This window comes from Phacochoerus africanus, chromosome 1 (genome assembly GCF_016906955.1).
Source record: "Phacochoerus africanus isolate WHEZ1 chromosome 1, ROS_Pafr_v1, whole genome shotgun sequence".
In the NCBI taxonomy this organism is placed as follows: domain Eukaryota; kingdom Metazoa; phylum Chordata; class Mammalia; order Artiodactyla; family Suidae; genus Phacochoerus; species Phacochoerus africanus.
Window position 1 is genome coordinate 180,760,777 of NC_062544.1, and position 576,716 is coordinate 181,337,492.

A 576,716-nucleotide genomic window follows, 5' to 3' on the forward strand; every position below is an offset into this window, starting at 1 on the left:
GAGCGGCCCAAGAAATAGCAACAGCAACAACAACAACAACTACAACAACAAAAAAAGGCAAAAAGACAAAAAAAAAAAGAAAGAAATATATCATATTCCCATAAGAGGATCTTCCTTTTTTTTTTTTTTTTTGGCTGCATTCATGGCATGTGGGAGTTTCTGGGTCAGAGATCAAACCCATACCACAGCAGTGACCCAAGCTGCTATAGTACCAATGCAGGATCCTTAACCCACTGTGCCACAAGCAAACTCCCTAGGTTCAATATTTTAAATATAACAATTCTCCCCAATAAGTTTAATGAAATATTACCACAAACCTCAAAAAGAATCTGTAGGTAAGTGGAAAAGAAGGATGATAAATGCATTCTAAAATTCTTCTGGGATAAATAATTAATTATACCATTAATATTTTGAAAATAAAGATTAATGAGGGACTAGCTCTGTATAATATCAAAACATATTGTCATATTATAAATTATAGTTATTGAACAGTGTAGTACTAATTCAGGAATCAATAAATAAAGTGAAATTTATTATTAATTTAAAAAACTTTTTAAAATTACTCAATGAATTTATTACATTTATAGTTGTACAATGATCATCACAATCCAGTTTTATAGGGTTTCCATCCCACACCCCCAGCGCATCCCCCTCACCCCCCAAACTGTCTCCTTTGGAAACCAGAAGTTTTTCAAAGACTGTGAGTCAGTATCTGTTCTACAAACTTCCTTGTGTCTTTTTTTCAAAGGCTGTGAGTCAGTATCTGTTCTACAAAGTTCCTTGTGTCTTCCACATGTGGGTGAAAGCATTTGATGTTGGTGTCTCATTGCCTGAATGACTTCACTTAGCATGATAATTTCTAGGTCCATCTATGGTTGCTAAAAATGCCAGTATTTCATTCCTTTTAATGGCTGGTAATATTCCATTGTGTATGTGTACCACATCTTCTTGATCCACTCCTCTGTTGATGGACATTTAGGTTGTTTCCATGTCTTGACTAATGAAAACTGGCAATGAGTGACCTATAAACAGAATCCGGCCTTGCCATGAACTTTTGGTGTAGGTCACAGACCGGCTCAGATCTGGTGTTGCTGTGGCTGTGGTGTAGGCCAGCAGCCTTAGCTCTGATTAGACCCCTAGCCTGGGAACCTCTGTATGCCACAGGTGCAGCTCTAAAAAGACAAAAAAAAAAAAAAAGCATTTAGTTTTACAAATTAACCTTGGAGTACTGCTTTAGCTGTGCTGCATAAATTTTAATATTTCATTTTGATTCCATTTAAAATATTTTTAAAATTTTCCTTCCTCTTTGACTCATGTATTACTTAGATATTTGTTTTTCATCTTCCAAACATGTGGAGATTGTTATCTTTCTTTTATTGACTTCTGGTTTAATTATGGTCAGACGGCATAGTTTGTTTATTAGTATTCTATTTATCTATTGGCTTTTCAGCCTTATCTCTTTGTATTTGTGTGTGTGTGTGTGTTTCTGCTCTAGGGATTACAATATAATAACCTAGAATGCATATATATATTATATATATATATATATATATATATATATATATTTATGACTGGGATGACTGGGTCACCTTGCTGTGCAGTAGAAAATTGACAGAACATTGTAAACCAGCTATAATGGAAAAAAAAAATCATAAAAAATAAATAACAAACAATAAAATAAAATAAAAAGAAATAATATTCCAAGTATATGTCATATATTTATAGTATATAAATAAATTAAATATATGATGAAGATATTATATTTCCATATTTCTAGTCAATGGCAGAATACACAGATTGTTCAATTATAGTGCTGTGTAAATTGAATAGCCAATTGAAATATATGTAATATCCATATAACTTTATGTATTCCTACTTCATATCATACAGTAAATAATTATGAAGAACATGAAATGTTTATGTATAAAAGTGAAAACAGGAGTTCTCGTCGTGGCGCAGTGGTTAACGAATCCGACTAGGAACCATGAGGTTGCGGGTTCGATCCCTGCCCTTGCTCAGTGGGTTAACGATCTGGCGTTGCCATGAGCTGCGGTGTAGGTTGCAGACGCGGCTCGGATCCCGCGTTGCTGTGGCTCTGGCGTAGGCCGGTGGCTACAGCTCCGATTCGACCCCTAGCCTGGGAATCTCCATATGCTGTGGGAGCGGCCCAAGAAATGGCAAAAGACAAAAAAAAAAAAAGTGAAAACACTGAAGTAATAGGAGAGAATCTTAAAAATGCAATCCTTGAAGTTTTATTACCACCAAAACCAGAAATCATAAAGAAAAGAGTGACAAGTCTGAGTGCATCAAAAGACACCAAAAGCAGCTAAAAAGAAAAACTGGGGGAAAAGTTAAGCTCATATGGCAGAAAAAAAAAAGTTAATATTCTTAATGCATAAAGAGCCTCTGCAAATAAATTGTGAAAAAGGTAACCAACTTGATAAATGAGCAAAGGACTCGAAGAGGCAATTCAAAGAAATGCAAATGACCAAATGGCATTTGAAAAGACCCTAGTCTCAGGAACTATCAAAGGAATGCAAATTACAATAAGAGGAATTTCCTTTTTCTGTTAGATTTGCAAAGATGAAAAAGTCATGTTGGTGAGTGTGAGGAAATAGACTTTATTTATGACAATGTAAATTGGTACAGTTTTTCTGGAGGTTAGTAAGACCATATATATAAACTTTTCCTTTTTATTATAAAATAAATATTTGGGAGTTCCTATTGTGGCTCATTGGGTTAAGAACCTGACTAGTATCTATGAGGATGCGGGTTTGATCCCTGGCCTCACTCAGTGGGTTAAAGATCCAACATTGCCACAAGCTACAGCGTAGGTCTTGGATATGGCTCGGATCTGTGGCGTAGGCTGGCAGCTGCCCCTGCTATTCAACACCTAGCCTGGGAACTTCCATATGCCACAGGTGCAGCCCTAAAAAGAAAAAAAAAAAAAAGAATAAAATGAAAATTTTATTTTGGTTGAGAAAAAAATCTCAAATATTACAAGATTTTAGGACTAAAAATACTGCAAATAGCATAAAAATCTAGAGAAATGATATGTTTACTAACTGCCTTACTTGTCTCTAGGATACTTTTTTCCAAATATGTTTTGACTACAAACTCCTTGATCTCTTCTTCACAAGACAGCAGTTTTGAGGAGTTCCTGTTGTGGCTCGTGGTTTACAAACCTAACTAGTATCCATGAGGACGAGGGTTCGATCTCTGGCCTTGTTCAGTGGGTTAAGGATCCAGCACTGCTGTAAGCATCACTTGCAAATGTGGCTCGGATGTGGTATTGCTGTGGCTGTGTGTAAGTTGGCATCTGATGCAATTCTGATTCAACCCTTAGCCTGGGAACTTCCAAATGCCACAAGTGCAGCCCTGAAAAATGAAAAGTAATAACACAAAAAAATCCCCCAGCAGTTTTGCAATTACATTTTCTTCCTTTTTTTAAATTTATTTTTTTATTGAGGTGACATTGATATAACATTACGTTTCATGTGTACAACATTATATCTCTGTTTCTATTGTACACTGCAGTATGTTCACCATCAAAAATTTAGTTTTCATTTGTCACTAAAGTTGGCTACTTTACCCATTTCATCTTCCCTTCACACCCCCACTCCTCCCCTAGCCCTTGCCCCATGATAACCATTACTTAGTTCTTGGTAGCTACATGTTTGTTTTTGTTTGGTTTGGTTTATTCATTTGTTTATTTTTGTTTGTTTTTTATAGTCCACATATGAATAAATCATATGGTATTTGTCTTTCTTTGTCTGACTTATTTCTCTTAGCATAATTCCTTCAAGAGCCTTCCACATTGCCATAGGTGGAGAAATTTCATTTTTTTAAAATGGCTGAGTAATATTCCATTGTATATGCATCACATCTTCTTCATTCATTGATCTATTGATGGGCACTTAGGTTGTTTTCTCATCTTGGCTATTGTAAATAATGCTACAATATGTAGGGGTGCATGAAATTTTCAAATTAGTGTTTTAATATTCTTTAGATAAACACCCCAAAGTAAGATAGCTGGATCATATGGTAGGTCTATTCTTAATTATTTGAGGAAACTCCATACTGTTTTCTATAGTGGCTGAACCAATTTACATTCTCACTAATGGTGTCTGTGGGTTCCCTTTTCTTTACAGTTTCATCAATGCTTGTTATTTCTTATCTTTTTGATAATAACCACTTTAACAGGCATGCTGTTATATCTCATTGTGGTTTTGAATTAGTGATGTGGAACACCTTTCATGTCCTTGTTGATCATCTCTATGTCTTCTTTGGAAAAGCGTCTGTATTACCTAAGGCAATCTACAGATTCAATATAATCCCTATCGAAATTCCAAGAACATTTTTTCACAGAAATAGAAGAAAAAAAATCTAAAATCTAGATGGAAGAACAAAAGACCCACGGATATAAAAGCAACCCTGATAAAAAAGAACAAAGCTGGAGGTATCACACTCCCTGGTTTCAAATGATATTACAAAGCTATAGGAATCAAAATAGTGTGAGATTGGCAGAAAAACAAGTACATAGATCAATGGAACAGAAATGAGAGCCCAGAAAGAAACTCACACATATATGGAAATTGACTTACAACAAAGGGACAAAGAATACACAATGGAGAAATGATTGTATCTTCAATAAATAGTGTTGGGAAAACTGGCAGTCACATGCAAAAATCAACTCAATATAGATTAAAGATTTGAATGTAAAATCTGAAACCATAAAACTTCTAGAAGAAAACATAGGCGTAAGCCCTTTGACATCAGTTTTTGCAATATCTTTGTGGATATGTCTCCTCAGTCAAGGGAAACACAAACAAAAAGAAACAAATGTGACTACATCAACCTAAAAAGCTCTTGCACAACAAAGGAAACCATCAATAAAATGAAAATACAACCTACCAAAAGGGAGAAGATATTTGCAAATCATATATCTAAGGGTTTAATACCAAAATATGTAAAGAATTCATACATCTCAACATCAAAAAAAGCAACCTAATTAAAAAATAGGCAGAGGATCTGAATATGAATAGATATTTTTCCAAAGAAGGTATATGATGGCCATACACAAAAAGTAAACATCACTAATCATCAGGGAAATTAAAATCAAACACACAATGAGATATTACATTACACCTGTCACAATGGCTAATGTCAAAAGGCAAAAAAATAGGAGTTCCTTGGTGGCCTAGTGGGTTGGGGATCTGACGTTGTCACTACTGTGGCTAGGGTCATTACAGTGGCATGGGTTGGATCCCTGGCCTGGGAAAATTCCACATGCCATGGGCATGGTCAAAAGAAAAAAAAAGACAACAAGTAATAAGTGTTGGTGAGGATGTGGAGAAAAGGGAATGGTGGGGATATAACCAGCATAGCTACTATTGAAAACTTATGGCAGTTCCTCAAAAAATTAAAGGTTAAACTACAATATGATCTAGCAATTCTACTTCTAGGTATTTCTCCAAAGGGAAAAAACTCACTAATTTGAAAGATATACACAGCCCTATATTCATTGCAGCATTATTCACAATAGCCAAGATGTGGAAGCAATCTAACTGTTCATTGGTAAATGGATAAAGAGGATGTGATATACGTATGCACTGTAATATAAAATAATAAGATTTTGTGATTTGCAACAACATGGATGGTCCTAGAGGGTGTCATGCTAAGTGAAAGAAGTCAAAGACATGTACTACATGTGTCATTTATATGTGGAATCTAAAAAACAAAACAACTGAACAAATATAACAAAATAGAAACACACAGAGATACAGAGAACAAACAGGTGGTTGTCAAAGCGGAAGGATGTGGGGGGATTACTGAAATAGGGGAGAGAAATTAAGAAGTACAAACTTCCATTTACAAAATAAATGAGTCACAGGGATGTAATGTACAGCTTGGGACATGAAGTCAATAATAATGCAATATCTTTGTATGGTGATGGATGGTAACTAGATTTATTGTGGTGATCATTTTGTAATGTACAGAAATATCGTATCACTATGTTGCATACCAGGAAATAACCTAGCGTATAGGTCAATTATACCTCAAAAATAAATAAACAAACTCCTCGAAGAATGACAAATGAGCAGAAGAAGAAGAGGAAGTTTCAGTAAGGAGATACTGGGGTGGGCCTCCTGCTAATAGGTGCATCGGGGGCCCACATGATTATGAGAAAATAAAAGAGATGTTACTGTAGTTGTACCTCAAACTGGTAAAGTGGGTCATATCTATTTCATTCACTTTTAGAGAATGAAAAATTTAGAGAGAAAATTCTTCTCTCTCTACCCTCTGCAAAATGCTCTTCCCCATCACACTGCCCTTTAATCTGCTTTATTCTTGTTCATAGCTCTTGTCACACCCTGAAATTTTCTGTATCTATTCTGGATTGTCTATATCCCCCACTAGAATGTAATCTACGCAAGAGCCAGGGCTCTATCTTTTTGTTCACTACTTATTCCCAGCATCTAAGACAAAGCTAGGTGCACGGAAAGCACAGTGAGTTTTAAAGAAGAAATGAATTAATACCTTATAACTACCTATTGTCCTCTCTATATTTATACAGTGCTGTATGTCAATTGTATCTCAATAAAAATAGAAAAAAATTTAAATTTAAATGCAAAAATACTTTCAATGAGATATTCCACTTTTCTAATTAAATATAAAGATATATACAAGTCTAATCTTTGGGGGTTCCTGTTGTGACTCAGCAGAAACGAACCCGACTAGTATCCATGAGGACATGGGTTCGATCCCTGGCCTTGCTCAGTGGGATAAAGATCTGGTGTTGGATTGGACCATTAGCCAGGGAACTTTCTTTAAAAAAATGGAGTCCTTTCTTTGAGGCATTTTTTTTTAAAGACTATTTTAAAAGTTCTAGACTTAACAGATAAGTTGAAAAGATATTACAGAGAGTTCCCATTACCCTCTACCTCAGGCTCCTTTATTATTAATGTCTTAACATTAATAGGGTATATTTGTTATAATTAATGCACTGATATTGCTGTATTGTTAGTAGCTGAAATACATAATGTATTCAGATTTTTTTCCCACCGTTTTATTGAGAAATAATTGATGTACGTTACTGTATAAGTTTAAGGTACATAATATGATGCCTTGATTTACATATAGTATTGTGAAATGATTACCACAAATACAGATTTTTTTTCCCTCAGTTTTTATCTAATTTTTTTTTTTTTTGTCCTAGGATCCCATCCAGGACACTGCATTGCACATACTTGTCATGTCTCCTTAAGCTCTTCTTGGCTATAACAGCTTCTCACACTTTCCTTGTTTTTGATTATCTTGACAGTTTTGAGGAGTACTGGTTAAGAATTTTTTGTAGGAGATTTCTCTATTGGAATTTGTCTGATGTTTTTCTCATGATCAGACTGGAGTCATGGGTTTTTGAAGAAAGAGGTAAATTGTCATTTTAAACGTCATATCAATTGTGCATGCGATGAACATGACTTATCACTGTTGATATCGACCTTGATCACCTGGCTGAGGTAGTGGATTTTTTAAGTTGTAAGACACCAGAGTTAACCTAAAATATCCATCCATGTCAGGGATAATTGCAATGTAATGGTAGATCATGCAGACATTAAGAATTAAGACGTTCCTGCTATGGCGCAACAGGATCTGCTGTGTCTCTGGAGCGCTGGGACTCAGGTTCAATCCCCTGTCCGGCACAGTGGATTTAGGATCCAATGTTGCTGCAGCTGCCACTTAGGTCTGAGCTGTGGCTCAGATCTGATCCATGTCTTGGGGCACTCCATATGCCGCTGGGCAGCCAAAAGAAAAAAAAAAGAATTAAGAGGTAGATCTGTATATGATATTATTTCAAGATGAGTATAAAAAATATGCTACATATTAGGAGTTCCAGTAGTGGTGCAGCGGAAACAAATCCAACTAGGAACCATGAAGGGGAGGGTTCAATCCCTGGCCTCGCTCAGTGGGTTGAGGATCCGGCATTGCCATGAGCTGTGGTGTAGGTCGCAGGCACGGCTCAGATCTGGCGTGGCTGTGGCTGTGGTGTAGGCTGGTGGCTACAGCTCTGATTGGACCCCTAGCCTGGGAACCTCCATATTCTGTGAATGCGGCCCTAAAAAGACAAAAGACCAAAAAAAAAAAAAAAAGGGAAATGTTACAAATAGTATGGAACATACACATAAACATTTGTACATGCAAAATTTTTTTCTGAAATGATAGAAATCTTAGAAGGGATTGCCTCTGGTAAGTAGAAATGTGAGGTTGGGGAGTACTTTTGCTTTTTAATGATGCTTGTCTCTCCTGCTTGAATTTCTATCTGGAAGATGTGTTACTTCTATAGTGGAACTTTTAAAATCAAATATTGTTGTAAAATAAACATGTTTTTCTCTGTACTTTGAAAGAACAAATCTAGAAAGATGGACGTCATTGTTATTAGTGGTTAATCTCTCAGTAAATGGCAACTCCATTTTACCAGCTGCACAGGCCTCAAACCCCAGAGTCATACTTGACTATTCTGTTATATTTCTCACCACATATTTAATCCATTTGCATATCCTGTGTCTCTATCTTCAAAATATGTACAGAATCTGACTTCTATTACCACCGTGGATCACTAGATTATTGCAATCCAGGCCTAACTAGTCTATTTGATTTTACCCTTGCTCATCTGCTGTCCATTCTTAACACAAAAACCAGAGATTTTATCATATTACTCCCTTGCTCAGAGCCTTCCAATGGCTTCCAGTTTATTCTGAGTAAAAGTCAAAGTCCTAATGCTGGCTTTTAATACCCTAAATGATGTGTCCACCCTCCCTTACCTTAGTAGCATTCACCCTTCCTCCCCACCACCCACTTGCTCCTGTTCTTTCACGTCGGCTTCCCCACTGTTTCTCCAATCTCTGCACATACTCCCTTCTCAGGGTCCTTGCACTTACCACTCACTCTGCCTGGACACGAATACACTACCAGATTTCCCACCATCTACTTACCTTGTTCCTTCAGCTCCTTAGGTCTTTGGTCAAAGGTCAGGACCTCAGGAGTAGGAATGGGCAGGAGCAGGGGAGCAGTGGATTTCCTGGGAGGCCATGGCAATACTCCTGAAAAGAGATGAATAGTGGCCTGTGGTGGTCACCATGGAGGGTAGAGAAGTAGATGGATTCAAGAAACAGTCAGGAGTTGGCCTTTGTGGGGATCAGGGAAGAATCACAAAAGACTTGCAAAATGTAATAGGAAATCTTAGAGTAGAATCAGGCTTGGGGAGGCAATGAAAAGCAGAATTGCAAGAGACTTAGTACTTTTTATGTATTATATGTGATGGGCGTCTGAAGATACAAAACTTTAACTCTTTTTTTAACTGGCATGTGAAAGTTCCTGGGCCAGGGGTCGAACCCGTGACACAGCTGTAACCAGAGCCACAGCAGTGACAATGCCAGGTCCTTAACCCACTGAACCAACTTTTTTTTTAAGCTAGAGAATTGCCATCCCAAGGGAGTTCTTAACCATTTTTGTGCTGTGGATGTTTTAGACAGTCTGGTAAAACCCATGGACAGTTTCTCAGAATAATATTTTTTAAGAGCACAAAACTAAAACATAAACTTTCAAAGACAACCAATTACAATGAAATACTGGGGCTCTGTGGGACTGAGATTAGAAATTTCTCTGTGGAGTACCTCTTATTTGAGGCTTTCCTCCCTGCCTGAACAGGCACATCTGGTCACCTGTGTGTGAGATGAATGTACACATTGCTGGGAAGGACACAGGAACCCTGGTGACTTTGTCAAGAGTGTATGTCTGCAAGGGCAGCATGCCACCACTCTCACAGCAATCCCGGGGGCCAGTAACATGAGAAAATCAGCCAAAAAGGAGGTCAGCTATTCACTGATGACATTGTCCTGTTTGGAAGCAGCAGCCCTGACATTTCTGCCTGAGTGAGCCCTGGGTTCTTGGACAAATGAGCAGAAGAAGAAGAGGAAGTTTCAGTAAGGAGATACTGGGGTGGACCTCCTGCTAATAGGTGCATCGGGGGCCCACATGATTATGAGAAAATAAAAGAGATGTTACTGTAGTTGTACCTCAAACTGGTAAAGTGGGTCATATCTATTTCATTCACTTTTATATTGTTTGATTAAAAAATTTTTTGCAATAACCGTGTGTAATTTTTGTGGCAGAAAAAAGCAGCATATGTAGAAGGTTAGTTGCATTAATGATATTACCTCATTAATGCTGCCTGGATTCAAGCATCTTTAGCCTTTTGGCAGATGTTGTGGAATCTGAGAAAAGATAGCAGACCCTGGATCACCTAGATCCAAAGCAGAACTCTGCTAGAAGAAATGGATAAAAGACCTCTGTAAATTCTTACCCTCTGGACATAGACCCATGACTCTGATAGCAGTAAATTGGTTATAAATGCTCAGAGTATGCAGTGCTCAGGAGACTTTATTGTTATTGAACCCTGAATTAAGGGATCAATAAGAATAATCTATGCCTGGAGTCAGATGTCTTCACGCTGTGTGATCTCAGAAGAGCAGGGAGTGTGTGGAATCCTCTTGGGAGCTGTAGGCAGTGGAGGGGTGAGCTTGCAGCAGGAATGGAACTTAACTGCTTTATTTAGTTTTACATGTGGAACTTGCTTATACTTTAAACAAAGGGAGTGGGGCTAAAGTAAGTAGGAAAACAACAACACTGAAACCCATTATTTATTAGAGAAGTAAAGTTCTGGGTGAATAGAATAGATGTTACTGACTCTCTAACAAAGGTACACAGGTCAGATTTGTGGCAGTTCAAAGTCCAATCAAGCAGAGGGCCAGCATGGACTTCCAAATGCCAGGTGATAGAGAACTCCCCAAATTACTGGATTGTTTATACATCTGTGAAACTGTAACATCACATTTTACAAAAACTTCTCTGAGGGAGAGGACAATAGGTAGTTATAAGGTATTAATTCATTTCTTCTTTAAAACTCACTGTGCTTTCTGTGCACCTAGCTTTGTCTTAGATGCTGGGAATAAGTAGTGAACAAAAAGATAGAGCCCTGGCTCTTGCGTAGATTACATTCTAGTGGGGGATATAGACAATCCAGAATAGATACAGAAAATTTCAGGGTGTGACAAGAGCTATGAACAAGAATAAAGCAGATTAAAGGGCAGTGTGATGGGGAAGAGCATTTTGCAGAGGGTAGAGAGAGAAGAATTTTCTGTTAGGGTGATTGTGAGCACAGATCTCAAAGCAGTAAAGGAACAGTGGGGAAGAACACACCAGAGAAAAGAAACAGAAACACAAAGGCTATGAGGCAGGAGCTCCCAGGGTTGTTTGAGGAACAAAAAAGATGGAGGTTCAGAGTTCCCATCGTGGCGCAGTGGTTAATGAATATAACTAGGAACCATGAGGTTGGGGGTTTGATTCCTGGCCTTGCTCAGTGGGTTAAGGATCTGGCGTTGCCGCAAGCTGTGGTGTGGGTCCCAGATGTGGCTTTTATCCCACGTTGCTGTGGCTCTGGAGTAGGCCAGTGGCTACAGCTCTGATTAGACTCCTAGCCTGGGAACTCCATATGCTGCGGGAGCGACCCTAGAAAAGGCAAAAAGACAAAAAAAAGAAAAGATAGAGTTTCTGCGGCTGGAGTGGAGGAAGACAGGGGAAGGAGATGGGTCACTCCTTTTAGAAGATGATGAGTGTGGGATATGAGACCTCCATGGAGGCTTGCTCAAGGAGCAACAAATCATTGCTAAATTTATTCTAAGATGTGTAGGTTTGTGTGGTTTGTTTTGTGATGGGGTTTTGTTTTGCTGAGTTGGTGGAGTGTGCAGATTTGGATCCTGAGCTCAGCCTCCCAGAGCAGGGAATCCATGTCAAGCATGGCTACCAGGCACCATCCTTTTGAGCCCTTTCTGCACACCAATCTCAGCCTCTCTAAATACATGGTAAGTCAATCCTGAAAGGACCTAAGATTGAAGGATTTTGAAATTATTAGTTTGCCCATGCCTCTCTTTTGTCTTCTGGTTCCCCATTTAAGGACTCTCGTGATTATATTAGGCCCACCTGATAATCCAGGACAGTCTCTTTTTATCTTAAGGTTTTAAGTTAATCTAATTAGCAAATCAAATTCCATTTACAACTGTAATTTCCCATAGCCATGTAACATCATGCATTCACAGGTCCTAGGGATTAGGATGTGAACATCTTTGAGGGGCCATTAGTCTGCCTACTACCTTCACACTCCATAAATGCAAAACACTCTCCCTCTTATGGCCTGATGTTTCTATTTCAGTATTAATTTTATCACATTTATGCTCTTTAATATAAGTTGCCTCAAACCTGTTCTGAAAAAGAGGCAATGAAAAATGGACTGTAATGCACTTAACAGATACAGTAGTGTCTGGTTGGACTGACTACATGGTGGTGAAGTCAGAGAGTTATTTTACTGTTTCCCTCTAACCCAACTCTCCATTAAATGGAGGGAATGGGGCTATTTCAAAAAGTAAGTTGAGGAGTTCCTGTCATGGCACAGCGGAAACGAATCCGACTAGGAACCATGAGGTTGAGGGTTCAATCCCTGGCCTCGCTCAGTGGGTTAAGGATCCGGCGTTGCTAAGAGCTGTGGTGTAGGTCACAGACACAGCTTGGGTCTGGTGTTGCTGTGGCTGTGGCATAGGCCGGTGGCTACGGCTCCAATGTGACCCCTAGCCTGGGAACCTCCATATGCCACAGGTGCGGCCCTAAAAAGACCCCCCCCCCGAAAAAAAGGAAGTTGATAATCTCAAACCACTCTCTCCTCTTTTTCAGAGTTGAGAGTTCATTCACCAATATTCTCAATCCAGTATTTGTTGGGGAGGAAAGGGACTAAATTGGCCACTATATTAATGATCTATTCCCACTTAACAAGTTGCCTTAGATCTTAGAGGCTGGACACATAAAAAATGTTAATTATCATCCGTTTCTTTGGGTCAGCTATCTGGGTGCAGTTTAGCAGAGTGGCTCTGGGTCAAGTGGTCCAGGTGATATCTAAAGGCTTGATAGAGATAACCCACTTCTAAGCTTACTCATGTGGTCATCAGCAGTATTTGGTTCCTCATGGGTTGTTGAACTAAGGTGCCTCACTTACTTGTTGGCTATGGGTAGGAGGCCTCCCTCAGTTCTTGGCCAAGTAGTCCTCTCCACTGGGTGCTCACAACACAGCAGGTGGCTTTCCCTAGAGTCTTTTGTTACCTGTTTTCAGAAGTGACATCCCATTTCTTTTGTCATATCCTATTCATTAGAAGTAAGTCATTGGGTCCAGCCCACACTCAAACAGAAGAATTGTACATTTATTAACACCAGAAATAGGGCATTATTGGCAGCTGTTGCAGAGGGTATCATAGCTGCTATCTCAGATTTTTCCCAGTTGAAGCATCCATTTAAAGTGCTATTGAAAAAATTCACCCAAGATTACAGTTTTGGACCCATTCAGCACATGTGGATACAGAGAAATATGTCACAATTTAGTCCTTATCAAAGAGGAATAAATGTAGAAGATGTAATACTAGAAAATGATACATCCAAGATGCAAAGATTTGCAAAATACTGTTATTAAACTTTTGACCAACAAATATGAACTGAATTGTATCAGAGGCCATTATATAATTGTTATTACTATACACCATAATAATTACAGATAGAATTTCTCTATATATTAGATCAATTTTTCCCCCATAGAGTTTTGCAATTGACATTATAAACAACAAACCAATAAAAAAGCAAGAGATGTGTGTTGAAATAGTGGGGCCTAAGAGCATGTTATTAGAAAAGTGAAAGTGTTATATACTAAGTCAAAGCCAAAATTTCCATTGCTAGAAACCATCCTTGGGTAGTAGAAAAACTACTATATTAATCAAAATAATAGAAATGATACATCAGAACATTCACAGAAATCCACAGTATGTCTTTGATTATTGCTAGTGTAATTTAATGCAGAATAATAATGAGGCATGACAAATGTAATGTCTATGACATATTGATGGTACTAAAAAACTCAAAAGAAATGTGTTACATGAATAACATTATCTGTGAAAACATAGATATCACTCATATTTGGGTGTTTTTGTGTGTACGTGTGTGTTTGTACCAGACCTTTTTAAAAATTTTTATTAGAGTATAATTGATTTACAGTGTTGTATCTATTTCTGCTGTACAGCAAAGTAATCCAGCTATATAAGTATATATATATTATATATATTCTTTTTCTCATATTGTCTTCCATTATGTTCTATCCCAAGAGATTGTATAGCTCCCTGTGCTGTACAGTAGGATCTCATTGCTGATCTATTCTAAATGTCATAGTTTCCATCTATTAACCCCAAACTTTCATCCTTCCAATCCCTCCCCCCTCCCCCTTGGCAACTACAACTCCCTGCCCTCCTGGCCTATACATTTCAGTTTAGACATATCAGTTACCTCAAAGTTACTTTTCTCATCTAAGCCATGAAAATCACAACAGTAGCCACTGCAGAAGGTTGTTGTAAGGATTGAATGGTCATAGGGAAATTGCTTACAGTTCATGGTAGACAATTGAAAATTGTTACTCATTGTCTTACTAGAAAGTTTGCATTTGTGCACTTTTGGTTAATTCCCTGTGAAACACACCTATTGTGCTAACAGTAACTTTCCTGGGTGAGGCAGCGAGGACAAACCCCACAGCCCTTGTTCTGCTTCTGTGACTTGCTACCTGTGTGGCCTTGGGTAAATGGCTTGACCTCTCTGAGCCTCATTTTTCTCACACCTAAAAATGAAGGTACAAAAAGACAAATACTATAAACTTCCACTTATACGAGATACCTGATAGCGAAAAATCATAGCGATAGAAAGTAGAATGGTGGTTGCCAGGGACTGCAGGAAGGGAGAATGAGGAGTTCGTTATTCTTGAATGGGTAGAGTTTCAGTTTTATAAGATGAAAAGAGTTATGGAGATGGAAAGTGGTGATGGTTGCATGACTTTATGAATTTATTTAATACCTTGGCACTGTGTGCTTAAAATGGTCACTATGAATTGTCCCTACTCAATGCCCCCAATTTCTGTCCTCTCCGCTCTCAAGGCCATCACACCAGTACCCCACCCCAACTGCCTTTGTCAAGGTATCCATGACTACCACATGGCTAACTCCTCCACTTTCTCGACCTGACCTCTCCGTAGTACTTGGTGGCTGCAGTAGGTCATTTCTCCTGTGAGGTGGGGTCTGCCCTTGGTATCCCAATGTCACACTCTCCTAATTGTCTTCTGTTTCAACAGCTTCCGTTCAGCCTCTTTTGCTGGTTCCTCCTGGTGTCTTTGTTCCCCTCTTTTTAAATTCAATGAATTTTATTATAATTATAGTTGTAATATTTGGGTGTTTTTTTTATAGTAATTAGGCATATACAAATTTTGAAAAATAATAATCATCATTTTTTTTTCTTTTTAGGGCTGCACCAATGGCATGTGGAAGTTCACAAGCTAGGGATCACATTGGAGCTGCAGCTGCAGGCCTGCACCCCAGCCACGCAACTCAGGATCCAAGCCACATCTGTGACCTCTGCTGACACTTGCGGCAATGCTGGATCCTTAACCCATTTAGCAATGCCAGGGATTGAACCCACATCCTCATGGGTACTGGTCAAGTTCTTAACTACAAAGGTTAGAGCCAATCCACTGAGGTGGCAGAATGGAAAGATGAAGGAATCTGGGGCTTCATTGATCTTGTTGAGCTGTTAAATTAAGTGACCTCACCTCAGGCCTACCTCTGAATTTTTGGTATGTGATATTATAGATAGATTTATCAGAGCTACTATGTGGCATAACTTTTGGGGCGTGGACACCATTCACATCACATAACATGGTGGTCCTGGACCTCATTTAAGCCATTTACATACAGATTTTCTACCATTGCAGCCAAAAGCTTCCTACTTCATAAAATGGAGTTCCAGTATTAAGGAACTGCCTCTGTGTACCATTTTATGTCTTGCAAAGACTATTTCTAAAAGTATTTTAAATGACAAGTAACAGAAACCATAACTCACATCTAAACAAGAAAAAGGGATTCATTGGCTCATGTACATGAAGAGTCCAGAGGAAGAGCAGGCTTCAGGGGGTTGCTCTAGAAGTTTTTGATGTTATCAGAAATCTGGCTTTTTTTGCTGCCTGATGTCCTCAGCTCTATCCTCTAATTAGTTGGTTTCTTCTTCAGGTTGGCTTTCTGCCAAGGTAGCCAAACATTTGCAATTGTTTCAGGCCTCACATTTCCATACCCCACAAACTCTGATTGACCAGAAGGTTGAAATGTTCCAACTGGCTTAGCCTGAGTCACATGCTCAATCTCTGGAGCTGAGGATAGAATCTGATTTCCTAGAAGTTCTCGGGTGTCTAAATGGAAACTGGAGACTGGCAAGGAGAAGTAAAATGCTGAGACCCAACCATGAAGTGTCCCTTCCATGGACTGAGAATTACAATGCAAAGGAACTTTTAAAAAAGTGTTTGGAATGTATTTTTACTCAAGAATGTGCGGTGGAGATCACCAATGATGTTAGGCCCATGGATCACCAATAAAGCACAAGATTTGGTGACCTCTTTGGGAATTAAGAATAAACCTAGCTGTCTAAGAATCTCTGCTAATTCCTGGTTTGAACATTGGTAAGGGAGGATTTCTGTTTATTTCGAGAACCGGATGTCAAGGCAATCAATTGTGATTTGAAACAACTGCTTCAGGAAAATTGTCAAAATCTTTGCTTTTTAAAAATGTTAATGAAAAAATTTTAAATCTGTGAATTCTTTTCAACACCTTCACTTTTCTGAAATCCAAAATTACTAGTATAAAAAAAGAGTGAAAAGCAACTCAGTCAAATCCACAGACATTTACTAGCACAGCTGTCGATTGCACCAGAAAATGAAGCAAAATTGGAAGGATACACAACTAGCTATTTGCAGACACACTTGCCATCCACAGCCTAAGTTTGCACGAGTTCCTGGCACTTGATGCTCAGTGGTAAACTATGGTCATCTGGGATCCTGGCTTAGGTGTCATCACCCTGTACACCTTAATTTATTTCATGCCTGCTTTTGAAACCTGGAAATACTGCCTACTTTTTTCCCAGATGGATTTGGCAAAAATTCTAATGTATTGTACAAAATTATAGGTCGGAGTAAATTCACTGCTCAAATTCATTGGACATCTGGAATTAGTTTTTTTTAAAAAAGTGGTATCTTTCTCAGAAAGCAACCCAATGGGCAGGACCTGATAAGAGATCCTTATCATTTGGACAAGAGCTGCACAAACTAAAAATGGAGAAGCTGTGGTCTTGGGGTTAGTGTGCCCAGGGTCCTCTGCCCAGAAACATTCCTAGTCAGGTGAGGTTATTCATACCCAAGACTCTAACAGCTTTGCTATTTTCTCTTAGAAAATGATTCTATAAGATAACTGCTTTTATTATGGAGATATATTCCTGGACTGAACTGCAAGAGTATTTTGAAAATTCAGTGTAGTGCAATGCTTATATAAATAAGCGTATTATGATGGGAAAAAAAGAGTCAGTCAATGACAGTTTTTCACTAATGCGCAATTGTCTGTGGTTTGAGCAATTAACCTTTAATTTCTTTTTCTTGAATTTTTAGAGAATACAATTTGGGCACTTTAAATAACCACAGCAGTGCTATATTCACACTGTTAAAATTGCAAGTAATGGAAACACTGATATTTCCCCAACTATAAACTCCATCTTTCCTCTTTCATGTACTAAAAAGGCTGTATAAGTCAGTGGTTAAGAGCTTGGATCTAGACCAGACTGCTGAATCCAGGCTCTGCCATTTGTTAACTGGGTGATCTTGGCTAGATTACGAAATTTCTGTGCCTAGGCTTTCGTTACCTGTAAAATGGGAATAATAACTACCTGTGTCAGGGCTGTTGGGACAGTTTAATGAACCAAAATATGTAGACCATTTGAAGAAGAAAACACTATGCATTAGCTGTAACTATTTATGATCTTTCAGATGCATTTTCTGAAGGAAGTTTTATTGGAGTTCCAAGATAACTAAATCAACGTGTACTTCCATACTTTATATATTTGCAGACAAAAATTATCTGCTTTGAAAAGTCATTTAACTATTTTATTAAAAGATAAATAGCATACCATTGGTTAAAATTAATTTAGAATATTGTTTTAGAAATAGCCTTCATTCTGTACAAACATTCCAAAATGTATATTATTTTGAACGTTCTATCATTTATTCAACAAATATTTATTGAGCACCAACCACGTGTAAAGCATTGTTCTAGCACAGGGTTGATGGGTGTGTGTGTAAAATCCTTGTTTACATGGAGTTTTTATTTATTCATTTATTTGGCCTCACCCATGGCATGCAGAATTTCCCAGGCCTGGGCTTGAACCCAAGCCATAGCAGTGATAATACCAGATCCTTAACCTGCTAGGCTAGCAGGAAATTCTTACACAGACAGTAATAAATAGATATGTTAGATAAGTTCCGTGAAGAAATACAAAGCAGAGCAAGTTTAGAGAGTGAAGGAGAGTAGGCTCCTCTCTACAAATTCACACTTGAGAAATAAGTTAAAGAAGTAAGGGAATGAGCTGTAGGTTCAGGCCACTCAAGATGACTGTTCTTGCTTTCTGTATATCCTCTGCCTGAACAGTGTCTGCCTCACCTCTACCCAGTGCTTCTTAAGTGCTTGCCCCAGGTCCTAATAGAGATTGTTCTTATCAAAAGGGTAAGGGGCGTGCCCCTCTGCTGGTTTCCCTGGTAATGGATGAGCCAACCTGAGTAATTGTACCATAAATGGTAATCTCTCCTACCCCCTTGGGAGTGAAGTTTGTTGCCACCATGTCCTATCCTACCATCCAGGTCACACAGGACCTGGTTTCAGATGTGTAAGCTCCCCTTATCTGTTAAACCATTGACATCTCTGTCACTGACTCTGGGCTCTTTCTTGAGTCTTAATACTGGGCAAGTACAGGCCTTGTAGGTCTGTGTGGTACCACCCAACGTGGGCCATGGGAATATTTATGAGAAGAGGAGTCCAGGGAGATGCTACCACAGAGCAAAAGCCCTGATGTGGGAAAGTGCTTGGTATATTTAAGGAATGGCAGTGTGGCATTTAAAGCCAGGAAGTCTGTCTCTGAAGGCTTTATTCCATATTCCCACATTATCTTCTACATATTCCTCCATAAACTCTCTGCTTCAGACAGGAAGGTTTGTGAAAAAAAGAAAAAGATTATTACAGCAAAATTTAAGTTATATGGACTCACATTTGTTGTGATGTTGACTTACACACAGGTTCCAAAGAGTCAGTGAGGGGAAATTTGACTTCCCTTTTTCAAAAGCAGCCAAGACTAAGAAGCAAAAGCTATTCATTTAGAGCAGCAACTAGGACATTCTGAAATATCCCATAGCCTAGAGTTTTTGTGTAAAATTTGCCTACCTAAGTTTTTCTGGGGCAAGTCCTAGGTCCCTGAAGGGTCTCTCTAAACCTAATAAAAGTTGAGAATCACCATATCAGCAAACAGTATTTTAGGAACTAGGATTATTTTTTGTTTTGTTTTGAAATCTCAGTGAGCAAAAATGTAATGGAGAAACAAACATATTTTTGATTGTCTTACGTTTAAAAGGGAAGTGTAGAGGAAGTCAACTGTTTTTTATTTTTTTTCCTTTCAAATTTTTGTTACTATGGCACCATTTAAAGAATAATTAACGGTTCGATTTCTGCCTCTCTCAGTGTGCTGGGGATCCAGCGTTGCCGTGAGCTGTGGTGTAGGTTGCAGACATGGCTGGGATCCTGAGTTGCTGTGTCTGTGGCGTAGGCTGGCATCTATAGAGCCTATTGGACCCCTAACCTGGGAACCTCCATATGCTGTGGGTGCAGTCCTAAAAAGACAAAAAAAAAAAAGTTGAATTAAAGCCAAAGAGGTAAGCCTGGAAGGGCTTATTTGAGGGCACATTGTAAAGAGTAGCAGATAACTTCATAGAAAAGCAGCCACCTGGCTAGAAGGATATTCTGAAGAACATGCACAACAGAGCATTATAAGCTTTCTATTTCTGAGGCAGTGCCAGAAAGTCTGGGTAAAGAGAATCTAAATCAGTGGTGATAAACTAAGAAAGTGTGTTATTCTGGATCCTCTGAGAATCAGCCACCAAAATAGGATTAGACGTGAAAGGATTTTATGAAGGAAAAGATCTTTGTGAGAGAAAATGGGGAGATGGGGAGGAAGGCAGATAAGCTGAGAGAGCCATCAAACTGTGAGGCAAGTCTGACTCTAAAGGATAGAGACTGAAGGGTGGGTGGAACCATCCCAGATCACCTGCAGTCCAGGGAAGGAGGCAGGGAGTCCTGGTGCCAAAGTTACTGGGGAGGGAAGTACCATGTCTCCCAGGACTGGGCCTGTCTTGGTACTTTGTGTCCCTGTAGGCCTCGGTCATGGGCTGGGAACAGCACATTGGAAGCTTAGCCTCAGCACTAACTCAGCCATCTATCTCAGCACCAGCCCTTGGTCAATTACACAGTAATTGACATTGAAGAGGTACAGCCTGGTGGCCACAGAGCAGGTATCTGAATCACATGGGGAGTGCCTCTCTGCAGCTTCCACCACTTCTGGCCCCAGCCTCTCCACCCCATCTGAAGATGTCATTAGCAGCCATGGAGGAAAAAATAGTGCCCAGCAGCCAGAAACTGGTGGGGTGGGTCATGGCCCTCACTTATTCTGAGGTGGTGAAAGGGGTTGAGACCTTGGGAAACAGAAAAAAAAAGTCTTCTCTTTTGATGTTGATTTTATGAATGCATCGTTGGGAATGACCTTTTATAAATGGCTTACTCAGGATTTATTACAAAGTTACTCAGTAGCTGATGAATTTCTATGTCTGTAGCTGTGATTTGTCCTAAAAATTCAGAGGACAAAGTTGTTTCCTATACAGTGCCCATGGTCGTATGGACAGAGGCCAGTTCCTGCAGTACCAGAACATTTCAGCAAAAGACAAGTTGAAATGCTGCTGGTGAAAGGTAGCTCAACAGAGATTACACTGTGGCTATTGCAATGGCAAGGAGTTTCAATACACCCCATCCACCTGCCCCTCTCTGCTTTCCTCCTCACCAGATATGCTCTCTTAAGCTCTTTCAGTGAAGCACTTCCCACCTACCACAGAGCACAAGGATGTCTCTTTTTCCACTATGGGATCTGGCAGAATATAGCTCTTGATTGTATAAATAGGCATCTCTCTCTGAACACGAGGACTCCAATCTTGAAAAGCAGATGTTATATGCATCAAACACTGACAAGGTCCTATTTGTCATTATTTTGTTTTATTTCTTTTTAGGGCCACACCTGCGCATATGGAGATTCCCAGGCTAGAAGTCAAATTAGAACTGCCCCAGATGGCCTAGGCCACAGCCACAGCAAAGTGGGATCTGAGCCGCGTCTGTGACCTACACCACAGCTCACGGCAACTCCAGATCTTTAATTCACTGAACAAGGCCACGGATCAAACCCGCATCCTCTTGGATGCTAGTTGGGTTTGTGACAGCTGAGCCACAATGGGAACTCCTGTTTGTTGTTATTTTAACTGGGAGAAACTGTAATGGCTATTGGTCAATGCTTATGCATTTCCTAAAATGAAATATTAACATACACCACTGGCTTTCCTCCTGCTTTCTCCTGCTTACAGATGGCAGACGGTGGGACTTCTCAGCCTCCATAAACACGTGAGCCCATTTTTATAACAAATCTCCTATATGTTCTCATGTATTGGCTTTGTTAGTTCTGTTTCTCTGGAGAACCCTGACTAATACAGTAGCAGATACTGTCTGACCACCCAAATCTCCTCTTGCCTTTCCTGCAGCTAGCTGACTTCCAGCAGCCAGCTGACTTCCAGCAACCAGCATCTGAGATTCCTGGCCTAAGGGCTTTCACAGTGTGTTCTCACTCACTAGGATTTTGTCTTCCAATTAATGCCCTCTGGGAGCAGTCCTCACCCGATAACTGACTGGATTGGTTGGATAAAGACCACTGCTCCCTCAGAGGTGGAATAGCTCTGAGGCTTGTATTCTACACTGACTTTCTTACTGGTATTTCCCAGATCATTAGCCAAAGAAAGTATTTGCTCTTGAATACTCGTCTTAGGTTTCTGCTTTTTAGGAATCTAAAACAGGACTTTTTAACATAAACTTTATGTATTTTGGATGACTATGATGTTTCATTTCAGCGATATCCCAGATGGACCTCTCCTTCACTGACACTTGGCATGCTTTTCAAAATACCCATGTGTGATTCTGACATTTTACTAATTTTATTTAGAATGTAAATCATTGTTTTCCTCCTAAATCATTTTGTTTAAAAATGTTGCATTAAGTTTGATTATGGAAATTCCCATTGTTTTGCAACAGATTGGTGGCATCTCTGGAGCACTGGGATGCAGGTTCGATTCCCAGCATGGTGGGTTAAGGATCCAGCATTGCCGCAGCTGTGGCTCAGATCACAACTGCGGCTCGGATCTGATCCCTGGCCCAGAAACTCCATATGCCACAGGGTGGCCAAAAAAGAAAAAAAGTTTTGATGATGGAAATATAAATTTTTCCTATATAAGCATTGTTGAAAAACATTATTTCAAGAGATATGACATGGTATGGAGCTTGAGTATTAAAAATTAAGAAGTATCAAGAAGTGGAAATGATGGGGATAGAGTTTCATGATTAAATAGTTTAAAAATCCCACTAGGGGAGTTCCTGTCGTGGCGCAGTGGTTAACGAATCCGACTAGGAACCATGAGGTTGCGGGTTTGATCCCTGGCCTCACTCAGTGTGTTAGGGATCTGGTATTGCCATGAGATGTGGTGTAGGTCACAGAGGCGGCTTAGATCTGCCATTGCTGTAGCTGTGATGTAGGCCAGCAGCTGTGGCTCTGATTGGACCTCCTAGCCTGGGAGCCTCCATATGCTGCAGGTGTGGCCCTAAAAAAAGAGAAAAAAAAAATCCCACCAGGAATTAAAGACAGAAGGAATTTTAAGGGAGTTTGGGAGACTGTTTTAAGCGCATGACCAATCATGAAAAGAATCCAAGAGTTCTCTCGTAGCCTAGTAGTTAAGGATCTGGTGCTGTCACTGTTGTGGCTCAGGTTCAGTCCCTGACCCAGGAACTTTGGCATGCCATAGGCACAGCCAGACCTCACCCCACAAAACAGAAAACTAATGATACCAATTTCTTAAAAATCCTTCAGGTGTACACATATTCAACCCCCACTACAAGATTCTTATTAATTACAAAGGAAAAAAAAAAGAGAAAATAATCCAGTAATCGGACAACAATCTATACTACCTTGAAGGAAGACCAGGTGCATCTAAGGGCCAGACACACTCAAAGCACAAACCCCCATAGTTAAAACACAAAACAATAGATGTGGGGTCTGAATCTTGTTATATGAAGTCAGGGAGTTAATAGTCCTTGAAGAGTAGAATTTTTTCATATAGCCAAGACAGAAATATAGGTGAAAAGGGAGAAACTAGGTAAGAGGGGACATTATACAGAAACTTGAGGTGAATTACCATGTTTTAGCATATATTAGCATTCTTTTGTTAATATACATATGATTTAAATAGTTCCATGAGTGTCCCAGTTAAACCATATAGAGTCAAAGGGGGAACTAATCATGTAAAACTTGACATCTACCCAAAAATGAAGAAGGTGCTCTTCTCCCCCCTCCACCATTTCTTTGATTATAAAAAGGTAGCCCTTTTTGTTCTTGGGGCTGCTGCATTGCTTTGCCAGCCTACTTGTCTCTCTCACAAGCATCCCATGCTAATAAACTCTTTGCCTGCCACTTTGCTTCACATAGAATTCTTGCTGCAATGAGACAGAAGAACCTGGGCTTTAGTAAGTCCTGACACCAGCTGAGTGGCTTCAATTAAAAGACAGTGGGGTCAAGTGTCCTCCTAAATCAGAGATTATGAGTTCAAGTCCCAATCTGAGGTATGGGTGGATTCAAGTCTCAGGCTGTGAGTTTGAGTCCTAATCTGAGTTTTGACTGGGTATAAAACCCACCAGAGAAGGTGTACAGTTTCAGAAACAACCAAAATGTCCATCAGCATTGATGAATGGGGGTATATACAAACAATGGAATATTATTCAGCCATAAATAGGAATGAAGCACTGATACATGTTACAACATGGATGGACCTTGAAAATATGCTAAGTGAAAGAAACCATTCATAAAAGGACACATACTGCATGACTTCATTTACGTGGAATGTCCAGAACAGGCAAATAATGAGAGAGAAAATAGATTAATGGTTGACAGGGGCTGGAGGAAGGGCAAATGAGATTGATTGCTAATGCCTACAGGGTTACTTTTGCAGTGATAAAAAATATTCTGGAATTAAGGCCACTAAAATCAAGAGGTATCCTACCAGGAATGTTGCCTGGGAAGATGCTTTGTGGCATGTACCTATTCTGCCTTGAATTGATCATTTTCTAGTTGAGTATGGACTAGACTCAGTTTGTGAACTTCCCCAGATGCCTTCTTGCTCAATGCAACTGATGACCCACTGGGAAGATTGCCTGGCACAAACCACACTCAGAGGCTGCAGAGAGATTTCACTCAATAAGCTCACTCAACTCGCCTTGTGGCCTTTCACCAGGTTGGCAGCAGTGCTCTTTGCAGAAGCTGCTTCCAGTCCTCCCTGCTCACAGGGCAACTCAGGAGCACCACACCTCATGCCTCACCCTGCACCCTTCTCATCTGCTCCCCTGGGGCCTCCTTGTAAGTCCTGAAGCTCAGCATACCGTAAGACCTGCTTGGCTCCTATGACACATGCTGGTTTGCTCACACAAGCTGTGAGGCTGTGAGTAGGCAGGCAGAGAGTGTTCCTGGTTCTTGCTGCCTCTCTCTTGATCTACAGGTCACTCAGAGGAAGCCCTCCTCTGCTGATATAGGCTTTGGCATGTCCAGTAGCCGCCAAGATGGCCAGGTAACAACCGGAAAGTCTGGGGGAGTTAACCCCCCTTGGGGTGAACTCTGACCAATAAGAAAGTGTAGGTGTTCCCATTGTAGCCCAGCAGGTTAAGGACACAGCATAGTTTCTGTGATGATGTGGGTTCGATCCCTGGCCTCTCAATGGGTTAAGGATCCAGCATTGCTGTCAACTGCAGCATAGGTAGGAGATGCAACCTGGATCTGGTGTGGCTATGGCTCTGGCGCAGGTCGGCAGCTGCAGCTCTGATTCTATCCCTAGTCCGGGAACTTCCATATGCCACAGGCACGGTCAGAGAAAGAAAAAGAAAAGGAAAGAAAGAGTAGATGTGAAGAAGCAGGCAAACAAATACTCTCCATCTCCCTCCTCTTCTGCCCATGAACTGTTCTGAGATGCAGTGTTCTCTTTTAGTTTCTTGAGAGATGAGCACCCAGCTGTGTTTTCTGGTGTAGCTGTGTCCAGCTTGGTAATGTACCACACTGTATTTGCTTCCCCTATTTTCTGGATTTATTTTCCCTTTCCCCTCACTCTTGCTTCGGCACCTCTCAGATAAAGTGTTGGCACATTAGTTTTGCCTCAGGCTTTGTTTCTAGGGGAACTGGGATAAGATAGTATCTTGTTTTCTCTTACAAAGAAGTGGGACTTGCTGTGAGCAGGGTCTAGCACATACTACGGGCAAAATGGAAGAAATGCTGGGGCCTAGTGCAGTAGGCTATCAAGACGTCATGAAAAGATTTGGACAATTGAGACGACCTGGATCACATCTTTGCCAATAGACAAAGCCACCACTTGATTTTACGTGGTATACAAATTTACATTTTATTTATTTTATTTTATTTTATTTTTGTCTTTTTGCTATTTCTTGGGCTACTCCCACAGCATATGGAGGTTCCCAGGCTAGGAGTTGAATCGGAGCTGTAGCCACCAGCCTATGCCAGAGCCACAGCAACGCAGGATCTGAGCCGCGTCTGCAACCTACACCACAGCTCACGGCAATGCCGGATCCTTAACCCACTGAGCAAGGGCAGAGATCGAACCCGCAACCTCATGGTTCCTAGTCGGATTCTTTAACCACTGCGCCATGACGGGAACTCCAAATTTACATTTTATAAAGAAACTTAAAACCATGTCACAGGCAGTTTGCTAATTTATAATATCCTGTTATAAGTCGTTAGCATTTTAACCTGTGTGTACCACAAGTGTGCAAGCGATAAGCAAAACACAGTAAAATAAAATTAGGTACACCGGTAGACATTCAGATAAATGAATTTTGTCTTTAAAAACATTTATTTTGGGGGGCTAATCACATAGAAATTTGTGCAATTATTCAAAACAACTAGTTGCCTCCATTTGGTGTGTGGGGACCTCGTATCAGCTGTCACCGATTGCTCCCTTCCCAGGTATCATCTTTGTTTGGTGCTGCCTAGAGGCCCTTGGAACGAGAACTAAGTAGATCAGGGCTTCTAAAACTTTTAAGTCCTGATGCCCTGTAGCTACTCTGCTTGGGCATCTGTCTCAGGCATGAATACTTCCATGACACCTTGAGACGAGAAATACTGCATTGCTTTAATATCCTCAATTAAACCTGATTTGAGCTTTCTACTCAGCAAGGTTGGTACTGTATGGAATGTGCTCATCCTTCTAGCCCCTCCCCTTTTCCTAGGAAACCTCCCAGAATATTTTATCCATTAGACTATGGAGTCAGGGCGTTAGGACCCACAGGCTTTTCAAGGGCCTATGATAATATTTAAGACCTGAAGATTTTAAAAGGTCACTCATTTTTTTTTTTTTAAACAACTAGCTAAAGATATCCAGGAAAGAGGAAAGCTCTAATTCAAAAAGATACGTGCATCCCAATGTTCATACAGCACTATTTACAATACTAAGTCATGGAAGCAACCTAACTGTCCACTGAGAGATGAATGGATAAAGAAGATGTGGTACATATATATAACAGAATATTATTCAGCCATAAAAAGGGATGAAATAATGCCATCTGGAGCTACATGGATGGACCTAGAGATTATTATACTAAGGAAAGCCAGAGAAAGACAAATATGTGATATCACTTATATGTGGAATCTAAAAAAAAAAATTGCAAATGAATTTATTTACCAAAAAAGAAACAGATTCAGAGATATAGAAAACAAACTAAAGGTTACTAAAGGGGAAAGAGGGGCGGAGGAATAATTATGAGTATGGGATTAACAGATATACACTACTATATATAAAATAGATAAATAACAAGGATTTATATTCTCTTATAATAACCTATAATGGAAAAAATATGAAAAAAATATATGAATCAGTTTACTATATACCTGAAATTATCACAATATTGTAAATCAACTATACTTCAATAAAAAATTAAATTAAAAAAAACTAGCCAAATAAAAATTACTGGAGCCTAGTTAAATTTTTGGAAAATGTTCTATTATTGCCTATATATTAATAATTAAATTTAGGAATTCCCATCATGGTGCAGTGGAAATGAATCCAACTAGGGACCATGAAGTTGCAGGTTCAATCCCTGGCCTCATGCAGTGGGTTAAGGATCCAGCGTTGCCATGAGCTCTGGTGTAGGTCACAGACGTGGCTCGAATCTGGCGTTGCTGTGGCTCTGGTGTAGGCAGGTAGCAACAGCTCCAATTAGACCTCAAGCCTGGGAACCTCCATATGCCGCAGGTGTGGCCATAAAAAGACAAAAAGACCCCCCCCCAAAAAAAACAAACTAAATTTAGTGTTAAGAAATTGTATTTGAAAACGGTTCCAAAATTTTTTTTGCAATATGTAAAACTGGAGTCAAGCATAATGAAGTGGGCACAGGAAAATAATCTCAGTAGCAAAACTATAAAAATTGAAAAATTATTTTTGGCCAAAGAAATTTTATTTTATGTGGGACATGGGTGCGTTTCAATATGTTTATACAATGTGTGGTGGTGCCTCCAAAAGTAAGTGTTTGGGGTCATAAGACCTGTGAAGCAGCCCTGTCCATCAGGGTCTTAAGGAATCCTGACTGGAAAAGAAGTTTCTCCTTGAGGCCATCCAGTGGCCTTGCCCATCTGAAGCAGGTCTTACTGGCCTGGCTTTGTGTCACTTTGCCCCTGGCTGCCTCTGAGGCAGCAGATCTCTGGATGGTGGCTTACATTCCTCTGTCACGGGCTTGGCCTCTGAACCTGTCCTGGGCTCCCAAGGTCTCAAACCTGGTGCTCAGTCCTCAGGAGTTCACATGGGCCCCCAGGCTGCCAGGGCCCTGCCCCGAGGTTCTCTTTCTTTCTGGAAACCTTCTGTTCCATTCCCAGTTCCAGACCCTTTCTCTCCCACAGACATAGACCTTCCACGCCAATGTGGATGGTCTGTTGGACAACCTCTACACTTCTGAAAAAGCTGTTAGTGCTCTCCTGGGGTGAGGACACCCAGATATCTGGAGCCCAAGGTCTGGGTGTTCGTCTCATAAAGAGGAACAAGGAAATTCCTTCCTTTACCTCCCCTCTTCCCTCTTTTTTTTTCCCTTTTTTGCTCCCAAGGCAAAAGAATAAAACATGAAAAAAAAATTTTTTTTAAAGGATTGATTGCTCTTCAACCCACCCTGTTACATTTGTACTTCTTTAAAAAAAGGAAGCTTTAAAAATAGGCTTTGTCAAAACACATCTCTCGCCTTCTCCCAACTAATTTTCATATATGCTTTCTCCTCTCCTCCTCTCCCCTTCTTCTCAGCAAGAATCATCTGTGTGAATGATGAGGCTTAATTGTTCAGTAACTGTTCATCTTTGGGATGAATCCCAAATAAGAATGTTCTCCCCTGTTAAGCTCCCAAACTTCAGGATATTTCTATTATCGGGTTACAGATATTTCAAAACTAGATTCAAACGTATAATCATGGCAATCAGGCCTTCTCTTCAACTTCTGATTGGATCTCATCTAGCAAGCATGGATTCTTATCAAAAGACATTTTCTCTAAGCAGTAAGTATTTACAATCACAATGGATTGACATTTTATGCTTACAATGTGACTGCCTGCAGTTTTCTCTCTCCAAAAGGGTAATCGTGGTTTCAACATCGGTCTTAAATGTTGTCACTTCATGTTTGGACACCACTAGCTTTAAGGTCACTAATGTCTTTCTAGAGATTTTGGTGCTCAAGTCTCTTTGGTTTGAGCTTAACTTCATAGAATTGTAACTGTAGAAGCATTAAGTCCAGATGTGATCGGCCTGTTTCAAAGGAAGACTTTGTATAAAAGATAGACCTGATGCTATTGGTACATAAATAAATGTTGATGAGGCTGACTCTTCTTTCAAAAAGTGTTCCAAATCAATTTTTTTTCCCCCAGTGGGAAATATGGAAGTCACCAGCAGCAAGGTCTAGGTTTTCCCAAAATTATTGTTAAAAAAGCACATAATGTAAAATTTACCACCTTAACCACTTTTAAATGTACTGTTCATTCGGTTAGGTATGTTCACATTATTGTGCAACTAATCTCTAGAAATGTTTCATCTTGCAAAACTGAAACTCTATACCCATTAAAAGCAATTCCTCATTACCCACTCCCTACAACCCCTGGCAACCACCTTTCTACTGTATTTCTCTAGATACCTCATATAAGTGGATTCATACAATATTTTTCTTTCTGTGACTGGCTTATTTCACTAAGCAATGTCCTCAAGATTCATCCACGTTACAGCATGTAACAGGATTTACTTCTTTTCAAAAGTGGAATAATATTCCATTATATGTACAGACCACACTTTGTCTATTTATCCACTAATGGACTTTTGGGTTACTTCCACCTCTTGGCTATCCTGAATAGTGCTGTTATGAAAATGGATGTGCAAATGTAAAGTATAAGGCTTGAAGTCTCTTTTCCTGTTTATGATGATGAATTTGAGTGGATTTAATCATATTTTAATAACCTTAATTTTTAATCTCATAGCTGTTCCTCTTTCAAAAACTGCCAGCCTCTCTGTATACCCAATGAAATAATATAAATTTACATTCAAAGCTCTTCTAAATGCAATGCCAAGTGACCAACGCTGCTTTATCTCTTGCTAGTCCTCTAAGCTTCCCTTTCCTTAAAACTCTGTGAGCAAACAGAATGAGTGCATTTCTTCTTTCTGAAAGTCTATCCCCTTTTTCTTAACCCCCTTTTTCTGTATGTCCAAATCCTCCTATCCCAAATCCTATTCCCTCCTTAATGAAGCCATCCTGATGTAGCCAACTAAATCTAATTTCTCTCTCCTAAAATTCCCCACAAAGTCTTGTGTCAGAGAGGGTCTTATCATTCTCTGTTCTCATTATAACAGCTGCCTATAAACTAATATTACCCCCTTCAACTGTTATAATTCACTTCTATTGGGTGTATACTGTGTGACAGGCACTGGTCCAATCATCTCATGTATATTAGCTCCTATAATCCTTAAACTGACCTATGGAATAAGTTTGAAAATGATATCTATTTGGCTGATGAGAAAATTGAGGTGCAAAGGGGCTAAATCACTTGTTCAGCCCCACAGTATGTTGCAAGTGGTGGAGATGAGCACGTGATTTGGGGGGTAGAAGTAGTGAAAACCATCTCAGGGAGAACCAACCCAAGAATTGAAATTTCTTCCATTACAGAAGGGTTACCGGCCCTGCTGTCTGACTTCACAACTGGAACTTTCACCTCAGGAAGTATATACTGCATACTTATGCTTTTAAGAAAGATTTGCCAATCTGCAGTATATTTCTGTCCTTCTCACTATAAGCTCCATGAAGACAAGAATTGTGTCAGTTTTGCCTGGTTCCTAGTACAGTGCTGAATAAATGATAAACTGATAAATAGATGAATGAGTAAATGAATTGTTATACTCTACACTGTCTTGGGGGTGTTAAGAAAAATAGCAGAGAAATGTGCCCCCAGTGTATTGCAGATTCTGGTGTGCATGAAGTAATAAAAAGCTTACTTGCTCACTCTAAGCATGATTTAAAAGGCACAAATTATAAAGGAAAAGATAAAATTGACTTTATAAAAATAAAATATAAATGATGAAAACCAAAATCAAATAAAGTTCTTTGTATTTCAAAGCATCATAAACAACGGAAAGGCAAATGACAAGATGGGAAATATATTTACAACTTGAATGACATAAAATATAAACTTTGCATATAAAAAATTTTATACCTCAGAAGAAAAAAGACAAATAGCCTAGTGAAAAAAATGGATAAAGGACATTCATTTTGTAAAGATGTGTGTTCTTGCAAAGAATTTCCCCATGTCTTTAATGAAAGTATGATCTTAAGATGAGAAACAATGCAAAGAAAAAGTAAAAAATACTCAGAATGGCTTTTAATGTTTTCTGTTGGTAAAATCAGTTTTCAACTATCCATGGGTGAGTTATTTTTTGACTTTTATTCTCTCTTTTTTTTTTGTCTTTTGTCTTTGTTGTTGTTGTCGCTATTTCTTGGGCCGATCCCACAGCATATGGAGGTTCCCAGGCTAGGGGTTGAATCGGAGCTGTAGCCACGGGCCTACGCCAGAGCCACAGCAACTGGGGATCCGAGCCGCGTCTGCAACCTACACCACAGCTCACGGCAACGCCGGATCGTTAACCCACTGAGTAAGGGCAGGGACCGAACCCGCAACCTCATGGTTCCTAGTCGGATTCGTTAACCACTGCGCCACGAGGGGAACTCCTCTTTTTTTTTTGTTTTTTTTGTTTTTTTTTTTGTTGTTGTTGTTGGCTTTTTAGGGCTGCACCTGTGGCATATGGAAGTTCCCAGGCTAGGGGTCAAACAGTAGCTGCAGCTGCTGGCCTATGCCACAGCCCCAGCAACACCAGATGCCAGAAGTGTCTGCTATCTACTCCAAACTCATGGCAACTTCAGATCCTAACCCCCTGAGCAAGGCCAGGGATCCAGCCCACATCCTTATGGATACCAGTTGGGTTCGTAACCACTGAGCCACAATGGGAATTCCGACTTTTCTTTTTATTGCTTTCTAGGATTCAAAGGTACATTGATTAGTTTCTCTTATTATCAGTAATAGTCAAGAGAATTTGAGTGGGGCTGGAATAATGATTTTAGAATAACTACCTTTGTTCATTCATGAACAAATATTTATTGTATCCCTACTGTGTGCCAGGCATCGTGTTTGGTGCTAGAGTTACAATGGAGAACAAAACAGACACATCTTCTTTATAGAGTATATAAATTGTAGTGAGTAGTGGAAAACAGAAATTAATTTTTAAAAATTACAAAAATATGTATTTATAAATTTGATGAACACTATGAAGTCTGCCATGAGATTGGGGAGAAGGGAACTTACTTAGACTGCGGAGTCAGGGCTCTTGCTAGAGTGCTATGTAAGCCAAGATCTAAGGGATAATAGTTCACTAGGAAGAGTGTGGGTGGGAGAGTGGGCTTGGGAAAGGTCAGCATTCCAGCTAAATAGAACTGCATGAATAAAGGACCCTAATCAAAAGGGAGCTTGATGCTTTATGGGAATTGTAAGAAGGCAAATGTTGCTGAAGTGGATGGGCTGAGGGAGCAGGTAGCATGGAGTAACACTGAGAAGAAGAAAGCCATAGTGAAGACTTCTGTCTTTATTCTAAGAGCAATGAGTTTTAAGCAGGATTATTCAATGATTCAAATATTTCACCTGTGAATTAGCTAGTGTTGATATACGTTAACTAGAATAAACAATTTAGGTAATGTTTTTGATTAACATTACAATTTAGGAAGCTTCTATGAAGATTATCATAAAGAAACCTAGGACGGCGTTAGGTAAGGATTCTTGGATAAATATGATTTATGTAAATAGACTTGGCACAATGGTACAAAACAGGTATTTGGAAAACAAGTATCCTTAATATATCTTTTTAATCAATACAAAAATTTGGGTTGTAGAAAAGGATCTTGTGCTTTTGGAGTCCAGTGAAATAAAATCATATTATACATGATTAGTGTCTGTCCCGTTAATTGCATTTGACAGAACACCTGGGATATTAAAATTTTTAAGTCCAGATTGACATATGCTTATACTTATTTAAAATTATGGATTTATTTTCTTAGCTGGCTACTAAAACAGATTCACTTTGTTAAGAACATTTAAAACTGAATATGTATTGTTTATTTTTGCATCTAGAGAGGTTGTTTGAAAAGTACTGAGGATTTAAAATGGTTTAATAGTCATGGTAATTGTTAACCATTCACCAAAGGGACCAATATTGAAAATCACTTTTAAGATAGAATGTATAGTAATGGTCCCTTACATTAAGGAGCTTTGATCACACTGTTAATGGAAATGAAAATGGGAGCAATGTATTTTCAAAAGTTTGGCCCTAAATTGTAAAGTCGAACATTTTCATTCCCAACCATCCAGCAATTTAATTCCTAGCTATATACCCTAGAGAAACTTATGCATATATGCACCAAGAGCTAGTACAAAAAGAATTCATGATATCCTTGGTCATAATAGCAAAAAAACTTGAAACTCAAATGTCCAGAGAAGATGAATACATAAATTCAGATGTAAATACATAGATCAGTCATCTGGTGGAGTATTACACAGCAGTGAAATGATTGAACTGTATGTAATGACATAGAAGGATGTAGAAATACAAGATTGAGTAAAAAAACAAGTACCAGAGAACTATTTACAGTAAGATACCCTTCTATAAAACTCAAAACCAAGAAAAACTAAAAAAAAAAAATATTACTTAGAGATGCAGGCATATATTGTGATATCATTTTTTAAAAAAGACAAGGGATGATAAAATACAAAATTCAGGCTAGTGGCTACCTGTGGAGGACAGGCAGGAAGGTGGGATAGGGGAAGAACTCCTAGGTTGGTACAGAGATTTGTCACAGTCCAGTTTTTCGGTCAGGTAGTGGGTTTATGGTTTTATGGTATTACTCATGGTTGTTGTGGGTTTGTAACAATACTTTCATGCATTTTTTTGTATGTTTAGTGTAAAAGGTTATACACATACAGGTGTATGTGGATAGAATAATAGTAAGAGAGTCATACTTAATACTCAGTACATATTTATATGCAGATGGCAGGAAAAATTTAAGAACACAAAGCAAACTGATAATTGGGAACTTTTAAAATGTGTAGAGAATTTCTCTATATATAAAAGGTTCACTTACAGATTTTTATTACATTCATCATTCAGCTGATATATTTGATTTTTATAACTGTGTAATAGGTGGCAAGAACAAAAAGAAACGAGGACATCATGGAACAACATCACACTAGAAAACAGATGTTATCAAACTCTGCTTTAAAAATTTCTTAAACCTAGGAGCTACCACTCTGATTTTTTCCCTAAGATGTTATATTTTCTTTATGTACTCACAAGGCTGACATGAGCTAATTGCATAGTTTAAAGTAGTAATTACCTGGTGACTATTTATCGCTATTATTATATCTCATGAAAGCAATTAGCTCTCTGTTCATTGCCATGTCACTTGTAATGGTAAAGTATTTGCATAATGTACATTCTATGGTACTATTTTCTTCCCTATGCAATTCAGATAGCATTTTACTTTAGCAAAAAAACTTTTAGACTTTTACAGAAGAGACCAAGGATGGTTTATTAGCACTTGTCGTCTGCCCCACAAATATTCTTCATGGGTGCGGTAAATACTCGTGGTACAGTGCTTGTCCTAAAGGTTTAAGTCAGAATTGTGGAAAAAGAACCTGTGTGTTACTTTTGAGATGTCTGTAACAGAGATCTACTGAAATGTTACAAGAGAGGTATAAAAATTAGACTAATCTCAGTGTCATCAGGCAATCAATGGATATTAGAGTACTGAATTGGTGGTCAGAAGACCTGAGTTTGAGTTCCCAGCTTCGTGTTTGCAGAATTGTGATATTCATTTAATATCTTTGTCCCTTACTTTCTTTATATTCATAAACAGAGATAATAGCTCCTCTGTCTTTTTCACAGGATTTTTATGAGAGTAAAAATAAGTTGATATATGTGAAAAACATTTATAATTTCAAGGAATATGCAAATGCTAGCTTGTCACCAGAGGAAGTTCTTTTTTATTTCTCAAATATATTAAAATTCAGAGTTCCCATTGTGGCTCAGCAGGTTAACAACCTGACACAGTGTCCCTGAAGATGTGGATCCACTCCCTGGCCTTGCTCAGTGGGTTAAGGATCTGGCGTTGCTGCAAGGTGTGGTGTGGTTCTCAGATGCGGCTCAGATCTAGCGTTGCTGTGGCTGTGGTGTAGACTCCAGTTGCAGCTCTGATTTGACCCTCAGCCTGGGAACTTTCACATGCACCAAGTGTAGCCCTAAAATGGAAAAAACAATTAAAATTCACAGTAAACTATAACAAAAAGCTAATTTAGGGAATTTAAAAATCCCTAAGTAGCTAGATTAATTTACTAATAGAAATAGGAACATGCCTATAGGATCTGCTTGAAAAATCATAATTATTTTCACACAAATGAACTACTTAGATTTAAATGTCAAGCATGTCTCCACAGAATCTGCAGGCTATGTAATTTATTAATCAAGTCAAGCCCTCCTTTTGTTATTTAATCTCCAGAGAGACCAGTATGATCCTTTCTCTTCTTTACTTAGGTATGGAAGAAATAGAAGTCATGCCTCTCATGAATATTTGCTGCTGTCATCAATGTAGTAATGTGATCAGGCTGGATTGGCTCTTAGGTTTGGAATTTTTCTACCTGGGCCGGGTTTGACTTTTTTTTTGTCTTTTTTTTGTTGTTGTTGTTGCTATTTCTTGGGCCGCTCCCGCGGCATATGGAGGTTCCCAGGCTAGGGGTTGAATCGGAGCTGTAGCCACCGGCCTACGCCAGAGCCACAGCAACGCGGGATCCGAGCCGCGTCTGCAACCTGCAACCTACACCACAGCTCACGGCAACGCCGGATCGTTAACCCACTGAGCAAGGGCAGGGACCGAACCCGCAACCTCATGGTTCCTAGTCGGATTCGTTAACCACTGCGCCACGACGGGAACTCCCGGGTTTGACTTTTAATTTTGGAGTCTTGTTCAACTTATCTGCAAGTTGTCTTTGCCATAGAGAAAAAGATTCATGTACAGAGGAAGTTATAATATATCCTAAAACCCTTTGTAATTTACAGTAAGAAATACTGTAAACTTATCTTCATAATTACGCTAATGCATTGCCTTTGCTTTATAGCTCCTAAAGCCTTTTGAATTCATTTATTTCATTTTGGAACCTCATGCCTTAGGACTTTTGAACAGAATGATCTAATTTATTTCTAAACTTTTTTCCCCCCTATTTATCAGGTAGAAAATACCAAAAAGTGCAAGAGACCATATCTTAGTTGCCAAAAATAACACACTAGTAACTGCCTTTCACATTTCCTTCCTTTCCTATGCATATGTACATAATTGAGATCATATTGTACATGCCATTTAAATGCCAAAGTCTTCATTTTTTCTTGGTTAAGATGGCAATCTATGACTTTTATAAAACCTTTGGAAAAGTTAAGGAAAACAGAAGTTGAAAGCAAAAAATGAAAGCCACATATAATTCGCTACTGTAATTAACCATTGTGAACATTTTGGTGTATTTCCTTCCAGTGTTTCATCTCTTTTTATTTATTTTTTGGCTGGGCCTGCAGCATGCGTAAGTTCTGGAGTCAGGGGTCCCACCCGAGCCACAGCAGTGACCATGCCTAATCCTTAACCGCTAGGCCAACAGGGAACCCCTACTCCTTTTTATTTTTTTTTATTGTTTTCTAAACGTAGTGGGATCACTCTAAAGTAGGAGTGCTTGGGGAGAGAGACACTGGCTGGGCTGGGAATCAGTCAGCCTCCACTCTAGTCCAGCAGACTGGAAGCTGCAGATCAGCACTCTTCTTTCTGGACAGGGGTAGCAAGTGTGAATATTTTCCTTTAAAGCTCACTTGTGTCCATTTTCTAAGCTGATTTGCGCATTCTTCTTTTTCCCCGACATCTTTAAGGCCACAGACACCTGCCCATATTTCAACAAGTTATCTTTGATGCCTTCTGGAAGCCCATTCACTTCTGCTTATCGGGAAGTCTCCTGCCATTTCACCTTCTGCGATGACAGAGAAGGTGGTAGGAGGCCGCGAGTTCGAAACTTCAAAGGGAACTGCAAACCTGAACAGCAGAAGAGCCCTCGCCAGCAGCAGGGCCTCCGCGCTCCATTAGGACACTCTGTGTCTCTCCGTGGAAGGATTGAGACCAGAGATGGCCTTTGTGGCTAAGTCCTAGCTCCTGGGGCGGCGGTAGGTCGAGGAGAGGCCAGTCCATCCGCGTTGCTCCTGAGGTATCATCAGAGCACACTCCCACGTGGCTCTGAGTCCTCGTATCCTGCTCTTCTCGGGAGGTGTTTTCTCGTCGAGAGAGAGCTTTTGGGCCAGACGCTCGCTCTCCGCCTCTCAGCAGATCCAAGCAGGCCTCAGTTACAGAAAATCAAGGGACCGACCCTCTCCTCCTCCCTTTGCGAGCCTGGAGAAGTGCGTCCCTTCTCGCTTGCCTTATGCCTGGTGAGGCGGGGACCGCACTACCATGCTGCCAGCCGGAGGGGGGGACGCTCACGTGCGGCCCTCTGCTTTCCAGCCGGTAGCAGTTGCTCCAGCGAAACCGCCGTTCAGACCGCCATGGTCAATATTATATTGTCCGGAGAGTTCGCACAGGAGGCAGAAACGACCATGCGTTCGAGCTCGGCCTCAAACGCGCCCCTTTCCGCCACCCCCGTCTCCCTTTGCCTGGACCGTCCGCAGCTGCTAGCGCGCCAGCAGCTGCCGAGCTGCCTCTGCTTTTGACAGCTCCACTAGAGCACCTCCCGGCCTTGAGTCTGGCTCAAGGGGCGGGACGGGGCGAGGCGGGGCGGGGCAAGCGCGCGCTGGGCGGGGCGAGCGCGAGCCGGAGCGCGAGGAGGGTGCGCGCGAGCTGAGCCGAGCTGAGCGGAGAGAAGCTGGGAGGTGCTGGGGAGAGGCAGGCAGAGCCCCGCCGGCCGCCTGCGGCTCCGCGCCGATCGTGCTGCGTCCCCGGGCTCCGCGTACCCCCACTTCTGCCCAGGCTCTAGCAAAACTTTTATTCTCTGGGGCTCCCCGGGGTGTGTGAAGGACTCGGAGCGCTCGGCCCGCTCTGCGCTCCCCTGCAGCGGCGACCGAGGGGACGTGCATCCCTCGCCTGCTAGGCTCTCGCGTCCCGCACTTCCTCACCTGCCGATCGCTCCGCGGAGCGGTGAGGGCACCCGAGGAGGGGCCACGCGGGCGCCAGCACCCCAGAACTCTCCCGCCCACCGCGGCAGATCCGCTCGGCTCAACTTTAACTTGATCCTTCTCGTCCAGCCTCGGCACCCGCGACTGCTGCTGCCACCGCCGGCGTCTTGGCCGCCGCCTCACAAAGGGAGGCGGCGCGGGCGGCAGGCACAGGCGCGGGTGCGCTGGGCACGAGCCTCCGGGCAGCCGAGGCCGGGAGACAAAAGGGAGACTGCCTTGTTCGCCTTGCCGGCTCCGAGCTGCCTGCTTATCTGCCTCCTGCTCCCCCCCCCCACCCACTTTGCTACTGCTCCGCCTCCCTCCCCTCAGGCTGTCCCCGCAGTGCTCCGGGACCCAGCGAGCCTTCGGGGCGTGCGTCGCTGCTGGTGGTTGGGGCTCTAGCGATAATAAATGATAGAGGATACAATGACTTTGCTGTCTCTACTGGGTCGCATCATGCGCTACTTCTTGCTGAGACCCGAGACGCTCTTCCTGCTGTGCATCAGCTTGGCGCTGTGGAGTTACTTCTTCCACACGGACGAGGTGAAGACCATCGTCAAGTCCAGCCGGGACGCCGTGAAGATGGTGAAGGGCAAGGTGGCAGAAATCATGCAGAATGACCGACTGGGGGGACTCGACGTGCTGGAGGCCGAATTTTCCAAGACCTGGGAGTTCAAGAGCCATAACGTGGCTGTATATTCCATCCAGGGCAGGAGAGACCACATGGAGGACCGCTTCGAAGTTCTTACGGACCTAGCCAACAAGACGCACCCGTCCATCTTCGGGATCTTCGACGGTCACGGGGGCGAGGTAGGAGTTCTCTGAGGATTTGAATGTGTGTGCGTGTGTGTGTGTAGACAACAGGAGAGTTGTGTGCACAGCGGGGTAGGACCTGAGTGCGAGGGGTGTGGTAATGACCTGGTGGCAGGCTGGACAAAGCCACTAGTTCCGAATGTGGCGAAGTTGCCAAAAATACTGCTTGACCCAGACTTTTTGTACTGAGGGTCATTCATAACCCATTTCTTGCCTCATAATTTATGAGGTTTCCCAAGGCCGGAACCCCGCAAATGACTGTGCTAGTTTTGCTGGGAGAGTTGATGGTTTCTACAGTAAACTTTGGCCCTGGGCCTCAGCGCCCCTGTTCTGGGCTCTGAGGCCGAGCTAGGCACAAAGCAGGAAGAAAGTATCTTCGTTTCTCATCAGGGAAAAGGCAAAATCTGCAAAGCCGAGTCAGTGAGGGTTCAGTGAGGATGAAGGAAGCCGTGACTCCTTCCCATGGCTTTGGCTCTGAGGAGGAATCCAAGGAGCAGCTCTGCGCGTCTTCCCAATTCCATTAACTTTGCAGGTGCATTCCGGCCACTTGACAGCAGAGCTTCACTGGCTGCCTGCCCTTAGCCGATCGAGGTGCGGGACCAAGATGCCTCTGGCCTTTGCAGAGGTGGCAGTGCCCGCAGAGGCGGCGGTGCCCAGATCTCGCCCCGCGCCCTGCCCAGCGTGGGACGCAGATATCTCCCTGCTTTAAATTCCTTTGTTTGACGTTCATATGGGAGCAAGAGCTGATGTTAGAGGCCGGTTCAGGTCCCTCTCCTACATTTCTGCGGCACTCTGATTGCTCTCCCGGGCTCAGATTTCCTGGAGGTCGGGGCGAAAATTGACTTTGGTCCTTGGGCATCTGCCCAGGATAAGTGAGTGGCAAATGTGGCTCCAGCACTGTGTTCCAAAGAGCATTAAGCCGGCCACCCCATCTCTAAATTTGACAGTTTGAAAGAGTTTCATTGTTGCATTTACCGCCCCCCCATACTTTCTTGCTCATATCCTGGCTTTCCCCTTTGCCACCCCTTCTTCTTCATTCTACCCCCACCTGCCTGGCCGGGCACCAACCATACTCCCATCCAACTTTCCCCCAGTTCTCTATTTGGAACCTCTGGTCTCTGGGTGGGCTGTAGGGAAGGTCATTCTCTTTGAAGCTTGTTCTTTGGCCTTTGTTTTGGGTGGAAACAATTGGTTATTTTAACTGCATTTTCTCTTTAATACAAAGTCACATCACCCACCACTCCGCTAATCTTTCCAACATACTCTACCTACCTGCCTGGTAGAACCAACTCTGCTAGGAATGACAAACTTAGTTGGAAAATTTATTTCATAGAGCTGAAATCAGTTTTTCTTATTTTCCATCCACCCTAGCCCTTTCTGTGTTGTGTGTTTCAAAACGAAGTTTTCTCACTGATTGTAATTTTGTAGCCTCCCTTGTAGTGTGGAGTTCCTTCCTTTCCCCTTGTGTAGGCAGAAGATGTGAAGTTGAGGAAAGGGATGCTGTGTGTTTGGGTAAAAACACATTTGCAAGACAAGGTTACCAGCATGACTGTTTCTTGGTTTGAGTCAGAATGTCTATATTTTCATTTTATGTGCCTCAACTGTAGTAAATTTCGTAATGCTTATATTTATTATATACTTTTATATTAAAATTGTTGGCAGACAATAATCTGCTTCTTGTCTTACAAAGCATAGTTTTATTCTTAATTTAAAGGCCTGGATACAGTATTAATGCGAAACTCAGGGTTGTGTTGTCTGGGTGTGCTGTATTGACATGTTTTGAGCCTGCACGTGTAAGTGAATGGGTATTTTAAATTTTCTTCTATGTTGATATTCTAAAACCTAAATATTTGAAGGCTCCAACAGATTTCAGGTTGAAAAATTTCCACTCCTATCTTCTGGTAAATGTACCATTTTGAAAAGAGACATGCTAAATGCTTTTTTTAAACCAGAAGTATTTTACATGTATAGGGCTTTTCATTGAAATTTTAAATAATAAAGGAGAAGATCATCATTGTTAGTCAACCTGTGAAATATTTCACTGTGTCCTACATTACAAAACTTGATATTTGCAAAATAATTAATATCATCAGTACCCTGAAAAATAGAATAATTGTTCTGTGTATAACATCATATAGTATGTAGCCCATTCATTCATTGGCTTTGTTTTAGGGCAAAATAAGGAGTTATAAAAAGGAGCTATTTAATTGCTATTGGTAATGTGATTGCAAATAGTCTTAGGTAATTTCTCTCTTGCATTTTCTCTCATTCAAAGAAAATCTCACCATCTAATTCTTATCTTTTGTGTTATTTAGCTCCTTTAATATTCACCAGAGGAGGGTGCCACTGTTTGATTTGTTGTAGATGGTAGTTATCTTCTTTCAGAAAAGAAGCTTTTCCAACTCTCTATTTTGTATATTGTCTGTAACATGGTACAGAAGATAAATTAAGAGTTTAATTTTATTTCTCATAATTCAGACTAATAAGATAGGCTGTTAAATAACAGGGCCATCTACAATAGTAGTGCTTTTTAGATACAGAAAGAACCTAAGCCACCTTATATATCCATTTCATCCTATTTTTAAAACATGTTTATTGATGGCAGGAGAAGTTGCGACCTTCCTCAGGCTACATGGTTAGTTCAATGACTTCAGTTCAGTGCTCTTTATATTAAACCAGTGGACAAGTTAGTTTGCATATTTACCTGGGTAAATGGCACACTAGAGGTACAAAGGTGAATGAGACATGATTTCCATCCTCAGAAAGTTTCAGTGTGATGAGAGCTATAGACCTGTGTACCAGAAATTATAGTCTCGGTGTGCTTAGGGTGTTATTGGAACACTGAGGAGAGTCCTTTAAATCAAACTGGGAGGTGGGAGGCCCTGGGAAAGACACCTTCAAGGCATCGTTTACTGCAAAGTTAAAAGTGTAGGCTTTGAATCTGTGCTCTGCCTTATACTAGCTGTGACCTTGGGCAAGTTGCTTAAGCAACTTTATCTGTGAGTTTTTCTTTTTTCTTTTTTCTTCTTTTTAGGGCCCCACCCATGACATATGAAAGTTCCCAGGCTAGGGGTCTAATTGAAGCTGCCGGCCTGTGCCACAGCCACAGCAATGTGGGATCTGAGCTGTGTCTGCTACCTACACCACAGCTCGCAGCAACGCCAGATCCCCAACCCACTGAGCGAAGGCAGGGATCCAACTCACTTCCTCATGGATATTAGTTGGATTTGTTTCTGCTGCGCCACAACAAGAACTCCCTATCTGGAAAGTACGAATAATTCATCCAAGAATCACCTTCATCAGTTGTGTAATACCCTATCTAGAGAAATGCTTGATGAAAAGAAGGATGATGAAGAAGAAGAAAGCTTCAAGACCAAGAAGTCTACAGTATTGGGGTAACAGAATCCAAGAGATCCTACATGTGAAAGCTGCAGCTTTGATCACTAGAAAGGTTGTATGTGGGACACAGATAATTCATTAGGTATCCACCAAACTATTACTGTTTGTTCTGACTTTTGGTGAACTGATTATTAATTTAGGATCCAAGATATTCTATCTTTGGGAAATCAGCATCCTGGCTTTTGGTGCAAATGTTCTGATTAGTGAAAAGGAATATTATGTACGATTAATTAATAAATTGGTATTCTGATTTGTACTTCAGCTTCTTATACATTGGGTTAGCACAAATTAGTTCTCTTGAGTCTGTTCAACTGTGGGGTTTTTTTGTTTGTTTTTCGTTTTTGTTTTTTTGTTTTTGCTTTTTAGGGCCACACCTGTGGCATATGGAGGTTCCTAAGCTAGGGGTCTAATCAGAGCTACAGCTGCTGGCCTATGCTGCAGCCATAGCAATGCCAGATCCTTAACCCACTGAGCAAGGCTGGTGATTGAACCCGCAGCCTCATGGTTTCTAGTCAGATTAGTTTCCACTGGGCCATGAGGAGAACTCTGTTTTTTTCTTTCTTTCTTTTTTTTTTTTTTTTTTGGTAATGCCCACACTCATGGCATATGGAAGTTCTTGGGCTAGGCAAGGGATTGAAGCCAAGTTGCAACTGCTCCCTACATGGCAGCTGTGGCAGTGCTGGATCCTTTAACCCACTGTGCTGTGCCAGGAACAAACTCCCACCTCTGCAGTGACTCAAGTTGCTGCAGTCAGGTTCTGAAGCCATTGTGCCATAGTGGAAACTCCTCAATTGTGTATTTTTGACAAAGCTGTATCTTTGTACTTATTGCTGAGGACTTGGGATGGCTGTGACTTCTAGATGGATATTTTAAGGAGCCATATTGCACAGGTTCTATTGGCTAACTTCCTCACTTGCTGCCCTTGGGCCCTCCAGACATTGGAACCAGCATACTATGAGTGGATGGTCGATTGTGTGTGTGTGTGTGTGTGTGTGTGTGTAAATCTATGGCAGCGATTGCTTTGCTGTATAACACAAATTAAAACAACAAAAAGGAAAAAAAAGCTCAGATCGTATCAACTAATGTGGAAAAGTTGAATTGTAAAATAATGTTTATCTAGGAAAATTATTTTTGGTGCTTATCTTTAATTTTTATCCATGGGCAAAAGGTGTTTTTGTTTTTTAAACTTTTTGTATTAGCTAGAATCAATATTACCAATCCTCTGAGGCACCTTTGTCAATGTTCACGGCTAAAATCTATCTAGGAGAGCAATTGTTATGGCTCTACATGCTTATGGGCATTACTGCATTAAAGGTTGTATATCATTGTATCATACAGCTGACACACAGCTTGGCCAGTGGTTTAAGCTTAGTGTTCCACATGTCACATCAGAGAGAAGCTGTACCTCAGATGCTTGTCAGGGGCTATAGTCATGAGACTTAGCACTTCTCAGAAGCTCAGAAGAAAAACTACTTATGGAGGGTTGCCTGAAGGATATATACAGTCCAGTTCTTTAGATCAACGGTTCTTAACTTTTCTTGAGTTATTCTTCTCTTTGAGGATGTTATGAAACTACAGACATATCCCCCCCAAAAATGGACATGAGCATCAAGCTTTGTTTATAATTCCAAAGAGAAGTGGATGCCTGAAGCCACTAGATTTTAGGTTAGCCTAGGTAGAATAAAATCTGTTTCTGATAAATCTAGACCTGCAGGGAGCTGTGTACGTGGACCGCACCTTGCCCTGATCACTTTCTCTCTGTCATTTTGCATTGACTTGTGTGCTGGTGTTTGCCTGTGAAGGTTGTTAATGAGGGATGATCTTCCAAGGCGCTCTGACCAATGCAATTCCAGGGATGTCCTTTAGGTCTTTTATTTGTTACATTATATAGTATCCTCTTTAGGAGGACTGGGAGTTCTCCCAAAGCTTTTTGTTTTTATCTTAAGGGTGCTGAATCATATAACTGATTGGATCATCCTATGTTTGTTGGATGCTGGAAGGGTGAGAGCCAAACCTCTGACCTACCTATACCAAGTGTGCAGAATTTTATTAATTTGGTACATGAACCTCACTCCCAGGACAGCTTATCTTTCCTACATTTAGTTTTCTTTTGTCCCACTTTTCTCTTTTCTTAAATTTGTCATTTTATCTTGTGGTGTGTATATTTATGTAAGTTTCACTGGATCCTTTCTGAAATAAGATATGCTAGTTCCAAATAAATAAATTATAATAAGCACAATGAATGATCTGCTTTCCAGACATTACAGCTGCTGTTAGCAAATGTTGGGACTCCCACATTACTGATATACAAGAGGCCTGTGGATTTATTGTGGACAAATGCCTTATGGTTTAAGAGAAAATTCAGGTTATTTTGGTTTAAAATGGTACATTAACATTTCTGTTCCCCCCCAATGGTACATTAACATATTTTCCCTTTAATAACCAACCCTTGTCCTATGCTTAGCAACTGTTTGTAGGTGAATGTGGGATCCTGACTTCTGACCTTCGTGCATATTCTGAACTGATTGTTTAGAAATTCAGTTTAATTAACCCAACATTTTCTGTATAGTCTGCGGCATGTGGCAAACAGTATTATGATTTCTGTGATGCCCAGGAGGAATTAGTACAGTCTCTGCCCTCCGGGAACATTCCATCTACTTGAAGAGATGAGTTTTTGTTATTGTTTTTTAAAGCGGAACTATAAGATGCAGTTGGACCACCAAAAAGAGTGATGGCCTGACTGAAGGAGCTTGGGGGATCTTGGATAATTTTGAAGAGGAACTGACATTTGACTATATCCTAGTATTTTAGCAGACAGAGATTTGGTGGAGGGAGGATGAAATGATGATATTACAGGTAGAAGAAGTGTGAAAATGAAATAGAGGAAGTAAAATGCAGGCACAGTTGGAAAAACTAAAGGTAGCTCCATTTGTTTAGAGCAGGCTTTCCCCATCTGCTGTTATCTAGAAGCCCACTCATTTTCTTCCATATTTAAGTACCTTCTGTTTTATGATATACTTTATATTGTTTTTTAGATCATGTATTTTTTTAAAGTTGCGTATATTTGTTTAAAAAAGAAACTTCATATCTGCGCTGTGAGAGGAAAATCCATAAAATGAAATTCTTGGCCTCCAGCTTGCTAATAAGCTGTGTCCATCTTGATGGACTGGGGTGATTCTTAAAAGGTTCTTCTAGATTCTGGTTGCCTCTAGAGTCCCTCTGTCCCCTGCCCCTTGCTCTTTATGAACACAAAGGTAGCTTTTAACATTGAATTGTTGGCCATAATTTGAAGTGAGGCAGGCTGCTTGCTCCCTTTGCAGGTAGAAGGGACCTCTGGTGATGCCACCCTTTGAGGAATCCTGGTTTGGAACAGCTTTTCACTGTGACTGTTGTGACAGATATGATTTCATGTGTGATGCACATGTAGAGTTCTGAGCAGTTCCTAATGTTCTGGCATAAGTTCTTTCCCTATTTCTTTCTTTCTTTTTTTTTTTTCCATCCCCATTTCTAATGCAGGTAAATGAGAAGACATTATAGTAATAAACCGGAATGCTTTCTAGCTTAGTTTAAAAAGTAAATAATTCATAGGTTTGGTACTTGAGCCATTATTGGTCACAGATTGTGGCTACTTACAATGATGAGCACAGTAAGTGTACTGGGACCGATAGCTGAGGAGCCTTGCCTGAAGTTTGCTTACAGTACACACTGGTGAAGAGTTGAAGATACTGCTGGAACTGTTGTCAGCCCTCAGACTGAAAGCCATGCTGAGGAGTCAGGTCATGTGCTACAGATAATGGAGAACACTGGATATTTTTGAGCAAAGGAATGGCTTTTATATCCATGCTTTTGAGGTCCTGTTCCCCTAATCTGTATAGAAGATTGATGTGGATGAGCAAGATACGAAAGGGGGTGTGTGTGTGAGGGTGTCAGTTGGGAAGCTTGGTCCAGAGCAGTGAAAATAAAACTCAGGGATGTGGGCTATTGCTGAAAGAGGGGAAAAGATGTACTGGAGACCCTCTGAAGTAGTAAGATTGCTATTGGGGCTCCCAGTGTGACACCATCGACATGGAAGAGGGCAGCTGATGAAAGAGGAAATTTGGGTAATAGTGAGAATAGTCTGAGTTTGGCTATACATTTGTTTCCCTTTTTCCCTTATGTTTAGACATTTTCTAGGGTTCATAAGATGTTCATTTAGCTTCCTAATTTGTGAAATATTATTTGTCATACCTTATCTAAAGGTATGGACACATTTTAAAACAATGAAAATATGCATTATGTATAATATCTGGTTTATTCCAATGGAAAGGCATTTATTACTATTTTACTATATTACCAGGAATAATTTGGGTTTTGTTGCTAGGTATAGCTTTTCCAAGACTAAAAAACTGCACAATATCTTCATGTCACTTAATTGATTGTCTTTCTCTGACACTGATTTTAAAATAAAAAATATGTATAGTGTTCAGCATCAGATGAAAATATTTTCCAGGCTCTGCCCAGTTTAAATATAGGCACATATATCATTAGGGACTAAGTTTTTTTGAAAGTATTATTTTAATTTTGAGTGTTAACATTTGAAGCATTTGTTTTATTCCTATTTTCTGTTTTGATCTTGAACTACTTCAGTAATATATTTTGGGGGCTAAGTTTTTATTACTATTTTAATAATTCTATTTAATAAATATTTAAAAAGTCTGCAGCAAATTAAACATATTTAGAAATATACTAATTTTAAAATTAGAAAAGTATTCTCACTATATGATAGTATAGAAAAGAAAAAAAAATCACTCCAAATTTCATTATCCTGTCACATCCACTATTATGATTTTGGTGTATTATTTGCTAATCTTTTTTATGCGTATTTAAAATATAATAATTTTACATTGTTATAATGTTATATATATGGTTTTAAATCTTGACTTTTTTTTCATTGTGTATAATTCTATAAACCCATATTTATTTTGTCTCATAATTCTTTATTATATCTCTAATATTTATGATGGAGTAATATTTTACTGAGTGGATATTTGATAAATTACTCATTTGCTTCCTTATTGGTATACATTTAGGTTCTTCTAACTTTTCATCATTATAAATAACATTGTAATAAGTGTTTTTGAGGTTTTACTCTATTTTGGATTATTTCTCCAGGGTAGATTTCCAGAAGTGGGATTTCTAGATCAGAGGAGAAGTAAAAAACCCACTATTATGATAATAATACCTGCAGTGACAGTGATCGAATGTGGAAAATATGTCAGGGAGTTCCTGTGGTGGCTCAGCGGTAATGAACCTGACTAATATCCATGAGGACTCGGGTTCAATCTCTGGCACTCAGTGGGTTAAGGACCCTGCGTTGCCTTGACTGTGGTGTAGGTCACAGATTTGGCTCAGATCTGGCATGGCTGTGGCTGTGGTGTAGACCAGCAACTGCAGCTCCCATTCAACCCCTAGCCTGGGAGCTTAGGTGTGCTGTGGGTGTGGCCCTAAAAAGACCAAAAAAAAAAAAAAAAAAGCCAGATAGTATTTAAAGTGCTTTATATTATCTACTTTTAATTATCACAACAATTTTTGTGTTAGGTGCTATGTTAGAAACATTTTACATCTGTAGAAATTAAGGCACTGAGAGGTTAAGTAAGTTACCCAATGACTGTCCACACCTTATAGGTGGTGAAACTAGGATTTGAAACTGGGATTCAGACTTAGAGCTATTTACCTCCAAAGCCTGTGCTATCATCTTCTGGTTTTAGCTCTACAAATTTCATAATTTGGTCAATAAAGTACAGATAACGTTGTTAAGTGGATACTGCCTGGTCTGTGAGTGTTGGTCAGTGAGACAGAGTTTCTTCTTTGATGGCTTTGTCCCTGTGTCCTTGTGATATGTTGCACTTAAAAATTCTATGCTGGAAACTTTGGTAGGTAGATCTTCTAATGACCTGAGAAAGTCCTGAAGTTAAAAAAAATTGGTGTCAAAAGTTAGAGCAAGTGGTGATTCTCACTTAAATAGCCGTTCTGATCCATTCCCCTTCTTTCTTGGCAGAATGTCTCTTCTGCTATGGAGAATCTCTAACATTTTTGCCTGCTGGCTCGTGAAAGGCTTGCGTAGACGTTACGGTGGCATTGACATAACCTTTCTCAATACACAGTAATGATTTATGTTTTATATTTTGGGTCTTTTTTCTTTTTCTTTTCTTTTCTTTTTTTTTTTTTTTGGTCTTTTAGGCATATGGAGGTTCCCAGGCTAGGGGTCCAGTTGGAGCCACAGCTGCAGGCCTACGCCACAGACACAGCAACATCAGATCCGAGCTGCATCTGCAAGCTACGGCACAGCTCATGTGTTCACAGCAACAGTGGATCCTTAACTTACTGAGTGAGGCCAGGGATTGAACCCTTGTCCTCATGGTTGCTAGTCGGGTTTGCTAACCACTAAGCCACAATAGGAGATCCCTGTTTTATTTTATTTTAAAGTACCAGAGGCTTAACTTTAGGATAAGTATGTAGGGGTATGTGTATGTTTGCATAATTCTCTTTGCACTGAAACGAAGCACTTTCTTTTTATTTGCTTTTTTTTTTAGAGGACCAAACTAATTTCCTAATATGTAAATAATTATTAATTTTAAATAGCAAAATATTATTTTCTCGGTTGTGTATAATACTGAGTTGGTATGTTTAGTTTGAGTAAATGCTGAGTCTTGTGTTTTCATTCCAGAAGGCTACTTGAGACTTTGTTCTTATTCAACCTTAAGTCAAATCCAGGCTTTGATGATGGCTAGTTATAATGTAAGGCTGTTTTTAATGTAAGTCTCCAAAGGCAGAGCTTAAGTAAACAAGGGAAGCTATCATTTTAAAAATAGTTAATGGCACTGTAATACCCTCATAGCTTTCTTTTATACTTATAGGCCCTCCTTTGAAACATACAAAGTGGAGTTCCCAAAGCGGAAGTGAATCCGACTAGGAACGATGAGGCTGCCAGTTCGATCCCTGGCCTCACTCAGTGGGTTAAGGATCTGGTGTTGCTGTGAACATGTGAGCTGTGGTGTAGGCTGCAGATGCCGCTTGGATCTGATGTTGTGGCTGTGGCATAGGCTGGCAGCTGTAGCTCCAACTGGATAGACCCCTAGCCTGGGAACCTCTATATGCTGCGTGTGAGGCCCTAAAAAAAAAAAAAAAAAGGACAAAACAAAGCATTTAAAGTAAATATTCACATAGAGAAAAATTATGCATTCTGAAAATTGATATCCTTTCAATAAAGTTGAAGTCTGTGCTATGAAAAGCTGTACTTAAAAAGTGGAGATACAGTACTTTACATCTGACAACTAAATCTATTTAAAAAATCCCTTTTTCTTTTCTTTTTACGGCTACACCTGCGGCATATGAAAGTTCTGGTCTAGGGGTCAAATCAGAGCTGCAGCTGCCGGCCTACACCATAGGGATCTGAGCTGCGTCTGTGACCTATATTGCAGCTGGTGGCAATGCCAGATCCTAACCGACTGAGCAAGGCCAGGGATCAAACCCACATCCTCACAGATACTAGTCTGGGTTCTTAACCTGCTGAGCCACAACGGGAACTCCTGTAAAAATCTTGATTACTTGATCTCTCTGGACGTTTTTTTTCCCCCTTTCTCTGTTTAGTGAGAATGGGGCCCAATTTAATGAAACTTTAGGTGCCTCCAGCTTTTCTAGAATGAGGGAACGCTTTGGCAATTGAGTCTTAAGAGTGAGATTTTCTTTTCATCCATTTCTAGAAGATAAGGGAGTTCCGTTTAATGCTTGTCATGGGCCACTCAGAGGTTGGGATCATTGCATATAATTGTGTGAGATGTATATTGTGCAAAGATACCAGACACCATTTAGAGAGATACCATTTTCTAATGTGTACAAAAGAACTGTCTGCTCCCTAAGCTAGGCATCCCTGGGCCTGTAATCACTTGGGAAGGGTGCCTTTTTCTAATTTGTGCAAAAGTGAAAGTCACCATGGCAATGGACTGTATTTGTGAGATTTACTTTCTTTACCATACCATCCATCATTGTTACCCTCCTTGTTTGGCTCCTTTGTGAACAGCTGACAGATAATCTGTGTCTTAGTTGCTAAGCCAAAGACCAGTTACCCATTGCACATTATGTCAGCAAACCTTACGACTTCCCTGGAGAAGTGAACACTTACTTGCATTTGCTTTTCAGTGTTTTCAGTCAATATAAATGTGAGTGGGGATTTAATGCACTGTAGCAATAAATCTTAAATGTTTCAAATGATTTTTTTTTTGTCTTTTTGCCTTTGCTAGGGCTGCTTCTGTGGCATATGGAGATTCCCAGGCTAGGGGTCGAATCGGAGCTGTAGCCACCAGCCTATGCCACAACCACAGCAACACCAGATCGAGCCGTGTCTGCAACCTACCACAGCTCATGGCAACGCCGGATCCTTAACCCACTGAGCAAGGCCAGGGATTGAACCCACAACCTCATGGTTCCTAGTTGGATTTGTTAACCACTGAGCCACAACGGGAACTCCTCAAATGGTATTTTTTAAAATGATTTTTATTTTTTCCATTATAGCTGGTTTACAGTGTTCTGTCAATTTTCCACTGTATAGCAAAGTGACCCAGTCACACTTTTTCTCACATCATTGTCCTCCATCATGCTCCATCATAAGTGACCAGATATAGTTCCCAGTGCTATACAGCAGGATCTCATTGCTTATCCATTCCAAAGGCAATAGTTTGCGTCTATTAACCCCAGATTCCCAGTCTATCCCGCTTCCTCTTCCTCCCCCTTGGCAACCACAAGTCTGTTCTCCAAGTCCCTGAGTTTCTTTTCTGTGGAAAGGTTCACCAAATGGTATTTTTTAATAGGACAGTCTATATTCAGCACTACTCTTGTACAGTAAAATTTTAAATCTAAAAACATTGAAAAATTTTTATTCTCTTAGTTATAGAACTGCTATAGGGCAGAAACTGTTTTATTCTGATAAGTATATACCATTTCTTTTTGATCTAGTAAGTGCTTTCATTTTTTTTTAATTAAATAAATTAACTCTTAGTTAAATTACTCACTAGATATTTTCTGGCCAAACAAGTTTCTTAACTGACACTGTCAGGATTTTATGGAAATCGAGACAAAATAGGATTTTGATCATACTGTTTACTTTTTTTGGCCACTCCCATGGCATGCAGTACTTCCTGGGCCAGGATTGAAGCTATGACAATGCTGAATCCTTAATTGCTAGGCCACCAGGGAACTCCCTGTTTGCCTTTTTGATCCCTAGTATAATGAGGTGAATTTGCTGTAAGAACTGATTTGCATAGATATATGATAAATATAACTGTCCCAGAATTTGGGATTAAGAAGTTTTTACTTCTCTTTTATTTTAACACTTAGATGTTTTTCTAAATTTGTATTTAGCAAGAAGATAAATTTTCTCTTTAGATAGATCTGGCAGGGATCTTGAATTGTCATATAATCCAAATATAGTGCCTAAGGCTTCACAGCTACATGAATAATCTATTTTTAAAGACTTTCTTCGAGGAGATTCCACATTGTCCTTGGGGAATTTTTTTCTTAATAATCTTCGCTCAGCAAAATCATCTTTATATGTGACTTGAGTCCCTTTGGTTTAAGCCTATATCTTTTAGTCTGGCCTCAACAGGGATAAATTAGCATTAGGTTGTTACCATTTGTAAATCAGTAGGACTATGGTAATCAAAAATCTCCTCTCCCCCATATTAAATAGGTACATCAAATTTATGGGAGAAACAGTTATCTAAAAAAAGAAGATACAAGGTAATTTCTGCCAAAGACAGAATAGTTCCCAGATGATCAATAATACCTCTTCTTTGTAAAGAGCTAGTTTGGCAATAAAGGAAATGTGCTCTTCCAGTTTTATAGGTTGGCTGGTTTTATCATTTATGTTCTTTGTCAGTAGCTTATGCTATAGCTGGAGTAAATGGGAGCTGCATATCTAGCTGGTGCATTATTTGGAAGTTTTTGGTTGCAAGTGACAGAATATTCAAGTGGAAGCAGCTTACGCATCAGGGACATTTATTGTCTCATGTAACAGAAGGCCTGGAGGTAGGTGTTTCCAAGGTTGGTTGATTCAGCAGCTCGGTGACTTCAAGTCTTTATGTAACTACCTCCAGGGACATGAAAAAGAAACTGTAGCTGTCATGTGTTCTTAAAGCTTGAGGAAACACTTCCTAGAAAGTACCCCTCACATCTCCTAGGCTAGAATTGTGTACATGTCTAAACCAATGATTTGGCTATGGGAATACTGTCACAATGGTGATGAACTCTGACCCAACATAATTCACTCTGGGTCTAGGGAGGAGCCCATCCTGAGAGAGTCATGGAGGTCATGACAGCTTAGGAAGGTGAACAAGCCCAGAGTTTTGTTAGTTAGAGGAAAAGGAAGTGGCAATGGTTGTCGAGTGGGCCATAGAGATTGGCAGGGGGTTCATAAAAAGTAGCCTGAGACATTTGTCCACTGCAAAGTATTTAAAACTGACATGGGGGGAAATTTAGCCATAGAAAATGGTAAAACCGTCTTGTTTTGGATTGGCTTTGGGTGACTTTGCCTGGGAGTTGAGATATAAATTTAGTATTTTAGGGTCTAGGAAGTTTTGAGAATTTGTTAGTAGGTAGTTTTCTACTTTTCAGCCTTTCTGTTCTGTGTAAAGTAATAATGGGGTGAGGAGGGTGCTGCGTGTTTAGAGAACAACAGGTGGTTTTTTCATCTAATATATGACTGTGGCTTTGGTATAGTTAATGCTATTGGTAAATGTGGAAGTAACACGGCAGTTCTTTTGTTGGCTATGCATTTCTATTTTACTGTCTTGTTTTAGAAAACGAATTTGTTGGTAAATTTAGTAGGATTTTTGTCCCTTAAATGTTAAGTATAATAAGTTTTATTATTTTATTTAAAAATATTTGAATCTGCTCCAGGCCAAAGAGAAGAGATTTCTGGAAAGTTCAATATTTTTGTGCACATTTTGGAAGGGGGACATCATGGCAGTGGTTTAGGCTATGGGGACAAGGCAGGGCCTTAAAGTCTTCAGATTTCACTGTAGGCCAGATGCGTGCACTTGGAGTAAATTCTGTGTATGCGGATAGAGTGCCCATCCTACTACTGCTATAATTTGATCACAGTGAGGGTATCTTTTTGTTGTTTTCCTGACTGATTATTGCCAGCCTATGGAAGTACTTACTGACTAAACTTCCCATTTAGTTTTAATAGTTTTTCTGATATTCACTCTCTACTTTTTTTCCATAAAGATATACAATCACATTGTCTACAGATAACATAGTTGTGTTTCCTACTCTCTAAATAGTTAATGCTTTTTGTCTCTTGCTTCAATGCATTAGTTAGAACAGAACAATGTTCTGTAATACTCATGTTTTTGTATTTGAGATTATTTAAAAAGTTTGAGATTAGGGAAATGTGAAATGGCTTCAGTTTATGGATAGTAGGGCTGAAGTTTATCTTTTGTTGTTTTTTGTTTGTTTTTGGCTGTGCCCCCAAACAAAACATGCTTAAGTTCCTGAGCCAGGAATTAAACCTGTACCACAGTAGTGACCCAAGCCACAGCAGTGACAATGCCAGATCCTTAATTGCTAGGCCACCAGAGAACTCCAGGGCTAAAGTTTCTTTACTCATGTAATGAAAGATGAAAACTCATGGTAAAGTAAGAGCCAAAGAAGAAAGGATATTCTAGGGATAGTAATATAGAGACTGAACAGTCACAAGAATGGACTAGAACTTAGTGTAAATATGATGCTGAAAACAAGAGTACATAGCTTACATGAAGGAAAGAACTCTGTCCTTTCTTCCTTGGGGAAAGATTGTCATCACTAGGTCCATCTCATGGAAATGTCCTAGGAAGCATTAGTCTAAACAGTAGTACAATGTGTAATATGCCTGATACTGATTCTTCTAAGGAAGTGAGATACACATAGGAGTTCCTCCTCCTGGTCCCAGAGGAGTGGGAGATCTGGAGCCATCTTCCCCTTGCATCTCTGGTGAAGGTTCTCCTTTTTTTCCCCTGTGGGATTTCAAGAAGATTCTAGCCCTGATTTCTACTACCTGTCTTGTAAGAGAACTGCAGCTGGTTGTGGAAGAATCTCATACTGATTGGAGTTAGGTCCTCTGAGTAAAAAGACAAGATCATGTAGAACCAAAATCTCCCTGGAAAGATCCTTCAAACTGACCATAAAAAACAGTGTATGTGATGTTGTGCCTTTTATTCTGTAGAGCAAGATGTGGTTATAAATGTATAATATCCCAAGTAGTGTATATTATAGAATAAAGTACAGTGTATGCATGTAAAATATATTTATTTCAAGGTGTTTTAAATGATATCAAAGAGTATCTTGAATTTCTGGAAATTTATAAATGGTGTCATTTCACTATACCAGCTGCAAGATAATAGAATAAGAAATTTAAGAATATTTTGAGGTTTTCGGGTGGTAATGGGGACATATGTCTTTTAGAAAGAACGAATTATATTTCTGTGTGATCACTTTGGGAAAATTTAGTTTCTTAAAGTTTTAAAGATACAAAGCAGAATAAACATGTGGCTTTTTAGAGTTAGAAGTAAGATTAATTTATCCCGATTATTTTGAAAGTCAGTTTTAGAAAGATAATTACAATGCCATATTGAGTACTTTATTTTTGATCTAAGTGCCAGCCATATCTTTGACACCAGATGGGAATATAGAGATGGGCTCTCAGCCTGGTAATTTATATTCATAAATACATAGAAACAGTTTATACTTGCTGTTTGTTTCTTGCCTATGGCTGGAGATCCTGGGGGATTTTATTCTCCAGCGATTTCAGGAGAGAGACTAATCGGGGGTTCTGACCTTTCCCACTTTCCTGGTGTCTCTCCTGAGCACCGGTTATGGTACCTCAGGCCTAAACTGCTTTGATAAATGTCGGGTCCTGGGTTTGTCTAAGAATGACACTTTTTGAGCAGCCAGGAATTCTTGGAAAGGAAGCTTGTATTTTAAATATTGACGAGGTCCAGGTGGTTGCTGATGAAGAAATAACATGGGTAAAGACCTGGGATGCAGACAGTGGCCAGAGAGGCTTTCTGCACTTTCCTGTTAGAGCCACAGATGCTGCTTTGATCCACGGAGTCACATAGCAAGGGAAATTGTTTATCCCCAAAGGATTATGTAATGCTAGCAGTTTTAGACGTGAAAGGGTTCAGGCAGGTATGTACTTTGGAAATATTGCTTAAGAGGGAATTCTTTGATGGAAAGGACAGTTAGGTTTTTTGTTTTTGTTTTTTTTTTTTAATTGACTCTCAAAAACTGAGTAACAGTGGGAGTGCCCAACTGATGTTTCCACTTTACCAGAGAGAAGCCCTCATCCCTAGCCATTATGGTGAGTGTATGTTATGGAGATTAGGACATTCACTTTCTCAATTTAAAAAAATTTAACATTGGAGTTCCCGTTGTGGCTCAGTGGTTAACAAATCCGACTAGGAACCATGAGGTTTTGGGTTCGATCCCTGGCCTTGCTCAGTGGGTTAAGGATCCGGCGGTGCCATGAGCTGTGGTGTAGGTTGCAGATGCGGCTCAGATCCTGCGTTGCTGTGGCTCTGGCGTATGCCGGCGGCTACAGCTCCGATTCGACCCCTAGCCTGGGAACCTCTATATGCTGCAGGAGCGGCCCAAGAAAAGGCAAAAAGAAAAAAAAAAAGAAAAGGAAAAAAAAATTAGCGTTGATACAATATTATTATCTGATACACAGTCCTTATTCTAATTTTTCCTATTGTTCCAACTGTTTTTTTTTTTAAAACAGCTTTATTGAAGTGTGTTTGGCATACAATAAACTGCAATATTTGATATATACAATTTGATTAGTTTTATATGTATGTGAAACCATCACCACCATCAAGATAATGATGAGACATCAATCACCCTCAAAAGTTTCTTCACACCCCTTTGTAATACCTTTCTTCCAGTGTTCTTCTCCGATCCCTCTGTCCAGGACTGGGCAACCATTAATATGCTTTCTATCACTATAGAGTTGGTTTGCGTTTTGCGAATGGAATTTGTATAAATGGAAATACACAGTATGTTCTTCCTTTTATCCTGGCTTGCCCCCCACCTGAGCCCCTCAGCATTGCCAATGAAATTCATCTGTGTTATTGCATCTGTCAGTAGTTCATTCATTTTTATTGCTTAGAATTCTGTTGTAAGGATATACCAGAATTTGAACATCCATTCACATGTTGTTGGACACTTGAATTGATGCCAGTTTTTACCTGTGAACATTCATGTACAAGTCTTTGTATTGACATATGCTTTCATTGCTCTTGGGTAAACACCTAGGAGTAGAACGGCTGGATCACATGGTAGGTGTATATTAACTTTTTAAAAAACTGCCCAGCTGCTACTCCAAAGTGGTTGTACTGTCTTACATTTCCATCATTGGTGTCTGAGAGTTCTGCTTGCTCCACATCATAGCCAGTCTTTAATTAATTAATTAATTAATTAAGGCCATACCCAGGGCATATGGAAGTTTCTGGGCCAGGGATTGAATCCGACCTGCAGCTGTGACCCACACTGCATCTGTGGCAATGCTGGCTCCTTTAGCCTACTGCAGGTGAGGCCAGGGATCGAACCTGTGCCTCCACAGCGACCTGAGCCACTGCAGTTGGATTCTTAACCCATTGTGCCAAAGTGGAACTCTAGCCAGTCTTTTAAATTTCAGTATTTCTAGTAGTTGTGAAATGGCTTCCCAATGTGGCTTTAGTTTGCATTTCCCTAATGACTAATGAATGATACTGAGTATTTTTTAATGTAATTTTTGGAAGATGGTTTTCTTTTGAAAACCCTGAAGAGGGTGGTTATCGAATCTTGGTTTTCTTTTAAAATCTCACTTTTATTCTTGTCTTTATGGTGTGAGTGAAAAAAGAGAATGAGAAGTGAAAGGATAGAGTAATTAGACATGACTCTCTCTTACTGAAAGGAGAGAGGCCAGGAGTACAGCCTCAAAAATAAGAGGTGTTAAGAGGTTGCACAGGGTAACCAAGAAGTCAGATGAAATAAGGAGAGCAGAAGAGAAAGACCAGGGCCTGTGATTACTAAGGACAGTTTGTATTTTTAGCTTCTTTCATGTTCTTAAAACCACATGTTCTTGTATTCCAAATGAAAAATCTGAATGTGACTTTTCTTAGAAAAGTGCCTTTGAGAGCAAAGACTGTAGATACTGCTTCTGCTTTCTGTCTACTTACTTGTTTCCTATTGTCACACCTGTTTTTTTAAAAGGTCTCCAGGGGCCTCATAATTGCTATGTGTGATGGCTTGTTTTCAGCCCTTATTTTCTTAGATTTTTCTGCGGGATTCGGCTTTCTTGACCACCTCTGTCTTCTTAAGACTAATCTCCTCAGCCTTAGTGACATACTTATGTTGTTTTGTTTTGTTTTCTCTTGCTCCTCTGACTTCTGTGAGGTTTTCACTTCCTTATGAATCTGGGTTTTGAGGACGGCTGTGTGCTGGTTCCATTGTTTCTTTGCACCAGAACCTTTGCAACTTCCATGGACTCAGCCATCCTTTCTGAGCAGAGCACGTCCCTTCTCATCCTGAGCCCACACCTTTACATGCTGACTTATTGTTTTCTTTCTTGGTGTCACCTTGGCAACAGCCTCTCTGAAACCAAATTTATCTCTGTGTCCTTAGATGAATTTCACCTGCAGACTTGTCTCTTCCTCTTGTGATGCTGTCTTTCATTCAGTCTCTCACTCATGAAACTACCATGTCATCTTTCCTTCTTCCCTCTTCATTCAAGACTCCATCTTTATAGTCACACCCACTATCCTAATTCAGATTTTCAGCACTTACTGCCAGGATTGTGACAGTGGCTTCCTAATGGGTCACTTAGTCTCTGGTCTCTCTATTTTCTAATCAGCTCATTGATGTTCTTGACAGATCAGTCTTCTCAACTCATTGGGTAGTACATTGTTTATTTTTTAAAAAGTCTGCAATTTCTACCAGCCATGATTTATTTCTCTAAAACTTGGGTTCTACTAATGGCATTTGTGACTACATTACTCAGCTTATCTTCTGCCACTTCCCTACACAAAACTCTGTGCTGCAGCAAATTGGTGTTTTTATTATTCTCCAAATACCTGCTAGGTGCACATACCCACTGCTGCTACTTATTAAAGCTCTTTTCCATTCTGAGCAATGTCTCATTCTTCTTCCCCCATAGCTTTGTCTTGTCCTCAAGGCTCCCCTTAGTTTCCACTTCTTTCATGAATTTTTGCTTGGGAAGTCAGCTTTAAGTAATCTTTTCCTCCTTTGAACTTATGGTCTGTGACAGACAATCGAATATTTTGTGTTATTATTCATTTTCGGAATACTTTTTCTCTCCAGCCAGGCTCCAGCTTCCTTGTTTCATGCCTCTACTTAGTCCCTGTGGTGTGCTTGCACTGTTCCAGATGCTGTATCCTGATAATGACAGTGCCTTAACAATAATCCCAGAAATAATGATGCCTTATGAATGAAAAGCAAACACCAAGTTGTATGACTGCATTTGTTATCACTGCCATCCATTGGAAACCACAGGGCCCTGCTCTTTCTGACTGCTGAGTGCCTGCGGTGCTTCAGGTGCTTTCATGGACATTCTTGTTGATCCTTATGGTCTTTTGAGGCAGCTGTTGTCATCTTTTTACAGCTGGGGAAACAGAATTTCAGACCACCGTGTGCCCAGGATTACACAACTGCTAAGTGGAAGAGCTGGGGTGAAAATATTTCCCTTGTCTGCCCTGGTTCCAAAGCCCTTTTCTTCTCTGTACTGTCTTTTATAGTCCTGGTTTGGCAAGGCATTCATATGGGTGTTATTTCTGAGATACCATTAGTGCTCAGTTTTTAATGCTTTAGATTATCTGTAATAAATGTCTCATGTACATGGGAATGGAATCAAGTTGAGGAGGTAGAGTAATTTATTTATACCATTCACTTGTATTTATTGTTTGTCGTTCGTTCTTTCTTTTTTTTTTCTGTCTTTTGTCTTTTGAAGGCCACACCTGTGGCATATGGAGGTTCCCAGGCCAGGGGTGTAATCAGAACTGCAGCTGCCGACCTATGCCACAGCCACAGCAATGCCAGATCCAAGCTGCATCTGTGACCTACACCACAGCTCACAGCTCACAGCAATGCAGGATCCTTAACCCACTGAGTGAGGCCAGGGATCAAACCCACAACCTCATGGTTCCCAGTCAGATTCGTTTCTGCTATGCCACGGTGGGAACTCCTTGTTTTTCTTATTAATTCACATGGCTTGGATAACGTATAGTCCATCCAGAAGCCCTCTAAATAATGACCAAGAAAAATATAGCTTAAATATATAGAATTCTGAAAGTTAGCCTAGGGAAGTGGTTTTCATAGTTTGATAGGTCACTCCATTTCTAGTTTTAAGGCAGGAATTTTGAGAATTGAGGCTGGCTATTCAGAAGAAGGTAGGCCGCATTCTCTGATTTAACTTAGTCTGCCCTTCCAAAGGTGGTTCAATTATTTGGTTGGGGTGTTATGGATTATAGAGCACTAGACATACCTCAGTTTTCAAAAGTAAGTTCAAAAGAACATGTCCTAGAGCTCAGTTGAAAACAAAGTTCAGGGAGTTCCCATTGTGGCTCAGCAGTAACAAACCTGACTAGTAACCATGAGGACATGGGTTCGATCCCTGGCTTCGCTTGTTGGGTTAAGGATCTGAGGTTGCCATGAGCTGTGGTGTAGGTGGCAGATGTGGCTTGGATCCCACGATGCTGTGGCTGTAGTGTAGGCTGGTAGCTGTAGCTCCCATTTGACCCCTAGCTAGGGAACTTACATATGCCATGGTTCAGCCCTGAAAAAAAAAAGTTCAGTCTATAGCTTTCCTCCCAAAAATATCATGCAAAATAAAATTATACATAGTATCTAGTGAGTATCAAAGAGTGGGGGAATGTAAATGAACAATTTCAGCTCCCTGGGGGTGGAAACAGTGATTAGACTTGAGATTTGGAACTCAGATATTCTTGGTTTGTACTCAGAGGAGAGAGGCATCAGTTAAGTTGCACAACAGAACAGAAAATAGCTTACTGATAGTGTAGGGACTACCTTAGAAAGGAATAAATGTTATCAACTTTATCTTATTTTACTAATGTCATCAAAATATGTTTACTCTAATTGTTGAGTTAAAGAAATGGCATTTTAGAAACCATCCAGCATGAGGAGTTTATACAATTCTCATGTACACAATGGAAATTTTTTACTTTGGGGAGCTTTTTGAATCATAGTGAAAACCAAAGTAACCCAGTTCTTAACAGGTAACTCCATTAGCTGCCTCTTTCTCAGCTCCTCTAACTATAGGAAACGGAAGCTGCTTTGTGGTTCTTTTCACCAGTGCAGTTATCATTAATCACCATTCCAGAGAAAGATGAGGTCTCATAGGATGAAAATATGATATTTCCTCAAGCATTAGATTAAATTTCCCTTTGGCAGTATTGAATTTGAGTTGAAAGGCATTTTACCTTCCTTTATAAAAGAGGGTAGAATTTACAGCTTTGAATGTTTGGGTTAGCATTATACCTGTTTTTACTTTTTAGTTATTGTATGTCTCCTTTCAGGTATACTGTACTACGTGGTGCCTTATACAGAGTGGGTACCCCATAAATGTTTGTCAAATTAATTGCATCTGGGAGATCAGAGAAGGTTGGTTCTATGAAGGGTTTTTGTTATCTTTTCCACTTCCTTCTAGAGTAAGGATTTAATTGAAATAATTTCAAAAATATTTTTTCTTTAAAATATTTTAAAATTATGATAAAAATTATGACATTAAATTTACCACCTAAACCATTTTCAAGTGTACAATTCAATAGTGTTAAGTATATTCACATTATTATGCAACACATCTCTAGAATTTTCATCTTGGAAAACTGAAACTATCTGTTAAATAGTAATTCCTGTTTCTGTCTACCTCCATTCTTTTGTAATCACAATTCAACTTCCTGTTTCTATGAATGACTGCTTTGGATAACTCATATAAGTGGAATCATTCAGAATTTATCTTTTTGTGACTGGCTTGTTTCACTTAACTAGTGTCCTCAAGATTCATCTATGTTGTAGAATGTGATAAGATTTCCTTCCTGTTTAATGCTGAGTAATAATTCTGTTGTATGGATGTACCATATTTTGTTTAACCATTCATCTCTCAATGGTATTAGGGTTGCTTCTTCCATCTTTTGGCTATTGTGATAATGCTATTATATATACGGGTGTGTAAATATGTCTTTGAGATTCTGCTTTCAATTTTGGGGGGTATACCTAGAAGTGAGAATGCTGGATCATATGGTAGTTTTATTAATTTTTTGAGAAACTGCCATTCTATTTTCCATAGTGATTGCATCGTTTTTTACACCTGCCAGGAGTGCACAAGGGTTCCAGCTTCTTTACTTCCTCACTAACACTTTTTATTTTCTGCTTTTTAAAGTAGTAGCCATCCCAATGGGTGTGAGGTGATACCTCATATTTCATTTGCATTTCTCTAATAATCATGATCTTGAATAGCTTTCCATATACTTGTTGGCCATCTGTATATTGCCTGTAGAGAAATATCTATTCAAATCTTATACATTTTTAAATCAGGTTGTTTGTTGTTTTTGTTGAGTTTTAATATTTTAATAGTTGTTTATATTCTAAATATTTACCCATTATCAGATAAATGATTTGCAGATATTATCTCCCATATCTCTAGTAATGTTTCTACAACTTTTTATATTGATATAGTTTCAAATTTTACAGAAAAGTTGCAAGACTAATGCAAGGAACTCCTGTATAACCTTTACTCAGAGTCATTGTTTTCTAAGGAGCACCTGGGTTTCTTGACATTCTGCTGAGCCCTCTAAACAGAATACATTACTTGTGGCTATGGGATATATAAAAATATAGGCATGGTCCCTGTCTGAATATGGAAAGCAAATAGGAATGTTTATAAAGCAACAAGTACAGATAAGAATAATGTGGATAAGAACAAAATAAGAGGGGGGCCAAATGTAAGAATAACTTTTAAGGAGTTCCCGTCGTGGCGCAGTGGTTAACGAATCTGACTAGGAACCATGAGGTTGCGGGTTCGGTCCCTGGCCTTGCTCAGTGGGTTAACGATCTGGCGTTGCCATGAGCTGTGGTGTAGGTTGCAGACACAGCTCGGATCCCGCGTTGCTGTGGCTCTGGCGTAGGCCGGTGGCTACAGCTCCGATTCGACCCCTAGCCTGGGAACCTCCATATGCCGCGGGAGTGGCCCAAGAAATAGCAACAGCAACAACTACAACAACAACAACAAAAAAAAGAATAACTTTTAAGTTACTAGAACTGGAGCCATGTCCTGGTGGTTCTCAACATGGGATGTTTATGTCATCTGGGGGACTTTTGGCACTGTTTGGAAACATACATAACTGCAGGGAGTGTGGGAGAAAGTTGGGTTATTGGCATATACTGAGTAGAGACCAGAGATGCTGCTTGATGTCCTACAATGTACAGAACAGCCCCATACTGCAAAGAGTTATCCAGATCAAAGTGTTAATCGTTTCAAAGCAGAGAAACCTTATGCTATCCTTGGGAACCAGACTTTGCAGAAAACTTGTCTTGAAAACTTTGAAAGCTTTGGCCTCAGAAACTAACTTAAACATATCCAAGGCACTTGGTTAAAGAGTAGGTATGAAAAAAAGTATTTTCTTTTTTGTGTATAACCCTTAATAAGAGGGCTCAGATGTTCAGCTTATTATAAATTTTCTGCGGAAAACAGCCTCAAAATGCTTTTCTTGGTTTTATTTTGTATTGCAGTCACTTAGAGCTCACATTTTCCTGTATTGTGTTCTTTTTTCTTTGCCGTTCTCTGCTGTAGAAAAACTATGTAAACTCTGAAAAAAGCAAACATTACAAGACGAAAGCTCTTGAAGCTTAGAGGAAGAAAGCAGTGGTGTTGTGGGGAAGGGGCCTTAGATGGTTTCCTTTCCATTCTTGCTCACTGCAGAGAAGCTAGGATCAGCTCTGTTTCATCACTTGCCGTAGTAGGCTGGGTAGAGAACAGAAATAGCATGGACATTGCCATCCTGTAGATCCAGCTTTGATTCCAGGCCCATCCATACTAGCCCTCTGATATTGGGCAAGTAAATTATACACACTGAACCCAGTATTGTCTTCTCTGCCAGAGGGGGTAGTACTTGCTTCACTGAGATGAGGGTAGTGGAGTGCACTGGTTAAGGCTGTGAACTCTCACGCATAATTGCCTGCCTTCAGATCTTCACTCTGCTGAGTCTCATTGTGTGTCCTTTTTCGAGTTCCTCAATCTTTCTAGGCCTCAATCTCTTCATTTGAAAAATTAGCAGAAATATGCTAATATTTCCCTCCCCGTGCTGTTAGGACATTAAATGAATTAATACACGTAAAATACTTAAAATGGTGCCTGGCATGTAGTAGGCACTCAGTACCTGTCGGCTATTTGGAGGGTTAATTTGAGATGAAGGATATAAAGAAAGAACCTTGTAGTGTCTAACAAATAAAAGATGCTTGATAACTGTTTTTTAAATGTTTGAATTTTAATAGCAGTTTATTATAATATAATGTCATTATAACACAATTTCATTAGCTCCTGAAGTTAAATGAGTGGGGATTTGATCTTGAAAGTTTTCAGGATGAAAAAAAGAAACTGGTCATCCTTTGCTTCCTACTTATACCTGGCAAAGACTTGTTTGGATCCTCGTTCAAACAGGTGCTTGAAGAATTTCAGGCCTAGACAGACTTCTTTGGAGTTATAAGAGACCAGAATTCTGTGGAATTATAAGAGCCACCTTGAATGTATGAAGTGGAGGGAGGTTTGGGTTGGAAACAGTTTTTTCCCTAGCCTAGCTTTCATGAAGATACCCTTGGTGGAGAGGGAGTGGAGAAATAGCAGGAAAAATTTAATTCTTTTCAAATTCCATGTTCATCCTTGGGGTGTGGGTGTGTATCAAGGTGGATGAAGAGGTCCTTTTCTTCTTGACAGTGTAAGAGATTTAGACTCACGTAAAGGTTATTTATTTTGGAACCAAATATCAAGTTGTACGAGTTCCTGCCAAGTATTGGGTTTTAGACATGTTTTAGGTCACACATGGTGCAGCCCTTTCTTGAAATGCAAGAATATATTATCTCATTGTAAGATAAAATATATGTAAAGGGTTTGGCACAAGATCTGGCATTATAGTGCTTTATTAAGAGCTAGCTGATGCTGTCATTGTCTCATCATCATCATCATTATTCTTAAACTTTATATTTTAGTTTAATTATAAAGCTTCTAAAGTCTTTACTATTCATTCAGCAACTTGATTTCCCTTTTATTTATTATATTTTTATTTTTAACTTTGATGGACAAACGCATTCAAAAAAGTGCACGTCATAATTCTATAGCTTGATGAAATTTCATAAACTGAACACATTCGTGCAATCAACACTTAATTCAAAAAGCAGGGTATTACCATTGCCCACTCATGCTCCCATCTGGCCATTATCCTTTAGTTTTTAGCAAAAAAAAAAGTTTTTCCCTTTATGACATTTAAAAACTACTTACGGCTTTATGTAAACTCTTAATAGGTATGACAGACAGTTGTGGCCTTAGGGATGGCTTTATTATATGCTTTTATTTTCTTTTGCTTTAAAAAGCATGTCTCCTGGAAAGGGATTTCATGTCTGTAGGTTGTTATATTTGGACATGGATAGGCTGAGTGATCTTGAAGCCCTTACTCTGCAAATAGGTGATGTGTTCTTTGCTTTTATTTGTCTGTACTGTAAAAGTCCATTGAAACCCAAAAGTAATCCATTGTACTAAAAGAAAAGGAAAATGGCTCAACCACACAGCCCTCTTAGATGTCCTCTCTAAAAGCATTCCACATTCAATAGGGTTCAGGGGACATGAAAGAAATCCTGTGCTGGAGAAAGGCTGCACAATGCTGGGTGCACTTGTGGGCCTGCCATCGACCCAGGTGATTAGGCCAAAGGACTGGCCACTGGAAGTAATAGACTGCAGTGTGTTTGTTTACTCTGTTTTTCTCTGGACACATTTAGAAAACCAACGGTAATTTTTCAGAAGGCAGCTTCTCAGAGTTAGAATAAAAATTTGGGGGTTGAATTTAAGGCTCTTTATATAGCTTCTTTTTGAAATCCAGGTACAGTACACATTAACTCTGAAAGTACCTGCATCTTAGCTTTTCCTTGTGTGTCTTGTTTAACTTCCTGGGCTCAGTTAACATCTCTGCTAAAATATTGTACATGCGTATTAGAATGTCATTCTTCATGTTTGGCCGGGATTTTATTCCTTGAGATTTATTTATTTAGTTAGTTTTCTTTTAAATGAAAATATAATTCACATTCCATGAAATTCACCCCTTTAATAAAGTGTACAGGTCTGTGGCTTTATATCCATAAAGTTGGACAACTATTACCTATCTAATTCCACAGCATTTTCTTCACCCCATGAAGAAACCACCCTGTGGCCATGAGAAAGCCCCATTCCCTTTATTTAGTTTTACCAAAGAAATGCTGTCCTTATTATCTTTTTCTCATGGAAGTCTTTCTTCTAAAGGGTCATGACAGTTGTGTGACCTTTCATGTAGAAGTTTGCCCCATCTAACTTCTGCTCTAAAGTTGATTTGGGGTTGCATTTTTCAACACTACCACAAACAATGTATTGACTGAAACAGTTACAGGACATAAAATGACAGTGTGTTGGTCACAATCACTTATGAAAATTTTAGTGCCTGTGAACACATTGTGGTTTTCAAAAACTGAACCCAGTGAAGATTTCTGATAATCTGCCAAAGTTGGACCTGGTGTTTTAAGAGTTTAATGGATTGAGAAATCAGTTTTCCTGGCCTCTATGGAAAGGTTTAGGTTTATTTGTTTCCTAAGATAACTTTTTGAAAAAAAAAATGTGTAAAATGTATTTATATTTACTCTCAGTTGATTTCTGAAGGCCTGAAAGAGATTGTTTCTAAGTGAATGTGATTAACCTATTTCAAAAACATTATTTAGATTAAAAAGTTTTTTTGAATCTGTATTTTTATTATTTAAAAAGTAATATATGCTAGTTGGAAATGTTTTTTAAAAATGTGTAGAGCTTAGAAGAGTTAAGTGAAAAAAGAGAGTTGTCTCCTACCTTTCACTTTATAGTGTTTGTGCTTCAAGTATTTTTATGTCTAATCATATAATCTGCTTAATTTTTTTGCTTTTCAATCATTAACATTTTTATTTTCAAAGATTTAAAAATATAAAAAAATTAAAATATAGTTGCACAATATTATGTTGGTTTCAGGTGTACTAAGTATTCATTTGACATTTGCATATATTGGGCAATTGATTGCCATGGTAAGTCTAGTAAACATCTGTCTCCATATTAAGGTTATTAGAATATTATTGATCATATTCAATAATTTTTAAATATACTGTGGAGGTACAGTTGTCTATTGAATTGTGTTGTTCTATAAGTTAACACTACTTTAACACTTCTGGAAGATTTAAAACTTTCTTTTACTGTTTTTTTTTGGGGGATAGGGAGTAGTTCCTGGGCCAGGCATTGAATCTGTGCTATAGCAGTGACCAGAGCCACAGCAGTGACTAGAGTCATGGCAGTGACAACTAGGCCACCAGGAAACTCCAACTTTTTTTCTTTTAAAGTGGTGATTGCTAAAAACAAAAAAACACCCCCCTCAAAAAACCTCTAAATAATGTTTCTTAAGAATTACTTTGGCTTGTTCATGGTCCAGTGGAACTTCTGAGCAGCTATTGAAATGTACATATTGCCAAAGTTGTGTCTGTTTATCATCAGAAGACTGGGTGTGTCCAGAACTCTTAAAGAGGCCTCCCTCAGAGCAGCTTTTGTCCAAAGGCTTTAGGACCAAGTGACTTACAAATTCTCATCTGCATCTTTTCAGGCACAAATATTTCATCATGTGATGTAGTTGTACATGCACACTTTTTAGTAATTCTCAGGAAGAGAATAGTATTTATCATATATTATGTATTGAAGTTAACTTGTGGAGGTATCAAAATTCTGTAGTTGACTGGATAAACTGGAAAAAGCCCCCCCCCCCCCCCAAGGTATTCAATGTCTCTCTTTTTTCTCTTAAAAAATCTTTTACATATTTTATTGGACAAAACAATACATATGTTTTTGTTGAAATGTCCACTGTGAGCATTTCTCTGTCATTTCCTTTTTCACTTTTAAATTCTACTGTTTTGTTACTCTTCTGGAGTTTCCCAAAGACTCTTTGTGATTATGTTGGGATGCTTAACTTTAGAAATTGTCCTTGGGAATAAGGTATTGGACCAAAGAAATATCTTACAGGTAAAGAGATAGCTCTAGAAGTAAGCTTTTTTAAGTACCAAAGAAGGATTTGGAAGAGAATCCTACACTTATTTTAGGTCAGACGTATCTAGGAAAAATATATAATGTATGTGAACTACTGCTTAAAGTAAACAAGTTGGATTCAGCTATTGCCGGAGCAACTACCTTATAATGGATTTAGCATCTTTGAACTTGCAGTATTTTCTTTCTACTAGGATAACTTGTAGCAAGTTAGTTTTATGATGCTTAATGTATATAGCTACATCTTTCACAGTATTTTAAAAATGGTTAGTACTGTCTCATGCTGTTTTATTCATATATAGTATCATTTGCTTGAGTTATGTGGCTATGGGAATGTGACTTAATATTGATAATAGACTGGAAAAAGTTGTAAAGGACTAAGCAAACCACCTCTCTTTTATGAATAGTTAATAATGAATAAAGAATATCTTGCAGAAAAGTCTGGAGCTTTAATGGATATTAGATAGCATCCAGTATTGAAAGAGAAAATGGGAAAAAAGAAAACCTCACACAATGTGAAATGAAGTCAGGTAACAGATACTTTGTTTTCCCAGTTAAACAGAAAAGAGTTTGTAGGCTCTGACGCTTACCTTGCGTGTTCAACAGTTCACAAAATATTGGACATTGTTTTGTTTTTGTTTTTTTTCCTCTATGTGCTCTCTCACCCAAAGGTAAATTCATTTCCTTGTACAGTCATCCTGTTAAACATTAATATATCTCAACAAATCCTTACTCGTGCACCTACAATGTAGTAAATACTGAATTTTGGATAGATTATCAGTTGGGTTAGTTGAAAGGAGAGTACTTCTTTTATTTGTCCTAGATAAGCCTTACATAAGGGAAGACCTAGGAGGTTGAAGAAAAGATGTGCTGATAGACAAGCTAGGATTGGAAAGACAGAAGTGGTGATAGTTTGTTAAAGAGTATATTGTCAAGAAACCTCTCTGATCAGTGTATCTGGCTCTATAGTTGTTTTGAGGGTGAATGGAAACTTTGTGAGTCTTCGGCATAACCAGAAAGTTGTTTCATGTATTTGAAGACTAGTATAGGGAAGTATGTTTTATTTCACCCAGTTCATTTTTTTTTCTTTATCTCATCCAACAGGCATTTATAAAATGTTTGATTACCTTTTGTTAGCTAGGTGTGCTAATACCAGTGTGCCAGGTATTCAAAACTAGTGGTAAAATCATTAGGATTGTGCTTAAGGGTCTAAATATCTACATTTTTAGAGGAAAAAATTTTAGAAGTTCTCTTTCTGGAATATCTTGAATGTACTATATAATTTTAAGTTTGTATAAGAAACAGTAAATGATTATTTTATTTATTCAAAGAGAAAAATATTTTAAAAAAATTGATGATTTGTAGTATGATAAGAATGAAAGTAAAACGAAGGTTTCATTAGTCTTTTTATAACTTAATAATGTTCAAACTGGGAGTTCCCATTGTGGCTCAGTGATAACGAACCTGACTAGTCTACATGAGAACATGGGTTTGATCCCTGGCTCTGCTCAGTGGGTTAAGGATCTGGTGTTGCTATGAGCTGTGGTGTAGGTTGCAGACGCAGTGGGGATCTGGCATTGCTGTGGCTGTGGTGTAGGCCAGCAGCGGCAGCTCCAATTCTAACCCTAGCCTGGGAACTTCCATATGCTGTGAGTGTGGCCCTGAAAAACAAAATAAATAAATAAGTAAATAAATAAAGTAAATACCCCCCATGCTCAAACTAAAATATTCGGTATAAAAATATGTTTAATAAAAAATTAAATTCCTTTCTCCTCCAGATCTCTAAACCTCTCCCTAGAAGCAACTATCATTGTCAGTTTCTTCTTGCATCTTTTGAGTAATATTTTAAGCATATACAAACATATCTGTATGATTCTATTCCCCTTTCCATACAGATGGGAGCAAGTTATGTGAACTCTTCTGCTTCTTATACTTTTTGGATCTACTGCATTTTTTTTTTTGAAACTAGTTGCAGTATTCCATTGTATGGGTGAACTATTATTTATTACCTAATCATCCCTTACTTATGGATATTTAAGTGTTCCCCAGGTTTTTACTCTAATAAAAACCTGTGCCACACTGATTTTTTTTAAAGGATATTTCTTTCCCATTTGTATATCTTTAGAATATATTCCTAGAAGCGAATTCTAGGTCAAAGAGTATAAAGTTCTAATTTTGATAGTTATTGTCAAAAGGAACTCCATGGGGGTTGACCAGTGTATACTTTTAATAGGTGAGAGTTCCTGAATCCCCACTTTCTTACCAGAACACTGGATTTTTTAAACTGTTTGACCTTTGCCTGTTGGGTAGGTGAAAATGGTATCAGGTTTTAATTTTCAGTTCTTGAACTCTGCCTGAATTTGAACATTTTATGGATTAAAAGCTATTTGTTACTATTTATATTTTGTGAACTTCTGGTCCATATTCTTTGCCTTTTTCCTACCACATTATTAGTCTTTTCTTGATCAAGTTATGAGTTCTTTCGATATAAGAAAAATTGCCCTTTGTCATACGTGCTGCCAATAATTTTTTGCAGTTTGTTGTTTGTATTTTGATTTGTGGCTTTTTTTTTTTTGTCTTTTTAGGGCCTCACTTTACAGCATATGGAAATTCCCAGGTTAGGGGTCGAATTGGAGCGGTAGCTGCCGGCCCATGCCATAGCCAAGGCAAGATAGATCTCCAAGTGCAAGCTGCATCCTTGACCTACACCACAGCTTGCAGCAACGCTGGATCCTTAACCCATTGAGCAAGGCCAGGGATCTAATCCGCATCCTCATGGATTCTAATCAGGTTCTTCACTCACTGTTAAGAACAACTGGCAAGTCCGACAGTTTTTTCTTTGCAGATTAAAAAAAATGCTTAGGTTGTCAGATTTAGCTATTTTCTTTTATAGTTTTTGGATTTTGTCTTTCACTTAGAAAGCATATTTACATTAAGAGGAGGTAAAGATTATGTATTGTTTTCTTTTTATCTATGATCAACAGAAATTATAAGTGATATAGATAGAAATTTAGTTTCGTTTTTCCAGCCTACTAGAATAATCCATTTTTTTTCCTACCAATTTGAAGTGCAGTTTTATTGTATACTAAATTCTTTTATGTATTGGGTCAATTGCAGGTCTTTTTTTCTATTTCATTGCTTTTTTACGAACCCAGTACAAGTTATTTTAATTACTATAGCTTTATAATGTTTTAAAAACCTAGAATTTTCCTGGCTACTTTAGCATGTTTCATTTTGCTATTTGACCTTTAGAATAAGCTTATCTGGTTGCAAACAACAATAACAAAAATTCTTTCGGTATTCTTATCATGATTGCATTACCTTTACAATTTAACTGAGATAAATTGATAATTTTATAATACCCAGGAGAAGGATACTTCTTTTATTTATTTGAAACTTCTATTATGATTTGTTTTTGAGTCTTAAAGTTCTTTATGTAGATCTTTTACATTTAAGAATGAGACATTAAATTTATTCTTAGGATTTTTTTGTTTTGTTATTGCTTTTATAAATGAGAGCTTTTATGGCATGATGTTTCTATTTTTTTTTCTTATATACAGAAAAGCCACAGTGCTGAATTCTGATTCTTTGTAATAGTTTTTCTAGTTGACTCTCACAGGTCTTCTTGTTATTTAATTATATTAACTGTAAATTCTGATAATTTTGCTTCTTCCTTTGCTGTTTATATCTCTCATTTTTTTTTCTGTTCTAATAGCATTGACTTATACTTGTAGAATAGTGTTAAATAATAGTGGTGTTAATGTACTTCTGTGTTTTGTTTCTGGGTTTAGTAGGATTTTTTTCTAGAATATCATCATTAATCATCATACCGTCTTTGGAATATATCTGTATCTACCTAAATGTATCATATAATCATATTAAGGAACTTATATATACATATATATATATATATATGTTTTTGGTTTTATTAAGAGCTTTTAAAATTAGAAATTTAGGAGTTCCCGTCGTGGCTCAGTGGTTAATGAATCCGACCAGGAACCATGAGGTTGCAGGTTCGATCTCTGTCCTTGCTCAGTGGGTTAAGGATCAGCGTTGCAATGAGCTGTGGTATAGGTCGCAGACGCGGCCTGGATCCCTCCTGATTCAACCCCTAGCCTGGGAATCTCCATATGCCGCGGGAGCGGCCCAAGAAATGGCAAAAAAGACCAATAAATAAATAAAATAGAATAAAATCATAAATTTATATTGAATTTTATCAAACATGTTTTCAAATGTATAAACCTTATCATTTTTTCCCCTCCTCTAACATGCTAATGAGGTAAATCAACTATACACTGGTAGATCCCATTCACTAATATGAATCCTCTCTGCTAGGCAGAGGGTCACGTTTGGGAACGCAGATTTTGGAAAGCAAAGGGACATGAAGGAGAGCCTGTGATAGGGTGGAAATGCTCTCAGGATAAGATATGTCACTGTCATGCAGTCTCGCTGATGGTTATATTACTTGTGAATACTCTGTGCAGTTGGATTTTCTTTTTGGAGATGGGACAGAGTGACAGAGTCAAGCTCTACGGAGATCAGTGAGGGATGGCAGAGTCTGCCATGGGGAGACCAGCCATATCTGGATCATTTAAGGGTTGGCATTTAGATTTACATATGTAACAACTTTGGTATTTTCTCATCTATGTTTGTCAAAGTGTATATGTTTGACTCCGGAAAGAAATGGTTAAGGGTTAGGTTAGTCAGGGTTAAGCTGATCTAGTAGAGTTATTTTCCAGTTATACAGTGCTGCTGCACTGGGAGGGTCCCAAAAGGGAAGCTTCTGTGGCCCTAGGATGCATTGCCTTCCAGGCACATGGTATATGATTACCAGCCAGGAGCTAGGCTCTAGGAGGTTTCTTTATGTCATCTTTGAGTTGAATTGGAACTAAGTGTTTTGGCCAGGAGAGAGATTTGGAAGGCTTTGACTTATAAACATCTCACTAGCTCACAGTATTTTCATGCACTGTGCCCAGCTTGATGAGCGCTACTCTGCCTTTTGGATAACTAGTTTTATTTGGCTAAGGTCACAGTCACTGCAATCAGCATTCTACTAGACTCTGTTTTCATGAGACCATTTTTAAAAGAGGGTCATAAAATGACAAAGTGGGCTGGGTTTCTACATTAAAGAAGTAATGGGAAGAGCACAGGCTTAGAGTCAATCACATGTGAAATCATGTCACTTTTTCCTCTGAATTGCTTATTAGACTTCTCCTAGCCTTCATCTGTAAGTAGTAAATAGGGATAATAATATGTTCTTTGCAGGGTTTTGTGAATATTTAGTGAGATAATGTATCTGAAGAATCTGGGGTCTATTAGCATTTAATAAATTTCTTTAATTTTTTTTATTAAAATATAGTTGATTTACAGTGTTTTGTCAGTTTCTGCAGTATGCATTTATTAACTTTCTTAATAAATGTAATTTTCTTTCTCTTGACAGCTTATGCTTTAGTCTTATTGCATGATTTTCTTTATTCTAGTTCCATTTCATTCATTTGTTTATTCAGAAAACATTCATTAGGAGCCTATATTCTAGGGGCTGGGATTTGAGCAGTGATCAAAGTAGGCAAGGTCCTTATTCTAATGGAACTTGCATTCTAGGTAGGTAGAAGAGGAAAAAACAAACAAACAAACAAACTAGAAAATATCAGGTGGTGATTAGCAATGTGATAAAAAAAATAAACAAGGAGAAATAGAAATAGAGTATTACAAGTGCTTCTTTAGACTATATGGACAGGAAAGATTTCTTGAATAAAGGGACATTTTACTGAGACCTGAATATCAAAAATGAGCCAGCTCTGTTAGGAGCTGGAGGAAGAACAGTCCAGGTCAAGGTATCAGCTAGCACAAAGGTGGCAGTGAACTTGTTAAGCTTCAGGAAGAGAAGGATGGAAATGTGCAGATAAGGGACAAGATTTTGAGGGACCTCACAGGCCAGCATCTGGAGTTCCATGTGAGGGGAGTTTGCAATTTCTTCTAAGCCTAAGATCAATGGATATGTTTTAATTTTCATGGTTGAACTGTTGTGGTGATATATTAATCTCAGCATGCACCTGGATAATATACCTAATATTATCCTTTGGGGAGAATGAGGATGAGAGCCTTATCTTAATATAGTGAAGTAAGTGGATTAAAAATCAAAGTGAGGCCTAATACACATAACTAATTTTTGTGTTAGTTAATGAGAGGTGATTAAAGTAAGATGCTCATATAATTAACTTTCAATTATTTTTCTTAGTGTCATTCAGTTTATGATAATTCTTGGGATATTGTGGTATGATAGGAAAAGTAAGATCACGTAGGTAACAAATTTGTACTCAACATCTCTCATATTTGATGGTAGCTTGGAATTAAAATAAAGGTATATTTTTAAAAGTAAGCTTTTAAGAATACTTTTAGAGTGGTAGAAAAGTTGCAAAGAAAATAGGAGGGTTTCCATATATTCCACATCCAGTTTTTGCTATTATTAACATTCCTCCACAAGACTCCTCTCATTTCAGACATCAGCTGCAAGCTTTGGTGTTCTCAGACCACCTGTGTTTCTGACCAACTACTTATATATATATATATATATATTTTTTTTTTTTTTAATTTGTTTTGCCTTTTCTAGGGCCGCTTCCCACGGCATATGGAGGTTCCCAGGCTAGGGGTCTAATCAGAGCTGTAGCCATCGGCCTACGCCAGAGCCACAGCAATGTGGGATCTGAGCCACATCTGCAACCTACACCACAGCTCATGGCAACGCTGGATCCTTAACCCGCTGAGCGAGGCCAGGGATCGAACCCGCAACCTCGTGGTTCCTAGTCAGATTCGTTAACCACTGTGCCATGATAGGAACTCCTAACCAACTACTTATAAAATCGGGAGTTTCTGCTAGCTCCTCAGGTTCAATAATTTGCTAGAATGACTCAGAACTTGGGAAAGTGCTTTACTCATGATTACAGTTGTATTATAAAGGATACAGATAAGGGCCAGCCAATGAAGAGAGGATAGGGTGAATTCTGGGAGGATCCTAAATGGGAAGCTCCCATGGCCTCAGGATGCATTACCCTTCAGGCACATTGGTATATAATTATCAGCCAGGAAAACGTATTGTGGAATGTCCTTCGATTTGGGTTTGTCAGATGTCTTTCTCATGATGAAATTGAGGTCATGGTTTCTTGGGAAGAAGGCTATGTGCCATTGTGCCATTCTTATCCCATTGTTGACTAAAGAAAAACTGCACAATGTATAAGTTGTGAGTTAAGTTTTATTCATGGACCTCACTTGGGAGATGGTCTTTCAGATAGCTCTGAGGAACTGCTCTGGAGAGGTAAGGGAGGAGCCAGGATATTTTTGAATTTTTTTTTTTTTTGCTGGGAAAAAACATGTAGTTGAACATCAAAAGATTGCTGTTAATCACAAAGCACAGAGATCTCAAGTTAATGATTTTAGTGCTTCTCTATGTATGGGAAGACATAAGAATATAGGATCACTGAATTTGGCTAATGGCTTGGTCCTGGTAGAACTAGAATGGCAGGCAATGTTTTTTTCTTTATAGTGCCCCTGTTGGTCATAAATTTACCAAAGCTTGGGAGGCATTTCATGACCAGTTGTCCCATGCAACTAGGAATGTTTATTCCTAGTCAGGCAAGGATTTCAGTGATAGGCCATTCATATGCTATGACTGAATTAGACCCTGTTAATAACCTAAATTCTCTGGATCATCTCTCTTACTAGTCTGTTATGATCCAGGGGAATGTTTTTCCCTCATTGCTCTTACCATATCTAGAGTTGCAATTATAATTAATTTTATATAGAGCTATATATGTGCTCAGTTGTCTCAAGATGTTTAGCCATCATTAATTTTGTTGAAGGTCTAGTTACATATTAGGTAATGCAAGAGAGAACAATCTTAAAGAATAGACAGGATATAGGTAATATAGCTACTATCGTTAATAAGGTACAGCAGAGAGAGACACAAAGCATAAGTAGTTTGAAAACAACAGTGATTAGTGTAACTAGTTGAAGACTGGATCTCAGTAAGCCATCAAGTCCAGAAGAGAGCCAGCTGGAGAAGCCAAATTCTGGAGGGGTCAGGTAGAGAGAAAATGATAAATGTTTCATCTTATTTGCAAAGGTATACTTTATCAACTTGCTGTAGGTCATAGTTAGCTTAATTTAGTGAAAAGGTTTTCTGAAAAATAAAGATAGAAAGTCAGTAATATTTCAATCTGGAACAAGACAAGGATGTTCACCCTCACCAATTTTATTCAATATAGTATTGGAAGTACTAGCCACAGCAATCAGACAAACAAAAGAAATAAAAGGTACTCAAGCTGGAAGAAAGAGGTAAAATTGTTACTATATGCAGATGACATGATACTATATATAGGAAGCTACTATATATAGGAAGCCCTAAGGACTCCATACAAAAACTACTTGAACTGATTAAGGAATTCAGCAAAGTAGCAGGATACAAGATTAACATTCAGAAATCAGTTGCATTTCTGTATACTAATAATGAAATATTAGAAAAGGAATATAAAAATACAATACCTTTTAAAATCACACCCTCCAAAATTAAATACCTTGGAATAAATCTGACCTAGAAGGTGAAAGGCTTATATGCTGAGAACTATAAAATGTTAGTCAAGGAAATTAAAGAGGATTCAAAGAAATGGAAAGATATTCCATGCCCTGGGTTGGAAGAATTAAAACTGTAAAAATTGCCATACCACCCAAAGCAATCTACAGATTCAATACAATCCCTATTAAATTACCCATGACATTTTTCAAAGAACTAGAACAAACAATCCAAAATTTTATATGGAACCATAAAAGACCCAGAATTGCCAAAGCAATCTTGAGGAACAAAAACCAAGCAGGAGGCATAACTCTCCCAGACTTCAGGCAATATTACAAAACTATAGTAATCAAAGCAGTGTAGTAGTACTGTGTACCAAAAGAGACACTTGTGGTCAATTAATTGCTGACAAAGGAGGCAAGAATATAAAATGGGAAAAAGACAGTCTTTTCAGCAAGTAGTGCTGGGAAAACTGGACAGCCACAGTAAATCAATGAAACTAGAACACACCCTCAAACCACACACAAAAATAAACTCAAAATGGCTTAAAGACTTAAACATAAGACATCATCAAACTCCTGGAAGAGAACATAGGCAAAACATTCTCTGACATCAACCATACAAATGTTTTCTTAGTTCAGTCTCCCAAAGCAATAGAAATAAAAACAAAAATAAACCAATGGGACCTAATCAAACTGACAAGCTTTTGTGCAGCAAAGGAAACCATTAAAAAAAAAAGACAACCTACGCAATGGGAGAAAATAGTTTCAAATGATGCAACTGACATGGGCTTAATCTCTAAAATATACAAACAACTTATACAACTCAACAGAAAAAAACTAGCAACCTGGGCTAAAGACCTGAATAGACATTTCTCCAAAGAAGATATACAGATGGTCAATAAGCACAGGAAAAAATGCTCAATGTCACTAATTATTAGAGAAATGCAAATCAAAACAACAGTGAAATACCACCTCACACCAGTCAGAATGGCCATCATTAACAAGTCAATAAACAGCAAATGCTGGAGAGGATGTGGAGAAAAGGGAACTTTTCTACACTGTTGGTGGGAATGTAAATTGGTACAACCACTATAGAAAACAGTATGGAGGTACCTTAGAAAACTAAATATAGAACTACCATATGACTCAGCAATCCTACTCTTGGGGATATTTCTGGACAAAACTTTCTGAAAAAGATACATGCACCCATGTGTTCATTGCAGCACTATTCACAATAGTAAAGACAGGGAAGCAACCTAAATGTCCGTTGCCAGATGAATGGATTAAGGAGATGTGGTACATATATACACAGTGGAATACTTCTCAGTCATAAAAAAGAACAAAATAGGAGTTCCCGTCGTGGCGCAGTGGTTAACGAATCCGACTAGGAACCATGAGGTTGTGGGTTCGGTCCCTGCCCTTGCTCAGTGGGTTAACGATCCGGCGTTGCCGTGAGCTGTGGTGTAGGTTGCAGATGCGGCTCGGATCCCGCGTTGCTGTGGCTCTGGCATAGGCCGGCGACTACAGCTCCGATTGGACCCCTAGCCTGGGAACCTCCATATGCCACATGGGAGTGGCCCTAGAAATAGCAAAAAGACAAAAAAGAAAAAGAACAAAATAATGCCATTTGCAGCAACATGGAACTGGAAACTCTCATACATGAATGAAGTCAGAAAGAGAGACAAATACTATATGATATCACATATCTGGAATCTAATATATGACACAAATGAACCTTTCCACAGAAAAGAAACTCATGGGCTTGGAGAACAGACTTATAGTTGCCAAGGGGAAGGGGGAGGGGGAGAGGGAGGGAGTGGAATGGATTGGGAGTTTGGGGTTTAATAGATGCAAACCATTGCATTTGGAGTGGGTAAGCAATGAGATCCTGCTTTATAGCACAGGGAACTATATCTAGTTACTTGTGATGAAACATGATGGAGGATAATGTGAGAAAAAGAATATGTATATTCTATTTGTATGACTGGCTCACTTTGCTGTACAGTAGACATTGACAGACACTGTAAACCATCTATAATGGAAAAAATAAAAATCATAACAAAGCCAGTAATATTTCAGACAAAATTCATAAAATTATAAACCACATTTATCAGTTCATTCAGTCCCAGGTAATTGATTCTTCTTGATCTGAATGAAGTCAGCAGATTTTCAATAAAGTTTTGTAATTCCTTACCTAGTTCAGTGGTATGATCTAAAAGTCATCAGAAACCTGTATTTGTCAAAAAGTCACTTTTATAAATTTTCAAGATCTTCATTTTGTAAAAATGTCAGAAAAAACAATAACTGTATATGACAAAAGACTTAAAATGGCATGGCTGAAGAAGATCTGATTATAATGCAGTTGACAAAGAAATTTGTTTTTTTCTGATATATAACATTTTAAGGTAGTAACTAGAGCTGTAACTGATAACATTATACCAAAACAAACAGGACACACCAGATTTTTAGAAATTCTATATAATTTCTAGAATATCTATATTAATGACATTTACCCTTACAGTATAACCTAAGAAGATTTATCACCACTTACTTGACAATTTTTCCCATGTAATTTAATGTACCAAATAAACCTAAAATAGTTTAGTATAATCCACGGGGTGTTTCAGGGGCCCTCTGAAGCATCCCAAAGTTAGAGGTCAAAAGAACTTCATTTAGAATTTGATTTGGGGGAAGTGCGTCAAAGATATCAAAAGTTTTTAAAACACTTGGTCAAATAGGATCATAGTTCACTGTGAAGCAATATTTATTTGCTTAACCAAGGTGACAATAAAAGATTTTAAAGGCATGGGAGTTCCTTGGTGGTCTGGAAGTTAAGGATCCAGCATTGTCAATGCTATAGCTAAGGTCAGATTGCTGCTGTGGCATATGTTGTATCCCTGGCCTGGGAACTTCTGCATGCCATGGCCTCAGCACCTGCACAAAAAGAAACCCAAATATAGAAAGTTACAACAGGTCACTTAAAAGATAGAGAAGCTTTTTAAAAGTTAAGAGAATTTTTTTGTTATCAAAAGATCAACATTCCGAGAAAACAGAGAGAAAACCAAATTCTCCTTTTGTATCAGCTTACTTTTAACATTAAACTTTATTTACTTGCCGCAGGAGCGGCCCAAGAAATAGCAAAAAAAAAAAAAAACCCCAAAACTTTATTTACTTAGTTAAGTTTTATTCTAATCTCAGTCTTGACTATGCATAAAACACTTTTCTCAGAGTTCTTTTCCTACAAACCTTTCATAACTTTTTTAATCTTCAGATTTTGCCCTATACTTTCTGTTTCTTTTATTTATTTACTTTTCTCCAGGGCAAATTACTTTCTTTTCAAATTATTTTCTTCTCCCTTAACAAAATGCATTTCCATTCCTTATACCTTTTTGTTCCTTACATACAAAGATGTTTTCCTTATTAATTTAGTAGTTTTAATTACATATACTAATTAGAATATTTAGCTTTTGAAAACCTTAATTTTTAATGAAAACTAATAAATAAGCAATTATGAACTGTCTTTTACATTAACATTTTGTAGATTGGTAAATATAAATGCTATTTATGATTTTTAAAAGTGTGTTTTTATTAGAAAAATTTTTCCCTGTGGAAAAATTCACAAATAGTCCTAAATATCTTCTCTTTCTCTATAAAAAAAAAGGCTATGTGCCATAATTAATGTTTCAATATCTTATATTTGTTAGGTTTGTGAAGGAGGAATGTATGAGGCCAAATTGGTATAGCAAGAAATTTACTGAGGGATCTGAGAGAGATGGGCTGAGCTAAAAATAGTGTCAGCCCCAATTACAAGGAGAAGTTAGTCTTAGGGTTGTGGTGGAAATCTGTAGTGAGGGTCCATGGCGGGAATTTGTGGCAAGAACAGTGAGAGGAAGGTTACACAATTTGGGGAAGAGGTAGAGGGTTGAGTCCCACGACCATGTAATTGTAGCATGGGTAATTATAGGGGAAAGGAAAAGTGATATAATGTGAGAAGACATTTGGAGTCAGAGTCTCATGACTAGGTAAGTGCAGCAATGGGAACTGACACACAGTGGGCAGTTAATCTTTATAGATGGTTGTTTTCCATCGACCATTGTCTCTTGCTGTCCATATCAAAGGGCTGCATTCCAAGGGAGGGGACTTCTTCCATTCCCCTGGGAAGCTATTAATATTATTCAGAAATGATCTAGGTATTTAATAAACATCTGTCATTTAACTCAGCAAATCTCTAAAGTTTCCAGTTACCAAAACTCGAGAGAAACTATTTTTAAGTAGGCATAGTATAAAACATAATTATTCTTAAAGAGTTCACCTAAAGGCTCGTACCCCATTTGTATCTACTTAATTCACTTGTTCCCAGCAATTATGTTTAGATTACCCATGAAATTTCATAAGACACTTGACCAGGTCAGCATTTATCCCAAGCTGTTTTTCTTGCTGATAAATTTTATAACAGAGATACTATGACCTTACTTGACTTTTAGTAAATCTAGGTACAATAAAAGACATGTGTGTATTAATTAAACCAACAAATTTAAACTTTAATATTGAATATTGACTTAATATTGAATATTTCCCAGATCACATGAACCTGAAATTGATTTGGATTAGTTTTTATTACATTTAGAAATACTTAATTTACAGAGTTCCTGTTGTGCCTCAGCAGGTTCCGAATCTGACTAGTATCCATGAGGATGTGGGTTCAATCCTTGGCCTTGCTCAGTGAGTTAAGGATCCGGCATTGCAGCAAGCTGTGGCATAGGTTGCAGAAGGAGCTTGGATCTGGTATTGCTGTGGCTGTGGCTTTGGTCTGCAGCCTAAGCTCTGATTCAGCCCTTAGCCTGGGAATTTCCATATGCTCTAGGTGTGGCCCTTTAAAAAAAAAGAGAGAGAAGAAAAATATTTAATTTATAAGCACTTACTTTTTTTTTTTTGGCTGTGTCTATGACAAATGGAAGTTCCCAGGCCGGGGATAGGACCTGTGCCATAGCTGTAACCAGAGCCACAGCAGTGACAATGCAGGATCTTTAACCTGCTGAGCCACCAGGAAACTATAGCACTTACTTTTAAGTCAGTTAAATAGAGCTCTTTTACAAATTAATTTTGAGAATGCCATCCGGAGCTAGAAACATATCTCTAACAGACACACAAACACATAAACAGACATAACTAAATATTGTTACTTCATTTTAAAACTTAATCATGAATCAGGTATTTTAACATAAAACTTGCTAGCTTTTTTTGCCATTTCTTGGGCCGCTCCCGCGGCATATGGAGGTTCCCAGGCTAGGGGTCTAATCAGAGCTGTAGCTGCCAGCCTACGCCAGAGCCACAGCAATGCAGGATCCGAGCCGCGTCTGCGACCTACACCACAGCTCACGGCAATGCCGGATCGTTAATGTCTGTGACCTATATACCACAGCTCACGGCAACGCTGGATCCTTAACCCACTGAGCAAGGGCAGGGATCTAACCCGCAACCTCATGGTTCCTAGTCGGATTCGTTAACCACTGCGCCACGACGGGAACTCCAAAACTTGCTAGCTTTTAAGTGACAGTGGGAATGAGTTAATCTCTTTTCTCATATGGCTTTTTACTATTTGCAGAGAGACTTGTAAGATTTGTTTGTCCTTGATAAATTCTTAAGGAGGCTATGAATTAGATTTTGGGTGAGGGAGCCTTTTTAGCAGTTGGAGTTTAAAAAAGCCTCTTCTCCCCTCTTTTTAGTTTTTATTTTGGTTTCCTGTTCTGATTGAGCTAATTAGGATTCAGTCTTAGGTCATTGTGGGCTCTATTTACGTTTCTGATTTGTAGACATTTGCAAGGTAAAGACAGTTGCTTTTAATTCCTGCAGAACTGGGTTGTCATCCAAGTGATATCAAAAGATTGATTTGTCTGGAGTTCCCGTTGTGGCTAAGGGGAAACGAATCTGACTAGGAATCATGAGGTTGCAGGTTTGATCCCTGGCCTCGCTCACTGGGTTAAGGATCTGGCATTGCTGTGAGCTGTGGTGTAGGTTGGAGATGTGGCTTGGATCCTGTTTTGCCGTGACAGTGGTGCAGACCTGCAGCTGTAGCTCTGTTTAGACCCCTAGCCTAGGAACCTCCATATGCCATGGGTGTGGGCCTAAAAAGCAAAAAAAAAAAAAGCAAAAAATTGATTTGTCCGAACACACTTAAAAAATTTGCTTCTCTATATCAGCAAGAAATTTTCCAAATAAACTGGAAATCAAATTTTTTTTTTTTATGTTCTAGAATTTTAGGATTCAATGTATCATGCCTTTGAAAGTTTGTACAGGGCATTCAACGAAGGCCCTCTTTCTGAGTATACAAGTCAAACTGAGACTAATTTACTCTAGGGGTAAATTATTGGTTTTATTAACCCCTGAATATTAGATCCCAGTTTTTACTTCATATTATGTGGACTCAGGTAACCCTATTGGTTTCCTTTAGTATGTTTAATTAATATTTTCTGAAGGTCGGATTTATATGCCCTAGTATTATTTATGTAAAACCTGGCAGGGGAAGCATTTCCCAGTGAGATATAATCTGTCCCACAATATAATCAGGCAAAAGAGCTGTAACATCTTACATAAAGTTCATCCAAATATACCAATTTTTAATAAACTCTTGCCTCAAGTCTATCCACTCTCATGCCTCTAATTTTAGCCTCCATTAAGATCCCATCAACAAATCTTGGTCTTATAAGGAGTACCAGAAACTTTCCTTTTATGCCCTGCCATTTTATCTATTTGTATAAAAGGCTTTGAGGTTGCAAGTAAGGGGTTGAGCCAAGGTACCCAGCCCTTTTGGTCAATCTTTACCTTGACTAATAGCCCCAAGCTATTACTGGTCAGGTATCTCAGTGCAATTTTCTCTTATCTCTAATTTCTTTTTTAGATAAAGTAAATGGAGTGGGCTTGTTTGGGGCCCTTTATTATTGGGAGGAACAGTAGGGGGTTCATTTGGGCCACCCAATCTTAGGTGGTATTGTGTTAAAACCTTTGCTTTAATCCCATCAATGTCTTTTATTTATCCTGTTTCTTAATAACCATCTAAAGATTTTCATCTTGCTGGGACAAGTCCCTGTAAAATTTTCTACTTCTTGGGAAGAAGTCACTTGACTTTCCCCTCAGTTTCTTCTATTCCCTTGTTAACCTAGTTAACATTGATTAGTCTAATGTTTTTATTAGCACCTGTAAGACCTATTGAGGAAAAGCCAAGGCCACAAATAAGGATTCCCAAGCCAGTTTTATTGTTTGTTTAACTAAAGTTAGTTATATTTATTTGTATCTACCTTTTAATTTAGTCTTTTCATAGGTACCAATAAAACAGCTGATTATAATGAGAGCTCTCTAAAAATTTTCCTATTTAGAAGGTTTTCCAATTTAAAGGGTCAATCATCTGGCCATTGATGAATACTATCTTAATAGTGACTCAAACCAGTAAGACACAAGAAAGTGAAAAAAATGCAGCCTTCACAAGATTCAGAAAGTTTCTCCCAAAAATACTCTAAGAAAATAAAGGTCTTTGTTGTACAAGTGGACACAATGAAAGTTGAGTTGGCAAAGACCCGTTATGGGCTTAGACCCCTTATGAAAAATTTCCTGAAAACTGGCACAGCTAGGCAAAACAAACAAAAAACCAAACTGCTTAGAATCCGTCTATTTGACTGGCTTCCAAATGTACACCATGTTTGTACTCTCTGGATGGCAGAGACCAAACTCTCAAAACACAGAAAAAAAGTGCCTAAGAAAAAGATAGAACATTTACATCTCAAAGGCACAGGGAGAAAAGTGCAAGCTCCTTCTAGAAGGACTTTTGTTCCTTTAAGGTCAGAATGCTGAGAAGATTTTTTTTTTAATGCCTGCACCCATGGCCTATGGAAGTTCTGAGGCTAGGGATTGAATTCAATCCCCAGCTGCGACCTAGCCAATGCTAGATCCTTTAACTCACTGTGCTGGGCCAGGGACTGAGCCTGTACCTCTGCAGTGATTTGAGCCACTGAAGTCAGATTTTTAACCCTCTGTACCATAATGAGAACTCACAGAGAAGATATTTTATCAAGCTGGCTTTATCTAACTGCATACACCAAACCAGTTTTGGAATATCAAAAGAGCCCTATTTTGGCCATTTTCAAGGTGAGCTTTCCTTCTGTTTCCACTTAAGTACTTGCAAGTATAAGTTTCCTATGTATTATACATGAATCTGTCTGGGGTATTAGCTGGAGGCCAGTTTTCTGGTGCCTCTTGTTTAGGAATGATATTAAGTCAGCCTCCTACCTAATCACCCAGTCCAGACTCATTGTCTTTCAGCTGAGCAGATCCCACTGTCTTTCAGTCAAGTACCTTCAGTATCTTTCAACTGGGTAAATACCCCTCAATGTCTTATCAGCTGAGGAGTCAAGTACCTTTTTATCCACCACTAAATAAAACTTAGGATCATCAGCCCACAATGGGAGATCCAAGAGTCAGGAGAGATTCACCCAATTGTCTGGACTCAGTGAGGAGACAGATGGGCACAAGAGGCCCTTGCTGGTACCAAGGCTCTGGTTCCTCGTAGAGTTCAGGTGAAGGAGAGATTTCTTTCTTTCTTTTTTTTTTTTTTTTTTTTTGGTCTTTTTACCATTTCTTGGGCTGCTCTCACGGCATATGGAGGTTCCCAGGCTAGGGGTCGAATCGGAGCTGTAGCCACCGGCCTACGCCAGAGCCACAGCAACGCTGGAGCAAGGGCAGGGATCGAACCCGCAACCTTCTGGTTCCTAGTCGGATTCGTTAACCACTGCGCCACGATGGGAACTCCGAAGGAGAGATTTCTGTTCTGGGTCCCTTCCTGGCAGCCAAAACTGCAGCTTGAAAGAAAAATGCACAACATAAAAGTTATGAGTTAACTTTTATTCAGGGACCTTACTGAGAACTTTAGCCCAGAAGACAGCCTCTCAGATATCTCTGAGGAACTGGGGTAAGGAGGAGGCAAGAGATTGTGTGTGTGTGTGTATGTGTTTTGCTGAGAAAAGACATATAGTTGAACATCAAAAGATTACTGCTAATAACAAAGAGCAGACGTCTTAAGTTAATGATTTTAGTGCTTTTCTGTGTATGGGAAGGTACAGGAATGTGGGATCATTGAAATTTTTCCTTAGATATGTATCTTAACTATCTAGGGGCTGTTATATCGAAAGCACAGAATGCTTCCTTTTTTCCTTCATCCTCTGTTCCCCTCATGGGCAACTGCATGGCTAATAGTTTAATCCTTGTAGAACTTGAATGGCAAACAACATTTTTTTCCTATATACCATCATATCAAGGGCATATAACCAGTATGGTATTGATGCTGACCTTAATCATCTGTCTGAGATGGTATTTGTCAGTTTTCTCCACTGTAAAGTTACCACCACCCTCCTTTCATATTGTACTCTTTAGAAATCATTTACTATGTGCAGTCCATACTTAAGGAGTGGCAATTTAAGTTCTATCATCTTGATTATGGAATAAGATAAAAGTATTTTTGATAGAGAGAAAGAAAAGATTTGAAATTTGTAACTCTTCAAGAATCTGTTAACCTTTTAAAATAGAAAAATGGATCCTATGAGCTGAATGGGACCTTTCTTCAGATAAGCAAAATTGGAGGAGCCATAGAGTTATGGGCTGATAGAGCTCACTTTTGGGGAGAGGGATTGTGGTGGTTCAAGTGCTGCATTTACAGGTTTCTGCCTCAAGGTGTTATATGTAGTAACCTGTAGTAATCCTGTTGAATAAAAACCTGTCATACTCCTTCCCTCCCCACTCCAGCTTTCTAGTGGATTTTGTGATAGGAAGTATAGTGAAAACTCTACTTCTTTCCATGCGTTAAGTTGTGTGCATGTTATTTAATTTCAGCAGAGTAAAATGGTGTGCACATTTATGTTTGGGAGGAAGAAGTTTTACCCTATCTTTCTAGGTTCTTCTGGCTGGTCTAAGAATTAAATTGACATGAGACAGATGAACAGGAAAAAATTAAACAAAAATTTAATAATGTATAACATGGGAGAGATTCCGAAGAACTGAGTGACTGGCCAAAGCCCTCACCTTAAATACCATCCTCAGCTAAAGATGAAAGAGGGTATTGCGGTTGGAGAGTCAGTTCTGAGAGGTTATCAGGAAGAGCACAGTAAATGGGTATGGTTGTCATGCGGATTTAAGTTGTTTTTTCCACTGGTAAATTTGTAGGAATTTGGTCATTCTCTTATTCCTGGTTCATTGAGGGAGACTCCTTTACAGGTAGAGATTTCCCTTGCAAATGTAAATGTTTTTAGAAAAGGGTAACTCCTGTTTGATTTTCGAGGGTTGCCCCTGTGTCTTCTGTTTCTTAGAAAATAACTAGTTATAAATAAATAATACACCAAAGAGGCATATTTTGAGGTTGCAAATTCTGCCTTGAAATTTAATTCTTCTATGAAAGAATCCCATAGATGTTGAATGTTAGAGATTTTGTTATTGCTTTTGTCTGGGAACATTCGACTTTTGGTTTATGGGAGGATTGTCTTAATGTTTTATATATGTTCTCATTCTGTGGCTGGGATGTCACATTACTTGTAGAACTACTTAGAGAAAAGATGATCACTATATTAAATCTGATAGTTGCTGAGTGGGGAAAAGTGCATTCTGAGTTGAGAAAGGGATTTGAGAACCCTACTGTGACTGGTGTCCTCTTGTAAACAGCTTTCTTTGTGATAAAAGTGTAGCTTCTAGCCATATGCAAATCGTATGGAATTTTAAGTCAGAACATTCACTGAAAAAGAGATTTGTTCTAGGTGTGGGAAGAGATGTTGTTCACCTTGTAGTTTGATTTGCATCTTTTTATTATTTTTCCTTCAAGTTCTCCAAGCAGCAAGTATCATTTGTAACATCTAAAAACACTTAACCACTTTCGTCTTCATTGTAAAACATGAAGTTCTTAATGGGCTGATTAATACAGACAACACCCTCTGAGAGCAAGAGTGTTGCTTTCACTTTATGGAAACCCAGGGGGTGATGATAAAATGATCTGATTTGAGGCAATGGCTGAACCTGGGATATTAGCTTTGGTTGTCTTGACAGGTCCATATCTAACTGAAAAGAAAAGTAGCTTCTTCTGTAGCTGGCGAACCTTACCTACTTTGCAGGAAATAACACTTTCAGGGAGAAATATTACTTTTGGACTGGAAAATGGGAAAGTATCACTTAGACATTGGACTGAGTAATGTATTGACATACCTTTAAAATTCTCATCCATCAATATGTATTTTTTTTCCCAGTAATTTTCCCACCTTAGTCTTTTTTCCCTCCTTAAATCCCAGATACTCCCCTTTTCTAATTAACTTTAGACCAGGATTTCTCAACCTGGACACTTTTGGCATTTGGGGCTAGATAATCCTCTGTTGTTGTGGACACTCTCTTGTACATTAGGATCTTTAGCAGCATCCCCAGCTTCTGTTCAACCCTCCTACCCTAAGTTGTGACAAAACTGTTTTCATACATTGCCAAAGATCCTTTGTGGAGCAAAAGCACCCCTAGGTGTGGGAACCACTACTCTAAGGTTAGCAAAACAGCCTCAGACCCCACTTTAGATGGCGATATGCAACTTGGCATTGTCATGTATCACCACCAGCCTTCTTTTCTCCAGGTGCAAAACGGGGGATGTTATTTGTGTCCATTTATAGTGTTTCTGGATTCAGTTTAGAAGATAAAACACTGATGAATAACTTTGTATATCAAATTTTCTTGATACAGTGTTGAACAGTTTTAAAGTAATCCAAATCATATTTAGAAATACATCCCCCCCGGGGGGGGGGGGATTTAAACTGTCTTCAGTCAGTACTTAACTGTGTTCTTGTTATCATTTTACTTTTAGGAAAACTGCAAACTTTTCCCCACTTACCTCTTTATATGCCCTTGTAGGGCTCTCCCAGCAGTCTTTGTCTGCAGCTCTTTGATCTCATAGTGGCTTTCCTAACTAGTGCTAGTGAGATTTCAACTAGTTATTTCCCTATAGAAAGACCTGGTGAGGTCGATCTCAGGGAAGTCCCTTTACTACTTTCTCCTAAATTTGAACTTACAATAGGGAAAGGGAATACTTTCTTTTCAATTGGGGACCAACCAGCAACCAAGGACTTCCTCCACTCAGCCTCCTCTTAATTCAAAACTGGGAGCCAAGGAAAATGCTGGTCTGGAAATACTTAAGGGAATAAATCTCTGCTGCTTTCTTTGAACATCTTATGTACTTCGTAGATAAGAGTATGTGGTATTTGCATGGGTGCCCTTACTTAAAAATGGAGTAAAGCAAAAGAAGAGCTGCAGGCATTGCTTGCCTCTGTCATCTTTTGGATTTCTGTATTTGTAACTCTCTTTCTGGGAGGTTGCATCTGCCCCCGGGGATGGGGGTAGGAATGGGACTAGGGAAGGGGTGGAGTGAGCTGCCTAGACTCTGTGACAGGTATTTTTGGGCTACATTTTTGCTCCTTCAATTCCTAATTAATTCATCCTTTACCTGCAGTTTTTGAAGATATCTGTTTATATCAATTAGTATGTTAAGTGCCTTGTTTTTAGTGATCTGAAAAAATAAGAAACTGTGGTAAGAACGTACCCATCGAAGTAACACCTAGGTATCAGCTGTGTAATTGTGCTTTTCCCTTTGTGGGACCTCAGTTAGTTTGAAGACTCTCCCTTTTACAGCTGGTAGCTTTGAAACAGAGCAGGACCCTAAGTGATCTTCCCAGGTCAGAACTTGCCCCCATGCCCTCCCAGCAATGTCCTCTGCCTGCCTTTTGTCTATAGAAAAATGTTAATGAAAGAATAAATTTAATCAGAGAAGTGAGACAGTGCAGAAGCAAAGGAAAACAGTCAAATAAGGCTAGTAATAGTTTAGACATTAAAGTCAAGGACCTTTAGTTCTTTCTCAAGGGCTAAAGGTAATGTTCTGGGCCACATATAGTTTGAGCTGTTTCATAATGAAACCTTCACCAGGTGGAAGAGGTTAACTACGTGATGACCAGATTGTAGCTATGACATAATCTGCCACAATTCTGAGAACTGGCCTCAAAGAAATGGGAAAAAACTGACCCTGGAACTAAAGATTAACTGTACTCCAAACAATCAAGATGACACTGATCAGATCACTGCATGACCAGTTTCAAGATGAATATCAAAGGTGGCTGTGCTGTTTCTGCATGTAGTCCCTTCCCTCTGCCTATTTAGCCCTGGAACTCCCTTCAAAGCTCTTGCCCACTGATCATCAGTGGGGAGTTGGCCTCTGGACATGACTCTGCCTTCTTGCCCGGTTGCCAGCGTCTGGAATAAAGCATACTTTCCTTTCTACCAGTCTTGTCCTCGAGTATTATATTTCAAGTGGCAAGCAGCCAGACCTGAGTTTTGGTAACACTTTTGGCTAAGGGAACAGAGGAGCATAAGGATTAAGCACTACAACTTTGGAGTTGGAAGGGTCTGCATTTAAATTAGGTTCTGCCCCTTACTAGCTTTGTCTCCCAACTTCTCTGTGCCTTCTCTGTAAAACAGGTATAACAACACCTGTAATGGGAGTGGCTTAAAGAAATAATATCTTTTATCAGTCACTTACTGCAATGAAATGTCGTTGCTGTCTTTCACTCTCACGTCCTGCTTTTTAACCCTTTGCCTTCTGAAGCCAGTTAATTACAAATGCTTTAGTTAGTCCAGAATTTTCAATAGAACATCTCCCATCACCTTCCCTCACTCTACCTACCTTTTTTTTTTTTTTTTTTCTTTTTACAAATGCACCTGCAGCATAAGGAAGTTCCCAGGCCAGGGGTTGAATCAGAGCTCCAGCTGAGGCCTCTGCAACGCCAGATCCGAGCTGCTTCTGCTACCCACGCCATAGCTTGCCACAATGCTGGATCCTTAATCCACTGAGTGAGGCCAGGGATTGAACCTGCATCTTTACAGAACAACCTTGGGTCCTTAAACCATTGAACCACAGTGGGAACCCCATCTACCTAGCCTTTCTAAATCTCAACATCCCAAGTGTGTTCATGCCCCAGGGCCTTTGCACTTGCTATTCCCTTTACCTGGAGTGAGCTTCCCAAATATCCACTTGGTATACGCCTTTACTCCTTCAGGTCTGCATTCCTTTGTCACCTTCTCTGACCATCATGTATGAAAATAGGCCTTACCGACTATTCCTGATTTTTCCTATCCTCCTTACAATGCTTATTTTTCTCTATGCCACTCAGCACTAATCAGCACATTTTTGTTTCTCTGTTGTCTGTCTTCTCGCACTAAAATACAAGCCTCCTAAGGACAGGGACTCTGTTAATTGCTGTATGCTCAGTGCATAGGACAATGCTTGACCTGTATTTGGTTCTCAATAAACATTTATTGAAGGCATAAATAATTCAATATTATTTTTTATGCATGCTGAATTTTCCTTGAGTTTTTTAAAGAATAAATGTATACTGATTTTAAAAATACTTAAATATTATTTTTAGAGGTGACCATTCTTAGCCTTCACTGTTTTTATATTAAAATATGATTTCTTCTGAGGCTTTTTCCTTTTATACAGTTTTAATTTTAGAGATCTTTTAATTGTATCATTAACATTCCTGTCTGTAGGTCACTGTTGTGTGGTGGATTGGGAAAACAGGGAGAGACCTATGTTCTACTTTTATCAATTTTTTGTGACCTTCAGCTGATTGTCACAATCCTATTACTTTTTTCTTTTCTGAAAATACATGGTATGTTGAGGTGGATTTTCTTAATAACCTAAAGTGGTATCAAGAGAGGTTTTGTGGCCAAAAACCAGTGGGCCACTATGGGGAAAAATCTGCTAAATTAAAAAAAAATTCTTTGTTTACTCCAAAAGAATAGTATGCAATATTTAAACAACCAGAGTTGTGATCGTTTTTATTTTAGCTATTCTGGTGATAATTTATTTGCCACACATGTTTGCCATGTGTATCTTCAAAGCTGTCCCCTAGGATGCTATTTTTATTTCTGCCCTGTTTGATAGTCACCTCTGACTCTGCACCTGGACTCCTTTGGGTTGATAAAGTACTCTAAGAACAGGAATATCTGTTATCCTTATCAGTCTGTAGCTCTCACATATTTTTTGTGTTTTAATTTCGGGCAGGGAACAGTAGCAGCAGTTTAAACAATTTTTAAAATAAATTTTGAGGAGTTCCCATCATGGCTCAATCATTAACGAATCCAACTAGGAACTATGAGGTTGCTGGTTCGATCCCTGGCCTTGCTCAGTAGGTTAAGGATCCAGTGTTGCCATGAGCTATGGTGTAGCTCACAGATGCGGCTCAGATCCTGCGTTGCTGTGGCTCTGGCGTAGGCTGGTGGCTACAGCTCTGATTTGACCCCTAGCCTGGGAACCTCCATGTGCTGAGGAGGTGGCCCTAGAAAAGGCAAAAAAAAAAAGAAACTTTGATAAGATGGATTTTTTTAATGAGCTAGTTCATGAGTTCCATTTTTTCTTTTATTAAAAGACTGCATGTGATTTTAGTTTTCTACTTGTTACTGTGTATAAAGCCTGTTCAGAGAGTGTTTGACTTTGCCATGACAGTTCCACAATTTATTTGAGAAAACATAGACCTGCAAATAAGTCTTTTCAATGTGGGATTGATGAGATTGACTAAATGTTTACTAATATTCATAAAGCACTTTTTCCCCCCTTTAATGTTGAGAGAAAAGGCAAAAATATTTACCAGATTATTTATCATACCTACCTAGATCATCTCAGACGTTGGTGGTTTTTACCTGAGGTTTATCCGTTTTAGGGCCAAATAACTTTTTCTGAATATGAACATAAAACCTTTGAAGGACATCTTGCACTTGGAGCAAAGCAAAATTTAAGCAAATGGATTTTATATCTTTCAGGGCTGGGAAGGTAGTAATACTAAATTTCTGTCAAATTGGAGAACACTGTCCAATTTAAGACTGCCAGTCCATGGCCATTCACATGAGGAGTATTTAAAGCAGAACCATCAACATTTTCTAAGTTTTATGTACATTAGCAAATGATTCAAACTCTTTGTTCCCATGAGCCAAGGAGTTCTTGTGTTGATGTGATGAAACTTGGCACAGCACAGTCCTCCAGTAGAGCAGTGCCTGGCTATTTGTGCTGAGGTAACTTGTTCTCTCCCGAATTTACTCAGGGGACTTCTGAAGTGTTTTTTGCTTTGTTTTGTTTTTTGTTTTTCCTTTCCAAACAATGTCCCCTGCTTCTAGTGCATTTCTCTTTTAGTGTTCCCCCTCCCCACCAGTGCCTCAGCCAGAGGCACTAATAATTTAACTCTCTGTAGTGTATGGAAACTTGAGGACTTACGTTATCTACAGATTAGAACGTTACATAGATTCACATTGCTCAGTTCTCATTGGCTCTGTGTCACACATAGTTTGCACTAATATAGTCATTTCCAGCTCTCCTTCAAGTTTCTTACTTTCAGCTACTGTCTAATCTGGGCCAGAGCTATTTCTATCCATTGCCCTGGTCACTGGGAAAGCAAGCCGCAGCTCCCCTCCCATCCTTAGCTTCAGAAATGCTTTCCTTGTCCCTTCACAGAAGGTATCTTGGTGCTCCATGATGTTCTACCAGCGTCCTGTTCTGGGAGTTAGGATGGTGTCCCCTACCAGATGGCATCGCCTAGGATGTCTTGTCCTCTTCCCTGAACTGATTCCTTACATTGGAAAGGCTCATCTTTATCTTTTTGGTTCCATCATGTTTTGGAAAGCTGTCGTTTTCTCACAATTCTGCCCTTATGGTTTTGCCCTACTTTCTCTTATCCTGGGGCCCCAACCTCACCCCAGGTGTTACTAACACAGACCCTGGGACTCTTTAAACAATAAAAATTGGTAAGAGGCCAGGTGAGAAATTCAGGTAACTAGGGCGTATGCTGCAGCATGAGGGAGTGAAAACCAGAAACAGGTGTCCTTACTTGATTCTGAGAGGAGCTGCTTGGGTCCTTAAAAGGGATAACAGCAGGGGCAGGTCCGTGGATTGGTTGGTTAGGAGGTGTGGTTTCGGTGGCCTGCCTGCCCCTTGGTGGTGCTGTGTGCAGGGATCATGCTCAGTACTCTGCTTTTGCTCTCAGCACCTCAGAAATGGCAATTGGTTTTTGGCCTTTTTGTATCTTATTGTTGATATTTTCCCAGCTGCTCTTGTGTGTGGTTATTTTCAGTCCCTTATAGTTTATTTGTATTCTGTTGCTCATGGAGACGTTTGTCCAGGTGCAAGCTCTCCAGTAGAGGGTCCCAGCGACCAGCCTATCTCACAGGTGTTCTCTGGGGTCTGTGGTCGTGCTTGGTCAAGTGATTAGGAGAGAAGGATGCAGTCAGCATGTGACCAGGCTGGGGCACACCATCCATCTGAGCAAGTGACTAGGAATCTATAAGCCGGAATTCAGAAATGAGGTTGAAAGATGCTGATATGATCCTGTACAGGTGAGCAGTCCATGCTGTGTTTGAAGTCTTTCATTTTAAAAGATTGGCAACTGGGTCTTGGGAAAAGCGTGAATGTTTCCTGAGCCCTGTTCTTGTTCAGTCTTCAGTATTCCTGGGGAAGGACAAGTGAGTGGCAGGTGCCTTTAGGAAAACATACATATGGATGTAAACATGTGCACTACTCATACCACTGGTGTGGTTGTACAAGCCCTTTGGAGGTAGAACCCCGATTCTGTTAAAGAGTATGGCAAAATCCTCCCATGGATTAGCTGCAAGACTCCTAGTTTCCATTAAGCCCTAACAGGTAAAAATGGAAGAAATAGGGCTGGTCAGCTGGTCTTGCTGCAGCATTAAAGTGAAACCTGGGGATAACTTAACACTTGAGTGTAAAATATGCATAGGAGAAATTTAGGGTGGTCTCAGAAGTAATCCCTGAGTAGTAGAAAGAGGCATGTTTGTCGTTTTTTCCCCCAGTAGGCTGTCAAATATACAGTCGTCCATTTTCCCTCTACCCTATGTGGTGTCATTAATTTAGGCCTCTCTCCTTGGCAGGACCATTCCCATTTCAGCATCTGATGATTTGTTTAATCAAAGTTACATTCTCTTTGAATAGCAGCTTCAGACATTAAGAATTTGTGATGTATTTTAAAGAAACCTCTGGTGATTTTGCACAAATATCAATTTCTCTGTCAATAAGAAAATTAAAATAGTACTTCAGGTGTGTTTAGATAGGACTTAAAGTGTTCGTGTTATTGATACATTCTAAAGTATAATACATCCTAATGTGCTTTATTGCTTCATTAAGGTGACTGTTTTCTTCCTTGCTGAAAAGAGACTCTTCCAAGGATTTTACTGCTATTATTTCTTTATTTAAGCTGTTTAATTGCAATTAAAGTGCATGGCAGTTGATGGATAGAGAGCAGTTCTTCAAGTTGTTTTGAGTCTTCATACTCAAAGCTATTTTTCCTTCTCTGCCTTTAGAGATATTTTACAAGTTTAGGTAATATTTAATCTTTAAAAAATATTTGAGAGACTTAGTGTAGAGATTATTAAATGTATTTTAACTTTAAACAGCCTCTTCCTTGTGAAAGCAAGGACCATTGTTTCTGCTGAATTATAAATGTTACTGTCTAATTTCCAAGCTTTCGGAGATTCTAATTTCTTGCAGTTCAACAACTTCTCTTTGGAAATCAGAATGCCTGAGAGAATCCCATTTCCATATCTAAAATTAGAAATGACATGCAAAGATTACAGGCATTTTACCAGACGTGGTAATGATATGTTTTCTTTTTGTTAAAACCTGAAGGAAAAAAAAATCAAGCAGTTAGCATTTTGCTAGATAAACTGTCTGTCTTTGGACAATACTTCTGTCCATTTGTTTGATTTGGGAATCAGTTGTAGCCATGTGTCTGTGTTGTGTTCCTTACCACTGCCCAGTTTTGCACTTAGGATTGTTTTCCCTAATGAAATCCATATGGCCATACAAATGTTCTCACTTGCTAATTTTCTTTATAGACAACTGTGTTTGTGAAATATACCTTTGGGAAATTCAAGCCAAGTGCCTTTTTATAGATTTTTTTGAAAATTTTCTATGAGTGCTCTATTTACCATGTGTGGAGCTTCGCCTGGTGACTTTACATGGGTACTAACTTAGAGTGCTGTTTGCAGTTGGCCCTTATAGAATTTGACAGCTAATCATCCTGCATAAGGGATCTGCCTCTCCCCTTACATTTGGGAAATTAACCTTGAGGAGGAGGTCGAGGTGGAGCCCAAATGGAGGAAGCAAAGTCCTCTCTGGGGACTGGGTGACCTTCTCCTGGCATCTGGGTTTTCCACTCCCTCCTATCAGACTCCTGCTTGGACAGCTGGCTGTATTCCCAGCCTACAGAGGATCACTGCCTAGGGCCTAGAGCCCCAGCCCAGCCTGGCGGATCATCTGTGATTTTTGATTACCACCTCTGTACTCCAGCTGCATAGTAATTCACATTGACTATAATTTACATCACCTTGAATCCTAATAAGTGTGGTCTTTACCTGCATCTTAATATCGATCAGATTCTTTTTTTTCTCCCTAAGGTGAAAAGTAAGAAGATCCTGTATTGAATCTGGAAAATGAAAAAGTAGGGGGTAATTTTAGAACAGTGGCACCTTGACTAGCATTACTATGGGGGAAAGCTTTATACAATTGGGTTTATCAGATTGCTGTCTGCAATACTGCAGTTCAGTTTTACATTTAAGATGTAATTGAATCTAAATTGGATACTGCTGTCTTCACCCCTTTACAATCCTTTAAGTAATTTTCTATAATGTAGTGAAAAGGTGTGGCCCATACCTATAGCTCTCTGGGCAGTATCTGGCTTGCAGACGTGTTTATTTCTTCTGCTCTGTCTTAAAACCTATGAATTTCACATTAAGGACCAGATTTTCGGCATCTTTTGAGAATCTGGAAGATGTGTCAATATTTAGCCTTTATTCTCTCAGTGGCTGGAGCTAGGAAGCAACAGCCACCCCCCACCCTCCACCCTGCTTTGGGTTGGGCAGTCCACCACACCAGCTGTTGCCATACACTCAGACTACTTTGTCCATTTACGTTACCAGTTTGGGTCCTCTTGGAAGCCTGGAAACACCTCCAGCCTTATTCCTCTTGTATTCACATCCATGCTCTGCCTCACTGGTAAAAAAAAAACAACACGCAGAGCTCTAAGGAAGGAGCCACTCTCCAACTTCTGGGCCTTTGCACATTCTGGTCCCTCTTCCTGAGATGCCCTTCCCTACCTTCTCCTGGCCTACCCAGCTTGATCATGGTGTTGGAGAAGCCACCTTTGACACCTCTCCCACTGCTGGGCCTCTTCACTGCTCTCCGCTCCATGGTAACTGTGGAGTTAAGTCTTTTTCCCCCTTAGATTGGATTAGTCTTGAGGGCAGGGTTTGTCCTACACTTTTCCTTTTAATCAGTAACTCACAATTCTTGGCACATAGTAAACTTGTAATACATTACTTTTAATTGATATGTTTAATATTATCTAGGGCAGGGGTTCTCTCCCAGAGCTACATATTAGAATCACCTGGAGAGCTCTAAAGATTGCCCACGTGCCAGCCTGAATATGAATACAAGAGGGGTCAGTTACATTTGAATCTTCGGGGGTGGGGCCCAGGAACAAGTAGTTTTTAAATCACCTCAGGTGATCCAATGTGTAGCCAACAGTTGGGAGAAGCTGGTCTAATTCATGAGACAAAGGTAATCAAAAGAAAAGCAATCTGCCATGATTTTAGTTTTAGATTGGAGGATATCGTGATGACTTTAGGCAAGTCCACCTGCAACAAACATTTTTCTTTAACTTTAGTAGCACATAAGTGTTTAAACAAATAGGAGCCTATCTTCAAAAAATCAGTTTCTCTTCCAACAGTGGAGTACTTCTGCAGACTATAATAGTGACAGATAGCTAATCAGCATTATCACTGCAGTACATTAACAGCTCTTTATAATTTGGGTAGTTTATGTTGTGTAGCCATGTGCCATTTTCCACCTTGCTGCATTTTGATGTAAAATTCAGGTGGATTATATTTCAGTCACCATATAAGTTAGCTTAGGTATTTGTTGAATTTCTGACACCAACTGCTTCTCTTTTCTGCATATTCTAAATTGTTTTATATTGGGAAATCTAGTTGGAAAATAGAAACAAAATATTAGCTGGTGTCATGTGGAAAACATACTTGAAATAAACCCATTTTAACTTGGTGAAAGCTGTCACCAGCTGTATTGCCTGATAATGAAATGATCAGTCCTGAGCTCATAATTAGTTTGGAGAGGGCTCAGGGAAAAAGAGAAAAGAAAAAAGAAAATAATGAAAGAATTGAGGAAAGATTTATGAATTGGGATGTTTTTATTTTGGAGACAAAAAGACTGAGGGGAAAAAATTTCTGTATGGACACTTTTTTGTGGATAGTAACTTATTTCCACTGATAATGAAGTAGTAGGCATTTGCTTTAAAGTTAAAGGAGTTTTAGAGATTTATGTCTAAAGAATCATTTCCTGTTTATAAAGACTTTTAGATAGTGATATTTTTTCTTTGTCTTTTTTTTTTTTTTTTTTTAAGGGCTGTACCTGAGCATGTGAAAGTTCCCAGGCTAAGGGTCAAATCCGAGCTGCAGCTGCTGGCCTCCACCACAGCCACAGCAACACTGGATCTGTAACCCACTGAGCAGGGCAAGGGATCAAGTCCACATCCTCATGGGTACTAGTCAGGTTTGTTACCAATGAGCCATGAAGGGAACTCCTAGATAGTGGTATTAACTGTGTGGTTTCTTTTCCAGGGGAACTTTATGAGGAAGATTGACTACTGCCTGTCTGACCAGATAATTTGTTGAGATTTCTTTTATCTCTCTGATCAAAAAATCTCTTCTAATTAATCTTTTGTTTCTGAAGCAAATGGTGTTTTTCTAACTGCTCATTTATCTCACTGAGAAAGCTGATATATCTAGATTGAATCCAGCCATAGTCCCTTATCCTTAGTGTAGAATTTTAGATGTTCTAACACTTTGCTGCTTGTTCACTTCTTTTTCCTCCTTTGGGCTGAGGCTAGAAGGGAAAGACCTGGTTGTTTCCCTGTCCACTCACTGGGATTCTCCTCCTTGTGGGAGGAATGAGGGGGTGCTGGGCTTATGGAGGGATGCAGGAATCTGTTAGCAGGATAGAGCCAGGTTGGTGGGGCTTCCTCAGCTTTGACCTCGCCTTCCAACCCAACCCTTGACCTCAGCTGGCTTATTCTCAGGCCAGTAGCTATGGCATCACTTGACCCGATGAGAGAGGTAGCCGGCTCAGAAGGGCCAGACCCAAAGCTCTGCCCAACCTAGCTGTCACTTTCAGGTACCTGAGGACATCTGGGATGTAATTACAAGCCTTGAGACAGTGACTTCCATCACAGAGCAGAGAAGGGGACCGATTAATCATCTGGTCAGCCTAGTGAACTCAGTTGGATCTCTCTTCCATCAGAGTCTAGTGAGTCAGGGGTTGAATTTTGAAATCCTATCCTTCCCTTCCTCCAAGATTTATAGAGTAGCTGCTTCTTTCTGGAGAGAAGAGAAAGGTCACCAGTGAGGACATTTTACCTTCTGAACACCTTTCCTTTCTGCTCACCACATGTGCTGCCAGCTTCCTTGCCTTCCACCTCATATGATCTAGGACTGGCTTCACATGTTTGATTGGATGGCTTGGGTAAGAAGTGTGGCAGTAGCCCGCAGAAGGGTGAGATTGCTGGCAGCAAGGGCAGGGGAGGGAGGCCAGCTGCTAATGTTGGCATGCCTGGCACCAGTGTTCTCTCAGAATCTGCTCCCGAGGCCCAGCTCTGCCAGCATGGGGTTGGTGTTTGGAAATATAAAATTCTGACCTAATTCTGGCAAAATACTTTTTTTTTCCTGCCTTAGCTTTCTTAGATTTTAATCCAGTTGCCCTCTGTTCTTTTGATTGTGGAGATTTGGCCTTCTATGAAGGTCATCGACATGAAGAAATGGAAGGAAAAGTTGATGGTATTTGCCACGGTCCTACGGTAAAAACTTGCCAGTCCTATGTCATACTTATGTCATACCTTTCCCTAGTAGCTTTTCTTCCCCACATTGAGTTTCTCACCTGAAGGCTCAAGTTTTATTCCTGGACCAATCTGGAGCCAAGACAGACAGTATTGAAACAGCTTCAGCCTCTTAGTGGAAGGAGTCCATGTTCCCTTTCCAGACAGGGGTCACCCCCAGGACTCCCATAGTGCCAACTGGGTCCCAGCTCTCCCCACTTCCTACTTGGTACCCTAGTTTTGAACTTCATGTTGACAGTGCTGGGTTTTGGGAACTGACTTTGGGAAGATCAATGGTGCCAAGTATGACATCGTTTGCAATTATGGCCCTTGCATCCTGGCTTGATCTTTCCACCTCCCCCATGGAATGGTAGAGTCCTGGCTTGGAGCCCCCTGCTTACCAATACACCTGGCTGTATAGCTCCTGAAAGTTGTCTGTTCCATGCTCTGTTTTTTTATTTTTCTATGGGAGACAAAGCTTGATGAAATGTAAGGGCAGGCTTGGTAAAACCCAGTTCAAATGCCTGGCCTGGCACTTGTTGCTTGTGTGATCTTAGGTGTGTTTCTCTGAGCCTCAGTTCTTCATCCTGTAAAATGGGGCTGCTTTTCCTATCTTACAAGTTAATGGTGATCATATGGTAGACTGTATGTAAAATGCCTAGCACACTTCCAAGCCCTTAGGCGCTGGGTGTCTTCATCATGACTGAGGTTGCCATGCCCTTGGTACACAAGGAAGCACTTTCCTTGTTTGCACCTTGTAATTGGCTTTTGCAGTTGGTCACTTTTTTTTTCCAGTCTTATTTTAATCTGTGTTAGTAGCTCTTAGGCCAGGGTCTTTGTCCTGACTGTCCTGGATTTCCCAAGAGGGGATTATTCAACTGGACAAAAGGGGCAGAATTCAAGAAGGGAGCTACATTTATTGCTCTTACTCCTGTCCTAATTTGCTGGTTGTTCCTATGATCAAAATTGGCCTGTGTATGTTTACCTGTAGGACAGACTGTGGTTCCACATGCACCCTTATGAAATTAGGTACCAGCCTTTGGAATCTGGAGTCTTCTGGTTTCCAACTTGTTTAGCTCAGCAGTGAAAATAACATGTGTTGCTATTAAGTTGGTCCCCAGTGGCCATCTTCTGTTTCCACTCTGTAGCTACCAAGCAGCTGGGTATGAATCAGCAGTGTTGAAAATATTTCAACCAGAGACACTTGGACCTGGCGCTAATGTTGTGTTGCCCAGACCAAGACAGAGGTCAGCCAGCTGACAACTAATAGGACACATGGCTAGCGTATGCTCAAGGACAGTCTGAGAGCAAATCCCAGATACAAGTTTTAGTATCTAAAGAGAAAAGTAAGGTAATAAATTGTAGATTATTTTGCTTACATAGAGAAATCCGAATATCATTTAAAATGCACCTCATTATGTGCTCTAGTGTTGATGAACTGGCCAGTTTGCAACATCTACAAGGTTGACTTTATGATCATTGCAAGTTGCAGGGAGTGTTCAAAAGCCTGTTTTACAAGTGTCATAAAGCAAATGGAAAATATTTTCTATAATTCAAATAGCAGAACTCCAGAGGCCTTTGATCATATTGAAAGAGCCCATGGTCAGCTCAAATCTCCCTAGGTTTCTGTTCATTATGTTATGGCCCTTTGAAACTTTTAATTAGACTGCAGAAAGCATTGATTTTCAGTGACAGATTAATGCCCAAGTTGGGATATGCAAAAGCATGGAAATAGAATGAGGAAATAAATGAAATAAATGTCAATAGCTTCTACAACTGTTCTAATGAAAGAGTCTAGGTAAGGAACTGCTTTATACTTTGCTTAACAATGGAATATGTAAGAAGAGACTAGATTGAGTACTAGATTGATCTTCTTCTAGCCTCCTTTTCTTACCCATCCTGAAATGGAAAGTGCCTTAGTAAATAAAGGGATTGAGTCAGTGATAGAGTTCTCATACATCAGAATCACTGAGCTCTGCTTGGACCACGTCTTCTAACTGAGGGGTTGGCAGCCTGTGGCCTATGGCCAGTTTTGGTACAGCTTATAAACTAGGAATTTTTTTTCAATGTTTTTGAAGGGTCGTAAGAGAAAACAAAAATGAACATTCTACAGAAACTACATGGCTTGCAAAACCTAAACTATTCACTGGCCCTTCACAGAAAAAGTTTGTCAACTTCTGTTTTACTGTATTATGAGCTTAAGATGTATGTCCTAAGCTGTATGCTCTGTGAGGTCAGCACAGTGGATGCATGGAAAGGTGCGGGCTTTACAGATGGGCAGATATGTTCTGAATCCTGGCTGTGTGACTCTCTACCTGAGAACTTCAGGAGAGTTGTATCACTCTTCTAAGCCTCAGCTTCCTCAGGGTTGTTGTAACTTCACTCTTGCATTTAGTAGGATCATAGCAAACAACAGTTCCTGACCATCTGTAAAGCCCATGAAGCCCTATAAAAAGGTTATAACAGGCTTGTCTGCAAATGGGCAAACTGGACATGCCAGGCACTTGGGAGGCACCGGGAGGGCATCACCTTAATCCCAGAGCAGCCTCCCCTGGACTGTGGTATCAGTGTTGCTCCTCACAGGCCTTGACGAGGGCGCTTTTCCCTCAGCTCACTGCTTTGGTACCGTCCATGCTCTTCAGCTGCCTGAAGATGTTGGTATCTTTGAGCCTGAGCATTGGGCACTGATCGAAGTACATGTGAACATTTAAGCCTCTGATGGTGATTTGTTGCCCCAAACTGTTCTTTTTCCTTCTTCTCACCTCTTGCTTTTCCTTAAGGACAGTGTGTGCATGAATTGGGTCAAAAAGAATATAATTTTAACTGTCCCTTTCCTAAGTTGTCACTGTGATTTCCAAGTGACTTAAGGCAAGGGATTTAAACTGTTGTTCCTTTTTCTTTCTCTATAAAATGAAATAGGTAACACCTCTGCTTTATTAAAGAAGATTAAAAAATGTTGCATTCTGGGCTGAGTGTGCCTGGGTACCTTTCAATGGAGGCTGAAGTTATGGGTGTGGTTTTAGAAAAAGTCTTTATGTTTGTGATTGGGACTGAGAAGTTCTCTGATTGTGTAGTTACGCACTGCTTGATTTTTACAAGGACAGGTTTGAAAGGATTATTCCTTTGGAGCCCTGCACTCCATCTGTGAGATTCTGAGAGGTGTAACCAAGAGGGTGTGCAAGGATCAGGCTGTTCTTTTCTTTTTTCTTTCTTTTTTCTTTTTTTAGTTATTTTAAAATTTTTTTATTATGATTGATTAACAATGTTTTGTCAATTTCTGTTGTACAGCAAAGTGACCCAGTCATACATATGTATAAATACATTCTTTTTCTCATATTATCCTCCATCATGTTCCATTACAAGTGATTAGATATATAGTTCCTTGTGCTAAATAGTAGGATCCCAGTGCCCATCCACTCCAAATGCAAGAGTTTTCATCTCCTAAATCCAGATTTCCAAATCCATCCAACTCCCTTCCCCCCCTCCTCTGCCAAACACGAGTCTGCCCTACATGTCCATGATCTTTTATGTTTTGTAAATAAATCATTTGTGCCATATTTTAGACTCCACATAGAAGTGCTATCATATGGTGTCTTTCTCTTTCTGACTTACTTCTCTCAGTATGAGAGTCTCTGGTTCCATCCATGTTGCTACAAATGGCATTATTTTGTCCTTTTTTATGGCTGAGAAGTATTCCCTTGTGTACCACATCTTCCTAATCTGTTTATTGGTCAGCAGTGTACATTTAGGTTGTTTCCACATCTTGGCTATTGTGACTACTGCTGTGGTAAACATATGGGTGCATGTATCTTTTTCAGTGAATTTTTTTTCTGGGTATATGCCCAAGAGTGGGATTGCTGGGTCATATGGTAGTTCTATATTTAGTTTTCTGAGGTATTTCCATACTGTTTTCTTTTTTTTCCTTTCTTTATTATTATTATTACTTCCCCAACACAATTTTTTTTCCCCACTGTACAGCATGGGGACCCAGTTACACATACGTGTATACATATTTTTTCTCCCATTGTCATGCTCCATTGTAAGTATCTAGACATCGTTTTTCCATAGTGGTTGTACCAATGTACATTCCCACCAATGGTGTAGAAGGGTTCCCTTTTCTCCATACCCTCTCCAACATTTGTTGTTTTTTGACTTGTTAATGATGGCCACTCTAACTTGTATGAAGTGGTATCTCATAGTAATTTTGATTTGCATTTCTCTAATAATCAGTGATGTTGAGCATTTTTTCATCTGCCTACAGGCCATCCGTATGTCTTCTTTGGAGAAATGTCTGTTTAGGTCTTCTGCCCATTTTTCCATTGGGTTGTTTTTCTGTTGTTGTTGTGGAGTTGTAAGAGTTGTTTGTTTATTTTGGAGATTAAACCTTTGTTGGTTGAGTCACTTGCAAAAATTTTCTCCCATTCTGTGGATTGTCTTTTCATTTTTGTAATGGTTTCCTTTGCTGTGCAGAAGCTTTTGTTTAATTATGTCCTATTGGTTTATTTGTGTCTTTATTCTAGAGGTGGATCAAATAAGATGTTGCTGTGATTTATGTCAAAGAGCGTTCTGCCTATGTTTTTCTCTAGGAGTTTTATAGTTCTGGCCTTACATTTAGGTCTTTAATCCATTTTGAGTTTATTTTTGTGTGTGGTGTTAGACAATGTTCTAATTTCATTCTCTTACATGCAGTTGTCCAGTTTTCCCAGCACCACTTATTGAAGAGACTGTCTTTCCTCTACTGTAGGTTCTTGCCTCCATTGTCATAGATTTAATTGACCATAAGTGTTTGGGTTTATTTCTGGGCTTTCTATCCTGTTCCATTGATCTGCATTTCTGTTTTTGTGCCAGTAAGGGAGCCAGGGGAGGCCCATTAACCCACATTCCAATCTGCAGGGCTATAGAGAGCACTCCTACCAGCAGCAAGTCACCACCAGAAACATACATCCTGCACCTACAGAGAGAGGCTGTGTGAATAACGATTAGGGAGAAGCCCCCTGCTCTTGAGGCTTTAGGGAGAGATCCTAGAGTGGCCAGACAAGGAGAGTGGCAGCAGAACAGTGCAACCTCCTCCTGTATCTACAGAGAACAATCCCTAGAGCTGACCTAGCAAAGGAGGTACATGTGAACCACTACCACTCCTGAGAACTCCAGGACTGGGCACCTGCTTCAACATCTACATGCCAACTGTCAAGGGGACATTTAACAGAAAGGTGGACACTATGAGATACCAAAGAAGCAGCTTTCAGACAAAGGAACAAGACAAAAACACACAAAAATCACTAAATGATGAGATAGGCAATTTACCTGAAAAAGAGTTCAGAGTGATGATAGTAAAGATGATCCAAAATCTTGGAAAAATAATGGAGACACAGATCAAGCACTTAAAAGAAATGTTTTTAACAAAGAGCTAGAGGATTTGAAGAGCAAAATGAATAGTGCAATAGCTGAAATATAAAATAATCTAGAAGGAACTAATAGCAGGTTAAGAGAGGCAGAAGAACGAATTATTGAGGTGGAAGACAGCGTGGTGGAAATCACTGCTACAGAAAAGAATAAAGAAAAAAGAATGGGAAAAAACTGGAGAGAGTCTAAGAGACATCCGGGTCAACATTAAACGTACCGACGTTCGCATCTAGGGGTTCCAGAAGGGGAAGAGAGAGAAAAAGGGCCAGAGAAAATATTTGAAGAGATTTTAACGGAAAATTTCCCAAATATGGGAAAAGAAACACTCAAGTGGAGAATTCCATACAAAATAAACCCCAGAAGAAATACAGCAAGATGCATACCAATCAAATTGACAGAAATTAAGTTCAAAGAAAAATATTAGGAGTCACAAGGGAGAAGCAAAAAATCACATATAAGGGAATTCCCATGAGGATAACAGCTGATCTCTCAGCAGAAACTCTGCAAGCCAGAGAGAGTGGCAAAATAAATTTGAAGTGATGAAGAGGAACCCAGGCTGTTTTTTTCCTGGAAGGGTGGGGCTTCTTGGCAAGTATGGCCTTAGAGGTGTGCTTAGTGTGTGACGTCAGGGATGGGCTGCTGGCCAGGATTTGTAACACTCTTGATTACAGGTAGCAAATGCTAAATTAGGGTTTAGCACCCCGAGAGCATGGCTGTATTTGGCAGAAAGTGAAGAAACCCTTCATGTGAGAAAGTCCCTGCCAACCTTCGAAGAAAGTAGGTGATGTTTATAATGCCTTTGATTTATGTAGCATTTTCCCTTCAAGGACAGAATGTCTTTTTTTTTTTTTTTTTTTTTTTTTTTAGTGATCATAACAATCTAATTTCACAGGATTTCCATTCCACAGCCCAAGCACATGGACAGAATGTCTTTATTAAGATGTTCCTCAGTTCTGTAAGGATATTCCTTTTATTCCATTATATAGTGTTAATAAATAGTATTTTGTTGTTTAAGGGCCAAATGGCATTTTTTTCTGAAATGGCTTGAGAAACCCAAGTTTTCTGGACGTCAAAATCTATTTTATGTACTTAATGCCACTAAACTGTACACTTAAAAATGGTTAAGAGAGTACATTTCATGCTATGTGTATTGCACAATAATTTTAAAATTACTAGAATTAAGTTTTAAAGAAATTATTAGATAGAAGTGATCTCTTGGTAGTTTTAATTTTCTTTGTCTTCCAGGTTGTTATTGCTTTATTTTTTTACAATAATTATGCATTACCTTTATAATCAAAATAAAAACAAATTTTTTTAGCACTGTTCTACAAATACTAACAATACTCCCTACTCTCATACTTCTATAGCAGATTTGGCTCATTGATTTAGCTTCATGCATGCATTTCAGCCATAAACTTTTATTTTCAAATTGAAAAAGATTATTCTCTAATAATAACCCTTGCCTTAGAGATACATGAAGGGAATGAGTTTGATTTAATGGAGCAATCTGCACACATTATACATCTATTTTATTCTAGAAAGCAATACTTAGTGGCTACTTACTGTATATAGATCTCTACATCTGAAACAAATAAAGTGGGGTAATACTATAGTTTACACATTTGCAAAATTTGTTTAGAGATACATAGAAAAGTAAAGATTTTTTATTCTCAATGATTTTATCTCTTAAAAACTGCAACTGGCCAGATATATTAAGTTGTTTAGACCAAAAGTGAACTAAAATAAGGAAATCTTTAGAAGGAGGTAGGGGAGGGATGAGAAGAGAACCTTCCACCTCCAGCAAGTTGCCTCTCTTCTTGTACCCATTGCCTTCCCTTCCTCCTCAGAGCTGGGCCTTCATGCCTGTCTGGGCAGCTGGCGTCTGGGGGAGTGGGGTCTGAACAATAGAGATTCTCCCAGAGTAGGTTTGGCCCAGGAGCAGGGTGGACTAGGTTCAGCTTAAGTGAAGGGGGTAGATAGACCAACCAGAGTCACAAGAAAGGCACTGCCCAGGGCTTTTCCACACTCTGCGTCCTCTTCCCATTTCTGCGTATTCACATTTTACCCATCCTTCAGGACCTGGCTCAAATGTTCCTCAAATGAGGTTGTTTCTAATTCTTCTACTCCAGCATAGGTGCTCTCTGCCTTCTCTAACTTATCCAAGAACTGCTTTTTCCAAACCATTTTGCAGAGCAGCAAATAGGTGTTCAATGAAACTAGTGCCTGTCAGTAGGTCTGGGAACCTCTGCTTGCCAGACTGGCCTCCTAAAAAGTCCCAGGTGCTCATTAGCATATTAAAGGTTCTAAGAAACCTGCTTATTCCAGTTTTATTTTTATTTATTTTATTTTTAAATTTTTAAATTTTTATTTATTTAAATTACTCATATGAATTTATCACATCTGTAGTTGTATAATGATCATAACAATCTGATTTCACAGGATTTCTATCCCACAGCCCAAGCACAACCCCCACCCCCCAAACTGTCTCCTCTGGAGACCATAAGTTTTTCAATGTCCGTGAGTCAGCATCTGTTCTACAAAGAAGCTCAATCTGTCCTTTTTACAGATTCCACATGTCAAGTAAAAGCATTTGATGTTAGTGTCTCATTGTATGGCTGACTTAACTTAGCATGATCATTTCTCGGTCCATCCATGTTGCTAAAAATGCCGGTATTTCGTTCTTTTTAATGGCTGAGTAATATTCCATTGTGTATATGTACCACCTCTTTTTGATCCACTCCTCTGTCCATGGACATTTAGGTTGTTTCAATGTCTTGGCTATTGAAAAGAGTGCTACAATGAACATTGGAGTACATGTGTCTTTGCAAGTCGTGGTTTTCTCTGGATAGATGCCCAGGAGTGGGATTGCTGGATCAAATGGTAGTTCTATTTTTAGTTTTCTGAGGAATCTCCATATTGTTTTCCACAGTGGTTGCACCAATTTACAATCCCACCAACAGTGCAATAGAATTCCTTTTTCTCCACACCCTCTCCAGGTGTGGAGAAAAAAATTTTTTATTTTTTTTTTTTGTCTTTTTGCTATTTCTTGGGCCACTCCCGTGGCATATGGAGGTTCCCAGGCTAGGGGTCTAATCGGAGCTGTAGCCACCCGCCTACGCCAGAGCCATAGCAACGCAGGATCCGAGCCGCGTCTGTGACCTACACCACAGCTCACGGCAACACCAGATGGTTAACCCACTGAGCAAGGGCAGGGACCGAACCTGCAACCTCATGGTTCCTAGTTGGATTCGTTAACCACTGCGCCACAACGGGAACTCCTCCAGCACTTATTGTTTGTGGACTTTTTGATGATGGCCATTCTGGCTGGTGCAAGGTGGTACCTCAGAGTGGTTTTGATTTGCATTTCTCTAATAATGAGTGACGTTGAGCATCTTTTCATGTGTTTTTTTGGCCATCCATATGTCTTCTTTGGAGACCTGTCTGTTTAGATTTTTCTGCCCATTTTTTGATGGGGTTGTTTGTTTTTTTTGGTATGGAGCTGTAGGAGGTGTTTATACATTTTGGAGATTAATCCCTTGTCAGTCGATTCACTTGCAAAGTTTTCTCCTATTCTGTGGGTTGTCTTTTTGTGTTGTTTAGGGTTTCCTTTGCTATGCAGAAACTTTTCAGTTTGATTAGATCCCTTTTGTTTATTTTTCTTTTTATTGTCAATACTCTAAGAGGTGGATCTGAGAAGATACTGCTATGGTTTATGTCAGAGAGCATTTGGCCTATGTTTTCCTCTAAGAGTTTTATAGTATCCAGTCTTATATTTAGCTCTCTAATCCATTTTGAGTTTATTTTTGTGTTTGATGTTAGGAAGTGTTCTAGTTTCATATTTTTGCATGTAGCTGTCCAGTTTTTTTTTTTTTTAAAAACCCTCTGATTACAGAATCTTTCTCAGGAACAATGATTGATCTTTTGAAAAAGGTCCAAATTGTCCACAATGAGTGCTTAATAAATATTCGTTCAGTGATTAACTGGCCTTATAACCTCATAATGTGATATCTGCCATATTACCATTAGAAATTATTTCCAGGGCTTGTGCAGAGAATATCAGATTTCTGGGAGATATAGTTAGAATCAAAGAGAAAGGGAAGGATGAAGAAAGCATAAAAGGACTTGCTAAAACAAACCAAAACATTTTACCTTTTGCCCAGGGTAGGGTGTATACTAAATCCTGTGGACAGATACTAGGGCAGTGAATGGTTATAAATTTGGGGGGCCCTTTTCCTTAGGAAGGAGAGTGTGTTTAAGCTAAATGCCAAGAACTGGAAGGAAGGCGTTCCCTTGTGGCACAGTGGGTTAAGGACCTGGCATTGTCACTGTAGCTGCTTGGGTTGCTGCTCTGGTGCAGATTTGTCCCCTGGTATTGCAGGTGTGGCCAAAAAAAAAAAAAAAAAAACCCCAAAACCCCTAAATATAAACATTACTTCTTAGTTACCTGGACATCATCTTTTACTGCTCTTCTCCTTTTTGCATTCTTATAGAAATATGCTATCAGAGTACAAATGATCTTCCCTTTTGCATGGAGCCCCCAATTTTTCCTTCAGTGAAGGAAGAGACAGAGGAAGGGAGAAGTTTTAAAATACCTAGATATCAATAAAAGAATTCCCTTTTCTTTGGAGTAAAAAGTATCTTGGACAAGGAGAAAGAAATGAATTGGGTTTATGTGTGAGAATGATAATAACTGTGATCAACAGTAATTTCATTTTTAGGTGAAACCCATAGACTTCAGATTGGGGCTTTAAATATTTGTAAGAACAGTGTGAATTGTTTGCTGTATTTCTTTTCTGTGAAAAACACAGCACTTTATGAAAAGAGAAAGAAAATTCATTTTCCTTTGAAAGGTGTAAATTTGGCCTAAGAAAATACGGTTAAAATTTGAGATTTAAGAAAGGCAGAGAAGGTTTTTGTTTTTGTTTTTAAATGCAACCCTAACTAACTATAGGTTCCGTAAGGACAAGATATCAATAGTTTGGGGTGTGGGGAGATAATGTAAAAATTTCCCAAGATCCCTTAACTTTTTTTTTTTTTTTTTTAGATCCCTTAACTTTATATTGAGTTTTTTTCCATCTCATATATGTATCTGCCACTGAAGGAAAACCCAGGGCCCTATCTGGCTTCTGATGAGATATAGGGGAAATCTAGAAATTCTAGAAAACTATAATAAAAGGAATTATGTTCATGCTATTTATGTATTCCTGAATAAGTGGGCAGCAAGCCAGACTCTTGTTCTCAATGAGGCCTCCATCGTCATAGCTGAGAGCTTATGTGGCCTCACTTCTGACTTTCTTTTAGAATTTCTGTGAGAACTTTGGGGACACAGTTATTCCAGAACTAAGATATTCTTTCCATTTTCCATTCTATTATGCCTTAGTCTTATTATTAACTACTGATTAGAACAATGGTCAATAGTCTTTTTAGAGATACTAGGGATTAGAAATTCCTGTTGGAGACACCAGCATAGATAAGGAAGTGAAAAATAAATGAAGCCCAAGAAAGTGGTGGAAAAGAAGAAAAGTTATGAAGAGAAAAATAGAGAAATAAAAGGAAAAGGAAGCTGTATATGTAAGTTGAGCCTACCTGTTATTTCTTGATCTTATACCTGTGTGTGGGTACTTTCAATCTGTGAAGTGGGGGGTGGAAGGGCTCTCCAGCCACCACCAGGAGAGGAATATAAAATTACATGCCAGGAGTTCCCATCATGGTGCAGCAGAAATGAATCCAACTAGGAACCATGAAGTTGCGGGTTTGATCCCTGGCCTCGCTCAGTGGGTTAAGGATCTGGTGTTGCTGTAGCTGTGGTGTAGGCTGGCAGCTGTAGCTCCGGTTAGACCCCTAGCCTGGGAACCTCCATATGCCTTTTAAAAAAAAAAATTATACCCAGGACTGAGGATTTTGAGGAGTTTGAGGAGTCATTGAAAGTCTTCTGGTAAATGAATAGCATGATAAAGTTTAGGCACTGGTCAATATCAGAGGTTGATGGGCAGAATGGATTGGAAGAGGGGAAAGACTTGTTGAGATAGGAAGTCATGAAAACCTCAACTAAAGCAGTGGTGTTGGTGAGTAAAGAGGGATAGATGGCTCTGGAGACAAGAATTGCTAGAATAGGGGTGACAGTTGTTGGATGTGCATGATAACCGTAACTCTGGATTTTTACATAGCACCTACTTCACATACTCTGTCCTCAAACTATAGTGATATTTGGGGAATTTTCAATATTTTAATAATCTATTTTTCTTTAATGGCTTTACTTTTGTGGTAGTACTTTTATTTTGTCTTATTTTTGTAGATTATGTTGACTTTTGGCTCTATAAGTAGAGATTTCAGTACCTGAATGGACTACTTGAAGTAGACATAGAGGCAAAGGCCACTCTGAATATCTGTGTCTCAGTAACTGAAGAAACCGTGGTGCCGTCAATGAAGACAGGGGAGTTGAGAAGGGGAGGTGGCTTGATTGAGGGAGGGTCATAGTTTGGAAGAGGGAGTTCAGGTTTAGACATGTATTTAGGTTGAGACAGGTGGCCCTAGAAGTATCCCTTATTGGTTATAGCCTAGCATAGATAGAAGAGATGGGACTGGAACTTGATATTTGATACTTACCTGTGTGGGGTTGTTGGTTAAAACCATGAAATGCAGTCTCTTCATCAAGGGATAGTTAGTAGATGGAAGAAAAAGAGAGATGGAATTGTAGGATGAGAAAACCAGAATGAGTAAGTCAGAGAAGCTCAAGGAGGAAAGAGTTTGAAGAAAAAGTTCAAGTTGTACTATTAAAAATCTGATTCTCCTTGTTTTTCAGCTTCCATTGGTCTTGTGAGACTGCTTTTCTTCTGTTATCATTTTATGATATCTTCTGATATGTTTTGGGACAAGCAAAAACATTCCTTTGTTTTACTTGTGCACAGTTCTAACTTCTCTTGCCCTTTCTGTTTCGGTGAGCTGCCAGAAGTCTTGCCTTGATATTTAGAGTTGGTCAGAAGTAATATATATATTGCTGTTTAACCACCCTTGTGGCAAAGTTGAACAGCTGCTGAACAGAAATGTGCCATGTATAAGCGAAATATCATGATTATGATAGATGATAGCATTGAGTCTAAAATGAGTCCAAGATTCTAAACCAGTCTTTAATAGATCTGACGTCAGACAAATTGCTTAATCTCAGTTTGTCTAAATTTATTCTTTTAAATTATAAGAATTTTTTAAAAAAATGAACTTTCCAATGTACATTGAGGTATGTGGTTTAGTGACACTACATGGTCTCATTTAATATAGCATAAGAAACTATGTAGTTCAGGTCATAAGACCCATTTGGTGGAGGTAGACTGTAGACTTAAGTTTTCATTTGGATTCCAGCAAATCCAAATGAAACACCTGGCGAAGGCAGTGTTTTGCCTTTCTAAAATTTATTTTCCATTTGTTTTCATTGTATGCATAGTAGGGAAGGCCATATTACAGATACAGTGATAATGCCAAGAGCAGTTAACATTTATTGAGCACTTATTTTGCCATATATTGTTCATTCATTTCAACAGATAGGTATTGATTGCCTACTATGTGTCAAGTGGCATTCTAGATGCTGGGGATACAGCAATGAAAAAATGCTTGCCCTTTTGAAGCTTATATTCTGGAGAGGGTAAGTGTCAGTAAACCAGTAAGTTTCCCTGTCTAACAGACTATATTATTTTATGTATTTATTTGTTAATTGTTTTTATCCATTTGCATGTAAGATCCGTGAGGGAAGGGAGCTTGGAGAGTTTGGTTGGCTCTGTCAATCATTCTTAGTTTTTAAATAGACCGTAGGTATATAGAATTAGTCAAATCATAATCTTGGCTTCATGACAAACTGCATCATTGGTCATTTTATTGTTAGTTTATTTATGTACAAATACTGTAAGAAAAATCTGTGAACCCATCACTGATGCCAAGAACTAGAACATTGACAGTGATTTTGATCTACTAGGTAAGTTTTTTGTGCTTTATTTTAAAGTGATTTTTAAAAAGCAGGCAGCAAGGGTAAAATGGAGTCTAGGTAGGAGGTGGGCAGAGACTTAGGCGAGGAGACCAGTTAGAGGTGAGAGGTGATAAGACATGCATAGCCTTTGCAGTGACAGTTAAATGTAGAGCTGGATAGGGTTGGATTTAAGAGAGAAGGCAGGGAGTTCCCTTTGTGGCTCAGCAGTTAATGAACCTGCCTAAGATCCACAAGGATGCAGTTTTGATCCCTGGCCTCGCTCAGTGGGTTAAGGATCTGGCATTGCCATGAGATGTGGTGTAGGTCACAGACTCAGCTCAGATCCCAAGTTGCCGGCAGCTGTAGCTCCGATTAGACCCCTAGCCCGGGAACTTCCATATGCCATGGGTGCAGCTGTAAAAAGACCCCCTCCCCCCAAAAAAATAGGAGGCAGTATTGTGTTGTGATCATGGCACAGAATTATGAGTCACCAACTCTTCACATGTGTTTAGATAAGGTGCATGATGCTGAAATCATTCTTGGTTTATTTGCTTTTGTACTTTCAACATTTAGTACCACAAAGAATTTCAGAATTTGTCTTTGAGATTTAAATTTTTATTGTAAAATGTTTAACGCATAAAAAGATAAGCAAAAAGATATAAAATTTAATACAGTGGACTCCCATAGTCACACTACCTAGTATAAGAAATTAAATGTATTAGCTACTGTATTCTCTGCCTTGATTTTCTTTCTCTCCAGCCTCAGTAGTTTTTCCACTATTTAAATTGGCTGTTTATCATTTCCTTTAAAACAATGCAACAACAAATCCTTTTACTACGTATGTATAAATCTCTAAGAAATTTAATAGTATTGTTGTGTATGGTCTAAAACATTAAATGAATGGTATTATGCTGTATAAATCCCTTGGCAGTTCTGTTAAGTTTACAGTTTATGAGGTTCATTCATATTAATATCATATTAATATTTATCTCTTTTCATGTTAAAGGACATTTCAATGTTTCCATGTTTTGGTACTATAAATAATGTTACCATGGACATTTTCGTCCCTGCTTCCTTGTGTAGATAAGAGTGTTTTGGTTGGTTTTGTTTGTTTTTGCTTTTTCTTTTTTGATTGTCCCACAGCATCTGGAGTTTCTGGGCCAGGGATCCAGCTGGCAACTGCAACCTTTGCCAGCAGTTGCAACTTATGGCACGGCTGCAGCAATGCTGGATCTTTTAACCCACTGTGCCCAGCCGGGGATCAAACCTGTATCCCAGTGCTTCAGAGACACGGCAAATCCCATTGTGTCATAGCAGGAACTCTTGGGCTTTTGCTTGTTTCTTGATTTGCAGGAGTGGGATTGCAGGGTGATAAGATAAGTACCTCTTACTACTAGATATTACTAAATTGTTTTCCAGATTGGTTGCCCCAAGTTACACTCCCAACAATAATGCATTGTAGAGAGTGTTTTTGAACTTTACATCTGGGGAGAGACCCTGTATTTTGTAGACTAGTGTTTCTTAACAGGGACAAGGCAGTATGTGATGTTTGAGAATCACCTCCCAAAGCACATACCTTTTAATCTTTCTGTTTCTCTTAAGGTTTTGACCTCTTGGTGTGTACGTGCTGTTGGTATTGGAAACTGGGAAATTTATTTCAAAAGTCTTACTTGGTAAGCCTCGCTTGCTCTTTAAGAAGCTTCAGCTTAGTGGCTAATTGATTTCATGGCTTCACCATCTCTAAAGCCTTTGTAACCACTCATTTTCATTTGTTTTTGTTTGAGGATCTACCTGATCCTAATCATTTGTTTTTTCTTTACTTCTGCAATTTGAGAATTGAAATACATTAGAATCCTTATCTCCAATATTTTTGTCATATATTGTTGGAAGCAATGATTGCAGTTTTGATGTGTAATCTTAAGAACTTTTTTGCTTAGCTGGCATTTTATTTTTTGATAATTTTGTTTAGTTTTTTAAAGTTTTATTGTAGTATAGTTGATTTACAATGTGGTGATAATTTATGCTGTACAACAAAGTGATTCAGTTATACATATACACATATCCATTCTTTTTCAGATTCTTTTCCCATGTAGATTATTACAGAATATTGGGTAGCATTCCCTGTGCTATACAGCAGGTCCCACTGACCAACCATTTCATATACCACAGTGTACGTATGCCAATCCCAAACCCCCTGTCCACCCCTCCCTGCAACTTGTCTCTTTTGGTAACCATAAGTTTGTTTTATAAGTCTGTGAGTCTGTTTTTGTTCTACAGATAAGTTCATTTGTCTCCCTTTTTTAGATTCCACATATAAGTGATCTCATAAGATTATCTTTTTCTGTCTGACTTCACTTATGATAATTTCTGGGTCTGTCCACTTTGCTGCAAATGGCATTATTTCATTCTTTTTTATGGATGAGTAATATTCCATTGTATATATGTACCACATCTTCTTTATCCATTCCTTGGGTAGTGGATATTTAGGTTGCTTCTGTTTCTTGGCTATTGTAAATAATGCTGCAATGAACATTGGAGTGCATGTATTTTTTGGAATTATGGTTTTCTCTGAATAAATGCCCAGGAGTGGGATTGCTGGATCATTTGGTAGTTCTATTTTTATTTTTTTGAGAAACCGGCGTAGTCTTCTCCATAGTAGATGCACCAATTTATGTTCCCAGGTGTTGGAGGGTTCTCTTTTTTCCACACCCTCTCCAGCATTTATTATTTGTAGACTTTTTTTTTTTTTTTCCCATTTCTTGGGCCGCTCCCGCGGCATATGGAGGTTCCCAGGCTAGGGGTCGAATCAGAGCTGTAGCCACCAGCCTACGCCAGAGCCACAGCAAAGCAGGATCCGAGCCGCTTCTGCAACCTACACCACAGCTCACGGCAATGCCAGATCGTTAACCCACTGAGCAAGGGCAGGGATCGAACCCGCAACCTCATGGTTCCTAGTCAGATTCGTTAACCACTGCGCCACGACGGGAACTCCCTTTGTAGACTTTTTGATGGTGGCCATTCTGACATATGTAAGATGATACCTCATCATAGTTTTGATTTGCATTTTTCTAATGATTAGTAATCTTGAGCATCTTGGTTTTTTTTTTTTTTCCATCTGTATGTCTTCTTTGGAGAAATATCTGTTTAGATCTTCTGCCCATTTTTTTATTCTGTTTGGTTTTTTGTTATTGAACTACATGAAGTGCTTGTATATTCTGGAGATTAATCCCTTGTTGATGCTTCACTTGCAAATATTTTCTCCCATTCTATGAGTTACTTTTTTGTTTTGTTTATGGTTTCCTTTGCTGTGTAAAGCTTTTAAGTTTAATTAAGTCCCATTGGTTTATTATTTTTATTTTTATTACTCTAGGAGGTAGATCTGAAAAGATAATTGCTGTGATTTATGTCAGAGTTTTCTACGCATTTTTCCTTTAAGAGTTTTATATATCTAATCTTATTTCTTTCCTTCCTTCTACACCTGCAGCATATGGAAGTTTCCAGGCTAGGGGTCCAACTGGATCTGCTGCTGCCAGCCTACACCACCGCTACAACAACATGGGCTCTGAGCCACATCTGTGACCTATGCTTCCACTTGTGGCAATGCCAGATCCTTAACCCACTGAGAAAGGCCAGGGTTTGAAGCTGCATCCTCATGGACACTAGTCAGGTTCTTAACCTGCTGAGCCACAATGGGAACTCCTTATCTTATATTTCTTTAATCAAATTTTGAGTTTATTTTTGTATATGGTGTTGGAGAGTGTTTTAATTTCATTCCTTTATGTGTAGCTCTCCAATTTTCCCAGCACCACTTATTGAAGAGACTGGTCTTTTCTCCAATAGTATATTCCTGCCTCCTTTGTTGTAGATTAGTTGACCATAGGTGCTTGGGTTTATTTCTGGGCTTTCTACCATCTTCCATTGATCTATATTTCTGTTTTTGTGCCAATACCATGCTGTTTTTGATGACTGCAGCTTTGTAATATAGTCCGAAGTCAGGGAGCCAGATTTCCCTTCGCTGGCATTTTAAAGATGGGAATATTTCAATATGTAAAACTATAATAAATAATTAGGTTTTCTCCAGTAAATTTTAATATAAAACAGTACAGGTGAGGTTCCCGAAAAGGACTTAGGATTTGGTCTTATTGGCTCTGCTAGGTTAGTTATGACTCATGCATAAGTTTTCCATCTTCCATAGTTTTGTTGTTATTGTCTTTTCTCCTCTTTTCATTATATTTGTGAGTTTCTTCATTTTTAATCCCATTACATTCTAGAAGAATTGTGGGAGGGTACAAAGTGAAATAAGTGTTTAGTGTGCCTTCTATTAATAGTATTGGTATTATTATTTATGGAGCCCTTACTGTGTGTAAGGTACTGTACTAGATATATTATGTAGGCAGTTGTATTTAACTCCCTTGATAGCTTTAGGAGTAAAGAGGCTAAGCTAGAATTGGAACTGGGGTCTTCTGGCTCCAAAGGCTGTATCCATCCCATTATACCACACAGTCTCTAGGCTTTTAAAATATATATATATATAATTTGAAAAATATTTATAACTCTATGTATGTGCTTATTTTTTATACTCTTTGATTATAGTGTTAATTATAAACTATTTAAGATTAAGGAGAAATCACCCAATATTCTTGCCGTTCTTTTGAAATCTTTTAGCTTCTCTTTCTTCTTCTTCTTTTTTTTTTTTTTTGGCCTTTTTGCCTTTTCTAGGGCCGCTCCCTTGGCATATGGCGGGTCCCAGGCTAAGGGTCCAATCAGAGCTGTAGCCTCTGGGCTATGCCACAGCAACACGGGATCCGAGCTGTGTCTGCAACCTACACCATAGCTCACGGCGACGCTGGATCCTTAACCCACTGAGCAAGGCCAGGGATTGAACCTGCAACCTCATGGTTCCTAGTCGGATTCGTTAACCACTGCGCCACGATGGGAACTCCTTAGCTTCTCTTTCTAAAAGCTGGCTTCTTTTAAATGAGATTCTTTGTATGAAGAAATTAGTGTTCTTTTTTTTGCCTTAAATTTTTTTTTAATTGAAGTATGGTTGATTTATGATGTTGTGCCAATTTCTGCTGTACAGCAATGTAACTCAGTCACACACACACACACACACACATACATTCTTTTTCTCATTATCTTTCATCATGTTCTATTCCAAGAAATTAGTGTTCTTTTAATGAAAATATGAAATCTTTTCAGGATTCTAGTTCTAAAGAAAGGACTCAAGTGCTCTGTCATTTGAATAAACCAAAATGTTTATTTTTTTCTCATTTTACTTCTTTAGTTATTGCTATCCCTAACAGGACATCTGCCATGAATATAGTCCTCAAAGGGAAAAGTTCCTAGGGATATTTTATATATATTAGGAAAAAAATAATACACACATGTTTATGTATAATAACAGTGCTTCTATATCCAAAAATTTTGATTTGTGCATTTTGTATTTAATGCCATCATCTTTAGATTCTTTAAAAGTCTTTGTCTTTTTAAAAAAATTGCCTATTTATTCTCTATAAATAAACTTCTTTTCTAACTTTATTGAACATTATTATAGTAATTATCCATGAACAATGTAGCTTGTAAGATATATTTCAATTTGAAATGTTGTCAAGTAGAAATTATCCTACTGCAAGTGATAATTTACGTAATCCCACAATGGTAAAAATGTATTAGTAGTAATGAAAACTCATGCATACAGATATAGAATATTGCAGATGACTGATCTGACCATAGATACTTTGCTCCAATTATTTAACAATTAGCTGAAATGTCTATTATGTTTTAGGCACTGTCCCAAGGCTTGGTACATAAGATTACCTGAATACCAAATTAAGGACAGTTTTAGAATATCTGCAAGAAAGAATTTTCAGAAAAAGACTATGTTTAAGGAAAATAACATGAGATGGGGGGGCATACAAAAAACCTGTGAGACAAAAGGAATATGAAAAGTGAATCTTAGAAGACAAAGAAAATTTTATAAACTCACCGTTCATAACAATAAGATGGAGCAGTCTCTTGTTATCGCAAGGGAAAAAAAAATTAGCCTGATTTACGTAAATTATTTTGCATAATTTGTACAGGCTCTGGACGTGTGGATGGTTGCCAGTATAGCTTTTGATGAGACAAAATTGAAGGGAATTCTAATTTACAGGAAACCAGTTAATGTGATTTTTCTGTTCTTTATCTAGTTGTTTACTCCCTTGATCTTTCTTAGTGTCCTTTTTGATTACAGATGGCTGGAGTGAGGGAGTTTTCAACAATAGCTGATGTGTGAGATATTAGTATAAAGTAATGTCAAGGCTCCTAGTTTGTTGTGAAAATGCCTAAGTGATCATACTTTTTATCTTAATATATAATGATTTCTTTTTATAATGTTCATCACTTATATTCTGTTTATAACATCATTATTAGTATAGATATGACCAGCAGTAATTAGCATGACAATAATATTAACAAACTGGTACCAGTTCGTCAACATTTCCTAGATGCCAGATACTCTAAGTACTTTCCTATGTATTAGCTCATTTAATTTTCCCAAGAGCCGTATGAGGTAGCCATAATTGTGCCCCCCATGTACAGATGATGAAAGGGGCACAAAGAGCTTGAAACATTTGAGTTCCTATAGCCACCAAGCCTGGGATTTACATTCAGGCTGTCTTAACACTGGAGCCCTGGATGACAATGTTTTTCAGCGTAGATGACCAAGTTTGCTGTAAAGTTTACTCTAAAGTTGGCTTATTTGAATCATGGTGCACATAATATTCAGAGACTGGGAGAGCTTTCATTTTTATTATGCAGTTCATATCCAGACATAAAATCCTCATTGAATTTCAAAAAGGGTTATTTATGAGTGCTTGTTAGAGTACTAAATCACAAAGTTGATGGTATTTTGAACACATGTTTTAGCACTGTTAGTGTGTGATTAGGCCAGGGAGTTCCCTTATGAAGGAAAGGTCACGGGCTGGACTCCTTTAGGTGTCCATTAGCTTGCTCATTCTGTGGCCAAAGGCTGCCCTCTTAATCCTAGCTAACCTCCTGACAAAGTGAGCCTTTGGGCACAAGGGGCCCCAAACATGAGGATGTGGATGGATCCTTGCACCTCCGTCACTAGGATGACGGCTACAAATCAAAGCTCTGTTACTGAAAGTCTCAGCGAAATAACATGCATTTATATTGCATGTACAATATACAAACATATATAAAAAGTATAAATACATATTTTTAGTATCATATTTTGACACCTCTTTGCTTTGGGCCTCATTTTATTTTCTTTGAACCCAGTCTTATTTTTGGAATTCTCCCTTTTGGGGTGGTCTCTAAACTGCCTTTTTTTTTTTAACTTTTCTTAATTTCTATGCTCCAAGACCTAGGACAGTGTCCTTACATGGTTAAAAAAAAAAAAAAAAAACTACATAGCAAAAAACCTTGTGGTCACTTTAGCCTTTTATAACATTTTGTAGGATGTAGGCCTGATGTAGGATGTAGGCTGGCTTTTCTTATTCTCTCTTTTTTTAGGGCCACACCTGTGGCATATGGTGGTTCCCAGGCTAGGGATCGAATCCGGGCTGTAGCGCTGGCCTACACCATAGCCATAGCAGCACCAGATCCGAGCCTTGTCTGCAACCTACACCACAGCCCACAGCAATGCTGGATCCTTAACCCACTGAGGGAGGCCAGGATTGAACCTGCATCCTCATGGATTCTAGTCAGATTCGTTTCCACCGAGCCACAACTGGAACTCCATGGCTTTCCTTATTCTTGACAGACCTTTATGGGAAGATGGATCAAAGAGAGGCACTTGCAATGGAGTAGTTTTTGTCAACATTTCCAGAGAGCATCTAGGAACCTAAAGTAGGACCTTAAGAAGTAAAAAAAAAGCAAAACAAAACAAAAAAAACACTTTGTCGGTAGTGCTACTATTACTAGTATTGATACATTGATCATAATGATTGATATAAATTTTAGGTTGAACCATACGAAGTTGCCAATATTGGGCTATTTTAAACGATAAAAATGGCATTTAAAAATTGAAGTATAATTGACTTACAATACGATATTAGTTTCAGGTGGACAACTTAGTGATCTTTTTGTACATTAGAAAATGATCACTATGATAAGTCTGGTTACCATCTGTCACTTTACGAAGTTATTACAATATTAGTGACTATATTCCCCATGCTGTGCATTACATTCTCATGGCTTATTTATTTTATAACTGGAAGTTTGTACCTCTTAACTTTCCTCACCTATTTCATTCATCCCTCTACTCCCTCCCTATTTCACTCATCCCTCTACTCCCTCCCCTCTGACAACCACCAGTTTGTTCCTATCTGTGAGTCTGTTCCTGTTTTTTTTTTTTTTGTGCATTTGTTTTGTTTTCTAGATCCCACATATAAGTGAAGTCATATGATATTTGTCTTTCTCCGACTTATTTCACTTGGCATAATACCTATTAGGTCCATCCATGTTGTTACAGATGGCAGGCTTTCATTCTTTTTTATGGCTGAATAATATTCCTTTGTGTATGTGTATACACACACACACACATACACACACCCCTTTATCCATTCATGTATGGTTGGAAAGTTAGTTTACTTCCATATCTTGGTTATTGTAAATAACGCTACAATGAACATAGAGGTACATACATCTTTTTGAATTAGTGTTTTTTGTTTTTGGAAAAATACCCAGAAGTGGAATTGCTCGATCATATGATAGTTCTATTTTTATTTTTTTGAGGAATCTGCCTACTGTTTCCCACAGTGGCTACATCAGTTTGCAGTCACACCAACAGTGCACAAGGGATTCCTTTTCTCTACATTGTGGCGAATAATTGTTATTTGTTATCTTATTGATAGTAACGATTTTGACAGATTTGAAGTGGTATCTCCTTGTGGTTTTGGTTTGCATTTACCTGATGATTAATGATGTTTATCTTTTCATGTGCCTGTTGGCTGTCTGTATGTCTTTGTAAATATGTCATTTATGGTCCTCTGTCTATTTTTTAATCGGGTCTTTTTTTTTTTTTGATGTTGAGTTGCATGAGTTCTTGCATACTTTACATATTAAAATATTTGCAAATACCTTGTCCCATTCATTGGGGGCCTTTTCATTTTGTTGAGGGTTTGCTTTGTGAAAGCTTTTGAGCTTAATGTAGTTCCATTTGTTCATTTTTGCTTTTGTTTCCTTTGCATGAGGAGATGTATTAAAAAATATATTGCTAAAGCTGATGTTAAAGAGCTTACTGCCTATGTTTTCTTCTAGGAATTTCATGGTTTCAGGTCTTACATTTAAGTCTTTAAAGCATTTTGAGTTTATTTTTGTGTGTGGTATAAAAGTAGTCCAGTTTGATTCTTTTGTATGTAGCTGTCCAAAAGTGGCATTTAAATAGTTTAACTTAAAATGCAAGTAACAATAGCAGCTTGCTTGATTGCTTACTAAATGCCTGGACTGTCCTGAGTTCTTTCCTGTATTGCTGCTTTCTCCAACCCAATGAAACAAGTATTTTCCATGTTTCCCAGACAGTGGAATGGGTTAAAAAAAAAGTTAAGTAACTTTTTCAAAGTCACTTAGAGTAGCACTCTTGGCTAATGTTTAACTCCCTTGTTATTTTGGCTGGTAGTGCTGATCGAGTCAATAGAATGTGACGAGATGAGAAGAAGTTAAGAATATTTGACTTTTAAAACAGTCAGACACTTTTGAGCCAGTGTTAGTTTTGACACTTTTTGAGCCGTTGGTGTTGCGGAGTAATTCTGTCATCGGTTAGAAGAGAAATGCACAGACTCCTAGCTTCTTTTTGGCTCTGCTTGGTATTTGTCAACCCTTAACACTCATACCCAGTAACTGCTATGAAACAGGGCAGGTGCGGGTGGCTTCTGCCATATGAGCAGGGTTTATTATTCTCATTCTGGTTGCTTTTACCAACTTTCAAATATTCTAGGTGAGAGCTTGCCTTTCAGCTTAGACTTTTGAAGCCCACTGGCTCCTAACTGCCTAGCTGATCTGCCTGGATCTGATCACTTTCTGCCTAGTCCTGTGGTACCTCTGGACCCTGTGCTGCAAGAGGATGCTTAGTCTTGGTCTCCTGGTTAGCCCAGCTACCCATGACCCAAGCCTCAACTTGACTGTCAGGGTTCCATTGTTTTCACACATGGTCTCACTGTAGGTAAAAGTGTTAGTCCTGCCTCTGAGATGAGTGTTAAAGTGGACATAGGGATACATTTAGGTGTTTTAACCTTAATTGTTGAAAGAATTAAGATGAACTGCAGCTTGAGCTTTTACATAGATTTTGATCCATGGCTCAAAATATGGTTTGAGGTCTTTGTTAGACCTTGGCTTGATGATGCTTTATGTTTTATTTTTTTTCTTTATTATACTTTTTTAATATCATTAGAGGCCATTAGGAAATTGGTAAATTGAATATAGTAAATGAAATAAATGTTTTGTGTAATTAATGACTGTGGAAATGTGTTAATACTAATACCAAAAAAGTCACACTTGAGAAACCAGTATTATAGATGAGTTTCTTTGGCAGTTTTACATGTTAATTGCTAAAAATACATCAGCACATTTTCTGTGATTATACTTACCAGGTAGAGATGAATTCCTTCCCTGATAGAATCATTATTCAAAGTCTATTTAGATTTATTCTGTCTTTTTGTCTCTTAGAATTCATTTTTTAAGATAATGGGATCTTGGAGTAGGGAGTGAAGGAAATTGTAGAAATGTTATCTCTTGATACTACTCAGCCTAGTTTTTCCTATTGAAAACTACTGTCTTTAAAAGAAAATGTGTATTTACAGCACTCATTGAAACAAACTTATTGGATAATGGCAACAATCCTTGGGTCGAAAAGAGCTATGCAAAATGTGACTTGGTTTTATCACTCTTAGGAATTTTCAAAAGATCCCCTGTACAGAATTATCAGCTATAAATAGAGATCAGCTAATTTGATGAAGAGGCTGTAGGTCTGCAGATAATTGAACAAATATATCATGGTTTAAAAAACTCACACGAGAGACAGTAATAGTGAATAGGACAGGGGAGAGAAAAGAAAGGGGAAAGAAAAGAAAAAGAAAATACAAAGGAACAATGATGGATTTGTGTGGTTCCAATACCGACCTACTTTAACAAGCTTTCTCACCAGGAGACCATTGTTCTTTCTTAAACTCTTTTTGCTTGGCTGCTTTCCTTCCCCATTTAGAAGGAGGACAGTCCCCCTCCCTCCACCTCTGGGCCTTTGACCAGAGACTAATGTTTCTGAGATTGTTGGGGAAGTAATGGAATTTTGCATCTGCAAATGTGGTCTGCCTCTGCAAGGGCTGACTTCCAGCAGAAATCCTGTTATTCTTTGAGATTGTTTTTCACGGGCTGATTTTTTTCTTTTTTCTTTTAAAACTCTTAAAGTTTGGAGTTCTTGTCGTGGCTCAGCAGTAACAAACCTGACTAGTATCCATGAAGACACAGGTTCAATCCCTGGCCTTGATTAATGGGTTAAGGATCTGGCCTTGACATGAGCTGTGGTGTAGGTCATACACGGGCTCAGATCAGGCGTTGCTGTGGCTGCGGTATAGGCTGACAATTGCAGCTCTGATTCGACCCCTAGCCTGAGAACTTCTATAGTCCTTGGGTGCGGCCCTTAAAAAAAAAAAAAGAAGAAGAAGAAGACCAAAATATCTTAATGTTTAAAGAGGCTTCTTTAGATATACCAGTAATATTCCTTCTTTGTTACACTCTCCCTTTCCTCCCTGTTAGTGGTATGCATGCCTTTATATACAGAAACTACTGGGAAAGTGTTTTAGCGTAAAGTGTGTGTTTTGTTTTGTTTTATTTTAGGGCTGCACCTGCAGCATATGGAGGTTCCCAGGCTAGGGGTCTAATTGGAGCTGTAGCTGCCTGCCTACACCACAGCCACATCAATGTCAGATACGAGCCTGGTCTGTGACCTACACCACAGCTCATGGCAACGCCAGATCCTTCCTTAACCCACTGAGTGAGGCCAGGGACCAAACTTGGGTCCTCATGGATGCTAGTCAGAATCGTTTCTGCTGAGCCATGAGGGGAACCCCTAAAGTGTGTGTTTTAAATTCCAAGGTAAGAGTGCCAGAACTGGGGAAAATGTGTACATACTGTAGTATCCAGAAAGACTTCTACTTTTAAAGAAGACACTTCTTGGGTAGATAGGGCAGACAGTATAAATGTGGCCAAATCACAGTGGCTGACAAAGAGATGGCTATTAGACTATGTTTTCACACAGGCCTCTCTGCACCTCATCCAACTGACTAATGACTTAATGTGATTAATTAAGTATAGATTAATGTGTGTAGAAACCATGTGGGTTAGTGGGTTAGTACTTTTTGATGGTATGTAAGTATAGTACTCAAGTATCAAATAACAGGTAATAAGATACTTTGAAATTAGAATAGCATATATAAGCTACCTTATTTGCATGTATGTGTATTCCATGCCTTACTTGACCATATTTGCCAAACTCTAAGTCCTGACACATGATGTAGGTAGGAATATGTTTATGGGGACCGTGTGATAAAGTATTTAGAATTGAGACTAACCTATAGAATTCATATGTTCAGCATGCACTCAGCAGACGCTTACTGAATTCCTACTATATGCCAGGGACTAGTATGGGTGGTAGGGTTACATTGGTGATAAACTAAGAAAAATCTCTTATCCTATGGAAAGTGTAATAAGTAGATACAGTTAAATAAGTTAAAAAAAAAAAAAGTAGGATAGGTTAGTGACAGGTACTAGGGAGAAAACCAGGTGTACAGAAAGAAGATATAACAAGTGTTGCTAAATTCCAGAGAGGGAAGCCTTTTTTTTTTTTTTTATCGTTTTTTGGGGGGAGGGGGACATATCCATGGCATATGGAGGTTCCCAGGTTAGGGATCCAATCGAAGCTGTAGCCACCAGCTTATGCCACAGCCACAGCAATACCAGATCCGAGCCTCGTCTACGAGCTACACCACAGCTCACAGCAATGCTGGATCCTTAACCCACAGAGTGAGGCCAGGAATTGAACCCGTATCCTCATGGATACTAGTAGGGTTTGTTAACCGCTGAGCCATGAGGGGAACTCCAAAGGGAAGCCCTTTTGCTTTCATGTTTCTAAGGGGACATCAAATACAGTTTACTCTTTTCTCATCTACCTTTAAAAAATGGCTGATTTTCCTTTATCAGGGGCCTTCTGTTCCTGTCTTGCCTCACTAACTCCCTTGGTATCCTCTAGGTAGACAGGCTGGAATAGGATCTCATTTGTAGCCTGTCAGCTCTACCCATCAGCTGGCAGAGATATGGTTGAGCATTAAGTGGGGTTTGGGAGGTGGAGTTATTAAGGGAGTGATAACTTTGGTTTATCAGGAGGTACAACATGAATATACAGACATTTTCCAGTTCATTAAAGAGAGCAAAAATCTGAAGCTTTGGTCCCAACGGCACTCTTTTCCTGGCCTGTTCCTTATCATATTAGGGTGTCCTTCACACAAGCTGCACCTCAACCTTCAGAGGTACTTCCTGGCAGCTGCTTCTTAGCTCTGGGAAATTTACGTCGGTTGACCTGTTACGTAAACAGGACTGAAATTCTTAGGGCAGTTGAGCAAACGAGAAGGAATTTTAAAAGCCTGGCATGGTGAATCTTGGTTTTGTGAGCTTCCTCGCTGTTAGACATTTCTTTGGGTACAATGGTTTTTACCTTAATTTAAAATGAAACTTAAAGATTTTGTTTTGTTCTCCTCATCATTCTCATCTTTGCTATCCTTTTGGTCAGTGTCATAGCTGCTATTTATTGAATGTCAACTCTGAGACAGCTGTGGTTCTTATGATATACATGTATTAGCTCATTTAATCCTCCGGTAACCTTCCCAAGGAAGGATTGACCCCAAGCTTTAAATCATAATCTGGTACAAGATCAGAAGGAAAAACCATATAAACTTTCCTATGGAGGTGTAAGTTTGAGGTAGGGTAAAGCCATGAAGGGAAGTAATTTATGTACTTTTTTCCTGGGAATGAGAGGATTTTATACTATTCTAACACCACCCTGAAATTTTAGTATTTTATTTTCTAAATGGCTCAGAGAAGTTTGGATTCATACAGAAGAAAAAGTAAGTCAAATCATATAATTACATATTGTTGCTCTGAGAATGAGGCTCTAAGATAAATAAAGGCTTTGCATTTATTATTGATGACTTTTTTTGGCCTCCAAATACATGAGATTAATAAGTCAAATTCAGTCCTCAGTCTTTGATTGCATATTCTGCAGTGGGAAAAATTAAGACCTAAAAATTGTACTCCAAGTTTCTTTTTTTTCCCCCGATGAATCTTGATGTTATATTTTCTCTCACAATTTCAAGACTAGTTTAAATAATTTAAAAATGGCCTTAAGTTTGCTACTTGTAAGCATCCATAAGGTTATAGCAGTAGCAGAGTATTTAAGAACTATTTAAGCAGCTTTCTAATTGCCCCCTTTAGCACAGATTATGAATCAATGAAACATTTTCCAAATTCCTGTTGCATGCCAAGAACTGTGTTAGGTATTGGGGATGGAATTTAGTTGAGCAGTACCAGCTATAGCCTGCACCTACCTTGGACAGCACCCAAGAGGGTTTAATATTAGATGCATTGGAATGCACTTGTTTAAACGTGGTTCATGTGTTGCCAAAGAGAATCCAGGTTTTTCATTAGTGGCTACAGGATTAAAAATAAACCTGTGTATGGTCTGAATTAACTTTTTAATAAAAATCAGTGGTGAGTTGGGGGCAGGGGAGTATTAGATGTGGTTCAAGTATGAGTTGATGGCAATAAAGGCTTTGTTTATATTTTCTTTTTGCCAGTAATCCTTCATGATACCCCAGTATCATGATCTAACTTGAGTGGAATTAAGCTTAAAGAGCTCAAAATTATGTAATAAGGTGTTTTGTTCAAAATACTATTTCAGGTTAATCTAAGTAAGCCAGCATGACCTCAGGTACACAAAGCCTGGACAGAAAGAATGAGGGCCAGGCAGCCCTCTGTGTTGCTAGTCCATGGGAACTGATTTGGTGGTTTTTTTTGTTTTTTGTTTTTGTTTTCTTTTTATGGCTGGAACTTTGGTATATGGATGTGTCCCTGGACTAGAGGTTGAATCAGAACCACAGCTGAGGCCTATGCCACAGCCATGGTAATACTGTATTTGAGCCGCATCTTTGACCTACCCCAAAATTTATGGCAACACTGGATCCTTAACCCACTGAGTGAGGCCAGGGATTGAACCCACATCCTCGTGGATGCTAGTTGGGTTCTTAACGTGCTGAGCCACAATGGGAACTGCAGAGTTTTGTTTTTTTTCCCCACCAATAATCTCTTAGGGCACCTTCTAGGGTCAGAGAAGCTGTTTGTGAAAAGCTTAGAATCTGTGAAGTGGTGAGCAGAGGTATAAGAAATTTGGATTTGAGGCCCAACTTCTTCTTGTTTACCACCTTTGTTATTTATTTTATTTTATTTTATTTTATTTTGCTTTTTAGGACTGCATTAGTGGCACATGGATGTTCCCAGGCTAGGGGTCTAATCGGAGCTACAGCTGCCAGCCTACACCACAGCCACAGCATTGCAGGATCTGATCCACATCTGTGACCTACACCACAGCTCATGGCAACGCCGGATCATTAACCCACTGAGCAAGGCCAGGGATTGAACCTGCAACCTCATGGTTCCTAGTGAGACTCGTTTCTGCTGTGCCATAAAGGGAACTCCCACCTTTGTTATCTTAATGAAGTTTAAGCTCTCTGAGATTTGGTTTTCTCATCAATAAAGTGGATATAGTAGTGCTTAAATCTACAGGTTGTAGTGAAGATTAAATCCAGACACCTTGCACAATGCCTGGTTCCAAGCCAATGTTCCAAGACTGCCAATGTTGGCAGACTGTCCTTAATTCCTAGTGATCCATGGCTAGGATGTGGTGCTAAGGCAGGTACCCTGTTTTGTTTGACAAGTAATATTTGTGTAGTTAATGATAGTCATTAGTTCTTATACTGATTAGAGTTTAGAATATAGTATTTTCATATAGGTCAGGTATAAATTAATCTCCATTTATTAACTGAATTCCTTCTATGTATCAGGCTTTGTGGAATAGTAGAGATGTAAAGATGAATGAGACTTTATTTTATTCAAAGAGTTCACCGTGTATTGAGGAAAAGGGATGAAAAATTATCCACGGTACAATGTGGTGATGCTGTATTCTCTGATTGGATACACAGCTGTGGATTATGGGGATAGAGGAGAATAGCCAGAACTCTGCCTGGTAGGCTGGGGAAACACAGGCCAGGCAGTGCTTTTCAAAGATGTCATTGAACTGGGCCCTGAGACCTGATAGTTTCAGAGAGACAAAGGGATGGTGTAGAGGGGCATTCCAGGCAGAGAAGACGGCCTAGAATGCTGGTTGGGGACTTGGAGGCTTCTACTTTCGTACTCATCTGGTAGCTCTCTAGCAGGAAGGTAGATGCCTTTGAGCAAGTCTTTTAACCTGATTTTCATAATTTGTAAAATGTAGGGGCTAGACTGAGTTTTTTCAACTCAACTTTTGGTATTTGTTTTCCACAGATGCAAGGAAACTAAATGAGTTGCTTTATGTTTTCGTGTGTTAGTTTGGGCTGCTGTAAAAGAACACTGTAGACTATTAGGTGGCTTAAACAACAAGGATTTATTTCTTACAGTTCTGGAGGCTGGGAAGTCCAAGATCAAGGTGCCAGCAAATGTGGTGTCTGGTGAGGAACTTCTTCCTTATTGGTAGATGGCCACATTGTTGCTATATCCTCAAATGAGGAGGGGTGGGGGTAGGGTTGAGGAAGGGAAGAAGGGGGAAGGAGAGAGGGAAAGCTTAGATTTCCTTCTCTTTTAATAAGGGTGCTAATCCCATTATAGGGATTCCACCTTCATGACCTCATCTAAAACTATCTCCCAGAGGCTTTACCTCCAAATAGCATCATGTTGGAGGTTAGGGCTTCAACACAAGAAATTGGGGGACCTTCCATAGCCCTTAAGGTCACATGATTCATCCTTGACAGGGCCAGCACTGGAACACTAGTGTCATTGTTCCATATTGTTGTCTATATAGCATCTGCCTTGTACATGGATTGTAGATTTGCATAGTGGAGGTTGGACACCTTCTGGCTTTCTGAATGGACTCCTCTAATCAGCCCACCTTTAGTTAATGAGACGCTCTTGGTTATTACCATGTACATTCCAGACATTCTCAGGTTCCTTAGATTGGTTGGTTTCCTTTTGATCTCTCAATAGATTTTTACCAGCCTCATCTGATAAGGATTATGGAAGCCCTAGATAATGTTCTCTAAGTGCAAATTGATATTCCACTTCTTTTCTTAAAGAGGCATCAACTCCACTGGAGGAAGAAGACACAAAAACTCATTTCATCTTAAGAATCAGAATTTTCTTGTCTACAATCTAAAGCAGTATTTTCCACATTAAATTGTTTGAGTTACATTTTTCCTTTTCTGAGTTCCACTCCTATTTTTATTTCCTTAATATTTTTCATTAAATTGACTAACTTTATTTAAATACATATAGGCCATGGCATGCAGAAGTCCCTAGGCCAGGGATTGAACCCATGCCCCTGCTATTCATTGAATAGCAGTGACAATGTCAAGTCCTTAACTACTGGCCCACCAGGGAACTCCTTAAATACATTTTAAAAATTTAATAACTGAATTCACAGGTTGAGTTCATTATAGTTTTTCAGATTATTCAATATATAAATGTATAATGTCATTATACTGTTTCCAAGTCACTATTTTTTTTTTTTTAGGTCTGCACTCATAGCATATGTGCATATGGAAGTTCCCAGGCTACGGGTCAGATCAGAGCTGTAGCTGCTGGCTTATGCCACAGCAATGCCAGATCTGAGCCACGTCTGCCATCTACACCACAGCTCACAGCAGTGCTGGATATTTAACCCATTGAGCAGGGCCAGGGATGGAACCCGAGTCCTTTTTGGTACTATTTGGGTTTGTTACTGCTGAGCCACAGGGGGAGCTCCCCAAGTCACTTAAAAGTAATTAACTATATATTAAAAAGGATCCTTGTGCCATCTAAAAACTTCTCATGTTTATGTGCTATGCTTTGGAAAATCTTTCTTAGGACCATCTGGTTTTGTTGGTTGAATGGTGAAAGAAGGGATGAATAAAAAAGATAAATAGAAATGATATTGTTGAAAGTTCCCTTGTGGTGCAGTGGGTTAAGGATCTGGCATTGTTGCACCTGCAGTGTGGGTTCGATCCCTGCCCCAGAACTTCCATGTGTTTATCACAGCACGTGGAAATTGTGGCAAAAAAATAAATAAAAAAAATGATATTGTTATAAGCCTATAAATTATACAGGTGATAAATTAGCATGGAAACATGAGTTTTCTTGACCTCAAGGAATGCATTTCCTTGACCTCAAGCCCCTGTTATTGTCAAGGTAAAGTTGTAAAGAAGGAAGTCTAACAAAATGACATTTCATTTGGGCCTTAGATACTTGCTCTCTCTCTCTCTCTCTCTCTTGTTTTTTAAAATAACTCTTGCTTCATTGAATAGCACTGGGGCCATAGACCATATAGATGTAAATGCTATGCTGTACATCCTGTCTGGAAGACTAGTGGCAGGGAAAGGAATGCTTGTCCTTGTTGCACAAAACAGAGTCAGAAGCAAATGAAGTCAGATTCAGATTGCCCAAGCCAGGGGCAAGGCCCTTGGAGTCCTAAAACACAGCTTGGAGTGCATAGTTAAAAGTTTAAGCGAGTGGCTAGGGCTGGCTTCATGGGCATGGGACCTGTGTGGTTGTGCAGGTTGCCACATTTAGAAGGGCCCTGTATTTGGTTTAATACTCTGCTGTCACTATCTTGAAGTTCTTGATAATTTTTTGAAAAAGAGCTCCTGAAATTTCATTTTTCACTGGGCTCTGCAAATATAGCTAGTTCTTGGGGTGGAATAGGGAGATTTTTATAGGAAGTTTCATAGTTTAGCTTCCTGGGATGGAAATGAATAGCAACAAGGAGGTTCCGGGTACTATGTAGTGAGTCCCTTCTGACTGACCTTAGCTCATAGGTTAAGGGAGCCAACACTGGATTCCGGGATCCTTTTTTGCCTTAAAACTCCTAGGCTGGCTGGCTGCCTTCCTGCCTTCCTTTCATGGTTATAGAGCAACAGAGGGAAAGGCAAATTATTCAAGGAAAACTTTGGCAGTGCAATGAACTCACCCTTAAGAACTTCAAAAACTTGTTTTGTAAGATTGGTCTCTGTGAACAGAATTATAAAATATCCCATGGTAGATCAAATAGGGACTGGCAATGTAAATATCCACCAAGAGTGGCTCTAAGACAATGGGAGTGGTGGGCAGTCAGGGTGGGCACCAGAGGAAGCATGACCTGTGAGAAGGAAAAGCTGTGTTCTGCTTCAGCCTGTTATTGCCATGTTATATTCAGTTCTGTCCTTGTCCAGTGTGACTGAACCCTCCCTCCATGTTTTTTATGAGGAGCTGGAAATCTGGATTTTTTGTGACATTTTCCAATTAAAAAAAATTCTGTATGGACTAAATAAAACACAAGTTAAATTTATTTTAATCCTTTAGCAGACATTTTTAAAGAAACCTGCTTTCTAAAGGTAAATATGGGAAATGACCAAATTACTCTTCTGGGGGAGGCAGCCATAGCAGTGGTCTTAATTTTGATATCTTTGATGAGGCCATCCCTAGGAAGGAGATGGAGGTAGGGAAAGAGTTGTCAATGGATTTGAGGATTATGATACAGAAGGAGCTGAAGATTTTCTATATTGGAGGGGCTTTGGGGTTAAAAGGCAAATTGGTTTGGGGAGACTTATTTTGGAGCTGTGCTTGCACAGCAAACTCACTGCATATACTTAGATTGTATGACAGTTCGTAAAAATTAACTCAGCTTTGTAATATGTTTCACCCACACTCATTAGAATAAGATTGAAAAGATAGCACCTACCCATCTCCAAGAATGGACAGAAGAGTTTTAGGGCTGCTAGAGACTAAGGAGGAGTAAAAGGTTCTTAATCCACAGACCAGTCTTTTGCTCACTGCTATTATGGTTTATTGTTAAAACAAGATGTTATAAGATAGACACATCAGGCTTTCTTAGTCCGATGCCATTAAAAATGCAATTCATCTAACCATTTTTTCCCTGGATTGTGTGCTCACCATTTTTTTTTTTTTTTAAATAACTTGGCTTCCCAGGTGGATCTACTAGAGGAAGGAAATGGGTGGGTTTTGCAGGTTAGAATGTAGGTGTTTCTGTAAGTACTTACTGTTACTTGTAATTTAATAAATTGACATTCCGGTATTGTGCTTATGATTGTGGTTACTGCAGACCTGCCAGTGAAATTTGGGTTCTCTAGTGTGCTGACACATTCAGTTTTGAATTTGCACAGACTCTATACTAATGGCATATTTGCCAAAGTAATGAATGTCACTTTGGGAGGCCGCTTGTTAGGCCTTTCCCTAGGTGACACCACAAAATAAAACTTGGAAGTACTTGAATTTCTTTAGTAGTAGAGATGAGACACATAGTGCATAAAAATCATGGGGTGAAGAGAGAGAGAGTGCATAAAAATCATGGGGTGAAGAGAGAGAGCCCAAGAGAAGTATTTCAGATAAGCTGGAAAATGCTGGCTTAGGTGAAGGTAAATTGTTTTCATTTTAAGAGGACTTTTTCTAGGGAGTTCCTGTTGTGGTGCGGTGGAAACAAATGTGACTAGTGTCCATGAGGATGCGGGTTCAATCCCTGGCCTCTCTCAGTGGGTTGGGAATCTGGAGTTGCCGAGAGCTGTGGTGTAGGTCACAGACATGGCTTGGATCCCACATTGCTCTGGCTGTGATGTAGGCTGGCAGCTGTAGCTCTGATTCAACCCCCTAGCCTGGGAACTTCCATGTGCTTCGAGTGCAGCCCTAAAAAGCAGAAGAAAAAAGTTTCCTTTGCATGCCTTTGGAAAGCACCATGAAAAAGCATGAAAAAGGAAAGCATGGTCTTAAGAATGCACTGATGTTGAGGTATTTCTGGAATTCTCTTGGGAGGAAAATATGTGTCTACTCAGTTTGGAGAATTTTTGTTGAATCCTAGTTTGCTTTGGAGTCCATAAAATATACCTGAGTGCTCTGAAATCCACAGGAAGACTTAGTTTGACCATTTGCTTACTATGTGTTTGGACCTGGAGTTATCCCAGTGCGGACCCTGGGCAGAAATGGAATTTGGCAGTCTGGTTTTGGGAGTTTGGATCTACATATGTGAGTCAGCTTGGGATTCCCAGAGTCCAAGGCTTCTTTTACCTGTATGTTTCTTCTCCTGATAGCTCACCTTTTAAAAGGGAGCTTGGGAGGTTGCTTATTCAGGCCCATCCCAGAACTCAGTCATATTCTCACAGGGAGGACTCAGTGGTTAACCAGATTATTTTCAGAGGATCAGAGGTCACATTATAGAGTAATGTGGCTTTATACACTCATGTCATTTTCTTTGATTCTAAAATAAGGAAAATGAACGCAGAACTTTATTTCCAAATATGAAATGGTGATTGCAGGTACAACCCAATTGTGTATTCTTAGTGTGTAATGACAACATTGAGAGGAAAATTGATTAGTATTTTTAAAACAGCAGGAAAATTATTTCCTGCCCAAACATTGATTAATTTTTGAATAGGCTTTCTTATAATCCTTTTTCTTCCATAGACTGCAGGGTGCAGCACAGTCATATTTTATGTGGAGTCAAGCAGAGAAACCTTCTTGCTGTGATTAAACTTATTGCTGCTTTTTTCAGCAGGTGCAAATAGCTTTGTCTTCAGTAGTTACACTTTCCTGGCTTGATAACACATCAGGACTTCCTAAGTTTCATTTCGATTAAAAAAACTATTGTCTTATATTATGAAATGTAGAAACAGTGAAATGTTGAAATTTTCTGATATATATTCCTCTCTTTGGCTTACAAATAGCAATTTGCTTAGCATCCTTGCATGAATGCTTTAAAATCCTATTAGCTGAGGTTCATGTGACATTAATTTGTTACTGGCTAGAGGTAACATAAAGTATAGTGATAAAGAAGACTGAAGTCCTTTCCCTCCTCTATTTGAGGAGTTAAGCCATAGAAATAAAATAAGTAAATATTACTATGGGAGAATTTATGATGAGTCCCAAAGGAGTGGTTTAGAGTATTGTGTACTGGATTTCAGAGGGGGAGAGACTTTATGCACCCTGGGGTGGCTAGGGGACAGCTCATGCAGGTGCTGGGCCTCGAGCTGGCCTCTGAATATGGGAGGGATTTTGGTAGAGAAGAGTAGGAGGGATGCTCGTGGCATTACAAAGGCAGCTGGGCTGTAATGTGCCTGCTCTTCCAACAGTGAGTAGACCCATTTGGCTGTCATAAAGGACTCTTGAAGGAGAATAATGGGAAATAAAACTGGAAACATAGAGTTAAATAAAACTGGAATAAGGGCTTTGGATGCCAGACAAAGGAATTTGGACTTTATTCGGTAGAACATGGATGAATAGTGAGGGTTCTTGGACCAGGATAAGTAGAAAATGTAAGAAATGACTTTGTACTTAGAGCAGTAGCAGCACACAGCTGTGACTGGAGGGGTCCCATGATGGAAACAGGTAAAAATGTGAGCAAGCGCTGGCTTCACTGCTGATGGGGATGTAGGTTGGGTCAGCTGCTTAATTGTCATTCTTTATTTTTCTTGTTCTCTTTTAAGCCTTGTATAAAACTCTTTTTTTCAGTCTTAAAATACATTAATTCAAATTTGACCTTCCTTACTGCCTGAAAGTTTGAATACCCAGAGCTATTTTCAGTTGTTCCAGATTGTCATGAGTTTGATGTCCAGGTGCCAACTGGAAGGGCCAGACCTGGCCTGTGGAGGATTGTTTTTAAAATCTGATTCTAAATTAAGCACTTTGGGACATAAAAATGAGATGTGGCCTAGTTCTAACTCACCATTTAACTAAAAGTATATGTGTTTTTCTTCTCTGCTGCAGTATTTGTCTGGCTTTTTCAGACTCAAAAGGCATATATAACTTAGGGCCAAGAATATTTAGATTCTTCTTCACTCCATTTTTTTCTCTAGAGCAGTTTTTGGCTGCTGCTGTACTTCAAAGGTATACTTATAAAAAGAATTTCTCCAAATAGTGCATAACAATTCTTTAAATTTTTTAGAATTCCTGGTCCTTATGTTTCATATTATAGAAATGAAATTTAATTTTTTTTTGAAGCGTGAGCCATTGATAGAAGTTAGACTTTTAAACATCTAAAATGAATTCTACAGGACAGTGTCCGTATTAGCAGCAGGAGCTGTGGTATGGGAGTAAGTAGATCATAGAACAGGCTTTGGAGCCAGAAAAACCTGTTTCAAATCCTCCCTCTGCCACTGGCTGCCTGGGTCTTACCTCTTACTACATATCATTTTTCGAATTCCATGGGTAGAACTCAAAGAAGATTCTTTTCTCTCTATGTAAGTAGAATTTATTCCAAGAATCACAGTGGCAGAATATGGATAAAAATAGATGCAGACTTTTTAAGGGGATTTCAGCCTAGTATCTGAGACCTGCTGGGATACAAACCAGAAGAAGTATAAAGAGTCTGTGGGCAAGAAAGGGGCTAAAGGGTTATGTCTCCTCAGAGTCCAGACCCTCTGAGCCTCAGCTTACTCATCTTTAAAATGGAGAATAATATGTTACATATAGGGTTATTATGGAGAGTAAAAATAATTTAGCACAATTCTAGGTCTACACAGGGCACTCAGTAAAATAGTTGCTGTTATTATTGTTAGTGGTGGGATATGGGTGGGTTTACTTGAATTAAATCAATTTTATGTTACATATAGGGTTATTATGGAGAGTAAAAATAATTTAGCACAATTCTAGGTCTACACAGGGCACTCAGTAAAATAGTTGCTGTTATTATTGTTAGTGGTGGGATATGGGTGGGTTTACTTGAATTAAATCAATTTTGTTTCCTAGCTGTGCCACTCTTTTTACTGTTTGTTTTGTTTTTTTCTTTTTAGAGCCACACTGATGGCGTATAGAATTTCCCAGGCTAGGGGTCAAATTGGAAAATCAGACTACATCTGCTGGCCTACACAACAGCCACAAGAATCTGAGCCACGTCTGTGACCTACACCATAATTCACTGGGTTCTTAACCCACTGAGCAGGGCCAGGGATTGAACCTGTGTCCTCATGGATACCAGTCGGGTTCTTAACCTGCTGAGCCACAACAGAAACTCCTTTCCTGTATTTTATTTCCTTTCCTATGACTCTCGATGATGTCTAGATAATGTTGATGTGTTCAGAGCCTAGGATCTTGAGATAGGAGAAAGAAAAAACAAACAAAACTCTTAGGGATGAGAGTTGTCTTTTAAGAAAGGTGCCAGGAAACTACCACATAATGCTTTTCCATCCTGTTGGCCAACACTTGGTCACTTGGTGATTCCTGGCTGCAGTGGAGGCTGGGAAATATAGTCTTCTCTCAGCGTAGCCATTAGCATGTTCCAGAGAAGGTCAGCTTTTGATGGATAGCCAAGGCCTTTAATATTTCTCCTATGTCTTCGGCTGTTGTCCCCATGCAACAAAATCAATTGTGGTATTTTTCTCAGAGACATATAATCATCTTAAATATTCTATAAATGTGTTTTCATTTCACTGATACTGTTATGTAGAAATTTTTACCCTTACTTTTTAATCTACTATAAAGTATTTTGACTTTCCAATTAAAGAGGTTAAGGTTTTGCTTATAATCACTCAGTCTAATGTTACTATTATTTCTTTTTATAGTACTGAAGTCTTAGAATTTGGGATCTTATCTCCACAACGGAGACTCACCTCACAGCCTCAACTGACATGCGCTTTGTGCTAGTTTTGCTTTGCAGTCAGCTACCTGTCCTGGTCACATCATCTCTAGAATTTCAACATTCAGACTCAGTAAAATATATGTCACAAACCCAGTAAGAACAAATATATGAAAACAGTTGAGTGTACTAAAACCTGCCATTGCAAAGACTCTTGTTTGTTTGTTTGTTTGTTTCTGTTTTCACCATCTGTTTGGTCTTTAAACTGAATTCTTAAAATGATTTGTATTCATTTATTTATTTTTTGCTTTTTTTTTTTCAGGGTCGCAGTCAGGGCATGTGGAGGTTCCCAAGCTAGGGGTCAAATTGGAACTACATCTGCTGGCCTATGCCACAGCCACAGCAGATCTGAGCAGCGTCTGCAACCTACACCACAGCTCACAGCAACACAGGATCCTTAACCCACTGAGCGGGGCCAGGGATCAAACCCACTACCTCATGGTTCCTAGTTGGATTCGTTTCCGCTGCACCCTGATGGGAACTCCAAATTCTTAAAAGATTTTTATTTTGAGATAGTTGTAGATCCACAAGCAGTGTAGGAAACAATACAGAGATATCCCATATACTTTTCACTCATTTTCTCCCAGTAGCAACATCTTCTGTAACTATAGTATCATAATATCACAATAAGGAAGTTGACTTGAATAAAATCCAGTGTTTATTCACATTTCACTGGCTCTACATGAACTCATTTGTGAGTGGGTGTGTATGCATGTGTAATTCTATACAGTTTATCACATTATAGAGATTTCTGTGATTACGCCACTGTAAGGATACAGAATAGTTCCATCAACATAAGACCTTTTCGTCACAGTTGCCTCATTCCTTTCCTCTTCCCTAGTTCCTGATGACTGCTAGTCTATTCTCCGTCTTTGCCATTTCAAGAATATTATATAAACGGAAACATGCAGTATGCTTTTTTTTTTTTTTTTTGGTAAATAGTATGGGTCTAGGAACTAATGTTTTAAGTCTTGGTCATTTACCATAGAGAAAAGGACAAAGAACAGCTAATCCTCCAGGCTCTAGATAGCTTCCCTACCTCACAGAGATGTTTATGAAAGAACATAAATATGATATGAATAATTTTTTTATAATTGGAATTTTTATTATAATAATTGTATGTGTAAGCTTTTGAGATTGGCTTATTTCACTTGAGATAGATCCAAGTTGTGTGTATTGGTAGTTCATTCCTTTTCATTGCTGAGTAGTATTCCACGGTATGAATTTACTACAGCTTGTTTAACCAGTCACCCTTTGGAAGGATATTTGGATTGTTTTCAGGTTTTGGCTAATATAAATAAAGCTGCTATGAACATCTGTGTACAGGTTTTTGTGTCACGTAAGTTTTCTTTTCTGTGGAATAAATGTTCAAGAGTATAATTGCTAGGTAGTATAAGAAGTGCATGTTTAGTTTTGTAAAAAGCTGCCATACTTGTTATCAGAGTGGTTGTAGTATTTTACATTCCTATAAGCAAAGTAAAACCAATTTCTCTGCATGCTCTGAGTCCTCTCCAGAATTGGTATTTCACTTTTTTTTCTTAAACTTTAGCTAATTTAATGTGTGTAGTGATATCTAATTGAGATTTTGATTAGCAATTTTCTAATAAGAATACCTCTCTCCCTATCCCCACCTCCCACCCTCAATATATATCTCCGGTAACCACGTGAAGAGAGTATAGTATATCTTCTTTGGAGAAATGTCTATTTAGTTCCTTTGCCCATTTTTAAATTAGTTATTTATCTTTTTATTGTCGAGTTGTAAGAGTTCCTTAGATATTCTTGGTATAATTCTCTTATCAAATATATGATTTGCAAATATCTTCTACCATTCTTTGGATTGTCTTTTCACTTTCTTGATGTTATCATTTATTAGCACAAAGGCTTTTAATTTCGATGAAGTCCATTGGAAAAAATATATTTTTCCTTTGTGTGCTTTTGTTATATCTAAGAGTCCATTGCTTGAATCAACACACAAATTTATTCCAGTGTTTTCTTTTAAGAGTTGTTTTTTGTTGTTGTTCTGTTTTTGTCTTGCTTTTTTAGGGATACACCTGTGGCATATGGAAGTTCCCTGGCTAGGGGTTGAATGGGAGCTACAGCTGCAGGCCTTCACCACAGCCACGGCAATGCCAGATCCGAGATGCCATAGCTCATGGCAACACCAGATCCTTCATCACCTGAGCGAAGCCAGGGATCAAACCTTCATTGTCATGAATACTAGTTGGGTTTTTAACCCCATGAGCCACAGTGAGAACTCCTGAATTTTAAACTCTTACATTTAAATATAGGTCTATGGTCCATTTTTTTTTTTTTTGCATATAATGATTTTTATTTTTTCCATTATAGCTGATTTACAGTGTTCCATCAGTTTTCTCCTGCACAGCAAGGTGACCCAGTCACACATACATGTATACATTCTTTTTTCTCACATTATCATGCTCCATCACAAGTGACCAGACATAGTTCCCAGTGCTATACAGCAGGATCCCATTGCTTATCCATTCCAAAGGTGATAGTTTGCATCTATTAACCCAAAATTCCCAGTCGATCCCACTCCCTCCCCATCCCTCTTGGCAACCACAAGTCTGTTCTCCATGTCCATGATTTTCTTTTCTGTGGAAAGGTTCATTTGTGCCATATATTAGATTCCAAATATATGTGAAAGCGTATGGTATTTGTCTTTCTCTTTCTGACTTCACTTATTATGAGAGTCTCTAGTTCCATCCATGTTGCTGCAAATGGCATTATTTTATTCTTTTTTATGGCTGAGTAGTATTCCATTGTGTATATATACCACATCTTCTTAATCCGTGTATCTGTTAGGATTAAGGATTAGACATTTAGGTTGTTTCCATGTCTTGGCTATTGTGAAGAGTGCTGCAATGAACATGCAGGTGCATGTGTCTTTTTCAAGGAAAGTTTTGTCTGGATATATGCCCAAGAGTGGGATTTCTGGGTCATATGGTAGTTCTATATATAGTTTTCTAAGGTACCTCCATACTGTTTTGTGGTCCATTTTGAATTAAATTTGTGTGTGGTATAAATGTTTCTAGTGCTTTGAAATGTTTTTCCATCTTTATTGAGATATATTTGACATGTAACATTGTATAAGTTGAAGGTGTACAACATGATGATATGTAAGTATATTGTGAAATGATGACCACAATCAGATTAGTTAACACATCTATCACCTCACATAATTGCCGCTTTTATTTATAGTGATAACATTTAACATCTACTCTCAGTGACTTTCAGGTAGTACAATGTTGGGTAACTGTGGTCACTATGCTGTGCATCAGACCCTCAGAACTTACTCATTGTATTTCTTAGGCTTTTTTTCTTTTCTTTTCTTTTCTTTTTTTTTTTGTCTTTTGCGTTTTTCTAGGGCCACTCCCGTGGCACATGGAGGCTCCCAGGCTAGGGGTCAAATCAGAGCTGTAGCCACTGGCCTATGCCAGAGCCACAGCAACACAGGATCTGAGCCAAGTCTGCGACCTACACCATAGCTCACGGCAACGCCGGATCCTTAACCCACTGAGCAAGGCCAGGGATCGAACCTGCAACCCCATGGTTCCTAGTCAGATTCGTTAACCACTGTGCAACAACGGGAACTCCTCTTAGGCTTTTTAATATGTGTTTTATAACTTTACATTTTAAAGTCTGTGATCCATTTAATTTTTGTAAAAGATGTATCCAGTTGTGCCAGGACCATTTTTCAACTCAAATACAATTTTTAGGTTAAAATTGAACTGTCTCATATACAGTTAGATTTCAAGCTGGTCTTCCTTCTGAGAAGGAGGTACATCTGAGATGGAATCTTCATCGCTTCTCTGCCTTTTGGCTAAGATCAAGTGAGATGGAATCTTCAACTCAGTAGCTTCTAAAGAAGAAAAATAAACAGGAAGTAGAGGTATCAAGAAACTAAGAAGTAGGTGAGCCACCTCAGTTTCTCCACATGCAAGAGGAAGGTAACACTTATTTCTTGTCAAAATAAAAAAATGATTAAAATCAGAAACACCAAATTTGTTATGAAGGTCCATTCATTTATAAATGCCACTTGAGGAGTTCCCATCGTGGCGCAGTGGTTAACGAATCCGACTAGGAACCATGAGGTTGCGGGTTCGGTCCCTGCCCTTGCTCAGTGGGTTAACGATCCAGCGTTGCCGTGAGCTGTGGTGTAGGTCGCAGACGCGGCTCGGATCCCGCGTTGCTGTGGCTCTGGCGTAGGCTACAGCTCCGATTGGACCCCTAGCCTGGGAACCTCCATATGCCGCGGGAGCGGCCCAAGAAATAGCAAAAAGATAAAAAAAAAATGCCACTTGAAAGACTTACAAATGGAATAGTATTTGATGAGGTTATCTCCCAATAAAGAAAATGGAAAGGAAGTTTCTCCTTGAAGATAAACACATGTGTTATTTTAAAAGTTCTAAAGTCTTCAACCTAAAATAATGAACCACAATAAAAAAAAACTTGGCTCTTCATATTGCAAGTCTTTTTGTCTGGAACTTTGTTCAACCATGGCTTTAATTAGGTTGTTTGTGAACAGTTGGTAGACATATGGTGAAGTTACACCTCATTAATAGAATATAAATTTTCCATGTGGTTTTGTTGCCTCTTTCTTTGCAGTTATTTTGCTTTAAGACAAACTTCTGTTTTGTAAAACTTTGGCTATTTTGTCTTGGGAAATCTCTGTGGATACTTTTATATTTGTTTTAAATTACCCGTCATCTCAAGTTTTATAATCATGCATTACTTTATACATTATTGTGTTCCCTTAAAAATTTATATTATTAGATGGCTCAGTCTGAAAGATGTGTTTCAAAAAATAATTATAACATTAGATAAACTTTTAAAAGTATAACAGTCTCTTACTATCTAACCCATAGGCGGGTTATCAATGAAATCATTTCGTTAATTATAAAGTATATTTGACATTGACAATGTACATGGTGTTTTGCTATGCTCTTTTTAAAAGATTTTCTTTATTAGTGTATAATTTTATAATTCACATGCCAGAAAATTTTCCTTCTAAAATATATGATTTATATCCACAAATTCGTGTAACCATCCCTAGTATTTAATTCTTGAACATTATGATGTTGATCATTTGTCAATCTCTTATGACTTATTTTTTGATAATTTTATGTGTCTAGTTTATTTCAAATATATTCTAGGTGGTTTACAGTAACCTTGAAAAACACTTCTTGTAATAGGGCCAGTATGATAGAAGAGATCAAAAGCATTAATAAAAAGGGAGGAATAAATTATACCAAAAACAAAAAATGAAGCTAATGTAATATTGCTTTTAAGCAAAGTATATAAATTTAAAACTCCTAATCTGATAGTGTTTCAGATTCTTAGACCTAGAATTATATTCCTAAAACCAAGTCACATCACAATGCTTTCCTCTTTAAAACTCCTCTCAATTCCCACAGTCAGAAAGTCATGTTTGAAGTTGCTATGTGAGACTTATTTGGGGTCATGTATGTTGAAACTGGTTGGGTGGTAGGGGTTGGGGGGTGTGGGGAACATGAATATGGTCCATCTGCTTGTAGCATCAATTTTACTAAAAATTTTTAGAGGAAAATAAATTGTTATATTAATTTGTAAACATTACTTAATATAGAAAATAGATACAGGGTAGAATGTAAAATTTGCGTGAAATAGAACAGAAGTCTTAAAATAAATGTTGTTCTTAATTTCATCTATAAGAGGTATGATCCCAGGAACCCTTCTACCCTTGCTAATCCATGCACTGTCTTTGCCACTGGCGTTTCTGCCTTGGAAATAATGGCGAAGTTCTGGCACAGTAAACCAAACAAACACATACACAAATGAAACAGCCCAATAAAACCCCAAAACCCTACCCCCAGATCCTTAGGTTGCTATATAAATCCCTTTATGATATGACAAATTGCTCACAGATCTGGGCCAACATTCGATCCTTTCCAGACTTACTCTGCCTGAACATCCCCACTGTCAACCTTACTTTCCTATTTCCTCCCATTTGCACCCCTTCCTCCATGCCCAGTTCATGTGTAACTTCTGTCCACGTGTCCCCTGTTGCTATGTTCTCCAGGTGCTTTCTTCCCACCTCTTTGCTGTAATTACCGTGATGAATTCTCATGAAGTCTAGTGCAGTCTGGGTGTATGTGTTTCCTTAACTGTAGGCTTCTCAAAGGTGGGGCTCATCTTTTACTCATCTTTTTATGCTGGTATATCATATGGGTTCTGACACATAGTAGATATTTAATAAATGTTCTCTTGAATTAATGAATTCTGGATTATAGTAATTTGTGGAGTGGAGTAGTGCAGATAATTCTGTTTTGAGGGGCTTGGGGGATTTTTTTTTTTTTCTTAATTTCAGGATAAATGGAGTTTTTGTACATGGTATTCCTTCTTTAGCGCACTGTGGTTAAGCTTCCAGCACCCAACAGAGCCCTGAAATTGCTCTTGCCAGGTGAACACTGACCCAGTTTCCAAATCCAGTGCACCTTTTCTCCCTCATTGCTGTTTTTCTGGAGCTCTCTGCTGCATCTGCCACTATTAGAACTTGTCTGCTTCTGAAGCTGTTTAGTCTCTTCTTTCTGGAATAGGGCTCTCCTAATGTCCCAGGTCTCCTAATGTCAACCAGCACATCCCCACAGGCTCCTCTTCCTTTGACTGCATCTTAGGTTTTGTTGGTGTCCCCACATTGTGTCTTTGGCTCTTGTCCTTTTGTATATGCACTGGGGTATCTCAGCCACTCTGCCTGTTTCGTTTCTTTGACTATAATCCAAAGATTGGGGTCTTAAGTGAACATCTTTCTAATCTTAGCACCTGTCTCCTTGGTATTGCCATCAGGATAGTCCACAGCTTCACAAATTTTACATACCCGAGAAGAAACTCCCATTCTTTCCTTCTGAAGTAATTCTTCTGGATCCACCCCCTTCTCATTTATTGAAACACTATCTACTCAGTTCTTGGAGCTGGAAACCTAGTAGTTCTCCAGGATCTTTCTTCCTCAATTATTCCCTTCAAATTACCCATGAAGGCCTCTCAATTTTATTTGCAGATATTTCATAAATTAATTTCGTTATTCCAAAACGACTGCATTTTTTTCCTCCAGTACTGCTGCAGAGAGGAGAGTGAGTATATCTGGGATGCAGAGAAACACACTATCCAGCCCAGTGACTTCATTTTGTATGTCATGTTAGTAATTCAGAACTTATCAGTTATATGGGCATATATTAAACACAAATAATTTGTGTTATCTTCTGGCCCTGACATTTCTGGGATCATTCTATATTTTTTCTCCTCACCTATCCATGTGCTATTTCTTGATTTCCCGACTGGCCTGGACGCCCTAGAATTCTCTGTGCTGCTCTAAACTTTGAAAGATTTGAGTCTTTTCAGAGCCGCATGACATCTCCTGTAGGAAGTGTTCTCCACCTTTCTTTCACGTGCATCATGCCCTGTATTTGAGTGACAAGCAGAGGCCTCTAGTATGTTGAGGAAACCAGCAGTTTCTAGGTTGTCCAGAGCTTAGGCTGGAATTGGGGACAGTTTCAGTTTATCTCTGGGTTATTCGGGAAACACAGCTGTCTAGCTGGCCCTCAGGCTCTAGCTCCATGTCAAGGCTTCCCTCCAGCTCCATCCATGGGAGGAGGGAGCTTACAGCACTTTAAGGAAGGTTGCTTTTTGGTCCTTATCTGTTGTTCTCTCTCTCTCTCCTTTCCCATATTTGTCAGAGAGTAATTCCTTCCCCATTCATTCCTGCAAGGGTTTCTGTATCCCTTCAGCACCCCCAGTGCCCATCCCTAAGGAGACATCTTTGTAAATATGTCATTTATTTTTGTTCTCCTCTTTCTGTCATCAAGGATTTGAAGTATTACACAGCTGTAAGACCTGACAAATTATTAAATTTCACTTATTTTTTAGGTAGGATTTTTTTTTTTAATAGGAAAGTGGGATAATGGAATCTTGTTTAGAAAATCAGGGGTGTAGCCCCCATCATCAGAGATGATTAAAAATTAAACAGAGTGCCTGGTTCTGATTAATCTGTATTTACTTCAGAAGATGTATTTATTTTTTAAAAATTATTATTATTTCCTTTTTAGGACCGCACTTCTGGCATATGGAAGTTCCTGGGCTAGGGGTTGAATTGGAGCTTCAGCTTCTGGCCTACACCACAGCCACAGCAATGCGGGATCTGAGCCACATGTAGCTTGTGGCAGCGCCAGATCCTTAACCCACCAAGTGATGCTAGGGATGTTGGGTTCTTAACCTGCTGAGCCACAGCTGCAATTCCAGTAGATGTGCTTCTGGTTGTCTACTCTACCCTCTAGGGTTAAAAAAAAAAAAAAAAGCATCACATCAGTGACTCTGTTCTGTTCTTTGAAAAACTGAGGGCTGTGTCCAAACTTGAGGACAAACTATGTGAAAATAGGCAATTCAAATGCATGATTTTTAAAAAAAAATTTTTAATTAAATTTAAAAAGAATTAAATTATCTCTGCCAGTAGATTCCATGGCTGTTTGGCAGGGGTAATTTGCTCCAGTACAGTACTTTCCCAGTTGAGGTAAATTATTCCTTTTAAGAAGATAGATATTCCTGGAAGAGGTAAATGCTTCAGCTTTGAGAGGAGTCGCTTATTAAAACAGTGAAAGCATTTGTTGAACACTAATAGGAAGCTTTTAAAAAAAACTTTTTAAAATTGAAGTATAGTCGATTTACAGTATTGTGTTGTTTTTAGGTGTATACCGTAGTTTCAGATTTTTTTTTCTGATTATATTCTGTTATAGGTTATTATATGATATTGACTATAGTTCCCTGTGTTATACCGTAAATCCTTGTTGTGTATCTATTTTATTCATAGTAGTTCGTATCTGTTAATCCCATACCCCGATTTGTCTCTCCCCCCTTTAGTAACCATGAGTTTGTTTTCTTTGTGAGTCAGTTTCTCTTTTGTGTATAGAGTAATTTGTAATGTTTTTTAGATTCCACGTGTCAGTGTTTTTCTCTGACTCCACTAAATGTAATATTCTCTAGGTCCCAAACGTGAAGCTTTGATGGGAGAGGAATAAGAGATAAATTTGAGAGAGCGAGATATTTATAAAGTGGATATCTTGGGTAAAATACTGAGTAGGACACAAGTTAACTAGAGGAAAAGATCAGCTTTTCAAGGACTGGAGAGAGAGGTAAGCCAGGAAATGGCTGGAAGGTAGAAGGATCCTCTGCCATTGTTCCTTAGAGTAAGCCTTGCTGGAGCCTGTGTTCTCTGAGCCAAGACCCTCCATTCTTTTATAAATGTAAGCCCTGGTTTTGCTCTTCATGGAAAGCAGTGAGTTCATTGTTGTTTTTGATATCATGTTGATTCCCCGCCCCCTTAAGGGATGGATAATTAGAACTCTGTGATGAAGGAAAGGCCCTATGATCTGTTTGTTTTGTTTTGTTTTTGTTTTTTGTCTTTTTGCCTTTTCTAGGGCTGCTCTCGTGGCATATGGAGGTTCCCAGGCTAGGGGTCTAATCGGAGCTGTAGCCACTGGCCTATGCCAGAGCCACAGCAACGTGGGATCCGAGCCGCGTCTGCCACCTACACCACAGCTCATGGCAACACCGGATCCTGAACCCACTGAGCAAGGCCAGGGATTGAACCTGAAACCTCATGGTCCCTAGTCAGATTTGTTAACCATTGAGCCATGATGGGAACTCCCTGATCTGTTTTATAGATAATCATTTTCTGAACTATCAAGTGAAATTCAGCTTTAATCTTTGGGGCAAATGAAGATTAGTTAGGATGTATTAAACTCTGTGAGTTTAATGTTCATGACAAGGGTTTTATGAAGGAAGATGCTGGCTATTATGCATCCTCAAAAGGAAATTGTTGATAGGAAACAATTTTTATTTTGAGGAGTAAGATTTATGGCAACATCAGATGCTAGAGAAGCTGGGGCATCTGAGCAGCCAGGACAATCAAGGGAAATGGGACAATTAAGTTTTCTTGTGTGGTCTTCTGTCTTATGGGAAAAAAAACAAAATGCATATTTGTATAGTCTCCTCTCTCCCAAGCAATTAAGGAAAATATTTAATCTTTAAAAGCCCATTCTTTTTTTTAAAGCCTATTCTGTTTTAACGAAGCATTTTAATTCCCAATAGAGATGGTTCAATGACAAGGGATACCAGTGAGAACTTCTCCCATTTTTTTTCTTATTATTTTTCCCCTCAAATAAAATCCTTACATTTGAATAATCTATTGATTCATTGGGTTGGTAATTTTATCTTGGCTTTATTCGCACAATGAAGCATATTACTCAAATGCAAAAAGACATTTATACTGCAGAACGCATGTCATGCCCTTTGAACAAGCTGATTGGAAGGGTCCCAGCTTTTCACTGACTGTCAGTCAGCAACTTTGCTCTTAATATTGTGGTTTTCCAGATGTATTCTGTGGATAATTAGGTACTTTAAGTGGTTTCTTATAGAATTTATGTTACAATACAATGGTATCTATATTTTATTTACTTTGTGGCTCACCAAAACCAGTGTCATTCCCCCAATTAACTAAAAACATTTTGGGGGATACTGTATTAGTTTCCTGTGGCTACTGATAACAAATTACCATAAAGTTGGTGGCTTAAAACAGCAGGAGTTTACTCTTGAACAGCTCTGGAGGTCAGATGTCTGAAATCAAGGTTAGGTAAGGCTATGCTCCCTACGAAGGCTCTGGAGGTGCTTCTGTTCCTTGCCTTTTCACCAAGCTCCGGCATCCTTGGCTTGTGGCTACATCAGTCCAGTCTCTGCTATCAGGTCACATTGCCTCCCCTGAAAATCCCCTCTGATTGTGTTTAGGGTCCACCTTGTAATCCAGATCCTTAATAATCACACCTTTTGCATAAGGTAAGAGTCACATGTTCCAGGGGTTAGAACATGGACATAGCTTTTGGGGGGGCCATTGTTCAGATAAAGTACTTTGTTCTTTCTTATTGGTCTATAAAATTTAGAATGTTCAATCTACCTATTCTACCTATATTAAGAATATATCAATCTTTCTCAATTTTAGGTAGATCTAGATAGAGATGAAAACAGGAGCTTTTTACCATTCCTGGTGATCAACTTAAATTGAATTATTCAGCCCATAGATCACATTAGTGAAATAAAAAATAGAAAATGTGAAAAGGAAGATAATCCTAGTATCATTTATATTTGATCTTGGTCAGCTATACAAGTATAAAAATACCAGTCATTGAAGTCTTAAAAATTATTTTTTACCATCATTTATACACCTGGAAAGTATCGAGTGACAAGGGAAGGGTTACATTTGGGTTATTCTGAATGGGTGTTAAAAATAATTTGTTTGGGTTTGACATTTTGTCAATGAAATAATCCATACATTACATACATAATGAACAAGTTAGCATGAGAATTTTTTTTCTTTTTTTTGGTCTTTTTAGGGCCACACCCGCAGCATATAGAGATTCCCAGGCTAGGGATCTAGTCGGAGCTGTAGCATCCGGCCTATGCCAGAGCCACAGCAATGCCAGATCTGAGCCACGTCTGCACCCTACACCACAGCTCACGGCAGCGCCGGATCCTTAACCCACTGAGCGAGGCCGGGGATTGAACTCACAACCTCATGGTTCCTAGTTGGATTTGTTTCCACTGCGCCACAATGGGAACTCCCAGCATGAGTATTTTGATACAAAGTATTTACGACTCTAAAGATAGTTTGCACTGGATTTGTTTTCAGTTTAATTAATTAATTTTATTTATTTTTTGTCCTTTTAGGGCTGCACTCGAGGCATATGGAGGTTCCCAGGCTAGGGGTCTAATTGGAGCTGTAGCTGCTGGCCTACACCAAAGCCACAGCAACACCAGATCTGAGCCACGTCTACGACCTACACCACAGCTCACGGCAACGCCAGATCCTTAACCCACTGAGCAAGGCCAGGGACCGAACCTGCAACCTCATGGTTCCTAGTTAGATTTGTTAACCACTGAGTCATGACGGGAACTCAATTTATTTTTGACAGATGCCAACAAAATGTTTCTCCTTTTCCTAATATTCAGAAAGAAGAGGGCATAGAATGTCAAACCTTAATTAACCCCTCTGCCTGTGCCTAGACTTTCCCTACATATACAGGTATTTATAATTACCAGTCCCCATACATCAGTTGCTAATGGCACTGTCAAGTTAGTATGTACCCAACTAGTAGGATTTACTGAATTTTCGGGTGGTTTTGGCATGCTGGGCAGGCAGTACCAAGTTATTTGGAGAGATCGCTCTCTCAGACCTTAGAAATGTCTGAGATGTGCAAATCAGAGAGATGTCTTGACCTCCAGTATGTGGTTCAGTTAGTTTAAAAATGAAGACTGGGTTCTGGGAAAGAATTACCCCATTTTCCATGTTCACCTGAAATTCAGGGAGCTCATTTTGAAGGAGCCAGAGCCAGTTTGTAAATCTCTGGGGTCTTGACCTAGGATTCTTGTCTGGGTGGTGTTTTCCCTAGTCTTCTCTGTAGGAGTAAATATATACAAGGTAAGGTGTTTTTAGGGTATATACCTGTCTGGGTGCCACAGAGGGTGTTTGTAGGGAACAGTGAAAGGTAAAGTTGGGACCATTCATTGAATCCTAATCATGGAAAGCCTTGAATAGCAGGCTTAGAAATGCAGATTTTCTTCTTTTTCTGATCCTCTCATGGACTCTCTTTCTCCCTATTTATTTCCTCTTAGATAATAGTGGATTTACTTAGATTATTTTTGAGCTTACTTAGATTATTAGTTTTCAGTAGTATTTTCTTTTCTATAATTTTAAACAAATTTCTGAAACTCCTTTCCAAAAGTGTAATTTGATGTTTTTTAAAAACATTTTTTTATTAAAGTATAATTCATTTACAATGTTCCTTCAATTTCTGCTGAACATATATAAGGCATATAATGTCAAACCTTAATTAACCTCTCTGTCTATGCCTAGACTTTCCCTACATATACAGGTATTTATAATTACCAATCCCCATACATCAGTGACCAAGCCACCCATACACACACATTTTTTTTTCCCCATTTTCTGTCATGTTTATAACCCAAGAGACTGGACACAGGTCCCTGTGCTGTACAGCAGGACTCCATCACCCATCCATTCTAAACGTAACCGTTTGCATCTACCAACCCCAAACTCCCTGTCAGCCTCCCTCCACCTCCCCACCCCACCACCTGGCAAACACAAGTCTGCCCTCCATGTCCATGATCTGTTTCTGTTTTGTAGATAGGTCATTTGTGCCGTATTTTAGATTCCACATATAAATGATATCATATGGTGTTTCTCTTTCTTTCTGACTTACTTCACTTAATCTGAAAATCTCTGGTTCCATCCATGTTGCTGCAAATGGCATTATTTTGATTCCAAATTTCCAGCCTTTTATTTGGGGGAGCCAAAAGTAACAAACCCCTAGATTTTGTATTTTGAAAGTTTCTACCACTTAAAAAAAAAGAAGTCCATACTCTTGATGTTACATGTCTTTTTAAAAAATGCCTTTTGTTTCCAGACAAAATATGGAAATTTTGCTTTCAAAAGTCATGGCTGCTTCTTTCTAATTACATTCTTTAAAATTCTAACAATGTGGGCTCTGAAAATTATACTATCATATCTTTTAAATGTGCTTTTCATAAAATTCAACACATTTCATCTTCCTCCTGGACAGTCCTTAGGACCTAAACCATTATTCATAAAAATCCCAAGTTTAGAATAAAAAAACAAACGAAAAAAACTAAAACAGAACTTCAACTTTGAGAGACGACTAAAATCGTTCTGTTTGTATTTCTGGTTAGATCATCAAGATTAGACTCTGTGACTAAGTGGTGTAATTAGAGTGGCTGCCTTAAAAGTATAATACAAAAACCCAGTCTTTTGTCTTGCAATGGGACCATATTTTCTGAACCTCATATGTACAATAACCCCTTTTTTGTGTGCGCACTCTATTCAGTTATACTGTTTATTCATTCATTCTTTCATATTGAGTATTCTGTGCCAGTCTTGTGAATACAGAAATACAAGGCATGATCCTTGCTCTTAAAAAGGTTACAGACTTGCGGAAGAGGCAGGCATATAAACAAATAATTACATCTTGAAATAATAAATGCTATTATAGTGGTAAGACAAAGTCCTCCTTGTGGCTTCAACTCTCTAGCCTGTCTGTGGTCCCCAACTTACTATTTTATTCTGTGAATCTTTCCTCATCCTCATCCTCCCCCTACCCCATTCACATGTCTACATATTGCTTGCTTATGCTTTTCTGCTCCAGGTTTCCTCATCTTAGATGTGAAGGCTTTTTTTGTACTTGCTCCCTGTCTTGACTCTTGGTGTGGAGTATCCTCCAATATTCCAGCTTTGCCTTTAAGTGTTAACATAAAAATAATGTGTCTCATTATTTTTTGAAGCATTTAGGGTGTTGGAGTTGATATGAAAAATGGTAGAGCCTATGGTCCTAAAAGGAAAATTATCCTTATTGTATAATGTGTACTATTTATGGAACCAGATATATGTAAATATACACACACATATGTATATATGCAGTTAAAGAAGTGCCTCCATAGGAAAATAACTTTCAAAGAAGCTTCAAGTGTAATAATTCATAGTAGAGTCTTAGCTCTTTTTTATATTTTTATAATGAAAGGGATTATATTTACCTTAAAGGGAAATCTCTCCCTTTACTTCATATTAGTTATATTTTTAGTAAAAATAGAGGCTTGAGTGTTTGCTAAACAATGCAGCACAGGTAAATAAAATTCAATATTGCTTATGTAGGAGGAATTAATTTATCTGTTTAAATTCTGAATGAGAGTTACTGAGTCCTAACTCTCTGACCTTGAGCATTTTAGTATCTCCATCTATAATAAGGGGTTAGTGTGGTAGACATTTGTTTGTTTTGCCCAGCTTCAATTCCTCACTATTTTTGGGCAGCTGCTGCTTTCCCAGATGTGGTACTCACTGTTGAGAAGTTTCCGCCCCAGTCCAGTCCCTTTTGTCCACAGATGCGCACATGACCCCGCCAGTCGGTTCATCACTACTTCCTCCTCACTATGGTAGGTTAGAGTCTACAGGCTGGCGGCATCAGAAGGCCACTTTTGGGCTTTGTCTGGAACTGTTGAGAAGCCTACTTTTCAAAAAGGTCCTGAAGTTAAGTAGAAAGAAAAGCTGGAATCATGGGGAGCCTCCACATGAGGAGCACTAGAGATAGAGCCTCTATGGAGGGAAGCAGATCCAGTAGATGCCTCCATCTACTACTGCCTTTTCATATATTTGACCAAGAGAGACTTTTCGTTGTTGCTTTTTTTAAAAGTCAGTTTGAGTTGTCCTTTCTTCGGTCACATGCAAATGGCAAGGTCCAGGCTAATTCAGTTGAGTTAGTTAACCTCCATGGCCTTTCTATTTCCCTGTTCTGTGATTCTCTGCCTTCCTATATCACATGCAAGTTACTTTGATCAATTGAGGTTAGGCAAATAACTGGATATTCTCAGGAGTAGTTTCTCCAGCTGAACAGTACCAGTGAAAGGTCACTGGTTGTTTTACATTTTCATCTCATTTATTTTGTAGCATATTATGACTTTTGCCCATTCTTGTCCAGCTGTATTCACTAGTGCTATGAAATAAAACAAACAGAAAAACAAAACTCTGCTTGATATTAGAAATTATCCCTTTTTGAATCACATATACCCATGACTGATACTAGGAATTATCCCTTTCTTAGTCACATACGCACATGATGCCTTTCTGAGCCCCCTACCTCTGGGTTAATATGTGCATTTTATGGTAATTTTTAAAAGATACTTCATGAGAATGGAGAAAAAGAAAACACTTGTGGAATGTGTGAAAAGTTATATGAGAAGATTCATGAGGTCATTTGAAATACAAGGGGAGAACATGGATACAGAGCCCAGGTAACCTTGATCAAGTCGTGTAAACTTCCCTCGTCTTTCAGATGTTTGGGTTCTTGTGAGGATGATGTGGTATAATGTGTGTGGAAGTAGTTTGCATGTAAAACTTGATAATGGATGAAATCATATATGAGTGAATGAGCCCAGTTTATTCAGTGAGGTTCACTGATGAATTGCGACAGAAGCAACAGATTGGGAAATATAAGAAACCTGATTGAAAAGTAAGCTTCTTAACAGTTCCAGACAAAGCCCCAAAGCTGCTGTCTTTGTGTGTGTGTGTGATTTCTTGGGCCGCTCCTGTGGCATATGGAGATTCCCAGGCTAGGGGTTGAATCAGAGCTGTAGCCACCGGCCTATACCAGAGCCACAGCAACGTGGGGTACGAGCCGCGTCTGCAACTTATACCACAGCTCACGGCAAAGCTGGATCCTTAACCCACTGAGCAAGGCCAGGGATCAAACACACAACCTCATGGTTCCTAGTTGGATTCGTTAACCACTGAGCCACGACGGGAACTCCCCCAAAGCTGCCTTCTGATGCATCCAGGTGGGGTTGCCTATTGACCCTAATCAACCATAGTGAGGCAGAGGTAGTGATGAAATGACTGGGCTGGATATAGATAAAAGGGATGGGACTGGGTTGGAATCATCTGAACAACAAGGACCAAATCTGGGAAAATCTAATAGTATTAGATCTGAAGGTAGTTTCAGATCTAGAAATCCAGCCTGAGGAGTTTAAACTTGTTTGAAGAAGTGAGTGTTAGTTACCACTTCAGGGTATCTTCCTCCAGATCATTTATCAAACTTTCTTTTCTCTTCATTCCCACAACCAGTATAAAGTCCTACCTCACCTTGTGGATGCCAGTCTATTCCTTACCCAACATCCTGTTGTCACATTTATCTTCCTGAAAATAATACAGCCTAATTACATGAATAAAGCAGCTGAATGTGGTGACTAATAGAATATAGAGAATGAATGATAGGACTGAGTTAAAAAAATATGTATACATATATTTTTTTTTCCTCACTGTCTCTGACAGACTGGGACAGTGGTGGTCTTATTAACAGGAGGAAGATTGATAAGGAGCCCATGATGAGGGGATAAGACACCACACTAGAATCATTGCATAAGAAGTTCCAGATTGGGAGTTCTCATTGTGGCTCAGCAGGTTAAGAAACTGACTGGTATCCATGAGGATTTGGGTTTGATCCCTTGCCTCGCTCAGTGGGTTAAGGATCTGGCATTGCCACAGACTGAGGTGTAGTTTGCAGATGTGGCTCAGATCTGGTGTTGCTGTGGTGTAGGCTGGTAGTTGCAGCTCCAATTCGACCCCTAGCCCCAGAGCATCCATATACCACAGGTACAGTCCTAAAAATAAAAAAAATTTAAAAAGAGGTTGTAGATTTAGTGTGTATATGTTATTCCCATCCAGAAACTTCTGTGTAGCTCAGGGAAATCTACTTAATAGTTTGTAATAACCTTTATGGGAAAAAGAATGGATATATATACACATGCATAAACACATATATATCCGATTTGCTTTGCTGTACACTTGAAACTAATACAACATTGTAAGTCAACTATATTCCAATAAAATTTTTAAAAAGTCATCAAAGAATGATTATTTTCCATTTTATACTTCTTGTGTAGCTCAGCCTGTGACCTTTCCATAATAAAACTAATATAACTTTGAATAAGAAATTTTTGCCTAGTAAAATAAAGTTAATCAAAAGGCTGCTTAAAAAAAAAAAAGTTGTTGCAGATCAAGGCATAGTACTTTGAATGGAGTCCCTGTATAGATCTAGAGGTTATGGAGTCACTGAACTTTGTATCTCAAAGGGTCCTGTCTTAGTCAGTTTGGTCTGCTCTAACAAAATAACCACAGACTTGCATGGCTTAAGCAGCAAACATTTATTTCTTACAGTTCTGGAGACTGAGAAGTCTTAGTAGATTTGATGTTTGGTGAGGGCACTCTTTCTGGTTTGCAGATAGCTGTTTTCTTGCTGAGGCTTCACATGGCAGAAGGAAAGAGAGAGAAGTAGCAGGCTGTCTTGTGACCCTTTTGAGGACTCTAATCCCATTCATGAGGCTCCACCCTCATGACCTAATGATCTGCCAAAGGCCACATCTCCAGGTTCCATCACAATGGACTTCAACATATGAGTTTGGGGGAGACACAAATATTCAGTCATCAGAAGGTCCTCAGGACATCATTGGGCTTTTATTTTTTTCAGATAAGAGATTGAATCTAAACAGAAGGTCACACTAGGTATATTGTTAGCACAGTAGGAGCAGAATGTTTATTTGCTAAGTCTAAGGCTAGTGTTCTTCTCCATCATAACTTCTTTGTGCCACCTACCCAGAGATAACAAAACTTTAATGATAGAGTAAGGATTATAATAACTAGGTACTAGGCAGAATATACTGTAATTCCCTACGGTTGGATGGATACAAGTCTGAAGATACTGGCAGCTTTGACATGAAAAAGCCAAGATGCTAGACCATTTAGGTAGGGGTGGTTGACTGGGAAAAGCTGGCTTCTCAAGTACTTAGCAATTGATATAAAGACATAGTAAATCAGGGAGTTCCTGTTGTGGCTCAGCAGGTTAAGAACTCAATAATATCCATGAAGATGTGGGTTCAATCCCTGGCTTCGCTCAGTGGGTTAAGGATCTGGTGTTGCCATGAGCTGTGGTGTAGGTCAACAGATGCAGCTCTGATTAGACTTCTATCCTGGAACTTCCATATGCCATAGGTGTGGCCCTAAAAAGCAAAAAACCAAATAAACAAAAAACCTACTAAATCATCCTTTTCCTCGAGCCAACTGATCTTATAGACATTATAATATATATTTATATATCATGTGAGTTTTGATGCCAGATGGTCCTATATTCGATTCCTAGCTGTGTTACTTGGTGTCTGAGGTGCCTTTGATCCTCAGTTTCCTAGTCTGTAAGGTGGGAATAATAACACCTGTCTTATAGGGTTGATGTACCTGTTGATGATTACTTTAGTTTCCTGCTGCTGCTATAAGAAATTACCAAAAATGTAGTGGCTTAAGACCACACAAATTTATTATGCTCATTTCAGAGGTCAGACTTCTGAAAATAGATCTTATGGGGCTAATCAAGGTGTCAGCAAGACTGTGTTCCTAGTAGAGGCTGTAAGGGGAAATTTGCTTCTTGCCTTTCCAGCTTCTAGAGACTACATTTCCTTGGCTGATGGCCCCCTTCCAGCAATGGCTTCACTCCAGCTTCTGTTTCTGTCATCACTTTTCCTCTGACGTTCCTGCTTCCTTCTTAGAAGGACCCTTGTGATTATCTGAGGCCCCCCTCAGATAACCCAGGATAATCTTCCCATCTCTAGGTCCTTAACATCATCACATCTGCCAAGTCCCATTTGCTGTGTGGGGTAACATGCACAGGTGTTAGGGATTAGGGTTTGGACAATTTTGGGGACCATTCTGTATACACTGATGATGTCAATACTCATGAAGATAATGAGGAATAGTAGTGACTGCTATTAATATTTCACTTGCTTCCAGAATTACTTCTAGTGTTTCATAGAGAAAATATGCTCTTTACCCCCAAACAGGTAAAAAGATCAAGGCTGGCCTAATAAGGGGACTGAACTGATTTGGTAGAAGCTGCTTTGCCTTGTAGTCGAAAATGGCTTCCTTTATAGGGTTACCTGGAAACCCATGGAATGTTGATATTAGTCATCCTTTTGATGAAGGCATTGAAAAGCCAGCAGAGTGCAATTATGTTTTCTGGGTAGAAACCAACTATCAGTCTAGTGTAAGTGACTATTAGGACAATTAGGTGAGACACTGAGAAAATGTGAAACAGGACAGGTGGGTTTTGATTTAGACTGAGCTGAAGTAATTGGGAGAGGGTAAATAAAGTAATAAATAGGAGAGGGTCAGTAGTCATATTTGAAATATTGAGCAATCTGTTTGGCTCAGGTCCTGGTGAGGCAACAGTCTTACCCGGAAGACACATAGAAAGTTTTAGTCTCTATTCCTGTTTCTGAACACACCGCACACACCCACACCCACACACATGAGTTCAGAAACTGTAATACTCTTGAATTCCCAAATGAGTCTTAGTTTTCAGGGAGAACTATAGATAAAAATGAAGAGGTCATATTCAGGGGAATAATAAAAGATTGAGTGAAGTGGCAATAGAATAAAATGATGATTAGCTTTTTTAAAACACCAGTGTCAGGAATACCTCTTCCTTTAATTTTCTTTCTAATTTATTATAAATTAGAGGGCTGCTGAGGAGAAAAGTAAAGAGCACACTGTCATTTCCTTTAAAAACACAAAATCAGATTGTTAAATGGCAGGAGGATACTCCACTAATTTTGACAGTCATTCAGTGTGTTCATTTACTAGCCTTTCTTGGACACAATACTTGTGAGGCTTTTATTTTTCCATATGCTTCCACTAATACTTTTTCACATATTGGGTGTTTTTGTCAATTTAGGGCAAGTATAAATTAGAATTCTTTTTTACTTCAATAAAATACCACAGGTGAAAGTAGTGATTTTAAGGTGAAGGCTAGAGCATTTTAAAACTGTAGACTTAGAGGAGTTCCCGTCGTGGCAGAGTGGTTAACGAATCCGACTAGGAACCATGAGGTTGCGGGTTCGATCCCTGGCCTCACTCAGTGGGTTAAGGATCCGGCATTTCTGTGAGCATGTGGTGTAGGTTGCAGACGTGGCTCAGATCCCACATTGCTGTGGCTCTGGTGTAGGTCGGCGGCAACAGCTCCAATTCGACCCCTAGCCTGAGAATCTCCATATGCCACAGGAGCGGCCCCAGAAAAGACAAACAAACAAACAAAACCTGTAGTCTCAGAGACCACATTCAAAACACTCTAGCAAACCAGAGGCCCTCGGGTATCTAGTTCTACCTTAGCCTTCAAACCTCTTTCTCAGCTCCTGGGATACCAGTGCTGTCTACTGGGAAGCTAAATGCACTCTTTTTTTGCCTGGAGCTTGTACGTTCCCCCTCACCTCACTAAATACCTTTGATGATATTGTTTCCTGTAGAAATTTAACTTCATCCATCATCATTGCTGTCTGGAGAAAGCGTTGCTCTCATCACCCAGTGCTGAAACAGGTTAACATAACTCCTTAAAGCTCCAACCCCAGGTCCTAGCCCTGATTCAGATTATGTGCTGTTGTGAAAAATGTCCAGAATCTGTGTAAAGTGTGACTCAAGTTTATTAGGCTGGGAGGGGCATTGTATAGCCTGGACAGCTATCAAGTATGCTGCTGCAGTTTGAACCTTAACAATTTATAATCAATAGCTGGCTCCTTGATCACAGAAGCCTAATTCTTCAAGTAAGAAGTTCTTCCTTTTGCCTGAAACCTTCATGCCTTCCTGTGGTCCTTGAAAACTCATCTCTTCCAGGCATCCAGGGTGCACTGCCTGGGATTTCATAGTTCCCTGAGAGTCCCAGGGAACTTGGGGTGAGAATGTTTCTTCTGTAAGTTAACTAACTGAAATATTTGCTTTGGAAAGATCAGCTGGATGGATGGGGAGATTAAGGAAGCCTGAGTATGTAGCTATTTCAGCAGTGCCTGATAGTAACCTGATGGACCATCGCAGAGTCTCTACCTCCCTCTCTCAGAATTCTGTTAGTTTTAGACCTTCTGCTGAATTGCAGGGATCCAACTGACTTTTTAAAAATCGTGTCCCAAGGATATCTTAGAACCTCATTCTCCCTTGTTTTTCTTTTTTTTAATTTTTATTTATTTATTTTTTTATTTTTTAATTTTCCCACTGTACAGCAAGGGGGTCAGGTTATCCTTACATGTATACATTACAATTACATTTTTCCCCCAGCCTTTCTTCTGTTGCAACATGAGTATCTAGACAAAGTTCTCAATGCTATTCAGCAGGATCTCCTTGTAAATCTATTCTAAGTTGTGTCTGATTCCCTTGTTTTTCTTGACCATAATTTGCTACTGCCTCAGAAGGTAGGTGTCAAAGGATATGTAAATGAAAATTAGAATTCCAGAGTAATCCATTTATTTCTACTTCACTGCAGTTGATTTCAAATCTTGATCAGGTCTTTCAGCAGTTATTTTATTGAGCAACTACTCTTTGCCAGGTGCTGGGCATAAACAGATGAATAAGACATGATTGTTGTCTTCATGCAGACAACCACCACGGAAATGGTGCCATTTCCAGAAGAGACCCTTCTTACCCCCAGGCAAAGGCCTAAGGAAGTCTGGGTCTTTCATTGGGGAAACTAGAGTACTTTATTCTTAACAGGAAATAAAAGAAGATTGCAGGAGTTCCTGTTGTGGCTTAACCATTTGATGGTGATGAAACAGACTAGTATCCATGAGGATATGGGTTTGAGCCCTGGCCTTGCTCAGTGGGTTAAGGATCTGGCATTGCTGTGAGCTGTAGTGTAGGTTGCAGGTTGCAGAGGGGCTTGGATTCTGTGTTGCTGTAGCTGCAGCTCCGATTTGACCCCTAGCCTGGGAACTCCCATATGCCGCTGTTGCTGTCCTAAAAAGACAAAAAAAAAAAAAATTGCAGAAGTTTATGGATCAAGCATTAAATAAGATTGTCTAGGAAGTTCATGAGTGGGTAGAGCAATTGGTAATGAATTCAGAGTTGCAAGTGTAAAGAAATGCACGTACTGAAAGATCCAAAAAGATGGGCTTGAATCTGTCACATGTCTAAGCTTAAAGTCCAGCTCTTTAACCTACCAACTGTTGTCTGCAGATGAAGACAAACCATGGTAGTGGTTTATACAGATGGTAAAATCCAGCCAAAGAAGGGCTTTTTGAAAAAAAAAAAAAAAGAAGACTTAAAATATTCTACTATCTTTGTCTTAGCCATAATTTTTTTCTTATGTATCCATTTCTGATGCCAAGTATCAGAAAGCAGAGATCTGAGGTGTTCTGGAAAAGTCAATAATTGAGGCTTTAAAGTAGCTTCAGTATAATGACTAACCATGAAGACTGACTTTCCAGAAAGACAAAGTTTCAGAGGAGACGTGATCCAGGTTTGCAAAATCATGAAATAAGTGAACAGGGCAAATACCAATTTGATCCTCAAATTATAAATACATTTTAAAGCTTTGGAAAATGTAATTTAAGGGTCGACCTAAAGTCATGGGGATCATGTTGTTGACTTTATGATCTAAGCTGCAAGATTGCCTAAGATGAAACCACTTTAAGATAAATATCTTTTCCTGTTATAGTAATTAGCTCCCTTTGGATTAGTTCCAAAAATTTTCTGCTTTTTCCTGAATTATATTCTGAGTTATATATGTTGTATTCTGAGTTATAAGGCAAATGGGCCTTTTAGCAGATTTTTAGGTACACTTAGGAAATTATTTCATTGAGTGATATGGACTTATTAGATGAATACCCATTAAGTAGTGGATGGTAGATTCATAGTGGATGTTAAATATGTGTCTCTTGGCATCAGAAGTTGTCATGGACAACCAATGTATTTTCCCTTTTTCTTTTTTTTTTTTTTGTAGGAGAAAAAGATAGCTTTCATTGCTTTGCCAGGCAAAGGAGGCCACAGCAGGCTAATGCTTTAAAGATTGTGGCCCCCCCCCACATATTTTTTTCTTAAAATATGATTCGAGACTTCTGTCTGAGACCAAATACCAAGTTGACAATTGGTCTCGTTCAGCGAGGCATCTCTTATGTTATCCTGAACTATTACAGTTGCTCTGGCTTTTTCCCCTCCCCTGTCAGCCATAGTCAGGGAGTATTTCTCCTCTTCATGCCCAGAAAGGTATTTGGCTAAAGCTCTTCTGACTATCAAGAGAGTAAAGCCTTCTATTTACAAAATATCTGCTTTGTATTTAGTGCTGTGCAGAATGCAGAATGGTCGTACAGACACACTCTTGAGCTTTTAATATTAATGGAATGATTTAACTTTATCAGTCTTATAAATTGCAAGGCCAGTGGAGTTGTTTGCTAGATTCTATCATAGGCTCAAGCTAGTGGGACCTTAGCTCATGAAAATATGACAACTGGTACAGTTTCATTATGCTTTGTTGGGAAGATCTGTGTCCCAGGCACACTTTATGACTTACATTTCCTTTAGAAATATTGAACGTTTAATACTTGATTCTTAATATTCTAGACAATTATGTCCTCGTGATGAGAATATTAATACTAAAATAAGAACATATATCGCCACATTGTATAAACATTGAATGTCTTTAAGATTTTCAGCTTAAAACCACTTTAATAGATGTGCCTTAAAAGTTGGAGGAGTTATCTGTGTTACCATACAGGGCTGTAATAATGGTAAGCCATCTGTTCCCAAACAAAGAACTCATTCCCCTTTGTATTTTAGGTGCCTTATCTTTATTCATCAGGTATTTTGAGCAACTAAGACATCTGATTATCTCTTTTTCTCATTCATAATCTCTCAGATGAATTTTTAGACTCAAAACCTTTGTCCCATTGTCTTTTTACACTCTTAGAATCAATTTATCTTACAACTTTTGCATTTTTTAAAAAATTTATTTATTTATTTATTGTCTTTTTGTTGTTGTTATTTCTTGGGCCGTTCCCGCGGCATATGGAGGTTCCCAGGCTAGGGGTTGAATCGGAGCTGTAGCCACAAGCCTATGCCAGAGCCACAGCAACGCAGGATCCAAGCCGCGTCTGCAACCTACACCACAGCTCACGGCAACGCCGGATCGTTAACCCACTGAGCAAGGGCAAGGACTGAACCCGCAACCTCATGGTTCCTAGTCGGATTCGTTAACCACTGCGCCACAACGGGAACTCCCTCGATCGTTAACCCACTGAGCAAGGGCAAGGACCAAACCCACAACCTCATGGTTCCTAGTCGGATTCGTTAACCACTGTGCCACAATGGGAACTCCCTTGGATCGTTAACCCACTGAGCAAGGGCAAGGACCGAACCCGCAACCTCATGGTTCCTAGTCGGATTCGTTAACCACTGCGCCACAACGGGAACTCCCTATCTTACAACTTTTAAAAGAACCGAGAGAAAAGATCAGCAAATAATATATTGTTACTGGAAAGCACTTGATTGTTTTTGAATTTTTCATGAACTTTTTAAAAGTACCTGTAGCCTTAATTGATTTAGCAGGAATCTGAAAAAAGATTCCTGTTTACATTTGGCCTAAAATTAGTTCTATATTCTATTTCTGTAGTCGGGCAAACAGGCTTGTTACACTGTTTGCATCTCTATCCTTTTATTTCAGATTTTGAGGACATATATCTAAATGTCTAGGCTCTCTGTCTCTTTCTCCTCCCCTCCCCCACCACACACCTTGCACTGTTACTGTGTATCTAGAATTACATTAATTATAGCTAACTTTCCTTGACATTTCATGTTTCCTAGGCTTCTTCCTTTCCCTCACTTTTGCTTAAAATGTTTACACGTAGAAGAAATTTTTGTCCTGAATAAAGTATTTTTAGTCGAATTACAGACAGACAATTGTAACCCTCATTTTTGTAGATGATGTACTTGAAAATAGGGTTCATTTTTCTCCTTTGTTATGATGGTTAAAAAAATAACATTGTTTTGGTGAAGGGCTGGTGAAATGCAGCTGACACAGTGCAGTTGGTGGCACCCTCTCAGTCTTAAAGTTAAGCAGCTGAGCTGAAAAGGGTCATTTTGGTTTAGTCTTTTTATCTGGCCCCGCTTCTGGAGGCTGAGTTCGAGGTAAGAATGTCTATGACACTTTAACATATTCTCAAGAATGATCAGAATTCAGGCTAAATAACCTAAGCTACTTGATTTGCTATTGGATTATAGTTTGGTTGTCAAGAAAAAAATAAAGTTGGTTTTTAAAGGAGTAGGCTGGTCTACAAAAAGGCTACGAAGAAACATCATCAGTCTTGGTGGAAGTTGAGAAGTGTTACATAAGCCTGAGGCTAATATTGTAGAGTGGCCTCTATGACTGAGGAATTGGAGGCATCCTGTTTTAATCCTCTGTAACCCAGCCGCATGCGTCAAACTGAGCATTCCTATTTTTTAAAAGGGTAGGATACCTATTTTTCTGTGTACAGTGGACAGATATGCTAGTGACGCCTCTTGACTGTCTCTTCTGTTCCCCTAATCCTGGATTTAGAGAATGAAGGTTCTGTCATTTTTCACTGGGGCAGAGAGGTGGCTGGCAGCAGATGGCATACGGTGTCTTCCTGGACTGTTGCTTATCCTCGAGGTGCCCTGCCAAGACTTGAGTGTGGGGGCAGCTGGATTTTCAGGTGTCAGGCTGCACCTGTATGACATGACCATAACATTAGCTCCAGGAGTCCTAGCCTATGCCAGCCCATTTATGAGCATTCCTTTCCTCCCTGACGCCAGAGTGGGACCAAATTGTCCCTGGCCCTTCTTCCTTGAATATGTTTCAGCAAAAGTATGTGTTTTACTCTCCTTAGCTTATTTCCACCTAAAACTGAATCTGAGGAATAGGGATCTTGTAATTGCAACTACTTTATCTTGTTGAGATAGACAAAGTTTAAATGATACTTGAGAATTTTGTCTTTCAAGTCGTGGTTTCACTCAGTACAAAGTTATCTATATTATCAATCAAATACACTTAATCTTTGAATCTAAACATATTCTGTGGGACACTTAATTTTTCTTTTTCCAAAGTGAGAAAATTGCAAACAGGACTTTAAAAACACTCCTAGGTAGCTGGATATAAACATTTCAGATTCATGAAACTTGATGCCTTTGGCCTTAAGTTACTACTTTGGGTTTAAAACTCTGAGGTCTTGCACCTTGTTTCCAGGAGGGAGCTTTTGTCTGAATAGAATTTCTAGAGTTGTGCTATGATTGGAAGCTGTATCAGAACTCTGAACTTTCAATCTGGGCTTTACCACACTTGCTTGGAGAATTTGCTTACATCACTCCTCTTCTGTAAAGCTAGATTTCCACGTCTGTACAGTGATGCCTAGCTCCCCAGGATGTTGTGAGGTTTTCATGAACTCATGTTCATGAATCTAGTAGGACAGTACCTGGGACAGAGAAGGTTCTTTCTCATTCACATTTTCTAATAAGAATTATTTCAATCTGTATTTGTAATTTTTCATTTAAACAGGTATTATAGAATGGTATCAGCTCTTGGCAAATCCTGAAATAATGGCAATATAATAATAATAAAGATAGTATAAATAAAAATTAAAAAGTAAAGGCAGCTGTGTGAGTTATTATTTTTAAATCTCAGTAGACGAGTGGGACATGTCCACTCATCTGTTGAGCACACTTTTGTAACTTCTCAGAAATTAAATAGCATAACCTTTTGATTGAATCCAAAGCTGGAAATTTATATAGAGAACTTCAGAGTAATTGGTTTGAAATCCAAGGATCTATTCTGGGATGCTTTAGAAATTTTGTTCCATTTTACCCTAGCTTTAAAATGTATATAAATGTCAAGGGCTTCAGTTTCAAAGTCTGCTGTTACACTTCTCTAAAACATTCTTATAACTGGCACTGTTAGAATCCGTTTTGGATTTGAACTAGAGTGGGAAGAGGAGATGGTTTGGAAGAATCAAGAAGTATTTAATAGTGGGATCTAAGAACCAAAACAAAAAGAGGTTGAAGGGACAGATGTGATTTATTCCAGAGGAGCCAGAGTGGAAAGGGGATGTTAATCGTGACAGTCTTCATACACCTGAAGTGTCTGATTTTAGCCTTTGGGGATTAGTTGTTCTTCATCTCTTCTAAGGGCAAAATAAAAGGAAATGGTTTTAGGACTGAAACATGAAGAGCTTAAAGTTTGACAAGGAATCATTGAGAAATACTGTTTGTTCAACTAAGTACCTCAACTATCTGAGAATACCAATAATTCTACCTATTAATCTGATTAGGTTGTAGAATCATGAGTCCTCCTGGATAGATTTTAAACTGACATGGGATGGTCCAGGATGTCTCAAGTTATCTCTAACCCTAAGATTTAGTGGTTTATTTTATTTCAGTGGGCTCTGTAGCTAAACTATGTGCTTATTTTCTTCCCTTTATTCTCCCCTACCCCCTTTCTTATTTTGTATATTGAAGAGTGTATTTTGTATTAAGGTGTCATTTAAAAAATTCATATATTGAAGTATCCCCTCTCACTGTGGTTCATCTTGTATGTTCAGATATCATAATTGGAACATTTTTATTGAGCAGGAAATGTCCATTAAAGCACCCTTTTAATCCAGTATTTGTTTTTTCAAGCAGTCCCTGAACACTGAAGTTATATGCAACACAGACTTTTTCCATCTTACTAAGAACAATAATTTCCAGAAAAATAAGTCAGCCCAAAGTGAGACACTCTTAAACTGTTGAAAGGCTATACAGGCTTTTAATATGCACTGAAGCTAACAGCTGGCAGTTACTCAGTGGTTTAGAAGTGGTTTAAGAAGTGTATGTTGGGGTTGTTTATCATTTTGGTGGCCAAAGAGATGAGGCAACTAAATTTTGGATCAGAATGATTTAGGAGGTTATTTATTGCATCCAACTGTCCAGAAAAAAAAATGAATGAATGGAGGATATTGTTGGCCCGAATATCTTTTTAAAAATAATCCACTATTGGAGTTCCCTAGTGGCCTAGCAGTTAAGGATCTGCTGTTTCCACTGCTGTAGCACTGGTTCAGTCCCTGGCCTGGGAGTTCCCTCATGCTGTGGATGCGGCCAAAAATCACCCATTATTATTTTTTTCTTCCTTTTTCTGTTATCCTCTCTCTCTTCCATCTCTTTAAAGCTTCAGCAACATCTCAGTATTTTTTTCTTCTTCTTTTTTCTTTTTTGTCTTTTCAGGGCCACACCTGCAGCATACGGAGGTTCCCAGGCTAGGGGTCTAATCGGAGCTACAGCAATGCCAAATCTGAGCTGTGTCTGCAACCTGCACCACAGCTCATGGCAACGCCAGATCCTTAACCCACTGAGCCAGGCCAGGGATTGAACCTGCAACCTCATGGTTCCTAGTCTGATTCGTTTTTGCTGCGCCACGATGGGAACTCCAACAATATCTCAGTATTTATTGAGCACCACCTTATGCCACATATTAGGAACTGGGCACAAAGCAAATAAACAAGACAGACAGGTCCTTGTCGTCATAGAGCTAACATAGTCTCCATTATTTGGCGCTCACTTATAGGACAGGAACAAGTAGAATTAGTGCCTGAGACGTAGCACATGGTAAATAGTTCATCTGTGTCTTAATTTGTTGTTAATATAAGAAAACACTAAATATATACTACTAGTTTGACATGTTCAAAACCTGTATAAAGATATTAGCTATAAGTTGTCCCTCAGTATCCACGGAGGATTGATTTCAGGACTTCCACAGATGCAAAAATCTGTGGATGCTCAAGTTCCTCATATAAAATGGTCTGGTGCAGCTGGCCTTTCCTATCCAGAGGTTTCATACCTGCAGATCAGAAATTCAGTCTGCAGTTGGTTGAAACCACGGATGAAGAACCTGGGGATTCAGAGGGTTGGCTGTACTATTTAGGGTTTTGGGAGAATCCATTATTTGTGAACATTTGCATTCAAAAGATTGTGAAGGATTTTGTTTGTTTGTTTTTGTTTTTGTTTTTGTAGGGCTGCACCCATGGCATATGGAGATTTCCAGGCTAGGGGTCGAATCAGAGCTATGGCCACTGGCCTACGTCACAGCCATAGCAATGCCAGATCCAAGCCACCTCTGCAACCTGCAGCTCACAGGAACGCCAGATCCTTAACCCACTGAGTGAGGCCAGGGATCAAACCTGCATCCTCATGGTTACTAGTCAAATGCATTTCCTCTGAGCCATGATGGGAACACCTTGTGCAAGGATTTAGATAGCTTCTTTATCTTTATATTTAGCTTTGTCTAACATGATTTTTAAAAAAATCAGTGTGAAATTTCCTTTCATAGGGACAGTTACCTTGACATGGAAAGTCTTTTTGTCCTCCCACAACAGGGCAACTCCTTTCCTGTGTGGTTAGTAAAGATGAGGCAAGGAGAGTCTTTTTCTTTAAGGCAGGGGAGTTCAAGGTTCTAATGAGCATGTGGGCACCCCTTCCTTGGAAAAGCCATGTTCTAATATATTTTGTAAACAATATTATTGGCTCTAGCCGGTAATTATATTTTGTAAACAATAGTACTGGCTCTAGTCAGCTGCAGATATTTTAAGACTAATTAGATGCTTATGTGCCAACCTGGCAATTTAATCATTGTTTGGAAAAGTTTGTTTTAAATTCAGAGCAGCTGACCTATAGATAGATAGACTGAAATATTACCCACCTGGGCATGCATAAGCCCATCCTCTGTGAAGAGAACAAGCACACGTCTCTGTTTGGGATGTCCATAGTATTAGAATTTGACCTGCTCCTGTAAAATTTTGACCTTAGTTAATATACTGCACTGTGAGGAATTTTCATATTCTCATGAATTGCATCGTGGATTAAAGATCTGGCCTTTATTCCAAGTCGAAACCTGGTTATTAACCAGGCTCTATTCTTACTCTTTGCTGCCAGAAAATAGCATGATTTTCAGTTCAAAGTCATAGAGCACTGTTAGTTTTCTGCTTGTATCAGACATCTGATGGGATTTTGGCTGTTGAACCCCTGTTCTTATTTGGGGTGAAATCTTTGCTGTTTGGGCCTTTGTGGGAGGCAGGATTCCTCCTCCAGAGGGGACCAGATCCTCTTCCTCCTTGTCCCTGGATGCTAGGACCCGGGGATGTGACTTTGACTAAGCCAGTCAGAATCACTCAGAATTTTGAATCTTGAGAGTGTGACTCACAAGACGCGTAGACTGTTTATTCTTGTTAGTTTTTGTGGTGTTGAACTATCCAGTTACAGCAGTGGTGGTAAGAAAGTATATTAACCGAATTCTTATGTGGCTCAGACTACTGTTTCCCAGCCTCCCTTGATTCTGGCTTATTTCCAGGTCAGACTTCCAGCTTTTCCTTCCAGTCTTAGAATTCTCAATATCCGTCAAATAAACGCTTTTGTTCTTAAGTCTGCCAACCTTGGTTGCTGTAACTTGTAACCCAGCACACCCCCAACTGATTCATTGTGTGAAAGCTAATTGTATCTGGTTACATTTACATTAGAGGGACCAAAAATGGTCCCATTAATATGTACCCCATTGTACATGCTCTTCTTCCCGAGTGGGTTCACAGTCCTCCAGTAAGAGGTGGGGGGGGGGGGTCTGTGTTCCCACTCCTTAAACCTGGTTGGATCAATCGAATGTGGTGGAAGCACTAAAGGGTGTCTTCCAAGGTGAGGAGAGGCAATACAGTCTCCTCCTGAGCTCTTCCTTTCTTGTAACCTGTGCCTTATGGGCCCTGAGTTCAGGTACCCCAAATCTGTCATGTTGGGGAGATCACATGGGAAGACTCCATGCAGTTAGAGGGGGATGCCAGAGGAGCTCCAGCTGTTCTGGCTCCCAGCTGATTGAGTTTTCCCAGTTCCGATGACGTACGAACATGAGCAAGTAAGCTTTGCAGAGGATTTCAGCCACCAGCCTTTGAGCTTGCCCAGCAGATGCTGAGTGGAGCAGAAATAAACTGTCTCCGTTGAGACCTGTCTGGATTGCAGATTGATGATCAAAATACACATTGTTATTGTTTGAAGCCACGGTGCTTTTATTATACAGTGTTATATATCTGGAATTATGGCTGTTTTAAATATTCAAACTAGAACACCCGAGTGGCAAGTCTTAACATAGAATTATGCTTCCTGATTCTTAAAAGATGGGGTTATTGATATGGAATGGACTTACTGATCTGGTTTCCCCTTTTTGCACTTTATAGATTAAGGAAGTAGTACTTGTTTGGTCTTTTGTAGAATTACTTGGCTGGAATAGCATCAAGAGATCAAGGCTATTTTCAACATTGAGATGTTAAAAATATTCGTTTTCTGGCTATTTACAAGAGATCAAGGCTATTTTCAACATTGAGATGTTAAAAATATTCGTTTTCTGGATATTTATAGGTAATTTATATCTGATTTCACTGTGATCATGATCAAATGTTGCTTGGCAGTGCCCTGTGTATATGTCTCTAAATGTAAATTCATTCCCCCTATTAAGATTTTAACATATCTTTCAAGAAGTAAGATGAAAACTTTTTATTTTTATTTATTTTTTTGTCTTTTTGCCATTTCTTCAGCTGCTCCCGTGGCATATGGAGGTTCCCAGACTAGGGGTTGAATTGGAGCTGTAGCTGCTGGCCTACACCACAGCCACAGCAACGCGGGATCCTTAACCCACTGAGCAAGGCCAGGGATCAAACCCGCAACCTCATGGTTCCTAGTTGGATTCGTTAACCACTGAGTCATGACAGGAACTCCGAAAACTCTACCACTTAACAGAGGGGAATTTAGAGGAAGTTTTAGAACCTAAATAAAAATAACCCAAAGTTATTGAGGATTTACCACGTGCCAGGCACTATGCTAAGTGCCTCCAGATCTCCTCATTTAATTATCATAACAATTTAATGAAGTGGATTTTATTACTTTCCCTACTTTATAAGTGAGAAAACACTTTTAGGTTAAGTCAAACTTGCTCAGGTCATGTAGCCTGCAGCTGGGATTTGAACCCAGGACAGTATGCATCTCCAGGGTCAGCGTATTTGTAGCTGCCATGCTGTGCTATAGGAATGGTTGTGAGTTATGCTTCAGTATTTTAGCTCATTTCTTCCTCATCTTTGTCCTGGACTACCTTTGCAGGCCTCACACACACAAACTCCAGCCCTTTCTGCACATTTCCCTTTCAGAATCAAAGATACATTTTTAACACCTTCTCCCATTTGCTGTAAGGCCTGTCTTGATGTGTTTTATGGGGCTACACATCTTTTAAAAGTGTGAGAACTTGAGCTTTATGGGGCTCTTGATGGCTGCTGTGGCACCTGTGTCCACCCATTCCTTGTTTTTTTTTTTGTCTTTTTGTCTTTTCCAGGGCTGCACCCACGGCATATGGAGGTTCCCAGGCTAGGGATTCAATTGGAACTGTAGCCGCCAGCCTATGCCAGACACAGCAACTCAGGATCCGAGCCGTGTCTGCAACCTACACCACAGTTCATAGCAACACTGGATCCTTAACCCACTGAACGAGGCCAGGGATCGAACCCGCAACCTTATGGTTCCTAGTCAGATTCATTAACCACCGAGCCACAATGGGAACTCCACCACCGGTTCTTTGAATCAAGTCTAATTTTTGTAGGAAATGTACAAGTTGTATACAGATGATGCAAACTAATTTATCCTTCTCGATGACACTAATTGTTAAATATTTAAAGTAGAAGAGTCCTATCTTTAATACTTCAACTTTGAGTGACTTGTGCCAGCAGTTCAAGGGTTTGAAGACTTCTGATGGAAGAACTTGAAGACTGTTGTTTTGTGTGTATTTGTGTGCATGCACCCTGTCACACTTGTTACATGGCGTGATGTCAGCAAACTATGCTGCCATAGAATCAAAGGAGAATTAGGAAAATTATATTGATATTGAATGAGATCTTGATTTCTTTAGTGTTTTTTTTTTTAAATATGCCCAGCATGCCTCACTTTCTCAGCATAGATGTTTTATAAGAGAAAAATTGGCAAACAAGATGTTAGAAGAAATTATCTCTGTGCTCCTTACCAAAGCCCAAATCTCTCAGAAAGTGCTCTTGTATGTAATAGCACAGAATGCCAGCACAACTGAATTTTATATTTAGCAGAATTGATTTCCTAGCAAACAACAAGCCCCTGGAAACTCAGCACTTCCAAATACTCTGCACTGAGTTACCAGAAGTCTTTTTAATGCAGAGACTTCATAAAGGCACATAACTGCAATGGTTGAAGTGCCTTGTTGGGAGATGGGTGTGTCCCATTTCCCTTAATGACACAGAAGGGAATGAAAAAAGATTTCATATTGTTTCTTCTTGTGCACAACAACCTGAACCTAGCATGTGACATAGAGCCTTTGCTCTTTTTATGTCCTTTGAGGATGACTTTTGCACCTAGGCAACTAGTCATAGGCTAAATACCCCCAACTATAGGAAAGTTCTAATTAGCCATAGAGAAAGGGGCATTGCCACATTCTAGAACATCTAGGTTTGCAAGAATCCAGCCAAAGACAAAGGTTTGCATTATTTTTTATATCTCATACTTGCTCTGCAGAGACATAGATTTGACATGTATACTCCTCTAAGGGCTCTTGATCAGGAGCCATGTGTGTCACAAGTATAAAACTCAGGTCAAAAAGAAATATTCACAATGTAAAAATTCTTCTTGGATAGCTTAATTTTCAGCAGAGGACCTTCCCCATTTCCACCAAGCTAGAGAGAAATTTGACCTTTGTCATTTTTAGAGTTCTTCCCAACTCCTAAGTTCACAGCAGTGGAGGCATGGCAGTCATTTCTGCTGAGAATGCCTTTTGCCTTAGTGTGCACTTGGTTCTCAGGTCTGGCAGTTCTCTGTTGCTGTCTGATTACCTGGCTCATAGACATTACTTAGTTTTTTTTTTTTTTTTTCTGTCTTTTTGCTATTTCTTTGGGCCGCTCCCTCGGCATATGGAGGTTCCCAGGCTAGGGGTCCAATCGGAGCTGTAGCCACTGGCCTACGCCAGAGCCACAGCAACGAGGGATCCGAGCCATGTCTGCAACCTACACCACAGCTCACGGCAACGCCAGATCGTTAACCCACTGAGCAAGGGCAGGGATCAAACCCGCAACCTCATGGTTCCTAGTTGGATTCGTTAACCACTGCGCCACGACGGGAACTCTGACATTACTTAGTTTCTTGAGGCTAGGCACCCATTGCCTACCATTTCCTCTCTGTAGGTCACTGCTTACATTGGTCCAGCTGGACTGCATACACATGATTCAGCTCACACATGTATTGGCATATGCAAACAAAAAGTTTTCCTCTCTTTGCTAAGGACTTACAGTCAGAGGTCTAGCATGAAGCCATAAAGGGATGTTCAGTCTGCTCAGTATGCTATAACAGAACATGATGGATTGGGTAGTTTAAAGCATGAACATTTATTTCTTACAGTTCTGGGCAATCCAAGATCAAGGGGCTGGCAGATTTGGTATCTGGTGAAAGCCCTCTTCTGGGTTCATAGACAGCTGCTTTCTTGCTTTGTCCTTACATGGTGGAGGGGGAGAGGAGGGAGGAGAGAGAGCATACATGGGCAAGTTCTCTGTTGTCTAATGAGGACCCCAATCCCCTCACAAGGGCACCAGCCTCAGGACCTCACCTGAACCTAATTACCTTCTGAGGGTCTTACCTCCATGAGAGTTAGTTTCAACATATAAATTTTCAGGGTGCACAAATACTCAGTCCAAAACAGGGCCCCTTTTCAGATCAGCTTGAAGAAACTGTGGATGTATTAATTGCAGAAGTGGAAGAACAGGAGAGAAGCCTCACTCAAGTGGTCAGTCACTTCTTAAAAATATTAAGTCCAAAGTATATGGCACATGGAACTATATTTAGTATCTTATAATAACCTGTAATAGAAAAGAATCTGAAAAAGAATATATGTATACACACACATACATGTAACTATCACTTTGCTGTACACCTGAAACTAACACAACATCATAAATCAACTATTCTTCAATTACAAAAAAAGTTATATAAATCTTCCCCACCCCTCCACTCAAGGAGGAAAAAAAAATCAGGTTCAGGCTAAGGGAGGCACAGGTGATGCTTTCTATCATAATGTGGAACATGTCTGCACGTTCAGTTTAATAGGATACATGATCAGTGCTAACAAACACATCTGAACACATTTCATTTATTTATGCCAGGTGGAGCAATTCCCCTGTGGTTAGAGCCTCCCCAGGAATCACCACTATGCTCCTGACATTTATTAAACTCAGAACCTGACTCATTAGCAACAGAGCCACTAGTTCCATTTTACTCAAGGATAGTGAGGACACCCTGTGTGTGAGGGGAGATATTTGCCTTTTATGTTCAGATGTGGTAAAGAGAAGGCAACTAGAACAGCATTTTCATATTAAAAGAGTTTGGAAGGTTATTTCCAGCCGGGGGTAACAATGAACATGTCTATGTATATGACCCCTACTGTGTGCTTCTGAAAAAGAAGTGCTACCTTTTCTTTCCTCTGTATTCCAGGTTACCAAGCCTTTGGGGGAAATATTTTGTGCAGTTTTTGTTTTTCAGTTGGATTATCCAAATTCTGAAGCTGAGCAGTTCCATCCTGAGAATGAATGAATCCTCTTTAGACTATATATTGGGGAACTGCACCCTTTTATTCCTAGATCATAACTAAGGGAGATAGATCTATCTCAGGTAGATGGGCATATCATATTCCAAAAGGGAGAACTCTTCCCCAAAGACCTCCTCCCCGTTGCTGCATTATGAATGCTCCTTAGGTTTTCTTTTACTTCCTGGCTTTATGTAAGGTACTGGTGGGTAAGGGAAAGCAAAGAGGGCAAGGAAAGATAATTTTTACCCCAAGGATCTCATAAATTAGTTGGAGAATGTATGCCTGTGGAAATGTTTAGTAACAATTCTGGTCTCATGCGATTAAAAGCCAGAATGAACTGGAAGACAGTAAGTTTCTGTAAGGCTCGTCAAGTCAGAATCCCATGGAAGGCTTGTTGAGACGGATTCCTGTGTTCTTCCATCAGTTTCTGATTCTGTAGGTCTACGGTGGGGCCCAGTGTTTTGGATTTTCTAATTAGTTCCCAGCTGGTGCTGGTGCTGCTGCTGCTGCTGATCTGGAGACCACAGTTGCTAACTGCTTCTCCAGGAGCTGAGGGGATAGAGAGGTGATGACAAAGGTATGATTGATGTGTATTGAGATGGTGCTTCCTGCCAATCCCCCAAATGCTGCAGTTACCCACACTTCTCTTTTCTGGCCCTATTTTTAGAGGACAGCTTGTATCATTCTAAAATATCCACTTTTGATATTATAAGCAAAGAGCATGCTTTTTTCTATAATTAGGTAATTCTCCACAAGGAGAGGAAATTTATATCATCTTCTTGGCAGCAGTATAAGCAGAGAAACAATATTCTTGGGTTTATTTTATTCATTACTATTTTATCTTTTACCATTCTCTTACTTCCAGCGTTCACCCATACATTCCCTAAAGAACATTTTTTTTTTTTTCTGCAGCAAATGCAAATAGGAAACACCTGTTTTTGGATTCACACCTGATTATGTTAAAATTAGGAAAGAGGAGAGGAGAAAAATTCAGAAATTATGCAGGGTGAAGAGTTCAGAAAACAAGCTTCCTTGGAAGGAGTTATTTGGTGCTTTTGAGAACACTTGCTGATTGAGTATATTCATTTCTGGAAAAGAAATGCAATAACACTTTCTTATCCTCTAGAAGGGGGTTTGCCATAATGTTTTACTGCAGCAAAGTGGGAGCTTTCATTGCTATTAAGTTAGCTAAATATGTGTTCCTACTACTTTGTATTACTTGTGAAAGAGCATTCTGCAGGCTTTAAAAAAAAAAAAGGCAAGAAATACTTACTTAAATGCATTTGAAGCCTTATGTAAGTGCACCTGAAATTTCTGTCAAGTATCAGTACAGCAGAATAAAAAGTTTTCCTACAGTATCTCTGTCCTCTGCTGAAACCAGTTCATAATCTGCCAGTAATTTAAGGTTGATCTAATCAAGTTTTCTGGGCATTTTGAGCAAGAACATGTTACCACAAGTCCCAGTCCCCTCCAACCCAGATCATGCAGCTTTATTCATTTCCTCCATTCCCTTCCAGTGGTGCACATTCAGTGCCCCAAATACAGTGATACTAGGATTTGGGGACAGAGTGCAACTTGGTGTATATTTCATAGGACAGTAATTCTTTGTTTTCCTTTATGCCTGAATGTGATTCTTAATATAGAGAGCAGCTTGTTATTTTTTTCCTACTTTTTCAGCAGTAGTAAAGAATACCACTCTCTAAGGTAACACTCTTCTATGTTGAAGCATACTAATGCATACATATAATTAGGCACTAAGGAGGACTGTACTATTTTTTGGAAAGATTTTAACTATAGGATTGGAAAATAATCTTTCGTATGTGAAAATACATGTTACACGATGTCCTGTCTGTTATTTTTGTTCTATTTTTACTTCTAAGAAGATTGATGACCTGATTCAAAGAGAGGGCACCATTTCTTTTAAATATTTTCTTCCAACTTTTTTCATGATGAAACAATTGGATTATACTGTCAATTTCTGGAAACTGAGTTATCAGTTTTTTTCTTAATTTGGCAATAGCATAGGATAGAAGGTTGGGGGAAGACAGTTAAGCTGGATTTGTACATAATTCTCTTCTTCACCTGTATCTTTTTTTTTTTTTTGGTCTTTTTAGGGCCATACCTGTGGCATATGGGAATTTCCCAGGCTAGGGGTTTAATTGGAGCTGCAGCTGCCGGCCTACACCACAGCCACAGCAATGCCAGATCTGAGCTTTGTCTGTGACCTACACCACAAGCCCACAGCAATACCAGATCCTTAGCCTGCTGAGTGGGGCCAGGGGTCGAACCCACGTCCACATATACTAGTTGGGTTAATTACTGCTGAGCCATCATGGGAACCCTGACCTATATCTTTTAAGAATAATTTTTAGACATTCCTCCCCTTCTTAAGATGGCAGAATCCTCCAACATGACTCATTCATCACCAGTTTTCATTCTCTTAACACTAGAGTTTTAGTGATTTCAAAGTCTGCTTCCATTTTCAACTATTCTCTTGAGTGGTTTTTTTGTTTGGTTTGGTTTGGTTTTTAAATATTCTTCCTTTTTCAGGGTTCTTGATAGAACATGCCATGGTACATATCCAATGATATGGATCATACATAGTGGATGTATGATCTGCATTCCCACCAGCAATGAATGAGAGTTCCTGTTGCTCCACATCCTCACCAGCATCTATTTGGTATTGTCAGTGTCTCAGATTATGGCCATTCTAATATGTGGATAGTGGTATCTCATTTTTGTTTTAGTTTGCATTTCCTTTAGGACGTATCTTGTGGACCATGTTTTCATATACTTATTTGCCATCCCTATATTTTCTTTGGTGAAGTGTCTATTAAGGTCTTTAACCCATTGCTAATCTCATTGTCTATTTTCTTACTGTTCATTTCTAAGTTCTTAATATATTTTAGATAAGTCTGTTATCAGATCTTTTGATATTCTAACAGTCTGTGGCTTGTGTTTTCATTCCTTGGAGCTTATTTTATTTTAATTTGATTAACTTTTGAACACATGGAATAGTCACATTGTGAAAAATTTAAAAGGTTATTGTATTCATTTCTTAGGGTTGCCATACAAAGTGCCACAAACTGTGGGTGGCTTTAAACAACAGACATTTATTCTGTCACAGTTTTGGAGGCTGTCAGTCTGGAGTGAAGCTGTTGGCAAGGGCCCTGGTCTCTCTGAAGGCTCTAGCAAAGAATTCTCCCTTGTCTCTTCTGGCTTCTGCTGGTTAGAAGTCCTTGGTGTTCCTCGGCTTGCAACTGTTTCACCCCAGTCTCTACCTTTGTCCTCACATGGGGTTCTCCCTGTGCACACCTCTTGTGTCTACACCCAATTTTCTCTCTTCTTATAAAGACATTAGTCATTGGATTAGGGTCTGCCTCAGTCCACTATGATCTCACACTTACAGGCATGGGAAGGGGGTTTTAACATTTGAACATATATCTCTTTTGGGGAACGCAGTTCTATCCATACAGACGTAAGCATGTATAAATGAAAAGTTTCCCTCTTCTGTTGTCCCCAGATCACCCAGTTGCCCTCCTCAGATGTTACCCATGTTATTTTGGTTTATTTCAAATAGCTACAACCAGTCTAAAAATGATAATGGAGGGAAAGTCTCATTTTCTCCTTGAAGAGTCAGTCTTTTTCTCATCTGTTTCATTCATCAAAACTTCCTGATTTTTAGTCATCACATTTATCCCATGTCCTCTGCTGGGTTCAGGGATGGGGAAGAAAAGATGAAATGTTCAAGTACAAACTAAATTTAGTGAACCTATATTAATCATTGAGTGAAATATATTCTATATCCATGTGACTCCCTCATTAAGTGTCAGACATTGTGTGGGTAGCACTTAATCACTCACTTGCTCTGGCACACAGTAGATTGTTGCTAGTTTTAAATCCTAGTAATATTAAATCCTATAGAATTCGGTTGTGAGATTTCTTATTTAGTTACATGTTATTAAATGGCTTTGGAGAGTTCCCATTGCAGCTCAGCATATTAGGAATCCAGCTAGTATCCATGAGGATGTGGGTTCGATCCCTGGCCTCGCCCAGGGGCTTAAGGATCCTGCGTTGCTCCAAGTTTCAGCATAGGTTTGATGTGGCTTGGATCTGGCGTGGCTGTGGCTGTGGTGTAGGCTGGCAGCTGCAGGTTGGATTTGATCCCTAGCCCAGGAACTTCCATATGCCTCGGGTGGGGCTCTAAAAAGAAAAACTGGCTTTGGAATGAATTTTTTGTTATGTATGTATTATATTGTGAAAATTATTCTGTTAAAATAAGGCATTGCTAGAAGTTCCCTTGTGGCACAGTGAGATCTGGTGTTGCTGCAGCTGTGGTGTAGGCTGCAAATGTGGCTTGGGTTTGATTCCTGGCCTGGGAACTTCCATATGCTGCAGGCACAGCCAAAAAAAAAAAAAAAAAAGCTATTTTAGATGGAATTTATGAAGGATAGTTCAGTTCTATGATATGTAACAAAATATCTTTCTAAAAATATAAAATATGTGCAAAAACTGTACATAATGCTGCATAGTTTTGTATTAAATCACCTTCCAATTCCTGGAGTAAGCGAGTAACATGTCTAACTTTGGTTAGCCTACAGTTTCCCATAAAGCTATTTAAAAAGAATTACACCTCTCATTACTAGTATCCCCCAGATAAGAAAGGTTTAAAAGCAGGTTCAAAGGTATAAAAGCAGAAGTTAAACATTGAGTCAGAAGCCAGGCAATGAGTTAGGGCAAAAAGGTAGAACTTTTATGTTGCTTGTCTCTAATAGGAGGTGATTTCTTTTTGTTGTCATAGGAACCACTGGCTTGCTGTCTAAGAGGTGGTGAGGGGTAGAAGGTAGGAGAATGAGCCTGGGTATTGGGATTAGACAGATATGGTGTGAATCCCAACACTACCACATCCTAGTTCTGTGACCTTAGAGAAGGGGCTACATTTTCCTTTTCCCATTAAGGGGGAAGACATAGTTCCTATCCCTAAAGAATCTACTTGGAGGATGAGATTAGAAGACCTATGGCCATGTACCAAAAACATGATTTACTTTGAGTTATACAGTGTTTGGAGGATATATTTTAAAGGAGGTAGAAGCCAGCCAATTGTGGACAATCCGGAAAGGCTTCATGAAGGAACTGGCATTTAGATAGGTCTTCATGGGTTAGTTAGACTGACATTTGAAAACTTAATAGTGGGGAGCACCTTCCAGGTAGAGGAAAAAGCAAGATCAAAGGTATGGAAATAGGAAAGAAAGACATTTAAGGAACAGTAAGTGGCCTTATTTCCCCAGAGATAGTAGCAATTAAGCAGCTGTTTTGCTTTGTATCCTGAGTGTTGTAAAGAGCCCAGTGGTACAGATAGTTTTAGCAGTGCTTTTAGTGGCTTTTGAGTAGACTCATGCATTTAATAATCGCTATGGCACCATTACTAAGTGCATAACTTTGTACTTGAATAAAATTTAGCTTTTTCTGGATGTTCTTAAAAATTTGGTCACTCTACTAAAGTGCCGGTTCACATAAGAGAATCTGTCATAGAGTGCCCAAACAATGGACTAGGGCCATTTTCATAAATACTTCAGGATTTCTAAATTATCTTCCCAAATTAATGTTGAGGGAAGGCTTAATAGATGAATATGATTTTAACACTGCTAATTAAGGTTAAACATTTCTTTACTCTTAACCTTGGAAAATTTACTGTGTTAATGTGCAGAGTCCTGTGGAGGGAGGTTTATTAGTGTGTAGCATTTCCTGAGCTTAGAGGACCTCAGAACTCTTTGGTCCCTGAGTTCACACTTATATCTCACCAAGATGTTCTCTTCTAGTCATCAGAGTCCATATTCATATTACCTGTGGAGCTTTGTCCAGAGCAGATATTCTACTTACCTTTTGTCTTTCCTTTATCCCCTTCCAGCCTATCAGACTTTTGGCAGTGTGGGGATGGGACTGGTACTCAGAAGGTTAGGAGCAGTGTAGGCTCCCTGGCTGTTTGGATATCTCCTGTCCACACCTCCAGCCTCTCACTCCCTATTTCCACCCCTTCCCTGACCTGACCTAAGGCAGCATAAATCATTCTGTCATTTGCCTGAACAGTTAAGGCTCTCTCTTCTAATCTCTAGTTGCTAAACTTTTTAAGGAAAACCTTAGCAAAAAGTTGTGAAGAAAAATATAAATACCTAAATGTAGGTAAAGTTCATGTAGCTTATTGATCACTTCTAGAATAGCAGCAGGTCATTGGGATAGAGTGTTACATGTCTGGGTTATTATCATGTGAAGGAAATATATTTCAGAATCTGTAAGTTCCTTCCTCCCTCCCTCCCTCCCTCTCTTCCTGCCTTCCTCCTTCCACTGAACCGCAGCATATGGAAGTTCCTGGGCTAGGGGTTGAATCAGAGCTACAGCTGCCACAATACCACCAGATCCGAGCTGAATCTGCAACCTACACCACAGCTTGCAGCAATAAAGGATCCTTAATCCATTGAGTGAGGCCAGGGATTCAACCTGCATCCTCAGGGACACTATGTCCAGTTTTTAACCTGCTGAGACACAACAGGAACTCCTTACAAGTTTATTTCTAAGCCTAATCAACTTCTCTGAGAGTATTTTAAACCCATATTAATATATCTTCAAACCAAACAATGCAGCATGTAGAAAACTTTCAGCAACAGATTGAGGTTTGACATTCTGAAATGTGAGTAAACTGAGCTCATAATTTGGCTGAGAATTATCAGGGGTCTGCTCAGCAACTGATATTACTTCTCTTTGGATGTTTCTTTTTTCTTCTTTTTTTAACCTCATTGCTAAGAGGCTTACTTTAAAAAATTTTTTTAAATGATTTTTATTTTTTCCATTATAGCTGGTTTACAGTGTTCTGTCAATTTTCTACTGTACAGCAAGGTGACCCAGTCACACACACACACACACTCACACACACACACACACACACACACACATATATGTATGTATGCTCTTTTTTCTCACATTATCATGCTCCATCATAAGTGACTGGATATAGTTCCCAGTGCTATACAGCAGGATCTCATTGCTTATTCATTCCAAAGGCTATAGTTTGCATCTATTAACCCCAAATTCTCAGTCCATCCCACTCCCTCCCCCTCCGCCTTGGAAACCACAAGTCTGTTCTCCATGTCCATGATTTTCTTTTCTGTGGAAAAGTTCATTTGTTCCATATATTAGATTCCAAATATGGGTGAAATCATACGGTATTTGTCTTTCTCTTTCTGATGTACTTCACTTAATATGAGAGACTCTAGTTCCATCCATGTTGCTGCAAATGGCATTATTTTGTTCATTTTTTATGGCTGAGTAGTATTCCATTGTGTATATATACCACATCTTCTTAATCCATTTATCTCTCAATGGACATATAGATTGTTTCCATGTCTTGGCTGTTGCAAATAGTGCTGCAGTGAACAAACGGGTGGATGTGTCATTTTCAAGGAAAGTTTTGTCCACATATATGACCAAGAGTGGGATTTCTGGGTCATATGGTAGTTCTGTATTTAGTTTTCTGAGGTACCTCCATACTATTTTCCATAGTAGTTGTACCAATTTACATTCCCACCAACAGTGTAGGAGGGTTCCCTTTTCTCCACACCCTCTCCAGCATTTGTTTTTTGTGGACTTATTAATGATGGCCATTCTGGCTGGTATGAGGTGGTACCTCATAGTAGTTTTGATTTGCATTTCTCTAATAATCAGTGATGTTGAGCTTTTTTTCATGTGCTTGTTGGCCATCTGTATATCTTCTTTGGAGAAATGTCTATTCAGGTCTTCTGCCTATTTTTAAGTTGGGTTTTTGGCTTTTTTGCTGTTGAGTTATATAGGTTGTTTGCATATTTTAGAGATTAAGCCCTTGTCAGTTGCATTGTTTGAAACTATTTTCTCCATTCTGTAGGTTGCTTTTTTTTTTCCCCCCATGGTTTCCTTTGCTGCACAAAAGCTTGTCAGTTTGATTACGCCCTATTAGTTTATTTTGCTTTTATTTCTGTTGCCTTGGGAGTTTGTTTCCTAATTCTTAACACTTTTTAAAAAGATCAGAAAGAAGATAAAATTCAAGTTTTTACTACATGTCATCATCGCTGGAAGCAGGGGAGATTACAATTAATCATTAGATTCTTGGTATTTTTAATCATTAGATTCCTGGAATTTATTGATAATAGGATAATAGCTATCAGTCATTTCAGTAGAAATCATTATTCTTTTGGCTGTAGAAGTGTATTTTTTTTTAACCTAAGAATTTTTTATTTTGAAAAAGATCCCCATAGTAATTTTTTCTTAGTAGTTTTCAGATAAAATTATATAATACCAATAAAATGAATGTTATATAATTTATATATAATATTAATTATACAATATATATAATCAATGTGTGTTAAATGTAGTGTCATGTAGCAGATAAGACTGTCTTCAGTAATTCTCAGAAGCAAGATACCTTCACTTCCTGACTGAATACCTCAAAATCTACTGAGCTTCCTTTCCTCTCATCATCAAAATGCATATACTTTTTGTTGGAAATTATAACATCTCTCCTTTTTTTGATGGATAAAAATTTTCTCTATATAGAAGGCAGGGAACCAATATAGGGAAATGCCTAAAGGAATGTGTATAAATTGCCAAAATTTATACCTCCTGAGATGTTTCTAAAAGCATCATAAATAGCATGGAATGAATGTCTTTCCTCCAGCTGAAATATTGAAATAGCTCACTCAGCACTTTTGTTAAATAATATCCCTAGGACATGAACCAAATAGCATTTTCTGTTCGATCTCATCTGTCATTTTCCTGATTCCACAAACCAGTTTGCAGTTGTCAAAATGTGGAGGTGAAAGTGAATGAAATTGTTTTTATTTACAGAGCTTCCTAAATCAAACTAATAAACCAAGATTAACCCCTGCCCTCCCTGCCCCATTAGACTTGTCAGTAGTTCCAAAGTAAAGATTTGTCCCTATGAGTTTCTAGGTCATCTTTAACCTTCATTGTAGTTGAAGACAATATAATGTGCTTGGAGGCCATTTCAGCTGAATTATATAATTTGTTTTATAAATTTTGCCAAAGTGAAATTATGTTGGGCCTTGGATAATTATTGTAGCAACCTATACAACCTATAAGAACACTACACTGAAACTCTGTTGCATTGCTATTTTAACATCTCTAGCATTGCAAGAAAGATTTAGATTGATTTCTGTTTCTGTTGCAAGTGCTTCTAATATGAGTGTGCCTTCAAGGTGTGGAAGATACATGAAAATGCGCTTTGAAACACCAAAGTGCTATGTAAGTGTTAGGTGTTGATTTCGTGGAACTTGACTTATCTGTTCTGTGTGCATTTTAGGGTTTTTAAATGTACAATTTTTATTATATTCTATTAAGGGGAAATGGGTCATGTAGTCTTTTGAATTCCTTCTCATATGTCCAAAAGTTTGAGAATTAATAGACTCAATTTTAGAAAAGAAGGGACCCATAATTATTGCCCAGTTGAGTTTATTCATTTTTCAGGTTAGAAACAAAGACCTAGAGAGGTGAGGTACCTTGCCACAGATCACAAAGCTAGTGGTGGAGCTGAAATAGGAACCACCTAATCCCTGGATCCCTGCCTTATTCATTCTTCAATTCAATAGATGTGGAAATCTTATTTAGCAATGACGTAAATAATCAGAAAGCATCCTGGCTTTGCCCATTTTGTTAGCATACTCCTTTTTCTGTCTTCCTTTCCTTTCCTTCCCTCCCCTTCCGTCTCCCTTCTCTCCTTCCTTCCTTCCTTCCTCCCACTGGCAGCATATGGAAATTCCCAGGCTAGGGGTCAGATCTGAGCTGCAGTAGTGAGCCTACACCACAGCAACATGGGATCCTGTGTCTGCAACCTACACCACAGCTCACGGTAATGCCAGATCCTTAACCTGCTGAGTGAGGCCAGGGAGCAAACTTGTGTCCTCATCAATACTAGTCAGATTCGTTTCTGCTGAGCCATGATGAGAACTCTGTTCCTTCATTTCTTTTAATAAAATATATACTCAATAAGAAATATGCCCTCAGGAGATTTGATTTTCCCATAATCAGGCATCACCGAGTTCAGTTTAGAAGTATGGATTTAATGATTTTGACATTCAATGAAATTGACAGAACACTGTAAATCAACTCTAATAAAAATTTAAAAAATTGATTCATCTGTACATTTGTTTTCTTAAAAGCTTAATTTTTACTCTTATTTTCCATTTATGCTTTTCTTTTTCTCTAGGGATCATATTTAAGTATTCAAAGTTAAGAACTGAGTCTTGGGCAAATACTTCCCTAAAAATTATATTTTTTAACACTTTTTTTTGTCTTGTTGTTGTTGTTGTTGTTGTTGCTATTTCTTGGGCCGCTCCCGCGGCATATGGAGGTTCCCAGGCTAGGGGTTGAATCAGAGCTGTAGCCACCGGCCTACGCCAGAGCCACAGCAACGCGGGATCCAAGATGCGTCTTCAACCTACACCACAGCTCATGGCAACGCCGGATCGTTAACCCACTGAGCAAGGGCAGGGACCGAACCCGCAACCTCATGGTTCCTAGTCGGATTAGTTAACCACTGCGCCACGACGGGAACGCCTAAAAATTATATTTTTTAAAAGGAAGTTTATTTCCATTTACTCATAGCAAATGAATTCTTAGGATAAGAATGTGTTGTCAAAGATTGATGACATGTCCAAAATGGTAACCTTGCTACCCCCTTTAAAAAGTAAGTATAGGAGCCGTTGTGAGCAATGATGCTTCACATTTCATTTTCCACTACCAGAGTGTTTTAAAAGGACGAAAATCATTCTTTACAATATTATGGTCAAAAAGAAAAGATATTTATTGGCTGAGAGCCTTGTGTTTCTGATAGCTCTGTCTGGAGCTATGGTGGAAATTTTGGCAGAATCATAACTCAAGTTGACATTAATGGGAATCACTTCATTATGGTCTTGTCTAGCCTTATTAGAAGGTCATTTGGAAATATTAGATAATCAGATGGCTCTATGATCAAGTAGAAATAGTGCTTTATTTTTTGTCTTTTAACTTTTGGGTGCTCACAGGGAGTGTAGCTTCCTGCACACCCTTCCTTTGACCATTAACACCTCTTAATAGCTGTCATGATGACTGGTCAAGTCACAGTCAATGGCTGACATTTCTATTATTACCAACTTCTGTAGAGGTTCATTATCAGGTGATGTCTCCAAACTCTCTGATGGGATAGTCCCTTTTTGCTTTGCTTAGATGTCTGGTAGGACCCCACCATGCATCTCTAGAGAGGACCTGGTCTTTACCCTTATTCTTAATATAAAGGAAGGAGTCAAGGAGACCAAGTGAGTTCAGTGCTAGCATTGGCTAGCAGCTAATGAGATTTAAAACTTTGAACAGGTGACTTCTCTCTAGACTTCATTTTCCTGATTTGTAATATGTGATTTATATTAGGTGATCCTAAGATTCTATAATTCATCAAAATTCATCTGCCAGAATGGCACTGTGGTAATTAGGTAGACTGACAGCTGGATACAGGGAAATGGCAGAGCTAAAAGCTCCAGTCTACACGATCCCTGGCGAACATTCATGTTTGCATATTTTAATAATAATATTCTCAGCATCCCACCTCCACCCAGTCACTCACTGAGCAAGAACCTTTCTCCCCCTTAACATTTTACAACTGTGTAATTTAATGAAATCCATTAGTACCAACAAAATGGAGTAACAGTGATATTTTAATATACCTTTAATATTATTTCTAGGATTTGAAAAACCAAATGAAAGATTTTTAGCTTTGACTTTTAGGGAAGAAAAAAAAAATCACCTGTCTTTATTTAATGGAGGAAAAAAGATCTCCAGTAAAGAATAATGCCTCAGAATTGCCGTTCCCTTCACATTTGCTCCTTTTTTGGCATGTGGGAACTCATGTGTTCCTAAGCAGAAAATGGAAGGTGACACATTAAATGAAGGGTCATTCTAAAAAACAAAGTGTAGACAAAATCGCTTTACTCTCAGGGTATTCATGAAGTAAAAAACCAAAATAATAGCTTATTCATAGCTAATATTTGGAGGTATTCCTTAAGTCCAAAAAGGTCAGAGGGAAATCCAGCAAATGTCAACACTGTTTGTCAGGTGGGAAAACTCACAACGTCTCCTGAGGAATTTAATTTATATTAATGAGGAGTGAGACCTTCCTAGGGCTCTCTCAGAGATTGCTCTGGTGCCAATTTTAATGATCTAACTTCATGAAAAGGATTCCTAACAAATTATTCAGCAAGATAATCTCATATAAGATTGCTCTTTAATCTCGAAGCCTTAGTTACTCTGGCCTCTGCTGAACCTGGGTCACATACTGGGGCTTCTTGAGGACTAGCTTCACTTAATTGATAGCTTGCTGTCATATCTCGTCCTTGTTGGGTTATCAGGGGACCAGGCCAACCAAAGTGAGATTCTGATAGTAAAATTCTGATTCATTTCAGCAGACATTTATGAAGAGTTATAATTGAGGTAAATGGGAGTGACAACAGGAGCTACTGTTTATCTGCACATGTGCCAGACTCCCCACTAAGTGTCTTATATTCCCAGTTTCTGATCTTTAACAACTTTACAGAATTACAGATGTGGGAAAGGAGACTCAGAGATGTTAAGTAACTGGCAAAACCAGGATTTGATAGGTCTGTTTGTCTCCAATATCCATGGTTTTCCACATTTACCTGTCTCATAGGTTTTTCCTTTATTCCTCCTCTCTTTTTTAAAAAAATATTTATTGAAGTTTACGGTGCTGTCTGTGTTAATTTCTGCTGTACAGCAAAATGATTCAGATATATATACTGTTTCATATTCTTTTCCATTATGGTTTATCACAGGACATTGAATATTGTTCCCTGTGCTATACAGTATATTCCTCTAATTTCTCAATGTTCCCAATAGCTTCCCTTTATCTAGCACTGGCTATGTTTCAGATATTGTACTTGGAGTTTTATTCTGTAAGCCTACTAAATAGATGATACTAATTACTCTTATAATAAGAAAGGAGGATTAGACTAATTACTCGTATAATGAGAAAGGAGGATTAGAGAAGGTTAAGCAGTTTGCCCCAAGTCATATAGCTAGAAAATAGCAGGGCTAGGATTCTAACCTAGGTCTATCTGATCTCTCAACTGTATGCTCTTACCATTAAAGAACAGTGACTCCAACAGTACAGTGCCCCGAGTTAGTAGAGGGGTGGAACAGGGCCCCTACACTGTAGTAGCAGGAAATCCAGTGGGTTGAGATAGACATGAACTCAAGTGTCTGTAAAACCAAGCAGAATGATGTAAGTGTGAAATTAAGGGATTTCTAAAAGGTGCTTGGAAAGTACAGTTAGGAAAATTAATGTCACATAGAAGGTGCAGAGTTTTGCCAAGATGGAGGCATTTAATGAATTGAATTTCAAAATGAAACACATTTCAGACCAAGAAACTAGCTTCCCTTTGAGTACAGCTTTGGCTACATTCCTTGGATTTGAGTGTATAGGTTTTTTTGTTATTTAAAATAGTTTGAATTAAACTAAAACTTTCATTTAAATTTCTCAGTGACTCATGACTTATTTTCTGTTTGTCAGAATCTCTACCTGGTTAGATTTTCTAATCTAGTAAGCTGTTTTGATTTGTATTGTCTTTGGGTCAGAGAGAAATCACTGAACCATTCTTAGTTTAGGAATTTATTAAAGTTTTATATGTGGCTTATTAAATGATCAATTTTTAGAAATACTCTATGGATATTTGAAATGAATATTCAGATGTAGATGAGTTTTCTAAAGAGCCAAAGTTACAAGCTTGTTTGTTAATCAGGTTTATTAATTGGATTATTCTGATACTCATTTTTTCTTTATCTGAGGACTTTACAAATTCTGAGACAGTCTCCCACTGGTATTTTGGATTCATGAGATTACTTTTATATCAGAAAAAATATACGGGATTGAAGGGGGAACAGTTAAGTTTTTTGATATAATATATGCCTAAGCAAAAATATACCAGTTTGTATAGAATAATATGAAAACTACCTATATTTACAAAATGTTTTGGTATTTAAGTATTGTAGCATTTGGCATTACTAATCAGAAAAGGAAAGATCAGCACCATGAATAAATTTTTGTGACATTTTTTAATTGATAGTAATGAATAAAAGAGAGGCTACCTACCAAAAGCTAATCAACTTTATTAAGAAACTTGTTGGGAGTTCCAGTCATGGCTCAGTGGTTGATGAATCCGATTGGAACCATGAGGTTACAGGTTCGATCCCTGGCCTTACTCAGTGGGTTAAGGATCCAGCATTGCCATGAGCTGTGGTATAGGTCACAGACACAGCTCGGAACTGGCCTTCCTGTGGCTGTGGCGTAGGCTGGCGGCTACAGCTCCAATTAGACCCCTAGCCTGGGAACCTCCACATGCCGAGGCAGCGGCCCAAAAAATGGCAAAAAGACAAAAAAGAAAAAGAAAAAAAAAGAAACTTGTTGCTTAGGGTTTGTAGGAAAAATGAATTATGAAAGGATCTATCTTCCACTTATGAAAGGATCTCTAGGGTATTGTTGTAAGATTGTTTTATAGTGGATAAGTGAAAGCCAGGGAGAAAGACAACTGGATGTTATGTGGATGGGTAAAAATTTGTTTGGTTGCTAGTCTTCTACCCCATCCCTCATGGGTATGGAGACAGTGTGGATAATGGATATGGCATACCTTCCAGCATTCTAAAACAGTGTTTTCAAAGAGTGGTCCACTGACTTAGCCGCATCAGTATCAACATCAGCATCACCTGGGAACTCTTAGAAGGCAAATTCTACTTAGGGAGGGAGCTTTCTGCATTTAAGAAGCCCTCCAGGTAATTCTGATGCATGCTAAAATTTGAGAACCACTGCTCTTTAGGAAGGGATCCTTAAAGTTTAATATCTATAGTAGTCCTCTCTGGTCTTGAAAGTCTTTCCTATATATGTATAATAGAAGGGAATAGTTTGTATCTTTTTACTCTGATCTATCTTTGTAACATCTAGATGATGTTGCCAGGGAGTGTGAGGCATAGAACTTAAATGTTTAAAGGCTATGGGAGGCAGTGTCAAGAATAGAATCAGGTCTTCTAGATTCAGAAACTCTATCAGTGGTAACAATGTAGGCTCAGATTTTCCTGTCAACAAACTGACAAATTGTAAAAATTAATCATAGAAGATTTTTGTTGATGCTTTTGTTTTTCTTTTAATGATCCAAAAGGTAATTAATATTAGTTAAAATTGTTAATTAAAAATTTTCTTGCTGTTGTTTTACTCTTTTGTTTGTCACACCCCATTGCAATTTGTTCTTTGTTCTAGGTACCCAGTACTAGCAAATAAAACCTTTTGGCAGGGAGTCTTAGGGTGAGTCTAGGAGACTAAGGTCCTCTAACAGTTACTTTTAACTGAGCCCTATCTTACTTTTAAAGGTAAGACAAATCAAGTTCAGTACTTTAAGACATTTATTTGATTTCATTTTTTTCTCTTGAAGTCATTTATTTTCCAGTAGTTGAGGTAAAGTGAAAGCCACCACCACCCCCCAAAAAAATTCAAGAACATGGTGTTTGAGGACAAAAATCTGTTGAGGTTTAGAACAGCACAACTGTGAATAAAATTTACTGTTAGAGCAAATAGTATGAACAGTGGAAACTCATAGTGTTCCAGAAGCTGATGTGAATGGAAAACTCATCAGCTAAAGCAATTTATCAGCTGAATGAATCCATTTTCTTGTACAAACTGTAAATATAGGACATACCATACAAAAGCAAGCCTTTCTCAGGTTAATATCTATTAGAACAGGTTTTGGGGAAAAAAAATTCATTTCAATGTCACTAAGTTACATTTTCTAAATTTGAGGTAGTTCTGTGTTTGGGGATTAAATTGCTCTTTAGTGGACAGAAGCTAACTAATATAAAACATGTTAATTATGGGTTTTAAAAAAATCATAGTACTTTTTCAAATAATTTGTTTTTAGTTAACTCTTTAGTGTAGCATATAAGTTCTTGTCCTCAATCTATTATTAGAATTTTAATTCTAGGCATTTCTCCCTCTTTTTCCTCTCTGCCTTTCTTTTTAAATATACCCTTTAACCTTTAAAAAAATTGTTAAGAGGGGTGTGTGTGGTTTTTATAGCAGAATAAAATCCCAGATAAACCCTCATTGACTTTTTTCTCTTACAAGCAAATAATCTGTTTTAAACAAGTTTTCTATGTCTTTTCTTTACTCTTTTTTTTTTTGTCTTTTGTCTTTTGTTGTTGTTGTTGCTATTTCTTGGGCTGCTCCTGCGGCATATGGAGGTTCCCAGGCTAGGGGTTGAATCGGAGCTGTAGCCACCGGCCTACGCCAGAGCCACAGCAACACGGGACCCGAGCCGAGTCTGCAACCTACACCACAGCTCACGGCAATGCCGAATCATTAACCCACTGAGCAAGGGCAGGGACCGAACCTGCAACCTCATGGTTCCTAGTCGGATTCGTTAACCACTGCGCCACAACAGGAACTCCTCTTTACTCTTTTTTTAAGAGCTACACATGAGGCATGTGGAAGTCCTATGATAGGGGTTTAATTGGATCCCACAGCCACAGCAGTGTGGGATCCTAGCTATATCTGTGACCTACACCACAGCTCATGGCAACTCAGGATCTTTAACCTATTGAGCAAGGCCAGGGATCAAACTGGAATCCTCATGGATACTTGTCAGGTTCTTAACCCACTGAACCACAATAGGAACTCCAAAATCGGTTTTCTGTTTCAGTTTACGTACAGACAACTATCCATATTTTGGAAGCCTATTCTAGACTCTGAAGCCAGAATAGACAGGATCTGATTTGGAGTGTTTCATGGATTTGCACAAGGAGCTAATGAGGCAAGGGTATTGGTTTGATATCTTTAGGAATCGTTTGCTTCCCACTTTTCTGTTCTTCAGGTAAGGCCTGGGGCTTCATCCTAACCAGACATTTAGTACATTTTTTATTCCAGTAACATCATCATCATCATCATCACCATCATCAATAATGACATTTAGGACTTACAATGTGCTAAGCATTACACTAGGTGATTTGTACATATTATGTGGTTTGTCTTCATAGCAATCTTATTGTAAAAGGGATATTGTTGTCTCCATTTTAGAAGGGAAAACAGAAGCTCAGAGCAGTTAGCAACTTGTCCAATGTGATAGTTAGAAAGTGACAGCACTGGGATTTGAACCCAGATTTATTGGATTTCAGAGCCACAGCTCTTAAGCATTAGGCTGTAACACTTCACAAGAGATTCATTATGATACCAGGAAAAAGATTTCAAACATGATATATGGGAAATAAAGACATAATCCACAGCTGAAAATTGCTTTAGAGAGGTCACTGTCTAGGATAATATGCTTATATTTCTAAAAAGAGAAAGCAGAGGCCTAGAAAAGTCATAGGATATGTTTGTGTTCACACAGCTAGTGTAGGGTAGAGCCAACCCACAGCCCAGGTCTCTTCACTTTTACAGTGGTGCCATTTCCACCCCCCACCCCAACTTGGTGTGTCTAGCCTCCATTAAAAGGAAGTACTGAGTATCATTCCAGCATAGAAGAGGGACAGGTAAGGGTAAGACTATGGTCTACTGCATTGGGAAGGTAAGGTCAAGTCTTTAGGCCAAATTCTTTCTGACCTTATGTTTTAAGAGTATCAGTGTACCTTGCTATCACTGGCCATTATAACTAGATCTTTTACACTATGTTTACTTGCAGTAGCTTAATGTCCTAGGCACATTATGAGAGTGGAGAGGAAGGGAAGAGACATCTTTCATGAGAGGAGTGATTCCCTGTGCTGTTACTGGAGTGCACCTGTGATGTGAGATGTAAATCTGAGGTCCCTCCATCATCTTGCTTGCCTAGTATCTCATGTTGTGATCCCCTTGCCATGTTGTGTATGATTTTGGTGTTGAAAGGTAAGTGATTTTTGGAGTTCCCGTCATGGCTCAGGGGAAACAAATCTGACTAGTATCCATGAGGGCGCAGGTTTGATCCCTGGCCTCACTCAGTGGTTAAGGATCCGGCGTGGCCATGAGCTGTGGTGTAGGTTGCAGACACTTCTCAAATCTGGTGTTGCTGTGGCTGTGGTGTAGGAGGGCAGCTACATCTCAGATTTGACCCCCAGCCTGGGAACTTCCGTATGCCAAGGGTGCAGCTCTAAAAAAAAAGGAGGGAGAAAAGAAAGGTGATTTTTGTATAACATGTTCCAACTTCTGGTTCACATCAGAAAAAGAAAGGTCTGTTCTGTTCTGGTACTGGAGGAAAGCCTGGCCAGGTTTTGCTCACTGAGAGAGGTTATGATCTGTATTTCCGTAATCCTTTCTTTTGTGTGTGTGTGTCTTTTGTCTTTTTTTTTTTTTTTCCCTAGGGCCACACCCGAGACATGTGGAGGTTACCAGGCTAGGGGTCTAATTGGAGCTGTAGCCACTGCCCTATGCCACAGCCACAGCAACACAGGATCCAAGCTGCGTCTGTGACCTACACCACAGCTCACAGCAATGGCAGATCCTTAACCCACTGAGCAAGGCCAGGGATCAAACCCACAACCTCATGGTTCCTAGTCGGATTCATTAACCACTGAGCCATGATGGGAACTCTTCCATGATCCTTCCTAAAGATCATGAGGGTGATTTTGACTGTGTGATTTGCTAAACCTAACCTCATATAAGGTTATTCTACGGAATGTCTTTTTGCATTTCCCCTTCCAGGCCTAATAACATAACAATGTCTTTCTGAATAAGTGTTCTTCCCACTGTGGCCCTACACTGTCCAACCACAGAGAGCATGTTCTGTCCATTGGTCATGCTCAATCTCATTACACTCCAGACTGAATCCTGTTCCCCTTGGACTGTTAGGTTCTTACAGGTTGACACTGATTCTTTGATAAATGTGGAATATTGGTCTTCCAGTCGTTTGAGTGCCCATCTAATAGTTCCAAGAACTCTACTTATTTTCCTAATCTTTCAGTGACTCCTCCCTCTTGCCCCCATCATTGAAGTTAAGCTTACAAATCACTAACTTCTAGGATTATCATGTTTTAATCATCATAACCAAAACCATAATCATTGTATGTTTATGATTTCTATATATTATAGATACTTTGTTTTAAACAATTATAACAAGTAGTCATTAAGAGACTTAGGCCACTTCTTTTAGTATCCTAAGAGTAAGTAATAAAATCTATTTGAAATCGAAATAGTTTTTTATATTATCTTTCATTTTTTCTCTTCCTTAGACCCTATTCCCATATGCTTTTTGATGGGAAAAATAGAATTGGAGAAAACATATTTTAAAATCCTCTTAAAATATCACATTATTTGTAAGTCAATTTTCTCTTTTTACTTGGGTGTTTTATATTTTATTTTCTCATTTAAGCCTTTTAAAATCTTAGCCTTAGTTGTCCTTTATAAATCGGTTTTAGCCTCTCATTTCTGTATTGTTTGCTCTTGGGCTTCTGTTCACTGAACAATTTCTAATTTTAGCTAGACTTCTATTTCCTGTTCCTTTTTAACAGGAATTTTTTTTTAAGGAAAAGCCACACATTCTGTTGTTTTAAAATTTTATATCCTTCCCTTGGTACTATTAGTTTCTGCAGATTGTATTTCTATAGGACTATCAACTAAAAAAATAAGAAAGAACTGAGTTAGCTATTTGGTGATGTATGTGTATTAGTTATCTATTGCTGTATAACAAATTATGCTAGAAGTTTACAGCTTAACCATTTATAGCCATTTATTTTATCACAGTTTTGGTGGCTTAAGATTCCAGGCACAGCTTACCTGGGTGCTTCTGATTCAAGATCTCTCATGTGGGTACCAGTCAGAGTGTTGACTGGAGATTGAAGGCTCATGTGAAGTCTTGACTGGGGGAGGATCCACTTCTAAGCTTACTTATTTGATCATTGGCAGAATTTAATTCCTTGTGGGCTGTTGGACTAAAGGCCTCAGTTACTCATTCTGTTGGTCAGAGGCATCCCACAATTTCTTGCCATATGGACCTTCATAGGGCAGATTACAATATGGCATCTGGCTTCTTTCAGAGCAAGCAAGTGAGAGCAAGACAGAGCACCCAAGATGAAAGCCATAGTCTTTCTATAACTCCAGAATCATCACTTTTGCCATATTCTCTTTGAAGTAAATCACTTGTTTCAGCCCACATTCAAGGGGAGGGCATTATGCAAGGGCATAAATATGAAGACGCAGAAAATATTGAGGGCAGATATCTTTGGGGCCACATATGACTGTATGTATGTTGGGAAATAACATAATACATAGTTGGATGCAACAAAAGCATAGCTTCCATAGAACACAGAGGGCAGACAAGTTTGAGACAATACCTTGGATAATAACACTAATGAGAAATAAGTAATTTAGGATAAAAATTGAAGGTAATTTCCTTATTAAAATTAATTCCAGTCTACTTAGAAAAAAAAATATCAAAAACTAAGAATAATTAAGCAATAATATTTAGGAAGTTATCATAAGATTTAAGAAAGTATCTATATGCTTTTTTTGTTTTTCTCTAAATCTTATTTTTTTTTTTTTTTGTTGTTGTTGTTGCTATTTCTTGGGCCGCTCCTGCGGCATATGGAGGTTCCCAGGCTAGGGGTTGAATCGGAGCTGTAGCCACCAGCCTACGCCAGAGCCACAGAAAGGCGGGATCCGAGCCGCGTCTGCAACCTACACCACAGCTCACGGCAACGCCGCCGGATCGTTAACCCACTGAGCAAGGGCAGGGACCGAACCCGCAACCTCATGGTTCCTAGTCGGATTAGTTAACCACTGCGCCACAACAGGAACTCCTAAATCTTATGTTTTTTTATTCTGTGCTTCCTCATCTTTCTTAATTGGCCACATAGTATTTTTGCTCTTAGGTATATGTGTATTATTTTTTATTTGTTTTATTGTATTTATTGCTGAGATTCAGTTATTTTCTTCATCATAAACTACCTTGCCAAATTCCTTTCCAAGTATTGTCACTATGTTTAATGAAAGGACCATTTACAAAAGTGTGACGCAGTTAAGGGAAATCAAAAAGGGATGGTGAATGACTCCTGGGCTAGCAGTAGTGGGAAGCTGTTGCTACCCCTAAATCTTAAGGGGAAGAGTTGTCATGTTATTGGAAACAGGGAGAGCTGAAGATATGAGAGGAGAGCTGTTCAACTGGAGCAGGGACGTAGCCGTTGCCAGCCTGTGGTCTAGCAGGGAGGAACCCAAAGAGATAAATACCTCAGTTGAACTCTCCTCTCACCCTCTGATCTCCTGCTTCCCATCAGTCAGACTCAGTGAGAGGCCAAAAGGCCAGGAGTCAGTTGATGCTGGCTGTATAGATCATCATCTCAGGGCAGAGCATGGTAGAAGGTGGAGATTGATTCTGGAGGGGCAAAAGGACACTATTCAGCAAAGAAGGGAAATCTGTTTATTTCTTTATATTGTCTTTGTTTGAAATATGAACCTTTTTGAGTGAATTCACTGTCTACCTTTAAAAGTTTGGAGTTTTTGCTAGGTCTTTTAACTTGAATAACCCTATATTGGTTACAATCAATTCAAGAAATTTGGCCTTAAATGTTTCTTTTTTAAGTATTAGATCATGTTTATATTAGGTTCTATTTACAATGAAAATCATGACTTAAGAGTTCCTTTTTGGAGTTCCCGTCGTGGTGCAGTGGTTAATGAATCTGACTAGGAACCATGAGGTTGCAGGTTCGGTTCCTGCCCTTGCTCAGTGGGTTAACGATCCGGCGTTGCCATGAGCTGTGGTGTAGGTTGCAGATGCATCTTGGATCCCGCGTTGCTGTGGCTCTGGCGTAGGCTGGTGGCTCCAGCTCCAATTCGACCCCTAGCCTGGGAACCTCCATATGCCGTGGGAGCGGCCCAAGAAATAGCAACAACAACAACAACAACAACAAAAAAAGACAAAAAAAAAAGAGTTCCTTTTGCTGTAAATATTTGACCTTAAAATAGCTTATGAAGAAGAAATATGGGTCCTTGTTACATGTGGAGCAATAAGAAATGGGTGTCATATTTATACAAATAAATAATTTTTGTTGGATAGTTGTTTACCAGTTTCTTTGAGTGCTATTTTGTAAATACCCCTAAACTTGGGGAAGAAAGTCTGCTTGACAGAAGTTGAGACGTATGTAATCTACTTACCACTTCTTTCCCTTTTTAAAAGCATATCTTATATTTAGAAACAGTAATCATAACACAGAAGCAAAGAGGATTGATGAAATTTTTTCACCAAATATTTATGGAGGCCTGCCTATGTAATGTGAATACACAGAGATAAATAGTGTAGGAATATGGTGATTACCAAGGCAGAGTCCTTGCTCTAAATAGTTCACCACTAAGTAGGGCGGTTAAATGCATGAACAGCTAACTATAATGGTGGGCAGAGTCCCATCAGTTCTCTGTTAGAGGTGTAGGCTCTCTGCTCTCCTTTACAAGAATACAGAGTGAACACATAGGGGTTAGTATTTGAGCTGAGCCTTAAATAGTGAGAACAACATTGCAGCAAGGAGAGGGAAATTCATTATGGGCTTAGGGTATGGCATGAAAAACACAGCTGGATAAAAATATAAATGTGAATGTGGGTGAACTCTTATATGCATAAACAATGACAAGATTAAAGGGTGCTCAGAACCATTGATAAAAGATTAGTCCAGCAAGAGAGAATGGGGCTGGATTGTCAGAGTCCTTGAGCGCTTTGCTAAGAACTTTAACTTTTCTAAATAGCCTCTAAGGATTTTTCTTCTTCTTGTTTTCTTTTGAAAAGGGGAGATATATAGTGGTAAAGTAAAGGATTGACTGGAGATGTGGGAGAATGATAGAGAGAGGCTGTTGGCAGGAAGGATGAGGAGGGATTCGCACGTAGGTCATGGCGTGGGAACAAAATGGAAACCACAAATATGAGACATCATTGGTGCTGACGACGGATGTGGGAGGGCTTGTTAATTTTCATTTGAGATGATTGCTCTCACCTCACAGGCAATAGAGGACAAAGAGCTGGTCCTGGAAGAAGTTCGATTTTAGACTTTTTGAGTTTGAAGTATTAGCGGACTGGTCTAATAACTATGAGCAGACTGGACAGCAGCTCAAGAGTCACCTTGGCTCAGGATAGAAATCTGGAACAGCAGCTTAAAGGTAATTTTTAAAGCCATGGGAATAAACTCTTTCCATGGAGAGAGTTCAGAGTGAAGAAAGGGCCAATGAAAGACCTGTTTAAAGAGGGGTTGGACAAAGGCCATAAAGAAGGCTGAGAAGGAGAAGTTAACAACTGTTAGGAAGAAAATCATAGGGCTGCAGCTGTCACAGAAACCCAGGGAAGGGAGTGGATTGAAGTCAACAATGTAACATTAGGAGCTGTGTTTATTACAGCAGTTTGCAGATGAGCTCTTTTTTCCCCAGGAGCACTTAATTCTGCCCATGGAGGTGGGTGAGGGGATCTTCAGCATTTGCAGGAGTAACTGGTTTACTAAAAACCATGAAGATGACCCCTGTGGCTGCGGTGGTGCTCTGGCCCAGTTAATACCCCTTAGTTCTGTGAAGTAAGAAAAGCATGTGGCTGAGGAATCCATTTCTTGCCAACATAGGTCCTGGCTTGTGGTGTCAAATCTTGTCATGGAAATTAGCTATTTTCCCCTTAAAGTTGCGAGTGAAAGTAGAATCTAGCTGTTGCATTAAAACATTGGACATGTAGGAAAAGCAATAATGTTTTCTATTATGGATTCTCAATCTCAAAATATAATCAAAACTTGAAACTTTCCAAGTTGCTCTCAGTTTAATTCTATGGCTTTTCTCTATTTTTTTTAAACTCAGTTGTTTCCTAAATCCAATTTAATTTTTATACGTGTGTGTGTTTAAAAGTTTTCTTAACAACTACATATGCTAAGTGAGCTCATACAAAGTGTTTCTTTTGCATTTGTGCTTCTGTTTTTTCAGAGAAATCAAAATAACTTTAATGATGCATCTTGGTTGCAGGACACAGCAGGTAACCAAGATGATATACAGTAGGGTGAGCCATTTCTTTTGGTGCTTGCTCAAAGGCATTTTTTTGAACTTTCAGGAATTCAAGAACTGGAATTTGAACTCACTCTACTCTTTAAAATGCTTCAACATTATGGTTTTCTTTTTTAGGGCTGCTCCCACAATATATGGAAGTTCCCAGGCTAGGGGTCGATTCGAAGTGACAGCTGCCAGCCTACGTGACAGCCACAGCAACGCGGGATCCCAGCTGCGTCTGTGACATACACCACAGCTCATGGCAATGCCAGATCCTTAACCCACTGAGTGAGGCCAGGGATCAAACCCTCATCCTCACGGATCCTAGTTGGGTTTGTTAACTGCTGAGCCACTAAGGGAACTCTCCAACATTATGGTATTTTTATCAGACTTTTAAGGTTAAAGAGCTTGGCTGAACAGGATAGATCCAATCTCATTTGTAACGAGGAAGAAGAAATAGCCATCATGTGTGATGGCTAGGTATGAGGGATGAACATCTATAGCTTGATGGACAACTACGGTTTTAGTTGGTATTTTCCTACCACAGTGTGCTATTCTGATACTAAGAACCCAATCCTTTACCTCTCAGTTAAATTTGGCAGGATATATAAGAGATCTAGTAAAGAATAATGTTGTTGAGTGTGTTCTTAGTAAGTACACATCAATGTCAGAGGGATGAAATTTAGAGTGAGGTTGTACTGTATGTGTTTCCAATGGAGAGAGTTTGTGGCCAGACAGACCCCAAACCTCCACCCCAGCCATCTGGCACTGCCATAGGTTCTGCAGAGGCTTCTACCATGCTGCCCTTCTCAGCAAATGCACTCTCTTCATTGTTGCTGGGCTTTGACTCCAAAGCCCACTGGGGAAGGCCTACCTCTGATGGGTTGGCCTCATCCATTTGTGAATGAGTACTCATTCTATCCTTCTTATTTATGACTTAGACTAAGAAGAGGCTCCCTGGGCTCCACTCCTTTCACTAGGTCCAGTTCTCCATGTTTTATCCTTAGGTTATTATCCCAAATTATGGGGAAAACAAACCCCAAGGAGAGAAAGAAGAGTGCACTAGCACTGCTTCCTAGTCTAGGCCTTCACAGGGCAGGGGTCCTACCCAGCTAGAGGCAGCCTTATCATACTTGGGAGGAGGCATGTCAGAGGAGGATCAGCAACCTCTTATAGACGCTAACAGGAATGTAAAAGGAGCCTGGGCAGTGGACCGAGAACTTTGATCTGTCCCACTGCTTAACATGTGGGCTTTAATTTCATACCAATACCAATTCTGCTGCTTGTGATGTGGCAGGGGAGTCTTGAACCTCTGAGGATTGTTTGTATCTCTACATTCAGGAAAGAAAGCAGAGAAGCTGGTAGAAAAGACTCAATTTATGAGATCTATGTTAAATCAGGGGCAGCAGTGGGAAGGGATAGATGGGATTTAAAAGGCTTGAGAAGATTTGAACAATGGTGTGTGCAAAACCATGAGATGTGTGGTTTTATTAAAGCTAGAATCACACACCCTGAAAATTGAATGGAATTTAGAGATCACCTGGAGTATTTGTCTCTGAGCCCCCTCCTGGGGGCAGGGCAAACCTCACTCTTAGCTACCCTGCAGTAGTGTTAGTCAGGCAGGATATTAAGGTAGGTAGGGTCTGTTTGCCATCTCTGAGCAAATCCATGCCTCACCACCTCTTATTTGTTAAGAAGTAATCCTTTATAATTGTTGACGTTGTGTTTTCAAAGAGCTTCCCCTTCTCTTAACCTTTAACTCTAACCATTAAATCACAGAGGAAGAAATTGAGGCCCTCAGAGTAAATAAAGCCTTTTTCAAGGTTGGTGCTCTTTATCCTGCCACGGAGCTGCCTTCTTTTAGTAGGATTCTGCCCTAAGTGAGCAAACTCTTAAAAGTATGGACAAAGATAGTAAGACTCACTTGTCTGAGGGATTCTGAAGGCATTCCCTTTCCTCTCCTAAGACCTGAAATTCCACCAATTCTGAGTTTACTTCTCTGAATCTCCTACAACCTTCTATATGAATGTGACTCTGCCTATTGGAGAGTTGTTTGCTCAAATTAAAGTGTCATATAGAAATGGTTGAAGAAGTGTTAATTGCAGCAGATTGGTTGATAGCTTGATTACTTACTAACTGATGTGGCAAAAAGTTATTAAGAATTTGTGACATTCGGGGCACTGCTGTAGGTACTGTGAGGGATAAAATGCGAAATAATAAATGACCCCTTCCTAAAAGATTTTATGGAGTTCCCGTGGTGGCGCAGTGGTTAACAAATCCGACTAGGAACCATGAGGTTGCGGGTTCGGTCCCTGCCCTTGCTCAGTGGGTTAACGATCCGGCGGCGTTGCCGTGAGCTGTGGTGTAGGTTGCAGACGCGGCTCGGATCCTGAGTTGCTGTGGCTCTGGCATAGGCCAGCAGCTACAGCTCCGATTTGACCCCTAGCCTGAGAACCTCCATATGCCGCGGAAGCAGCCCAAAGAAATAGCAAAAAGACCAAAAAAATAAAAAAATAAATAAAAGATTTTATGATGTAGGAGACTCTCCAGGGGAGAGAGAGGGAGATTTGGGAAACAGTGGCTGTGGGAAATGAGAACAGTGAAATAAATAACCCTAAGTTTTCTTTTATAAAAGTTGGATTTGATAACCATTTTGAGATATTTATTTGGTGGCATTATTTGCTATGATGGAGTAACTTAAAATATGAGACAGGTTTTAAGGAGACAGATGTGATGTTTAGAGGGATGTCCCGTAGCTAAGATGTTCTGTGAGTAACATATGAATGTTCCGTGCAAATGACTTATGAATTTTTCAAAACAGATGAGATTTGCCTGGAGCTGTATTTAAAAAAAAGAGCAGAGGTTCAAATAAGAGTACACAGAGTTCTTGGCCCCTCAGTAGCTGGTACAGTTGGATTAATGAGTTTTGAAGGACATAACGTACAAAAGTGAAATTAGGAGGTTGCAGCATATGTAAATTCTATATATTCTATAAATTCTATATATTCTATATATTTATATATAGAATTCTATATATTTATATATTCTGGATCTAAAAGTGTAGGGAACCCAGGCTATCTAGGAATAGACAATGACCCATGTTGACAAAGGCTGAGGAAAATATGATTTCAGTAATTTTTAGTTTTGTTACCATGAACCATTTAAAAATCAACTTTATTGAGGCGTAATTTATTTACAATAGAACAAACCCACTTTAAGTGTATTTCAATGAGTTTTTACAAATTTATATAGCTGTGTAATCACCACTACAATTAAGATATAGAAGATTTCCGAGTTCCCGTCATGGCGCAGCAGAAGTGAATCTGACTAGGAACCATGAGGTTGCGGGTTCAATCCCTGGCCTTGCTCAATGGGTTAAAGATCCAGTGTTGCCATGAGCTGTGGTGTAGGTTGAAGATGCCACTCAGATCTGGCATTGCTGTGGCTGTGGCATACACTGGTAGCTGTAGCTCCGATGAGACTCCTAGCCTGGGAACCTCCATGTCCTGTGGGTGAGGGTCTTAAAAAGCAAAAAAAAAAAAAAAAAAAAGAAGAAGAAGATATAGAAGATTTCATGGCTCCAAAAAGTTCCCTTGTGCCCACTCTCAGTTATTTCCTACCTTGACTCCTGGCCCCAGGCAACTGCTGATATACTTTCAGTCACTGTAGATTATTAGATTGTCTTTTCTGGAATTTCATCTGAATGGAATTTCATCTAATGGAATCACACAATATGTACTCTATGTCCTGCTTGTTTCTGCTCGGTGTGCTTTTAAGGTTCAGCCATGTTGTTCTGTGTATCAGTAGTTCATTCCTTTTCACATCTGAGTAGTGTGTATCTAGCTTTTGATGGATATTTGGGTTGTTTCTAGTGTTTGAATACCATTAATAAAGCTGCTATGACCATTTCTGTGCACATTTTCAATTGGAAATATGTTTTTGTTTTTCTTGGGTGAATACCTAGGAGTGGAATAGCTAGGCTGTATACTAGGTATATGTCTATCTTTATAGGAAACTGATGAATTGTTTTCCAATATGGTTGTACCGTTTTTCATCCTAGCAGTGAATGAGGGTTTAAGCTCCTCCACACCTTTGCCAACACTTGTCATAGTAATTCTTTTTAAATTTTAGCCAATCCGATATGTGTGTAGTGGTATATCATTGTGGTTTTAATTTGTATTTTCCTGATGACTAATAATATACTTCTTGGCCATTTATATATCTTCTTTTGTGAAGTGCCCAAGTCTTTAATTAGTTTTATTTAATTGTGTCATTTGCCTTCTATTATTGAGTTTTAGTGGTTCTTTATATACTCTGGATATAAATTCTTTACTAGACGTTGCGAATATTGAAACTAATTTTTGACTGCTAGAAATTACTGAAAATCTTGCCGCAGTAGTGGTTTCAATCCATATTTGAAATAAAAAATCATGATCTAGATGCTAAAATGTAACACATCTGCTATGTAGATTATTTGAGCCTAAGAGAAAAATATAGATTAAAAAATACTCTTTTTGTCATCTTTGACTTTCATGATCTCGGATTTCAAACAAGATGCCTGCCTAAGTATCTCTTTTTAGTACACTCTGAAATGCACCTTTTTTTTTAAGCATTTTTTTTTAGACAGCTGCCAGTTGAGTTCCAATTTCAAATTCCAGTTTTTTTTTTTTTTTCCCCCCCATGGCAACACCTTTGAGAAACATATGCTTCCAACTTCAGCTACTGCTATTTTGCTCCATATGCTTCTTGTTCCATTTCTAGGTATCAGAAAGGCACTTGGGCTGGATATATGCATGATTAACTTCATGAAGCTTACTGGGGGAATCAGGCCTTCCAAATGGGTGGGAAAAGAGAACCTGACCATTACCAATTAAAAAAAAAAAAAAAAAGGCTTAGGAAGATATATCTCCATACCTCTTTTCTGTCTGTAATTTTAACTTTTATGCTACAAGAACCTTGCTCATCAGCTCTTTCTTGTGCCACCTCTGTGCATTGTTCTAAGCTTAACTTCATGGTGGAAAACACAGACACAATCCCAAGAGTACTTAGAGAACAGGTGTTGGGGACAAGAGAAGGAATTAGGATTCTTGAATGCTTCTAATGCCATTTGTTTCTGTTCCTCTACAAGATTTGTCTGTATAGTACTTTGGAAAAGCAGTACGCCCAAACCTTTTGAAAATGTGTGTTTTGATCTGTTTGGAAATATCTGTTGCAAAGCATCACAGCAAATAAGAACTCAGAGTATGAGCAGGGATGTCTTTCAGATGTGAAAAACAAAACTGGATCTAAAAAGTACTACTATGCATAAATATTCTAACATAAGAGAAAAATTATAGATCAAAGGTATCTTAACAGTTTTTGTTTGATATTAAAAATATTCACATCAAATTAACAGTTGGATAGATGATATTTCTATAATTTTAAAATATTTTGGAAAATGAGACTTTAAAAATAGTTTGCCATTGACATGGCCAAAAGAGAACAGTAATAAATGTGTTATTTTTTTAGATCTAGTAATGAATAAAGTTCTGTTGTTTGGAATCATTTGAATCCAGAAAAGAGACAAAACTCATGACTAATAAATTTGCTAATGATCAGAAATTAGAAGGCAATAGATAACATTAGGTGAAAGCATTACATTTCAAAATGCCATGTTCAGGTCATTAGACCTGGAAGCACAGTGATACATGCAGATGAAAAGGGGATGGGTTTAAAGTACAGTGCCAGCACTGTGGTGTATGGAACACAGGGAATGCTACCCAGTGTTCTGTGATCATCTATATGGGAAAAGAAACTGAAAAAGAATGGATGTGTATATGTATAACCAAATCACTTTGCTGTACAGCAGAAATGACCATAACATTGTAAATCAACTATCTTCATTAAAACTTAAAAAATATATATAGTGCCAGGAATAAAACCGAGATTTCAGGGAAGAGTTATAAAGAAATGTGTTAATGTGAAAAAGATTAGTTAATGAAAAAGATCATGAAATCTTCTCAGACTAGGATAATGGCTTTGAAATCCCCCCTTTTCTTTGGTATGAGTGACAATCATAACCAGCAGCACTATTTCGTTTAGAATAAAACTGGTGAAACCCGCTAAATATAGGAAGAGTCGAGTTAGACTGGATATATTTAGGGCCAGCTCTGTGCACCCTTTGCTTCAGCAAGAGGATTGACCCAGAAGCCTTTTCTGAGGGCTTCTTTTCCTCTTTTCTTTTCCCCTCTATCTGGCCTGTGACAACTATGTTCTGCTTTTTTATTTATCTGAGGTCATATTTGAGGCCACTTAAGAACTAGGCTTTCTTCCAAAACAGGATATTTGGTTGTGACCATTTTGACAGTGTTGTCTTAAAGATAAAAAGACACTCTTCTTCTCCTTCTCCTCCTTCTCCTTCTTCCTCTTCTTCATAACTAGTGGGTATAATAGTTGTACCTGGACTGAATCCTCATGCTGCCCACTGTACGTATCCTTATAGGTTCAGGCATGAAGAAGGCTCTTGGCAAGGGAGGAGGTGTCTGTTATGCATATTGTTTTATTTGTTACACAGAAGCTAAACGTTTAATAGTTTGTTTTCAGACTGAAGAAAAATATTTTCTCCTGTCAGAAATAGCTGCATCCAAATGTCATATATCTGCTTTTTCCTGTTTGGCATTAGAATGTTAATAAGTGAGTAGCTGGTGTGAATTGCTCTATGAAACTCAGGTTCAAGAAAACATTACTTCTCTTTATTTTTATCACTCAAACTAAATTGATTTTTGAACCCTTTTGTCAGAGCTGGTGAGGAATCCGATGCCAGCCATTGTTGGGGTTCTTCCCCACAGCCCCTCCCCTCCACTCCATCCTGGCTTCCCAGGGCTTAAATGATCCTGGGAACACAAGGAGAGGTCTGGTCCTGAGCCGTTGTCATGGTCACCATGGCTTCTTCTGTGTACTTTGCCAGGGCTGAAGTGGTATTCCACTGCTCGGGTATGAGGATCTGTCTGACGTTCTTGGCTCTGCAGGCAGGCTCCACAGTGCCAGCCACAGGCCGCATGCTCCAGAGCCAGCCATTGTCTACACCCATTTGTGGTCACTTTGCTCAGAGGTTTGCCATCTCTGAGGGCTTTATGGAAATAAGGACCAGTCCCCCCTCCCCCAGATTCTACTCAAGGGACTTATTGCACCCCAACCTGACCCTCCCCCTTCCCCGGCTCCTAGTTACTCCACTCTGGAAGGACTTTCCTTGGCCTTTTCTTTCACAGTGAGGTTTATGACCCATCTGGAAGCTCTAAATGGATAAAACCCTAGGACCACAAAAGCCTGTGTACTTTTCTGTATATAAGAAGGTCTTAGTTTTTAGGAATGCAGTTGTTGGTCTCCCATCCCCCAAGGATGAGCTACATATTTTGTTGAGACAGCTGAAACCCAGCAATTGCATTTGTGCATTTAGTTTCCGTATCCTGCCACATTAAATCCTCAGTCACCCACATTTTTCCTTCCCAAGTTTTTGCAAGGCTAATCATGCATGCTCTACAGCTTAAGAATTTAGGGTCTTATATGCCTTGCAAGTTTGTGACTGTCACATAATTAAAAAAAAAGACTGCTTCCCTGCCCTGCCCCCCCCCCCCCACTTTTTAAAGATCTGAGAATATTCATTTTGGACAATCTTAGCAATCAAAGGGTGGTGGTAAGGGAATCTTTGTCTCCGAATGCTAACATTATGCAATTATTTTACTCATCCCCAAACTTTCTTCATGCACTAGAAACTAAATATAACGCTATCTATAAGTCTCCATCATCCACCAGGTACATTACTTGTTGCATCTTTTGGTTCCTGTTAGATAAGTGGTTCTTCCATCTAAGTCTAAAGAACTAGATGGAATCTTACATTTTTTCATATTCTTAGGATGATACAACTCGAACAAATACTTAAAATGATATAAATTGAATTTGGATGTCTCAGTATCTCTACCTTGAAGTCATCTCTCATGAAGTCGTTTCCCACAGCAGTAAAAAATGAAAGAATTTATTCATTTTTAGTATTTGCAGATAAGCAAACATATGATAACTTTTTGAGAACCATCGATATGTCAGGCAAAAAGAATACAATCCTGGTTAAGACAGGCATGGATTCTCTTGTTATAAAGCCTGTGATATTTAAGCTTGACCACATCCTAGTAGGGAAATTTGTTTACTATAAGGACAGGTATGGATATATTGGGCCTGATTTGCCAATAAATAAACTGATTGCCAATAAACTGCTAATGGATAAACTACTAAATGTACTAATTTACCCCTTCTCGGGAGTGAAACTAGTGCCTTTTCAATTGGAGTTGCTATAAAGTTAACACAGAGATTTTACTAGTAAAGGAACTAGAATTTGTGTCTGGGCACATCAAGAGTAGCTTCATGGAACAAAGAAAAAGTTCTCTCCTAAAAGCAATCAGTTTATTCCCTACTCACTGATGAGCTTTATTTTAAAATGAAATTGCTCTGCCTTTTAAGATCTCACTTCAGATAGCACAGTAGAGCTTGATCATAAGGAGTTTGGGCAGCTCTCCTTGAAGTCAGTCAGGAAATTGGAATGAGTCACACATTACAGAAACCAGTTAGGCTGATTCCTGCCTTATTTCCACTTGAAGATATTTTTTTGAATGAATATTTTATCGTTCTGAGAGAGCTTCATGAGAACCGTATGTTTTATTTCCTGATTCTTAAGAAAGGACTTTAGAAGTTAGTCAATCAAGACGACTTAGAAATGTGGCCTTATTTTAGCAAGTTTTAGGTCACTGAATAGTAATGCATCTGGTTTATCATGTGGGTTTAACTCATGACAACATTTGGGAAATAGCTTTATTCTCTCACCCCTGCTCCCAAATCTTGTCACATCAAAGAATATTGAGCTCAGTGTAAGAATATTAGATAGAAAAGTAGTTTTACTTCAATAAAAAAAGAAAAACAGCCATAAGTATCCATTTCCTCTTCAGTCATGCTCACTTTTTTTTATTCTTTTTTTTTATATATAGTGATTTTTATTTTTTTTTCCATTATAGCTGGTTTACAGTGTTATGTTAATTTTCCACTGTACAACACGGTGACCCAGTTACACATACATCTATACATTCTTTTTCTCACATTATCATGCTCCATCATAAGTGACCAGACATAGTTCCCAGTGCTACACAGCAGGATCTCATTGCTAATCCATTCAAAGGCAATAGTCTGTATCTATTAACCCCAAGTTCCCAATCCATCCCACTCCCTCTCCCTCCCCCTTGGCAACCACAAGTCTATTCTCCAAGTCCATGATTTTCTTTTCTGTGGAAAGGTTCATTTGTGCATGCTCACTTTTAAGTGAATATTGAGGTTGGTTTGGAAATTCAGACAGTGTGGGAGCTTACCTGTGTTTGATATGATCCAAGAATTTTGCTCTGCTAGGAAAATAGTCTTTTCCAGCAAATCTTGTTGGGGTGCATTTGTACTTTTGAGCATAATAAAGTCTCAGGACAGTCTTCTTGGGCTCTAAGGACTCCTGACACCTTCCAAGATGATTCTTTTTTTCTTCTTAGGGGAAGCAGGTGGAATTAACAAACCCTATTATCTGCTATTCTTTAACTCCGATCTTTGTGTCTTCTTCCAGGGTATGAGCTAATTTAGCAATGAAGGTATACATTTTTCTGCAAATGTCTGATCAGATGTCTCTCTTTAGAAATTATATTCACTTGTTTCTATTTATTTTAGAAAAAAAATTAGTTAAGGTTTACCCTCTCTCCCAAATGACAAAAGAGGATGTGACTAGATATTGCCATTGAGCTGTGATTTCTGCCTTAGGGAAAATAATTATCCTCTTTGGAGCAGTCAATTGGTTGCTCCTACAGTGCTTGGCTATGAGCTCTGAGCAAAATCCAGCCACAGCAGCTTGAAGCCTAGAAATTTTGGATACATTGAAGAAACCATTCTTTTGCAGAGGGTCACAAGCAGTGTGGGTAACAGCTAAGTATTGTATTTGGGAGGAATAGTACAAACTTTTGGCTATTTTCTGTCTCTTTGTATTATGAAACTTCTAGAATCAAAGGAGGGTCCAGCCCAGAGAGGAAATCACCCCTAGTTTGGGCAGGTTCTGTCTTAGGACAAGAGAAATTCAAGTCTAACCAGCCAAATCTCTCCTGAAAATGAATGGGGCAACTTCTAGAGGTGGAAGTCAGCATCTACTTACACATTATTCATTAGGACAGTATAAAGTAGTTTAAAAAAAAAAAAAAAAATCACCAAACGGAGTTCCCGTCGTGGCGCAGTGGTTAACAAATCCGACTAGGAACCATGAAGTTGTGGGTTCGATCCCTGGCCTTGCTCAGAGGGTTAACGATCCGGCGTTGCCGTGAGCTGTGGTGTAGCTTGCAGATGTGGCTCGGATCCTGAGTTGCTGTGGCTCTGGCGTAGGCCAGTGGCTACAGCTCCGATTTGACCCTTAGCCTGGGAACCTCTATATGCCGCAGGAGCAGCCCAAGAAATAGCAAAAAGACAAAAAAAGCAATCACCCATCGTTCCAGTTAGCCTCTCTCTCAGAAAGAAAAAAAAAAAAAATCACCAAACAAAAAACAAAACAAACAAAAAACAACAACAAAAAGTAAATAAAGTAGTTTAATAAGCCATGGGGCTTAAGTTTTAGAAAACTTAAGTGTTAGAAAAATGCAGTGTCCTCAGTACAGTTGGTGCCTGGAAAACATTTGCTGTTTCGAGGCTTGACTGAGGTGCTGGCATGTGCCCTCCACAATCTAAATGTAATATATAGCACCTCATGGATGTCATAAAGCACAGATTAGTTGCATAATAGTTAGGCTGTTTCTCCATATGAGACCAAGATAGGTCAGCTGTGGTATTTTTGCAAAGTGAACCTAAAATGGCAAGCTAAATTCTGACTTATGTCTGATGATATGAAATAACTCACATTTAGATTTCCTTTCAGATGTGTTATCCTCCGCTGTTTATTGACATAAAACCTCATTGCAGAAATCCTGGGGAGGTTCATTTTTGCCTAGCTCAGCAAAACTAAGAAAAATGAGTATTCTCTTCTGTTTGTTTTATATTCCCTTTAAGAATAACTTTGTCTGTCCAAACAAACCCAATGTGTAAAATTCAGAAAAATCAGGAAGCCCATCGTAATCATTGAAATCAGCTCTTAGAATTCTAAATGTGGAGGCCACACGTTGTTATCAAACGAGAAGCAGTCACGACCATTTGCTGCAGCCGCTGTTCTGCAAATCTGATTTACCAGTTCACTCAAACCCCTATTTATAAGTGTCACATTTGCATGCATAAAATTGAACTTCTCATTCCAATTCCTGCTGCCAGTGAATTTTGGAAGTAGGAATCATGCTGTTTTTGAGAGGCTTTTAGTTTATTTAGTATGTGTATGTTAGCACATGGATGGAAATGCAGCAATTCTACTTTAAGCTACTGTACATTTTGAGATAAAAATAACAGTTCAGTTGAGTTTGGCACATTCTAATTTGGTCATTACTAAAAAGAATTGTGATGTTCAACTTTAATGGCATTGTAAAGTGTTTTAGTAAGTGTTGTCTTCTGTTCTTAAGGGGTTATTTGTTTTACTATAAACTAGCCCACTATTACTAGAAGTAGAAATCTTAATTGATCATCTCAGTAAATCTTCACATCTGTACTGTTATATATTAAGGATAAAAATAACTACTCTACGTTTTTAGAGTTTAGTCATGCCTATTATCTTAGGTAGTTTCCTCAAATGAAAATGGGAATATAACTAAAGCAGATATTTTGAAGGAGGAAAGTGAAGTCTGGAGAAGTAAGTGACTGGTCTGGAGTTGAAGAGTTCATTAAAGGTAGGACCAGAGGATGGAAGATGAGAGGACTTTTTGTTCTGCTCATCTCACTCTTACAGGAAGCTAGCATTCCTTATAGGGTGGTCTCGCCAGGATTGATGGTGGTAGAAGATTAAGCCCATTCTAGCTGTATGGCAGGCTAATCTCACAGCCACAAACCTGTGGGTTCAGAAATCTAGCAGCAGGGGATAGTGTTGATAGCACAAGTGGAGGCAGAAAGAACCTGATGAAAAGAGACAGCCTTTGAGACAAGGGTCCTGACTAAGAGTCTCCTTCAGGGACCTAATGTAGATGCAGTCTGAAAGGCTGGCTCTGTAATAGTGTCCCTTTGCCCTATATGTCTGGTTCCTTTTCCCCTGCTAATTCATATCATAACTCAAATGAATCCCTCCTTTCTAGAGGGCTCCAGGAGCACCTCACTTTATGGCTTCTGAACCATGATAGATTGTACCATGCATTTTGATGCTTGATTAGAATTATAGAATTTGGGAACTGAAGTTTACGCACCAGCCAGCCAAGCCCTTTTTTTTCCAAAGGTGAATGGAATAAGGAAATTGACGTTTGAAATGCAACAGCTAGAACCAGAACTATTTTATATCTTTTTCCACCACATGATTGCTCTCTGTAGTTTCATTTCTTTCTTTTCCTCTCTCTTCTTTTCTTTTTTTGGGGGGGCAGTACCTGTGGCATATGGAAGTTCCCGGGCTAGGGGGTCTAATCAGAGCTACAGCTGCCAGCCTACACCACAGCCACAGCAACTCGGGATCGGAGCTGTGTCTGCAACCTGCACCACAGCTAACAGCAACACCAGATACTTAATGTACTGAGCAAGGCCAGGGATTGAACCTACATCCTCATGGGTACTAGTTAGGTTCATTATTGCTGAGCCATAATGGGAACTCCTGTAGTTTCAGTTCAATAAGCCAGACTCCACACTTAGAATTTAAGCTCTTTGAGGACAGGAACGTCTTAGATCCCCCCAGGATAGCTACACAGTGCTGAAAATTCCACAGTCATAGAAATGCATCTTGAATTGACTTTGGAACACAAGAATTCTGCCAGCTGTGCTTACTGTGGTCCCTTCAACTAAGTAGGGGGTATTTGTTTCATTGGAGAAATTTCTTTTCTAGCTCTGCTGTGAATGTGGTATGGCAGTGGTGGGCTGTGGGTGATGGGTTAACAAATCAAATACTAATGTCACAGGCCTGTACTCTGACCCAAATAGATGGCCATCATGGCAACATTCTCCCACATCTTCCTGTCTTGTTTTGAATATTGTATGGCTAGAGCATGAAGTGATAGAAGAACTTCTTTAAGTGGCAAGCCGCTTGTGTGTGTTTTATTTCAAGTATATTCCAAGGAGCTTGTTATAGCCCTATAAATAATCATTGATCCTCCCAGGATGCCTCACAGCCAGTATTTCTGTTTTGCAAATGAATCAAGAAAGCTGGAGCTGTTAGGTTTTCTATCTAAGGCAAATGGGTTGATGTCATGCAAATAAATGCTCTGAAGGGTGATGGGGCAGGAGGTCTTTTTCTGCATCTTTGCCTTTGCCAGATGCATGTACAAGGAACATCCCATGCCTGAAAGTAAAGCTAGAAAACCCTAACCTGTGTCACTTTAATATACCAACATCAGCAAAGGCCCAGAATCAAAGTCGGGCTGCGTTATCTCTTCTAACCAGAAGCTCTCCAGAAAGTACAGTTGGAAAAGCAAAATAATTTCCAGTTAATGTCTTTGAAGTTGTCTAGTGTGATATCATGGATATTTAATACATACTATGGATATTTTTAAAACAGGGAGAATTATAAAGTGATAAATAGAGGAACTGTTTGAACAACCACATTTAAGGACTGAAAAATAACCTACATAAAATTTTGTTTTCTGCCTTTACTTTTTAGTTGTAGCTGTATTCTGATGCTGATGTATTTTCTTTTTGAATTGGAGACTTAAACATGCTGGTGGCGAAACTGTTACACTTGATGTGATTTTTATAGGCTGCTGTAACAAAGTACCACATACCAGGTGGCTTTAAACATCAGAAATGTGTTTTCTCACAATTCTAGAGGCTAAAAAGTCAAAATCGAAGCAATGATAGGATTGGTTTCTTCTGAGGCCTCTCCCCTTGGCTTGCAATCTGTGTCCTAATCTCCTCTTATAAGGACATACCAGTCCTACCTTTATGACCTAATTTTAACTTCATTACCTCTTTAAAGGTCGTATCTCTGAATACAGTCACATTTTGATGTACTGAGGGTTATAGGATTTCAACATATGTGTTTTGGGGAATACAGCTCAATCTGTGCCAGGTGTTTTTCTGGGTTTCAGGCATGACTTGCTACTGCACAAATTTTGGTTACTCCGGTAACCACAAACAAGATTCATGCTATTTAATCAGAAAGGATTTTTATTTTTGTTTCTCACTGTCCAATTCGAATATATTCAGTAGAAGTTCTTCCTCAGCCTTAGGATGAAAACTTGGGCAGTCCTATGATTTTCTGACAATTTGTAAGCAATACACTTGATCATAGGCACTTTTGAGTTGTAAATACAGTCTCAGATCAGAGAATAAAATGGCCAGTTTGATGATGTAGTCAAAACCTCAAACGATTTGAAAGTAAAACTTTTTGCCAAGTCCCCCCCTCCCCCCCCCGTAAGACCTTTGCAACTGGAAGTCATCCCTAAGTTTCTGATCTCACCATGGTCGAAGCTGGAAAAGAGGAGGAAGAGAGGGGGCAGGGAGGTGCTCTTGACTGATGGGGACACAAAATGGCTTCAGCTTTCAGTGTCTTTTAGGTGCTGAAAGCCTGCTCTCTCTCCTGGGCACTTTTGTGCATTTTTTCAGTCACTCGCCTGCACCCTACATTTTATTTAGTTCCTTACTTCCTGGTTCTCAGCTGTATTCCATACAGACTCCATTTGGAGTCCTTTGACCCCTGCAGGTCGTCCTCTGACCCCTGCAGGTCGTCCTCTGGGCCAGGGGCTAGGTGGCTTCTCTGTCCCACCAGCCCTCTCCCCTGTGGCCCACATCTGTCCACAGCACATACTTGAGGGGGATCCTGGGACAGACAAATGCTGGGGGCAGGCCAGTCTAGCTTGGTCACCTTGCCTTCCCACCTCTCCTTTCTCTTGTGCTTGCAGCTCTCCCAGGCAGAAGCCCGACATCTACCTGCTACGTCCAAAAGGAGGGGCACATGCCAGGCCTTCCAAATGGTCCTTTGGAAGCCCCGCTTTCCTGGCATGAAGTCAGGGGAGATGCACGCACCACGTTCACCCTGCCATCTGTGTTACACATGGGAAGGGATACACAGAATAGCACTTTCCCCAGAAATTTTCCTCAGACCTTCCTTGTCATTCTCTTGATGCTTTTCATTTTTGAATGTGGGTTAGGTCTATTTAGAATCACAAGCAGGTGGTGAAATGTTTCTTTTACACATTTCTGGGAGTTCCCATTGTGGCACAGTGGAAATGAACCCAACTAGTATCCATGAGGATGTGAGTTCGATCCCTGCCCTCGCTCAGTGGGTTAAGGATCTGGCATTGCTATGAGCTGTGGTGTAGGTTGTGGCTCAGATCCTGTGTTGCTGTGGCTGTGGTTAGGCTGGCAGCCACAGCTCCAATTCGACCTGAGAACCTCCATATGCCACACATGTGGCCCTAAAAGCAAAAAGCAAAAAAATTAATAAATAAATAAAAAATAAATTGCCTGTGGCCCTGGGACTTGAAGTGGGAATTTGTGACCATTCTGTCTTGGTATCTCAGTTGGAGCTTCCAATTTAACCTTTATAAAACAAGAGCTTTGTAAACTGTGGAGTGCTACACATAAGTGTCAAGAATTGACTCCCTTTGTTCTAAAGCAGTATAGGGACTGAATGAGCCAGAACAGAGAATAGACTGTCCTTGAAGAAGCAAACATTTCCAACAGATTTATATAGGTTGATCCAGGGGACTTTTGTTTTGTGTCTAGTTAGTATATGCTTTATTACTTAGTTAAGGTAGAGTTGTTAATAATACATGCTTCTAATTTGTGCTGCTCTCCTAACTAAATGTATGAATGGCAGTAATTAAGACAGTAGGGGACAAACATTTCAAATGAAAAATGAGAATCACCCAAGGAGCCAGCTTTTCTCTCCTTTTTAGTTTAGGCAGCCTGTAGTCTGTACAAATATATGCCATGCCCACACACTCAGTGTAGGTTTTGTGGTTGTGGTACCTTGCCAAGGTGCGCAGACTGATTGACCAGCCTCTGTGTCACCCAAAAATCATGTTCTTCATTCAAGGGTTGGAGAAATTGTCAGAGAAAAGTAGGGATCCAGTGGGAAGATGAGTTTGTCTCTTGGCATTCACAGGTTCTCATTCATCTATTTAGTTCATTCAACAGTTATTTATCGATCAGCTACCATTCTCCCCAGACACTTGGACCAGGCATCAGTCTAGGTGGGTGAGCTGAACAGACTGAATCTACAATGTAATAGGGGAAACAGACATCAAACACTTATGTGTACAATTTCAAACTGGGCCAAGTGGCAAGAAGAAAAATGAAGGGTTCTGTGGTTGGAGGGCAGGGATCATGTACCTTCATTTGGGTTGGGGGAAGGCATTCTTGGCAGAGGAGTATGAAAGGTGGGTATCACTATTAGTCCAACCTTGCAGTCCACATAGACTCCTAATTAAATAGCAGTAATGCTAAGTGAAATACTACATTTAGCATTACTGCACTATGATCCAGGGGACTTTTGTTTTGTGTCTAGTTAGTATATGCTTTATTACTTAGTTAAGGTACACTATGTCCTAATTAGTGTTTCCCAGAAGTATGGCTCAAGCCATTCTTCCAAAATGTCTTCTTCTTCGGATGGTGCTTGACTCTTTCCCAAGTAGAGCTTAGCATTTGTTTAAAAAGACTACTTTGGGAATTGTCAGTGTTTATCGGCGTAGAAGTCTGTGTATAACATTTTCTCTAAGTGGTCAATTCTCCGCTCTTGGAGCTTCTTGTTAGCAGAAACCTGAAGAGCGCTCACAGAGGAGTCATTCTTTTGTTTTCTCCTTTCTCATTCTCAGTGGTTAATCCCTTTGTTTATTTATTCTACTTCCAAGCAGGGATCCCAGGGAAAACGGAGGAGGTCAGTAGAACAAGTAAGGAAATAGCCTTTGGGGTTGTGAATAGTTTTCTAATAAGAATGTTTTCCCCAAGACAGATTACCTGAAGTTTTCTTCAAGAAAGCAAGAAAGGCAATATGGTTATGAGCATATTGTGAAATAGAACAATTTGGCTCCACAGAAGTGGGATGAATTGAGAAAAATTGTGTATTTCCACTATGCTACAGTATCTGCTTAAAGTGTGGACTACGGGAATGTTTGACAGCTGTTCAGGCTATGTGTTGTCAGTTTCATTTTGATAAAAACCGTTTCCCAAGTGCTGCATGACTTGGGAGAAGTATCACTAGACAGCGTGTTAAGAAACTTGGTTTCTGGCTTCTATTTCACCCTGACTACTGTTCGTACTGGTAGCACTTGGCGCCCCTTACCTCAGCTTTTCCAGCCTCAAGAAGAGGACAGCCCTAATACTGCCTCCCAGCAGTCATGTGGGAATAAGTGAATTAACCTTCTCATGTTTTTTTTGATAGTAAAAAAAATCTTTACATTTGACAAATTATTATCATTGGAATTTGTGTTTTTGAGTTTTATGCTTATGACCATCTTAGCCTATAAAACTGTTCTCCCCCAGTTCATTTACCTAAAGCCAGGATTCATGCCATTTTACCTATGTACCTGGGTAAATGTTTTATGACGTGGCTGCTCCTAGTACAGGTATTCCTGAGGGTCATATATATTGGAAAATTCTGTCTTTTGAAGCATGGAAGAACTGGGTTTGACTTTCAGTCCCAATAGTCACTGCTACATGATCCTAGGGGAATTTACTCTTTCCGTGCTTCAGTTTCCTCATCTGTGAAATGGCTTTGAACATTAAGTGATAAAAATGGTGAGCGCACCTAATGCACTGCTGGTTGTGATATGCTTTTAATAAGTGATAGTGTTATTCCCTTAAAAAAAAAAAAAGTATGGAACCAGTATTTGCAAAACAGATTTTCTTCTATAAAAGTGTCCATGGGGGTTATGGCTAATACAAATTCAGTTTCTTTTGAAATTTTGCTGCAGCTGAGATAGCGAGGCACTTCTGCGCTTGGTTTCTAATGGTGTACTACAAAATGATTCTGCTATATATATATTCATATTTTTTTCATTATGGTTTATTACAGGAATATCGAATATAGTTCCCTGTGCTATACAGTAGGCCCTTGTTGGTTATTTTATATGTAAGAGTAATTTTATATGTAATAGTTTGTGTCTATTAATCCCAAACTATTACTTTATCCTTCCCCCATCTCCTTTCCCTTTGGCAACCACAAGTCTGTTCTCTATGTCTGTGATCTGTTCCTGTTCTGCAGATTGGTTCATTTGTGCCATATTTTAGATTCCACATAGAAGTGATATCATATGGTATTTTCCTCTTTCTGATTGACATGACTTAGTATGATAATCTCTAATTGCATCCATGTTGCTGCAAAAGGCATTATTTCATTATTTTTTATGGCTGAGTAGTATTCCATTGTATATATGTACCACATCTTCTTTATCTACTCCTCTATCATTGGACATTGGGGTTGCTTCCATGTCTTGGCTGTTGTAAAGGGTACTGCAGTGAACATTGGGGTGCATGTATCTTTTCAAATTATGGTTTCCTCCAGATATATGCCCAGGAGTGGGATTGCTGGATGCTATGGCAACTCTATTTGTAGTTTTTTAAAGAATGTCCATACTGTTTTTCATAGTGACTGTACCAATTTACATTCCCACCAACAGTATATGATGGTTCCTTTTCTCCACAGACTTTCCAGCATTTATTTGTAGATGTTTTAATGATAGCTATTCTGATTGATGTGAGGTGGCACCTCATCATAGTTTTGATTTGCATTTCTCTAATCATTAGTGATGTTGAGCATTTTTTCATGTGCCTACTGTCCATCTGTATGTCTTCTTTGGAGAAATGTCTTTTTAGGTCTTCTTTCATTGGGTTGTTTGGTTTTTTGACATTGCATTGTATGAACTGTTAATATATTTTGGAAATTAGGCCCTTGTTGGTTGCATCATTTGGAAATATTTTCTCCCAGTCTGTAGGTTGTCTTTTCATTTTTTTTTTTTTTTTTTAGGGTCTCACCTGTGGCTTATGAAAGTTCCCAGGCTAGGGGTCAAATTGGAGCTGCAGCTGCCAGCCTATGCCCCAGCCACAGCAACACAGGACCGAGCCACCTCTGTGTCCTACACCACAGTTCATGGCAATGCAGAATCCTTAACCCACTGAGTGAGGTCAGGGATTGAACCCATATCCTCATGGATACTAGTTGGGTTCATTACTACTGAACCACAACAGGAACTCCTGTTCTCTCTCTCTCTTTTTTTTTTTTTTATGGTTTCCTTTGCTTGTAAGTTTAAGTCCCGTTTGTTTATTTTTGCTTTTATTTCCATTGCCTGGGAAGACTGACCTAAGAAAACATTACTACTATGATTTATATCAGAGAATGTTTTACTCTATTCTCCTCTAGGAGTTTTATGGTATCCTGTTTTATATTTAAGTCTTTCAGTCATTTGAGTTTATTTTTGTTCATGATGTGAGATAGGGTACTTTTTTCTTTTATTTTTTTTAGATTTTTATTTTTTCCATTATAGTTGATTTACAATGTTCTGTCAATTTTGAGAGTGTTCTGATTTCATTGGTTAACATGAAACTATCCAACTTTCCCAACACCACTTGTTAGACTCTTTTCTCCATTGTATACTCCTGCCTCCTTTGCTGAAGATTAACTGACTGTAGGTGTATGGGTTTATTTCTGGGCTCTCTATTCTGTTCCATTGATCCATATGTCTGTTTTTGTGCCAATACACCATGCTGTTTTGATTACTACAGCTTTCTAGCATTGTCTAAGTTTGGGAGGGTTATGCCTTCACCTTTGTTCTTTTTCCTCAGAATTTCTTTGGCAATTCTGAATCTTGTGGTTCCATATAAATTTTAGGATTATTTGTTCTAGTTCAATGAACAATGTTATGGGTAACTTGGCAGGGATCACATTAAATCTGTAGATTTCTTTGGGTGGTATAGCTATTCTAACAGTATTAATTATTTCAATCCAAGGGCATGGGGTATTTTTTCGTTTATTTGAATCCTCTTTAGCTAAAGGATTCCTTTATTAGTGTTTTATAGTTCTCAGCCATGTAAGTTTTTCACCTCCTTGGTCAAGTAAGTATTTTTTTTCTTTGATGAGATTTTAAGAGAGATTCTAATAACATCATATTTTAAAACATTGTGGTCTTTGTATTGTATATCAATTATGAACTGAGTACAGCTGTTGGATAGGAATATATAGGGCACAATTTATTTTTATTTTATTGCAGTTTGAAATAATTGTAACTTGAATAAATGATTATTGTTTATGTGGGGTTTATATCTTAGCTATTTTAAGAAAAGTTTTTAAATTGTTCACAAAATTAAGCTCAATAGGAAACAAAGCAACTACAAATGAAATTGGAACAGAAATAAGAAAAATAAGGAGATGGGTAAATACATGCAAAAAATAAATTTTTGGAGTTCTCGCTGTGGCTCAGTGGTTAACAAATCCGACTAGGAACCATGAGGTTGTGGGTTCGATCCCTGGCCTTGCTCAGTGGGTTAAGGATCCGGCATTGCCGAGAGCTGTGGTGTAGGTTGCAGACGCGGCTTGGATCCCACGTTGCTGTGGCTCTGGCTTAGGCTGGCGGCTACAGCTCCGATTCGACCCCTAGCCTGGGAACCTCCATATGCCGTGGGAGCAGCCCTAGAAATGGCAAAAAGAAAATAAATAAATAAATAAATAAAATAAATAAATAAATAAATAAATTTTTAAAAAGAAAAAAATAATTTTCTCAATAAGAAAACAAAAAAGAAAGAAAGTCAGAGAGGCATCTTCAGACACCCAATGATATGTGGTACAGAATACCTCTGAGGGAAGAGGAGAGCAAAGGCTCTACTTTATTGCATTTCTTATCACTTGACCATCAATTTCCTTGTCCTCTTCAAGTGTCCCCACCTCTCTCCCTGCCTAGCCCTCTCATCATTTGCAGGAATGAGACACATGGGAGCCTGGGAGGTTGGTGGAAAATGAACCACAGCTGATCAAGAAATCACAGCACAATTTGATGCCTTGTCAATTCTTTTTGATGCCTTGACAATTTTTCCTGAATTGAGAGTTTCAAATATTGCATCTGTAAGTCTCTTACCTGGGCTGTAACCCAACTTTCTCTCTTTATCTGAAATGTTTCTGGACCAGAAATGGTGGAACAAATGACTTCAGACAATCTGATTACAGAAAAAAAGGGTTTCGATGCATAGCTTTCTGTTTATGAATTTAAAATGGCTGACTTTCTCTTTAATAAGAGTGCCTCATAAGGAATGTGTTTAATGGAGGTTTATGCTGTTATGGATATTTCAACCTAGTGGTGTAATTACCATATGTCATTAATCCTATTCCTACAGGGAATGTATCTTTTTTTCTTTTTTCTTCTAAAGAACAAATGTTTTCAACTTTAGCACATTATTCATTTTAAATGTAAGTTGGCAAATTGAGGATATGAAAAACAGGACATCTAGATGATCAGTTTCTTAAAAAGCAGTAACAGTTAAGCCGTGCTCAAAACGCACACCTCATGGCATTTCTCTCTGTGTGCTGGTGCTACACAGCCCAACAACTTTGTGCTGCTGCTTCTGTTTTTAGACTCTCATTTTCTTTGGATTACATCTGTGCCTGCTCTGCTTTTTTTGGTAGGTTTCCTGCTGTGAGCAGAGTCAATGATTGGAAAGGAGGGAAGGTTAACATCTAAGGGGTAAATGTAAGAAGTTGGGTACTCAGTGTTCCCTCTCTTCACTCTTCTGTGGGAGAAAGAGGTGGTACCACCTGTCCACCTATTGTTTTTTCTTCCTTGTTCCCTTCTTTTCTTCCAAGACTATTTTATTACAAAAGTAATAGATATTTATAGTGTAAATCCTTAAAAATACAAAAAAAAAAAACTTAAGAAAAAAATCACATGTAATTCCTCCACCCAGAGAGACCCACTGTCAATAGCTCTTCTGTATAGTGACATCCTCATTTTAGGTGTTTGTGAATTCATACCAGAGAGAAATTTTGGTAAACTTTTTTTTCAATGAGTGATAATTGTAAATATTTCACATTATTAAAACTTCTTTTACATCATCATTTAACATTTTTTATTATAGTTGATTTAAAGTGTTCTGTCAGTTTCTCCTGTACAGCAAAATGACCCAGCTATATATACATTATTTTTTTCACATTATTCTCCATCACATTCCATCACAAGTGATTAGATATGGTTCCCTGTGCTATGCTCATCCACTGCAAATGCAATAGCTTGCATCTATAGTTTGCATCTGCTGACATCATCATTTTTGATGGCTATTTGATGTTCTCTATCATATAAATGTGTATGGATAGAAACAAAATATTTATTTGCTAATGAAAGCCTCATGCCCCTAACCCTGAAGGTAAGTCACAATCCATGTAACCCAGGTACCCTTGAGGACCTGGATGGACTCACTGAAGACCAGGCTGCTGGGATGTCCAGGGAACTGAACTGGTAGGACTTTGAGGAGGGTCTGGACTGTTCCACCTCTGCTTTTTCATGCCTGGTACTTTGCTTCCTTGGTGGCTTTAAAAAAAAAAAAAAAGCCTTGGGAAAGGGTTTCTCAACTATCATTGCTCAAAGTGAACAAGATAATTTATACACAATTTTTTTAAGCCATGAGAACATGTAGTCTGCAGGACTGTTCAACTCCTTTTGATGATAAATAATGACTCTTATGAACTTTGTATTGACAATTATTTAATACTCTCATCCTTCAGGATGTAGTTTAGATTCTAATCTATTAATCTAATCTCTACTCAGGCTCCATCTTTGAATAATTGTGTAATTTGCAACAGTAACCTTTCTGGCAGGGAGGAAGCTAAGGAGGTGACTGCATTCATCTGTATGTGTACATAAATGCTTCTTTCTTGTGTTTGGTTTTGCATTGTTGAAAGAATAGTAATCCATCAGTTAGAGTTTGCTGGGCCAGAAACCTGCACTGCAGCAGAGACATTGGAAAATATGGAGATAGCATGTGCTTAGGCAGAGCTGAAGTAGCATTTCATAAATAGTAGAAGCTGCCACTCCCCTGTTTGCTTTTTTGCAGCTACTTGTTCTGGGGCCTGGAGTTGTGCGCCTCAGGAACCCGAAAAAAGAAGGAGCCTCGATGCAGGAGTCCTAATTGCAGCAAATCAAAGCTCACTGAGTCAGCCAGGTCATTAACTCCTTGATATTTAATTACTAGCTGCTCCACTGCTGAAAAGTGTCATCAGGCCCTTGCACTAAATCTGCTTAAAGAAGGCATTTTCCCTTTGAATGGTTCCTGTTTTATTGTACAGCAGAAAGAGCAGCAAAACATTTTGACCATCTACTAAAGCTGGAGGTGCCAGCTGCTGTGTCCTAAGCCACCATTGCTGTCCCCTTGCTCTCACCATTGCCAGCAAGGCCTGTCTGAGAAACATATTTGAGGATTTGGTGATAACCTAAGACTCACCTGGGTCAACCTCAAGATGGATTCTTGACCAAGGTGTTTTGGCTATTTGTTTCTCTCTTCTATTAGACTGTCACATCTGGGAACTGGAGGGGAATTTTTCCTTGAATTTTTTGACATTGTTTTAATGGCCCAAGATTCGTTCAGCTCTATGTATCAGTCTAAGAACTTAACGTGGTTATCTTCTCTAAACAGCCATAAGTGAATAGTCTCTAAGATGTTTAGTATTCCCCATGGTGTGTTTTGTATTTTGAAATATGGTGTCAGCACAGCATCAGCAGAATTGCTTCTTAACATACAAGGTATTTTGCTTGGGCAACTATACCAGATAGCTAATGGCAGGTATATTATAATGTGAAACAACCTAAACTATGAAGCATTAGAAATAGTTGTGAGATTTATGTTTCCCAAAGGGCCGTAATAAATCCTGCCTAATATTATTTTATTTCCTATTTAGGAGAGTTTAATTTATTGGTCTTCAGAATTATTTTATTGCTCATGACCTTTTAAATTATGTTCTTACCTGTTTCATTATTTCACATAGGTGGAGCCCCATATGGAATAATAATTATGCAATGTTTGATAGAAAACTCAGAAGCGGAATGAATTCCACTTGAGAAAACCCATCTAGTGTAATTTTTATGCTGGTCAAGGTTTTTTTTTCCTTTTCAATTTGTGTTTACTTTCATTGCAGGAATACATGTATGGTTCTTAACTTAGTGCTGGGCTCACAGTAGATGCTCAATAAATGTTAGTACTTGTGAACATTTTTATTTTATTCACTAGAATATTTCAATTCATTTTTTACCTCTGGTAGCAGCTTGTAGTTTTTGTTTGAAATAATTAAATCTCCAAGTATTTACAGAGACTCACAGAATTAAAAGACATGTAAACTCTGAATAAATTTTAATAAAATGTGTTTCCTGGGAAATAGTCATTTCATAGTCATCTCTGAATTAAGACTCTTCTCATTTATCATCCATTTTATTTAATGATAAAAAAATGCAAAACCACATGAGGAAAATCTTTGACACAACAGGAATAAAATGTCTATTGTCTGGTTAAAGCACTCCAACACTTTGTGCTATTTTTAAAATTCTAGATTCCTCTAGGTCCCAAATGTTTTATGCTCCAAAGTGCAATGAATTAGCATAAAGAGTCATTGAATGGTAGAAACTACTATGCCACAAATTCAGGATACCTTTTGAGTATATGTTAATATTTAAATTATTATTGAATATTCTTTTCTACAGGTATAGATCTATGTAAAATTAAGAGCATGCAGTTTAAGTTTGATGATATTTGAATCTTTTTTTTTTAAAGACTAGCATCAGGAGTGCCTGCCCTCAAGTGTTAGGTTTTTAAGTTTATTTTTATTTTCGTTGAAGTGTAGTTGATTCGTTAGGTTCAGGTGTATAGCAATGTGATTCTGTTATACATATGTATATATTATTGTATTCTTTTTTCAGATTCTTTTCCATTATAGGTTATTACAAGATATTGAGTATAGTTCCTTGTGCTATACAGGAAGTCCTTTTTGGTTATCTATTCTGTATATAGTGGTATATACATGTTAATCCCAAACTCCTAATTTAACCCTCCTACCTTTCCCCTTTGGCAGCCGCAAGTTTGTTTTCTATGTCTGTGAGTCTATTTCTGTTTTGTAAATAAGTTCATTTGTATTATTATTTTTTGATTCTACATAGAAAGGAAATCATACAATATTTATCTTTTTCTGGCTTCACTTAGTATAATAATCTCTAGGTTCATCTATGTCACTGCAAATGGCATTATTTCCTTCTTTTTTATGGCTAAGTAGTATTTCATTGTATGTGTGTACCACATCTTCTTTATCCATTCTTCTGTCAGCGGACATTGAGGTTGCTTCCATGTCTTGGCTGTTTTAAATAGTGCTGTGGTGAACACTGGGGTGCATGTATCTTTTTTTTTTTTTGTCTTTTGTCTTTTTGTTGTTGTTGTTGTTGCTATTTCTTGGGCCGCTCCCGCGGCATATGGAGGTTCCCAGGCTAGGGGTCGAATCGGAGCTGTAGCCGCCGACCTACGCCAGAGCCACAGCAACGCGGGATCCCAGCCGGGTCTGCAACCTACACCACAGCTCACAGCAATGCCGGATCATTAACCCATTGAGCAAGGCCAGGGACCGAACCCGCAACCTCATGGTTCCTAGTCGGATTCGTTAACCACTGCGCCACGATGGGAACTCCGCATGTATCTTTTTGAATTAAAGTTTTCTCTGGATATATGCCCAAGAATGGGATCACTGGATAATATAGTAACTCTATTTGTAGTTTTTATAAGGAACTTCCATAGTCTCCATAGTGGTTGTACCAGTTTACATTCCCACCAACAGTGTAAGAGGGTTCCCTTTTCTCCATACACTCTCTAGCATTTATTTGTAGACTTTTGATGATGGCCACTCTGATTGGTGTAAAGTGATATCTCATTGTAGTTTGGATTTGCATTTTTCTAATAATAGTGACATTGAGATCTTTTCACATGCCTATTGGCCACCTGTAAGTCTCCTTTGGATAAATATCTGTTTAGGTCTTCTGCCCAATTAATTTGGTTGTTTGTTTGTTTTTTGTCTTTTTTTTTTCTTTGTCTTTTTCTAAGGCTGCACCCATGGCATATGGAGGTTCCCAGGCTAGGGGTATAATCGGAGCTGTAGGCACTGGCTTATGCCAGAGCCATAGCAATGCCAGATCTGAGCCATGTCTGTGATCTACACCTCAGCTCACAGCAACACCGGATCCTTAACCCACTGAGCAAGGCCAGGGATTGAACCTGCAACCTCATGGTTCCAGTCAAATTTGTTAACCACTGAGCCATGATGGGAACTCCTTGTTGTTTGTTTTTTTGATATTGAGTTGTATGAGCTATTTGTATATTTTGGTCTCATTTGTATAGGTTGTCAGTCACATCATTTTATAAATATCTTCCCTCATTCTGTATGTTGTATTTTCATTTTGTTTATGGTTTCCTTTGCTATGCACAAGTTTGTAAGTTTGATTAGGTCCTATTTGGGTTGGTTTGTTTGTTTTTATTTCTATTAATCTGGCAGATCCAAAAATTATTGCCATGATTTGTGTCAAAGAATGTTCTGCCTGTGTTTGCGTTTTCTTCTAGGAGTTCTATAGTATCTGGTCTTACGTTTAAGTCTTTAATCTATTTTGAATTTAGTTTTGTATGTGGTGTTAGAGAAAGTTCTGAATCCATTCTTTTACATGTAGCTGTCTAGTTTTCTCAGTACCACTTATTGAAGAGACTGCCTTTTCTTCATATTTTTATGTATGTTCTTTTGTTGTAGATTAATTGACCATAAGTGCATAGGTTCATTTCTGGGCTTTCTATTCCATTCCATTGATCTGTATGTCAGTTATTGTGCCAGTACCATACTGTTTGATGACTGTAGCTTTGTAGTATAGTCTCAGGTCAGACAACCTGATTCCTCCAGCTTTGTTCTTCTTTCTCAAGATTGCTTTGGCTATTTGGGGTCTTTTGTGTTTTCATACAAATTAAAAAATTTTTTTGTTATAGTTCTGTAAAAAATACCATTGGTAATTTGATAGGAATTGCATTGAATCTGTAGACTGGTAGTATAGTCATTTTAACGACATTGATTTTTCGTCTAAGAACATGGTATATCTTTCTACCTATTTGTGACATCTTTAATTTCCTTCATTAGCATATTATTGTTTTTGGAGTATAGGTCTTTTGCCTCCTTAGGAAGGTTTATTTCTAGGTGTTTCAGTATTTAAATTATTTTTGAATATTATTTTTTCCAGGTATATAAATTATTTTTGAATATTAGTTTTTCCAGGTATATTTATATAAAATTAAGAGTATATGCTTTAAGTTGATATTTTAATCTTTTTTTTAAGACTGGCATCAAGTACTTTACCCTGTGCTGTGATTTTAAATTCTTACAAGTACTTTTCCCGCTGTATTCTTAAATCATGACTGCTTATTAATACCACACTCTTGTAATGTTGAAAATTAGTCACACTAGGTCTCATTTTTGCTGCCTTAGTTAAGACTCAGCAAGAGAATTGCTGTTATTTAACAAATGAATTTATTCATTGTCACTGATGTGACAGCAGGAAGTTGAAGCCATCTGATTTCTTAGATGGTTCTGTTAATTTAGTAATGGCTTCGCACTGCCAATTGATGGCTGCTAAGTCAGTAAAGTTAACATAGAGGTTTTGGAGAAACTTCTTATAATACATGAAAATATGAGCATATTTTCAACTGTCTGGATAATCAATGTGCCTTCTGTTCACTAGGCTTATACAATTTAACTTTGAGAAATTACTACTTAACATGATACTTGCAAAACAGAAATTAGCAACCTGTGAACTATTATTTTTCCCCTGTCATTAGTCTGCCAAATTAGAGTTAACTCTCAGGCTCTCTAGTTACATAGGTTTTATAGATTTTTTTTTTTTTTGTATCCAGCCTTACATGATTTTTTAGCACCTTCAAAGTAAGATGCTGTGACAGAGGAAAATATTAAATACATACAGACAAACATACATTTTAAAAACTCATGGAATAAAATTCAAGACAGAAAAGGATTTGAAGATCCTCCAACCCAGTATTTTCCCTTCGTCCCACTCCCCTTTCTGATAGATTAGGAGACTGAAGGGCAGAGAGAGGTTAGGGAGTGTGTGCAGGAGGATATAGCCACAGAGCCGTCCAATTGCAGTGTGACCTGGATTGCATGTTTCCTAGTCTTGTTGGGGATTTCTTCCAGAAGAAACTAGAACAATGGAAAATTTTTATTGCCCATTAAGGAAAGCACGCCTGGCCATTTCCAAAGGTTTTGAAAGTAGGTGGTTGATAGGACGGAAAATCAAAGCAGGTCCACGGTGGTAACCTAAGGACAGACCAAAGGCAGTGCTTCCACATGTTGTTTAGAATGAGTTCTGGGAATTAGCTGGGAAATTTATTTTTTAAATTAACTGTTAGGTTCACTAAGGAGGAAGTGCTAATGCATGAGGCCAAGTCAGTAAAGCAAGAGAGATTTATTAAGGCATCCAGAATGGATGGGCTGAGCTCAAGATAGCATCAGCCCTGACTGTGAGAAATTAGTCTTATATAGGGTCATGGTGGGAATCTGTGGAGAGGGTCTATGGTGGGAACTTGTGGCAAGGACAATGAAAAGAAGGTTACACAACTTGGGGAAGGAGTGGGGGTTGGGGTCGAATCCCACGACCATGTGATTGTGACAGGGAAGGTTATAGGAGAAGGAAAAAATTATACAATGTGAGAGGATGGTTTGGGTCAGAGTCTCATGACCAGGTAAGTGCAGCAAAGGAACTGACCTACAGGGGGCAGTTAATCTTTATAGGTGGTTTATCTCTGCAGGCAGTTGTTCCTGTAGACCATTGTTTCCCATAGACCATTGTCTCTTGCTGTCCAATGCAAAGAGCTGCATTCCAAGGGAGGGGCCTTTATCCATTTTCCTGGGAACCTGTCAGTAACATCCACAAATTGGTTCAATTATTCTTTTAAAGTCGGAGAGCAATAACTCCATTTCTTCATGCATTCTCAAACTTAGTCACAAGTCTATGAAACAGCTCAACGAGAATGGTATATGTCCATTATTTATTCCACCAAGTATATCAGAAGAGCATGTTATTATATGGGTCGCTCGAAGTCATCCCTTCCCTGATTATTTCCTACTTAAAGAACAATTGAATTGTGTAGTCAAATTTTTGCTAAGAGAGTAGAACTTCAAAAAGAAGGAGAGGGAGGAGGGGGGAGGAGGAGGAGAAGGAGAAAGATAGGAGGTGATGGATGTGATAATTAGCTAGATTAGGGGAAATCCTTTTGAATTTTAAACATATATCAAATCACCATGATGTGCACTTTAAATGTCTTACAGATGTATATGTCAATTATACCTCAGTGAAGCTATAAAAAGAACAACTGAAACTTGAATCAGTCATACCTTGGAATTTCTCTAAGAAATACTTACTTTATAGTACCCAAAGCATAGTTAACTACGCAGCCTGGAAATTGTTTAAAAAAATTTTTTTAATCTCAATATGACAGAGTCAATTTAAGGCTCAGGTAGGAAGTTGTGCTTGAAAATAACTTATCTTTTTCCATCTGATTTAATATGATGAATTTAGTATATCTACCTAAAATCTCCTCCTTGACAGACTTTTCTGTATCAGTGCATCCTCTGCACAGCTGCCCCACTTGCTGTTTTAAATCGCAAACCTGGTGGTCCACTCTTTTGTTTAAAACACTTCAGGGATTTGCTTGTATTGTAGACACTACAGGAAGATTATTGTCAAGCTGCAGATTTATTTTTTTTATTTTACGATTCTTATTTTTTCCATTAAAGTTGATTTAATGTTCTGCCAATTTCTACTGTATAGCAAAGTGACCGGCCAGTCATACATACACACATACATTCTTTTTCTCACATTATCCTCTATCATGTTCTACCATCATAAGTGACTGGATATAGTTCCCAGTTCTATACAGCAGGATCTCATTGCTTATCCATTCCAAAGGCTATAGTTTGCGTCTATTAACCCCAGATTCCCAATCCATCCCACTCCCTTCCCCTCCCTGCTCCCTTGGCAACCACAAGTTTGTTTTCCATGTCCATGAGTTTCTTTTCTGTGGAAAGGTTCATTTGTGCCGTATATTACATTCCAGCTATAAGTGATATCATATAGTATTGGTCTTTCTCTTTCTGACTTCACTTAGTATGAGTCTCTACTTCCATCCATCTTGCTACAAATGGCATTATTTTGTTCTTTTTATGGCTGAGTAGTATTCCATTATGTATATATACCACATCTTCTTGATCCATTCATCTGTCGATGGACATTTAGATTGTTTCCATGTCTTGGCTATCAAGCTGCAGATTTAATAATCTACTCCTAGAATCAAATGGTGACTTGCCTTGAAAAATCCAGCTCTACCATTTACCGAGCTAATAAGCAAGTTAACATTTTTGACCTTATCTGAAAAATGGGTATAAAAATAGTATGCATTTTTGAGAGTCATAATAAGGAGTAAATAAGACAGTGCATTTGTGTGTTTAGCCTAGGGTTCAGCATATAGAAAAATTACAATAAATATTAGCCATAACTACTTATATTATCATAGAATTAAAATTCCTAAGTATACATATATTGTTCCAGCCTGCTGTCAGTTCATCTTCTTCCATTTCCTCCACCTCTTCCTTCCCCTTGAAACATACATCCACACTCTTCACTCCAGCCCTAGGACCCAATTTTAGTGGGAAGTGTGCAGGCTTTTTCATGCCTCTGTCTTTGTGGGGGCTGTGCTCTGCCTGGATTGCTACCCAGCCCATTGTTCTGCTCATTCCTTATTTCTTTCAGCATTCAACTCCGGTATCCTTTTTGACATGGTGTTTCCAAGGCTTCTCAATTTGATAATTTATTGTACTTTTGTAGTTATTTCTTTACACCCATCTGCTTCCTTTAATCATAAGTTCTTTGAGGGCAAGTACTTCCTTTTTGCTCTCTGTATTCAGCATTATGCTAGGAGCATTGTTAGCCCTCAATTATTACGTTCAAAGAATGAAAACTTGAATGAATTACTTGGCTTGCTTTGCAGTCCAGTACAGGCAGCCATGCGCTTTTCATAACTGAATTTTAGCAATTGCTATCTGGTCTACAAGAGGATAAGCGTGCCTCACGTTTTTTAGTTTCCCTATTGATAGCATGAAAGTTAGGTATTTCGCTTGGTTCGTGGGTGCCATCTGGTGGAAGAAAGGGTAACTACAGGTTCACGCTTAACCAAAACCATATGGAAATTAAGATGATTGCTATTCATTCATGTAAAATTTCCACTGTTTTGTGTTTGTTTCCAGAGGCCAAGTCAAGAAAAACTCTCAGGTATTGTTCTTTCATTCCTGTACATTGGGTTTCTTACTATTTTAAGAAGTTGGTCTGTCATAAATAATGTTTAAAAACATTCCTTGGACAAATAAGATGTCCTCTGGTATGTGATAGAATAAAACTGGAAAGTTTTATAATACTTATAAAAATATTTGAACTGTGACTTTAGGAACTTTCCAAGCTCTAGTTGCTTTTCTAATTGTTTTAGCTCATGTAGAGAGTACTGCAGACTATCTGCACAGATCCTAGAGCAAACAGTCTGCCCAGTGTATACAGCTCTAACTTCAGAGATTGCATGTGAGTTTTTTAATTATAAAACAGAAAAAATATAGTGTAGTAGTTTAAGTGATTTAAAGTAGACTGATTGTCTAAAATTGGAATATTGAATTTTTTAAATGTTCCTGTGACACTGAAGTCTTTTGATTTTTTTCATTCACCAAGCATTTATTGAGTACCTACCTAATGCCTGATATGGTACAAAATCTAAAGAACCAGAGATGAATTACTTAGTTTCCATTTGAGGCCAATTAATGAATATTTAGGTAAGAATGTAAAGGTATGTAACTTTTCATAAGACAAATCATACCCATGCTAATTAGATTTTTGTAAGAGTTCCTTATATTCAGTGACCCATCCATGTATCATAGTTTTATTCATGCCATTTTGATGGGTCTTGGAATATGTGACTGTAAAGGGCAGTTCTTTATGATTTCTAGTAAAAAGTGGGTATGTGTTCAGTAATAACATTCTGACTTCTTATATGCCACCTATCTAATGGATAAACCTTTTTCCACTTCAGCTATCTGGAGCACTATAATGGACCAGGAAGTTAACAAAAAAAGGACTAAGGGGAAACATCACAAAGCCCATGCACCTCTCTCCAATAAGAAGGTTAAATATTTTCCAAGTCTTTAGGCTAGATAATAGTGTGTAAAGTAGCTGCTTAGAAGCAGGATTATCTGCCTATCTAAGGAGAACACAGCTTCTTGCAGTAATCGGGGTGATTTGATGTGAGAACCAACTTCATGTGCAAGAGACATGCATGTTACAACCCTCCCTTCCTGCTCCCCAAATGGCCTTAAATCATCCAAGAAATGCTGGCTCTTCTTCCATGCATTCTTTTTGAAAACCTCAGAAGTATATGTTTCGGTTTAGAAACTTTTCCATCAAAATAGGTTAAAATAATTTTTCATCATTTAGTGTAGTAAATTTGAGTTAAATGGGACATTCTCTTATGTGGAACTCTTCATTCCCTGATGGCACTTGTTAAATGAGGTATTACGGGACTGAGCTATCATTTATAGCACTTTCATTTTGAAAAATTACATAGGACACACACATGTATCCAAATTTAATTTTCTTTTTAACTGAAGTACCAAAAAGGAGCCCTGAGAATTTACCTAATTCTTTGAAAGGCTACCATTAAAGTATTAAGTTAAAATGTTGTATATATAAAATTTTGTTTCATGCATCTCTTGAAGGACAGATTTCAGAACTGGCAACCCACTTAATTTATAAACAGCTATTCAAAGCAGAAATGGCCAGCCACCTCTCTTCTAAAGTTCTGTCAACCTTCACTATTTAATTGCCTAAATGTGGACATATGATTTGTATTAGAAAACAAAGCTTGGTTTGTTCGGTAGGTCTCATAAGTCATGTTGACTTATTTAATAACTTCTTTATCCTAGGGTATTCAGATCAATATGTTTTGAAGGAGAATCATAGGTACCACCTTGGGGAATAAAAGAAAATTAATAATTGAGTATCATGAATGGCACAGTTTATACCTTTTCTTGTCTGACAATTTCTATACCGATTTATGACATTTGGAAATTGCTTGTTGCAACAAAAAATCTCGAGGTGTGTCTCTTATATGGATTTTCTGAACATAGGACCTAAAGATAGGACACTGCTCCTTAACAAATGGTTTTTGCTTGCCATTTCAGAGACAGCAGCACTCACTAAGCAATTCATTATTTCCTAAGGTTGAAGCAGCTGTGGATTACTGTAATTATGAATTTATCATGTCCCTGCCAATCTCCTAGGAATCCTAAATTCAAACTTTACATGTCTCTTTGGAACCTTGTTCATTTTCTCGTGATTATATGCTTACTAACAAATGACAGTTTTGAGAATCCAAGGTTGCTTATGTTATTTTTTTATGGGGCATCACCAGTTGCCCATTGTTTTTAGAATGCCTAATGACTTTTTCATTTTTAATGTTACATCAGGCTTAAGCAACCACTCTTCATATTGTCTGGCTGCATTTTTATCCAGCTGTTTCTTCTGAGGATTACCCCAAGACTGCAATTTCCAAGATTTTCCCTGACTTTTTAGGTTGTATCGTCAAGTGGAAAGCAAGAGAATACTTAAGAAATTTCTCTGGTGCATTAGAATTTTAAATCACTTTCTTGGGTTCACATGGTGAATTGTATGCGCTTATGTTTTAGAACTGATCAAATTGTTTTGAGATTATCTGTCTAGTCATTTCTGTACCTAGACCGTGAGCTCTTTCAAAGTGATGACTCCATACAATAACTTATTTTTGTATATTCCTGAAACCCAACACGGTGCTCAGTACATGAAGGCAAATTATAAATACAGACTGAACAAAGTCAATAACACACACACACACACACACACACACACACACACACACACACTCACCTGGTAATTTTGCTTTAATTTGGCAATTCACTTATACAAGGATTTGGTAAACTTTTTCTGTAAAGAGCCATATGGGAAATATTTTAGGCTTTGTGAACTGTGCAGACTCTATCTCAACTGCTCAATACTTCCAATGAAGTTCAGAAGCAACCATAGCAATATGTGAACAATTGGGTGGGGCCATGTTCCGGTAAAACTTTATTCACAAAAACAGGTGTTTTTACTGTGCTTACTCCTGTGTCATTTACTGTGTAATCTCCTGTGCTAATTTTGGTTGATTGGTTGCTGCCTGGAATACTGTATTCAGAAGAATTCTCAGGGTGGGCCTGGGATCAATGGCGAATCGTTCTTTAGTAGATTGATACTGTCTGCCATAGGCATTGTTTTGATTCTTCCTATGATTTATTTTAGTGACACTGTGACCTACGGAGATGGTAGACTTTATTTCTTTGCTTTGGGTGCTAGGGCGCAGTTTTTAATTCATGGCTAACAAGTCAAAGTCAAAGAAATCTTAAGGTGCATATTTGTGTCTCAACTTTATCCCTGACTTCATCTCAATTTTACTATCTTTTTTTTTTTTCTTATGCTCAAATTCCTAAAACTTGCCTGCACAAAATACTTATGAAACCATAGATTTTGTTGAAGACCAAAGAACTATAGGAAGTACCAAGCATAGTACCTGGCACACAGTAAGAACTCGATAACGGTAGCTCTTAAGTATATACTTGTTCAAGAGCTGGACCAACCCACCTGGGAAGGTGACATTACTTACTTGATTTCTCCAGCCCTCCTCCCAGGTAGGTGGGAAAACTCCTAGAGATGGGAGTGCTCTCAGTTACTCAGATTTTATCTTTCTAAGTCTCTCTCAGTGGGAAATACTATTCTACACTATACATTTGAGTCTTTTTTTCTACTCTTCTGTTTGTGGGGCACTTTATATGCAGGATAGGAGCATGTAGCCACACAAGAGTATAATGAAGTGGGATTTGGAGTAGGGAAACCATTGGGCTTCTTTCTTACCCTTTCTTACGCAAGTTACCTTGTGTAGAGGCAACTTCTACACATTTCTTGAAAGGAAAAAGCTCATTTTAGTTTTTTGGCTTGTTTATTTCATTTTTGTTGGTCATTTGTTTTTATGGCTGCACCCACAGCTTATAGAAATTTCCAGGCCAAGGACTGAATCCAAGCCACAGCCGCAACCTATGTATGCCATATCCTTTAACCCACTGCGCCAGGTGGGGATCTAACCCATACCTTCACAGCAACCCTAGCCGCTACAGTCAGATTCTTAACCCACTCCACCACAGCAGGAACGCCAAGCTCATTTTAGTTTTATTCCTCTGACTTTGGGGGCAAGAATTTTACAACTTGAGACAAATGATTCCAAATAAGTTGATGCTTATCAATTGGTACTATTTTAGCTCACAGTTCCCTTCAAAATTAATGTAAATGAACATGTTTGCTGACTTTTAAAAGAAATGACTAAGATACCCAGATGTGTTATAACTGTATACATATACGTGGAAGGAGAGCTGAGGCTGTACCAGTTGCCTGAATTCAACAAAGGGAGCAGGCGAGGAAGAGAGTGAGAACCACACCAGGTGTTGATTGGGCCATTGAAGCTTGTTGGGGCCTAGCATTATTCCTAACTCAAATTCTTTATAAAATCCATTTTGATGAAAAGAAATTTAGAAACCAGTATCCCCCAACAACAAAGTTGTCATGGGTTTTGTTTGGGTCAGTGCCATGCATGTCACTCCCTTCCTTCTGTCCCTCTACAGACACAGTGTTTTAGCATCTCAGAGCACAATTCTATTTTGAAGCTTTCCCTCCTATAAAATCAAACTTTTATTCATGCATGGTTCTCCTTCGTCAACATTTTTTAAAATTCCTGTCAGTAGAACAGACTGTACTACCTATATTGCCCTCTTTTTCCTCCCTCCCCCTCCAGTGTGAGCCTTCTAATCCTTTCTTAGATCTTAGCTCAAGCAACACTCTTTCAGGAAAGCCTCCCTTCTCCCCATCAGGCTGTGTAGGTTCTTTTGTTAGATCCTCTCAAAGAACCTTGTTCTTTTCCTTATAGCTCTTCTGTTTATATTTATACACGTAAGTGATCCTTTGGTTAATTCTTGTCTCCCCACTAGGTCATAAACACCATTATTCCGACTTGTGCTCACTGTTTATCCTAGCAGCCAGCCCAGTGCCTGACACATGTAGACACTCAAGTATTAATCGAGAGGATTAGTTCTAGCCCATGACTGCATGCCTACTCATCCAGCTGCTGTCTTTTGGATTTGAAGCAGGACTCAGGAAAGGGTGTATTTTTCTCTGAACTGTTTGCCCATTCAAATTTTAAAATGTGTCATTTTATATTTACACAAGCAGGTGCATTTACTGCTGAAATTATAGCTCTTCCACACAATTAGGTATCCCATTTTCCTCTTGCTAAAGTAAGATACCCTTTCAGACTGTGTATGCAAAGTTATGCAGCACTGCTGGGGATGCTGATTTGCTTTCCTTCCTGCTGCATTTTGCTGCTCATACCCCAGGCTTCCCAATTCTGCAGGCGGCCCAGCAGAGGTCAGGTCAGGGCCCTGATCATACCCAGGCATGGTCAAGAGGAAATCACTGTGTTTTCAAGGTGCTTTCCCACAGGTCATGCCATGGCCTGTTTGATACAGCTTGCTGAGATATGCTTGATTGCCCACAAGCTGTTGGAAAAGGGTTCCAGGTGCTCCTGGTAGCAGAGGTGCTCAAGGTCAGTTAGTTTGCTTTAGGGAGGGCTTAGCCTTTCAGAGGCTGAGTAGGTTTTATTGGTTTAAAAAAGCCTGCCACACTGAGGGCAGATAGGCTGTGTGGGAATGTCGCTGCACACAGTCAAGGTTGTTACAAGAAAAATAAAAATATTTACTTGCCAAACTGAGTCCTGGGGGATGCAGAGGGCTGTTATTGTGGGGAGTCTGGTACAGCTCTGGATGTACATCAGAATTTGTTGTCTAGCTTTGTAGAAATATGCATGTTATAAAATTGGAACTCTAAGGGGTAGACATTGGTAGGTTTCATTCTTCAATGAGCTTGTTAAAATACAGCATAAGTTTTAAAAGCAGACTCTAGAGTCCTACCGAGAAATATCTTGATTTACTAGCTATGGAGCAGGACCCACATTCTGCATTTTATGAAGACACCCTCTCCCCCCTTCCAGGTGATTCAGAAACTGTTGATTGGAGTACCACACTTGAGAAACACTGATCAAGTTAAGCTACTTCCTTTCATAGAGAAAACTATGGCCCTTCTCAAGCATGGATCTATTAAGACGTCACTGTGACCCGGTTCATGAACTTCATACCTAGGTTCCTAAAATGGAAACACTAGATTGTGTGTATGTGTGTGTGTTTGTCTTTCTGTGAAGAGGATCCATTGCTGTCATTAGATTTTTATTTAGGTTCAAAATTATACACAGATAGCAGGAAACACTTTTTCATTACAAATACAAGTTGTGGCTCTGCCCCCAACCAGCCATCCTGTTTCCTGTGGTATAAACAGGATTTGATGCTCAAGAAGTATGAAATAATACTTTTTTTTTTTTTGGTCTTTTTAGGGCTACACCCTCGGCATATGGAGGTCCCAGGCTACGGGTCGAATTGGAGCTGTAGCTGCTGGCCTACACCACAGCCACAGCACTGTTGAATCCGAGCCATGTCTGTGACCTACACCACAGCACACGGCAATGCTGGATCCTTAACCCACTGAGCAAGGCCAGGGATTGAACCCACATCCTCATGGATACCAGTCAGGTTCGTTAACCACTGAGCCATGACAGGGACTCCAAAATAGTACCATATTTATATACCTTATGACAGAAGAATGGCAAATGACAAAATGATAGAAAGAAACACTGGAGGCCTGGTCTTTTTTATGTTTGTGATGTAGAATTTCACTCATAGGGTTCTTTCTTTATTTCAAAATGAAAGTATAGTTGATTTACAAGGTTGTGCCAATTTCTGCTGTACCACAAAGTGACCCAGTCATGCATGCATATATATATACCTTTTCTTATATTATCTTCCATCACGGTCTTTCCCAAGAGAGTGGATATGGTTCCCTGTGCTTCCAACAGGACCTCATTGCTTAACCATTCTAAATATAATAGTTTGCATCTACTTATCCCAAATTCCTAGTCCATCCCACTCCCTCCTCCCCTCTATTTTGGCAACCACAAGTCTGTTCTCTATGTCTGTGATCTGTTCCTGTTCTGTAGATTGGTTCATTTGTGCCATATTTTATATTCCACATAGAAGTGATATCATATAGTATTGGTCTTTCTCTTTCTGACTGACATGACTTAGTATGAGAATCTCTAGTTGCATCCATGTTGCTGCAAATGGTATTATTTTGTTCTTTTTTATGGCTGAGTAGTATTCCATTATGTATATGTACCACATCTTCTTAATCCATTCATCTGTCGATGAACATTTAGATTGCTTCCTTGTCTTGGCTATTGTGAATAGGGCTGCAATGAACATAAGGATGCATGCATCTTTTTGAATTATAGTTTTATCCAGATATATGCCCAAGAGTGGGATTGCTAGATCCTATAGTAGCTCTGTATTTAGTTTTCTGAGGCATCTCCATACTGTATTCCGTAGAGGTTATACCAATTGACATTCCCACCAACAGTGTAGCAGAGTTCCTTTTCTCCACATACTCTCCAGAATTTGTTATTTGTAGTCTTATTAATGATAGATATTCTGACCAGTGTGAGGTGGTAACTCATAGTAGTTTTGGTTTGCATTTCTCTAATAATTAGAGATATTGAGGTTTTTTCTTTTTTTTTTTTTTCTTTTCTTTTTTAGGACTGCACCTGTGGTATGTGGAAGTTCCTAGGCTAAGGGTTGAATTGGAGCCACAGCTGCCTACCTACATCACAGCCAGAGCAACCCAGAATCCAGCCTTATCTGCAGCCTATACCACAGCTCACAGCAATGCCAGATCCTCAGCCCACTAAGTGAGGCCAGGGATCAAACCTGCATCCTTATGGATACTAGTTGGGCTTGTTACCACTGAGCCACAATGGAACTTCTGATATTGAGCATTTTTTCATGTGCCTGCTGGCTATACGTATGTCTTCTTTGGAGAAATGCCTGTTTAAGTCTTCTGCCCACTTTTCATTTGGGTTGTTTGTTGTTGTTGTTGAGTTGTATGTATTGTTTGTTTATTTTGGAGATTAAGCCCTTGACAGCTGCATCATTTGCAATTATTTTTTCCTATTCCTTGGGTTGTCTTTTTTTTTTTTTTTTTTAATGGTTTCCTTTGCTGTGCAGACTCATAGGGTTTTCAGCCTGGTATTAAAGCACCCTCCCCCATCATTTTCTTCTGGTGTGTGTACACTGGGTCAGATGTTAGGGAAACTTTCAAATGTGAAAGTTGCTCATGAACCGAGAAGGCAAATAGATGAATAGATGGAGACACCACGAAGTAAGTGACTGAGAGCTGTGGTAGAGATCTGAAGAAGGACAGTGCTGTGGTAGTCCTGGTGAGGGAGCAATAGCTTTTGTTCTAGAAGGTATTTTGCAACATAAGCAATGACTCCTAGCTGTACATGAGGAGTTTTTAAAACAATGTACTATAGATGCTACTGAATGCACTCTTTATTGTGCTATGTGTGAGAGGCAACATATTACATTTTTGTCTTAGATTAACCTCAAAATAGTTTTGACGCTTGGTCTTGCAGGTAGAGCCAGCATTAGAGAAGAATAAATTAAACCTTCAAGCAGTATAGTTTTGTGTTTTCCTCCATACAGGGTTAAATTTTCAGAGTAGACAAGGTTTCTCTTTCCTGACCTTCACCTGCCAACCTTACACCTTATTCCCAGGAATTTCTCTGGGTGATTTTCTGCTTCTCATCCCCCCTTCCCTGTATGTAAAAAAAAACTAATCAACCTGTCCACACTAAGACAGAATGTTTCTTGGTGTATTATTCTTCCTTAAAATATATGCCTTTTGGGAAGGGGAAGAACTGGCATTAATCAGAAATTGAAAGCTGTAATGATAGAATTTCACCAAAAGGAAAATGATTTGGGGGCAGGGATCTTTTGGGGCTTCCTCAGACCACACTATATAAAACCAGATTCATTCTCCAACCTCTCCCACCACACATACAGGGATCCTAAAGCTCATACTGGTTTTGAAGGCACTTCCTAAAGTCATGTCAGACTGGCATTGACCTTGTGTTTTGCTGCCACCATGGCCACCCCTGCTTTCTGGAGGTGCTCCCTAAAGAGCCTGATAGGAGTCTGTGGGCAGAAGTCTAGTGAGGCCCAAGAGGGGTTCTCTGGCCCTGTTGCCACCCAAGGAATATTTTGTCGATGTTTTGGTTGCCTTCCTGAGGGACTGCTCTTTTGTCATAACTGCTGAATTCTTTTTGATTAATAATTCATGAATGTTTTGTCATTTGTTTATAACAGTTGGTCCCATTGGCTTCCTGAATCCCCAAGGGCATTTTTAGTTAGCATTATGCATGGAACTTCTAGAATACATTTGTAAGTTAAATTTCCCTCAAGCTGGAGAGCCCAACATTCAGAATGGAAGTGAATTGTATCAGTAATTAACTATAATTTTCTTTGAAATAGGAGACATTTTTCTTTCTGTAAACAAACATATTTTTCTTCTATAGATCTCAAGTGTATAGAATGTGAAATAATTTCTTCTTTTTGTAACTGCTGAAAAGATAGGAACTCACCTATCACAAAAATTTAACAAGACCACTCTGGCTGAATGTTGCTTATTTTCTCAACAGATTCATGAAAAACTACTGGTTAGCTGTTTTTATGTTGCCATCTCTCAGGAGAACTTAACTGTGTGTATAAGCTTTAAAATTCAAAAGAAGAGCCATGGAACTAGTTCAATATGACCTCTTCCTGCCAACTCTCTGGAATGTGGTAACTGAGGGGCAAAGCATTTATTAATCATCGCTTGAGTATAACCTCAACCTTTCTTTATACTGTAAAAACACATGTTTTTAATCTCTGAGAGTTTGAATATAGATTTGACCAAAATATTAAGATTAAGAAAATGGACCGCATGGCTAAGCAGTATTTGATACCTTCCTATGATGTTTATGTATAAAAAGCACCCACCTGCCATCATTCAGGAAGTGGAGTTTGAGTTGTATTTTCACATTGAGGCGTGCTTGTTGCAACCTCATGACTTTGCCTCAGATCACATGTGGAGCAGATGGCTGATAAAGTTATTAAAGGTTTGTCACTTAAAGAAACCCAGAGATGTTGTCCCGAATAACCTGTAACGTAGCAGTCATCATCTTAATGTTTAAATGAAAATTTTGCTCTCCGTATTAAGTAGGTTAGGTTCTTTGGTTCCAAGTCCCTAGCCTGCTGAGTGCTGTGCCCTCTGTGGTGGTCATTTTGCCACATGACTGGCAGCCTTGGTTCTCCAGAGCAATCTCAAATCTCCATATTAAGCATAGGATACAATTTACATACTTCAAGTTTAAGCCTGAGACTTTTTCCTGATGCCATGTGTCTTGAAGGAATCAAATTTGCCTTCTTGAGGCAGAATTATGAATTCAGGAGTGCAAGATGGCAAGATGGTTCTCTCAAAGATGTTTTTCTTATTTAAATAACCCCTCCAGGTTAGAAGTGACAAGGACTAAAAATGGCAAGAAATAATGCTCTTGGCAGGCAGGAGAGAAGAACAACTCCCTTGCCTTCTGTCCTCTTCCTGGTGGGCAAGGGCACTCACTCTGACTTTGTTTTAAAGCGCCTGCAGCCAAAGAGCAGTTGTCAGAAGTTAATGATATGTTACCCCAAGAAAGATGGATTCCAAGGTGGACATAAGTAAATTAATGCACGCTGGCTGCTGCCAAATAAGCACATGCACGTTCATTTCCCTTCAAGGGCAGGGCAACCTTGTCTGCAATAAAAATATCACTCCCTCTCTCTGCTGTCTTCCTGTGGCACGAGTTTTGAGGCATCTCCTTAATGATATCTCCTTTATCTCCTGAATACCTAGCCATCATCCTTGAGTTACTGTTTCCTAAAATTCACCTCTTCCCTACTCAGCATTTGCAGAATTCACTTGCCACCTTACCTCCCTTGTGTATCTTCCTTGTGTCAAAGTCTGCTTCTCACCCACAGGGTCACCAATCAAATGCCTTCAGAGCCAGATATAATACCTTATCATGTGTAAGCTCAGTGTTAACTTCACCCTTATCCTCTGTCCAAGGATCAACCCTTTTGCTTTTGTTTCCTTTTGATCCAGTTTTAGAAGCCTGTGTCCATCCAGAATCAACATTCATATCAGAAGTAGTAGCACTGTATGTTCCAAGGCAGGCATATATGTTGTGTAAATATAAACTGAAAGGTGCTGCCATCCATGATTTGTCCCATTCATTTCAATGGAGCTTGAGGATTTCTCTCTGCTAAATTACTGTGTGTGTGTATGCACATTAAGTAAAATGAAGGGGAAAGGGTAATTTATAAAATCAGAGAATTTGAAAGATGCTAAAAATTTTGAAACTTTGGCGTTCCCATCGTGGCACAGTGCAAACGAATCCAACTAGGATCCATGAGGATGTGGGTTCGATTCCTGGCCTCGCTCAGTGGGTTAAGGATCCGGCATTGCCATGAGCTGTGGTGTAGGTCACTAACGCGGCTCGGATCCCACGTTGCTGTGGCTGTGGTATAGGCCAGTGGCTACAGCTCTGATTGGACCCCTAGCCTGGGAACCTCCATATGCCATGGGTGCAGCCCTAAAAAGACAAAAAAGAAAAAAATTTGAAGCTTCTTTTTATCTTGGCAAAGCACACTCTATCTAGATCATCCTCAAGGCAGATGAAGTGGATATTTCTTCTTATGATGCACTGTCCAGGTTTTGTAATCTTAGAATCTCATCTGTTGGTTTTTCAAAATTGCTTTGAAATTGGGTTTTTACATCAGGACCAACATTTATAACAGAACTCATTACAGATTTAATGATAAAATACAGTAAAAATTCCCACATCTATGAAATATGCAGTATTAAATAAAAATTGTAAGGCATATTTTCATAGGTACGGACATAAGAAGCCTACTTTTATTTCAAATCTATTAACAGTTAAAATGAATAGTAACTTGCCCTTTGCAAATTCCTAGAGAAAAATACTGGAAGTATTTGATTTGAACATGGGTCTGATTTACTCATGATCTTTAATGGAAACTCTATTAGAATTTAATTCAATATCACCTAATATCTTTTCCTGAAAATAGCTTTTGCCTTAATTGAACTTTTAACCAAAATTATCTGTCTTTTATTTTTCTTTGGAGTTCTACTTTTTCCTCCTGGAGGTTTTTCTTTTTTAAGGGGTGGCAGATATTCCATAAAATAGAGAGGTGGATGATTTTCAGGCTTATGGTTAAATGTTCAAAGTAAATTTAATATGTTATGTTTCACTTTAGTCTGTTTTCCCATTATTTTCAATAGCATCTCCATCATCTTTAGCTTCCAGTTTTGCAACATTGAAGCCGTTTTATGTGTTTTGCTTTTCCATCTGTCACCAAGTTTTGCTCATATGCTCTTTTCTTCTCTTCTCAAGAGCTTTATCTTAGCCTGGGGCTGCTTTACCTTGTAAAGGAAGGACCACAGTAGGCATCGCTTTCTTTTAAAAAAAAATCTTTGTTTTTTTTTCCTGGTTTAAAGGTGATTGTGATTTCTGCTCCAATCCACATCTGACTGCATAACCAAGGATGCATTACTTGACCTTGCTGAGTTTGTTTCTTCACCTGTAAAAACCAATAAGGGTTGCTGTGAGGATGAAACAAGTGAACACATGTGAAGCATTCAGCACAGTTCTTGGCACATAGAAAGTGGTCCATCATTTTCTATTTCTTTATTTTAGGAATTTGGAAAATGCAGAAAACTGCATAGAGAAAAGCGTTAATATCACTCAAACTCTTACCAGTCTGAGGGTAACTAATGATACATATTAATATACTTCAGCCATTTGCCCCCATACATGTAGTAAAAAAAATTGCTTTGTAATCTGCTCTTCGTTATGAACATTTCCCCACATAATTAGTATTCTTTCGTAATTTTTTTAAAATTTTAAATTATTTTATAAATCACAAATCAAAAGGTCTCATGAATAAATGAACTGTTGCAAAAATGACTAGTTTTTAAAAGCTTTATAAAAAAATCTTCCCCACTACAAAAAATGAGTAAAATTGAATCATCTCATAAAATAATCTTTAATAGCTGCATTGTATTCCAGTGCATGTCTATAATGTAATCAACAATAATACAATCAACCAATTTCTAGACATCTTTCATTGTCATGAATAACACTTTTTATGTAATTTTTTTCATATAAATAATATTTCGAATAATTTTTTTTCATGTAAACTTGTATTTTAAATCTTGTTTGAACACATTTATACATAAGTTAGAGCATATAAAAGACAAACCTTAGACAGATCTGTGTTAGATATGTTTTACAAAACAGATGTTAATTATAGCCGTCAGAATGCCAAAGACATCAGAGGTGATTTCAAATAGAGCTAAAGAAAACAAATACAAAAATCAAATCAAATAGCCAACAAACAAACAAAACCTCCCCAAAACTTAATTCTTAATCTCCACAATTTCAGGTTGACCAGGCTAAAGAAACTTTATGATTTTTAGGAAGAGAATTTTAGAGGTGAGAAGTGCTATCTGCTATTGATCATGGCTGAGGGCAAAGTCTGAAAATGAATAGTTCCAAATGCTTATCTAAGTTTGAGAAAGAAATATGAACTAGGGAAGAAGCTTCAAAATGATCTCTTTAATGTAAACACAGAACAGAGAAAAATTTGTGCTTGATAACAATAAACCTAGCAGGATTTTAAAAAATAAGTCACCTCCCTATTTGCAATTTAAACAATTTGCCTTTTCTTTTTTTCAGGCACAGGACAACTTTGATTCTATCTTTGATGTATACAGTTATGTTAATTCTTACTTTTTCAATAATTTTAAGTAAATTCATGCAGTAACCAAAGATGCTAGTGCTGATAATGTTACATTACTTTTTATTTGAGGCTTTACATTTCCTTGCTGAGCCTTTTCCACCACTATCTCTTTTTGAAACTCTTATCAATTATCCTCCTCATTTTTGCTTCCCTGCCTCCTCAAGACCTTCTTGTTGTTTCTGCTGTGTTCTTGAAGGTGTGCACTGATTAAAACCGTAAGTGTGTTATATGTGAACTCTGTAGAGACTGTGTGTGCCAAAGTACCACCACTTGAGTACCTTTACATCTTGTAATTTAAAAGATGGCCCTGCCTTCAAGTAAAATAGGAAGAGCACACATCTGGGTGATTGTCACAGAAACCCACAGGAACTAGAAACAGATACATTCTAAAATACATTAAAAGTAATTGCTGGAACAGATTAAGTGTATTCACTTGTAAATTTCCCTTTGGAAATAATGTTCAAGATAACCTCGGCACTTCTTCAACAAGGATATTATGAGCAATACTTTGATAAACATGTTTGCTCACAAGTTTTTGTGCTCATCTTTAACTTTTTTTAAGGGCTACAGGTATGGCATATGGAAGTTCCCAGGCTAGGGGTCGAATTGGAGCTGCAGCTGCTGGCCCAAGCCACAGCCATAAGCAACGCAGAATCTGAGCTGTGTGTGTCTGTGACCTGCACCACAGCTCAAGGCAATGTCGGATCCCTAACCCACTGAGCAAGGCCAGGGATCAAACTGGCATTCTCGTGGATACTAGTCAGGTTTGTTTCTGCTGAAGCACAACAGAAACGCCAACTTTTTCTTAAATTCCTAGAAAGGCCGTTACTAGGTTAACTGTGTAAACTAGTCTAAAGTTATTGTTACATTTTTTCATTTGTCATCCAGAAAGATTTCCAATTTATATTCCTATCCCAGTGAAGAAAGCTGGTTTTCCATTCCTTCAGACTTTTTATTTGTCTCCTTGCTTTAATCTCTATTTCCATGTGTTTTGAACTCAGCTGCAAGCACATCTTTCCTCAATCAAGATTTGATCATTTGTTCCCCTCTTTTCAGTTTTTCGGTTGTTTCCTGTTACTAACTGGCAGAAATCAAAGGACCCTGACTTAACATGGGGTCAAGATTTCCCCATCTGCCAGCTCTCTCATACTCCTAGCTTCATTAGCTTCTTTTATTATTTTCCCATGAACTCACATTTCACCATGCCTAGATTGCTTTCCTTTCCTCCAGCAAGTGCTTCTTACCTCAAAGTTGATCCTTAAACTCCACAGGAATGATCTCCTGATTCTTCCTCTTGGGCCCTGTCTTTAATTTCTATACCTAGCGGCCGCTCAGCACTTGCCATAGCTCATATATTAAATAATTGTTCATTCATCTCAGGATGCATGCCTATTTTTGTAAGGTTTGAAAAATGTGTTTTTCCAATGTTTCACCTGTGTGTGTTGTTTGCATGTTAAGACTGCAGGTTTATGACAGACGTTTATTCTCCCCACAGTGTCCAGTCTAATGTGCTTTACTGAGCAGACACTCAGTAAATTAGAATTGGCTGGCTGATCGGTTTTCTTTTCAAGATGAACCGTGAAGAATTTAGCAGATTCTAAAACACACTTTTTGTGTACACCCCTGCCCCTGGCCAAATTCTTTCATGTACATTGGCTATTTCTTAAAGAACATATATATACCTGTCATAGTAAATAGTGTTTTAGTATAATGACTAATATCTGCATTCTACCTACCTAGGTCCCCAGAGTTTAGATTAATCATTCTGCTGCTTTTATCTTTTTCATCCATTGAGTCCTTTTACAGGGTTTACTCTAGCTGGTTACTGTCTTCTAGACTGAAGTTGGCATGAATAATATGAATGTTTGAAAATTCTTGAAGAAGGTGCTTTGGCACCTTTTGTGCTCTACCTCATAAGCTTTTAGCTCATCTTTTTATTCCAGCTGTTTACTATCTCAGGTGTAACCAAGGAACCCACGAACCTGTATCTTCCTCTTTCTGCTCTGAAGCTTCTCTGCCTCCACCTGGGGTACTTTGGGAAACTACTCAACAGTTCAGACAAGCAAAACATGAATGTCGAGGTGGAGTTAACACCCCTCTACTAAGGCAACCCTTCCCTTGCAGACACAATTCTGAGCCACTCTACATGACTGCTTACAGAGTCCCTAGCAGAATCGAGCCCATTCAAGCAATTATGGAGAGGAAATCATTAAATAAACCTTCCTATACAGCTTTGTATATGAAGTACATCCTTTACCATGTTGGCATGTAAATGATGATTTGGGTTTCAGCTGTTTACTTCTTAAAATAATGACATCAATGATATTTAAAGACCAAATGTAGTTCCATTTGCTAGGAGAAAACCAGACTCTTTATGCTCTATCTAGAATCATGAAAGGAAGTTCTGATTGCGGGCAAAGAATTATGAACTGTCAAAAAGTTTTCTCAAAAGGAAACTGATTCTCACAGTCATTGATTCTTGGATACAGAATTAAGCTGTGGTGCAAAGCACTGAACTGGATGCTGGAGGAACACTAAGATGTCTTAAGATACAATCCTTATGCCAGTCAAACTAAAGGGGAACTAAAATACCTATACCTCTATAAACACTTGGAAGACTGTTGGCTGCTATTAGGTGGACTCACTAACAGTTTATAGCACTTGAGCCAACTTTGAAGGTTGTGAAGGATTGGCCAAAACCAATCATTTGCCTAGTTTAACTCTAAATTATTGTGGAGATAGAAAATAACAGCATAAATTGCTCACAAAAGTATAGAGTACTGCACAAATGCAAGATACTGGTAATGTTAACCAAGTTCTGTTTCTGGGATAGGTCAGTTATAAGAATATGCTATTTAGGACTTAAACTTCCACTAGCACTTATCATTGATTAAAGAATAGAGGCATTCCCATTGTGACTTAGCAGGTTAAGAACCCTACTAATATCCGTGAGGATGCAGGTTCGATCCCTGGCCTCGATCAGTGGGTTAGGAGTCTGGCATTGCCAGGAGCTGCAGCATGGGTCACATATGCAGCTTGGATCTGGCATTGTTGTGGCGTAGGCCAGCAGCTACAACTCCAATTTGACCCCTAATCTGGAAACTTTCCTGTGCCACAAGTGTGGCCATTAAAAAAAGGAGAGAAAAGTAATCCTGTATTTTAGTTTTGATTTTTACTTCATCTTTAGGATCCCAATGAAATTTGATCTTTTTGTTTGTTTGTTTAATGGCCACACCTGCAACATATGGATGTTCCTGGGCTAGGGGTCAAATCAGAGCTGCAGCTGGGGTCTATGCCACAGCCACAGCAACACCAGATCCTAAATCCTTTGGGTGAGGGCAGGGATTGAATCTGCATCATCACAGAGACAACGCTGGGTCCTTAACCCACTAAGCTACAATGGGAACTCCTCCAGTTGAAATTTTAAAATTTAAATTGCTCTTTCTATTATCTTTTACTTGTGCAACAGTTACAATCTTAATAATATGACAACCTTTTTATTGAGATATAATTGACATTAATTTCAGGTGTACAACATAGTGATTCGATATTTGTATACATTGCAAAAATGATCACAAGATCTAATTAACCACACATAGTTATATATTTTTTCTCTTGTGATAAGAACATTTAAACTCTATTCTCTTAGCAACTTTCAAGTATGCAGTACAGTATTATTAACTGTTGTCACCATGCTATACATTATATCCCTAGGACTTATTTATTTTACAAGTGGAAGTTTATATCCGAAGCCCACTTTCACCCATTCTGCCCATCCCCCATCCCCACCTCTGACAACCACTCATCTGTTCTTTGTATCTATGAGTTTGGTTTTTGCTTTTTGGTTTTGTTTGTTTTTAGTTTATGCATATAAGTGAGATTGTACAGTATTTGTATGACAGGCTCTTTTTTAGCATAGATTTATGCTTGAATATGAGGTTTTAACTGACATTTGAATACACTTAGAGTATCACCTCAGTATAAAGATGATTTCTTGAAATATCTTGATAGAATCTAGTATTTTTCTAGAGTTGTTTCTCTCAGTTCCTCTTAAAAATCTTTGCCAGTGGAAGGAACTCTGTACAGTAGTGCCTTGTATCCACAGGGGATTGTTCCAGAACCCTCTCAGATACCAAAATCAGAGATGCTCAAATTGCATAAGAGATGGCATAATATTTGCATGTAATCTATGCATATACTTTAAATCATCTCTAGATTACTTATAATACCTAATACAATGTAAATGCTATATAAATAGTGGCACATGGCAGATTCAATTTTTGTTTTTTGGAAATTTATGGAATTTATTCCAAAAATTTTTTAATTGAAGTGTAGTTGACATATAATATTATGTTTTAGGTGTACAACATGGTGATTTGACAAGCAAATACATTACAAAATGATCACCACAATAAGTCCATTAACCATCTGTCACCATACAAAATTATTACAATATTATTGGCTACAGTCACACCTCAGAGATACTGTGGGTATGGTTCCAGACCACTGCCGTGAAGCAAATATTACAATAAAGTGAGCCATATAAATTTTTTGGTCGCCAAATTCATATGAAAATTATGATTACATCATAGTCTTATTAACTGTGCAATAGCACTATGTCTAAAAATGTACATACCATAATTTTAAAATATTTTATTGCTAAAAATGCTAACCATCATCTTACAAGGTAGGGTTGCCACAAACCTGCAATTTGTTAAAAACTGCAATAAATCAAAGCACAATAAAACAAGGTATGCCTATATATTCCTTATGCTGTATGTTACACCCCCATGATTTATTTATTTTTTAACCAAAGTTTGTACCTCTTAATCCCCTTTGGCTATTTTACCCAACCTCCCACTGCCTTCCTTCTAACAACCACCAGTTTGTTCTCTGTATATCCATAAATCTGTTTCTGTTTTCTTTGGTTTGTTTGTTTTTTAGATTTCATATGTAATTGAAATCATATAGTGTTTGTCTTTCTCTGCCTAATTTATTTCACTTAGCATCATACCCTCAAGTCCATCCATTTTGTTGTGAATGGCAAGAATTCCTTCTTTTTTATGGCTGAGTTTTATTCCTTTGTATGTATATATACACCACTTCTTTTATCCATTCAATGGATGTTAAGGTTGCTTCTGTGTCTTGGCTATAGTAAATAATGCTGCAGTGAACAGAGGGGTGCATATATCTCTTTGAATTAGTGTGGGTGTTCCCTCGGGTAAATAGAAGTAGAATTGCTAGATCATTTGGTGATTCTATTTTTAATTTTTTGGGGAACCTTCATACTGTTTTCCATGGTGGCTGTATCAATTTACCTTCCACCCGCAGTGCACAGGAATTCCTTTTTCTCCACATTCTCACCAGCACATGTAATTTGTTGTCTTTTTGATGACAGCCATTCTGGCTGGCATGAGGTAATATCTCATTGTGGTTTTGATTTGTCTTTCTTTCCCTGATGATTAGTGATTTTGAGCATCTTTTATATTCCTTTTGGCCATCTGTATTTTGGAGAAATGTCTATTCAGATTCTCTGCTCAGTATTTTAAGTAGACTTTTAAAAATTTAATTGTATGGCTTATTTATATCATTTGGAAAATAACCCCTTATAAGATATACCATTTGCAAATATCTGCTCACATTCAGTAAGTTACCTTTTTGTTTTGTTGACAGTTTCCTTTGTTGTGCAAATGCTTTTTAGTTTGATGTAGTTCCGTTTATTTTTGCTTTCATTTCCTTTGCCTGAGGAGACAGAACCAAAAAATTATTGCTAAGATCAATGTCAAAGAGCATACTGATTATGTTTTCTTCTATGAGTTTTATAGTGTCAGGTATTACATTTAAGTCTTTAACCCATTTCAAGTTTATCTTTATATGTGGTGTAAGAAAATGATCCTGGGAGTTCCCGTCGTGGCGCAGTGGTTAACGAATCCGACTAGGAACCATGAGGTTGCGGGTTCAGTCCCTGCCCTTGCTCAGTGGGTTAAGGATCTGGCGTTGCCGTGAGCTGTGGTGTAGGTTGCAGACGGGGCTCGGCTCCTGCGTTGCTGTAGCTCTGGCGTAGGCCTGTGGCTACAGCTCCAATTCAACCCCTAGCCTAGGAACCTCCATATGCCGCGGGAGCGGCCCAAGAAATAGCAACAACAACAAAAAAGACAAAAGACAAAAAAAAAAAAGAAAAAAGAAAATGATCCTTGTCTTGTGGATGGGCTACACTTGCGGCAGGCACCCTAGTGTGCAGGGTAAGCTGGGTTATAAGGCCCAGGTGTTACTGTTGCAGGCGTTTTGATGTGCAGGGCTGGCCCCTGGGGCAGGAGTCACTCTAGGGGGATGCCAGTGCCTGCCAAGGGTTCCTGACGGGACTGGCAAGACTGGGGTCACTTTGGGGGGCTCTGGTTCTGGCCAAGGGCACCCATTGGCCTGATGGAGCACGGTTTCTTTCTGAATATTTTCAGTCTATAGCTGGCTAAATCCATAGATGTGGAACCCACAGGTGTGGAGAGCTGAGTATATATGAATTTATACTGTTTTGAAAAATGCCATGATTTAACTCCAATATAGTAAAAAAAAAAATGTAGGCCCTCTTCAAATACCTACATCATGATTTTAATTAGAAGAGTAAACCAGTGGACACAACTGTAAGGAAATGTGTGGTATTCTTTCAGTAATACAGCATACAGCAATATTTGTAAAATGTGCATTATAAGATTACTTCCTGTACCTCAGATATTTCCATAGAAAAAATGAAAAGACAGATGTTACACTGAATAGCAAGGTAGTATGAGCTTTAAAATAGTTATTCTGCAGTGTGTTTCTTCATTTTCCATTGTCAGAAAGAAAGAATTTAACTCTAGAGTTAAAAATATTGTGCTAATGTGCTGAGTCCATTTACATTTTATGGAATAATTTTATTTGTTCTGCACTAGCTGGCTGGCAGAGAAAATGAGCAGTGTTTGATGATTTAAAGTTGTAATTTCATCTACACCAATTTAGGGGATCTAAATATAAATCTAGAAATAAAGTGTTGTGTGCTACAGTCGGCTACTCTAAAGACTGAAATCCCCACCACTTCCCAGCAGATTTTTCCTCAGAAGTCAGTTGTCATTGTTCTGGCAAGTTTTTTTTTCATCCTAAATTATGCTAACATTTAGAAGAGAAACTATGAAGGTTACAAAAAATAATATTTTTAAGATAATTTTGTTGTTGTTGTTGTTGTCTTTTTGCTATTTCTTGGACCACTCCTGTGGCATATGGAGGTTCCCAGGCTAGGGGTCGAATTGGAGCTGTAGCCGCCGGCCTACACCAGAGCCACGGCAACGCAGGACCCGAGCTGCGTCTGCAATCTACACCACAGCTCCCGGCAATGCCAGATCCTTAACCTACTGAGCAAGGGCAGGGACCGAACCCGCAACCTCATGGTTCCTAGTCGGATTCGTTAACCACTGCGCCATGACGGGAACTCCTAAGATAATTTTTAATTACAGGAATTTTAAATTATGTGGAAATATCATCGCCTTATTTTAGGCCCATATCTCAGAGACAGTGCTCTCTAACAATTTCTCTTATTTCAGTTTTCTAGTGATCATGTCTATAATTTTAAACCATGCATGTATGCCTTCATTGATCAACTTTAGACCCCACACATATGATGCAGGACTGCACTGTAAGAAGATGCCAAAATTCTTGGCATTCTCAAGAGTTATGTCTTAAAATGTTCAATTCCCCTGAGTTCAATTCCCCTGAGTTCAATTCCCCTGCCATTCTGTCACTTAATTTCTCCCTTGATGTTCTGTGTAACCTTAACTGTGATTCTCAGCTGGAAGGGAGAAGAGCATGCTATGGCCCCAGTCCACTAGAACAATGTGTCAGACTCTGGGAAGGTCTTTTTCAAAGTACAGATGCCTTTCTTCCTCCAAGGGAAATTATGCTTACCTTGTTGAAAGTCATTGCATGTAATTTCAATTGTTACTAGTTGAGAGTATATTGTGTGCAGATAGCATAGAAGCAGAAAAAAAAAAAAAAAGTTAAGAATGGTATATATAAAGGCCAAGACATTTAAGTGGTGAACAGGTTAAAGAACATCATTGTCTTAGATCGCTTCATTTTCTGTTTATCCTATTATTGCATTATCAGCCCTAGGCGAGGGCTTTCTTCTCTATTCACTTCACAAGAGTTCCTACATGAGCATTAATGAGCAGAGAACATCAAAGCAGAGACATGGGTGCCCTAGCATAGGATTTACTGCTGAAATGAGTTACTAGCCTCTGTGTTCTAGACAAGGGGGAGTCAGATTTATATCCAGTAAAATTACTATCATGGGGCCTTCTGGGCTCAGCAGACTAGTTGAAACTCTGAGTTCTAACTCCATGAATGCCAATCCATCACCTTTTATACCTCTAAACCTGTTAGAAAACTCTTAGAGGTCTGTGACTCTGCGTATTTGAAGATCCGCCTTACTTGGTACAGCAAGGTCTAAAAATGACAATGACAAGGATATGCTTGTGTAAAGGTTTGGTCCCATAGTACTTTGAGTTCTCACCACAGCACTTGAGGGGAAGTGAAAAGCCCAAGATGAGAAATACTAATGGAGCTCTCTACTTGTTTTATCTGCAGACAGCAGCTGAATATGTAAAATCTCGACTTCCGGAGGCTCTTAAACAGCATCTCCAAGACTACGAGAAAGACAAAGAAAACAGTGTATTGTCTTATCAGACCATCCTTGAACAGCAGATTCTATCAATTGACCGAGAAATGCTAGAAAAATTGACTGTATCCTATGATGAAGCAGGTATGTTGGTCTTTAATACACACACACGTTTTCTCCCTGAAGAAATTTCTTTTTAGCCTTTGGTTAAATTAAGACCCTTTTCTTTGGTAGAAGATGAGGGGCAGACTGGATTCAAAGTTATATAACATGGATTAACAGTAAGTTTCTTTGCAGTTTTAGTATCAAAGATTTCGTCAGGAAATATCTAAAAATGGCTCTTAAATATCAAATCTCTTTAAAATTTTTGCTCTTTTCTAAATGGAATTTTTCTGCCCTTTTATCAGCCATGTGCTCCTATCAATTTAATCTTAAAGTGTCACTTCAATTTTGGATACCAGCTGAAAACTTGCATCCAATAATCTAAGAACTGTTTTTTGCTTCAAGTATTATTTTTTAATCTCAGAGATTTTCTTTTCTAAAGAGGTACCGTTTTTTTCTTGACGTTTCAGACTGAACTTTATATATACTCTTTTCCTTCAGCTTCTTGGATGAAGCTGAAGGAAAAGAAAATAAAGTCCCTAACACCACATTGGGCATTTTGGTTCACTGCCTTGCATAAGTTCCTATTATCCAAGGGCACTTATTAAAGAAGGCATAGATAACACCATATTTACCTATTATATGGTCTGTCAGATAAAACCTAATTTTAATGAACCCAGTGCAGTATTCACTTGGAATTATTAAAATCTTTAATAAAATTGAACTTAGGGGAAATATCCTGATTTAAATGGTTTCACCCCCCCCCCCCCCCACACACACCCCCTGTGGAGGAAAAGTATGGGAAAACAGGATTATAATGGTCAGACATTGGTAGTATTAACCCTTATTTCAATACCAGGGACTTATATTTTCGTTTCTACAAGGAAATTGCTGTTATGTATCTTATTTTCTTCTTCATGATCTAAAGTCTCAGTGCTGACATTCTTAATTTAACATTTGATTTCAAACTTGAATAGCAAACAGAAGAGCAATTTTTTTAATAAGCTACACATGCCTAACCTCTGTGGCAATTTTTCTAGTTATTAAGCTGCCCACATTTTCATTCAGTCTTCTCACCCCTTACATCCTCAGGATGGATCCACATTTCTAGCCTTAACCAGGACATCTCTACTCTCTCTAATTCTCCTTTGCTTAATTGATTCTCCAGAAATATTGGCTTTCTTCTGCCTGTTGGGTATTTAGTTATTTGGTCTTGTTTTTAACATTCTTCTGTTTGGAATTCTCATTCATCTCCTCTCTCTTCCCCAGTGGAGTAAAGTAAGGCTATGATCAGCCTGATCCAAATAATATGTAAATATTCATAGCATCTCAGAGATCACAGAACTCAAACAGTCCACCCACTTCCTGTCCCCAGATCCATTTTATAATGAGAAAACTGAGACCCACAGACTTGCCTGAAATAACACAGTCACTTAGATGTAGAGTGGAACTTGACCTCCTACTTACTAATCAGGCTGAGCTTTCACCATATTAATGCAGGTTCTCATTCACTCAGTGGGCATTTGTTGAGCGCATAGCAATACAGTAAGGCAGTTGGAAGAAAGAGTGAAGGGTGTAGAAAAGTTGGGGAGGAATCCGAGATGTAGAAAACAGAGGTCTCGCTTAATGAAGTCTGGCTGGGAGCTAAAACATAGATGTTTGACTTCTGAAGAAAAATTCCTGAGAATATGGGAATAAGTATCTTCTGTAATATCCACAAGCTATTAAAGTGAAGCTGAGGGGATGTGGAGTAAAGGAATAGTGAGAATGGCTCAAGTTTTCGGTGGAATTCTTTGGGGGTGGGGATCATTTGCCTGAACCCTGAAGGATGAAGGATGAACATAGATTTGTGCTAAAAGAGATGCACTTCGTGTGATTAAAGCGCTTAAGGGGATACCAGGGTGGGAATCAACATCAACTGCAACCTCCCACCACTCAGCTTTCTCTTCTTCAGTAATAATTTTTCACTTCCAAGCACTGTTGTTGAGCAATGATTAATCTGCAGAGGTACACTTGTACATAGTCCTTAGGAGCAAATACTTTGGCATGGAATTAATCTCTCAGTAAACTCTGTAGCATGAAACTGTGGAACTAACTACAGAATTGAAAGTTAGAGGATCTAAATTCCAGACCTTTCCTCTAGCTTAATACTGGTATGATTAACACTTAGAATTTTTGTTTCTTCATGTATAAAGTTGGGCTAATAACACCTCACAGGGTTATTATGATAATAATATCGTGTTTGGAGAGGTCCTTAGAAATCATATTGCAACTGCCATGAATGCTGAATAAGAACAGATTTATCTTGTATGTAGCTCAAACCAGTTTAAAGAGTTTAAAGTAGTATTAGAGTTTTGTTTTGTTTTGTTTGACATGTAGTGTTTGGCAAACAGAGGCAATTTTTTAAGAATGATCTTCAGAAGCTTTGGTAAGTCAGGTAATACCTATTTGTTAAATCACCCACTCCAGCCTTAGCTTGCCCTTGGTCATTCCTGTGTGAGGTGACACATTTGTGTGTATGTATGAATAAATGAATGTCACTGAGTGTTGTAAAATAAGGTCACTGCCTCCCCCTCCACTACCCGTATATGAATATATGAATGATTTTATTCCAAAAAAGAAAGTATGGAAAGTTATTGCTATTTAACAGAAAAATATTTCATCATAATACAAAAGAATCGGGATAGAAAATTGCTAATAGTATGTAACACCTTCAGATATAAACATCCTACATAAGACACTCATTTGCTTTAAACTGCTTAACTTCTTTCCATTGCTATCCCAGTTTTAACTTCCTGGCATTCTTAATTCAGCTCCCCCAGTTTTAGGGCGTAGTTAATGGTTAATTAGAAAATACCCTGGTCTTTAGAGAGGTTAATTTGTTATTAATGCTCATCTACTGATAAATCAGCCTGAGTGACTTAATGACAGTTACCACCATCTGTGGCTTCTAAACTTCTAAAACCAATTAATGAAAAAAAAAAAAAAAATCCTTAGATGCTTGTCTAAAAGCATTGTCTCAGAACCTTTTCTCCATTCCTTTTCTTTCTCTGTCTTTCCCTCTCAGTATCCTCTTTCCCCCTTAGGTATATACGTATCTTAATGCTTTACTCATTCACAATTCACCTGTCGAGCAACCTATCATATTTGAAATCCAGCAAAAATGGAAGGAAAGCAAAAGCTATAAGAAATCATACCATGTCACAGAGGCTACAGGTTCTCACCTAGGATCTATATATTATTATTTTATATAGTTCTGACAGGTTATATTTTCCATATGTGATGTTTTCTTTCTTAAAATTTGAGTGTTCCACTTTTATTGGAGAAATAGAAATAAGTAGAATGGTATTAATAGGAGACTAATAATTATCTATAATCCTACCATTGTAAACATTTTAGTATATTTCCATCACTCTCAGCATTTTTGAAATTTGAGATTTTGAGCAGTTTTGATATCTCACAGTTTTATGGCCTGCCTTTCTCACTTAACATTATTCCCTAAGCACGTCCTCATTTTACTAAAACCTCTTCATGTAAAGATAATTTTAGTGGCTGCCTAATATTCTATTCTTTGAAAGTACTATTCCCTAAACAATTCTTATGGTGGACAGGTATAGCTTTGGTTTTGTTTTTTTGCTGTTATGAATAATCGGTAATGAATATATACATTGGTCTGCATTTCATACTACTCTAGAGAACAGACTTTAGAAAACATGAGTTTAGAATTAGAAAGTGGGGAAAGGGGATGATACTTAGAACAAAGACTCTGAGAGCAGTAAGGAATAAGAGCAAAGAGTAACTCCTTGGAAATCCATAAAAAGCAGTTATCATCTCCCCAACATTGTACTACACTCAAATCAGCATTCACAGACCCTGTATTATAGAGTTGACATCGTGGATCTTCATAACAGTGACCTTTATTCACAGAGAAAAGATTTGATCATGTTAACTGTATTCTGTATATAAAAATAGGAATTGTATCTACCAGTTTAGAATGACTTTCATCCAAATGGTTAATTTTTAAGTTTGAATATTATGGGAATAAAGATGTTTTATGGTGTAATTGAAAGAGGTCTCGAAGCTAAAAGACTCAGATGCCATTCTAGCTCTGCCGCCAAGCAGATAGATGACCTTGAATAAGTCACCAAACCTCTCTAAAACCCGTTTTCCTATAACTCAAAGGAATGAACAGGATTTCAGTAGATGTCTTCCAGTTCTAAAACTATGATTCTGGTCTCTTGAACAGTGAAAAGCTCAGGTAGCCGTAGTTTCTTTGAGATTACACATAGCTGCTTCTTGAACCTTCTGCTTGTTCTGTTGCCCTTCTCCTCTCCTCAGACATCTCAGGCTGTCTATAATATCTGACTAAAAGATCATCACTTAGCTTCCCTGACATCTGCACATGAAATTTAATTTTGCTTGTATGCATGAAGCAAAGCTAGGTTTTGGAAGGAAAGATTCTGAGCCATCATTGATGGATTCTTGTTAGGATTGCTTTGATATTTTTATTAGCATTTATTAATGCTAAGCAAAATCTAGTATGAGAAATAAGATATGGTTTGCCGTTGGTCTCTCAATGTTTTTACTTGAAGTCTAAGTTCATACACATTTCAATAGATTGGGCTTAGCCACAAGAAATTTCCAAGGAAAGCAGTTGCATGATTTGAAAAGAAGAGATCAAAATAGCATTTCACATGGCCTCAGAGAACATCGTTAACCTAAATATTTATTATTTGTCACAGTGGACAAAAGGGTTGAAATAGCCCAAGAGGGACTCTTTCTTTGCATTATTTATTTTAGTACTTGTGCATTATCCATATTTTTCTAAGTAATCTCAAATTGTTTATAATTTTTTAAGTTTGAACATAAATAATCTATGTATTCCCTCATTAAGGACAAAGCAATGTGACTTGTAATGCCTTGTTTGAGGGAATTATGAGTAGAAGAGGCCCATTTATCTGAGAATGATATTCTCTGTTGCACGTTCAAGAAGCCTAAGACATGGGAAACTGGAGTGAAAAGAGCCCCCTTCTCCCCTCTGGGGAAAGCTGAGTCTCCTTGTAAGTGGGTAGACTGTCCAGCAGTGGTTATCTTGCTCAGGCCTCGAGGCAGTTGCCTGAGCTGCTGCTTGGATCTCCTCAGAGTTAAACTTCAGACCAGCAAAGGTTTTATTTGTTCTTAAATTTTGCTAGAAACCCAGCCAGCTTTCCCATGAGCACATGTTTCAACCATGTGGGAAGGGCACTTACAAATAGAAAGTGGACCAGATGGTGCAGGTAAGGGAAGGAAAGAACCCAGCCAGCCATTTATTGTGTTCCTTTGGGCATCAGTTAATGCTGAGGGCCTGCAGATCCATTTACAAGTGTCAGGCAATCACGTACAACTTTCCCAAAGGGGGTGAGGAAGAAGGAGCAGCATTAATTTCTCAGCCTTTGCTTGGTGATTGCCTGCTGCAGCTCTACGTTAGACATGCCTGAGAGCTGAGCCAAGCAAAGCTACCTGCCGTGAAGACACACCAAGTACTGTAATGTACTTTTTGGAGAAATAGCTTTTAGAAAGGGTGGGGAACGTGCTGCAAGCAATTTAGGAAGTAGCTGGATGGTTACTTCCTATTGAGCTTATTTTATTCTTCTTAATATAGATGGTACCTAAAAGTTACATCTCCAATTTAATTGAGCCATTAGTGTCAGAGTAATCAGTGATCTCAAAAGGAAAGCTATTTACTGTCATGGAGAAAAAATTGAACACACATTGAGAAACCAAACCCAGGAAAGAGGCTGAATTATTTAGGGCCCTTTCAGGTTTTCTAAGAACATAAAAAATGCAATAAAAGGCCTTTGCAGGAAGTTCTTCACTCTTAACAAATACAGTGAATTTCTCAGTGTTTTTCTCAAACTGGTCCTAAGGGAAGAGATTGCTTTAGGTTTCCTTAATTTATACCTTCAATCAGGACCCTATTACTGGGCTTAAAAGATGTTCTTGCCAGAGGCTTTCTATTAGGATTTGGAAGAGAAAAACAGAGAAACTTAAGAAGAACCTTGCAAAGGCAAATTTTATATTGGTTGTGCAACCTCTGACATGAACTTCTGAATTTCTGTAAAAAGTTCTATCTGTGTTATTTTTTCCATTGTGAGAGTAACATAGATACATTTTAGAACATTTTTAAAATACGGAAAAATAGAAAAGGAAACGGTAATCTCTTAATTCTTCCATCTAAACATAACCACCATTTTTTAGTATATTTTCTTCTAGTCATTTTTTCTGCTGGGTTTCAATAATTTGTACCCAATTTTATACCTATTTTTTTCATTTAACACTGAAATAGAGACATATTTCTCAATGCTCTTACAAGCTACTCATAAATGTAATTTGTAATAGCTGCATAGCATCCCCCACAGTTCCATTCCCATAAGCATTTTCCGCATGGCCCCTTTCTTTCATTCATGTTTCCACTTGTGTCACCATATAGAATCCCTGAATTTATTTATTTCTTTTTTTTTGCTTTTTTGTCTTTCCTTGGGCTGCACCTGTGGCATATGGAGATTCCCAGGCTAGAGGTCTAATCGGAGCTATAGCTGCTGGCGTACACCAGAGCCATAGCAACACAGGATCTGAGCCACGTCTGAGGCCTACACCACAGCTCATGGCAACGCTGGATCCTTAACCCACTGAGCAAGGCCAGGGATCAAACCCGCAACCTCATGGTTCCTAGTCGTACTCGTTAACCACTGAACCACGATGGGAACTCTGAGAATCCCTGAATTTAGAGGTCCAGTTTCTTATCCTTGAAAGGATGAGAATAGTAGTATGATTAACAAAAACATAATGAAGACTTTTGTAATCCACCCAATCATTAGACATATAACAATGAGAGCAGAGGACTAAAATAGGTAGTCAGAATCTACTTAAAAACTGAGAACTTCTTTCTAGCCAATAATACCAATCTTTTAAACCGAGCTATTTGAATTTCAATTATAATTCTTACATTCCCCCCTTTATATCATGGCTTTAAAAAGCTGAAAGATAAGGGGTGGGGGAGTATCAACTAAACAAAGTAACTTTGCCATCTACATAGAAAGCCATGTGCCAGAGGTTAGGACTACTTGGACCAGCATGGTAGGGAAAGTGACTGCTGCTAGAAAATGAAGAGCTCTGGGCATGTAATATCATAGGTGCCCACTCCAGTGGGTTATAAAGATGAGGAAACCTAATCCTGATGCTCGGAGGTCAGGATAGGATGCACAGATTAGGTGCTCATTTCTGGACACATTTAGAGACATTTTCAGATTCAGTAAGATATTTTATCTGGTCTTAACTTTTTCACAGCTTTTCTGCATCAATTTGTGACTATGCATTTCAAATATTAATCCAAATTTTAGCATTTTGGGTAGTTACATTTAATGCAAGTTTCTTTTTTAAATTTTATCAAAGTATAGTTGATTTACAATGTTGTGTTAATTTCTGCTGTACAGCAAAGTGATTCACTTACACACACACTTTCACACACACGTTCTTTTTCATATTCTTTTCCATTATGGCTTATCACAGGATATTGAATATAGTTCCCTGTGCTATACAGTAGGACCTTGTTGTTTATCTAACCTATGTGTAATAATTTGCATCTGCTAATCCCAGTCTCCCAATCCTTCCCTCCCTACTCTCCCTTCCCCCTTGGTAACCACAAATTTGTTCTCTATATCTAGGAATCTGTTTCTGTTTCTTTTGTGTCATTTGTGTCATATTTTAGATTCCACATATAATTGATAGCATATATTTGTCTTTCTGATCTACTTTGCTGGGCATGATAATCTCTATGTTCATCCATGTTGCTGCAGATGGCATTATTTCATTCTTTTATGGTTAATAGTATTCCATTCTATACTGTCTTCTTTATCCATTCATCTATTGATGGACATTTAGGTTGCCTCCATGTCTTGGCTATTGTGAATAGTGCTGCTATGAACATGTGGGTGCATGCGTCTTTTCAAATTAGGATTTTTCTCTGGGAGTTCCCGTCGTGGCGTGGTTAATGAGGTTGAGAGTTCAGTCCCTGACCTTGCTCAGTGGGTTAAGGATCCGGTGTTGCCATGAGCTGTGGTATAGGTTGCAGATGTGGCTTGGATCCCACGTTGCTGTGGCTGTGGTGTAGGCCAGTGGCTACAGCTCCGATTAGACCCCTAGCCTGGGAACCTCCATATGCCATGGGAGTGGCCCCAGAAAAGGCAAGAAGACCAAGAAAAAAAAAAAAAAGAATTTTCTCTGGGTATGTACACAGGAGTGGGATTGCTGGATCACATGATAACTCCAAACTGTTTTCTATAGTGGTTGTTCCAGTTTCCATTCCCATCAACAAACAGTGTAGGAGGGTTCCCTTTCTCCATACCCTCTCCAGCATTTATTATTTGTAGATTTTTTAATGATAGCCATTCTGATTGGTATGAGGTGCTACCTCATTGTAGTTTTGATTTACAATGTTGTGCATTTCTCTGATAATTAGCAATGTCAAGCATATCTCATGTTCCTATTGGCCACCTATATAGATATTCTTAACCTCTGCTATAGCATCATCTTCAGTATTTTGTGTCACTCTCCAACTAATTTTACTTTACATTAATTAGCTTATATTAATATTATCAGCATTGCCTGTTTCCTTATGAGATTTTCCTCCCCCACCAAAATGATAATTCAGGCTGAATTTTGTAAAAGTGATATGTTAGGGAGTTATTTTTTTTTTAAATCACATTTTCCAACTTCATCTGATCTTTTTTTTTTTTCCAATGGCCTCACCCATGGCATATGGAAGTTCCCGGGCCATGGAATTACAGCACAGCTGCAGCAGTGCTGGATACTTTAACCCACTGCACCAGGCCAGGGATCGAACTTGTACCTCCATAGCAACCTGAGCCTCTGCGGTTGGATTCCTAACCTACTGCACCACAGCGGGAACTCCATCTTATCTTTTTAGTAGAATGTCCCGTATGCACTCTGAGAGTACATTAATCCAAGTTTTGCAGTGGACAAGTAAAATTTTAGATTTTAAAGAGCTTTGCTGAGAATACTGAAAACTACACACTCTCATTGAGATTTAGAATCAGGACATGCTGCCTCTGGTGATTAAAACATTTGACTGGAGCTGTGTTTATCTTTCCAATCAAGTTCCTATTGTTTGCCACAAGGGAAGTAATGTCATTACCTGCTCTAAAGTAGTATTTGATTACAAGGCTTGGAGAAAATGTGTGCACTTGAAAGAAAATAATTGTGCCAGGTGGTCACAATTTGGGCTGCACTGGCCAGCCAGAGACAGGATGCCGATGCCATCTGAATCGCTTCCTTTCTATGCTATCGGAATTTTGTAACTAAGTTTCAAGACCTTGTCGGAATGCTTGTAATAAATTTTAATGAGATCCCAGTTAATGGTAAGACCTTCAGCCTGTAGGGGAAAATAGGATAGTTTTGAAAGTGCAGGGATTTCTAATGTACTGTGACTGTCCATTTGTAGTAGTGAGATGTGAGCAAAATGCATCCTCTGGCTGACTTTCAGACTCGGAAGATCTGTAATCATGGGCAGCTGGACTCCGGTTGAATGTCATTGTACAGAAATGTTAAGTTCAGTCTTGGTGAGCTACTGAAGTCTCATCTGGTAAATTGCCTCTTGAAAGGCACTGTTTTTAAGCCACCTTCTAATGCTCAGAGGCATTCTCCTTGTGCTGCTTTCTTTAGTTAATATCCTTGTCTCCAGACTGTGTGGTTTAGGCCATCTCTGAGCCTGGTTTGATGAAGAGTTTCTGCAGTACATACCCTCAAGAAGCACTGGAAGGTACTCTTGTAGTTCTGTAATCAATCCAGAGGAATTTAAATTAGCCACAGGGAAGTTACTAGGACACCACTGTTCATTCAACACAAATATTTACTGTGTGCCCAGTTCTGGCTGGGTACCGAGAGTCCAAGCAATGGAGAAGAAGTGCTGGTTAGAGGTCTTATCCCTTTGGATTTATTGCTAGTCTTGACTGTTGTCTCTATAAATCCATCTTCTAAGAGCAGCCTCAAAATCACACCTTAGCTGGCTTCTTCCTTATCTGAGTCAAGGCCTTCCAGTCCTCTGATCTCAGTCCTTCTTACTCAAGGAGGTAACATAAGTTGCATATTTGTTGTCTATGGCCTACTTGCTTCCTGAATGATTTAACCCTACATACAATAATAATGTTAAAATGAAAACAGAAAATCAAAGCCAAAAAAAAAAGAAGGGGGGGAAGGAAGGAAACAGATGCACTAACCAGAAGGAATAAATTGAAAGTTTTTCAGTGGAGACAACTTCTAATACTAAAGTTTACTTAGTATTAAATGAAGTTTATGTTACCTCCTTGAATAAGAAGGACTGAGATAGAGGACTGGAAGGCCCTGACTCAGGTAAGGTGTCATTTTGAAGCAGCTCTTAGAAGATGGATTTATAGAGACAGTAGTCAAGATTAGCAGTAAATCCAAAGAGACCTTTCCACATGGTACTTTATACTCTGGACATTGAGCAACATTATCTCAGCTCAAGTTTCCCCAAAGCAAAGCCTAAAACAAAAGCCCTGAGTGCAGACAGTTAATTTAGGAATGCCATCCCAAAGAGCTGGAATGAACCAGGAAGGAGGGGAAAGAGAATCAAGGTTAAGGCCACCATGAGGGACAGAATATGGCGGTGGCCTCTGACAAGGACAACTGCTGCTTAACCTGGCTAAATAGGAAGCTTGTGAGGAGCATTCTAGAACCAAATGCCTGGAGGTGAAGGGGGAAGTGTTTAGCATCTAGTCTCATGCACTCCTTTGTCAAGAGTAGTTTCACAGACATTAGCTTCCCCGCACTTCTGGTTTATGTTTGCCTGAAGGCTGAGTGGGTTCTGCAGGAATCCCACACCTTAGCATCAGGAAAGCTCCAGAGAAGGGAGTAAGTGATAAAGGGTGCAGGCCAAGGCTGCATCTGCGCTGGCCCCTGTACCAGAGGCTGGGACCGAGAAAGTGTGAAATGCTACACAGGAGTCACAACACATGACCACAAAAAATGAACAGCTTTATAGGAAATACACATGAGTTCATTTACAGTCATTTTGTGCATGACAGCCATTTAGAAAAGCATGACTGATAATGTTTTTCCAAGCTCCGGTGTAGCATGTAGCAATGCAGAGAGTGTTCAAAAGCATTGAGAGAAAAATCTTATAGAAGCCATAGGTAAGAAAAGGAGATGGTGTTTTGTTTGATGTGACAGTTGGCAGCTTTCCAGCTCAAACCAAAATATTTGACTAATCCTCATGTTTATAACTAATGAATTCAAGTACCTGGGCTCTTCAACGTGAGTGGCACAGTGAGAGCCAGCTTTTCATATGCGTAAAAAATAATTGCCTTCCGTAGACATAACTCACAACAGTGGTTACTGTGGAAAGAAGCTAGGAAAGGATACTTATTTTTTCACTGAATGTTACTGTATTGTTTGCAATTTAAACTTTGTCCATGTATTTCCTATTTTTTTTAATTTATGAAAAATAAATAAAACTAAACAAAAACTTCCTAGTGCATTTCCCCTTATCTTCAGTGCTGGAAATGGAATATAAAAGGGAAGAAAACCAGTCTTGTTTTCAAAAAAAGCTTTTTACCTCTAAGTTATATATATCCCTGGAATAAGTCAAGAAAGGAACTCATTGATAAAGCCAGCCATCATGGAACTGCAATGCCAAGGTCAGAGAAGGTCAATAGTGAGATCAATTCAGTACTGCACCAACCAGCACCTTGGCTCCAGGGCTCCTGCTATAGGGCTCTTGGTAGGCTTCATGCCCTGAACCAGAACTAATCCCAGAGTCCAAGGAGAGCTGGCCTTATTTCAAAACATAACAGCAACTGAAGTTCCCGTTGTGGCTCAGTGGAAACAAATCTGACTTGCATCCAAGAGGATGCAGGTTCAGTCCCTGGCCTTGCTCAGTGAGTTAAGGATCCAGCTTTGCCCTGAGCTATGGTGTAGGTCACAGCGTTGCTGTGGCTGTGGTGTAGCCCGGCAGCTATAGGTCCGATTCGACCCCCTAACCTGGGAACCTCCATATGCCACAAGTGTGGCCCTGAAAAGACAAAAAAAAAAAAATTAAAAAAATAACAACAACCAAAAAATCGTCTGAAAGAGAACAGGATCCATGGGCAGTGAGCTGTTGGGGATTCAGCAGATTCTGATCTCACTTCCCTATTACTTAACTGCTTCACCCCAAGTGTGTTCTTCCTGTATCTAAGTTACCTTGCTGCTTTACTTGGTCTTTTGATTAGAGTCGCTTTTTCCTGAACTAAAGCCAAACCTCCACTGATTTTTTTTTTTTTTTTTTTTGGCAAGGAAGTGTAGTATAGTGGTGTCTAGTCTTAGAAACCAGGCTGGCTCCATGATGATTCCTTATGCTATACCTTATGGCTTTATATGAGAATTAAAGATAATGTATGGGAAATTATGGACATTTGCTGGACGCTCTAACAATGATGACCTCTTCTCTAAATATCTTTGTTGTTACTTGATTTGGCATTTCCTTTTTTTTTTTTTTTGTCTTTTCTAAGACCACACCTGCGGCATATGGAGGTTCCCAGAGCAGGGGTCTAATCGGAGCTGTAGCCTCCGGCCTACACCAGAGATGCAGCAACTCGGGATCCGAGCCACGTCTGTGGCCTACACCACAGCTCACAGCAACGCCGGATCCTTAACCCACTGAGTGAGGCCAGGGATCGAACCTGCAACTTCATGGTTCCCAGTCAAGTTCATTAACCACTGAGCCACGAAGGGAACTCCTGGCATATACTTATCTTTGTATATAGGAGTGTTTTTCCAGTCTCTTTCATGGTAGAGAGGATTAACTATTGTACATTTTGTGTAAATTAATTTCTTATACAGGCACAGTAAAAACCAGTACAATACTGGCTCAATCAACCTCCTCTTCCTTCCTTGCCCTGCCCTGGATGGAAAAGCAGTTCTTTGAGTTTAGTATATTTGTACTATGTTTATATATGTTTATTTGTTTTTACATCTTTTAATGTGTTAATTATTGCTTGTTGCATAATAAATTGCTTAGTAGCTTAAAATACGTTTATTTACAAGTACCAAAATTTAGTAGCTTCAAACAACAAATGTTTATTATCTCACACAGCTTCTGAGGGTCCAGAGTGCTGGTTGGTTCTCTTGTGAGAGTGCAGTCAAGTTGTCAGTTAGTCTTAAAAATGGGCTAGAAGTGCTACTTCCAAGCTTACTCATGTGTGGCTCTTGGCAGGAAGCTTTAGTTCCTCTCTGCCTGGGCCTTTCCACAAGGCTGTTTGCTGCATGGCTTCCCTTGGTGTGAGTGACCTCAAAGAGGAGCCCAGGAGACCCCAAGAGGAAGTTGCAGTCTTTTATAACCTAATGTTGGAAGTGAGATACCAGCATTTCTGCCATATACTGTTGGTTACACAGACCAGCACTAATTCATTGTGGGAGGGGACTACACATGAATACCAGGAGGTAGCAATTATGAGGGATCTTGGAAGTGGGCTACCACAGTCTGCATTGTAAAAATATCTACTCTGCCAGCTCCTTTGTCTCCTCTCTGTAGTATCATCACTTCTTCCTCTCATTTCCTAATCACTCCCTACATCTCACTTCACTTTAATCTAAAGCTAGAATGTTCAGCCCTGTACCCAGCACTAGATGGCCTTGGGATGATTAGACCCAGCATCCTTTTCCACACCTGCAGCTTCATTTCATTTGACAAGCGGCCATTCCCTCAACGTGGGTTATGAAGTATTTTTAATATAATTTCTAACTCCTCTAATTCATAAGGATATGTCCTTCTAGAGCATCTTAATACAATGCCCAGTGTCATAGTCTGCTGTCCAAGCTGCTGTAACTAAATATAGATATTTCAAAGCAAACCCCCACCTCCAAATGAATTTTTGGATTACTTATTCTAGTTGTGTGGAAAATGTCATGGGTAATTTGATAAAGATCACATTAAATCTGTAAATTGCCGTGGGTAGTGTGGGCATTTTAACAATATTAATTCTTCCAATCCAAGGGCATGGAATATCTTCCATTTCTTTGAATTCTCTTCAGTTTCCTTTATTAATGTTTTATAGTTCTCAATGTTTAAGTCTTTTACCTCTTTGGTCAGGTTAATTCCTAGGGTTTTTTTCTTTGGTATAATTTTGAAAGGTGTTTTTTTTTTTTTACAGTTTGATATTTCATTTTTGGTATACAAAAATGCAACTGATTTCTGAATGTTGATTTTGTATTCTGCTACTTTGGTGAATTCATTTATCAGATCTAGTAGTTTTTGTGTGGAGTCCTTAGGGTTTTTAATATATAGTATCATGTCATCTGCATATAGTGACAGTTTTATCTCTTCTCTTCCAATTTGGATACCTTTTTCGTTTGTATTATTGTTGTGACTGGTACTTCTAATACTATGTTGAATAGAAGTGGTTAGAGGGGCATCCTGGTCTTGTTCCAGATTTTGGCAGGATTTTAGTTGAGTGTTATATTGACTGTTGGTTTGTCATAAATGACTTATGTTGAGTTATATTCCCTCTATACCCACTTTGATAAGATTTTTTATCATGAATGGATATTGAATTTTGTTGAATGCTTTTTCTGCATCTATTGAGATGACGTGGTTTTTGACTTTTCTTTTGTTAATATGGTGTATTACATTGATTGATTTGCATATGTTGAATCATCCTTGTGAACTTGGGATGAAAATCCCTTGGTTGTGGTATATGCTCTTTGTTATGTGTTGTTGGATTTGGTTTTGTAGAATTTTATTAAGAATTTTTACATCTATATTCATTGAAGATATTGGCCTATAATTTTCTTTTTTGGTAATGTCTTTGTCTGGTTTTGGTGTCAGGGTGATGATAACTTCATAGAGTGTCTTTGAGAGTGTTCTCTCCTCTTCAATCTTTTGGAAGAGTTTGAGAAGTTCTCCTTTGTATGTTCAGTAGAATTCACCTGTGAAGCCATCTGGTCTTGGACTTTTGTATGTTTTTTTTTTTTTTCTTTTTAGGGCCTCGCCTACAGCATGTGGAAGTTCTGGGGTTAGGGGTCAGTTTGGACCTGCAGATGCTGACCTACTCTACAGCCACAGCAACACCAGATCCAAGCTACATCCACAACCTACACTGCAGCTTGTGGCAATGCTGGATCCTCAACCCATTGAGTGAGGCCAGGAATCCAACCTGCATCCTCATAAACACTAGGCCAGGTTCTTAACCCACTGAGCCACAATGGGAACTCCCTATAGGGAGTTTTTAATTACAAATTCTGTTTTACATCTGGTGATTGGTCTGTTCAAATCAGCTCTTGGTTTTATTGATCTTTTCTTTTGCTTTTTAAACTCTATTTACTTATTTATCTATTTATTTTATTTATTTCCTTTCTGGTCTTTATTATTTTCTTCCTTATGCTGACTTTGGATTTTGTTCATTCTCTTTTCTAATTCCTTTAGGTGGTTGTTTAGGTTGTTTGAGATTTTTCTTGTATCTTGAGGAAGGCCTGTATCGCCATGAACTTCCCTCCAAGAACTGCCTTTGCAGCATCCTGTAGATTTTGTATGGTTGTGATAGCGAAGGGTCATGCCTGGTCACAGGGCCCTCAGCAACAGTGGCAATATCAGGAAGCTGTGCGTACTCCCAGGGAGGCAGTGGTGGCAGGTGGTACCCAGTCATGGGACCCTTGGTGGCCACACCTACCTCTAGAGTCTGAGATGGCTGCTGTGCCTTGTGCCTCTTCTCCCCACTCTCCCCCATAGCTCACAAAGTGGTGCCCTGCTGCCTGAGAGCCCACACTCATGGAAAACAGTTCTTAAGGCAGTCCCAACCCCTCCTGTCACATCCCCCCAACAACGGCACCTTGCTTCTTTGGCGGGCCCTGGCCTCCTCACACACTCCCTCAGCTGTGGCACATCACACCATCACCCCCTCAGGCTGTTTCTATGCAGCCAATCATAGTCCTTTCCCCAGGTCTGACCTCCACATCCTAAGTGTCAGCATCCAGACCCCACCTGCCCTATTGGTTGAGAGTCTCAGGCTGTGGTGCACTGGGCAGTGGCACTAACCATCTGTGGGGTCCTCTCTCCATTGTGCCCTCCTCAGATAGCTGCTATGCTTTTCTCCAAGGGTTTGAGGCTCCCCCTCTGTCCCGGCTGATCTTCCTGCCAGTCAGGGGGCCTCCCAATATGTGGAAACCTTTTCTATTTCATAGCTCCCTCCCAGGGTGCTGGTCCCATCCTGATTCCTTTTACCCTCTTCTTTTTCCTTTTGTCTTCCCCGGTTATGTAGAGACTTTCTTGCCCTTTTAGAAGTCTGAGATCTTCTGCCAGCATTTAGTAGATGTTCTGTGAGAATCATTCTACAGGTAGACTTTTTTTTTTTGGATGTATTTATGGGAGAGGGCAAGCTCCCTGTCCTACTCCTTTGCTATCTTGATTCGACCCTCCTAATTTTTATTTTATTAAATTTTTGATGATTTGTTCTGTTCTTAATTTTTTTAATGAATGACTAGAATAGCTAGGTAAACTGCTTTTGCCTTTTAACCTGGCAGTTGCCTTCAGTTAAAAAGTTTCCTGTCCTTTCTTTATTGCTTCTTGGGTACCTCTTTTATTGTGTAGGAGAAAAGAAGCAAAAATGAGGACGTCACTGAATATCTTGTCTGTCTCTTCCTCTTTTTACACCATAATTTCCCTGTATGAGGTCTTCCTCTATTCTTCCAAATCCCCATCTCAGATTCATTGTTTCTAAAGAAAACAGCAGTAAACAAGTGAGTCTCTCACTGTATCAGCATCCGTGGAAGAAGAATGTGGATACAACTAACAAGTAGCCTTCCCCTCATTTTCTAGGGACTGTTTCTTTGGTTAGATTATTTTTGAGAAAACTCGTATTTCCAACCTACCAGTCTTCAGATTGCTTTCTGATCTACAGGAAATTCCATCTGAGACTAAGGAACTAGGAAAAAGGAAAATGCCTTCACAGAATTAGAGATGCATTTGATTTTTGCACTCAAGATTCAGCTTGTGAAAAGTGTTGGCCCACATAAATAGAAAGAAATAAACGCAGCTAAATTTGCCTACTTGTCTGCAGGCCTATGTGTGTTTTAAAATCATACCTGAAAGTATTATGGGCCTGGTGTAATTGCATTTGCAAATAAAATGCATGAAGTGCTAGTGCTCAGAGTACAATTTAAATGGGTTAATTTTCCCTTTTTGTTGTAATATCAGTAACTTTGAACCTCTTTGGTTGACTGTACTGCCTTGTAAACCTTCCCCTGTAGGGGAAATCAGTATTCCAGAGCCACCAAAGAAAATGAGCTTGTCTAAAAATAGTTGGCCTGTTGACAAGATGTTAGCAGATTTTTTTTTTTTCTGGTAATATGAAAGCTTTACAAAATGGAATGAGGTCAGATATGACAGATGCGGTCAAATCCACTTCTAATCTGTAAATCCCTTCAGTTATGCTAATTTTTAGGTGGCTATTCCGAAGTTTTACTGAATTTATGACATTCTCAGCATTTTCCCGTATCTCTAAGCACTTGGGGGTACTTGGTTACCTTCTGTGCTTTGTGGATCAGTGCCCTGTTCACTGGTGCTCAGTGGATCCTACTAGAGTCTCAGATAAGGTTCTCTTTTGCCCTGCTTTTATTTGTCAGGAATTATTTTCTAACAGCCCGGATTATAAATCGGTTCACTATAATACTCTTTACAGCTGTGGTTCTCACTCAGGGATGATTTCCAGCCCGTCCTCATCTCTTCTCCCCAACATTTGGCAATGTCTAGAGGCATTTTTTGTTGTCCCAAATGAGAAAAGAGAGTGAGAATAAGAGCTAGTGGTATCTAATGGGCTTCTACCAAGGCTGATGCTAAGCATGCCATAGTGCACAGGACAGCCCCTTGCAGTAGAGAAGTATCTGGCCCAAAATGTTGACAGTGCTGAGGTAGAGAAAGTGGTTTTGAGCCGTAATTCTCAACCTTTGTAGCATATTAGAATCACCTTGGGTGGTGGGGCGGCGGGGGGGGGGGAAGCAGGGGCGTTATGCCTAGATTGCACCCAGACCAGTTAAATCAGGATCTCTGAGCAGTGAGACCCAGGCCTCAGTATTTTTTAAATCTTCCCAGGTGATCCAAGAATAGTCAAGGCTGGAGAACTGTGTATGTAGAGCAAGCATTTCCAGAGGGCAAGACTAGCTTAGTCATCAACCCAGACGCTGACCCAACTAAAGTACCTGAAAGGGCATCATTAAAATGTGGTTCGACATATTGGGAAATGTCTCATTACAACATGTATAGTGAGGTTCAAATGAACTTTTCTATTCTCTGAAACCAGTGCTTAAAACTTGAGAAACTGCTATTCTCATTGCCATATTGGAAGGAAGTTTGTTCCCCTTGGATCTTTCTATCCTTGTAGTAAATGGAGATAACAAGTATTTACTGACAGCTTTTAATGGATAAAATTTTCTCAGACAACATTTGGGGCATGTTTGAAACACTGGCGATTTATTTCCCTTGAAGATTTCTCATGTACTTTTTTACTTGATAAACAAGTTGCCATCATTTGTATCTGCCTAAATGGATGTGTTGTAAAAAACCTAAGATATAAAGTATCCTTGAATTTTTGCCCTTGCATTTGTGTCTTCACCATTTCTCTCACCAAAAACTAAATCTTAAAATGCATGGACAGTCACTGTAAACTAAACAGGTAAATATTCTCCAGCTATTATTAATGCATGGCTCTTTATTTTATTTCAGATACCTGTGTTGATGGCACAGGTTCTCAGGGAAGCCCCCAAACCATAAATGCATTTAAAAGCTTTTGATAGTCGGGGTAGGTTGAACAATTCTCAGTGATGTATTACATAGTAAAACCCATTCCAAATAAAAACCAGCACACACCTACCTAGTAAACAATAAAAGTGTCCTCATCCACGTTTGTTTCAAAGCCTTAGTGGAAATCAGGTTGTGGAATTTTGGAAAACACCCAGCTTCTTTGAAGACATAGTGCGTTGATACTCACAGAGGGCCATCTAATATTTGGGTCATTAACCTCTTCTGCCTGTGCCCCAGTGTCTGTCTATAGATGCTGGGGAGTAATCAAAAGGGATGGGCCAGAAGGAGGCGGTGTTGACTGCAGAGCCCAGAAGCTGCCCATGCTCTGGAGGTTAGTCACGTGCCCCAGCTGGGACGGGAACAGGCCCAGGTTTTCTGGGCCCTGAGATTTATACAATTTGGAAAATCCTCTTTAGGAAAAGAGAATAAAAGTTAAGTACAAAATGAGGATGTACTTAGCATGAGAGAAGAAATCATAATGAAGTAAAAATTTAAAGAGCTAACAAATACCTAAATATCAGAGAACCTAGAAAAATAACAGTAGCAATAAAATGTCATATGGTGCCAAACAACAATGGTACCTATAGCATAGAATTGCTGTTAAGATTAGATAACATAATGCATGTAAAGCAGTGTGGAGGGGTTGCATGCATGGGTATTTTTGATTATTTATTTATTTGGCTAAGAGAAGGCATGGATCTCTTTTTAAAATGGGTTCCTAGGAGTTCCTGCTGTGGTGCAGCAGGTTAAAGATCCAGCATTGTCTTTGTGGCAGTGTGGGTTAAAGTCCCTGCCCTGGTGCAATGGGTTAAAGATCTGGCATTGCTGCAGCTGTGGTGTAGGTCACAACCTCGACTTAGATTCGATTCCTGGCCCAGGAACTCCACATGCCATGGGTGCAGTGAAAAAAAAAAAAAAAAAAAGAGTTCCTAGTATATGTGGGGTGGATGTGTACCTGGGGACAACGGAGAGGGTGTGATACTGTCATGCACAGGATGCTTTCTCAGTCACCACTTGGTGTGTCCCAGAGGTTAAGTTTCTCAACATTCACAAAGCATGGAGTAATAGCTAGCCTTTACTAGGGAAAGAAAGATCTTACAAGGCCAAGACCAGCAAGAGACAGTCTAAGTTCCCCATATACCAGCACTCCCCAGAGAGGTGTGGCTGTGTCCAGGGCTCTCTGCTGGGCCTGTCATGGTATCTGTCTTATGCAGAGAAACCACGGGTTCATACTCCACATCACTTTCCTTCTTCTATAAGAAAGTGTGAGAGCATCTTCCCAGTGATGAGACATGTTAACTTCTCAAGCGATACAGATTTAGGTGCCAGCTTTTCACAGTTGTTAGTCAGAAATACCAGCTTCCCAGCCCCTGAAACCTTGGGCCACAGGAAACAGGAGGGCCACAGCTGCAGGAGGAAACTACACATCACAGGAAGCTGAGTTTAGGTCAACCCTCCCTGCTAGGATAATCCTAAATCCTTAAGTAACTCATCATCCAGTCAATTCCAGTCAGCCCTCAGTGTCACCCTTGGACAGTGCTTCTCCTCTGATCACAGATATCTCTGCTTACCTCCTAGTCTGGATCTGAGCCCTGATGGAAACAGGTATTTGGGTAAGAGATTTAAAGGAATTTAAAGTCTCTGTTGTGGGAAACTCTGGGCATAGTTAGGGCTGCTTTAGGACCATGGGGTCAAGCTACATTAGAGGACCTGACATCCATTAGGCTCTTTGAGAATTGGTAGCTTTGGCTGCAATGAGAGAGAACTCTTTTGTCATGGACAGCTTCCATACCCTTACAGCATATTGGATAAGGAATAAATCTGTTCAAATTATCTCAAGAAAAAAGGATTTTTTAGAGCATAATCTTTTGAAATTTAAGGAAGTGCTGAATAGTCATATAACCAGGGCATCTCTAGAAACTCATAGAAGTGTATGTATGGATCCTCACTCTGGGACATTGAAATTTATGTGATCAGGTGTTTCAGTTACTACTGCTGTGTAACAAACTACTTTAGCAAAAAAAAGGACAACTATATTTTATGCTCACGGATCTAAGGGTCAAAGCATAGTGGAACATCTTATCTTTGCCCCCAATGTTGTAGCACCTCAGCTAGGAAGATTCAAATGACTGAGGGCCTGGGCCTGGAGAAGCCACTCCTAACATAGCTTCTTCATTCATACTTTTGGCACCTTGATAAGAAGAGCAAAAAGGCTGGGCTTCGCTTGGTACTATTGGCTTCAGTGCCTATGCATGGGCTTATTAACATAGAGGCCAAAAGATAGATTTTTTATTTGGCAAGGCAGTGTTCTCAAGAGGGAATGCTTAAGAAATGGTCATTTCAAAAGATCTGGGTAGAAAGTACATGTTGCTTTTACCTAGCCTGGGAGTCACTTCTGCCAAATTCTATTGGTCAGAGCAGTCTAATACCCACCCAGGTTCAAGGGGAAGGAACAGAGACTCTAACTTTTCATGGGAGGAGTGAAAAAGCATTTGTAGCCATTTTTAAAAATCCTTACACTGGGCCATGAACTTCACTTTGTTCACTTCAGTTCTTGAACCAGGGAGTCTGATTGGGTCAGCTCATTATATGGATCAGTTCTTCTGGTCCTGTCAGCTGTGGCAAAGGGGGCAGACTTACATATTTAGTAGAACTTCTCTTCCCTGGGTCTGCAATAAGCAGGTTCTCTAAAAAGAGTTCATGACTGAGGAAGAAATAATATAGGATCTCTAGTGTAGACACTGCCAAGAATGGCAGCCATATTACTGCCTTCCACAAGCACTTTGGTGAATAGAGGGAACCTGGACAAGAGAGAAGGAATAGGAAAAATGCCATGGGGTGACTGAAAGCCGATGGGATGCCCAGGTTCTGTCAACAGCATGGCATTTGAGTTCCAAGAAAGTGGGGTCTGGAAGCATTCAGGTTAAGTGGTAAGTGAATGATATGAGAAAATCAACCTTGTTCTTGAAATGAGAACAAATTTGACCTCAAGCAAAATCAAAGAAGAATAGAGCCACTTCACAGCTGCTATAGAGTTCGGACTTTTGGAAGCAGATGTTAAATATCAGATTTTTTTGGCTTTTAGTCTGTCAGTTCCAGTCAATAATTAACAACATTGAATGAACCATCTTTCCTCAGAGATTCTCAAGCTGCTCAACTGATCAGCTTAGCTTAGCGGAGCACCCTGGGGTAGTAAGCAAAGGGAAACATGGTTCTGATTTTGGTGTGCGTGCTACAAGAGCAGGCACTCAAAAAGAAAAGAATGTTTTCTAATCTTCTTTTCTGCTTGGGAGAACTAATTCATGGCAAGGTTATGTCACTTTCTCAGGGTCTCAGAACAACTTAGAATAGAATCTCCGGTCTTTAACTTCCCAAACTTCCCTGGGAGCCAACATTTATGCTCTACTAACCTGCTTTAGATAGAATTTATGGCCGTGGTACAGTTAACCAAAGTTGTCTGTGCAATTCTTTATGCTTGAGAAGAGACCAGGGAATGTCTGTGATTTCATCAACCAGGTCTAAGGATCTCATGAACTGCAGATTGGAAGGTAATCAGACCTTTACCAGGGGAAAAAAAAAAAAAAAGTGCCATGGAAAGGGAGAGGGCATCATTCTTTTATAGGAAAGATCAAACCAGAGATGGCTGAATATTATTAACTTTTATGTCCCAGGGACGAAAGGAGGGAATAGACTGAAATAAACATAACGATTCTTTAGGAAAATTTGACACCTGAAGAGTATGAGGATTTCAGTGCCCGATGTTGAAGTCTGCCTTTCCTATCATTACACTTTACTTACCTATCCATGTTTCCTTTTTTTTTTCCTTTAATTTTTATAGCACCAAGTCCTGTAAAACCAACAGGATGATTGCCTGTAATAAGTTCCTCTGTAGTGGGAAGTCTTAGAGAAAGACAATTTGAGTATTCTTTCTACTCTGTTAATACTCTAAAATAATAATTCTCATCTTACAAACCAACACTTCCTTTTTTCTCTTTCTTTATTATTATTATTATTATTGCCTTTTCAGGGCCGCATCCACAGCATATGGAAGTTCCCAGGCTAGAGTCAAATCAGAGCTGTAGCTGCTAGCCTATATTACAGCCACTGCAACACCAGATCTTAGCCGCATCTGCGACCTACACCACAATTCGTGGCAATGCCGGATCTTTAACCTTCAGGGACTGAACCCGAATCCTCATGGATATTAGCTGGGTTCTTAACCCACTGAGATACAACAGGAACTCTAGCACTTCCTTTTCTTCCTTTCTTTTTTCTTTTTTTATATAGTATACTTTTTTTTATTATTTTTTATTGCTCAAACGAATTTATCACATCTGTAGTTGTATAATGATCATAACAATCTGATTTCACAGGATTTCCATCCCACAGCCCAAGCACATCCCCCCACCCCCCAAACTGTCTCCTCGGGAGACCATAAGTTTTTCAATGTCTGTGAGTCAGCATCTGTTCTGCAAAGAAATTCAGTCTGTCCTTTTTTCAGATTCCACATGTCAGTGAGAGCATTTGATGTTGGTGTCTCATTGCCCAAATGACTTCACTTAGTATGATAGTTTCTAGGTCCATCCATGTTGCTAAAAATGTCGGTATTTCATTCTTTTTAATGGCTGAGTAATATTCCATTGTGTATGTGTACCACCTCTTCTGGATCCACTCCTCTGTCGATGGACATTTAGGTTGTTTCCATGTCTTGGCTATTGCAAATAGTGCTGCAATGAACATTGGAGTACATGTGTCTTTGCGAGTCGTGGTTTTCTCTGGATAGATGCCCAGGAGTGGGATTGCTGGATCAAATGGTAGTTCTATGTTTAGTTTTCTGAGGAATCTCAATACTGTTTTCCACAGTGGTTGCACCAATTTACAATCCCACCAACAGTGTACTAGGGTTCCTTTTTCTATACACCCTCTCCAGCACTTACTGTTTATTGACTTTTTGATGATGGCCATTCTGGCTGGTGCCGGTAGTCAGCACTTCCTTTTTACAATAAATACTTTTTAACACTATTTACCATCACTAATGAAATGAAATTCATAGACACTATAATCTACCTATATGTATAATGTTTTAAAAATTCAGTGAAATGCCCTAATAGTACAAAAGGAAAAACAAAAGAAATGTGTAGTAAATCTACATGTATTTCAATATATAAATATTCAGGCACCAAGATATTAGAAGTCGTAATGGAATTGTCAGATGCAACTTGTAATTAAGGCTGGCAGTACCTCCATAAGTTTAACAGCTGTAGATACAGGCTGACATTTGGATTATTTTGACAACTCAAATACAATGACTAGTGCTTTTGGTGGTGAAGTGATTTTTTCCAAGGTGAAACTTAACTCTTCATAAAGTTCTAAGCAAAACAAAGTACAAATTCCTCTAAATTCTCACAGTAGTTGCATTACTGGAAAATTCAGTGTATAATAAAGCTACTCCAAAAATATTTTTTGTTTACATGTAAAACAGAAGGTCCAGGCTCATGTGATAATAAACAGATTCTTCCCCTCTGTTATTAGAGAGTTTCATGGGATGTGGGAAAGTCTTTGTTTTGCAGAAGCTCTAGTGTCCCTGACCCCTTCTTCTGTGTGTGTGTGTGTGTGTGTGTGTGTGTGTGTGTGTGTGTGTAACCCACAGTCATTGTGACTAATCAAAATGCTCCCCTAAATATTCAAAATGTCCTCATTTAGAGCCAATGCTCTAGATAATACAGAACAAAGATGAAGAATTAAGAATTAAGTTCAGGTGTGAGTCTGAGTCCATTTTAAATGTTTTTGATTTGTTTTCTTTGATTTTTGAGATGTTGAAAGCCACTGTTTCATTTTCAAATATTGGAACCTTTGGACCCTAAAATATTCTCAAGAAAAAGAAAGAAGGTGTTATGGTTTAGATATGGCACTTTAAGTGCATAGCTTTCAGAAAACCATTCAAGTTTTATTAGAATCTCTAGGATTTGGCTACAGAAAGAAGACTCCCAATTGCAGATATTGGTTCAAACCTACATAATATTTTGAGGAACTTAAAAAATGGGGCCAGTTCTTTCTCAGGCAATTGTGTAACTTTTTTATGTCATATGTTTATGTATGTGTGTATATATATATACATATATATATATATACACACACACACACATACATATATATTTCTTTCTAGGAATAATCTAGATCTAATGTGAGTCTAGTAGAATCTACTGAAGGTTACACTGTTTCATTTTCTGTGAAGTTCTTGGAATTTGGGCCTTAATTATAATCCCAAGGCCTATGGTAAAAGGCTCATAGGAGAAGCCTGAAACCACTCAGGTACTAATGAGAACCTGAGGTATTTAACTAAAAATTGACCAACCTAATGTCTACAAGTTTATACCATTCATCTCATTATGTTTCAGTCTGTATATGCATTTATAGTAAATTTATAAAGAAAGTGCAATCTCTAGGTTCCCCTAGATAATATAGTAGTCACTGATAATGACACCTAATAATTATTGGTGACTTCTACATACTAGACACTGTTCCAAGCCTTCACATGTTTAATTCTCTCAACAGCCCTAAAAGATAAATGTTATTATTTTGCCTGGGGAATTTTTACACAGGGAAACTGAGGGACAAAGAGATTCAGTAACTTGCCTATGGTTCTGTAACTAGCAAGTAGCAAAGCCAGAATTTGAACCCAGGCAGTCCATGTTTCCAGACCCAAGCTCTTAACCATTATACAACATATGTTTAAGAAATAAGGAGACTGAGGATGTGAGTTGGCAATTCAAAATATACACCTCTTAAATGCACCTCTTAAATACATCCTGCTCTCAAGTGTGATCAAGCTAAATGTTTGGAGGTGATAATGGTTGAGAAAACTGGTAGTGCTATTACAGCTTATTCCTTAAGTGTTTATAGGGGACTCCCAGTATTAATTCCAGTGTAACCAGAAGCATATGAACAGCACTGTTTGTAAACCTGGGAAAATGGTTAAGTGTCACCTTCACTCAGTTCATTAAAATTGGGAGCCAGGACTCTCTATTCCAGCTGACAGAAATTCAATTCATATTCATTTAAGCAAAGAAAAAAAAAAAAGTAACATTAAATTTATTGGTTCCATAAGTGAAAAAGTCCAGGGGATAGACTTGATTTAGAAATGGTTTGATCCAGGTCTCTGATATCAAAGCTCTATCTGTCCCTCCCTGAGCTCTGCTTCCCTTTGCATGTTAATATTATTCTTGTCCCTTGCAAATAATTTCCTCCTTGGGGACCACAAAAAATATTCATGGCTTGCAATTCCAAAGTTGTGAGAAGAATCTCATTCCTGCTACCCACAGGGAAGGTTTTTATTGGCCAGTTTGGATCACATGCTGATCTTTGAACCAAGAGCTGTGTCCAAGGAGAAAGAACTCTGCTTGGCCAGTGTGAGTCATGTGCTCATCTGCCTCAGCTCTCTGTAGGAGAGTCAGCAGGCAATGTGGACCTCATGGCTTAGAAGACAGGTGGCCCCCTGAGGGAAAGCAATACTGGACAGGTAACTATAATAGGTGACTGCTTCCAGGACACAAACTGAACTAGAATCTGACTGCTGTCATTTCTGCCTTGCCAGCTCACTGCCTCTCCAGCTTGTAACTAATTTATTGATCTAGGTACAGTATATACTGTTGTTGCAACAGGATTTTTTTTTCCTGTTTTGTTTTACACATGAGAATGGAGAGTTATAAACAGTGCCTGGTATAGGGTAATTGTTAGCAAATATTATTATTCTATGCTCTAAGGAAAAATGATATTTCTGCTATTGCCTCAATCATGAATGTCTAACAAAAAATTTATTACAGTGTATTCTGGCCTTAGGTGATGCCTAGCAACAGTAGCCTGAGGCTTGTCAGCAACTTGATGAATTATGGAGCAGGATTTCCTAATCTCGATTACTCTAGAGTTTGATAAATTATCTGATTCTCTACAACAGAGTTGAGTAAGGGAAAATGAAGTCAGATAAGAAAATATGGGAACTGAAATACAACCTTTCATACTAAAGAGGTTCAGAGTAGAAAAGGTCACAAGGTGATTTTTTGAAAAATTGCCTCTGGCCTGCCCCAGGTCTGCCAGGTGGAAAATTTTGTTCTGGTCATGATTCTAAACCATCAGCAGCAGTCTGCCTACATTGGGTAACTGGGGGAACTTTGCAAGCCTCAACCATGGAGACTGATTAGGTAAAAAGGGGGGGTGGGGGTTGGAGAGGAAATTCCCAGGTTAAGTGATGTGCATGCCGAATGCAGGTAGGTGCTGTGGAAGAAAGTAAAACAGGATGGGGCACCAGAGCTTGGTGGGCAGGGACCAGGGGAGGTCGAGGGGAGCTCCTGGCAAGGAAAGTCTCTGAACATAGGCCTGATGGTGTGAGGAAGTGAGCCCTTCTTAGTTCTGCAGGAAGAGCTCTCCATGCCCTGTGAGCAGCAAAGGCAAGGACCCTGAGGCAGGAATAAGTTTGGCCTATTCAAGGAATGACAGACTGAGCAAGGCAGAGGATGGTGGATTGTTGGAGTGATGAGCAGAGTCAAAGGGCTTGTTTCAAAAGCTGTTTAGTGGTGGTATACAGTGAAAACAAAGGTTTACAATTGGGGAGTTCCCATCATGGCACAGTGGAAAGGAATCTGACTAGGAACCATAAGGTTGCAGGTTTGATCCCTGGCCTTGCTCAGTGGTTTAAGGATCCAGCATTGCCATGAGCTGTGGCACAGACACAGCTTGGATCCCACGTTGCTGTGGCTGTGGTACAGGCCGACAGCTGTAGCTCTGATTCGACCCCTAGCCTGGAAACCTCCATATGCCACGTGTGTGGCCCTGAAAAGACAAAAGACAAAAATAAATAAAGGTTTACAATTGGATTGGACAAGATACATTGCCAGTTCCTCTACAGGAGCAGTTTTGGTGAGAACAAAGACCTCTTTGAAGTGGGTTAAGGGGGAATTGTAGAAGGTGAGAAAGTGGAAATTTTAAGTAAAGACGGAGTCTTCTTGCAGTTTGCCATAAAGATGAACAAAGGTATATGCCAATAGCCAGAGAATTTTAGGTATTTAAGTAGAGATTTTTTTTTTTTAAGATGGTAGAAATAACAGCATACTGATGTGGTAATGCATGACTCTCTGAAATTAGAAAAAATTGATAATGTAGGAGAGAAGGATAATAATTACAAGATGAAAGCTCTTGAGTCGGTGAGAGAGATAGAAACAGGAAGGCAGCCAAGAGTTTTTTGGTTTTGTGGGTTAATAAATTTACCGTAGGAGAATACCTTCATTTTCTTTGATTGCATCTCTTAGAAAAATAGGTGAGATCATGAATTGAGAGTGAGGATAGGGAAGGTAGCTTGGGAAATTTGATAAAAGAGGGAAATATGTGAAATAGTCCCTTCAGAGACTGAGAGACTGTATTAACTAGAAAAATATAGTTAAAATACAGTGATGAATGTCCTGAGATTTATGGTCATAAATTTAAGAGGAGACAGTCAGGAAGATTGTGTTTATATAGTGCACACATAAAGTCAGAAGAGGATTGGATTTAACCAGATTTGGAGATGTTCCAGACAAGGCAACTGAGGGCAGAACAAGGGAAGAATATGAGGACTTCAGGGGGGTGAGGGTTGGTGATAAAGTGATAGAGCTAATGGATCAGAAGTTCTTTTGGGCTGAAGAATTATGGCAGTCCAAGTGCCAGTGGAAGTGATCTGGAGAGTTAGGAAGTGGTGGTTAGAGAAAAAGTTGCTTCAAGGCAAGATTTCTGGGGCGGTTCAAAGTTCACTAAGTGGCAGGCCTTCTAATGGATGGTCTGTGTGAATGGTGACAGTGACAGTAGCAGAGAAGGTGACAGAGAGGTGCCAGTCCTCCAGTCCACCAGGAGACAGTAAATGATCACACCATAGAGCAGGGGGTCAAAATAGTCTACCTGCAGGTGCTTAGAAGGAGCTGGATGTTTGCAGGAGAGGATGCAGCTTTGAGGGAAGAGAAAGAGAAAAGCTCAGCCTGGCCCTTAAATCCTTTGGTGTTGGGGTATGTGGGAAGACAGCAGGCTTCAGCTGGAACAAGGTGATGAAAGGAGTGGTTAAAAAAAAAAAAGTGGGGTTTTTTTTTTTGCCCTCTTTTTTTTTTTTTTTTTTTTTTTTTAGGGCTGCACCCATGGCATATGGAAGTTCCCAGACTAGGGGTCTAATCACAGCTACAGCCGCAGGCCTATACCACAGCCACAACAATACCAGATCCAAGCCACGTCTGCAACCCACACTGCAGCTCATGGCAATGCCAGATCCTTAACCTACTGAGCAAGGCCAGGGATCGAACCCAAGTCCTCATGGATACTCGTCAGGTTCATTACCACTGAGCCACTATGGAATTCCCTAAAAAAGAGTTTTGAGCATTAGGAGATTTGCTGATAAGAAGTTCCAGTGGATATAGTAGAAAGGCTGGAAAGCGAGAGATGGGAGGCAGCTTGGGGGATTAGTGGAGCCAAATTGGGATGCATCCTGACAATGAGGCTTGGACTTTTCATGACAAGGTAAACTGGGACATTACAAAATGGTAAATAATAATCTTTTGGGGGAACTTGAGTGTAACCTCCTTTTAGGGGTTGCTTTCTGGGCTAGAGATTGCTGGCTGCCCACCTTTATATCTTAGAACCTCTGATTTGTAATTTGGGCGCAATGCTGTGTAGAATAACATCTATATGACCCAGCATTCCTTGCAGCCCCATGGGGCCTTCTGGGACTTTGTATGACTGCCTGGGTTGCCAAGTTGCCAGGCCTGGGCCATGTGCTGGTTGCCAGCTGTCAAGGGAGGCTGAGAAAGGGAGTATCTGGATGGTTTGTCATAGCATCAGGTCAAACAATCTGCATGCCCAACAGTAGGGAATAATTGAAGCAAGGTAAAGTTTCAAAATAACCTGTAATAACCTAAAAACACACCGACTGAGGATTAGTTAGAACAACCTCAGTGCTTCAAAAGGAAGGGATTAGATGGAAAAATGAAATGTCAAAAAATCCAAATGACCTAAATGTACTTCAGCCTTATACATAAAAATTAAAAGTGTAGGGACTTCCTGTTGTGGCGCAGAGGAAATGAATCCGACTAGGAACCAAGAGGTTGTGGGTTTGATCCCTGGCCTCACTAAGTGGGTTAAGGATCTGGCATTGCCATGAGCTCTGGTGTAGGTCGCAGATGCGGCTCAGATCCCGAGTTGCTGTGACTGTGGTGTAGGCTGGCAGCTACAACCCCGACTGGACCCCTAGCCTGGGCACCTCCATATACCACAGGTGTGGCCTTAAAAAAAAGCCAAAGAGGAGTTCCCGTCGTGGCGCAGTGGTTAACGAATCCGACTAGGAACCATGAGGTTGAGGGTTCGGTCCCTGCCCTTGCTCAGTGGGTTAACGATCCGGTGTTGCCGTGAGCTGTGGTGTAGGTTGCAGATGCGGCTCGGATCCCGTGTTGCTGTGGCTCTGGCGTAGGCTGGTGGCCACAGCTCCGATTCAACCCCTAGCCTGGGAACCTCCATATGCCGCAGGAGCGGCCCAAGAAATAGCAACAACAACAACAACAAAAGACAAAAAAAAAAAAGCCAAAGAAAAAAAATTAAAAATGGAAACAAATAAGCAAATATAATTGCCTTAAAATGAAGTAGAAAAATATTTAAAATAGAAAACATACCACAAATACCTTATAATCTCAGACTGAGGAGGGAGTTTTTTTTTTTTTTTTAATATTTTATTTATTACAAAAGCAGTAAAGGTTTGTTCTAGTGAAATCAGAAAATACAGGGAGACTTGTCAGATCAACTGAGTGTTTCTGGTTCCATGTAAAACATACTGACTGACACCCATGGGAAGCTGAGTTGTCACCACAGACAGCTGCTCTCTAGAACATACTTTCCTGGAATATCAGCTCCACTGGGGCTAGGAGTTTTATTGGTCTTATTTAACTTAAATCCCAAGTGCTTTGGCACATACTTGGCATTTATTGAATGACTGAATGAATGAACAAATAAATACGAAGAAATATGTAAAAATCAAAAAGTATTCTTGCAGACCATTTTTTGCACTTGTCTTTAAATGGATGAAATTTTACTCTACTTAGAGAATCTGAAACTAGACAGCCAAGATAAGTGGTTCTCAAACTTTAGCATCCATCAGAAGTACCCGGAGAGCTAGGCCCTGCTTGGGGTTTGATTCAGTATGTCTGGAGTGGGGTCTGTCTAAAAATCTGTATTCCTGTCATGTTCCCAGATGATACTGACACTGTGGGTCTGGGCAACACATTTTGAAAAGATTTACTGCCCAGATAATACCTGATGAATGCGGTTTATGCAAGAACAACAAAAAAGAAGTTGGATATAAGTCAAGTTGGTTATAGGGCACCTGTCTCAAAAGTGCTGGCTAAGGAAATTTCCATTGTACTTAGAATTTGATCAGTTATAGGAGACTGTCAAGGAAAGGGGGTCACAGATGATACACTGGACCGGGTTTTGGTTGTTGTTCTAAGCAAAAGAAACCATCTTTAGCTAATATAAGCAAAACAAAATTTATTGGAAGGCAACTGGGTAGATTGCAAATTTGCTAGAGAGCCTAGGAAACCAGGTTTGAAAAATGTGCAGGAATAGAGGAGGCCACATATTAGAACAGTATCTAAAATATCACAGCTGAGCTAATCCATAGAGGACATGGCTTCCATAGCTTTTATCACCTGCTCTGGGTACTGGACACTGTTGCTGCCATTGTTTCTCATGGAAACTGAAGAAAGGAAGGAAGTCTCCCCCATCCCTGCAATTTTTCACACTCAATTCTGTATCCAGAGTCTCAGGCTAGGTTACTCAATGGACCAGTCCTTGCTCATGTGAAGCATTCTGGCTGGTGTTGGGAGGAAGAAATTTTCCTCTACCCACCCCCTCCTTTTTTTTTCATGACCTCACCTGCAGCATATATGGAAGTTCTTGGGCCAGGGATGGAATCTGAGTTGCAGCTGCTGCAGCACTGAGCCCCAGGGATCAAACCAGCATCTTTGAGCCACTGCAGTCGGATTCTTAACCCACTGTGCCGTGGCAGGAACTCTCCTCTACCCTCTTGATTCTTCTGGCTGGTCTAAACATTAAATTGGCATTCAATAGATTAATAAGAGAACACTCAAACAAGTTTAATAACATATATACATGGGAAAGATCCAGGAAAACTGAGTGACAATGGCTGAAAACCCTCACCTGAAATACCATCTTCAAGCTAAAAACAAAAGAAGATGTTGGGGTAGTGGTTTGGGACTTCACAGGGGAGGAAGGCAATTCACATGGTGATGGAAAACCAATGTTTGGTAAATGTTTTCTGGGCATGCAGAGACAAGGGGACAAAGAATGGATTTGATTCCTAGGCCCTGCTGTTTCCCCCACCACACCTAGCCCATGTTCTTTGCAGATGTCTCTGATGATAGCTCTATTCCAGGAACAGGCTCCCTATCTAAATTCTTTTAGGCATCTGGGGATGCCACAGTTTCTTCCTAAGTCTTTGGGTCTTGATGATTTTAAGCTCAAAATAATCTGCATGCCAAAGAGATATTTTGAGGTGCTAAATTTTGTTCCCTGACACTGGCAAGGGAGGCAGTGAAAGCAAGTATCTAGGCTTTTCAGTGTCTCTAGCAGGAGGTGGACTCTGCCTCCTATCAGTTATTAAAGTGATGGAAGTATCCCCATATTTATTAAATATCTACTGGAGATGACTTGAGTTTTTGACCTTGAGTGAAAGGGAGAATGATAATTCCATTGGCAGAAATTAGGATGCTGACAGGGGAAACCAAATTAGGAAACTATTTTGTTGTATACTTTTACATGTGTCAGTTATGGCTGTTTAAGTGTGACACTGGAAATCTGGGCAATTTCAAGCAGTCACATTGTCATATGCCAAACAGGCTGGTTTAATGACTAACTTGTCATCTTAAGAACAACATTAGGGTGCAACCACTGTGGAAAGCAGTATGGAGATTCCTCAGAAAACTAAACATAGAACTACCATTTGATCCAGCAATCCCACTCCTGGGCATCTATCCAGAGAAAACCACGACTCACAAAGACACATGTACTCCAATGTTCATTGCAGCACTATTTACAATAGCCAAGACATGGAAACAACCTAAATGTCCATCGACAGAGGAGTGGATCCAGAAGAGGTGGTACACATACACAATGGAATATTACTCAGCCATTAAAAAGAATGAAATACCGACATTTTTAGCAACATGGATGGACCTAGAAACTATCATACTAAGTGAAGTCATTTGGGCAATGAGACACCAACATCAAATGCTCTCACTGACATGTGGAATCTGAAAAAAGGACAGACTGAATTTCTTTGCAGAACAGATGCTGACTCACAGACATTGAAAAACTTATGGTCTCCCGAGGAGACAGTTTGGGGGGTGGGGGGATGTGCTTGGGCTGTGGGATGGAAATCCTGTGAAATCAGATTGTTATGATCATTATACAACTACAGATGTGATAAATTCATTTGAGTAATAAAAAAAATGAAAAATAAATAAATAAATAAAAAGAACAACATTAGGTCAGGCTGGAATAAAACCGGCTCCAGGTCTTGGTTGCTAGTTTTATTCTGACTCTGAAATTCTCTTTGATGGCATTAAAGGGGGAAAAAAAGTCAGTTGGCTAAGCAGGATGCAAAGAAGCAGATATATTTTGCACTTTTGTTTTTCCAGTATTATAAATTACTTTTCTTCTAGATTAAATAAGAATGACCTATTGCTAGCAATCTGAAAACAAAATTATACATGTCCTAAAGAACCTACCAAAACTCAGACTGACTGAGAACCACAGGAAGCAGGATCCTAATCTCATACACAAAGAAATAGGTTTGATGAAATATTCCAGAAGAGACTATCACGGGACCTATTTGGAAAATATAGTAGAAGACTATAATAGAAAATACAATAGAAGGAACATAATATGTAACTAAAAGCTCTTGTTGTAAAATTACTTTGAATATATAAGTAGATTTTGCATTCAAAACAAATAACATTACTGGGAAAATTTCTCTCTGTTGGAAGACATTTCTATATTCCAGTTTCCACATTAAGTACAACATAATGAAAGTGTCCTGAATTGTACTAAAATGACCACAAATGCCATACTTATGCACAACAGGATTGATTTTCACATGGGACTCACTATTGCAGTTGTTTACAGCCAGCATCTGTTCTAATTGTTTAGCATCTGTGCCTTGCTGATTGTTAATGTTTTTATTATCACCCGCTAGAGTATGTATTCATTTGCCAAATAGCAAAAAGTATATACAAATTAATATAATAGGAACAAAAAATGTAAAATATTATTCAATCTGATGTGGCTCTTATCATTGTTATTCTTGTACTTCCCTCTCCCTTCCCTCCCTTTTTTTCTCTCATAGCAAATCATAAAGGTGACTTTGTCGTCACCTTCATTAGAGTCATGGAATTCAGAAGGACTTTTTTGAGGGAGATTTTTTGACAGGCATCTTTGAAGAGATGTCTGGGGAAACTTGGAGCTCCTGGATGACAGTTTAGGAAATTGAGCAAGAATGAATAAATTTATTGGCAGTATTAGCAAGAGTGTTAAAAGTCTTTTCTTTAATGCACATTTTTATGAAGCAAGAATAAATATTGACCATTAAGTGATGTCCCTATAATACAGGGATCATTTATAAAGCACTGTGGCCAGAAAGTAGATATGATCCCATTAAGCCCAGAACTGATGAGTTGACCTGAAAGTTATTTCATAATTGCACGTATTAGTAGTGAGTTACAAAGGTACATGGCTTTTTAGTGAAGAACCTGCCCTCTAAGAGAAAGGGTTTTAGAGCTTTTTTATTCTACTGCAATTAAAAAAACAAAGCAAAACCAACAGCCATTTATGTAAGAAGCCATGTTTTCTCAGTGAGGGCCAATCAAAATAAAACAGTTGTTACCTCTTGACAAAACAAACACAATGTGGGGCAATGTGGGGGTAAATATAGCATAGATTTTGTTTAGCACATTCTATGTGCCTTCACTCTTTTATGCATTCAAGATGTAATAACTCCTTTAGGAGTTCCCATCATGGCACAGGGAAAACGAATCCAACTAGGAACCATAAGGTTGCGGGTTCGATCCCTGGCCTCACCCAATGGGTTACAGATCTGGCGTTGCCATGAGCTGTGGGTAGGTTGCAGACACAGCTCTGGCATAGGCCGGCGGCTACAGCTCCAGTTGAACCCATAGTCTGGGAAGCTCCATATGTCATGGATGTGGCCCTAAAAAGATTAAAAAAAAAAAAAAAGATTTAATAACCCCTTTAATCTTGACAACCACCCTATGAGGAAGGACTCACTAATATGTCCATTTTTATAGATGAAGAGATAACTTGCTCAAGACCACATTATCTGTAAACAACCAAGCTGGGGTTTCTACTGCTGGTAGTGTAGTTCCAGACCCTTATAGGCTACTAAAAGCTTTATGTCATATTGTATTGTCCTTAGCCATATTTCACTGCCTTAATCCATCTGTGACTCAATATTCATTTTGAATCTAGATTATTATACCAACAGGACAGAAAGAAATAAGAACCTCTTCAACTCCAGCTCTTGCTTCCCAGGCTATCACTTTACATGTGCTCAGCCTTCTCTTACCTTGCTGCTTTGATTTCTGTATAGGGAGCAAAATTTGCTGCTTCAAAATAAGGATTAATTTAGGTTGATTATTTAAAAAAAAACAAAAAACTGAAGACTTGGGAAGTTTTTCTTGTTTCCTCCTCCATAACTGCCTAAAAGAATTTAGATAGGGAGCCTGTTTTTGGAATGGAGCCATCACCAGAGATATCTGCAAAGAACATGGGTCAGAAGTGGTGGGGGAAACTCATCAGAGGCCACTCTCTATCCCATTGTGTCTGTGTAGCCCAACAAACATTTGTTTACCAAAAATTTGATTTTCATCTCATGTGAATTGCCTTCCTCCTCATTGAAGTCCCAAACCACTCCTCCAACATCTTTTGTTTTTAGCTTGAAGCTGGTTTTTCAGGTGAGGGTTTCAGCCATTGCCACTCAGTTTTCCTTGGTCTCTCTCTTTTGATTTTCCCCTGTTAATCTGTCTCATGTTAATTTTCTTTTTTTCCGCTGTACAGCATGGGGACCAAATTACACTTACATGTATACATTTTTTTTCCACCCTTTGTTCTGTTGCGATATAAGTATCTAGACATGGTTCTCAGTACTACTCAGCAGGATCTCATTGTAAATCCATTCCAAATTGCATCCGATAACTCCAAGCTCCCAATCCCTCCCACTCCCTCCCTCTCCCCCCAGGGCAGTCTATTCTCGAAGTCCACAGAAAAGAAAATCATGGACTTGGAGAAGAGATTTGTGTCTCATGTTAATTTAATTCCTAGACCAGCCAGAAGAACTTAGAAGGTAGAGGAAAAATTTTCCTCCCTCACATCTGTTACACTCTTAGGCAATTGCTGCTATGCCAGGCAAAATCATTTTTCTGACACAACCATCTGAATCTGCCAGCTCTGACCTCAAGAAGGACATGGATTCCTGTAATTCTCCAGAGTTCAGCTAAGATCACCTATTGACTTTAAAAGTTCTGTTCATATGCCTAGTTTATGCTACTAGTATCTCAATCTGAAATTTCTATAACGGGTCATTTTGCTTATTCAGGACTTCACTAAAAACAAAGGTTCTTACATTTGGCTCACAGAGAGCCTCCTTCCCACAATCAAGAGAGGATGTGCAGCCCAATTCTAACTGTAACCCTTACAATGGCAGTTTTATGGCTTCAAAATCTTTTGTGTATTCGTATTCTAAGTACTGATTTAGGTATCTTTCCTTCCCAAGACTGATATACTACTCCAGGACAGGACCTATTGTATTAACCTTGGCTGCTGCACAGTCTAACTCATGATAGACATTTAGTAGATGTTTGTTATATGAAAAGATGATTGAATAAACAGATCATAGAAGGGAACAGTTCTTTAATGCAGCAAGTTGACAATGTGCTTTAAGTAACTTGAGGTTAGAAATTGGATAAGAGGTCAGAGCTACACATACAGACACTCAGATTTCCAATAAAGAGTTTGGAGTTGAAGCTGTAATTCACACCAGATCTTAACAACAAAAGCAGTGAAGGATGGGGAAACAAAGAGTGAACCTTGAACATATACATAGTATAGGAGAAGGTGGTCTACCAAAGGAGCTAGTGAAGTAGCATTCAGGGCTAGAAGCAGTTCCAGAACATGCATCTATCAGAAGCTAAGAAGGAAGTGAGTTTCAAAAAGTAATCAGGAAAAACCAACAAACACATGACATATAAGCAGGGTCAGATATATAAGGCAAATCAAGAAAACAGGGCAAGAAGGCTAATGATTTTGGCAAAAAAAAAAAAATGTTACTGAGGCCTTTCAAGTGGAGTAATTTATCACATTTCTGATTTATGTATGTTGATTGCATTGATTTCTATCAAAATAGGAAAGTAGCCTTTTGCCATTTTTATAAGAAATACTAGAAAAATTTACCAGCTAGAGATAATCATTCAGGCTGATTCCAGGTTCACTGGAGTCATTTTAGGAATTTCTCCCCAGTAGCACTGTATAGAGAACATTTTAAATTAAATCATTGGATTGCTTTTTTCTTTCTGTCAACAATTTACACAGCTCAAAGAAACATTTAACTAAAACCTCTTTATTTCATCAGTGACCATGTTAAAGTCTATGTTGCGTGCTTTCTTTCTGGGAATAAGAATACCAGATCATTTCTCATTTATATAAGAAATCAAAACTACAATAGCAACAATCAAGAAAAAAAAACAAAAAACAAAAACCCAAGCTCACAGAACAGAAAATAGATTGGTGATGATAGAGGTCGGGGTATGTACCATATGGCAACTATAGTTAATTACACTGTATTACATATTTGAAAGTTGCTAAGAAAGAAAGTCTTAAAAAGTTCTCGCAGGAGTTCCCATTGTGGCTCAGTGGTAACAAACCCTACTGTTATCCATGAGGACTCAGGTTTGATCCCTGGCCCCATCCAGTGGGTTAAGGATCTGGCATTGCTGTGAGCTGTGTGGTGTAGGTCACAGATCCGGCTCAGATCCAGCGTTGTGGGGGCTGTGGTATAGGCTATATATATTTATATATCAGGCCTAGCCATAAAAACAAATTCTATCTTAAATATAATTTAAGATGTCCTCAGGCCTTCTTTTTCCCTCCTGTCAAAACATTACTAGCTATCAATAACCTCATGCTCTTTCTTCTCCCTCCTATTTAGCATTAGAAAGGGTCTTTTATCAACCATTCATAAGTTAATGTGAATTTAATATGAACCTTCTTAAGGTATTTATATTTTAAGCAGTTTCCTAATTTATGTACTTGTCCACCCAATAAATATTTATTGATTTTACTGCATAATACTAATTTCTATGAAAAATATAAGGTGAATTAGATATGAAAGCTACTACTTTTTAAAGTAGCATGAAATATATGCAGTTAATTATGATCAGAGATTTTAAAAATTCAGGAGTATAAGTTTTCTAGAGTTTAAGGAAAGGAGTGGGCCATCTCAAGTTCAGTGTGGGGAAGTGTTTCAGAAAGAGTGGTAGTTGAGATGGTAGCACAGTGTAATAATTTTAAAAACAAGGGACCTTCAACCAGTTTTACCTGGGTTTAAATCCTGTCACTTCTTGAATGTCTTTGGGCAAGTTATTCAGTAAGCTGTCTTTGACTCAGTTTCCTTATCTATGAAATGAAAATAGTATTTACTTTATGGATTTATTCTGAGTATTAAATGAGTTCTGACATGTTAAGCACTTAGAACATAAGTCCTCCACAAAGGTTTAGCTATTATTCTTTAAACTGAGCTTTGAAAGATAGGATAGATAGAATTTAGTAATGCAAAAATTAATTTAAGAAGGAGCAAAGATTAAAATATAAAAACTTAAATGTCTTAAACTTTAGAATAAATCTGAATAAGTTTTGCTTATAATCTCAGGGTAGGAAAAGCCTTCCTAGTTATGATTCCAGATCCATAAGTTGTAAATGAAAGGGTTGATGAATTTACCATTAAAATTAAAAACTGCATTAAAATACCATAAATAACACTAAACTTTTGCAGAATTGAATAAAGACAAAATAAGATAAACTTACTATCTGCTTATGTGATTGTTTTTAAAAAGAAAACACTCAGCATGAAACAATAAAGCTCCTAGAAGAAAACATAGGGGCAAAGCTTTATGACATTGGATTTGGCAATAATTTTGTGGTTATGACACAAAAAGCACAGATAACAAAAGCAAAAATAGATAAATGGGGCTACATTAAACTTAAAACTCTTGCACATCAAAGGAAACAGTCAACAGAATGAAATGGCAACCTACAGAATGAGAGAAAACAATTGCAAATGATACATCTAATAAGGGATTAATATCCAGAAAATACAAAGAACTTTAACAACTCAACAACAAAACCCAATTTTATTTATTTATTTATTTGTATTTTTAAAATTTTTTTTGTCTTTTTGCCTTTTCTTGAACTGCTCCCACGGCATATGGAGGTCCCCAGGCTAGGGGTCTAATTAGAGCTGTAGCCACTGGCCTACCCCAGAGCCACAGCAACACGGGATCCAACAAAGCCTGATTTTAAAATGTAAAAAGAGAAGTTCCCATTGTGGCACAGAGGAAACAAATCTGACTAGAACCCATGAGGTTGCGGGTTCAATCCCTGGCCTCGCTCTCAGTGGGTTAAGGATTTGATGTTGCTGTGAGCTGTGGTGTAGGTTGCAGACTTGGCTCGGATCCTGCATTGCTGTGACTATGGTGTAGGCTGACAGCTGTAGCTCCGATTTGACTCCTAGCCTGGGAACCTCCAAATGCCATGGGTGCAGCCCTAAAAAGCAAAAAAAAAAAAAAAAAAAAAGTAAAAAGACCTTAATAGACATTTCTCCAAAGAAATATAAATGGTCAACAAGCATATGAAAAGTTGCAACATTACTAGTCATTAGATAAGTACAAATCGAAACCACAGTGAGATATCACCTCATACCCGTTAGGATGGCAGCTATTAAAAAAAACAAAAAAGAAAACAGAAATAACAAATGGTGAAGATGTGGAAAAATTGGGACCCTGTGCCAGTGGGAGTGTAAAATGTTGTAGCCACTATGGAAAACATTATGGATATGGATTATAGAAGTTCCACTAAAAGTATAATTACCATATGATCCAGCAATCCCTCTTTTGGTACATATCCAAAAGAATTAAAAGCAGAAGCATGAGGAGATATTGGCCAACCATGTTCATTTACATTACTCACAATAGCCAGTAGGTAGAAACAGCCCAGAAATTCAGAAACGGTTGAATGAATAAAGAAAATGTGTATACATAAAGTGGAATATTATTCGACCTTTAAAAAGAAGGAAAATCTATCACAGACTACAATATGGATAAAATTGAGAACATTATGCCAAGTGAAATAAGCCAAATATTGTATGATTCCCCTGTAAGATATCTAAAGTAGTCAAATTTAGGGAAAAACAAAGTGGAACAGTGCTTGCAGTGGGCTAGGGGCAGAAGAAATGGAAGCTTGTTTGATTGGTATACAGCTTCTGTTTTACAAGATGAAAAAGTTCTAGAGATCTGTAACAACAATGTGAATATAGGTAACGTCATTGAAATGTACACTTAAAAATGGTTAAGAGCAGGGGGTGGATCAAGATGCCAGAGTAGGAAGACCTGGAGGTCACTACTCCCTATAAAGACATCAAAAATACACCTATATGTGGAACAGTTCTCACAGAAAACCAACTGGAAACTGGCAGAAGATCTCTTTTACAATCTAAGCTGCAAGAAAGATCCTCACATAACTGAGTAGGACAGAGGGAAAAAGGATTTAGGACTGGCACCTAGAGGAGGAATCTATGAAGGAGGGAGGGAAAACCCTCACTCTGAGAAGCCCCCTGCCTGCTGGGAGGTCCATTGGGATAGAAAAAGGTGCTGGAGGAACCTTGATTCTGATCATGAGGAGTGTGTACATGCTGGCTTGCTAGCAATCAGTGCAGACAGAGACCAGTGCACTGACAGCTGCCTCCTCACAGCACTTTCCATCTCCAAAAGCACATCAGGCAGAGCTGCTAATATAGCAGGGAAGCAGATAGACCTTGGCCCTCTTGGACACACACACAAACTTGATCAGACAAGCTCTGGCAGAAGACTCAGTCTAGCTGCCCAGATACAGCCAAGGAATGCCTGGGGTATGATCCAGACTGAATTTCAGAGACCACTGTCAGCTCTTCACAGTGGGGCTCAGGTCTGCCAGTGGAGCCCACCATCAGTATGCATATGGTAGGGAATGGGTCGAGGGGAAGGTCTGGCAGCTGTAGACTTTGCTGGTGTGCACACTGGGTAGTGGGTGGCATCGCAGAATCATGGGCCTCTAGTAGACAGCCCCTGGGATGGGGGGGAATATGCAGCAATTCCTGTCCTGGTGGGAGGCCTCTGGTTCTACCCACCTCATGCCACTGCTTGGGACCAAATCTGGGGGGACAAGTCCTGGAAGAGATCTCCCACAGAGGCAGTCTAGGTCTCATAATCATATTGATCCCTGAAGCCACAATGCTTCAGCCTCCAATGACAGCCTAACACAAGGTCTGGGACATAGGTTTATTGTGACCATGGGATTGCTTCAGCACTCACTTCCTTTGGGACAAAGCACACATTTAAGGTCAATGGAGCCTTAACAAGCTTGGCCCTCAGGATTTCTACTCCAACAACCAGGAAACAAGGCCTGGCCCTGGCAGGGATGTGACGGACATGGAGCAAAGAGGAAGTCTTGCCCAACATCCAGGGAAGGCTCTGGACACCACAACACCAATCACACCCACTATTTAGGAGATAATGGGAGTTCCCTGGTGGCCCAGAAGTTAAGGATTTGGCATTATCATTGCTGTGGTTCAAGTCACTGCTGTGGTGCAGGTTTGATCCTTGGCCTAGAAATAATGGCCAGCACATTCTGAGCAAAGATGTGGCTGGCATCCATACCAGAAACAACCCTTGCACCAAAAATATTAGACTCACACTATCTACACAGGGATGCTCCCTTTAGAACCACAGTAGATAACTGTTTCTCCTAGAGACAGAGGAAAGTAAAATGAAAAGGCAGAGGAACTATTCCTAATTAAAAGAACAAGAGATATTCCCTGAAAGAATAAATGATGAAACAGACCTCACCAGTGTACTGAAACCCCAAGTTCAAAAAGGAGGTAATAAAAATGCTAATGAAAGTAAGAAAGATTATTGATAGAAAGGCATATCACTGTAACAAGTTACCAGAAACTATAAAGAGGAGCCAATCAAAATTAGACAATTGAATTGCCAAGATAAAAATCAATCTAGACGCAACGAATAGCAGACTAAATAATGTGGAATAATGAATAAGTGATCTGGAAAATAGAATAATGGAAATCATTCCCATTAGAACACTAGATAGAAAGACAAATTAAAAAAAAAAAAAGAAAGCAATATACGAGATCTATGGGATAATTAGAAGTGTGCCAGGGAGTTCCCAGGAAGTTTAGTGACTAGGATTCTGGGCTTTCACCACTGCAGCCTGGATTCAATCCCTGGTCTGAGGACTGAGATCCCACATCAAGCTGCTGCCTGCTGTAGCCAAGAAAAAACAAATTAAAAATTAAAAAATCAAGTGCACCAACCTATGCTTAATAGGAATTCTAGTAGGAAAAGAAGGTGGAGGGGGGGGGATCAAAAATGTATTTGAAGAAATTATGGCTGAAGACTTCCCAAGCCTAAAGAAACAGATATCCAAGTTCAGGAAGCAGAGAGTTCTAAACAAGATGAACTCAAACAAACCCAAACCCACACTAGGATACAATGAAAATGGCAGAAGTTGAAGATAAAGAGGATTCTAAAGGCAGCAAGAGAAAAAGTAATATTCAGTTACAATGGAACCCCCATAAGGCTATCAGGTATTTTTTCTGCAGAAATGTTGCAGACCAGAAGGAAGTGACAAGTTATATTCAAAGTCCTGAAAGGGAAGAACCTGCAACCTAAGATACTCTATCCAAGAGGATTATCATGTGGAATAGAAGAAGAAAGAACTTCTCAGACAACAACAAACTCTAAAAAAAAATCTGTATTCTTTTAGAATACACTAAACACTAAACCCACCCTAAAAGAAATATTAAAAGGTCTTACCCTAAAAGAAATATTAAAAGGTCTTCTTTGAATAGAAAAGAAGCAAGAATCTATAGGAAAGGGAAAATTACATTAGGACAGGCAAATATATTAAAAGATTGGAGATCATTTAAAAAGCCAGTATGTGAATTAAACAATCAAAAAATTTTGTAAGAGTAGATATAACTACAATTAACAGCAAAAGGATAAATATGAGAATGTAAAATAGGATAACAAAAATCACAAAATGCAGGAGAGGAAAGTAAAAAAAAAAAGTACATCTTTTGGATGTACTTGAACTTATATGATTATCAGTCCAAAGTAAGTGGATATAGTTATAGGTCAACATACTTGAAAAGGAGGGCAAGCACAATTCAAAAATATACAAGAGATTTAGAAAAACCAAAAAGAAAGGAACTCAAGCCTAACACAAAAGATAACCACCAAACCACAAAAGGAAAAACAAGAAGAAATGAACAAAGAAGAACTACAAAATCAACTGGAAAACAAGATTTAAAATGCCAATAAAAGAATACCTATCGGAGTTCCCATCATGGCGCAGTGGTTAACGAACCCAACGAGGAACCATGAGGTTACGGGTTTGATCCCTGCCCTTGCTCAGTGGGTTAACGATCCAGCGTTGCTGTGAGCTGTGGTGTAGGTTGCAGATGCAGCTTGGATCCAGCGTTGCTGTGGCTCTGGCGTAGGCCGGTGGTACAGCTCCGATTCGACCCATAGCCTGGGAACCTCCATATGCCACAAGAGTGACCCAAGAAAATGGCAAAAAGACAAAAAAAAAAAAAAGAATACCTATCAATAATCATTTTACATGCCAATGGACTAAATACTCTGGTCCAAAGACAGAGTATCAGATTAGATAAAAAACCAAGAACCTACCATATGCTGCCTACAAGAGACTCACTTTAGGATGAAAGACACATACAGATTGAAAAGTGAGGGGATGAACCATGCTTTTTCATGCAAATGGAAATGACAAAAACATAGGAGTAGCAATGCTAATATCAGACAAAAATAGACTTTAAAACAAAAGTCATTAAAAACAAAGAAGGGCAATATATAATGATAAAGGGATCAATACAAGAAGAGGATATTACACTTGTTAACATATTTGCACCCAATATAGGAGCACCCAAATATATATTAAAAACTATTAACAGATATAAAGGGAGGAATTGACAAGAATACAATAATAAAGGGAGACTTTAACATCTCATTGACATTAATGGACAGGTCTTCCAAACAGAAAATGAACTAGGCAATAGAGTCCTACCTGACACACAGGACCAGGTGGGTTTAATTGATAACTACAGGATACTGTATCCAAAAAACCAGAGTACACATTCTTTTCAGGTGTGCATGGAACATTTGCTAAAATAGACCACATTGCTAGGTCACAAAACAAGCCTCAACAAATTTAAGAGGAAAGAGGTTGTTTCAAGCACAATGGTATGAAACTAGAAATCAACCATAGAAAGAAAAACATGGAAAAATAAAATCACATAAAGACTAAACAGCATGCTACTAAAAAATCAATAGGTCAATGATGAAGTCAAAGATGAAGCAAGAAAATATCTCAAGGAAGTTCCCATTGTGGTGCAGTGGAGACAAATCTGACTAGTAAAAATGAAATTGTGGGTTCGATCCCTAGCCTCGCTCAGTGGGTTAAGGGTCTGGCATTGCCATGAACTGTGGTATAGGTCACAGACTTAGTTCAGATCACATTTTGCTGTGGCTGTGGTGTAGGCTGACAGCTGTAGCTCTGATTTGACCCCTAGCCTGGGAACTTCCATATGCTGTGGGTGAGGCCCTAAAAAAGCAAAAGAAAAAAAGAAAAGAAAAGAAAAAATATTTCATGACATACAACAATGAAGACACAACCTTACAAAATTAGTGCAATGCAACAAAAGCTGTTTTAAGAGGAAAGTTCATAGTAATACAGTCCTTTCTCAAGAAAAAGAGAAATCTCAAGTAAACAACCTAACCTACACCTAATAAAATTAGAAAAAGAGAACAAACAAAACCCCAAATCAGCAAAAGAAAAGAAATAATAAAGATCAGAGAGGAAATAAACAAAAGAGGGAGTAAAAAATAAAGATCAATAAACCAAGAGCTTGTTTTTTGAAAAAATAAACAAAATTGATAAGCCTCTATCCAGGCTATTTATGATGAAAAGAGAGAGGACCCAAATAAAAAAAAAAATAGGAGATAAAAGAGAAATAACAACTGAGCTGCAGAAATGCAAAAAAGTCATAATACTATAAATGGTTATATGCTAACAAATTGGACAACTTAGAATAAATGGACAAGTTTCTAGAAACACATAGCCTACCAAAACTGAGTGAAGATGAAACATATAATTTGAACTGACTAATCACTAGAAGTGAAATAAAATGTGTAATTTAAAATTCCTGCAAGCAAAAGTCCAGGATTGATGGCTTCACTGGGTTATTCTAATGAACATACAAAGAACTTATACCTATACTTCTTAAACTATTCCAAAAGATTGAAGAGGGAACACTCCCAAATTAATTTTATGAATGGATCATCACCCTGAAACTAAAACCAGACAAAGACACTAGGAAAAAAAAAAAAAAGATTACAGGTCAATATCTTTGAATATAGATGTAAAATTCCTCCATACAATATTAGCAAACCAAATTCATCAATACATAAAAAGGGTCAGATGCCCTTTTGGTTGCATTCCAAGGTCACAAGGATGGTCCAGCATACACAAATCTGTGTGACATACCACATTAACAAAAGGAAAGACAAAAACCACAGGATCTTCTCAATAGACCCAGAAAAACCATTTGACAAAATTCAGCATCCATTCAAATAAGTACATTCCTATTAATAATTACTTTAAATGTCATGTACTAAATGTGCCAATCAAAAGACATTGAGTGGCAGATTGGATAAAAAACAAGAACTTGTTATATGCTGCCTACAGGAGTCTCATTAATCATTTTCATGATATAAATTCTCACCTAAGTGGGTATAGAGGGAACATATCTCAACATAATAAAAGCCATTTATAACAAACTCACAACCAACATAATACTCAACAGTGAAAAGCTAAATTCAGGAACAAAACAGAGATACTCTCATCACTTGCATGCAACATAGTACTGGAAGTCCTAACCACAACAGTCAGACAAGAAAAAGAAATAAAATATATCCAAATTGGAAAGGAAGAGGTAAAATTGTCACTATTTGCAGATGACATGATATTCTATGTAGAGAACCTTAAATATTCTCTAAAAAAAAGCTAATAAATGAATTCAGCAAGGTAGCAAGATACAAGACTAACATACTGAAGTCTCTTGCAATTCTTTAGACTAGCAATGAAATATCAGAAAGAGAAAGTTAAAAGATATTCCATTTAAAATCATGTCAAAAATAAGGAATAAACTTAACCAGGGAGGTGAAGGACCTATATGCCAAAAAGTATAAAACATTGATAAAGGAAACTGAAGATGATTCAAACAAATGTCATTATTATCCCATGCTTTTGGATTGGAAGAATTAATATTCTTAAAATGGCCATAGTACCCAAAGCACTATGTACCCATAGTGATCCCTATTAAAATACCCATGACATTTTTCACATTTTTAGAATAAACAGTCCTAAAATTTATATGGAAATACGAAATATTCAGAATGGCCAAAACAATCCTGAGAAAAAAGAACAAAGCTGGGGGCATAACTCTTCTAGACTTCAGTCAGTACTACAAAGCCACAATAATCAAAACAGCATGGTATTGGCACAAAAACAGACATATGGATCAAGGGAACAGAATAGAGAGCCCAGAAATAAACCCACACACCTGCAGTTAATTAATCTTCAGCAAAGGAAGCAAGAATATACAATGAAAAATGTCTGTCTCTTCAACAAGTAGTATTGGAAAAGCTGAGGGTAACATGCAAATCAATGAAAATTAGAAAAATCTTATACCATATACAAAAATGAACTAAAAATTGTCTAAACCCCTAAATGTAAGACAAAACACCATAAGACTCCTAGAAGAGAATGTAGGCAAAACTCTCTCTAAGTTGTAGCAATATTTTCTTAGGTCATTCTCCCAAGGTAAAAGAAATAAAAGCAAAAATACGCAAATCAGACCTAATAAAACTTAAAAGCTTTTGCTCAGCAAAGGAAACCATCAACAAAAAGATAACTTACCTGGGAGAAAAGATCAGCAAACAATGCAACCAACAAGGGGTTAATATCCAAACTATACAAATACCTCATTACAACTCAGTAACAAAAACAAACAAAAAACAAAAAATATGCAGAAGACCTAAATAAATACTTCATCAAGAATACATATTTTTTCTGCAAAAAATATGCAGAAGACCTAAATAAATACTTCATCAAGAAGCACATGAAAAGATGGTCAACATCACTCATTATTAGAGAAATGCAAATCAACTCAGTGAAGTGTTAGTTTACACTGCTCAGAATGGCTATCATCAAAAGCCTACAAATAATACATGCCAGAGAGGCTATAGAGAAAAGGGAACCTGCCAACACTGTTGGTGGGAATGTAAATTGGTGTAGCCACTGTGGAAAACAGTATAGAGGTTCCTAAAAATACAACTACCATTATGACCAGCAGCCCACTCCTAGGCACATATCTGGAAAAGAGGAAAACTGTTAATTCAAAAAGATACATGAACCCCAACGTTTATAGCAGCACTGTTTACAGTAGCCAAGATCTAGAAACAACCCAAGTGCCCATCAACAGGCAATTGAATTAACAGGAGGTGGTGTACATACATAAATACACGATAGAATATTACTCAGCCATTAAAAAGAATGAACTATTGCCTTTTGAGGCAACATAAATAGACCTAGAGAATATAATACGAAGTTTAGTAAGTGTTCTCTATTGAGAAAAACAATATTATATGATATTACTTATATGTGGAATCTAAAAAACATAAATGACTCTATGTACAAAACAGAAATAGACTCATCAGCATAAAAAAACAAACATGGTTATGAAAATGGAAAGGGGGGATAAATTAGAATGCGATTAGCAGATACAAGCCACTATACATGAAATAGATAAGCAACAAGGATTTACTGTATAGCACTGGCAACTATATTCAATATCTTTTAATAACCTGTAGTGGCAAATAATCTGAAAAATAAATATTTAACTGAATAACTGCTGCTTACCTGAAACTAATACAGTATTGTAAATCAACTATACTTCAGTTTTAAAAATGATTAAGAAAAAATGGTTAAGAGGGGGGAAATTTTATGTTTTAACCACAATCAAAAACTTTAAAAATTTAAACATTTTAGAATGCTAAAGATGAAGTGGAAACAAATTTTTTAATAATTGACTTTCCTCAAAATCCCCTTCTTTTTCTCTTAATCCTGGTGCTTGAAGCTTTTACGCCATATAATACCTTCTGAAATTCTACCCTCTCCAATGCGATTCCTTCATTTTAGCCATTGGAGGATGTGCCATTTTTATTATTCCTCTTACCAACCAGTCATTCTTTCATTTAATATTTATTAAACATATGCTGTGTGCTAGGTTTTGTTTAGACAGGGATTTAGCAGTAAAAGAACAAAATCCTTACACAGTATAGTATGTCAGATGGTGTTAAGGACTCTAGAGGAAAAATAAAGTTGGTGTGGGAGGACTGCCAGGGCATAAGAGGAATGCTATTACCTATAGTGTGATCAGGGGAAGCCTCATGTAGGAGACGTTTGAGCAAAAATATCTGAAAAAAATGAAAGAGGATTAATGGTAGGTATCTGTGGGAAGACTTTTCCCAATAGAGGGATTGTCCAGGGCAAAGGCCCAGAGGCAGGAGCAGCTCGATTTGTTCAGGGAAGAGCAAGGAGTCTAGTAGCTTGAAGAGAGCAAAGGGGAGTGGAATAGATTAGATCCAAGAAGCAGTTGGGAGCAGGGCATTCATGGGCCATTATGTAGACTTTGTTTTCACTGTGACCAGATGGGAGCCATGGGAGGATGCCGAGCACCATGGTCTTTATGGCAGCTGGGTGGATAATAGACTGTAGGAGGAAGAAAAGGGAAGCAGGGAGCCAAGTCAGGAAGGAAATGAAGGTGGCTGAGACCAAAGTGTAGCAAAGACATGTGAGAAGGGTCTGATCTGGGTACTTTGTGAGGAGGGAGCCAGGGGCGATTTTAACCAGTTGGATGTGAAATGAGAGACTGGGAAGATTCCAGGATGATTCCAATTGTTTTAGGCCAAGCTGCTCTTGGGATGAAGTTTTGTACAGAGGTAGAGAATGCTGCCAGAGGAACAAGTCTGCTGGGAGAATATCAGGATGTTAGTTTTGGAGTGTTAAGTTGCTAGGTTAGGTTGAGTAGATAATTGTATATGAGTCTGAAGTTCAGTGGAAAGATCAGGGCTAGAAATAAAAGCTTGAAAATCACCAGCAGATAAATAACATTTGAAGCCATGAGAGTGGATGAGACCAGGTAGAGAGTAAGAGTAATTAAGAAAGATGTGGACTGAGCCCTAGGGTGCCCACTTCAAGGTGGGGAAATAAGGAGGAAGCTGCAGGAGCTGAGGAGCAGTGGAGGGAGAGGAGGAGAATGTCTCAGAAAATATCCCTTTGCAAGTGACTCTTTGATTACTCAATGCTCATATGAACTTCTGCAGTGTTTTATCAGTTGCCAGGTACCTGGGTGGTGTTGATGATCTTGGATTACTCTTGAATGATAAAACTAAGTCTCTGGGTAGTCTGCCCACACTGTTGTCTCCATAGGTGGTTTCAATCTTTTTTTCCTTTTTAGAGTGAAACATTTATTATTGTAAGCTTACATGCGGAAAGGTAAGATAAATTTACTCAATTGTTTAAAAACATGTGACCATATAGCACCCATACCATTTGGAGATGCTGTATTTATTTTCTATTGGATGCAGATTGACCTTCTATATCATCTCAATGAAAATGTTTTGAAATTTCAGTCTGACCAGATTTGTTACGTAACCCTTCTTCTCATTCATCTCCCACCTTCTGAAGTCAATACTGCCTTTCTGCAGCCTCTTAAAATGCAGTGTAAGAACCTATTGATTTCACTCACTTCACCTTCCCCCCTGCCTCTAACCACAAATTAGTCTGAGACAGAAAAGGTGGTGAGATAAAAAAAAAAAAAAGGCTATATATAGACTGTCCTTTTCTATTCTTTCCCAAAGCCTTTTTTTTTTTTTTTTAAGCTAGAAAGTCACAAAGGCAAAGCTCAAAACCAGCTGTAAGGTATAGGTCCTACTGACTGCTTTGTACTTTAAAGCAAACATTTTGGCTTGCTACACTCTTTTAGTTAAGCACACTAAGCAGCGCATACCAGGATTTATATTAAAAAAGATATTCAAATTAGGGTGCCACTTAACAGAATTGTTTCTAACATCAACCCCCAAATGTTAAAGATCTATGTTGTTTTTATGCTCCAGATTCTCATATTTAGGGGACAAGATACTGCTGCTATCGTCTCATGAAGCCAAAGAGCATCACTTTGTTTTTCCAAATCAAGATTTTTAATAGTAGTAGAAAATAGACTAAGCACTAACTCTTCAAATATCTCTGTCCTTGCCTTCATCTTCTGGCTTGGGATATTTGGGGAATAACAATGTACCACCTCCAAATTGTCAAATTCTACCAGTCTTGGAGCAAAATAAGTATGCAGGAGTTTCCCTGGTGCTGTGTGCTGGCAGCGCCACTTCCATATATAAGGAGAGAGCTGCTCCGTGGGGAAGGGTCACCGTTATAAAATCAAGGAGCACTAAGTCCAGATGTGTGTGGTGTATGGACAGCAGTTAGGAGAGAGAAGAGCAAAGGGGGAGTGAATAGGGCAAATAGTTAATGGATTCTCTCCCCCCACCCCACACCAGAAGCATTATAATAAAATCATGCACTATACTGGGTCTACTTTCCGGGTTTTGGCAGTTTGAGCCTAGAATCCCACTGCAGACCCTAGCTTATTTGTGAGATAATGCTGGTGATCCTTCTTTCATTTCAGTGCTTCCAAACTCGCTGGAAAGCTAAGTAGATATTTACAAGGTACCTCGGTGAAATCAGCAGTGGACTGAAATATAGCTATGCCACCGATATGTGCAAGTTCTTCATAAAAACTCCATGCCAGGGCCTGGAGATAATGCAGTTGTAGTAAAAAGCAATTTGTCAAATCTGATCCGAAACCCTAAAGGGGATTTTCCAGCAGATGTTCTATTAATGCTGGCGCTGACTGATCAGAAGATGCGAGCGGCATCTCTAAACTGGTCATTATTTATACCCTTCAGCTGCTTTCACTAATTAAATCCCCCGAGTTAGCTCCAGTGCCTACCACCTGGGACCTGTCTCCAGACAAAGGCTTTCTTGTGGCATGCAGCTGAGCCAGGTCCAGGTCCTTCTGTTTCACGTCAGGGTAAATATTTTAGCTCTGATTTTTTTGGTCCAACTGGATTCAGTGATTCACTTAATGGTTTGCTTTATTTCTCCAGCAAGAATCAGTTTACCAAGCTCATTTGGACTGGCTAATTAAAACCTGCTCCATGTGTACGTAGGCATCCTCCAAGCCAAATACTGCCCAGCACACAACTGGAGTGCCATTTTTATTCCTTAGAACACATGGGTATTGTGAAACTGAACCTGGTGTTTGCTTTTTAATTGCATGCCCTTGTGAAAGTATATCCCCATTTGGAAAGACGAGTGCCCAGAATTTCCAGTCTTTGGGGAATCCTACAGAAAGAAGAGATGTGGCCTGAGCGTCCCTGAGTGTTAATTTCGTGGATGTCCAGGTTAAGAGATGTGGCTATATCACCTATGACATCTGGCCTCCTAAGATGCTTCGTAATTAACTGTTCATACTCACTTATCAAGGTTTCATGTGAAGTGGATACCCAGTTCTGGAGGCTTTCCCAACTCTGTAATTCCTTTGACTGGGGGCACTCAAGCAGTAATAAAAAAAATATGTATTTACACACACACACACACACACACATATATATGTCATCTCAGAGATCACAGTCAAATGCAGTTAACTATCAACTTAAAACATTTATTCACTTAGACAGTATTATGTGGTGCTATGTTCTGGGAGAGACCCATCATATTCCTCTAAAGAACTAACAGGATGAAACACCTACGCAAACAGATACTTCTACCACAATGTGATAAATTGCCTGTCAGATTTCTAAATGAGGCAAATGGGTAAATGAAGATGGCCTAACAAAGATATCAAGCCCTGAAGTAGGAACAGGTTGCAGGAAGGGGTTAAATGAACAGAGAGGTTGGTTTGAGTTTCAAGTGCTCAGGCCATCTAGGTTGTACTGTCTAGTGGGCAATTCTTAATAGAGCTTAGCAGACACATGAGGAACTGCTTCTTGCAGAAAACTTGTATTTCATGTCCTTGTCAGAGAAGTAAGGCATAGTACAAGAGAGAGGAAGGGTGGAGCATGGAAGACACAGTGACAGGACACCAGGTTAGGGAATGAGAAGCTTGTTAAGGGCAGCTTTGCTAATTCTCAGTGTTTTTTAGAGTAGGCTCTGATTAGAACTATATGTCCATGATTGGAAAACATTCTGAAGGGTCTAACCAGTGAATGAATCTTTAAGAGAAGGTTAAGCACCCCATGGATCAGGTATTCATTTAGAGGAAAAGAGTTTGTTTCCCAGTTTCTTAGATGAGGTTTGGAATGTTTTCTGAACCAAACATAGTTTTTATGCCTGTCTTTTTATGCTTGTCTTGGCAGGTCATGAAAGAACCAGTTTATAGTATTTCAGCTGGCATTTCTAGCTGGAAATGAGTAGATTTATGGAATATGTCATTATTTTAAAAGTAGAACTGTGAATAGAGTTGATTCATAGCCTTTGTTTTTGCATGTGACACCTTAGAAAGAGAGAATTGAATCTCAGGGAACATGGTACAACTCTCCCCAAAATGACCCCCAGTTAAAGAACATTTGAATCAATGCCATGGTAAAATTAAGGAGAAAAGGGAATGTCACAGAATACAATAAAGTGAACCTTGTCAGAACTCTTAAGGAGTTTGCAAGAGAGTAGATGCAGGGCGGTGTTACAATTATCTTTTTAGTCCAATTATGGAGTGCTCAGCATCTTGACTCAACTGATTATGCTGATTGGCTCTCAGAGACATTTTCATTTCTTCACCAATTTTCCTATTCTCCAAAGACCCTCAAGTTTCTAGCACATAGCTTAATGAACTGCCTATGTTTTGGTGTTTTATTGAAAGTCCACTGGGTTCCATCTTCATAAGTAAATGCCAACCTCAGAAGTAAGTACCCATTATGCCTGTGTTACAGTTTTACTAAGCTCAGAATTGTCATGGGAAGTTGAAAACATTTCCGTGGTCAAAGAGAGAAATTAGCTCATTTAAATCCTCCGCCATGTCCCAGTCTTTCCTTGGTGCAAAGGTGCCAGCTTGTCTTTGTAAAAATAAATGGGGCGTATATCCTGGCATTATTTAATTCAGCTATCAATCTTAAACTGAGCAGATTATAAACCAAATTAAATTTGCATATAGACTGCATGTGAATGTGTTTGCTTCCTCATAGAGTAAGTGCTGGCAAGCCTATTCTCTGCAGCAGGAAGGACCATCTTTATAGAAGAATGCTCCATGGCAAATCACAAATACAGGATTTGCGTTTACATGTAAAAAACCATGATGAGTCAATTTTAAAAAACACTCTTTTCATTTTACAAATAAATTGGCTCTAAACAAGAATTTTCAAGTAGAAATCTTCAAATGTATTTTGTTTCTTCACCAGTAATACTACCAAGTGGTTTTCATAGCTTCCCTCATTTTTCTATTAACAGGAAAGATAACATAGATATTCTTATAAATGAAAGTCCAATTATTGCTTTAGGTGTTTTTTAATTTGGATTTAAGATACCATATATGTAAAATACCAAACTACAGTGGATGACAAAGAATATTTAATTAGGTTAGGATTAGATTTAATTACCATTTTAATGAACTTGAATCATATCTTTTTAAAAAGGACATTTGTGGAATTTCAGGAGTATGACTATTTTTCTGTAAATAGTTGTTGTATACTGCCCATTACTATAAAACTGATAAGGAATTTAAGTCCAAGAATATTTCTAAAAAGTATAACTTAATAGAAAAAATTTGACAATGAATTTTATTAGTATAAGAAACTGATGACAAGACAATCAAAGCATGCAACTAGAGATTCTCATACTATGTGAAGACAGAAAGAGAAAGATAATACCATACATTATCACTTGTATATGAAATCTGAAATATGACACAAATAGGCCCATCTACAAAACAGAAACAGACTCACTGTCAAGGAACAAACTTGGGGTTGCCAAGGGGGAGGGTATGGGGGGTGTGGAGTGGGAGCTTGGGGTTAGCAGATGTAAGCTATTATGCAATGGAGGGGATAAACAACAAGTTCCTACTGTGTAGCACAGAGAACTATATTCAGTGTCCTATGATAACTCATAATGGAAAAGAATATTTTTAAAAAGTGTATCTATACTCTATATATGCGTGTGTGTATATATATATATATATAGAACTGAATCACTGCTGTACAAAAGAAATTAATGCAACATTATAAATCAACTATACTTCAATTTTAAAAAAAGCAAAACAGAGTTGCATATTTTTCAATTTATATTCCTTGGAACCCATCTATCCTAGACATTGTAAGAAAAAAATATTTGGGGTATGTTGCATACCATGTTTCTTCTTGGGAGCCACCATTTGATAGTATATTAAAGGTTCTATAAAGACTGATAATTTCACTGTTTTAACTTAGATGCCTTGGTTATTTCCCAAACTTACTAAAGCATGAACACCATTAGCGAATAATCTCTGTTTCCGTAAAGATGAACTGGTACTCTGTGGAAAGCATTTTGGGAAATATTGAAGTATAGGGTAAGGTTATTTGATAAATTTAGTTGATTGATTCTTCAGTATTACATAATATTATATATGATGTTGAAAATCTCAATCCAAATTCAGACATTTTTGGTAATTCTCTGTTTTTTTTAACTACTACGGTAAGTTCTAGATACTTTTTGGTGAGGTTAGTAGCTGTGTTTTAAATATTATAAACTTGAAATTCATTCAGAAGTAAAACAGAATCTAGGCACCATTTATTGGCCAGGGTTTTGTATATAGAACAAATTCACGAGTAAATACGTTTGAGTAGGTTTGTATTACTTGCCACTGTTGTATCATCAGCCATTCTGTTCATATTTGCTAAGCAACTATTGTGTGATGTATGTCCATCAGGATTACAGTAAGACATTAATAAGATAGTATGTCCTAAGACAAGTTGGCCTTAACCTCTAAAATCTTAAGCCAAGCTAACTATAAAATGTTGTGGTCAACCTAGAAAAGACAAGCTATCTCATAACTCAAGTTTATACTCTGATATATTCTAGCACTCCAAAATATTTGAGCATGTACTCAAGACCCGAACACTTATGTAGTCAAATTTGTTCATTATTTCATTTATTCAGTAGGATATCTAAAATACTACTTTTTCCTTCTAAAGTTTATAAGAAATAAAACAAGGAGACAGTCAAATAGCAGTCAAAATAACTTCATTTTGATAAAGCTGATTGAGGAACCTGATTTTAAAGTGACCAGGCATTTCAGAGAAAACAGAAATATCTCTCAAAAAGATGCTCAGTCTCCTATTAATAAAGCAAATGCAAATTAAAACCACCATGAGATACCATTTTATCCAAATCAGATAGAAAAAATTAAAAAGCAATATATAAAGTGTTGCTAAAGACACAGAAAAACAAGAGTTCTGCAGTTGAGCATGTGATTTGGCAGAAGCACTTTGGAAAACAACTGGCACTATCTATCAAAGTTCAAACTGTGCACATACCATGGCCTATCAGGCCATGGTTTATTTCTTAGAGAAATGTACATATTTGTATCAGAAAACATATGCAAGAATGTTTGTACTTGCTTGCTTATGATTGGAAAAAATAAAGGCTGGGAAAAATTTCATTGCCAGGAAACGGGGTAAATAAAATATGGTATATATAAAGAAGGGAATACTATACATCAGTGAAAATAAATCAATTACAGCTATATATGTCAACAAGGATAAATCTCAAGAATATTAGATGGAAAAAGCAAGTCGAAAAAGAAAATGTAAAGAAGGGTTCTATATTTATAAAGTTGAAACATGACTTAACTAAATTATATATTGCTTAGAGAGCCATCCCTGTGTGATTAAACTGGAATGAAAAGCAAGGGAATCATAAACACTTAACTTCAGGGTGGGAAGGAGCAGGAAAAGGCTAGAAAGGGGCATACTAAAGGTTTCCCTATCCCTCTGGCATGCAGTCTTAGCTGTAACCAAGATGCTGCAATGGTTTTGTAGGGTATTTAGATTGCCTTTGGCTGTCATGGTGCTTAATTGATATTCTTGTTACATCTTAGTAACCTCTATAAGGAAAAAAAAAAGGGGACTTTCTTTTGCTGGTGTGAAGGCAGGAGTTTCAAGCTCCCAACCTCTAGGCAACTTGCCCAAAGTACCATTACTCTGGTATCTCATGTACGAGGAATTCTTTCATATGTAAGTTTGTGGATTCCTGACCCACAATTAGGGTAATGCGCTTCAATGACTAACAGTAGAATCTGGAACAACCACAAGGGGAAAGTCTATACCTTTTTCTAAGTGATAAATGAATCAGCCTTCCTTTGGCACTTGCCAAAACCTCTTGTGGTATTCAGAACTCTGAGATGGGCCCAAGATTCCAGCCCTCTGTTATACATACCTTGTATAATTCCCTCCCCTTGAGTGTGGGAGGGATGTGCAAACATGTTAGCTGAGTAGGTTCCTTTCTGGATCATGTGAGCAAGGTGATGGGACAGTCATCCTAAGATGATATTATGTTACATAAGACTACTACCTCTGCTGGCTTTGAAGCTATCATGTTACAAGAGGCCCATGTGACTAGGAACTAACTAAGGGTGACCTCTAGGAGCTGAGAGGGGACCCCTCCCACCCCCACCAACAGCCAACAAGGAAATAAAAACCTGTCCTACAACTTCAAGGAAGTGAATTCTGCCAACAGCATGAATCAACTTGGAGAGGACACCAGGGTCCACACGAAAACCACAGCTCTGCTGATACCTGGGCAGCACCCTTTGGGGACTCTGAGCATAGGACCCAGTAGAGCTGTGCCCAGATTCCTGGGTCCCAAGTAAATTGTCCAATAATAAGTTTGTGTTGTTTCAAGCTATTGAATTTGCAGTAAGTTTTTACACAGCAAAGAAAAATGACTACACTCCCTATTCTTGTACCTAACTGCTGCAGGGCCTAGGCTGCCAACCTATTTTGGTCGCTCTTTTCCTTTCCTCACATTTCCGTAGAGTAATCAGTTTCTGGGTTCAAGCCAGAGCTGATATCCTCTTTCATCATGAAAAAGAAAAAAAAGAGTGCCACAGTTTAAAGCCGGTACTCCAGACAATCCTCCCTCCCTTCTCCCCAAGAAACACCCTCATCTTGCACCAGAGCAGGCTGCTGATCACTAGGCAAGATGAGTCAAGCTTCCTTTCTTCTCTACCTTTCCCTTTCTTCAGAAACATTTTTTGAGTACAAGCTGTGCTGTGTCCCATGCTTACAGAGATACAGTCTTTTTAAGAAGCTCACTATTTAATGGTGGAGATAAAGTACCATATGGTAATTTCTCTGCTCTTGGATTAGCAGCTCAAGAGTGGGCGAGAGAAGAAGGTAATTATGCTGGAATCTCTTCCTTTCTCTGTTTTCACACACCCACTGGCTCCATTTTCTCATACACACTCATTAGCATCCTATAGAAAGAAAACCTTCAGTTTCAGCTGGAGTTGATTCTCTGTTTAAATCACTAAATTGCTGTTCAGAAATGACAAGCTTCTCTTAAACTGATTTATGAATCATTATGTAGAAGGAAAGCAGGTAGTAGAGGAAGCAGATCTGGTTTTTGGCCTGCATTTCCCTGCAGGATTGAGCCACGCCATTGATGATAGATTTTGTGCTTTATTTACGAAGTGTGGAATTTGTTTATCCTAACAGGCAGTTGAATATGATTTCAGAAACACCATTCTGAAACATTAAAAGTGGCAGGAGTACAAAACAATCATTTGTCGCTAATGCCTTCAGCTGCTTCTGTGGCTGACGCTTCTAGGGTATTATAATTAGAGCTTTTTACACTCATGGCATGTCTTACATCTAGAAATGGCATGTTCAACAGGATGTTGCTCATCAGCCATTCTGACAATTAGGTTCTCTAGATTGCAGTGGCATACCTGGTCAGTTTTAACCAGAGACAAAAATTAGGTGAATATGATGGAAACTAAGTTGCTGCCACCAAAAGGAATTTGTTTACAAGTACTTAGAACTTCAAGCAAAAATAGGGTGCTATCAAAGGCCCCAGATCACAGATGAGGAAAAGCAAGCACAGAACTAAAATCCAGACATTTCTTCTACTCATTTAAACCCCAAATCTATGTCCAGTTGCTTATAGAAGGCATTTCTAAAAACACTTAGAGGAGTTCCCACTGGAGCACAGTGGGATCAGCAACGTCTCTGCAGCGCCAGGACACAGGTTTGATCCCCAGCCCGGCACAGTGGGTTAAAGGATCTGGCATTGCTGCAGCTGTGCTATAGGTTGCAACTGCAGGCTGGCCCTGATCCTTGGCCCTGGAACTTCATATGCTGCAGGGTAGCCAAAAAAGAGGGAAACAAACAAACAAACAAAAAACAACTTACTTATAAAGAACTCTTGGTGTTTGGCTCTAGGTCTGGTTTTACTGTGGTCCTCTTACCAATGTTAGAAGTAAATTGCTTGATGCCTCTTCGGAGTGAACATTCAGAAGGTAAAGAGGCTCCCAAAGGTATTCTGTCCTTTAGGAATGGGCTTTCCTGACTGTGCTACATAAATATCACAAAAAGATCCACTTATGTTGATCCTTTAATTTCCCCTTACAGTGATCGTCTAGCCATACAAGCTTTGGTTGCAGATGCCATTACTGATATCTGCATCTCCTTCTCCACCTGACTCAAGTTGGATAGATGTGGCCATGCTCTACTATATACACAGAAACTAGAATGGAGTGGGGAGAGAGAGGCAGCCTCTGTACAACACATACAGTCCAGAGTCAGGGGGACCATCAAAACGGTCATTGTAAATACCTGCAGAAAGGGTGAGACGATGAAAGGAAATTCATCACTGACTACCATCTGGGGTGCTTAGCATCTAGTTTACAATTACTTCTACCAGATTTAGTCTTCTAAAGGAACAAATGTGGTGTCTGACTTTTGCTTCTTAGCAAGGATTATTCAGGGTCCCAGGAGATGCCAGAGTAATTTGCAGTATACGTGCTTGTTCTTTTATTTATAAGTGAAACAGCTTTGTTGATATTTAATTCAAAGACCATAAAATCAAAGCCTTTGAAGTGGTCAATTTCAGTGGTTTGTGGTATATTCACAGGGTTGTACAACTGTCACCACTATTTTGGAATATTTTCATCACCCCCAAAAGAAATCCCATACCTTTTAGTAGCCATGCCCTGTTCTTCCACCTCTGTACCCTCCAGTCCAGGGCAACCACTAAACTACTTTCTATTTTATAGATTTGCCTGTTTTGGACATTTTGTGTAAACGGAATCATATAATTTGTGATCTCTAGTTTCTTTCATTTAGCATAGTGTTTTCAGAGTTCATTCATGTTGAAGCATATAACAGTACTCCATTCCTTCCTACACAATATTCCGTTATATGGCTATTTACGTCTTGTTTATCCGCATAATATTCCGTTATATGGCTATTTACGTCTTGTTTATCCATTCGTCAACTGATGGACATTTAGGTTGTTTCCTCTTTTGGGTATTGTGACAAATAAACAATAGGTACACTATGTGCAAATTTTTATGTAGACATTTTCATTTCTCTTGGGTATATACCTAGGAGTACAGTTGCTGGGTCTTGTGATCAATCTATATTTATTTTCAGAAACTACTAATCTGTTTTTCCAAAGTGGCTACATCATTTCACATTCCTATCGGAAATGTATGAGAGCTCCAATTTCTCTACACCATTGCCAACAGATGTTATTGTGTATTTCATTTTAGCTATAGAGGTATGAAGTGGTATCTCACTGTGAATTTGCATTTCCCTAATGACTAATGATGTTGAGTATCTTTCTATATGTCTATTGACCATTTGCACATCTTCTTTGGATAAAAGTCTGTTTAAATCCTACCCATTTAAAAATTGGATAATCTTTTTATTGTTGAATTGTAAAAGTTCTTTGTGTATTCTAGATACAAATTCCTAGATATGTGATTTGTAGATATTTTCTCCTCTTCTGCGGGTTGTCTTTCCCTTTTGTGTTGATATCCTTTGACGCACAAAGAGTTTTAATTTTGAAGTCAGATTTATCTTTCTGTGTTATATCCAAGAAACCATTGCTTAATACAAGGTCACAAATGTTTATGCCTGTTTTCTCGAGAGTTTCATAGTTTTATTATATTTAGATATGTGATCTATTTGCAGTAAGAATCCACATGGATCCATGCCCTTTGCAGTGCATGTGATCATCCAGTTGTCCCAAGAGTTGAAGAAACTATCCTTTCCCCACTGAATTATCTTGGAACTAGTATCAAAAATTAATTGACCATAAGTATAAGGGTTTATTTTAGACAGTTCTATTCTGTTGATTTGTATGTCCATCTTTATGTCAACACCACACTGTTTTGATTAGTGTTGCTTTATAGTAAGTTGTAAGGTTGAGAAGTCTGAGTCTCCAATTTGCTCATTTTTAAAGTTAACGATTCTGAGTCCTTTGCACTATCATGTCAATTTTAGGAGTACTGTGCCACTTTCCACCGCTTTGTGCCAAGACAGCTGTGATTTTGATGGGGATTGAATTGAACCTGTAGATCAATTTTGGGAATTATCTATTAACAATATTAAGTCTTCTAATCCATGAGCATGAAAATATTTCCATTTATTTAGATCTTTAAAATTTTCTTTCAGCAATGTTTTGTAGCTTTCATTGTACAAATCTTATATGTCTTTTGTTAAATATAGTCTTTAGGTATTTTATTTTTTTACTACTATGGAAAATATGGAATTATTTTCTTAATTTTATTTTCAGGTGTTCATGTCTACTGTTTACATATAGAATGTTTACTGTTGGATCCTGCAACCTGCTCAACTTATTTAGAAATTCTACAACGTGCTTAACTTATTTAGAAATTCCAACAGTGTCTCTCTCTCTCTCTTTTTTTTTCCTGTCTTTGTAGGGCCACACCCATGGCATATGGAAGTTTCCAGGTCAGGGGTAAAATCAGAGCTGCAGGTGCCAGCCTCCACCACAGCCACAGCAATGCCAGATCCAAGCTGCATCTATGATGTACACTGCAGCTCATGGCAATGTCAGATCCTTAGTCCACTGAGCAAGTCCAGGGATCAAACCTTCATCCTCATGGATACTAGTCAGGTTCATTCCCACTGACCCACAACAGGAACTACCTTTGGCTAGTCTCTTATTTGCCCCTTTAGGTAGCAGTAATATTAAACAATTGCCACTCATTGTTTTTAACTTATGCCTCAGGGGTAAGGCATTCCCACTAAAGGAGCTCTGAATCAGGTCAGATAACAAGTGTGCAAATAGGGCTTTTCCAGGGAGCTTCCAGGCAAGTCAAATTATGACAATTTGGGCAGATGAGGCTTTTTTTAGAGGCTCTAAACTTGTTCTGCCTTTTCTAGTGTCTCTTAGGCTAATTTTCACAGCTACTGTGTTTGCAAGGAGGCTAGTTTTCAAGGCTACCACAGAACTGGGAAGAGAGGAATGGATATGTGGCAAGTTAAAATACTCAAAGCTCTCTCTTCTTACCAAGACTAAGTTATTTTTTTTCTTGCATAAACATGCCTTATATTGCATAAAAACACCTTATATTTTTGAAAGCCTTAGGTTTAATTTCTAGGATTCTGAAAAAAGTTGACTTTGACAATATTTGCTAGTGTTCTCATTGCTGTATGGAAAAGCAAATTTTTGGAAGTCCTTACTCTGCAATTACAGAATTACTATGTATAAGTTTGTTTAAATAATTAAATTACTTAAATCTAACCAAAAACTATTTGAGATTTTTTTTAATTCAAATAATTAAATTATTTAAAGCTAATCAAAAACTATTTGAAATTGTTTTTTTAATTCATTAGGAAATTGTTACTTGCAGGTATTTTTTTTTAACATAATATTTTAAAGATCTAAAACAAGCAAAATCCAAGTTATTAAAGCCATGTGGTACAGTTCCCTGGGCCCCAACACCAGCCCACTTCTACAGCCTAGCGTGAGAGTTCGGGACAAACATACAGAGGAAGTGAAGTGACTTTGGGGTGCTTCTGGGCAGAACTGCAGAAACCTACATAGGTGGCACACAGATTTGTTATGACCACAGGGCCCTCATTTGCTTCAGTGCTCATCTCCATTGCGACAGAGCACACTCTCAAGGGCAACAGAGACTAATTGAATCCAAATCTCAGGGCTTCCACTCCACAACTGGAGAACAGACCCCTCCCCTGACAGGGTGTGCAATCATGGAACAAAGAGGAGGCCCCACTCAACATGTAGGCTCTGGACACCCTAATATCTACTATGAAGAGGATAATTGCCTTCACCTTCTGAGGAAAGATGGGGCTGGCATCTATACTAAAAATTGCCCTTGCATCAAAAATATTGGACTCATACAGGCTACACAGAGACACAGCCACCTAAAAACAACCCTTCAAAGACCACAGTAGATAACTGTTTCTCCTAAATTCATAGATAGAATGTAAAATGAAAAAGCAGAGGAACTACTGCCAATTAAAAGAACAAGAGAAATCCCATGAAAGAATAATGAAACAGATGCCACCAGTCTACTAGTACCTGAGTTTAAAAAGGAGATAATGAAAATGCTAAAGGAATTAAGCTATTGATAAAAATGTAGATCACTGTAACAAGGAGTTAGAAACTGAAAAGAAGAGCTGAAGAACTAGAAAGTATAAAGAGAAACCATTCAAAACTAGGCAACTCAGTTGCCAGGGTAAAAACTAATCTATAAAAGGCAATAAATAGCAGACTAAAGAACAAATAATGGATCTGGAAGAGAATAATGGAAATCACCCCAATAGAAAAGCAAGCAGACAGATAAATAAAAAAATGAAAGCAACATACAAGATCTATGGGGTAATATAAAATGTGCGAACCTATGCATAATAGGAGTTCCAACAGGAGAAGACAGAGAGAAGAAAATCAAAAAGTACTTGAAGAAATTATGGCTGAAATCTTTCCAAACCTAAAGAAGGAAACAGGGAGCACAGAGGTTCCCAAACAAGATGAATCCAAACAGACTCACACCAAGACATATCATAACTAAAATGACAAAAGTTAAAAGAGTTCTAAAGGCACCAAGAGAAAAAGTCAGTTACAAGGGAACCCCCATAAACTATCATTTGATTTCTCTGCAGAAACTTTGCAGACCAAGAGGGAGTAGCATGATATATTCAATACATTAAAAGTCCTGAAAGAAAAAAACCCTGCAATTTTAGGATATTCTATCCAGCAAGATTATCATTTAGCATAGAAGGAAAGAGAAAGAACTTTTCAGGAAGCAAAAACACTAAAAAATACAGCAATACTAAATCTACCCTAAAGGACATATCGCAAGGACTTTTCTAAATAGACAAGAGGCAAGAATCTCTAGACAAGGGGAAAAAAAAAATCACAGTAGGAAAGGACAATATATTAAAGGATTAAAAAATCACTTAAATAACTAGTACATAAATATAAAAAAATTTGTGAAAACAAGCTGGACAGCTACATGTAAATCAGTGGAATTAGAACATTCCCTCACTCCATAAAAACAAACAAACAAAAAAACCTCAAAATGGTTTAAAGACTTAAGTATAAGGCATGACATCATAGAACTGCTAGAAGAGAACAAAAGCAAAACTTTCTCAGATATAAATCATAGCATTATTTTCTTAGGTTGGTCTCCCAAAGGCACAAGAAATAAAAAGCAAAAATAAATAGGACCTAATCAAACTTAAAAGCTTTTGTACAGCAAAGGAAATCATCAACAAAATGAAAAGACAGCCTACAGATGGGAGAAAATATTTGCAAATGATGTGACTGACAGAGACTTAATGTCCAAAATATACAAACACTTCATACAATTCAATATGAAAAAAAAAAAATCAAAAAATATATGCAAGACCTAGACATTTTTCCAAACAGGATAAACAGATGGCTAACAGCCACATGAAAAAAACAAAAAAACAAACAAACAAAAAAAACGTTCAGCATTGCTAATTATTAGAGAAATGCAAATCAGAAGTACAATGAGGTATCACCTCCCATTGGCTAGAATGGTCATCATCAAAAAATCTACAAATAATAAATTCTGGAGAGGGTGTACAGAAAACGGAACCCTTCTACACTGTTGGTAAGAATGTAAATTGGTATAGCCACTATGGTGAATAGTATGGAGGTTCCTTTAAAAAGCTAAAATAGAGCTACCATATGATCCAGCAATCCTACTCCTGGGCATATATCCAGAACAGATGAAAACTAATTTGAAAAAGATATATGCATTCCAATGTTAATAGCAGCACTACTTAAAATAGCCAAGACAGGGCAACAACCCAAGTCCCATCAGACAATTGGTTAAGAAGATATAGTTCATACACACACACACACACACACACACACACACTCACAATAGCATATTACTCAGCCATTAAAAAGAATGAAAGATTGCCATTTGGAACAACATGGATGGGCTTAGGGATTATCATACTAAGTGAAGTAAGTCAGACAAAGACAAATATTATGTCACTTATATGTAGAATCTAAAAAATACAAATGAATCTATATACACCCAACTTTCGGTTTACCAAAAAGGATAGGGGAGGAATAAATTAGGAGTGTGTGATTAACAGACAGAAACTACTATACATAAAATAGATAAGCAACAAGGATTTACTGTATACTGCAGGGAACTATATTCAATATCTTGTAATAACCTATGATGAAAAATAATCTCATATATATACACATACATACATATATAACTATACATACACACACACACATATAACTGAATCACTATGCTGTACACCTGAAACTAAAACAACATTGTATATCAGCTACATTTCAAGTTAAAATCTGTGTAGTAGGTATATGGATGTTTGTTACATTTTACATTTTTATCCTTGATGGAAATACCCAACAGTGAACATAAATAAAATCTTTTTTAAAGAAACAGAATGAAGACAGATTGGTTCTGCACATAGGTCTGAAGGAGCCCGAAAAAGAAACCCAATGAGGAATTAAGAGCAAAGGGCCTGAAACTGCTGTTAGATGTAGATTATCTCAGCTCATTAACAGATGGCCTTTACCTGCCTTCTAGGTATACTGACAAGAGTCTGCACTGCCCTGAACTGAGTGCTCACTGTTTGGTAAAGGGTACAAGCAGGTGTGCATGGAATAGCTTCAAGAGAGCTATGGGCTAGCTGCTAAGTGAACTTCCAGAAAAGAGGGGCTTTTAATCCACAGTTGGTGGGGAAGAGCTGCAAAGGCTTCTCAGAAGAGGTATCTTTATAGAGAAATGAATAGGAGTTGGTAGGTGGGGTGTTTCATGCAGGGGAAAGTGTGCTTAACAAACCAGACTCTAATGAATAGAGGTCAGGGAACAAGGTGGTGAGTGGTGCAAAAGGAGGCTTGGGGGTCACATAAGTCATGCAAAGGGATGTGTTCAGATCCTGTAGACTGTTGTTTTTTGGAGGATTTTAAGATGAGGAAATTATAGGTCAGAAAGGTGGTGAGATCCTGGCCTCTGTAGCTGAGGAGTAGAACCTGATATCGAATTCTGGCTCTGAAACTTACTACCTTTGTAACCTTGGACACATTCCTTAAGTTCTCTATGCTTCAGTTTCCTCATCTGTAAAATGGAGATATCTCATAAATAAATTCTGTCTATCCTTAAATAAGTTCAGTCATGTTAAGCACTCAGAACTATGTCTGACTGCATGAAAAGTACTTAGCAATTACTAGGAAGTTCAAGCACTTTTTTATACAGACATTAATGTTTTAAAAAGATGGCTGTGTGTGGGGTAGAGGTGGGGCTGGGAGTGGGGAGGTTGGAAGCCAAGAGGCCTTTAGTGTGGGCCTGGGAACAGCAGAGTCATCATCACCTGGCAACTTGTTAGAAATGCAGATTTTCTGGGATGGGGCCCAGCAGTCTAGGGTTTAGCAAGCCCAAGGTGAGTCTTCTGTGCACTCAAGTCAAAGCACTGGTTTAGCTGAGAAAAACTGAGAAACCAAGTAAAACATAACCACATGGAGGGCTTCTCACAGCCTACATACCAAACACCAATTGGTTTAAACAATAAATCCTATGTTATCCCTATTTTACAGATGAAGAAAGCAAGGCTCAGAAAGCCTAGGGGCTAAATCAACTATATTCCAATAAAAGTAATTTTTTTTTAATTAAAAAAAAAAAAAAAAAGGCTGAAGGCCTTGCTCATAACCACACAGCTATTAAGTAGTAACCCTATAGGTATCAGACCCAAAGCTGATGCTTTTCACCACTATGTTCTTCTTCTTCTCCTAATTGGAAAGTGCTGAGAGGAAAGGGGGAATTTCAGAGATAAAATGATAGAATCAGTCAAATTTACTGGGTAATTAGCTATGAGCTCATAGGGAGGTGTCAGTGTTTACTCCCAGGTTCTCTGGATTTGCATTAATGTTGATGCCCCATGCTCTGACTCAGACATTTTAAAATTAATTTTTAAAAATTTAAAAAATTTTTCTGGGAGTTCCCGTCATGGCTCAGTGGTTAACGAATCCAACTAGGACCCATGAGGTTTCAGGTTTGACCCCTGGCCTTGCTCAGTGGGTTAAGGATCCGGCGTTGCCGTGAGCTGTGGTGTAGGTCGCAGATGCAGTTCGGCTCGGATCTTGAATTGCCGTGGCTGTGGCACAGGCCAGCGGCTACAGCTCCGATTAAATCCCTAGCCTGGGAACCTCCATACGCCACCCGGTGCGGCCCCAAAAAAGACCAAAAAAAAAAAAAAATTCTGAGGTCCCTATAGGAAAAGAGTGCAGAGCCCTGATAGGTTGTCCTCTCAAGCTAGAAATACAGAGTTGGCAGATGTAATACGGCAGGTGTGGCTGAAGATGTGGATGTGGCTCGGACGGTCCTAGGCAAGCACAGCAGAAAACAAGAAAAGGGAACGAAGGCAGAATCCTGGGGAACTGGTGGAGAAAGAAACTTCTGCAGAGCCAGCTGTGTAAAAAGACACTGAGCAGAGATGATGCCGGAAAGGGAAAGAGGAAGGGCCCAGAAACCCAGGAGAAAATCAGCTCGAGGTTTGCACAAAGAGGGACTAGATTAGCATCAGCTGTTGCTAAGAATCCCAGCCACACTATAAAGCAGAATCTGATAATCATCCCTTTCCTACCACCTCTTGCACATGAGTAAACCAGGGCACATGACACCAGTGACAAAAAGGCTCCCCCAGATGGCCGAATGTTAGCAGAGGTACCCTAAGCCTGAGGCAGTCATTAATGGAGAGTTTATCAGGATGCTGACAGAATGTCGGTGTGTGTGCCCTATATAAAATTTTAATTGGTGAGATGGTACTCCTTAACGTGTAACTCCACCTAATAGCAGTAATCTTTGATGAACTCTGGTCAGCGTGGATTCAGGGAGGTCATCTGTGCAAATAGAAGTGGAATTCATCACGTTCCATGGACTTGTGGTTTTCTGTTACACTCACAGTGCCACGGAGCATATATTCGGATCATCTGCTTCTTGTTTTCTCATCTCCCTTCTAGTGTCAGAGCCAGCACACGGTAAACAAAAAACCTAACTATACATGTAGTCTGATGGCAGCTCATATGTGAAAGGGCAGATGTAGATCTGAAGTTGCACACAAAGGGAAAGAGCACGCGCTGAGTGTTGTCGGGGCCAATCTTTTACAGAGATTATCTCATTGTAAGGAGCTCCCTCTCAGGCAGTTTTGGCAAAGAGCCAGACTTAATGAACAAAAGAGGAAGTTGAGTTTCAGCAGGCTAATAACTCGACAAGAGTCAGACAACTAGAAAATAAGGAGCTAAAAATTTGAAACCCCCACCCATCTCACGCCGAAGCTTAATTTGTTTCACTAATGATGCCAAAATGGATTTGTAGGAAACCAGCCTGCAAGCCTTAGAAGGATGTCATAAATTTCAAATAAATAAGGTATGTGAAAGCACATTTAAACCTGAAGAAAGCTATATGCAAAGAGGCTATTTTTAAATTTCCACCCTTAACATCAAGAGTAGTATCTGAACACATGTAGGACAAAAATTATCTCTGAAAGTACATTCTTGTTAGGCCCCTAAAAGAGAATTTAATACATTACCCTTTTTTTCCCAACGTTGCTGTTTATCACTGCCTCCAGGAGTTCATTTTTTGTACATATGTTTTGTGGAAACCATCTTCCCCCCTCTACCTACCATCACCTTTAACACATACGTCCCCATAGAATTTCTCTTTTCCTGGCTCTTCTACTCAGATATAGGGCAGTACTGGGCAGCAAAACCACATGAGTGAGCCTTTAAGCTCTCTGCCTCAGTGTCAGTTTATTAAAAGGATGCGAGTTGATTATATTCCTAGTATCTGTACCCCCTGTAGCCTCTCTGAGGTCCTGAGAAACCACGGAGAAAAGACTGGGCCCAAGCTAGCCTGTGGAAGTTTGGGAAATTTCCTTGAGCTCCTGCTCACTGATACCGTGAGAGGACGCTATGGGCTGTTTCATGCCTATCTCAGACAAAACCTTCCAGACTCTGACTCCCGTCTTACGATAACCTCTCCATCATTTCCCAGTCAGCAATCTCCTCCTGTCACCATGATAGTCATATCTATTATCAAGAGATACAGCAGTGGGGATTTAGGAATTTAGAGAATCACCAGTTAGAGTCAGGCATGTAGATGGGCCCAGGCTTCCAACATTTTGCTTCCAAATGTGCTTTTCAAAGCTCTATATGTCCTTCCATATATCATCCATATATCAAATTTTTTACAACATTGTGAATCGGCTATACTCTGGTATAAAATAAAAATTAAATTTAAAAAGCCCACAAAATCCTAAGTTACATGAAATAAAAGAAAGGCGGTTCCTAATGTACTCTCTGTATTCTAATCATAATACAGGTTATATAAACAGCCTCCTTTGAGCCAAAAAGGAAGGTTTCCAGAGGTCATTCCTTTGGTATAAACCACCAGGCCTCAGAAAAGGAATAGAATGTCAGACAAGACTTCTAAGAGAACAGGAGAAAGAAATCTTTGGCAAGTAGTCTTGACCCGAAAGTTTGCTCCCCAGTCTCCTTCCTGAAATAGGGACCCAAAATTATTCACCCCCATTCTGTTTCATTACCTTTATAAGCTCAACCACAGACTAGATGACCGCTGAGGTCCCTTCCAGCAGATCCAGGCAGGTAAGAAGCTTGTAGTTCTGAGAAGTACCAAGGAAGGACCAGATGCCCTTTATCTGTCCAGTCAGCCAAGAGGTCAGGTGCAGTTAAAGGCAGAAAGTTCTGGAAGATAATACAGGTGTAAGTTGGCAGCAGGAGTCATGGCGACCTTGTAGTGACCTGGAAAGAAAACTACAGGAACAAATAATCACTGAGCCATAAGCACATGCCACATCATTTCTCAGGCCTTGCTGTGTATTGCTGAAGCCAGGAGAGCTTAAGTTCATTCACCTGAGGGCATTTACCTAGACTGTGAAGCCAGGTGGTCTCATCTCAAGCTCGTGTTCTTTCCATTGCACTCTGACTGAACAGCTCTTCCCTGTTTTGGTTGATGGCAGCCATATGCTCTGCATCCTGAAGCAGCAACAGCAATGCTCTGTGATGAGGGTTCGGACAATTTAGCTCACCTACTAATGGTGCTGTTGAATCCCAAACAGATTTTCTGCAGGGGCCAGAGAGTGTGAGTTGGTGCAATTCACATCTTTCTCAGAACTGGCCTTTCCTCCTTATCTCTCTTCTCCACCCCCCTTTTTACCCAAGCCCATTTTGTTTTAGGGTTTGAACACAAGAGGCCAAATTTTAAAGTACTTTCTTGTAGTAATAGCAATGGATTTAACCAAGTGGTTAAGGTGGAGCCATTCCCTTTCCCCATAGGTAGCAGCAATGAAATTGCCTCTGTTGCATTCCATTGGGTTGGGTATACGAGTATTTTTAAAAGAGTTCCTTCTTTCGCTTTGATTCATTGTTCCATCACTCAAATAGGTCACCCCTGAGCAATTTGTGAACACCCAGAGTGACTCAAAATTGTATTACAAGGGCTATTCTTATACATAAATGGTGTTAATCATCGCCTACCTGATACACTTTGAAAAACAAGCAAGATTTCCTCACTCAAATACACATCTACCAGCCTGCGACAATCCCTGAAAACACACCATTGCAATTTCTGACCTTGTGTTCATAGATCGAGTTTCTGTTACTCAGGGTTCACCTAACCCCTAGGATCTTCAAACCAAGGTAATAGAAGTCCTGATCTAAACCAAGGTGGGGTGGAGAGGGAAGAAGAGTGGGGGATTCTGGAGGCTTGGAGCATTGCTGGTGAAAACAGACCCCAGTAGAGTGGTTCAGTAGACAGAAAACCCTGGAAGTGTTGGGTGCTGGGGGTTGGGGTGAAAGTCCCAACCCCAACCCCACTGCCATCCCCTGGGGAGAGAAGAGTATGAGATCCTTTGAAACCAAAAGAGGTCATTGCTCAGCATTTCCTGAGCTTGCTTCTGCTCACTGAATAGCTAAGTAACCTAAACTGAAAGAAGTAGCAAGCAACGCAGAAAGCTCTCAAACTTGATATAACAACATGTAAAGTTGTGATGGTTTATATGGTTGAGGGCCCCTTCTCTAATTCTGAGAAAAGTCGCCATTGCTTTTAAGTCTCTAGAAAGTGGTTTTGACTGCTTCAGAAGTCAAAATGCAGAGGGCTGGTTGTGTCATCATATAAAGGCAAAGTACTCAACAGCTTCTCTTTGTTATTGATCGAGAAATACTTGCTTGAAAGGATGAATCAAAAGAACAGGATGTGCAACATCCAGATGACATGAGTGGAAGAAGTACAAGGCTGTAAATCTTACCTTGTATCAGAATGATTGGTTTATTTCTCAACTAAATAAGATCATGTCATGGGTAGATATAAATGGTGATTCTTGCTAGGAACATAAGAGTGAAAGTGACTCTAAAAATCGTTTCATTTTTCCAGTTCCAGGACATGCCTAATGGGTGATTTTGCTGTCTTCTGGACATCCTTTAGGCTTAAACATGTTAGTCTCTTTCACAGGGCTTTTTGATTTATAGTCTTAACACACTCCAAAAAAGCTACAGTAGTCCAGCCAACTGACTTCAACATTTCTTGGTTGACTCAAGTTATTAGGCTGTATAGTGATGTCCTCTTCTATTTTCATCACTAGCGACCACAGAAATAAAAGGGAAATGGTATACCAGCAAGTCTGAATCAAGCTATGACTCGTATTTCCTAAGATCAAAATCTACATTGACCTATTCTATAAATACAGAACTGCTTTGGGGACATTAATTATTATAAGTCAGTGAGGGGGTATAGATCTTCCCTGATCATCCTCTTTATACAATATGCTTACTGACTTGACATTTCCTTTTTGATAACTTACCTCTGCGGATGGCTCATTATGGGTGTGTATTTGGAATAGTAATATAGGGAGGAACTGGAACCTAAAGATTTGGATTTAAGTACAGGTTCATGAGTTCAAGCCCCATCTTCTCTCTTTTGGAAGTTCCCAGGCTAGGGGTTGAATCGAAGCTGCAGCTGCTGGCCTGCACCAGAGCCACAGCAACTTGGGATCGGAGCCAAATCTGCGACCTACACCACAGCTCTCAGCAACACCAGATCCTTAACCCATTGAGCGAAGCTAGGGATTGAACTCGCATCCTCATGGATCCTAGTTAGGTTCATTAACTACTGAGCCAGAAAGGGAACTCCCCTCATCTTCTCTCTTTAATACCTGTGTGACTGTGGGCAAATTACTTAACCCCTTTGTGTCTTTGTGTCTTGGTTCCTCTATCTGTAAGGTGGGGCTAATGAGAGGATTATTCATAGAGTTGCTGTGAGGATTATGTAAATTAATATGTTGAAAGTGCTTAGAGCAATGCTTGGTAGAGAGTTGCTGGATAAGTGTGAATTGTTAGTATTATCTTTCTGTAAATGGTGAATTTTACATAGATAGTTCTGGAGTTCGTTAAGCCAAGCCAGCTGCTAGTTAAGACACTGCAAAGCTTGGAGAGATTTTTTGATGCAGTGTATGCATTCCTTCGTGTTTATTTTTTTTCCGCTCTTATTTCATGTTTCCTTCCTTCTCTTTGCCTGGTCGTTATCAACCTGTGGTCACCAGACAGGGCATTCCGCAGGCATTTCATGCTGCAAATTCAAGGTGGCTTTCAGAGTGGAGATCCGTGATTTTAAGGAATTTCCATTAAGGCTAAAAAGATATGTGACAAACCCATTTTTCCTGCTTTTCTTTTTCTTTCTTTCTTTCTTTTTTTTTTTTTTTTGTGTGTGTGTGTGTGTGTGTGTGTGTGTGTGGTGCTTCACTTGCGGCATATGGAAGCTCCCAGGCTGGGGATCGAATCAGAGCTACCATAGCCACAGCAACATCAGATCCAAGCCACATCTGCGAAATACATCACAGCTCACAGCAATGCCAGATCCTTCATTCACTGAGTGAGGCCAGGGATAGAACTGGAATCTTCATGGATACTAATCAGGATCATTACTGCTGAGCCGAAGTGGGAACTCCTTTTCTGCTTTTCTAAGTGACTAACACTTAGACTCTTGTGCCCTTTTCTTCAGCAAGAGGCTAAGTCACATCACCTCACATAAATTTACAGGAGAGGGCTAATTATAGGTTGCATATACTAATAAGTGTAGTTGAGTTTTATTTTTCTTTTAAAAAGCAAAGTTGATGCCATCCTGACACCTTTTGTTCTTTACTGAAAGCACAGCCCCTTGGTATGTATTCCAATTGTGTTTCTCCTCTTCAGTAATGAGTGAAAATCACATGAAATTCTTCCATTTTCTTCAGTGGTTCTGCCTCTCATCAATTAAGAGACAGCTCTGAGGACTGTCCTAGAAAAATCCAGTTTCTTAGTGCTCTGCCCTCTTAGAAAGCAGTGACTGGATGAGAAGGCAGTGAAGACGAGGCATGGATTTTGTTTCTCTTGCAGCTCTTTCAGCATTGGAACTTTCACGGTTCAGTTTCTCTTGGAATTTTATAAAGCTCATACCTCATCATATTTTAAAGTATAATACATAACTTCTATTTTGTAAATTTAAGTAGAAAGCATTGAATGAAACTTCTTTCCAACTGCTGAGTAAAATGGAGTCTGAATTGAATAAACTGCAATAGAAATGCTAAAATCTGATATCCACAAGCCTTTGGATCTTTAAAAGTTGACTTCCTGGTCCTGGACTCAAGCAATGTGTACTCCATTTGGAAAATGGAAATAAATCTACCAGATTTGGGTCTAAGGTGGGCTATTCGGTTTGTATACCCTCTCTACGGCAACAACAGTTTGGCAGAGTTCATGGTCATAGTTTGAAAAATGTCAGCTGGCCAATGGTGTGCTTAGTGAAATATATTTTTTTAATCCCTGGATAACCCTTTACTTTCTTCTTTATATTAAGATATTTCCTTCAAGGAGTGACAGTTTGGCGTTTTTGTTTTTTTTTTTTTTTAAGTCAAAATTTTGAAGAACAATATATGGTTTTAGAAGTGCTTCTAAATCCTAGCCTTAGAGATTTGATTAATAAGTAGTGCTAAGACATTCCTCCTCCTTTTTGAAAGCTCCTTAGCTGGATGTCATCCAGCAATCATAACAAGGGACTAATATAACATGTGTTCTTAATTTAAGTTCTTCAAGGCTGGGAATTTCCCATTACACATCAGTTTAAATTTGCAAGCAAGAGCAACATGTTCCCTAACTCTCTATAAGGTTAAACATGTGAACTGAAAATAGAGCAAGAGAAAATTAAGTACAGTAATTTACTAATCTACAGTGCTGAAATCGGGCACTATAGCATATGGTGAAAGTCTTTACTGTGAATCAGCTAATCACAGAAAATCCCATATGGATGATTTGTGAACATTCTAAAGTCAGGTTGGGAATTTGCTGCTTTATCATGTTTTCCTTCTAAACATAATTTTCTTGAATAGTACACATGTCTAGATAATCATATTTGCAGCTTGGCAATGTTCGAGAACTTTGACATTTCTTAATGTCACTCATTTCCATATTGAGATTTGACATATTTAGATTCACATTAAATTGGATGTCCCCATCATCATCATATTAAAAGAGTATCTTTAAAATCTTTCTCAAGTATAAAAGAGGGAAAAAATCCCCTTTCATTCATTTATTTATTCAACTCCCTCCACCCCGTACACACACATGCATATAGAGCCTCCTTCCACACTCACAATCTAGGCCCTCCTCCCCATCAGCTTTGTTTGGCTAACTCCTATTCATCAGTCAAAACTCAACTCAAACATCTGCTCCTTCTATGATTGCAGGTGGGTTTCTGTGCTTGCCTCTCTCAAATTCAACCATAAGAGAATTGTTTTTCTATTCTCATCCCATTAAACTGTGACTTCTTCACAGAGGGACCACATCTCTTGTTTCTGAATTCCCAGCTCCTAGCAGAATATCTGGCATAGCGGAAAGTGCTTTGTTAAAAGCCTGCTAAATGAATGAATAACTTGGGCTTCCAGACTAGCTAGCAGCAGGAGTTCAGAGGCTAAATCATCATCATTTATAAACTCAGCCAGAATCTTGTTGCGGCCAGAGTGGCAGAAACCCAGCAAGTCTGCAACAATGCCACCCTGGGTTTTAGAGCTCCTTCAGGGGCCAGACCAACATGGAAACTGCATGCCCAGATGCTTCCCCTCCCTCCCCAGGTCCCTACTGCCTAGCGGTTTTGCTCTTTCTATAGACCACATCCAGCTCTGTGCAAGCTAGACTCCTTCAAAGTTTCTGCTGATTCAGGAACTCCAAGCAGTAAAATAGGTAGAGAGAAACACTTACCTTGGAGGAGCTCTAAACAAAATTCAATTACATGAATCATGCTTAATGTTTAAAAACGTTGTTTTCTATTCAAGTTAGAGGTTGACTTTATTACATTGGTCTGGAAAATAGACTACAGACAGTGAAAAAACTGTCTTCAGAAGCCAGTTCAACTTAGGCTGAATCCAAGAGAGCAGGGAGGCTGTGAGAAGCTCCACTTCTCGGCTGTCAACCAGAGGGAGGACTTCCCAGGGATCTTGAGAGTCATGTTTAAATAAATGGAGGTGATGCCCCTTGAAGTGTTCTTATCTCTCAGTTCAAAGATGTTTCCTCTAAGCAATGAGATCCTGCTATATAGCCCTGGGAACTGTATCTAGTCACTTATGATGGAGCATGACGGAGGATGATGTGAGAAAAAAATGTATATATGTATGTGTGACTGGGTCACTTGGCTGTACAGTAGAAAATTGACAGAACACTGTAAACCAGCTATAATGGAAAAAATGAAAATCATTTTTAAAAAAAACTCAAAAAAAGAAGATGTTTCCTGCAATTCACATATTAAAGAGTTGGGGGTCAAGAGGAGATTTAAATCTGCTTAGAGCTCAGCGTGATGTTCCCACATTGGTTATAACCCAACATAGTGTCCACGAGGATACAGGTTCAATCCCTGGCTTCACGCAGTGGGTTAAAGAGCCAATATTGCCACAAGCTGTGGCATAGGTCTCAGGTGTGACTCAGATCTGGTGTTGCCGTGGCTGTGAACTAGGCCTTCAGCTGCAGCTCTGATTCAATCCCTAGCCGGAAAATTTCCATGTGACACAGGTGTGACTGTAAAAAGAAAAGAAAAAGAGCCCAATGTTCCCTAATTAATTATAGGATCTCCTTGATCTTAACTGAGCTGGCCAGCTCCTTCATCAGCTATGTTCATGAATGAAGCTGATGCCTTGAGTGTCAGTTTGTTTATTTATTTATTTATTTATTCATTTATTTATTTTTGTCTTTTTGCCATTTCTTGGGCCACTCCTGCAGCATATGGAGGCTCCCAGGCTAGGGGTCGAATCGGAGCTGTAGCCACCATTCTATGCCAGAGCCACAGCAACTCGGGATCCGAGCCGAGTCTGCAACCTACACCATAGCTCCCAGCAACGCCAGATCCTTAACCCACTGAGCAAGGCCAGGGATCAAACCCACAACCTCATGGTTCCTAGTCGGATTCGTTAACCACTGAGCCACGACGGGAACTCCTTGAGTGTCAGTTTAAACCCCTGGGCTTATAACTGCTAAGGCTTTTTTTTCATACTTGGAAAATATGAGCCTTTAGGTTTTATTCAACAGAGGATCCAGCAGTTTAGAATATGCCACAGTTGTGGGGAGGTGCCTGGAGTACTAGACTGAGCAGTTGAAATGCAGCTTAAGTTCTGGGTCCGTTGCAAACTGGTCACCAGCCTTAATCTGAGAACCTGTTGCCTTATCTGATAGATGAAAGTTAATATCATACAGAGTCACTGGAAGAAGTATTTGGTGTTACTTTGCGAACTCCGAAGACTATCCAATTCTCCTCTGATGCACTGGAAACATTATATCCTAAAGGCCTCAGAGCCCCTTCCAAAGTGACTTAGCCTTGGGGACCTGGGAGAGGGTATGTTTGATGGGGTTTCCTAACTAAGAAGCTCTTCTTCCTCACTTCTTGGGCTTTTCACCTTTGTATTGTTTCTAGCATCCAAGAAGATCACACTTATCTTCCAACTCAGCCATGGATTAAAAAACAATTTTAAAAAATATTTTATACATCATTTGCATACTGTTCCAGAAAGGTGTCTTTGAATATTTAGTTTGTATATTGCCCTGTGTTGTTCTTTAGTGGAAGCAAATATGAACTTTAAGGAATTCTCAAATAAAGCTATTTGCTGGCAAAACTGACTTCTTCCTTGCCACACTCCAGATAAAATTTCCTTAGAGAAAAATTGCAAAGCATGATTGAGGATGTCAGACCTGGGTTCAAATTCCAACTCAAAAGCTACGTGACCTTGTGTGAGCCTCTTGTTCTTTATCTGCAGAATGGAGAGGTGATGATGGTAATGGTGATGATAACACATACCTTGCAGGATTTTTGTGAAACAAAATGAGGTGAGGCTTGTGTGAGCTGCAGGCAGAGGTCCTGGCCAACTGTAGCTTGTTAGTGGCATTTCCCTTTGTGACTTGAGGTTCTGGCATGCAGACACTCCTCCGCCTTTGTTTCCTGCTCACCCCACCCGCCATCAGCCTTACTTCCTGTATTGTGACACCATCAGCAACTCAGTAGCAAAAATGGAAGCACCACCTGCTGCCTTGAGGAACTGGCTCTCCCTGGTCAGGACCTCCTGTGTCATAGTGGGCCTGTTCCTGTTATCCTTTACCCTCTATGATCATCCTTCTTTCTTTCTGAACAGCAGCATCTAATCGTGTAGTGTGGTGGTGTCACACAATTTTGGTGTCACCTGGACACCTGGAGCTTTCTGAGCCCTACCTGTGATGAGTCTGGGGGCTGGCATCCCCCAACACCGTTCCTTCCTTCCCTGGAAATACATTGGCCAAAATGGAAACGGGAAACAATGCCTTAGTCTTGTTACTAAAATGGGACATCATTTCAGTGAGGAAAATCAAACAGCTAAACCAAAAATCCAGACAAGTCATTGTAGACCATGGCAGAAAACCCTCAGTAGGAAGGATAAAAGCCCTGAAAAGAGTGGCTCTCTACAGGGGATTTCTTTATATTTCAACCATGTTACTTCATGAAATGGAGTAAGATGATCTTTTCCATCCAAACAGAACACAGTCACTGCATCTGAGGGGACTCGTTTATAAAAATTATTTCATTTTTACCAAATGAAAAAAAAGCACTGAATTTGGTAAAAATGAAATAATTTCTATAAATGAGTCCCATTAGATGTAGAAAATTTGGGAAAATTCAGGAAAATCTTTGATAAAAATTTAAATGAACCTTAATAACCCATCTTCTCATTTTGTTTCCTTCTAATATTTTTCTGCATAATTTATACACGTGTATTTATTGAAGTAAATGAAATTGGAATCATATTTTATGTACAGCTTTTTTTCCAAGTAGAAAGCTAATGTGATGTATTTTGGGGGCCACACCCATGGCATATGGAAAATCCCAGGCCAGGGATCAAACCTGGGCCACAGCAGTGACCTGAGCCACTGCCCTGACAACGCAGTATCCTTAATTCACAGTGCCAAAAAGGAACTCCTAATGTGATAAGGAAATTCTCTGTAGAGAGCCACTCTTTTCATTCGTTTTCATCCTACAGATTCTTTCTTTGTCTCTTCCTTTGTGCCAAGAGCCATATTAGGCTATCCTGTCACATCTTCAAGAGAGAGTTAAGAACACTTCTTCCCAGTCATCCTCCCTGATTTTTCCCCACCACACACGTTCTTCCTAGACTGAGCCAAGACTCATCTCTGCCATCACCCCATCCACACGCCCAGGCTCAAATAGCCCCATCATGGCACTCACCATGCTGGATTCTGAGTGTTGGGTTCCATCTTTCCATTAGGCAGTAAGTGCTTGGAATTATGGATGATATCTTGTTCATCTTTATTGTTCCAGCACCAAACCTAGTAATTTGCACACAGCAGGCACTGAATAAGAGAACAAAGGACATAAAACTGTTTAGTTAACATTCACACACACACACACACGTAGTTAACACACACACACACACACACACAATCTTGTATTGTTATTAGGTATAGGAGATGGAGGTGTGAGAGGGAAAGAGGAGAAAGGGGGCCATTTCCATGAAGTAACATGGTTGACTGTTCTCAGCTGTAGATACATATAGATGGGATATCACTTTTTGGTATGTGTCTAGATGGACCAGATGAAATAAAAGTCAGGGTTTTATCGGATCTCTGAGGCAGCAGCCATCTTGGAGACATAGCTTAGAATCAGTTTTGTAGTCCACTGAAGCAAAAGCAAGCTGGAGAGTTAATAATTATTGGATCAAATCAGCCCCAATCAGATTTGGCTTTATTTGTTTATCCTAAGTGAACATAATTGTACAGCTTTTATTTTGTTCCCTTAAATGGGGACATAAGTGATTGTGTTCTGTTTGGACAGAAAAGATCATCTGAAAATAATTTATATATAACTATAAAACCTGCCAGTGGCGTGCTTCACAAGGACAAATTTGGCTTTGAAAACTATGTCTTCTTCCATCTGGAATTCTTCAGTAATAGGTGTGTTAACTAACTCATTGGCGAGGGAAGTCTTTTTTAGTTATCAAACATTGTTGGTACTAGCTATAGCATTTTAAAAATTAAGGTTCATAATATTTAGGCCAGGGTAAAATTTAAGAGGTGCAATGTATGGTAGGTGTGCATGCACACACCACATGTGCACACACACACACATTATACAGCTACACAATAAATGTGTCAAAATGTAATTTGTCTCAATAGAACTGAATGTAACAAACTTTGAATCCATATTGGATCTGTTACCAAAATCTTGCTGTATTTATTTCCAGGTTTATGCTATAATTTCCTGAGTTTTCCTCAGGGGCTTATGTGTAAATACCAAGTTGGATTTAAGCATTCACCACACCCCCCCTTCTCCTCAGGGGTGCTCTGAGTATCGGGATGTTGTTGCTATCCTGGCGTCTGTTGAGATGAACCAGAGTCTTCAGTGCCTGTGGTTAGAAGGCCCTGAAGCTCCTGAGAGTGGCCATTCCTCCCTCAAAGGAGGCCCAGTGGTTCTTAGCTGTTTCCTCTGCTTCACACTAGGCTGTCCAGGTGAGCTTGTCATTCAGCCACTGCCTCTCTATACTGGAGCAAAGGTTTATGATTTCATGGATTCTGCCCTTGAAAGCAAGGTCTAGGCCTCCTGTGCTTTGAGCTCCATATAATTCTTGGAGATCCACACATCAGAGACCCGTTCTTGTTTTTCTCTTTGTCTTCCCTCCATTTCTGCCCATCACCCACCTCCTGCCTGCTCAGCCTTATGGGTCAGAGGAGCAAGAAGCAAGGACCCGTGGGCAGGAACACTCGCTCCATCTTCATATGCCTATGGTTTAGTCCAGAACCGAGGCTGATAGACACTGAAAAAGACTTTTCTCTTGAAAAGGTTGTCTCGTGAGTTTTCCAATCTCCTTGAAACTCAAAAGCTAAACATGACAACTACTTTCTCTTTGCACTTCAGCCACAGCAATCCTAATCTTCCCTGGGACAGTGGGTGCCTCACACAGAATGAAATAGGGTCTCATACATACATCAGGGCAGGAATTTCCGTTAATATCTCCAGATGTCATCCTTCTAACACACACACACACACACACACACACACACACTGAAGTGGATAGCTATATGGTAATTTAAATAAAGATAACTTAATAACCTCAAAGATTAGGTTTGTTTTTAGTTGAAACAATAGGGAAAAGAGTTGGTTCTGCACTGAGAAAAAAAAGGTCAAAGAAAGTACAATTCTCAGTTAAGCACCAGATTAATCAGGCTGCACCTCTCATTCCCAGCCTTTTCCCCTTTTCTCTCTCTGCCTTTCTCTTCTCTTCCTTTTACTAAAAAGCAAATGCCCCTTTTGGTAAAGCTCAATTTCAGAAGTTCCTATTATACTCCACTTCCCTAGCATTCATAAAGAAGTAGAAACAGTCCTTGTAATTTGCTGGGACCCCCTAAAGAGAAATATCTCACGGAAGACTTCTCACATAGCATGAAGACATGAAAAAATATAGCCAATGCAACTCTGGCTTATGTCAGAAGAATCAAAGAACCATGAAATTAATTCTATTTACCATTAAAAGATACTGGAGTTAGAATCCAGGTTGTGATTGTGTAATTAGAAATTAATTTCAGGAGCACGTTATCATCTGAACTAAATGTCAGCCATAGTTATGAGAAGTATGTTAATGAGCTTCAGAAAAGCTTGTGTGCTTACTTGTACCTCAAAATAGCCACGCGAGAGAGGAGAGATGAAGGCTCCAGCAGCAAGAGGTCCTGCTGTGCTTTTCTGAGACCCCCAGTGCATGTGATCAGCTTAATAGACTCTCTTTAACATGTTCATACTTAACTGAAAAGGAGGGAAGAGAAAGGTGACTACAAGCTACACTCAAATACGAGATAAACATTATCATTACTGCAGTTGAAATGTGAAAGTTGAAGAATATTTCAATTCCAGAATGGTATTCAAGAACATCAAATGACACATCTATGTTTCACCTTTGGTGAAGCATGAAAATTTAAGGACTACTCCATCAGATTCTAAAATCTTGAATGATGGCCTCTACCTCCTTCCCCAACCTCATAAAATAAATAGTTTTTCTTATTTAGGGTGGCATACCTCATTTGTGGAAAAGACCTTTCTGGCACTTGGACATTTTTTCTTATTTCTTCTAGTCATTTACTAATTACTATATGTTTGCTGAGGAAGAGCCCAAGTAGACCTAAATCTAGAGTTCAACTACCTAACACTAGGGTTTGAAATAATAGAAATTGTCAGCAAGCTTCTCATCAGCCAGTATCAACCTCAATGGCTGATATTTTTACCTAGACAAATCTCAGGAGAAGAAAACTATAATTCGTAATAGATCTTTTTCTCACTCTGCATGTGATAAGAAGCTGAGGCAGATTTTGTGCAAAGGGAGACACAAAGAGGTGCTACTGGGGTGGGGGAGGGAGGGCTCACATAAGCTTCCTTCCCCATACAGTGTGTCCTATCACCACTTCCTCTATTTGGAAACCCACAAAGATAGTTTGCCCCTCTAGTACCTCAGGGCTTGGTGGAAGAGGGCCTTCATGTGTTCTTAGTCACACTCAGATGTGGCCTTATCTGTGCTGCTGTCAATACTTCACTCTTCCAGGTTGGACTCTAGGGCTGCTTCCAGTCTTTGTATGAAGTAGCAAACTTCTAACACACTGTTCCGCTGAAATCCCTCACTGGGTAATCCTCTCCTCTGGGGTCTTCCCTCCTGGGGTGGGTGGGGCAGGGTATGGCCTATTAAGCAGGGTTGTCCACATGACTGTGTGTGTTTGACCACATGCCCTAGGAGGCACCGTCCACACTTTGGTCATTGTCAACATGTATTATGACCTTTCTATGACGATGGTGGTAAAGTGTCTTAAGGAAGAGATACCTTTTTCTAGTTTGCACAGAAACAGTAACTGTGGGCTGGCCACAGCCTGCTTCAAGGTTGAAAGCAACATTTTGGCAACACACTGGATAAGTTCTGTCCTTCACTAGCTGCACGACCTTGGGTGAATCCCTTAATCTCAGTTGTATCATCTGTAAAATGGGGATACTAGTGCCTTCTAGGCTGTTAAAGAAATTCCCTTTGCCAAGGACTTGGCCCAGAGCCCGGTGCATGCTGAATGGGTGGGACATGGCAGCTCTCACCTGTCTCTGTGCACACATAGATCCTTTTCCAACCACTTTCCGTGCAAGCCTCTCATGGCATAAAATAACTTTCCAGTTCTCGCTATGAGACTCATCACAGTGGAGCACCTGACTTACAGCATGAATTGTTAACGAATATTAATTCCATAGCCTCCTTCTTGTACAGAGTTAGACAGATGTGTTAGGTGATTCTCCGGCCCCAGCCATGCACATTATTGTAATTCTAAAGCACCCACCTCCAAGAGAATTTAGAGCAGGGGGTATGAGGCAATAGATGAGAGAAAAGGAATAAAGAAGGAAAGATTAGAGCTTAGTCTCTAGTTTTCCAGACAATGGATCATCCCAAATAGGTCTGTCTCTGCCATGGCATTAATTATTGCAAGACTGGTGAACAGGCTCTAAGCAGCTCAAGCTTTGGCAGACCTAGACATTGTACAGACAGGGGATGGGGCCTGGGAGTCTTATCTGTGAGCTGCCTGGGACTTTATCCGTGTTTCAGGGCTCATCACAGTGTTGGCTGCGGGAGGTGGGGGCTAGAAGCCCCTGCTGACAGTGATCTTATCATTCCCTATGATGCTTTCATTAATGACTGGCTCTGCCTGCTCTTTTTCCAATATGCTACACACCAATATAATTTCTGTCAGTTGCCAGGCCCTGGTGTCATCTAGGCCCTGGAATTGTGTTATTGAACTAACATTCATTGTCAAACCTTTTCAAGATAAACCTATTTCTCCTTATCGTATAAATGGGCTGATTCTCCTGTGCTGTGTATAATAAATGGCTTTTAAGCGGTTGTAACACCTTCACTGAAATATTCATTCATTGTCTCTCTCTCTCTCTTCCCTTCCTTCTCCCTTGTCACTTCTCCCCTGCCCCCCCAATTTTTTCTCTTTTCCTGAAGGAAAAAAAAAATGGCAGTTTCCCTGATTCTCTTAAGAAAGACTTTGTGTCACAGGGGGCAGTCACTATTAGCATGAGCAGGTGTTTGGTGCAGTCATTGGGAGAGTATCTGCTTAATGAAGCAAGGCTCCTAAGTCACGTTAATTGCCCTAGGCTTTCTCCACTCTGCCCAGCCTTCCACCCCCACCCCAGAAAAAATGAAACTACAGTGTCACTCATGGAAGAAAATGTTGCAGTAAGCTGAACTTTCATAAAATAAAGATTCTCATGACTCCAATTTTTAAATCATAGCTGTGTGCATATGGGAAGAGGGGGTGGGGGAGTGCAAGGGGTGGAGGGTGATGTGTTTTGACTGGCACTTGGGGCAGAGTGTTCTGCTCTGAGAAGACATGGTAGATGGCACTGCTGAGAGATGAGGTGGGGCTGTGCCAGGGTTGCCTGAAGGCAGCTGAAGCTCACTAGTCTGTCACTGAGTCATTGATGGATAGTCACTGATGGTCAGATCTGAATCTGAACTCGGACCATCTATCCACAGTGGTGCTGTCATCATTGTCACTGCTATTCCTCTGGGCCTTTTTCCTACCTGTTCTGTCCTGTTATCATGAATTTTAAGTTCCCTTTTTTTGTTTTATGTCTTGAATACTGCTTCATGTAGTGGATATGCTCCTGAAATGTTGGGAATAAATTGTGGTTTTAAGTAACACTAAATTCATCTTAATAGAAACAAGCATAAGAAGAAAACAAAGTAGTCTAAAATCCCTCCACCTAGAAAACCCTGTTAATATTTTTCAAAAAGTAAGGGTATGTATATTTACATGATTACATATATTTACATAGTATGAAGGTGTGGATTGTACAAATACTAAGGAAAACAAGAATTTATAGAACAACATGAAAACGTGTTTGCTTTCTGAAGTACAAGCTGAGATCAGAAGCAGATGCAGATTGCCCCTGTAATGACCACCATGATGCACCTTTATTGCTTCCCAAGGTGTCACAGCTTTGGACATTGGTGAGGATGGAAGCCCTACCCATGTTGCATGTGCATTGAACCAGGAGCCTGGACTGGAGGAAAGAGCTAGGGACAGGCCTGGGCTGGAACTTCTTTCCACTTACTCACAGCGTGTCTGTGAACGTGGTCATATATGTACAGGAGGGTCATTATGTTTTGATCAATGTGTAAAATGTATTTTGCTATAGCTGCCTCTCTCCCTGCTGCGGCAGTAACGAGAAGGTGCTGTACCATGTGGTATTGACCTGGATGGATAGACTCAGAGCAGGAAAGAGGGAGTTTAGCATAATGCCAGATCAGGCCCAAGGAGAGAGTATGTGATTGTCTGTTCACTCCTCTGTGAATTTGATTATTCAGCGCATATTGAGGCCTGCCATGTTCCAGACCTTAGCATTACTGGAGGAAAGACAAACAGGTGGTATCCTTGCCCTTGTGAAGTTCACCTTGTACAGAGGAACAAGGACATTAAGTAAACTGTTTAAAGAAATAAACAAGATATCTACATAATTGTGTGTCCGGAGGACAGTAAAGAAAACAAAGAGGAGATAAATCCTCTATCAGAGAAGTCCTCTGAAAATGTCACACCTGAACTGAGACATTGCCATGTGCTTTAGTCAGTGGTAAGGTCAGGGAAATATGCCTGCAAGGCAGGGGGAACAGTGAGTACAAAGACACCAAAGGCTTGGCATCTTTGGGCAGCAGAAAGGAGGCCTTGAGCAAGGGAGAGGGTGTTATAACACTGGGCAGGATAGAGGGAGCCAGACCATTGCAGGACCTGGAATGCTGAAGTAGTCTGCTGGCTGCAATGGCAGTAGCTTGGACCAGAATTGGTACAATGAGAACAAGAGGATGGGAAGGTTTTTTGTTTATTTGTTTTTTGTCTTTTTAGGGCCACACCCACAGTACATGGAAATTCCCAGGCTAGGAATTGAATCAGAGCTGTAGCTGCCGGCCTACACCACAGCCCCAGTAACGGCAGATCCAAGGCACGTCTGTGACCTACACCACAGCTCACAGCAACACCAGATCCTTCACCCACTGACCAAGGCCAGGGATGGAACCCGAAACCTCATGGTTCCTGGTCGGATTCATTTCTGCTTCGCCATGACGGGAACTCCCCGGAAGGTGTTTTTTGCTTGTTTGTTTTTTTGTGGCTCGGATCTGTTTCCTGGCATATGGAATTCCCGGGTCAGGGATCAGATCCAAGGCACAGTTGCAACCTACACCACAGCTGCAGCAATGTCAGATCCTTTAACCCAGTGCGCCAAGCCAAGGATTGAACCTGCGTCCTGGGGCTGCAGGGACTCCACCCATCCTGTTGTGCCACAGTGGGAACTCTGGGAAGGGCTCAAGATGTGTTCTAGGAGTTCCTATCATGGCTCAGTGGTAACAAACCCAACTAGTATCCATGAGGACATGGGTTTGATCCTTGGCCTTGCTCGGTGGGTTAGGGATCCAGCGTTACTGTGAGCTGTGTTGTAGATCACAGATGCAGATCCCATCTGACATTGCTGTGGCTCCAATTTGACCCCTAGCCTGGGAACCTCCATATGCTGTGAGTGTGGCCCTAAAAAGACACACACACACACACATGTGTTTTATAGGAATAAGAGACAGAACTTAATTATGGATTGAATCCCAGAAATGAGGAAAAGAGAAAAACCAAGGATGACTCCTAACTTGAGCAACTGAGTGGACTGTGGTGCCCATTTTCTGAGGTTTATAAGTTAAATAATTTGCCAGACCTCACTCAGCTAGGATATTGAAGTCTAGTCTGTGAATTTGCTTTTTTAGTTTGTTTTTTGTTTTTGTTTTTTCCTAAATCTGTGAAGTCAGACTCTTGGGTTAAATTTCCAAAATATCTTCCAGATTTTCAAATAAGTTCTCATCTAGATTAAATTATTAATATAAATACAATCCTGAGGTTCAAGTAATATTGTCAAACCCTGATGTTTTTGATATGGAGTTCCCATTGTGGCTCAGTGGTTAACGAATCCGACTAGGAACCATGAGGATGCAGGTTTGATCTCTGGCCTCGCTCAGTGGGTTAGGGATCCAGTGTTGCCATGAGCTGTGGTGTAGGTCGCAGACTCGGCTCAGATCTGGCGTTGCTGTAGCTCTGGCATAAGCCTGCAGCTTCAGCTCCGATTCGAACCCTAGCCTGGGAACCTCCATATGCCTCAGGTGCAGTCCTAAAAAGACAAAAAAAAAAAAGTAATATGATAGATAAGTTTGTCTTAAAACTAATAACCAGAATCTTGGATGTTTTTGGGTTTTTTTCCTTGCACATACCAAAGAAACAATGATTTTCTCCTTTCCTCTGAGGCACAGAGTTTTTCTGGAGTTTCTCAGCAACATGGTAGTTTGTGCTGTAAGATTTGATCATAAACTATCTCTTATAATCCTGAACTAAGACTGCAGAGCCCAAACAATGAGCTGTTTACAGTGAAGCATTATCTTTTGTTTTCAATCATGCTTGGGCCTACACACGGGACACAGGCAGCTTTCTACAGAAAGGGAATGGTGACATTTCTGTGATCCTAAACACTGCCTGCAACTCTAATTCCGCCATCTGGGGCTCACCCACTCTGGCCAGGTCTGAGATTCTATTGCTAATACAGGCAACTCCCACTTTCTCAAAGCAGTACATTCCTGAAATCCACATCCGGAGGTAGATTTTATTAACCCACAGAGACAGTGGGATTGTGTTCTTGACGGGAATTGGCAGGCCATGAATCTTAACACGTGAGAGAAACAAAGCAGCCATACTCCAAAGCTCTCATCCAGAAGCCCTGCACTGAACTATAAGCCCCTGGACCAGTGAGGAGACCACAAGGAACCAAAAAATCCAATGTAAAAAGCCTTCAGCAGTAAAGACATTTGGTGACTCTGGGAACAAGAACAGGGCAGTTCCAGGCTAGCTTGGCAGTTCTGTGATGCTCAGGTCCTCACCCCTCTGCCACCCCTTCTGGGGACCTGACCCTGAGCCATCACCTCTCATAGTGCAAGGTGGCCGGGAGCCACACGAGCCACACTAGGCTGAAGAAGTGGGTCATTTTTTGCATCGTGTCTCTTAGTGAAAGAGAAAGCCTTTTGCAAAAGCCCCAAGCACACATCTTCTTAAGTCTTCATCCCTGGGGCACCCAGTGCCTCTCTCTAGACACCAGGACATTATCCTGGACTTTCCCTCCTCTCCTTTATTTCTTTATCCTCTATGGCTTGTTCATTCTGGTCTTAAATATCTGTCCCCTACCCTCCATCCCTATGTTTACTGCATTAATTCAGATCTTCATTAACTCTACCTGTTGACCCAGCTTCCAGTTTATCTTCCACAGAGCCATTGATGTGATCTTCTAAAACACATATCTCATCACGTCACTGTCCTGCTTAAAACCCTTCAGTGGTTCTTAATCACATATACAATTATACAATTAAATTTCCTCCCCCCCCCCACCAGGTATAGGAATGACCTCTCCTCTCTTATTTACTATTTATTTTTTAATTTTACTCTTCTTCTTTTTTTTTGTTTTTTTTTTGTTTTTTCCTTTTTAGGGCTACAGCCACAATATGGAAGTTCCCAGGCTAGGGGTCAAATCAGAGCTATAGCCACTGGCCTAAGCCACAGTCACAGCAATGAGGGATCCAAGCTTCATCTGCAACCTACACCACAGCTCACAGCAACGCAGAATCCTTAACCCATTGAGCAAGGCCAGGGTTGAGACCTTTGTCCTCATAGATCCTAGTCAGGTTCATTACAGCTGAGCCATGACAGGAACTCCCCCTCCTCTCTTTAAAAAAAGTGCTTATGTGGCAGCTCAGTAAAGCTAACGATGGATGTAGAGCTGCTTTGGCTGGAATGGGGGAGGGGAGGGGACTCATGGCTCATCCAGGTGAATCCCTTCACCTTCCTCACATAGAGACCCCAAAGCCTATTCTGGATCCCAAATCAAGTGCCCAGCAGGGGTTGATATGGACCTTAGGAGAGTCAACCAGGCTAATGGTGTGGATGCAAGGGTGATGGAAGGAAAGGTCAGGACTAAGATCTCTCAAAGTGTGCAGAGTGAGAAGGGGAGGGGGCCTTGGGTAGAGAGACAGGTCCAAGAGTTATGCTGATATAATGCCCCCAAGCCGTCAGTACTCAATAACATGGTATTTCCAGTTCACCTTTCAGACTTGAAGCATGTGTCTCGTAGGAGAATTCATGCTCATTATGTCACACAGGCAAACACAATCAGATGCTTGAGGACAGAGTGACAATGGAGGAAGACCAAAACACAACTAATAACAGAAACTGAGAACAATGATTTCCAGTCATACAAATTGTTCTTCTCATGCTTACATTTTCATTCTTACAGTTTTTTTTTTTTTAAGTAAAAGATTTGCCAATTGCTTTGATAATCCCTGAGATCAGTCTTTTTTCTGCTCACAAAAGATTTTCATATCAGAAATCCTGAGTTAACCAACCTTTCATGTGTTTCCATTTCTAATCAAAGCACCTTTGATTTAAACAGGCTTTGGAATGGAATTTTGAATACAACTATAATGGCCGAATATGCTCATTTCTCACCCCGCTCTTAAAATGAACCTGTATTTATTCTTCTTATCTACTTAAGAATTCAGTCTCTTTGTTGTTCTCTGAAGATAAAGAGCTGTTTCAGAAGCAGTTTACATTCAGTTATGGAATGTGACCTTTTTAAGGAGGAGGTTAAATAGTAATAGAGATTAATTGGTGAATAATTTTAACAAGGAAAGGCATTAGCAATTTGAAGCAAGAGCTTAATGGGTTGTGCATTTCAGCAGGTATTTGCATATTCACTGACACTGTCAGAAGCCAGGAGGAAAAAGGACAGGGGCTGGACAGAGGCACATCAGGCAGGTCATAAGGGTGGCCGCCAGTCAGATGTGTCTGTCGCTCTATTTGTTTTTATCCATTCTCCTTCCAAGAAGGTGTTGAGGAGAGAGTGTTTGTTCCTTGTGTTTTGTATGGGCTCCAGGCAAACAGCTCATCACTCTTGCTCCCCTTCTGACTGTGACCACCCCCAATCCCCACTTCCTGTTGACCCAGGCCTCATTTCTGTCATGGAAGTAGGTATTCCTGCTTCTTCCTTTATAGTTGGCCCCCATCACACCCTGGAGCTGACCTGTTTCTGGCCACTGGTCTTTGTTGTCAGATTTTTAGAGCTATTTTTATAGACTGCTCTCCACAGCTCCTCAGAGCACCATAGGCTCTGGTTGTTGGCATCTGTCACTTACTGGCCCTTCCAGGCCCTCCAGCTGAGATTACCCAACCCACATCCTCCCCCCTTTCAACTGGGCCTTCACAGAAACTAAGCACCGACAAGGAGCAGAAATAAGTATCAATTGTCTGAAGCTTCAAACGGATTCTGATTCTCTCCTAATCCTTTTAATTGTGCTATGCATTTAAATCAAGGGTAGCAGAGACAACAGCGATTTGGGAAAATAATAATGTTATCCTAGCCCATTTCAGTGACACTCCAACATTGACTGTCAGATCTGATCAGTGTTGTTGAAGTGAACAGCCATCATTCCTGGAGTGGCTGAAGATAAATTCTCACCCAGCAGGAGCAGTTTTAATGACTGAAGAATCCAGGAACCACGAGAAGCAGCCTCACCTTAAAGCACCGCTGACCTCCTGCATCTCCTCTCTCTTCTGTTTTTCAGGCACAACATGTTTGATTGCTCTGCTGTCAGATAAAGACCTCACTGTGGCCAATGTGGGGGACTCACGTGGGGTCCTGTGTGACAAGGACGGGAACGCCATTCCTTTGTCTCATGATCACAAGCCATACCAGCTGAAGGAAAGGAAGAGGATAAAGAGAGCTGGTGAGCTGGTGAATGCCTCAGAGGAGTGTCTGCTATCTTGCTCAGTGGATAGGGCAGCTTGATTGGAGAATCCCGGGGGATAAGATGTTCCTTTACCCAGGGATGAGTAGATGAGTATAGAGGCTGCTGCTGTGACAGCTGAGACTGACTTTGTAACATTTCCTATCCAACAAATGGCCACTGAATTTGCTCTTCTTCATTGCCAGAGATTCCAAAAGAGCCAAAAAGCCCCTAACTTAAAAGCTAATGAAATCTTTGAGCCCCTGCTGGCCATTCCCCGCTTCCCTCCCGCTGTGTCAGACTACCAAATGAACCACGGAGCCAATACCTCTGTGCCATGGCTCTTGCCATCCCCACTGTCTAGTGGATGACAGCATCCTTGTCCTTTAAGACTCGGTTTAAGCATGTCCTCTTGGAAGCCTTCCCTGTCACACTGAGCCAAAGGCTTCTCCAGTCTGGGTTAGATACCCCTTCGGTCTGGCCCCAGCATCCTGCGTGGACCTCTTGGGTCACCTTTTACAATGTTTGGATGTACCTGCCCACTCATCTGTCCTGCCTTCCTGACTTTGAGCTTCTTGAGGCAGGAACTTGGTCTGCTTATCTCTATACTCCCAACACCAAATTTAGTGCCTGGTTTAAGTAAATATTTTTTTGGGGGGGAGGGGAGAATCCCTTTTTTGTTCATTTTTTCAGCATGTAGGTGCTGTGGGTACCAACTTACATTCTGGAATTGCGTTTGGGTGTAGAAAATATAGTAGACAGGAGTTTGCATCGTGGCTCAGTGGTTAACGAATCCGACTAAGAACCATGAGGTTGCAGGTTCGATCCCTGGCCTTGCTTAGGGGGTTAAGGATCCAGCATTGCCGTGAGCTGCAGTGTAGGTCACAGACGCGGCTCGGATCCCGAGTTGCTGTGGCTCTGGCATAGGCCGTCGACTACAGTTCCAATTAGACTCCTAGCCTGGGAACCTCCATCTGCCGTAGAAGTGGCCCAAGAAATGGCAAAAAGACAAAAAAAAAAAAAGAAAATATGGTAGACAGACACTAACAATAAATAAATAAGTAAAAACAGGTGAATTATCTAGTATGTTACAGTGTTAACTGCTACGGAGGGACACAAGGCAGGTCAGAGGATGGGGAATGTCAGAGGTGGTCAGCACAGGCCCCGCTAAGGTGACGTTGAAGACTTGAAGGGAGATATCAGTTGATGATTACATTTTCATAATTCAATTTTGGAGGGTGGGAGGGTTTCTCATCTGCCTCTGCAGGGGAGGAAATCCTTCTGTCCCCAGGCTGACAACCACAGTATGCAGCCTCTGTGTGACATGCCAGGTAGCAGGCCCTGCAGCTGGAAGGAGCTCCTGTCACCTGCATCTCTGCCCAGGAAGGGCCCCTGCTGACTGGGGGAACCTGCAGTTTGACTATCTCTACACACGTCAGCTTTTGCCCAGAACCTAATCAACATTTGAGTTTTCACAGTAGGAAGCTATAACTGTTGAGTCCGAAAGTGTTATAATCTCCTGCTTCAGTGACTGCTTGGGATGCAGAATAATTTTAATGAAAGCTTTGGGGAGCTTTTCTGTTGATGGGATGGAGCAATGATTTAAGGAGTTCCTGTTGTGGCTCAATGGTAACAAACCTGATTAGTATCCATGAGGACGAGGGTTGGATCCCTGTCCTCACTCAGTGGGTTAAGGTTCCAGCATTGCTGTGAGCTGTGGTGTAGGTTGCAGATGAATCTTGCATCTGGCATTGCTGTGGCTGTGGCATAGGCAGGCAGCTGTAGCTATGATTCGACCCCTAGCCTGGGAACTTCCATATGCTGCAGGTGCAGCTCTAAAAAATAAAAAATAAAAATTAAAAATAACAATGATTTAAGAGCATCTGTTAAGCTTTGATGAACTTCCCTACTTACAAAATAACATCTCCCCATGGGTCCACTGTGACCCGGGACTTAGGATCCCGTTAGCCTGCTCTTGTGTGAACACAGACAGGGATGAGAATACAATACACCTGGAAATGTCACCTTAGCATCCAGCGCTCTCTTCTGAAAGGTCACCCCATTTTATTCTCCCTCCTCTTCCCTGTCCCTCCCCGCCCCCAACAATGATTACAGAAGCAAATCTGGGCACCATCTCCAAGGAGGTTAATCCACCTGCTGTGTCCAGGGTGTATTTTACAGCAGGTCTTTATGGATGATGATTGGTTTTACTATGTTTGTGTGTGTTTTTTCTGACCTCAGCCTTCCTTTCGGACATCTATGCCCCTCCTGCTTTATGTGACAATGCACTGCAACCAGTCTAGGCCAAATACATGTTGGTCCTTCTGTCTCCATTCCTTCTGCTGTTTCTAACATCAGTGATGTCAGCTGCCGTTGACTGTGTGCTCACTCTGCTGGGAACTAAGCCAAGCACTTTATACACACTTTTTCTTTCCCTCTTTCTCTTATGAGACTGATAATGTTATGCTTATTTTCCAACCAAGGAAGTTGAGCCTTAGCGAGGCTTGTGTGCTCAAGGACACATAGCTAGTAAACGGTAAGATCAGAACTGAGGCCTAGGACAGTCTGACTCCAGAACCCACACTCGTGGCCAAGAGACCACATTTCCTGGAATGTTCTTGTACATCCCTACCCATGGAAGCCCTCCCCATCATTCAAAGCCCAGTTTTAATGCTCACCCTTCCCTGATCATCACAACTGGAAATCTTCCCTCTCTCCTCCATCTGCCTACAGCATTTAGCAAGTACTAGTCTCTCCCTGAGAGAAAACTGTTTTGTGCTTGTAGCTATTAATTAATACGTGTGACTTTTCCATCCTGCCAGACTGTCTACTTCTTGAAAGAAAGTCTGGACCTTGTATAACTTTAGAGTCTGAAAATTGCCCTGAGTGGCATATATATTTAATAAATATCTGACAAACAATGCGTAAATGTACAAAACTCTAGCTCCCTTAAAAAGATAGATAATACTATGGAGTTTCCGTCGTGGCTCAGTGGTTAACGAATCCAACTAGGAACCATGAGGTTGTGGGTTCGATCCCTGGCCTTGCTCAGTGGGTTAAGGATCCGGCGTTGCCATGAGCTGTGGTGTAGGTTGCAGACACAGCTCGGGTCCCTCGTTGCTGTGGCTCTGGCATAGGCCGGCGGCTACAGCTCCGATAAGACACCTAGCCTGGGAACCTCCATATGCTGCAAGAGTGACCCAAAAAATGGTAAAAAAGACAGAAAAAAAAAAAAGATAATACTGAATGAATGTTATATTCAGGACTGTGCCAAGTGATTTATGGGGAATAACTCCTTTATTTCTCACAACTCCTCAATGGAATGGATAATATTATTGTCCCTGTTTTGCGGCTAAGGAAACCAAGGATCAGAGAGAGGTAGCTCCAAGTAATACAGCCAAGAATCAAATCCAAGCTGTCTGGCCCAAGAGCCTAAGCCTTTAACGACTGTGCTAAAATACACCATTCTTTAATCCTGATCCTATTCGAGAAGCTGTTTTGAGATCAATATAGGCACATCCAAGGGCAGCCTCAAGCTAGTGATGGGTCCCAGTGGTTTGTCTCTGGTACCATCCATCTGCCACTGTCCCCTGATCCCCACCCAAGGGTTCCCTACTGTCAGTCATTGAGCTGCCAAGATGTCCTTAAGTAAAAATGGATGCCCTAACCCAACCATACCTCCTACCATCAATATTTGTATTTGGTCTTATAGGTCTTTAAGATACCAAGGATAAGTGCTTGAGGATCTACTGGTAAAGCATCAAACCTCAAGCTCTGCAGCAGGAATGCTGCTCCCCCGGCAGTGCCTGGGTGGGGTGAAAGGAGCACAGGCAGTAGGTCAGCCCTTCATACATGCACCCGGACTGCACCAGGGGTGTGAGAAAGCGGCTGGTCAAGCTAATGGGATCTTTCTATCTTTCCAGGTGGTTTCATCAGTTTCAATGGCTCCTGGAGGGTCCAGGGTATCCTGGCCATGTCTCGATCCCTGGGGGATTATCCGCTGAAAAATCTCAATGTGGTCATCCCAGACCCAGATATCCTGACCTTTGACCTGGACAAGCTCCAGCCCGAGTTCATGATCTTGGCGTCAGATGGCCTGTGGGATGCCTTCAGCAACGAAGAAGCTGTTCGATTCATCAAGGACCGCTTGGATGAACCTCACTTTGGGGCCAAGAGCATAGTTTTACAGTCATTTTACAGAGGCTGCCCTGACAATATAACAGTCATGGTGGTGAAGTTCAGGAATAGCAGCAAAACAGAAGAGCAGTGATCCCTTAGGGGTCACAGCTGCCTTAGACTAAAGGACTTTCAACACACTGGTCTCTTTTAATGTAGTGAAAGGTGTGGGAGTTACAGTTAGGATCATCCATCCCAGATACCGGATTTCCCCTTCCTGGCCATCTTAAGTCTATGTGCTGTGATGAACAGAGGCTGCTCTTGGCCAATGTAGTTGAGAGGCTGGAAAATGGTTTCTTTGTGTTTTCCCAACTCTTCCATCCAATGTTCAAAAATATATAAATATATAGCTATAGATTCACATGTATGATGTGAATGGCATATGTGCCATATATTCTCCTTTTAAGATTGTTTTCAAGATCCCTAAAAGGGCCCTCCAGGCATCAGACTTTGTGTCCTCTCGTTGGAGCAGTGAGCAGGCCAAGCCTCCCAGGAGACCGGCTGCAGGGTCACCTGTGAGTCGGGGGTGAAAGGCAGAGCTATCCTAAGAATGCACTGTCCTCCTGAGCCTAGGTTTTCTGCTCTGCAGCAGCCAAGAAACAGATCTGGACATGGTTTATTATTCTGTGGCTGCTCTTAGAGGCTGAGGGATGTGGGGAGGATGCGAGCCGCCTGCACAGCAGAAATAACCTTTTCCCCACTTTCCCTTTATTAGTTCAATAGACTTTGTGTACCACCTGACCAGTCTTTGTGCGTTTATCCTAGTCGTGCATGACCTTAGCCTTTTGCTCACACCTTACCTTATGTGATAGGCAGCTATTAAACTTTACCACCAGACACCACGATTTCTTACATTACCAAGAAGTGAAAAAAGCAAATCTCAGTACCATAATTCCTTCCATCTTTAAGGGTAGATAGGAGAAATAGTGGCTGAATCAGTCACAGTGGCCCTTGGGAAGACTGCCATTTGCACTGGGAGAGAAGGCTGGGGAGTTGGCCTTCCTGAATTGAGCTCCAGCTGCCCAGTTTTGTGCATTTTTTCCCCCTCTCCTATTCTAGTAGCTTTCAAGTGTCTCTCAAGCAGTGTTCTGAGAAGCAGCAGCCTGGCCTAGAACTGCATGTGTGTTCCCTGAAGCCACACTTTGGAATTCGGGTGGTAAACTACTGGTCTTCTACTTGACAGTGGAGAGGCAGCAGTCTTTACCAGTTAGCTGCAAATCACTGAGTTATTTGGGAGCCAGACTGGCTTCTTTTCATTTTGTATCACCAAAGTCATGTTTCCAATCTCAGTATTTTATGATTACATTAACCTATATGCTGGGTCATCCTGTTTCCCTGCTGAGGTGGCTCAATGGCCAAACAAGATTTTCATTGCATTCCCATCCCTCTGTGTCTGAAATGCCAGGGTGTCTGCTTGATTTTGTCCTTCCAGAGTGGGCATTTGTCATTATAGCTTCTCAAAAGCCCCCGATCACTGGCCACCTGCCCGCAGTGCTGCTTCCCGGCCCTTCTACAGTTGTGGAACTTTTCTGAAGCAGGTTCGGGAGGATGAAAAGATTCTGTGGTGGCCGCCAAGGACTGTAATCTGTCTGGACTCCTCCAAGCACTTAACCTTACTTTGACTGAAAGAATTAATAATGGTTTCCCAAGAGATTTGCTTACTTTTGTAAACTGCAGCATTAGAATTTACAATATTAGAATCTTGCTGGGGGGAGGGGGTTAGCCACAGAATGTTCTAGTATAAAATACCTGCCACCATGTCAGTTGGAGTATTTGCCTGTTGAGAGACACTGACCATCCGGGTGTGTGTATTTGTGGTGGGGGTAGAAGGGGAATATGGGCAACATCCCATTTGTGATCAGTGATGGGGCAGTCAGGCCAGGTGGCCTGAGTTTGCTTGGTGATTTGGGACATTCTGATTCTGGAGACATACCAAAGCCCACCTTCTAACTGGAGTCCAGGAATAAGCAGTATCAGCATGTTACAACACACAGTCAATTTTCCCTTTTCGTTTTTAACCTAACCCAGAATTCATTAGCAAGGGAAAGATATTTTAAAATCCTGTCTTTATTGTTATTTTCTAAAATGAAGACGGTATGGTTTTGGTGATAATGACGAAAAAGAAGACTACTAAATTAGTAGATTAGTGTTTCTTTGCCCTGCAAAATGTCTTAGCAGCTGGTGCTGAGTGCAAGACTTTCAATCTGATTGCGCTTCCCAAGGCATCTTCTAAACTTTGCTTTGTAGAATTCATTCATTTCTGACTTGTAACTAAGTAGGGTATATATTTTTTACTCCCTTTCTGCTTCTTTTTCTCCCACGCTGGCTTGTGGATTTTTAAAAAAATAGAAGTTCTAGGCAAAATAGTAGCAGTTTGACTCATAGTTATGTCTAAAGTCAGGCTACTCTGTTCACTTCCCCTGTGCTCCTGGAGTTCTCCCTCCCAGAGCCTCCTCCAGCTGGGGGAGGAGGGTCTGCAGACATCACCCCAGGATCTCCAAGGCTCATTGGCCACTCAGCTCCCATTTCCTAGGGACAGGGAAGGTTGAGACGCCTTAGGGAAATTGATTTGAGAAGTTTGCATGTGAAGCTTTCCTAAACAGCACTGCCAAAGCTTTGGAGTTGTCACCCAAGGCTGCCCAGTCTCCCTAGCTCGAGTTCGCATTGCCAATAGCCCCCATGGTGCCAAATTTTGGAATGGTTTTACAGTCTTTTAGAAATGAAGCTGGGAATGAATAGTCATGTGCTTCTGAGCCCTTGGCAAGATGCCAAGCCCAGGGCTTGATTAATGCACTGCTCTCCTGCTGCTCCGCCGGTGATTTGTACTCTTAAAATGGGTTGGTGTTGGGGTTGGGGGGCGGGGGAGGAGGCAGGGAAATTTTAAAAAATTCATTGTATCTGCAGTTCTCTAATCAAAGGCATAAATAATACTTATATGGAAAGCTCCATAGCTAGTTCCCAAGACCGGCATTTATGTCACCTGGCCACCTTGCCCAGGGCACTTAACGCTGGGGTCGCTGTTCTGATACAACATGACTGTACACGTTACTGGTAACCTGTGGCTACTTTCTAGTCCTTGCCTTGGACTGAAGGCATTGTCCTCTAAGATCTTGTCTATGTGATGAGTATTACAGAGAGTGTTTTATAGAGGTAGGATCATATGTGATTTGGATAATTGAAAACCGGTCTTCTTTGATACAACTGTTATGATTTTAACCCACATACACCTTGTGCAAACAGAACTGCGTGAAAGATGACATCATCAGTCCTGTCTGGGCTGATTCTAGGGAGTGGATCACAAGAAAGAACTGGATTACTGGGATATCTGGCAAAACATGAGGGACTCACAGAGGGAGTAATCACTTTTTCCTTTGCCAGGTATACCGGGATTTTCCTGATTATTTTTTTACCCCCTGAGTTGTTGCCGGATCCAACTCTCTTGCAAATGTGAACACAGAAAGTTTAGAAAAGGCAGAATTTCATTGCACACTTGAAACCGTAGGAATACATACTCTGGATAAAGTTTTATTTTCCAATGATCTCAGAAAAATTTTTCCTCCTTTGGACCCATTATTAGACTAAATCTCTTAATATTCCCCCCAGATTGCCTTGGCTCATCACACCAGCATCCCTAATCCAGCTCTGCAGAAATGTCACGACTATTAGCTACCCATGCCAGGGCCTCTTTTATTGCCTCTGGATTAAATTGTTCATGTGTAGACTTTTAAGTTAACTAGCTAAACACTGCAGGAGTAATGGAATATAATGTTTCCCAAAGTGTGTTCCACAGAATACAAGTTCCAAAGATACTCTTTCAAACATAAGTTTCCAGGGTCAAATGACTTTGGGAAACATATTGTCTTAGAAAAGTGCATGTAAGCACATCAAGGGTTCTAATTTAAACATCCTGGGGGGGGGGGGGGGGCGGAGAGAGAAAACCACTGCAAATGTGATTTCAGTGTTATCCAGATAAATCTGACCACAGAAACTCTTTTGAGTAACATCTGGTAACATTCCAAGGAGCTTGTGTTCCACAGGACCCACCCTGACAAATTCTGGCACCGGAAATATTACTGTTTTCTCATTCACTATGACTCATAGTACTTGCAGTACAGTTTGCAATTCAGAAGAATTAGTCCTTTCACGGAAGAGGTTGCTTTGTTAATGAAAACAGTATTAAGAAATAGTATGATTTAATAATGACCATCAGCAGCCTCATATTGATGGTAGAAGCCCAACTTGAAACTCTAAACTGAAATTCCCACTGTGGCACAGTGGAAATTAATCCAACTAGAAACAATGAGGTTGAGGGTTCAATCCCTGGCCTCACTCACTCAGTGGATTAAGGATCCAGCATTGCTATGGCATAGGCCAGCAGCAACAGCTCCAATTCGACCCCTAGCCTGGGAACCTCCATATGCTGCGAGTGAGGCCCTAAAAAGACAACAGACAAAAAAAGAAAAACTCTAAACCTCAGTTCCTTTCTTTTTATGTGAATGATAAGCAAGAGTCTTGCCACAGCTAGAGATTTCTCAAATTTGTTCCAAGAGCTTTCAGTTGCTTTTTCAAGGTTATCTTTGCTTTCCAAATGGAATCAAAATAAATCTTTTTACATTTTATCACTATGTGAGAGTGAAAAAAAATTTTTTTAAATAAGAGAAAAGGGGGAAATAGCATATTTGGTATTCATTTTTAAAATCCTAACTAGATTTTTAAAAATTATGTATCCACTATTTACTCATTTACTCTCTTATCATTCGTGCTAAAATTCCTGTGCCATGTTGTCCCTCCTTTTAAATTTTATGATACACGTAAAATTAGGTTTGGCAAGTAATTTTTTGCCTAAAATGTAAAGCTTGACTGTAACTCCATAATCATCACTCTCAGCCTAGGTAATATGTTTGGACAGCTCTGAGAGATAATCCCAAAATAACAGATGAAAAGGATCTAGTCAAAAACATGGTACAAAGTGAATCTGGGGTAGTCATTATCTTAAAATTACATCCAATATTTTGGAATACGGTCTCTCTCTGGTTGTTATCCAAAATGGTATAAACCTGAAAGTAAAATCATTTAGGCTAGGTGGCAGATTCCAAAGGGCAAGTGACAGTTAATACTCTAAGGTTTCTATTAGACATGTGATTTTAAACTTGTTTTCTAATATGTAACTTTATTTGCTAATTCTTAATAATGTTGATGCTTTGTCCATTATTTTTTTATTTTTACCACTGTTAAGCTGGAAACTTTAACCAAGAACCCTTGGTTATGATCATGTTTGTGTTAAGTAATAACCACACCATCATTTGTACAATCACTTCAATAAATCTAAGTTAAGGACTTTGAAGAGAGCATGTAGTCACTGTTCATTTTAACAGATCATCATAGGCATTTGTGTAATTCTAAACTCCACCAAAAAGCAAGCAAGTAGCAAAGGTCTAGATTATATTTAAAGATGTGGTTTCATTTAGTCTAGAAGACCTATAATCTGGCATTAGTACCACAAAATCCCCTCTGACATTTGACAAGTCCAAATTAATCGCAAACCCTCTTAAGGACCAGAGTCCCTAGATTTGAGTGCAAGCAGATTACTGTGAGGGCCCCCATGGCAGACTGGGGGGAGGGGAGAGGGGCAGGGCAGTCTACCTGAGTCACTCACTGCCTCTGTAAGAGAGGGACCATATACCAGCCACATCTCTCATCACCTTTCATCACAAAGTATTTCAGAGGATGAATGTGATGTTATGCATCATCTCAACATATTTTTACATGTTGTGTAATTTAAATGCAGTGCATAATTTTAAATGTGTTTATGCAGAAACAAAGGTAGAAGTAATAGTCAAGGGACTGGAGAAAAAAAAAAAAAAACCTATAGGACCCTCAGACACAGAATGGAAAAAGTGGGTTATCAAAAATTCGGATTATTAGACTTTCACCTGTATGGGTTGTATTTAATAGCAATTGCTGACACCTTCATGCTGATCCATAGTAGAAGGCAGTTTTTCCCACTTTTCACCTATGCAAATACAAGACTTCTCATTTAGAGTATTGTCTAGTGTTTTGCTTAAATGTTAATAAGTCCAATTCTAAACCCCCTTTTTATAGGACTGATGGAACAGATAGAATAACATTTAAGAAAAATAGTTCGGATTTTTTTTAATTGTAAAAGATGCAAAATTAATTTTCAGTGTGATCAAAATCAGAATGTAAAGAAAAGCATTTTCAAGAAAATATACAAGACAAAATAATAATAAAAAAGGAAATATTTAAAATTAAGAAAAGATTTTATTACAGCATGAATCATGCTTTCTGATATTTGTGTTCTTTCTAAAGTTAAGGAGATGACATTGAAGAGAATGAATTCTGATTTGTATTTGTAAAGTTGTAAAATTACAGTCCTTTTCGCAATCTTTCCCAGTGACAATGTAGCCATGTCATCTTAGTTACTCCTCTTCTAAACCACTTTTACTGTCCTAGGTTCTGTTTACTTTCCAAATGCTAAGCATGGTTTTACCCTGAATCCTTAGAATTTGTGCATCTTAGAATTTTTTTAAATAGTAAGAGAGACTAAATGATAGACCTTCCATTTTAGAGTACCCCCATAAAACCGAAGTCAGATAAACACAGTCACGGCTACAGCTGGGGATGAGTTTTAAAACTGGTAATTTTCTAAATGCCAACACCACTACCAGAGAGTATTCAATTTAAAGCAGACAATTTCATAAAAACCAAGCACAGAGTTATTTCATGTTCCTGCTTCCTAGAGAGTTTTCCCTATAATAAAAAAGGGTCATGTTTGCTCATATAATTTTGAAAATTCCTGTGGAAATGGTGCGTTAGACATCTCTAACCAAAGAGAATGATGCCTCTTGTGCACATTTTAAATTCCCATCTGTCTCTGTTAGGCAAAGACAAACAGTGACTACTCAGTGTAATAATGAAAAGGTGTAAATCCTGCTACATGGGGGAAAACTAGAACCGCCCCTGATTTAGGCTCCTAGACTATAACCAGACTATATTTATCATCTTGATTGCTCTTTTATCTCTGCATATATTCAGAAAATGGAGTAACAAGAACAGAAATGGAGAAGATCCAGTAACTTCTGCTCTTATTTTAGATAGTAGTGTTTGCCTTTTAAAAATCTATTGGAAATACATGTTCACATTGAAACAATGACATCTGCATTGTCTTCAGTTTACTCTTTCAAATACTAAAGCAAATGGTTTTGACTTACAGCACTCACACAACTTCAGTTAAAATTATGGAGCTGAAATCTATTTTGCAATGCCTCAACCTTCCCTTGGTCAGCCAGGAAAAAGAAAATAAAAGCAAAAGAAGAAAACATTTTAGAGTTCAGAAGAACAATTATTCTAACAAGTCTGAAAAACAGTATTTCCACAACATGCCAATGTGACCTATGTTCACATACGTAATTCCTAACTACTAAATGTACAATTTTTAAATATATGTGAACATCATTGCATTTATAACATATTGATTTATATTATGAACAGATTAATTGGGAAAGCTACTATGTTTGTTATAAGTAAATCTGCTTGTATATTTTAGTCTATTATTATTATTACTTTTTTGAGTGCCTACCATATGCCAAGTGTATAGAGTCTGAAAGGAGTATACCTAGAGGTGAGCACTCAGGCACCATCCCCACCTTGACACTTACAGCTCAGTGGAGGCTTCACAGATACTGCAATGCTTAGTATTGGCTGAATGGGGTAAAAATTGGCATCTTTCATGATCTTTTCTAATGAATTTAGATATTTAAGGACAGGGCAGGATTAGAGTCATTCTTTCCTACACTTAAAACACAGTGAATTGTCAAAGATTGGGAATATCTTGCCCCCACCCAAGCAAATTGCATCAGATAATTATTCCACGTTAGATCATCTAGTTTCCCAAGGATGGAGTTGGGGAGGTGAGATAGGGAGCCTCTGGGGACCAGGGCAGGGGTCAAGCTGTCCCACTGGGGAAGCCTCTGCCCCAGTGGGGCAGCAGCCATGCAAGTGCTCGGTGGTGGTATGATCCAAGCCAGGGTATGGCTCCCTGTAGGATTCTCTAGAGAAAGGAGAGAACTTCAGCAAAGGAGACCAGGAAACAATGAGAACATCTCTCCATTGCCTGTTTTTATTTTTGCTCCCAGGAAGCTACGTCCCAACCTCATGTCCCAAAAGAGAACCCAGAACTGAGAGTGTTTACCATTAATGTTCCTTGATTATGTAAATTAGTGAATTTATTATATAAAAAATTAACATATTTCAGGAACACTATTATTTCTTGATCTTAATTGTGAAGACCAGATGCCAGATTTTTTTAAATCATAAACTTGGCAGCCATTGTTACTTTTAGACATTTCAGAGTCTAGGCACAGAATTCAAGTCTTACATTTTGAACAAATATAGCAACATCTATTTTCTGTATGGAAAAGCAAAACTAAATACCAGACTTATTTTTAACCACAGAAGCCAACACATCTTTCTAAATTCTTTGCATGGTCATCTTCCCTAGACGTCTCTTTCGGCTTATACCAATTGCTTCTTTATCCAAGTAATATTAGCTATTGATAAATTACATTAGAATCCTATCAAATCGGAATAATAGTGAATAAGAGATTGGGAATATCTCACTGTGATCAGAAGTGGAGTTTTTTTTGTTTTGTTTTGTTTTTAATCGTGAGATCATACAAAAGGAAATGCACATTAAGTCAAACCTGTTCGTGATTTGGTGAAATTAAAACCATAGGAAGAGTCCAGTTATTAAGGAAGGAAAGGAGGGTTGGCAGAAGTAAGGGAACAAACCTCATGTAACTGAGAAGTATTTTTCATGAATGGTGTATCTCAAAAGGTCTGCTCTTGTTCCCTGATGATTTTGAAACAGTGATTTTGCATATGCTTTTATCACACCTATTTCAACATTAAGAAAAATGTTCTTCATATCAGCATTTTCTTGCTATTTTAAAGTCATGTTATTTTTTTATTAGAAAAGAAGCAGGATCCATAATATATTAGACAATGCTTTCTTTTATGGATTTTCCAGTTGTATTTAATAATTAAATCATAGGTCAAAAGGACTGCTCAAATCAATCAGGCTAGATTTCTAGTAAGTTGGTGCCTGAAAACTACCTATAAAAGACAACAAAAACTTGGTAAAATCTCATTACACTTGGTACTGTTTAGAGGTTTTTATACCTACCAGTCTATATTTGTCTCTAAGAGACATTTGAAACAAAGTTAAAATGTCAATTTGTTGTGGAGTTCAGGGCATATGGCAGTGCACGGTCACTCAAGATGCATGTCGTGTCATTCAGGTCCCTTGGATGTGTGCTAGGGGTAGATTTAGCCTTGTAGAGACTAATGTGTTCATTTAATCACTGATTCTGTGTTGTTGTATATAAAATGAACAGCTAAAAATTCACCCTTGATGACAAGATTAAAGCAAAAATTAACACATTAAAGTTACTGGACTTTATACTGTGGACTGCTGCTATTCTTTTTCTTTTGGTTAAACTCATTTTATATTCGCATGTCTGTGCTGGAACTTTACAATTTCTCAATGTGAGTTGGAGTGGCTGTTGTGTTGGGATTCCATATAGAAAGGAGAAAAACAATTCATGAGCCATGGATAAGACTTTTAAAAGCATAAACAGAAGCAAGAGGTGGGGGGGTATCATGACCATCAGACTTGGAGCACTTTTCATTTGGAATAGGAATAAGCCCGGCTCCTATTCAAAACAAAGGAAATTTTAAAAATGTATACAAATAGATGCCATCAAAATTTAGTGTTAATGCACCTTTTACCCAGCTTTATGCCACGACAACAAAGTTTATATAGTGTAACCACTATCAGGTGATAAGAGATGAGCTATACACATATGTGAACTCCAGCAAAATGGGATGACACCTCTGAGAAGAGTGTTCAAAAGAGAATATCCATCAGCAAAGATCTTCACAAGATACAGGAACAGTGAGGAATTTAGAAACAGAGGGAAATGGATATATGTATACACATGCACACATATAATACTATTTTTAGGTGTTTTTTTTGTTTTTTTTTGTTTTTGCTATTTCTTGGGCTGCTCCTGCGGCATATGGAGGTTCCCAGGCTAGGGGTCGAATCGGAGCTGTAGCCACCGGCCTATGCCGGAGCCACAGCAACGCGGGATCCGAGCCGCGTCTGCAACCTACACCACAGCTCACGGCAACGCTGGATCGTCAACCCAATGAGCAAGGGCAGGGACTGAACCCGCAACCTCATGGTTCCTAGTCGGATTCGTTAACCACTGTGCCACGACGGGAACTCCCTATTTTTAGGTATTCTAAAGATGTAAACAGAGCTTGGGACCTAGAAGAAGAAGAAAAGTTAATCACCAGATGGCTGATTTTGGATTGAGCATAACAAAGAAAAATATGCCTAGTTTTGGATTATCTTTCTCCTTTCTTTTAAAAATAATATTTGATAGCCAGAGTAGAAAATGCAGTCTGCAAATTCTGGTTTTCCATTTCTTTCTATGGATAGAAATTTTCTAGCATAAAAGGAAGGGTGTCATTAGAGATTTCAGGATGGGTATTTGTCATCTGGATTAGAGTAAGACTTACAGACTTTTCCAATACCAACCACAGATCCAAAGAAAGGGGAATCAGAAGTTAACAAACACCCTATCTTCACTTACGGTGATGTGTTATATTCTCTCTTTCCCTCCTTCTGTTTTATTTTCTAAATATAATAATGACAATTTATTTGGCTTTTTGAGTTAACAACAGATCCTGATAGCTTAAGCAGAAAAAGAACTTTAATATAAGGATTTCAGTGGTGCTTCTTGTAACCTAAGGAATCTAAGTGTTTAAGCAGGGCCTCGAGAATGATTCGTATCTAAGACTCAAAAACTACCAAGGCATCTAAAAGGGCTTCCTCTTCCAGCTCTCACAGATTAACTGGTATTGTACTAGGCTGTCCACCATAAACAACTACATCAAGTTTAAATCATATAACGCAACTGTTTTAAGGCATTGGATCACATCGGACAGCACAAGACAGTGTAAGAGAGCAATCCTTGAGGGTAGGAATCACAAATTGTCCCATGATCTCCTCAGCTATCTGTGAGGGGACACTTTTCTGACTGTGGCACAAGAAGCTGGAGTCCACGCAGAACTGTGCTGAAGTGAAGACACTGAACGTGGCTGAGAGCTGTAACGGGGAGCTTCAGAAGTCTATGTGTGGGCCCCCCATGAGTCCCTAGACAAGGGATCACTGAATGTCCAGCACCCAAGTTTCAAGCAAAAGTGGATGCTGTGGGATGGAAAGTGGAATAGAAACACTAAAGCTTGGGTATTGCTAGAGAATATCAAGTTCTGGACCAAGCAGGGTGGAGAGGCATCCAGTGGAGACACTTAGGCTGTGTATTAAGACTAAGGACCACTCTCAATGTAAATTTGTGTAGCCACTATGGAGAATAGATGGAGGTTCCTTAAAAAACTAAAAATAGAGCTACCATTTGATCCATCAATCCCCTTCCTGGCCATCTATCCAGGAAAAACCATAATTTGAAAACATAAATGCACCCATATATTCATAGCAGCACTATTCACAATAGCCAAGACATAGAAACAACCTAAATGACCATCAATGGAGGAATGGATAAAGAAGATGTGGTATATATTATAATGGAATACTACTCAGCCATAAAAAAGAATGAAATAATGCCATTTGTACCATCGTGGATGGACCTAGAGATTATCATACTAAGTCAAGTAAGTCAGAAAGAGAAAGACAGATACCATATGATATCACTTATATGTGTCATCTAAAAAAAAGATACAAATGAACTTATTTACAAAACAGAAATAGATCCACTGACAGAAAAAAAAATTGTGGTTACCAAAGGGAAGAGGGGGTGATAAATTAGGAGTTCAGGATTGATGCATATACAATACTATATATAAAATAGATAACCAAGAGTTCCTGCTGTGGCTCAGTGTGTAATGCACCCAGCTAGTATCCATGAAGATGTGGGTTCGATCCCTGGCTTCACTCAGTGGGTTAAGGATCCAACATTGCTGTGAGCTGTGGTGCAGGTCCAACTATATATAGCACAGGGAACTTTACTCAATATTTTGCAGTAACCTATAAGGGAAAAGAATCTGAAAAGAAAATATAAATATTGAATTACTTTGCTGTACACCTGAAACTAATGCAACATTTTAAACTAACTATACTTCAATTAAAAAAAAAAAAAAAGAGCATGGGTCATTGTAAATGAAGGCTTCAGCTCTAGCCTAACTGAGCCTAAAACCAAGTGCTGGCAAGATCCACAAGAGAGACAGAGTTGGCAAGTTGAGTTCCAACAAATTGAAGTTAATTGGGAACACCTTAGGATTTTATAGACTTGCTCAGACAAACCATAATATGTTCCCCCTGCCTCCCCCTGTCAAAAAAATATCGACGATTAGCTCATAACTTAATTACCTCCCAGAACAAAAATCAAATATCAAAACTCTTCAGAGAAAGATAATAGAATCTAGAATATGTATATACTTTTATCATATCACTCACATTGTCCAGTACAATATAAAATCGAGTTATTATCAGACATGCAAAGAAACAGGAAAATTTGGAGTTCCCGTCGTGGCGCAGTGGTTAACGAATCCGACTAGGAACCATGAGGTTGTGGGTTCGGTCCCTGCCCTTGCTCATTGGGTTGACGATCTGGCGTTGCCGTGAGCTGTGGTGTAGGTTGCAGACGCGGCTCGGATCCCGCGTTGCTGTGGCTCTGGTGTAGGCCAGTGGCTACAGCTCCGATTCGACCCCTAGCCTGGGAACCTCCATATGCCGCGGGAGCGGCCCAAGAAATAGCAACAACAACAACAAAAAAGACAAAAAGACAAAAAAAAAGAAACAGGAAAATTTGACCAAGAGTCAAGAAAAGATAGCAGTCAATAGCAGTCAACTCTGAGAGGCCTGGATATTGATCTTAGAGTATTTATAGTAGCTATCTAAATATGTTCAAGGAATTTTTATTTTTTTTATTTATTTATTATTTATTTATTTATTTTCTTGTCTTTCTGCCTTTTCTAGGGCCGCTTCTGCCGCATATGGAGGTTCCCAGGCTAGGGGTCTAATCGGAGCTGTAGCCACCGGCCTACGCCAAAGCCACAGCAACGCGGGATCCGAGCCACGTCTGCGACCTACACCACAGCTCACAGCAACACCGGATCCTTAACCCACTGAGCAAGGGCAGGGATCGAACCCGCAACCTCATGGTTCCTAGTCAGATTCTTTAACCACTGCACCACAATGGGAACTCCTGTTCAAGGAATTTAAGGCAACTATGGTCTTAATAAGGAAACAGGCAAGGAATCACTACAGAGAAATAGAAAATTAAAAATAAAAATTCTAAAGCAAAAATTAAAACTGCAATGAAAAGTTCATTGGATTGGCTTAACGGAACTTGGAGATGGCCAAAGAAGGAGTAAGCGAACTTAATCAATACAAATTACCTGATCTGAAGAAAAGACAAGAAAAAAAGATTGAAGGAAAATTAATTGAATATGTCCTATAAGGACATGAAGGACACTATGAAACAGTAGTTATGTTACTAAAATGTCAGAAAGAGACAAGAATGAGAATGGGGCAGAAAAATAATTGAAGAAATAGCGACCATAAATTTCTCAAATTTAATGAAAAACATTAACCTATAAAACCAGGAAGATCAGCAAACCACACGAAGCTAAATACAAAGAAAGCACACACTGCAAAAAATCATCTGACTCAAAATGTCAATAGTACCAAGGTTGAGAAGTCCTGCTCTAAAGCAATCAATTAAAAAATAATTTTAAAAATGAGAAAAGCAATAGTTAAGGCAATCAAGGAAATTAAATGGAGTCTAGTGATTACTCAACTCAAAAGAAGGCAAGGGGAGTTCCCGTCGTGGCGCAGTGGTTAACAAATCCGACTAGGAACCATGAGGTTGCGGGTTCGGTCCCTGCCCCTGCTCAGTGGGTTAAGGATCTGGCGTTGCCGTGAGCTGTGGTGTAGGTTGCAGACGCGGCTCGGATCCTGCGTTGCTGTGGCTCTGGCATAGGCTTGTGGCTACAGCTCCGATTCGACCCCTAGCCTGGGAACCTCCATATGCCGCGGGAGCGGCCCAAAGAAATAGCAAAAAGACAAAAAAAAAAAAAAGAAGGCAAGGAAGGGGCCACCAGATGCAAAATGGAAAGTAACAGAATGGCACACTTAAATCCAATCATAAAAATTACGTTAACTATAAATGGACTAGACGCTCCCTATTGGGGAAAGTCTTTTTTATTTTTTTAATGCTAGACAACTAGGTATTTGTATGGGAAAAAAAATTTCAAATGCTTTCTTGCTCTGAATAAAAATTTAAATTGAGGGAGTTCCTGTCCTGGCTCAGTGGTTAATGAACCCAACTAGTTAGTATCCATGAGGACTCGGGTCCGATCCCTGGTCTCGCCAGTGTTGCCATGAGCTGTGGTGTAGGTCGCAGACTAGACTTGGATCCTGTGTTGCTGTGTCTGTGACATAGGCCGGCAGCTACAGCTCCGATTGGACCCCTAGCCTGGGAACCTCCATATGCCATGGGTGTGGTCCTAAAAAGACAAAAAAAAAAAAATTTAAATTGGGGAAGGATCATAGACCTAAAAAGGAAAACCTAAAACCATAAGCTTCTAAAAGAAAATATAGGAGAAACTCTCCCCCACCTTGGTGTAGGTAAAGATTTCTTGGGTGGGGCATGAAAGTCATAAACGATAGTGAGTTCTCACCATGGTGCAGTGGGTTAAGAATCCCACTGTGGTGGGTGGCTCAGGAGGTGTGGATTTGGTTCCTTGCCTGGTTCAGTGGGTTAAAGGATCTGGTGTTGCCATAGCTGCAGAGTGGGTCACAGCTATGCCTTGGATTCAGTGCCTGACCTGGGAACTTCCATATGCCATGAGTATATACATTTTTTTTTCAATCATAACCATAAAAGAAAAAATGGATAGGAATACACAGTGCTACAAAGTAAACCTTTGAGAACTTTGAAATCTTTACCTACACCAAGGTGGGGAGTTGGCATTGAGTAGTAAACCTACATCTACCCTATGGCCCAGTAATTCCATTCCTAGGTGTTTACAGAGAGAAATGAAAACATAAATACACAAACTCATACAAGGATCTTTAAACAGCCTTATTCATAAATGGATAAAAAATTGCTATTTATGCATAATAATGGAATAATACTCATCAATAAAAAGAAATTTCTGACACACAAAACAATGTGGATTAATCTCCAATACATTATAATAGGTCAAAGAAGCAAGACTCAAAGTAATACATACTCATGAGTACATTTATATAAATTCCCAAACAGGCAAGACTAAATCTATAGCGATTGAGACCAGGAAATGGCTCTCTAGTGGTGGTAGGGTAAGGGCAGGGATTGACTGGAAAGTGGCATTAGGAACCTTTCTGAGATGATGGAAGTGTTCTATAATATTTTGTAAAATGGTGATCATTGTATAGATGTGTGAAACTTCCCAAGATAATTGAACTGAGCACTTAAGTTCAACACATTTACATCTCCATTAAAAAATCCCATTGACAATAGCATCAAAAACTACAAAATACTTAGGAATACATCCAATGAAAGATATGCAAGATCACTGCATTTTGAAAACTTTGGAATATTGCTGAAGGAAATTAAAGAAGATCTAAATAAATGGAGAGATAGACTACATTCATAAATTGGAAGACTCAAATTGTGAAAATATCCTTTCCCCTCAGTTTTTACATTTTGTGTAATTCTAATCAAAAGCCTGGAAGACTCTTGTAGAAATTGATAGGTTGATTTCAAACTTTTCATGGAAATTCAAAGGACGTGTAATAGTGAAAACAACCCTGCAAAAGAATAAACTTGTAGGACTTAATATTATTAGATTTTGAAGATTTAGTATAAGGTCAGATTAATCAACACAGTATGGCCCTAATGGAAAGGCAGACTTACAAAGCAATGGAACAGAATTAAGTTCAGAAAAAAAAAAAAAAATCAATACATGTATCACCAATTCATTTTTTCCCTCTTCTTCTGCTTAGAATACACTCTTTCTGCCTGCTGGTGGCCCTTCCAGACCCCAGTTCCAGGGGCAGCAGCAATGTCCTCCCCACTGTGCCCTCTACTCTGTTTACAACCAAAGTGGCAATTTAAAGATATTTTCCAGGTATGGAGCATCTACTGCCTGCTGGCTCCTCCGTATCTCCCACTTCAGTGGATTCTTGTAAAAGCACTAGAAGCCACACTCTTATCATCTCCCTGCCACGGTGCCAGGCAGATGAGGCTCTGAGAGAAGGGTAATCCAGCTGGTAAGAGGTGGCACTAAGACTTAGCTTCAGATCTGTGTGACTCCAAAGCTGTGCCAGTACTTCTCTCAGCTGAAGTTTTCTTTTTTTTTTTTTGCTATTTCTTGGGCCGCTCCCGCGGCATATGGAGGTTCCCAGGCTAGGGGTCGAATCGGAGCTGTAGCCACAAGCCTATGCCAGAGCCACAGCAACGCGGGATCCGAGCAGCGTCTGCAACCTACACCACAGCTCACGGCAACGCCAGATCCTTAACCCACTGAGAAAGGGCAGGGACCGAACCCGCAACCTCATGGTTCCTAGTCGGATTTGTTAACCACTGCGCCACGACGGGAACTCCTCAGCTGAAGTTTTCAAGTCCAGTGTATTCTCCACTCCCAGCATTTTTACCAAGGACTCTCCACCTTCTCTAACCTCCTTTAAAATTGAGAATTCACTACTTCCTGAAGCAGCCTGCTCCATCTCTGTTTTCTCTCATCCTGCACTAAAATCTCTCTCTGCCACAACCCCCACTTAGTCCTGATTTCAAGAGTCACTCTGGTCAAGACCATTTTCTCAGCCACTGGGCCTTCTCTTCTCCAGGCTGATGGCCCAACATCTGACTCCATACAGAAGAGAATTACTTTCTCTGTTTATAGATAAGGAAATGGAGATGCAGAAAAAGCAAGGTAAACCCCAGGTAAAGAGCTGAGGTGAAGGCAGGTTGGCCAGGCAAGGGCTGGAGTGCCAGAGAAACAAAGGGCAGGAGGTGTGCAAGGCATGGGGCAGAGGCTGGGGGGCCCTGGACTTCATCTGCAGTTTGGAGCCATACTCTGAAGGTACTAGATCCCCAAATGTCAACCCTATGCCTTTACCCTCCTGACCTGCCTGGTAGGGAGGCCAGCCTGGGGTTAGCATCCATGGGAACCCTTGCTGTCTCTTGAGAGGTCCGAATGCAAGGGAGCCACAGAGCTCTAGGCCCACTAGCTGGGCCCTAGGCCGGCCATGTAGGAGAACTGGGCCTGGTTAAGTAAGGGCTTATCTGAAGGTGGGCCTTTCCTCTGCTTCTGTAAACCACTGCCCTTCCATGAGGCCTGGACTCCAGCTCTGATGCTTTCTGCAGAGGATTATAGTCTTAGCCTCACTGAAAGTCCACCAAGAGTCAAATGTAAACTGTACACATTGGGTGATAACGATGTGTCACTGTAATAAATGTACTGCTTTGGTGGGGTATGTGGATGGTGAGGAAGTGGGGGTGGGGGGGGCGGGGAGTATATGGAAAATCTCTGTACCTTCCTTTTGATTTTGCTGTGAACATAACACTACTCTAAAAAATGAAAAAAAAATTTTTTTAAAAAAACAGCTAATACCAATATTTCCCAGATTTATATCTCCTTAGCTAGAGATACTAAGACTAGTCTTAATTCTAGGAACTGCAATTGCCCAGGTAGTGTCAAGTGAACCAATGGACTGTCTCCAGGGTCTGGGATCTTAAAACGAGGGGAATCCTCATGGCTTGGGTCAGGCTGTACTAACCTACCATGTAGATGGAGTTAGTGGATAAGACATTTCTCAGAGGTAGAAGTTTCTGGAAAAGGAGGTTGTTCAGCAGGCAAAACATTAATTGCTTTCTCTACCTGCTTTCAAATTTAATGCTGAGAAATACAAGATTTAATTTCTACATATATCAGTAAACAAACATTTACTTTGTTTTCATGTTAAGATTCATTAAAGGAGAGAGAAATAGTGTGCAAAAATTTTTAAAGGTTCATATAAACAAGAGGTCCAATAACAAAAATAAGGTTAAGTTACTCTCCTCCTCTCCATTGAGCTAAGAGGCAGGGTTGATTATCCCTTGACTTTTGAACACCAAATTAATCATTTATGGCTTTTCAAATGTTCTTGTCCTGAAACCTTGAAACACTTCACTCTGAACAAAGTAATTACAGCGGCCTAGAGGCACAGAATAACAGCAAGATCAGTCATTCCATTGCGAATTTACCAAACCCCAGAGATTTCCACATTTTTATTTCTGAAGAGAACAGAGTGAGCGGTAAAAGAAACCTCAGATGATAAGGAGTCAACCACGAAAGAAAAACAGATGTGGCCCTGGCCTCTCTCCTCCCAAATGAGAAGAGCTGGCTCCACTGGTGAGAGATGGACGCCTCTTCAGGGCTCCACGGCCTCCCACTCCCCTCTCCGCCCCCACAGATAGACCCGCAGACCTGCCATCCTACGCGGATGTCAGGTACCCCAAGGAACAAGGGCTGGAGGACTCATTTCCCGTGTCCTGCACCGTCCACCGAATCCCTGTGGGCTGTTCATGGTAGAGGCACCATCCCCAGCAGGCTTCAAGCCTCAGAGCTCCCAGGTCAGGAATCAGCTGTTCTCTCTGCCCAACAGGAGTTGAGTCATCTGCCCACATCTCTCTGCTCACCGTGGACACAACAGGGAAACGCTTATGTCCCTGGAGTTAAGTGCCCCTCAGCTCTGAGTAGGTGACCACACATCCCATCACATCCAAAGATGTGGTAACTTCACATCCAAAGGGCCTAGAAAAATGTGGGCACAAGCTCACCAGCTCAGGCCACTGCCTTGGCCTTGAGGCTCATGGGATCAACAGATTCCAGCATTGTAGACAGAACATCTGATTAAGGAGGCTTCCTCTGCTGTCTTTCTTTAATGAGGGAGGTACACACACAGGAGCCCACATACTGACAACCCCTGGGGTCTCATTGGCTGGTTCACAAGACTCTCTGCTGAGGGAGGAAGTGGGAGGGGGGGCAAAAGGGGCTGGCGACTCACCAGTGAGCCCAGTATTTGGCACTGTTGCCACCAGCCTTTCCCCACATTTTTTTTTTCCTTTTGTCTTTTTGTTTTTTCTAGGGCTGCACCGCATGCATATGGAGGTTCCCAGGCTAGGGGTCTAATCAGAGCTGTAGCTGCTGGCCTACACCAGAGCCACAGCAACGCCAGATCCGAGCCACGTCTGCGACCCACACCACAGCTCACGGCATCGCCAGATCCTTAACCCATTGAGCGATGCCAGGAATAGAACCAGCAACCTCATGGTTCCTAGTTGGATTCGTTAACCACTGAGCCACAACAGGGACTCCATCCCCACATTTTCTGTCCCTGCTTTTTACCTTCACCTAAATTTGCTAAAATACTGTTTAAAATTTATGTTATAAGGAGTTCCTGTCGTGGCGCAGCAGAAACAAATCCAAGAACCATAAGGTTGTGGGTTCGATCCCTGGTCTTGCTCAGTGGATTAAGGATACCACATTGCTGTGGCTCTGGTGTAGGCCAGCAGCCATAGCTCCAATTCAACCCCTAGCCTGGGAACCTCCATATGCTGCGGGTGCGGCCCCCAAAAGACAAAGGACCAAAAAATAAATAAATAAATAAATAAAATTAATCCGTCCTTGTTGTTGAGAATGAATAAAAAATAACTAAAGGTAGTAGCGTCATTGAGAGGCGATTCCTGTTAACATTGTGGTATTTTCTCCTACTGCTTGTTTCTGTATGGTTCTACATATGTAGTAAGAAGGGGGAAGAGTGTTATTCAAAACCTTCCCCGTAGCTGCTGCAACCTTTTACGAGAATGATGTTTTTTAAATCTGGGAAATGTCTCAAAGGGGCTTTTTATGAGTAAAATCTAAGTGTGCTGACTTGCGCTCTGCCTCCCACATGGTCTAAAAGGTGAGAGTAAAACATAAAGAGGGCTAAGTTGAAAGACTTTCTAGAAATTATTCACTAAAAACCTAAAGCAGGGATGAGGGCTTGCAAATATGGGGAAAGGATCAGATGTGAGCGGAGATTATCCGAGTGCAAGCTTTGTGTCTCTGTCACTTACCTTAAATACAGAGTGATGGTTTTCATCCTTGTTGGGCCCTCCTTTGACTTTATTAGACCCATGAGACGGCTATTCCCTGGGGTGAAAATTCTGCTAAGGAACTGCCCACTCAAACTGCCTCTTGGCTCTCAGGGCCCATTTCCCATGCTTGATCCATCTCCTACCAATATCTCCAACCACACGTGACACCTATGTTGACTCCTTAAAGGGCTGGTCTTATATTAACCACACGTGGGATAATCAAGCAGCTGAGGCAGAGTGTGAGGGGGTTTTAATGGCTCACACAAAATCCAGAGGAGTTGGCTTAACAGAAAGGTTAATTCCCAGTGGGTTAAAATAAGAACTCCGGAGTTCCCATTGTGGCTCAGTGGGTTAAGAACCCGACATAGTGTCCACGAGGACTTGGGTTCCAGCCCTGGCTTCGCTCATTGGGCTAAGGATCCGGAGTTGCCATGAGCTGTGGTACAGGGCGCAGACATGGCTTGGATCTGGCGCTGCTATGGCTGTGGTGTAGGCTGGCAGCTGTGGCTCTGATTCAACCCCTAGCCCAGGAACTTCCATATGCCACAGGTACGGCCCTAAAAAGAAAAAAGGAAGACAAAAAAGAACCCCTATGATGCCAGATGGGCCTGTCACATTTCTTGTTTTCACCCTCCTCCCACCAAAGCTGGCCCCCTTCCAATTTCTCTCTCTCTCCCCCACTTCTACAGTATCTGCCTACCAGACCCCAAGAGAAAAGAACTTCATCCTTAACCTCATGCTCAGAAATATAAATAGCTCAGCTCTGGCTGTTCTTCATCTGACCAAGTAATGGGAACACAATAATGCCAAGACTATTTAGGGCAGAGCCAGGGAAAGATTGAGGGTGAAAGGGCATCTCTCCCAGGGAAGGACTCAGAGCACTAGCTCCACATGAGCCAGAAAACTTCTGCTCCACTGGGGCCAGCCCAAGAATCCAGATCCCCAAGCCCCTTCTCCCTGTCACATACTAGGTGTGGCAGATTACTGTACCTAACTATTCCTTCACCATCCTGCAAACAAAACATTCCCAGCTGCCAAAACATGATTTGTACTATTTCCTTGAGACTACATCCTCCAACCCCCACCTGCCACTGATGCTGGGCTTGGCATGGGATTTGATTTGGCCAGTGGATATATATGCTGGTGTTTCCACCAGCGTTTTTTTCCCTTCCCTCTATAAGAACAGTATGTTCCAGATAGGTGTTGCCCTTCAGCCAGGACCTAAGTGAGAAGATACACACAGTAGCCAAGGCTGGGAACCAGTGGCATGCAGTGTAGATGAAAAGAAAACATGGTTGTTGCCAACCTCTGAGATCTGCAGCTGTTCTTGCAGCATAATCTGGCAAAAGCTAATGTACTGGTGTCACCGATTCAATGCTTATAAGAAAGCAAAGTAAATGAGTGAGGCAGTGAGTGTGTGAAGTCTCTGGGATGGCAGGGCTGTGGATGACAGAAGAGAAGCAGCCTGAGGTTAGGCTCTGGTATTAACTTTTGTTATCAGTTAAAATAAAAAGTGCTATTGATCTGGTTGAACATCAGAGGCCGAGCTTTTTATAACACAGCTGACTAATACTTATTGCCTGAAAGCTTAGACTATTAACAAATGTGAGGTTAGAAACAAAAAAATATAATGACCCCAACTCTTAGTATTTTTCATAATCATTTAACTTTCGAGATTCTTTTTTTTTTTTCTTTTTGTCTTTTTTTGTCTTTTTAGGGCTATATCTACGGTATATGGAAATTCCCAGGCTAGGGGTTGAATTGGATCTGCAGCTGCTGGCCTACACCACAGCCACAGCAACGAGGGATCCTAAACCCACTGAGTGACGCCAGGGATCAAACTGTTGTCCTCATGGATACTAGTCGGATTTGTTACCACTGTGCCACCACAGAATCCTCTTTTGAGATTTCTTAAACAGCAATCTGAAGTTAAAAAAGGAATAGTCTTCTAAAAGTTGGCAATTATTCACATTTTACTTTTTGGTCATCTTAAAGTAAAGGGAAATCACTTATTTTACAAGTTCTCTCTTTAAAAAATTCTTTGAGGAGTTCTTGTTGTCGCTCTGGAGTCAAATCCGACTAGGGTCCATGAGGATGTGGGTTTGGTCCCTGGCCTTGCTCAGTGGGCTAAGGATCCTGCATTGCTGTGGCTGTGGCCTAAGCCAGCAGCTGCAGCTCTGATTCGAATCCTAGCCTGATAACTTTCATATGCCGCAGATTTGGCCCTAAAGAGAAAAAAATTTTTTTGAGGAGTTCCTGCTGTGGTGCAACAGGATCAGTAGCATCTCTGTAGCCCCAGGATGCAGGTTTGATTCCCAGCCTGGCACACTGGGTTACAGATTCTCTTTTCCTGCGGCTGTGGTATAGGGCACAAGTGTGGCTTGGATCTGATCCCTGGCCTGGGAACTACATATGCTGCAGGGTAGCCAAAAAGAAAAAAAAAATGTTTGAGTTGGCCACCTAGCTATCAATATAAACTTATGCAAATTCAATCAAATTTAATCCTACTACAAAAATAACCACATCTGTCTTAAAGAAAGTGACTCCCCTGTGAGTGGGAATTAGAAAGGGCATAGACTGAGTCTACAGGATATTTCATTTAATTGATTTTCTTGTAACTGGATCAAGTCTGAGATGAAGGATATGGAAATAGCCTTGTTACAAAGAATCCCACATTATAATGGTTCTAATTGAAGCTTTACTTACAGGGGAATTGTAAAGAAATGATTACTACAAGAGCTGACTATATACTTTCAAGTCTGTATTTTCTGCCAAATTTGACCTTTTGCCATCATGTAATCCAGAAAAAAAAAATCACCTGTCCCATATCAGGCATGATGGGAAACTGCACAGTCCCAAGAATTATGGGGGCAAGGAGGGCTCCTGTGACCAACTACTAGGTCAAAGGTGACCGACATCACCATTCCTATGAAAAAAACATGCTCTCCATGACATGGAAATCAGACTTCATTCTTGACCACATAGTAAAGCTTTCCTCTTGATGTGAAACTAGTAACAATAGCAGCAGTGTATTTTTTTTTCCTTTTTATTCTCAAACTGACTATTAATGAGAAAAAACATGGAACAGTTAACAACACGACTCTTTAGACTTCTCTTTCCAACTCAAGTACTGAAGTATGACACTCATTTTATAATATTATGGCCATCACATGCTCTCTTTTCTTTTTGGCTTCAGAGTCCTTTCCAAATGGAAACATGCTTACCTGGCATTCTACATCACTCCTAATTTCCAGGTGGAAAAATGAGTCAGATGAAGTGACGTCTAAAAACACTGGGGATTCTATTTTTAAAAACAAGACAGTAATTCAGATCTTTGTGTTTTAATTCTTCTCTATATTACCACAACAAAATGTTTACCAAAGTCTAAGAGATTACTGATATACAATAATGACCAATGACTTCACACTGATGGAGCTATCAATAATTAAACTCATCAGTGAAGTAACTGGAAAGAAGTTTAAATATAAAGAGTGATTCACTATTTTGTTTACACAATATTGAAACAACCAGAACATTCAAACACCCAAAAAAGTATAAAAGTTTAAGTCATATTAAATAATAATTGAGCACTCTGAAATACTGTAACAGCTTGAAATATCTTCTCAATGACCAAAAACAGATAAACTTTTGTTTGGTACAACTTTTTTTTTTACATAGAACTATATATCTTAAAAAACTAATTCAGGTATGATATACACAAAACCCTGAACGGACAAGACTGTTCAATGAATAATACTCCACACTGCTTTGTTGTTATGGACAAATGAGCTTATAATTCAGTGAAACCCTTTTAAGAAGTTCTAGCCTACAGAATGACATGTTCGAATAGTTTGGTCCTATTAGTTTTATTAACAAAAACTTCCCATTCCTTTATGTTTCATTCCTCTGAATATCGTCTTTAAAAGGCCTTACTTGATCGCTGTCAGAATAAACCACCAGTCAAGTGCAATCCTTGCTTCCAGTCTATGGGGTCTTCAGGAGTTTCAGTTCCATGTAAGCGACTCAGTGACCTTCCCATGAGTTTTCCATTGGAGATTTCACAGTACTAACTTTAACACTTTCACAAAGTATCCCTCCCTTCTCTAGGCTTTGGGTAGAACGTCAAGTTAATAATGGCATGTGGTGTTCCTTAGCATAACCTGCCAAAATGTGATAATTTCCTTGGAAGAAAAGCCATGGGCTGCAATCACACGTCTGAGTTGACAGACATCCAAATGGATCCTATATAAAAAGAAAAGGTTTGTGTCTTCTGGAATATGAATGTCCACTTTTAATAAATTCAAACAGATTCCAACATAGACATCTTCGAACTTGATGGGTTTTACGTGACTCATCATTTCATAGATCCTTGGCACCAAATCTCTGGACATTATATAACCCAACCCACTGCAGTAGGGGGGAAACACTTTGAAGGGATACTCCTGGTATGAAATATGGGTTTTTTGGTAAAATCCTCTATAGGAATAATTATCAATTAGAGGATAACCTGTGAAAAACTTTTCTGAGTGGTTTAAATTTAAAAGATACTTCACTAAATTGCCAGTATTGATGAAAACATCCGTGTCTGTCTTCATGATGTACCTGGCATTGGGGCAAAATTCAGTTACCCACCTAAATGCCATAATCGTTTTCAAGGTCAGGTTATTGTATGTGTCTAAAAAATCTTGCCGTATTATGTCACCATAAAGAAGGTGCTCATCCTCTAAGGATAAGGCTAACACTTTGTCTTCCCTTTCAGCCTGCTGTCCTAATAAGAAAAACGTCAGAACCTCATATCCCCACCAAGACTTCTTTTCACCCCAAGTAACTCTAATGGCCTGTCTGGCTTTCACATCTGAGGGGTGTGAGGTCACCAGGATGACAAGAAACGGGTTTTGATGAGAGCAGTTTGAGTGCTCTCGAAGTGTGAAATGAAAGTCTTGTCTGTAAATGGGCTCATACTCGTAGAAGTACATCCAGTTCACACGCTCGATCACGTTGTAGTGGGGGAGGCTCAGGTACCACATCACTAGGAAACTCAGCAGCGACAGCAGCAGGAGGCTCCACTTGAGGGATCTCAGGGACATCTTACTCGGAAGAGTGATCGGGAGCACTGGGGCCATTCACAGAAGTTCAGGAGCACGGGCCTCAGGTTCTGGAAGATTTATCAAAGGCCTACTCAGTATGCCACCACCCAAAAACATTTTCAAATGCTACCTGATCATCTACTTATGGAGAAAGAGCTGGAGAACAAAGTTTCAAAGCAAAACCAAAAATCTTGACCCAAATCTACTTAAGTTCATTTAACTATAAGCAAATGGATACCAACAACCAAAAGTATATTTTAGCTTTTACAGCAACACTAAGGTTAAAAAACACACCCTTGATCTGGCAAAATTAATATTTCTTGTGTGACACAAATAACTATTGAAATAATAATTCTTTCTCTTAATGGTAAAGAAGAGAAGCAGTTTTTTGCTTTATTTTCTATTGATTAATTGAACGATTTTTGACCATGCCCACACATGCAGAAGCTCTCAGGCCAGGGACTGAACCCATGCCACAGCAGTGACAATGGCAGATCCTTAACCCGCTGTGCCAGAAGAGAACTGTAGATTTAACTCCTATAGATTTAACTCCCCATTACTCATCTCTTTCCATCCCTCTGGATAACCAGAACAAAATCAGTATGTCCAAATACAGCAATGGTCTTTCCCAGCTGTGTGATCTGATGTGGATTCTAGCAAATCTGGAGTAAGAAAAACCCAACGGTCACAATTACTTGTGGTGACCTGATGGTGTGGGATGAGAGAAAGGTGAAGACTCTCCCCCTGAAAGGTGAGTCCTTGAGGCACAAAACAGGTTAACCATCTCTGGAGTTTTTAAATGCAGAAGACTAAGAGATAGCTTTCACTTACCCAAAACACCTGCCAAGCCTCTTTCTACCTCATTGGCTGAACTCAATGCTCAGTCTGGATAGCCAGCACTTGATAGCCTGTCCATACCATGAGTTTTCATGTGTTTCCCATTCTAATTTGTTCAGAAATCCTGCACAGATCAGAATCGTGGGATGGGACCTCCTAGAACACTTGCTTTTACACAGAACCTCTAGCTGAGACAAAAAAACAGAGCTAGGAGACATAGAGCATTCAGACTGAAGTGACAGCCGCAGCCTCATCTCTGCTTCAGATCCCAAGGATGAGTGGTTTACAATTCAGGATCCCACAGGACTTTCCTGGAGCCAGGATCACGGGCCTCGGTCCAAACATTCATGTACTGTTTACTAGACCTTCTACATCCGCAGACTGCACCAGGCACGAAGGAGGCCAAAGGAAGGAGGAAATGGGAGGACAAATCCCAAGGCAACACGTAAACAAATCACAGTGCTGTACAGTTTCTGTCAAATGCTAAGAGACTTCACAGTAAGAGACACATCAACAACACAAAATGCTGAGGGAGCTTCTGACCATGCCCTTCCACTCACAATCACCTGGGGTCAGTGTAAAGGCACTCAGTTCTTCCGCCTCTTAATACATACACAAATTACAAATGACAAGCTCTCTAGACTCCTTGTTCTTTCTTTTCTTTTTCTTTTTCTTTTATTTTTTTTTTTTGGCTGTGCCAGGGATCAAAACTATACCACAGTAGTGACTTGAGCCACTGCAGTGACGAGGCCGAATCTTTAACCCACTGAGCCACCACGGAACTCCCAAGACTTCTTGTCTTTCTATCTGGCTATATCATACCTGGCCTGATTACTGCTGGCCACATTAATCTTTCCTACCTTAATGCTTTCCATATTTTAAGTCACACAATATAATGGAGTGTTCTCTCAAACTCTAGTTTGGTTTCATGTGTAATTATGTCTTGCCTCTCCACTAATATTCCATGGCTTAATTGGCAGAGAACATTTTTCTCACAACAGTCAAAGTGCAAGACAGACAGGCCAACAGCAGGAGCACAGAGAACACTGACGTGTCGGATATGCTATTTCTATAAAATTTTTTTTGTTTTTGTAGAGCCACACCCATAGCATATGGAAGTTCCCAGGCTAGGAGTTGAATCAGAGCTACAGCTGCCGGCCTACGTCATAGCCACAGCAATGCAGGATCTGAACTGCATCTGCAACCTACACCATAACTCACAGCAACACCAGATCCTTAACCCACTAAGCAAGGCCAGGGATTGAACCTGCAACCTCACAGTTATCAGTCTGATTCGTTTCCACTGTGCCACAACAGGAACTCCCTATTTGAATAAATTTAAAATGTAGGTCCATCCATCCCACCCCCATCCTCCCTTTTTCCCCTTACTAGCCTTATAGAGCCAGCTCCTAGAAAAACCTGAAACAGAACAGATCTAGAACAAGATTTATGGAAAGGATTAATCTCTTCTTATGTGTTCTCCTCACTTGGCTACTGGACACTGCACAATCCTAGGGGGATCCATTTAATCTCAGCCACTGACGACCTGCACATTTATTGCAATAGTTATCAGATGGCAGTTTGACGAATCAGCACATTATAACAAATTGTGGACAAACAGAAGGAACATGTCTGAGTACGGGGCGTCACTTATGGATTGCACACAGGTAATGGAGGCCCTGCTACTCTCTTCAGTAGTGGGAAGAACTCAAATCAGCAAATCTCACTATTAAAATTATCTTATATGCATTCTATAAGCCATGGTGAGCAGGTATGTTATTTATCTCTGGGAGCTTCAGTTTTCTCATCTCTACATCAAAGATGCTAATATTTTGTGAATTAGAGACAGTGTGTACAAAGCATCTGGCTGTTGTTATGAACTATGTTAGACCCTTGGTAACTGTTCCATCCTGTTTATGTTCACTAAATTAATTTTTATTCTCAAAAGGGATTGTTCTAAAGAAATAATCTTAAGAAATTCTTACTCTTTGAAGAAAAGTGTTTCAAAGCCATTAACAGATTTCTATTTCTTACCTTCCTCTTGATTTCTTCGGAGTGAAAGACCTTCAATTTCACCAACTGAACATTGAGTAGTATGTAGTAGTCACAAACAAATGGTTGAAATTTCTGTAAGATATATAAGAAATTTAACAGCATTTACTTATGAGTGAGGGGATCAGAAGTCAAAGAGGGGAAGGGAGCCCCTTCCCCGACTCCAATTTCTATCTGAACTGAAACATATGTTGAAATAAGAAGTTTAAAACAAAACAAAACAAAACCCCAGTCCACAAAATTCGCAGTTCATGAGATAATCATGGAAGAAGGGCATGATGTAAAACCTTTATCTAAGTTCTTGTGTCAGCTAGTGTCCTATGTCATCCTACCACAGTTCTACTTCCCTGGATAAAGAACTCAGGGTCATTCAAAGAAGTCAAACACAAAATGTCTAAGAGATGCTGCTGGTATCCTCTCTTTAATTCTCTGTTCCGCACACATACACAGAAGGCAACCCTGATGTGAGACTGCCAACTACCATTTTCCAAGCCACTCTTTCACCTTTGCATACCATCTCTGCTCACGAATACTCAAGACACAATAAACTGAAAGCCATGCAGCATGTCACACTGTCTTTTTTTCTGTTGTTGTCTTTTTGCCTTTTCTAGGGCTGCTCCTGCAGCATATATGGAGGTTCCCAGGCTAGGGGTCTAATCGGAGCTGTAGCCACCGGCCTACGCCAGAGCCACAGCAATGTGGGATCTGAGCTGTGTCTGTGACCTACACCACAGCTCATGGCAACGCTGGAACCTGAACCCACTGAGTAAGGCCAGGGATCAAACCCACAACCTCATGGTTCCAAGTCGGATTCATTAAAGACTGAGCCATGATGGGAACAACACACTTTCTACCACAATCCAGAATGCTCATATCTGATTTTCATCAGTCAAGTTTAACAACCAGAATAGGATATGAAAACAGGAAGGCACTGATATATATTACTCTACACCAAATCATTCCCAAATGGATTAAAGATTCAAACAGGAGAAAAATAAACCTGTAAGAGCACTAAAAGGAAATATAGATGAATGTTTTAATAATTTTGATGTAGGGAAGAACTTTCAATTGTCCCATGTAAGGAAACAACCCAGAACTCATACAGGAAATTTTGATCAAATAAAATTTCAAACAGTTCTTGAACAAAGTTGAAAAGCAAAATAAACAAAAAACCCCCACAATTTTTATAAGCACAAACCAGGTTGAAAGATAAAAAAACACAGAGGGAAAAACATGAGACATTTATGATAAATGATTTATAAGCCAAATAAAAAAAGAGTTCGCACAGATTATTAAAAAACAGATGAATACAAAAATAAATTCTCAAAAGGGAAATTCTCAAAAGAATTATAAATGATCAATAAAAAAAGAAAAAACATTCAAACTCACAATTAAGCAGAGATACTGCCAAAGATCTCAAACTGGAAAATTAAAGGAAAAAAATGAAAATACTCAGTTTGTGTGAGAAAAAGAATCATTCCTGTGTACTTTCCAGAGAGAAATATTAAATATGTATCAAAAATTTGACTGTGTACACTCTTTCACCAATACCACTGCTAGCAATTTATGTAAAAGAAATAACCTGGCAACTGTACATAATTTATAATACAAAAAATTATTTTATTTTAAAGTCTCCCAATAGGGAGTTGGTTAAACAAAACTATGATACATCCATGTAACAGTATACACTTACTAATTATATTCAGTGATGCTTATCTGTATTCCCTTGATACATTAAGTGAAAAATGCAGTTGCAAAACTGCATATGTAGTATGATTCCTTTTGAAAGATGAAAAGACAAGTGTCCATAAATCCATATAGCCACACATGCACAGCAAGATGTCTGGAAGGATATGTTCCAATATGCTAAGGTTTTGATTCTGTGGGATTTTAGGAAGATTTTTTTTTCTTTTTGTATCATTTGGATTTTCTACACTATTTGTGCATTGTTGCTGTAAATAGATAAAAATAAAGCCAAAACACTGGACTTCATGCTTGCATGTCTCAAAGTTCCATCGAATGGTAGGAACTCTAAGCTAGCAGGTCCCAGGTCTTCTCCGAAGGTGTGAACACGTACAATTCATGATATTTCTAGTAGGTATTACTCTTTATCATTTCAGTAAATATCATCTCAATACAGTCAGAAATGATTTCTAAAATCCATTCAAAACAATAATTCTAATATAACTTAAATGTGATTTATATTAGCTAATACTAATAGCATTAAATGCACACACAAAATAGCTTATAAAGAATTTCAACACATATGAATTCCTTTCAATACCCTATGTTTTGGCCATTGGTTTTGTTGTACATATTTTACAGGTGAGTTTTAGAGTTCAACTGAAATGAAGATGAAATAGAAACACTTTTATTTTTTTAATTTTTTTTGTCTTTTTGCCTTTTCTAGGGTTGCACCCAGGCATGTGGAGGTTCCCAGACTAGGGGTCCAATCGGAGCTGTAGCTGCTGGCCTACACAAGAGACACAGCAACTTGGGATCCGAGCTGCGTCTGCAACCTACACAACAGCTCACGGCAACATTGGATCCTTAACCCACTGAACAAGACCAGGGATCGAACCTGCAACCTCATGTCCTAGTTGGATTCGTTAACCACTGCGCCATGATGGGAATTCCCAAAATAAAGACACTTTTAAACAGACAAGGACTTAAAAAGTGCACAAACTCTAGCTAAAAGAAATACCAAGGGTATGTATTTTAGTATGAAGCAAAATGAACTCAGGAGGAAGGAAGGGATGTAATAAGCAAAGTAAAGAGGAGTTCCCGTCATGGCGCAGTGGTTAACGAATCCGACTAGGAACCATGAGGTTGTGGGTTCGGTCCCTGCCCTTGCTCAGTGGGTTAACGATCCGGCGTTGCCGTGAGCTGTGGTGTAGGTTGCAGACGCGGCTCGGATCCCACGTTGCTGTGGCTCTGGTGTAGGCCGGTGGCTACAGCTCCGATTAGACCGCTAGCCTGGGAACCTCCATATGCCGCGGAAGCGGCCCAAGAAATAACAAATAGACAAAAAAAAAAAAAGCAAATTAAAGAGATTATTGAAAGATAGTAAAAACTAACAAATTTACATAGTAAAAGAGAGAAAGATAACAAGCACAAAAGCAGTATTGTGTGTGTGCAGCAAAAAAAGTGAAACTAAGACATTACATAAAAATGACACAGTTGCTGTAAGAAGAGTTTCAGAGGAAAATAAAAATATGTTAATATTCTTATTTAGCTCAAGAGGAATAAGGAAAGAGTAATAAATTTAAACATTTTGCAAAAAAATTCATCCAAAAATGTATATTAACCTTTAGAGTAACCACTGAAAGAACAGATATAGAACATATATGTTCAATACAGATTTGAGAAATAAAAGAAATAGAGCAAGCTATCAGTTCAACGAAGGGCAGGAGAAGATAAAAAAAGAAAACGCACAGCAAATGGAAAACACAAAAGATGACAGAAGTAAAAGTATCACAGTAAATATAATTGCAAACTCACCTACTGAAAAACAGAGATTCTCAGATAGGCTTAAAGCTCTGTCATATACTACTTACAAGACACATGCCTAAAACAAAACAATATAAAAAGTTTAAAAATTAGGAAATAAAAAAATCAGGAAAATGCCAATCAGAAATCTGCTGTAGTTATTTATTAACATGTATTTTAAAAGAATAGCATTTAAAACGGACAAGATTTTGTTACTAATAAAGGAAACCATCCAACAAGATAATTTAACAATCATGAAGCTATATAAACATAAAAACATAGTCTAAAAACATATAAAAAACAAACCCTGAAAAGTATAAATACAAATGGAAAAATCTGTAATCCTAATAGGAGATTTTTAATGAATCTTTCTAACTGATATATCAAGCAGACAAAAAAATAGGGATATGATTATTCCATATAATATTATTAACATTATAATAATCTTGATTTAGCAGCTTTCATCCAATTTAAAATAGGAATATTCTGGAGTTCCCATCGTGTTATAATACAAACGAATCCGACTAGGAACCACGAGCTTGCAGGTTCGACCCCTGGCCTTGCTCAGCGGGTTAAGGATCCAGAGTTGTCGTGACCTGAGGTGTAGGTTGCAGACGCAACTCAGATCTGGTGTTACGGTGGCTATGGTGTAGGCCAGCGGCTACAGCTCCAATTATACCCCTACCCTGGGAAACTCCATATGCCGTGGGTGTGGCCTTAAAAAGACTAATAATAATAATAGGAATATTCAAGACCACATAAAACATTTATTTAAAAACCCAACATAAGAATTCCTGTCATGGCTCAGAGCCTTACAAACCTGACCAGGATCCATGAGGATGTGGGTTCAATCCCTGGCCTTACTCAGCAGTTTAGGGATTTGGCATTGCCATGAGCTGCAGTGTAGATCGCAGATGTGGCTCGGATCTGGTGTTGCTGTGGCTGTGGCGTGAGCCTTAGCTTCAGCTCCAATTTGACCTCTGGCCTGGGATTCTCCATGTGCCACAGGTGCAGCCCTTAAAAAAAAAACAAAACAAAAACAAAACAAAAAAACGAACCGTCATAACAAGTTACATAAGCTGTCTCCCAAATTTTTCAAAACACAATTTAATATAGGCATCAAAACTCAGCTTAATACAGGCCCCATTATCTGACCACAGTATTATTTCAACTTAACTACAAAAATATAACTTGAAAAACACATAAGCGAACAAACAAAAAAGCTGCTTGGAAACTCAAAACCCTTACATACCCAACTTTTGTTTAATCCATAAACTTAAAGAGAATACCCTATTGGTAATTATAAAATATCTGCAACTAAATATCAGCAATTGTAACATTTCAATGAGGCAGCTATTTTACCAACCACTTACTTGAAAACTACTGAGGGAGAAAATGGTAAAATTTTGTTGTTGTTTTGCTTTAAAGAATGATCTGTAGTTTAAGAGAAGCAAATAGCTCCAAGTGAAAAGGAAAGCTCTTCTTAATAGAAAAATACCAGTTAAGAATGTAGAGAGGAGTTTCTGTTGTGGTGCAGTGGAAATGAATCCCGACTAGCATCCATGAGAATGAGGGTTTGGGAGTTCCCGTTGTGGTGCAGTGGTTAACGAATCCGACTAGGAACCATGAGGTTGCGGTTCGGTCCCTGCCCTTGCTCAGTGGGTTAATGATCCGGCGTTGCCGTGAGCTGTGGTGTAGGTTGCAGACGCGGCTCGGATCCCGCGTTGCTGTGGCTCTGGCGTAGGCCGGTGGCTACAGCTCCGATTCGACCCCTAGCCTGGGAACCTCCATATGCCGCGAGAGCGGCCCAAGAAATAGCAACAACAACAACAACAACAACAACAACAACAACAACAACAACAAAGAATGAGGGTTTGATCCCTGGCCTTGTTCAGTGGGTCAGGGATCTGGTGTTGCCATGAGCTGTGGTGCAGGTCACAGATGTGGCTTGGATCCCACATTGCTGTGGCTGTGGTGTAGTCTGGAAACTGAAGCTCTGATTTGACCCCTGGCCTGGGAACTTCCATGTATCACAAACGTGGCCCTAAAAAGCAAAAAAAAAAAAAAAAAAAAAAAGTAGACAGAATGACAGAATAAGAAAATATCATTTTGCAACCTTTCATGAAATCACTGATTCAAGAGTTCCCGTAGTAGCTCAAAGGTAATGAACCCAACTGATATCCATGAGGATGTGGGTTCAAAACCTGGCCTTGTTTCAGTGGGTTAAGGATCTGGCATTGCCATGTAAGGTGGCAACTACAGCCTTGACTCTACCCCTAGCCTGGGAATTTCCATATGCCATGGGTGAGGACCTAGAAAAACAAAAAAAAGAAAAAAGACAAGAAAAAAAGAAATTACTCATTCAGGCAATGATTATCAATCAGTGTTTTAATCATCAAACAAGAGACTGATGGGAAATTAGACATCTATACAGTACCAAAGTAATACCACAAAGATTACTTTTTACTGGTAAGACTGAAAAAATAAAAAATAAAAAATTAACACTGGAGGAATTATTATGCTACTACTCTCATCTAATCATCAATCTCAGCATTACAGATAATAGAACAAACATTATAAAATGTGTCTCCTAATGAGATACAATGTGAAGTACATCCCAGCAAAAATGTTTAATTGGAATCTAACCATGTTTTACATTGAATACAGAGGATAGAAGAAAAAGCTAAGAACTCCGCTCAAACAAACTCAGGAGGTTCTATGGGACACCTAGCATGGTATTTGCAGAGAGTCAATTCCATGACACAATGGCTCTAGGTTAAAAGAGAAAAGGAACACACAAAATTGCAATGTATGGAGAGTTCCCATTGTGGCTCAGCAATAATGAATTCGACTAGTATCCATGAGGATGAGGGTTTGATCCCTGGCCTCATTCAGGGGGTTAAGGATCCAGCATTGCTGTGGCTGTGGTGTAGGTCAGGAGTTTCAACCCCTAGCCTGGGGACTTCGACATGCCACAGCTGCAGCCCGAAAAAACCCCACCACCACCATGAACAAAAAAAATCAAAATTGCAATGTATGATCCCAGACTGGTTCCTGGAGAAACTAAAGACAGTCTAGATATCAGGTGGTGTGAAAAGGATTATTCATTTTGTTAGGTGTGATGATGTTAACTGAAAATGTTCCTCAGTAAATAAATATGTGACAGCCACACAATGGAATACTTTTCACGTATCAAGGGGAACACAGTACTAATAAGGGCTATAATAAAATTTTTGTTAAGAATTCAAAACATGGGGATGGCTTCCCTGGGGAATTCTATTCTTGAGATTAAGTTGCCAGTGATCATATACCTGGGGGAAACTCTAATTCAAAAAGATACACACACCTCAATATTCATAACAGCACTATTTACAGTAGCCAAGACATAGAAGCAACCTAAATGTCCTCTGACAGATGAATAAAGATATAGTATATACACACAACGAACTATTTATTAGTCAGCCATAAAAAGAATGAAATAATTTGTAGCAACATGGGTGGACCTAGAGATTATCATACTAAGTGAAGTAAGCCAGACAGAGAAAGACAAATATCATATGATACCAATTACACGTGGAATCTAAAATATGATACTAATGCTCTCATTTAGAATACAGAAACAGGAGTTCCCGTCGTGGCGCAGTGGTTAACGAACCCGACTAGGAACCATGAGGTTGCGGGTTCGATCCCTGGCCTTGCTCAATGGGTTAACGATCCGGCGTTGCCGTGAGCTGTGGTGTAGGTTGCAGACGCGGCTCGGATCCCCCGTTGCTGTGGCTCTGGCATAGGCCAGTGACTACAGCTCCGATTCGACCGCTAGCCTGGGAACCTCTATATGCCGTGAGAGCAACCCAAGAAAATGGCAAAAAGACAAAAAAAAAAAAGAAAGAAAAATGGAATACAGAAACAGACTCAAAGACACAGAAAATAAACTTATGGCTAACAAAAGGGAAGCGGGGAGGGATAAATTAGGAGTTTGGGATTAGCAGATACAAACTGTGTATAAAAGAAATAAACAACAAGGTCATACTACATAGCACGGGGAACTATGTTCAATATCTTATAATAAACTACAATGGAAAATATATGTATATGCATATGTATAAAACTGAATCTAGTTTGCTGTATACCAGAAATTGTAAACCATACTTCAATTATAAAAAAAAAAAAAAGACTTCAGAACATGGATGAACCTAAAAAACATTATGCTAAGGAGAAGAAGCCCAACATGAAAGACCACATATATGAAATGCCCAGGACAGGAAAATCTATAGGTAATAGGTTAGTGGTTACCTGGGGTTGGGATCAGTGACTAACTGCAAATGGACATAAAGGATCTTTTTGAGGTAATGGATGTATTTTAAATTTTGATTGTGGTAATGGCTGTATAACTCTGTAAATTTAATAAAAATCACTTGTACAAAAATGATTTGTACAATTAAAATAAAATAATATTTTGGAGTGTAAGTATACTCCAATAAAGCTATTAAATTTTTTAAAACTTCTAAGATATTTGCTCATTTTTTGGGCTGTGCCTGTGGCACATGGAAGTTCCCAGGCCAGGGATCAAACCAACACCACAGAGGTGACCCAAGCGGCTACAGTGACAATGCTGGATCCTGAACCCACTGTGCTATAGAGAATGCTGTGGTTTTCCCATTTTTAAGAGTCAACACACTGATATATTTAGGAGTAGAATGTCCCAATATCTGTATTTACTTTAAAATATTTCAGTAATAGAAACTAAAGAGAGTTAAGGAATGTATGAGTTCTTTGTCTAATACATTTTTGGTGGAGTAAAAAATGATAACATGTCGGAGCTCCCTTCGTGGCGCAGTGGTTAACGAATCCAGCTAGGAACCAAGAGATTGAAGGTTTGATCTCTGGCCTTGCTCAGTGGGTTAACAATCCAGTGTTGCCGTGAGCTGTGGTGTAGGTTGCAGACATGGCTCGGATCCTGTGTTGCTGTGGCTCTGGCGTAGGTCCGCAGCTACAGCTCCAATTGGACCCCTAGCCTGGGAACCTCCATATGCCACAGGAAGCAGCCCTAGAAAAGGCAAAAAGACAAAAAAAAAAAAGATAACATGTCTATGAAGGGCAATTTGGAAATAGTATTTATACATACTACAAATACATTTATTCTTTTATCAGTAATTTTGTTCCTGAAATTTATTTCAGATATAGGTATATATATCCAAAATAATGTTATGTATATAAAGTTATTGGTAGAGTTCCCGTCGTGGCGCAGTGGTTAACAAATCCGACTAGGAACCATGAGGTTGCGGGTTCGGTCCCTGCCCTTGTTCAGTGGGTTAAGGATCCGGCATTGCCGTGAGCTGTGGTGTAGGTTGCTGATTCGGCTCGGATCCTGCATTGCTGTGGCTCTGGTATAGGCCAGTGACTACAGCTCCGATTCGACCCCTAGCCTGGGAACCTCCATATGCCGCAGGAGCGGCCCAAAGAAATAGCAAAAAGACAAAAATAAATAAATAAATAAAGTTATTGGCTATAAAATTATTTGCAATAATCAGTAATCAAAAATAAACTGAGGGATCACGAGGGATTTCTTACATAAACCATAATACATCCACCCAATAGAAAGCTACATAGTTGTTAAATAAAAAAATAAGGATTTTCGCTAAGTACTGAAATGGAAAGATTTCTATAATAGATCAAGTGAAGAAATAGGATATAGGACAATGTTTATAATATTTAACTTTTGTGTTAGAAAAGTAGAAATAAAATCGACATTTGCATGAACATAAGAAAAACAATGCAAGACACACACACAAGTGGACAGAAAGAAATGGGGTGGATTAGAAAAAAAGGTGTAAGCATGCCTTTTTATATTACTTTGTTACACCACTTGATATTACTTTGTTATATTATTTAACATTACCTTGTTACAGTACACTGTTACATTATATTACATTATATAATATTTTAAATATTATTTTGATTCTTAAGACACTTGGATACATTAAAATTCAAAACAATGAAAATAAAAAATTTTCCCTTCCTACTTAAAGAAATGTTACATATAAAATGCACTGGATATAACTAAAACAATCCTTAAAGAAAATTAATTTGTAACAATAATGTATCCATGTGATATATTTTTTTACTGCTGTCTAATTTACATACAGTAAAATTCATCCTTTTGGAGTTCCTGTCGTGGCTCAGTGGTTAACGAATCCGACTAGGAACCATGAGGTTGTGGGTTCGGTCCCTGCCCTTGCTCAGTGGGTTAACGATCCAGGCGTTGCTGTGAGCTGTGTAGGTTGCAGACGCAACTTGGATTTGGTGTTGCTGTGGCTGTGGTGTAGGCCGGCAGCTGTAGCTCTGACTAGACCCCTAGCCTGGCAGGCAACTTCCACATGCCACAGGTGCAGCCCTAAAAAGACAAAAAAAAAAAAAAGAGCATTAGGAACAGAAAGTTTCCTAACCTGTTGAAAAAGCCACGGCAAACTTAACGATGAAACTTCAGAAACATTTCCAATGAAGTCAGGAAGAAGATAAAGATGCCCATTATCAATTCTACTATTCAGTGTTGTTCTAGAGAGTCTTATTATCCACTAAACAAGAAGAGAAAATAAGACATAAAATTAATTGTTAAGGAAAAGTAAAAAAATGCTGTTACTTCCATATTATATAGTTGTCTACATAGAAAACTCAAGGAGAAAAAGACAATGTATAAGAACTAATAAGTTTACCAAGATATGGGATGTGAGCTTACACAAAAATCAGAAACATTAAAAAAAAAAAAATCCTGTTCCATTGATCTATATGTCTGTTTTTCTGCCAGTACCATGCTATTTTGATAACTAGCTTTGTAGTACAGCCTGAAGTGAGGGAATCTGCTTCCTTCCACTCCATTTCTCTTTCTCAAGATTGCTTTGCAAGAACAACAAGAACAATAAGAGGCTGCTTTGGCTATTGAGGATCTTTTGTGTTTTCATACAAATTTAAACCTTTTTTGTTCTATTTCTGTGAAAAATGTTATTGGTAATTTGATAGGGATTGCGCAGAATGTGTACATTGCCTTGGGTAGTAGTCATTTTAACAATATTTATTCTTCCAATCCAAGAACACAGTATATCTTTCTACTTGTTTGGGTCATCCTCAATTTCTTTCATCAGAGTCTTATAGTTATCAGAACACAGGTCTTTTGCCTCCTGAGGTAGATTTATTCCTAGGTATTTTACTCTTTTTTTTTTTTTCCATTCAACCACTAGGGGTTGAATGGAACCTACAACTGCAGGCCTAAGCCACAGCCACAGCAACACAGGATCCGAGCTCCGTCTGTGACCTACACCACAGCTTAAGACAACACCAGATCCTTAACTGTCGTGAGACATGTTTCTACAATATTTTCTTAGCCTCTTTGCTGAAAACTCTATCTTGTCCTGCTTTACTTTACCCCATCTTCCTGCTTGAAAAACAGTCGCAGTGACAGTGAAGGACTTAAGCTAAAGAACAAAGACCTAAAGGCCTAAGTTATTCATAGGGTCAGCTGAATGAGGACTTAATGCGTTGGTCTAGGCACGCAGACCTGTGCAGATTGGCATGCCCTTTGCACAGCATGATATGTCCTCTTAAGAATAAAAGAGGAGCCCCATATCCCCAAGGGGTTTATGAGGGGTCGTTAGCTGGATATGCATTAGCAAAGACCGAGGTGCAAACCTAGGCATGCTGGGTTGCTGCAGATAGGCACGCTGTCTGCAGAAGCACAATGGTGATTCTCTAGATGCTATACATAGCTGACACCAAGCTTCCTCAAATGCTAATGATTGTTAAATGCCTAAAGGTCAGAGTGAAAGCTTAATCAGCAACCAGCTCTGTGACTTTTAAAATAACTTAAAAAAACCTATATCCTGCACCTACAACCCCCTTCTCACGTGACATAATCCTAAAGAGCAAAATAAAAGCAGTGTGCTTTCTTAAGGTGGTGCTCTTGGTCCCTGAGATCTTGGGTCCCCCGGTTCCCACCTTTACTTAAGATAAATGTCTCTGTGTCTTGTTTTACATTAACTTTTTCCCTTAAGTTTCACAGCACCCGTTCTTCAGCCCCATCCTGCTGAGCTGGTCTCGGCACTTAACCAGCTGAGTAAGGCCAGGAATCGAAACCCACAACCTCATGGTTCCTAGTCAAATTCGTTTCTGCTGCACCACGATGGGAATGCCATACTTTATTCTTTTTGATAAGAATGGTATTTTATTCCTTTTGATGCAATGGTAAATGTGATTGTTTCCTGAATTTCTCTTTCTGATCTTCTGTTGCTTATGGAAATGCAACTTACTTCAGTGTATTAATTTTATGATCTACAATTTTATTGAACCCATTTAGAAGCTCTAGCAGTTTTCTGGTGGCATCTTTAGGATTTACTATGCATAATTCCATGTCATCTGCAAACAGTGACAGTTTTACTTCTTTTCCAACTGGATTCCTTTTATTTATTTTTAATTCTCTGATTGCTGTGGCTAGGACTTTCAAACCTCTGTTGAATAAAAGTGGCAAGAATGGGCATCCTTGTCTTATTCCTGCTCTTAGAGGAAATGCTTCCAGCTTTCCACTGTTGAGTATGATGTTAGCTGTGAGTCTGTCATATGTGGCCTTTATTACATTGAGGTATGTTCCCTCCATGGCCATTTTTTAAAGAGTTTTCATCATACATGAATGTTGAATTTTATCAAAAGCTTTTTCTGCATCTATTGAGATGATCATATGGATTTTATTCTTCAATTTGCTAATGTGGTATATCACACTGACTGGTTTGTGGATATTGAAAAATCCTTGCATCCCTGGGATATATCTCACTTGATCATGGTGTAGGATCCTTTTAATGTACTGTTGGATTTTGTCTGGCTAGTACTTTGTTAGGATTTCTGTGTCTATGTTCACCAATGATAATAGCCTGTAATTTTCTTGTTTTATAGTATCTTTGTCTGGTTTTGATATCAACCCACATACCTATGGTCAAGTAACCTACAACAAAGGAGGCAAGAATATACAATGGAGAAAAGATATTCTCTTCAGTAAATAGTGCAGGGAATACTGCACAGCTACATGTAAAAGAATAAAATTAGAACATTCTCCCATACCATATAGAAAAATAAACACAAAATGGATTAAAGACCCAAATTTAACACCAGATATTAAAAATCTCTTAGAAGAAAATATAGGCAGAATGCTCTTTGACATAAATTGTAGTAATATATTTTTATTTATTTATTTATTTATTTTTGTTTTTTTTTTTTTAAGGGCTGCACCTGCAGCACATGGAAGTTCCCAAGCTAGGGGTTGAACTGGAGCTGTAGCTGCCAGCCTACACCACAGCCACAGAAACACAGGATCTGAGCCACATTTGAGACCTACATGACAGCTCACGGCAATGCCAGATCCTTAACCCACTGAATGAGGTCAGGGATTGAACCTGCATCCTCACAGATCCTAGTCGAGTTCACTGCTGCTAAGCCACAATGGGAATTCTTGCCGCAATATCTTTTTAGATCTGTCTCTTAGAGTAATGGAAATAAAAATATACAAATGGGACCTAATCAAACTTATAAACTTTTGCACAGCAAAGGAACTCATAAATAAAATGAAAAGACAACCTATAGAATGGGAGAAAATATTTGCAAATGATGTGACTGACAAGGATTTTCAAAATATAAAAATAGTTTATACAGCTCAATAATGATAATAAAAAAAAAACGAATCAAAAGATGGGCAGAAGATCTAAAAAGACATTTCTCCAAAGAAGGCATACGAATGGCCAATAGGCACATGAAAAAATGCTCAACATCGCTAATTATTAGAGAAATTCAAATCAAACTACAATGAAGTATCACCTCATTTTGGTCAGAATGCCCATCATCAATAAGCCTACAAATAATAAATGCTGGAAATGGTGTGGAGAAAAAAAAACTTTCCTACACTGTTGGTAGGAATATAAATTGGTACAGCCACTATATAGAACAGGATAGAAGTTCCTTAAAAAAACAAAACTAAAATTACCATGAGATCCAGCAATCCTACTCTTGCACATATATCTGGAGAAAATTCTAATTTGAAAAGATACATGCAATCCAATATTCATAGTAGCACTATTTACAACAGCCAAGACATAAAAGCGACCTAAACGTCTATTGACAGAAGAATGGATAAGGACGTGGTATATATTTATATTCCTCAGCCATAAAAGGAATGAAATAATGCCATTTGCAGCAACATGGATGGAACTAGAAATTATTATACTAAGTGAAGTAAGTCAGACAAAGACAAATATCACTTATATGTGGAATCTAAAAAAAAAAAAACCCAAAACAAAAAACCTCAAAATAAATGAAACGTATTTACACAAAGGAAACAGACCCAGATACATAGAAAATAAACTTATGGTTAGCAAAGGAGAAAGGTGAGGGAGGGATAGAGGATGTGGGGATTTACATATACACACTACTATTTATAAAATTATAACCAGGAAGGACCTACTATACAGCACAGGGAACTATATTCAATATTTTGTAATAAGGTATAAGGGAAAAGACTGAATCACTATGCTATACACTTGAAACTAACATGATGTAAATCAACTATACTTCTATTTAGAAAAAAACTTCATTTTTTAATAAAGTAATTTAATAAATTCATAAACCAGCTATGGTCAGGTTAAAAACTGGCCAAGTTTCAATGGAAAATACATGCTTTGTTAAACTTCCTTGTATTGGTAGTCTTATTTTAAGTGTTTTTAACAGCTCTCTTTCCATTATTAATAAGGAATGACTGGAGTTCCTGTTGTGCCTCAGCAAAAACAAACCTGACTAGTATCCATGAGGACATGGGTTTGATCCCTGGCCCCTCTCAGTAGGTTAAAGGATCTGGCCTTGCCCATGAGCTGTGGTGTATGCCAGAAGCTGTACCTCCAATCTGACCCCTAGCCTAGGAACTTCAATATGCTGGAGGTGTGGCCTTAAAAAGCAAAACAAAACAAAAAGCAATGGCTGCCTGAGAAAACTCAAGGCTCCTAAAAGAATTTTGGGAGTTCTTTTCATGGCTCAGTGGTAATGAATTCAACTCGGATCCATGAGAATGTGGGTTCGATCCCTGGTTTTGCTCAGTGGGTTAATGATCTGGTGTTGCCGTGAGCTGTGGTGTAGGTCACAGATGTGGCTTGGATCTCACATAGGCCAGCAGCTATAGCTCCGATTGGACCCCTGACCTGGAAACTTCCACATGCCACAGGTGTGGACTTAAAAGCAAAAAAAAAAAAAAAAAAGAATGCATGTGCCTAATGCCTAAGTAGCCACTGGAACACTTAGATTTACATCAATAATTTAAGAAAAAGCCAGTGACAATCATTTCCTCATAATTCAAGATTTTGCATATACAACACAGTATAGCTGTAGAACTTTATTAAAGTCCCTGCCAAAGCAAATTTTCCTTGTTTGCTGAATTCATCTATGAGTATGTGTCTCTGCTGTGTCCAGAGAAAATGCCTGTATTGTCCTCTCTATAAATACTACATACTGCCCAAGTAACCCATAGGGATTGCATTGGGGAATGTATATAAGAAATGAGGAGAGAAAAGAGGGGTAAACAACAATTTGTGCTACAATTTGTAACTAAAGAACACAGATATCTAATTAAAACTTTAGAAATTTTCAGGTTTCACCATCTTCAGTCTCTGTATACTATACTACTTGACATACACAACTGATTTCATACTAACCCGAGGTCATGTCATTCCTTAACAAAGACTGTAAATTTTTTTACATGTAAATTAAGTATGAGAAATAGTTCTAAAGAAACAATGCAGAAGAGGAAGTAAACACTTGAATTATGGCTTTGTCACTATCCAGCCCTGAGAACTGGGCAAGTCATTAACTTCTCGCTTGCACTCTCATATGTAAAAACAGGGGACAAGACTACTACCTCTCAGTGCAACAGCGTGAGGATTGATAACATAATATATGTGAAATCACCAGATGGCAAACCATGTTAATTCCACATCAAATTATTAGCTTTTACACCCTAAAGTTTTAATAAACAACAACAACAAAAAACTCCACTAAAAAAAGAAAAAGAAACAGGTAAAAACACAGTAACAACAAAAACTATAGTGTCAAGTAAAGCTAACAATAGACATGCAGAACCATGATGTAAAAATTTTTCTGAAGGATATAAAAAGATGTGAATAAATGAAAGAGATAATATATTTGGGGACAAGAAAACTCCAATGTAAGATTCTACGTCCCCAAGTTAATCAATAAATTCATAGGATTGTGAAAGGAACTTAATGATCTGGGAATAACCAATACAATTTTGAAAACAAAGAATGAAGTTGGAGTTGGAATGGGAGTGGGTATTATTAAAGCTTTTTGCAGAGCTACAGTGATTACACCAGAGTGATAGAAAAGATAAATAACTGAGTAGCAAGACCTGAAATAGACCCACCTATCCATATGGACTTAAAAAATGGCAAAAGTGGGAGTTGCTGTCGTGGCTCAGTGGAAACCAATATGACTAGTGTCCATGAGGACTTGGGTTCCATCCCTGGCCTTGATCAGAGGGTTAAGGATACAGCATTGCCCTGAGTTGTGGTGTAGGTTGCAGATTTTGCTTGGATCTGGTGTGGCTGTGGCATAGGCCAGGGGTTACAGCTCTGATTCAGCCCCTGGCCTGGGAACCTCCATGTACCTTGGGTGTGGCCCTACAAAGACCCAAAAAAAAAGGCAGAAGTGGCTCTGCAAACCAATGGAGAAAGGATTCAATAAATTGTTTTGGAATAAATGTGAAAAAAGTTATATTATATTCATATTTATTTCCAAAATAAAATACTGAGCATGTAAAAAAAAAATGCCATTACAGGAAAATATTGCAGAATAGATTTGTGACCTCTACATGGGGAAAGTCTTCATAAACAAGTCATAAAAAACACATCCCACAAAAGAGAGGGGAAATAGAATGGGTCACAAAAAAATATAAAACTACAGGGGACAAGACACCATAAACACAGTTAAATGATAAGCCATAGACTCAGAAAGAAATAATTATTACAAGTAAAACAAAGGACTGGGAAACAGAATCTCTTCTGGATATATATTTGTTCTGTTTTGGTTTTTTTTGGTTTTTTTTTTTTTGCCTTTTTCTTGGGCTGCTCCCACGGCATAGGGACGTTCCTAGGTCAGGGGTCCAATCGGAGCTGTGGCTGCTGGCCTATGCCACAGCCACAGCCACAGCAACACCAGATCTGAGCCGCGTCTGTGACCTACACCACAGCTCAAGGCAATGCCAGATCCTCAACCCACTGAGCAAGGCCAGGGATCAAATCTGCAACCTCATGGTTCCCAGTCAGATTCGTTAACCACTGATATATATTTGTTACAGAAGGTATATTTGTAATAATCTTCTATCATTTTCTCTTTGTATAAAGTTCATATAAAACTTATAAATCAAGGAGTTCCCATTGTGGCTCAGCAATTAACAAACCCAGCTAGTATCCATGAGGATGTGGGTTCAATCTCTGGCCTCGCTCAATGGGTTAAGGATCCGGCACTGCTGTGAGCTGTGGTGCAGCTCGCAGATGCAGCTCTGATTTGCCCCCTAGCCTGGGAACTTCCATATGCTGCAGATGTAGCCCTAAAAAGCAAAAGCAAAAGCAAAAAAAAAAAAAAAAAGCACTTATAAATCAAAAGGAAAATGAGTGACAAGTGAACACGAAGAAATAAGAATGGTCAACAGACATGAAACCAGGGTCAATCTCAATAGTAATCAGGGAAATGGAAATTAATACCAAATTTTTAACACGTCAGAAAATATCAAAGTTTAATATTAATCAGTTACTGGAGTAAATGCCATTTGTCATACACTATGGGTGGAAGTAGCAACTGTGACACCCCACCTCTGGTAAGCAACACATCTATATCTAGTAAAATTGAAAACCAGCCATTTCTTTTATGGGAACACACCCTAGAAAAACCCTCATACATGTACACACATGCTCATTAGGGAGCTATGAAAGCAGAAAATTTGAGAAAACCTAAATGTCTCTCCATAATATAAGAGATAAATAAAACTTGGTCTGTCTTTCAATGGAATCCTACAAGATAATTAAAGAAAATGAACTGGATTTGTACAATGTAAAACTATTCAAAATATTAATAGTTCTGAAAAACAAACTGTTGAGTAAAAAATGCAATTTGAACAATTACACACATATATATATAATACCATTTAAACAGTTTTAAACCCCATACAAGGAACAGTGAGCTTTCAGAAGCTGCACCTGTATATAAAACTATTTTTTGGTCAGCTCTCCCTGATTACCAGAAAGTTGTCCTGCTGCATTAGCAGAGTCTCCTATTTTAATAAACTCTTCTTTCTCTTCATCTCAAAAACGAATGACCCCCCCCCCCAAAAAAAATCCTATTTTTTAAAGGGACTACAGGAATACCTTCCAACTAAGCAGTGTGGGCGTTGCTGTGAAAGAATGAAGGGGACATGTGGGGATAACAGGAAAAATGGACTAGACACAAGTACTACAAAATACTATCAGTTGATAATTCAGGGTGATAGAAATATAGGCCTTCTCTTATAGTTTTCTTTGTATTTTACATTTATCAAAACAGGAAAAAAAGCATAATAAAAATACAGCTAGATGGCTCACCCTAAATCTTTGCTGCAACACTTAATGGTTGTGTGACCCTGGAGAAAATAACTTCTCAAAAGCGTCTTCTTTCAGATATAAATCAGTTACTGTGAGGTTTATGTGGAGAACATGAACTAACCAGTCAGCACAGGGGCACTCAGTAGTTTCTGAAGTTCGATGACATTCAAGCATACAAATACACACACTATGATGTCATAGAAATCAAATTGGCCTGGCCTGAGACCTGGGAGGGACCGGCTCATTCCCTGAGAGTGGGAGTACTGGCCTCCTTAGCTCAGCTGAGCAGTAGGCTTTGTGAACCCTGACACCGATCTGAACCCAATGTCCCAGGGAAGGGACAGAAAGAAAAACCTAAAACATCGATGAATACGAAAATATCAAAGGCCAACAGGGAAGGACACTATTATTTTATTACTGACTTCTTAAATAATAACGTCACATAGCACTGTTAAGAAATAAATGATATCTATAATTTTAAAATAATTTGCATTTTATGAAGAAATAAACTTGTGATATTAACTGCACACGCATTCGTCAACTAGATTCTAAATAATTTATATTAAACAATCTTCTCTATCTCACATGTCTAGCACAATGCTGAGTGCACAGCAGGGCATCAGTAATAATTACTTGTTGATTTGGTGGTTGATCTGTAACAGCTGAAGAAACATTTCAAATAACAGAAAAGCCCAGAAGACCTCCAGAGACAAAACAGTTGTCCCCCTCCAGGTTATTAGGCGTGCAAATGCTTTAACCATTAAATGAAACCACTATTCTTGGAGAAGGAACCGGCATCTCTGTTATTAAGCATAAAACTTTATGGCAGCCAAAGATAGCTGCATCTGTCTTAACTACAGATGTTACAGAGCTTCAAAAGGTCTGTGGACCAAAAACACTGGAAATCATCCAACTATTATTTTCTAATGGAGGACTTTTCAGAGTTTTTAATATGCTAATGTACATTCTCTGAGAAGTGGACAAGTCTTCTCAAATTTACACTAAGTCTCTCAAATTTATCTTTTAAAAAATTATTTATTTTTTACAGCTGCACCTATGGCATATGGAAGTTCCTGGGCTGGGGGTCAAATCGGAGTTGTGGCTGGGACTCACACCACGGCCATGGCAACACTGGATCTGAGTTGCATCTGCAACCTACACTGCAGCTTGGGGCAATGCCAGATCCTTAACCCCTGATCGAGGCCAGGGATTGAAACTGCATCCTCACAGAGACAATGTCGGGTCCTTAACCTGCTGAGCCACAACAGGAATTCCCTCAAATTAATCTTAAAAGAATCTATTTTAAGTTTCAGCACCCCTGGCAAGACTAGAATTCCACACTTTGGGAAATCCTTCCTAGAATATCTTTGTATTCACCGAATTGAGAAACTAATTTTGTTAATTTAATAAATAAAAATTTAAGTAGTAGTAAAAAGAAAAAAACCCAAAGCTGAAGAAACTGGTACAATTACTCTGGAAAACTTGTTAAGTGTTACTCACTAAAACAGAACATGTGCCCAATGACCCAGCTATTACACTCGCTATAGAACATTCAACAAGATTTAGAACATTCAACAAGGTTTATGTCCCATAAGGACACCAAAAATGTTCACTGAAGTTCTTAGTGGAACACTGTTCATGATAACCCCAACTTGGAAACAACCCACAGCAGAAGAAAGAGAGAAATACAGAGAAAAGTACATTATACAAAATGAAAGTGAATAAACCACATCCTCACATGACACCATGGAGAATCTCTCAGCCATAATGTTGAGCTAAAGAAGGCCAAGTACACAAAGAACAGACACGATGATGCCCATTTACACAAAGTTAAAAAGCAGGCAGAAATAATTTCTGGTGTTAGAATTCAGGACACTCGTAACCTCTGTGAAGAGGGAGGAAGTAAAATTGGAAGAGGCTAGAGGAGAGCTTCTTGGATGCTGACCACGTGCTGTCTCTCTTGACCTCAATAGTGGCGACAGGTGTGTTCACTCTTGATAATTCATCTTCTAACTTGTGCACTTTTATTTCTGTATACCATACTTCAATAGAAACGGAAAGAGGAGTTCCCGTCGTGGCGCAGTGGTTAACGAATCTGACTAGGAACCATGAGGTTGCGGGTTCGGTCCCTGCCCTTGCTCAGTGGGTTAATGATCCGGCGTTGCCGTGAACTGTGGTGTAGGTTGCAGACGCGGCTTGGATCCCGCGTTGCTGTGGCTCTGGCGTAGGCCGGCAGTTACAGCTCCAATTTGACCCCTAGCCTGGGAACCTCCATCTGCTGCGGGAACGGCCCTGAAATGGCAAAAAGACCAAAAAAAAAAAAAAAAAGAAAAAGAAACGGAAAGAGAGCCTAGCAGTCCAATCAATTATCTGCTTATTTGGATACTGTCTGCAATCAGTGTAGGCAGGCGTCCACATGATGTGCTGGTCCTGGGTACTCCAGCTATGGGGAGAGCACCAGGAACAAAGTCCTATCATCTTCAAAAGAGCCCATGAATTAAGGAGCTGTTAAAATCCTTACTATTCACATTTAACATGTGAGGAAACTAAGGCTTAGGGAGAGTCAATAATCTGCCCTTTGGGGCTGTAAGTGGTAGAGACCGATTCAAACAGGACTCCAAACCTCATGTTCTTGGCCACTGCCCTTCCTATCCTAGGGAGTCTGCTGCAGCTCTCTTGAGCAGAGCTGCTCTGAGTAGGTTTTAACTTTCTGCAACCATTGAACCTTGAGAGCATCACAGCCTTACCATCTTTACAGAGATAGACTCAAGACTGCCATTCTCAAAACCCAAAGATAAGTTATTAACAGTAACAAATAATAACTAATAATTCATCGGGTACTGACTTATTACTTTGCATCAAAAGCATGCTGGGCAAGGAGTTCCCATTGTGACTCACTGGTAACGAACCCAACTAGTATCCATGATGACTTGGGTTCCATCCCTGGCCTCACTCAGTGGGTCAGGGGTCCAGCATTGCCGTGAGCTGTGGTGTAGGTCACAGACACGGCTTGGATCTGGCATTGCTGTGGCTGGGGCGTAGGCTGGCAGCTACAGCACCGATTCGACCCCTAGCCTGGGAACTTCCATATGCCATGGGTGAGGACCTAAAAAGACTAAATAAATAAATAAATAATAAAAATAAAAGGTGCAAACAGGAAAAAACAACAAACCCAAATTTCAATGAAATTCTAAGCCCAAGCATGCTAGATTCAGGGTCATCCAAGGAGAAAACATGAGCTAACTAGTAAAGATAAATACTAAACTATTTTAAGTTGTGCAACATTCTGACTTTACCTAAAACATGATACTGTAAAGGAGTAGAAATCCAACACCCTAAAAAAAGGTCATGCGCATACAGGGTTTAATACAAACTGTAATTACACATATCAGCTCTATAACCCATTTAAACATGCAAGTAAATCCTGGCTGATCCACCTTCTCCCTGCAAATCAGTAGGCCTTCTTTTAGAGCCCAAGGATTATGTTTCCTAGAGCATTTTGAAGTTCCTAATGTTCTGTTGTTCTTCTGTGTTCAATACACAGAAGCCACAGGAACTATGAATAGGTCCACAATGTCAAATGTAGACTTTTTTGGTTCCTCCCCCACACACATGCTCCCCTCGCCTACAACCGTTGCTCCTGCCCCACGGTCTTCCTACAATTGAGGAGGATCTGCATTGTCAAAACTTCTACAGTAGGAGTTCCCGCTGTGGTGCAGTGGGTTAAGAATCTGACTGCAGCAGCTCAGGTCATTGAGGAGGTGTAGGTTTGAGTGCCGTGGGTTAAAGTATCCGGCGTTGCTGCACCTGCAGTGTAATTCACAGCTGTGGCTCAGATTCAGTTCCTGGTAGGGGAACTTCCATACGCTATGTGTGTGGGTGCGGTCATTAAGAAAAAAAAGTCCTACAATAGGTTCTTCTAGCAACTGGAGGACAACTACAAGATACATTAACCTTTTCAAGCTGAGATAGTCAAGATGCACTGAGCTACTTTAAGAACTGTTCTATTTGGTAAGACTTATATTTCCTCTTTACTTTTTGAGGCACACAGCTGGCAGGAATCTAATTTATTTATTGAATGAATGAAAGCAACGACTACAGCTGCCTAATTTAATAATGCTTGAACATGAAATATGCTTTACTCTGTCAGGACAAAGTTTATGTCAAAAAGGACTTCCTTTCTACTTTATTTAAGTTCTTCATGCTCCCCTCTCTCCATGATTGTAGCAACAACCCCCGCCTGGTCCTGCCACTCTAGTAAGTGCTTTTGGAGACTTGCTCCTTAGTTGGGTTCTCACAGGCAGCAAAGCAGGGCTGAGAATCCAGGTGTCCTGACCAGCTTAGTGGGGTCTGTAGGCACTGCACTATAAGACATCCTTCCTAACTTGTTTTTATCTCTCTGGCCTGATGTCTTCACAGTCTTCTCCACACAGAAGCAGCTCTGATCTTCCTCAGGGAAGAAATGTTGACAAAACTAAACCAGAAACTTAAAGGAAATCCTATTACAAGCAAATCTTGCTCAGCTCTTTCTAATTCTTACCCAGACAATCTTCCACTAGTCTTCTCTTCCAAATATACTTTACAGAAATGGTGGAACTGCTGAGGTGTGGGTATAATATTAGTGAATTTATATTCCAAATAACCCTACAAAACTTGCAGAAATTCTGTAAGCACTTGGACACAGAATGAGTGACTATCAGGAGCCAGCAGAACCACTAAGACCATTTCACTGACTAACCGCATTCCCATATTCAAAAGGGTTCCTTGAACAGATGGTTAAGGGAAGCCTTAGGTAACACACAAGAATTAAGCTTCTCTGCAAAAGGCAGGGCACCAAAAGGTCCCGCTGAACAAAATGGAAATATCTGAGTCCAATGGCAGTGCCTAGATAGTTCACAATCGGCTGATCCATCCTGGCCAGTGGATTTTTCATAGCTAGTCATTAGTTCAACACACATCTCCTGGGCTCGAGCTGGGCTTCGAGAATATAGTATTGACCAAAACAGCCACAGACCTGCTCTCCCACTTACGTCCTAAGGCTGTTAGAGCATTTTGTTAACCTGGGGGAGATCTCTAGGGTTTAATCACAAGCCTATTCTGGAGTTCCCATTGTGGCACAGTGGTTAACGAATCCAACTAGGAACCATGAGGCTGCGGGTTCGATCCCAGCCCTTGCTCAGTTGGTTAAGGATCCGGCATTGCCGTGAGCTGTGGTGTAGGTAGCAAATGCGGCTCGGATCCCATGTTGCTGTAGGCCAGTGGCTACAGCTCCGATTAGACCCCTAGCCTGGGAACCTCCATATGCTGCGGGATCGGCCCAAGAAATGGCAAAAAAGACCAAAAAAAAAAAAAATCACAAGCCTATTCTTCAGCTTTTTTCTGCTTAGTATTTCTTATCAAAGACAAATAAGTGTGGGTTTATTCAATTTTGAAGACAAGAAAGTGGGGGAAAAAAGCAAATTCATTAGAAGACATCATTACAGTCTAAAATGCTTTCAAGGTTAGAGTAGAGCCAAAGCAAGATGAAATCTGATGGTAATAAATGCACGTTCTCTCTGAGTTCCAAAACCCAACTGCATGAGAGGATGGGAGGCCATTTTAACAGTAGCCTAAGTTAAAAAAATCTAAAAGTTTTAGTTTTAGTTGCATATGAGCTCAATATGAAAAAGGTAGTGATATAAAGTAATAACTGGAAAGTCAGGATTCTAGTTCTAACAGTTGGGGGAGGGGACAGTTACTGAATTTGGTGAGTTGCTTTTCTCATCAGAACCTTTTTTTTTTTTTTTTGCTGCACCTGTAGCATGTCGAAATTCCCGGGCCAAGGATTGAACTTGAGCCACAGCAGCAACCCAAACTGCTGTGCCACAAGAGAACTCCTCATCAGAACCTTTAAGGGACTGGGCCAGGATACCTCTCAGGTCCTATCTAGCTCCAACGGAACAGAGACAATGTCCATTTTTGTGGGCTGCTGTATCCCCAACACCTAGTGCAGAAAGCATTCCCCAAAAGCTTGTAAACGAAGAACAATGGTAACAGAAATTCTACAAGTTAATACCACACTGTAGGAGTTCCCATAGTGGCTCAGTAGTTAATGAATCCAACTAGGAACCATGAGGTTGCGGATTTGATCCCTGGCCTTGCTCAGTGGGTTAAGGATCCGGCGTTGCTGTGAGCTGTGGTGTAGGCCGGCGGCTACAGCTCCGATTAGACCCCTAGCCTGGGAACCTCCATATGCCATGGGAGTGGCCCTAGAAATGGCAAAAAAAAAAAAAAAAAAAATATATATATATATATATATATATATATCAGTGTAACTCCAGATGGCGAATGGAAGCCCTAAGATAAATGTCAGTTGGAAGGTTCAGTAAAGATTACTAGAATGGGCTGCTCCTCACTAACAGAAATCTTTAAGCAGCTGGTGGGAATGTTACAAAGGTTAATTCCTCACTGAGTTTTAAGTTACTCTAGGTAACTTCTGAGGTTCCTTTCAACTCCAAGATTTCATGACCTTGTTATTCATATTTAAAATGCAGTATATGGAAAAGTATATGGAAAATGCACTATATGGAAAAATGTTGCATGGCATTTTTAAATTGTTCCATTTTTAAGAATGCATCTGAGGCACTCGATGAGTTTAAGAAAAACCCCTCTCCCCACATTAAGCATAACTTTCTGTGGTCATTAAACAGCTTTAAGTAGATAGTGAGTATAAATACCTAATGCTCTATTATCATTTCCCAATTCTGCCCCTGCATCCCCTGCTGGTGGACTGCAGTGCCACCATCTCAGATATTCTGAGATGTATGGAAGAATGTTTTTCAATTCCAGTCTCATTAAAAATGGAAGCCTCCTGTCTCTTGTGTGTTGAGGTAGAAGACACCTAGGTTTTTAAAAACACATTTTAAAAAGATATATGGTGTTTGGAAAGAAAGTACTTTTTGTAGGAATAACAATTTATGGGAACACAGTTGGTGCTCTGCCACCGTATAGGCTCTATTAACTTTGATCAAAAGTATTCAAAAAAATTCCAGAAGTTCCAAAAAAGCTAAACTTGAATTTGCCACGTGTGCTAGCAACTATTTACATATCATTTACATTGTATTTACAACTATTTACATAACATTTACATTATATTAGGTATTATAAATAACCTAGAGATGATTTAAAGTATAAGAAGGATGTGTATGGATTATATGCAAATACTATGCCATCTTATATAAGAGACTTGAAGGGATTTCGTATCTGAGAGTATCCTGGACACAATCCCCTGTGGATATCAAGGATGACTATATTTTATAGATTTCTGGGATTGTGGCATGTAGGATCTTTTTTTTCCCCTGCCTTTTGTTTTTTTTAGGGCGGCATATGGCTAAGGGTTGAATCAGAGCTACAGCTGCCAGCCTACACCATTGCCACAACGCCAGATCTAAGCCTCATCTTCGACCTACACCACAGCTCACGGCAACACTGACTGGATCCTTAACCCACTGAGCAAGGCTAGGGATCAAACCTGCATTCTTATGGATCCTAGTCTGGTTGTTACCACTGAGCCACAATGGGGACTCTGAGAATCTCCAGGCTGAGAATGAGAAGGAGCAGCCAAAGGCAATAGGACCTAACAAGGAAAATTCAGTTGCAATTTTCTTTTTACTTCTGCTGTATCTGCACCTATATCCAACCAAAAAAAGCATGCACTCTTTATAATTTGCAATACATGTTAGAATTTTAAGCAGGGTTTTTTTTTTTTTTTTTTTAAGGTTAAGTGGACTTTGGGGCTTAAGTCTGTATCACTTATATAGCAATTTACAAAGCTCTTTTCACAACACTGTAAAATGAGTGTTACCATCTCATTTTTCAGAGACGGATACAGCCCAGGTACAGGCAGACCTGGAACCCAGACTGAGGCTCAACTCCAGATGCTGTGCTCCTTCTTCAGAACACAGTGTCTGTTGAAAAGCTCACAGTTTCTTGAGATTCCTGGGCAGGGAGCAAAGAGTACAACAAAACTGGACACACCTCTGCTGTCAGTGGTGGGCAGTCTGAGGGAAGAGGCAATAGGTAATGGGGTCCAGAGAAGCTAGGAAAACCAGAGCAAAGGAGAGATGACACAAGTTAAGTAGAAGAGCATCAAGGCTGACTTGAAAGCTAGGCTGCCTGTCTGTTTTGTTATAAAAAGTTTTAACTCATTGGAGGAAGAGGATAAGACAAGCTGCCCTAATTAACATTTCTTCCCACTGTTGCCTTAGGTTAGGAATACTATAGAACTTTGTCATTCTTGTCTATCAAGTTAAGTCACTGTTTCCCTTGCCCTTAGTTATCTGAGTGTATTTCATTTATTCATTCCATATGCTCGTTCTGTGTTAGAGGCTGGAGATGCCTGGCCAGCAAGTTGCTAACACAATGCAGAGTTCATGACTCCAAGTTTCAGACTGAACATTATGAGAAAGGCCCATCTGGAAAAGATGGAAGGAGATCCCCCAGCTCAAATGTTTGCAAACTTGTGGCCAGCACTCATGACAGGGAGCTGAGTCTGTGCTCTCAGAATGTGTGGATGTGCAATAAAAACACACATTATGTCAATTATATCAGTTTAGAGAATGAAACTATTTAACCCTGAGATAAGAGTTGATTACACTTTTTTTTTTCTTAGCAAGTGGGTAACTCCATCCTCAAAAACGAAGTGTTAGCAAAATATAGCTCTAGGTAAGAGACATGGTTGGAGCCCTCACTGTCATGCTGGTAGCGAGTGGCGGCAGACTTGTGAAATGTCTAATAGGCGCAGTGCTTCATTAATTCTAATTTAAAAGAGCTCACTCAAAGTGCACTGCTTGAGAGGTTAGCAGAAATCTATGTTCTGGTCCAGGAGTGGGCAAACTTTTTTTTTTAATAAAAGCCCAGATGGCAAAATATTTTCTCTGTGGGCCCCATGGTCTCTATCCCAGCCACTTGACCCTACTTTTGTAGTGAAAATGGAGCCAAAGACATTATTAAGCATATAGGTGTGGCTGTGTGCCAATAAAACTATGTTTGTGCTAGCGCCATGAAATGGCATAACTTAGAACAACAACAAAACCTCCTAGGATCGCTATTCTCTGTTTCCTCATTATTCCTAAGGGTTGTGCTACTGAAAAGTGGATCCTCGTGGTGGTAACACGTTCTCTACATGAAATTGTTCCCGGAGGGTAGCAAGGCTAAGAAGTATTAATCTAGGCTATAGATACTATAGGGGACAACAAAAGGCTTGGGCTTCCTGGCTAACCACCTGTGTCAGGGTCAGACATATACAGAATGGAAAACATAATCTATTCTAGCTTCCTGGTTCTTATTACTTAATTTCTCAAAGTTGCAAGGGGTACAATTATCTCCCTAGCCAAATTCTCCATCCTGCAACCTCTCAGGCACCCCCTGAAACACACACACACCACAGATTGCTCTGTGGTTTCACTGCCCCCTCACTGAGATGTGACTCCCCAACAAGTCACTTCTAGTTCATACACTCACTTTCTCTTCTCCTCTAATTCAGTATGTGCCAAAAACTCTGGGCCAAAAGCAAATCAATACTTAAAATATACAACTTTTTACTAAATCAAAATCATCTCTCAGAATCCCTAAAGAGATATTTGCCAAAGAGTCTGCTGTTACATGAACTGCAACTTTTGAATTTATCTGTTGAGCCAGGTCACTTACATCCTGGTTGACCCTCGAGTTTTGACCTCATTCATGAAGCTGTACAGCATGATTATCTACCACACAGTGAGGAGGGCTGAGCAATGACGGCTGTTAGAACTTTAACAGAAAAGCATATTTAGCCTGGACATTACACAGTTGCAAAATGGATAAAGGCATTTCCTAAAATGGGATTCTACCTGTATCATTCAGTGGTGGACAGAACAGAGCTAGATACTGGGCACAGAGAGAAGGTGAATCATTTGAAAGGGAAGGACAAACGGGAAAAGTATCCACTAGAGTATTTTCTTAGAAATAAAGAGAGTTGAGTCTGATCTTGAGTTGAACATGACCACTAAATTTAGTGTATATAGTTAAGCGTTCCTGAGATACCATGGTATTTTAATGACGATTCAATTTTTTAAATATATACATATAATCCAAAATGGTTTAATTGAGCTTAATTCTTACAAATCCTTTAGGGCAAAAAATATACTAGAATATACAAGAAAATTTGCAGTTGTGTTAAATAATCCTTAAAATCCTGTAAAAGAGACTATTATAGTCAATTTTAACAAATAAGGATTATGTCTTGGTTAAAATAAGATGAACTTACGTACAAAATCTCAGATGAGACTAAAGCACTAGCTGAAGTTTTTTGTTTTCCATATTCCATGTTTTAATGAACAGATTTGCTGTGAACTAATAAACAGAAGAACAGAAAAAGAATATATCTCAGTCATAACAACACTGGGCATGATGACATCTAAAACCAACATTCTATACCTAGCTAGAGGAGCTATGTATCAATATTCTTTTCATTTCTGGAAAAGCTGTGATCCTCTCTTCTTCCTGACTCTCAAATAACTTCATGCATCTCATCTGGAATTATGTTTGGCCATTGTCTTGATACAGGCCTTATTATCAAGGCTAGAATGATCCAGTGGCCATTCATTTGAATGAACCTTCTGGTCTAGGATTAAAAAAAAAAAAAATTTAGATTCTTATCTCTAAATAGTAAATAATTCCTTTCTCTACACTGATACAGGTTCAATGTGTTCTTTTATCAAGCATCAACCAACTGCATTCAGAGAGCACAAAATCAGCTCCCTACCTCTTTCCAAGCTGCCTGGGGAAAGCTAAAACACAAAGCCGTTACCATTTCAAGACTACAAACTCAAATCTTCCTTACCTCTGAAAACAGAAAGGGGGGGCAGGATTCGGTTAATTTGTTCTTTGTTGGTAGCTCTACCTAAGGAAGCAGCCACCTCCTAAATGCTGGTACTATGTGTTTTGCTGGTACTATCTGTTTTCTTCTGAAAGAAAACCATCTCTGCATTGCAAATCTCCCTGCTAGAACATCAGTGAGGAGTGTTAAGACAAGGAATATAGAATGCCACTCGTGCTTCTTGTGCTTCTTGCTGGCATTATTCCTCGCAGCTTGGAAAAATGAAGCTCCATTCATTGCATCTTTAAGATTTCCTTTAAAATGCCTTGTATGCTCATCAAGAGCATCTCTTATACATCATGTAGCCCTAGCCCCTTGGGCTTTCCTCCTCACTCTGCCCAATTCGCCCATTTTGCTCCTCAGGTCCATAAACCTCCCAATCCCTCCCCAGGAGGAAGAACCCTCCCATAATCTGACTCCTGGGGCCCTTCCCCAGCGCTTCGGGGAAAGCGTTCTCCCCAGGCCTGCTGGGGAATCCTACAGCGAAACACTGTCCCCACCTCTACCCCGCCATCCCGGCCAAAACGCCTCCAGGCAGCTCCCTTAATCTGTCGCCGCCAGAGCGGCCCGGAGCAAGGGGAAGGCGCGGGCTGCTCCCTGGGGCAAAGCAAAGCGGACAGCGTGCTCCTGGCAGCCGCGGCCTGGCTCCGTCACGCACCCAGGCGCTCCTCCGTGTCGCCCACGGTCCTGCCAGGCCCCATCAAGCCCTCACCGGATGAAGGAGGTGATCGTCGCTGAAGCCCGAGCCCCAGGGCGCGAGCCCTCGCGGCGCAACACGGGCCGAGCTACTGGAGAGGACTGGAGGAGTGGGCGGCGCCGCCTGGCCCGCCTCCCGGCCCAGCCGCCCCGGAGGCGGGCGCGTCCTGGGAGAAACAGGTCCCAGGGTTACGTCCGCCACCCAGCCTGGCGGGGGTCCCCAAGGTCTCTGCGCTGTCCTTTGCCCACACTCACCTCCGAGCACCGCGCGTTTCCTGCTCAGACTTCGGCGGGCGGCCGATGCTCCCGCCCCGCGCGCTCACGCAGCCTCCTCGCAGCCTCACGCAGGCCGGGCGCGCGCAAACCACGCGTCGGGGCCTGGGAGCCCCTTGCTCGCTCGCTCACACGCTCGCAGGCGTAGACCCTGAGTCCCTCGGGAGGGTGCCTAGCTCCGCCCGCCCTTCTGCGCGCCATGTGACTCCTCGCCACCACCTTGCATTCCAAGCTTCAGGGTAGTAGGTAGGCATTTTACATGTGAGCCACGTAGTGGCTGACCGCGGGAAGGGTTTCTTTGCCTTGCTAGTCCTGTATTCAAGTTGTGTAAATGCCCGGCCTCGAGGCAGCCCTGGAGGGATCTACTTACTGAAATCCTAACTGAGCTAGGAAGGGAAGTAGAAACCTTGGGAAGTTCTTTGCTCTCGAAGGAAACAGGCGTGTTCCCCTTCTAGAATCAATGGAAAATGGAGGGTGGGGATACGTCGGGGTTACAGTGGTCTGGGGAACCAGCAGGAATCCTGGGAGTCGCACTTTGGCCTGAAGAATTCAAAGGTCTGTCCCACTCTGAGTGGTCACCAACTTTTGCTCCTTGGGAAGACTGGAGACGCTTGTAGGCGTGGGAGCTGGGTGTTGCTGTGTGGGTTCTGGTTGTACCGGTCTCTGGGTGGCGGTTGTTGAATTAATCCAAATAATATTACTTCTCCTTACTTTGGCGTCCCTGAAATAGTGCCATCTGAAAACTGATTCTCTTGTCTGTGGCACAGTGAACAGTTTGGTGGCAGCATCACGGTGTGGTGTGACGTGTTGAAAGAATAGTTCAGTCAACACTCATATACATTCCTCCAAGAATGAATAAGATTAACTTTATAACGTTTTGCTATAACTGCTTTCATTCTCTTCTTCCTAAAGACAATGACATTCTCCTATAAGAAACTAAATTACTATAAGAAACAGTTGTTTGATATCACTTCATATCTAGCCCACATGCAAATTTCTCCAGTTGTCAAAGAAAGTCTTTTATATTGGTCTGTAGAAAGATAGTCCAATGACGATTCATGTATTGCTTTTGTTGTTATGTTTGTCTCTTTTAATTAAGAACAGTTCTCCACCTGTTTTATTTTCATGGTATTAACTTTTTGAAGAGTCTAGGCCGGTTATCTGGCAGAGAGAAGGTTCTACCTTCTCAGTTTGTCTGACCATATTTTCCTCCTGATGTCATTTGACTTTTTCTCTAGATTCCATATTTTCTGTAAGCTAGAAGGAAGTTTGAGGTGTTTGATTAGATGGCAAGAATCCTTCTAGGGTGGCACACTTTACCAGGTGCTCTTCTTATTGTTTCTCATTGGGAAAAATGTAATATTAACTGCTAATAAATAATATTAACTAATATTATGTGCACAATATTAGGTTGTCCTGGTATCAGAGAGCACTTAAATCTGACATGACCTCCAGATTTTTCTAGTAGAGTCTGTTTTCCCTTTTGTGGTTCATAGGTAATCTTTGGTTTGGAGACTTTGGAAATGTTTGGAGAAAATCTTAGTCCCTACAAGAAGAACATAGGTTACACATCTCTTCGCCTAGGTGGATAGAATGATCATCTGGATCATTCTGGTACCTACTTTTTCAGATCACCTAGTGGTGGATGCTTCATTGAATTAGATGCTAGCTTCATTCAAAGAACAGTAAACTCTGGGCTCTGTGGAGTTTGGGCCACTTTAGAATTTCTCTGGCTAATTCTGATAAAAGCGATGATACTTCCCACAAGATCTTGTGATATATATTTTAAGAAGGTTTGATAAGATCCAGGAGGAGTTTCCTATATTTAGCTGGGCATACCTGAGCCAAACACCAGTTCCATTTAATAACAAAACAGCATCAAAAATAAGTAATACTGTGTGTAATCTCTGCCTCATACCAAACATCCATGAGTAATACTGTGTGTAGTCTCTGGCTCATATCAAACATCCATGAGTGCGAGCTCATCCATTTAAGCTCTTCTGGGTGAGATCTATGTCAAGTTTACTTTATATAACATGACCACTTTAATTCCAAGAAGACTCTCAGAGGGCACCATCTGTTCCACAGACAAGTGTAGGATTCTAAATCCCCACTTTTACAAATTTAATAAGTCAGTCTAAGTCAGTGGATCATATCAGTGGTTTTTGTTTCCATCAGCAAATCAGTGTCTGCTCTTGCCCCCTGCAATTTGATCTGAATTTCATCAGAGTCACCTTTATAAGAGTACAAGGCAGAAGCCACAAGGCAGAAGCTAGCCTTGAAAGTTATGTAGCATTATTCTTCTGGCATTCTGTTGGTCAATAGCAAGCACAGGACCATTCAATATTCAAGGGGAGGGAATCAAGCAAGGCATGAATACTAGAAGATGAGGCTCACTGTGAGGCAGGAGGGTGTTGAGGAAGGGAAACATATTTGGAAAGGAGCTACCACCCTGCTGTAAGCTAAATGCAAACTTTTAGGTGTGTCATATTGACTCTGCTGTTCCTTTGCTCAAAATCAGGTGGGTCTGGATCATCTGTTTAACTTCAAGCCTAGTCATAACAGCCCATCCCCAATTGTGATCCACACATTTGCATCAACACCGTAAATATAGGAGTTCCTGTTGTGGCTCAGTAAGTTAAGAACCTGACTAGTACCCATGTGGATTCAGGTTCAATCTCTGGTGTCCCTCAGTGGATTAAGGATCCGGTGTTGCTGTGAGCTGTGGTGTAGGTCATAGATGCAGCTCAGATCCTGTGTGCTATGGCTTTGGCATAGGCTGGACAGCTATAGCTCTGATTCAACCCCTAGCCTGAGAACTTTCACATGCTATAGGTGCAGCACTAAAAGTACGAAAAAAAAAAAATTACGGTAATTTGAAGTTTCTCTGAAAATAATACAGGTGAATATAGGAGTTAAAATGGATGTACAACAAAATTATTGGGAATAATAGCAGTGTAAGTCTAGGCATGGACTTAGTTGATACTGTGTAAATATTCAGATCTGAATCCCTGAGTGTGATTCTTTTCCTGGTTCCAGCCCTAGCAGGTAGCTGTGCCCTTTGAAAAGGGTAAAGTGATTGCTGCTTGCCAATGCCTTTATCTCAGCCATTCTTCACCTCACCTTGGCTGACAGTTCACTTCACTAAGTAAAGGAAATCCATTGTTAACAAAACCAGAAAGGCTCCATTGCAAATAGAGTAATATATAGAAAAAAAGTAGACCTCTCTGCTTGGAAGGGTGCTTTAAGACATTGGTATTTTACAAATTCTGTATTTTATTTTTGCAAAGTTATATTGTAATGCCTGTTTTTATTTACTATTATTGTTATTTTTGTCCTTTGTCTTTTTAGGGCCACACTCATAGCATATGGAAGTTCGTAGGACAGGGGTCGAATTGGAGCTGTAGCCGCCGGCCTAAGCCACAGCCACAGCAATGACAGATCCAAGTCTCGTCTGTGATCTACACCACAGCTCATGGCGACCCTGGATTCTTAACCCATTGAGTGAGGCCAGGGATGGAACCTGGCTCCTCATGAGATGCTAGTCAGATTCATTTCCACTGGGCCACAATGGGAACTCCAGATGCCTGTTTTTAAAATGTTTCGAATGTCTCATGAATAATGAGTGGGTATGTGTGCACATAGATGGCAAGACCTCTCTAGGATGCAAAACAGAGCCATGGACAGCAGACTGGGGCTAAGAAATCCTCCTAAGTGAAATGAGTGAGAAGAAAATGTGTGAAACATTTAAGAGATGATTTTCTTTAAGGCAGTTTCCTTGTTCCTTGGGTAGCATCTATTCTGCTTGTGTTTCAGTTATCTTTTGCATCCCATATATTAAAAATATCCTTTTTTTTTTGTCTTTTTGCCATTTCTTGAGCCACTCCCACAGCATATGGAGGTTCCCAGGCTAGGGGTCTAATCGGAGCCGTAGCCACCAGGCTACGCCAGAGCCACAGCAATGTGGGATCCAAGCCACGTCTGCAACCTACACCACAGCTCACGGCAACGCCAGATCCTTAACCCACTGAGCAAGGCCAGAGATCGAACCCGCAACTTCATGGTTCCTAGTCAGATTTGTTAACCACTGAGCCACGACGGGAACTCCTAAAAATATCCTTTTAATATTTCTTACAGTTCTGGGGGTTAGTTGACTGACTCCTCTGTAGTTTTGTCTGGGTTTACTCACACAGTTATATTCAGCTGTCACAGGGGTCAGCAAAATTTCTGCACAGGCCAGTAGATGGTACACATTTTAGATTTTGTGTCCATTGCATATTGTTATTTATTAATTATTTTAAACAAACCTTAAAAAAAACAAAAGCTAGGGAGTTCCCCTTGTGACTCAGCTGTTAATGAATCTTATTAGCATCCATGAGGACCCAAGTTCGATCCCTGGCCTTGCTCAGTGGATTAAGGATTTGGCGTTGCCATGAGCTGTGGTGTAGGCCAGCAGCTATAATTCCAATTTGACCCCTAGCCTGGGACCCTCCATATGTCATGGGTGTGGTCCTAAAAAGAAAAAAAAAAAAAAAAAAGCTAGTTTTAGCTCAAGGGCCCTATAATAGAAACAGGCTCAGGGCCAAATTTGGCCTGTGGGCTGTAGTTTGCCAACTGGTGAACTGGAGAGTCAGCTAAGTTGAAGGTCCAAGGTGGCCTCGTGTACATGTCCAGCAGTTGGTGGTGCCATCCACTGAAGGCCGTGCTTCTCCTGGAGAACCTCAGGGCTTCTCATCCTCCATGGCCTCCATTCTCAGACTCTGGGCAGCATCCAAAATAGGGGAGGCAGAAGCTGTCACAGACTTGCTAAGGCATAGCTGGGAGTCAGACAGGATTACATATGTCAATTCCTATGTGGATCAGAGGAAACCACAAGGCCCATCCAGATGGAAAGATGGGCAGGTAGTCTCCCACTTAGTGGAGGGAGCTGCAGATATGGTGGCCATGGATACCTGAATGAAGTGGTGGGTTTCTACTGCATGCACCACTCAGGAAGATGGAGGGCTGATGCTGACCTTGACATTAGATTGACTCTCAGGGAGCCTTATCGAGATAAGTTCAAATTGAGTCATAAAACTTTGGATTTATGATCTCGGATAGCAGCTACTCTTCCTACTTTCCCATTTGCCTGTATCACTCCAGGCTGTTTCTAATTCTGTGAGTACTCACTCATTTCCCTCAGTACTTGTTTATAGCACCCCTGCTAGGGGATGTCAGCTCCTTGAAGGAAGGACCACACCCTACCACTCTACCTTGCTGTGATTTGTCTTCAGTAGCCTAATTGAATAGCCTAACTGAGGTTTACTGTCAGGTTCTTTGCTTACTTCAGAAAAGCAAAACTAATGTAAGAATTTTGCACTGCTTCCAAATTCTGGAAGAACAGCATGCATCAAAGAGTTACATTTTACATCCAAATACTAGCTAATCAATCAGATAGTTAAACTTCCTAGCAGCTTTCCAAACGCATAATCAAGTGTCAGGAAGCGGTAGGCTTAATGACAAGTTTGAGCTAGCAATCACCTTTAAGGACATACTACCTTTTAACTTTAAATGTGTCTGCAGATGAAAATGAAAATGTAACAGTAGTTTGTAATATATGCTTGGTATATTCCAAGGCAGAAGTAATTCTGGAGAGGATTTCTAATCTACAGTAAATGCTGCTACTAATTGCTCAGCTGAATTTTTTTTTTTTTAATATGTGTTTTCTCCCAGATCTCATTGTAACTTTGTCTTCTTCCACTTGACGGAAAGATTTAACAATTTATTATGTTTAGAAGCAGCTGGGGTGTATTTCTAATTGATGATTTGTTATCTTATATTTCTTACTTGACTATCCACATTTTTCATCTTCTTCAGCATTTTCCTCCAGCGTCTCCTGTCTTGCTGAACAAGATGGATGGTGCTGCTTTTTTGCAAATGCAGGCAGTATTTCAGTCTCTCCCCTGCTTCTTCCTTCCACCAGACCACAGTTACATACAGTTATATCAGACTGTTGCTAGATAACATGTATGTGACACTTTAACAAAGTATATTCACATGTACTGTATCAGTTGATTATTAATACATCAGTCCTGCAGGATGGATACTATTACTACCTTCATTTGGCAGGTGGGGAGATTGATGAACAAATGGTCCAGAATACCTCAAATTTAATATATCCAAGTCAACCTAAATGCCTTCCATAAAATCTATTTATTCTCCTGGATTCTGAATTTGATTAAAGGAGCCCCATTTATCAGTCCCCAAGTTTGACCCTCAGTTCTTCCCTCTTTATTACTCCATGTGTCCAGACAGTTACTAAAACCTTATGAATTCTCTTTCTTTCAGACCTGGGCATTCTAACCCTCCCCCTCCTCCCCAGAAAGCCTCCTCTCTCACCTGGGTTTGTGTCAGAACTTTCTGTCTGCTCCCCTGACTTCTGAGTTGCCCATCTAGTCCTCTGCGTTATTATAAGGGCTGTCTGCCTCAAACCCAGATCTTTCTGTCTACTTCTGGTTTGAAATTGTTCAGTGGCTCCTCACAGTAGTTCTAATGATTAACTCTAAAGGGCTATGCTCTAAAGGGCTACAAAGCTCTTCTTAGCCTGCCTCACTCAACCAGCTCCTACTGTTCTGGTTCCTGCTGTAAGTGCATTTTCATGCACTTGTCTTTGTATCCACTGTTTTCCCAGAATACAGTTTTGCTCTTTGTTTCCCTCCACCCTAGAACAACACCGTATGACTCACCCAAGGCCTACATCTTCTATAGTAGGATTTCTAAACTCTAAGTCTAGCAAGTCTAGAACTGCATTGTCTGAGAGAACTTTCTGAGGTGATAAAAATGCTCTCTGCTTTCCAGTACCATAGGCACAAATCATTTGTAACTACTGAGCATGTGAACTGTAGCCAATGAGACTGAGGAGCTGAATTTTTAATTTTATTTAATTTAAATTTAAGTAGACACCGTATTGAACAATAAGGCTAAATGGCTGCCATAATGAACAATGAAGATCAGTATGAATCCCTTTTCATCCTTCAAAGCTCAGTTCAAACATGGTTCAGCCTAAGGACGAGCTACACAACTTGTGGAGCCTAGTGCAAAATGAAAATGCAGGGCCCCTTGTAAAAAATTATTAGGAATTTCAAAGCAGCAACAAAACAAAGCATGGGGCCCTCCTAAGTGCAGGGCCCTGTGTGACTACACAGTTCCAAGGCCCGTGCAAATGGACCTGCTTAGATCAGTAGAAAATTTTACAAAGGATACAAAGAGGTAATTTATGGAAGAGGAAATCTTTGTGGCCAGTAAATATCTGAAAAAATGCGCATTTTCATTGGAATCAGGGAAGTGCAAATTAAAGCCACAATGAGACACAGTTTTATATCTACTTATTGCTAGAAATTTTAAAGTCCAATAATGTCAAATTGTCAGGATGTAATCACTGCTCATGATTGTGTAAATCACTTCTCTAGTAAAATTGAAGATGCACATATCCTGTAAATCAGTGGTTCCACTCTTAGGTGTCTTCCCTGGGGAATCTTGCACATGTGCACAAGAAGGTGTGTATGAGAATGTTTATGACAGCTTTTTCTAACTGAGAAGCATCTAAAACAAACCAATATTCACAAATGGGGAGATTGATAAATACATACAGCATATTTTAGGAAGAATCTCATATAATAGCTAAAATGGATGGATTAGAGCTGTATTTCTCAGCTTGCATAAATTTCAAAAATATATTGATCAAAGAAAGCTAGTTCTAGAAAGATACTATTTATGAATATGTTTTACAAATGTGAAAATATAGTTATATATTGTTTGTAAATATACATGAACTGTAAATATATATACTGTATATGTAGATATACAGTATATATTGTAAACATATGTGCTTGTGTATAAATGTGTATAACCAAAGCACAGAGTGATTACCTCTAGTGAGGGGTAAGGGTACAAGAGGCTAGAGTGTCACAGGACTTCACTGAATCTTCAGTGATTTATTTCTTAAATAATAGCTTGACTGAAATACACACACACACACACAAATAAAACAATGCCAAGTAGTAGAAAAAAGTGTGAATGAATTGCTGTATAACATAAGAAAGGGAAAACCTCATGAAATGTAACTCAAAATTAAGATGCAATAAAAGATTTATAAATGCATTTATATATAAGTTTTTTTAAAAAAGACATTTCTTAAGGAAAAGCTATAAGCAAAGTTAAAAAAAAAAACAACTTGGAGAAAACATTTGTAGTGTCTGTCATTAGAGGGCTAATATTTCCCCCTAATATTTCATTATGAACATTTCCAAAAGTATAGTGAATTTCTCTACAAAGTGTAGGTTTCATAGAGAATGCATACCACCTAGATTCTCTCATCAACATTTTACTGTACTTGCCTTACCAGGTTTATAATTTATCTCTATCCACCCATCAGTCCATATTACTTTTTGGGTACATCTCAAAGTAAATTGCAAATATCAGTATAATAATGCATGTGTATCATTAACCAGAATTCAATATTTGTTTACAGGTGTTTCTTCTAATGTTATATTTAAATACAATGACACGCACAAATCTTAATTGTACTTTCATTGTTTTTTGACAATGTGTGACTTGAACCTCTACCCAGAAGGTTAATATTAGTAGTATATAAAGAGCTGCTAAAAATTTAGAGAAAAATACTAACAGTGCAATAGAAAAATGAGTACAAGACATGAACAATTTCACAGAAAAAGGAATACAAATATCCCCTAAACATATGAAAAGATGGTCAGCCTTCCCATCATAAGAGAAACATTTAACAGTGAACAGTCTGAAAAGGAAATTAAGAAAACAATTCCATTCATAAGAGCATCAAAAAGAATAAAAATAATTGGGAATTAAGCAAGTTTGAAAACTAAAAACATCACACAAAGAAATGAAAGAAGATGTAAATAAATGGGTAGGCATCTTGTGTTCATGGAATGAAAGACCTAATATGTTAAGATGTCAGTTCTACTCAAAGTGATCTACCGATTCAATGCAGTCCCTATCAGAATCCTAACATTTTTTTTACAGAAATAGAAAAATCCATCTTAAAATATGTATGGACTCTCAAGGACCCCAAATAACCAACACCATCTTGAGAAAGAAGAACAAAGTTGTAGGCTTCTCACTTCCTGATTTCTAAACATATAACAAAGCTACAGTAATTAAAACTGTGAAACTGGCATAAAGACAAACATGTAGACCAAGGGAATAGAATAGAGAGCCTAGAAATAACCCCTCATATGTATGGTCAAATGATTTTCAACAAGGGTGCCAATACCACTCACAGTGAAAGGACAGTTTTTTCAACAAATGGCTCTAGGAAAACTGGATATCCATTTCCAAAAGAATGAGGTTGGATCCTTATCCAACATCACATATAGAAGTTAACTCAAAATGGATTGAAGACCTATACATAAAGGCTAAAACTATAAAATTCTCAGATGAAAATGGAGGAAGATCTTCATGACATCAGATTTGGCAATAATTTCTTGGCTATGCTACCCACAGCATAAGGAACAAAAGAGAAAATAGACAAGTTGGACTTCGTTAAAATTAAAAACTTATAAGTGCCAAAGGACACTATCAATAGAGTTAAAAAAGGCAGCTCACAGAACGAGAAAAAAGTATTTGCAAATCATATACCTGATAAGGGTTGATATCCAGAATATATTTTAAAAAACTTCTAAAGCTCCAATTCAAAAATGGGAAAAAGGACTTAAAATGACAATTCTCCAAAGAAGATATACAAATGACCAGTAAACATGTAAGAAGATGTTCGATACCACTAATAATTACGGGAATGCGGATCAAAGCCACAATGAAATGCCACTTCAGACCCATTAGAATTATCAAAAGAGATTATTATCAAAAAACAGAAAACAGGTTTTGGCAAAAAATGTGGAAAAATTGGATCTTTTGGGCTTTGCTGTTGAGAATGTAAAGTCATGCAGCTACTGTGAAAAAGAAATATAGCAGTTCCTCAAAAAATTAAACATAGAATTATATATGATCCAATAATTCCATTTCTGGGTATATATACAAAAGAATTGAAAGCAGAGATATGAACAGATATTTGTAAACTAATGTTCATAGTAGCCCAATTCACAATAGCCAAGAGGTGGCAACAACCCACATGTCTATCAGAGGATGAATAAATAAATAAAATGGGGTATATACATAGTACAGAATATTATTGAGCCTTAAAAAGGAATGAAATTCTAATGCATGCTGCAGTGTGGATGATCCTTGAGGATATACAGTTAAGTGAAAAAGCCAGACACAAATGTACAAATACTGTATGAATCTGCTTGAATACTCAGATACATGGAGACAGAAAGTAGGACAGTGGTTACTGAGGGATGAGGGGAAGGAGGAGTGGGGAGTTTTTATTTAATAGGTATAGATTTTCAGTTTAGGGTGATGGAAGTTTTGTAGAAGGACAGTGGCAGTGGTTGCATAACAGTGTGAACATACATACTTAATGCCACTGAATTATATGCTTAAAAGTGATTTAAAAAGGGAGTTCCTGGAGTTCCCTTTGTGGCCCAGTGGGTTAAGAACCCGAACAGTATCCATGAGGATGCAGCTTCAATCCCTGGCCTCACCCAGTGAGTTAAGGATCTGGATTGCTACAAGCTGCAGCAAAGGTTGCAGATGTGGCCCTGATCTGGCGTTGCCTTGGCTGTGGTGTAGGCTGACCCCCAGCTCTGGGAACTTCCATATGCCGAATGTGCGGCCATAAAGGAAAAAAAGCGGGGGGGGTTCCTGTGGTGCAGTGGGTTAAGGATCCCACATTGTCTCTGCGGCTGCTTAGGTTTGATCCCTGGCCCAGTGTAATGGGTTGAGGATCTGGCGTTGCCACAGCTGTGGTGCAGTTTGCAGCTGTGGCTCAGATTCAGTTCCTGGATGCCTCACCCAGGAATTTTCATATGCTGAGGATGTGGCCATTAAAAAAAAAAAAAAAAGTGGTTTAAAAGGCAAAACTTAGGTATATTTTACCATGATGAAAAATGTCTTGAAACATAAAAAAAATATTTTTAAAAATAGAAGTGCTAATTAAAACTACACAGAGATGCCATTGCTCACCTATCAGATTGACAAAAACCCAAAGGTTTGACACTGGGAGGCTGTGAGGAAACAGGCCTTCTCATTGTTAGTGGCAAGGCAAAGAAATGCAGTATAACCACCGTGGTGGGGAGTGTGGCAACGTCTAGGAAAACTGCATGAGCATTTACCCTTTGACCCAACATCTATTCCCTTCTAGGAATGTCTCCTGAAGATATACTTGCAAAAATATGAAATTGTTATAACATAATTATTATAATAGGCATAAAGCTACTTATGGTGGCATTATTTGCTGTAGTTAAAACAAAACAGAACAAAACAGGGAGTTCCTGTCGTGGCGCAGTGGTTAACGAATCCGACTAGGAACCACGAGGTTGCGGGTTCAATCCCTGGCCTTGCTCAGTGGGTTAACGATCCGGCGTTGCTGTGAGCTGTGGTGTAGTCTGCTCGGATACCGCGTTGCTGTGGCTCTGGTGTAGGCTGGCAGCTACAGCTCCGATAAGACCCCTAGCCTAGGAACTTCCATATGCCGCAGGAGCGGCCCAAGAAATGGCCAAAAAAAACCAGAACGAAACAAAATCTGGAAACGTTCAGGGATAGGGAGCTGGTTTAGTAAACTTTGGGGCATCCAAGCAATAGAGAACTACTCAACTGTAAAAAGAATGTGGAAGATCTTTATATATTGGTATATGGAACTATCGCTAAGCCAGTGTTACATGAAATAAAGCAAGATTCAGGACAGTGTTTATGTTGTGTTACCTTTTGTGGGAAATGGTGGTAAGATAAACATATTTGTTTATATTCTTTACAAAGTAACAATGAAATGACTCATTAAAAACTAATAAAAACAGTTTCCCAAATTGGGAGAGAGGGTGCAGGATGAAGGAGCAAGGGCAGAGAAATCTGTGGGTACATTTTTTGGCTTTGGAACCATGTAAGTGGTTTATATAATTTGAAAATGGGGAAAACAAATCCCTAAAATTGGAAATAAATGGGAACAAATGAACCTAATCTTTATATATCAGTTTGGTCCATGTCCGCATAGAAAAAATAGTTCCTCATTTAAAAATACAGGATATCCTTTGTGGCATATGGTCTAAAGAAAAAAAAAACTACAAAGAGATTTTATGCTGTGTTCTTGTTACAGTAATAGTGACATGATGTAGAGGACAAATGTAAGTATTTGTGTTAATGCTATTAGAAACTTAGATTTTCACAGTAAGAGAATAGAGATAAAGTGTAAAATTTGTCTTTTTTTCAGGGCTGCACCTACATATGGAGGTTCCCAGGCTAGGGATCCAGTGGGAGCTGTAGCTGCTGGCCTACGCTGCAGCCACAGCAATGCCAGATCCAACCCGCATCTGCAGCCTACACCACAGCTCACAGCAACGCTGGATTCTTAACCCATTGAGTGAGGCCAGGGATTGAACCTGCGTCCTCATAAGATTCTGCTGAGCCACGACAGCAACTCCAGTATAAAATTTGAAAAGTTAAGACAGAATAATGACTGCAGTGGATTGAAACATCAAATATGTATAAATCTGTGTTCATGAGGATGTTTTAAAAACACACCGGTTACCATTGGAGGTTGCTAGATAACTGTCACAATTCTGAACACTGATGAATAAAGGGAGAAAACATCAAGGATCCTACCTTTCCCGTATAAATAAAATAATTAATGAGGAAAAGTCATTTTTGTAGATGAATTCCAGCTAATGAATAAAGAAGCAGTGATAGAATAGCCCATCACCATTTTGTAACTTCTAAAGAAATAAAGGCTGTCTAGGAAACTATTACCTAAGGCTAACAAAACTATCAGGTAAAATGTTGATAGGGAACTTTAAAATGGAGAAAATTGGCCAGCACCACCAGAACCCAATGATCACCGTTAGCAACAATAAAACTATAACACCTGGTAACGTGAGCCTTATGGCAAAATGTAATTTGAAGCACGCAACACCATTAGTGAAGTGTTCTTGGATAAAATCTAATCAGGCTTCTAGATCTAACTTCTGTTTTATAGGAAATATAGGGGATAGAGGAACAATTAAGAAGCAGTGATAGGAGGAAAATCAATAGCCTAAAATAATGTTATGAGTAACAATCTCAGAATGAAAAGAAATGAGTTAAAATTTCAATTCCACACCTGGAAAGAGGAGTTCCCTTTGTGGCTTAGCAGAAAATGAACCCAACAAGTATCATTGAGGATGCAGACTCAATCCCTGGCCTCGTTTAGTGGGTTAAGCATCCAGTGTTGCCATGAGCTGTGGTGTAGGCCAACAGGGGCAGCTCCGACTCAACCCCTAGCCTGGGGACTTCCATATGCCTCAGGTTCGGTCCTGAAAAGCAAAAAACCCAAAAAATCCTGTAAAGAGAACAGTAAAATAAATGAAAAGAAAGCAGGGAGAAGGAAAAAAAAAAAGATTAAAAGCAGATGTTAATTATTAGAATAGGAAAAATAAAGGTATTAGTAAATTAATCTTTGGGGAAAATAACCTGAGTAGTTCTTTGGAAAAAAAAAAAAAATTAGATAAACTACCAGCTCACCTAATCATGAAAAGAAAAAGGGAAAAAATATACAAAACAAGAAATGACAAGGGAGTCGGATCCCGGCAGCAGCTGAAGCGGCTCTTGTCTTTTCTGACTCTCCTTGCTATCTCCTTTTCGCTTCCGGAAATATAGCCTCTGGTATGGCTGTCTCTGACGGGGTCATCACAGTGTTTAATGACATGAAGGTGTGTAAGTCCTCCACACCAAAGGAGGTGAAGAAGCGCAAGAAGGCGGTGCTCTTCTGCCTGAGCGAGGACAGAACATCATCCTGGAGGAAGGCAAGGAGATCCTCGTGGGTGACATGAGCCAGACTGTAGACGACCCTATGCCACCTTTGTCAAGATGCTGCTGGACAAGGACTGCCGCTACGCCCTCTATGACGCGACCCACGAGACCGAGGAGAGCCAGAAGGAGGACCTGGTGTTCATCTTCTGGGCCCCTGAGTGTGCACCCCTGAAGAGCAAAATGATCTACGCCAGCTCCAAGGATGCCATCAAGAAGAAGCTGACAGGGATCAAGCATGAATTACAAGCGAACTGCTGCGAGGAGGTCAAGGACCGCCGCACCCTGGCAGAGAAGCTGGGGGGCAGCGCTGTCATCTCCCTGGAGAGCAAGCCTTTGTGAGCCCCCTCCAGCCTCCTGCCTGGAGCGTCTTGCAGCCCCAGACCTGCCCACGGGGGTTGCAGGCTGCCCCCTTCCTGCCAAACCGGAGGGGTGGGGGATCCCAGCAGGGGGAGGGCAATCCCTTTACCCCAGTTGCCAAACAGCACCCCCCTAAGGTGGACCTTCCCCCTCCTCCCGCCACCCCTGACGGTTCTGGCCTTTCCAAACCGTTTTTGATCTTCTGATTCCTCTTGGGTTGAAACAGATCAAGTTCCCCCCAGGCACCACTGTTTGGGGGAGGGACCTGTATTTTTTTTAACGACACCCCAGTTCCTGACCAACTTCTAACTGAAATAGTGACTCTGTGCTTATCTGTTTAGTTCTGTGTATAAATGGAATAATGTGGAGAAGACCCCTTCATGCGCCACCTGGTTCCACTCCCCCTTTCCCCTGGTCATAGCCACTCATGGAAGCAGAACCAGTAAGGGACCTTCAATTAAAAAAGAAAAAGACACAACAATAAAAAAAAAAAAAAAAGACAAGGGAGATGTAAGCATTGAAACAGAAGAAAATATTAAACATTTAAGAGACTACTTTGCACAACTTCATGCAAATGCATTTGAAAATCTGGTTGAAATAACTAATTCTCTAGGAAGAGAAAAGTTTCCAAAATTGTCCCTGGTAGGGATAAATTTTAAACAAACCAATTTTCGTAGAAGAAATAGAAAACTATCTAAATATCCTTCTATCTAAAACTAGTTGAATAAATGATAGTACACCTAAATAATGGAATACTGTGTAGCAAAGATTTCTATGTACTGATCTGGAGTATTTTCAAGGAATATTTTGTTAAATGAAAAAAGCAAGCTATAAAATAGTGTAGCTCTTTAATACAAACATTGTTGTATGAAATTGTTATATTAAAGGATATAGCCCTTTAATATAAGCACTGCTGTTTGAAGAGAGTAGAAAGAAGACTACATATATATTTGCTTATTGTTAAAAAAAAGACATATAAGAAGGCTAAGGCAGAGGCTAACAATAATGTTGAAAGTGAAATACAACTTCTCTGAGCTTATCTCTATGTAATTTTAGAACCATGTAAATATTTTGCATATTAAACCAGCAAAAATTTAAAAAAGCAAACTCTAATATTGAACACAGCCTCAAACTAACCTAGCAAAAGTATCAAATTGTTACCATGGCCACTTAGAAAAAAGAATTAATTCACCTGACTTTTGAGCACAGCACTTCCTTTATATATATATATATATATATATATTTTTTTTTTTTTTTGGTCTTTTTGCCTTTTCTAGGGCCACTCCTGTGGCATATGGAGGTTTCCAGGCTAGGGGTCGAATCGGAGCTGTAGCCACCAGCCTACATCAGAGCCACAGCAACTCGGGATCCAAGCCACGTCTGCAACCTACATAATAGCTCATGGCAACACTGGACCCTTAACCCACTGAACAAGGCCAGGAATCGAACCCCCAACCTCATGGTTCCTAGTTGGATTCGTTAACCACTGAGCCATGACAGGAACTCCTTAATAGAATATATTTTAAGTACACAAAGAATTTCAAAGAAATACTAATCTTAGGATTTTTTGTTTGTTTGTTTGTTTTGGACCATGCTCTCAGCATATGCAAGTTCCCAGGCTAGCTGTCGAATTGGAGCTATAGCTGCCAGCCTGGGCCACAGACATAACAATGCAGGATCCAAGCCACGTCTGCAACCTACACAGCAACACCGGATCCTTAACCCACTGAGGGAAGCCAGGATCAAACCCAAGTCCTCATGGATTCTAGTCGGGTTCATTACTGCTGAGCTACAATGGAAATTCCAGGGTTTTTTTTTTTGTTTTTGTTTTTGTTTTAAATATAATGATATCAGTGAAAAAATTCTGAAAATGTTTTATATGTATTTTAGGTTAGAGAAAATTGTTGGAAACCAGTTTTTTTCTCACTATAAGATAAGGTTAAGAAGAATCCTGTTTTTTAAAAACCTGATTTGCAGAGTTCCCGTTGTGGCTCAGTGGTTAATAAATCAGACTAGGAACCATGAGATTGCAGGTTTGATCCCTGGCCTTGCTCAATGGGTTAAGGATCCAGCATTGCTGTGAGCTGTGGTGTAGGTTGCAGACTTGGCTTGGATCCTGTGTTGCTGTGGCTCTGGTGTAGGCCAGCAGCTACAGCTCCGATTCGACCCCTAGCCTAGGAACCTCCATATGCCGCAGGGGCGGCCCAAGAAAATAAAAAAAAAGACAAAAAACAAAAACAAAAAACTTGATTTGCATCAGAGGTATCAGTATTAACTCATGGTTTAATATTTTCTAGCTCTGAAAATTTCATTTTCTAGGCTCCTAAAGAAGCCTAGAAGCAATAACACTACAATAACATTGGTCATACCTAGTATGCAGATACTGATTTCTAAATATTGTTCTACAGTGAAAGAAACTTAGATTCTTTGGAAAAATGGCTGATTCCAAGTAAGTCTGGGATATGGAAGGTGCACAGTGAGTTGGAGACATCTTGTGCACAAAAGGAAAGAAGTGCTCACAGTTAATGGGTATATAGAAGATATAGGAGGTAGCTTAAAATTGCTCCCCCTGGCCAAGTTTGTGATAAGTTGGCCATCAAAAAGAGTAATGATGGTAATAGCTATGTTATCTTGAGGTAGAAAAGAACTTATGAGTCCATAGCAGCTCAAAAAAATGTATTTAGTTGATCATAAAACTACCATATGATCCAGCAACTCTGCTCCTGGCCATATATATGAAAAAAACAATACTAGTTCAAAAAGATACATGCACCCTAATGTTCACAGCAGCATTGTTTACAGTTACCAAGACATGGAAGCAACCTAAGTGTCCATCAGCAGATAAACGGATAAAGAAGCTGAGGTGTGCGTGTCTGTGTGTGTGTGTGTGTGTATACATACACAATGAAATACTACTCAGCCATAAAAACAAAGTTTTGCTACTTGCAGCAACATGGATGGACTTGGAGGGCATTGTGATAAGTGAAATAAGTCAGACAGAGAAAGACAAATACCATATGATATCACTTATATGTGGAATCTAAGAAAAACAACAAACTGGAGTTCTGCTCAGCGGAAACGAATCTGAGCAGTAACCTTTAGGATTCAGGTTCAATCCCTGGCCCCACTCAGTGGGTTAAGGATCTGGCTTTGCCATGAGCTGTGGTGTAGATCACAGAGGTGGCTTGGATCCCAAGTTGCTATGGCTGTGGTGTAGGTCAGCGGCTACAGCTTCGATTCCACCCCTAGCCTGGGAACCTCCATATGCCACTGGTGTGGCCCTAAAAAGACAGGAAAAAAAAAAAGAAAGAAAGAAAGAAAAGAGAAAAAAAAAGAAATACAACAAACTAGTGAATATGACAAAAAAGAAGCAGACTTACAGATGCAGAGAACAAACTAGTGGTTACCAGTGGGGAGAGGGAAGCAGGAGGGGCAATATAGGGGTAGAGGAGTGAGAGGAACAAACTATTTAGGTATAAAATAAGCTACAAGGATATATTGAACAGTATGGGAAATACAGTCAATAGTTGATAATAACTATAAATGGCTTATAACCTCTAAAGTTTGTAAATTGCTATATTGTACACCTGTAACATATAATATTGTCCAGCACCTATATTAATAAAACCAAAAAGAATAATAATGGTAATGGTCATACTACTTTGAGTCAGAAAAGAACCCATGAGTTCATAAAAACTCGAAGGTGCCGGTGGAGATGAGCTTTTTCTCTCGAAGGCTACTAGTTAATAAATGTAGAAAGAAAATAGAAGCGGACTAAGAATTTGGGGTTGTCACTACAGTGGCTCTGTTTAAAGCTGTGGTGTGGGTTCAACCCCTGGCCCTGGTACTTCCACATGACATGGGCATGGCCAAAGAAGGAAACAAAACAAACAAAAGAACATCAATAGAAAAATCACCGTTTTGCCACCAATATTGTAATAACTTGGGTAAGAATCATCAATTTGGAAGCTAAAATTATTGGGTAAGAGATTTTTAGGAATTATTGAGCAATAGAATATACACACATTATCATATATCACCCCACAATTACTTATTAATTACAGTAGAGTGCACACACGCACCCACTGGAAGGTGTTGAGATTAGTGTCCTGATCTCTATAAACCTTCAGTGGGCAAGAAATGGGAGGAGCTCTTTTATGAGATCTTCAGCAGTAATCCTCATTGTAAGAAGAGAATTTCATTTGCCTTTGGGTATGTTACTCCTACCTCTGGAGACCCAGTGTTGTTCTTGAGGGAAACAGGCTATCGGAGTAAAGATGTTGAGAAGCTAAACCAGGGGTTTTATTTGTAATGTAAATCCAGTTTGTCTTTCTGCAGGGTGATATTTTAGCAAAATCAAGACCCTGCAGAATTCAATTTCCCGCAGGAGAAAGGATTATTTTCCATTTTTGGATTTAGCCTGTGGTCTATCTGGACATGTGTATGTGTTCTTCTTTGTGGAGTAAGGCAGAGAATCAGGAGCAGAAGCCCTAAAGCTGCAGGAGAGAGATGCACATCTGATCTCCCTCTGGGATTTAGCACAGAGTGGATTGTGGATACACCCACTGGGATTCCATGACCCAGATTGTGCTGATACTGGCTGCTCTTGGATTGTAATTGTCCTGAAGGGTGAGAAGGGGTGGAGCTCAGCAGCCTCAGGGTTTAGTGTGGGGATTCTTTTGAAGGGAAGCAATTCCACTGGCGGTCATCCACCCTCTGAGTAAAGGGAATCTGTCCCCATTACTCATTGGCTGTCTCCCCCCTTGTAATAGGTCCACAATTATAAATTACTGGAATGTAAAACTTGAGGATGGAGGAGGGGCAGGAACTAGAGAGGAAGGAGAACTTCTGTCCTGGCTTGGGGCCTTGTTGAAAGTCTGGTGTGTACCTTGAGGCATCAAGATAGTCGGAAGCCTAACAGGGAGGCAGTCTAGTCAGGGTCGCTAATGGGGTGGCATCTCTGAGAAGTCACTTCTAAGAACAGCAGGAAGTGACTGCCTATGCTCAACTTCCTTACAGCCTGTCTCATCTATGCTGGGGGGTTAAGGGAAGGACCTGCTGAGCTAGGAGGACAGTGGTATAGAGCAAAGCACTGCCTCTCCCCTGGGGCCGAAGGGGAGATAGCAGGGATATTGCCAGTTAGCAAAGATACAAACATGTTTTCCAAAGTCAACAGGCACAAACTCTATGTGCCTATTAATTAATGGAGTATGTACCCATTACTCATTTGTTGTCTTTCTCATAATAGGTCCACGGTCTGCTATCAATAATTCTGAAATCCCAATGATTTTGAAAAAGTAATATTTTTTCGTAAGTTTGCAACTATCTTGTTCGGTGGCAAAACTTGGCTGGAATTTATGTGAGATTATTTATACTTTTTCTTTTCTTTTCCTTTTTTTTTTTTTTGGCTTTTTAAGGCCATATGTGCAGCAGCATATGGAAGTTCCCAGGCTAGGGGTTGAATTGGAACTGCAGCCTACACCACAGCCGCAGAAACCTCAGATCCTAGCTGTGGCTGCAATCTACACCATAGCTCATGGCAATGCCAGATCCTTAACCCACTCAGCAGTGCCAGGGATCGAACCCACATCGTCATGAATACTAGTCAGGTTCCTTATCGCTGAGCCACAGTGGTAACTCCAGATCACTTATACTCTTTATCGCACTTGATTTTTAAATATGTATATGTTTTGCTGCAGAAAAATTTATGTGTTTTTTAATAGGGCACTGCCTCAGAGTTCTCTTGGCATGCTGCATGGCATTGGCCCCATAAATCTGAAAAATTAAAAATAAGAAAATTGCTGAATTCCAAAAGCTGTCTGGCCACAGGAGATAAGGATTTAGACCTAGATAAGGGATTCATAGCTGTGTTAACCTTCCTTCTAGCTGGAGATTAGGGAAGTATGGCCTGTTTCCCTTGATCCTTGAATGTAAAGGTCTGTGACTTTGCCTAGTCCACATAGGTTTAAAATATTTTAATGTGTTGCCAGCAGTTAAAAATCAGGAGCTGGAGTTCCCTTGTGGTACAGTGGGTTAAGGATCTGGTATTGTCACTGCAGTGGCTTGTGTTCAATCCCTGGCCCCGGAACATCCGCATGCAACAGGTGAGGCCAAATAACAAACAAAAACTCAGAAGCTTACACATACAAGCTTAGATTTCTAGTGCCTCTTGGGAAGTTGGAAAGCCAGCTGTATTGAGTCTTCATTCTGGCAGATCAGAAATTTACAGGGACTGAACAGCAGCTGCTTTGTTTAGATGGGAAAATTGTCCTCTATTTGCCACACTTTCCACCACTCCCAAGTAAGCTATCAACTATGAGGCTCAAATAAATAAGTCATAGTCTGGAAATCTATCTTCAAGCTGGTAGTGTTTTGGTGGTTTTTTGTTTTTCGTTTTTGTTTTTTGTTGTTGTTGTTTGTTTTTTTGAGAGGGATAGAAAGGGATTGTAGGCAGAGGCTTGTATTCACTGTCCTCCCATCATTTATTTTTATTATCCCTCTAGCCACTGAAGGCATTTCGGTTTTTGATCGCTGCTATACTACTGCTATACTACTATACTATACCACTACTATACTACTATACTCAACCTTCCCCGGATTACCATCCTAGCCATAGCTCTGACCCAGCACTGACCTTAAGTTGACAGAGCTGAAGGTGTTTTCCATAAGAGGCTTGCTCCCCATGTCACTCACTCCTCCTTGTCTGTTCCTTTCTCCAGGCCCAGTCTACCTTCCCAAGAAATGCCTGTCTTCATTTAAGCCCTTTCCAATAAGTGTACTTCTTTCCATGGGCTCTGTAGCTTTTCAGCCTGTGCCAGCTGGTGCTGTTCTCACTCTTTGACCCCATGGACCTGGACCTGCAGAATGAGTGACCCTCTCCTGGGGCTTTTTGAAGTGTTCTTCTGATGGTCCATGCTCCTAAATGATTTCCTGTTCTTTGTGTTTCCACCCTCCACCCAGTCACTTGTAGTTTATTTACCCTGGAGCCAGCACCTTTGTTAACCCTACCACCTATCCCAGCCAGGCCTTCATCCTGACGCATATGGGAAAAGAGCACTGATCCAGGAGCCAGGAGATCTGGCCTTTTCTCCCAGCTACGTCCCTGTTGTTAGAAATACATGAACAAATCACTTTCCTCTCTGGCCCTTGGATTTCTCAGTTGTAAAGTGAGGCAATTATACTGTAGATGTACTTGATTTCCTTTTAATCTTGCTTAGTAGCTCCTCCCCCTCATGTTTGATTTATTTGTGTGAGGCCCCACTTTTTTTCCTTTGGTCTTAGTTGGAGGACCTTGATCAAAGAAAACATTCATCTACTTATTTGGTGGCTGAGGAATCGCTTGCATAATGATACAAAGTAGGCGTTCCAGAACTGGCCTCTCTCCTGGGTGCAGACATACAGCCTAAGTTAAGACCAAGTCCACCATCTGGGACAGGCTGCACCCCAGACCTTGAGATCACATCCCCAGCCAGACAAATGCTCTGGGAAACAACAGATGGAAAGAGATGTAATTTAATTTCTTCATCACTTTTTACATTTCCTGCTGGGTAGTGCTCCTGTTTTTGAGGACAGAGATAGGCCTCATTTCTCATGAGGAAGGACAAGAGCAAGGACTTCTGTTTGAATCACAGCTTAACCACTTACTGCTGTGTGACCTTGAGCCCTTCACCTCGTCGTGCCTACTCTGAAAAAAGGGCAACTGTACTGACTGTAATGCCTTCTGCATAGGGGTGTCAGGATTAAATGGGATGATGTATGTAAAGCTCTTAGCACAGAGCCTGGCACAGAGTAAGTATCCAAAAGCTGTTATACAGTTTTATTATTATTAGCAAATTTTATTTCCCTAGAGCCTCTAGGTCTATCAGGGAAAAAATTATATTTCATCAGAAGTATGCAAAAAAAAAAAAAAGTCATTCTCAAAAATTAGCTTCTGAAGAAGTTTTTCCATTTAACTCTTTCCCTTTGCCCTCCTGGTTTCCTCTGACAGCCTGAGTAGATGCTTTTTAAAAAATTATTCTTAGTTTAATCAAAGAACAAGTAAAAGCACTACCAGTGCTCTATTCAACCTAGAAAAATCAATCCCCTCCTCCAACCCACCCCTCTCTAGGGTTTCCACTGGGCATAGTGGGTTAAAGATCTGGCTTGCCACAAATCACCACTGCAGCCCAGATTCAATCCCCAAGTGGGAAACTTCCATATGCTGTGGGTATGGCAAAAAAAAAAAAAATCAATCCCCAACTAAAAGGACTTTGTTTTATTGTACCTTTGGAATAGCCCATAATGTAAGCTGCAGATAGTCTTAAAGCTCTCCATTTAGCATAAGAACATTTCCATGATTATGACTCTTTCATTCCTTTAAAAACATTTTTTTTTCTTGAATAACAAATGTGGATTTTTTTCAGTGAGATTTATTTTGAATTTGTATTTATTTTCAATTATACATGTAACACTGCAATACATTCTAGTAAAATAATTCAAAGAATGAAAATAATGTAAGTGTTAACACCATTCCTGCCCCTTCATCTCCAGCCCCACTGGCCTTCCCCTACAACAAAATTCCATGATCTTTCAGGAGAAACCAGTACTATCTAGTCTGCTGTGTAGCTTTCCAGGTGCATTTTGCCACAAGCTGTTTGAGAATTGGCTTTCTACATATGTAAATGAGTGGGCTACACTTAGTAATTTGCTTCTAACCCGTAGAACAGGACAAAATCATGGCATGTTACTTCCAAGGTTAGGTTACAAAAAGACTGGATTCTGTCTTGTTCTCTCTCTCTGAGCCTTTGCTCTGGGGAATGCAAGTTGCCACATTGTGAGTAGCCCTATGGAGAAGCCATGTGGCAAAAAATGTGTTGACCTATGGTTAACTGTTGGGACCTGAGACTTGAAACAAGAGTGAGCTGGAAGCAGATGCATTACCACTCAAGCCCTGAGGTAATCAATCGTAGCTGTGGCCAGCAACTTGATTGCAGCTTCCTAAGTGAGTCTAAATTGCATCTGATTCCTGACCCACAGCAGCAGCAAAACTATAAATGTTTTCTGTTTTAAGCTGCTAGGTTTTGGAGTAATTTGTTATGCATCAGTAAATGTGATGATTAGTTTTATGTGTCACCTTGACTGGGCCATGGTGTACCTGTTGGTCCTGTTTCACCGGAGAACCCAGATTAGTGTAGATTTTGATACTGAGAGTGGCTCTCAAGAAACAGAATGTTAAGGAAGAGGTTTCTTAATTGGTTCTGGGATTTCTGGAATTGATTCAGTAATCTTATTAGATAAAAAGATGCTAATGACTCTAGTTTCCAGTAAAGGAAACACTGATAGTCTGTGGCATGATCTAGCAATAGAGATATGGAAAATATTTCCATTGCATACTCTTAATCAACCACTTATAAGAAACAAAGAACCAAATGACTGTGTATATGATACTTTCAAACACTGTTGGAAAGCTAATATAATGAGGTTGGCTGGTTGGTCCTAATGTCACGAGACAAAGTGGTGAAAGAAAAGTTTGAGTTCAGGGATTCAAATTCTCAACTCAAACACCTTGTAAGTGACCTAAAAACTTCTGTGTGTGTCCTGAAGGACCCTTCCCTCCTGTAGCTGCAGGGCTGGTTGCTTAAAACCAAATGCCGATTCTCATCATCTGAATGACAGCACAAGTTAAACACCCAGCCTCTGTAGGGTGTATTCTTTTACAGTGAGGATGGTGATTAGGAAAGACTGGGATCCTGTAAGGTGTAATGGGGACCTGTGGGAAGACCCTAGTGAAGCTGGAGACACTAATCCCCTAAATGCTGATGAGTCTCCTTTCCCAGCAGAAGAGGCCTCCCCACCCTGAATGAGAGCAGTCTCCTCTTCCCCAGTAGAAGTGTTTTCCTCTCCCCAGTGACAGCAGTCTTTCCACCCCTATCTGAGGGGATTAACTCTGATTTATCTGAGGAAACTAGAATGGCCTCCCCTGAGGCAGTTGCCAAACAGGACAATGCTGCTTCTCAGGACTCACTCCCACTACCCCTCTCTGCTTCTAGACCTATAACTAGACTCAAGTCCCAGTAGCCCTAAAAGTGACATACAAAGTGTGACCCATGAGGAGATGTGCTACCCTCCAAAAGAACTACTTGAATTTTATAATTTATACAGAAAGAAATCTGGAGAGTATGAGTGGGAGTGGATATTGAGGTGTGGAATAGTGGTGGAAGGAACAAAGTTGGATCAGGCCAAATGTGTTGATATGGGCTCTCTAAGCAGTGATTCTGCATTTAATATGGTAGCTTGAGAAGTTAGGAAGGGCTCTAGCAGTTTGGTTTGTTGGGTGAAACATGGTTCAAAAATTGGCCCATAGGGAGTTCCTTGTGGCTCAATGGGTTACAAACCCAACTAGTATCTACGAGGATGTGGGTTTGACTCCTGGCCTCCATGAGTGGGTTGGGGATCCAGCATTGCCGCGAGCTGTGCTGTAGGTCACAGATGTAGCTTGGATCCTACATTGCTGTGGCTGTAGTATAGGCCAGAAGCTGTAGCTCTGATTAGATGCCTAGTCTGGCAACTTCATATGCCACTGGTTTGGTCCTAAAAAGTAAAAACAGACAAACAAAAAAACCCAAAAAAGTGGCCCGTACTGAGCAAATTAGAAATTAGAAATGGGAGTTCCCATTGTCACTTAGAGGATGTGGGTTCACTCTCTGGCCCCATTCAGTGGGTTAAGGATCCCGTGTTACCGCGAGCTTCGGCATAGGTCACAGACATGGCTTGGATCCAGCATTGATGCTGCTGTGGCATAGGCCAGCAGCTGTAGCTCTGATTCTACCCCTAGCCTGGGAACTTCCATATGCTGCAGATATGGCCCTAAAAAGGGGGAAAAAAAAAAAAAAAGAAAGAAACTAGAAATGTGGACATGGCTTGGCTTAAGATGGAGGGATTCAATGACTTAAGGAGTTTGGAATATTATAATGGATTTGTCATTTAAGACCTCCTTACCCACACTGGAGGGTCCAGAATATATACCATTTACCACTGCTGAGCAAAGTAAATTTGTGAGAGGAGCTCTAGCATTCTTGGAGTTCTGTGATTACTCTTCTCTATGTACCAGACCTTGCAGTGGGGACTGTAATCACTGAATTGGGAAACCTACATGCTGTAAGATCTGGGAATGGCAAGGGTCAGATGGCCACCTTCAACCACCAAAGGCTAGGTGGGTGTGGTTACCGTGATGGTCGGCAGAGTCAAAGCAAAAATCAGAATAGCCTGACTGCCATAGACCTATGGCATTGACTGGTTGATCATGGTCTTCCTAGAAGTGAAAAAGATAGGAAGCCTAATGAATGTCTATTTGATCCGTATACACAGAAAATTCTAGATCAAGTGAACAAAAGTCTAACCTGAATCATAAAAATAAAGAGCACAGCCCCACAATCAGTTCCCAGACTTGAACAGCTTATAGACCAAGAACCTCCTGAATGAAGGGGTAGTCAAAAATGTATACTATTGATCTTTCTCCCAGCCTTTCCCAAAGGGACCTATGGCCTTTACCAGGGAAATTATGCATTGGGGAAAAAAGAAATAATTATACCTTTCGGGTACTACTGGACACTAGCTCTTAATTGACACTATTTCCAGGAGATCCAAATGTCCCTGTGGTCTACCAGGGGGCTTATGGAAGTCATGTAACCAATGGAGTTTTAACTCAGGCCCATCTCACAGTATGCACAGTGGGACCCCAAACCCATCCTGTAGTTATTGCTCCAGCTCTGAAAAACATAATTAGAATAGATATACTTAGCAGTTTGAAGAACCTATATATTTGTTCCCTGACCTGTGGAGTGAGGGCTATGATGATGGGAAAGGTCAAATGGAAGCCACTAGAACTCGCTCTACCTAGGACAATAGGAAACCAAAGCAATACACATTCCTGGAGGGATTGCAGAGATTAGCGTCACCATTGAGAACTTGAAAAATGCACAATTGGTGATTCCCAGCACATCCTCATTCAACTCACCTATTTGGCCTGTGCAGAAGACAGGTGCATCTTGGACAACGACAGTGGACTATTACAAGCTTAACAAAGTGGTAACTCCAATTGCAACTGCTGTGCAAGACGAGGTTTCATTGTTTGAGCAAAATAACATATCCCCTACTACCTACTGCAGCAATTAATCTGGCAAATACTTTTTACTTATCAGTAAAGACCACCACAAGCAGTTTGCTTTCAGCTAACAGGGTCAGTAATATATCTTCCCTGTCCTATGTCAGGGGTATATCAACTCTTTAGCCCATGTCTTAATTTAGTTCTCAGGATCTTGACCACCTTTCCCTTCCACAGCCTTGGTCCATTATATTGATGACATAATTGACTGGGTGTAATGAGCAAGAAATACCAAGTACTCTAGGCTTATTGATAACATCTGCATATCAGAAGGTGGGAATTAAATCTAGCAAACATCAGAAGGCCTCTAAACTTAGTGAAATGTATAGGAGTCTAGTAGGGCATACCATGGCATCCTTTCTAATGTGAGGGATAAACTGTTGCCTCTGACCCTTCCTAAAACCAAGGAAGAGACAAAATGCCCAGAGGGCCTGCATTTTGGAGGCAACATAGTCCTCATGTAGGTGAATTACTTTAGACAATTTACCTACTGACCTGAAAACCTGCTCGTTTTGAGTAGTGCCCAGAAATGAGAAGGCTCTGCAACCGGTCCAGGCTACTGTGCAAACTGCTCTGACCCTTAGGTTACATGATCCAGCAGATCCAATGGTGTTTGAAGTGTTAGTGGCAGATAGAGATGCTGCTTGGAGCCTTTGACAGGTCCCTAAAGGAGAACTACAGAGCAGGCATTTTTAATGTTGGAACAAAGCCCTGCCATCTTCTATAGATAACTCTTCTTTTGAGAAACAGCTCTTGGCCTGCTACTGCGCCTTAGCAGAGACTGAATGCTCAACCATCCACCGTCAAGTTATCATGAAACCTGAACTGCCCATTAGCACATAAGAACTGGGTGTGATCTGACCCATCAAGCCATAAAGTTGGGCTTGAACAGCAGCATTCCATTGTCAAATAGAAATGGTATACATGGGATTGGACCCAAGTAGATGCTGAAGGCACAAGTAAGTTACATGAAAAAGTTGCCCAGGAGTTTCTGTTGTGGCTCAGTGGGTTATAAACCTGACTAGTGGCTCATGAGGATGTGGGTTCAATCCCTGGCCTCCCTCAGTGGGTTAAGGATCCAGCATTGCTGTTGCTGTCAGCTGTGGTATAGGTCATAGATGAAGCTTGGATCCCGTGTTGCTGTGGCTGTGGTGTAGACCAGAAGCTGCAGCTTCAATTTGATCCCTAGTCTGGGAACTTGTGCAGCCCTAAAAAGCCAAAAAAAAAAAAAAAGAAGTGGCTCAAATGCCCATCGTCCCCACTTGGAAGAAATATAATTTGCAAATTGGTGACAAGAAAATATGGAGAAGGGGTATGCAGATATACCTGTCTGAACAGGCAAAAAAGCACATCTGAATCCTATATGAATGCTTACCAAAGAGTGACCTCAGCAGAGAAGGGTTTTAATAATCAAGTGGATGGAGTGACCCTTTCTGTAGAAACCAGTCAGCCTCATTCCTGGCTACCCCTGTTATCATTCACTGGGCTCATAAGCAAAGCCCATTATGAATGGGCTCAGCAACGTGGATTTCAGCTCAACAAGGCTGACATGGTTTTGGCCACTGCTGAGTGCCCAATATGCCAGGAGCACAGACCAACACTGAATCTTAGATATGGCACTGTTTCCCAGAGTGATCAGCTTGTAGCAGGTTGATTACATTCGACCACTTCCATCATGACGGGAGCAGCATCTTGTTCTCACAGGAATAGATCCGTTCTGTGGATACAGATTTGCCTTCTCTGCAAACAGTTCTTCTGCCAGAACTACTATTTACAGAATACATTTTTTTACCGTCATGCTATTCTATACAACATTGTTTCTGATCACAGAACTCACCTCACAACAAAAGAAGTGTGATGATGTCCCCATGCTCATGGAATTCACTGGCCTTACATGTTCCTCACAATCCTGAAGCAGCTGGCTCCATGAAGTGGTGGGATGGCCTTTTGAAGATTTAGTCGCAGCATCAACTAAATGGCAATACCTTCCTGGACTGGGCCTGGTTTCTCCAGAAGGCTGTGAATGCTTTGAATCAGTGTCCTATATATGCTTCTGTGCCTCCCAAAGCTAGGATTCATGAGTCAAGGCGTGGAAATGGGAGTGCCTCTACTCACTATTACCCCTAGTGACCCACTAGCAAAATTTTGCTTCTTATTCACATGACCTTATGTTCTATTGGCTTAGAGATATTAGGCCAAAGGGAAAAATGCTTCCATAAGGAGACATGATAACGATTCTATTGAACTGAAAGTTAAAATTGCTGTCCGGCCACTTTGGACTCCTCATGCCTCTGACAAAGTAGTGAGTTACTGTGGTGACTGGGATACTGATCTTGCCTACCAAGGGCAAACTGGACTTCTACTCTACAGCAGAGATGTTGAAGAGTATGTCTGGAATATAGGAGGTCCCTTAGTGAAGCTCTTGAGATTATCATGCCTTGAGACTAAGGTGAATGGAACACTCTAACAACCCAATTCTGTCAGGACTACCAATGGCCCAGATGCTTCAAGAAGAGGGAGGTTTGGATCACTTCAGTGTATTAAGAACCATAACCAACTGAGGTGCTTACAGAAGGCAAAAGGAATACAGAATGGGTAGTAGAAGAAGGTATTTATAAATACCAGCTATGAATGAAATACTAGAAAAGGATTACAAAAATACAATACCTTTTAAAATTGCACCTCACAAAATCAAATACCTCGGAATACACCTGACCAAGGAGGTAAAGGACTTATATGTTGAGAACTATAAAACTATAATCAAAGAAGATGTATAGAAATGGAAAGATATTCCATGTTCATGGATTGGGAAAATCAATATTGTAAAAATGGCCATACTACCCAAAGCAATCTATAGATTCAATGCAATCCCTATCAAATTACCCATGACATTTTTCACAGAACTAGAACAAACAATCCAAACATTTATATGGAACAGCAAAAGACCCAGAATCGCCAAAGCAATCCTGAGAAACAAAAACCAAGCAGGAGGCATAACTTTCCCAGACTTCAAAAAATATTACAAAGCCACAGTCATCAAAACAGTGTAGTACTGGTATCAAAACAGACAGAGACCAATGGAACAGAATAGAGAACCCAGAAATAAACCCTGACACCTCTGGTCAATTAATCTTCAACAAAGGAGAAAAGAGCATAAAATGGGGAAAAAGAAAGTCTATTCAGCAAGCATTGCTGGGAAACTTGGACAGCTGCATGCAAAGCAATGAAATTATAACACACCCTCATACCATGCACAAAAATAAACTCAAAATGGCTGAAAGACTTAAATATAAGACAGGACACCATCAAACTCCTAGAAGAGAACATAGACAAAACATTCTCTGACATCAACATCATGAGTATTTTCTCAGGTCAGTCTCCCAAAGCAATAGAAATAAGAGCAAAAATAAACCAGTGGGACCTAATCAAACTGAAAAGCTTTTGCACAGCAAAGGAAACCCAAAAGAAAACAAAAAGACAACTTACAGAATGGGAGAAAATAGTTTCAAATAATGCAACCAACAAGGGCTTAATCTCTAGAATATATAAGCAACTTATACAACTCAACAGCAAAAAAGCCAATCACCCAATGGAAAAATGGGCAAAAGACCTGAATAGACATTTCTCCGAGGAAGATATACAGATGGCCAGCAAACACCTGAAAAAATGCTCAACATCACTGATTATAAGAGAAATGCAAATCAAAACTACCATGAGATACCACCTCCCACCAGTCAGAATGGCCATAATTAATAAGTCCACAAATAACAAATGTTGGAGGGGTTGCGGAGAAGAGGGAACCCTCCTGCACTGTTGGTGGGAATGTAAACTCGTACAGCCACTATGGACAACAGTTTGGAGATACCTTAGAAGTCTATACATAGAACTTCCATATGACCCTGCAATCCCACTCTTGGGCATCTATCCGGACAAAACTCTCCTTAAAAGAGACACATGCACCCGCATGTTAATGGCAGCACTATTCACAATAGCCAAGACATGGAAACAACCCAAATGTCCGTCGACAGAGGATTGGATTCGGAAGAGGTGGTATATATACACAATGCAATACTACTCAGCCATAAAAAAGAATGACGTAATGCCATTTACAGCAATATGGATGGAACTAGAGAATCTCATACTGAGTGAAATGAGTCAGAAAGAGAAACACAAATACCATATGATATCACTTATAACTGGAATCTAATATCCAGCACAAATGAACATCTCCACAGAAAAGAAAATCATAGACTTGGAAAATAGACTTGTGGCTGCCTGATGGGAGAGGGAGGGAGTGGGAGGGATCGGAATCTTGGGGTTATTAGGCACAACTTAGAATAGATTTACAAGGAGATCCTGCTGAGTAGCATTGAGAGCTATGTCTAGATACTCATATTGCAACAGAACAAAGGGTGGGGAAAAAATGTAATTGTAATGTATACATGTAAGGATAACTTGATCCCCTTGCTGTACAGTGGGAAAAAAAAAATAAATAAAATAAAATATAAATAAATAAATAAATACCAACTGTGGCCACATGACCAGTTACAGAAATGGGAACTGTAATTGTCGTGAGTATTCCTCCTTATTTTGTTGCAAATGTATCTTTGTCTTCTTCCCTCTCTTTTCCCTCTTATGTATACCATAAGATGTATTAACTTTATATCATAGTATTTAAGTTATGGGATATCAGGAGAAGAGTATACATTACTCAAGGACACTATATTACCTCTTCTGGGGAAGGTATTAGTGCATTTACATTTGTACACACAATAGCTGTATCATGCTGGATAGAATTTTGAGCTTGTTTAATGTTATTTGGAGATTAAGTATAGTTTAAGAAGATGCATGTGAGTGCCAGGTGGACAAGGACTAGACTTGTGATGATTAATTATATGAGTCAATAATACATAGGGTGTCCAGACATTGGTTAAACATTTCTGGATGTGACTGTGAGGGTGTTTCAGGATGAGATTAACATCTGAATCAGTAAACTGAGTAAGGCAGATTGTGCTCCGAATGTGGGTGGGCTTCATCCCAATCACTGAAGGCCTGAATAGGATTAAAAGCTGAGTATGGAAAAATTCTTTCTCTCTGGGCTGCCTGTCTTCAAGCTGAGACATCAGTCTTCCGCCTTTGAACTCTTACCTTACACTTGAATTTACATCATCAGCTCTCCTGCTTCTCAGGCCTTTGGACTTGCACTTGAGCTTACACTTTTGGCTCTCCCAAGGCTACAGCTTGCCAGCTTCAGATCTTGAACTTATAATAAATCTCTCCCCCCTTCACAATATGTAAATATAGATATAGGTAGCTCTGTATTTGGAGAATATCCATTTATCGGTTCTGTTTCTCTGGAAAACAGTGACAGCCTCAGACTGTATACTAGATAATGAATACGCTCCTTCTTTCATAAAATACTTGGCCAAGGAGAACATTCCTGTCATATGTTTACATCAGCCTCATTTTTTTTAATCCTTTATTTATATATATATGTATTTTTTTTCTACTATACAGCATGGTGACCCAGTTACTCTTCCATGTGTACATTCTTTTTTCTCACATTACATGTTCCATCATAAGTGACTAGACAAGAGCTCCCAGTGCTACACAGCAGGATCCCATTGCTAATCCATCCCGAAAGCAACATTCTGCAACTATTTACCCCAAGCTCCCAGTGCCTCCTGCTCCCTCCCCTTCCCCCTTGGCAACCACAAGTCTATTCTCCAAATCCATGATTTTCTTTTCTGTGGAAAGGTTCATTTGTGCCGTATATTAGATTCCAAATATAAGTGATATCATATGGTATTTGTGTTTCTCTTTCTGACTTACTTCACTCAGTATGAGAGTCACTAGTTCCATCCATGTTGCCACAAATGGCATTATTTTGTTCTTTTTTTATGGCTGAGTAGTATTCCATTGTGTATGTATACCACATCTTCCTAATCCAATCATCTGTCAATGGACATTTGGGTTGATTCCATGTCTTGGCTATTGTGAATAGTGCTGCCATGAACATGCGGGTGCATGTGTCTCTTTTAAGTAGAGTTTTGTCCGGATATATGTCCAAGAGTGGAATTGCTGGGTCATATGTATAGTTTTCTACGATACTCCCATACTGTTCTCCATAGTGGTTGTACCAGCTTATATTACCACCAACAGTGACAGCCTCATGCTTTATAACTACTGCATGATATCCCTAGTTCTACAGGGTTGTATTTTGGCCGCCCAGCAGCACATGGAGATTCTGGGCTAGGAATCAGATCTGAGCCATGTTTTTGACCTGTACCACAGCTGAGGCAATGCTGAATCCTTAACCTACTGTACTGGGCCAGGGATGGAACCCACATCCCAGCACGCTCAAGACACCACTGATGCTATGGGGCCACAGTGGGAACTCCCATGGTATTTTTAACTGTTTCCTTTTTGATGGGTACTTAATTCCTTTCTGTGTTCTAGTCTCAGAATAATTGTTCACAGCATCATGGCAGAGTGGGTTGCTTCCATGATAGACTGAGAATTGCTGAGTCAGCCCTGGGCACAGGGTGAAGCACACATGAGAGGAAAAAGGAAGTTATCTTCCACAGGGAGGCTTCGTTGACCTTGTTCCACAGATCTTAGGAAAATAGCTCCCATCCTTGTGGCTTTGTGACCTTATTTTGCCAATGTCAAAGGATTTTTTTTTTTTTTTTTTTTTTTTTTGCTTTTCAGGGCCGAACCCATGGTATATGGATATTCCCAGGCTAGGGGTCGAAGCAGAGCTACAGCTCTTGGCCTATGCTGCAGCCACAGCAATGCAGGATCTGAGCTGTGTCTGGGACCTACACCACAGCTCACAGCAATGCCAGATCCTTAACCCACTGAGCGAGGTCAGGGATGGAACCCGCAACCTCATGGTTCCTAGTCGGATTCGTTTCCGCTGCACCACAATGGGACCTCCTCAAAGGATGTTATTTAAAAAGCAAAATAAAACAAAGAGCTTTCTACCTGTTACCATCATATTTTTTTTTAAAAGGCTATTTTAACATAAAAGCATAGAGACAACCCTAGAATAATGGATGGTCAAATTGGATAATTCAAATTTATTGAAAATTCACTGCACTGTCATTTGTCTCTCTTCATGTTAGCAGGTGAAAACTTTTTCTCTCTCCTGTTCCAGTTTTCATTTTCATTAGAATCAACTGCCTTAATGTTCCTCTGACTTCTAAATTAACAAAGAAATGGGAAGAAAGCTAAAGTGAGAACTTCTTACTTTCTAAAATGGAGATCACAGGCTAATGAAAGAAAATTAAAGATGTTTCCTTGGACTCAGACCTAGGAAGTGATTCTAGGATGAGTGGGGGAGAATTCAAACCTTGGTTCTTAAGATCTCAACCAAAAGGAGGAGTGGGATGAAAAGATGAGCATGATGTGGGTATGGGGTTGCAAAGTGATTAGAGATGAATAGTGATGTGGTCCACCATAGAAATCAAAGCGCTGTCTGTCGTTAAACAGCTGAAGAGTGCCAGAATGACCTATTTAAAGAATAACATATGAATCTATTAAATCATCTCTTTTCTGCTTTGTTTAACACGTTTTCCCTCCCTAGTCAATTCTACCACCTTCAGGGGAAAACTTTGCGCCAAGCATTTTGTCTCACTGACCCTTCATTCATCCCTCTAAAAAAACTGAAGTAATAAAATTGCCTTATATGGTAAGACAATAAGGTAAAACACCTCTGAAAATTATACAAGTTATAACAAAATCCCGGAAGTAAGGAATGGGTTGAGGGGTGGGCCAAAGCTGGGTCATATGATGACTTTGTGCAAATTAGAAAAAGATGCCCCTTTTGTGGACATAGCCCAGTGCTAGGACACACAGCTGGGTTAGTGGAACTCAGGCTATGTTTCAGCCTGAACTTGTCCCCTCAGTGGCATGCCCATGTATAATGAACTGTCTGCAGAGCTGCAAAGGTCAGGGCCGTTTTTTTGTTCTGGGCCTCAAGTTCAAGGGAGTCTCAAATTGTGACATCCATTCAGTGGAAATATGTGCAGGGGACTAAGGTAAAGCTGCACCACAAATGATGATAAATGATATCTATCTAGCTAAACCCAAGGAGCGAGGGTTCTCACATGCTAACGCTGCTTGGGTCTCCCAGAGACTTTTGTAAAGTCTAATTATTATTATTATTTTTGTCTTTTTGTCTTTTCTAGGGCTACACACACGGCATATGCAGATTCCCAGGCTAGGGGTCTAATCAGAGCTGTAGCCGCTGGCCTACACCAGAGCCACAGCAGTGCTGGATCCGAATCATGTCTACGACCTACACCACCGCTCACAGCAACCCTGGCTCGTTAACCCACTGAGCGAGGCCAGGGATCGAACCCTCAACCTCATGGTTCCTAGTCGGATTCTTTAACCACTGAGCCATGATGGGAACTCCTGTAAAGTCTAATTACTATGTAAACTTCAAAAAATAAAGTGATATTCAGCTTCAATAAACCTCATTGTTGGAGCTCCCGCTGTGGCACAATGGGATCAGTGGCATTTCTGTAGCACCAGGATGCAAGTTTGATCCCTGGCCTGGCACAGAGGGTTAAAGGATATCTAGCATTGCCACAGCTGTGTCATAGGTCACACACAACTGCAGCTTGGATTTGATCCCTGGCCCAGGAATTCCATATGCCAGAGGGGTAGCTAAAAACAAAAATATAATGAAGCTAAATTCCAGCTAATGTTAACTCCATATGGCACAGGGCAGGCAAATAATAATAATAATAATGATACTCCTCATTGTTTAAGTAGCTGCTTCAGCAATTTTTAGATATAGGACAAATAAAATAATAATTACATACAAACATATGTCCACTATTTGGTGTTCACCTTTGAACAGGATCTCATTTTGCCCTATTTGAAAGCAGACTCGATACTGGACTCAGCACTTTTTTTATCTGGCCTCATCCTGCTCACTGCTGGCTCATTTTTGCCACAGTCACGCTAGCCTTCTTTCCTTCTGTCAAACACACCAAGTTCATCCTACCACTGAACATTTACATTTGCTGTAACCTCTGCCTAGAATGCTTTTCCAGATTTTTGCACAACTCAGTTCTCTTTCTTCCTTCCTTCCTCCCTTCCTCCCTCTCTCTCTCTCTCTTCCTTCCTTCCTTCCTTCCTTCCTTTCCCTCTCTCCCTCCCTCCCTCCTTCCTTCCTTCCCCCCTTTCTTTCTTTCTTTCTTTCTTTCTTTTTGAACCTGCGTCCTAATGGATGCTAGTGAGATTTATTTCCACTGAGCCATGACAGTAACTCCCAGCCACGACGGGAACTCCCAAGACTATCCCCCTTTTTTTTTTTAAGTTAGAATTTTTAACTTTATTTTTTACAAATATTTATTTAAGTATAGCTGATTTGATTTACAATGTTCTGTCAATTTCTGCTGTGCAAGAAAGTGACCCAGTCATATAAATATAATACATTCTTTTTCTTATATTATCTTCCATCATAGTCTATCCCAAGAGATTGGATATAGTTCCTTGTGCTATACAGCAGGATCTCATTTGTTATCCATTCCAAATGTAATAGTTTGCATATGTTAACCCCAAATTTTCCATCCATCCTATTCCCTCCCCCTCTCCCTTGGCAACCACAGCATGTTTTAAGTTCACAGGAAAATTGAGAGGAAGGTACAGAGATTTCCCATACACTCCCCGACCCCACACATACATAGCCTCCCCCATTATCAGCATCCCCCACCAGAGCAGTACATTTGCAGGGAGATTCTTTACGTTTGATAAGGGTGAAGCAGATGACAACTTTCCTCACCACAAATGAAAAAACAAAATTCTTTCTCCGGAAAGATTCTCCTATGATAGAAAGTCCACCTGAGGAATAACTATATAACTCTTTATACACTGTAAATTTATACATATATGTCAAATTTCAAATCTGTTTTTAAGAATTATGTACCATAAGTATTTACACGTATGAGTGACATGCATCTTCCACAAGAAGACTTTATCAAGAATATGACAGAAGAATTGAGATTATCTTCAAATTATTTGCTTTTCATAGTCTAAGAAGATTTATTGTTCTGTTCATCTAAAACTGAAAAAGTAAGTTGCCTCCTTAGCACAGTAGGCAGCATGTCAGTCTCATAAAACTGAAAAAGTAGTGAAACAATATATAATAAAGTGATAGCTGACAGTAAATTTGATTCTAGGATCTAAAACTTGTATTCCTCTGAAAATGCATCTTTTGAGGATTCAAACTTTCTCATTGTTGCTATCAGTTACATTGTCATTGACCAAAGTTATTTCAAATAGCTACCCTTTCTTAAGTGGAGCTAGTAGTTTAGCTTGTAGAGTATTTGCTTCCAAAATATGCATTTTACTCTGTCTATTTTGCTTATGATAAGTTCAGTAGCTAACCTCTCTGTGTTCATTTAAACAAAATATTTCAGAAGCTCATGTGACTCTTACGTCTTCATTTTTACTGGACAGTCTAAATTTGTTTCTGAATGAGCAGCAAAACTGTGGTCAACAAATCTATCCTTTTTTTTATAGTGATTTTTATTTTTTCCATTATAGCTGATTATAGTGTTCTGTCAATTTTTTGCTGCACAGCAAGGTGACCCACTCACACATGCATGTATACATTCTTTTTTCTCCCATTATCATCCTCCATCACAAGTGACCAGACATAGTTCCTAGTGCTATATAGCAGAATCCCATTGCTTATCCATTCCAAAGGCTATAGTTGGCGTCTATTAACCCAAAATTCCCAGTCCCTCCTGCTCCTTCCCCCTCCCTCTTGGCAATCACAAGTCTGTTCTCCATGTCCATGATTTTCTTTTCTGTGGAAAGGTTCATTTGTGCCCTATATTAGATTTCAGCTATAAGTGAAATCATATGGTATTTGTCTTTGTCTTTCTGACTTACTTCACTCAGTATGAGAGTCTCTAGTTGCAGCCGTGTTGCTGCAGATGGCATTATTTTGTTCTTTTTATGGCTAAGTAGTATTCCATTGTGTATATACACATCTTCTTAATCCAATCATCTGTTGATGGACATTTATGTTGTTTCCATGTCTTGGCTATTGTGAATAGTGCTGGTATGAACTTAACAGGTGCCTGTGTCTTTTTCAAGGAAAGATTTGTCCAGATATATGCCCAAGAGTGGGATTGCTGGGTCGTAGCGTAGTTCTATGTAGAGTTTTCTAAGGTACTTCCATACTGTTTTCCATAGTGAAAACCTATCCTTCTTAAAACGCAACACTCAGTTTGGGTATTCTGTTTCATGTTTTTGTTGCTTCTAACCTCCGGGGCAGCAATGTTATGTCTCATGGTCTTGATTTTGTTTCAGAAAATGATGTTGGAGATGGAAGTAGAAAAGATCTCCTAGTTTTTTTTTTTCCTTTTTAAAAATGAAAAAATTTGTTTATTAAGGTATAGTTGATTTACAATGTTCCTTCAATTTAGAGTGACCCAGTCATACATATATATACACATACATATACACACACACACACACACACACACACACACATATATATATATATATATATAAAATTCCTTTTTTTTTAATGCTATCTTCCATCATCTTCTAACTCAAGAGATTGGGCATAGTTCTCTGTGCTGTACAGTAGGACCCCATTACTTATCCATTCCAAATGCAGTCGTTTGTTATCTACCAACCCCAAACTCCCCATCCATCCCATTCCCCCCCCCCCGCCCCCGGCAAATACAACTCTGTTCTCCATGTCTATGATCTATTTCTGTTTTGTAGATAGGATCATTTGTGCTATCTTTTGGTTCTACATATAAGTGATATCATATGGTATTTATCTTTCTGACTTACTTCACTTAGTATAAGACTCTCTAGTTCCATCAATATTGCTGCTAGTGGCATTATTTTGTCCTTTTTATGGTTGAGTAGTATTCTATTCTATATATGTACCACATCTTCTTAATCCATTCAGCTGTCAATAGACTTTCAGTGAAAATTTTGTCCAAATACATGCCCAAGGATAGGACTGCTGGATCATATGGTAGTTCTATATTTAGTTTTCTTAGAAACTTCCATACTGTTTTCCATGGTGGTTGTACCAATTTACATTCCCACCAACAGTGTAGAAGGGTTCCCTTTCCTCCATTCCCTCTCCAGCATTTGTTGTTTGTTAACTTGTTAATGATGGCCATTTGACTGGTGTGAGGTGGTACATCATAGTAGTTTTGGTTTGCATTTTTCTAGCAATTAGTGATGTTGAGCATTTTTTCATCTGCCTGCTGGCCATCTGTATGTCTTCTTTGGATAAATGTCTATTTAAGTCTCCTGCCCATTTTTCAATTGGGTTGTTCGCTTTCCTGTTGTTGATGTATATAAGTTGTTTGTATGTTTTGGAGATTAGCCCTTGTTGGTAGCTCTTACTCATTTCCCTGGTTTTTGAACCAGTTTTTTCTCACCCTGACTCGTTATAGGCATATATCATGTGTACAATATACGTCTAATATTAGTGAAAATACAATTTTTTATTTTTTTATTTTTTTGTCTTTTTGAGCCACCCTGGCGGCATATGGAGGTTCCCAGGCTAGGGATTGAGTCAGAGCTATGGCCACTGCAACGTGGGATCTGAGCCACTTCTGTGACCTACACCATAGCTCACAGCGATGCCAGATCCTTAACCCTGAGCAGAGTCAGGGATTGAACCTACATCCTCATGGATGCTAGTTGGGTTTGTTAACCACTGAGTCACAACAGAAACTCCAAAATAGAAATTTGGATTTAATACCTGTTTTGTCTGTTTGGCTCCCTCTTTTCCAGGAACTGACCCTTCCACCTGCCCTGTCCCTCTCTCATCTTATCATTATGCTCAATTTCATGCCATTTTTTGATCACAGTGGGGACAATCCTTTCCTAACAACTTTACCCCACTCACTTGGCCACAGTGATACACTCTGGGCCAATCAGAATCCCTCTGCAGGCACTTAGAATTTAGACTAAGAAATTCTAGTTTATTCTGTCAGCTTTTGGAACAAAGGAAATGAAAACTCAGAAGATGTCAGTGGATATTTCCACCCAGCAAACCAGGATGTAGGCCAAACTAGTGTGTAGTAAGAGAGGAGAAAAAAGTAGAGGCTGAGATTAAAGCAGAATTGATAGCTGGTGTAGGAAGATTTCATGGCCTGGGTGCATCTTAACATTCAGGCTATTTCAATCAGCTTGTCTTCCTTAGGATAAATTAATTTTTTTTGTTGTTTCAGCTAGTTAGAGGTGGTTTCTGTTACTTATAGGAAAAGTGTAAAACATATGTTTTTTTTCCTGCGTGAAATTTTGGGGAATTTCTCTTCTTTTAAAGTTATTATTGGAGTTCCCGTCGTGGCTCAGTGGTTAACGAATCCGACTAGAAACCATGAGGTTGTGGGTTCAATCCCTGGCCTTGCTCAGTGGGTTAAGGATCCAGTGTTGCCGTGAGCTGTGGTGTAGGTTGCAGATACGGTGCTCGGATCCCAGCGTTGCTGTGGCTCTGGTGTAGGCCTGTGGCTACAGCTCCAATTCGACTCCTAGCCTGGGAACCTCCATATGCCGCAGGAGCGGCCCTTAAGAGACAAAAAAAAAAAAAAAGTTATTTTTGTTAGTTTTGTAATAACCAGAAAAAGACTTCCCTCAAAGAACTTCCTTTTTTTTTCTACCTCAGATGTACATTCGTAGTATCATTTCTTATTTTTTTTCTTGCTAAAGTCAATGGAATACCTTTCTGTGAGAGAAGTACAAGGGTTTGTAATCTGAAAAGGCTAGTCTGGGCATAATACCTTCTTTAAGTAAAACTCCCAGGACAAAACTCCTCAAAGAGAAGAAACATCTGGGAATAAAATCTAAATTTAGCAGAACACAGATAGCAAAAGCCAACAAAAAAGAACATCCAGATTAATAGTGGGGTGGAAGTAGGAGAGAACAGTCAGGAGATTTCAGAATATAACCTGACATATTCTTGAATGCTTTGAAAACACATCAATGCAAGAGAACTCTAGTAGAAGTATAAGGTCTAGCTATAAAGTTATCAAAGTTTAGATAGAAAGCTAAAGTTTAAAAAATTATCCAGAACAACATCTCCTTTCTAAAAGCATAGGAGAATTACTTTGACATAAAAATTGAGCAGCTGAAAAGATGGAAATCAAATTCCATCAAAATTAAAGGAAAAGAGAATAATATTCTTACATTTGATGAAATAATAGCCAAAAAACATTCCCATAAGGCAGACTAAAATTATAATCTAATATTTCAAAACAAGTTTGTAGACACAAATAAAACAATATAACAAATGAAAGAATAGATAAATCAGAATTTATGAGGTGATAGAACTCAGAAAATAGTTAAAACAAAGTTATTAAGAAATGGAGCACTAAAAAGCAAAACTAAGAGTTTTCTTGTGGCACGGTGGGTTAAGGATTCAGTGTTGTCACTGCAGGGGTTCAGGTTGCCGCTGTGGTGTGGATTCAATCCCTGGCCTAGGAACTTCTGCATGCTGCAGGAAAAAAAAAGGAAAAAGGAGAAGAAAAACTAGAGTGAATACAAATGATGCCTCAGAAGATAAAAAGAAGGGAAATTTTAAAATTATATGTGTATATATGATAGGAATTATATATATGTGTGTGTGTGTGTATAAAGAATTAAATTCTGACCCAAAGCCTTCTGAAATCTATAATTTAAGAAACTGAAATAAAATGAGAATTAAAATGAAATATTGAGAGGGCCCTTGGTCTGTCTAATAAAAGTGATCCAGAATGACTACCCTGAGATACAGCCAACTGAATTTACTGGACTTTAAAGAAAAGGAAATAAAAATCCTTTAGACACTTAGAGAAAAAAGCCCAAGTCACTTATGTATGGAAGAAAGTAATATTATCTTTCAACTTTTTTTATTTTTATTTTTTGCTTTTTTAGGGCTGCAAGCGTGGCATATGAAAGTTCCCAGGCTAGGGACTGAATCAGAGCTGCAGCTGCAAGCCTACACTATAGCCATAGCAACACTAGATCCTTAACCCATTGAGGGAGCCAGGGTTGGCACCTGCATCTTCATGGATACTAGTCAGGTTCATTACTGTTAAGCCACAATGGGAACTCCATTTTTAAACTTTTTAACATCAACACTTTATGCTTGAGGAAAATTTATTAGTATATTTGAAGTAGTCAAACAAAGAATATATGAGGCAAGGATTTTGTATCTATAGCAGGTGTCAATATGTAAGAAATCAGGGAATAGTATTCATTATGAATCCACTGGAGAAGGGGATTGAAACAAACAAAATACTTAAGAGACAGGACAAAATGACTGATAATGAGCATATCATTTCTATGTAAAACTAAGACTAAATGAGGGACGTGAGGAAGGATCTATAGTATGTAGTAGCTGAGTGCTCTGACAAATTAGGTATAGCACTATTGCAAAAAAGTGAGGTAAGAATGGGCAGAGCATATGCAAGAGAATTTGTAACTCTTTCCAGTAATCACATTGGTGGTATTGTTATTGGCTCCTGCTGACTAAAGATGGAGTAATTTGAGTATCACTGAGGACAATAACTGCAGTGGATCAAAACACATTAATATATTTAAAACCGGGATTTCATTCCGATACAAGGTATGAATCATCACTGGAGGAGGCTCTTTATTTTGAAAACTGGCAAATAAAAGAAAATAATCAAGCATTTATCCTGCCTTTCCTATATAAATTGTAACACTAGGCAACCAAATAGTAAATGATGTGAAGTTTCTCTTTATGGAGTAGGCCATCAAAGAACTGAGGAAGAAAGAATAGAATATGAATATCAACATTTTTTACAGTCTCTAATGTATTATTGAATCTAAGCATTGAGCGCCAGCGTCTGCCCTTGTCAGCCACGTTGTTAGCAAATATTTTCTCCTGTCCCGTAGGTTGTCTTTTCACTTTTTTGACGGTTTCCTTTGCTATGTAAAAGCTTTTGAGTTTTTGTATATAATGTGATGGAGTGTTCTAATTTCATTGTATGTGGAGCTGTCCAGCTTTCCCAATACCACTTATTGAAGAGATTGTCTTTTCCTCATTGTATATTCTTGCCTCCTTTGTTGTAGATTACTTAACTGCAGGTCTGTGGGCTTATTTCTGAGGTTCTCTCTTCTGTTCTGTTGACCTAAGTTTCCATTTTTGTGCCAATACCATGATAATTAATACCACATTAAAACAGTAAATGCGTATAGATACTACCAGTGATATTACCAGTGATCAGTCTGTTCAAATTACTTGTTTATTCTTGACTCAATTTTGGCAGGCTGTATGTTTCTAGAAACTTGTCCCTTTCTTCTAAGTTGTCCAATTTGTTGGTATATAATTGTTGATAGTGTTCTCTTATTTTTTGTACTTCTGTAGTATTGGTTGTTATCTCTCCTCTTCCATTTCTTTGTGTTCTCTCTCTTCTCTTCATGGTTAGCCTGGCTGGATGTTTGTTGATTTTGTTGTCTTTTCAAAAAATCAGCTCGTGGTTTTATTGATCTTGTTTGTTTTTTATTTAATTTATTTCCTCTCTGATCTTCATTATTTTGTTCCTTCTGCTGACTTTGCGTTTTTTTTGTTCCTTTAAGTGGTTGATTAGGTTGTTTGAGATTTTTGATTCTTGAGGAAGTCTTGTATTACTATGAACTTCCCTCTTAGAATTTCTTTTGCTGCATCCTATGGATTTTTTTTTTATTATTTAATTTTTAATTAAAGTATAGGTTTTATTTTGTTTTGTTTTGTCCTTTTAGGGCCACACCTGTAGCATGTGGAATTTCCTTGGCCAGGGATTCAATCAGAGCTGCAGCTGCTGGCATACAGCCACAGCAACACCAGATCCAAGGTCCAGATCCACATCTGAGACCTACCCCACAGCTCATGGCAATGCTGGATCCTTTATCCACTGAGCAAGGCCAGGGATGGAGCCTCCATCTTCATGGATACTAATTGGGTTTGTTAACCCTGAGCCACAATGGGAACTCCCTAATTAAAGTAGAGTTGATTTACAGTGTTGTGCTGATTTCTCCTTTACATCAAAGTGACCAGTCATACCCTATGGATTATTATTTTTTTCCTGCATTTGTGACTGCAACTGCAGCATATGGAAGTTCCTGGGCTAGGGGCTGAATTGGAGCTGCAGTTGCCAGTCTACGCCACACCCACAGCCACAGCAACACTGGAATTGAGCTGCATCTGTGACCTCTGCTGCAGCTTGCGGCAATGCTGGATCTTTAACCCACTGAGTAAAGACAGGGATCAAACTTTCATCCTCACAGACACTATGTCAGGTTCTTAACTTGCTCAGCAACAATGAGAACTCCCCCATGGATTTTTTAAGGCTGTGTTTTCGTTGTCATTTGTCGTGGGGTATTTTCTGATACCCTCTTTGATTTAATCATGGATGGCTCTATTTGTTTTTAGTAGTATGTTGTTTAGTCTCCACTTGATTTTTTTCCTCCTGTTTTTCCTTCTGTGGTTGATTTTTAGTTCCATACTATTTGTATTCAGAAAAGATGCTTGAAATAATTCTATCCTTTTAAATATGTTGAAGTTTGTTTTGTGGCCTAGTACATGGTCTTTCCTAGAGAACTTTCCATGCATGCTTGGAAAGAATGTGTATTTCTTTATTATTATTTTTTAATGTATTGTTCTGTAGATATTGGTTAAGTCCAAATGGTCTATTGTATTATTTGTGACCTCTGTTGCCTTATCAATTTTTCCGTCTGAATGATCTGTACATTGATATCCAGTTTGAATGTTAAAGTCTCCTACTATTATTTATTATTTTTAATTTCTCCCTTTATATCTATTAGCATTCCCAAGCTAGGGATCAAATCAGAGCCATAGCCACTGGCCTAGGCCACAGCCACAGCAACTCGGGATCTGAGCTGTGTCTGCAACCTACACTACAGCTCACGGTTAATGTTACACTGCAACCTTAACCCACTGAGTGAGGCCAGAGATTGAATCTGCATCCTCATGGAAGCTAGTTGTGTTACTGCTGAGTCATGATGGGAACTCCCTATGGGTTTTGTTTTAAAATCTATTTTGTCTCAAATGTGTATTGCTATCCTCACTTTCCTATTGTTTCCATTTGCATGAAAATTCTTTTTGCATCCCCTCACTTTCAGTCTGTTTGTGTCTTTTGTCCTGAAATGAGTCTCTTGTAGACATCATATTGTAGTTTCTTTTTTTTTCTTTCTTTTTTTTTAAATCCAGTCTGCCATTTTATGTCTTTTAACTGGAGCCTTTAGTCCATTGACATTTAAAGTAATTATTAATAGGTATGTACTTATTGTCACTTGAATTCTTGTTTTCCAGTTGTTTTTGTAGTCATTCTTTGTTCATTTCTTCTTTTTTTTCCTTTTGTGAGTTGATGATTTTCTCTTGTGGTATGCTTGAGTTCTTTTTTTTTGGTGTTTGTAAACCTGTATGTGTGTGTGTGTGTGTGTGTGTATTTTTTAATCTTTTTGCCTTTTTTAGGGCCGCTCCTGCGGCATATGGAGGTTCACAGGCTAGGGGTCTAATCAGAATCGTAGCCCCTGGCCTACACCACAGCAATGCAAGGTCCGAGCCACGTCTGCAACCTACACTACTGCTCACGGCAATACCAGATCCTTAACCCACTGAACAAGGCCAGGGATGGAACCTGCAACCTCATGGTTCCTAGTCGGATTCGTTAACCACTGAGCCACAACGGGAACTCTGTAAACCTGTGTATATTTTCGATCTTTAGTTATCGGGGAGTTCAAGAATGTTGACCCATAATTATATGAAGTTGTTTTAAACCAATAAGCCATTCAAGTTCAAGCACATTTTAAAATATCTTCAGTTTTGTACTCCCCCCCCACCTATTTTGTGATTTTGATGTCCTATTTTACATTTTCATGTTTATCTTTTTACTGTTAATTGCAGTTATAATCACTTTTATAATTTTTTAATTTTTTAATTTTTATTTTTTATTTTATTAAAAAAAATTTTGGCTGTACCCATGACAGGCAGAAGTTCCTGGGCCAGGGATCAAATCTGAGCCACAGCAGTGACAATGAGCCACAGTAGTGATAATTTTGAATCTTTACTCACTAGACCACTGGTGAACTCCTGATTTTTAAAAATCTGTAGGAGTTCCTATCATGGCTCAGAGGAAATGAATCTGACTAGTATTCATAAGGACCTAGGTCTAATCCCTGGCCTTGCTCAGTAGGTTAAGGATTTGGCATTGCCATGAGCTGTGGTGTAGGCTGAAGATGTGGCTCAGATCTGGTGTTACTGTGGCTATGGTGTAGGCCACCAGCTACAGCTCCAATTTGACCCCTAGCCTGGGAACTTCCATATGCTGTTGGTGTGGCCCTAAAAAGCAAAAAAAAACAAAAAACAAAAAACAAAAAACCTGTTTAGTGACTTATTTAAGTGATCTTAAAGCCTTTTATATCTTTGCCTTTCCTATTGTGATTTCCCATTTCCTATATATTCTTACTTCTTTTCTATTTAGAGAAAATCCTTGAATGTTTCTTTTAGGGTAGGTTTAGTATTGCTCATTTTTTAAAAGTTTTTGCTTGTCTGGGAATTTCTTTAGCTCTTCTTCTATTCTAAATGATGACCTTGCTGAGTAGAGCATCCTAGGTTGAAGATGTTTCCCTTTCAGAACTTTGGCTATATCATGACACTCCCTTCTGGCCTCTAAAGTTCCTGCAGAGAAATCAGCTGGTAGTCTTATGGATATTCCCTTAAAACTGACTCTTTGTTTTTCTCTTCTGGCCTTTAGAATATACTCTTAAACTTACTATGATGCCTTGGTGTGGGTTTGTTTGTGTTCATTTTGTTTTGGACCCTCTGTGCTTCCTGTACCTGAATATCACTTTCCTTCTTTAGGTTTAGCAAGTTTCCAGCCATAATTTCTTTAAATACATTTTCAATCCTACTCTCTCTTTCTTTTCCTTCTGGAACCCCTATTATGCATAGGTTGTCACATTTTATATCATCCCACACATCTCATATGTTGCTTTCTTTTTTTAATTTTGTCTTTCTGTCTGCTGTTCTAATTGAGTGATAGTCATTCTTCTATAACCAAGATCATTTATTCATCCTTCTGTGTCATTTAGTCTGCTATTTCTTGGTTCTGGTTTGATTTTTATCTCTGCAATTGAATTGTCTATTCATTTTTATAGTTTCTAGTTCCTTATAGTGATCCGCTGCATTTCTATCAATAATCTTTCTTAATTCAGTTAGCATTTTTTATTACCACTTTTTTTTGAACGTGAGATCTAGTAGACCAATGAGTTCTATTTCATTATTTGTTCTTTCAAGGGATTTCTCTTGTTCTTTTAATTGGGAGAAGTTCCTCCATCTTTTCGTTTTACGTAACATTCTCTATCTTTATGAATTCAGGAGGAATAGTTATCTACTGCAGTCTTTTTTTTTTTTTTTTGTCTTTTTGCCTTTTCCAGGGCTGCTCCCATGGCATATGGAGATTCCAAGGCTAGGGGTCTAATTGGAGCTGTAGCCACCAACCTATACCAGAGCCACAGCAACGTGGGATCCGAGCCTCGTCTGCAACCTACACCACAGCTCACGGCAACGCCGGATCGTTAACCCACTGAGCAAGGGCAGGGACCGAACCCGCAACCTCATGGTTCCTAGTCGGATTCGTTAACCACTGCGCCATGATGGGAACTCCTACTGCAGTCTTGAACGGGTGTTTTTACGTGAGAGTGTCCCTGTGTAGACTGTGTATATCCAGTGCTTTTTTGGGGTAAGAGCTGATTTTGATATAGATGCCAGCCATGTCTTTCCTCAGGGTTTGCAGGCCATTAACTCCTTCATAGGGAATGTGATGGGTGTTGTGGTGTTCAGAACTTGGGTGAATGTCAGGTGGGGCCTCCTCTCTGCTCTGTGGCTGCTGCTACCCTGCCAAAGGCAGGATCTACTGCCCAGTTGTTGGAGTAGAAATTCTGAAATTGGGTTTGATCAGAATCCCCTTGATTCTGCCCTGCCCCAAAGGAGATGATTGCTGAAACAAGTGAGGCCCATGTGGTCACAGAGGACCTATGTACCACTTGTGGAGGCATCCACAGTTCCATTCAGAAGCAACCCAAGGGAGTGCTTGTTGTGGCTCAGGGGTATTGAACCCAACTATTATTCATAAGGATGGGGGTTCGATCCCTGGCCTTGTTCAGTGGATTAAGGATCTGGCGATGCTATGAGCTGTGGTATAGGTTGTAGACACAGCTCAGATCCTGCATTGCAATGGCTATGGTGTAGGCCAGCAGCTACAGCTCTGATGTGACCCTTAGCCTGCAAATTTCCACATGCTATGGGTGTGGCCCTAAAAACAAAAGACAAAAAAACGGGGGAAAAAAAGAAGAAGCAACCCAAGGTCATGTCTCTTTCTCTGTTGTTTTTGTCCCAGATCTAGTGCAGGCTGTAGTGTGGAGTAGGCAGGGGTTACAGGTCTGGATGTTGTGACTACAGGAATTGAGGTGGCTACACTGCCCCCTGAGCTCTGGGCTGCCTCTGTGGAAGTCTTCTCCCAGGACCTGTCTGCTTCAGATCTAACACTGAGCTGTAGTGTGAAGTGGGAAGAGCTGGATGCTCTCACTGGGAGATGTACCTCTACTCCTGAGCATCTTGACAGTGGCCATCACCACCAGACCACACTATAGGTCCTCCAGGCTGTCTCTGCCCCAGATCTCACACCACGCTGTGGTGTGGGATGAGCAGGGCTGGGGTATTCCCCTCTTAAGATTGGGAAGTATGGCAAGGTGGCAGCTGCCAGCATACAGCTCTCTCCACCCTGACTGTTGGCAAGCCAGCATGTGTGCAATTCTCAGGAATAGAGACTAGGCTTCTTCAGCCCTCCTGGATGTCTCAGTGGATTTCCCAGAAGGCAGGAGGGCTTGTCTCCTCTACACAGGAATCCAGGACTGGGTTGCCCAGATTGTGGCTTGACCTGCTTACTCTTTAGGGTGAGACTCCACCTGTGCAGACCTTCTCTTCCTTACAGATCCTCCCAGGGGTTCAGGTACTGACTTGAAGCCTTTTTTAGTACCTGGTTATGTGGAGATCTTTCTTGCAGCTTTGGTTGTATAGTTCTGCCACTTTCCAATTAGTTTTCCATGAGACTTGTTCCACATGTAGATGTATTTTTGATGTGTTTGTGGAGAGAGGTAAGCTCTACATCCTCCTGTTCTACCATCTTGTTACCCTTCCTGCTTTGAATTTTATAGAAGTAATGCACTGAACAGCAATCACTGAGATGGTTTATTTAGATATGCTTTATTAGTAACCCAACACCTTCTTGCAACACCTTTTTGCTAATTTGCACAAAATAGATTAAACTGCACTATTTATCTAAATGTAATCATAACAAACAAACAAACAAACAAAACCAATGGAGTTCCTGCCATGGCTCAGTTGTTAACAAATCCGACTAGCATCCATGAGTATGCGGGTTCGATCCCGGGCCTCGCTCAGTGGGTTAGGGATCCGGCATTGCTGTGAACTGTGGTGTGGGCGGCAGATGCAGCTCAGATCCTGCTTTGCTGTGGCTGTGGTGTAGGCTGGCAGCTACAGCTCCAATTCAACTGCTAGCCTGGGAACCTTCATATACCGTGGGTGCAGCCCTAAAAATAGAAAAAAAAAAAAACACAATCAGGATATAATGCCCCAATTATTTTATTCAGGTAAGATTATTTTCTTTTTGCAGATGATGATTTGCTGTTCTAATACAGTCAAATGCATAATTATAAATTTTATCATTGTAGCCATTAAATGAAGTTGCATTTAGGTAGATATCTCCATATAAATCTAGTATCTATATATATGTATATAGTATCAATATCCATCTCTTTGTCCATCTGTTACCTTTTTAAAACACACTGAGACTACCAGATATTGAAATTTGGTATGAATATTGTCTGTAGTGAATAGTCTAAAAATCATGTGAAATTTCCAATTTTATGAGGTTGTTTTTAAATCATTTTTGTCCAATTTTAGCTTGAAAAAGTATTTCTAAATAAATTAAGTATAATTAATAGTCATTTGACAACTACAGGTTAAGATATTTGGGTATATTTTCTAGAAATGAGAATGTAAATAATTCTAATAAGCAAAGTTAAAGATTCTTTTGCAAGTCAAGTGATTTCTAATTCTTTGTTTGCAATAAAACTGAGGCAGAACCTTATTGTGTTGAAAGCTATTAGATTCTTAAAAATATTTTTGATGATAGATACCATATTGTTTTTAAAAAATAACTCAGGAGGAATTCAAAGAACCAAATAATACCTCTAGACTAAAACTCCTTTTCTTCTTAGCTACTTCTTTATATGAATAAAACTTATCAGAAATAAAATTTATAAAATTTTTAAAATTGGAGTATAATTAATTCTTTACCCTGTCTCATTCTACTAATTAGCATTATTCATCCATAAATCCATAAGCTATATATTTTTTAAAACTCCATCTAATTCAATGAGTGATGGATGTCTAATAAATTTTTATTTTTATTTTCTTGGATCAAAATATTTTTTATTTATATTATTTTGATCATTTGTGTTTTTTACATAGTAATTGAGTGGTTGATCCAATCCAGATTTTTGTTTGTTTGTTTTTGTCTTTTTTAGGGCTGTACCCACAGCATATGGAAATTCCCAGGCCAGGGGTCAGATTGGAGCCATAGCCACCAGCCTGTGCCACAGCCATAGCAACACCAGATCTAAGCCATGTCTGGGACCTATACCGCAGCTCATGGCAACACCAGATCCTTAACCCACTGTGAGGGGCCAGAGATGGAACCCCACATCCTCATGGATGCTAGTTGGGTTCGTTACTGCTGAGCAACAACAGGAACTCCTAGTAAACATTTTTTTAACTTTAGAGTCTTACATTCACAGAGAATCTAAAAACATTAATTTCAATGTATATACATGTTTTTGTTACACAGAGTAAGAAAAAAATGGTCAATAGAAGACATTCAATCATAGAAATATAATATATTAGGATGAAATTTTGTGCAGGAAGTAGAAAGCAAATATGAGTTCAAGGAGGAAAAAATGATGTAAAACTTTTGACTGTTAAAAAAGAGCTTGTTCTTGGAGTTCCCATTGTGGCTTAGTGGTTAACAAATCTGACTAGGAAGCATGAGGTTTCAGGTTCAATCCCTGGCCTTGCTCAGTGGGTATTGCCGTGAGCCGTGCTGTAGGTCGCAGACATGGCTTGGATCTGGTGTTGCTGTGGCTTTAGTGTAGGCCGGCGGCTACAGCTCCGATTAGACCCCTAGCCTGGGAACCTCCATATGCCGTGGGAGTGGCCCTAGAAATGGCAAAAAATAAATAAATTAATTAATTAAAAAATTTAAAAAATATAACAGTGTAACTCCAGATGGCGAATGGAAGCCCTAAGATAAATGTCAGTTGGAAGGTTCAGTAAAGATTACTAGAATGGGCTGCTCCTCACTAACAGAAATCTTTAAGCAGCTGGTGGGAATGTTACAAAGGTTAATTCCTCACTGAGTTTTAAGTTACCCTAGGTAACTTCTGAGGTTCCTTTCAACTCCAAGATTTCATGACCTTGTTATTCATATTTAAAATGCAGTATATGGAAAAGCATATGGAAAATGCACTATATGGAAAAATGTTGCATGGCATTTTTAAATTGTTCCATTTTTAAGAATGCATCTGAGGCACTCGATGAGTTTAAGAAAAACCCCTCTCCCCACATTAAGCATAACTTTCTGTGGTCATTAAACAGCTTTAAGTAGATAGTGAGTATAAATACCTAATGCTCTATTATCATTTCCCAATTCTGCCCCTGCATCCCCTGCTGGTGGACTGCAGTGCCACCATCTCAGATATTCTGAGATGTATGGAAGAATGTTTTTCAATTCCAGTCTCATTAAAAGTGGAAGCCTCCTGTCTCTTGTGTGTTGAGGTAGAAGACACCTAGGTTTTTAAAAACACATTTTAAAAAGATATATGGTGTTTGGAAAGAAAGTACTTTTTGTAGGAATAACAATTTATGGGAACACAGTTGGTGCTCTGCCACCGTATAGGCTCTATTATCTTTGATAAAAAATATTCAAAAAAATTCCAGACTCGGCTTGGATCCCGAGTTGCTGTGGCTGTGGTGTAGGCTGGCGGCTGCAGCTCTGATTAGACCCCTAGCCTGGGAACCTCCATATGCCGCAGGAGAAGCCCAAGAAATGGCAAAAAAAAAAAAAAAAAAAGAGTTTATTCTTTTAATTTTACATGAATGCTGGTGATTTTCAAATTGCTATATTGTTAAGTTTCTATGAATTTCTTTAAAAGAGTGATGTATTTTATCTTTTTTGTTCTTCTTCTTTGGGCCACACCCAAGGAATATGAAAGTTCCCAGGCTAGGGGTTGAATCAGAGCTGCAGCTTCCAGCCTATGCCACAGCCACAGCCTTGTGGGATCTGACTCACAGTTTTGACCTATACTGCAGCCTGCAGTACCACTGGATCCTTAACCCACTGAGTGAGGCCAGGGATCAAACCTTAGTCCTCATGGATACTACTTGGGTTCATAACCTACTGAGCCATAGCAGGAACTCCGTGTGTTTTATCTTATGGCCCCTAGTCGGATTTGTTACCACTGCGCCATGATGGGAACTCCTATATTTTGTCTTAAATTGCCAAGATTTATAATTTATACTGCAAATTATAGCCACTTATGCTGAAAATTTTTTGGTAACTTAAAATTGTGCAACAAAGTTTTTCGAAAATACTTTTTGAGGACTTACTGGCAGAGAAATTTGAAGACTATTGCTATAAATGACAATAGGGAGGGAGGAAGAGAAAAGAGGTTAAAGATTTTTGTTCAAATTAAGCTAATTCTTAAAAAGAAAAGAAGGAAGAAGTAGTTATTCAAGCTTCTTGCAATACACTCACATACCAGGCAGAAGTCTGAAGCCTGAAGAAGGGAACATGAAAGCCACTACCTTCCCTTTAGAGGCACAACCCAGAAGTTGAATCCATCACTTTCTTCGACTTCTGTCCACTAAACCTTAGTTCATAGCCATAGAGAGCTGCAAGAGAGTCTGGGAAATATAAGTCTTATTCTGATGGCCAGGTGCCCGACTATGAAAATATAGTAGAGGTTTTGTTCTCATTTTTGCAACTGGTTATGCAGCCTTAGCTTGGTATTAATTCTTTCCTTTCTCCTTTATCCATTCCATTTTTCTCCTTTTTAAGCCTGGAGTCCATGACAAGAATTGCTGGAGCAGCTGCTTCATGTTTTTTTGCCATTTAAAAAAAAAAAAAAAAAATCCTTGTTTGGGAGTTCCCATTGTGGCTCAGTGGCAACAAACCTGACTAGTATCCATGAGGACGTAGGTTTGATCCTTGGCCTTGTTCAGAGGGTTAAGGATCCAGTGTTGCTGTGAGCTGTGGTGTAGGCTGGCAGCTATAGCTCCGATTCAACCCCCTAGCCTGGGAACTTCCATATGCTGTGGGTATGGCCCTAAAAAGACCACAAAAAAAAAAAAAAAGAGAGAGAGAGAGAGAGATACATATTAGTAAGTAAATCAGTTTGCTTTGTACTAAGATCCAAATTAACTGCAGCTGAAAGTAAGATAGAAGTATAACTCTCCCATAATAGTTTAAACATAAACAGTCTGGAGTTGCTGTGGTATTGGGGTTCATTCTTTCTTATTGTTTTGTCATCTCTAGAGTATTGCTTAAGTGCTTATGGTGGAAAAGACTCATCACCATGTTCACATACCAGGCAGATGTTGGTAAGTCTGAAGAAGGAAGAGTAACTGCAACTCACTTCCTTTACAGGCAAGGGTCAGCAGTTGAGTTCATCACTTCCTTCTACTTCCTATGCATGAAACCTTAGTTCATGGCTGTGCATAGCTGGACGGCATACTGGAAAATTTTGTTTCTATTATTTCAAGGGCTTACTCATCATATGCAGCTCTGTCGGACAGCACAGACAGAGAAAGTCTTCATCCCTTGTAGAAAGGACATTGAGCAGTTGCTGCCTTGGATCAAAATATGGTTATAGGAAGTATGAAAGCCAGAACAAATTAAGTGATGCCATGAGGAAACAACCAACCAAATCCTGAATTTGGGACATTCTATGGGACAAACAACTCAATTTTTTCAATAACTTAGTGATATTTTTAAAAGGTTTAAGGCTACATAACAATCAAGTGTGATGAGTAATTTTGGATCCTGATTTGAACAAACCAACTATAGAAAGACAGTTTTGAGGTAGGAAAATATGAATATAGACTGTGTATTAGATGTTATTAGGGAACTGTTGCTAGTTTCTAAAGATATAATAATGGCATAGTGATTATATAAAAAATAAAATCTTTTTCAGTTACAAAGGCATACTACAATATCTGGATTTACTTTAAAATATTTAAGCAAAAAAAAAAGAAGGATAGGTGAAATGAGATTGGCAAAACTTTAATAACTGTTGAAATTATGTGACAGGTACATGAGGATTCATTATAATGTTCATAATGAAGATTAGAAAAAGCAATAAATGTGGCAGCTGCTAATAAGCCCAAGCTGATTATTGCTACACAGGAATAAAGCCTCAGGTTACCAGATATCTACATTTTTCAAAACAAGTGAAAACTCCAGATTTTAAAAAAGTTAAAGTGGGAATTCCCATTGTGGCTCAGCGATAATGAACCCGACTAGTATCCATGGGGATGTAAGTTTGATCTCTGGCCTCGCTCAGTGGGTTAAGGGTCCAGCAAGCTGCACCATAGGTCACAGATGTGGCTTGGATCTAGCGTTGCTGTGGCTGTGGCATAGGCTGGCAGGTATGGCTTCCATTGGACCCCTAGCCTGGAAACTTCCGTATGCCATGGGTGCGGCCCTAGAAAAATTAAAAAAAAAAAAAAGAAGTAAAAGCTCTTGACTTCATAAAACAAAAACAATGTGACCAAACAAAACACACCTGTGGGCTGGAATTTATCCTTGGGCCAATCTGTTTCTGGTCTAGGAAAAACTTTTTCTTTTTTTTTTTTTTTTTAATCTTTTTCTAGGGCTGCACCCAAGGCATATGGAGGTTCCCAGACTAGGGGTCTAACTGGAGCTGTAGCTTCCAGCCTATGCCAGAGCCACAGCAACTCGGGATCCGAGCCGCGTCTGCAACCTACACCACAGCTCACGGCAATGCTGGATCATTAACCCACTGAGCAAGGCCAGGGATCGAATGCACAACCTCATGGTTCCTAGTCGGTTTCGTTAACCACTGCGCCACGACGGGAACTCCCAAAACTTATTTTCTTAATGAGGTATTTCCCCCCCAATTTAGAGTGTGTTCAGGATCATGCTCTGAGTCTTATCAGGGGACGGCATGCAGGCAAAGGTTTAGAGTGCAACTTAAGTACATGCCAGGAGGATCAGGCAGGGCTGTGGTGTCATGGTCTGAATTATGTCCTCCCATCCCTAATTCAAATGTCATAGTCCTAACCACAGTACCTCAGAAAGTGATTTTGAAATTAGGGACTTAAAGACATAATTCGGTTGAAATAAAGTCATTAGGGTGGGCCCTAATCCAGTATGACTGGTTTCCTTATCGGAGGTGGAGGTTGGGACATCACCATGGGCAGAGAGAGATAATCATGTGACTTTACACAGTAAGAAGGCCACCCGCATGTCAAGGAAAGAGGCTTTCAGAAGAAACCAGATCTGCCAACACCTTGACTTGGGCTTCTAATCTCCAGAATTGTGAAAAAATACATTTCTGTTGTTTAAGCCACCCAGTCTCTGGTATTGTAGCTATGGCAGTCCTCACAAACTAACCCACACGGGAAGCCTGAATTTTGCCTAGGGAAGTCTATGAAGGTTTCACAAGGAAAGTGCTACCCATGCGTTTGCAGTGAAAGTCCTGACTTCCTTGTGTCACGTGAGGAAATTCTTAGGTTCCAGTCTCTGCATCTCTCTAAGCAAGGGCATCTCTCCCATGACTTGAATTGCTTTCTTTTTGTTTATGACTTTAAAATTTGTCTCTCAGTCCTCATTTCTCCTCCATGCCTGACCGTTCTACTAGTCACTAGACATATTCACCTAGATGTCTCAAAAACTCTTAATGAAAATATCTTCCTCTTCTGCCCATTCTCCAAACACTTCTTCTCTTGTCTTCTCACTTACTACTCATCAGCTATGGAATAGAGAAATCTGGGATTCAGCCTAAATGCTTCCCTCTCCTTTTCCTCCACATCCGATCCATCGCTGGTTTTAGCTCACCCCATCTCCTGATGATCCCGCCTTCCTTGACTATGTCAGCCCTACCTTGGTTCAGGCCCTCACCATTTCCTCTCTAGATTATTTACTGGCCCTTTTGGTTTTCCTCTTCCCCAGTCCTTCTCCATGTTTCCTTGGAGTATTCTTCAGAAAATGTGGATCTGACAATGTCATCTCTCTGTTTAAAATCTTTGATGCTATCTCATCACACATTGCATAAAATTAAAAATCCTAGGCTTGTCAGGCAAAGACCTTCACCAGAGGATCCTGCCTCCTTTTCTTGGTCTCTTCTTCTCATTTTTCCCTGTGTGCATGGTGTCACCATGCCCAACTACTAGAAGTTCCTCAGATAAGATGTTATTTCACATCTCCTTTGTGTATCCGTTCTTTTTTCTTCTCTGTAAGTGTTCAGGCGAGCGCCTGCACATTGTTGAAGACTCCACACAGATATCACCCCCTTTATGGAGCCTTCCTCACCTGCACCTTCCCAGGGCACTCTGTTCTTGGGGACAGTTGATGGAGACCAGCCAGCACAGGCAATGCCTGTAAACAGCTTTGCCTAACTGCCCCGAAGCCACCGAAAGGCACCTTTGGGAAAAGGTGCTAGTTACATGCTGCCCCTAGATGAAGTGAAAGTCAGTCCTCCAGCTTTACCACAATATCAATAGGCTGGCCGTTTTGCTATTTAAAACTTTTCACGTGGTCTTTGAATACTTTTGGTTACTCTCCATTTGATATGACACCCTCAGGCACATAATTAATCTGAGTCACAGGAACATCATTACCAGACTGTCTAAGCTCTGAGCTATCCTATTGATGGTGAGCATCATCACTAGAATAGTCCTGCCTCCCTGCCCTTCCCATCCTTATTCTACTGGAGCAGCTGCTGTGATTGAGCCAGAAAATCATCTGCTCCTCAGATAACAGAGTCACCTGCTATCTGACCAGAGCCACCTGCTTTCTGACCAGAGCCACCTGTGTGAGGGGCTCTGGCTCTGGAAGGTGCTGGTTTACACCTTCCAGAAAGCACCACATGAAAGATGGTGCTTTCGTGTCACTGTCATTTATTTATATCCACAAGCCACAGACACAGCAGCATGGTTTCTGGAGCAGAGCATCTCTAGGACAACACATTTGAAACAGAGTAGTCATTGGAAGTTTGTAGCCAAGACCAGAACAAGGCTTGAATTTGGTTCTCTGAAAGATCGGCTCTCTATTTCTTTGGGACCCAGCAGAAGAGAAGAAAAAGTCTTTGGAAGCAAGATCTCATCATTTGATGCCTTTTTGGTTTTCTGCATAGTCATTTCCTTTTTGTTCTTTTATGACAGTTTGCAAAACATTTTTAAATATGCTGACTTATCACATCAATGCTAAGTTGAACAAAGTGTTGAAAATGAAACCAATTACTAGTCTTTATGTTTCAAGGCACATTAAACCTAAACTGGATTAAACAATAAAGAGAAGTTAGTGGTTTCTGAATGGTGACTGGAAAATCTGGAGGTAGGACTAGCTTTAGGTGAGGCTTGATCCAACTGCTGGGCTGTGTTATTAAGAGCTAAGTTCACTGCCATCATGGAACGAGAAGAGAGCACAGTGACACCAGCTGTGGACTTTGGTGGCCAGTAGCAGCAGGACACTCCATGGTGCCTCTCTGGGAGTCAGTCCAGGGAGCAGTAGAGACCAGCTGTCTGTCTTAAATCATGGAGGATATAGACGACACGTATATTTCCCAGGACCTTGTAGCCTTGTGGCCACACACCTCACTGGTGGACCTATAGCATACCATGGAGAGAATCTGGGAAAAGATGTGAAGTTCAGAAAAACAGCCTTTACTTGAGTCATTCAGGCAGAGACTGAGTTACATAAAAAAGATAGTCTAATTAATTGAATTGGACTATATTTACCATATTGGCATAAAACAGCTTTTTCTTCTTATCTATTTATTACGTTGGGAGATTAAAAAGATCAGATTTGTTATGGAGACATTTTTAAAGACAGTATTTTTACTGAACATCTGATCATAAAATGAGTAAATTTGTGATCTCACTGTTAAGCTTATTTTATTTTTAAATTTAATTTTTATTTTATATTAGAATATACTTGATTTACAATGTTGTGTTAGTTTCAGGTGTACAGAAAAGTGATTCAATTATACATATACATACATATATCCATTCTTTTTCAAATTCTTTTCCCATATAAGATATTATAGAATGTTGAGTAGATTTCCCTGTGCTACACAGTAGGTCTTTGTTGATTATCTATTTTATATATAGTATGTGTCAGTCTTATTTTACATGAACAAATAATATTTATTCATTAAGGAGAATTTGCAGTTTGAAAATAGAAGAAAGAAGTTCCCATTGTGGTGCAGCAGAAATGAATCCGACTGGTATCCATGAGGATGCATGTTAGATCCCTGGTCTTGCTCAGTGGGTCCGGGATCCAGGGTTGCCCTGAACTGTGGTGTAGGTCACAGATGCTGCTTGGATCCTATGTAGCTGTGGCTGTAGCATAGGCCATCAGCTGTATCTCTGATTCGACCCCTAGCCTGGGAACCTCCATATGCCACGGATGTGGCCTTAAAAAGCAAAAAAGAAAGAAAGAAAATAGAAGAAAATATGATTCTAGTGACACCTGAACATAAATATTTTTATATATCTATTTCCAGTGTTTTTCCTATGCATATGTTTCATTATATAGTCAAAATTATATTTTATGTATGTAGAATTTTCTATTTAATGTTATATCAAAGAGCTTTTCTTTATTCCTATACATGTAATTTTAATGAGTATATATTATTCCATTGCATAATATTCCAGAGTTTACCTAATCCATTGTAATATATTCCCTAAAGAAGAGTCAAAAATATATCTATCATGAAATGTATAGGAAACAAATAGAATCATTTTAATTACTTCTTATCTTTTTCAGATCCTTTCACTGAACTACATCTTGGTTTATAATGAATGAATCAAGTTGAAATATTGCTCCAAATCACCTAATAAGCTCTAAAAGTGAAGTGTCTGTCACATGCTTCAGCAATGTAGAACTTGTCCATGTGACCAGTTTTGACAAGGTCAGATCAAATGGGCAGGGGAGAGTTAACTGGTAAATGTGGGCAGAGTCTATTCCCAGCTCACACCACCCTAGATTGTTTCCCTAATTCTTAGCCTGGACACCTTGTGGCTCATTGGACTGGATACCTGCTTTGTTTTGCTTGTGTAGAACTGGCCAGGTCGCATTATAAATTTTCAGACTAATAAGCTCACTGTAAGGGTTTGAAGAGACTAAAGAATGCTGGAGCGTTGTCATTTTATTCTTTTTTTTCATTTTAAGGCATGTACAATCTATCCAAATTGCTTTCCATTACTGAATTCCACAAGGAGATTATATGCAATGTATATATAGTGCATATATAGCTCTTTCTCTCTCTATACACACACACACACACACACACACGCACAGGCACACACAGTTTCAATGTAGAGTTGCACTTCATAATTTCTTTCTCAACATCTCCTTCAGTCTGCACTAGCATTGAATTTCTTGGCTGACTCCTTTTCCCAGCCACAGGTAAAACCAAGCGGAGCAAAGAGTTAACATTTTCCATTTTTTTGGTTCAAATGACCTGGATCTTGCATTTCACTATGCTCTGCATAACCAGCTACACACGTGTGCATATAAAAAATAAAATTGAATGAGGAAAGAATAGGAGCATATAATAAACACTGTCTTTCCTTTTATTTGATGAAGCAATTAAGCTACTCTAAATATTTCTCACTGTGGTAAAAAGCATATGTTATTGTATAGGCATTGTGTTACATTTCTGGTCATGTATATATACGTAACTGCACACATGGACGAGGTAATATTTATGAAATTTAACATGCAAAATCTGTCCTTAAAATTTGTTTCAAGCAACATAGTCTATGTTGTATACAATATAAATTTCATGTTTAAAGTATTTCTTGTTTTAGTACTGACTGGTATATAATTTACATATTCCAATTTAGGAAGGGGTTTCAGAATAGAAATGTCTGAATAACGGTCAAATTTTCCTATAGGTCAATTTTGATGCAACATGCAGTGTTTAATTATAATAGGAGCTATATTTGGCCCTCATGTTAAGGTTGACAAAGATAGAATTCTATACATCTTACTCAAATCTCCTGTGACTAATTCAGTCCATAGGATTGTGCTTGTAAATATTTTATATGTAGCTTCCAGTAATAGTGCTCATTCTATCAATCAATATCAAATTAACCCCAAGATTACTGAAAATCTGGAAAAAATATAAATTATTGAATCATTCATTTTTAATAGCATAGGTAATGAATGTATGTTGCTCTGGAGAAATGACTTATAATTTTTTAATATAAAATTTAGGAGACAGTTTGGAACAGTGAAGAAGGTTCTGCCCTCTCTCCTCCAGGATGGAGGATCAGCTCAGGGGAAAACAACCAGCAGCCATCATGCATGTGTTCTGTATCTCTGAGACTGCTCACTCCTCAATAGAATTGAGGAAATTCTATTCAGTGTAACATTGTCTAACACTTCCACTTAATAGACATTTAATGGGCAAAAAACAATGCTAGGCTGTATTAATAAAGGACTCCTTTGTTATAAGGAAAGGCAGATATAACTCAGGTTTGCTTGTAAAAGTGCAGAGAAGCCTCATAGAGCCTATGCTAGGAAGACAGCCGGGCCTCATTGGAACTGGGGAGCTGCCACACATATTTTTCCTTCTCTGCCCTTGACCCACCCACCCTCTTCAGTTCTGTCTTCTGTAAAAAATGAATACTTAGAAACCTCAATTAAATAGAGTTGGGAGCTCTCATGCCCTGCAAGACAGCAGAGCTCAACAGGAAGAAGAAAGACCTGGGTCAGGACCCAGTGAAAAACCATGGTTTGCTCTGGCCTTTTCCACTTCCTTTTCCCTTCTATAAAAGCATTCTCCTTCTCTTGTCCTGTAGAAACTTGCATGAGGCTCACTATGATGGCAGACCCTGAATTACAAGTCTCTGCTGATCCTGAATAAACCCTTTTTTTTTTTTTTTTGCTGGCGAAATATCTCGATATTTGTTTTAAGTCAACATTTCATTTTTTTCCTTTCACTTCATGGCATCCTGTCCTGCAATGTTTCTGCTTTGTTCAGCTTTTTGTAAGCCTCTTCTCTGCTCTCTGATCTGCTTGTAGGTGACCCATCAAGTCTACCCCAAATGATAGTTCCAGACCCTAAATCTACATGACCTTCCTAGATTTTGTGTGTATGAGTGGGTTTGTGTGTTCTATTTCCAAATTCAGAAGGAGAGAATCTGATTGGCATAGCCTAAGTCAAGTATCCATCCTGCTCTAATCTACTGTTGCCACAGGAAGGAGGTTCCGAGATCATGTATAATTGGTGATTCTGCTTTTACATCGTGGGCTTCACAGGTAAATTACCCAAGAAGAAATGGATGTGAGGAGGATGAATGAAACACCAGTTCTGGTCCCTAGGTCTCAGTCTTATGGAAGAGGTCAGAATATATATCATTTCAGCACAGGGCAGATTGTGAAAGAGGTTCAAAAAGCTCTTGGGCTATGGAGGAGGGAAAGATGGGAACAACAGGGTCTAGGAAAACTTCTTTGGTTAGTGGACACTCAGTGTATCAGGAATGCCTTGAATGACAGCCTGGAGACAAGGAGTGTAGAGTGAAGCCCGAGGAGATGTGGTGTTGCGGAGGTAAGCGTGATTGAGAAGCAGCTGGTGTTTTTTGTTCTGCAGCACGAAGTCCTCAAAGGTTTTTGAGGAGTTCCCATTGTGGTGCAGTGGAAATGACTGACCAGTATCTGACCAGGATGTGGGTTTGATCCCTGGTCTTGCTCAGTGGGTCCAGGATCCAGAGTTGCCCTAAGCTGTTGTGTAGGCTGGCAGCCATAGCTCCGATTCGACCCCTAGCCTGGAAATCTCCCTATGGAAAGGGTGCGGCCCTAAAAAGCAAAAAAAAAAAAAAAAGGTTTTTGATCAGAAAAGTCACAGGATCAAATCTGTATCTCACAAAGATGTCTTAGGACATGGTAGTTAGATATACTGGATGCAATGTGGGGCCTGAAGGTCCTGTCCTCCCACAGGAGTTTAGGCAGACCAGGGAATCTACATGAGGTGTGTTAATAGTCTGAATTAGGAGAAAAGCCATGGAAGAGAGTGCTCATTAATAATCATTATATTCAATAAAGATGATGTCACTGCCATGGAATGTATGAATAATAATTGGAGTTTCAAATGCTGGCAGGATGTTAAATATTCCTAGTAAAACCTGGCATGATTTTATAATAGTTAATGTTTAAGTGTGGGAAAGAAGAATATGAAAATGGAAAACTGTTAAGCTAGTTGTTTTTAGTTTAAAAAAAAAAAAAGCTGTCTCTCATCCCTGGTTAGGATAAATTCTCCTGCCTAGGCAAAGCCATGGTGCCATGGCTAGTGTCTCTATGGGGACAGGAAACAGCACCATTAGTGATAGAGTTGGTGCAAGGAAAAGGGGTGCTGTGCAACCTCCAGTGTGGGAGAGATAAATCTTAAATCTTGGATTAAAATACTGACAAGGAAAGAGGTCCCAAGGGTTATAGGTTGGAGAATTCCATAAAACAATAGGATCCTAGTTCTCTTGAAGATGGTAAAGACAGAAATTGGACTCAGGAGATCCTGAGAGAAGATTATGATATAAAGCCAGACCTAGAAATAGGAAATCTCATAAATCTTGTACAAATGTTACTTCCTAGGGTGAGTAGGCTGTGGTCGTCAGTCATGTGATATGTTCTTGGTGAGTACTTCCCAAATGCAATGCACTATTCTGGCACCGAGGGTCATAAAAAAACAGTGTGACAGGATGGACTAACCTTCTTTGAGGACCTACATTACCAAGCTTTACAAATAGTATTTTTAATTTAATTTTTATAAACTAGACCTTTAAAATTTGCTATTGCAATTAGTAGGTCTTTGTCACTGTCCAGTCTCCTTTATTACTTTGTACCATACTCTAGGATCAATTAACTTATACTAAACAAGATTGAGAGGAGACTACTTCCCTCCAGGAGCCAGTATTTGAGATGAGGAATTTGCCTTGTCCCTAGGTCATCTGGATTTCTCGAAGCCCAGACTTCTGACTCATCCTTCATACTCACCATACCTTGTCATCCTATCAGCTCTGGGCTCTGTAACTCCCCTATCCCAACCAGCTGCTGCTGTTTCTTCTCCTCAGGCAAGCAGCTGTTCCCTCCTAACCAGAACCCACAATCTTTTTGGGGAACTTCACCTTCTGAAACTTCCCTTCTAATGCCTGGGAAGCACTTGCCATCAAAAAGACAATAATTTGGAGTTCCTGTCGTGGCTCAGTGGTTAACGAACACGACTGGGAACCATGAGGTTGCCGGTTCGATCCCTGACCTCGCTCAGTGGGTTAAGGATCTGGCATTGCCGTGAGCTGTGGTGTAGGTTGCAGATGCAGCTGGGATCCTGAGTTGCTGTGGCTTTGGCATAGGCCAGCGGCTACAGCTCCGATTAGACCCCTAGCCTGGGAACCTCCATATGCTGCGGGTGCAGCCCTAGAAAAGGCAAAAAGACAAAAAAAAAAGACAATAATTTTTAAAAATACAGAAACTCAATAACCTACTGTCAAATTCAGAATTTTGGAAAACAAAAAGAATACACTGAGAAGATAATACCTTGCACTATTTATTTTTTCGGATCTCACTGCTTTGTATCTCATCTCTTTATTCATGCAAATAAGAAAAATATTTGCATTAATTCTTCTCTGTTATAATTGGTTTCCAGTTTACAAAGTAGAAAGTCATTTGGGATTATAGATAAGTAAAACATGTACACAGAAGGATAAGGACTAGAAAGACGGAGATGTTTTAAAATTAAAAATAGTTGTAGGTAAGTTTTTGCTCTTTTCAACCTTTGATTTACAAATAAGTTTTTTTTTTTAGTAATTTGAATGTATTTTATTTATTTATTTTCTTTTTAGGGCCTCACCCGCAGCATATGGAACTTCCCAGTCTAGGGGTCAAATCAGAGCTGCAGCTGCCAGCCTATGCCACAGCCACAGCAACACCTGATCTGAGCGAAGTCTTTGACCTGTACCACAGCTCATGGCACCGCCGGATCCTTAACCCACTGAGCAGGGATCAAACCTTTGTCCTGATACTAGTCAGGTTCATTACTGCTGAACCACAATGCGAAGTCCCAAGTAATTTGAATATAAAGTGCAAAGCTGGATGTTTTTTTGCTTGCACTGTGCCAGATTCTCTCCAGCTCTTAGCTTTTTATGAGCATTGTATCTTGAACACAGTGAATTACGTTGCATAAGAAATTTATTATAGCAGTTTTGGTAATTTAGAAATTCCTTTTTTTTTTTGCCTTTTCTAGGGTTGCACCCATAGCATATGGAGGTTCCCAGGCTAGGGATCTAATTGGAGCTGTAGCCGCCGGCCTACGCCAGAGCCACAGCAACTCGGGATCCGAGCCGCATCTGCAACCTACGCCACAGCTCACGGCAATGCCAGATCCTTAATCCACTGAGCGAGGCCAGGGATTGAACCCAAAACCTCATGGTTCCTAGTTGGATTCATTAACCACTGAGCCACCTCACGAACTCCCAGAATTCTTTTTTCTAACTGGTGACTTTTTTGGCATAACTTGTCTCCATTTGAGAACTGAAATAGTCATGATGAAATCAAATGGACATATATAGGGCATTCAGTAAGAGCTTTTCCAAACTAACAGAAGAATTTAATACCTATCAGTATAATATCCTTATTGTTTTGTGTTCAAAAACTACCACTGGAGTGCTAGTACTTCTAGTATAATCAGTTGGCATCAAAATATAAAGTAAAAATATGTACATTTTTATATATCAATTCTTACCTGAATAACCTCAGATCTCTTGAGAATGTTCCACAAAGTGGAATTTCTTCCTAAAGCTACAGTGAATGTGGTACAATGTGTACACACAACTTGATTAACCAGTGCCTGCTTTTCATTTCCAAGATTTTTCCTTATCTTGAATCAAATGCACAATCTTGACCACCCTACTATAATGTACTGGCCTACAGTTTTTATGTAAAGTCCAACTCGAGTTTATTTTGGTTTATTGTACATGCTTTATTAAAATGGTATGGGTATTTACAGCATCTGCAGAGTCCCTTCCAAGGTGCTCTCACGCACACTCTGACACACCCATACGACATCTATGCTATAGAACTAGGCACCCACACCATTGAGGTGTGAGAGTCAGCCTCCTTAAATTAGGCAGCTGGTGGGGAATAGAGGTGTTGATGTCTTTTTCAATTTTTTTTTTTTTGAAAAGAGAGAAGCATGGGAGAATCCATTTGGCCATTAACATTGCTAATTAAGTTTGTATATATTAATGTATATGGCAGTAACACTGAATATTCCTTTTACATTCTACATACACAAGGTATTGTGGTCAACAGAATATTCCAACCTCAGTCTCAATGCTGCTTGTAGTGACTTCTGAATTCACAGAGGGGCTTTTCCCTAAAAATAATTCAAGTTTATGTAAGTGAAATAAGGCACAATTAATAGTGATTTGATCTAGGGGAAGGAACGGGATAAAAACTACTTTCAAATGATTTACTTTTGGGAAATTAGCTTTGACTTAAATCCACTTGAAATCCCTTCTTCTAATTTCCAATGATTTCTTAGAAATAAACTTTGTTTTTTTTTCTTTTCCCTGACAAAATCCCTAAAGAAAAGTTTGGGAATTCACATTTTAATGTTTCAGCAGCCTTAACTGCTCAAATTGATGTGCGCCCTCACCTCTCCTTCCCAGGTCTCCTTCCTCCCTTGCTGCTTTTTGAGGAGATTTGTACAGTTAGTAGCAAATACATACCAGGTTGTCTTTGATTTAAAGAAAAAAATAAAACAAAGAAAAAAAAAAGGAAAAACTAACAGTGTGACTTTCTTGCTCTTTAAAAGATCCCTGTCTCCTTTTCAGGATGAAGACGCCCCACCAGACATTATAAACAACTGCAACAAATGAGTTTGGCAGCATAAATAATGTCTAGAATTCGAATCTTCATAGTGACACTCATTTAGCTTGTACAGTCTGTTGAATGTTTTTTGCAGGAGGTGAATCAAACCCAAAGACACCACCAGACATTCTGGGAAAGGTAGTTAAGAACTGGAGTTCTGAAGGCCCCGGATTTTGGTTGTTTACAAAGTTCAATCCTGTTTGTTGTGATCCGTGGTATCTTCTTCATCTGTATATTCTGACAGTTCTTCCCCTGGTTTTAGGAGACTGCCTACATAATCAGATTTTTCTTTAAATTGCATTTCCCATTCTCGAACACTCTCCATTTGTATGGTATTCAAATCTGAGACATCATCGTATTTAAGTTAATCTTTAGGCAAAATGTCGCCAGTCCACTGGAGGCATCCCTACCAGCAAATATTCCATGTGGACCCGCCAGGCCGCAGAACTTGCTGCCAATGGTCACGTCGAAGACTTTCCCACTGACTGTGAGCAGGATGCACGATGTGCAGGACCCGTCGTCCTGGCGCAGCCGCTCTAAGCTGAAGCCCCGCTTTTCATGCGAGGCAGAGAGGCGGCTGGGCTCGCCTCGCCTGCCCCGGCTCTGGCGCCCAGACTCCCCCGCCCCCTGCTCACCCACATCCGGTAGCCCCCGCCCCGGCAGCACTAGCACCACCAGCGCCGCATTCAGCAGCATCTCCCTGTCCGTCTTCAGAAGAGCCAACGGCGCTGTCACCCAGCCGCCCGCTTCTGCCTCTCTCGCGCCTGGGCTCTCGCTGCTGCCATAGCTGCTGCTCTCGATGCCACTCCCTAGGGTGCTAGCTTCACGTCCCCATCACCCGCTGCTATCACTGCCCACCAGCGCCTTCCTCTAGATATTTTAAATCAGACTATTTTCTCTATCTGGTATGTCCTCCGTTCATTGTATACATAGATTCTTCCTAAATTAAAAATACACACGCTACATTAGTACATTGCTATTATAAAAGTAGAAACAGTACAAAGTATATGTAGAATACATCTTTTCTCCCTTAATGTAAAAAAATTCTGATTATGTTTGGAGTATCAGTGTGACAACTGAAAAGCTAGGCTTCCCAGGTTTCCTTGCAGCCACATGTGGCTACATGACATAGTTCTGACTAACCAGGTATAAGTTTAAGTCTATTGGAAAAGACTTTGGGATAGCTGGTTTTTCCCTGAGAAAAAGAGGTAAACTCATCAAGAATACAACTTTTTTCTATCTTTCCATCTTCTTCCTCACTGGAATTTGGAGACAATGCCTAGAGGTGGAGCAACAACCCTGTGACTGTGAGTGTGGAAAAAGACCAAAGCTAGAAAGAGACTAAGGCCTTGAAGTCTCCCCCTCCTCCCTCCCCCGCCCCCCAAACAGCCTAACTCTGGACTTAAGTGAGCAGAAAAAAATCCCCTTTCTTGCTTATGTCAGTGTTCTAGGCAATTACATATTACATACTTCCAAACCTCAATTCCAGCCCTACCCCTGGAGATAAACATTCTTAATATTTAGTACCTATCTTTTGGGACCCACCTGCATTCACACCACATTAAATTTTTATACAATTTTTTCCCCAAAATGGGGTAATACTACATGTATTGCTCTGAAACTCCTTTTTTGACTTAAAAATATGGTCTAGATATATTTCCATGTCAGTACAAGAAGAGTTCTCCTTTAAAAATTTTTATTTTAGGAGTTCCCCTCGTGGCTCAGTGGTTAACGAATCCAACTAGAAACCATGAAGTTGTGGGTTCAATCCCTGGCCTTGCTCAGTGGGTTAAGGATCCGGCATTGCCGTGAGCTGTGGGGTAGGTTGCAGAGGCAGCTTGGATCCAAAGTTGCTGTGGTTCTGGCATAGGCCGGCAGCTACAGCTCCAATTGGACCCCTAGCCTGGGAACCTCCATATGCCGCAGGAGCGGTCCTAGAAAAGGCAAAAAGACAAAAAAAAATTATTTTACAGAAAAGGGATTTTATTTTTTTCTCTTAAAAGCAACACTTGGTTATTTAAGCAATAGAGAAAAATATAAAGTAAAAAGCAGCAAACATCCCTGCATCTTACTATCTTGAAATAACTATTATTATTATAATCGGTGAGCATTATTCTATCAACTCTTTTTTTAAATTGAAGTATAATTGATTTACAATGTTATGGTATTTTCAGGTGTAGATCTAGCAAAGTGATTCAGTTATACCTATATATTTCTTTTAAGATTCTTTTCCCTTTTATGTTGTTACAAAATATTGAGTATAGTTCCCTGTGTTGTACAATAGGTCCTTGTTGGTTATCTGTTTTATTTACAGTAGCATGTATATGTCTGTTCCCAAGTCCTAACTTATCCCTTCACCCCTCTTTCCCCTTTGGTAACAAACTTATGGTTTCTATTTGGCTGTTGTAAATAGTGCTACAGTGAACACTGGGGGTGCATGTGTCTTTTAGAATAATGATTTTCTCTGGATGTATGTCCAGGAGTGGGATTGCTGGATCATATGGTAATTCTATTTTTAGTTTTTAAAGGAACTTCCATATTGTTTTCCATAGTGGCTGTACCAGTTTACATTCCCACCAACAGTGTAGGAGGGTTCCTTTTTCTCCACACCCTGTCTTATTTGTAGACTTTTTGATGATGGCCATTCTGACCAGTGTGAGATGATAGCTAATTGTAGTTTTGATTTGCATTTCTCTTATAATTAGCAATGTTGAGCATCTTTTCATGTCCTTACTGGCCAACTGTCTGTCTTCTTTGGAGAAATGTCTATAAACTCTCTTTGAAAATACTGGGAGTCTCTTTCTCCCACTACCAGCTGCATGTATGTGTGTACATAATCACATACATGCACACACACACAAAAGAACATACACACAAATACACTTAGATATACACACAAACACACAACATATAATCATATTCATACAACTACTCACATGGGAAAGGGAGAGACAAGTAATGCTACAAATCAGAACCTATTAAAAACTTAATTTTACTTGAATTAAACCAAAGAACTAGTAGAATGTCTTTGAAAGTTTTGACTAAAATAGTCACAGAAAGACTGAAGATACAAAATTCAAACCAGATATCATTTTAGTACCCATAAGAGTTGCAGAATTAATAATAAAAACTCTGAAGAGGCCAAAATATCTTATTAATATTTTCTTTTGCTAAAGAATTTGTATGTATTTAGCATTATAGACTTGTTAACAAGAATATGACTTATTAACAAGGTGGTTTTAATTTAAAATGTGAAATTGAGTAACTGATTTAAATTTATGGCTCTAAGCAGAAATTTTACTGTTTATATATAATTTAAAACATTTAATAGATATTACAGTTCAACCATATTTTGAATTTAATTTAATTCATAATGGTGGCTTAATTATGTGGGAAGTTTTTTCATTTGGGCATTTGAAGGATTTTTTAAAAAGAACATATTAAATTTATAAGCCCAGTTTAAAACATTTAAAATGTTTTAACTAAATTTGAAAATGTAACAAATATTAATTAAAAGCCATTAAAAGCAACAGCTCAAATTTGCTAGGCTTATGATGGAATAATGAGATTTTTAAACTGAACTTAAATGTTTAAGGAAGAATTAAATTAGAATCTGTGAATTAATAAGTTGATTATTAACTTTAAAAATCAAAGTAACCTCTAAATTGCCTTTTTTTGGTCCTAAAGAAACATTCAGAGATGGGATTAAGATGGTGGAATAGAAGAACTGGAGCTCAACTTCTCTCCTAAAGACAACAAAATTTACAACCAAATGGACTGGAAACTTTCAAAAAGATATCCTACCCCAGAAGAGAAAGATGAGGCCACATCAAGAGGTAGGAGAGGCAATTACGTGGTATGAGCAAACCCATACCTCCTGGGTGGGAAGCCCCACAGACTGGAAAGTAACTGGTTCACAGAGACTCACCTACAGGAGTGAGAGTTTTGAGCCCCACCTCAAACTCCCATGTGTGGGGAGCTGGCACTGGGAGAAAGAGCCCTTGGAGCTTCTGGCATTGAAGGCCAGTTGGGCTTGTGCACAGGAGCTCCATGGGACTGGGGGAAACGGGACCCCATTCTTAAAAGGCGCACACAGACTTTCATGTGTACTGGGTCCCAGGGCAAAGCAAAATCTCCATAGGAATCTGGGTCAAACCTGACTGCAGTTCTTGGAGGGCCTCCTGGGAAAACAGGGGTGAATGTGGCTTGTGGGGGAAGGACATTGGAAGGAAAGCTCTCGGGAATATTTATCAGCGTGCCTTTCTCAGGAGTTGACCATCTTGGGAAAATCTGGCCCCACCTGTCAGTGCTGAGAAGCCCCAAGGCAAATAACAATCCAGGTGGGATCACAGCCCCACCCATCAGTAAACAGGCGGCCTAGAGACCCTCCAGGCACACAGCCGCCTCTAATCTCACCCAGAGACAAAGCCCCACCCATCAGAGGGATAGAAATCAGCTCCATCTACCAGTGGGCAGGCATCAGTCCCTCCCATCTGGAAGCCTACAGCAAGCCCCTGTACCAACCTCAGCCACAAAGGGGACAGACACCAGAAATAAGAGAGGCTACAACTCGATTATCTGTAAAAAGGTCACCACACCAGAATCATTCATACAAAAAGAAAAAAAAAACAAACAAACTGCAGTGTGAATTATGACTTTGTTTCAGTGTTTCTTCTCCATTCACCATTGTGTTTTATATCCCCCAAAGTTAAGACAGAAGATTATGAAAACTATTAAGGACTTGTAGTCACTTTTGTTTTTTAGAATTATGTCTTTAGGAGTTCCCTGGTGGTTCAGTGGATTAAGAATCCAGCATTGACACTGCTATGGCTCAGGTCACTGCTGTGGTTCAGTTTCCATCTATGGCCTAGGAACTTGCTCCAGGTGCACCCCCCCCCAAAAAAAAATGCTTTTATTTTAGCACTGAATGTTTTCCTGCTGTGAAAGATAACAGGATTAACACTGGAAAGGTAGAGGGACCAACCATCCCAATTTGCCTGGGACTGGGGGCTGTCCTGGAACTCTGGATGGGCAGTGCTAAGTCCAGTATTTTTGGTCACCCTAGTGGAAGGCATTGTGGCATAAGAGTTAAGATTCTAACCCCTGTGTTTGAGACTTGGCTCTTCAACTCACTACCTCTTTATCAGGGACAAATTACTTATTTTTGTGTCTCTACTTTCTTCTCCGTAAAATGAGTTACTATATGGAAAGCATCCATGTCAATACCTAGAGTTTAGTAAGCACTAAGTATATACTACCTACTACTCCTGGGGCCCTAGCCTCTTTTTCTTACTATGTTGCTTATATTCTTTTATTCCCACCACTTGTTGACCCTTTATTTTATACTTAACTAGATTCAAAGAACACCACCAGTTCTTTTACTATGGCTTGTCCAACCCTGAGGTTTATTTTGGTTAGTGTTTTTTTTTTTTTTTAGGGCCACACTTGCAGTATATGGATGTTCCCAGGCTAGGGGTCGATCCCAGTCACGACTTCAACCTACACCACAGCTCAGGGCAATGCCGGATCCTTAACCCACTGAACAAGGCCAGGGATCAAACCCGCACCCTCATGGATACTAGTCTGGTTTGTTGCCACTGAGCTACAACGGGAACTCCCTGGTTAGTTTTGTTTTTAAATCTTGATTCATTTCTTGGTTGGCTGGATTTCATAATTAAGTAGATTTATTTTTATTTTATTGTTTTTAGGGCCACACCTGCGGCATATGGAAGTCCCTGGCTAGGAGTCGAATCAGAGCTGTAGGCGCCGGCCTATGCCACAGCCACAGCAATGCCAGATCCAAGCTGGGTCTGTGACCTACACCACAGCTCATGGCAATGCCAGATACTTAATCCACTGAGACCAGAGCCTGAACCGGGTCCTTATGGATACTAGTTGGGTTCATTATCACTGTGCCACCACAGAAACTCCCTAGTTTTTTTTTTTTTTTTTTTAAGACAAGGAACGTGTAAGTGCTGAATTCTCTGAGCTCTTTGGTTTTTGAAAATGTCTGTTGCTTTGCTTTATGACCAAGTGGTAACTTGACTGGATACCATGTCCTTGGGACTATATCTTGCAGCCCTTAGAAGAAAATGCACCATTCCTTTCAGACATTGAGGTTTGCAGTACCAAAATCCGAGACCCAGCCTGACTTTTTTTTCCCTCTTACAAAAGATTTGTTTTGTCTGAACGCCTGAGTAATGTTTTAACTCATTTTAAAGAATTAATGTTCTTAATTCTTGAAGTTCAATAACTTAACTTCATCATATCTTGATCTGTACCATTTTCCCCCTTATATGCAATGTGTCCTAACTCTGGATTCAGTTCTTCTATTTCAGTGAAATAGTTTAATTTTTATACTTTTTATCTTTGTTGAATTTTACCTCAGGGACATCAGTTATTGGATGGGTCATTTTTATTCTTCATTTTATCATGTTCTCTGAAATTGTGTTAATCTCTTTGCCTTTCTGCGTCCATTATCACATTCTCAAGTCTTTCTTTCATGCCATCTCATAAATGGTGGTAGTTGCCTGTCTTCTGTAAGTTACTCTCTTCTTCCTCACTAACATAATTCCATTTTGGTTTTGATGGCAATATATAGAGCTTAGAAACTTGACATACTGGGCTTTCTTAAAGTTAAGGTGGACATATGATGTATGATATAGTACTGGCCAAGGAGATATGTCTACCATGTGGGATATTTAGGAAAGCTTTCTGAAAAGGGTCTAAGCAGGCACATGTCCTTTGTTTTTCTTCCTTCTCATTGTTTCTTCCTGGAACATAAGTGGAAGATGGAAGAAGAGCTATCTTGGTATCAAGAGATGTTCACAGGGATGAAAGCTAAACACTAGTGATGCTAGAGTAGAATGCTAACTGGCTCTTTGACAGCTCCTTTGAAGAATCAATGAAAATAACTACCATCATTTGTTTAATATAATTGGAAGTAATTTCTCCTGTTACAGACTGTTCATTTAATTTTTAGCAATGTAAAAAAAAAATGTGGCGTATGTTAATATGTTTCATGTCATTTTGAATTGGGGTTGTGCTAATTCCATTTTAGGGATTTGCTCTGATTTTGATAGATGTGCTGCTAAAAGCACAAGGGTATTTTTTTCTTTAATGGTGAAACAAAATTTGAAAGGAAAGAGGTCAGGTTGTTCCTAGAGAAATGGGCATTATAGTTTATATCTTTCCGTCAGATTTCCAAATGATCATTTTCAAAATTTTGACAATGAAATATTTTAAAAATTATTTTCTGTTTTCAAAGGTTTCTGTGCTCTACTGTTTTATAGTATGCATGTTGAGATACCAAATTTTGATAACAAATAATTAAAGCAAGAAAGCATAAAATAGTTCATCTCAAGAAAAAAGGACTATGGCCAATATTGGTTTGGAATTTAGAACAAATTTGTACCTTTTGTTGTTATTACTAAATTAGAGTTGCCTGATGGCTCTACCCAGCTGTTAATTAAGCACGTAGGCAGCCACAGTCCTTTACTCCTTCAGTGAAGGTCTCCAAGATACTACTTAGTTATGGCTTCAATTTACTGTACTAAGCTTACTAATAGGTAATGCCTTAAAACATTGAGACTATCTGGCTCATAATATATTTAGGCTTCTATATGATTAGATGGGAAAAGCAATTCTAATTTAGTTCCTTGTTCATTTTCATTTAAGTTAGCAGATGTTCTATGTTGACTGCAGTCAATTATTCAATTTGCATTATGGAAGAGACTATAATAGCAATTTATCAGGTTTTTTATTCTGTTATAGTGTGGTTTTAATTTCCTGTAAAATGTTGCTATAAAAATGGGATACATTTTATTTTCTAATTGCCCTAGAATATCCCAAGAGCAAGATTGGGCTCATAAAACTCAAGCAATAATTTGAAAGTAGTTTTGTTTGAAGAGGGAATGAGGGAAACAGAGGAAAAAAGTAAAGCAAGGGAAAGAAGGGAAATAAACTGAACAATGAAGCTCTCAGCCTGCCAAGGATCCACAGCCACTGTGAGAACTGGTGGGGGTTGGGAGGGGGAAGCTGTTCATGTGGAAAACATTTCTATTTCTAATGTTACTATTTAAAAACCTACCTTACAAATATATTTGTAAGATGGGCATGTATATATTGAGGAGGATTTTTGTGCAAACCACCATCTGAATGAATGGAAGAGAAAGTACATGTCGGCATTCACTTTTGTAATCATTTAGGTTTTCCTAAGCCTTATTTAGGGCTAATTAAACAATGAATATTTGTTGTTTTAAGCTTCTAAGTTTGGGGTAATTTTTTGAGCTGTAATAAATAATAAAGACAGTCATCTACATTATAAGATTGTCTTGATGGGTAAGGAAAGCAAGTGGAAAATACATATTATCATTATTCATTTGGTCGATCTGAACTTTGGTCATAAGTTACTTCTTTTATATGGATTGCACTGGAGTTCCCGTCGTGGCTTAGTGGTTAACAAATCCGACTAGGAACCATGAGGTTGCAGGTTCGATCCCTGGCCTTGCTCAGTGGGTTAGGGATCCGGCGTTGCCGTGAGCTGTGGTGTAGGTTGCAGATGCAGCTCGGATCCCGAGTTGCTGTGGCTCTGGCGAAGGCCGGTGGCTCCTAGCCTGGGAACCTCCATATGCCTTGGGTGTGGCCCTAGAAAAGGCAAAAAGGCCAAAAAAAAAAAAAGATCGATTTCACTTATTCTGTTGATGAGGTCAATTTTTTGATGTTTTGATAAGTTTTAGATCTTGTTTTCAGTTTCTTCAGATTCTCCCATCATTCCTAAGTTAGAGATTATATTATAGACATTTTTACTTTTACTTTATACTGGAAACATATGATTGGCGATAATAGTGAATGTTTAGATCTTAAACATAAAATAAGTTATACTGAAAAGTATTCAGGCACTCTCTAAAAACATATATATATATATATGCAGAAAAAGTGGGTTTTGGCTTATATGTGGGAAAGTCACCTGTCACCTTAAAGCCTGTATATTTTCAGTAGAGGTTTGAGTAGAGTGATTACTCCTATAATCTCCTGTATTTGGGCCTGATTCTCAAAGACTATTGGGCCTTATCGGTAACAGCATTATCTTTACATACATTGGTGAATAATGCTTGCAAGATAGTATTTGGATCGCATAAGGCCTAGATCTCAAACTCAATTCTTTTAGGGCTAAGCCAGTCAGGAAAATGGATAGAGAGCACAGATGTCTTAGGAGAGGCAGACACTCAGCAAACACTTTGCAAACACTTAGCAAACACTCAGTGTGTTCTCATGCAGGAATTTTTTTGTTTGTTTGTCTCTCTTTTTTAGGAACATACCCATGGCATATGGAAGTTTCCAGGCTAGAGGTCAAATCAGAGCTGTAGCTGCCAGCCTACACCACAGCCACAGCAACTTGGGATCCATCAGAGCAGCGTCTTCGACGTACGCTACAGCTGGTGGCAACGCTGGATCCTTAACCCACTGAGCGAGGCCAGGGATTGAACCTGCATCCTCATGGATACTAGTTGGGTTCGTTACCACTAAGCCGTGACGAGAACTCCTCATGCAGGAATCTGAATGCTGGGTCGCCACATTGTTCAAGTTTTAAGAGAAGATGGAAATCTAGGTTTTTGTTTATGCTTTTAAATTATTTTTTGAGAAAAAACTTCATATTTAAAGTACTGTTTTACTTTTTAAAAAAGACTTGCAGATCAAACAAAATACATCTGTGGACTAGAGTCATTTTCTAGGTACCAAGAGGTGAGTGAGTAGCTGAGTGTATGGGCTGAAAAGTTGTTTGTGAACGTGGCCTGTATCTACTGGAAGAAAGTTCAGAAGCTTGTGTTTTGTGCATCCCCAGGTGTTAGATAAATAATGCATGGTTTCTGTAAAGAGGCCAGCACTGACACTGCATCAGACATATGTAGTGTTTAAAGTCTTCTCATCAAGGGTTCTCATTCATGCAGACAAACTAGTTAAAATTTTCAAGAAAGCATTTCCCTTGTGTCTATAACCACTTTCCTGTAGATTCACAGAGGTCTAGTTATGACACTGCTGTTTAACGAGCTGTAAGAACAACAAATGGAAGCCAGTCTAGAAAAGGTCATCTGTCAGTTGCGTAACTCCAAGTCATCATCATAAGGGTCAGGAGAGCTGGGATTCTATCACAATCACCCCAGTTATGGCAGCAATTTGGAGGGTCCCCCCAAAAAATGTGCTTTATTTTAACATTTACTCTTTTCACTTTTGCAATGTTTATTGCTACTGTGCATATAAAATGTGAGTTTGATGCCCTTAATCATAATCTCAGGAATATTATAAATGTGTAATTACATACCAGGAGATACCTTTTGAATTTTTAGAAAATGAGAGAAGATGACATCTTCAGTCTTTCAGATTGGTTTACATTCTGCTATTTCTGTCATATGTATTGTTCCTCTTATAGCTACTATTTTAGACCCTATTGATTTCTGGCTATTGAAAAAAGCAATACAGATTACTTTGCTTTTCTGATAGCTCTGTTGGGTAAAATTTATTGCATTCTAAATTTTGACCTGGAATATACGGTTACCCAATTAAAACCATGAAGAGAAGGGCTCCATTAACTGCATACATTACTCACTATATACATTTTATTTTAACAATTTATTAAGTGACCATACTTTATCAGACTGCTATTGATGCTAAAATATTGAGCAAGACCCTAAATTAGTCAAGTCAATTTAAGTGGAAGACAACTGATTACTAACAATATTTCCATTTATATGTAAGAAAAGTCACTTGTTTTATCTGCTTAAAATATGAAGATGGTGGACATTTTTCATTAGCCTCTTTTAAAAAATGAATGTATTTAATATTAGCAGTTCTTAGAGAATTGAGATATTTTGGTTAAACCAAGATTAAGCCATTTCTACACAGATTTTGATTATCTTCATACAATATATTCAGTAAGATTGAATGCCTGAAAATGGTGACTCCATTGTCCTATTGCCTTTGTCTTCTGAAAGAGAATGGTGAAGCATGATGGAACTTCTGTCTGTCCAGCCTGCATATGACAACTATAAAGTCTAGGCAGAAATAAACAACTCCCTGAAGGCATCAGAGACTAAAAAGAGGTAGAACCTGGATCTGCAATTGGAAGAGGAAGAATGCACTGTGTAAGTTTCCCTACTTTTAAAGACTTATAGCTTGAGGACAAGGCTTCAGAGGGGTAGCTAAACCCCTATGCACAGAATTCACAATTTTACCGGCTTAAAGTACTAAGGAACAGAGTTCAGAGAAACCTCAACAGCAGGAAAATAAATGGGAGCATCCTGGAAAGGATAGGATCAGAGAGGGGCACCCCGAATTCTGCACATAAATTCTGCCCAAATCTCGGGTTGGACCGTAAACTATGCATGCAAGGGGAAAGCTCTGAGCAGCCCAGCAGAACCACATAGTGATAGTGATTTCAGATGTATACCCACTACAGGAAAGACACATTTGGGGGTTTGGTTCCACCCAAGTAAACTGCCTACTGAAACAACACAAGAAAAATCAACACTTTTCAGGAGAAGTGAGACCTGAATGGGGTCACATGTCTGTGTCCTAAGGTGCTGCCAAGCTGCAGATGGGATAGTTTGCCATTTTCAGCTTCTCTAGTGGGGAACAGATTCTGCCAGGAAGGAAGAAAGGGGTTGGAAAGTAGATAGGTGACCTAGAGAATTTGTAACTTTAGGTAAATTGATAGAGCCATGTTGGGGTGACAGAAGCATACCTGTTGAAGTGAACTAGGAACCAAATTTTAGCTCTCTGTCTGGCAGTCATTCCTGCTGTATACTTTAAAACTTGTTATTGTGAAAATGTCAGACATAAACAAAAATTAATAGATAATTTTATCAATATGAATCCCTGAATATTTATTATTTGCTTTCAACAATTATCCAACATTTTTCCAATATTGTTTTCTTCTGCTTTTTGGTTGTTGTGTTTCTTTCTTTATTTTTTGGCTGCAGCATGCAGTGGTTTGATGTGGTATCTCAATTCCCAGACCAGAAATCAAACCTGGCTGTGGTGGTCAAAGCACTGAGTCCTAACCACTAGACCTCCAGGGAACTCCCTCTTCTGTATTTTAAATTTTATTTCCCTTCAACTTTTAATTTGAATAATTCTTTCAAGATGGAAAGAATAGGAGTTCCCGTCGTGGTGCAGTGGTTAATGAATCTGACTAGGAACCATGAGGTTGCGGATTCGATCCCTGGCCTTGCTCAGTGGGTTAAGGATCCAGCGTTGCCGTGAGCTGTGGTGTAGGTTGCAGACTCAGCTCGGATCCCACGTTGCTGTGGCTCTGGCATAGGCCGGTGCCTACAGCTCTAATTCGACCCCTAGCCTGAGAACCTCCATATTCCATGGGAGTGGCCCTAGAAATGGCAAAAAAAAAAAAAAAAAAAAAAAGATGGAAAGAATAGTGCAGTGAATACTCATATATCTTTCACCTAGATTTAATAATTGCTAATATGTTGACATATTTGCTTTACTTTTCTCAAATATGTTTGTATATCTAAGTATAAATGTATATAGTATATATATATTTGTATGTATATGTAAAAAAATATATACTTTTTTTCTGAAATATTTGAAAGTTGCAGACATCATTATCCTTTACCACTGTGTCAGTTTAACTTTTGCTAGGAAATAAATTACCTGTTGTTTTAAAACAACCATTTATTTATTTATGATTCTATGGGTTGGAACTTTGAAGAGGGACTAGTTGTGGTGATTTTTCTCTGCTTCATGTGGGTTTGTCTGGGCTCAGTCATCCATCTGTGATCAGCTGGCAGATTGGTGAGGAATGGCTGGTTCTCAATTGACTCATTCACATGCCTGGCTGCTGACTGAAGCCTCAGTTCTCCATTTGGCCTCTCATTGTTCAGCAGATCATACCAGACCTCTTCCTTGGCAGTGTCAGGGAAGGGTTCCAAGAGGATGAGAGCAGAAGCTGCAATACCTCTTGAGGTTGAGGCTCAGAAGTCACACAGCATCACTTCTGCTGTATTCTGTTGGTCTAACCAAACTTAAAAACTAGCTGAGAGTCAAGAAATGAGCCGGTTTGCTCTACAGAATTCCTGAGGACACATATTGGAAATGCCAGTGGTTAGGATATGGTATTGAAAACAACAAGATCTTCTGAAGTCCATATTCAGAGAGGTTAGACCCTAAGGTCCCCTCCTGTGCATCCAGTGACTATCTCCAGGCAGCAATCACAGGCTTATATCCTGGAGAAAGTGAACCAGAGAAGTAGGTTTTAGGCTTACCATGTGTGGTAGAAGGTGGAAGTGGAGGACAGAACCCCTCAAACCTTGCAGTTTCCTGAATGATAGTAGTCTTTGTTATTTGTAATGAACCCTTTGGATACACCTGAATTTATACTAAAGGCTTCGGGCAGGGCCCCTAGATAGCCTTAGGAGGGGCTGTCACCAGAAAGACCAAGTGTTTAGAGGGTTAGAACTTTCAATACCACCCATCAATCTCCAGAAAGGTTAAGCTGGGTTTAGAGATGCAGGTCTGTAAAAAATCTTGAATGAGATGTAATGAGTTTCTCAGTTGGTGAACATACAAAATGCTGAGAGGGTGGCAAACCAAGAGAAGGAATTTCTATGCTTGCCCATCCCCATACCTTGCCCTGTGCATCTCTTCCACTTGACTCTTCCTGAGTTATACCCTTTATAGTAAGCTGATAAATGTAAGTAAAATGTTAACCTGAGTTCTGTGAGCCATTCTAGCAAATTAGCAAACTTTAGGAGGGGATCACGGAAACCTCCAATTTACAGCAGTTGTCAGATATATGGATGCGTGGCTAGACTTAGAATTGACATCCTAAGTGGAGTAGTCTTGTGGAGGACTGAGTCCTAAACCAGTGGGATCTGTGCTAATTCCAAGGAGTTCATGTCAAAATTGAATTGTAGGATTCTCAATTGGTGTCCAGAGAATCAGAGGATTGGTTGTTGATGTTGGAAAACACTCCAGATGTGCATACACGTCTTTTCTACATATACTGATTACTAAGATCTTATTAATTCAGACTGATTCTTACATTTTTCCCTCCTTGAAATAATTAAGATATTAAGTAGTTTTGATAAGTAAGTAGAACTTCAGAAAGATTTTCAATATTTTCTTTTCAATTGGTTTATTGGCAGGAACTTTTGGCAAATGTGTCTGATTTCTGCTTCAAAATGGTAATCAGCAGTGCTGTTATTCTCCTTGCTGATATGTCAGCAGTTTATATTTTTCCTAATAGAGTTTCAGGTGCTACTCATATTTTTTCCTTCTTATATTTCACAACCTAGTTTTATTAATTTTTAAAAATAGTATCATTTGAGAACATGCCTTCATTAATTCAAAATGAATTTAGAATGAATATAACAAAAAATCAGAAATCTGTAAAAACTAATTATAAAGCTTTGAAAATAAACCTACATTCTAAAATTTCATTTATTACCTGAGCTTTTTTCCCTAAGATTCCAAAGATTTATTTTCCTCTTATTTTTAAATTTACCAACAGTGTTCTACACAGAGAATATTTAATCACACACACAAAAAACATCACTTAAATTTTTTTTTCCAGTAGTGGAGTAGGGAAAAAATAAAACACAGGAAAAAAAAAAGAGAGAGAGAGAGAGATTGAAAGGAAGCACATAAAATTTTAATCATGGTTTTCTCAGCTAACTGGAAGGGGCACCAATTAAGCCTGAAATGTACCGTCCATTCTTTCACTCACTCAAATGACACTTACTACCATCATATTAAGTGGACAACTCCAAAGATGTCACGAAGGCACAATGACTTAGAGATAGTGAGATCTTAGGGCCTGGAAGTATCCAAGTAGAAACCAGAATGTTACTTGCTAGGATAATGTATGAGGGACTCATGTATAATGGACAGTAGGATTGGGCAACTTCTCAAGAGCCTTCTAAATGTTGAGAGCTGACTCCCTGAAAATGCCGCCAAAATAACCTGTTGATAAAACTAAGCTGAGTCTATTTATTGCTTATAATGATAAAGGAGAAGACTCTTGAAAAGTCTTAGCAGTGTTTCAGAGCGCACAAAGGCAGGATTTTTTTTGAAGATTTTTAACGTATGGTTTAAGGTGGGCCTTGCCATACATTTGAAGATAGGACATTTAAAGAGATGATTAAGTTCACAGGGGTTAGTTAGGGCGAGGACCCTAATCCAATATGACAAAAGGACATTAAGGTACATAGAGAGACACCATAGGTAAGCACACACTGAATAAAGACCATTTGAGGATACAGCATGATGACAACCATCTGCAACTGACGTGAGAGGCCACAGGAGAAATCAGATCTGCTGATGCCTGGATCCTGTACTTTCAGCCTCCAGAACTGTGACAAAATAAATTTCTGTTGTTTAAGCCACCCAGTCTGTGGTATTTTCTTATGGCAGTTTGAGCAGACAATGCATCTACCTAATTACTGCTTTTTAGTATTGCAGTTGAAATCTGAGTCCAGGACTTGCCTACATTTTGAATATGAAGATTCCTTTCAGATCATCATGAATACATGATAATATCCAGAACATGTGCTCCTGATTGTGACTTCTCTTGTAACCTTTAGGAAGACAGTTGCAGATAGTTTTACTTTGAAGCTTATCAAGGAATTTCAGGGTTTTGACCATTACCTATTTGGTTAAACTTGTAGGTTTTGTTGCAATCTGGAATGAATTGTATTTTCAAGGAAGATAACTAACTTCTTCCAAGAGTCAATAGAAGGCTTTGGACAAGTTGATGGTGAACATCTTAGTGAGAGTCCTTTTTGAGGCATGGTTGAGTCACACCAACTTCCCCTAGCCTTGAACATTCTATGGTCTAATGCAAAAATGCTGACAGTTTCTCCAGCCTTTGACAGTATTTCCTGGCATGTGACAGACAATCATTTCACACTTATATTAGTGACAATAAGAAAGACGGTTTTATCTATCTGTGGTCATTCTTTAGTGGCAAATATTTATTTCACATGGTGTGTAATTTCTGTAGCTCTATCTCTGCGCTCTTTGGGTGCATAATTTTTGAGGAAAATTTAAGAACATTAGGACTCCAAACTTTGGTTAAAATTGAACCTTAAATATGGTTATCTAGGCCAACTTCCTACTCAGCTTGCTACTGACAATATATCTTCAATTCCTCTGGTCCTACAGAACCAATAGTTTACTGATTTCATATACAGAAGTGGTATCTCACCACTTAATGGCAAATATATATATAAGGTGTATCTCAATTTTTATATAACACTTGGATAAAAATCTGAAAAAAATTTGAAAATTAGAGAAAAATAGTAATTTAAAATTAAACTTGAGGGAGTTCCTGTCATAGCTCAGCAGAAATGAATCTGATTAACATCCATAAGGATGCAGGTTCAATCCCTGGCCTGGCTTGGTGGGTTAAGGATCTGGCATTGCCATGAGCTGTGGTGTAGTTTGTAGATGTGGCTGGGATCCAGTGTTGCTATGGCTGTGGTGTAGGCCAGCATGTATAGCTCTGCTTCTACCCCTAGCTTGGGAACCTCAATATGCTGCGGGTGTGGCCCTAAAAAACAAAACAAAACAAAAAAACCCAAAAAAACTAAACTTAAGTATGGCCACTTCTGACTTCTGAGAGGGGTATGATGGGGAAGGAGGGCAAATTCATATCAGCAGGTGGGCAATACATCTCTACTTTTCTCTTCCTTCCCCTCAGACACTGGTGGGAAAGAAAGAGGGAAAAGACCAAAATTGCAAAGCGTCTGTCCATTTTTCTCTGTAGATCAAGTGGGATCTGGAATTGACACCTGAGTTGCTAAAGTATTTGGTAGTATAAACGTCCTCGATGCTCCAGAACCTAGTAATGGATGGAAGACCAAATTACTCTGTATAATAATACAAGGGAAATAGAGTTTCTTGGGGAAAGTGCCAAAAGAAGGAGAAGCAGGGAATATGGAATTGGAATGGAAATAGGAAAACATGGCAGGAGGCCAGAGCCTGGCTGAGATAGTGGAGCTCCAGGCAAAATTCAAGTAACCTTAGACCCATAAGACTAACAACCCATATGTACAAATAGAAAGCTGGTCTTTCTGGAGTTCCTGCTATGGTGCAGCGGGTTGAGGATCTGGTGTTGTCTCTGTGGTGGAGTGCATTCAATCCCCCACCTGGGGCAGTGGGTTAAGGATCTGGAGTTGTCACAGGATCTGGTGTAAGTCAAAGATGCTGCTTAGATTAAATCCATGGCTTGGGAACTTCCATATGCTGTTAGTGTGCAAACAAACAAATAAACAGCAACAGAAAACAGCTCACCTTTCAGTGGCTCACCAGATGTCACATCGTATATTCTCACCTTTCATACACATCATTCCCAAAGTCAAAAAAGCTGCTGCCCATGTGTGAGGATAAATAATAATGATTTTTAAATGATTATCTTTGGAGTTAACCTAGCAGTTGCCTAGGATAACTATTTGTCTTTCAAGGAGATAAGAGAAGTTTAAATATTCTTTCCTCTGCTATCCTCAACTCTGTGAAACATCATCCTTACTTCATAGTTACTCAGGCTACCATGCTGTGTTTTTTCAGTACTAAATTGGGTTCCTGGGCCCTATTCTAGCGTTTATGTTTAGGGGGAGGATTTCCCACACAACACCAAGCAATTCTCAGACACTGGTGGGGTGTCTGAGAATTTAGTTCAATTCTGATATGGTTTACCCAAGAGGTAGCATCAAATTCCACAGTTTAATAATTCTCTGTTAATAAAAGAAACAGGCCCCAAATGAGGTCACTTGTGCTAAGCCCCACATCAGCAAACCAAGACTTAATAGCTTACCTAATTGCAGTTTCAGTCTCTCCCAAGAACATGACCTTTAACCAGTCAATCTGGAATTATAGGCATACCCCATTTTACTATGCTTTGCTTTATGGCACTTCATAGTTACTGAGTTTTTTACAAATTGAGGAGTTGTGGCAACACTGTATCAAGCAAGTCTATAGACACCATTTTTTCCAACATTTGGTATCTGTGTGTCACATTCTGTTAATTCTTGCAATACTTCAAATTCCCAGCCAACAAAAATATTAATACTTACCGAAGGCTTAGATGATGGTTAGGGTTTTTGTTTGTTTGTTTCTTTAGTAATTAAAAAAAAAAAATTATGGCTACACCTGGGTATATGGAAGTTCCTGGGCCAGGGATTGAATCTGAACTGCAGTTATGACCTACACCACAACTACAGCACCACCAGATCATTTAAACCACAGTGCCAGGCCAGAGATTGAACCCACACCTCTGCAGCAACTCAAACTACTGCAGTCAGATTCTTAATCCATTGCACCACAGCAGGAACTCCAATAGAGTACTTTTTAATTAAAGTATGTATATTGTGTTTTTAGACACAACACTATTGCACACTTAATAGATTATAATATAAATATAGCTTTTATGTGCATTGGGAAACAAAAAAAAATTTTTATGTCTCCTTGTTTGCAGTGGTTTGGAACCAAACCAGATATCTTTGAGGTACGCCTATACGTGTTTATACTAGTGAGGTAGTCTGCCTGAGAGGTAGTCCCTAAAAAGGAAGGTGACCTCGCTTGAAATAATCCACCCTTTGCTAGAAACTTCCTCTTCTAGCCCCCTCCTGCCTATAAAATGCTTTCATTTTGTACAACTCCTTGGAGCTTCTTTCTGTCTGCTAGATGGGATGTTGCATGATTCATGAATCATTGAATACATCCAATTAGATCTCCAGATTTACTCAGTTGAGTTTTGTGTTTTAACAAGTCCTACAAGGAGTTCCTGTCGTGGCTCAGTGGTTAATGAATCCGACTAGGAACCATGAGGTTGCAGGTTCAATCCCTGGCCTTGCTCAGTGGGTTGAGGATCCAGCATTACCGTGAGCTGTGGTATAGGTCGCAGACACGGCTTGGATCTGGCGTTGCTGTGGCTGTGGCGTAGGCTGTGGTTACAGCTCTGGTTGGACCCCTGGCCTAGGAACCTCCACCTGCTGTGGGAGCGGCCCTAGAAAAGGCAAAAAGACAAAAAACAAAACAAAACAAACAAACAAAAAAACAAGTCCTGGAGTTCTCATCGTGGTGCAGTGGAAATGAATCCAACTAGGAATCATGAGGTTGTGGGTTCAACCCCTGGCCTCCCTCAGTCGGTTAAGGATCCTGTGTTGCTGTGAGCTGTGGTGTAGGTCACAGACAAGGCTCAGATCTGGAGTTGCTGTGGCTGTGGTGTAGGCCAGCGGCTGTAGCTCCAAATTAGACCCCTAGCCTGGGAATCTCCATATGCTGTGGGTGCAGCCCTAAAAAGACAAAAAGACCAAAAAAAAAACAAGTCCTACAAGACAGCCCATCACTGTCCCCCGATCCTCCCCCAGACACACATACTTTAGACACCAGTCACAAGCCCAGGCTGTTACCTGAGCTTCTAATCAACTGGCCATAAATCAGAGGTTTCCATGACAACCTTCTTGGATTCAATTGATTTGTTAGAGCAGCTCACAGAACTCAGAGAAATATTTTACTTGATAGATTACTGATTTATTATGAAAGAATAACTCAGAAATAGCTAGGAGGAGGAGATGCTTAGGTCGCAGTATGGGGAAAGGGCTCAGGCTTCCATGCCCTCTCCAGGCTCACCACTCTCTCCAGTCTCCTCACGGTCACCACCCTGGAAGCTTTCCAAGTCCATCCTTTTGGGTTTATATGCAGACTCCATTACATAGGCACAGTTGACTAAATCACTGGTCATTGGCGATTAATTCAACCTCCAACCCTTCTCTCCTACCTGCAGGTCAAGGAGGTGGGATTAAAAGTTCCAAATGTCGGAGTTCCCGTCGTGGCGCAGTGGTTAACGAATCCGACTAGGAACCATGAGGTTTCGGGTTCGGTCCCTGCCCTTGCTCATGGGTTAACGATCCGGCGTTGCTGTGAGCTGTGGTGTAGGTTGCAGACGCGGCTCGGATCCCGCGTTGCTATGGCCCTGGCATAGGCTTGTGGCTACAGCTCCGATTCAACCCCTAGCCTGGGAACCTCCATATGCTGCGGGAGCAGCCTAAGAAATAGCAAAAAGACAAAAAAAAAAAAGTTCCAAATGTCTAATCTCATAGTTGGTTCCATTGGCAACCAGCCCCCATTCTTAGGTGCTTTCCAAAGATCAGTTCATTAACATAAAAGATGCCTTTATCACTCTCCACACTTTTGAAATTCCAAGGATTTGGGGAACTGTGACCAGGAACTGTAGATAAAGACTAGATGTATATGAGAGATATATTTTGGTCATCTGAATGACCAGATATATATTTCTTTTTTTTTTTTTCCTTGCCACAGGGCCATAGCCCAGAGCTGCCTGGGCCCACGGGCCCCTCACTGGTGCCACGGTCACCAGATATATATTTCTTATACTTCACAATGTCTCAAGTACTGAATCAGTTTTCTTTTCTACATTGATATGGACGCATCTCTCTTTGTTGATAGGACTTTTATTTATTTATTTATTTATTTATTTGTTTGTTTGTTTGTTTTTAGGGCCCCACCCGCAGCATATGGAGGTTCCCAGGCTAGGAGTCGAATTGGAGCTATAGCTGCTGGCCTATGCCAGAGCCACAGCAACACCAGATCCAAGCCGCCTCTGTGACCTACACCACAGCTCATGGCAACACCAGATCCTTAACCCACTGAGTGAGGCCAGGGATTGAACCTGAGTCCTCATGGATGCCAGTCGGGTTTGTGAACCACTGAGCCATGATGGGAACTCCCAAATGATTTATTTTATGCTTTAGAAGTAAGTCAAGGAAAAGGTGATGGACCTATATTGGGGACCATACTCTAGAGAATAGGGATGGGATTCTTACACAGAAGTAATTTATCAGAGGTAAAAGTTTGGAGCCAGAGAAGACAGGAAGAAATGTAGTACCACTCCTCTTCCTTCCCTGCCCACACTGCCCAGACATGTCTTAACTCCTAGAGCTGTTCAGATTAACTCTGGGTTTCCATTTAAGAAGTTGGAATCAATTTTATTAGCCTCTTCTTACTTAGTTAACATCAGGAACGAATACATGAACCATTTAATGTCTGACCTAATTGAGATCATCCTGTATAGGCTGCTTTGATTTCTACCTTTATTTTTTTCTTTTTACTGCCACACCTGTGGCATACAGAAATTCCCAGGGTTAGGGATTGAACTGGAGCTGTAGCTGCAGGCCTGCACCACTGCTTGTGGCAATGCCAGATTCTTAACCCACTTTAGCGAGGCCAGGGATGAAACACACATCCTCAGGGACACTATGTTGTGTTCTTAACCTGCTGAGCCAAAATGGGAACTCCTCTACCTTTTTAAAAAAGGAACATTTGGAGTTCCCGTCGTGGCGCAGTGGTTAATGAATCCGACTAGGAACCATGAGGTTGCGGGTTCGGTCCCTGCCCTTGCTCAGTGGGTTAACGATCCGGTGTTGCCGTGAGCTGTGGTGTAGGTTGCAGACGCGGCTCAGATCCTGTGTTGCTGTGGCTCTGGCTTAGGCTGGTGGCTACAGCTCCGATTCGACCCCTAGCCTGGGAACCTCCATATGCTGTGGGAGTGGCCCAAAGAAATAGCAAAAAGACAAAAAAAGGGAACATTTATGTAACATTCTCCCATGTTAAGGAACATTTTTTAAAATGTTGATGGATTAACTTGAATGGATACATACACATTTATTTAATATTTTCTCTTGCTATTATAGATTTTTTTCTTTTTGCTTTTTTTAGTGCTGTACTCTCGGCACATGGAGGTTCCCAGGCTAGGGGTCAAATTGGAGCTACAGCTGCTGGCCACAGCCACAGCAATGCAGGATCTGAGCTGAGTCTGCGACGTACACCACAGCTCATGGCAATGCCAGATCCCTAACCCACTGGGCGAGGCCAGGGATCATACCTGCAACCTCATGGTTCCTAGTCGGATTCCTTTCCACTGCACCATGATGGGAACACCTTAGATATTTTTTCAGTGAGTAGCTGTTTTGTGGTTTTTGCAAACTTTTTTTTTTTTTAGGGCCCCACTTGTGGCGTATGGAAGTTCCCAGGCTTGGGGTTGAATCTGAGCTGTAGCTGCCAGCCTACACCACAGCCACAGCAATGTGGAATTTGAGCCTCACCTGCAACCTACACCGAAGCAGCTCACTTCGATGCAGAATCCTTAACGCACTGAGTGGGGCCACAGGTTGAACCTATGTCCTCAAGGATACTGGTCGGATTCCTTATCACTTAGCCACAATGAGAACTCCCAATTTTTTAAAAACTTTTATTTTGGATATGATTTCACACTCACAGAAATTTGCAAAAGTAGTACAAAAAAACTTCCATATCCTAGATTCACTGTCATTTACATCTTGCCTTATTTGTTTTATCATTTGCTCTTTGTTGGGGGAAAAGCTTTTTCCTCTACCAATGTCTGTCAGAATTGGGTAGTGGCCTATGAATTAACTGACAATAGCCAGATTCACAGGCAGAAAGATAAGGCTTATTTACGTACTGGTGGGACCACTCATAACAGTTGATATAGTAGCTTAATGGAAGAAAAGGTTGGGAAGGCTTAGGGACTTCAATGGGAAAGTTCAAAAGATTCTCCTGGGCTTTTTCATCCTGATGCTAATGGGCATCTCCTTCCTGGCTGGAAACTCCCCTGAAGGGGAATTTATGGCAACTGAATTCTCTCCTCCTGGTGCTGATTCCATTTCCTCCCAAATATGAAACTCTCTTGGAGAGGTGTTAATGGCAGCTGTGTGTGTGTGTGTGTGTGTGCATGCGTGTGCTCGTGTTCTGCTTTAGTTGGAGAAGTGAGGTTCAGCTTAGATTTCTTTATGCATCTTTTGTTCAGATGTTTCTTACTTAATATTATCTTTATGCCATTCTGGTGGGTTATTAGTCTCTTCATCTCTCTCTATATATATCTATATTTTTATGTCTGTATAAATATCAGTAAAGAGAGATATGTAGATTTAAACTCATAGTGTATATTTTCTGAACCAATTTTTTTCTGGTGTATTTATCCCTAACACTTCAGTTTGTGTGAACTATTAAAAGATAAACCGAGGCATATTAAAGTTTTGAGAGTTTATTTGGGCAAAAAATCAATTCCAGTTAGGCAGTGCCAAACCAGAAGTGGTTAGGAGTACTCCACTGATGGGAGCTCAGAGAGAGAGTCTATAGAGAAAAGAAAGAAACAAAGCAAGGAAATTATTTGGTTGAGTAGAACTTAAGTTTGCTTTATTTGGAAAAGCCTAGTTTGTTGTTAGTGATTTGCTGTCCTTTGATTTTCATTTCTTCACCTTGAAGCATTTACAGGCTTAGGTTTTTGTTTGCTTATATAGGCAAACAACCTCAGCCTAATGGCCTCCTTGTGTAATTAATTTAACCTTGCAAAGAAAAGGGGTATCCCTCTTACATAACCACAGTACAGTGATCAACTTTCATACAGTACATGGATATAATTTTATTTCCTAATCTACCATCCATGTTCCAGTTTTGTTAATTGACCCAATGGATTTATAGCAATTTTTTCCTTTCCAGCACAGGATTGAATCTAGGATATAGTGGACTCTTGAATAACATGGATTTGAACTGTGTGGGTCCACTTATACAGGGATTTCTTTCAATGAGTATGTACTATAGTACTACACTATCTACAGTGTGTTGAATCCAAAGATACTGAACTGAGGATATGGAGGCCCCCCTGTAAAGTTATATGCAGATTTTTGGCTGTGAGGAGTGTTGACACCCCTAACTCTAGCATTGTTCAAGGGTCAGTTGTATTTAGTTGTCACATCTCTTTAGTCACCTTTTATATGGAACATTTCCTTGGTTTTTCATTGTTTTTTATGACATTGACATTTGGGGGGGGGGAATAGTTCCTTTAAAGAAAAAGTAGAATATTTCTTGTTTTGACTTATCTGATATTTCCTCAGCATTAGCTTCAGATTATGCATCCCGGCTAGAAGAGTACGTTAGTGCCTTGTATCCTCAGGAGACCACACCTGGGGGACCCACAGTGTGTGTGCCACCTGTCCCTCATTCGTGATGTTAATTTCAATCTCCTAGTCAAGGTGTTGTTCCTATAGTTAGCCATTCTGCCCCCCACCCCTGCCCCGGTCTGGTTACCAATAAGCAATCTATAAGAAGAATCATGTTTATTAGCACACCTTAGATGGATATCAGAGTCTAGTCCTGTTAATTGCCTTTGAGGTTTTGTTATCTACCTGTAAACTGGACTGTATCCTGAATTCTTCTCATTTCCTTAAGTATCTGGATACAATTCTCCAAACTAACGTTTCTAATTTTCTTCTACCCTCTACCCTGCAGTCACTAAGAACAAAGACTGTCCTTTTCTCTACAGTCTGAGCTAAACAACTTGATATAAATTTCAGAGAAATCACTGCAGCAGTTCACATGTGGACAACCCTTATGCCTACTGCTGTGTGGGCCATTCATAAAGTTCCCTGAACACCTGATGACATCACCAGAGACATTCAGACCACAAAAGATGCTCTAGCCCAACATCTAGAATTCACTGGCAGCCCTCAAAACTCAGAAACTGGACTTAGAGTGTGCTACCATCGTTAACCTTTATTTTTATCTTGTTTCCATAGAAATGCCTTTTATTAAATACCTAATGGTTTGAACCATATAGGCCTAACTTTGGGAGCCCACTAATATCATCACTATAGGGGTTCAGAATATGTCTTGCCAAAATATGCCATGTTGGCATATTGATTATTTTGAATTAAAGTTACTTGAGAAACAGCCAGTACAAGAAGAACACTCTGAACTTCCTTTGCCCCCTAAAAGTAGGAGATAAATCTCCCAGGTGGAAGGTATCCTCTGTGTACCAGGAGAGAAGGTATCCTTACCACCAGAGAGAGGGAATTTAGGGTGAAACAGGCTGTATAAACAAACCTTGCTACTTTTTTGCCATTTTTCTACTCCAAGCCTAAACCCCTTTGTCCTGTAACAATTCTTCATAAACTTATTGTTTCTTTGTCTAAAACCTGTAAATGCTTCCTGCTTTGGTCACTTCCTTGTCTCATGTCTTTGTGGGGCTCCCATAATTAAATGTTTATCTCTTTATTAATATTTTTATTATAGGCAATCTCAGCCAAGAACATAGAAGGGTAGAGGGGAAATTATTTTTCCTTCCCTTCACCACCTCTTGAAATGAGACACAACTCTTTAACTGACCTATTCTCAATACTAAGAGACTGGTTCAGTGAGATTGAGAAATCTACTGACTCCACAAGGACTGTGAATCCTTGTGAAACTTAGTTGGGGAGGTTCAAAGGCAGGAATGAAAAATAGCAGATAGGACATCCCAAGATATACCTCTTCGGCACAATGATTATTTTTGAGCTGATTATTTTTAAAGAAACAGCAGACATAGGAGAGACTCTAAAAAACAGAGTTGAATTTACCCTTTTTAAAAGGAAATCTGAGAGTTCGCTAGTGGCTTAGTGGTTAGGATTCAGAGCTTTCATTGCTGTGGCCCAGGGTTCAGTCCCTGGTCTGAGAATGGCAATCCAGATTAAGCTGCTGCAAGCTGTGGCAAAAAAAAGGAAATCTCCATCAGTTACAGTGTCTCCCTTTCTGTATCGGGAAAAGAATGACTCTAAATCAAAAAAAACCAAGAAACTTATCAATGAAGAAAGTATTGCCTTAAATCTGCAAAACAATCCCTACCCTGTTTACGTGTTTTTCCTGATAACCTCCTAAAACTGCCCCTCCCCCCAACTCCCCAACATCTTTCTTTTGTCTTTACCTGAAGGTAGTATTTAAAATGCTGGCTTCTGGGAACCTCCATATGCTGCGGGAGTGGCCCAAGAAATAGCAACAACAACAACAACAACAATAACAACAACACAATAAATAAATAAATAAATAAATAAAATGCTGGCTTGGGCCATTTCAAGGAGTTTTACTGTTTTCCTGGGTATCTCCCATTTATGCATAAGGTATAGGTGTTTATATAAAGTTCTGTTTGTTTTTCTCTTGTTAATCTGCCATTTATTATGGGGGGGTGTCTTCTCACAGAACCTCAGAGGGCAGAGGGAACATTATTTTTACTCCCCTACAGTAGGAAGACACCAAAAGTCTGTACAAATATCCCATTCTTCATCAAAACTTTCCCTCTAGATTTAGCATTTATTGATGACTTTTGCTTGAACCAGTCTTTACTGTTTGGCTGAAAACATGAAGATTTTCCAATTCAAGTACTCTTTTCACAGTTACGAGTCAGCGCTTTCTTACACCTGCAGTGCATGAAATTATTCTTCTCTCTCTACCTTCCTCAACACTTACTATCTTTTCTTAAATTTATGATTAGAGAGTATATAATATTTTTTGTGTCTCCTAGATTATTAATAAAATTTATTAAACTGTTCATTAAATTTTCTGTTTATGTTGTGTCTATTTTTATCAAGTTTAGTGTGTGTTATATATCTACATGAGTTATTTATATATGTATATAAACTGTTATCGCATTTCATATTTGTGACAATTATTTTTTCTAGTTTGTTATTTGCATTTCCATTTTGTTTATATTTTTATCTTACATTCAAACATTTCATTTTTGTATTGAGTCAAATGTATCTAGTGTATCCATGTTTTCCTTTGCAGTTTATTTCCATTGATTTAATGCTTAGGAAGTGTATTTTATGGAGTGTATAATAAATTATAAATGTTTTAGTATTGATTATATTTATGCTGTCCATATTGAAAATGACTTTTTTTTTTTTTTGGAGGATAAGGAAGAATGGCAATTAGTTCCAAAGATAATATTATAATAGTAACAGTTATTAATGCTAAAACTGTTAGTGAAAAAGAGAATGTTTCTAAGAGTTCTTTTAGTATCTGGATCATTCACAACTTTCTCCTTAGGGCCAGGAGTAGTTTAAAGGTAATATGAAAAAACATTAAGCAAAACATTAGTTGCCGTTATTTATTTTTACAAAAGACCAAATGGAGTAAAGATGCCCTCTAGTGGAAGGTTAGGTCCTTACCACAATATCAAACTAACACAAAATGTATCCATAGTTACATTTGCAATTGCAATGTGGAGCTTTTACTTTCTTTCTGAACAGTAGAATCAATAACAGAAATAGGAAACTAATTCTCTTATATAAGAAATTATATTTCCTTTCATATGTTCTCCTGAGTAAATTTTTTTTATTTTAATTACTTCTAAGGTGCATTATCCTGTAAATTGGGATAACCAAATTGTCATGGTTAAGAAAATTTGTTTTCTGTTTTGAAAAAAAGAGTTAGTTACTCTTTATTGAAAAATAGGTCTACTCTTTTTCACAAGTTTATACAAGTAAATATTGACTTGTTCAGTAGATAATTTGAATGGGCTATCAGAACTTGCTTCAGTTTTATAAAAGAAATTGCTTTAATACTATGAAAGAAAGTAGTTTGCAAAGTTATCAAAAGATCTGATGATAAATATTTAGAAAAGTAAGATGTTGACAGAAATGCTCATTATAAGACTTCTAGTGTCAAGATGCTCGGAAAAAGAGATAAAAGAATAAAAGGATTGAGTGTGTTAAATTGATGGGGGTGGGAGTGGGAGATTATACTCTGAGAGGCTAGCCTAGGATCTTGTTCACAGTGGAAATCAATAAACATTGTTGATTTTAGGTGAAGCAGGTTGTCCCCTAACTATCTGAAATAAAATCTCTTCTGGATAAATTACTAAGATTATTGGGATGGTACACTATCTGTAAAATGCAAAAATCCATTGTTGACATTGGTCATGACAAAAGGAATACTGAAGTACAGCGATGGAAAGATGGTCATTTCAGCAAATGGTTCTGGGCCTATTGGATAATCATCTGGACAAAAAGTAAATCTTAACTTCCATCTCACACCATAAAGAAAAATAAATTCCAGGTGGATTATAGATCTAAATGTGAATGGTAAAACAGCAAAGCTTTTAGAAGAAAACACAGGCATCTCAGAGATAGCAAATATTTCTCAAACTGGACATGAACAGTACTAACCACAAAGGAAAATGTTGACAAATTGTACTAACTGAAAGTAAAGAACTTCTCTACATAAAGACTCCACTAAGAGTGTTAAAAGGCAGAGTTCCCACTGTGGTGCAGTGGGTTAATAATCCTAACTGCAGTGCTGGAGTCTCTGTGGAGATGCAGGTTTGATCCCTTCCCGGGCGTGCAGTGGGTTAACGGATTCAGTGTTGCTACAGCTCTGGCGGCATAGGTCGCAGCTGTGTCTTGGATTCAATCTTTAACCCTGGGGAACTTGCATATGCTATGAATGTGGGCATTAAAAAAAAAAAAAAGAATGTTAAAAGGCAAATCACACTCTGAGGAAGACAGTATATATATAGTCAATAAAGGACTTTTATCAAGAATAGGTAAAGAATTCCTACAAATCAATAGGAAAATGAACACAGTAGAAAAAATGACCAAAACACTCAACAGAGACTTTCCAAAAAAGGATATTCTAGTGATCAATAAACTTATAAAAATGTATTCACTTTCTTAGTCATCAGGGAAAGTAAATTCAAATCACAGTGTGGCAGAGGTATGCTGGCTGATAAAAGTTTGACAGTTGGCTTTCCAGAGGGGGAAAAATGTGTGTATGTGTATGTACCACAAATTGACATTAATTGTAAAATATATACTATAATATATACTCTTTATTGTCCATATAGCCAATTGATTCTTATAAAATGCTTCTGTTGATTTTTGCTGAACCTTTGTTATTCTTATCTAAGGGTGTAGTTCAGCCATGCTTTGATAATTTTTTTTATTTTTTATTTTTTACTTTTTTGTCTCTTCTAGGGCCACACCCATGGCATATGGAGGTTCCCAGGCTAGGCGTCTAATCAGAGCTATAGCCGCTGGCCTATGCCAGAGCCACAGCAATGTGGGATCTGTGCTGCATCTGTGACCTACATCACAGCTCACGGCAACACCAGATCCCTAACCCACTGAGCAAGGCTGGGGATCAAACCCGAAACCTCATGGTTCCTAGTCAGATTTGTTAACCACTGAGCTACAACTGGAACTCCTGATAATTTTTTAAGCTATTCACAGGGTATCAGCTACAAAAATGACACTTTTGAGTTTAATCTGCATATTATTATTTTCCTCATCACTTTCTTAAGTCTATATAAATCAACAGAACGATAAATCAACCCTTGATTAGTAGCACTTCCCAGTTTCCATAGTGTAAATACTCTCCTGGGGTCATTTTCAAACTGCCTACAAGATATTGCTGAAGAGATGCACAGTGAAACACCATTATATAGTATTTCCATCGTATAGATACAATTAACATCAATGGCCTTATAGAATAGGTGATAGTCAAATATAGTGAAATAATTAGGTGATGAATTTTGAATACTTACTACCTTTGTTTTAATATAACATGTTTATATAAGTTAATTTTGCATAATTGTGGTCAACAACCAGCTCTCAAATTTACTGAAAATTTAACCTTTGGTCCCTGAGAGCTGGTATGAATCAACTCCAACACAGCTTTGAACCTACCAGAATGGAAAGAAAGCCAGTACATGTGAGGTCCTATAACCTGACAATTCAATGCCTGGATGTTTGCTCAACAGAAATATATATGTTCACCAAAGATGTGCAAGAATGTTCATGGCAATAACATTCACGAGAGCCCTGAAAACATCTCCAAAGTCCATCATTAATAGAATAGATGAATAAAATTATACTCTATACAAAGAGAATGAACAAATTATCGTTACATATACCAACAAGGATGGATCTCATAAATGTAATGTTGAGTAGGATAAACCAGACGCAAAGGTATACATGCTATATGTTTCCATCTATATCAAGTTCAAAAACAGGCAAAGTAATCTACAGTGTAATAGTCAGGAGAATGGCTACTTCTTAAGGTCAGGACACAGGAGAGACAACTGGGGCCATGGTTCTGTTCTCTTTCTTTTCCAGCACTGTTTTCACTGTTGCGTCCAGTTTGTGTAAAATTCATTAAACTGTACTACTTAAGATCTGTGTGCTTTTCTGTGGATGCTGCATTTCAAAATGAGTTTAATTTAAAACAATCTAAAAAACGCACTTCCTAGATTAAAAAAATAAAACTGATGTAACTGATAATTCCAAGGTATAAGTAAATTGGCCAATCTGATTACACCTGAAGGAGTAGGGGAGTAGAAACCAGAGGTTAAGTAATGGAGTCCCATTGTCTCACCATGAGGCCCTGTGAAAAGTATTTTATTCCTTTCGTGACAACCTTTGCTACTACAAAAGAGAAATATTGGTTGGTGGATTACACAAACCAGAAAATTACTGAAAGGTAAAGTGGTAAAGCTTACCAAACCTCTGTGGGTTTTTTTTGGTTTTGTTTGTTTGTTTTTTGGCTTTTTAGGATAGCGCCTGCGGCATATGGAAGTTCCCAGGCTAGGGGTCAAGTTGGAGCTGCAGCTTCTGGCCTATGCCACAGCAATGGAGGATCCCCAACCTACTGAGCGAGGCCAGGGATAAAACCCACATCCTCATGGATACTAGTCGGATTTGTTATCACTGAGCCGCAATGGGAACTCCACCAAATCTCTATATTAAACTTAAAAATAGCCAAACTTTTTATGAGGCTGAATTATGTCAGAGAGTAATATATCTGAAAAAAGTCTACATCGTCCTTAAAAATATGACTCTAATGTTAAGAGTGTTAATAGCCTTTTAAAGAGCTTTCAAAGACATAATAACCTTGCTCATTTTTTTTTTCCCCCTTTGGCTTAGAGCCACAGAGGGAAAACAGCTTCAAGGTAATATAAAGGAAAGTAGTACTTCTCAGTAAAAGATATAGGTAAATGGAGTTCCTGTAGTGGCTAAGCTAGTAGATTAAGGATCTGGCATTGCTGCCAGCTGCAGTGTAGGTCACAGATGTGGCTTAGATCTAGCATTGCTGTGGCTGTGGCGTAGGCTGGCAGTTGCAGTTCTGATTCCACTCCTAGCCTGGGAGCTTCCGTAGTCCACAGGCATGTCCCTAAAAAGAAAAGAAAAGAAAAGAAAAGAAAAGGAAGATACAGGTAAATGATTAGATGAATGTTGGAAATGGAATGATGGCTCTATCAGCTATAAATGCAGTGGAAGGCAAGAAGCAGCTTCTGCTGAGTAGACGTCAATTTAATATCATGTGTTGCAGATGAAAATGTTTGCCAGAGATTATTAATTCCTACAGATCTAAACCTAAATCTTCAAATTGTTATCAACCCACTTTTGAGGGGTTTCTCCTTCTATAGATAGCATATCAAAATGTTACATATAAAAAGACATGACTCTTGTTGCTACATAAAAACTCTCCTTCTAGAGGCTTTACTGCTACAGAACTTTCACATTTCATAAATTTTTATGGATGTTTTGCCCTAGACTTTCCTTTCTATGTAAGTTCCTTAGCAGAACTTAGTTTAAGAATATATGATAATGTCTAAAGGGGTAATCATTTTAGATAGATGTGATAAGAAAGAGATCCTTTCTTGAAGGTTCCTATGAGCCTTATATTTTGTTCTAGGATGAGAACCATCACTGAACATCATTTTCCTCACAAATCTACCCATCTCCTTTGAAAAGATCTTTAATCAGCAAAGATTTTGGAATTATTTTAGACATTTGGTTCTGCACACTTGCATACCGACTTGACAGATGTGAGTAATAGGCTCAAACTGACTGAACAACCACAAGACAACACTTGGGTAAGTCAAACAAGGTTTACATATTTAAAGGTGCAGCATAAAGTCAGAGCAGGTAAGGTGTGCTGTAGAAAGATCAACTTTCATTTCCTATTAACAGGCGGAAGTACTTCCACTTGAGCATCCCTCAAAGGACCACAGCAGCAGATACAAAGTTGAGCAAATGGGGCTCCCTCAGACCTTTCAAAGCCCCAGCTGCTTCCTTCAGACATAGTCTTACATAAATGGTGCTAAGGTGGTCCAGGATGTGATCTTGGTCTTGCCTGGGTACAAGCTTGAGACAGCTGCACCCTGGCCCGGTGTACCACATCTATCATGGAGTTGTAGGACATACTTCAGGTTTGCAGGAGTAGAGTACATAGAACTCATACTCCTAAATAAACTCCTTGCTCATTATTCTGACTTAACTCCTCCAAGCTAAGACTGCCTGGGCTGGATATAATCCTGAATTCCATGCAACGGAGCTAGAGTAAGGATCTGTCAGCCTTCTCGCCCTTGGGAGTCATGCTAATCATACACTTGGGCCAGTTCTAGAGTCTAATCTATAAGTCCAGACTTGTGTTGTCAAGAATCATGAGACAGAAGAAGGACAAAAAGACTGAAAAATGTTTGCCCCAGCCATAGACTAATTACGTAGTCACACTGCAAGATAATTTTCTCCATCATTATTTTTTATGTGGTTTTAACTTGCTTATTTGTTTTTGCTATCTAAACCTGTGCTTTGAGACATGAGGAGGTTTCTATCTAGCCATCCTCATCATCTGGGCGCATCCTTTCACCAGTGAAACACCCATTTACTTTGGCTGATTCTTCCTTTCACCTCAGTTTTGGATGATAGTATGCCACATTGCAGTGTTGCAGTGAAATCTCAGCAGTTTGGGTTCAGCATTGGTTTAATCAATGCTATTTCAATCAGGGGAGAATTTAGATTTTACATACCTCTGCCTAAAACTTAATCTACCTTAACTATTCTTTCATGTGGAAACCCTTCCTCACCCTGGATCATTCTGCTGAGGCAGGGAGCTCATTTGGATTAGGAACTAGCCTCAAACCCTAGCTTCACCACTTGCTTACTTCGTGATCTCTACTAAGTCTCGTAGACCTCAAACTTTGCTTTCTTCATCAGTGAAGTGGGATTTAATCTACCTCATAGGTTTATAGTGACAGTTCAGAGAATGTTTGTAACCTTGCCTAGAACAGTGCTTGACACATAGTCTATGCTCAATAAATACAAATTGAGTCTAAATCTTGACGGTTTAATCTTTTGAAATGTAGCATGTGCAGAAACTCTTTATTGTCTATAATTTTTACTGCCATGAATGTTTTTTTTTAATTGAAGAAACTTCTAAATTTCAGCAATAAATTAATTGCTTGGATTTTTAGAGGATGAATTTGTTGTGCTCTGAACAGACGTAAAAGTGCTTCTAGCTAAAAGCGTTTCCTTGTATGTGAAATTAAGTCTTGTGACTACATGCCAAACAGCTCATGAATAAATATCATATTCTGGGCCATCACTTACTCTCTTGGAAGCTTTTTGAGAAAATTAATAAGTGTAACTAAGAATTTGTTGAACTCAAGTAAAATTTCACTGAGGTGTTTGATTGCTCAGTCTGTTAGATGGATTAAAGGTTATTGGAGAGAGGCCATCATTCACAGTGCTGCTGATGGACCAGGAAGCAGTGAGCCTGCACAGTAATGCATACAAGGAAAATCACTCCATATAGGGATTAAGATCTTAATTGGTTTCTCAAGGCACTTGCAGACTTTATTCAGAAGCTAATTCTGAATTCTAAAAGAATATTGGGAGAGTGCAGTCACAGCCATTTAGGACTCTGTTTTACATTCGTAAATATTAATTGAATGCATCACCACTGTCTAAAAATAGTCCAGTAAATATTTACCAAGAACATCAGCTATTAGACTTTTTAATGTGTCCAACTGTGTTAATTTTAGCAATGAACATGCAAATCGCTAAGCTTGTTTAGGGATTCTAAACTTGGAAGAGGTGAAGGTGGGGGAGTAGGAGGGAGTTCTTTGAAAATTAGGAAGAAAGGGACAGGACCGTAGTGGTGGGTGGCTCAGTCTTGCTCCATCTCTAGTTATTGCCCAGTCTTCTTCACCTGCTCACATGATCTAGGCTCTGCTGATTATAGGTGGCTGCCCTGAACTTCTGAGTTAATGATGCAAAGAATCAAGGAATGCAGGAAGCTTTATGGTGGACACCAAGGGTTCTGAGGGAAGCAAGGACTGAGGTTCTAGCAGCAGTAGCTGTGTCTGTGGTGCAGGCTGCAGTGTGTATACTGTGAAAGTGAATATCTGTGTGGTTTTGACTAGATGAGTTGACTCTGCTATGTGATTTAGAGTGGTGTTCCTGGCTGCATGGCCTGGAGTCTTATCCTCTACCTTCCTTTGGATTCTGGGGCCTTACAAGAGCGTATCACAAATTCCTTTCTGCTAACGAAGCCAGAGTCCATTTTTCAGGTTTGGAATTAAAGAACATTATATGATAAAGCAATTCATTCAATATTTTAAAAGCCCATGTTAGTCTGTCAAAAATTCCCATGGATTGGATATGGTGTGGTATACCAATCTGAGACCTCTCTTATAAATTACAAGCTTCTTCATAAATAGAGAAAGTATGAACAAGTTCATACAAGTTAAGTTTCTTTATTTTCTCTCTTATTATTAAAGCCATTATCCTATCTCCCCCCGCTCCCCCACCTGTGGCATGCTTACGTTCCTGGGCCAGGGATTGAACTTGCACCACTGCAGTAACCAGAGCCACTACAGGGACAATGCCAGATCCTTAACTCACTAAGCCACAGTGGAACTTCATGGAGTTCTTCCTATCTCTTTTTTCTTTCTTTCTTTCTTTCTTTCTTTCTTTCTTTCTTCTTTCTTTCTTTCTTTCTTTCTTTCTTTCTTTCTTTCTTTCTTTCTTCCTTCCTTCCTTCCTTCCTTCCTTCCTTCCTTCCTTCCTTCCTTCCTTCCTTCCTTCCTTTCTTTTTTTATTAGAGTATAGTTGATTTACAGCATTGTATCAATTTCTGCTGTATAGCATAATGGCCCAGTGTTACATATTTATGTACATATTCTTTTTCTCATACTATCTTCCATCATGGTCTACCCCAAGAGATTGGACATAGTTCCCTGTGCTTGGAACTCATTGCTTATCCATTCTAAATGTAATAGTTTGCATCTGCCAACCCCAAACTCTTTATGTGTCCCACTTCCCCCCCTCTCCCCATCCTATCTTTTTAAAATAGTATTTTTAACAGTGAAATAATTATAATTATTTAACAAACTTTTAAAAATTCAAAGAAAAGGCAAAGGTCAGGGGTGAAATGGCTGGGTCATAGGGCACATCTAGCTTGCTTGAGTCCTTGACATACCATGCTGGCTGGAAAATGCATATTCCATGGTATTTAGAACAATGGTGGAGCCTGATGAGAAACACAAAGGAGATTTTTTCCTACTCTTTTAACACTCATGCTAAGTAGTAAATGTTGTTTACTTTGGGCAAAACATTTCATTAGCAGTCTGAAGACACTCAAAGAAGTATGAGTCACTTTATTGCCCTAAAAGGAAACACATTCATTCATTCATTCAATCTTCATCTTTCAAGTGTTCACTAGATTCTACTGTATTAGAAGTGATGGATATAAAGGCGTACAAGATGTAGTCCTTGTCCATTGAGGCTTAATAGGTGTAATCAACTACATGACTAGAGGCCTATGATACACAGAGCCTATTAGATAGCTATATATATATATATATAAAATGTAGTTTGTATATATATATATATATATAAAATGTAGTTTGTATATATATATATATATATATATATATATATATATATATATATATATATATTTAAGGTTACTTATTTAGTTTAGTTAACATTTTAAGCATGTTCAACCAATTACCATAGCCTGTGAGGGGTTTTTAAATTGATATTCATTACATATCTTGGGTTTACAGATTTGAACAGTATATAATCAGAAATTATAAATAAACTCAGGTTATACAGGAAAAGATATGTTCTCCAAGGTGACTTGTACAAGTACATTCATTAAAAGCAGGCATCTTAAATTATGACCATACTCTTTAAAAAGTAGAAATGTAAAATTCCACTATTTTTTATTTTATTTTATTTTATTATTATATATATATATATATATATTTTGTCTTTTTGCTTTTTTTAGGGCTGCTCCTGTGGCATGTGGAGGTTCCCAGGTTAGGGGTCTAATTGGAGCTTTTGCCGCTGGCCTACACCAGAGCCATAGCAACGAGGGATCCTTAACCCACTGAGCAAGGCCAGGGATCGAACCTGCAACCTCATGGTTCCTGGTCAGATTCGTTAACCACTGAGACACAACGGGAACTCCATAATTCCACTATTTTTTAAAATGAAGAGATTATATATTAACTTCAAAAATCATATGTGGTTTATATCAGATAAATAACAGCTGTAGGACTATAGTCTTCAAAGCCAATTACCTAAGATTTTTCTTGTTACCTAAACAATAGCAATGACATGAAAAGAAAATGACACCTGCATTTTAATTGTCAATCTAGCATTAATGTAGTTGTACAACAAAGTAGTGCAACTGAAAGTCTGCAAACTCCAAATTAAAAATCTACTAGGCTCAGATTAAATTATGGAATGTTGCAGATGAAAGAGATACAACTTGTTTATTAAATGTGCTGACATTTCTTTGAGTTGTGAAACTACTATATTTCATTTCTCTCAATCTTTCTATTATTTTTCCTTAGTGGTACTGGTTATCTCAAATAGCTTACAAAGTTATTCTCTACAAAGCATTTTTGTTTGCTGCTGTTCAGATAGAAAAAAAAAACTATTCTATATTCTATATTAATATATTTATTTTTATTATAAGATTTTATCATGATGGATATCTAATAATTTTTCCACTAAAATAAAACAGAAAAATATTTTTGTTCTATTAGCATTGCATCTTAAAAATGTTAATATTAAATACAAGAGCCATTATCTTATTTGACAATAGATTTTGAGTTGGAAAAACCTACAGTTCTCCTGTGTTTCTCCTTTACTCTTAAACTGCTGCCACACTCATAACACTTTTGATAATTCTGGTCACCAAATGTGTGGGGACTTTTTTCCCCACACCAAGAAATTCTCCAGGGAACCAGCTGGGTTTTTGCTTTAACTGAATTTGGGCACCATCTACCTGGAGATAGTGTCAGATCCCACAGATTAAGGGCTCAGTCTCACGAGACTGCTCCCTACCCTCAGATTGACATCAGTCTCAAGCAGTAAGTTTCCAGGTTACCCACAACTTCTATCCCACTTGGGTACAAATAGATTCTCACAACACCCTCCTTGACTTCTCTTAATTTGCTAATGTGGCTCACAGAACTTGGAAACAGTTATGCCTACCAGTTTATTAAAGAATATAATAAAGGATATAGATGAACAGCCAGATGAAGAGATACATAGGGACCCTTGGAGGGTCCTTAGCACAGGAGTTTCTGTCCCCATGAAGTGGGGTCTTCATCCACCTGGAAGCTCTCTAAATCCCTTACTGCTGGGATTTTTATGGCGGTTTCCTCACACAGTCATGGCTAATTGTTAACTCTGTTTTCAGCCCCTCTCCCTCTTTGGAGGGTGGGTGGTGGAGCTAGAAATTCCAAAATTCTAATCATAGTTTGGTCTTTCTGGTGGCCAGCCGTCATGCAAGAACCAGCCCGGAACCCACCCAGTCTCCTCCATGGAACAAAGGATGCCAGTAATGCTCTTATCATTTAGGAATTTACAAGAGTTTTAGGAGCCCTGTGCCAAGATTGGAGATGAAGACCAAATATATATATATATGCTTATTATAAATTAAAGTATCACAGACATATTTCAAATCTCTTATTAGAGAGGAAGCCTATGAAGAGAATGCAGGACTTCTTGAAGTTTAAAGGTTGAAAAACCCCCAAAGGCAAAATCCAGTCCTGTGGGTTAGCAACCTAGAGAGGTTAAAGACACTTAAACATCTTAAGACCTGGGTCAGAATGGGCTTCCCCTCTTTCTAGGCATTGTACTAATGACAAATTGAAATAATAGTGAAATAATCAGAGTTCAGGCATACAATAATGGGGTCAGATAGCCATGGAAGATCTGGCCTTAGAAAAGTCTCTGCACCACAGAGAACTTAAACATTCTTTAAATTCTTTAAACTGTACCAGATCCATGGACACCACCAGCTGTATTCAGGACGACACCTGCTGGCTACAACCTGGTGATCTCAAGGTCTCACCTTATAACTATGGACCCCAACCAATTCTTACTTAACAAGAACTCTTCTTGCTAGTTTCAATTTATAATTTTTTTTCTTTTTAGGGCTGCACTTGTAACATACAGAAGTTTCTGGGCTATGGGTTGAATCAGAGCTGTGGCTGCCAGCCTATGCCACAGCCAAAGCCAGATTCAAGCTGCATCTGCATCCTATGCCACAACTTGAGGCAATGCTAGATCTTTAACCCAATGAGTGAGGCCAGGGATTGGACCCACGTCCTCATGTATACTAGTTGGGTTCTAAACCGCTGAGCCGAAATGGAAACTCCTGCCGATTATAATTCTCAATAAGCAACTCGTTATAAACTGTAATTTTGCAGGTTTTGCATTTACACTTCTCTTCAAATTTGTAGTCTGGCAGAACACAATTCAAGTGTTTTTTAGATTTGTGTTTCTTGGGGTGCAGACCTAACAAACCCCATATGAATATCTTTTTACTTCAATCAAGTCTCCGTTCTAAAATTTTGGTTAACAGTACCTTTGCTAAGTAGCCACCTCTCTGAGATTTAGTTCCTTCACCTGGCAAATCGGTATTAACACCCATTTCATAGGATTGTTGTGAAAATTAAATAGTGAGTGTAAGGTGTCTTGCTTTAGCAGGTAACCTGACAAGTATTTATTCATTTTTCTTTTCTCTGGGAGCTTAAGAGCTAGTTGGGATGATGGGCTGTAGACCCATGAAGAGGTAAAGAAAAATCCAGGTGTTAGCCACAGTTTCACATGCACTGAGGTGGCTGGAGAAGATGATCTTTAACATCCCTTCCAGCTCTAAACATCGATTATTCTATGACAGCAATATGAGAAGTGTCATGGGACAGCGCATGACGAATTGGCAACTGGGAGATGCAGACACTAAGTGCTGTGAGGTTGAAAAAGGGAGTGACTGCTCTGGGCTGGAATGGTTTAGGGAGACCATTAAAAAATTCTGAGCTTTCAGAGCTGGAACAAAAGCCCAATTCAATTAGGAGAGTGACTGGCAAGAGTCTGATTATAATACAGATTCAGGCCAAGCTGAGAAGAATAAGAAACATAAAATATTGTGGAGAAAGAAGAAAGGAAAAGGCAGAATCAGCAATTTGGTTCTCGAAACACACTGAGAATATTAAGTAGCTCTCTTGCTTTTTATCCTTATAACAGTCCAGTAAGGTAGGCAAAGTGTATCAGCCTTGCTGAGAATCCCCTGTGAGTGAGGAATCTGTTAGAAATGTGTTTGGTTACAAATAATAGAAAAACTGGCCAATAGTGGCTTAGACAAATAAAGTGGTATGCTTCTTTTTTTTTTTCCTTAAAGAGAAAGAACCTAATGGTGGACAACCCAGAGTTGAGGCCTCCACATAATAAGAGCCAAGACACAGGCTCTTTCTAGCTCTCTTCTACCTCATTAGCCTGAGGGCATTTGCCCTTATTGCTCTTTGCCTTAAACAGAAAATTTTACCCTATTAAAAATTTTTTTTTAATTATTATTTTTTTTTAGCCACACTGGTGGCATATGGAAATTCCCAGGCCAGGGACTGACTCCAAGCCAAAGCTGTGGCTGTGCTGGATCCTTAACCCGCTGTGACCGGCCAGGGATCAAACCCGCACTGCCAGAGACAACACCAGTTTTTATGTGAACAAAAGTTTTAATTTCATCAGGATAACTGCTTAGGGTTACAATTGCTAGGTTGTATGGCCGTTGCTTCCCCGCCCCCAGCTTTTTAGCGCGGCATATGGAAGTTCCCTGACTAGGGGTCGAGCTGCAGGTGCCAGCCTGCACCATAGCTCATAGCAACGCCAGATCCTTTAACCCACTGAGCAGGGCCAGATATTGAACCCACATCCTCATGGATACTAGTTGGGTTCGTTTCCACTGAGCCACAATGGGAACTCCGATGGATGCATTTTTGATTTTTTAAGAAACTGCCATGTTCCTTCCTAGAGTGGCTATACCACTTTACATTCCTACCAGCAGCATGTGAGAAATCTAATTTCTTTTCATCTTTTCCAGCATGTGGTGTTATAACTACTTATTGTAGCCATCTCATTGTGCTTTTAATTTGCATACCCCTAATGGTTAATGATGTTCAGCATCTTCATATCTGCTTGTTTGACTACAGGATATACTACAGTGAAATGTCTCTTCATGTTTTTTGCCCATTTTCTAATTGGATTGTTTTTTCACTTTTAAATTTTGAGAGTCCTTTATGTATTCGAGATACTAGTCCTTGGATTTCCCTTTGTGGCTCAGCAGCTCAGCGGTAATGAACCCTACTAGTATCCATTAGGATTCAGGTTCAATCCCCAGTCCTGCTCAGTGGATTAAAGGATGCTGCGTTGCTGTGAACTGTGGTGCAGGTTGCAGACACATCGAGGATCTGGCATTGCTGTGGCTGTGGTGCAGGCCAGCAGCTGCAGCTCTGATTCGACCCCTAGCATGGAAACTTCAATAAGCCATAGGTGTAGCTCTAAAAATTAAAAAAAAAAAAGAAAGAAAAAGAAAAAGATACTAGTCCTTAGTTGGATATAGTTTGCACTTATTTTCTCCATTCTGTAGCTTTTTTTCTTTCTATCCTCTTAACAGGATCTTTCACAGAGCAAGTTTTAAAATTTGGTGATATCCAGCTTAACCAATCTTTCCTTTTATGGATCATCTTTTTGGAGTCAAGTATAAGTATTCTTTACAAGTTGAGATCTCAAAGATTTTTCTCCCGAGGATTTTTGTTTTTATTTTTTTTGTAAAAGTTGTATAGTTTTATATTTTATCTTAAATTCCCAATCTATTTTGGGTTAACTTTTATAGAACACATGAAATTTAAGTCGAGGTTTATTTTTTTTGCTTATGGATGGATATCCACTTGCTCCAGCACCATTTGTTAAAAAACTGTATTTCCTCCATTGAATTTATCTTATACTTTTTTCAAAAATCAGTTGGGTCTATATGTGGGCATATATTTCTGCTTTCTTTATTTCATTCCAATGATCTATGTCTGTCCTTCCATCAATACCACACAATCTTAAATACTGTAGCTCCATAATAAATCTTGAAATTGGGCAGAAAGAGTCTTCCTACTTTACTTTTTTATCCAAATTACTTTAGCTATTCTATTTTCTTTGCTTTTCAATATAAAGTTTTAGAATGATATTGTCTACATCTACAAAAAAAAACTTATTGGAATTTTGACAGGAATTGAATTAAATTTATGTTAATTTGAGGAGAATTGACATTTTTCCGGTTTTAAGTCTGTCAGGCCATGAACAGGACGTGTCTCAAAAACTTATTTAGATATTCTTTGATTTTGTTCATTAGCATTTTTGTAATTTTCAGTGCATAAGTTTTGCAAATGTTTTGTTAGTTACCTAAGTTTTTCAATTTCTGAGTAAATGTAAATGGTATTGTATTTTTTATTTCAGAGTCCCATGTCCATCACTAGTGTATATAAATACAATTGATTTTTAATGTTTATCTTGGACCTGTGACTTTTTTTTTTTTTAGGGGCCACACCCGAGGCGTATGGAAATTTCTAGCCTAGTGATTGAATCAGAACTGTAGCTGCTCGCTGGCCTATACCACAGCCACAGCAATGCCAGCTCCAAGCTGCATCTGCAACCTACACCACAGCTCATGGCAATGCCAGCTTGTTTAACCCACTGAACAAGGTCGAGGTCAAATTTGCATCCTCATGGATGCTAGTCAGATTCATTTCCCCTGAGCCACAAGGGAACTCCTTGGACCTGTAACCTTGATGAATTACTTATTAGTTCTAGGAGAATTTTTTTTTTTTTTTGTAGATACTTTGGAGTTTCTCCATGTTGGCAATAATGCCATTTGCATTTAAGGGAAGTTTTATTTCTTTCTTTCTGATCTGTTTATTTCCTTTTCTTGCCTATTGCCCTTGACCTGCTGAGCAAAGCCAGGGATAGAACCTGCAGCCTCGTGTTTCCTAGTCAGATTCATTAACCACTGAGACACGACAGGAACTCCAGCACTGGATAGAACTTTCAGCACTATGCTGAATAAGAGTGGTGAGAGTAAACATCTCGCCCTGTTCCCAGTCTTAGGGATAAGGCATTCCATCTTTTACCATTGAGTATAATGTTAGCTAAGGTTTTTTGTTGATATTCTTTATCAGGTTGAGGAAGTTCCCCTCTATTTCTATTTTTCTTTCTTTCTTTCTTTCTTTTTTTGCTTTTTTAGGGCCATACCTGTGCCACATGGAAATTCCCAGGCTGGAGGTTGAATCAGAGCTACAGCTGCCAGCCTGCACCACAACACCACAGCCACAGCAGTGTGGGATCTAAGCTGAGTCTGTGACCTACACAACAGCTCACAGCAACACTGGATCCCCAACCCACTGAGCCAGGTCAGGGATTGAACTCACATCCTCATGGATACTAGTCAGATTTGTTTTTGCTGCGCCACAATGGGAACTCCCTACCTCTGTTTTTCTAAGAATTTTTTTTTTTTTGTCTTTTTTGCCATTTCTTGGGCTGCTTCCACGGCATATGGAGGTTCCCAGGCTAAGGGTCCAATCGGAGCTGTAGCCACTGGCCTACTCCAGAGCCACAGCAACTTGGGATCCGAACTGCGTCTGCGACCTACACCACAGCAACACTGAGCAAGGACAGGGATGGAACCCGCAACCTCATCATTCCTAGCCGTATTTGTTAACCACTGAGCCACGACGGGAACTCCCCCTACCTCTGTTTTCTAAGAATTTCTATCACAGCATTGCCGTGAGCTGTGGTGTAGGCTGCAGACGAGGCTTGGATCTGGCATTGCTGTGGCTTTGGTGTAGGCCAGCAGCTGTAGCTCTGGTTGTACCCCTAGCCTGGGAACTTCTATATGCAGTGGACGTGGCCCTAAAAAGCAAAAAAAAAAAAAAAAGGGGGGGGACTTTTATCACGAATAAATGTTGAATTTTGTCAAATGTTTCTTTTGCATCAATTGATATAATCATGTAATTTTTCTTTTTTAGCCTGCTAATATGGTAAATTACATTGATTATCTAGTATTGAACCAGGCTTGCACCCCTGGAATAAACTCCACTTAGTCATGTTGTATAATTCTTTGTATATATTGAATTATGCTTGCTTGTATTTTTTAAAGGATTTTTGCATCTGTATTTATGAGGATATTGTTCTCTAGTTTTTTGATTCTGTCTAGTTTTGTTATAAAGGTAATAATAGGCTCATAAAATGAATTTGGAAGTGTTCCTTTCTTTTTTCTTTTTTGGAAGACATTGTATAGAATTGATTTAATTCTTCTTTAAACATTTTGTACAATTCTGAATTGAAATACTTGGACCTGCAGGTTTTTTGGTGGGTGGTGGGGTTTTTAAATTAAAAATTCAGTTTCCTTACAAGTTAGTGGGTTATTCAAATTATCTACTTCATTTTGAGTGAGTGGTGGTAGCTTGTGCTTTTTGAGGAACCGGCCTATTTCATCCACACTTTCAAATTATGCATGTAAACTTTTTCATAGTATTCCTTTACAAATAGCCAACTATTTGTCAATTGTCTAAATCTTCAAGTTACTCAGAAACATGTACGTCATCAATTTTTAGTTCCCTCTAGAAAGAAATCTCTCCCAGAGCCAGTTGATCACTCCAATCCAGAGTGAAGCCTCCTCTCTGTAGCACATAACTATCATCTTGGAATTTTGCTTTACTTTTCTCCTATTTCTTTCTTCCTATTTTTTTTTTTTTTTGATCTTTTTAGGACCGCTCCTGTGGCATATGGAGGTTTTCAGGCTAGGGGTCAAATAGGAGCTGTAGCTCCTGGCTTACACCACAGCCACAGCAACACAGGATCCTTAACCCATTGAGCAATGCCAGGGATTGAACCTGCATCCTCATGGATGCTAGTCAGATTTGTTTCTGCTGAGCCTTGACAGGAACTCCTCTATTTCTTGAGTCCTGCGTTTTCCTTTTTTAAAGTTTGTATCTGTCAATAATTTCCTTAAAAGGGTGAAACTGAGAATATATTATCTTACCCTCATGGCCAACTTAGCCTAGAATAGAATTGAAGGTTGGAAACAATTTTTATTCAAAATTTTTAGAGTACTTCTTCATTGTCTCCTTTTTTTTCTGATGTTGCTGTTGAGACATCTAAAGCTTCTCTGATCTTGATGCTCTGTATGTAACTTGTTTTTTTTCTCCCTGGAAAATTCCAGGATCTTTTCATCCTCAGTGTTCTAAACCTCATGATAATGATCTCTGGTGTGTTCCTACTTTTATCCATTTTGATGAGAAGATGGTGGATCCTTTTGATCTATGAATTCATATCCTTACATTATGCAAAAATATTTCTTGAATTATTTCTTCAGTGATAATATTTTTATAAAATTTAGGAAGTTAATTAGAAGGGCATGGTTCTGCCAACCGAAAAGCATTCTAAAGTAAATCAGCTACACAGTGGATATTTTAGAAAGTACTTTTTTCTGGCATCTAAAATTGCTTACACTCCCTATACATCCTTGGAATAGCCCTTGAAACTGCCCACATAGTCAGAGTAAATTAATTTCTAAACAGTTTTATTAGGGAAATTCTCCTCATCACCTCCAGACCAGCTGGTCATCACAAGCGCAATTTTGAGGTCGTTTCCCTTCTTGCTGAAATAAAATAGTGAAATAAAAACAGAGCATCAAGCATCTTTGAGATCATCTATGAAGAAGAGGTCAGAAGCCTTTTAGGGGACTGAGACACTTACATGGTAGCAATTACTGAAAAGAAAGATCATAACAAAAATACAAGTTTCATATCCCTGAATTCTTAGTTCTTTGGGACTCCGTGCATATAATTTCGTTGTATTGCCGAAAGCTATTTGGGTGCATCTAAATTTGTTTTTTCTTTGTTCTTCTCTTTTATGATACCTATAAAATTTACCTTTATAAACATTTCCTCATGTACTACTATATTAGTAGTCTTCTCCCACCATTAATATCTAAAGCTAGAGATCCATGATTACATCTTTGAAAAACTACAGTAAAACATTACAGATTTAATCTATGATATTTTTCAATTTGCAAAAGTGGGGAAATATCTCAAGTATTACTGTAATTTTATTATTTTATTTTTTCTGTTTTATTTGTTTGGATTTTATGTGAGAGTTTATTTGTATTTTTAAAACTTTGTCAGAGTATAGTATGCATATGCACAGATGTTATTGCTAAATGCATTTCATAAAATAAACAAATTTTATTTTGTTTATAATGGCTTTATCTTGTAAATTAATAGTGAAGGAAGATCACAAGTGGCATGTTTCAAATTCTATACATTGGATGTACCAAATACAAACCACTCCTTGCCATTTAACTCAATTTTCTTAGGGGGCTTCACCTGAAAATAACATACCTCTCTCCAGAACAGCATTTTTGCAATTTACTGAGCACTTATTTTTGCAGCTTACAGCTTACTAACATTTCTATATATCTTATTCCAATAAATTCTCACAACAACTTTATGAGGAAGGGATCCTTACATAGTTTTAGAAAAGAGAAAACTGAGGCTCAGAGAGTGAAGCAACCCCTTGGGGCTACAGGGTCTATAATTTGAAAATCTTAGACATGAAGCAAAGCTCTTAGAGTTCTAAGAGATCTAGTGGACAAACTGCTTTTGTGTGCTGCATGCTCTGAGGCGTTTCCCAGACCCCTCTTCAGGAATGAAGGACTTATTCCTGTGGACGACTTCTTCCTTATTTCTGCTGCTGGTAGCAAGCTCTGGGTTTCACCCACTTCTGGGACTGCCTTGGCTATAGGGAGAAACCTCACTTGAGGCTACTCTTCCTTCCCTGAGCAACCACATCCAATGACTCTTCAAAGAGCAATGGCCCACGGAGTTCCCTGGTGGTGTACTGGTTAGGATCTCTGATCTGGGAACTGAGATCCCACATCACACTGCAGCCAAACTCCTGGGGTCTCCACTTTAAAAAGAAGAAGAAGAACAACAACAACAACAACAACGGTCCAACCTCTCAGGAAAACTCGGAACCAACATCTCAGCTTCCAGGCTCCTGGCATCATGGCTGGGGAGACCACCATCAGACTGCAAGGCAGCAGGGCTTCTCCCTTACCCATAAGTGGGAAATAAGTTTGCTGGTGTAATTCACCTGTATTATCCCACTCTGAGACCAGTCCTAGTAAGCTCATCCTGGTTTGCGGCAGAGATACTCAACATCGAGCACTTACTTCTAACATCTGGAGATCTTGGTACTGAAGGGTGGTAAGTGGGAGGAGAAATATAGGCATGGATTTCATTTATCAAAAGCCTGTGGCCTTTCTGCTCTAACCAGACGGAAGTCCATATGGCCACATTATTCTGGGCTCCCCCTTGTAACTTAACGGGAAATTTTTACAGTTGCCAGAGTCCCTGCTGTCTTACAAATGAAGGCATAGTATGTCCCCAAATCCCTAGCAGCAGAACCCACTTAGGTGACACCAACTTTGACTTCCAGACAAGACAGCACATTTACAAAAGGAAAAGTGATGGCATTAACTCATAAATCTGAAGAGAGCCTGGGAGAAGCTTCTGCCGGCAGCTCGTGACATTGTTGACATTGAAAGCCCAACTGGTGCCCATGTCCTGTCCTCCAGGAATGCTGTCCAGTGAGCTGTGCTTCAGTTTGCTGCCACCCTTGGAGTCACTCCTACTGTGGCTGCTCCTCTCTGGAAGCTTCATGGACCAGATCTGGGCAGCCTTCAACGTGTCTTGTGGTGATCCCGGGCTCCAGGGCTGACCACCAGCCCCACAGAGGCGTCTCATGCCCACCTGCCTACACACTCCATGTCACACAGACTCCCCTGTGCTGTACAGATGTGCAGACACGGCCAGGCCTGCAGCAGTAAGGGAGCTCCTGGCGGGTCTGCCATGGTGACACTGGCTAGGGATTCTGTGTCCAGGTGGCACCATCTCAGAGGCACACATGGAGGTCAACTCTGGTCTCTGCTTCTTCAGGGATCCTGCAGAGACAAAAAGGAAGGGCTGGTGGTTGCTGAAGAGGCTGAGACCCAGGAGGGATTTCAGGGGGAATGGTCAGCCCCAGCTCCCAAATTTATTGCTACTCAACCTGAAGCTGCAGACGGGTCTGAGGGTGCAGGAGGCCTCTGTGCTTCTAGAAGTTCCTGCTGGAGACAGCAATGCTTAGCCACTGTCCTGCTGCTCAGGCCATTGAATTGGGAGGAACAGTCAGAGTGACCTCATGTTGCTCTTCCACAGACTCTTAAACAAAAAATGGAAATAAGGAAAATAAACAGTTTCTCTCTTTAAAAAAAAGGCTGTAAATAAAAATAGCTGACCTGAGCTTCAGAAGGGCGGGCAGCCTGGTATGGTGGTGAGGGCATGGACACAGAGTTAGACAAACTCTTGTTCAGATCTCAGTTCTACCATTTACTTGCTACAGAACTCTATTTTTTTTTTTTTTTGGAATATCAGCCTCATCTCTAAAACAACCTTCACGAGGGCAGGGACCCATGTCTGTGTTGATCCCTGTTATATATTTAGCACTTAACAAGCCTGGCACTGTGGCACTTGGGGCCAAATGAAACAGGGTATAGAAGGAGTGTATTGAGAAAGAAAAAAGGAACAGTGCTTGACATTCAAAAGCTGGCTTGTACTCACATGTAGGCCACATCATTCTCCTGTTAGATAATTTCCAGAGTACCAACTCCAGGTAGGTTCTTCTGAGACCAAGATAAAATGAGACAAAGCAAATCCTCTGCATGATTGTCTAAGCATAGATAAATACAAGGCTACCATGTCATAGATAAATACATGTTGCCTAAAATACCAAACACTCTCTCTTGGCCAGAATGAGTGACTGATACTTTTTTATTAATTGCTGCTCACCCTTATGCCTTTTTTGCTATCCGTAAGATTTATTGAGATATCCAGTCATTGAATTGCCCCTGATTTCTGACAGCATCCAATCTAGAGAAAACACCTGCTTTCTTAGAACATCCCTCCCCAAGTTGCCCAACCAAAGCCCATATTCCATGATAGGTTTTTTTTCCTAGCACCCTCTTACTGAGACACTCCATGACCCTTCATGGTGTGTTTGCATTCTCTTCAATGAATAATAAACACAATCTGCTTAACAACAGTGGTGTTCTTAGTGGTATTTGGCTCATGGGAAATGACTACATGAATGGAAAAAATGGGAAGATAAACAGCATCTCTTCAGAATTGTTTTATCAAGTAGATAATTTACCAACATATATTGAGGGTCTGTTTTGTGTTAAGTGCAAGGAATACTGAGAATAGACCTAGACTGCTCTCCATGAGCTTGAACTTGTGGAACAGTGCTGTTAGCACTCTTACAGGGGCAAACACCTCCTGTAAACATTTTATAAGACCATACCTGAAGGAGGAACCTGTATTTCAGACTTACAACTTCCAGACTTACAGCTTCCAGAACTGTAAGATTATAAGTCTGTGTGTTTTTTTAAGCTACAGAATTTGTTATATTTCATTACAGAAACAATGGAAAACTAATATGAGGTGTTTGAGCTTCATCTTTAAGGTTGAGTGTTTCAGATATAAGCAAAGGAAGATTACTTCCTTCAGGACCTGCCAGTTGGTTTGTATATCTGACTGCTTAGGAATGTTACAGGTTATGTCATGGTCAGATCCTGAAGGGTCTTTTCTCTATGCAGAGAAATTGGAAATGCTCCAGATCATGACCACTCAAGAATTAAAAGCAGTGGAATGTAACAAAGCCAAATTTGCACTTGGAAGGATGGATTGGAATCTGGAAATAAGGAGGGGGAGATTACTTAAGTACCCTAGGCAGTAATTTGGGGGTCTTCTTTGTTTTCATTTTTTGTTTTTTTGTCATTTTAAGACCATACCTGTGGCATATGGAAGTTCTCAGGCTAGGGGTCCCATCTGAGCCGTTGCTGCTGGCCTACCCCACAGCAATGCCAGATCCTTAACCAACTGGGCGGGGCCAGGGATCCAACCCACATGTTCCTGGGTACTAGTCCGTTCATTACCACCGCGCCACAACAGAAACTCCTGGGAGGCCTTCTTTGATCACGTTCTATAAGATGATCATAATTATTCCTTGAAATTTGGGATTAGAAGACAGAAAAATGATTGCCTTCTTCAAATATTTGAAATATTGTCATGAGAAAGAGTGATTAGACTCTTTCTGATCCGCTCTAGGGTCAAGGTATATATAAAGTCATAAGGAAATACTTAGTGCACTTTCCGGAAGCACATTCTAATAATTAGATTGGTCTAAAAATAACAAAGACTTCATAAATAATTATTTCTTACATATCCTTCTTCTATTCAACAAATATTCGTTGGAGCAGTTAGGATGTGGCATTAGGCATATAACAGCAAACAAAATAGACAAAGGCACTGCCCTCGATGGAGTTTAATTTCTCTGTATAATGTAGTACCATTTATCTACAACTTTTATATAATCATTTAATCAAGAAGCAAGCTCCGAATAGGGATATCTGAAAAGTGACTTATATACTGGCTTGAGTGAGCTCTGGCCAGGGAAGATCGGGAAGGATGATAACCAAACAGAAGAGCTGTAATGTTTCTTTAAGTCTCAGGCGCCTTAGGACAAGAGAGCCCCACCTCCTCCCCTCCCCCCGCCACTCCCCCTTCTTCTCCCCTTCCCCCTCCCGACTCCTTCCCTCATCCTCCCCACCGTTCGCCACGCCCGCACCTTTCTCCGCCCCCACCCGCTGCTGTGACTCGCTGCCCTCGGCCCGCGGGATCTCGAGCTCTTCTCGCGAGATCGTCACCATACCGGAGTCAGCTGTGTTGGCCTCTGACTGGGCATTGAGAAGTGTTTGGGCGTTCCTTTTGGGGCTCCTCTGGATCTGGCCCAGAGGCATTAAGTAGGTTCTGGGGGCCGAGACCTGGGCTGCAGTCGCGCGGGTCCCTAAGAAGGAAGGGGACAACTCCCTGAGTTGTGGGCCGACCTCGGGCCGCGTGCTCAAAGCGTGTGGGCCGGCAGCCTGGAGCCCGCGTGAGGTGTCACTCTCAGGGTCGGGGTCGGGTGGAGATGGGGGTTGGCCCGCAGGCGCGGTGATACCGCCCGCAGACTCCTGTAGTGTGGGTTCTAGGCACTCCCGGTGCCGGCCTGGGGCCGTGGAGTTGGGGGACTGTCAGGGCGGCCGGACCCAGCCCCCTCTTGCCTCTCCGTGGGTTCACCCGGGTTGGCGCCAGGTGACGCTTGAGGTCAGCGCCGGGTTCAGTGGCTCGAGGGTTTGTAGAAACCTCCGAAATTCGCTTGGTTCTGTTGTTAGAGAAATCACTTTCTTTCAAAGGTACTAGGTAGAATGTGTTTTTTCTCATTTGTTGCTTTGCGAGGCTTGGCTGTCTTATTCAGAGGCAGAAAGATTTGTATAAAGGGATGAGTAGACGGATGGCTAAATCTTACTATTTTCTCTTTTTAAAATCAAGGTATACAGAAAAATGGAGTATATGACAGAATCCATCAACCGTACACCTGGACACATGTGAGTCGCATGCCTTTTCCCCCACTCTCCTTAAATTTCAAAATGTTAAAGTGAGTCTTTGAAACTGAGTGTGGGGAACGCCTTTCTTTCGAGTGAGGGGATTCTTCTGCCTTAAGTGGGAAAAATGAAAAGCTATTTCTTGAGAAAGTCGAATTCAGTTTTCACTGGAAAGTTTGTGGTAGTAAATACTGCTTTTAAGAGTGTTAAAATAGTCACTATACATTCTGCTAGATTGGCATCAGCCATAGACTATATGTAGCTTTTTAAATTTTAAGTAATTAAAATGTAGTAAAATTAAATACTCAGTTCTTCTGTCTACTATCCACATTTCAAGTCCTCAGCCGCCACATGTGCCCAGTGGCGACAGTTGTGAACCTCAGAGGGTATTAGAATACTTCTTTTGGATAACATCAATGATTCTTAAATACTTTCTGTCCCCAGTACAACTATGGTTATGATGCTTCCATCAGTTACACCAAAGAAGTAGACATGATACTTTTTACATCCTTTTTTTTTTTTAATTGTCTTTTGTCTTTTTAGGGCCACACCTGTGGCATATGGAGGCTCCCAGGCTTGGGGTCAAATTGGAACTGTAGCTGTCAACCTACGTCAGAGCTGCAGCAATGCCAGATCCCAGCTGTGTCTGCCACCTACACCACATCACAGCTCATGGCAACACCGGACCCTTAAACCACTGAGCGAGGCCAGGGATCTAACCTGCAACCTCATGGTTCTTAGTTGGATTTGTTTCCACTGCACTGTAATGGGAACTCCTTTGACATCCTTTAAAAATTCTTTTGGCGTTCCCTTTGTTGCTCAGTGGGTTATGAACCCAACATAGTGTCCTTGAGGATTTGGATTCAATCCCTGGCCTGCCTCAGTGGATTAAGGATTCCACGTTGCTGTGGTGTAGGCTGGCAGCTGCAGCTCAGATTTGACCTCTAGCCGGGAACTTCATATGCCACAGGTGCAGCCCTAAAAGAAGGAAAAACATTTTTTTTTCTGCTTTGGGGTAATTTTTACATTTTGACAGGCCCTGTGTTATACTGAGGCTTCAAAGAAATTGCCTTTGGGAGTTCTAGTTGTGGCGCAGCAGAAATGAATTGGACTAGCATCCATGAGGATGTGGGTTCAATCCCTGGCCTTGGTCAGCGAGTGGGTCTGGGATCTGGCATTGCCGTGGGCTGTAATGTAGGTCACAGGCGCAGCTTGATCCCTTGTTGCTGTGGCTGTGGTGTAGGCCGGAAGCTACAGCTCTGATATGACCCCTAACCTGGGAACTTCATATGCCGTGAGTGTAGCCCCCCCAAAAAGCAAAAAAAATTACTGCCTTTTGACTATAAAGCTGTCTGATGATTACTGTTAGCAGTAATTTAGACCTTCTATGTCCTTTGCACATTAACCATATTTTTAGGATTTTGGGGATTGTGGTCATCTCTGGTTTTTTTGTCTCCAATAGGCCAAGGTTTTTTATCTGCTACATCTTTGGAGATTGCTTTAAGTCTATTTTTTAAAAAGGGCAGAGATATTATAGCCTATTTTTTTATATTTTTATTGAAGTGTAGTTGATTTACAATTTGTGTTTCTGGCATACAGCAAAGTGATTCAGTTTTTTATACACGTATATGTACATAATTACATATGTATAATGGTTTATTACAAGATATTGAATATAATTCCCTGTGCTATACAGTGAGACCTTGTCTATTTTATATATAGTAGTTTGTATCTGCTAACCCGTTTGATAGCTTTTTAATTAGCCAGTGCACTTACGAAATCTAATTTTGAAAATGTGTGCTTTATTTATTTAAGCCTGTGCTGCGATTGTGGTGTCCCAATTAGTCCAAATCCTGCCAATATTTGTGTGGCTTGTCTGCGAAGTAAAGTAGATATCAGCCAAGGCATTCCAAAACAAGTTTCTATATCTTTCTGCAAACAGTGCCAAAGGTATGGTTCTGTACTATTTTATACTACTTAGAGTTGCACCACCAGGATATACTGAGATTATGCTAAAATACATGGGATAAAGTGCATGAAATTGAGATTTAAGCTTTATTTATGTTGGTGTAGCTAGAGGTTTTAGAATTTGTAATTTTGTAGTATACTTTCCTAGTTTACCCTACTAATTTGGCAACATTTGTGTAAAGGTATTTGAATCTTGAATCTGTTCTTTTCCTGTTAAGGGATTAATAGGTTGATATATACAATTAATAGATGCAAGTTGATGTTTTTAAGGGTAAAAGCAGATTTTAAAGACATTAGTGTTAATTACCATGAAGTTTTTGTTTTTCCCTTCAATTACTAGGAGCCATGTATGATTAAAAAGCACCTTATTTTTAAAGTAATTCAGCAGTGTATTTTAAAAATTGTATCTATTAATGTTCCCACGAAACTAAAATGACTATAGTTGATGGAAGAAAAGCTCAGTATATCATATCTAGATTAATCTAGGATGAAGACTGGATTTGAAGGCAGAGTTCTGCAAGTTAGTGATTTACCTCCTTTATTTTCTTTAGTTGTTGGCATAAACAACGTATCTAGTAGGCCACTGAATAACACAAAACTGCCCATTGAAACTGCCCATAAAGTTATATGCCTTTGATTTCCTGAATGGATTAGGACTCTAGTGGTTCTTAACTTTTTTGGGGGGTGTGTGAAGGGGACTCATGAATCTCTTTAAGAATTTGAAAACTTCATGTCCCCAGAATAATACATAAAACATGTGCATGTATGCAAACACTTGAAACTTGTGTACTGTTTCAGGGAGTTTATAGATTGTAAGTTTACTAAGGCAGGTGTGAGACTTAATCTATAATAAACATTTGCCGTTAGGAGCATGGTGTATTCAAAAAGAAAACACTGGATGAAGAATAAGGAGACAGTTGTCTTGAATTTTTCACAAACTAGTTTTTTGACACTCTTGGCCACTTAACCTCTCTAAGCCTTAATTTCTTCATCAGAACAAAGAGACTTTATTAGGTGATATATGAAGCCCTTTCTAACTCCAAAAACATGCTTATAACAAAGGGACCTGTATAAGGCTTTTCAGTGAACCTTTAAAAGTGAAAATCAGAATATTTACTTAACAAGTAGGGCAAAAAAGAAAATTTGTGTAACACATTTAGAAGTATAACATATTTAACAATCTATATTGAGCATTTACTGTATGTTAGGCACTGTTCCAAATCTTGAGCTGGCTGGGCTTAAAAACTTGAAGTATATGCATAAGGGCTTTAAATTTTAATTTAATCAAATTTTATGTAATATTTTAAAACTTCAGTTTTATAGTTTGAAATTTAGAAGGCAACTTGAAGTAGATTAATAGTCTAAACTAATTTTCATACACAGTATTAGGTACTAATTTATCTTTTTTGTGTGAAATAAACAGTTTGTAAGCATTTTAGATGTACATTATAAACCTTTTTAATGATAATTTGAGATGATTTTTTACCTTTTTTTCAGAGCATAGCTTCACAGTACTCTTGGCATTTTGTCATCCTACTATAATTCTTACTGGTACTTAAAGTAATGACTTTTTAATAAGTTATTTCGGATTGACTTTCTCAAATAGCCAGAATTTTACTTTTTTTAACTAAGCCACTGGTCTAATTAAAAGTTTTCTGAAACTATTAAAATATATTTGGGTTAAATGCTCAGATCAACCTTGAGTATTATTATATCTGGTTAATAATCATTGTTATATCTCAATATTCGGTGGAATTTTTTTTTTCCTGAGAGATGTTGAGTTTCAGTGTATTATCTTTTCTCTCAGATATTTCCAGCCACCAGGAACTTGGATACAATGTGCATTAGAATCCAGGGAACTTCTTGCTTTGTGTTTGAAAAAAATCAAAGCTCCTTTGAGTAAGGTAGGTCAAATAGCTAAATCATCTTTGGTAGGGGTATGTGTGTGTTTATGTTTGCTTTAACCTCTCATTTTTAGGAAATCTTTCTATGAATAGATTTTTCAAAGTAGCTATTAAGTGATACTATTAATGAGCACACTACTACAAACGCTGCTTTCATTTTTAAAGTTATATATATTCTTTTGTCATGGAAATGAAAATCCTTTCACTTTAAAAGATTTAGTATGGAACCAATTTTTTCATTCATTATTTTCAGAAATTCTTTTGTGTAATAATCTTTTCTGAAAATATTTATATAAAACCATCACTAAACAGTTTAGGAAGTTATAATATTAGGGCTGGGATATTGGGTTTTTAAAAAATTTTCATTACTGCTTTGTAAAGAAAATAATTTATGCCTGTTATTTAAAGTCAATGCATAAAGTCTCCAAAAAGCAAGAAGGGTTAGTTAGTCCAGTTAACATCTCTGCACAACACTCTCAGTTTTCTTTATGCTGAACTGTATGACTCATATCCACCAGGTATGTTGTTAGTTGAAATGGATTCTTAGTTTTAAGGCCTTCAGATTCTCTTCAACTCTGATAAACTTTCACGTAATAGTTCTTTGGAGTTTCTCCCTTTATTTTCCTTTTTTTTTTCCTCCCCGGAATTTGTATGAGTCAAATGTTGGCCCTACTACCTTAAAACTGCCTTTTTGCCCTTGAATTGTTTTTAATTTTTTGTCTTGTCCTGTGTTTCTGACAGTTTCCTTTACTTTAGCTTCCAATTTTTGTATTAATTTTTTTCAAAAGTAATGTTTTAAGTTTAGAATTTTTAATGTTCTTGATGTCAGATTTTTCTGGTAGTTTGGTAATAAGTTATTGTTACTGGTTTTTACTTTCCTTCTGTTCCCTGAGTTGTCTCGGTTTTTTTTTTTTTTTTTTTCTGGTGTCAGTTTTTTGGTCTTTTGGAGTCAGTAACTTGGTCTTTTGCTTTCATATTTTCATACTGCAGCTTCTGTCAAATGTTCCTTAAAAGTTCATTAGCATTCAGCAGGTGTTTATTGAATGTCAGTCCTGTACCAGTCTGCTTTTGGTGTTAGGGATATGGTAGTGCGTGAGAGACAAATTCCGTCTTGGGGATCTTTTCATTCTAGTTGAAGAGGGGAGAGTGTGAAGTAGGCAATGAACAAAGTAAGTAGGTATGCTAAAAGGTATAAAAAACCAGGAAGGGGATAAGAATTGTTCAGGGAAGAGTTCGCATTTAAAATAGAGTGGTTAAGAGTATCCTCATTGATAAAGTGACACTTTAGTAAACATTTAAGGCAGAAAGTAAAAGAGCATTTTGGGAAGAGAAAACAAGTATAGAGGTCAGAGGCAGGAGTATACCTGTGTGGTGAGAGTGGAGTGGGGAGGGAAAAATGATTGGGGATGAAGCCAGGGAAGGCAAGGAAAGTCACAGTAGGCCCTGTAGGCCCTTTGAGGACTGGTTTTTACTCTGTAATGATTTTAGGGAGCATAGGGCAGAATAATGAGGTGAATGATTTACAGTTCATCAGATTCCCTTTGGCTATGTTTAGAATAGATGTGAAGAGGGTGGGCACCTTTAAGAAGTGATTGTAAGAATCATGAGAAATGATGGAATTTGAATCCTTAGTGGAGGTAGCAAGAAATTGATAGATTCTGAATTTATTTTAAGGTAGTCAGTAGGATTTAGTGGTGAAACTGAATGTATATTTATGGGTTAGAAGACTCAAAGGTGACTTGCATGGTTCTTGACTTGAGCAACCAAGAGGAGGGAGTTGCTATTCGTGGAGTAGGAAAGGCTTCAGAATCACCTCAAAGTGGTACTTAGATTACTGTTAGACATGGAGTAGAAATACTGAGTGGGCAACTGGATAAAAAAGCCAGGGAATGGTCCAGGCTGGAGATAATGAATTTGGGGTATAGATAGTATTTTAAGCTGTGATATTGGATGATATTTCCCAGGGAGTTTAGATAGAGAAGGGAAGAAATAAGAGGACTGAATCCTGGGATCCTTTAACAATAAAAGTTTAGGAAGATGAGAAAAAAAAAATCAGTCATTACTTAGCTGCAGGGAGAGATACACACACACACACATAGACACACACACACACACACACACACAAAATCTGGAACTTTAGAAGGTAATGGGAATGTTAAGCAAAGAGATTGAGGATTTAGGAGGCTTTGTTGTTAGTGAATGTTGAGTTCCAGAGGCACAATAAAAGGGTTTGAGGATTTGGGGAAGAGTGTTAGATGGGATAGAAAAGGGAATATGTAGAACCATATGGAGATTAGAGTGTGGGAGATGAAGGGGTGAATAAAGTGATGGTAAAAAAGAACAAGGGGCTCAGTAAGGTGGGTTAGTCCTGGTTTTCTGAGGGCAGATAGTGTGGTGAGGCTGTGTAGGGGAATGGTGAAGTAGATGTCAGGGGTTCTCTCTCCACCCCTACAGATGGACCTTGGAGGCTGAGGGAAGTGCCGGTGGAGCTTCATTTTGACCCTTGCAGATGGAGGCTGAGGGAATTGGAAGCTCTCTGTCACTCTCTGTTCTGGTGTGGCTTGTTGGCTACTAGGCTTTGCTTTAGGGGAGCTAGCTGTATGAGGAGGGTTTTACTCTGGAGTGCTGTAGCTATACTAGCTAATCTAGTTCTCACCAGACACTGCTTGATAAAATTATCATCTGCCTGCTGATGTCACCCAGATTTGTTATCTACAGCTCAGATTTCTCCATGGAGCTCCAGACCAAATATATATCTCACTATCCTCTGAAAAACTTCACTTAGGTATCTCAGATAAATCATTTTATTTTATTTTATTTTATTTTATTTTTTGCCATTTCTTGGGCCGCTCCTGCGGCATATGGAGGTTCCCAGGCTAGGGGTTGAATCGGAGCTGTAGCTGCCAGCCTACGCCAGAGCCACAGCAACACGGGTTCCGAGCCGCGTCTGCGACCTACACCACAGCTCACGGCAACGCCAGATCCTCAACCCACTGAGCAAGGCCAGGGATTGAACCTGCAACCTCATGGTTCCTAGTCGGATTCCTTTAACCACTGCACCACGACGGGAACTCCAAGATAAATCATTTTAAACTTAAATGTCTGAAACTGAATACAGTATGTTCCCTTCACCCCACCCCCATTTAATCAAAGATTTATTTGTGTCAGAAAAAGTGTTACCTAGATGTCCAAGCTGGATACTTGACCATCATTCTAGAATCTTCTTTTCCTCCTTCCCATATCCAGTTATTAATAAATCATGTAGATTTTATCTCCTAAATAGTTCTTGGATTTTTCTGCTTCTGTTATTTCCAGCCCCTCTCAGTTCAGATTACCTACAACTCCTGCCCAAATTACTGAAACAACCTTCATTTTTTTTTCTCTTACCCCCTTCCTCACAATACCCATTTTATCGATATTGAGCTGCATTCAGTTCTTCACATACAATAAACTGTTTTTGACCTCTGCTGACTGCTGATATGACAGTGAGTTACCATTGTGGATTTGTTATTCAGTGCATGAGACTCCCTCTAATGTATATTCATTCTTTTTTTTTTAAGCCACATACTTAAACAGAAAAATAAAAGTAGAAATTTTTGTTCATGAGATTTCTAGTAATGATGTTATCAAGTCATTTTCTTCTAAAAAGTGTTATTTTCATTCAAAAAACAGTGTATGTTTTTAGGAAAAAGGATTTTTTTATGCAGTATTTTAATTTTTGCTTCTATTATATCAGTGGCATTAATACAAATCATTAGATTTTATTCGCTGTCTTTGTTGCCATACCTCTGATGATAAATCCTTTTTTTACTAGTGATGTTGGGTAGATTAATCACAGATTCCTTAAGCATCTATGAAATCTCTTCGTTAATGAATTATTTCATCTTTTTTATTCTCAGATGGGAACTTATGTTTCTTTTTTATTTGTTTTACTGAAGGTACGCCTTGTAGATGCAAGCTTTGTTTGGACTGAGCCCCATTCTAAGAGACTTAAAGTTAAACTGACTATTCAGAAAGAGGTAAGCTATACATAGTTTTCTTAGTGTGGTTAAAATGTAACAAGTGAAAATTAGGGGCTATTGCTAAATTATATTATGACTTGAACAGCTTAAAAGGAAGCATACACTCTTAATTTTAACCCTTTGTGTTCTTTTGGATCATCTGCACAAATGACCAGGTCACTAGTAAGAGCAAGCATTGTTCCTGATTAGTGGGCTGAGATAATCTTTTTTTTTTGTCTTTTTTGCTATTTCTTGGGCCGCTCCTGCGGCATATGGAGGTTCCCAGGCTAGAGGTCTAATCGGAGCTGTGGCCGCCAGCCTACGCCAGAGCCACAGCAACGCGGGATCCGAGCCGAGTCTGCAACCTACACCACAGCTCACGGCAACGCCAGATCGTTAACCCACTGAGCAAGGGCAGGGACCGAACCTGCAACCTCATGGTTCCTAGTCGGATTCGTTAACCACTGCGCCACGACGGGAACTCCGAGATAATCTTCATGAAATCATTTTTCCCCTCACAAAGTCACTTTTATTTGGAGTAAGATTGAAGTAAAAATAAGCTAAGGTATTGCTTCTCAAACTTGACTGATGATGACTCACAGTGACTGAATGAACTGGATTCAATTGGATATAAGATTCAGGTATCTATAAAGCTTCCCAGGTGATTTCTGATGATTGGCTGTTTGGGAATGGTTATTAAGTTTTTTTTTTTAAGAGTTTTCTTTACCTTCTAAGGATGAATTTTTTACACACAAACATGCACACATGTTTATATACAGCTATAAAATTCTTCAAAGAATATCCTCATAACCACTTCAACTAAAGGTAAATTTGAAATGTTAATCTAATAAATGCTATGAATTAAACTTATATATCTTTCCTGAAATAGTATAATTACACTTTAAATGTAACTGGTTTCTTATTGGTGTCCTCAAAGCATTCATAGGAAAAGATTTTAAGCTAAATATTAAAGAATTTTCTTTTTTCTTTTGCTTTTTAGGGCCACGCTCAGAGCATATGGAAGTTACCAGGCTAGGGATTGAGTCCAGAGCTATAGTTGTCAGCCTCCTCCACAGCCATAGCAATGCAGGATGCAAGCCATGTCTGTGACCTACATTACAGCTCACGGCAACACCAGATACCCGGACCACTGAGGGAGGCCAGGGATTGAACCCGAATCCTCATGGATACTAGTTGGATTCATTTCCACTGAGCCACAGTGGGAACTCCTAAAGAATCTTCTTTTGAGGAAATTATTTCTTATTAAACAAAAAGAAAAGAATGAAGAGTGTGATTGTTTTCTTTGTCAGGTAATGAATGGTGCTATCCTTCAGCAAGTGTTTGTGGTGGATTATGTTGTTCAGTCCCAGATGTGTGGAGATTGCCATAGAGTGGAAGCTAAGGATTTCTGGAAGGCTGTGGTTCAAGTCAGGCAAAAGGTAATGAGAGAAAGATGATGAGTAATTCATCTTGTATTTTGTCATTAGTTATACATAGCAAATAAAACCTCCTCCTTTCCCTTCTTTCCAAATTCTTCAGGCGCCAGAGATATTCCCAGGTCCCTGGGCCATTCACCTTTAGAAACAGATCACTGCCACATTTTATACAATCTTTAAAGATTGTTTTGTTTTAAAAATTAGTGTGTTGTATGTATAGATGGCCTTTTTTTTTTTTTTTTTGCATTTCATCTATTAATCCAATAATGCACTTATGTTTAGACTGTGCACAAAAAAACTTTCTACTATCTGGAACAATTGATTTTGAAATATGGGATGCATCAGAATACACTTCGTATCAAAGAGATTCATGGTAAGTTAAAATTTTAAAACATTTGAAATGCTATCAGGATTTTAACTATCTTGAGAAATCTTTTATCTTTACTAATAGGTTCTAGACGAGTACTGTCCAAATGAACTTTATGTAAGGAAGAATAATAATCTTAGTTCTTTACCTGCACAGTCCAGCCATTATGGTAGCCACTAGCCATATGTGGCTATTGAATATTTGAAAAGTGGTTAGTGCACACTGAGGAACTGAATTTAAATTTTTTTTCTATTTTGATTGAAATTTACACTAAATACCTACCAGTTGAGTAAACCGGTAACTACATTAGTAGAATGTAAAACTGTATGATAGAAATGCATTGAAAACTTGTTTTATGCAGAGGTCCATTTATGATTGGAAGAAAATTATTTTTGAGATCTGTAAGTTTTAACATTTTGTTTTTCATATGTCTAGAGTTATTTGTGGTGGGTACATTAAATCAGAAGGCTGAATTCAGTAATAGTAGTGATATACAAGTGATGTAATTAGATTTCTTGATGATGGAATTTAAAAATTTTTACATAATTTTTTAAACTACATAAAATGGCTCCTCAGAGCATGTTCTGTCTTAGCACTTGCTATTGGTATAGCCTGCTTGTATATACTAGATGATAGATGAATATTTCTTCATTTTATATTTATACCACAGGCATAAGGAAACTATACCTGAGCTATAGGTAGTGCCCTGTTCCCTGAGAGTGTTCACAGGGAAATAAGCTCTTATGGCAGTCCTGCCTGTGTCCTCACACACTCCCCAACAAAGGTGCCTTCTCTAGCAGGCATGGATTTCTTTCAGGTACACCATTCACTTGCCACAGTCCTGCCTTTTCAGGTGTCTCCATGCAGCCAACCCCAGTCCTATCCTTGGGCTTGGATGTTGAGCTTCAGCATCCAGCCCCCACTCACACTGACAGACCATCGTCTCAGGCTGGGAAGCACAAGGTGGTGACCTCTGGTGCAAGTTGCACTCTGTTTTGCCTTCTGCAAACCAGTTGCTGTACTCTCCTCTTGGGCTCCAAAGCTCCCCTCTGGTCCAGGCTGATTTCACCAGTGAGGGAACTTCTCAGGGTGTGGAAACCTTTCCTCCTTCACAGCTCCCTTTCAGGGATGCAGGTGTTGACCCAATTCTTTTCTCTCTCTTGCTCCCCACACCCCAGTTTTTTTTTTTCCCTTCTTTTTTTGTAGAAAAATTGCTCTGGTGTCATTTTAAGAACTCTTGTCTAAGAGTTCCCATTATGGCTCAGTGGAAATGAATCAAATCCAGCTAGTATCCATGAAGATTGGGTTTGATCCCTGGCCCCACTCAGTGGTTTAAGGATCTGGTGTTGCCGTGAGCTGTGGTGTGGGTTGCAGATGTGGCTCGGCCCTAGCATGGGGAACTTCCATATGGCACAAATGTGGCCCTAAAAAGCAAAAACCAAACCAAACCAAACTAATGAACTCTAATCAAAGATTTTCTGAAAGATTTTTACCTGTGTTTCTTTCCAGTGGTTTATAATTTTCTTATACTTAGGTCTAATCCTTTAGAGTTTATATTTGTGCATGGTGTGGGATCAGGGCCTGAATCTATCTTTTCCCATGTGGTTAGCCTGTTTTCTCAGTGAAAATATATTCTGGGGTTCTCTGTCACAGATCTGTTGAATATAAATGTGAGGGTTTATTTCTGGATTCTCAAGTCTGTTTCATAGATCTATATATTTATCCTTAATATTAGTACCACAGTGTCTTGATTACTTCAACTAAAGTTATTGAGGTTTTTTTTTTTTTAAACTTTCAAAGCAATTGAGACAGTAAATTTTGTAGTTTACATAATGGCAGGTTCTGGACAAAGTAAAGACAGTAGAGACAGTGACGACATGTTTAAACCCCTGTCACAAATTGATCTAACAAATTCCCAATGGTCAACTTATTTTAAAATGTAAATTATCTAAAGAAAGAAACCAAGAGATATATCCAGATTTTTGTAACACAATACAATGTCCTTTTTAAAATAAGCTTGTTGTAATTGTGTGTTTAATTCTAATAATAATTCAAGACACAAAACCACATGTTTTCCTGCTCTTCCCAAAAACCTGGAGCTAGGGACTGAAGTGTTAGAGAAGTGTGCAAAAATGAAAGTAACAAAGTTACTGAGTTTTGAAATTGGAAAGTGTAATAAGTTCCTGACAACTTTGGTCATCTTTGAAATTGTTTTGGCTATTGTGAGTCATTTTAGTTTCCTAGTTAGCTGAGTTGTTTGGAAAAATATCTCTGAACATTTTTTTTTTTTTTTTTTAATGGCCGAACCCGCAGCATATGGAGGTTCCCTGGCTAGGGGGTCTAATTGGAGCTGTAGCCGCCGGCCTACACCACAGCCACGGCAACACCAGATCCGAGCCGAGTCTGCAGCCTCACCCACAGCTCACAGCAACACTGGATGCTTAACCCACTGAGTGAGGGCCAGGGATCGAACCAACAACCTCATGGTTCCTAGTTAGATTTGTTTCTGCTGCGCCATAATGGGAACTCCTCCCTGAACATTTCTTAGCAGGTAGTTTGCCTTTAGTTATCTCTTTGCTGCTGGTTTTAAGTCCTACTGTGTGGTGAAAGGATAATATTATAGTAATTTCTGCTACTAATTAATTTCTACTATTTGGAATTGAAGTTTTTTTTTCAATCTTAGTATATGGTTATTTTATGAATATTCTTTGAGTTTTTAAAAATAGGTATTCTTTCTTGGAACCATCTTCTGTAAGCTCAATTAAGTCAACCTTGATAGTTGAATTCAGCCGTATTCATGTTCTATGTATCCTTCCTATTTTTGATCAGTTTTGTCATTTTAGTTTTGATAGTTTCCCACAGTGATTGTGCAAGTATTAACATTTGTTAATTTTTTTCTCTTTTTTTTAAAACAGTTTTTGTTTTCTGCACCACAGTGTTACTAGATGTATTCCTATTGTCTTGGTAGATTTTTCCATTTATTATATAAAATATCCTTTAATATTTTTCGCTTCCCTTTTGTCCTTGAATTTTATTTTGTGTGCAGTTAAAATTGTGAATATTGTTTTCTTTTGTTAGTATCTGTCTGATTTTTCTATCCTTTTGTCAAACAAGTCTTAAATGATATGATATCCCTAGTGTGCTATGGCTGGAATATTATGATTTAATTGGTACATATTTAATTTGTGATATAGTCACATTAGTAGAGGAAATTCTTACTATGCAGTTAATATTTTAAATTTTTTTTTTTTAAGATGGTCTGGATTTCTATTATTCCTCAAAACAACATGCTCAGAAGATGGTAGAATTTCTTCAGTGTACGGTTCCCACTAGGTATGTTCTGAACCTACATGTGATTAAATCCAAGGAGCTGGGAATGAATGTAGGTCACATTCATTCTTCAGGCTTAGGCAACTTATCTTAAAGTATTTTAAATTGTAATAGGAATACTTACACAATTGATAAGCATGTATTGGATTAACCACTTCAAGGGAAGTATTAGCTAAAGAGCATTAAGAATCTCTGCAGAGCTAGACTTCATCCTGAGAAAGTGAGCACTACAGTGCTAAACCACTGGTTGAGTGTATTTAAATAAGAGAAAAGAAAAATGGGAGTAGAGGACTTTGGGGAGAAACTTCTTGGAGGAGAAAGGACTTAAATTCCTAAATTGGGAAATTTTCAGAAGTAGAGCTTATATCGAAAGGTGAGATTGGTATAAACAAAGTCTTTGGGTAGGCATTAGTGTGGCTAATGGATGCTATATGTAGACTAGATTGGTGTAAGCAAAGGACATGTTTTGGAGGTTTTAGTAGATAAATTTGAAAATAGGTAGGTTCCAGTCAAATTGGTGAAGGTTTTTAAATGAAGGGGATGAGATAAGGCTTTACCATAGCAGGCATCAGGAAGCTATTTCAGACCTTGGGTAGTAATGATTTGATTTGATGAACGTTTATATTCCTGAGATTGTACAAGTAAGGACCTTTGTCTTTTTACTACAATTAACTTTTTCTCTTAACAGGTACAAAGCCTCACAGAGACTGATCTCTCAGGATATCCATAGTAACACATACAATTACAAAAGCACTTTTTCTGTGGAAATTGTTCCAATATGCAAGGTACTTTTTCTCATTTAATTAATCATGTCTTAATTGGTTTTTGTGTAATTATTAGCTCCTGGTTTCCTTCTGGGATTGGTTAACATTTATAATAACTTCCTTTTTAATGATTTCTGACACATTTCAGCCACGTTAAGATGTTTTAAAGTAATCATGCTTAAAATTATAAATTTTGGGTGTACTAAGTCAAAGGCTTGGTTATAGTTTTTTAAGGTGTATATTCCTGAAAATTTGTCATCCTAGTGGGTATGTGACAGTTCTTTGAAACTTTACAGAAATGACTTTAAAATAAATATCAGTGAACCACTTTGTGGAATGGGCGCAAACTGGATTTTGGCATGATCAAATTAAACAATATTGTGGAAATGAGATCATAGAATTACTTGTCTTTTTTTTTTTTTGTCTTTTTGCCTTTTCTAGGGCCGCTCCCACAGCATATGGAGGTTCCCAGGCTAGGGGTCTAATTGGAGCTGTAGCCGCCGGTCTACGCCAGAGCCACGCAACTTGGGATCTGAGTCGCGTCTGCAATCTACACCACAGCTTATGGCAACGCCGGATCCTTAACCCACTGAGCAAGGCCAGGGACCGAACCCGCAACCTCATGGTTCCTAGTTGGATTTGTTAACCACTGAGCCACGATGGGAACTCCTCTGATTGTAAAAATATATCCTGAATAGGATTTCCCTGGTAGCACAGCAGGTTAAGGATCTGGCATTGTCACTGCTGTGGCTTGGGTCACTGCTCTGATGTGTGTTTGATCCCTGACCCAGGAACTTCTTTTTTTGTTGTTTTTTGCTTTTTAGGGCTGCACCCTTTGCATATGAAAGTTTCCAGGCTAGGGGTTGAATTGAAGCTACAGCTGCTGGCCTATGCCACAACCATAGCAACGTGGGATCCAAGCCACATCTGTGACCTACACCATGGCTTGTGGCAACACCAGATCCCTGACCCACTGAGCGAGGAAGAGGTATCGAACTTGCATCCTCATGGATACTAGTCGGATTTGTTTCTGTTGTGCCACGGTGGGAACTCCTGGCCTGGGAACTTCTGCATACCACAGGTGTAGCCAAAAAAAAAAGTCTTAATAACACTTGAAAGGTAGATTGTCATTTCATTAATTATACTAAGGTAAAACCCTGCCTCAAAAAATAAAAATGAATTAAAATTCTACAAATAGTTACAGAGGATCTGTTGTATAGAAGGCTGTGTGTTAAGAATTATGTACTAGAAATCTCTGCCATGTAGAAACTTACATGTCCATATTTAACTCACTAATAATGATAGGTGCCATAATTTATTTTGAGCATTCTGTATAAAGTTATTATCTAAGTACTTAAGTACTTAAGTATATTTCATCTCTTCAAGTCTGACAATTGGAGTAAATCATATCATTTTGAAGATTAGGAAATTGAAGCATGGGGAGGTTAGATGATTTGCCCAAAGTTAGAAAATGATGAAGCCAGGATTTGTGCCTAGGTCTTTGACTCTAAGGCTTTAAAGCTGTTATCACTAATTTATGGTCTAATACAGTAAAAGGGATGAACTGATGACTTAAAACAGTGTCACCAAATTTTTTCTGTAAAGGGCCAGACAGTAAATATTTTTAGCTTTTAGGCTATATAGTCTGTTTTGCAACTACTCAGCTGTGCTCTTGTTACACAGAAGTAGCCATAGATAATAAATAAATGAAGGGCCGAGGCTGTGTTCCAGCAAAGCTTTATTTACAAAAATTTGACCTGAGGGTCTTATTTTGCAGATCCTTAGTTTAAAACAGTGAACATTTCCTGGTGTAAAACTGGGGAAATATGAATCTAGGTGCGAGGGCATATTTAGGCCTGTGTATTATGTGCTTTGAGTGATTCATTGATGATAAATAAATACAATAGATAAATATAGAGTGTAAAGAAATTTTTTCATTAATCTTTGGAGACTCAAGTTTAAAACGAAAAAGGACTGGCCTAGGTGCCATTAGGGGAATCTATGATTATAAATAGATACAGCTTAAAATATAACCCAGAGCCTTCTTGCATTTTAAGAACAGCTTAAAAACAGATAACTGCATTTCTGATAATATCTCCTGAAGCACATATAGGAGTGTGTGCTTTTGGGGGCAGTGGGCATTAAATCTTTGATTACGTCTAGACAAGAAAGAGGAACATGTGGCTTCTCTAAAATTAATTTTTATAGAGATTGAATGAAGTTGCAGATAGATTTAGAGAATCACTCTCCTTTAAGCATTTTTACTAAGGTATCCCCATCCTAACAAGGTGTAGATTGTTTTCTGTTTCTCTAAGGTTTGATTGTTTGTTTTAGGTCTTTTTCTTTCTTTTTTTTTGTCTTTTTGTTTTTGTCATTTTGCTTTTTAGGGCCACACTCATGGCACATGGAGGTTCCAAGGCTAGGGGTCGAATCAGAGCTACAGCTGCCCTATACCACAGCCACAGCAACTTGGGATCCGAGCTGCATCTTTGACCTACACCACAGCTCCTGCCAATGCCGGATTGTTAACCCACCAAGTAAGGCCAGGGATCCAACCCAAAATCTCATGGTTACTAGTCGGATTCGTTTCTGCTGCGCCACCATGGGAACTCCTTTAGGCCCTTTGTTGATACATAGAATTAAAAAAATTTTTTTTTGGTTTGGGCAGATGTACTTGGATCAGGTTTGCATTAATCAGTTTTTTTTGGAGACTGTTACTTAGGATTTCCTTCAAACTAAATGCCAGTTTTTTTTTTTTTTATGCTTAGGATAACGTTGTTTGTCTGTCTCCAAAACTGGCACAAAGCCTGGGAAACATGAACCAGATTTGTGTGTGTATTCGAGTAACCAGCGTCATCCATCTCATAGATCCAAATACCCTACAAGGTAAGTTTTAGAAACCATTTACCTTGCTAGTTCTGTCCAGCAAGCAGTAGTAATTTGTTAATTTTGTCAGGCTTTCTCAATAATGTGGTTTTAAACTAGTTAAAATTTTTACTGTTGACAGTGTTTTAAAACACTGAAATTTTTAAAGCTTTTGTTAAATTACCCTTATATTTTTTATTTATGGAAAGATTTCTGTGAATTTTAAAAATTTTGTTGGTTTTATTCCATTTATTTTTATTGAAATTGACTTATTTATTTACCTCTTTTAGTTTTTACGACAAATTAAGTTCATTACAAAATTTTGGTGTATAGCAACTTTTTGTAGTCTGGTAGAACATTTAGTTTAAATATGAATTTTAACTAGTTTTATCATTTTTGTACCTAGTGTTTAAATTCTCTTTTTAAAAGCTATATTTCAAAGAAGACCTCGTACTGATAGATATCTTTAGTACTTGGTTGCATTCCTGCTTGATCTTTTTCGTATGTTTACTGTAATATGTTTTCTGTTAGAAAATGTTAAATTTATTTTGCTGTTTTCTTCAAAGTCATTTATTATCTTTGTCAGTTAGAATTCATCAGTCAAAGGTTTGCTTGCAATATTGAGATGAACGTCTATCAGTTAGAAATTTATTTCCCATAAACTAAGCACCCAGGATGACTGATGTGTCAGAAATAAAATACCAGCACATGAAACAATTGTATAACTGATTGGATCTGGTCTTATTTTAAAGGTACTAAGCTTTTAAGTGGGATTAAGCTTTTTTTAAAGGTACTAAGGCATTCTTATGATAGTAGTTACTTAAGATATGTTTGACACTTGGTATTTCTCTTGTGCTCTGGGACGTTTGGGGCTGATTTATAGGAATAAATGGTATCCCCTGGAGTGTGATATGCCATTGTGGTTCCTGTTGATCTGATGTTTCCCAGTTCATATATGCCGACCTCTTTCTACTTAACACATTGATGACTTTTTAAATACTTGAGTTCTTTTTACTTGAATGTTCTGTGTTTATTTTCAGTCGCAGATATTGATGGGAACACTTTCTGGACTCACCCTTTCAATAGTTTATGCCACCCCAAACAGCTTGAGGAGTTCATTGTTATGGAATGCAGCATAGTCCGAGATCTAAAACGCAGTGCAGGTGCAGGAATGATATCAAAAAAGGTAAGTTCACCTCCTCCCACCCCCAATTTACTGTCTTAGTCTCTCTCTCTTTTTTTGTATCTTTGTTTTTTCTAAATTTGTGGACAGTTCCAAAATAGGTTCCAAATAAAGCTAACGCCACATTAGGTTAAAAATGCATTCCGTGTTCGTATTTTGCATGTGGTCATTGTGGTGAAAACTATTAAACTTATAGTATCTGTTAAGTTAGTTTTTTCTCTTTAATTATGGAGATAGTTTGCCAGATTTCCTCATTTGTCCCAAAGTTTTGTTCAAAGCAGTATCTAGCTAGGGACTGTACAGTGACTATGAATATTATTATACCTCTTAAATATTTAGCAATAGCCCTCCCTTCCTCCCCTCCTTTTTTTCTAAATTTTTTTATGATACCAATTTCTAAGGCAACTGGGGTATTTATCTTGTGGATCTGTCTTATTGTTTCCTCACAATGTCATTTAACTTGCTTCTTAATCTCTTGTATTTTCTTTAAACTGGAAAGTGGATCTAAAGTCTTAAATTTAGGCTTTTTTTTTTTTTTTGGCAGAACATTTCAGAGGTGATACTATGTACTCTTTACGATATATCAAGAGACAAGTAATGTTCCACTGTTTACTTACAGCAAGATCTCTCTCCATTGTAATTTATGATTTTTTTTTTCCTGTTATTACTGGCCCCCCTCCCTGCGTGCCTTCGTCCGTCCACTCAGATTGCCTCAAATGTAGTCAGTAGGAGCCCCTTCAGAATAGTTTCTGTCTTTTAAAAAAAATTTTTTTAATGACTTTTTTTCTAGACCAGTTTTAGGTTCACAGCAAAATTAAGAAAAGGTGAAATATTTCCTGAATACCCTTTGCCTCCACACATGCATAGCCTCCTTTATTATCATTCCCTTCTCCCACCAGAGTAGTACATTTGATACAATTGATATATCTACACTGATACATTATAACCACTCAAAGTCCATATTTTACATTATGATTCACTCTTGGCTTTCTACTTTCTATGAATTTGGACGAATATATAGTGACATGTATCCATCATTATAGTATCATGCAGGATATTTTCACTGCCCTTAAAATCCCCTGCTCTACCTTTTCACCTTTCCTCCCTCCTAACTCCTCACAATCACTGATTTATTTATTTATTTTTTAATGTACTATGTCTATAGTTTTGTCTTTTCCAGAATGTCATACAGTTGGATTCATATAGTCTTTTCAGATTGGCTGTTTTTACTTAGTAATGTGCATTTAAGGTTCCTCCATGTCCTCATGGCTTAATAGCTCTTTTTTTCTTTTTTGTACCAAATAATATTTTACTGTCTTGATACACCGCAGTTTACTCATTTATCTACTGAAGTACATCATGGTTGCTTCCAAGTTTTGGGAATTATGAATAAAGTTGCTTAAAGATATTTAATCTTTTTGCATGTTTTTGAGTGTACATAAGTTTTTAGCTTCTTTGGGTAAATACTAAGGAGCATGTTTATTGGGTTGTTTGGTAAGAGTGTATTCAATTTTGTAAGAAACCACTAAACTGTCTTCCAGAATGGTGGTGTTTATTTCACATTCCCACCAGCAATATATGAGAATTCCTATAGCCCCACATTTTTAGCAACATTTGCTGTTAGGATTTGGATTTTTGAGTGTTTAGGATTTAGACTATTCTAATATGTGTGTAGTAGTATCTCATTTTCATTTTAATTTATAGTTCCCTGTGACACATTGATGTGGGGTATTTTTCCATATGCTTATTTGCCATCTATATGCAAATTCTTCTATTTATTTATTTTTTTGCTCTTTAGGGCCGTGCCTGTGACATATGGGAGTTCCCAATTTAGGGGTCTAATTGAAGCTGCAGCTGTCTGCCTGTGTCATAGTCACAGCAGCCCCAGACCCAAGCCATGTCTGCAACTTACACCACAGCTCATGGCAACACCGGATCCTTAACCCACTGAGCGAGGCCAGGGATCAAACCAACATCCTCATGGATACTAGTGGGATTCGTTTCTGCTGTGCCACAATGGGAACTCCCTGTATGCAGATTCTTTGGTGATGTATCTGTTAAGGTCTTTGGCCCATTTTTAAAACATCAGGCTATTTGTTTGCTTATTTTTGAGTTTTAATTTTAAGAGTTGTTTGTATATTTGGATAATAGTTCTTTGTCAGATGTGTTTTTTGCAAAGATTTTCTCTCATTCTGGTTTATCGTCTTATTCTCTTGATAGTATCTTTCTCAGATCTGAAGTTTCTAAGTTTAATGAAGTCCAATTTATCATCTGTTCTTTCATGAATCTTGCCTTTGTTGTTGTATCTAAAAAGTTATTGCCAAACCCAAGGTCAGCTAGATTTTTCTCCTTTGTTATCTTTTAGAAGTTTTGGAGTTGTGTGTTCTACATTTAGGTCTATCCGTTTTGAATACATTTTCTTGAAGGGTATGAGGTTTGTCTCTAGGTTTTTTTTTCTTGCATGCCAGTATCCAGTTGTTCCAGCACCATTATTTAAAAAACACTGCCTTTGCTCCGTTGTATTGCATTTGTTCCTTTGTCAAAGATCATTCGACTGTGTCTATGTGGGTGTATTTGTAGGCTCTTCATTTTGTTCATTGCTCTGTTTGTTTATTCATCTGTCAGTACCACAGTGTCTTTATTGCTGTAGCATTGTAGTAGGTCTTGAAGTAGAGTAGTGTTAGTCCCACAACTTTGTTCTCCTTCAAAATTGTGTTGCCTGTTCTGGATCTTTTGCCTCTCTGTACGACTTTAAAATCAGTTGTTACTATCCACAAAATAACTTGTGGGGATTTTTTTTTGAATTTAAACATAGATGATATACAATAGTATGTTGTTTTCAGGTGTACTACCAAGTGATTTGCTTGTATTATGAAATGATCACCATGATAAGTCTAATAACCATCTCTCCCCTTACACAGTTACTGCAGTGTTATTGAGCATATTCTTTATGCTGTATATTACACCTCTGTGGCTTTAACTTACTGGGAATTTAATTAGCATAGCATAAATCTATTAAGTGGGCAGAACTTAAATTTTAACAGTATTGAGTTTTTTATACATGAACATGGACAGTCTCTCTGTTTTAGTTCCTTGATTTTATTCACAAGAATTTTAATTTTTCTCATACAGGTATTATACATATTTTGTTAGATTTATATCTAAGTATTTCAGTTTTTTGGGTGCTGATGTAAATGAGTGCTAATGTAAATACAGTGTTTCAGATTCTACTTTTTTATTTGGTATGTAGGAAAATAACTGACTTTTGTTTGTAACCTTGTATCCTGTAACCTATACTCCAGAAGGTTTTTTTTTTTGGTCTATTTGAATTTGCTACATAGATGATCATGTCATCTGCAAAGATAATTTTATATTTTCCTTCCCAATCTATATACAGTTCCTTTTCTTGTCTTTTGCATTAGCTATTGTTTCCAGTGAGATACAGGAGACAGTCTTGCCTTATACCTGCTCTTAGTGAGAAAGCTCCAAGTTTCTCACCATTAAGTATTATGTTAGTTGTAAGTTTTTAAAACATATTCCTTATTAAGTGGAGGAAAGTCTCCTTTATTTCTAATTTACTGAGAATTTTTATCATGAATGGGTATTGGATTTTGTCAGATCCTTTTTCTTTATTGCTATCATCATGTTATTTTTTTTTTCTCCTTTTTAGCCTATTGACGTGATTGATGGGTGACATCAATTTGATTTTCAAATGTGGAACCAGACTGTATATGGGATAAATCCTACTTGGTCATTGTGTACAATTCTTTTATGCTTTGTTGAGAATTTTGAATCTGTGTTCATGAGAAATCAGTCTCTAGTTTGCTTTCCTTATAACATCTCTCTCTGGTTTTGGTTTTAAGGTAATGTTGGCCTTGTAAATAAGTTAGAAAGTATTCTCTCTGCTTCTATTTTTTGGAAAAGATTGTAGAGGAATAATGTAATTACTACCTTAAATGTTTCATGGAATTCACCAGTGAATCCATCTGGGCCTAGTGCTTTCTGTTTGTCTTTCTGATTATTAATTATTGACTCAATTTCCTTAATAGAAATAGGCCTATTCCTGTGCCCATTTGACATGACTTTCCTAGTCTTTTTTTTTTTTTTTTTTCATCTTTTCTAGGGCTGCACCCACGGCATATGGAGGTTCCCAGGCTAGGGGTCTAATTGGAGCTATAGCCACTGGCCTACGCCAGAGCCCCGGCAACATGGAATTCGAGCCCGTGTCTGCAACCTACACCACAGCTCATGGCAACGCTGGATCCTTAACCCACTGAGTGAGGGCAGGGACTGAACCCGCAACCTCATGGTTCCTAGTTGGATTCGTTAACCACTGAGCCATGACGGGAACTCCAGACTCTCCTAGTCTTTGAAAGCATCCTTAACTTCTGGCACAACACCACAACATTTAGGTGTTCCAAAATCCCCATATCTGAGATCAGGTATTTCTTCAAGGATGTAAGTCTGATTTCTTCTACTGTGAAATAATATTTAGAGACCCCTCAAACTGTATGCTAACAGTGCTCACTTTTATTGAGGAAATATTGTATCTTGGGGGAAATCAGTGGAAATTGAAGAAGTACTTTTCATATTTTTATTTACAATAAATTTAATATGTTAAGAGCAAAAACATCATTTAATACCACCACTTCCCCTCAGGCATATGTAAAACTAGATATTATATTTTCTTCATTTTCAAAAATACATTTAGCTAGAATTTAGTCTTTCTCTGGTAATTCACTTTTTTCCCAGTTTTTTTCCTAAATCTAGGACCTGTCATTTCAATTTCTTCCTCTGTCTCTACCTCTTCTTTTCACTTCTTTGCAATTGCTTAATTCTGTCTTTTCTGGATTTAAGATTTCTCTACTTTTATTCTTTTTGCTTGTCTCCCTATGAAAACATTTTTTGAAAGATTCTACACATGTCTTTTTAGGTGAAAATATTAGTGTTTTATAAAAGCCTTGAATTAAATCTTAACAAAAATATTTTGTGAATTACTTATGAGTCTTTTTCTGTACTCAAAGTTCTGTAATATGTTAATTTTGTAGTGTTTCAGAGATACGGAAAATAAAACAATTCTGTCTTTAAAATGAAAATTAGACAACCAAAGCCAATATTTTATTTAACATTTCTGTGAGATGCTTTTTAGGTTATGCTTAGGTTATTGAACAGTTCATTTTCTTTCCTATTAAGCATACCCTCGGGGAAGTCTGGGTACAGAAAACATCTGAAATGAATACAGATAAACAGTATTTTTGTCGCACTCATTTGGGACATCTTCTAAATCCTGGAGACCTGGTATTGGGGTTTGTATTATTTTATAGTATTTCGATTGCGTATTTTTTTCTGGGAGCCAGCAAAGCTATCTAAAATACTAACCTTGTTTATTCTAAAAAGAACTTTTAAGAGTTATTAGCTCATTTTACTATTGATAACTAAATTAAACTTGATTGGACAGAAACCCATAGTAATTTGTTTTGGCCATCATCTTCAAGAGTCATTTTTTACAAGATTTCGAGTTCTTGAACCCTGAAGTTTTGTGATTATAGTCTTTTGGGGAGCAGGTAGCTTTTATTATTATACATATGCAATTTTAAAATGTTTCACTTTTTCAATATGGTAGCTATATGTAAGGGGTCTTTACAGTCATAGGATAGTCCATTCTGATTCAGAGCTTATAAGCGTACCTTAAACATTACTTTTGCTCCTAGGGTTTCAGTTCTTTTTACTGGAGAATGAGAGGTGATTTTTGTTGTTTATAAAACTAAATGGAAGCATTTAACTGGATCCTAATGTTAGACTGATATATTAGTCTGTTTTACTTTTGTAAGTATATGGTTAAGTGGGCAATAGTGGATGATATGTGAAACTCAGAGAAAGAATGCATTATCCTTACTGGAACCTGTAGAAGTCTGTTCACTGTATAGTACACTGTAAAACTTTTAAAGTGGGAAAGCATATTAAATGTTTTATCTTAGGAGAAACTGTTAGGTGGTCATCCATAAAATAGTTAAGTGGAAAGAGTAAATGCTTTTGTAATTAAGAGTTTCATTGTTTTCATTTCAGGTTTGATTTGGCCAACTGTAACTTAAATGATGAACATGTCAACAAAATGAAGTCAGATAGAATCCCAGATGTGGTAAGACTTTAGAATTTTTCTCCTTTTTTTCTTGTGTTAAAGAGGATTGATGTAACTGGTATGGTTAAGATGCGTGAGTTTGCACTTTTGAAAATAATAAATCAATTCAGAGCTTTCTTTTGAAATTGCAGTTGAGGTATAATAACAAAACTTTCATTTAAAATAATTACTCTTGGTGGGTAAAATCCAAGATATTGAGTTTTTTGCTCTTGTAATCAAATTTTCATTCTGTCAAAATGCTTGATACTCTATAGAGCAAGAATAAATTTGCAGCTAAAAATGATGACCTTTAGAATTTATTCATGTTTAATTCTTGAAGGCTGAGCTTAATTCATGCATTGTTAAGAAGGCGTTGAAGAGTTAAAACCGTCATTCAGGTTCATATATAATTGTTGCTGAAAATAATCTTCACAGTATCAAGTCTTAGAGAAAGAATGTTACTTCTGAAAAAAATTACTTTAAATTCTAAAGTGAGTTTATAAGCATCACGAACAACAGTGAATGTGAAATGTAAAAGACTATCTCCTGATTGTTTAAATAATCTTTTGAAATAAACTTTGATCTCTTTAGTTGTGGGCAAAAATAAAGTCATGATATAAGAAGGACTTTGCCCACCACCCAACTTTTTTATTAATTAATAACTTTTGAAATAGAAGCATTTAGGTTTAAGTCTAAATACGCATTTCTCAAAAGATCATAAGAGAAGACCACAACAATCTTACAAGATTTTGTATTGTAAAATTATTTTCATTCATTCCACACTTTATTAAATTGTTCTAGTATATGCAGTTGTGAAAAATACATACAGCTTATTGGAATAAAAGATAGAAAAAGTATCTGCCTGTGACAGTGATTTATGTGAGTGGTAGCTGAAAACTGAACTTTGGTATAAGGAAAGAAGACACCAGAAACATGAAATTTTTGGTATTAAAGTTTTTACATTTTAGTCACTGGAAAATTTGTTAGTAAATTTTAACAATTATACAAAAATGGCAAAATGCCTTCTGATAAAATATTAAGTACATTAATAAAACTGTTAAAAGTTCTCTTGGCACTGCTTCTTCCCTACTCCTTTCCCCACTGTCCTTAGTTATTGTCTTCCTGGTATACCCATAAACTTTTTTTTTTTTTTTTTTCTGCTGCATGCAACAATTTCCAGGCCAACAATTGAACCCATGCCACATCTGTAGCCAGAGCCACAGCAGTGACAACAGTGGCAGTTTTGAGGCCCTGTAACCTACTTCCCATTTTTTTGTAACTTTGCAAATATTTCTCGTACTTTGAGGTATTAATCAAGAAGAATTATGACCGTACCAAACGTCAGCGTCGTAGAAACTGGAAACTGAAAGAACTTGCAAGAGATAGAGAAAACATGGATACAGATAATGAAAGGTCACGTTTTTCTTTAAACTTTGTTAGGTTGCTTCAAAGGAAATCTTGATGATAAATCTTTATGGTTTTTATCATAAAGAATAGTCATCACATAAAGTGATCCTTGCACTCAATATGTTGTTTGGATTGATATACACAGATATAATGACATTTAACACAGATTTAGTTTTTATTCCTGGGTTATAACCAGAATATTGCAGTATTTTTGTAGATGAATCATTTGAAAAGTTAAAATATAATGAGTAATTATCTTGTGGATCTCATAAATACAAGTACTTATGACTTAGTATAAAATAGCTCATTAATATCAGGTATGCTATTTTTCAAACAACTTGAGAAATGGAGATATTGTGTTCTAGAAAAGTGTATTTGATGATTGGAATAGTGGCCTTGATGACATCAATTAACACTGATGTCTAAAAAGTGAAGAGTTTATGGAGTTCCTGTAATGGCACAGCAGAAACGAATCTGACTAGGAACCGTGAGGTTGTGGGTTCAATCCCTGGCCTCTCTCAGTGGGTTAAGGATCCGGCATTGCCATGAACTGTAGTGTAGGTCACAGACGCAGCTCAGATTCTGTTTTGCTATGGCTCTGGTGTAGGCCGGCAGCAACAGCTCTGATTCGATCCCTCGCCTGGGAACCTCCATATGCCGTGGGTGCGGCCCTAAAAAAAAAGACAAAAAGACCAAAAAAAGAGAAGAGTTTAAATAAAATTGTGTAATGAAATGTGAGTGGGAAACAGCAATATTTCTAAAATATAATCTCATAGTGTAATTTAAAATAGGTAAATATGCATAAGTATATAATGTTAAATAGATGTTATAAGTACACATTTGACTACTTCATCTCTAGTGTGTATTTCACCTTGGTGGTATATCTCGAGGGGGAGGGTAAACTATGAAGGGGTCTTCTCATTGTCTTATATTTAATGTCACCTCATAGTCAAGTGTGTATTTTTTTTATTCTTTTTGAAAGGATTTTTAAAAATCTTGTCAGATATTTAATTAATATGCATATTTGACTTTTAGTTATTTTTAAAGATTTTAATACTTGGAGCACATTTATTGTATAATGCTAAAAATGGAAAAAAAACCAATGTTGTACTTTTCCTGGTAAAGGTGAAATATTTAAATGTTTCTTTATCCTTCTGTAGGCAATACCAGGATTTCCTTGAAGATCTTGAAGAAGATGAAGCAATTAGAAAAAATGTGAATATTTACAGAGGTTGGTATCTTAAGAGTATTTCATCTTCTTTATATAGATATATTACTCTAGTGTGAGTATTTTTGTATCTTAAACTTTGATTCCTTACCTGACTTTTATTGTATTCTTTACATTTGCCCCTCCCCCAAACTTGTAGAACAGTAAAACTTATGAAATTGTTTACTATACTATATTTGATATCGTTTGTATCCTTGCATGATCTCAATTTGCTGACCCCTATACAACTGGATAGTTATTCATACATTTATGCAAATTTAATCATTCAGTGCATATTTAAAGGCCTGCTCTAGATATGATATTAAGAGCTCCAGATATAATATGGTTAAATAATGGTAGTGATGGTAGGGGCAGGTATTTGCATATTTCCTATTTGTATTTATTTGAAATTCCTCTTTATATTTTTTCATAGATCCAACCATTCCTGTAGAAAGTGATACAGATGATGAAGGAGCACCTCGAATTAGTCTGGCTGAGATGCTTGAAGACCTTCATATTTCTCAAGATGCTACTGGTGAAGAAGGTGAATTGATGATGACATGATGAGATATTGTGGATGGTTTCCACATCCATAGGCTCAGGATGCTGGACAAAAAATAACTGTCTATGCCTTCATATTGAGAAAGGAGAAATTTAGTTTTAAACCTGAAAAAATATGAGTATTTTGGTTGCTCACTGTAAGTACTGAAAAAGAGTGATGGCTTTGAAGTTTTAGATAAAAAATTATGGAGAATGTAATTATTATTGATATTTAGGCCATTTTACTTAGGGAATTTTATCAGCTTTCTCTTTTATGAGACACCAGCAGTTTCACTAGTAGTACTTTAGCTCTGGTTTAAAAGCCCACAAGTTGTAATTCCTTAAATTACAAGGAATTGAATTACAATCTTCCAGCATAAAACAGGCATTTACATTCTTTTTATATTGATTACTTTAGTAAGATAGCATACAAAGAAAATAATTTTAATATGAACTAGCTATGCACTTTGATCCACTTCAGATCATTTTATGTCTTTGGGACAGGAAAGTTGGGGTTCAGTTTATCTTTAGACGATTTAGTGGGAAAGTGAATCTTTTTTTATTCATAATATTTACATCTTTAAAAGCTGATAAGCTGGGGATTATCTTTTTTTTTGCAGAAGAAAGTATATTTAAAATATTTGTAGATTTATAGCAAAAACAGAATATTTAAAGGTTAAATAACAATTTGTATCTGTATTGTTTTGGACTGTGCTACTAGCTTAGTGCAGTAGCTGCTTGTGTCATAAAAATGTCTTATCACTTCAAGGATTTTACTTTTAAAATTGTGGTTTACAAGTTGAGAAGGAATTATTTCTATGTAAGTTTCTATCATTGAACACATCACCATCAAAAAGAATATTAGAATCTAGCATATAAATGATGAAGTAATAAAAAATAATCTTCATGCTTTATAAAACCACGCACGAATCAGATTTGAATGAGGAATGCCTTCCTCATCTTGGAAAAGCATTGGCTTGGATTTTGAAGTGTTCTGAAAATGAAGTATTAAGATCTTATTTTTGTAAGCAAAATCAGACTTACTAAGCATGCCAAAAGTAAGCTAATTCATAAATTTAATATATATCATTAAATAAGGAAATTGAGTATGTGCTGAATAGAACACTCTCCTTTTTTAAAAATTAGACTCTCATTCTGAAGTTATAAAGAAAGGCCTATCCTTTCAATAAAGTAGCTCCTTTTCTGTTTGCATATTTCAAGTTTTAATTTGTGATCTGTTTACTCCTTCTATGTCAAGACTTTAAAAAGCATGAAAATAAAAATGTCCTCCCCCTTTTTTGTCTCCTTGAAGTGATTATATAAGTGTCATATTTAAATTTCATGCAGTTTTCCAAAGTATAATCAGTGTTAAGTACCTGTCATATGATTTTCCCACTGAAAAATACAGTTTCCCACATTAACTTTTAGTCTTACTCATTTTGATTTTGTGTCTTTATGAGTAATGAAATCTTTGGTCAAAAGAAGGCAGTGACAAGATAAGGGAATATAGCTAAGAAAAAAGCTGTTAGCCAAGAGTATGCACAGAGTTATACAGCCTTAATGAATCTATCATTTGAGAGTATAGTTCCCAGGCTTATGCATCCCAAAATATTCTTGTTGATGTCCCAGAGGGATAGGATTTGAGCATACTTGTATTAATCAAAATCACAGGACCCTGATTTAACCCAGTTTTATAAGTATGAATAATTTCTAAGTCAGTATGATGGATTTTTTTTTTTTTTTTTTGGTAGCCAGATCTGCACCTGAAGCTGCTGTTGTATAGGCAAAAGTCACTTGATGAACAGGGATACAGTTGAGGGGAGAGAGTTGCTTCTGTAGTTCAGAGGTTTAACAACATTAAGCTAATTCCTCGCCACAGTAGAACCCAGAATTCCCAACTTTGTGCTTAGACACACTTCCCTGGTCAGTGCTGAGTAAGTGCCAAGAGTTTTCCCATGACTCTTTATAATTTTAGTAAATGTTTCATGTTGATTCCCATACTTTAGATAACTTGATCTGTTATTTTTAACCCAAAGAATATTTACTTTTAAAGATAATTTATTTTTAGTTTTGACATAATTTCAGACAAAAGTTGTAGAATATTCCAGAGAATTCCTGGATCTTCACTGGGATCTGCCAAATGTGAATACAACCTCATTTTCTTTTCAAAAAACTTTTTAAAAGTTTTATTGAAGTATAGTTGATTTACATCTTTCCTTCTCTTTATTTTTTTCCTGAGCCATGTAAGAGTAACCCCCTAAATGTTTTTTTCCTCCTCCAAAACAAGGAATTTTCCTTAATGTCACATTACACATGATCAAAATCAGAAAATTAACATTGACACAATATTGTTATCTGATCAGTGGACCACACTGAGATTTTGTCAGTTTTCCCAACCATAAAATCTTTTTTAGAAAAAATATCTAAGATTGTGTGTTGCATTGGGTTCCAATATCTCTTTAGACTTCTTTCCTCTGGACCAGCTCCCGAGATTTTTTTTTTTAATGTAATTGACATTTTCAAAGAGTATATAAACCAGTTGTTTTGTAGGTTTGTCTGATGGTTTTTCTCCTGGTTAAATTTATTTTATTTATTTATTATTTTTTTTAAAAGGTGGTTGATGTTTATTGTAATGGAATAGCACAGACCCTGAGGGCCTTAACTAATTGGTATTCACAAATACATCCTCAGACTGAAACATCCCCTGTCACTGAAAATCATTTGTAACGAGAAGAAACATTTTAGCAACAGTTGTTTTTTTGCAGCAAAAGTAAACAACAGACAAACAAAGAAGGTAGAAATTAAGTAATCATAAAATGCTCCCTTGGTTTTGGAATAAAGGAATCATGGACAGCAAATGTGTGTTTGTAATTTCCTTGCTTGCAGATTTTCAGTGATTCTGCAGAATAAATCCAAGCTCCTTAGTTTGGACATAAAGCTCTTTGTTGTCTAGATGTTTTTCCTTCCATTTCTACAATTCTCAGACAATAATCTTTTTAAGTGCAATTTTTAAAAATTACAGCTGATTTACATACAGTATTGTGCCAATTTCTGCTGTATAGCAAAGTGACTCAATCATACACATACATACATTTTTTTCTAATAAATTTTTTATTTCAGTTATTGTATTTTGCATCTCTGCTTGCTTAAGTTTTAAATCTTGTATTTCTTTGCTCAGTATTTTCTGTAAACTATCAATCTTTGCCTCCAGTTTATTTCCAGTGTCTTGCATCATCTTCAGCATCAACAGTCTAAGGTCTTTTTCCCGGAGGCTGAGAATCTCCAGATCACTTAGCTGTTTTTCTGGGGTTTTTTCTTTCTCCCTTATCTGAGTTATAGTTCTCTGTCTTTTCATTTTTATAGGTTTTTGGTGTGGTGTCCTTTTTGCAGACAATAGAATTGTAGCCTCTCTTGCTTCTTGTGTCTGCCCCCCTTGTGGCTGAAGTTCCTATCAGCAGCGGCGGGGCAGGGGGCCACTGGTGGGTGGGCCTTTGTCTCTGAATGAGATTAGAGGCAGCTGTGTGCCTGGGACAGCCTGTTTACTGATTGATGGGGCTGTGATCCCACCTGGATTATTGTTTGGCCTGGGGTTTCTCAACGCTGATAGGTGGGGCCAGATTTTCCCAAAATCGCCACCTCTTGATGTGGTCTCCTCTTTGTCTTCTGGAATAGGACACCTTTTTGGAAGTTTCCAGTCCTCTCAGCGAGGCCCTGGGCGGGGGGGCGGGGGTTGGGGGCTTATCATCCTGGGACTTTGCTGCGCCCTTGGTCCACATGGTCCTTCTGTCTCCCTACATTCTTCTCCCTGTTGAAGGTTGCTCAGCATTTGGTTGAAATTTCGTTGTTTTTGTGAGAGAAGTTGAGCTCCAGTCCTTCTATTCCGCCATCTCAATCCCGTCTCCTGCAAGGATCCCAATCATCTCTCTCCTGGTTAAATTTAGGTTAAGCCCTTTCAGGAGGACTACCTCAGACATAATACTAAATTCTCAATGCACTGCATCAGGAGACATGTGCTGTCAGTTAGCCCAGAGGTTCCCAAACATTCTTGGGTTATTATTTGGTTTTATGTTTGAAGGAATTGAAGGATTCAATCCTTTGCAATTGTTATTTTAACTTGATTTTTCTTTTTAAATACATTAACTTACAAATGATGAAGCTTATGCTCTCATTTACAGTTTTTTGAATTTTAACATGTATAGATTGTATTCGCCACTATAATCAAAATCCAAAAAAATTTCTATCATCCCTCACACCTCCTCCCCCCCAAATTCCCTTTGTTTTCAAACCCTTCACCTCTCCTTAACCCCCACCAATGAATGACCAGTCTGTTCTCTAGCCTTATGGTTTGCTTTTTCCAAAAAATGTAAATGAAATCATATAGTAAGTGGCCTTTTGAGTATGGTTTTTTTCACGTAGCATGATGAACTTAGATTGATCTAAGGTGTGGTATATTACAAGTTTGTTACTTTTTATTTTAAATAATATTGCATTGTATGGATATACTATAGTCTATCCATTCTCCTGTTAAGGCACATTTGAATTTTCAGATTTTGATGATAGGTGTAAAGCTGCTGTGAACATTTGTGTACAGATTTTCATTTTACTTGGGCAAATAATTAGGGATGCAATTGTTACAGTAGTTGTATATTTGACTGTTTTCCGAAGTGGTTGTGCATTTTTGCCTTCCCACTAGCAGCGTGTGAACATCTCAGTTACTGTGTGTCCTTACCACCACTTGATGGTGGTCATTTTTTAAAACCATCCTAATAGGTAGATAGTTGTGTCCTTTTGTGGTTTTAATTTACATTTCCCTAATGGCTTATTATGTTGAATACCTTGTCATATGCTTGCTTGCTTGCTTGTTTATTTATTTATTTATTATTTGTATTTTTAGGGCCGCACCTGCAGTATATGGAAATTCCCAGGCTAGGATTTGAATTGGAGCTCTAAACTGCTGGCCTTTGCCACAGTGATACTAGGTCCAAGCCGCGTCTGTGACCTACACCACAGTTCATGACAATGCCAGATCCTTAGCCCACTGGGCGAGGCCTGAATCAAACCTGTGTCTTCATAGATTCTGGTCAGGTTCATTACCACTGAGCCACAATGGGAACACTTTGTATGCCTAATAAAGCTTGTAATCTGCGTATCTTAACTAGTAGAATGGCTATTCACAACCTTTACCTGCTTTTAAAAATCGGGTTGTTTTCTTTCTTTTTTTTTTTTTTTAAATGTCACCTTAGCCATTTATTTTATTTTATTTTTTTGTGTTTTTGCTATTTCTTTGGGCCGCTTCTGCGGCATATGGAGGTTCCCAGGCTAGGGGTGGAATCGGAGCTGTAGCCACCGGCCTACGCCAGAGCCACAGCAACGCGGGATCCGAGCCGCATCTGCAACCTACACCACAGTTCACGGCAACGCCGGATCATTAACCCACTGAGCAAGGGCAGGGACCGAACCCGCAACCTCATGGTTCCTAGTGGGATTTGTTAACCACTGCGCCACGATGGGAACTCCAAAAAATCAGGTTGTTTTCTTATCGATGAGTTAATTTTTCTTTTGATGCTTACTTGTTTCAGAATTGGCTAGTGGGTACCCCAGCAATCTGGCTCCTTTGTCCTTTTGACAGGTTTTACTCCATATATTTGATTTCATTCATGGATGCTCATATCATAACATAACTCCTTGAGCAGATTTTGTGTTTTCCTTGTTTTGGACCTATGTTCAGTCTGCTCTTGGCTTATTTTCCTAGAGATCAGTTTTCCTAAAAATAGACCAATTAACTTAAAAATAAATGAGCCACAGTTGAGTCATTGTGTGAACTAAGGAATCACGAAATGGTGTCAAAAAAACTCTGAGATAGCCTATTCATTCTCAGTTCATCATTCTGTCATGTTTTTTTTTTTTTTCTTTTTTCAGGAGTTACCTTTCTGGCTCTTATGGTAACACTATGTTTAGGTTATGAAGAGACTGCCAAACTATCTTACAAAATGGCTTGCCATTCTGCATTCCCACCACCAATGTATAAGATTCTCTGTTGCTTTGCATCCTTGCCAGCATTTGGTATTGTTAGCTTTTTGGATTTTAGCTATTCTAATAGGTGCATTTGGTTGTTTCATTGTTTTAATTTGCAGTTCCCTTTTGACAAAAGATGATAAGCATCTTTTCATATGCTTGTTTGCCATCTGTATATCTAGGTGTCTGTTCAGATCTTTGGCCCATTTTTGTTTTATTTTTTTAAATTTATTTTGTTAAAAGTGTAATTCATTTACACTTTTAATTTCTGTTGTACAGCTAAGTGACATTTTTATTTTTTATTTTTTTGTCTTTTTAGAGCTTTGCCCTCAGCATATGGAGGTTCCCAGGCTAGGAGTCAAATTGAATTGGAGCTGTAGCCACAGGTCTACACCACAGCCACAGCAACACTGGATCCGAGCCACGACTGTGACCTACACCACAGCTCACAGCAATGCCAGATCCTTAATCCACTGATCAAGGCCAGGGATTCATGGATACTAGTCAGATTTGTTTCTACTGAGCTATGATGGGAACTCCAAAGTGACATTTTTAAATTGTTTTTTCCTTTCAGTTTTACTGAGATATAATTGACATGCAGCACTATGTAAGTTTAAAATATATATAGCATAATGATATGATTTACATACATCATGAAGTGATTATCCCAGTAAGTTTAGTGAGCCTCCATTATCTCATAAATTAAAGAAATAGAAAAAATATTAACAACTTTCATATCTAATATACAGCAGTGGTAATTATAATCTTAGGGAGTTTTAAGAGTTCTTTGTATATTTTGGATACAGGTCATTTATCAGATACGTGTTTTGGAAGTATTCATTTGTGGCTTGTCCTTAAAAATATATATGAAAATACATGTATGTAACTTACTATATATGATTTTGTAGAGGTGAGATCATACTATTTTTGTACCTTTTTTTCCTCTTTAATATCATCTTATAAACTTTTTCCAAGCTATTACAAACTTAACCATATTTAATAATAAAACAATATACCACTGGTAGATTGCAGAAATGGCCCCAATTCTTTACTCTTCCCCGTGTCCATTCCCTTTATCTGTAATTCACAATAGGACCAAATAATAAATATTTAAGGGTTTTCAGGTCATACGGTCTCTGTCACGACTACTCTGCTATTGTAGCATGGAAGAGCCATAGACAATATGTGAAGGGAAGTGTCTGTATTCTAACAAAACTTTAAAAAATACATACAGTGGGTTAGATTTTGCCTGTAGCCTATAGTTTATTGACCCCTGATGTAAATTTGTAGTGCCCTTCTACTCTTCTCTGGATTTGGGTCGTGAGCATGAGGTAAACGTTCTGAGTTTAGGACTTAGGAGGGCTAGTGCCTCTGTCTTAACTGAAAACATACCTGGTTGAGTGTCGGAGAAAGTGGTACAGGTGGCACAGACCAAGTTGCTCCAGTCGTCCTGTATGAAGCCAGCCAGACCTCAGACATTGAGCAAGCCCAGCCAAGATCAGCAGAATTACTGAGCCAACTCCCAACTAACCTCAGACACGTGAGTGATAACGTTATGTGGCACTGAGGGTTTGTGGTTGTTGCACAGTATTATCCTGGCATTACAGTTGGTAGACTGATTTGCCGAAGTTTAATTACCCTGTCTCTGAAGTTGGTCATTGCTAGATTTTTTCCTTTTTCCTATTCCTGTAAAAATCTGTCCATTTTGCTCATTATTTTCTTAGGAATGAAATTACTGTCAAAGAACATGTCAGAATAATCTCAGGACACATTGCAAAAATCCTTTCCAGAAAGATATCATGTGGTACAGTTTTTAGGAGTGTCTATTATACAGTCTTAGTATTCTTAATGATTGACATGTTTTCTCTTTTCACTTAATATTTTCTAGGCTTAAGTAGATGAGGCCCAGACCGCAGTGATCTGTTTGTTGAAGTTCTGTAGCAGTTACTGTCTGACTGACTTAGTTTTTATATGCTTCCTAAGTTATTTCTATTTTTTTTTGTCTTTTTGCCTTTTCTAGGGCCGCTCCCACAGCATATGGAGGTTCCCAGGCTAGGGGTCGAATCAGAGCTGTAGCCCCCGGACTAAGCCAGAGCTACAGCAACGCAGGATCCGAGCCCCGTCTGCAACCTACACCACAGCTCACAGCAACGCCGGATCGTTAACCCACTAAGCAAGGGCAGGGACCGAACCCGCAATCTCATGGTTCCTAGTCAGATTCGTTAACCACTGAGCCACGATGGGAACTCCTATTTCTATTTTTGTATGTATTTTTCTTTCTCTCTAACTGCACTGTACATTTCTTTAAGACAACGTGGATACAATGCATAGGTCCTCAAATATGTAGTTAGTAGCATGATCTGATTGAACTTAGTATTTTGAAAAAATAGGTATAGTTTTGCTTTAAACAATTCTTTATGAGTCCGTCCATGAAATGAGAAAGCAAGCAGACCTTAAGGGCATTAGAGGGGCATTAAATGGCATTTGTAGGGAGAGTTGTTCATGTTGGTCAAGAACATTTTACCTGTTTACAGAAACAAAACCTGCATCTAATTCTAAGCTCAGTAAGTTTTATGTGAGTGGTGCTAAGTAGGTAACTGCAGACGATGTTAACAGTGTTAATAACACTGTTGTAGTGTTCACACAAACTGTTCGTTTTAACACACTGTAAATTGTTTTCTTCCCCCGGGGTACTTTATTGTATATAATAGCACAAATGCTATTTGTAAATGATCATGTGGACAGAGAAGTACAAATGACCTACACAGAGAAAGTAACCTATAATCAGAAGGATAAACTGTTGGGCAGTGTTCAAGAAGTGTAAAATAATATATAATAGTCTTCCTGTATCTATACATTTGGATCAGAATAATATTGAGGGGCTCACAACTTGACAGAGGCTGAGATAAATCAGTGTTCATCTGAATTCTAGGGTGTCAGCATAAAAGAAAGCTGTAGAAGTCTCTGTGGAGTGTTACAAGACAGATTCCTGGGTAGTGACACTGAATAGTCTGGAATGTGGAATTCTGTGTTTCACAGAGGATATTAAAAATATGTGTTCTGATTGTAGAGTTCCATCTTGGCATTTTGCCTTTTATTTTGTGAGACTCTGATTCTAGGTAAATTCTGTAATATTGCAAAAAGTTTGTTTGGGGTCGTTTCCCCAGTCCCTTACTTTTTGCCTTCCCTAGTCGTGTTTCCTTTTTTTCTCTTTTCATAGGAGATGGTCTGATATTCATTGTAAGGGACAATAAGTAGTTATGGAGTAAAATGTTACTCCCAGGAGTATTTTCATTTTTGTTAGGGACCAGAGGCTTAAGCAAAGCATGTCAGATGGAGGAAATATTTTGGGAGATTTCAGGTCTTCTGAGTGTGGTAGATTAAATTGTTGCACACAAGTCTTAATTCCTCTGTAAGTAACATATACCCTTATATTTCCCCAGTCTTCATGGTGGAGTGTATTTCTTTGTCCCTTAACTGTGGGTATGGTTGTGTGACTTGCTTTGGCATTGGGATGTCAGTGGATATGGTAAGAAGATATCCACTTGCTTATTTGCACATGTTCCCATCCTTCTGCCTTTACTATGAGAAAAAATACCCTGGGTAAACACTGCCTCCTCAGCTGAGCTCAGCATGGATCATTTTAAGCAGTGTCACCCTAAACAACTGTTAAGCCCCTGAGTGCAATAGTAATTGACTATTGTTAAGCCATTGAGTTTTGGGGTGGTTTCTTATGGAGCATTATTGGCAATACCTAACTGATAGTCTCTACATCTTTAAAATTCATTTCATTAAGTAGTTGTTGATGGATAATAGCTTTGCTGATTATAGAAATAGTCAACCTCCCTTCCCCCAACCATCAGAGAGGGTTAAAGTTAAGGTCATAGTGGATATATTCCTATAGATTCCTTAAAGCAGCCTGACTTTCACTGCTACTTTCACTGTTGTTGTGGGTGGATACAAAAATTTTATTGGGTTCATTCTCATGCATTCTCCTTTCTTACCTGTATTATAGGTTTTACTGGTTTAAATAATGGTACCTTGGGCAGCTGGAGGAGGCCAAGAAGACCTAGTTGCAATTGTTCCCAACTGTGCTTTAGGCTAGCAGCTTCACTTTTAGATATTTGGTTTTCATGTAAGATTTGTTAGGAGGAAATTTTTTTTTTTGTCTTTTTGTCTTTTTGCCATTTCTTGGGCCGTTCCCGCGGCATATGGAGCTTCCCAGGCTAGGGGTCAAATTGGAGCTGTAGCCTCCGGCCTACACCAGAGCCACAGCAACACAGGATCCGAGCCGCGTCTGCAACCTACACCACAGCTCATGGCAACACCGGATTGTTAACCCACTGAGCGAGGCCAGGGACTGAACCCGCAACCTCATGGTTCCTAGTTGGATTCATTAACCACTGCGCCACGACGGGAACTCCCGAAAAAGATATTTTTAAGAAAATGAAAAAAATTTTGCCTATGAACAAACCTGTACATTCATACCATGGGATATTATTCATCAATAATAAGAAATGAACTATTGACACCCACAACTTGGATGGATTGCAAAGGAATTATGCTGAATGAAAAAAGCCAATCTAGCTTTTTGAAACAAATTTATAAATGGAGATCAGCTTAGTGACTGCCAGGGTTTAGGGATGGGGCTGTGTGCAGAGGTTGGATTTAGCTATAAAGAGGTAGCATAAGGGAGCTTTTTGGTGGTGGAACAGTTTCCATGTTTTGATTGTGGTGATGATCACATGAAATTACACAGTTGATAAAATTGCAGACAGACAGATACACGTAACACACATGCTTGTAAAACTGACAAAATCTGAATAAGCTCTGTGGATTGTCTCAGTGTCAGTTTCCTGGTTTTGATCCTGTACTATAGTTATGCAAGATGTCACCATAGTGGACAGAATCCACAAAACCTGTCTGTCCATTTGTGTGTGTGTGTGTGTGTGTGTGTGGTACTTCCTGTGAGTATATAATTATTTCAGAGTTAAAAGGTAAGAATTAAAAGCATTGCTATGTATAAGAGCTAATATTAGAGGGAAAAAATAATTCTTCCTTTAATAAATAAAATAAGTAAGTCATTACAACAAATAATAATCAGGTGGTTAATTTGAAAGAAATATAAGTGAATATTGACACATTTTATTGAGCAATTTATTTGTTCCTAATAAAAGTTAGTGTGACAGAAGTGAGGGTGCATGTGTGTGTGTGTATTGTTTACTTGGTTCCATCTAATGGAATTCATTTATAGGAGTTCCTCAAAAGGACCCATTGTTATTCCTGATATTAGCAAAAGGGAAGAGGAGAATATTAGGTAAGGGGAAAGAGAAGAAAGGGTCTTCATTTTATGAGGTTATTATTACACAGAAGGCAAGTAATAAAAAGACTGGCAATTTTCACTTTTGGCAATCCAGTTTGTGTTAGGAAAATAAAAGCAGTTTTCCTTTCATTAGGAATGTTCAGAGCTGTAAATGTTCACAGCAACATGCTCCTTTGTTGTCAGATATTTGGAGATAAACTGAAACTCACAGGAGTTGGATTAAGACTTACTGAGGGAATAAAATCATGTAATAGCCCTTAGCCTTGGACTCTAACCTAGTTCAGTAATGATAACATCTCCAGTGTCCTATACTGTTTACCTCGTAGTTCTATGATTTGAGAATTTCTAGTGCAAACAAGAAAATAGAAAATCCTTTTTTTAAAAAAAGATTTTTAAAGATTGTGATATGAATGTCTTGGAACTTCTTTCAGTTATTATAAAATATGGAGTTCCCGTCGTGGCTCAGCAGAAATGAATCTGACTAGCATCCATGAGGACACAGGTTCAATCCCTGGCCTTGCTCAATGGGTTAAGGATCCAGCATTGCTGTGAGCTGTGGTATAGGTCACAGATGTGGCTTAGATCTGGTGTTGCTATGGCTGCAGTATAGGCTAGCAGCTACAGCTCCAATTCAACACCTAGCCTGGGAACCTCCATATGCTGCGGGTGTGGCCCTAAAAAAAAAAAAAATAGTTGATGGAGTTCCCGTTGTGTGGCTCAGCAGTAATGAACCTGACTAGTATCCATGAGGATGTGGATTCAATCCCTAGCCTCTCTAAGTGGGTTAAGGATCTGGGGTTGCTGTGGCTGTGGTGTAGGCCAGCAGCTGTAGCTCCGATTCAAGCCCTAGCCTGGGAACTTCCATATGCCATGGGTGCGGTCCTAAAGAGAAAAAAAAAACGTTTATGATGCAAAACAATCCAACATGGATGACAGTTCTGATATATTTACCAGTCTGGAACTTCCGACTGACTCAACCATGGAAAGTTTAGCATCAGAGCTGTAGTGTGATATGTGGAACCATATTTGTCCCAAGCATATGGATGAATCTTTGAAGGAAAGGAGATTGGTCATGTCCTTTATCGTATTCTTATTTTTTTGTTTTTCTTTTTCTAAAGCATGAGGATGCAAAATAAATATTTACTTAAAAGGCCTGTGGGCATACTCAGCAGTCTTTACCCTATAATTTCTTTATTTTTTTTTAATATGGCATCATTTGGCAATATAGTTTTACTCTACTTATATGTGTGAAAGGAAATGTAGACTATAGTTAAGTGCATAGGCCCAGGAGTCAGACATCCTGAATTCAGGTCCCAGCTATGATCTTCAGGCAAATACTTCCCTTCTCTGACTCAGTCTCCTTTATCTATAAAATGGGAATTCATTTGTTTAAAATTGTGGGTTCCCAGTATTGTGAGAATTTTTCAGATGGCCTGTACTCTCTGTATTATATAAAGGGGCTGGAAGTGTAAAAAGGAAGACAAATGGGCCTGGAGCAGTAAAAAGGAAGACGATGCAGTACTCAGAGATCAGAGTGCAGATGCTGCCATCTTTAAATTGACCTGCTGCTGCACTCTTGAAGGCACAGAGGCCAGCCTGGCTCTGAGAAAGTGGTGTCACTTAACTAAAGGGTGCTGCCTCTGCCAGGGCTGCTCATCTGGAACCCATTTCCGTAGCAGCAAGAGTGTCTGCCAGCAACTGTCACACACTGGGAGCCAGGGCCTTCTCTTTCTTCAGCTTCCTCAATTCCTTTCAGTGCCTGACAGGAAGCCACCTGGCGAGAGAGCCTGGAAATATAGTTTGATGTTTCCCAGCCCCAGATTTTCAGAGTAGCATATAGAAAGGTAGGTGGGGTCAAAAATAACAGGTGACTAACTTGTGCAAAGACTATGTATCTGCACATATCTTCTATAATCAGTAGCTGTGTCTCTAGGAAGGAGAACTTGGGGATTGAGCACAGCAGTGGAAGGATATATTAATTTTACTCCTTGTCTTTTGGGCCTTGTTTTTATTTCTTTCTTTAGCCTTTTTTTTTTTTTTTTTTTTTTTTTTTTTAAGGGCTGCACCCACAGCATATGGAAGTTCCCAGGCTAGGGGTCAGATCCCTGACCCACTGAGTGGGACCAGGGAATGAACCCACATCCTCATGGATACTAGTCAGATTTGTTACCACTGTGTCACAATGGGAACTCCTGGGCTTTGTTTTTAATGCCTTTTAATGTCACAGAATTGAATTGATTATACTCATTTCATGACACATTGATTTTGGTTCATGCAAATAATCATGCCCATTCTTTTTTCCATTATCATCCATGCCATATATGTCTATCTGCCATATTTTTATGTAGATACATTGAAATTCTTGAAAGTACATGAGGTTATTCATGGGTTAAATGTAAGTAAATGCTGTTGTGCTAAAAACTTTTTACACTTAGCATTAGGTTTTTGAAATTTTGGAACCGTGTTGCTATATATAAATTTGATTCACTATTTTTTGTGGGATGATATTCTACCAAATGCCTATATCATTCGTTCTTTTCTCATCTGTTTTCCCATTGATGGGCATCTAAGTTTCCTGCGATTATCTTGCATATAATGCTGCAATGAAGTTTTATTTCATATCGATCTGTTTAGAGTTTCTGAAGTATATATCCAGGGTGGTAAGCAACCTCTAATTGGCTCCCTGTTCCTAATATGCCCTTGTTTAATTTCCTCATCTTTGCTGTGGACTGGGCCTAGTGATTATCTTCTAATGAATAGAAATTGGCAGTTGTGATGCGATATCACTTCTAGGATTAATTTCTTAAAGATCTGTGTTTTTTTTGTTTTTTTGTTTTTTTTCCCTTAGAAGGGCCGCACCTGAGGCATATGGAAGTTCCCAGGCTAGGGGTTGAATCAGAGCTGTAGCTGCCAGCCTGCTGCACACAGCCACAGCAATGCAGGATCCAAGCTGCATCTGTGACCTATGCTGAGGTTTGTGGCAAGGCTGGATTCTTAACCCCCTGAGCAAGGCCAGGGATCAAACTCACATCCTCATGGATACTAATCAGATTCTTAACCTGCTGAGCCATAGTGAGAACTCCTAAGATCTATGACTTCTATCTTGTCATTTCTCATTGTCTCTTTGGGGGAAGCAACCCATTGTGAACTATCCAGTGGAGACTCTCTGACCAATAGCCAGCAAGACGCTGAGGTCTGGCAACACCTTTGTGAGTGAGCTTGAAGCAGATGCTTCCCCAGTTACCCTTGAGGTAACTGTAGCCCTAGCTGACCCTTGACTGCAACCTGTTGAGAGACCCTACTCAGAGGCACCCAGCTAAACCATATCTAGATTCCTGACCCACGGAAATTTGAAATAATAAATGTTTGTCCATGGAGTTCCTGTCGTGGCACAACCAAAACAAATCTAACTAGGAACCATGAGGTTGCAGGTTCAATCCCAGGAGGTCGCAGATGCAGCTCGGATCTGGTGTTGCCATGCTCTGGTGTAGGCCAGCAGCTATAGCTCTGACTAGACCCCTAGTCTGGGAACCTCCATATGCCGTGGGTGTGGCCCTAAAAAGACAAAAGACAAAAAATAATGACAATAAATGTTTGTCCAGTTAAGCTTCCAAATCTTGGGTAATTTGTTACACTACAATAAGTTAACTAATATGCTGAGGAATGTGAATGTTGGGTTGTGGGATATATGCATACTTAACTAAGTGCTGCCAGATTTCTTTCTTTCTTTTTTTTTTTGTCTTTTTGCCTTTTCTTGGGCCGCTCCCGCGGCATATGGAGGTTCCCAGGCTAGGGGTCGAATCAGAGTTGTAGCCACCAGCCTACACCACAGCCACAGCAACGCGGGATCCAAGCCGCGTCTGCGACCTACACCACAGTTCACGGCAACGCCAGATCCTTAACCCACTGAGCAAGGGCAGGGACCGAACCCGCAATCTCATGGTTCCTAGTCAGATTCGTTAACCACTGCGCCACGACGGGAACTCCAGATTTCTTTCTTAATAGCAATACTTGAGGGCTTCTGTTTCACTAGCACTTGCTAGTATCAGACTTTATAAATAATTTTTTTGCTAACCTGATATAAAGTGACATCTCATTTTAATTATATTTTTCGATAACATGCTGAATATCCTTTCAGATCCCTCTTTTGGTTAGTACTTATTCATATTCTCTGCTTGCCTTTCTTTGGTTTTTCTGTCTTGTGTTGAGTTGATAAAATGTGTAATACAATAACCCTTATTGGTTTTGGGTATTGCAGATTCTTTACTAATTTTATTAATTGTTAAATTTGTGAATAATGTCCTTCATTAAACAGAAGTATGTAAATGTGATGTAGTTATAACCATAGATTCTTTCTCATCAGAGTTTGTGCTTCATTGAATCTTGTTCAGGCAAAACCGCTGATACCTATAATTTAGACTTACTGAATAAATAAGTCTTCTCATTAACAACTATTGGATGGATTTAAGTGGGTTTTAAAATAAGGACAAACACTGTGCTCTCTTGTTGTCCATTGCATTTGAATTTGCTTTGCAACACCACTGTCAAGTACTATTTTAAATATTTTACATATAATGTGGTAACTTAACACATTCACAAATCTGGATAAAGATGAAATGTGGCTGTGTGGTAAGTGACCTGAGTTAGGTTGATAGGAGAACCTAGTAGGAGTGCGTTAATGCATTGGCCCTCAAATTATAGAAACTGTAAGATAAAGTATGTTGTAAAATAATAAAATGTATTTTTGTATTTTTTTAAAAAGCCCCAAACTCTTAAATAATAATTTTAGCTTTATTTTTTGTCTTTTTTTTTTTTAGGGCTGCACCCGTGGCATATAGAGGTTCCCAGGCTAGGGGTCTTAACGAGAGCTACAGCTGCCGGCCTATGCCACAGCCACAGCAATGCCAGGTCTGAGCCGGGTCTATGATCTACACCACAGCTCACGGCAACATCAGATCCTTAAGCCACTGAGTGAGGCCAGGGATTGAATCCGCAACCTCATGGTTCCTAGTCAGATTCATTTCCACTGTGCCATGACGGGAACTCCTAATTTTAGCTTTAGATGTCCACCAGATGGCACCAGTGCATGGTAAGTACTTAGGAAAATTTGAAGCATTATTCTCACACTTATCCTAAAATCTGTTGAAGTAAGAATGTATTAATGTTATAATTAAGGAGATAATTTGGGCTCTTTACCAGTTAGTCTTCAAGGAACCGTTTCTGAGGCTCCAGGTTGGGTGAGATGTCCTTCTGTAATTTTCACTTGTGGTGGAGATGGGGACAGTTTTAGTCTTACTAGGTCATGAATAGTGGGGCTTTTATTTTTCTAGTAATCATTAGGTTAGGAGTTAATGCCACATTTGGGAGAAGTAAAATCTAAAATGTGAACTTTCCAATTTAAACATATCTTTCAATGCTTATAAAACCTGCAGGTTTGGGAAAATACTGGAAATAAACATTTCATTGCTTTAATTTTACATATTGAGTTGATAATGAAAAAATGGCCAAGATTATCCACCTCATTCACTGAACTAATCTGTAAATCCCCTTTCCTTTTAGGAAGTAAGCATGGAGGATTTTATAGACCTCGAAAAAGAAATATGAATTAATATATCCAAGGACTTATAAAAGTAACTTCCAAGCAACAATCTGTACTACAAATATAAAACTTTCATCCCATTTATCCTGAATGGTACCAATGACTCAGGCTTTGTCTGTCATGTTCGAGTGTCCTAGAAAAGTTTTTCTTTTTTTTTTTTTTTTGATAGGCAAGAAATAGATTTATACGGTAGGATGCTTGTGAGAGATAAAAGCTGGCAGGCAAGGGAGCTCTGCCAAGTGTCCTAGAAAAGTTTCTAGGGGCTCCCTCCCTCTTGTCTTCGGAGACATGGTATCTTTTCTGTATTACTGATACTTTAAGAGGCCCAGCCAAGTGTCAGGCTTTCATCCTGGGAAAACATCTCAGCACTGCCTCTATTGCTGTTCATTTGTGGTAGGTACTCAGTATGTTTTCACTATTGAATTCACTTTTTAAAAATGATCAATATCAGTATTTCCCAAAGTGTAATTAGTGAAATGGTAGTCCTTCAAAAGCTACTTGGGAAGTATTTTGTGATTAAGCAGTGGCAAACTGTTTTCCTTAGCACAGCTCCCAGTAAAGTGTTGAAGACTCTTTGAAGCCCCACAGCCTTGATTCTCAGTGGAGTCACATTGCCCCAATGAGACATTTAATAAATTGTAAAATTTTTTTTACAAACTTGACAACAAAGTCTTTGTTGTCACTCCACTTGGCCCAGAGGTCATAGGCACTAGATAGCCTGCAGTGCATTGTCAGTCCTGGAAAAGCTAGAGTTGTCCCTTGCTCTGTGGGACTTAACTCTTGTCCTTGTAGCTTTAAAAGCTGCTTATAATTAAGCTTAGGACCTAACTCTGTTTTACAGATAAACACAAAGTAGTTATGATTTACACAAAGTAGACAATGTCTTAGGAGCACAATGACCATGTAACTTAGGGAAGATTGTATTTTGTTTTGTTTGGAGCTTTACCAAGAATTGTTTACTGTTTCAGAAAAGGATATCATGAGCAAACATAACTGGTTAGTTAAATGAGTCTGATACATCACAACTGTTGTAGCCTATTTGTAGCCATTTTATCATGGTTTTCCTCATGGATTTGAGTGTCTTGACTACCTGTGTCTTTTGGTTTAGTCATTCCCAAGGTTTACATGTTAAAATACACATTATGTTATTGTTGGTCTTTTTGGAATTTACTTTTTGATAGGGCATACCTGTTTGAATTTTGTTGCAGGATGGTAAAGGAGGTTTTTCAAATATGTTTACAACAAGGGCATATTGGATCTGAAGGGGTTAGGAACTACTATCCTAAGTGGAAAAAACTGGAGGATTTTCTTGATCCAGCATTTGCTAAATTAATTTAGTAATAGAAACTTTATTTTGTGTAACATCTGTTAACTTTAAGGAGAGCTATACTAATAGTCTGTCATTAATAAAACTTTTTACAGCACTTTCTACTTCTCAAAATGCCTTCATATGCCTTTTTCAACTTATTTTTACAACATTTTTTGAAGTGTATAGCATTTTGTAGATGAAACAACAAGAAAGAATTCAGGTGACTCCCTGTAGGTCACTCAGAGGTCTGTGGCAGAGCCTAGATGAAAGGCCTGATTCCTAGATCCATGCCCTTTGTACATCTTATGGCTCTGAAATTTTGCTAATCTTAGCACAGCTTCTCTCCACTTCTCTGTGCTTCTGTAGCCTGGGAGTGTGTGGGCAGGGAGGATGTTGAGCCCTGTGTCAGAGCAGCACTGGGGTAGATAAAGCATTCCTGCAGTAAGGGATTGAACATCCAGTCTGAAATGCACTGGTTTCTTATATCCCGATTCCTACTTTTTGTTGCCTGCCTTTGAGTTCATCACCATTCTTTTGTCTCTAGATCAACAGAGTGATCAAGGGAAGGGGAGAGAAAATGAAACTGCAGCTCACTGGTTAAAACTAGCAGATGGAGTGTGGATTTTGTAATTTAGCATTGCTTGGTATTACTTTGTTTTCCCATTATTTTCTGTTTTTCCTCAGGCTTGTGGTTAGTATTTGCTTAACCAACTCAAGTTGAGATTATAGGCCTATAGGATGTCTTCTGTCTGTGTGTGTGTGTATATATATCTCAATGAATTTATTACATTTATAATTGCACAACGATAATCACAACCCAGTTTTATAGCATTTCCATCCCAAACCCCCAGCGCATCTCCCCATGTCCCAGGATGTCTTTATTCTTAAGAGGAAATAATGGCAAATAGCTCTTACATGTCAGACATGGCTGTAAGTGCCTTGTGTACATTAATTCATGTAATCCTTAGAAAATCTTTGATGTAGTAATAGTATCATACCCATTCAGATGAGAAAACTGAGGCAAAAGAGGGTTAAATCACAAGGTTACACAGCCTTGTAGTAGTTTTTCTATTTCAAGGCTTAGCTCAAATTTTGCTTTTTTTCTCCCTATAGGCTCCCAACTTTAACAGAATAAATTACTCCATAAAGTGCTATGTGTGTGCTCATAGTTTTTTGGTTTTTTTTTTTTTTGGTCTTTTTGCCATTTCTTGGGCCACTCCCACGGCATGTGGAGGTTCCCAGGCTAGGGGTCTAATCGGAGCTGTAGCCTCTGGCCTATGCCAGAGCCACAGCAACACGGGATCCAAGCCAGGTCTGTGACCTACACCACAGCTCACCGCAACGCTGGATCCTTAACCCGCTGAGCAAGGCCAGGGATCGAACCTGCAACCTCATGGTTCCTAGTGGGATTCGTTAACCACTGAGCCACAACGGGAACTCCCTGCTCATAGTTTTTTACCCATAACTCTAGTGAAACTCTTAACACACAGAAATCTAAAATGTGTTTGCCTTTGTGCTTAAAGGGAGCTGTGAACTTTTCTTGAGAGTAAAGATTTTGTGTAAGTCATTTCATCTCTTTATATGTTTGCAAGGTTTTGTACCATGATGGGAACAGTACATGTTTATTAACTTAAATTCCTTTAAAGGACAGTAAGATGGAGATCAATGACAATACCACTCTTTTCCTAATTATTCAACAAATTTATTGAAAACCTACTAACATACTAGACACTGGCATGCCCTGAAGAGGCAGTTATGGATAAGACACACATAATTCTTATCTCTAGGGAGCTTGCAGTATTCTCTACTTTCATGCTTTGGTCTTTCAGTTTATTTCTGCTGTTCCCAATAAATCAGTTGTTGCTTCTGGTGGTGGTGAGCTGAGCCACTCTGTCTTACACACCAAGGGCATGGGAAGATGCTGCCAGTGGTGATGGTAGAGGCAGCAGTCAGTATGGCAGAATCGCGCCCTCCTTCTGACAGCACTCATGATAATAGTAGCATGTGCAGCCATCATGTACCGTTGCTCAGTTCTTCCCAAGGTGAATGTTAGCTCAGTGGGAGTCTTGTGCATCTGGCTAATGACTAGTTTGGTCCTGGGAGCCTAGGCTCAATCTCCTGGAGTAGATACTCAGGATAAATGGAGCCAGAAAATAAAGAGGGTATCAAATCAGAGAAGCCAAGTCCATTTCAGAGCCAAAGGAAAAACATGTAATGGATAATGAGGGAAAATGTTCGAAGTTTAGAGGCAATATTGCATGCAAATGAAGCTGGGAATTGTAGGAAAGGAACTGGAGGTTAAGTGTTAGGTCAGAGGAGCCAAGAATTTGTGGTAAAGAAAACTGGGATGTCAAGGTTTTTCCATTAATGAATTGCTTATCTTGCTGAAAGATTTAGGGCTGGGCTTTTGGGGGAGTGATGTCAGCCATGTGGCTGAATAAAAGACCCCTCATTTTGTGTCCTTTCCCCAACAATAACGATTTGGCATCCATTCAGGGGAAAAAGTGCCTTTGTGGAAGTTATGGGATCTAGCCCCATCAGCCAAGGGATCCAGGAGGAGTCTTGCCCACTAGTGCATCAGATCCTTGGTCCTGGCTCTAGACCCTGAAATGACCTGTGAACCAGATCCAGCCCTTCTCAGCTACAGTCTAGGAGTCCCTGGAAAATACTATCTTAGTCACCCATGAGCAAGAGAGAGCCTTTGTGGAAGTCATATTTTCCAGTGGAGAAATTTTAGAACACCACTGGACAAAAGCATATGAGTTTGGATCATTGGAGTAGGTAAGAGGAAGAGTTTGACTTTACCTGCATCACCCCAAACCCAAGAAGGTGCTGTGTAGGGCCAAGAGAGATCTTCTCAGGCTGTGACTTTTCCTGTGAGGGAAAGTGAGAGTGTGTGAATGAGTACTTGTTTCCCCTGCCTCTCAAAGAGGCTCATTTCTCAGATCTTCTAGAGTACTGAGTTGTGAACTGCCTGAGTGGGCAGGTTCAGGTGAAGACAGGGAGAGCAGCAGATTGGACTCTTATAGGGCATCAAAGGGACATAGATCCTACTAACTGTGTTGCAGACTCCATATAGAAGCTTGCCCATGAGCCACTGGGGGCACCTTGCCAGCAGATCCCCATAATTGGCCTATTGGCACCTCCAGTGCTCTGCATGCTTCATCCCCCTCTCCCTCACCTTGATGGCTCCTGGTGGGAGCAAGAGTGTGCTTTGGCAAATGGCTAGTGAGCATGTGCAGAATGTTGACCAGAATTTGTGGGCCATGGAGAGCCCACAAACTTGAGTTTTAGTGCCACCTTTGTAAAAACGAAAGAGAGTTATTAGCACCCAGCCTGGTATGTTGCAGGATCAAGAGAAGACATACTGGCATACTTCATTTTATTGTACATTGCTTTACTGCACTTTGCAGTTATTGTGTTTTTTACAAATTGAAGGTTTGTGGCAACCTTGTGTTGAGCAAGACTATTTGTGCCATTTTTTGAACTTTTGCTCAGGTTGTGTCTCTGTCATATTTTGGTAATTCTCATAAAATGGTGATCAGTGGTCTTTGATGTTACTATAATAATTGTTTTGGGGAGTCATGAACAGTGCCCATATAAGAATGGCCAGCCTAGGCAATTGTTGAAATAACAACAAAGGATTTTGAATATTACATATATTACATAAACTTAGTTGATAAAGCAATGGCAGGGTTTGAGAGAATTCCAATTTTGAAAGAAGTTCTATTGTGGGTAAAATGCTATCAAATAGCATTGCAGGTGACAGAGAATCACTTTGAAAAGTCAATCAGTGTGGCAAACTTCATTGTCTTATTTTAAGAAATTGACACAGCCATCCCAACTTTCAGCAACTACCTCTCTGATAAGTCAGCAGCCATCAACATTGGGGCGAGACCCCCCTCACCAGCAAAAGGATTACAACTTGCTAAAGATGGTGGTTAGTGTTTTTTAACAATATTTTAAAATTAAGATATGTATGTTTTTTAGATTTAATGCTCTTGGATACTTACTAGACTACAGTGTAGTGTAGACATAACTTCTATATGCATTGGAAAAAAATTCATGTGACTTGCCCTATTGCAATATTTACTTTATTGTGGTGGTATCTTCAAGGTATGCCTATAAATTAAGAATTCTTAGAGTTCCCATTTTGGCTCAGCAGGTTAAGAACCCGACTAGCATCTATGAGGTTTTGGGTTTAATATCTGGCCTCACTCAATGGGTAAGGATCTGGTGCTGCCATGAGCTGTGGGGTAGGTCACAGATGCAGCTTGGCTCCTGCATTGCTGTGGCTGTGGTGTAGGCTGGCAGCTGCAGCCCCTATTTGACCCCTAGCCTGTGAACTTCCATGTGCGGCCCTAAAAAAAAAAACTTGCACAGAGGGAGCAAGAAGTGTGGGGCAGGTATATCCATAGAAAGCCTCAGAATCACTAGCAGAACTGATGGAAGACATTTCTTTCTCAAGTAGAACTAATAAAGATTAGAGGAGGAGACTACTGCTTCATATCAGAGGACAGAAATACAGAACTTCAAGAGCATGAAAAGTCAAGGAAACAGGACATCCCCAAAGGATTATAATTATCGTCCAGTAACTGATCTCAAAGACATGAAAATCTATAATTTACATGGTAAAGACTTCGAAATAGCTATTTTAAGGAAACTTAATGAGCTATAAGAAAATACAGAAAGACAGTTCAACAAAATCAGGAAAACAATACATAAAAAAGTTTAAACAAAGAGATAGAAATCATAAAGAACCAAACAAAAATTCTGGTGTTGAAGAATACAATGAATGAAATGAAAAATTCAGTGGAGAGCCTCAGCATCAGAATGGATCAATCCAAAGAAAAAAAATCTTTGAGTTAGAACAGGAACTTTGAAGTTATCCAGTCAGAGAACAAAGAAAAAAGAATGAAAAAGAAAGAAGGGAGGAGTTCCCACTCTGGTGTAGTGAGTTTAGGATCCAGGATTGTCTCTGCAACAGCTCTGGTTGCAGCTGTGGCTAGGATTCCATCCATGGATGGGAATTTCCATATACTGTGAATGCAGCCAAAAATTTTAAAAATTAAAAAAGAATGAAGGAAGCCTCTGATTTATGGGATACTATATAAAAAAAAGTGCTTTATGAACTGTTGGAATTCCATTACAAAAATAGAGAAAGTGGGGAGTTCCCGTTGTGGCTCAGCAGAAAAAAATCTGACAAGGAACAATGAGGTTGGGGGTTCGATCCCTGCCCTCGCATAGTGGATTAAGGATCCAGCATTGCTGTAAGTTGTGGTGTAGGTCACAGACATGGCTTGGATCTGGCATTGCTGTGGCTTTGGCATGGGCTGGCAGCTATAGCTCTAATTAGACCCCTAGCCTGGGAACCTCCATGTGCCGCAGGTGCAGCCCTAAAAAAGAGACAAAAGACCAAAAAAAAAAAGAGAGAGAGAAAGTGGCAAATAGCTTATTTAAGAAATAGTGGCTGAAAACATCTTAAAACTGGACAGAGATCTGGATATCCAAGTTCATAAATCTCATAGGTCACCAAACAAACTCAAAGAAATTCTCTCCAAGACAGATTGTAATAAAACTGTTAAAATGTAAAGATAAAGGGAGAATCTTAAAAGCAGTAAAATAAGCTTACAACTTACAAGAGAACTCCTATAAGGCTATCAGTGTATTTCTCAGCATAAACCTTACATCAGGAGAGAGTGGGATGATATGTTTAAGGTGCTAAAAGAAAAAACACTGCCAATCAAGAATACTGTATCTGGAAAAGTTATCTTTCAAAATAAAGGACCAATAACTTTCCCAGAAAAACAAAAGCTGGGGCAGTTCAACACCACTAAAAATACCTTACAAGAAATGCTGAAAGGATGGAGTTCCCATCATGGCGCAGTGGTTAACGAATCCCACTAGGAACCATGAGGTTGCGGGTTCGATCCCTGGCCTTGCTCAGTGGATTAATGATCCGGCGTTGCCGTGAGCTGTGGTGTAGGTTGCAGACGTGGCTCGGATCCCGCGTTGCTGTGGCTCTGGCGTAGGCCGGTGGCTACAGCTCCGATTCAACCCCTAGCCTGGGAACCTCCATATGCCGCGGGAGCAGCCCAAGAAATAGCAACAACAACAACAACAACAACAACAACAAAAGAAATGCTGAAAGGAGTTCCTCCAGCTGAAATGTAAGGATGCAAATTAGTAATAAAATAATATGGAGTTCCCATTGTGGCACAGTGGGCTAGGAATCTAACTAGTATCCATGAGGGTATGGGTTCGATCCCTGGCCTTGCTCAGTGGGTTGAGGATCTGGTGTTGCTGTGAGCTGTGGCGTAGTTCACAGATGTGATTTGGATCTGACATTGCTGTGACTATGGCGTAGGCTGTCAGCTGCAGCTCAGATTCGACACTTATCCCAGGAACTTCTATATACCATAGGTGTGTGCGTGTGTGTGTGTCTGTTGTGTACAACATTTTTGTGTATATTTTAAACTGTATAAAAAATAAACTCAAAATGGATTAAAGATTTAAGTGTAAGAAGACCTGAAAAAATAAAAATCCTAAAAGAAAGCATAAGCAGTAAGTCTTTGACATCAACTTTAGGAATATTTTGGAGGAATATTTTTCATGCTAGGGCAACAAAAGAAAAAATAAGCCAATGGGACTACACCAGACTAAAAAGTTTTTGCACAACAAAGGAAATCATCAACGAAGTGACAAATCGACTTACCTAATTGGAAATATATATGCAAATGACATATTTACTAAGGGGTTGATATCCAAATATATACAAAGAATTAATACAATTCAGGATCAAAAGCATAAACAACCCAACTAAAAAGTGGGCAGAGGATCTTACGAGACATTTCTCCAAAGAAGACATACCACACAGATGGCCAATAGACACATGAAAAGATGCACACCATCATTAATCATCAGGGAAACACAAATCAAAACCACAATGAGAGATCTCAAGAAACAAAAGTTCAGAACCAGACAGCTTCACAGATGAATTCTATCACACATTTAGAGAATAGTTAACACCTATCCTTCTCAAATTATTCCAAAAAAATTGCAGTAGAAGAAATACTTCAAACTCATTCTATGAGGCCAGCATCACTATAATATCACAACCAAAAGAACACAAAAAAAGAAAATTACAGACCAATAACTCTGATGATCATAGGTGCAAAAATTCTCTATCAAAAAATGGCAAACTAAATTCCACAATACATTAAAAAGATGCACTGATCAAGTGGGATTTATCCTAGGAATGCAAGAATGGTTTAATATCTGGAAATCAATCAATGTGATATACTGCATTAACAAATTGAAGAATAAAAATCATATGATCATCTCTGTAGATACAGAAAAAACTTTTGACAAAATTCCACATCCATTTATGATTAAAAAGGAAAAAAAAACTTTCAACAAGTGAGTATAGAAAAGACATATTTCAACATAAAAGCCATATATGATAAACCCACAGCTAACATCATACTCAAAGGTGAAAAGCTGAAAGCATTTCTTCTAAGATCAGGAACAAGACAAGTTTTCTCATCTTGCCACTTTTATTCAATATAATGCTGGAAGTTCTAGTCACAGCAATCAAATGAGAAAAATAAAAGGAATCTGAGGAGTTCCCTGGTGGCCTAGTGGGTTAAGGATCTGGCGGTGTTGTTGCTATGGCTCAGATTCGTTCCTTGGCCCAGAATTGAATTGGAAAGGAATGAGGAAAGCTATCACCAGTTGCAGATGACATGATACTATATATGGAAAATCCTAAAGATGCCATCACAAAGCTATTAGAACACGTCAGTGAATTCAGTAAAGTTTCAGGATACAAATCGAAACCCTTTGCTAATAAGTCTGTCTTCTGCTGACTTTTAAAATTGTAGTGTAATTGCCTATCAGCCTGTCAGTTATGAGAAACAGCAGATGACTTAACTTCAATATTGTTGAATGCCTTGGTAAAATGGTTTTATGAAGAAGTTTGAAACTGTAGTTAAAATGGAACTTTGTTTATCTATGGACAGATTTTACAGGTTAATAGTTTTCTTATTTTGAGGTTTTTTTTTTTTGTTTTGTTTTGTGAAATTATCACAATAATGTGAAGGTCAGAATAAAATCAGTAATTCTAGGAGTTCCCACTGTGGTGCAGTGGAAACAATCTGAGTAGGATCCATGGGGATATGGGTTTGATCCCTGGGTTCCCTCAGTGGGTTAAGGATCTGGCGTTGCCATGAGCTGTGGTGTAAGTCACAGACACAGCTCAGATCTGGCGTTACTGTGGCTGTGGTGTAGGGTAGCAGCTACAGCTCCGATTCAGTCCCTAGCCTGGGAACCTCCATATACTGTGGGTGCGGCACTAAAAAATAAAGTAAAAAAAAAAAAAATCAATAATTCCATTGCCGAGAAATGGCCACTGTTAACTTTTATTTTTTTCCCCTTTTTAAATTATTATTATTTAATTTATTCCCTTTTTATTATATTATTTATTATTTATTTATATTTATTTATTTATTTTGCTCTTTTGGGCCACACCTGTGGCATATGGAAGTTCCCAGGTTAGGGGTTGAATTGGAGCTGCAGCTGCTGGCCTACACCACAGCCACAGCAATGCCAGATCCAAGCCATGTCTACAACCCATACCATAACTCATGGCAACACTGGGTACTTAACCCACTGAGAGAGCCCAGGGATCAAAGCCACATTTTCATGGATACCAGTTGGGTTCATTACCTCTGAGCCACAATTGGAACTTCTTTTTATATTCATAGTTCTTTATCTGACTTTTTCCACCTCAAAGAGTATTGTAATTACTTTACCATATTGCTAACATTTAAGTTACTTTCATAATGGTTATACTGTGATCTACATAATCATTTTCCTAATTTAGACATTAAGATTTTCCAAAGTGTCTCTGCCAAAAATGTTTTAGATGTAAGACTTTTGTCTGGATTCCCGATTAGTACCTGAGGATAAATTTCTAGAAGTAAAATTATTGGGTCAATATCTCTGGCTGTGTAACATGTCCTCCAAACTTAAAAACTAGTCACTTAAAACCACAGTAGTCATTTATTTGCTCCCAGTTTTGCCATTCGGGGACAGTTTGTCTCTGCTCCACAAGTTAGTTGGTTGAGGTGGCTTTAATGCGGCTAGAGGATCCATTTCCTAGGTGATTCTCACATGACTGACAAGTTGGTGTTGGCTGTTGGCTGGGGGCCTCGGTCCTTCCCCAAGGTGGATGTTTCCACTGGGTTCAAAGAGGGAGGAGTTGGCGGCTGCCAGTCCTCTGAAAGGCTAGGCCTGGAACTGGCACAGAGCCTCTTCCAGCATGCTCTCTCAAAGTCGTCACAGGCCAGATTCCAGAGGAAGGTAAAATAGACCATATCTTTTTGGAGGGGAAGTGACAAAGAATTTGTGGCCATATTTAATCTACATTGCAGCCAGTGACCAAAGAGCATATTGTTGAAGGATCTTTAAACACATCACCAAATCACTTTCTAGAAGGGTTGTGCTGACATGCAGTTCTATCAGTGCCTGAGAATGCTCATCATCACATTTACCAATGTTAAATATTAAAAATATAAAAATAACTGCTTATTCAGTATGTAAAATATGGGATATCATTGTTTTACTTTCAATTTACTTCATTATTAGTGCACTTCCATATATTTGATAAAAATTTATATTTTTTCCTCTGTGAACTGTCTGCTCATTCTTTGGGTAGTTTATGTTTTAAACTTAGAGAATTACATGTGTTGTTTATTTATTACCGACATTAAGAATGTGTCATATTTATTGTAAATATTCCTGTCATTTCTCTCAATTAAAAATCAAAAGCTTTCCTTGTTATTTCAGGAAAAAAAGACAACTTTGTCCCATTGAAGTCGCATGATTTTCATAAGAGTCTAGCAGTCATACATTGGTTTCAAAATATTGATATCTATTACAATAGCATGTTTTCAATAAATGTTAGTTTTACTCACCTAACATGTTAAGAGAAACCCAGGAAATAAATCTGATTTATTAATTATCTTCATTTTGTAGGGACTGAACCAAAAACGAGTTTAGATAACTTCACTGGAAAAGAATTGTGTCATCATCCTTAATTTTCTCTTTATCCCTTTAGCTGTCTGGTCAGCAAGTCCCTTAACCTCTCTTAACTCTCTCAGCCTCAGCTTTCTTAACCGTAAAGTGGAGATGCTAGCAGGTATATGGTAAGGCTTAGAAAAGGTGATTTTAAGGAACCTTAGCACAGGCATACCTGGTATGTGGTATGTGGTGAGCACCATCATTGCCTCATAAATCAAGAAAGACTTTCTGCTTAAATATCAGAGTAAGTTCCTTGAATAGCTTTCCAGGCCAAGATTTGGGCTGTGTAAATGCCATTATTCAGCTCACTTCAGTGCCCATTACTCATGGGTAGGTGTTTCTGCATATTGCTTTGTGCTGTGGTGCAAATCAGGTGCCTATTCCAAATAGCACATCAATGTTGTCAGGCTACAGCTGGAGCAAATGTCTATGGGGTCATATGATATAATACTTGAGAGTGACCCTTGGGGAGCTTCTCAGGGTAATCTGGTGTCCAATCTTAACACTCTGAGAGTTCCATGCTAGTATTATGACTAATAATAACTTCCACCTGTGTAGCACTTGAGAGTTTTCATAAGACTTTCATGTGATTTGTCTCCTTTGATCTTCATAGCCATCCTTAGAGGCTCTAAGGTCAAGGAATATTATTTCCCTTATATGTATGAAAAGGTCAAGGCTTGGAGGGCTTATGACTTGCCCAAAGTTACAAAGCTAATAAGTGCCAGACTTGGTACCAGATGACTCCTACAGGCCCCATCCAGAATTTTTTCTATTACTCTCCACCACCAAGGACATTGGAGCCAGTGACTGTAGGATGTAGAGATGTAT

The 576,716-nt window shown here is 39.2% G+C and overlaps 3 protein-coding genes, 1 long non-coding RNA gene and 2 pseudogenes across 18 annotated transcripts; 3 read left to right on the forward strand and 3 right to left on the reverse strand.

Annotated features, from left to right (window-relative positions):
• Nucleotides 1–38,249: 38,249 nt before the first annotated feature.
• Nucleotides 38,250–350,004, forward strand: PPM1L (protein phosphatase, Mg2+/Mn2+ dependent 1L). Its single transcript, XM_047785727.1, has 4 exons — nucleotides 38,250–38,988; nucleotides 251,383–251,557; nucleotides 341,738–341,899; nucleotides 345,823–350,004. Exons 1-4 carry the CDS (start codon nucleotides 38,590–38,592, stop codon nucleotides 346,167–346,169), a joined length of 1,083 nt encoding a protein of 360 aa, XP_047641683.1. The 5' UTR covers nucleotides 38,250–38,589; the 3' UTR covers nucleotides 346,170–350,004.
• LOC125130361 (uncharacterized) lies at nucleotides 241,224–248,455 on the reverse strand. Its single transcript, XR_007135717.1, has 3 exons — nucleotides 248,424–248,455; nucleotides 242,230–242,322; nucleotides 241,224–241,548 (listed from the first exon to the last, which is right to left on the reverse strand). It is a non-coding gene; the product is annotated as an uncharacterized LOC125130361 (long non-coding RNA).
• A 19,315-nt stretch (nucleotides 350,005–369,319) lies between the features above and the next one.
• On the reverse strand, nucleotides 369,320–404,404 carry B3GALNT1 (beta-1,3-N-acetylgalactosaminyltransferase 1 (globoside blood group)). 14 transcript variants are annotated; one of them, XM_047785753.1, is made up of 7 exons: nucleotides 404,271–404,385; nucleotides 402,712–402,793; nucleotides 384,203–384,331; nucleotides 377,769–377,835; nucleotides 375,657–375,688; nucleotides 374,250–374,342; nucleotides 369,320–371,446 (listed from the first exon to the last, which is right to left on the reverse strand). In XM_047785753.1, the coding sequence occupies exon 7, from the start codon at nucleotides 371,412–371,414 to the stop codon at nucleotides 370,419–370,421; it is 996 nt and encodes a 331-aa protein (XP_047641709.1). In that variant the 5' UTR covers nucleotides 371,415–371,446; nucleotides 374,250–374,342; nucleotides 375,657–375,688; nucleotides 377,769–377,835; nucleotides 384,203–384,331; nucleotides 402,712–402,793; nucleotides 404,271–404,385; the 3' UTR covers nucleotides 369,320–370,418. The 14 variants fall into 14 exon arrangements, with proteins under 14 accessions (XP_047641709.1, XP_047641696.1, XP_047641702.1 ...); XM_047785740.1 differs by lacking the exon at nucleotides 375,657–375,688; XM_047785746.1 differs by lacking the exon at nucleotides 375,657–375,688 and having other exon boundaries at nucleotides 402,708–402,793.
• A 13,641-nt stretch (nucleotides 404,405–418,045) lies between these two features.
• On the forward strand, nucleotides 418,046–418,550 carry LOC125112724 (cofilin-1-like; annotated as a pseudogene).
• A 51,387-nt stretch (nucleotides 418,551–469,937) lies between these two features.
• On the reverse strand, nucleotides 469,938–472,779 carry LOC125110839 (membrane-associated progesterone receptor component 2-like; annotated as a pseudogene).
• Nucleotides 472,780–519,727: 46,948 nt separating this feature from the next.
• On the forward strand, nucleotides 519,728–548,855 carry NMD3 (NMD3 ribosome export adaptor). Of its 2 annotated transcripts, none has more exons than XM_047785801.1 (16): nucleotides 519,728–519,848; nucleotides 520,417–520,472; nucleotides 522,285–522,419; nucleotides 524,245–524,341; nucleotides 528,280–528,360; nucleotides 529,653–529,781; nucleotides 530,061–530,151; nucleotides 533,400–533,478; nucleotides 534,164–534,260; nucleotides 537,008–537,125; nucleotides 538,145–538,290; nucleotides 543,481–543,593; nucleotides 544,354–544,426; nucleotides 545,712–545,818; nucleotides 546,973–547,043; nucleotides 547,453–548,855. In XM_047785801.1, exons 2-16 carry the CDS (start codon nucleotides 520,429–520,431, stop codon nucleotides 547,581–547,583), a joined length of 1,512 nt encoding a protein of 503 aa, XP_047641757.1. In that variant the 5' UTR covers nucleotides 519,728–519,848; nucleotides 520,417–520,428; the 3' UTR covers nucleotides 547,584–548,855. The 2 variants fall into 2 exon arrangements, with proteins under 2 accessions (XP_047641757.1, XP_047641762.1); XM_047785806.1 differs by lacking the exon at nucleotides 519,728–519,848 and adding an exon at nucleotides 519,898–519,984.
• Nucleotides 548,856–576,716: the final 27,861 nt, after the last annotated feature.

Bases quoted from the DNA above. Each gene is read 5' to 3' on its own strand.
- PPM1L (XM_047785727.1), top strand. From the start codon at position 38,590: ATGATAGAGGATACAATGACTTTGCTGTCTCTACTGGGTCGCATCATG. The intron at 251,558-341,737 runs GTATGTTGGTCT...TCTGTTTTTCAG, and splicing joins TGTATCCTATGATGAAGCAG to GCACAACATGTTTGATTGCT. The intron at 341,900-345,822 runs GTGAGCTGGTGA...CTATCTTTCCAG, and splicing joins GAAGAGGATAAAGAGAGCTG to GTGGTTTCATCAGTTTCAAT.
- B3GALNT1 (XM_047785777.1), bottom strand. From the start codon at position 371,414: ATGGCCCCAGTGCTCCCGATCACTCTTCCGAGTAAGATGTCCCTGAGA.
- NMD3 (XM_047785801.1), top strand. From the start codon at position 520,429: ATGGAGTATATGACAGAATCCATCAACCGTACACCTGGACACAT. The intron at 528,361-529,652 runs GTAAGCTATACA...TTTCTTTGTCAG, and splicing joins AACTGACTATTCAGAAAGAG to GTAATGAATGGTGCTATCCT. The intron at 543,594-544,353 runs GTTTGTATTATT...TTTTCATTTCAG, and splicing joins CCTGGAGACCTGGTATTGGG to GTTTGATTTGGCCAACTGTA.